The 434,135-nt window shown below is 39.9% G+C and overlaps 10 protein-coding genes, 4 long non-coding RNA genes and 1 pseudogene across 15 annotated transcripts; 7 read left to right on the plus strand and 8 right to left on the minus strand.

Moving 5' to 3' along the window:
* Positions 1 to 9,785: 9,785 nt before the first annotated feature.
* On the minus strand, positions 9,786 to 11,436 carry LOC130086938 (uncharacterized). Its single transcript, XR_008807271.1, has 4 exons — positions 11,409 to 11,436; positions 10,956 to 11,075; positions 10,600 to 10,633; positions 9,786 to 9,975 (listed from the first exon to the last, which is right to left on the minus strand). It is a non-coding gene; the product is annotated as an uncharacterized LOC130086938 (long non-coding RNA).
* A 50,234-nt stretch (positions 11,437 to 61,670) lies between these two features.
* On the minus strand, positions 61,671 to 68,424 carry LOC130086993 (uncharacterized). The gene is made up of 6 exons (XM_056253195.1): positions 68,349 to 68,424; positions 66,765 to 67,073; positions 64,797 to 65,126; positions 63,422 to 63,739; positions 62,571 to 62,678; positions 61,671 to 61,969 (listed from the first exon to the last, which is right to left on the minus strand). The coding sequence occupies exons 1-6, from the start codon at positions 68,392 to 68,394 to the stop codon at positions 61,671 to 61,673; spliced, it is 1,410 nt and encodes a 469-aa protein (XP_056109170.1). The 5' UTR covers positions 68,395 to 68,424.
* A 57,315-nt stretch (positions 68,425 to 125,739) lies between these two features.
* Positions 125,740 to 126,014, plus strand: LOC130086971 (uncharacterized). The gene is made up of 3 exons (XR_008807306.1): positions 125,740 to 125,761; positions 125,843 to 125,896; positions 125,981 to 126,014. It is a non-coding gene; the product is annotated as an uncharacterized LOC130086971 (long non-coding RNA).
* Positions 126,015 to 140,701: 14,687 nt separating this feature from the next.
* Positions 140,702 to 386,927, plus strand: LOC130086923 (galactose-specific lectin nattectin-like). Of its 2 annotated transcripts, none has more exons than XM_056253160.1 (6): positions 140,702 to 140,786; positions 140,912 to 140,979; positions 141,164 to 141,294; positions 147,561 to 147,686; positions 147,872 to 147,980; positions 148,152 to 148,385. In XM_056253160.1, exons 2-6 carry the CDS (start codon positions 140,919 to 140,921, stop codon positions 148,217 to 148,219), a joined length of 495 nt encoding a protein of 164 aa, XP_056109135.1. In that variant the 5' UTR covers positions 140,702 to 140,786; positions 140,912 to 140,918; the 3' UTR covers positions 148,220 to 148,385. The 2 variants fall into 2 exon arrangements, with proteins under 2 accessions (XP_056109135.1, XP_056109137.1); XM_056253162.1 differs by lacking the exons at positions 140,912 to 140,979; positions 141,164 to 141,294; positions 147,561 to 147,686; positions 147,872 to 147,980; positions 148,152 to 148,385 and adding exons at positions 384,696 to 384,763; positions 384,972 to 385,066; positions 386,119 to 386,241; positions 386,409 to 386,517; positions 386,704 to 386,927 and having other exon boundaries at positions 140,716 to 140,786.
* LOC130086979 (chitin synthase chs-2-like) lies at positions 166,283 to 179,453 on the minus strand. Its single transcript, XM_056253183.1, is given in 12 exon segments — positions 166,283 to 166,674; positions 166,776 to 166,955; positions 167,076 to 167,360; positions 167,453 to 167,653; positions 172,900 to 173,041; positions 173,133 to 173,231; positions 173,305 to 173,467; positions 173,553 to 173,720; positions 173,797 to 173,878; positions 175,274 to 176,303; positions 176,895 to 177,082; positions 179,321 to 179,453. Coding segments are annotated over 12 exon segments (3,063 nt in total).
* LOC130086980 (chitin synthase-like) lies at positions 196,517 to 220,333 on the plus strand. The gene is given in 19 exon segments (XM_056253184.1): positions 196,517 to 196,545; positions 198,192 to 198,325; positions 198,451 to 198,626; positions 202,358 to 203,021; positions 204,376 to 204,606; positions 205,987 to 206,068; positions 206,145 to 206,312; positions 206,398 to 206,560; positions 206,634 to 206,732; positions 206,824 to 206,965; positions 217,469 to 217,669; positions 217,762 to 218,046; positions 218,167 to 218,346; positions 218,448 to 218,741; positions 219,034 to 219,065; positions 219,517 to 219,627; positions 219,741 to 219,958; positions 220,150 to 220,222; positions 220,301 to 220,333. Coding segments are annotated over 19 exon segments (3,315 nt in total).
* Positions 223,340 to 227,368, minus strand: LOC130086948 (uncharacterized). The gene is made up of 4 exons (XR_008807285.1): positions 227,303 to 227,368; positions 227,144 to 227,201; positions 223,684 to 223,728; positions 223,340 to 223,586 (listed from the first exon to the last, which is right to left on the minus strand). It is a non-coding gene; the product is annotated as an uncharacterized LOC130086948 (long non-coding RNA).
* LOC130086947 (uncharacterized) lies at positions 271,425 to 272,647 on the minus strand. The gene is made up of 3 exons (XR_008807284.1): positions 272,546 to 272,647; positions 271,725 to 271,774; positions 271,425 to 271,453 (listed from the first exon to the last, which is right to left on the minus strand). It is a non-coding gene; the product is annotated as an uncharacterized LOC130086947 (long non-coding RNA).
* On the plus strand, positions 280,251 to 281,559 carry LOC130086916 (SLAM family member 9-like). Its single transcript, XM_056253145.1, has 3 exons — positions 280,251 to 280,352; positions 280,699 to 281,025; positions 281,216 to 281,559. Exons 1-3 carry the CDS (start codon positions 280,304 to 280,306, stop codon positions 281,542 to 281,544), a joined length of 705 nt encoding a protein of 234 aa, XP_056109120.1. The 5' UTR covers positions 280,251 to 280,303; the 3' UTR covers positions 281,545 to 281,559.
* Positions 295,790 to 299,494, plus strand: LOC130086924 (ladderlectin-like). The gene is made up of 5 exons (XM_056253163.1): positions 295,790 to 295,853; positions 297,391 to 297,494; positions 298,701 to 298,823; positions 298,995 to 299,106; positions 299,280 to 299,494. Exons 1-5 carry the CDS (start codon positions 295,793 to 295,795, stop codon positions 299,345 to 299,347), a joined length of 468 nt encoding a protein of 155 aa, XP_056109138.1. The 5' UTR covers positions 295,790 to 295,792; the 3' UTR covers positions 299,348 to 299,494.
* LOC130086981 (uncharacterized) lies at positions 302,087 to 305,175 on the minus strand. The gene is made up of 4 exons (XM_056253185.1): positions 305,082 to 305,175; positions 303,361 to 303,762; positions 302,924 to 302,989; positions 302,087 to 302,232 (listed from the first exon to the last, which is right to left on the minus strand). The coding sequence occupies exons 1-4, from the start codon at positions 305,167 to 305,169 to the stop codon at positions 302,087 to 302,089; spliced, it is 702 nt and encodes a 233-aa protein (XP_056109160.1). The 5' UTR covers positions 305,170 to 305,175.
* On the plus strand, positions 343,592 to 344,726 carry LOC130086982 (SLAM family member 5-like; annotated as a pseudogene).
* LOC130086913 (uncharacterized) lies at positions 358,804 to 364,651 on the minus strand. The gene is made up of 2 exons (XM_056253143.1): positions 364,604 to 364,651; positions 358,804 to 359,738 (listed from the first exon to the last, which is right to left on the minus strand). Exons 1-2 carry the CDS (start codon positions 364,647 to 364,649, stop codon positions 359,065 to 359,067), a joined length of 720 nt encoding a protein of 239 aa, XP_056109118.1. The 5' UTR covers positions 364,650 to 364,651; the 3' UTR covers positions 358,804 to 359,064.
* A 19,078-nt stretch (positions 386,928 to 406,005) lies between the features above and the next one.
* On the plus strand, positions 406,006 to 410,412 carry LOC130086994 (uncharacterized). The gene is made up of 12 exons (XM_056253196.1): positions 406,006 to 406,478; positions 407,127 to 407,207; positions 407,427 to 407,819; positions 408,082 to 408,183; positions 408,366 to 408,598; positions 408,722 to 408,900; positions 409,036 to 409,129; positions 409,208 to 409,552; positions 409,655 to 409,772; positions 409,855 to 409,946; positions 410,059 to 410,173; positions 410,267 to 410,412. The coding sequence occupies exons 1-12, from the start codon at positions 406,235 to 406,237 to the stop codon at positions 410,410 to 410,412; spliced, it is 2,142 nt and encodes a 713-aa protein (XP_056109171.1). The 5' UTR covers positions 406,006 to 406,234.
* A 7,141-nt stretch (positions 410,413 to 417,553) lies between these two features.
* Positions 417,554 to 422,455, minus strand: LOC130086995 (myristoylated alanine-rich C-kinase substrate-like). Its single transcript, XM_056253197.1, has 6 exons — positions 422,142 to 422,455; positions 421,547 to 421,718; positions 420,456 to 421,445; positions 419,053 to 419,120; positions 418,871 to 418,914; positions 417,554 to 417,644 (listed from the first exon to the last, which is right to left on the minus strand). The coding sequence occupies exons 1-6, from the start codon at positions 422,340 to 422,342 to the stop codon at positions 417,554 to 417,556; spliced, it is 1,566 nt and encodes a 521-aa protein (XP_056109172.1). The 5' UTR covers positions 422,343 to 422,455.
* Positions 422,456 to 434,135: the final 11,680 nt, after the last annotated feature.

Raw genomic sequence — 434,135 nt, forward strand, 5'->3', positions numbered from 1 at the left:
ATTTCTCCCATACCAATCTTCAAAAAACAGAGATCTGTTGCGGTGCAGAACATATCTGTTGTTCCATAGTACAGACGTGTGGGGTGAGAAGTTGTGTACGTACAACATTTTCCAATACAAGAGTATTTGTCTGTGAAACTCTGATAAGGATATAGGTAATTTGTCAACATTAAAGTCCGCTCTAAGCAGAAAATCTAAACCTCCTATTTTCTTGAATAAAGTATTTGGAATACAATACCAAAAGGAGTTGCCGTGTTTGATCCAAGATTTTAACCAATTTATTTTTAAGGTTCCATTAAGGCAGTCAAAATCAATAACTTTTAGTCCTCCATCCTTTGTGTCTTTAACCATATTGCTTTTTTTCATATAATGTGGTCTGTTTCTCCAAACGAAGTTTAGGTTGATTTGGTTGATAGATTTAATTAATTTGTTTGGAATGGCATTGGAATAGGCTGGGTAAATACATCTCGATAAACATTCCATCTTAGTTAGGTAAATTCGTCCTAGAATTGATAGGTCCCTCTGTAGCCATATATTTAGTCGTGACTTACATTCTTTAATTTTACTTTCTACATTCAGAAGTTGGCTTTGTTTTTGGTCCTTGGTTAGATAAATCCCCAGGTAATTTCGGATTTAATAGGAATATTACAGATGTCTTTCAGTAAAGTGTCATGTATTGCCATCAATTCACACTTTTTTAAATTTAAAGTTAGGCCTGAGGCTTTGGAAAATTTTTCAATTTTGGCAATAGTTGTTGAGATTTGGTATCTATCTTTTAAGAATATTGTTGTGTCGTCTGCTAGTTGGCTGATTATTATGTCTGTGCCAAGTACATTAAGTCTTTTAATATCATGACAGTTTTTAATATAAATTGCTAGCATTTCTGTGGCTAAAATAAACAGATATGGTGAGATGGGGCATCCTTGAGGAATACCCACATTAATCTTGAAGCTTGGGGTGGTACCACTAGGTAATAGGACACAGCTATTAATATCTCTATATAATCCACCAACCAACTCTCTGAATTTGACTCCAAATCCAAAGTGTTCTAGTACCGAAAGAATAAATGGGTGCTCCACAGAGTCAAATGCTTTATAGAAGTCTAGAAAGAGAAGGAAACCATCATCCTCTATTTGGCTTCTATACTCAATTATGTCCATTACCAGTCTTATATTGTTATGGATTGACCTCCCTTTTAAGAACCCTGACTGTGTGTCTGCAATAAGGTTTGATATTCCTGTTCGAAGACGATAAGTGAAGATGTAAGTTAGGAGTTTGTAATCTGAATTTCTAAGTGTAATGGGTCTTCTGTTATCTATAATTCTGGGATCTTTCCCAGGTTTTGGAATTGAGATGATAACACCATCCCAGCAAACATTGGTCCGACGGCAACGTCGTGTCCCTGGCCAAAAATAGTTGCGGCCAGACGTCATAAATCGGTAAAAAATGTAACACAGAACATTTCCTAAAAATGCATTCAGATACATTTGTACATGTCTACAGTTGCATGTATAATTGTTATTTTAACTTTTAGCTCGTGTAGTTATGTTTAGTGTATCGGGAGAGAGGACGTCACCTGGCGACGTCTTTTCCACGTGCATTTATAGTCCATCATGAACCTCTATGAAATCCTTGTTAAATATGCAAAAGCTGCGCTTAATCCTCGCATGGTTAATACTGCAATAATTAATGTAGTTGCCCATGAAGTTTTTAAGAGGTTGTGAAGAAGACGTCCACTGGCGTCTTTTGCACGTCTAGTCTAGCAAGACAGAAAAAAATTATCAGGATTTGTAATTCTTTATAAAATACACGATTTATATACAAATGAATATATATTTACTTTATCTTGTTTTTATAAATTATAATCACAAAATGCACAGTATAGTGAAGTGATTGCAAAGCCACTGCCTTTTAATCATTATTTTAACCTGTTGTACCTGATGTATTCGTTGTTATTTTTTTATGGAATGTATATACATGTAAAACAGAAATATACCCGGTCACCATTTATGTCTGAGTTGGATGTAATTACCCAAACCCTCTGCCCAAACCATAAACTGTGCTGCCAAGATGTAGTAACAAAAGATCTCGCGATATTACAAAATCATGCGATGGGATTATCTCGCGAGATGTTAACGCGTTCTCCCCATAGATTCTGGAACTTTGAACAAACACGAGGAGAGGACGGAGTTGTGTCGATATTATTATTAAAAATCTACTGTTTGGTAAGTACATTTTGTATTAGATTAACGTGCTTGAGTTTTACTTGTGTGACATGAATGAACTGAAAGAAATGATGCCCACATTGTCAACTGAAATTTACTGAGTTTGGCTAAAATTAGCCAGTAGGCTAAAAGTAACTTTGAACGTATACAACAACGGTAACGTTATACCAAGTATATTGTTTAATGATACAGTCATTACTGTAACTTATTAATGTAGCCTTTTGAGAGTTTCTTTCAGAAAGTAAATTATCTGAAATGGAATGAAATGTTTAGCTGGATTTTAACATGTATGTTTTCAGTAACTGCTTTAAAAATAAAAGCAGAACATATTTTATACAATAAAATAAAATGTAATGCATGTTGATTACCTTTTTCTAATGTGTCATTCATGATTCATTCATCTTGTTCCATGTTTTTTTTTTAATTTAGCGGTAGACCATAAAAATATTTTGAAAATAAGTGCATATCATTTACCTCAAATTTTTATTTAATAATAATTTTATTTATTTAAATATATATATATATTCTCTTCCCTTAGATGCTGTGAAGAGGTGGAGCCCAAATGCTACAGACACTGAAATTGATGCAGCAATGGCAGAACACCTGAAACACACTCCAGGAACAGCTGGTGGATACAAAAACTGAGCCAAACAATGTGTTTTTAAACGGATAGTTTCCCCAAAAATGAAAATTGTCATCATTTACTCAACCTCATGTTTCAAACCTGTATACCTTTCTTCATTGAATTTTCATTTTTGGGTGAACTATCCCTTTATATAATAATTCAGTATTTTGTAATTGGTATTTTAGTTTGGTTAACAAATGTTAAACATTGAAAAAATATTAAGAGACATTTTGGCTGTTCAATATCAATAAAATGTGCTAAATCAGAACATTATTCTTTTTTTCTTATGTCCACAAATAATGTGTTCTTGTTTGTGATGTACACGTGATTAAAACGTTTTATTGACGGTCAGGTCTGACCAGACCAATTTTGGACCTTTTTAGAACCTTTGTCAAGATGTGTAAACTTCAAGACTTGATTGCCTTTCACTATGTTACACAATATGTGTGTGATTATTTTAAATGCAGGCTTATATACACTTAAATTATGCAGCAACACATTTAAACACACAAATGACGACGCATTTAGACGTCCAGGGACGCGCTGAAGAGACGTGGAATTCACGGCCAGAAGAGACGTGGAATTCACGGCCAGATGACGTCAAAGACGTCGGTTCAACTTTCATTTTGGAACTATTTTTCAACCATGACGGGACGTGTCGGACGGACGTCTTTTCAACGGTCATTACACGTCCAAATGTTTGCTGGGATGTCTCATTGTTGGTGGCATGTTTCAAAAATTTCAGTAAAGACTTGTAGCAGCATGTCTCTTAAATCTACATAAAAATGTCTGTAAAAGTCACCTGTGATACCATCAGAACCGGGAGCTTTGTTAAGAGAGAGCCGACCAATTACTGCATCCAGTTCCGTAATTGTTATTTGGTTATCGCATGTTTGTTTGAAGCTATCCTCTACTATGGGAATATGTTGTGCTATTTCCTGAAAAAAGTTTTTACAGTCCACATTAGAAAATTTAGAGTTGTAAAGCTGGCTATAAAAATTCCAGATTTCTGAAGAGATCAATTTTTCATCTGTGACTTCATTATCATCAACTATCAAGGATCTGATGCAATTTTTCCCCTGTCTTCTTTTTTCCAGACCACAGAAATATGCTGAATTTTTTTCTCCCTCCTCAATCCACTTAGCCCTTGATCTAATGAAGGCTCCTAGGGCCTTACGATTGTAAATTTCATCCAATTTAGGTTGGAGATTTAATATCTTCTGTCTATCGTCATCCGTTTGGTTTGGCCTATTGCAATAAAAATTTAACTGATTAATAATGTCTACTTCTTGTTTTTCATTATCTTTTTTAATTATTTTACTGAATGAGATAGTAAATTGGCGTATTTTATATTTTAGAAATTCCCACTTTTTGGTAGCAGTTGTTAGCTCCTCAGAATTGGCAATTTCTTTAATTAACAGTTTGATTTTCTGGCAGTAGTCATTATTTTTGAGCAGGCTAGAATTGAACTTCCAATATGTGTGTGAGTAAACATTGTTATCATTGGGTTTGATCTGTAGTAAAATAACACAATGATCCGTTAGTGGTGCAGCAGAAATATTAGAGCTAATATTATAAAGCAGTAAATTATTCGTAATTAACCAGTGGTCAATTCTGGATTTAAAATTGTGACTTGAGCTAAACCAGGAGTATTGAGAAATTTCTGGGTTAAAGTGTCTCCAAGTATCAACCAAATTATGTTTATCGCAAAAGTTTGTAAATATGGTGTTTGGGTGACTAGCAGAGTGTCTGCGAGGATATTTATCAAAAAATTCATCATGAACTAGGTTCAGATCACCTCCAATTATGATGTTATCAGTTGAGTGAGTTAATTTAAGATTATCTAAATGTAAGCCAATTTGTTCCAGTAGGTTTCGGTTTTCTCTTCTAATGTTGTAACCATAAAGGTTGACTAAGATGCAATTCAGACCATCAACGTTTATAATAAGAATCAGCCAGTGACCAAACTCATCTGCCTTATGGGACACAAAATTATGACCTTTGAAATTATTTAGGAGGATGGCGACACCTGCTGACCGTGAAGAACCGTGGCTAAAGTAAGCTTCATCTCCCCATTGTTTACTCCAGAAACTAATATCATCGACATTAGAATGCGTTTCTTGCAAAAAAATTATATTAGACTTCTTTCCCTTGCAAAATAAAAAAATACTTTTCCTCTTTGTCATGTCTCTTAAACCCCTTGCATTAACAGACATTAAAGAAATGGTACTCTTTAAACTGAACATGGGTAGAAAAAAATAAAATAAAAAATAAACAATCAACAGCAATGGATTATAGAACTTAAACAACCGTAGAAATTCCTATTTAGGAATGTGTAATAGTAGCAAAACCTTGAGAACGCTTTATCATTCAAACTCACTTGTTATCAGGATTCCAAACCCTGGAACGTTGTGTCTATGGCAAGACTCTTTGTCCATTAATGAAAGCGTGGGGACCCCGAAACACTGTCTTTAGACCAGCCTTCCTCGCTTGTTCGACTTTCGGCCACACAGCCATCCGTGCCTCTCTATCTTCTTTGGTGAGGTCTTCTGCGAAGCGGATGTTGAGATCCTTGCAAACGGGGTGAAGTTTGGAGATCCGCCAGAGTTCGTCCCTAAACTGGCGTCCTGTGAACTGCATGATGATCTGGCGAGGGCGGTTGGTGTTACTCGGCCCCAGCCGGTGTACTGAATCCAGGATGAAATCCATCTTCTCCCTCCAGTGTGGCATAATCTTTCCGATGATATCAGAGATGATTAGTCGAGTGTTTTCGTCCTTTTCCTCCTTTAAACCATTTACTCGCAGGTTCCATCTTCTTTTATAACGCTCTAACTCTGCCGCTCTTTTTTCAACTTCTGATGCTCTTTTTTCAAGAACTGTGTTCATCTCTTTGAGTTGTTTCACCTCGACGTGCAGTTTCTGGGACTGCTCCTTACAAACTTTGATCTCTGCAGAGTTAACCTCTACCGCTTTCGCGATGTTGGTTATGGTCAGCGTGTTCTGCTTTAGATCCTCTTTGAAGTCCTGCATCATGTTTTGAAGAGTGCCGATAGCAGCCAGGATTGCAGCGTTAGATGCGTCATCTGCATGAGCGCCAGCAGCCACGACGTCGTCTGGTTTTGGCTTTTTTGGAGGTGCTGGTGGTTTGGAAGGCGATGTTAGGGTATTTTTGGTACCTTTAATATTCGTTTCCATACTTTCTGGCCCACAGTAGTCGTGTGCTTGGAGAGCTTTCAGTTTAGCATTAGCTTTAGAGCTAGCCATGTTGTGGTTCGCAATATCTTTCTCCCGTAGGTGCACACGGTTTCTTACACGTTTCTGAATTATTAGGATAAGTTCCCTACAGATCTACGTTTGAAAAATCAGGGTTTTAGTGAGTTATAAGGTCATTCCGTTGATTTTAAAGGTTTTGCTACTCTGAGCTACTCACAGAGCGTCTGCTCTCTCCGCCATCTTGTCACGCCCTATATCATTTACAATACAGCAGGTGATGGTCTGCTACAATGGCGGCTCCCGCGAGGCTTCAACTTCCGGCTAATGGATTACCCCCTTGGATTTGATCAAGGGGGTAATCCATCAGCCGGAAGTTGAAGCTGCCTCCGGGGGGCGATATTTTTTTTCACAGGATGGTAGGGGGAGACTCATGAATATTCATTAGGGAACTCATCCCTGATTGGTCTTAACCCCAGTGACTGGTAGGTTTAGGGGCGGGGTTAGGGGTAGGTCATCAGACCCACAGTGACGGGTAGGTTTAGGGGCGGGGGTAGGGGGTAGGTCATCAGACCAATCAGGGATGAGTTCCCTAATGAATATTCATGAGTCTTCCCCTATCCTGTGAAAAAAAATATCGCCTCCGGGGGCCGCCATTGTAGCTGGCTATCACCTGCTGTTAGCATCCCATTGACTCCCATTCATTTTGGCGTCACTTTGACAGCGAATAACTTTACATCTGAGGCGTCCAAAGACTCCATTTGTCCATTATTTATTTCTAAAGAAACACGACAATGTAAAAGGCTCCATTACTTTGTATCTTACTTTATGGCCCCGTAGAAGCCATTCTTGTAAAAATAGGCTAACGATTGCGTCATAACCACGGCACTATCTGTCGCACAGTAGAGAAAATACCGTATAGACAGAAGTAGAAGCTCGTCGGCAATCGTTTACTGTCTATGAGGCAATCGGAGGGACATGGAGGCATAAAGTCAAGGGAGAAGCCCATAGATAGAAAGTTCATAAAAGCAACGGTACAAAATATTTCAACAACAGATTTGTTTCAGATTTCAATTCAGATTTGTCCCGGCACAGCTACTAGAAGGTCAGAACGGTTGCTCACGTGACAACTACGTCATCAAGCTCAGTTTGAGCCTGCGCAGAACGCTTGGCTATCAGGAAATTAGTGCCGATGTTGGGCTTCAACTCTCTCCGTTGAAATCAACGGGGTCGCTGTGTCCATTTCTTTTACTGTCTATGGATTTGATGACCAGACCACATGATAAACATTCGCTTTTTTTTTTAAATAAATGAAATTTATCGAAAATGACACTGCATTATTATATTAAAATCTCTCAATAAACGTTTTCAGAATCTGGTGTGTGTAACACGTATGATCCTCTCTGAACGGTAGGCTACACAACACCAGGATTCGGTTGCTAGGATAATTTTGTGTTTGACAACGAACAACTGCAAAGCTTCTATTTTTAGGCTTTTTTGTGGTGTTGGTTTAAAGTTATCCTATGACTTTCTTTATTTATCAGCTAACAAGGAAGACACTAAAATGGCTCTGTTTTTAAAAAATATATATATTTTCAAAGTTACCTCATGATTTCCTGATGATGTCCATTTTTTTATTTTATTATTATTTAGTTTCATGTTATTTGTTTTTATTCACGTAGCTATTGTATGTGTAATTTCTATTGCTTTAAATGTTTTATGAATTATTATTATTATTTTTTATTAGACTATCTCCTACTGTGTACTTTTCTGCCTATTACCTTTTTTTTCTTATCCTATTTTTTGTGTGTGATACATGATGTATCCCCTGTGATTGTTCAATAAAAAAAGAAAACTGCAAATCTGTCATGTTGTCCTGTAGGCCCACGTCAACTGGAAATGGAACGCCTTATTGGTCGGTAAAGCGGAAGTATCAAAGCTGGAACCCAAACACGGCAGATGTAAACACCCGCAGAAATTAAACTATAACATAACTAGGGAATAATCATATTCTCACAGATTAAACGACGCATGTAATGTAAATGTATTTACACAGGGAAGATTAAAGTAGATAAAGATATTAAAGTAGGCTACACCACCTTTTAAAAGTAAATTAGCATAAAAAAACAATGTAGTACCATGGTATATTCATAGTTTTAATATGACCTCTTCTATGTTAGACGGTTCATACATTTTCTGTCTGATAAAACATTACAATACTTTTACAGAGGTAATGACTATAATAACAGTGTTTGCATTTACCATTGTAAATTGCACTATGGACAAACAGCCCTTGTTTGAAATGGCTTGACATGAAAATTGGAAAAGCTTTGAATATGTGAAGAAATGTACATTAAGTGCCTGACTTATACTGCACTAGTGTCATCTAGTGTTCTTAACCTGAAATTCACCTTTCCAAGATGATCCACCCACCACTCAATAGGCCTACACATGAAACAGAAAGCGTTTAAATGACAGTCGATTAGACACCATGTTCAGGATTGAGTTTAACAGCTGGTCAACGCGACTAAAGCTCGAATAACATGTTAAAGGTGAAAGTTCAGTGCATCAGTGTTGATAGTTGAATGTAGACACTGATTCACAAAAGGTAAAAAAGAAATGAACAGGATTGATGATACAGTTAGGCCTAAATACCATAAACGTATAGTATTACTACTATACTTAGTAATACTACTTAAGTTAATAATACTATAGACAAACTAACAATTGATTTTACTGATATTTACATCTTTCCACTCAGATCGTCAGTGGTATGATCGTATGATATTGATTTAACCGATAAATGACGCCACCTGGTGGACTTTTTTTTTTTTTTTTTTAAACAGCATTATAGCAGTGTGAGCTCCACACCTACTAACATGCTTCATTAACTGCATCTCAACTATTGGTCAAATGTGTTGGTCATTATGGAAAATGAGCAGTATTCTTTCATTTTGGCATTACTAGAGTTTTTCACTTCCTCAGTGCTTTAATGGGACTGAGTTCTCTGTTAATCTGTCCTGTTTAGTAAATGTGTCTCTAGAGAGCAAGAGTTGAATCTAGCGGGGCGTTGGACATTGTTCTGTTTGTCAGAAGTTCACATCCATTACATCATTACTGAAGCTCTCGGCCGATTCTGCTCGTCTCATTTTTACAGACTAAAACCAGACAATAGCAACAAACGAATATTTTTTTGGTTAATTTATTATTATTTTATTCAGTGAAGTGAAGTGAAGCAAAGGTTTTGCATTAAGCTTAAAACAGCAATACAAAAAATCCAAAGCTGAAACTTCTCTAATAAAATCATTAAAAAAAATTAACAATCAAATGTAAAAATAAAATCAATAAATTCACACCACAATGATAAATCACCACCCGTAACAGATCATTTAAATTTGCATTCACAATCAGAGAGTAAAATAGGCAGATTTATTTAAGATAACACAAAAACAGAGATGAAAGTGTTGTATAGCATAAAAATAAGGCACAGTTTATATTATAATGTAAGAAAATAGAAATAAATGTATTCCTGCAATAAAAGCATCACATCAAATTTCGTACACAGAGCAAAACTGTCAGTGTGACAAACACACGTTTCTAGAAACTTTTAGAAAGTGTTAAAACTAAAGCGTCACATGTCATTCCTATATAGTCTACGTGACATTTCTCGTCAGATATTGTGTCTAATATTAGCAGAAACAGTAAGTGCTTTTTAATATAGAGTGACAGGTATGAAATGTGAGATTTGGATCAGATGTATCTGCACACAGAGGATATCAGAGGCTCACATGAGGAAAAATATGACTAATTTTGATTAATGAAAATGTCACATTGGTTTCGTCCTGAAGCTGTCGGGAGAGTTTTTCTTTATCAAAGGCCGCTCCTCTGGCGTATTTCTTCTGCGTTTAGTGGAATCTGACAAAAACAAGATATGAAGAGACACACATAAGACACAATAAAAAGGCATATGACACAAAAGAGCAGTGTTTTTGAATGTACAGTCGGGAGTAAAGAGTTTTGACCAATTAAATGTGTCACACAAAAGTGTTTGTTCATAAAAGTGAAGAATGGGAAGATCAGTGGATATATTACTCATACATACCATATCAATACAATATCATTTATGTTAAAAATACTTTCTAAATATCTCAAGTTAGTGTCTTTTTTAGGAAACAGATTTTGGTCTTCATGATCAGATCATTTCCTTTAGATTATTTAAAACAATTTAAAATGAGCAGATGATTTAAAATTCATCAGATCTCTTGAAACGAAGGCTGTTTTTGAAAACTTCACCGATGTGTGATTTCACAGCATCATGAGGATGGAGACTGATATGATAAAAGAGCTTAAATCAGAGGATTTCTGACATCTTTCTGTCTCACAGGACACTTTCTCATGTTCATAAACAGCTCATTGCAGTGAAATATGTTTATATATAAAACACAATCCTTCATCAAAACGGTTCACACATTGCTAAAATAAGAATAAATGTTAATAATGACAAGTGTGTCTTTTAAATGAAATATTTGAGTTACTTACCACCGACATTCAACATCTGCCACTGAAGCTCACACTGTAGAAACAGAGAAATATGGAACATAAATAAGAATAATGATAAAAAATAGCTTTAATGAACAAACAAAAAAAACACCATCATTTGCTCCATATCTTCCTCCTGCTTTCTGTTCATTAAATCTTCATAATCGGTCATTATCACTTTCATCTTTAATATTTGAGTATTAATGATAGTTCTTTATAATGCTGCTGGATAAAGAACAACATGAATACAAACACAAAGGCACAAGATGGTTTATGCATGACTGAACATCACCTGTTACAGCTTTACAATCTCCAGCACAGTGTTTATCTCACGCTGCATCAGCTGTAATACTTACACATTTCTCCCTTTTTCCTGTAGCCATACTAAATGCCACCAACAGCTGCAGCCACCGCCGCAATAACAGCAATAGCTATCCCTGCTATCGCACCTGGAGACAGACCTGATTGTGGAGCAGCTGAAGAGAGACAGACATTAATGTAACAAGAATACGGACGGTGAAGGAGATCACAGAGCTGTCGGCTTCTAGCAGACGGTTTTACACTTGTAAAAGTTTTCAAAGATTACTGGAGTATGTTTAACAAGAAAATACAATTTCAAATCAAATTTCACACTTAATTCAATCAATGTGGTCCTTGCCGTTTCATTTGCGAAATTTCTAGATTCTATACACAGGGACTCCTTGTATATCTTGCATGTTTAACGGTTCGACTTCAGAGCATTTACGTACAGAGAAACTATGTAAATAAGCAAATAATAACATTGAAATAAATTAGACACTCACCAGCACTGACATTGACAGTGACAGTGAAGGTCTTCTTTAAGGAGTCGATGCTGTTGGAAACTTTATATTCTCCAGAGTCTGAGGTTTTGATGTTTGAGATGGTGAGATCTCCAGTCTGACTGTCCAGTGTTAGTCTGCCTTTGAACTTCCCATTAAGAGCATCATCAAATGGTGTGGGCCCACTGGCTTTTATAACTCTAGCTATGAGAGTGCCTCCAAACCTCCAGTCTATAAAATCATCTGGTTGTATTTTATTATCAGTGTTTAGAGTGACAGAACCTCCCTCAGTCGCTGACACTTCATCACTAAACACACCTGGAGAACAAAGAGGAACAGTTCAAATTATAAAACACTGTCAGCATACAGATTAGAGCCCGACCGATATATCGGCGGGCCGATATTATCGGCCGATTTTAGGTATTTTCCTAACTATCGGTATCGGCATTTATAATGGCCGATAAATGAATATTTTAAAAAATGCGGGTGCGGTGATTCATGTAAGGGTGGCGCTGCCAATAAAGCACCTAAAAGCTGTCACAAGAACTGGCAAAAGTAATGATTATGAATACAACAAATATAGCAAGGAGACATTTTAATTGTTTATTAATAAACTAGTGTTTTCAGTCAGTGTCAGCCAAAGATGAAGTTGACGATGCTGACTCGCGATCTTCAGTGAGCGCGCGCCAGAGAGAAATGCACATTTCATTCGATTACATGAGTCTGTCTGTCTTTCGTTTTGAATTGTTCTGTTTAAAAGCAGACATTTCAATATAGATATATTTCAATTCTCAGGTCTATACGCTGAGTTTCGGTTTATGAGACGAGCTCCAGTTCACCCGCAGGCGCCTCCGTGTCGAGATTATCTATCGTCTGATATATTTACTTCTTAAATCCAGGCAATTGGTTGATGAAACATTGATTAAAATTAAGATACAATTAATACAAAACGAAATTCACTTTGAAACGAAAGGTTTTGTGCTTTCTATTTGATGTCTATGTGAAAGTTTCAAAGCATATTTTAGTGCCGCTTTCAGAGCGCTCACGTCCGTAGTGCTGAACTGTCGCGTCTGTAACATTGTTTTTCCTTAATGCGAACACGAAAAATAAATAAAATGAATATTTTATGTAGCCTGTGGAGACTGAGAGCCAACCCTTCTTCATCCGGTGGGTAGTAGCCTAATTGTGATTTGCGCAGTGTAATTCACAGAATTGATTTCTCTGCTACAGCCTCTGTCACGTATTGTGTGAGCTTGTGACTATTGCAAAGCGCGCAGCTGAGAAGTCCTGATTATATTGTCTGCTATATTTAGGCCTACTTCTTATTTATTAAGGCAATTGGTTGATGAAACATTGATTAAAATGCGTGGCGCGAGCGATCTCCGACAGTAAACTGATTCTGCGTTGTCTAGGGTAAACAGCTGTTGCGACGCGAGCAGTAACGGCCGCGTCCGGTGTAGACACCGTGTTAAAGCTCATTCTGCCTGATAACGCTACGTTACAACATCAAGCAATATTCCAATAATTTATATAATTATAACACTTTATATAGGGCCATTTTGCATTAAGAGTAGCCTAGTTTCACGTTTAGTACATTTTGCTTACTAATTATTTAAAATAGTATAAAAGTACTGTACATATGTAATTAAAAACGTTTTCATTATGATATTATTAATTTTACTTTAGTAAAAAGATCTGAGTTCTTCCTCCACTGGTAGAAATTAGATGAATTAAGAGTAAAAATAGAAGATAATAAGGTTTTGTCAGTGACACTTTTTATATATTTATTGATACAAGTTATGATTAAATTAAAAGAAAGTCGTTAGTGAAGATTATGCAACAGTATTAGAATATAATATAATATAATATAATATAACATGCAATGCAAACTAGTTTGGTTTCAGCTCAGCTGTATAATTCTCATCCTATCATTCCCCCTGCCTCCATTACATATCTGTGTCACACAAGAGTTTGATCACCACATTTGAGTGATCATTGCACAACGTGTTTGTAAAATATATTTATTCTGTTTATACTGTGTAAAGTACCCATCAAAAGTTTGTACACACCAATAGGAAAGTGTCCAAACGTTTGACTGGTATACTGTACTATAATACACATAAATAATACTGCTACTGTATTATAATATACACATAAATAATATCGGCCGATATATCGGTATCGGGCTTTTTTTACTCCCTAATATCGGTATCGGCATCGGCCCCCAAAAATCCATATCGGTCGGGCTCTAATACAGATTCAATACACATCTGCATTTTATGTTTATCAAATCCTTCATCTGACCACATTTTGAAGTCAGCATCATTATATCCATTGTTATCTATAACATTTTAAAACCATGTAACAGCAATTGTTTGGCAGTGGAGTTACAAATGGCATCCAGATCATTAGACCATTTTGCTGCCTCAGAAATCAGTACTTTTGTACGCAAATGTTAACTGCAAAGTCACTCCCTGATAACCTGACTCCGCCAGATGGATTTGCTCCGCATATCCATCTGGAAACCTTCCGTTGAAGTAGTTTTGGTAAGGGGCGAAAATACTGGTTAGCTGATTGGCCTATGTTGGTGATAGACGGGCCAAATCAACCAATCAGATCAACGAAGCATATGACGTACTAACAGAGCGTATCTTTTCCTCTGAGAAAAGCCTCCAGAGCAGTGTTTTGCTCTTCTTTCAGTGAAGAAATACTCTGTAATTCCGATAAAACTTGCTCGATAGCCACGCTGATGCTAGTTTCATCCGCTGAAGCCGACATGTTCTTTAGACTGAACTGACGCGCTTCTCGTTGCGTCACACCTCAACCCGCCTCAAAGCCAACGCTGATTGGACGTTCGTTTGGTGAACTGCTCCCAAATTTTCTTTAACGGAAAGTATCCAGACTGATCTGCGAGTGAAACCTTGAAAGCTCGCGAGATCAGGATGGTCTCACGAGGCTAACTCCCTGATAGGACAGCGAGGCAACAAGTCAGCTACCTTCGATTTTGGTTTCAGTCATAGTCCTCTATTACATTTCAGTATACAGTAAATATTTAAATTAAATAATAGTGATCGCGACTGTGTAAATGTCTGGAAATTCATTTTGTGCTCATTAATTATATTACAAAAAACATAACTAACATATAATGTATACTAATACAATGTAAATAAGATTATGAGGAAACTACATAAAACACATATCTCATTTCAAATCGCTAGAAGTATATTTCATATGGGACTATAACAATAGATAGACATGCGTATTGTAAAACTATCAGCATCATCATTCCCAAACCCAAGAATAAACACTTGGATAATCACGTGTATAAAAATTAGCTGGAATAAGAAGATTGGCCTAGCAATTCCGTATTTTACAAAAGTGAAACCAAAAAGAGTTCAAGAGCAAAGCATAATCCTTACCTTCCATAAACGCTATGAACACAAACAATGAAATGTTTTTCATACTGATCTAGATTTCAGTATTACGGATTTCCAAAGAGGATCAGTGGATATTATTTGTAATAATCTGCTGTTTCTAGGCGTGTCACAGTCGCACACGATCGACATAAAGAATAACTCTCTCAAAAACAGACTGAAGATCAACGAAGAGACTTTACATTTACTGATGAATAAGTACTGATGAATATTATTGGTTATATATAAGCTGCTGAAAGAGTTTGCGGGTATTTATCTTCTATTATTGTGAAAGTAAAAAAAAGCGCAGAGAATATCTGACACGGTCGCTTCTTCTTCTTTTAATATGCTTGGCGGTTGGCAACCAGCATAATATATGTGCCTTATTACCGCCACCTACCGGACTGGCGTGTGGAACAGTAGATCGTAAACAGGAAAGAAGGTAAAACAATCTTAAATTCTCTCTATTAAACCATCATCAGATATTTAGTCAAATGTTTGTATATTCCCCACCTTTTAAGAGGCTTCCTTTCGGTTCCTTACCAGCCATTTGAGAGGCACCAGAGAATGTCTAATAGAGGCACTTATAATCGACGCGCTCCCCTTTAAAACCAACAGAAAGTAGCATAGAAGAAGTAGTTTGCCGGAATAACGTCATCATAACGTCACATTTAAAGTTTAATCTAGTTTTAGTTTTTGTCAAACATATACCTAATCAATATTTAATTACAAACAAAGTTAAGGAGGTATCATTCAAAATTATACTTATTTACCCAGTTAAACATTAGCCTACTTTATTTTGCTATTAATTGCACTTTTTGTGACAGTTGCCCTGAAACTGTGGTTCGTTTATTTTGCACTGCCCAGTTTTGCAAGAAATCGAGCTTTTTATTGACCCAATTCGATTGTATATGGAGCAAAAAGCAGTTAAAACTTTTGAAAAATTGTAAATGTTTCAATTTCTTTATGTAGGCTACTATTTGTAACATGCTCTTCTTTTGTTTTTTTGTTAATAATAATAATAATTAAAGTTTTTGTCAAAAAATTCTTGGAAAGAGATGGTTTGTTAAGGTTGTTAATGTGACCATATAGGCTACATAAACAAGTTTTTAAGTTTGGACTGAATTAAAAAAAAAAAAAATCAAAATGTTTGTTTTATTCAGCATCCAAAGTATTCGTTAAAGCGCTGCAAGTCATGAACCAGGCCAACCAGCCACGAGGTGAATCACAACATTACAAACTTTTATTTGAAGCAAAAAAGTATTTAAAAATCAGTATTGCTTTGGTGAGGTAAATAACTACAATCCCAGGTACATTTGAGAAACTTAAAACTTTTTAAGTTTATTATAGAAACACAATTTTAATTTTATTGCAAAATATATATATATATGTGTGTGTGTGTGTGTGTGTATATATATATATATACACTCACCGGCCACTTTATTAGGTACACCTGTCCAACTGCTCGTTAACACTTAATTTCTAAGCAGCCAATCACATGGCGGCAACTCAGTGCATTTAGGCATGTAGACATGGTCAAGACAATCTCCTGCAGTTCAAACCAAGCATCAGTATGGGGAAGAAAGTTGATTTGAGTGACTTTGAACGTGGCATGATTGTTGGTGCCAGAAGGGCTGGTCTGAGTATTTCAGAAACTGCTAATCTACTGGGATTTTCACGCACAACCATCTCTAGGGTTTACAGAGAATGGTCAGAAAAAGAAAAAACATCCAGTGAGCGGCAGTTCTGTGGGCGGAAATGCCTTGTTGATGCCAGAGGTCAGAGGAGAATGGCCAGACTGGTTCGAGCTGATAGAAGGGCAACAGTGACTGAAATAACCACTCGTTACAACCGAGGTATGCAGCAAAGCATTTGTGAAGCCACAACACGCACAACCTTGAGGCGGATGGGCTACAACAGCAGAAGACTCCACCGGGTACCACTCATCTCCACTACAAATAGGAAAAAGAAGCTACAATTTGCAAGAGCTCACCAAAATTGAACAGTTGAAGACTGGAAAAATGTTGCCTGGTCTGATGAGTCTCGATTTCTGTTGAGACATTCAGATGTTAGAGTCAGAATTTGGCGTAAACAGAATGAGAACATGGAACCATCATGCCTTGTTACCACTGTGCAGGCTGGTGGTGGTGGTGTAATGGTGTGGGGGATGTTTTCCTGGCACACTTTAGGCCCCTTAGTGCCAATTGGGCATCGTTTAAATGCCACGGCCTACCTGAGCATTGTTTCTGACCATGTCCATCCCTTTATGGCCACCATGTACCCATCCTCTGATGGCTACTTCCACCATGTCACAAAGCTCTAATCATTTCAAATTGGTTTCTTGAACATGACAATGAGTTCACTGTACTAAAATGGCCTCCACAGTCACCAGATCTCAACCCAATAGAGCATCTTTGGGATGTGGTGGAACGGGAGATTCGCATCATGGATGTGCAGCCGACAAATCTGCGGCAACTGTGTGATGCCATCATGTCAATATGGACCAAACTCCCTGAGGAATGCTTCCAGCACCTTGTTGAATCTATGCCACGAAGAATTGAGGCAGTTCTGAAGGCAAAAGGGGGTCCAACCCGTTACTAGCATGGGGTACCTAATAAAGTGGCCGGTGAGTGTATATATATATAATACAATTGTATTGTGTGAGTATTTGGACTACTGCACTCTAAATGTTTTCTTAAATACTATGGAATAGGAATGTATTCATATATTTGCGAATGATGTTACAAGGTAATTCCGCATTTTTACAAAATATGTTTTCTTGAATTCGTTCATTGTTGAATGTGGCACATTGCATTGTTTGCTGACTTTGCTAAAGTAAACAAAATTGCATGCTCATGTGCCGGCACGCAAAATGGAGTCTAACCAAGTCAATGCCCACATCCCATTTCAGAGGCTACATCACTCGAAGGCCGTATTCAAGACCAATTGCGTCACTCACCGCGGCGTGACAAAGGCAGTCAAAATTTCGAAGGCTTCTCCAAATGCGGCCTTCGTTTCCACAGTGAAATGAAGAATACAATAATTTTTAAAAAAAAATTACCGGATGGTTTTTAGACAGTTGAATATAACTTTCAAAAAAGTCCAGTAGTACAAACGTTACTGCTGCTTGTAAATGCTGTCACAATATCTAGGCGACGACAAGAACAGTCATTTGTAGGCTTAGACCGTCACACAACGCTCTGTACAACCTTCATGGCTTTCTAAGGCATGGCCTTTAAAGGATGTAGCCTCTGAATTGGGACAACACTAATGTGCTCATCAGCCCCGTTCACACTGCCAGCAACACAGTTGAGATATGCTTAACTTTCTGCCAATTAAGAGCAACTGGCATATATTAATGTTATACAAACAGCTTGAGGAAGCAACAAGTATACATTTTTAAAATGATAAAGAGGTATTGGACTAATCTAAGAAATAACAGTCAACGATCACGCACACAATAGACAAACATACAAAAAGAAAGATGTTCAGAGCAAATGTTTGTTCCTGCTCTGTCTGCAGTTACTTCCACCTAATGTTTCCTGTATTTGCAACACAGTGGTCAGGAGGAATATTGCACCATTACTCTATGAAAAATATCGTTTCAGTTCAGCAATATTCTCATAATATTCTCAGGCTATGGGAAATTTCAGAAGGTGTGTTCTTCAGTTAAATGTTAAAGTGAATTTACTCCTGTGCTTCATCTGTCCATGGAATATATTCTGCTGGTGTCCTTCCATGCTGTTCTTGTCTAGAAATAGTCCAATTTTCCTTCAGAGATTAAGTCTTTCACTGACTGTACAAACCAAGATTCTTCTTAACACTGAACAATCACCGCTATTTCATCATAAGAGCAGAAGCAGTGCTGAACTTCCTCCATTTATAGACTTTTAGAGCAACTTCTAGAGAACTTGTTTTTCAATACAATTATTTCCAGCTTTATTTTGAACAAACCTATTATGAATATGGAAATGAAGTCAACTCCTTCTCCAATTTTGTCACATTGTTTGGACTCACAGTTAGCAGATTTCTGACCCAGTTAGCTTTTACATCATTATACTTTTACCACCATGTGCTGTAAACATACAAAGTGTTTAGTTAAGTCATGAAAACAGATACACTGAAGCATTTAATTTGAGCATTTATTTGTTGTTGTGTGACTGCAGATCATGAATTATTTTACCAGTTTATGCTTTCTTTAGCCAGCAATTGTCTCGTTGTTCAATATTTTTAGTTTGCACATAGTAAGCCATAGTATTTGTTTCTAGACTACATTAATAATTTAAACTAGTCTCAAACGAGTGGTCATAAATCAATACAGTTTCATCAATGCGATGACACACAGCTCAACTAAAACATGACAGACTGTGGTTTAGGAGGAAAAAACTCAGCAGAATTGAAGCACAACCCCTAACAGACACATAGTGACACACACTGAAGCAGTTTTCACACCAGTACACTCTCTACAGGACTTTAAACATTTCCCCTTTTTTTTTGAACTGAGGAAGAAAATGTTTCACTTGTTTGTTTTCTGCTGTTTGTGCTTTTGGCATCTGGTTGGTAAGTTCAAAACATTGTTTATAGTTTCAATTGTACCAGAATCATGAATCAAACTAAGATGTCTCTGTGTTTGCTTAGTTTTCTACTGGCATCTTAAATGATGAAATCTAAAGTGTTACTGTTATAAACGTCCCTCGGCTGTTTCCATCGGAAGGTAAAAAAATATCGGCACTATAGATACATAAAACATACTTAAACATGTAAAACTAAAAATGTACTTTTCTACTTTCCAAAAAGCTGAATGCACATATTCAGATAATGCAGGAAACTTACTTTATTGATTTATATCAGTTTGATCAAGTAATGTACAGTATACTGTTCATTCAGCACCTCTGGAGAGTGTCTTTCTTTGATTGCTATTGAAATAAGTGATCATTATAAATGCCAATCTGAAAGTTTTGAATCTGTTTTGATGGACACTGAAAAAGGTTGTTAGCTCATGTTTTGATAAAATAAATGTGAGAAATAAAACATTTACCAGTGAAAGCACAACAGCAGAAGATCTACTGCAGTTTGTTGTCATTCTGGTGTTTTGAAAAGGTGAAATTCAGAGATCTGTGAGTTTGGGTTTAGTTCAAGGATTTTGGGCACAAAACAAACGGTGTTATTTTTGCCAGAACCTGAATGTGTGACTGTCTTTCTCCAGTGTTTGCTGATTCAGATGCAGTGAAGACAGAGTCAGTTTCAGTGATGGAGGGAGATCCAGTCACTCTAAACTCTAGTATTACTAAAATACAGACACGTGATATAATAATATGGACGTTTGGACCTCAAGAGACAAAAATAGCTTATATTGGGGATCCTTTAAGCTTCTCCACATATGATGATGTCCTTGATGGGAGATTCAGAGGCAGACTGAAGCTGGATCCTCAGACTGGATCTCTGACCATCACACACACCAGAACAACAGACTCTGGAGAATATAAAGTATTCATCAAAGGCTCAACAACAGACAACAAATACAGATTCAATGTTACTGTCTATGGTGAGTAGAGAATTAGGTGTGCTTGTTCTGTCAACTCTTTATTAGTCAAACTAATATCACAGGGTCATGAAACCCCCCTCTTTCAGCTCAAGTCTAGCTCACAATCTTTTTGAAAAATGCAACTTAAATGGGCGTGGATGGCTGTGAGAAGAAGCGAGGGAGTGGGTGTGTATGGCCATCACTGTCATCGCCAGTGGCCCATGTATATCGACTGTCACTAAAAATCAGTGGTAAAACATGAGGAAATGCTAGACTTTTTTTATAGCTGGCAAAGTTAAAGTCTAATGAAATACACTTATCTTTATTATTGTCCTTCCAAAAGTAACTGAATGCCCTTCTACATACGTATATTAGCCTACTACAGTAATCGTTATTCTATTTAAAACATATGAAATGTATACTACATGTATAATTATAATGTTATTATAAAATATATAGTTGTTTATATAGACACTAATGCATATATTTGAAAATAATTAATTTTCCGCTTAGAAAAAACATTCCGTGCATAGCCTAGATCTGAACCCCTGATGGCTCTGTGGAGAGGTGGAGGACTTCTCATTTTAGACACACACACACACATACCTCTGAAGGGATAGAAAAGTCCTCAGGACTTGGTACCGCATCACTCGCAAGACGCAACCTGCATTGGTCGTCAACAAGGCGAAGTCCACCATTCTCTAATTCTCGAAGCAAATTTTTTTTTGCGGCACACACTATAGAACAGATGTGTCCGTGGTTGATGCCAAACCAACCGCCCGGAGCCAGAGTCAAAGCCCGAGCAGCATCACGGGGAAACATATTCAACCCGCTTGGACTTTTGCACCACGAAAACAAACACTGCATCCCATGATTGCCTCTCATCTACGCGATATCACAGTTTGACATATGCTATCGAAAAGTTCGAAAAGACATTGAAAAGTTCAATGTCTTTGTTGTTTGTCCTTCTCTAAAGGAATTTCACAAAATACCTAAATCTTTTTACTTTTAATGTATTGTTGAATTCTGTTTAGGCTAAATTGGAGTTAATTATAGCATTTTACACAACAACCATTGTTTTGAAGCAGCTTTATAGAGATGTTTACTGTACGATTTTAGAATTGTAAAATAATAGAATAAAAAGTTTGAGAATACTTAATATATTATACAATGTATTGTATAAAGGTCATACCTTTTTAGGATTTAAAGAAGTATCATGATCATGGCTATAAAAAATAAAAGGCTGATGAGATGAGAGTTAATAACAGTAAGATCAGGCCTTTTCATCATTTATCTTAGTTTTTTAACAGGACCGATAAAAGATATAGTGGACATGAGATCAACCTGGCATTAGTTATCAGACTGCAGTTAAGCTCCAGAAACTTGAGCACCATAGAGGAAGAACTGATCCCATGGAGACAAATTACTGAACAAAATGTCGTCAATTATTCCCTACATATTATTTATTTTCTTTATTCCAGCACGTCTGCCTGTTCCTGTCATCAGCAGAGACTCTTCACAATGTTCTTCATCATCACCACCACCATCATCATCATCATCAAATTGTTCACTGGTGTGTTCATCAGTGTTGAGTGTGTGTGATGCGACTCTCTCCTGGTACAGAGGAATGAGTGTATTGTCCAGCATCAGTGTGTGTGATCTCAGCATCAGTCTCTCTCTACCTCTGGAGGTGGAATATCAGGATAAAAACACCTACAGCTGTGTGCTGAACAATCCCATCAGCAACCAGACCACACATCTGGACATCAACAAACTATGTCACACATGTGCAGGTATGTGAAAAGTAAAATGTGCCAACTTTTGACTGCAAAAGCATCTTTTGAAGCGGCATATACGTATACCCAAAATGCACATTATAGATTGTGAGATTAATGCACTATACTCACAGTAACAACATTTAAAGCTGCTCAGGTGCTTGTCATGGAAACACCAGGCTCCACCATCACTTCCACACTATGATCCAGAATTCTAATCGCCTGCACTTGACGTTTATTTGCACTCCAATCACTCCGCTACAAAAGCACACACCTCTCAGTCTTTGTCTGGTCTCCGATGTGGAACATAGACTACACTATTGCGAAGTTCTTACCTGAAAGACTTGCCTCCAGCTATCCCATCTCCAACGTTCCCCGTTCTCATCTACTAAGTCCCTCTCTTCAATCACTGTGCACTCATCTTGGATTTCACCTATCGTCGGCAACTGATGTGTGCTGTCTGTTTAAGACTGTCTTCTACTATCTCCATCATCCAGCTACAAGTTCAGAGTCTGTGTCATTCTGTTACAATTACTTCTCATCATTATTACTGCTTTCATCTGTTGTGCCCTATAAGACTGCTGTGGGAAAAAAAAAGTTAATCTTATAATTTGTCTCATTCCTCTGTCTGAGTCTGTATATTGAAACAGAAGACCAGACCAGACCATATGCCTAGTTCACACTACACAACTTTAAACATCGGCAGATCGCTGTGCTGTTTAGACTACATGGTTTGCTCTGGAGTATTGAAGTCGTTGTGGTGTTCACACTACGTAAATGGACACACTACACGAGCTGACAAAAACTCTGTCACCCAGCGACTCTATCCGGTCCCCAAACCATGTTTTGTCACGAAAACACACGTGAGAAGTGTAATGGGAAATGACAGGAGTTGTCTATTTGAAAATTGGCGGTGCAAGTTGTTTGCCCAATGATCTGTCCAGAACCCTGAGCAAAAAAAAGAAAATAAAGAATATGGGTGAAAGGATGGATAACCACACCCGGGCAGCAGGGATGTTTTTCTTTCGTGACCTTAACCTATGCCTTGTCCTCTCATTCGCTGTTGCTCGTCGCGACACGTGACACCACAGGCTATCGAGTCGGCTAACAGCTCCAGATATTTAGGATAATAGATATTTGTCTGCCGTCGACGAGGTGTCAGCGAGCGTTTTTGATGCGTCGTTTAGTATTTCACACAAAGATTGGCGAGCGCGGATCACCCGCAGATTTGCACACGATGACAACCCGACCAGTCCGCAAGCTCGTTAACTTGCAAATCGGGCTTAAATCAGACTTAAAATCCTGTATTTGGCAACTAGGCTTTACCGGCAGTATGAGCACCAACCCAATCCATTCCAGGACATTGTTGACTCTCCGCCACCTTCTCACGACACCAACCACCTCAGTTGCCGCACCGGTTGACATTATTTCACCGGCAGTCTTTGCCAGTCCGGTGGACTTTTGGTTCGGTGGAGGATTTCTCTTCCAATGCTCACTGGCTCTGCAGATGCAGCCGCATCGATTCCCTACTAAATGGGCAAAATGTTGCCTTCATCATCGCTCTGCTGACAGGGCGAGTGCAGCAATGGGCGGAAATGAGTTGGCAGCAAAATGGCCCAGCTATTCAAACCCTTGATGCCTTCGTAACACATTTCCGTGAAGTTTTTGGAAGATGAGCAATTATACCATTTGCAACAAGAAAATAGCTTCATTAAAGATTATGCTCTACTTATCCACACTTTAGCTGCTGCAAGTGGATGGATTAAGTGCTCACTCCTCACCACATAGCGACAGGAACTCAAGCCTAAACTGAGGCTGCATCTTATTGCATACGATGATGCCATCAGCCTAGAGAAGTTCATCCAGCTATCCATCAGAGTGGCTCATCGTGTGCTGGGATGTATGGAACACTAACAGGGCCAACAGTCCTCACATCATCCACGTCAACTAGGGGTGTGACGAGATCTCGTGCGACTAAATATGACGAGATTTCTCGTCGAGTGAAAAAGCTGTCTCGCGATATCGCCATGACTGAGCATGAGGGTGAGATTACCATAGAATATTCCACTGCTACACTCACATTCGCCTAAACTATCGTTTTGCTGTTTTTATAAAAAACATAAAAACCATTATAAACTAAAGTAAAAGTCTGCTCTGCTCATCCAGCACGAGTTTCCGTTGCAATCAGTGCAGCACGAATCACATAGACTAAACGTCTGATAAATGTCTTATCTTGTAGAATATGCGCGCTCAGCACCGCTGCTCCCTATACGCGCGGTCACGAATTTGAAAGTGAAGGTAAAACACAAGCTCCCTGATGTGCATTGCGCACAAATTAGGCTGCATACATACAATAGTCCGTCTCCCAATACCCATCTCTGGACTGTTTATTTGCGGCTATGGTCTCTGTTGGCACTGCGAATATTGAGAGAGTACTGTAACGTATAAAGGACAACAGACAAGGGAGGCTCCGTTTCTGAACTTATAATCTGAACGCAAGAACAACTGTAGAGACAAACACACCAGCCTCGTTTCTCTCTACCCGGTCTTTTCCGAACTCACCGCATTAACCCTATAACTGCCAGTGCAAAATAAAACCGCAATTTCATAACAATTATAAAGAGTCTGTGTGCTAACTTTGATTATGGTTGCAGTTGCACTTATTGTTTGCACTTAATAAGACTAAGAGAAAACTGTTATTTATTTTTGTTATTTATACTGTTTTTATTTCTCTGTTAAATGTATGTAAAGGAGTTCAGTTAGGAGGTCACACCTCAATCAGAAGTTCTGAAAGCTCTTAAATGTACAGTAAGGTCTGAAGAGACTAATGTGAAATCATACAGGAGAAAAGCCGGTCAATAAAAACCTTTTACAGTGCTTGTATATTGTTTTCTTTCAATGCATTTGATAATTCATACTCATAAAGTAGACCTGAAATGACATGCATTAGAAGATTATTAGTTAAAACATTGAAAAATGCACCTGCATACTATTTTTCCAGTCATGAATTTTGTCATTGAGGATTTCTGAAAAATTGTGCAAAAATCTCATCTCGTCTCGTTCTCGTGAACCCAATCTTGTGTCTCGTCTCGCCTCGTGAGATAAGCATCTCGTCACAACCCTAATATAGCGGCTGTAGACAACGCAAAACAAAAACCTGCAGCCGCGAGGGGCTAAACACTGAGAGACGGAAAACACTGTGACGCGCAGCAACTCAGTTCCACTCGACGATCTCATTTCAATCCTTTATTCGTCTTCGACACATAAAAGTACAACAGGCACTGCAGTTACCATGTCATAAGAATTCCGTGGAAGTGCGCGAGTGCGAGTGCGGATGCGGGTGCGGTCAACAGAAAGTGTTCGCTCCCAGGCTCACCCCCTCTCTGTCAAAGCCATAAAACCCAGGTGATCCAGTGAAGCAAACATATAGGCCACTATCACTTCCGCCCAAACTCCGGTGGACACGCCCACCACCTACAATACGAGTGATGTGAATATTATGAATGAGACATAGAACACATGTGAGACTTACGCTGGCTCCTACATTCCGGCCCCTAATTATTTTAACACAATAATTATACAACTGCACATTATGTAGGAGATCAACACACATATTTCTTTTTTTTCTTTTTTTTTTTTAGGATAAGACAGTCCATTTAAAAGTGTCCTTTCTTCTTTAGACCAAACGAAATAAAGAGACAGAGTCCTTTGTCTTTGTAAAGAATAATCTTCACAATCAGAGTCAGTCATGTAAAAGAAAAAAGGCCCGTATGACAGTCAAGTTTAAAGTCAAAGTCTATGAAGTTCAAAGGTCAGTTGGATATCCTCATGGCTCCTCTACTTCCTGTAAAAGACAAATCTTAGTAATAGGCCTGTCCAAATAGCTGGTCTTTGTCCTAATTCGCACTTGACGAACAAGTCCTCTTCTGTCAGAGATAGTTTGCACAATCCTTCCTGTAAGCCATGAGTTGCGAGGTGCTGAGTCGTCAACTATGAGTACAATATCTCCAGTAAGGAAGTTGCGCTTGACACCAGACCACTTCTGACGCTCCTGAAGAAGAGGCAAGTATTCCTTAATCCAACGTTTCCAAAACAAGTCAGAGATGTACTGAACTTGTTTCCATCTGCGACGAGCGTAGATGTCCTCCTTTTTGAACTGACCCGGTGGCAAAGATGGCATGATCTTGAGTAGCAACAGATGGTTAGGGGTTAGTGGTTCCAAGTCGTTGGGATCAGTGGATGCCTTAGTAATAGGACGGCTGTTAATAATAGCCTCAGCTTCACAGAGAACTGTGTGAAGACTTTCCTCATCAAGGGTCTGCAACTTCAGGGTAGAATTCAGGACCTTCCTCACAGACCTTATCAACCTTTCCCACACCCCTCCATGATGTGATCCTGTGGGAGGATTGAAAACCCACTTAATTCCTTTCTGAAGGAGAGTGTTGTTGATTAAAGCAAGATTCCAACCTTCCATTGCCTCTCTCAATTCTCTCTCTGCACCGACAAAGTTGGTTCCATTGTCTGAGCGCAGCTCTAATACTTGTCCACGTCTTGCTGTAAAGCGTCGAAGAGCATTAATAAAGGAATCTGTGTCCAAGGACGATGCAACTTCGATGTGGATTGCTCTTATGGAAAGGCATGTGAAGAGAACCCCATACCTCTTCAATGTACTCCTTCCTCGCTTAACTTCAAAAGGTCCGAAGTAGTCAACTCCAACCCGAGTAAATGGAGGTTCATCAGGAGAAACTCTGTCGCGGGGTAAATCTGCCATCTGCTGCTGCCCTGGAGCTGCATGCAGTCGTCGACAGACAATACATTTAGACAGGGTTTTCCTTATAGCCACACTAGCCCCAAGGATCCAATATCTTTGGCGCAGGCTAGCTAGCATGTGATTACGACCACTGTGTCCCACCTCTTGATGTATGTGCTGAAGAATTATGTCAGAAATGTGTAAATCTTTTGTCAATATAGCAGGATGCTTCGATTCTTCCGGCATAGCCGCTCTGCTAAGTCGTCCTCCAACTCTCAGAACACCATCTTCAAGTATTGGATTGAGCTTGTAAATGTGACTAGTTCCTTTCACACTTTCTCCCTTTTGCAAGCTGTTGAACTCTCCTGGAAACCTCCTTCTCTGACAAAACTTAATAATCTCCAACTCAGCTCTTCTGAGTTCATCAACTGAAAGAAGACCACTACCAGTTTGAGCCTTGATACTCTGCATCTCCTTTTCTATTTCTTTTCCTTGTTGGTCCTTATCCAAGCCGGAATGAGCAAGAGTCATGCTCATTTGCTTCCTCTTCTGACTGAAGTACAGTAATAGACTCTTCAGCTTAAGGAACCAACCAACCATCTTCTTCAGACGGATCCAAGAGGAGAAGTAATTAATCAAGCGAGTGACTGCATCGATCTTCTCTTCAGCCTGCACGGCATTCACAATCAAACTCATCTTGACCTCAGGGTCATCTGGCAGGATTCTTATAGAGCCATCTGGGTTTTCAGGCCACCCTTCTTCAGGCCCAACAAGGAACTTAGGTCCAGACACCCATGTGTTATCTTTCAGGAGTGATGTCACCTTTACTCCCCTGGAGGCTAAATCAGCAGGATTGCTTGTGGTGTTAACATATCTCCACTGCGATGGATTTGATACACTCAGTATCTTTGAAACCCGGTTAGCTACAAAGGTACGAAACCTTGTGGTCTCATTGCTGATGTACTTCAGTACGGAAGTACTATCAGTCCAAAAAATTGAGTCCTGAAGTTGCATCTGCAGCTCCTTCCTCCACAGCTCATCCATTCGACCTGCAACCATGGCAGCCGTCAACTCCATACGAGGGATGGTGATTGGTTTTAATGGAGCCACTCTAGCTTTACCCATTATGAAAGCACAGTGAACTTGTCTGTCTATGTTGTTTAATAACAGGTAAGTCACTGTTCCGTAGCCACTCTCACATGCATCAGCAAAGTGATGCAACTGAGCAGAAATCACTTCCCCAAAATCCATTGGTTTTAGGCATCTGTCAACTTCAAACTTTTCGAGCTGCCAGAGCTCTTTCAGCCAACTTCTCCACTCCTGTGCAGACAAGTCTGGTATGAGGTCATCCCAACCAAGGTCCTTTCTGCACAAGTCTTGAAGGATCTTTTTGGCAGATAAGACCACAGGTGCCAAGATTCCTAAGGGGTCATAGATTGAACTGACCGTGGAGAGGATCCCTCTTCTGGTTAAGGGTCGATCTTTGATGAGGACTTTGAATTTAAAAGTGTCGGACTGAACACACCACTGTACGCCCAATGCTCTTTCTACAGGAAGTGTGTCATTGTCCAAATCCAAATCCTTAACCTCTTTTGCTCTCTCTGTTGCTGGGATAGCTACCAGCACGGCACGTCTGTTGCTGATCCACTTCATGAGTTGAAAGCCCCCTTTCGAACAAAGGGCACGAAGGTCTTGGTAGAGTGCTATCGCCTCCTCCTCAGAAGCCACTGATGTAAGGCAATCATCCACATAGAAATTGTGCAGGACTGTTTCTATTACTTTGGAGCTGAATTGCTCCCGATTATCTTCCGCACACTTTCTGAGAGCAAAGCTTGCACAACTTGGCGAAGATGTTGCTCCGAACAGATGCGCAACCATTCTGTGCTCCACCAGGCTCTGCTTATGGTCTCCATCCGGCCACCAGAGAAACCTCAACAGATCCGAATCCTCAGCTGGTACTCTGACTTGGTGAAACATAGCCTCGATGTCTGCCATGAGTACAACAGGCTCCTTTCTGAATCTGGTCATGACTCCAATTAGCATGCTGGTTAGATCGGGTCCCTGTAGGAGCTGAGCATTCAAAGATGTTCCCTGGAATGTAGCACCGCAGTCAAAAACGACCCTGATCTTTCCTTTCTTCGGGTGATATACACCATGATGTGGTATATACCATACCCTGCGGTCACTCCGATCCAGATTCTCAGTTGGTACCTTCTCTGCATAGCCCTTGGAGATGATGTCATTCATAAATGCAGTGTAATCAGCATGAAATGGGGCATCCTTTTCAAACCTCCTTGTGAGACTCATAGCACGTTGTTCGGCAACTCTTCTATTGTTTGGCATATTTACATCCTTTTTTCTTAAAGGTAAGCCAACACTATAATGGCCATCCACCAACTTAGCAGATTTTGTAACATACTCCATGAACTGACAGTCTTCTCTTGATAACCCCATCTGCTCATCCTGACTACATTCAGGAAAATCTGCCTTTAGCTGCTGTTTCCACAGATCATTGAGGTTTGCAATAGAGATCCTATTGACAGTGACATCTGGCCGCCCACAAGAAGTTTCTCTACTTTCATAGCCCCTAAGAGGTCCATTTACAGTCCAGCCCAGCATTGTTTTGACTGCGTATGGGCCCCCCTCCATGCTTCGAACGACTTGCCATGGCTCCAGTGCTCTGGGAACGTTGGTTCCAATCAGCAGGTCTATATCTGAATCAATCTCCCTTATATGGACATGTTTCAGATGTGGCCATCGCTGGAGGTCTTTCTGGCGAGGAATGTTGCCTCGATGAACTGGCATGCTTTTCTGCGTGTAGATATCAGGCAGTTCACAAAAACAATCACTATCTAATTCAGCCACTTCTAAATCTGAAACAATATGGCTTCCAACGACCTTCTCCTGACCCATAGTCCTAAGGAGAATACCAGTTCTTCGTCCCCTGACATTCAGCTTGTTCATCAGCCGTTCTGTACAGAATGAAGCTGAGCTCCCAGGATCCAAAAAGGCATATGTAATCAACACCTTATGCCCTTTCCTAGGTTTAACTTGAACTGGAACTATGGAGAGTGTACAGTCTTGGTCACCGGCCCCAGTGAGACCACTGGATTGAACAGAGATCAGAGCACTTCCCACTGCTGTCTCAGATTCTCTTTTGGTTTGCACTAAATGAATTTCTTTCTCTTTTGGATAAATGTGGAGTACAGTAGGGTGCCTCAGACTGCGTACTTTGCATGAGAGACGCTTCCTACAGTCTCGGCTCATGTGCCCAATGCACAAACAGCCAAAACACACCCCCTCTGTCTTTAAGAAAGTAATCTTCTCATTATGCATCCTCTTTTCCAACTGGCGGCACAGATCCAATGTGTGCTCACCTCCACAAAACATACAAGCCTTCATACCAGCTGAACTTCCCTCTTTTAATTTTGTTACAGGTTCAACTTTCCTTCCCACTGTTGCAATGGTGGTAGCAAAGCTACTCCCCTTGGCTCTAGAGCGAGGCTCAAACCTAGATTTCCTTACGTCCCTGTTTACTGTTGTTGATGGTGTATCCTGTATATCCCCGAACAGTGGATCACTTGCGATCTTCACTTGTCTTTCAATGAAGCCAACAATATCTGTAAATGTGGCTCTCCGGCCACTCCTTTCCTGCAACTCACAAGCCACAGTTCTCCATCTGTCCCTATGTTTGTAGGGCAACTTTTTTACGATGGTCAGCATAGTGGTAGGCATGTTCAACTCTTCCATATATCTAACATCTTCCATGGCGTTACAACATCCTCGTAGAAAAAGACTATATGCCTGTAGAGATTTCACATCTTCAGGTCTTATTGGTGTCCATGAAAGAGCCTTTTCCATGTATGCTGAAGCAATTTTCTGTGCATTACCAAAATGCTCTTGTAGCAAAGCCTTAGCCTTGGCATATCCTCTATCTTGTGCCGCATGTTGACAGCTTCTGACAAGCTCCCTTGGCTGCCCCCTGGTGTACTGTTCTAAGAAGTACAAGCAGTCTTTAGGATTGTCAGCCTTCTCTTCGATGCTGTGTTCAAAAGCCCTCATGAAGGTATGATATTGCAAAGGATCGCCGTCAAAAACCTGAATGTCTCTTTTAGGCAAAAATGAGAGAGATTGCTGCTGAACCAATAAAGCAGTTATTTCATTTTGTTTTTCCAAAACCGTAATTATTTGATTTTGATCACTGCTGCTTGTCACCAGTGTTGCCGATTGATGACTCCTGTGCTGAAACAGTGGACGTGACTGTACTGTATCTTGAGGTCCTGTGGCTTCGGGACGTCCTGATGATGTGAGTTGAGATTGTGCTGGTTGTATAACATTTTTCACTTGAGGTTTTGTACCCAAGAAATGTGGATTGGGCTGTCCCAGTATTGGGATATTCCTATCAGGCACAAATGTTTTTGCATCAGCACTAAGTGTTTTGGTTTTCCTTTGTCCCCTTTCTAGATAAGAATTCATGCCATTGGACTTCACAGATAGATGACTTGAAACACGAGACCCTCCTGAGCCTCTCAGCACATTCACTTTAGCCACTGATGCAGCTATTTCCACTTCAAGTTCAAACTCTTCACGTTTTTTCCTTAGCTGTTCCTCTTGTTCTTCTAATGCATGTTTGTCTTTTAGTAGTCTTTGTCTTGCAATGAGAGCAGCCATATCTGCCTCGGCTTTAATGCGTGCTGATGATGTTGTTGACACACTAGACCTTGATCCAGCCGAGCTCTGCCTACCATTAGAACATTTGCTTCCTGTGTTTGACACACTATCACTAGGTTTGACTTCATCTTGTGTGACGGAGGCTTGAACATCTTGCTCAGCGTGATTTGAAACATTGGGCTCATTATCATCATGAGGTTCAACCAACTTGTGCATTGATTCCTTTTGTGATACGGGAGCATCACTTGTGACAACGTGAGCAATAGTACTGCTTGTTGGTCTCCCCAGTTCAGAAAGCCATCCTTTTGCATCCTCCATAAATCCATTGTGGCATTTTAGTACATTCACAAACCATTCATTTTGCTTTTCCTGCTCCTCTTCAGGAAGTATGGGAATCACAGACTCATGTAACACAGTAGTTTCATCCACCATTTGACTCATTTTCTCAAGATGGGATCGCACTTGTGGGGCATTGTCATCCTTTTGCATGAGATCCTTTATTGTCTGTATTAGACCTTTAATTTTATGAAAATTTTTTCTACGTTCCTTTTGCAGTGTTTCAATTTTATTCACCAAGGCCTTGGAAGTGAGTTTGATTTCTCTCCTTTGTTCATCCATCTCTGAACCATTGACATTTAAATTCAATTTCGATCCACTTGTTGCCATTTCCCTATGTACCACAAATCATCCAAGAATCCACGCCGTTCAATCAATCAATATTTTCTTCAATCAATCCACCGCTGCATCATAAACCACGTCCAAAGACCAACAATAAACAACACCGGCAAGCAACAATACGTCCCCTATGGACAAGCGGCAGTAACCTATTCACACTGTGTTCAAACAAACAACTTACACAGCACAAATTGTCAAGTTACTACATACCGCTTCAGTTGCTGCGTTGATTGTGGCCGGGTCTTTATCCTCCGAGTGGTAACGTTAATGAATGAACCGCCATCCAATACAGCGGTGCTCCAAACATTTACGTGTTTCCTCTGATATCCAAAGCGTTCCGTTGTGATCCGCGAAATCCGTGTGAACGGCTCGTTTCCGTAGAACAACACTCTGGTTTTAAACGATTTTCTGTTGACTAAATATAGCGGCTGTAGACAACGCAAAACAAAAACCTGCAGCCGCGAGGGGCTAAACACTGAGAGACGGAAAACACTGTGACGCGCAGCAACTCAGTTCCACTCGACGATCTCATTTCAATCCTTTATTCGTCTTCGACACATAAAAGTACAACAGGCACTGCAGTTACCATGTCATAAGAATTCCGTGGAAGTGCGCGAGTGCGAGTGCGAGTGCGGATGCGGGTGCGGTCAACAGAAAGTGTTCGCTCCCAGGCTCACCCCCTCTCTGTCAAAGCCATAAAACCCAGGTGATCCAGTGAAGCAAACATATAGGCCACTATCACTTCCGCCCAAACTCCGGTGGACACGCCCACCACCTACAATACGAGTGATGTGAATATTATGAATGAGACATAGAACACATGTGAGACTTACGCTGGCTCCTACACCTAACGTCAACCAGTGTATGTCAGCTCTCCAGAACCAGGCGTGGAAACCATGCAGATAGATTCTACCAGACTATCCCCTGAGCGTCAAGGTTGGCTGGCGCAGGGTCTCTTCCTGTACTGTGGTGCCAGACGCCTGGACCCTTGTCCAGTGGTGAGTTTTGTTTACAGTTTAAGTTCCAATTAATCTTCACTCACTTTTATAGTTATCATGACTGCATCTGATGTTTCCAATTCAGTCTGCCCCCTTTTCAACTCTGGGTTAGCCAGCAATTTCATTTCCAGGGAGCTCTGCCACCATCTCAAGCTCAAGAAAAGGCCTAATGAAACCTGCTACCAAGTCCACTCCATAACTAAGAAACCGCTCAGCCGGGATCATGTCCATTTCAGTGTTAGACCATTACAGTTGCGGGTTGGCCTCCTCCATGTGGATACCATCGCATTCCTGGTTCTGGAGAATTCCAACGCTGACATTATCCTAGGGCATCCCTTGCTCATCAAACACCATCAGGGACCAGGTGAGGCCCTGAAGGGGGGTGACAGATGTTTTCCTGAGTGTTTTCCTAAGTTCCCTCTCCCCTTGAGATTTCCAGTCCAGACCCTTCCTCTCCTGTCCATGTCAATTGAAAGTCCTCTGGAGAAACAAAATGTGACCATTCAAATTCCTTAGACAAGCCTTCCAATTACCACCACACAGACCTTAGGACTGAGCCATTTACCTCATACCAGGTGAGCCAGTGCCTCATGGTAAAATATACCTATCTCATCCCTGAACAGAGGCTCTACAACAAGGATACATCCACCTTTTGTGACCCCCACAGGACACTATGAATACTGTGTGGAGTATGACCTGGGCAGTCGTGACCTAATGGTTAACAAGTTTGACTTATAACCCAAAGGTTGCTGGTTCCATTCCAGTACTGGCAGGAAATGACTGAGGTGCCCTTGAGCATGACACCTAACCCCTAATCGCTCCTCGGGCACCACAGCAAAAATGCATGACGGCCCATTGCTCCGTTTGTGTCACAGTTTGCAGTGTGCATGTGTGTGTGTGTGTTCACTACTCTGCTCCTAATGTGTCTGCACTAACGTGTATGGGTTAGTGCAGTATTTTATTAATGAGGTGCTCCGGGAAGTACCTCCATTGGTTTGTACTAGTTTACATCGACAATTTCTTGGTGTACTCCCAGAGCTTGGCAGAACATTGCCAGCACGTCTTGGAGGTCCTCCAACACCTACATGAGTTCAATATGTTTCTAAAAGCTGAAAATGTCTCATCAATCCTCTGTGGTATAACATCAGTAAAGATGGTATCCAGATGGATGAGGGGAAGGTAGCTGCCACTTGAGACTGGCCCAAACCTACCACAGTTAAGGAATTACAACGCTTCCTCAGATTTGCTAACCTTTACCCCGGTTTCATCCACAACTACAGCTCCATTACCAGTCAACTCACCAACCTTCGGAAAGGCAGGCCCAAGTCTCTTTTCTGGACTCCAGCTGCCATCAAAGCCGTACAACTTCTGAAGAAGGCCTACATCAGCGCTCAGCTCCTTGCTCATCCTGACCCAGAAAGACCTTTCGTTGTAAAGTTGATGCCTCCACTGGGGTATGAGCAGTCCTATCTCAGCAGCAGGGGACACCACCAAAACTCCATCCATGTGCCTTCTTTTCTGAGAAAGGAACTATGATAATGTACGTATGTCTCCAAAACTCACAGAACTCCATTGATCATCTCCATCCACACCTCCATGAGCACTGGCCAGCCAGGGGCCAATCAATCTCTCTCTCTCACTGCTTATAGATTGCATCTGGTGGCCAGGGATGGCAAGTGATGTCAAAAGGTTAGTGGAAGGATGTTAGGAATGCACCATCTCCATGACCCCTCGCCACTTACCAGCAGGCAAACTCCTCCAGCTGCCTGTGTCCATGGTCCACCAGGAGTGGATTTCCTCACATAACTACCTCCCTCTGATGATAATATCTGCATTTAAGTTATTGTTGATTGCTTCTCTAAAGCCTGTTGCCTGGTACCCCTCAAGGGTCTTCCCACATCCATGGAAACTGCTGAACTTATGTTTAATCATGTTTTGTTCAATTTTGGTCTTCCAGCAGACATAGTATCTGACCATGGTCGACAGTTCATCTTCATGCCTAGAAGTAATTTGTCACCCTCCTAGGTGTGACCATGAGCCTCTCCTCTGGGTATCATCCTCAAACCAATGGGCAGACAGAGAGGATGATTCAAGACATTGGTCGTTCAAGAGACTCAAAATAACCTGTAATGGCAACAAGAACTCCTGGAACTGGTCCGAAAATTCCCTCAAGCAACCTATAATCGATTTGACACCATTCCAATGCGTACTCGGCTTTCAGCCCCCTCTGTTCCTTTGGTCCGAGGAACCCTCCAACGTTCCAAATGTCGACTGCTGGTTCCAGGAGAGTGAGAGAGTCTACTCATCATCATCTCCAGCGAGCAGTCCGACGCTGCCCGATGCCCGGCAAACCTAATCTTCCACTTACCAGTCCAGCCAAACCGTATGGCTCTCAAACAAGGATTTCAAGCTGCGTCTACCTTGTAGGAAGTTAAGTCCCAGGTACATTTGCCACTTCACCATCATTCGTGAGGTCAACCCGGTCTCATATAAACTCCAGTTACCTGCACTTTACAAAATATAACCCACCGTTGTCGGGGTCCTCGGCCCTCATGAGCAAGCCGTGGAGGGGGGTACTGTCACGGCATAACCAGTCACTCCTTCACCACGATCCCTTACACCAGAATTCCTCGTTCTCCTCTACTAAGTCCCTCTTTTTCATCACTGTGCACTCATCTTGGATTTCATCTTGGAGGTGTGTGCTATCCCTTTAAGACTGTCATCCACTATCTCCATAATCCATCTGCAAGTTAAAAGACTGTGTCATTCTGTTACAATTACGGCTCATCATTATTACTGCTTTAATCTTTTGTGCTCTAAAAGACTGCTGAGAATAAAATGCCTCTGTCCATGTCTGCATATCACAGTTACAGTGATACAGATGCATATTACAGTGCAGCATTTCATTTGCAAAAAAAACGAAACAAAGCAGTATCAAAACGAACTGGCTCCGATATACTTACAGCAAAGTTCTTTTTTGTTTTTCGCATAGGGGTAAAAAGAGGTTAGTGAGCAGTGCGGTATACTGTCAGCGAATATCCCCACACCATTCACACAGCTTGAGAGTGAAGTTTAGGTAAATATGAAAATATGTTCTGAGTGCTTTTCTTTCAATAACAAAATAAATGCATAACAAAAATGACAGCGGTGAGATATTTCCAAAGAGGAAAAGGTCAGAGCAATGTAATTGGAAAAGAAGGGTTACAATCAGGCAAGAGCTAGGATCCGCATTAAAGGGGTGGTATAATGCCCCTTTTTACAAGGTGTAAAATAAGTCTCTGATGTCCCCAGAGTTTGTATGTGAAGTTTTAGCTCAACATACCCCACAGATAATTTCTTTATAGCATGTTAAAATTGTCCCTTTTTGAGAGTGAGCAAAAACAAAAACCGGAGCCGGACAATAATGGAGAGACTCAAGTAGAAGTGTGTAACGAGGTTCAGTTGTTATGGGAAGAAGGAGGCGGGAACCGGCGAACATTCAACACTTTAATAAATAAATAAACAAATACAAAAAAGAAAGTATAACTCAGCGGCCCCTCACGGACGACTGCTGGCCACATTAAAAAGAAACAAAACACAACATAAAATCAGGCCGGTTCCTCTCTCGATCTCCACTGTCGTCCCTCCTCCTTTATGCTTCCACTCCTCCTTGAGAGATACGAGATCGGTGCGTCGCGCAGGTGTCGCTCATTATCAATCACTCCACCGGCCTTGCGCCGTTCTCTCACGCCCCTCAACCTCGTCTGCTCGCCACAAAGTGATAACATGTAGAGTGCAACAGGACTTTTCTGAATGGTTAGTTGATGAATTTATGTTGCTGATGTGGAGTGTTTGTTTGGTGGTCAATTTAAAAAATCAACAGTGTTTCTCTAAAATCGGCACCTTTAAAGGTGCATTGTGTAATATTTAGGAGGATATGTTGATAGAAATGCAATATCATATACATTACTATGTTTTCAGTTGTGTATAAAGACCTTACATAATGAACCGTTATGTTTGTATTACCTTATAATTAGCCATTTTTGTATACACCATGGGTCCCCTTACATTAAAATAGCGATTTTGTGCCACCATGTTTCTACAGGAGCCCTAAACGGACAAACGCGTTTCATCACTATCTTGTTCTTCGTGCAAAGAAGCTAGCTAAAGTCAGTGAATAAAACACTGACACAATGATGAACAAGTAACAATAATGTTCGCAATAACATATTGCTTACTGATTAATTAAGTAAACCTAATTTCTTAATTTATCTTTGTAAAGAAAGCTCAGGCTACTCTCTCCTGTCTCAGACGACGACATATTTTCCTGTCAGCCACAGTAATTTATTTTGGTTGCAATTCACAACCTCACCACTAGAATTACACACTGTAATTTTAATAAAGTAATTTGATCATAGAGATGTTGACATGTTTGCACGTACTCTGCAATTCGGCTCTACAGTCAAGTCATGTAACATTTATTTATATAGCATTTTATACAATAGATTGATTTTAACCAAACAGCTTTACAGTATAAAAAACAGTAAAAAAAAAAATTCTACTTTTTCTACTATAAAGCAGCTCTCCAGTGTGTTTATGTTTTTATTTGTGTCTGACTTTGACGGATTGAACAGAAGAAATGAACCCAAGAGATTTCCATTTCAAAGAAGACGAAGCCTACCAACCTCTACACCTACCATTACGTAATTGCCATGGATCAAGTGTAGTTCAAAGGTGTTTACCAGCGAGAGCTAACTTTTTTGGAAAGTTTGCTTTGGCGAGCTCCTAAAAAAACTCCAATTAAACTTTGTTTTAAGCCTGATTTTGTTCCAAATGACGCACACTAGTTCGTTTCAACAATTACGCTTGAAGTTTATTTGGGCTTTGGGTTGAGGTAGGTAAGATGAGTCTACACTCAGAAGTTTGGAGCTGGTGCAAGGCTGTTCAGGCTTAACTCAGCTATGCTTCTGTTTAATAGTGTTTGTTATAGACACATTCACTCACACTAATAACTGTCTTTGGGTGCTACAGCACCAGTCCCACAGTCCACTTTACAACCTAATTCAACCTCTCCAGACTCTACACAAAACCCTCTGATACCACTGATCTCTGCTGCTGCTGCTGGATTTCTGTTGCTTATTGCTGCAGTCGGGATCTTCTGCATCTACAGGAAACGCAGAAAAACAGACCAACAGGGCAAGTGTCACCTACTGCTGATACAACTATAAAAACATTACTGTATAAAGTAAAAGTATTACATATGGATTTACTTAGCCTATATTATATACCTAAAATAATAAAGTTTTGTTGTTTTAATGCTTCTATTATTATTGTTGTTGTAGAAACAGATCAGGCTCGTAATGAAGACATCACTTATGCTGATCCGACATTCCTCAAAAGAAAAGCACAGAAATCGGTAAGATCAATTATATTAATGCACATTTAATATGTTAGATGTTTTCTATAACCATTCACCCTTTCCTTTTCCTCTGTAATAATGGTCAAAATAATTAATAATAATAATGAATTATTATTATGAAAATGTATAGAAATGTTACATAATATTACAATGTTACATACAGATTTGTTTTAATTTTCTACAGAATATGTGTGATTCTAAGGAACTTTAGGTGAAGCAGACCACTAAAAATTTTTTTAGTATAACGTCAACTAGCAAAAAGATGAAGTTAGTTCTGAGAAAATATCCTGCAGCACAGATGGTTAACATAAAAACAGGAAGTCCACTGGACTTCTGAGTGATAAAAAAAAAACTGCAGAGCAAAATGAGATGACAGTAATTATAACAGTAAAGACAACACAAAGTAAATACACAAACCTGAGAGCCCAGTCAGTCCAGTCAGATAAGTCAGTCCAGTTCCACGTCTGATCATAACCTCTTAAACATAGGAAATTCAAATGCACAAATGGTAGATCATTTTTTTTCATTAAATTATAGACTTGGACAAATCTTTTTGAGTCTGTGTGAAGCTGTTTGGTAGCACCGAAGACCATTTCAGACCATCAACAAAAAAACTGAGAAACTTAAAATAAAAAAGTTGCAATTGCGAGATATAAAGTCACTATTACCAAAAATTAAGTAATTAATTACATGTAACCGGTATTTTTTTTTTGTTTAACCATGAGTAAGAATTAGGGCTAGGCGGTATGACAATATTGTGGCAAATACATAAAGTGTCAGTTATTTAAGATTTTGCTATATTGCTTATCATGCGAGGTACATAAATATCTGCATAGCACACTATGGCTTAAAGTTATTGACACGTTAGAGCAACAAAGAAACATGGATGTGAATAGGAAGTGCTTGACATTAAGAGTTGTTATTAAAAGCGTAATAAACCACCAAATAGAAGTAAATTCAGTACTTGCGCGCTGACAGGCGGCTTTACGTTCACACACACAGCCAAAGCACATGCACAGAAAGTAGGCAATTCTAGTTTATATTCTAGTTGATTGTAGTTTAAGTGTAAGTACCAAATTTACTTCTCTTTTGTGGTTTATTGCACTTGTGCAATGAGATAGATACAAAATATGTCAAAATGCCTGCCATTGTGAGTATTAACACAAACACAGTTGGTTATTTTTAAGTAAACAATGGGAGAAATTAGTGTGTATAAATATACTGGATCTGTCCATTAGAGTTTGGCAGCAGCCTCATACCTGATGACTAGGGCTGAATCCAAAATCACCCCTAAACCCTCAATCTCTATTCCCTACGTTAGTCCACTAATACACTTGATGGAGTGAATGGAAACGAGTGAGTGAATTCGGACAGCCGTTGAGTGTACATCGGCTGTACACTTGTTATTGTGGTGCAATGAGTGCACTCGATAACGTCCACTATGGTTCCCACACCACTACAAATGACTGTGCCCAAAATAATGCCTTATTTTAGGGTAAAGGGGGGATTCCGGATTCAGCCGAGGTTATTAAAGGGCACCCACTCTACTTTGACTACTGCAGTACATCACAACTGTGCCACCTAGTAGACTCTTCTGTCTCAACGTTCACCTTGTGCACGCCCTGTTGTACACGCACCATCCATGAACCCTCCCGATGACCAAAATTACATTGTGTGGACCGTTGCGGATGAAATGTACTGAAATATGCCAGAGCTGATACTCACCAGTTATGGTAAGAGGCGTTACATTTCCGACACACACTCTAATCACAACAGACTTGGTCCGACTGACCAATCAGAGCAGACTGAACTTTTCGGAAGGCGTGTTTAAAAGTAATCCAAAGTAAAGCAGAGCGTTCAGACAGAGGAGTAAAACAGGTGCTGCAACAATGTAAAATATAAGAAAATGTAAAAAAAAAAAAATATATATATATATATATATATATATATAAAATGATGGAAACATTCTAAACCCCATAAACTAAATAATGTAAATGCATAATACAGGTCCTTCTCAAAAAATGAGCATATTGTGATAAAGTTCATTATTTTCCATAATGTAATGATAAAAATTAAACTTTCATATATTTTAGATTCATTGCACACCAACTGAAATATTTCAGGTCTTTTATTGTTTTAATACTGATGATTTTGGCATACAGGTCATGAAAACCCAAAATTCCTGTCTCAAAAAATTAGCATATCGAAAAGGGTCTCTAAACAAGCTGTTAACCTAATCATCTGAATCAACAAATTAACTCTAAACACCTGCAAAAGATTCCTGAGGCTTTTAAAAACTCCCAGCCTGTTTCATTACTCAAAACTGCAATCATGGGTAAGACTGCCGACCTGACTGCTGTCCAGAAGTCCATCATTGACACCCTCAAGCAAGAGGGTAAGACACAGAAAGAAATTTCTGAACAAATAGGCTGTTCCCAGAGTGCTGTATCAAGGCACCTCAGTGGGAAGTCTGTGGGAAGGAAAAAGTGTGGCAAAAAACGCTGCACAACGAGAAGAGGTGACCGGACCCTGAGGAAGATTGTGGAGAAGGACCGATTCCAGACCTTGGGGGACCTGCGGAAGCAGTGGACTGAGTCTGGAGTAGAAACATCCAGAGCCACCGTGCACAGGCGTGTGCAGGAAATGGGCTACAGGTGCCGCATTCCCCAGGTCAAGCCACTTTTGAACCAGAAACAGCGGCAGAAGCGCCTGACCTGGGCTACAGAGAAGCAGCACTGGACTGTTGCTCAGTTTTGCATGTCATTCAGGAAATCAAGGTGCCAGAGTCTGGAGGAAGACTGGGGAGAAGGAAATGCCAAAATGCCTGAAGTCCAGTGTCAAGTACCCACAGTCAGTGATGGTCTGGGGTGCCATGTCAGCTGCTGGTGTTGGTGCACTGTGTTTTATCAAGGGCAGGGTCAATGCAGCTAGCTATCAGGTGATTTTGGAGCACTTCATGCTTCCATCTGCTGAAAAGCTTTATGGAGATGAAGATTTCATTTTTCAGCACGACCTGGCACCTGCTCACAGTGCCAAAACCACTGGTAAATGGTTTACTGACCATGGTATTACTGTGCTCAATTGGCCTGCCAACTCTCCTGACCTGAACCCCATAGAGAATCTGTGGGATATTGTTAAGAGAAAGTTGAGAGACGCAAGACCCAACACTCTGGATGAGCTTAAGGCCGCTGTCGAAGCATCCTGGGCCTCCATAACACCTCAGCAGTGCCACAGGCTGATTGCCTCCATGCCACGCCGCATTGAAGCAGTCATTTCTGCAAAAGGATTCCCGACCAAGTATTGACTATTGAGTGCATAACTGAACATAATTATTTGAAGGTTGACTTTTTTTTTGTATTAAAAACACTTCTTTTATTGGTCGGATGAAATATGCTAATTTTTTGAGACAGGAATTTGGGGTTTTCATGAGCTGTATGCCAAAATCATCAGTATTAAAACAATAAAAGACCTGAAATATTTCAGTTGGTGTGCAATGAATCTAAAATATATGAAAGTTTAATTTTTATCATTACATTATGGAAAATAATGAACTTTATCACAATATGCTAATTTTTTGAGAAGGACCTGTATAGGGGCCATATATGGAAGCCCATTTCTGCCACATTAGAAAAAAAAAATCATAATTATTAGATAAAAGCTGGAATGATGATATACCTGACATGTGTCAAAATTATGACTTAAAGCTGCAGTCCGTATCTTTTCCTCTTTGTCGCCATCTCTCTGTTCGAAATCTGTAACTGCAGTGATTCGCGGAACTATCATCTTTACGTGGGTTGTAAATCGGCATGAAACAGCGCGGATGAACACAGTGCTTTGAGGCGAGTGCTGCTGTCAGTCACCGCGCTGTGTGGATACTGGCATACAGAATCACAGATTCACTTTTTGAAAGTTTGAGCAACATAAGAATTTTCATAAAAAAATGTCTTCTGAACAAGTAAGTAACATCCATTTTGTTCTGACCAACTAAGGGGGAAAAAGCATTCGACATGATAAGCTTCGTTAGATTTAATCAACGCGATTTACAGCAACCGTGCAAATTATAGCCTACTTTGTTCTCAAATTGTTCATGTTAACAACATCAGCATTGCGTGACTAATGTTAAATTTAATGTGTTTTATGGTTACCTTTGTAGTTCAGAATTCATATTCTCCATAATAGCAAAACGAGAAAGGCACAACAAAGGAAACTCCATAACTGTGTGAATAAAGAAAACGTACTGTTACACGATTGAACTATTGAAATGTCTTACTTGCTCAGCAGAAAAAGGCCGTCTCTTCTTCCGTTTTGAACCCCTTCAAAACACGGAGTTCACGCACTTTTCAAAAGCCCCGCCGATGTTTAAATCCTTGTGTTCGCATGAGACTGTTTCTTTCTCTTTCTCTAGCCACCTTAAATCCGAAGTACGAAGTCTTTGGGGTTTTATAACTGCTTAATCTCCAGTTGACACTGATGATTGTTGTTTGGATCTTTCTGGATGCCATAAGTTTAATTATGTAAAGTGCTGCAAGAAAAGCCTATACATCTAAACATCTCGTCACGCGCAGTATAGCCGGCTAGCCGAAACTCCTTCTTTATGTGTACGGGTGTGACGTAATGACGCAAAGACATGCTCGAATTTCCCGCGGAAACCCACCAGTACCACTGGAATTAAAATCATTATTACAAGCTAACCGTTTTGAATCTAGCTATGGCAAGCAGATAGTTTTGACCACTGGCAGAATAAGTTTTTTTTTATATAATTATTTTGGATTATTTTTAACTTAAAAAAGTTACGGACTGGAGCTTTAAATTGACAAATTTGACATTTATTATGTCAAAATTTGATTTAAAAAGTTAACAATTAAGATGTAAAAAGTCACATTATGACAAGTCAAAATGACATGAAATTGTTTCATCTCAAAATTACGACTCATGTCATAATTTTGACTTAATAATGTCATCTTATGTCATTATTTTGACTTGTCATCTCATAATTATGACTTAGTATGTCACAATTATGATTTACCAAAGCATCATTTTTTTTCTCTTATGTGGCAGAGATGGGTTTCCATATCCCTTTAATGTTAATCAAACAACAAAAGAAAATCACTCACTGCTCTTGACTGAATAATTTTGGTCGCTTTAATAAGAATCATAATCTATTTAATTCCAGCAAGTATTTTTTTTTTTCAATAAAAAAAAAAACTGTATATAGATAATAAATAATTTAATTTAGATTTGAAGACTGTTATTTCATTAGACCAAAGGGTAGCCTAACACTAAACTTTGATTGATGTCCCTTTTGAACATTAACTTTGCAACTACATGTAAACTTATACTACTAACCTGAACCTAACAGTCTACTTATACTCTGAGAATTAGTTGACATAGATGCAATGTTATACTTATAGTCAACAGAATGTCTAAAGTGGAGCATCGAAATCAAGTGTAACAGACCAAAGGATAAAGATCACGGTCAGTTAAGTGTAAAAACCACTTTTAACGGTTCAGTGCATTTTTGCTAAACAGGCACTCTTAAACTGGAAACTGAGGTCCAACTAAGAAAACCAGAGTGAGAAAAAATTTGCAAATATTTCTGCTGATATATGTGGATGTGGGTGAGAAGGGAAATGTGACAGAAAAAGAAAAAGAGAGAGAGAGACACATATGATTACTATTTTAGGGAGACAGGTTACATTTTTCCTGGATAGAACTTGCGAAAAAACAAATCAGAATAATCTGAATGAAACACCCCATGTAAAGCACTAACGTGAAGGAACCCTGAAATGTACATATCCAATAGTTTGTTTCATAAAACAAGATTTTAAAGAAGATACTAAAAACAGCATATCTTATAATGTAATCAACTTTCAACGACACTTGCAACCCTTAAATCTGCCGTGGCTTCCACTCATGAAAGATTAATGGAGCAAAGAAATCTCTCGACTCACTTAAAGCGCTAAAGCTGATGGGATTTGCATGTAGAGTTGTGGCAAAAATTCTCATTAAACATCATCACTGCGTAAGAGACATTCAGAGTCAAATTTATAAAAAGAGAAGTATTTATTCTTGCAAGAAAAGGCCCAGTCGCCAACACAGCAGTTACCCTCTGGAGTGAGTGAGACCCAGACAGGAAGAGATGGATAGCCTTTACCCTGTTTCGAGGGCTGCGTTCCAGTCCACTTTTAGACACGCACTTGCGAACTTCCCTAACCCCTGCCGCCATTTTGAAGTGCGTTCCACTTCGTGAAGTGGACGAGGGAAGTTTATATGGACAGACACTTGTTCCCTCGAGGGAGCGAGTCTACTTCATATGTACACTTCAGGCACCTCCATATACCACAATGCAACACGATTGTGACGTCACCACAGATCTCGTCTAATCACCACCACCACAAACAACTCTGATATATTAATTATATATATTTTTAATTTAAAACAACCCAAACACACCTATATGGGCCATTCTACAGAATTGGTGCAAAGTCAGAGTTGGACTCTGAAATTTTGCATGTATACAAATTTTGCATGTATGCAAATTGTATAATATCCAAGGTAAGCTTTTCTAGTAATTGTGCAGTTAATTCTCATATTGTATTTTCAGAAAATACTGGAATATTTTCCTTCTCCCCAAATTTGTCACTACCGAAACACAATATTACATAATTTATTAAGAAGGCTTATAATGACCTATTAAGATTTTGTTCTTTTGATCTACCTTATAAATACATATTTTTTCTATTTTTTAAAAATATTTTTACAGGTTAAATCAATAAAGATTATAATTTTAATAATATTTTAAGTGTAATTTATGAGATTTGTTGTATTTTGAACCCAATCTTTCTTTGTAGAAGGCATCGTTTATCGTACTGATTTCAAAGTTAAGTATTCATTAGTTTGAATATGCATTGAACCAAACACTATCATAACATCTTAGTTGAAAATTGAATATACTTTATTTTTGACAAAACATCCCATGTTACGGTAGTGACTGCACATTTTTGGTAGTGACAGTAATGTTTTGGTAGTGACCCACAATACTTAGTTTGCCATGGCTGAATCAGACTGTCCACATTTTATGTTAATATAAATAAATAACTATGATGCACATATGCAGTCAGTACATATAGCAGACACACATCTGACAGTAAATATCTTATAAGAATACCTAGAGCTATTCTATACTTTGAGGTACAAGTGAGAAGAGGTATGCTCATAGATTTTTATTCCTAAAAAACAACAACAAATTACAATGTAGACTGTTTCAGAACCACTTTGTTTTATTTTCACATTTTCAAAATTTAGTTTATGAGTCATTCAGATAAATCTCCAGAACCACTGGTGTGTGTGTGTGTGTGTGTGTGTGTGTGTGTGTGTGTGTGTGTGTGTGTGTGTGTGTGTGTGTGTGTGTGTGTGTGTGTATAAAACATTAATTTCAGAATAATTCTCTCTGTCTCTGTCGTAGTTTTTCTTTTTTTTTTTGGCATGTTGGTGTTTTATTTCATTCTCCCTGTCAAAGTTAATCATAGAAATTAACATTACTGACAACAACCTTACACCTAAGCTAGTATCATGGACTACAACCTTAAGTAATTGTAACCTCATCACATTACAGAATTTTAACAGAATCTTGCATACTAAAACACTACTAAAAAAATTGTCACTACCAAAACAGTCACAACCGAAACATGTCTTGAAGTTTCAATTACTACAGCACATGGTTAGTAGTAATTATTTGCATAACTGTATGCATAATTAATTACTACTGTACAGTATTATTCCTACAAATAAAGGATTATGTTTTCCCTTTTGTCACTACCAAAACAATAATGTCATAACCGAAACTTCAAGACATGTTTCGGTTGTGACTGTTTTGGTAGTGACAATTTTAGATACTTTTGAGCCTAGCTCGAAGATGCTAAACAGGCCATGGTTAGCAATCACTGGTCAGAACAGTTGAACACATAACAACTAAATTTTATGGAATAACATCCAAAAAAGTTCTCTCAATAGCAGAAAAAATGAGTTTGGTAGTGACATTCCTTAAAGTTACACACAGATTTTTTAGACTTTAGAACACATTTACCTCAAAATGATGGGATCAATGTACTCACCATATAGCACATGAGAGAGAGGGACACAGGAATATTTCCTGATAAAAAATGTAGGGGTGTGGTTCAAATCAGTCTCAGCCAATGGACTACAACATTCACTGTTTTGGTAGTGACATGAAAATGCAGGACACGTTTTTTTAGATAAAGTTTCATGATTTAAAAATAAAAAATAAAATATATATTTTTTTTACTTCATTTAAAAAAATAAATAATATATATATATATTTTTTAAAACAAGAATGGAAAAATTTTCAATATCATTTTCACAAGTTAAAATTTAGGGGTTAGGGTTTGGGACACCCACCTCCTAATTTAAAGGCACACCGCGGAACTTTTGGCCACTAGTGGCGCTCGACCTGTAACTTTCACGTCTAGCGTCCCTAGAGGCCACAAGCTCCGCAGCACTGTCGCAAAAGTCAACAAACAGTCAACCGGTCAGCCCATAGACAGTGGCCTCCCGTGTCTTTAGTGTGTGCTTGCAGTGTTTGAGGCGGGCAGCCTTGCCGCGCTCGATTCCCTTATAGCAGTCTGCTGAGAGAGAGCGAGCGGGGCGAGCCCCGTGGGGGTTAGTGCTAACATGTCTGTGAGTGAATGTGGGCGCGGGACGGCGGGCACATTTACTGCACTAAAAACACCGTCGGCCTGAGCTGACTGTAACTTATGTGTGTTGGTTTCGTTTTACAGAAACCGTGGGACATGTTGTGTGTAGTGTTTGTGGGCACTGAGTCGTGGGCACGTTCACTACTTTTGACATGAGTCGACTTTATTTGTGCGAGCCCTGCACTGTGGCGGGCTGTGTTTGTGTGTAGAAATGAACAATGGGCTGTGGGCATTTTATTACACTCATAACACCATCGGCTGTGGCCGGAATACCAGAAAATACTACACTACTTATATGATTTATCTGTGTCACCTTGGAAGCGGCATTTGTGTGCAGGCAAGCGTTAGCATCGGTCGGGCACCCCTCCTCCTCCTGTAAGTTAGCTCGAGCGAGCGAACGCTGGACCAATGGTGATCCTCGTCCTGGCTTTTCATTTGTCACTATGCTTTTTCTTTTTTTTAGTGTCCTCTGACAAAACCTTTGCCTTCTTCCTTGTAGCTGTTGGTTCCGCCATGACGAAAACATACAGACGGCAATCAAACGCGAGTTGAGCACTCACGTCAGAATCTGAGGAAGTTGTGGGTGGTGGGGGAAGTGACGTATGCCGTAAAGCGGTTGAATTTTGTAGTTCTTTTTGTGCTCGCTGGTTCCTACCCGAACCCCGAAGTTACATAGTGCTAGGAAAAGCAATACAGACACCTTCAGGCTTCGGCAGACGTGTCATTCAACCTATTGTAAGTCGATGTACCATCTCAATGGGTTTTGGTAATATATTATAAAGGTTGAAAAGTTCCACAGTGTGCCTTTAAAGTAGCCCATAAATGATGATTGTATATATATAAAGCTTACTGATATCTTAAATATTATTGTGGGTTTCAATAGATAATTGAAGGATCTTAGTAAACATCTAAGATTTTAATAATTAAATGCTTTTCAAATGTGTTTTTTGGATGAGGGACAGCAGTTTGCACCAATTCTGTAGAATGGCCCATATACATTTGGATGCTGCATTAAACAAATTCTTAAAGGGAAAAAATGTAAATAATAAATCAACTCCATAGCTGATTCCAAGTGATCAAGGGCTTAGCACGTTCCAATTCAGCCCATTGCAGTTTCCGCCAGTAGTGGCACTCGTGCAACAAGAGCAATGTCGTACATCAGAGTGAACGAGACGGAGGGTAGTTAGCAAGTGAAGGGCATAACGATTTTGGACTGGAACGCATACATTATCCCTCCCCACCGGCTGTACCTTTGACCCATTTAGATAAGGTACCCACTGCCGTTCAGTTAAAGACACAAACTGTCCGATACTAAGGCAAAAGGTCCTGTCCCATATGTTCCTGAAGCATCACACCCAGCCACCAACCCAGATACCCACACATGCATAGGCCTACATCCTGTTCACAAACATGTATCAGTGAAAATTAAAGTTTTGCCATTACAGTAGTGCCCCGTATGTAGCCCCAAACACATCAGGTTACAAGTGTACAGCATACTCACACATGAACACATGAACTTCATCTCCAGAGCTGCTCTGAGATTCACTTCAGCAGCATTTCACCATTTCATTTCAGAAAACTATCGTCAGACACACACAGAAACGCCAAGCTCTTCACGACAACCCGCCAAAATAAAAGTTCTGTTGAACTTGAATAAATTATGACAAATATATTTCTATTGTACACTAGAAACAGTAGAAATACTTTTTAAAATCATAACAATACAATTTTTTAATTTTAAGTTTACCAATTTGAAAGAAAACATCAAACTTTTTGTCAAAAAAGAAAATGAATTTTTACAATTATATTTTTAAAATATTAAAATCTTTAAGTTTTATAAAATAATTTTACCTCCACATGTCTTTCATAATAAACTTGTATTTTTGCATCATTATTTTGACAATGTTTTCATTTTCTATGTAGGCTACTCCTGACATTAAATAAGCCACTATAAACCAATATAAAGGCCCATAATGTGATACTGCCAGAATCATAAATAATTGCGTGATAGAGATTTTTGGTCATACTGCCCAGCATAACTTAGAGTTAGTTCACCCAAAAAAATCATTTCTGTCATTAATTACTCTCCCTCATGTCGTTCCAAACCCGTAAGACTTTTGTTCATCTTCAGAACACAAATAAAGATATTTTTAATGAAATCTGAGAGATTTCTGTCCCTCCATTGACAGCTACTTTCAAGCCCCAGAAAGCTAGTAAAGACATCATTAAAATAGTCAACGTGACTCCAGTGGTTTAAAGGGATACTCCACTTTTTTTGGAAATAGGCTAATTTTACAACTCCCCCAGAGTTAAACTGTTGAGTTTTACCGTTTTTGAATCCATTCAGCCGATCTCCGGTTCTGGCGGTACCACTTTTAGTGGCTAGAACTATACTCTCATTCCTGCGTAATAATCAAGAAACTTTACTGCCGTACCATGAGAGCAGCAGGCGTAATGATATGAGGCAGCGCCTGAAAATAGTTCCGTTGTGTTGACGGAAGGTGGCCTATTTTCAGGCGCTGCGTCATATCATTACGCCTAGCTGCTGCTCTCATGGTACGGCAGTGACGTTTCTTGATTATTACGCAGGAATGAGAGTATAGTTCCTAGCCATATCAGCCTAGAAAATCGCAACTTTACATTTTCCGTCGGTCTTAGTGCACGATGTAACTACAGAAGAGTCAAGTATTAAATAGGAAAAATATCGAAACTCTTTGGTCATTTTTCTTTTAGAAATGCTAATGGTCTTGTCCACTTCAATGATGTATGCTATGCTAAAAGTGGTACCGCCAGAACCGGAGATCGGCTGAATGGATTCAAAAACGGTAAAACTCAACAGTTTAACTCTGGGGGAGTTGTAAAATGAGCCTATTTCCCAAAAAAGTGGAGTATCCCTTTAAACTCAATTTTATGAAGCGATGTGAGTGCTTTATTTGTGCAAAAAACAACAACAACATAATTTACCACTTTAAAAAACAATGTTTTATTGCAACTGTTCCTGAAAACCATGATATCTGGCAAATCTTTTACTGTGTCCTGTCTCTTTGTATGTTCTGTGTTTGTGTTTTCTTTCAGGAAGTCAAAGTGGAGGAAGAGGTGGTGTACGCAGGTGTTGTCACCAAACATTGATCAACAAACCCTCGTCTATGCTGATGTGTTCACAGTTCACTTGCATGCTGGGAAGACAAATAGCAACGGCTATAGCAACAGAGAAGCGCTTTTGCAGGCTTTCTGCACAAAAAAAAAAAAATAATAATAATAATAATTGCTATTATACAACAGCTATTATATGTACAGACTTTAAACAGCCAAGATGTGATATGTCCTAGCAACATATTCTCTTCACTGCAATCAGATCAAGCAGTATTATAAGATGATAGCCATTATTCTGTAGGTGCAAATTCAGAATATAACTACACATAAAACTTTAGCAATAAAATCTGAGGAGTTAGAGCAGACCTTTAATTTGGTATGTGATACAAAAATTAGGATATTTTGGTGTTTTTGACAGTATTTAATTCTATTGAATCAGTGTCATGAATGTGATTCACTGAATGCAACACTGTGTGAGTCAAACTGAAACCTGCAGTGGTCTGCTTTCTTTAGATCTGGAAAAGAAATGTGGTTTCATCTGTTGGATGGACAGACAACTTCTGCATGAGAATGTGTATTACTGGACGTTTGTGGTTAATGTGCATTAGTGTGAGTGTGTGTGAATAGCATATGGTTGAAACGACTTCCACAACTTAACTTCCTCTTTTCTTATGTAAAATAAGATGCATATTCATTATCGCTGATGCTAGAAAATAAAATTACCTCAAATGAAAGTGATATTACTGTCAAATAATGAAAATAACATATACTGTGTACTTGAATATTAAAATACATACTCATACAGTGATCCTGTAGATAAACTGTTATTTTCAACACTAGCAAGAGTTCAGAAGTTCATTCTTAGTAGTTTCAACTATTCTTGATATCACAGACACCCTTTTTTATTATGAACACATCCTGTTTTTATGTGTCAACCTGTGCCCAAGTCAAAATGTAATGTGACTGATTCCATTATTACATATTATAGAGTATACTATTACTATATTATAGTTATTTATTATGTAACTTTTTTCAGTAGGATTTTTTTTTTTTTAAGCCTCCAATTTTTTTTAGTTTTGACATAATACAGTTCATTCATGTTTGGATGACAGTGGTGTCTGATACCATATTACCACAGTTTTACCTCCTTAAAAACAAAAACCCACTATACCCTTTAAAAAATCCTGGGTTGTTTTAACCCAACTTTGGGTCAAATATGAATAAACCCAATGTTAATTAACAAAATTAAACCAACGGCTGGGTTTGTTCATATTTGACCAAAAATTGGGATGAAACAACCCAGCATTTTTTTTTTTTTTTTTATATATAATTATTTCTGCAGAAAAGTGCAGTTTCCCACAGTAATTTGTACTAGGCACAAAACAGCATAACACTTAACAAATAAAGTGAATTAATCAGCCCGATTTATTCCTAAAGTGAGTTCCAAACAGCTTTTACTGCACTAGAGCGCCATCTAGTGTTCATTACCAGGAATTGGACTTCCCAAGATTGACTTAACCATCCAATAATATACAGGTGAAACTCGAAAAATTAGAATATCGTCCAAAAGTTCATGTATTTCAGTAATTCAAATTAAAAGGTGAAACTAATATATTTAGTATATATAACTATGATTATACTTTTCAGAGGGCCGACACATTTATGTATGTAAAATCCTTTATTTTTATTGATTTCATGTAATATTCTAATTTTATGAGATTTGGGGTTTTCATAAACTGTAGCCTAACCATAATCAAAATTATAACTTCTGCACGATATTCTCATTTTTCGAGTTTCACCTGTACTGGATTACTGTATAAATCACTATAGCTTAGCTCAGTGTTTTACATTTATGCATTTTGATAATCAGTCGTTACGAGAGAATCAGATTTTTTTAATGGCATTTATTAGTGCACGCACATAAAAATATATTTTTGGCGCTTTGCAAACCACTGACATTTACCAATAATTTCCAGTGGTTACTTGGACATTTTCAATAGGGTGTACAATGTGGCCATCTGGTGGCCAAAATGATTAATATCTGAATTTTTCGTCCTCTTTATTCTGTACTGGTATGTATTTTGTATTTCTGTCAGTTACACTTTTTAAAAAATATTTTTATGGTAGGCCTGCAAATGCTTTGGTAATATAAATCTAAAAATATTTGTTATGCCAATAAAACATCTTAAAATGGAAACTGAATAGCATCTACTGAATTGATTTACATCTATGAACCATATATATATATATATATATATATGCATCACTGCTTTATGCCCATGGGCAGAGGATATACAGGGCATACACTTAGACAGGTCTAAATCTCAGATGAAAATTAAATAAAATACATTTTAAAATAATGAACAGACTCAAACCAACAGATCCCTATGTTTCTTTATTTAAAATGAACAAAATTACGACAAAGTCAAATCTAAAACAAATGACTGTGTAAAAATTCAGCAAAAACCTAACTTTATTACAAACAATATACAGTAACATATCAATTAACAAGATTTTCTAATAGTCAAAAGACTTACAATCCATGTTTGCTTTGGACAGGCAAATTCTGACAAATGACCATGTTGTCAGATAAGAGTACACTACAGCCTATCTATGGTACACTAGTGCTGCAAAAATACTTAATATACTTAAATGTGCTGACACGTTTAATCATTCAGCATGTTGGATCGGTGTCTGTCCGTCGGTGAAAGAGAGAACTCTGATTGGCTGTTACGAGATTAGTGAACGAGTCAGCGCACGAGATCAAAAGCGGAAGTGATGAAAGTGAGCAAAGAAGTCAAGACGCTAGCCTACAGACAGAACGCTGTTATAAATGTACCTCATCTTACCTGAGCATTCAAAAGCATGAATATTTTCATAATAACATGAGCCGAAATAATGAAGAAAGAATTGGAAAAGCTGCTTTGGTAACAGTTTGTATACCAATCCTAGTTTCGGTTTCCCTTTTTAAATGACGAAAATAAGACTGTTGACACCTGCTGATAGACATGTTTCCTTACACGCAGGCGCAGAACACACATGCTAGTTGACAGTCTCCTTTAGTCCTGTTGGTGTGTTCAAGAGCCGAGGCACAGCTGACGAGAGGCGATAACACAGTCAGCTTTAGTTACTGATAGTTCTTTGACGGCAATAAGGCACCAGCTGCAATAAAGGCCTTTCCTCTGGAATACTTCCGAGTGCAGTGGAACCTGAAAGAAAACACATGAGACAGATCAGAAAATCTTTGCTTTTGTATGGAGGATGACCAATGAAATAAATGTGTGGCACAAATATATAACTAATATAATATCTAAAATATCTAATATCTGAAGGCAATATGTTTAAAATATTCAGCTTTTTTACATGTTCATCTTTCTTCAGTGTGTAATGTTGCTGTTTGAGCATGAAAAAGCTCTGCAAAGTTACAAAGAAGAAAGTCCCTAGGGTAGAATAAAGGGGCGGGGTTGAGTTAGTTAGTAGTGTGTTGAAACTGGTGGTTATGGTAAGAGGCAGGACATTTCCCAAACATGCTCGAAGCTCTTGACCAATCAAAACACACGGATCCAGACGACCAATCAGAGCAGTAACTTAACACAGTGTTACTGACAGACTGGGAAGAGAGGAGCTGCAACAATGGAGAATATGTGGATAATCATGAACATTCAAGAATGTTAACCTGTTCAAGTAGAGCCCAAGAACAACATCAAGACTTTGAAAAAAAGCATAATAGCTAGGATGCAATTCATGAAAATTAGGCACTTCTAGAAAAGTTTTTGATTTTTGGCATGGTGTTAGGTATAGGCCTAAGGTTTTCAAAAACCCATGGATACAAGTTGGGGTGGTCCCCCTAGTGGCAGTTATCCATAAAATCCAAATTGGCCCCCGCCGAAAAGAGAAAAGGTTACATCTCAGCTTCCTTTAGTCTTAAATTGTTGTATAATGTTTTTTTTTTCTACTTTGTTTGATACAAGGAATCTAATTCTGATATATTCTTCTTATTTTAAGTCCATTTCCATGTTAAATCTATTATCATAGTCATATTTAGCTCAAATAAACTGTCAATATCTCTGAAAAAGTCACATTGAAATATTATTCCGGCCTCTAGACCCATATTTTTTCCTCCAAGGTATGCTTTTCTTTGTTGATTGGACAGGTCACTATCACCATAGTGTCAAAAATCACATGTTGTGACCAAAAGGACCATTGTTGAGGCTTTAAATGAACACAAATTCAGAACTATGCCACAGTGAAAAGTTATATTAGGCTTTTCACCATGTTAAGGATCAATATTACATTTTAGTCAAATAACACAAAAAAACAATACATATTTAAACATCATGTATTTATAAATAAAAAAAATCACTCTTCATCATTATTAGTACAGCCTCCCTCACACTTGGACAAGCACTGCCCCTCTTCCACGCGTTCAAAGGATGTGACGTTGTATCAGCAATGTATGGAATTGGCAAAAAAACTGCATGGAATGCGTGGGCACCTTACCCAGAAGCCCCCGACACCCTCATTGTGATCACCCAAGACCCAACCAGCCTCACACTGGAATTAGTGCACATGCGAGTTCTCGAACGCTGGACTGTACTCATACACACTCACCTAAAGGATTATTAGGAACACCTGTTCAATTTCTCATTAATGCAATTATCTAATCAACCAATCACATGGCAGTTGCTTCAATGCATTTAGGGGTGTGGTCCTGGTCAAGACAATCTCCTGAACTCCAAACTGAATGTCAGAATGGGAAAGAAAGGTGATTTAAGCAATTTTGAGCGTGGCATGGTTGTTGGTGCCAGACGGGCCGGTCTGAGTATTTCACAATCTGCTAAGTTACTGGGATTTTAACGCACAACCATTTCTAGGGTTTACAAAGAATGGCGTGAAAAGGGAAAAACATCCAGTATGTGGCAGTCCTGTGGGAGAAAATGCCTTGTTGATGCTAGAGGTCAGAGGAGAATGGGCCGACTGATTCAAGCTGAGAGAAGAGCAACTTTGACTGAAATAACCACTCGTTACAATCGAGGTATACAGCAAAGCATTTGTGAATCCACAACACGCACAACCTTGAGGCGGATGGGCTACAACAGCAGAAGACCCCACCGGGTACCACTCATCTCCACTACAAATAGGAAAAAGAGGCTACAATTTGCAAGAGCTCAACAAAATTGGACAGTTGAAGACTTGAAAAATGTTGCCTGGTCTGATGAGTCTCGATTTCTGTTGAGACATTCAGATGTTAGAGTCAGAATTTGGCGTAAACAGAATGAGAACATGGATCCATCATGCCTTGTTACCACTGTGCAGGCTGGTGGTGGTGGTGTAATGGTGTGGGGGATCTTTTCTTGGCACACTTTAGGCCCTTTAGTGCCAATTGGGCATCGTTTAAATGCCACGGCCTACCTGAGCATTGTTTCTGACCATGTCCATCCCTTTATGGCCACCATGTACCCATCCTCTGATGGCTACTTCCAGCAGGATAATGCACCATGTCACAAAGCTTGAATCATTTCAAATTGGTTTCTTGAACATGACAATGAGTTCACTGTACTAAAATGGCCCCCACAGTCACCAGATCTCAACCCAATAGAGCATCTTTGGGATGTGGTGGAACGGGAGCTTCGTGCCCTGGATGTGCATCCTACAAATCTCCATCAACTGCAAGATGCTATCCTATCAATATGGGCCAAAATTTCTAAAGAATGCTTTCAGTACCTTTGAATCAATGCCACGTAGAATTAAGGCAGTTCTGAAGGCGAAAGGGGGTCAAACACAGTATTAGTATGGTGTTCCTAATAATCTTTAGGTGAGTATATAGTAAGAACTGCGGTGTGAAGTCAGTCAATGAAGCCTGTAAGCTTCTTTTCACTAATGGCCTCAAGTCCCTGGATTCAATCCCCCCGACCCAGCATGCCTTATTCCAGCATGGGAAGCGTGCCCTGCACACTGCTGCTTTTGTCTGGAAGCAGTCCCTCTCCAAAACTCCAGAGATTCCAGACCCCAGTGAGTGGGGTTGGGAATGGAATGACAGAACCAAAGTCTGGGTGCCATATTGGACAGATCTGGAGGATGTCAGCAAGGGATGCTCACTCCTCCTCAACTGTGGCTGTGTGGTTGCCTGTAAGGGCAACTGTAAGTGCCACCGAGCTGGACTTCGCTGTACCACATTGTGCAAGTGTGAGGGAGGCTGTACTAATAATGATGAAGAGTGAAACAATTTTTTTTTTAATAAATACATGATGTTTAATTAAGTATGTATTTTTTTGTGTGTGTGTTATTTGACTAAAATGTAATATTGATCCTTAACATGGTGAAAAGCCTAATATAACTTTTCACTGTGGCATAGTTCTGAATTTGTGTTCATTTAAAGCCTCAACAATGGTCCTTTTGGTCACAACATGTGATTTTTGACACTATGGTGATAGTGACCTGTCCAATCAACAAAGAAAAGCATACCTTGGAGGTAAAAAAATGGGTCTAGAGGCCGGAATAATATTTCAATGTGACTTTTTCAGAGATATTGACAGTTTATTTGCGCTAAATATGACTATGATAATAGATTTAACATGGAAATGGACTTAAAATAAGAAGAATATATCAGAATTGGATTCCTTGTATCAAACAAAGTAGAGAAAATTACATTATACAACAATTTAAGACTAAAGGAAGCTGAGATGTAACCTTTTCTCTTTTCGGAGGGGGCCAATTTGGATTTTATGGATAACTGCCACTAGGGGGACCACCCCAACTTGTATCCATGGTTTTTTAAAAACCTTAGGCCTATACCTAACACCATGCCAAAAATCAAAAACTTTTCCAGAAGTGCCCAATCTTCATGAATTTTCACGTATTCCTTCCCAGCTATAATATGTTCTCTTCAATAGTGTTTTTTGTTGTTGTTAGGAAATTGATTGTGAATGTATTGTTTTGAATTTATCAGATAATTTAATTTAGATTTTTTTTAATTAACAATCACCTATTTACAATTGTACAGATACAGTGCAACAATCGGTTTAATAGAAATAACATGGTGAATCTGCTAGTCAAACAAACTCCCTCTAAATCTAGATGTGTAAATCCCATTTTTCTACCCAAGATCATGTTAGTCATCTAAATTTACCAGATTAATACCAGTACTCTGAATGAGACTGCATATCACAATGTTGAACTACTATAGGAAAGAACAACAGGTAGACAGTCAGCGTTCAGTCAGCGTTGGGTCACTTTTTTTTATTTGAAGAGACCGAAAACAGTGCAAAATATAAATGTGTTTATATACTACATGTTAGTAATATTTGACCAAGTTTTATTACATTTTGTACCTTCTGCTGGGTGGATTCAGGAAAAAGTGTCCAAATCATACAAAACAGTTTTGAACAACACATACTGAGGGATTAGATAACATGATCTAATGCCATTTCAGAAACATTTCAAAATTTTATCCAAACTGATAATGCCGTTAATACTAAACGATTTTCAAAGTCGTCTAATTGCTGAAATTTAATTTCCTACCGTTTCGGAGAGATATTTAGCAGCAGTCGTGGGTCTTTCATGGGGAGACTCTCCCTCATGTTTTTGTAATTTGCATAATGATGCGTTTAAAGGTTTATGACCAACGCATCATTACAAAAGTACAGAATGTTGTTGCAGATGAAATATAATGTGGATAATAAATATCTTTTCGTTAGGTTAGATACTAATTTAGATAAACCCCTTTATCTAAACCTCACTACTTAACCGCAGGCAGGACTCACTCATCCGCCATGTTTGTAGTTTTCTTACATTTTTTATCGGTGTTTGTAGTTCTAATCGAATAATTGTCCGGCAAACAATGGGTTGTGGGCAATATTAGCTGTTACAGTTCCAACCAGAAAAGTAGCCCTTTTGGGTATCTTAAGAATACTCATTTCAACATACTAGGATTTGGGACACAGTAATTCTAATTTCGAACACTAATAGTATGTGAATTGGGACGCAACACAGGAGTTCTTGTGCAAGACTGTTTTTCTTCCTGTTAAAGATTGTAGTCTGCAAAAAGCTACAGCTTTTGCGCTGATTTGCAGCAAAAAGGAAAATAAAGTTGCTGATATTTTTTTGCAGGTCTATGACTCCTCCCCCTGATCCTCTCTTACCCTGCATCTTGCCCTCTCATTGGCTGTAGGTCCTCGCTGATGTAATTTCCAGTCAAAACACATTTCACACTACAGGACTGAGTCGCAGACAGGTCCAGATATAAGATACATGATACATATTTCACAGGCATTGGCGAAGCATCAGCGCTTCTCTCAAGATGTGTCTTTGATAATTCACTATACGCCACTGTCACTCACGAGAACAAGCAACGTACAATTTCGGGCATTTGTTGTCAGCGATTTCCACAAAGCAGTCAGTGAGTTAAAAATCGGGGCTAAAATCGTGTAGTGTGTACCTGGCATAACTGAAATCAGATTACATTTCTTTTTAACAACTGAGCTCTAGAGATCTACCTTCCCGCTAGTGATGGGACGGTTGATACCGGGGCTCAGACGCAGTTTTCAAGCACTGTTGTATGACACACTGACTGTACCGATGCTTGTATCAAAATGACAATACCACATGATTGAAGGATTGAATGGTCGGGACAGCTGGTTTATAAAAAAATTGGCGCTTCGCAACACCAAATGATACATAAAAGGAAAATGATTATCCTGTCACTTCAAGGACTTCTGTGTTGAACGTCACACGCATCACACACATGACCAGCGTCGGCCAATAGTGAGCCTACGTATGTTTGACGTACAACACAGAAGCGCTGCTGTTACACTACGTGAACTATCTCGAGGCCTACAGAGAAGGAAATGAATACTTGAATAAAGTCGTCATTTTTGTTTGTTTTTGCGTTTAACAAACGCAAAACTTAATAAACTTAAGATTGAGCCACTGTAGTCACTTGGACTATTTTAACGATTTCTTTAATAACTTTTCTGAGCCGGCAAGTTTCATTCCTCTAGAAGCCTATGGAGGAGTGATCCAGCTCTCAGATTTCATCAAAAATATCTTAATTTGTGTTCCGAAGATGAACGACAGTCTTACGGGGTTGGAACAACATGAGGGAGAGTAATTACTGACAGCATTTTCATTTTGGGGTGAACTGTCCCTTTAATCATGTTTTATAGCTGGGGTCTCAGAGAACCCGAACAGAACATAAGGGTTTAAAAGCTCACTCAAAATATTTTTCAACTACTCGCATCAATTATTATGATCGCATAGCCCACTTGTATATCTTATATTATTGATCAATATGTGAATCTGTTGACCAGGCTACACATGACACGAGTTGTGGTCTCATTGGCACATATTCATTTAGATAAGATTAGATCGAATTGTATTGATCCCAGATTGATTCCACTCTTCTATGTCACACATTTTATTAGCATTGATTGGTCGCGTGCTTTTTCAAACCGCATATCATCTGCTCCATGATGATTTGTTAGATATGGTGCAGAAAACAAGGTTGACCACCAGATATCACTAATGTGCATTGTGTTAAAAGCTTTCAGTAATGAACCGTTTATCGGCACAATTTGATGAAAGCCTCAAACGCTTCAGAATGAAAGCCGGTTTCCCATCACTACTTCCCGCAAATGTCACCTCAATCAAACACCTGAAGCAGCTTATTAAGATCTTCAAGAAATCTTGATAGTTACAAACAGGTGTGTTTGATTAGGGTTGGAACTGAACTTCGCAGAAAGCTAGATCTTCAGGAAGAGGATTGTGCAGCGCTGATCTAAACGATTGATCACTGTGTTGAGCTAAAATAAGATCATTATTACATTGGAAATTTGAGTTACTCACCAGAGACAGAAACCTTGAATAACTTGAATGATTTTTTTCCACTTCTGATGATCTGTAGTTTATACACTCCAGAGTCTGTGGTTCTGGTGTCTGTGATGGTCAGAGATCCAGTGTGATGATCCAGCTCCAGTCTGCCTCTGAACTGCCCATCAGGACCATGACATGTAGTGGTCCCTCGGGTCCCTCCTTTGGTTTGAGCTATGACAATGTCTTTTTCTCCAAACATCCACAGGATCTCATCATTTGTCTGTAGTTCAGCATCAGTGTTCAGTGTGACGGGTTCTTTCTCCATCACTGACACTGACTCTGTCACAGCAGCACAGAAACAGAGCAAGTTTAGAACAAGAAAACAATAAGCAGCTAAAGCAATGCTCAGTATCTCATATTAACTCAGCCTCTTATTATATAAATGTAAATGTAGCTATAAATCTACTATTATACAAGTTAAATGGCTCAATTCCCATGTATGTTGTGATCCGTGTTTTGGACCATCATTGTCTTTGACTCATGTATAAGTTACTGTAATATATGTGGAATTGATTAACTTAACCGTTAGACTTCAGTGTATTTAATTGTGTCAGGAAACAGGTTTTATCAGAACTTATGAACTTATGATCAAACTATTGAATTTGTTCTACATTTTACTTTGTTTTCTCTCCTTGTTGTATGTTTGTACCATTCTACAGGTCTTATTTTGATTAACTGTAGACTTTATATTTTAGTATACATTGTTTTTCTTTATTTTTGACTGAGTTTTGTCACTATTGTCATAACTGTAGATGAAACATAAGATACTTTTTATATTCTATCAGTAGACTGAGGGGCAGAATTGTATTCTTTTAAATAAAACTAATTATACAAGATTTATTTCCTTATGTCCTAGTTTTTTTATTACAAGCAAACATAATGTTGTTTCCCTCTCAGTTGTCAAGGTCTTCAGAGGTCTGACATGAATCCTCACACACAGATCTGGTTTAGTCCAGACTGATACTTAAGATCACGAATTAATGCCCAGTGCAACTGATATTGACCATATTGATGGTCATTGATATCACATACAGCATCATTATATTTAAATGCTTCTGCTGAATGCTGCATATATAAGCTATAGTAGAATTAAATCAAAGAGAAAAGCCAAAAAACAAGATCAAACTTGAGATCTCTTCAGTTTTCTTTATAAAAACAATCACAGGGAACGGATGGGACAGTGTTAAATGTGACTGCGTAAAATTATTTCACTGATGATCAGATGTCAGTAAAACTGCAGTTTCACATCATCAAGACTGAGATTTTTGCAGTTCATGAATGAACAAAAAACAGTTATTGTCAAGGATAACTATTTGAATTCACATGATTAGTCTAAGTCTTAGTCACTCAGTGTTGATCTAAAATAAAATCATTATTACATTGAAAGAGTTTACTCACCAAAGACAGAAACATGGAATCTCTTGAATGTGTTTTTTCCACTGCTGATCTGTAGTGTATATTCTCCAGAGTCTGTGGTTCTGGTGTTTGTGATGATCAGAGACCCAGTCTGATGATCCAGCTCCAGTCTGTCTCTGAATCTCTCATCAAGAACAAAGATATCTTCTCTTTTGATTTCAGCTATATGAGAGTTTTCATCTCCAAATATCAACAGGATCTGATCATCTCTTTGTAGTTCAGCATCAGTCTTTAGAGTGACTGGATCTCCCTCCATCACTGACTTCTCTTCATCTGTACCAGCAGCACACGGAAACAGAGAGAGAAATACAGAAATTAGAACAAGAAAACCAAAGTTATAATGAAGGATAAACTGAACTTCACAGCATTTAAACAACTTCTGCTCATGTATTTCAAGGCTGATATTGGATTATTGAAGGTAAACACGCATTACTTTACGTAGAGCTTATGACCTCCTACTAGCTTCACTCTGCCTTAAGAACCAATGGTACAACCAAATAAAGTACAGTTAGTTACAAACTAGCTAGTCGTCTAGTCTAGTCCTCTCGTGTGGACTTTACTTTCCAATTTAAGTAAGAACTTATGAATGGCTGGTGTAACCCGACCCAGTTGCAAGACTGTTCTAAAATATAGTCTGACCAACTAGCAGCTAGTTCGTTTTTCAGATTCTAATTAGACCGAACAGCCTTTTTATGTTACTGACTTAGAAAAGTTACGACCAGTCTTGATGAAAAACATGATTTGACTAACTTTTAAGACTAATTTAACTAGTTTATGCAACCGTCCACCTGAATTTGAACAAACTCTAATGCAGTCTAGCAAAGCTCATTGTTTTTCCCCTTGCTTGTATTAGCCATAATATGATGTACTTTACGTTTTAGTTTAGAGTTCTTGCAGCGGTGGTAAATCACAACAGCAACTACAGCTGCACACACCAGCAGGACACCAACAACGATCTCCGCTTTTTCTCCTGAAGACAGAGCTGGTGGGGAAGATAAAGAGAGACAGTCATTAGTGTGAGTGAATGAGTCTGACTATAACACTTTGAAAAATTGCATTTGGCTAAAACAGTAAATATGAATCTGATTCTGTTTCATTTGAATCATAAATGAGCCTCTAATGTAATTTCAGATATTATGATTTTCTTATTCACTGTGTTCATCTTCTGTATTACGGTGTTTGATGTGAACACAGAGCTAATAACAAAAATATATATATATTTTTTTTTTTACCTTTTGAAACATGTCAGCGGTCTTAAAGCATTTATTGCAGATGTCATGGGCTCTGACATGTTCTAGATAACTAACAAAAATGATCACCGTATTAGTTTCTTCCAATAAAAAAGAAAAGCTTTGTTTTATTGTCTGAGAAAATTATAAATACTATATTAAAAAAAGCATACAAATAAACACTACATTAGAACATTTGTGAAATCAACTGTTAATTTTTAAATAAAATTAAAATATTAATTTTAATAAAAAGTGTTTGTCTTAAGAATCAAACGTTGATTTTAATATTACAATAATGATGCTATATTTTCTTTATAGCATCATATTCTTTACAAATATTTCAGTAATTTGCACAACAAATCTTTTGAGAGATTAACAAACAGTTAAATATACAAATTTCATGTTTAACAATTCAAATGTTTTTTTTAATTTGTTCATTTAACTTTAGGATTGTTTACAGAGCTCTGATTACACTTGACTGTCTTGACCAACTCACCACTGACAGTAAGAGTGAATCTCCGGTATATGGCATGTCTGTTGATCTTCAGTTCATAGAGTCCAGAGTTTGAGGTTCTGCATTGTGTTATAGTGAGAGATCCATTCTGGTTATTAAGCACCAGTCCATCTCTGAATCTTTCATCAGCACCATCATATTCATAGAATAGTTGGGCCAGTGAGGACTGGTTTTTATAGATTTCAGCTAGGATGATGTCTCCAAACATCCACGTTATGAAATCATCTCTCTGTATTTCAGTAAGACCAGTGAGTAGAGTGACCGACTCTCCCTTCATCACTGACACTGACTTCACTTCACCTGTAGTGACAAACACAAGAACAGAGAATGAAATGCTTACAGGAAGATTAAACAAATATTACTCTTAAAAAACGCTCACTAATAAAGAGAAGGAAAATAAATCTGATCATAAGATCAAGTGACTGCCTGGGTCTGATGTATAAATGTGTTCAGACAAAATTGGTGCTGAAGGGGCGTACTTGAGAATAAAATGTACAAACAAGCAGTCCCTGCCAAAACAATAAAATAAACTGTAACACGCACTTCCACACACACACACACACGAAATCTCTTGCATGAGAAGTCTTTCTCTGATGGGGAAAGGTGTGGCCTCAAAATTGAAGTCAAAATTAAATCAAAAAATTATTTTCTATTTTTTTTTAAATGACGTAAATATTGCAGTATTTATTCAAAATGATTTATCTGTCCACATCATAATTAGTTTTAAATTCACGTGCCTGTCACTCACATGAGATCCACCAATAGCAAACCAGAAACATCCAATCAATTCCCCACAGACAAAATCAAGCCCCGCCCTACATTTGTTCTTGTTCCGTCACAATAGAAAAGAAAAAACTAGACATGACAACACAACATGCCGACTTTAATATTACTGTCAGTTTCAGAAACAAATGGTGTTGTCCTGTTAGTAATAACACTATGCAATTTACAAATCAATATCTTTTTCCACAATATGAGGGCAATAGTTATTAAACTAATAGTTCCAGATAGGTATCTGTTTTAGCCTTTAAAAATTATCAAGTGCAAACAACTATTTTAATCTTACTTTTTTAGTGCTGATCCAATCAAATTCATTATTACATTAAACCCCGGTTCCACAGACCAGGCGTAAGTCTAGTCCCAGACTAAAATGCATGTTTGAGCTGTTATAACTGAAAGCAACTTGCACTGACCGACACAGTGCCATTGTTTTGTCTCAAGAAGCACATCAGTAATGTTTTTTTTCTAAGGCAGAATTATAAAAGATACTTTAATATCCTAATTGAACTAAGGCCTAATCCTGGTGTAATCTAAAACCTGTCTGTGAAACCAGACCTGAAAGGCACAAGCTACTCACCACTGACAGTCACATTGAATAACTTGTGTATGGTGTGATTGCTGCTGATGATGTCAACTTCATAATCTCCAGAGTGTTCAGTTCTGATGTTCCTGATGGTCAGAGATCCAGTCCAATAGTCCAGCTGCAGTCTGTGTCTGAATCTCCCATCAGGACCATCATGTTTAGAGATTTTTCTATCCTTTCTATTGATTTCAGCTATAGGAGAGTTTAGATGTTCAAACCTCCACTGTATCACATCACCTCTCTGTATTTCAGTAAGATCAGTGTTTAGAGTGACTGAATCTCCCAGCAGCACTGACACCGACTTCACTGCATCTACAGGCAGAACTGAAAAAAGAAAAAAAAGGAAATAGTCACTGCAAGATAACTTGAAGATCTCCTGGATAAAGCGATGGCAACCAGACGTTAGTGCACATGCAAAGTCTCCCGTGTGTTGTGCTCATAAAGAATCGGTTCTACGACTGAATAATCACATCTGCTTAGCTGATATTCATGACCATTTCTAGTAGGGCTGCAACAACTAATCGATAAAATCGATAATAATCGATTATGAAAATCGTTGTCAACGAATGTCATTATCGATTAGTTGGTCTGCTTACGTCACGGGGAGCGTTTACTGGTGATTGGTTGAAACAGGCCAATCAGGATGCTCTCTGTCTTACACGCGCTTCATGAGGCACACACGCAAGGTCTCTCTCCCTCCGTTGCTCTGCCGCGCGCTCGCGCTACACGGTTTGGAGCACAGTCTCTTCTGTCTCGCATGCGCGCTCTTGCTTGCGCGCTCAAATCCCGGGAGTTTGAACTAATTTGCGAGCCGCTATCAATATGCGGGTGACTTCCAGAACTTCCGGGAGACTTGGGATGTCTGTATTTTGTCTCGAGCATCAGGTTGCGCAATCAGTTCGCTCGCAACATAAGTGATGGATTAAAATAGTGCTACCGCAGAAATATTAAATTAAAACGGTCTTTACATATCAAAGCACTAAATATAAAGGCAGTTAATAACAGCAGCAGTAAATTATTGTTTTTTAGTCACTGTACTCAGTGGTTTTCAGCGAATGTTTGTGCACTAATGCATCATTTTTCCTGTCTTTTTAATCAAGCCTGTTAGCTTGCTGCGTACCTCCATTACGTTCTCTTTATATCGCATTTGTATATTTGTATATATTATATAGCATTATATATTTGCATTTGTTTTTCAAACGCGATCTACTGCGGCTCTATGTTCACACGCTTGTTTTCAGTCTTTCTATATTTATTTTTACAAATTATCCTTATAATTCAATTAATTTTAAATAAAAATTAAATTAATTATATATTTTAGATGTTTTTAGTTTATATCTTCACATCTGAACAACATGTCTGTAAATTTGTTTTAACAAAAACTGTGTTAAAACAATATGTTGGATATAAATGTTTTTTTTTTACATTAATCATGGTTGTCAACTTGCCATCAGCAATTATCATTAAAAACAATGCAAATATTGATATTTGTAAAACTCAATGTGTGGCTTTTGCACTTTTTAAAGTAAACTTTTACACATAAATATCCTAATTTAGGGTTTTAGGTAACACTTTATTTAACGGTGTCCTTGTTACATATGTTACATGTACTTACTGTAGTAATAACAGTAAATTATGCATAATTACATGCAACTAACCCTCAACCTAATCCTACCCTATTCCTATAGTAAGTACATGTAGTTACTTAATATTACTCTGTACTTAAATATATAATTACACTGTAACAAGGACACCTTAAAATAAAGTGTAACCGGGTTTTATTTAGTCATAATAAACAAAAAATCGAATTGAATTTATCCGATTAATCGATTAATCGAAAAAATAATCGTCCGATTAATCGATTATCAAAATAATCGTTAGTTGCAGCCCTAATTTCTAGGCATATATGAGAACTAGAGCAGATGCTAATTAGAAACATTTAGAAAAAAAATTAATACTCACCAGTGACATTGAATGTCTTGTTTCTGGTGCTGGTTACTTCAACTTCATAAACTCCAGCATGTTCAGTTCTGGTGTTTGTGATGGTGAGATATCCAGTTTGTTTGTCCAGTTTCAGTCTGTCTCTGAATCTCCCATCAAGAACATCATCATATATAGAGCTCGTATTGGCTCCTCTGTTGATTCGAGCTATGAGGAAGCCTTCAGCTCCAAACCTCCACTCCAACACATCATCTCTCTGTATTTCAAGAAGATCAGCGTGTAAAGTGACCGAATCTCCTTCCTTCACTGACACTGACTCACCAAACACACCTGCAGATAAAAAAGGAACAGTTAGACAAAAATAAAATAGATACAATTATAAACAGACTTATGTGCCCTCCAGGATCTTGTGTTCTGCAAATGAACAACACCTTGTGATGCCATCAACACTTGACCCATTAATACTAACACTTACTATTCTATTTCTTTCTAGATTCTATATCTATTTTTTTTTATTAAAAAAACACCTTGCTACATGTAACTGAGTCTAACTGAGACTAGTCACAGCACTTACATATTGTAGCTCTTTTGTTGGTTTGATTGTTTCTATTGTTCTCCTCATCTGTAAGTCACTTTGGATAAAAGCGTCTGCTAAATGATTAAATGTAAATTGTCATCATACAGATTTAGTCACGTAGTCTTTCTTAAAAAAAAAACTAATTTCATAGTTTACATTAAATTGAAATATAAATTACATATTTAATTAAATAATAGGCTACCAAAACGGGTAAGGTAAACCATAATCTAATTTTGTAAAGGTCTTTGATTCTCATTATGTGCTCATGAATTGTATACAACTCCTAAATACAAAACACATTAATAACACAACTGTGTCAGCATGACAAAGTAATGTGTATTTTTTTAGATAAAGCTCGTCAATCTGCACATGGATCAGGATCTTTGTAAACAAAACTTTCAAACAATTGTTAGGTTATTGCAGGTCTCTCCCCATTTACATTTACTCTTTGTCCGTGGCATTGATTTACACAGTTTGCACAGTAGTAGATCAAACTAAATTGTGTGTCAGACATATATGGAAACAATATATCATTATATCTGTAACACTTTACAATAAGGTCTCATTTGTTGACATTAGCTAATGTATTGTTTAACAAATAACAACGAGCAATACATTTGTTACAGTATTTATTAATCTTTGTTAATGTTAGTTAATAAAAATCCAGCTGTTCGTTGTTTGTTAATGTTAGTTCTCAGTGCTATAACTAATGTTAACAAATACAAGTTTTGATTTTAATAATGTGTTAGTAAATGTTGAAATTAACATTACTGAGCTTAATAAATGCTGTATAAGTAGGCTATTGTTCATGTTAACAAAAGTAGTTACTAATGTTAACCAATGAAACCTTATTGTGTTACCATTATATAAAAAACAGCAAAGGCGTTACAAACAACCATCCTCATCCTCGACCATCCATTTATTAAGAAACTGTGTGAAAAAGAATGTAAAATGAATGAAAGAAAACAATAGAATTAGGATTTTACAAAGTGAAACGAGAGTGTTTAAGAAATAAACATAAAGCTTACCGTTCATGACAACATAGAACACAAAGAAGAATAACACGGTCTTCATATTGACTTGTAGATGTCAGTAAAATCTGAGTTTATGAAGATGATAAGTGGTTGTTTGTTTGTAATAATCAGTTCCTCTGTAACGATGTCAGTCGCTCCCGATGATAGAGAAAATCACTGAAAACTCGACTGAAGCTCGACAGAACACTCCATGCCGACTGCTGATGGATTTATTTGATTAGCCAACATCTGTTACTGAAAGAATAGCCTAATACTACATATCTTTATCTTCTCTCCCGTAAAATTAATAAAAAGTAAGCAAAAAAAGGCCGAATTTTCTCCGTGACACTCGATTTATAGGTAGCTACAATTCAGGGGCGGTTCTAGGATCAGTGCCAGTGGATCTTCCCAATAAGTTGTATTGTGAAACTATCATAAAAACAACACGTGACGTTATATTGGGAGCTGTTCACGTCCTCAGGTGAGTGCTGTTGCCAGGCAGGGAAAGAACACCTGGCTGCAGCCTGCACGTGCAGCTCCGCCCCATACCTGTTATGAATGATAGAATCAAATTCAATCGTCTTTCACAGGCTTACATGATTGAACATTTGTTTGTAGTCGGTGTAGGACGGAGGACACACTTTAAAATGTATCTTAAAGGTAGGCCTATATGCACCTAAAAATGAAAATTCTTTCATCATGTCTTACCCTCACGTCGTTCCAAATATGACTTTCTCCTATTGTAGATTCCGTCAGTAGAACGCGCTCATGCAACGTTAAAACTAGGGATCGACCGATATGGATTTTTTAGTGCCGATACCGATACCGATTTTTTTCCCATCAGCCTTAGCCGATGACCGATAGGGGCTACCGATTTTCTTGAGCCGATATTTGGAGCCGATACATTTTGCTCCCTCAATTTACATCATAAAAATGACATGATGTTAACAAATGTTACAGGTCTCAATTTAATAAAAGTAACATTTATTTAACGTAAAAAAAATCAATATTTAACAAATAGTAAAAACATGTGAGGTAGAACAAGAACAAGTAGATAAACAATATTTAACAAATATTAAAAACATGAGGTAGAACAAAAAAAAGTTCACTGCTGAAAATAAATATTTAAGCATAAATAAAATAATTACACTATTGCACACAGTAGCAACCAGCATAATAAAGTGCACAGTGCACACTGTACTTCATTTTAAAAGTAACGAACTATTTACTGCCATGGTTTAAATTTTCTACATAAAATAAAATGAGCATGTCTATTCTCTAATATCACTGCGATGGCGAGGGAGACACACACCACACGCGTCCAAACCTCAGCCAGGTGGTCGCTGAATAAATCTCCCACAAAAAGCACGGAACAACGTTGGTATTACTTAATCCTATGACCAGTGTTCGTAACAGCTACCGTACGCATACTAGGGCTGTCAAAATTGCTCAAATGGCGTTTGTATATTCCCTCTAAAAAAACATATTTGAACATATCGTCGTGTATTTGGTCAATGACGCGCATTACGTCAATAACAGGACAAATTAATACAAAGAGACATAACTAGTAGTATTAAGTAGCTTATTTGAGTTTAAACATATTTGACAACGTATCACTACAAAAAAAACGAGTAAATCAACTAATGGCCAAGACCGCAGAGCTCACTCTGGCTCGCCCGGACTCGCAGGCGCACTCTCTCTCTCTCTCGCACTCACCCTCACGCTCTCCGCGCATACCGGTTTAAATGAACAACAACAAACAAATGTTGAGTGCTGATCAAGAGTTTTGTGCAAGCAATTTAAGGTATATAGCAGGCTTCATTCAGTGATTGAAACAAATACATTAATTGAAGTTTCACAGTACATAGAACCGACACTGAGCGCTCCGAGCGAGCTGTGCTGTGGTAACGTTAGTCTGCTACCGCGGGCGTGTTTTTCCACATTCGAATATTAATTTTCACCTTTAAAATTCAGTTTTTTTTAAACTATTCGAATATATATTCGTATTTAGAATATTCATTTGTAGTGTTCCTTTATCTTTGTAGTGTGGTGCCTATAATAAACTACCGACACATAAAGGTATATCTCCGAACTCGTTGTTTATTACCGAGCACTAGCAGCGTTTGCTGCTCGCCAGCATGTGAAAAGTAACACTCACTCGCTGCTTTACGGTGACCCCCTTATTACAACCAAGGTGGCCCTCTAGTGGAGTAAATATGGGATTACACCACAGATGTATTTAACACTGCACTACATCCCCTTTTTTCTCAGGGAAACAAAACTAGCTATAAATAGGATACAAAACACTAAATATAGCTCTTAAAGTCCACATAACAGGAACATTGACTTTCTCGTTTGTAGCAAACATTTTGTCAGATAAGCAATTCAATGCCTAACATTTATAAGCTTAATTACAAGGCAAACTTATAGTCAGTTCATACAGTAGTCCTGAAACCTCACGGGAACGTTCACAACTCGACCACTCCTGGTGATTGTGGTACTAGTTTTAGATAAGGAATGATCTGGTACATCCTGTGCAGACCGATCTCCCACTTCGTGTGCCACTGAAATGGCAGAGTGTGCACCGTCATTAGGCTCATCTGCAGGATCAAATGTTTCTGTGTGCTTGTGAATTGTTTTCCTTAGGTGGCGCCTGTTGCGACGAAACTGTCGTCCAGCTGCATTAACAACATTGTATGACCTTGGCTCATCTCGTTTAGAAACAATGAGACCCGGCTGCCACCCTTTGTCTGTTTCAATGTGTACGGTATTACCTGCATGCAGTTCTGGCAGGGCTTTTGCTCCCACATTGTAGTGACACGCTTGCTTCTTTTGCAGGGTTTGGAGCGCCTGATGAACACCTTTGGGAGTGGTTGGTCGCAGGACTTCACTGGATGCTGGTAAGGTGCTCCTCAGTACTCTTCCCATCAAAACTTGCGCTGGTGAATGAGGCGTGCCAGTGACAGGAGTATTCCTTATCGACAGCAAAGCAAGGTGATGATCCGTCCCTGATTGTTCTGCTTTTTTCAGGACGCTTTTGACAGTTTTGATAGTTCTCTCTGCCAACCCATTTGACTGAGGGTAGGCCGGACTTGAGTGTGTCAGTTTGATGCCCCACTCAGCTGTGAATTTTTTCATTTCATAGCTTGCAAATGGTACATGGTCACACACTAGCTCTTTAGGGATGCCGTGCCTGGCATACACTGCTTTCATCTTTGCAATGACTGTGGATGCGGTTTTGTCTTTGATATTCATCACCTCAGGAAACTTTGACATATAATCAACAATTAGAAGAAACGATTGACCTCTGATTTCGAAGATGTCTGCTGCAACTTTTAACCAGGGGAGCTCTGGTACTTCATGAGAGATGAGTGGCTCTTTCTGGTTCCTGGGCTGAAACTGTTGACACGTTGGACATGTTTCGACCATCTGTTCAATATGTCTGGTCATACCAGGCCAATACATGAACTTTCTGGCATGTGCTTTCGTGCGTTGGATACCTTGATGTGCGATATGTAGGTTCTTAAGCATCTCTGATCTCATTGTCTCAGGAATCAGAATCCGGTCAGATACCATTAATATACCATCTTGCACAGCCACAGTGTGTCTAACAGGCCAGTACTGTTGAATTGAGAGATCAAGTTGTTTTCTATGCGTTGGCCAGCCTGTCTTTTGCATCTTCATGAGAAGCTGGAGTACTGTCTTTTGCAGTAGCATCTGTAAGCTGCTTTAGCATGTCGTCACTGAGAGCCTGTGTTGCTTCAAGTGCATACACAACTCTTTCATCGCTGAGGTCGTCTGTACTTGAGTGCTGACCATCAGCAACGGCACGTGACAATGCGTCAGCAATTAACATGTCCTTCCCTGGCGTGTACTGTTTTATTCTGCTCTCCCATTGCTTGAATCTGTGTTTTTGCTGCCTCTGCTGCTCTGCAAATATCTACAGTTTTTTCAAGGGTCAGGTTTATTTCTCTTAAGAGCCTCTCTTTTAAACGCTGATCACCGATGCTAAACACGATCTTGTCTCTTAACATGTCAGATTCTGTTGGGCCAAACTCACAGTCTTTACTCTTTTGTTTCAGTTCTGTGACATACTTGTCGATGGTTATCGAATCAGGCATGGGGTAAGCCCAAAACTGGTGCCTTTCGAATACAACATTCTTTCTCGGCAAGCAATACTTCTCAAGTGCAGTTACAATATCTTGCATTGTTTCCTCATCCTCTTCAGGCTCAACGGATAGCGAATTGTACACTTCTAAGGCCTCCTCTCCTAATGCATGTAGTAGAATGGCTATTTTTACCTTCTCACTTTTTGAGTCTGATCCTGTAGCAGTCATGTAAATGTTGAACCGCTGTATCCATCTCCTCCAATTTTCGCCTGTATTTCCTGACAGGACTAATGGGGGTGGTAATCTGAACTGATCCATGATTAATTTTCACTCGGCAGACTCACTTTCAGTCACGATGCGCCGGCTTTCTCCGTTGCGTCTCAGTGCTGTCTAATGCAGGTTCATGAGTTCATGAAACGACTCTCTTCTGACACCATGTAGTGTTCCTTTATCTTTGTAGTGTGGTGCCTATAATAAACTACCGACACATAAAGGTATATCTCCGAACTCGTTGTTTATTACCGAGCACTAGCAGCGTTTGCTGCTCGCCAGCATGTGAAAAGTAACACTCACTCGCTGCTTTACGGTGACCCCCTTATTACAACCAAGGTGGCCCTCTAGTGGAGTAAATATGGGATTACACCACAGATGTATTTAACACTGCACTACACATTGACAGCCCTAATGCATACTGAACGGATAGCCTACAGCAATTTGCAGCTCCCTAAATACAATGGCAAGCAAGCAGTTTTATAGACGAGTCATTCGCGTTTTCCATTTGGACCCACAAACTTGCTTAGCTATATAGTTGCAACCACATAACAGTTATAGAGCAACGTGTTTCCATTTTCAAAGTGTTTGACAATATTTCAGCAGTCAAACAGTTAAAAGATGCTTTGAAAGTTTAAAAGTTACCGTTATCTTGAAGCGCAGGTTGCACTCTGCTAGTGGGGGAGGGGCAGTGCAGGGTCTGCACGTGAACTGCAGCGTCTCCAGCAGCACAGAGCTGCCTGTGGACGCCTGTCTATAAATAATGCCGGGAAAAAACTATCGGCGAACGCAGCAGCCGCGTATCGGCCGATTCCGATACACGTAAAAACCGCAAATATCGGCCCGATATATCGGCCTGCCGATATATCGGTTGATCACTAGTTAAAACCATGTGACGGAGGGAAGTTAGTGAGGGCAGATTTGACATCACACAATAGGCCTATCTACTTGCTGCGTTCCACTTCAAATTTGTCTGTGCTTCACTCGCTAACTTCCTGTGTGGTGTCTGTGTATAATTGCCTCCTCAGAGAGAACGTCCCAAATGAAAAAAATATATATTGCGTTTCCAAATAAACCCAAAAAAACTATAGATCAATTACAGCGGAGAGCAAGAAGACATTAAGAAGAGAAAAAGATGACATACTCACACTAACATTTGAACACCGTATAGTGTCATATATGTAGGCTACATTACATATTTGAAAATGAACATAAAAAAAATGCTAGATTTACGTCTTTGTTTCAGAAATGCGTCATCAGTCTTTTGAAAGGATGTTTGCCAATCCCGAATTGTGTTTTCCCTGCAGAGAGTAGAATGACATTATGCTCTAGGCTACTGTGTTTGTGAAACCTGCTGTGGTCTTAGTCACTGACATCTGTGCAGAGATGTGGTTTGACCTGTTATTTGATGGATGTGGCATGCATGCACATGTAGACTTACTAAACCATGATATGAAACTATTAAAAACACAATGAAAATAGACTATCCAGAGTAATAATTTACAACAATTCTAGAAGGCCTATAATTGTGTGTGTGTGTGTGTGTTTAGTAACCAGCTTTCACTATGTCTTGTATAACAGCTGTAGATGATATCGTTTCAGTGGTGTGTTTGGTGCAGTGTGGTCGGTGGTGATTAGATGAAAATAATGTTGAAAATAATTGTTAAATGTAAAGGGTAGAGAGATGACTTGAAGTCACATGACCCACAGTGTTACTGTTAAATATGTTTGAAATATGTTAAATGCACTCCTCAGATTTGAGCATATTTTGTTCTTATACTCAATATTATGCAATCCAATTTTATGTCTACAACACCACAATCAATAAGACCCCCCCCCCCCCCTTCCCTCTCTCTCTCTCTCTCTCACACACACATAGACACACACTCTCAGACTCGCACTCAGTCGAGTCTAAAATAGTATTACTCCTGTGTGTCTCTAAAATTGTCCTTCAAACCACAACATTTTCGGATAATCTTGGCAAACACCTTGAGTGAGGCTATTTCAGGAAATGTTTCACTCATTTGTTTTTTGCTGTCTTTGCTTTTGGTGTTTGGCTGGTAAGTTAAATTTTTTAATTTAGCTGTTTTAAATGTTTTTATGCTTATAATTCTGGCATATATATATATATATATATATATATATATCACTGTGAGATCTAGTCTGGATTCAGGTCTGTGATCTTACATTAAACACATACTGTTGTATGAATATGATGTTCTACTTACTCAAGCTGTATGGATATGCAGAATATGCAGCTGAATATAAACTGTTGCAGTCGTTACAAGTTCTTAAACTGATGTTACTGAAAGATGAAAAGCATGCAGGTATCTTACATTCCCTGTAATAAAGGATAATTTTTCAAGATTATATTTCACTGCAGTTTCAGTGTTCAAATGTTCAAAATGGGTGTAAGGCCAAAAGAGAATGTCTGAAGTTTCATTTAAAGCTTTATTAAACCAACATTAAGAATACTTTTTACCTTATTAACAACTTAATTCTGTGACTGAGAAACTGTCTGTGTTCTCCAGGAGTGTTTGCTTACACAGATGCAGTGAAGTCAGTGTCAGTGATGGAGGGAGATTCAGTCACTCTAGACTCTGATGCTGAACTACAGGAAGATGATGTGATACAATGGCGGTTTGGATCCGAAAAATCTCCTATAGCTACAATCAACAGAGGGACTGGAATCTTCTCAACATCTGATGGTCCTGATGGGAGATTCAGAGACAGACTGAAGCTGGATCATCAAACTGGATCTCTGACCATCACACACACCACAACGACTGACTCTGGAGAATATCAAATCAGGGCAAAGATCATATACAGATTCAGTGTGGCTGTCTATGGTTAGTATACAGTACATTTTAGTATTTTAGGCACATTATTTGTCATAGTTGTTTTATAATAAAACTGAAAAATGAATAAATTATTTTGTGCATCTTTGCATTCGTTTCAATATGTGCATCAGTGGGTTGTTTGACTCAGCCTAGGTCTTAGGCCTGTTTTTCTGCTACATAAGTGTCAGGGTAGTGTTGCACCAGCCATTAGTAAGTCCTTTCTTAAATTGGAACGTAAAGTCCACACTAAAGGCTTAGTAACTACTTGCTAGTTTGTAACTAACTCTGTACTTTATTCCGTTGCACCATTTGTTCGTAAGGCAGAACATAGCTAGGTCGTAAGCTCTCCGTAAAGTAATGACGTCGTTTAGCCTTGATGATCCAATAGCAGCCTTCAAAAACATGAGCAGAAGTTGTTTAAGTGCTATGTATTTCAGTTTATCCTTCATTCTAACTTATTTTGCTTCACTTAACTAACAGTAAAAATATGTTTCCATTAAATACGACACTTAATCATAATAACATAAGTGTTTTTATATGTAACTTACATCCATCCAGAAACTGCATTTCAAACAAATAAATTAGGATAAATAAGTAATGATACAAAAAAAGAAAAAAAAAGATATAACATTTAAGCGAGTTTAAATGTCAACATTATCATACAGTATGTCTAAAGAATTGAAGTCTGTCAGGTAAAAGAAGAGCTTATTGATTCAGTTCAGTCTGTCTGCTATTTTAGTCCAACAGTTACTCCTGATCGGGGGCTTCCATAAATATTTAGTTTATAGCTAGAGTTAAGCTTCAACTAAGTTTAATGGTGCAATGCAAAAATATTTAGTCGTGCGTAAGTTGTATCTTAGTGCCCATTTACGTCAAAACTAGGCTAAGTTTGCACAGCTGGTGCAACCGGCCCCAGGTGTATTTGGCACTCATATTAACAGGTTACAGTTGTAAGAAAACCTACAACTGCTGTAGGTTATTACTGCTGCTGCTGCTGTAGGTTATTACTGCTGCTACTGCTGTAGGTTATTACTGCTGCTGCTGCTGCTGTAGGTTATTACTGCTGCTGTAGGTTATTACTACTGCTGCTGCTGCTGTAGGTTATTACTGCTGCTGTAGGTTATTACTACTGCTGCTGCTGCTGTAGGTTATTACTACTGCTGCTGCTGATGTAGGTTATTACTACTGCTGCTGCTGTAGGTTATTACTGCTGCTGCTGTAGGTTATTACTACTGCTGCTGATGATGTAGGTTATTACTGCTGCTGCTGTAGGTTATTACTGCTGCTGCTGTAGGTTATTACTACTACTGCTGCTGCTGTAGGTTATTACTGCTGCTGCTGTAGGTTATTACTGCTGCTGCTGCTGATCTAGGTTATTACTGCTGCTGCTGCTGTAGGTTATTACTACTGCTGCTGTAGGTTATTACTACTGCTGCTGCTGCTGTAGGTTGTTACTACTGCTGCTGTAGGTTATTACTACTGCTGCTGCTGATGTAGGTTATTACTGCTGCTGCTGCTGTAGGTTATTACTACTGCTGCTGCTGTAGGTTATTACTACTGCTGCTGCTGCTGTAGGTTATTACTGCTGCTGCTGTAGGTTATTACTACTGCTGCTGCTGATGTAGGTTATTACTACTGCTGCTGCTATAGGTTATTACTACTGCTGCTGCTGCTGCTGTAGGTTATTACTGCTGCTGCTGTAGGTTATTGCTTCTGCTGCTGTAGGTTATTACTGCTGCTGCTGTAGGTTATTACTGCTGCTGCTGTAGGTTATTGCTTCTGCTGCTGTAGGTTATTACTGCTGCTGATGTAGGTTATTACTACTGCTGCTGCTGTAGGTTATTACTGCTGCTGCTGTAGGTTATTGCTTCTGCTGCTGTAGGTTATTACTGCTGCTGCTGTAGGTTATTACTACTGCTGCTGCTGATGTAGGTTATTACTACTGCTGCTGCTGTAGGTTATCACTACTGCTGCTGCTGCTGTAGGTTATTACTGCTGCTGCTGTAGGTTATTGCTTCTGCTGCTGTAGGTTATTACTGCTGCTGCTGTAGATCATTGCTGCTGCTTTATGTTATTGCTGCTGCTGCAGATTATCATTTCTGCTGCTGCTGTAGGTTATTACTGCTGCTTCTGTAGATCATTGCTGCTGTTGTAGGTTATTGCTGCTGCTGCTGTTGGTTATTGTTGCTGCTCTGCAGGTTATTGCTGCACTGTTAAAAATTACCAGCATTTCACAATAATTAACAGTATTATTTCACAGTAACTTGTTGTAATTAAGTTTCCCTGTAATTTCCCAATGAATACCTGTAAAAACTACAGTATACATTGATTTTACAGCATTTAACTCTTATTTTACAGTTAAATATTGTAATCTAAAACCTGCTGTTATATCACAACAAGGTCTGTAATATCACAGCAACGCAGTGAAAAAATAAAGGATTTCACAGCATTAACCAGTATATTACAGTGAAATATTGTGAAACATGCCCTGGGAAGTCACATGACATAACCGAACTGTTTTGAACGGAAGGCTCCGTCGTGTCCCTCTTCTATTGCGGGCTGAATGGAGAAGGTGAGCAGCATGCATGTTTGCAGCACTTACACCTATGTTATTTTAATATAATAATAATATTTACTTTCAAATAAACGTTTATCGCATGACACAGTTCACATTTTGTTAGCAAGTGCCCGGAATTGTTGAAAGTTCTCTCACAGCATTTGCTAGTAGTAATGTTAGTAATGACGAGAGTCTCGATACAAATTTTTATGTCACTATCACCGTTTAGACAAATCTGGTGTTTGTAAAGTTTATAAAACCAATGATGGGACAAACATTACCACTGTAAAAAATTATTTCCATGATTTGTTAACACAACATTTTTTATTTTGTCAAATCAACTTATATTCACTAATGTTGTTCAGATAACAAAACATTTTTAGTTAAAGGTTGATTAAACTAATGGCTTGGTGGCAATGCACTGATATAAAATAAAAACATTAGTTGATTGTACTAGTTCACCGAGTCTCTTAATTTTCCCTGCGCATGCGCCGGACGCCCGGGACAACAGACGACACTTGAAAGAGAAGGCGCGATTTTCTCTTCAGCTTCATCAGCAGCATGGAAAGGCTGTTTATGGTAAGTCATTTTACAATTCAATGTCTTTGAAGACTGGTTTTTGTCTAAGGGTAATTTAATTTATTTCCTAGGCAGCGAAAAATCAGAATATGGTTTACGTTATAAGTAAGTTAATAATTTTGCCTCAGAAATTCCAGAAGTTTCCGTTGAGGTTATTTTAAAGTTAGTGTGTTTCTTATGTCATCTTTACAGTTTAGTAAGGCTGTTAGTGACGCGATTCAACCTTAAAATAATCCCGATAATAATGTTTTGGTTATTTTTCATTTTCGTCGTGATTGAACGAATGCGTATTGGCCGTTTTAAAATATAGGCTAAGATTAACGTTAATGCATTCAGGTCAAGTTAACGTTTCCTTAAGAGAAGGAAACTGCAATAATTAATAGAGATTGAACTGTTATACTTATGTTTCTGAAGCAATAAGTGTTCAAATTAATCTTTTTATGTCATATTTCAGACTTGTTGAGCTTTGAACATGTTTGACAATCAACGTTAACTTAACGTTACACGACGTAACTTAGGCCTAGCTAAGTTAACTTGGACCAGAGACGGGAAGGCGCCATTTGCTTCTCTGCAAACTTAGGCTGTTTGGTAAGTATTTTTAAAATTCAATATGTCTATCACAACTGGTTTTGTCTAAGATTAATTTAATGTATTTCCTAGGCGGCGAAAAGGCCGAAAATAGTTTAAATGTATTATAATTTTGCCTCAGAAATTCCTAATGGCCTGTTTCGTTGACCCGTTTCAATTGAGGCCATTTTAATACAGCCTACTGTCGCGGTGTGGGTTTTGTGTTTTGTTCCTTGTTCTTGTCTGTCATGTGATTCCCTGTTTGTCATGTTATCCTGTCATGTGTCTTGTTTCATGTTCAGCTGTTCCCCGTTTTGTTGATTAGTCCATAGATATCTATATAAAGGCTAGATGTCTTACGGCGGAGTCACTTCCGGCATCACCGTTCGGCCATCTTGTCACAGGTAGGCTCTGATGTAAAGTGAGTGATCAGCATGAACACAAATCCTCTTATCTCGCTGAAATCTTGACGGATTTACAAACGGTTTGGTTTCTTATTAACGTTATTAATGTGGGTATAATACTAGCCTATATAATGGATGTTAACATAAATAATACATAATTATCCATAAGTGTTCAGTGTCATAACTACGTCTCTGACGTTTATAACGAACCAACCCGTTTGAAAATCGGTAGAAAATTGAGCAAGTTATGGTTATTTAAAAAGTACATGCACCATAAACACAATGTTAAGAGTGAGCGAGCAGCCTGTGACAAGATGGCCGCCAGGTGCTGATGTCCACCACCATTGGCCAACAGCGCGGACGAGACATCTAGCCTTTATATAGATATCTATGGATTAGTCTCCCCATGTGTTTCTGATTAACCACGCCCCCTTGTTATCTTGTTTAGCTTGTTTGTCTGTGTATTTAAACCCCTGTGTTTCAGTTGTTGGCTGTCGGTTGTTGTTTATTGTTGCGTGTAGTCTGAGTACCTTGTTCCTAGTTCTGAGTTTACCCTGGATTACCTGTTTGTTGGATTATTAAAGTGCTTGCATTTGGATTCACTCTCTGCTTCATTCCTGCCAGTTCGTAACACCTACGTTACATAACATTACATTTAACTTAGTGGTTTAATGTTAACGTAGTTGCTTGCACACAAGCTTTTGTTCACACAAGAGATTGTGTGAACAGAACCTAAACAGGTCTGGACATAAAGAGTGTTGGGTATCATTTGAATTTTAATGATTCCAATTCTTATCAAATCCTTAATTTGATTCCAACAAGGTAAAATATAATTTTAGATATCATTCACATGTATCCAGTAAGTTATGGGCGGCAAGTCACTGTATTTTTTCACTGAATCATTTATACAATCCACTCGTTTAAACTACTGATTCATTCAGGAAAATATTAAGTGACTATCTTTATGAATGGGTCATTGAATCATTGATTCACTAGATTTGTTTAAAAACGCAGGTTCATTCATAAACGGAACACCCATACTTGCTTGGAGATGCACAACGGTTCAATACCGCAGAACTCCCCAGCACCCCCTGCTTGATCATTCAAGGCAATGTTACTTTGATCTTTTATCGACATTTCTAACTCATTATTTTGTTATTCTAGAAATCTACATGACCACAATAAATAATAATAATTACAATTATAATAAGAATTACATTTGTATAGCCCTTCGTATAGCAGATCGCAAAGTGCTCATAACGCATAATGTTTATTTTGTTCATTTCAGGTGACATGAAGAAGCCCTCTGGATGGCTTATATCCATCGAGGGACATGTCGTGATGGGCCCACACCCTTTCTTTTTACATGGAGTAGCTGCTTTCTTCAGCAGCTATTACGTCTTTAACCTTGAGTATCCTGTCGCTGGATCGTTCGACACTGGAGTTCATTCAAAGGTATTTTATAAAGATCACATTTAATCTTGTAATTCACATTATAGTACAGGCTTCCAACTCAATGATTGTCTTGAGGTCTAAAATGCTGACAAACGAGGTACCTGAGGCTAGCCTGGTGAGACCATCCTGATCTCGCGAACTCATTCAATTTCGCTCTGCAGATCAGTCTGGATTCTACACGTTAAGCTGACAAATACCTGCCGGTCCAATCACAGCTATTTATTCTGTTTTGGGGCAGGCTATGTAATGATGATTTCGAAACGTCTATTTTGAAATGCAAATGTATTGAATGAAAGGGTTAGTTCACCCAAAAGTGAAAACTATTTCATTAATGACTCTCCCACATGTGGTTCCAAGCCCGTAAGACCTCCGTTCATCTCCGGAACACAGTTTAAGATATTTTAGATTTAGTCCGAGAGCTTTCTGTCCCTCCATTGTAAATCTATGTACGGTATACTGTCCTTGTCCAGAAAGGAAATAAAGACATCATCAAAGTAGTCCATGTGACATCAGTGGGTTAGTTACAATGTTTTGAAGCATCGAAAATACATTTTGGTCCAAAAATAACAAAAACTATGACTTTATCAAACATTGTACTGTCTTCCGGTTCTGTCCGCAGTGAATCTGCTGACGTAAGACGTTGCTGATGTGTTCTCTGCAATGGAGGGACAGAAAGCTCTCGGACTAAATCTAAAATATCTTAAACTGTGTCCCGAAGATGAACGGAAGTCTTACGGGCTTGGAACGACATGAGGGCGAGGCATTAATGACATCATTTTCCTTTTTGGGTGAACTAACCCTTGAAGTAGATGAAATTTTCTTTAAAAGCATAACAAAATGCTCCCAGGCCCTTAATTGAAAAGGATGTGTTTGTCTTACTTTCAACAGGGTTTGGTTTTAATTTACCAACTGGCCACGTGCGTGAAGATGCATTTCAGTGGTGGCGCATGTTGACATGACCTCTCATAGTGAAAAATCAACCACTTTGCCTCAGGCAAACCTAACCTGAGGCACCCTTGCCAAAAAAATGTATGGTGAGTAAGATCTATCAAGTTTGGATTATAAATCTATTAGGGTTTGAAGTGGGGGAAAAGCACAACAAAAAGCACACCTTGATAAATGCTGTCTGCAATACATACTTTAAGTCTATTTAAAACTGAAACTATCTCTGCTTATTAACAGGTGCTTCCTGGGCATCAATCCTGAAAGAGGCTCAAAGACCAAGGAGCGGACAACAATGAACCCTCATGTGAGCACCCTTTTGAGGAAACTTATTGACTTTGAGTGGGCATCATAGTTTTTTTTTGCAGCGGTAGTTGTCATGCTCAGTTGAGTAGCCTTGTTCTTTTTGTAATTTTTCAAGACAACTTTGCACTACAAGATTTTTACACAATGCTGTTGCGAGTGGACTCATCATAATGTTTGAGACTGAGAGGAGCGCCTGACCCCTTTACGGCATTCCTTCATCGCTCTCTCCCTTGCTCTCTTATCTTGCCATGAAGACCTCATTCCCATCCTGTCCATTACTGTTATTGTGACACAGCTAGTTGAATAGTTGAATTGTGAGACAGGTAGTTGAATTCCAAGTTTGCACAATTTCTCTGCATTTTTTAAGATGGCTTTTATGACTAGAAAGATGATTTTCTTGAACTCTTGACTCGACTTGGCATCTGCTGTACATTTAAAAATATTTATTTGTTAATAAATATGCCATTGTGCTTGCATTGACTTTACTTCAGAGTTGTTTCTTGGGGAGAGGGGGTTAATTGGACAATGATTGTAAATTCACAGTAAATTATTGTCAACTTGTACATTACTTTCACAGTAGACTCTGTAAAAGTACAGCAATGTACTGTAATATCACAGTAATTGCTTTGTCATTGAAGCTGTGAAGTTACAGTATACAGTTGTGCTTTTACAACAATACATTGTAATATCACAGATATAAAATTACAGTAAATTGCTGTGAGTATATTTCACAGTATATTACTGTAATCCTTACTGTGAAAGTCCTGCAAAATTTATCCAATTATTTACTGTAATTTCACAACGAAAATTTTTACAGTGTGCTGCTGCTGTAAGTTATTGCTTCTGCTGCTGCAGGTTATTGCTACTGCTGTAGGTTGTTGTTGCTGCTGCTGTAAGTTATTGCTTCTGCAGGTTATTGCTACTGCTGTAGGTTGTTGTTGCTGCTGCTGCAGGTTATTGCTGCTGCTGCTGCTGTAGGTTATTGCTTCTGCTGCTGTAGGTTATTGCTTCTGCTGCTGTAGGTTATTGCTTCTGCTGCTGCAGGTTATTGCAGCAGCAGAAGGACTTGCTACTGCCAATACATGCACAACACGCTGCTGTGGGGAAGTAAGACATGCTGCTGCTGTACAATTTAGCGTTAATTACCTGGAGCAGTTCTATACAGGTGGAGCTGGGGAAGGTGGAGGGTTTCTGAAAGTGTGTTGCAAAGCTAACTGAGTATTTGAAGGTTGAGCACACAAGCTCATAGGCTACTGATACAGCAGGAACCAATCAGCTGTGCCCTATAGATAATGATGTGATTAACAATAAACAAGCTACAGTTAGTCCAAAATGCAGCCGCTAGAGTTCTTACTAGGTCGAGAAAATATGATCATATAACACCGATTTTATCATCTCTGCACTGGTTACCTATTAAGTTCCGTATCAATTACAAAGTACTACTACTGACCTATAAAGCCCTAAATGGTTTAGCTCCTGTGTATTTAATGGATCTTCTATCGCCCTACAATCCATCGCGTTCTTTAAGATCCCGAAATTCGAGGCTTCTGGTCATTCCTAGGAGATCTAAGTCCACTAAAGGAGGGAGGGCGTTCTCACATTTAGCTCCTAAACTCTGGAATAGCCTTCCTGATATTGTTCGTGGCTCAGACTCGCTCTCCCAGTTCAAAACTAGATTAAAGACGCATCTCTTCAGCCAAGCATTCACATAATGCTTACCTTTTATACCACTGTTGAATCAGATCGACTGCATTAATATAACACCTGCGATGAGACGACTCGACGCCTGTGAAGAGACGACTCGACGCCTGTGAAGAGACGACTCGACGCCTGTGAAGAGACGACTCGACGCCTGTGAAGAGACGACTCGACGCCTGTGAAGAGACGACTCGACGCCTGTGAAGAGACGACTCGACGCCTGTGAAGAGACGACTCGACGCCTGTGAAGAGACGACTCGACGCCTGTGAAGAGACGACTCGACGCCTGTGAAGAGACGACTCGACGCCTGTGAAGAGACGACTCGACGCCTGTGAAGAGACGACTCGACGCCTGTGAAGAGACGACTCGACGCCTGTGAAGAGACGACTCGACGCCTGTGAAGAGACGACTCGACGCCTGTGAAGAGACGACTCGACGCCTGTGAAGAGACGACTCGACGCCTGTGAAGAGACGACTCGACGCCTGTGAAGAGACGACTCAACGCCGGCGATATGTTATGCCCTAAATTAATACATGATGATTAACTAACTATATTCTTCTATGTACATTTCTGAAATGCACTTTCTGTAAAGCTGCTTTGAAACAATATGTATTGTGAAAAGCGCTATACAAATAAATTTGAATTGAATTGATTGCAAATGTTTGAGTTAAGGATCTATTAGACTGCACCACCTAGAGTTTCATTACATAACTTTTTATTTATTCAAATCTAAAATACTATTTAACAACACTGATTCTTCATTGATCAACTAAATTTGATGGGTTAAATCAGGTCAGCCCTTTAAGATAACAATTGCAGGCTATCATTTTTACGATGTAGATATGACTTCACATGGAGCACTGTTATGATACTGGTGTCATTTTGTTTTTCTTTTAAAACTGTACAGCCACTAGTCACTGAGTGTTTTCAGTTTAATATTATTCTCTTGTATTTTTCAGCTCGTCTACCTGTTCCTATCATCACCAATAACTCATCATCATCATCATGTTCATTAATGTGTTCAGTATTGAATGTGAGGGATGTTACTCTCTCCTGGTACAAAGGAATGAGTGTATTGTCCAGCATCAGTGTGTGTGATCTCAGCATCAGTCTCTCTCTACATCTGGAGATTGAGTGTTTAAATGATTCGTACAGCTGTGTAGTGGCTTATTCATTCACCAACTGGACTACGCATCTTAACAACACTGATTTCTGTCAGCCATGCTCAGGTAGGTTACAGTAGAAGTGATATTTATGATTGACTGAGCTGAGCTTTGTTGATCATCTTCAGCTACATTAGGTACATTTTTCTTTCTTGTTTTCCTTTTTTTGTTGTTTAGATTATTTAAAAAATGTAATTTAAATGTAATAAATAATGTAATTCTCGGATACACAGTGAGAGTTGGTATTTAACAAAAACATTGCTAAAATTCCACTGTATGCCCGGCTTAAGGTATACCAAGACAGAGAGAATGAGCTTCTCTCCCCCTTCTCTCTCACAATGATAATGAACATTCAGTAAGAGACTCATGTCTGAATGTCGTGTGCAGTGTAAAGGTGGCTTGAGGCTGTGTACACCGGATGCAACTGTTGTAAAACTGTGAGTGATTTGAGTATGTCAAAAATAGAACAAGGCATCAGTTTACTTTGTTTGTCAGGTCACCTCGTCCTGCGCTCACACTGCCAGTGACTTTTGTCGCTACATCAGGGTTCCTGCACACTTTTGAAAGTCAAATTTAAGGCTTTTTAAGACCTTTTTAAGACCTTAAGAAATCAAAATTAATACCGTACATTAGGGCTGTGCAGTATTGACAAAAATATATCTTGATATTTTCAACGTTTTGTTGATAATAATTAGATGATATTTTCCTGATTGTGTTTTTGTGCTGGTGCCATGGCTGGTTTAGGTCTGTTGTTGACAGCTGACTCACGAAGATATTCATATTTTTCATATTCTATGCAGTGGTCAGTTCACAGCAGTGACAGAAATTAATATTTTAATTAAGGGGCAATATTTGCCACCTTAAATTGATTTTTTCAGGGGCATTTTCACCTATATATGGACATTTTTTCTAAACTTATTTAGAGTTATGCATCACCTTTAATGTCAAATACTATCATTCAAATTACATTATACAGTAATTATACAATAATACTTAATTATATAATAATCATACAGTACCACTGTTACCAGTCAAATTAAATCATTCAATCAAAATCCATCTTTGCAGTGCAGAGGTGACAGAAGCGGCATCAGAAATGGCATTAATATATTTACACTCCATTTACAACTGCATAAATAAAGCTATGAGATATATAGCCTATTTTTAAATCAATATTCAATATTTAAATATGAAATGATTTCTAATTTTAACATTTTATTTAAAGGGTACTTTAAATATGAAACCGCAGCGGCAAATCACTGTTGTGAGTAAGTGAGTTGAGGGAGTCATTCATTCAACCGATTCGTTCAAACGGCTGATTCATTCGGGAAAGAAGCAAGTGATTCGTTCAAAACGCGGATTTCAGTCAAGAAATCATCGCTGTCGGTTGCATTGAGACTCTGCTACTGTTTCATTTTGAAATTATAGTCGGCGAAATAAAGGGAAAACAAACAATATTGACAATATTGTGTCTAAAAAGTAACTCAATGTTAACTTATTGTTAATTTAACTTTTGTATAACATAAATATCACACTTGGAATTGTGCACGGGAAAACGGCACTCTTTCTGATGTGATATTCTAATATAAGAACATAATATGATATAAATATAAGACAAAAACTAATTTGGGGACATAACAGTTACACTGCACACATCACGCAGTGAAAGCACGAGACAAATGCGATGTCAGCTCGCAGTGCCTCGTACATTGTTAAAACAATGATTACAATATCATAATAGACAATACACATCGCACACCATACGCACATAAAGAATGAACTTACAACTGAACTGACATTTACGACCTTTCTTCTCCTTCTCTCCTCTCGCGTGCAGGAGACAGTTATGCTGCCGCGACTCGCGAGTGACGCGAAATGTCACGTGAATTAGCAAATCCACAAAGATAGAATAATAAATAAATAAAAATACGTACGCTAATTAGATAGTTTTAATTTGGAAAGCTTTTAGATATGTCTAAGTCAAAGTGTCATCTAAAATTTAAGACCTTTCATAAGTAAAAATAAGACTTTATAAGACTTTTTATGGTCTTAAATTTTAAAAATCTAATTTAAGACTTTTTAAGGATCCGCGGGAACCCTGTACATGTCGCCAGTGGCTGGCGGTGAGGTCGCTAGTGGTCCCACTACTGGTTGCTTAGTTTTCTTTCTGCTAAAAACCATAGACTGTAAAAAAGATGGGCGATGCACCTTCACTCTCTTCCATAAGTGAAGCCATCAATGTCCCAATATGGCGCTGACATCTTGAGTATCGAGCGTGAAATGGAACTGCGTCCCGAACTCACTCCTAGTAAACTGTAGTACACAGTTTACTGCAGAACAACTCATTGTGTCGGTGTGAAATAAACAGTAATGGAAATGTAGAAATTAAAGTTCCTCCTGAAAAAAGTTGGCGCCTCAGTTACTACTTCGCTCAGAGAAGCTGTCAATCTCAGCTGTCAATCATGACGTCACACCCCCGTTTTTATAGCGTCAAATAGCTAATTAAAACCAAACTTATTTCAAAAACGGACATCAGTGTGATAAAACCTACCTAAACCTAGGGAAATTACTAAATATAAATGTAATCAGTACATAAAATGCTAAATATTAAAGATGAACGAGAAACAGCGAGTGCTATTTATCTGAAGGTTCAATCGCAAGCACCAGTTCACTAATCCATTCAGGCTTGGAGTCAGCATGGGGAGTACCACCATTTGTACACAGAGACATATCATAAATTATTGGAAAGTAAAATAACTTTACTCCATCAAGCCTCGACACACCACAACAGGATGTAGTGACGGATCACGTGCGTTCCACTGACTTTACTCCTAATGAAATGAATAAGATTGTAGCTTTCTTGCTGCGTGTCGCTGGCAGTGGGAACGCAGCTGTAGATGGCATCACTGATTATAATGGGATCTGTTGTCTTTTGTCGAGTTGTGTTGTAGACAGAGTGTCTTGAGTGTTTATTTAAATTAGTGCTGGGCCGTTATCGGCGTTAACGTGCTGCGTTAACGTGAGACTCTTATCGGGCGATAAAAAAAATATCGCCGTTAATCAAAGTTGGGTTGGGATCATAAATAGCTTTTTCGAATATCGTTATATTTTCGCGCAATTCTAATGTGTAGTATGACGCCGCGCCTACTGTCACAGATCGCGCAGTAGGATATTTTCCTGTCAGGGACACAAGGTGTACTTTTACTTTGTTACGTTGGGCGACGTTCCTCTCGTTACTTTATTTTGATGCAATATGTTGTTAAATGAGTTTATTCCAAGCGCGCTGTGTCCTTTGTATGGGCATGAGCGATGCTCATTTACAAATGAATCACTCTTTTGAGTCGATTCTGTTCAAAGACTTCATCAAACAAGTTGTCAGATGATCTGTCTAAATCGGTTCGCGAATCAGTTGATCTGTTCAGTTCCTCACGCACTGAATCGTCTGAAGCGCTTTCAATTCACACTCGGAGTCGAAACAGGAAGATTTAAGAGCATCAAGAGCGTTGGATGAAGTGGCCGATCTACAGTCTAGTCTAGTGAATGCAAATCTGCAAATGCATCATATTTTTGCCAGCGATGAAGATCTTTATTAGTTGAACATCTTCGTAAACTGTCTGTGAATGAATGATTCCACAGGACGATACATTCGATTTCATTTCATTCAGGTAATACATTGTGTGTGTATTGCGCAGTGGCATAATCACACGAATAGTTTACATTGATTGAAACTAATTTGTTTAAAAATGAGGCTATTGCAGTAACAAGGCAGGTTCACATAAAATTCTTATGACATATGATGACATTATTTTTTGATCTAACGAGCATTGGCGATGCAAAACGGACTGTCGTGCGTATTGTTTTTCTTCTTCTTCCAATTAGCCTACTATGTTAAAAAAAAAGGACGAAAACATGTTACTTGTTCAATTAATAAACAGTTTGTTTGATGACAAATCGCTAAAGATGAAATTGGCCTCCTTTCTGTCATTGCGGGGTTTTTTTTTTTACGATATTCGACTTTTGCTCCTCGATTGTCGAATGGCATTTTTGGCAGAAATGCACATCCCTACGCGAGGCAAACTATTCTCAAAGACTTACTTTTAGTCATTATTTGGGTAGCACACATATTCTGAATGCCTTCGGGAGAATTCAAATGAGCCATTTTAATCTAGATTAATCTAGATTATATTCAATATTAATCTAGATTAATCTAGATTTAAAAAAATAATCTATGCCCACCTCTAATTTACACACACACACTTTTTTTTATTACCATAATATGAAGCTTACCTTTTATTGCTGAAAACAATTTCTTGTCTTCAATTCTAATTTCATCTTTTTTGCCCTTCCCCTTCATATTGAATAGGGTCATCAGCTTATTGGTGAAGAGCCTAATCCAATCCAAGACAAAAATAACATGCAATTATTACACACACACACACTTAACTTTTTTCTGCAGGAATTCAAAATAAATTACAAAAAACAAACAGTGATTTTGATAGAGAGCATTGGCATTATGCACAGCCATACTATTTTTACCTTCCACTGAAAAAGACAATATAACCATACAGATCTCTACATACATCAGACCTCTTGCTTGGCTGAGATGGACATCGGGCTGCATAAATTAGCCAGCGTCGCATGAGCCTGGCGTTTTTTGTTGTGTGGCTGTGGCGTTTTCTATGTCTTTGCACACCAGAAACGTGTCTGATGCTGCGCTGCTGCTGCTAGACTTGTCTTTCCAATTGATTTACTGCACTCAAGCAGTAGTACACTTCATGTTAAACAAATACTGATTTGATTTGAAGACAACTTTGGAAGTATTGACGGCAAAATAGGCTACAGAATATTTTGTTCTGTATTGACAGGTGCAATTACATTTATATCTCCATTTAGGTCAAAACCTAGAGACTTTCAAACATTAATATGTCATCGCGTGAAAAATAAGTGTCGGTTCTATTTCTAGCATGTACGCGTTTTCGGCGCGGCATTCTGGGATTGCAGAAAAACGTGGTTTATTGGCACTTCTCTTAAAGGAGAACTCCGGCGCGAAATGAACCTTTGGTCTAATTACACATTGTTACCTAGTCAACCGTTATCTGAGATTTGTTTTCATGATTATCGAATGTAAATAGTTTTATCTCTAAAAACAGTTTAGCCTATAAAGCTAGTATAACGCTAGTATATTGGGCATAGTGTAATGACAAATAAAAATCGCTTGTTAATACCACTAACAAGGCTGAAAATAGACCCACACTAACACGGTAGCATAATGAGGGTCCCTACCTTCAAACCGAAGCATTGAGAACTTTGTCAGTGTCCAGACAGTTTAATAAGAAGATATTTAATACATACAGTCAACTTCGCGTATACAGGCAGAAGCCATCTTTGAAATACAGCCTTTACCAGTCGATCTACGAACGCCGATCCAAGTGCGCTGGTGAGAATGTGAACGAGCTATAAGTTGTGATAAGGTGAGCGCGAACAGCAGGCTTGGATCGGCGTTCGTAGATCGACTGGTAAAGGCTGTATTTCAAAGATGGCTTCTGCCTGTATACGCGAAGTTGACTGTATGTATTAAATATCTTCTTATTAAACTGTCTGGACACTGACAAAGTTCTCAATGCTTCGGTTTGAAGGTAGGGACCCTCATTATGCTACCGTGTTAGTGTGGGTCTATTTTCAGCCTTGTTAGTGGTATTAACAAGCGATTTTTATTTGTCATTACACTATGCCCAATATACTAGCGTTATACTAGCTTTATAGGCTAAACTGTTTTTAGAGATAAAACTATTTACATTCGATAATCATGAAAACAAATCTCAGATAACGGTTGACTAGGTAACAATGTGTAATTAGACCAAAGGTTCATTTTGCGCCGGAGTTCTCCTTTAACTAATCACAATCGTCTTGGGCGTCGCTAATAGGGATGCGCGGTATACCGGTACTGCAAAAATACCGGTATATATTATATTTCAAACGGTACAATATCATAATTTTGTTCAATTCGGTATTTGATGCGCTGCTGTTTCGAAGTTCACCGCTAGGCGGCATTGCGCTACCTAAACTGACGCGGGTCACGCGAAACCGGCAAACGGTGACAAAGGAGGAAGACGATCAACCGAAGCTCATTCGAATTTCTACACGCCCGAAATTAATAAATAGAGAGAGCAGTATGAGTGAAATAAGGCATTACTTTGCCTTCAAAAGTATTAAGAAAAGAAAAGAAACAGATCTCAATGCACCACTCTGCAAACAGGGAGGCAACACATCAAATCTGCCTCACTGGACTCGTCAGTTGCACTCATCTTGACTTGTTCAAAGAGTTCAGAGATCGACAGGTTAGTCCATCATTCAACTGATTTAATTTAGACTTTTATTGAACACTAAACAGCGCACATACGAGCTTATCATATATGATACGGTAAACACGAAGGCTCAAATCTGCTTGCATGACACGCTAGAACCAATTAAGTTTAGGTCTCATCATTTTTGTACTTTCAAACAAACATACTAATTGAATTTGAATGAATAAAGAATAAAAAATTTAATAATATTAATTTTAGTATTAGTGATAGTAAAATGAATGGCATATTAGTGCCGCTCTGGCGAGAGAGAGAGAGAGAGAGAGAGAGAGAGAGAGAGAGAGAGAGAGAGAGAGAGAGAGAGAGAGAGAGAGAGAGAGAGAGAGAGAGAGGAATTGTATTAATATGAATATTACTAATATTACAATTAAGCTACATTTGTCAACATTCATTAGGTAACCTGACCTAACAGTATTATAGCATTTATTAATCTATATCAATCAGTAATTAAATGACCTAGAAAATTAAATATACTAATACATGTTTAGCATGTTAACATTACTTTATGCAATGCATTAATATGAACCTAAACAGTAACCAAACCAAGATGAATAAATGCAATAAATGTTGATAATTCTCTGTTGATGCATGACAGCTAATGGTTTACATGTCATTTCATTATTCTATTATTATATGTTAATCCATTATTATAGATATTAACCTATTTTAAATGTATAATTTCAAGTTTTTTTTTTTCAAAATCAAAATTTAACCTACTGTATGTTCCCTGACTGAATTATTATTATTATTATTTTTTTTTACATTTTGTTACATCTTCTTTGCACATTTGGTAGTGGAGAGTTTCAAGTAGTGTTTTTTAAGTGTCACTTCAATTTTGAGACCGTTTTTTTTTTTTAACCTGTGGTATCGATTTAGTATCGATACCGAGGTATTAGGTTCTGGTATCGTACCGAAGCCAAAATTGTGGTATCGAGCCATCCCTAGTCGCTAAGCATGAGGCAAAGCCATGGTGCAGCTGCAAAATAGCCTCGGGAAGGAATTTCTTTTGGTGGAACGTGCACGTTCAAAAGTTGTTTTAGTCGTGCGACAGATAGTCTAGCTAGCTGTCTGGATTTACCCTGCAGAGATCTGAGGAGCAGTTTACATAAATCGGCCGGAGCTTAAAGGGATAGTTCATCCCAAAATGTAAACTCTGTCAGTAATTACTCTCCCTCATGTTGTTCCAACCCTGTAAGACTTTCGTTCATCTTCGGAACACAAATTAAGATATTTTTGAATAAATCTGAGAGCTGTCTCACTCTATAAATATAATATAATATAAATATAAATATAATAGTCCGAGTGACTACTGTGGCTCAACCTTAAGTTTATCAAGCGACGAGAATACTTTTTGTGCGCAAAAAACAAACAAAAATAACGACTTTATTTAAGTGTTAAATAAACACACACACACACACAAAACCACGCAACGTGCAGCAACGCAGATTTGGAAAAATATTCATAAAATACATCAAATATACATAAAATTAGGGGAGAATAATACAAATGATGATCAAAATGAGCATCTATTTGCAAGACAAGATTAAAAGACTATGATTCAATAGGCCTGCCTACTGTTTGTAGAAAACAAAGTATACAACACGACTATCCATTCTAAAACACCTATTTGATGTATTCAGATGAACATTTACACAAGCGATTCTTCAGAGCCCCAAGCTGGAATTGTAAAAAATGTAATATTACACCCATGTGTCAGTTACGGTTAATATAATCATAAGGTCATGATTTCATCCTTAGATGAAGAAATCAACTAATTTTGGTGTTAAGCTGAGAGGGTAGTGGTCTGTTGCTCTTTGACTTATATCTTTCAATGCAGGTTTATATTGTTTCAACAATTTTTGCCTGACCCCTGGGGGCTCTGTAATGTCCGTATATTTCTGATAATATTTGTGGAGAAACATTACACTGTTTTAATTCAGAATCCTAACCATAAATTGTACTAATTAAAAGTAATTTATTAAATAAGTAAAATAAAATAAAAAACACAAAATGTCAATGAATATTTACCAGAAGTGATAGTGCAATGTAGCAGCTAAAGAATACTCCTCCACCTTTCCCTCAATGTTTTCCAGTGAATTAAATAAAGGACTGATGAAGGTGACATGATGAATCCCCTTTCAATGCACCACTTCAGCAGAAGAAAGACAAAAGGACAAAAAGTCACTCAGACTTTCTATCAGTAACGTTAAATGTCTTTTAAAGATGAAAATCATACTTAATACTATTAATCCCAGTGTAGGTTTTCGAACAGTGGGTAAAATTGACTTACTGTAAGTTGGTGAATGGGTCTTAATGTTGGGTGTTCTCCACCGATTAAAATTTTATTTCTTGATCTTAAAAAAAAAAAGTAAACAAATATCTTTTCAATATCGTTATCAGTGTTTGAAGAGGTTATGTAAACATACTTCTAACGAATAAATGACGGTTTTATCACTACTCATTCCCACGCTTTTTTTTACTTCTCATGCGTTTCGTTAAGTTAGCTGACAACATTAACACAACACAGACAGCAATGTCAGATGGTACTAATGTTACGTCGAAATACGTGCTAATATCGCGCTAATGGTGAAGCAGTACAAAAACACACACAGAGATAACTTATTTAACGTTATCTTATGACGTTTGGTTTCAGTAAGCCCGTATACATGTGGACTGAAAAATGTTTTCTTACCTGATATCGCCAGTATTTTTACAGACCACATACGACCCAGCTTCCTCTGTTTCACATTCCAGCGTTTGTTCTTCATTGACTTATCAACTCAAAATTTAAGAATTTAACAAGCAGATATAAAATAATCCATCGAGGTCTGACCGAGTAATCACAACGCAAACACCAGCTGCTCACACCGACCGACGGACCGAGTAACGGACGTATTTTCAAACCTAAAATAGGCGCGCAGGGCGCGTACATTCTCATTGGACAGTTTCCTGGAAGACAGACAGATTAACCAATCATGCTCAAAGTAAAACATAAGCGTAAACTCAAAGTGTAAACTTTTTGGCAAGCAGACGAAATTGTAAATTCACACAAAATCACATAAGGCTAAAGGTTTCTGCTGTACTGCTCTCTTGAGGGTGAAACTATTATTTTTAATGATAACAATTATATTTTAACATACATTGAAGAGTTATGATCAAAAAACCATTAAATGCTAATTATCATGATAATACTTTAAAATGCAGATATTTCTGTTGTATGATGTTGAAAACATTACGTTGTTTCAACGTACAGATCTTGTAAAAAATGTCAACGTTGATTTAGAAGTGTTTTTGTTAACCTTTTTCAACCATTTAATATTAAACATTATTTCAACCATTTCAACGTTAGAACACCTGTTGGGATTCAATAGGTCTGCCTACTGTAGCCTACTGTATGTACAAATACTATTATTTAACCTTAAAACTCACTTTAACACCCACATGCTTAATGATCTTCAAGGAAATGTTAAATGACTGCTGATTTCTGCAGTTATAGGCCTACCTTCTTTTCTTTGTTTTCTAATTTCACAGAAAGAATCTGTAAAAATATTACTTAATATTTTATGTAAAATTACACATAATAACCCTGTAAAAATACAGACAATTACCTGTAAATTTAATTGTGGACCATTAAATTACAGCAAATATCTGTAAAATATTCACTGTATAATGACAAAATGGCAAAATTCTTTAAATAAAAATAGAGACCGTTACCTGTAAATTCCTACTTTTTTTTTTCTTTCTTTTTTTTTTACAGTGGTTGAATGCAATACACAATAGTGATACAAAAAAAAACATTATAGCCAAGATGCATAGGCCTGCATGGACACACTTAGCTAGCGTCAACTCCACGCAGCTAAGGCGTCGCTCGTGACCCTTGCATAATGCGAAAGGTGATAATAAATGCAGATAACGCTAGGTGATAAGTGTGAGGTTATTTGCAAGGTGTCTGCCAGCCAGTTTATGTTAGCAAGCAAACTTTAAAAACTGCCCAAAAAAAACTGCTTGCTGGCGAAGTGCTAATTTCAAAATGTTACATATTACAAACGAATAACCGTTATTGTAACCAAAATATGTCTGAGTTTATTTGCAAAGTCAGTGACTGCTACACCCCACAGGCTGCTTAACACCGACTATCAACATACAGGACGAGTTGACAAAGTCCTTGGGGCCTGCCTCAACGCAAAGATAGGGTTACACATTTTTGGAGGTGCGCACGTCGAGCTACGGCGGGGCTCCGAGGGGGGTTCGCAGCTACGCAGACGGGTCTGCGGGAGTATGTCCTTGATTTGAAGCAGAAACATAAATGCAGCATTTAGCCATTTTGTCAGAAAATCTGTAACTCCATTGAGAAGGGGGGGGGGGTAAACTTTTACCACTTTAAACAACACCTTTAAAATAAATTGGATAAAAAACTTTATTAAGCCCGCCTCTATCTGGAATCTGATCCTAATGTTATGTTTTTCCAAACTAGGGGGTTTAAAATTCTTGTAATTATAATAATGAATAACCCCGTCAAATTATTCCTTTAGGCAAATGTCGTCCCTCATCTTATATACTCTAATATAATTTGGAATAAGGACCTACTGTATAAACATAAATCTATTTTCTTTGATGGTTAGTAACGGAATTATTTTTGTATCTCAACTTTTCAATCAAAATGGTTCAATTTGTAATTATTCTGAGTTCTTGGTAAAGCATGGAATTCCTGTTACTCCAAAGGAGTTTGCAATCTGGCTGATGCAGTGCCACAAGGAGTTATCATGCTTTATAAAGGATTTTCTTTTTCCATCTCTTTGTTGCTCAGTGGATCTGTGTAAGACATTTGTAGGTAAATCATGCCTTTCTTCATCTAAATAAAAAAACAACAATACAATTTTGTCTTGTTTCGGTAGGAGTCTGTTTCTATGCCATATGTAGCCTAATTTCTTATTGGAATGGTTCTGTAAGTGACATTCCGTGGAAAAAAAGTTTGAACTTTACCTCATAAATACTAACAAAATGAGAGAAATTATACCTTTAAGTTAATTGTAGGTTTGATAAGTGCTCTCTCAAAAGACTTAAGAATGACATTACCCTTCTTTCTGTAAGAACACTGTGTTTAAGGACTTGGCACTTAATCTGGATTGAAAGATATAGGAAATTAGTCTGGACTGAGGGACTCTGGAGTGCGGTTGTAATGTTATGACAATGACGATGGTTGTTAATGTTTTTGTGTTTTGTTGTAGTTTTCTTCAAGCATTTAATCATAATTTAAAAAATAATTTAAAAAATCAGCCTTTAGCCATGCTGTCTCTTCACCACTGCCATTTTTCTTTTCTTTTTTCTTTTTTACTGTCAATTCTGGTTATAGCCATCGTGAACGTCTTTTTTTATTATTTGTTGATGTTTCGATTAACATATTTTCTGTCATTTATCGACTAAATCTGGATGTCAACGGACGTATAGATTGTGGCCAGATTGGACATCTTTATTCAAGTGGTTTATTGACTTTCTCTGGATGTCAACTGACGTCCAGATTATAGCCAGTATGAACGTCTGTTCTCGACTAGTTCTGGATGTCAGTGGACGTGTATATTGTGGCCAGATTGGACATCTTTATTCACGTCATTCATCGACTAATTCTGGATGTCAACTGACGTCCAGATTATAGCCAGTATGAACGTCTGTTCTCGACTAATTCTGGATGTCAGTGGACGTTTAGATTGTGGCCAGATTGGACATCTTTATTCACGTCATTCATCAACTAATTTTGGATGTCAACGGACGTCCAGATTATAGCCAGTATGAACGTCTGTTCTCGACTAATTCTGGATGTCAGTGGACGTTTAGATTGTGGCCAGATTGGACATCTTTATTCAAGTCGTTTATTGACTTTTTCTGGATGTCAATTGACGTCCAGATTATAGCCAGTATGTACGTCTGTTCTCGACTAGTTCTGGATGTCAGAGGACGTGTATATTGTGGCCAGATTGGACATCTTTATTCACGTCATTCATCGACTAATTCTGGATGTCAACTGACGTCCAGATTATAGCCAGTATGAACGTCTGTTCTCGACTAATTCTAGATGTCAGTGGACGTTTAGATTGTGGCCAGATTGGACATCTTTATTCAAGTCGTTTATTGACTTTTTCTGGATGTCAACGGACGTCCAGATTATAGCCAGTATGAACGTCTGTTCTCGACTAATTCTGGATGTCAACGGACGTTTAGATTGTGGCCAGATTGGACATCTTTATTCAAGTCGTTTATTGACTTTTTCTGGATGTCAACGGACGTCCAGATTATTGCCAGTATGAACGTCTGTTCTCGACTAATTCTGGCTGTCAGTGGACGTTTAGATTATGGCCTGATGGGACATCATTTCTCAGTGTCATTAATCGACTAATTCTGGCTGTCAATGGACGTTCAGATCATGGCCTGGACGGACGGACGTGAAATCAACCTGTTTTGTATGTCCACAGACGTCGCTTGCTCAGTTCGTTTTTATTAGTGTTTTTTAATTTGAGGTAAAATCTCAAAAACAAATGATGAACTTTAGGATTGATTACCGTAAATGAAAATAATATTTAGGCCGCTTTTCGGTGGTTTGTGAACTGAATCTGCTGTAAATGCTTGAATGTGGGCATGTTCATCACCATCTCAACGGTGAAGAGTTTAAGAAAAAAACACACAACATAACATTAAAATAAAGCAAATTATTGCACTTGCATTATTCCCTGCCATTTCAAATCATATAAAACTATGTATGCATAGCATTAATTTTAAAATGTTATTGTTTGTTAACACCAGTGGTGGAGAAAGTACTGAATCTCGTACTTAAGTAAAAGTACAAATAACCAGAGACATATTTACTTTAGTAAAAGTAGAAGTACCACAATGACAATCCTACTTAAGTAAAAAGTTAAAAGTAGGCCTACCTGATTTTAAATGTAGGCCTACTTTAAGTATTAAAAGTAAAAGTACTTGCATAACAATGTATTCTCTTAATGTCTATATTCTAATGATTAAAAAAAACTGTTAATTCTAACTCATTCAACCTAATACTCCTATAATGATGTTCAATAATGATTTTGTCACCATTTCTGAACAAGCTTGCAATTAGGCAATATACACATCAAGCTTCCTATATATCCTTACTATATATATATATAACGTTATATAGTTTGACTGTAAACGCGATTCATTTATGGAGTAATTCTGAACCTCTTGGCTTGCCATACTAATCCTAACCAAACGTATAATAGGCCTTTATCACAGTCTGCGTGTCGTCACATCCTGCTCCGATTAGTAGCGTAAAGGAACTTCCGCCTGCATTATTGTCAATGGACGGACGGCAGTTTTGAGAAGAAAATTATTCTAATTTAGTTTAACTTAACAATAAACGTCAATATTTAAAACAGTTTATTTAGACTTACATGATATACTGTCATCTTTCATTCTAATCATTAACATTATCAAAGAGACGCGATTGTCAGCGCTGCCGATGATTAATAGCAGCTCAAGTTACTGCCAGAGGAATAATCAAACGGATTTATGTTTATATTGTATGTGTTGGCGCAGCCATTTTCGTGAATTATAACCGGTTATTTTAGTAAATTATACGGAGGAAAAACACACAGACATCACTCGGCATTCTGTTGGACCGGAACATTCTTTTTATTAGCATATACCCATTTATGGATAGCAGATCACATACACGTGACACACGTGAGCAGTATGAGGGCACACATCACAAACTTTAACACCCCCACTTGTTCTCATACTGTGTAGATTACCATTATAACAACATAACACATGAACAGTCTTGTATTTCTCTGGTGATGCATTTACATGCCAAACATAAGACTTTTGAACTTTTCAAGTTTAAACTTTGTTACTGGTTTAGTCATAACATCAGCCACCATTTCTTCAGTGGGGCAATACTCAATTGTCACTTTACCATCACTGAGTGCTGATCGAATGAAATGATACTTTATATCTACATGCTTGCATCTTTGTCGACACACTGGGTTCTTTGACAGAGCAATGGCACCTTGATTATCTTCAAAGATTTGTACTGGCTCAAACAGACAACCATTTTCCATGTCATTCAACAACTGTACCAGATACATGCTTTCCTGTGTGGCTGCTGCCAGTGCCATGTACTCAGCTTCACATGTAGACAAAGCAACTGTGGACTGTTTCTTTGACTTCCAGGAAATTAAAGGACCATTTTGAGTAAGACTAAAACAGTATCCTGTCGTACTCCGCCTGTCATTTAGATCTGATGCCCAATCAGCATCACTGTATGCCACAAGTTTGAGATTTTCCTCTCTTTTCTTGTAACATAGTTCATAATCAATTGTACCTTTCAAGTACCTCATCACATGTTTCACTGTAGACCAGTGTTGTTCATTTGGATCAGACAGATATTGCGACAATTTACTGACAATCCAACTTAGATCAGGTCTGGTACATGTCATCAGATAGATCAAACTACCCACTGCCTCACGATACCTTTTAGGATCAACAGGATCATCATCACTGTTGTAGTCAAGTTTTTGCTCACATGGTGTTGACCTGGGTTTACAGTCTGACATATTGAATCTCTCTAGTACCTTTAAAATGTACCTTTTCTGACTCATTTTCACGTACCCTTCATTCTGATGAAAATCAATTCCTAGAAAATATTTTAGTTTTCCCAGATCTTTCATTTTGAATCTCGCTGTCAGCATCTTTTTCACACAATTCAGTGAATCATTGTTACTAGCAGCAATGATCAGATCATCAACCCAGATTACAACAATCACTCTCTCTTTTCCAGTTTGTTTGCTGTACACACAGTGGTCAGCTGAATTCTGAACAAAATCGTTTTCACTGAGGTAGTCGTGCAATATTTTGTTCCAATTTCTACCTGACTGTTTTAACCCATACAGTGACTTGTTCAGTTTACAGACTAGTTTCTCACCTATATCTGACTTCACTTCAAATCCTTCTGGCTGTTCCATGTAAATCTCACAGTCAATTGGAGCATGCAAATAGGCCGTTTTTACATCCATCTGGTGAAGTTCAAGATCATATTGTGCTGCCATTTGCATTAAGGCACGTACTGAAGTGATATTTGCTGTTGGTGAGAAAGTCTCTTTATAATCCACCCCCATCACTTGACTATAGCCTTTTGCAACATATCTGGCCTTGTATGTCTCAGTCTCATCTGCATTGTTTTTGACGGCATAGACCCATCTACCCCCCACTGCATGTTTACCCTCAGGTAGCGTAGTTAGAGTAAATGTGTCATTTTCCTCAAGGGAATTAATTTCCTCTTTCATGGCCCTAGCCCACATCTGTGACTCACTTGAACTCATAGCATCCTTGAATGTTTGTGGTACACCACACACTCTGTAACAGAAGTCCACATTAGTCAGAATATGATCATCACATTCCACATCAGAAACATAATCAGACAAATATTGAGGAGGTCTCCTGTTTCTCTGAGGATAACGCATACTGTGATCAACTACCTCTGTCTGAGCGCATTGCTGATTTTCAGTCTCATTTTGAGATTTATGAGTCTCTTCTGGGATCCGATCAGTCACATTTTCTTTTGACTGGGAGGATACATATCTTTCCCCATGGAAATCATCATCTGACATTGAAATGTCAGTCTGTGTTTGGTGTTCAGTAACACACTTTGTTACAAATCTCACAAGCCTGTGCTTGAGAACTTTTCCTGTGTCTGGATAATAGACCAGGTATGCAGGGCTGTTTTTGTCATACCCTACAAAGATCCCTTTTTCACATCGTGCATCTAACTTCTTTTTGTCCTGCTTATATGCATAACATGCTGAACCAAAAACTCTCATTTTTGAAAGATCGGGTTTTCTCCCTGTCAGTGCATAGTATGGGGTTTGCCGTATTCTGCCATTGTAGCACCTGTTGCGAATTACTGCAGCAGTCATTACGGCATATGTCCACAACATCTTGGGTAGATTGCTCTCTAAGAGCATACATCTTGCCATTTCAAATAGCGTTCTCCAATTTCTCTCAGCAGTCCCATTTTGATGGGGTGAGTAAGGTGCTGAGGTCTCATGTCGAATACAGTTCTTACTTAATAGAGACTGAAACTCTTTTGCCATAAATTCTGTGCCGTTGTCTGATCTAACACACTTTATAGTCCCATAAGGGGCTGTATCTGCGATAAATTTTTCAGTAGCTTTCACAGTGTCACTCTTAGCTTTTAGAAAATACACAAACACTGAACCTGAGTAGTCATCAGTAAATGCAAGTGCATACTTGAAACCGTCTTTAGCTACTGGGTCAATAGGACCAGCTAGATCTGTGTGCACTAGTTCAAGTGCAGCCTTAGCTCGTGTGTCAGGTTCCCTGTTTCTACCCTGAACAAATTTACCTTGTGTGCAAACCTCACAGTTTAGGTTAGATTTATCAATCTTACTCTTTCCCTTGATCTTCATTCCCTCAACTACATCTTGCAATTTGGAAACATCATCATAATTGCAGTGGCCGAGAATCTGATGCCAGGTTTGAATGTCATAACATCCGTTACAACTATCATTGTCCTCGTTGACAGTGTTCAGATAGTACAGTCTGTTGTATTCTTGAATGTGAAATTTCGTACCACTCTTGTGAATGAGTTCATCACGTCCTTGTTGAAAGTTGATCGAGGCTCCATTCGTCGTTGCAGCTTTAACAGAGAAGATGTCCTGCGGGTACGATGGGATGTACAACGCGCTCCTCAGCGTCGTCTTCACCTGTTGTCCCTCTTTGTCAATCAGACACAGCTCCGCATCTCCTCTTTTCAGCGCCACTCCACTCGCTCTGGTCCCGTCAGCCAACTCAATGTAGTGTTTCTCCGGCTGGAATTTGTCATCGAACTTTTTGAATTTTTCAATGTCTGTAATAATGTGCGATGTCGCACCAGTGTCAACCATTAGTCCCTTTCGTTGCACACTGTAGAATTGGCAGTCACTCGCTCTAAAGACAAATGTGTGTTCGTCGTTGTCCTCTTTGTCAGCGGCTTGTTTAACATTGTCTCTCTTTTTGCGTCTGCAATTTTCATCTTTGTGCGTCGAGCTCTTACAGTAATTGCACCACAGTCTTTTGTGACTTTGGTTCGGGCAAGCACGGGCTTTGTGTCCCTTTTGACCGCAGTTATAGCACGTAAAGTCCGAGTCTGCTGACGTTAGCCGTTCTCTTCCCCTCTGTTGCGGAGCTGAGGCACTCGCTCTCATCACGTTATCATCACTCGCGCTGGTGTGAAATATTCAGTACTTTCAAAACTTCTCAGCTTGGTTTTGAACTCTCCAAACGTTATGTTTTCATCACTTTGTGTGATATGGATGGCGAACGGTTTAAACGAGTCTGGCAAACCTTTCAAAATCATCGCAATTAACAGTCCATCACTGAGACTCTCTTCGGCATTTCTCAGAGCTGTGATTGCGGTTTCTGCTCGAATAATATAATCCGTGACGCTCTCATTTGCCATTTTCTGCAGCGACGTTAACTCTGTGTACAGGCTGATTATTCGCGGTTTTCCTTTACCAGCATAATAACCTCTCAAAATCTGTAGAGCTTTCCTACCGTCGTCCGCTGCATCTCTCATTACAAGAGACAAACTTTTGTCATCCAAGTATTGAATAAGCTCAGCATATGCTTCCTCGTTTTTATCGTCTTCATCCTCTTCATCACTCGCGGGAGGCTCTGATAAAATGGTTTCCTTTAGGCCTTGCAAACGCAGGTGGCCTAGAAATTTTGTCTCCCAAAGTTCGTAACTCTTTTCATCTCCGTCGAAATACAATCTGCTCCATCGGTTACCTACTTCTCTCCTGGGCCCATAACCTGTTGGCGCAGCCATTTTCGTGAATTATAACCGGTTATTTTAGTAAATTATACGGAGGAAAAACACACAGACATCACTCGGCATTCTGTTGGACCGGAACATTCTTTTTATTAGCATATACCCATTTATGGATAGCAGATCACATACACGTGACACACGTGAGCAGTATGAGGGCACACATCACAAACTTTAACAGTATGTTATTTTCTTTATTTTTGCATTATATCATCACCTAAGATTCTCCACAGTATCACTGCACTCAAACACGGATGATACGTTACGATGATCAAACCAGTTATTTTTGAATAATTGTCTATGGGCTGGAAATATTCCTTTATTTAAATTTGATGACAGCATCGTAAAGTAAGTGCATGAAAAAATGCGAACATTATTGTTTAATACAATAAGTTTCCCCCAACCTTTAATTTAATCACCATAAATTGGATTATTCCTCTGGCAGTAACTGCGCGCTGCTTGTTAATCATCGGCAGCGCTGACAATCGCGTCTCTTTGATAATGTTAATGATTAGAATGAAAGATGACAGTATATCATGTAAGTCTAAATAAACTGTTTTAAATATTGACGTTTATTGTTAAGTTAAACTAAATTAGAATAATTTTCTTCTCAAAACTGCCGTCCGTCCATTGACAATAATGCAGGCGGAAGTTCCTTTACGCTACTAATCGGAGCCGGATGTGACGACACGCAGACTGTGATAAAGGCCTATACTCACGCACACACCCCACACCACTACTAAACCTACCCATGCGTATCCTACGCAGTAAAAACGAATTTTCGCGAATAAATTGCACGATAAACACACTGCGTGCTATTCATTCGGGTCACATGATGTCACTGTAGCTTTGCGCCGCCATCTTTACGACCGACGGTCGCAGTAATGCCTGCAATATGTTGTGCAGTTGGCTGCAACAACAGCCGAAAGAGAAACCCCGAATTGGTATTTTATTCTATACCAAAAGAAAAGGATAGAAGAAAGACGTGGTTAGCTGTCAGGGGGGTCTAGGCACTCTCCGTTGGCTTGCGAGCTGGAAAAAACAAACTAACGTTAGTCAGGCCAATCACATCGTGTATAACGTTAGAGGTGGGCGGGCTGTGGCTGTTGCTGGGAACAGCACTGAAATCATTCTTAAAAAAGGACGTTTTTTTTAAGTTTTCGGAGAAGTTTTTAAGGAAGTTCGGAGTTTTACCGACCGGATAACGGCAAAGGTTTAATGTGCAGAATGCTGTCAGAGAAGGTAAGGTATTTTAGCACAATTCACACCCAGCGGTAATTCAGGAAAATAATCTATCCGAATGCGCTCCTCATGATAATATGGTCTTCCGACCTTTTACCATCGTGTCGATTTATCTTGATTAATATGTGCCAGGGAGAGAGAGCAAGACAGCGTTTAGGAGACGGTGCAGCCGTGTTTAACGTACTTTCGCCTGGCGAGTGCGCGCGCGACCGGGAATCTCTCTCTCTCTGCTCTTCAGTTAAACATGCGCCCTGTCACACGCGCAGCAGTTCGTCTACATTATTCACCGATCAAATAAGACTATGGAGGGACAAAAATTCGCTTTGGTGCAGGAGGATGGTTCATAAAACTTAGAACCGGTTCTCAACTCACTAGCAGCACTGACAATCAACAATGATCAGAGTAACCCACCACAGACTGTTCACATAAAGTCACAATCGCCTCGTTTCCCTTCCCTTCATGTTCTTTCAATGAGGCAAGTCTGGGGCAGATAATAATGGACAAAAGAAAACGGGGGGTAACAAATAAGGATCGGAGCCTAAAATTGAAATTTTCTCCGGGTATCTCTGTCTCTCTCTCTCATTCAAATGGGCAGTCTGGGCGGCCATACCGAGATCGGTCGTAAAGATGGCGGCGTTCTATTTGTAGTGACGTAGGTGGCATCTATGAATAGACGAATCCGACGAGCGTTCTGTGTAGGCTGCCATCTTGTGGCGACGCCATTACTGAGCTGTTACCGGTATGTAAACAAACCTCCGTGATAACCATAGACTGTGGTGATAACACACCCTCGATGACAGCTCTATGTGACAGCTACAGCCAGGCAGAATGACTTCTTGGGTTGATGATGTTAGACAGTGGCCTCCAGTCACAGATGAAGGTACAAACGATCTTACAGATTATTTATGAAAATAGCTTGGCAAGCTAGCTAGGCTAACGTTAGCTAACGAGGAAATTATAAAAAGATCTGTCCATTTGGCAACAATAAATAAATGAATGACATCAAATAAACGAATTCATGTTTTTCATTTGTGTCCATTATTTATCTCATTTTCACATTGCAAAAGGCAAGGGTAAGGTACAGCTAGAAAGTATACATAATATCGACCAATTAGTGTTTTTAAACCATGGAAAGAGGTCAATATAACAGCAGGAGAACAATTATGTCCCATAACGTTACATTTAGCTCAGGAAAGCCATTGAATGGCCATAGCATGTTAATTGAATAGAAATATTTGTCAACAGAAAGTTGTTTTGTTGCGCGGATTTAAACGTATTGTTGGGACAACACTGGATGTTTGCGATCGTTTCCAATGTTGAAAGCGATCGACGAGCCAGCGCATTAGGACTCGCGTACGCCCATTCATTCACAAATTGGCTGTTACTATGCTTATTTTGTCATCACAGTTGTCTTTTATTACAAGGTCTAAACATTGAACATTGTGGATTGTCTGTTAGAAATCAATTGTATTCCCTGCTAGGCTCAGCGGTACTTTCGCATAAGGTGATTGGACTGTTTGTTTGTTTTGGGACTTTTTTGCAGTGTTTTTGTTCATGTGTCAAGCGGGTGAAGCATTGCGCTTGGGAGTGCCGCCGTAGTTCTGGTTCTAAGACGATCAGTCTGGTTCAAGACTATCGGTATTTAGGTACATAAATACCCACCGCTAGTATGCACAGAAGACTAGGGTTGAGTTAGTTTAGCTTCAGTGAATAATGGCGCTTTTCCATTACCAGTACCAGCTCGACTCGACTCGACTCGCCTTGGCTCGCCTCGACTCGGGTCGCTTTTCGCTCCATTTTCCATTGCAGAAAGTACCGCCACAAATAGTACCCGGTCGTCATAGCGACGCCTTTCGTTCCTCGTTGCCCCATCAAGCTCTCGCTGGATCCTCTCTTCGGCAACCAAACAAAGGAATGTCTGCACCTCCTCGTTTGACCACGACGTATTCTTCCGAGTTGCCATAATAATAGTAGTAAGTTTAGTAACTATCTCTGGCCAAACTATTTAAAAATGGCGGGGTTATTCTGGATACTCCATCTGGCGCGTGCAATGATGACGCAGTGAATAGTGACGATTCTCTCTGACCAATCAGCAGTCGGCATTGTTTTCACGTCACATTTTAGTATCGCCTTAGCTCGCCTCAGCTCGCTTAGAACCTCGCCGGAGGTGGTACGAAAAAAAGTACCCAAAAGCAGGTACAGGTACAACTTTTACACAGTGGAAAACCAAACAAAGGCGAGTCGAGTCGAGCCGAGCCGAGCCGAGGCGAGCTGGTACTGTATAGTGGAAAAGCGCCATAAGTTAGAGGGAATCAAAGACAACGCATTGTACCTTGTTCATATGGAAACGTAAGTTATAAAAAGGGTGCTGTTTTTAGCATTTTATTAGCAGATATTTCTTGTGATTATTGGATTATTTTGTAAATGAAAATGGAGTTGACTGGTACCAGGTCAACTGAGAAAAGACAAGTAAAACTTACACCCAAGGCTTTTGAATATAAATTGGAACGGCTCCAAGAAGAACGCCAAGCAAAGGTAAGAAAAATTAAAGATGCAATAAGAGAAATTAAAGACCTAATGCAAAGTGTTGGAAATGCTGAAAAAATACGGTCTTGTCTTGAAAGTTTGTCGAGTTTGTTCACAGAAGCAAGTCATCTTCATGGTGTTGTGGTTCCTATGCTCCCACCTGAGGAACAAGAAAAACAAAATGCTTGGTTTTACAGTGTTGAAGACCATAAAACTGCTTTTGTGGAGGAGACAAATAAATGGCTGCTGGAGGCGCCAGAGGCACCAGCAGAGGGCGTTGTTGCACCATGTTTAGGATCTGCTGTTTTCGACGATGAGGCATGTATAGGTAAACCTGTGGAAAATGTAGATGACGACGTTAGGCCAAGTGATAGTGTGTCTAATGTGTCGTTGAGGTCAAAGAGGTTCAGTACAGTAGTGAGTAAACCCATGTCTACGACATCATCAGCCAGAATAAGAGCTGAGGCTGAGACGGCTGCTCTTATGGATCGTCAAAAGCTGCTGAGCAAGAAGCATGCCCTGGAGGAACAGCAGGAAGTGTTGAGGAGAAAGAAGGAGGTGCTGGAGATGGATATGGAGCTGGCAGCGTCTATGGCTAAAATGAGTGTGTTCAAGGTTTCAGAAGGATCTTGTGCGTCTCATGTTTCTGTGGAATTAGATGGGATGAACTCTTATGTGGAAAGAGGGAAAAGCACACAGTTGAGCCATGAAGCTGCAATCTTTGTGCCTGAGTTTAACACTCAACCATTGGCGTCAGAGTCGGTAGATGAAGTTTCGCGTCCAAGTTATGCTTCTGTGAGGTCCAACACATATAACACAAGCCAGTTGCCTGCTGCTGCGACCTTGGCCGGTCGGTTAACTTTGCCTACTCTGCCTGCTGCTGTGACTAGAGTTGATCAGCACACTTTGCCAGAAGGTGTTTCCACCCATTACTCACCTTCAGTATGGAGCTGCACCTGTAACCGTGAGTGTTTCCGATCAGCGTTTTCTCACAGTTTTAGAAAGGCAAAATCAATTCACGTCTTTATTGGTTGGACAACAGTCACTTTTTCTCTTGCCTAAGCGAGATCTACAAGTTTTTGATGGAGATCCACTGCAGTATCAAACTTTCATAAGAGGATTTGAACACAACATTGAAGCGAGAACACAAAGTCAGACGGATTGTTTGTATTACCTCGAACATACGAGAGGTCAGCCCAGGGATTTGATCCGAAGTTGTCAACATCTGCCTCCGTCCCATGGTTATAGTATGGCAAAATCACTACTTCAGGAGCATTTTGGTGATCCATTTAAGGTAGCTTCTGCCTATATGGACAAGGTGCTTTCCTGGCCGATGCTTAAGGCCGAAGATGTCAAGGCTTTACAGGCCTACAGTTTATTGTTGCGGGAATGCTGCAACTCTATCGGAGTTTCTGCAAGTGACCTGAACGTACCTACGAATATGCAAATCATTGTGAAAAAACTGCCTTATAAGCTGAGGGATTATTGGAGAAGTGTGGCCTGCGATATTCACGAGAAGTGTCATCGTAGAGCTACGTTCTCAGATATTGTAAAGTTTGTTGAGAGGCAAGTCAAGATGGCGAGTGACCCTCTTTTTGGAAATATACAAGAGACATCTGCGAGTGGAAGAAATGAAATAAAAATGGTCCGGTCTCAACCTAGTTCAAAGGTTAGAGGCAGTAGTTTCGCTACTACTGTAGCACCTGCTGAGAATAGGTGGAGCTTGGGTTTAAAAGGGGGAAGAACTCGCTAGTGAAAGTTTGTTTGTTTTGTGGGGCTGGGCATTCGTTAGATGCTTGTTTTAGTTTGGATAAAAGAACACAAGATGAGAAAATTTCCTTTTTGAAGGAGAACCGTATGTGTTTTGGATGTCTGTGCGTCGGACACATGAGTAAAGACTGCCGAAAACGTATGACATGTAAAGTATGCAATAATAGGCATCCCACGTTGTTGCATATCCACCCCACAGCAAAACCAACGAGTCCGACTCAGGCCAATGGTGGCTTAAATATGGCCAGAGACGGTGCTGTGGTGTCTGTTCAGTCTAGTGGCTTGACTGGGGCCGGTAAGCAGGATTGTACGCTCTCTATCTTACCTGTTCAAGTGAAATCTAAGAGGGGGCAGGAGACCTTGGTCACATATGCGTTTTTGGACCCAGGGAGTACCGCCTCGTTTTGTACAGAGCGACTCATGACTCGGCTCAATCTTACTGGGAAGAAGTTGGGAATTCTCCTTAGGACTATGGGACAAGAGAAAGTGGTAGACAGTTACAAGTTGTCAGACTTGGAAGTCGCCGGGCTGGACTCGAACAACTTCTGTGACCTGTCTGAGATTTTTACTCAGCAGAACATGACGGTTCATCGAGGTAACATTCCAAGCTCAAAAGACCTTCAAAGATGGCCGCACCTAAGACACATAAAAATACCAGAGATCAATTCTTTTTTTTATTATTATTATTATTATTATTTTTTTTTTTTTTTTTTACAATCAGACATACATACAAACAAACCAACATAGTGCAGTAGTGAGCAATCTTGTAAATCCATACTTCCAGCAGTGACAAGAGTGATTTACGGTAAGTGTTTAAGTGTGTATGTGTGCGGGTGTGAGTGTGGTTATGTGTATGTGTGTGTATGCGTAAACAAAGTAACCGTTTATTATGTATTACCATTGTCATTACCATCACCATCCCACTTCCCACTACCACCATATTGCCAATATTGTGTTGGTAGATTTTTTACTTCCATCCTTCCTCCTATGTAATAATTGCCATTGTCAATCCTGCATAAAATACGATATAATAAGATAATATAATATAAGATAATATAAGATAACCTTCCCCCTCATCTCATCAGTCCATATCTTTTCTTATTTTTTTTATTTATTTTTTTTGTGTGTGTTATGTGCAATGTCTAAGGTGCATTAAAATAGGGAGTACAGTGCGAGAGTGTCTCAAATTGGGACAGAGATGCTGTCCCGTTGAAACCACTTCTCGCCTGTCTAGCCTGCCTTGGTGTTTGTGAGGTTTTTCCATATATCCTTAATCCTTCTTTTTTTTATTTTTTTTATTTTTTTATTTTTATTCTATGTTGTGGTGCATTAAAAACCCATGAAGAGATAAGGGGGAAGTTATTGCACTAGTGATGACAATGATATCTAATTCTAAAACAGCATTGACAATGGCAATATTGATGATGATAATAATAATAATAATAATATTAATAATAATAATAAATGACAATGATGATGGCAGTGGTGATCACAACCGAGCAAAAGACAGCAACAACAGTAATTACAACAATGAAACAACAAAAAAAAAAAAAAAAAAAAAGTGAAAATAGTAATCATAACAGTAACAGTAAAGATAGCAATAACAATGATGACAGAAACAAGTTTAAACAACTAATATGAATATTCGTGGGTTGAGTAAGAAGGTGAGAGAAGTCAGAGTTGAAAACAGAGAAAGGATTCATAGCTGTAAGAGGTCAGAAAGTGTTGGACGGCAGGGATCAGTTTCAGATGTGTTATTATGAAGGGGAGATGCGAGTTCCATTGCCATGAAGTCTGTTATAAGATTTTTCCAGATGTTAATGTGTAATTTATTTCTGGTTTTCCACTTCATGAGGATAGTTTTCTTGGCGATGGCTAGAGCTGTATTTTAGAGTTTATGGTTTTATCAGTTATTATTGTGAGGTCCCCCAGCAAGCAAAGGGAAGGCGACATTGGGATGTGGCAGCCAACTAGTTGATAGTGCCTGTGTGACCTCTTCCCAAAAGTGTTTGATTGGAGTGCAGTGCCAGGTTGCATGAATGTATGTATCTGTAGAATTTTGATTGCAATGTGTGCAAACTTCTGATGTGAATCCCATTTTAGCTAATCTATTGCCCGTGTAATGCGTTCTGTGAAGTATTTTGTATTGTATTAACTGAAGATTCGAATTTTTGGACATGTGATAGATGTTTTTACAGATTTGGGTCCAGAAGTTGGCATCAGGGGCTATTGATAGATCGTTTTCCCATTTTATTGTTGGTAAGTATATGGTCTGAAGTTGATTTGAGATCATTTTGTATATTTTAGAGAGAAGTTTCTTTGGAGAGGAAATGTTGACCAAGTCTGATATTGCCGGTGGAAGTTCTAAATTTGTGTCTCTGATGTTTATTTTTGTCAGAACAGAAGATTTGAGTTGTAGGTAGGCTATTTTAAAAATTCGTTGTTCCCGATGCCATACTCCTGGGCCAGTTCCGGAAATGGTCTAAATGTGTTAGATTTGAAAATATGCTTAATGTGGGTGATACCCTTTTCCGCTCATGTGTGAAAATTCAATGTTTTTTTATTGCTTATAAAGTCACGGTTGTTCCACAGTGGGGTGAGGTTAGATGGAGCTAATGTAGAATTAGTGATTTGGTGAAATTTCCACCAGGCTGTCAGAGTAGTGGCTATAGTTACTGCCTTAAAACATGTGTGTTGTTTAATTGATTTGGTGAGGAATGGTATGTCAGCTATATTTAATTCTTTGCATAATGATTGTTCTATATCTAGCCATACAATATCAGATTGGGTGGGGCGAATCCATTTGTATATGTATTGCAGTTGGTTAGCCATTGAGTAATATTGGAAATTTGGTGCTTCTAGTCCTCCTTGAACCTTACTTTTTTGAAGTGTAGTGAGTTTTATCCTTGGCGTTTTATTTTTCCAGTAGAAGCGAGTTATAATGGAGTCTAGTGACCCATATGGAAAAGGTTTGCTAAAAACACCTGTGGTTCTTATATGATCCAACAGAATATTGTAAGGGACATATATGCTGCAAAATCCACATATATAAATTGCATAATATTAATGTATTTTTAATCATATATGTCATATACTGTATGTCCTACGTACAAAAGCCATATAGATTTTCTTGATGTAAAAAAGTAGGAAAATAATGCTAATTTAATATTCATGTCCAGCATATAAGTATTAAAGTATTAGCTCACTTTCAAACTCACCCTGATGTCATCCAAGATATCCATGTCTCTCTTTCTTAATTTTTTTATACACAGAATGGACTTCAATGGCAACCAACTATTCAAATGTTCAAAGAAGTTTCAAAAGTTTCAAATGTATATATATATATATATTTATTTTTTAGAAAATTACAGATCGTTTCACTAGATAAGACCCTTATTTCTCGACTGGGATCGTGTCGAGAGACTTTGAAGCTACATTAAGACGGACATTTGAACCTTCTGTGAACATTTGAATATTTGGTTACCATTGAAGTCCATTCTGTGTAGAAAAATCCTGGAATGCTTTCCTCAAAAACCTTAATTTATTTTCGACTGAAGATAGAAAGACATGGATATCTTTGAGGACATCAGGGTGAGTAAATTATCAGAAGTAATTTTTATTTTTTTTTGTTTTGAAAGTGAACTAATAAAACACAGTGCAGTTTACCAATCAGTGTAAGGCTGCAGTTCACTCATGCTCTTGCTCTTATCTTGTGGAGCCCTAAGAGGAGCCCTATGCCTAGTCAATCATGGTCATACTGTATAATTCAACATTAGATGAAACACAATATTTAAAACTACACACACAAGCACACATTTTAATTACAAAAATTATTTATTAGAGTGTATTCTACAAGATACCGTTGAATATTTTACATATCAATAGTTTTTTATTGTAAATTCTGCATCACCAGATTTCATTTTCATTTGTGACAATTTCTCTAAACTTTATCACAGTATAAGATAGTATACTATTCTTAACCCAAACATAAAACTTTCCTTAATGTCGAAGTGATTCTTATGCATATCACCACCAGAGTTCATGTTACATATACAAAAATATATTCCAGCCAATTTTCAACATTTTATTCACTGTTCTAGAAGCATATTTGACTCAACTTTGTTAATTTGCCGCACCCTCTGATCTAAATAACACTGTGATGAGTCACATCCGGGACATTTACGCGCTGAGCGCGACGAAACGAGCTGAGACTTTTTTCACAGACGCCATTTTCTTTGATTCGCGATGCAAGGCATACGATGAGGGAAAACGCATGGATGAAGTGTTTTATCTCATTTATATATGCATGTTATAACGTCTTATTGTTTTATAACAATGTGTATGTGCTGTGCACGGCTAAACCGCTCTCAGGGGGCATTTCCGGTGACGCGCGATGCAGATCAGACCAGGATGAGTTTGCTTTTTAACAGGCAAACGGCGAAAGTAAGTGTTTTATCTAATTTACAATATGTATTTTATAATATATTGATTTATAGCGATATTTAAATGCTTTGCGCGCTTAAACGAGCCGAAACTTTTCTCAAAGGCGACGATCTTCTTTGACTCAATGCGGAGCTGATGACGAGGAGGTTTGCTTGTAACGTTAACAGGAAAAACACCGAAAGTAAGTGTTTTTAACCTAATTTACAACATGTATTTCATGGCATTATATTGTTTTGTAACGATGTGTATGTGATGTGCGCGCCTAAACCTTTCTCACAGACTAGGCCCACAGACGATTAACTTAGGCCTGCATCTTCTTTGAGTCGTGACGCAGTGCTGACACGGAGTTTGCTTTTAACAGTAAAAACATATAGTAAGTGTTTTAACTCATTACAATACGTGTTTTATGACAATATTTGTGAAGTGCAAATATTAAAAGTATGTATTTATCCTCAAACTATCTTTTACTCTCGTTTACCAGCACACCTAGTACAAGTTAACTGAAAAACAGAAGAACAACACTGACTGCAGACCAACAATGCACGTGAAATTGTCACTTTATTTCCTTTTTTGGAGGACCAATTTTCTTAGAATGGGTAACTAATTATTTCAGATTAAATATTTATGCAAAATGTACTTATCAGAATAACTTTTGATTGATGTTTGGTGGTTATGCTTTCATGTTTAAATGTATTGATTTAGCTATTTGTGTTTGCCAGGAGCATTTCTATGATGCACTGAGTTGCTAAGGCTAAACCAGGCTTGGTGTTTAAAGACTGTACAGACTAGAACCTGGTGATGTTAAGATTAAACAGATAACATGAGAGAATCATGGGCACAAACATAAAAAATAATCATAGCTTTGTTGCTATTTGGTATAACTAGATTTTCTGTGTTTCTTAACACTCATTTTGAATTTGTCCAGTCAAATTACTTTACAAAAGTCATTTTTATTTTTTACTTAAAATTAGTTTTCAAACCAATTGTTTTCATGATTTAACAGGTATATGTTTTCTTGCTGTTTAATTTTAGACTCCACTGATTGGGAAATATCTGCCCATCACCTGTCCAACATCACAGCCACAAAAAGGGAACACAGATTCTTCCGGCGGCTGACTATTAGTGAGATTTCTTGAGGTGGGTGTCTTAATTTATTCTTAAAGGGTAACTAAACCCCTGGTCAGAGCCTGACTCCACCCACTGGCAGTATTTGAAAAATGCTGGAAAAGTGGGCAGAGCCCAGCAGAGATAGAGGGGACGAGCTGAGCGGGGGGCTGAGCGGCGGGCGTGCACCTGAGACCCGCAGTGACGGATTGATTGACAGCTGCTGTCAGACTCTAAAATGGAGAGTGACGCAAGTAGCTTTGCAACAGAGCGGTCAATTGAAGCCGAGGACTTTTCTCCCCCAGCTTCACCTGAAGTGGAGGAGGGTGAATTGTCTGTGGACACAGGGCCATATCAATTCGAGCCGCTGGCTCAAACTGCGGTCTTAACTCCCGCATCGCGATCGGCATCTGATGAGTTTTGTCGAGTTGATGTCAATAGCACGCGCTCTCTGTGGGCATATTCATATTCTGTCGCTATGTGAAAAAATCCAGCAAAATGCGCCGTCGCGTTTGTCGACCCCAGAGGATTAACTTGAGCCTAACCATAAATTGTGATTAAAACATACATGCTCACTCACATCAAGACGCGACTGCGGTGGTGGAGTCCATGCAGGAGGAGCAGCGTTTGGCACTGCGTCGCTTTTCAGCGCCAGCTGTGTGGAGAAGCCCATTTCCACCTCAACTGCATTACCATCCTGACCACTGTACTAAATACAGATAAATCTAACGTTACGCTAACTTGAAGCTATCCTAACTGATGCAATACTATACTACTAACTAACTATGCTTCTAACAATACTACACTAACAACTATGCTAATTAACTACATAGGCTACACGAAATAATCTAAATAACTATATACATGCTATGCTAAAACACTCTATCCTGATCGTTTTAAATACTCGCAATTCCAACTCCTGACTCACAGTGGTTTTGACGAAACAAGATGGTTTTTATACTGCCAAGGGCGTGGTAGCTCGTAACAAGGGCGTGGTGAGCTGGAACCTGCGTACGTCACGAACCACCGCAAACATCAAATAGGAAAATTCAACCGAATCAAAAATTCAAATTCAAATCTGAGAGCTTCCTGCCCCTCCATTGACAGTCTATGCAACTACCACTTTCAAGCCCCAGAAAGGTATAAAGGTACATCATTATGCTGCGTTCACACCAGACGCGAATAGCTCGTCAAATTCGCGCCTACCGCGTCTAGTTATACGCTTGATGATTGATGTTAGATGTTTGAACTTTTTCCAACATAAACTTGCTGTATTTATAAAACACAAATTGTATTAATTGTAATCGGTCTGATTTTGTGTTGTGTTGTCTAGAGAACCAGCACTCCAGGATTTTTCGAGAAAGTTGGATCTGCGCAGCCATTCCTGCTCTATGAAACTCTACTGTTAGCAACTGGACACAACTGATCCACTCGTATCCTGCAACTGATCCACTCATATCCTGCAACTGTTCTTCATCTGCTGAATGTTGTTGACTCGAGCACTGCTGTACTGTTGCAGAGTCGAAGGTACTGAATCAACTTCACTGACACAGGACTTACATTCACTGACATGTTCAGGATTTGAAGTATTACAGACCATTTGATAAGCAGCTTTCATATAATTCTGATGACAGAAATGCCTATAGTGTGCATTCATTGTTTATTTTAAAGGTTAACCTATGATGTAAAGGGGCTTGTTCGTTAATAAAATAAATAGTTTGTTAAAACCACTGTTTGCATTTTGCCTTTATTTTTTACTTTACAATGAACAGAATTCTGCTATAATCCCAGACTAAGGTTACAATTTAACTTTCTGGATTGTTTTGAAATAAAGTTTTGAAAGAGTAATATAGAGTGATGTGTTTATTTCAAAGTGAATTTATTCTTTTCAGATTAAATGATTTGTCAGTTTATTTTACAGTTCTTTAAAGTAAGTAATGCAGAACCCTAATAAGAAAAACTGGTAACTCCTTTAGTGTTGTTTTTCTTTGTAAAAAGGTGTTCTATCAACACCAGGATGGTGTAATACTCGACTCCTAAGGCTGAGAAGAATTCCATGATGAATGATTTTCATCTTCTTTTAAAGTGTTAGGTCGACACCAGAACAGTGTAGAATTGTAACTCTGCCAGTGTTTGCTACAAAGCTGCACCCAGTTCTGCAACAGTGTTGTTGTTCTCTGCATTGGTGTTCATATTTTACTCTTAGTGTTCATATTGTAACACTGTGTCTGTGTTGCGAGAGGAAACACTTTTGAAAGTGTTGAGATTTCCAGATTTAAAATTTACTGTCCAAATCCTGAAGGAAAATTACCAGTCCTCATAAAGGTCAGAGATATTTTGACACTACATCCTCCAATAGCTTCACTGTACAATTTCCAAACTTCATATAAGTGATGTAGGTCATCTAAACATGTAATCTGTATGACACACTTTATATAACACGTATAAAAAAATGACACAAAATGTGTATAAATCCTATAGGACTTTAATTTGACTAGCATATGATTCAATATAAGAACTTTAATTGATTTGTATATGAATTTAAGTTATTTTCTACTAATACCATATACGATTGCATATGTTTGTCATGTAAAACTCATATGATTCAATATAAGAACTTTAAATGATTTTTTATATGAATATCGGGTGTTTTCTACTAATACCATACACCATTGCATACTTTTGTCATGTACAATTCATATAAGACTTTTAACAGTATTCATATATGACGCAAAAATCCCCTATAAGTTGTATGTGTGCTATTTAGTATGAAAGGGGCCATAATCGGTCTGATTTTGTATAAGACATGTATTGGTCTTACATGAAACACATAAGGTAATTCTGTCCAATTTAAGTAAGGAAGATATATGGTTGCTGTATATGAACCATGCAGGTTTTTTTCATATGGGTGACGTCAGATCTACAAGAGGATAACAGGAGAACAGAACTGAAGTCATAAATATTGTGGCATATAGGCATATTGCCGGTTTAAACTAATGCATGGTCTAATTGTTTAGTTATTGAAATGCTTTAGTTTATCCTATACTCTGAGCTTGATTGTAAAGGGTTTATTACCCGAATCTGGTGTATTGGGCCATTGAGCCAGTATTCTTGAATATTTCATTTTATTCTTTAATGTCATCCATTGTACATTTCTTTGTTAACTGCAGTGTTTTATTTGTTTCTTAACTTATGTTGCTGTTTTCATTTTGTTGTAGGCTATAACTGTATGCAGCAACTGCACAAGTGTAAAACTGTCACACCAATAAATGCCTGTATTGAACAGAAAACTGAATATTACTTATTTAACTGATAGACAGCTATGAATCATAAGCCTAAATAATCGTTTAAGGGTATAATAAAAGAGTCAAAGTTATTCATCATAAACATTATATTACATCTTTAAAGACCGGATCAAAGACTGGAAGATCATTTCAATTTCTGAGACTTGTGTCCTTGTTTTGATGACACAGAGTAACACATTTATTAATATGCATGTGATGGGTGATTTCGAAACACTAGTGCTTCATGAAGCTTCGAAAAATGTATGAATCTTTTGTTTCGAAGCAGTGGTTCGGAGCCACAGACAGTAAAAAAATGCCATGGGAAAAACAAGATATGACCTTGTTATGCTGTTGATCTTTACTCTTTGTAATGATGATTATGATTGAGTTTGCTTGGTGCAATGCCGAAAAGATGCTGCGTGATGTTCTGCACCTTCAATATCTTAAAAAAGAGAGATTGCAGAATTCAAGTGACAAATTATGTTTAATAAACAAAGTTCAGGAGGAGTACGTTCAAACGGTCTATAATCAGCTCGAGAGGACGCATATATACACAGCCGAGAGCCAACTCACCAAGTTACCTCGACAGTTTAAAAACCAAAACATTTTACATTTACTACGCAAGACTAGTTAAACCGTAACACATGTTCTACTATAGCAACAGTATATAGATTGTATATAGTCATAGTAAATAGGCCTGTTACGTCCCCAGAGCTCTGGGTACGTATTATAGTGATTCTTTTTTTGGCATTTGTTTGTGGGTTTTGTGTTTGTATTTCTTCTAACAGGCAAGATGGCTTATATTATACTGTAGTTTAAAGTCACTGGCCAGTAGAAAAGTAAAAATGGTAGCACTTTACTCATAGTGAAAATAAGACTTTCATATCATGAAGAGGTGTGTTATTAAATGTTTGGTATAAATAAATGTAGTTATTTAGAATAGTTATTAAGATATCTCTATCTAGGCCATTTATCTAGGCCATCTATCTAGGCCATCTATCTAGGCCATCTATCTAGGCCATCTATCGTTTCCTTGTTATGTTCAGTAACTTGTGCTTTTATGACATATAGAACTGATTTCCTCAAAGTGATGCAGAACTTTGATTTAGATTTCCCTTAAACATGATACGAAACAATAGGAACTGTGATTGGTTGCGTTGCGACAAACGTCCTCTTGGGTGGACAAATGACCCATTTACTCAAAAACTATGTACTGATAAATGAGTAATTTTCACTGTCACTGTTGTGTGTTGTGTATAATAGCGAAGTATTGGAGTCTATGTGTTCGGTTGGGTACCTCATTATATTGTGTAGATATGTAGTCTTACATAGTGTAACACGTTTTTTACTTGCATGTTTTAAAGTAAACCATGCATGCGCTTTAAACGCATGTGTTACGTCCAGGACGTAGGCATTTGTGTTTCACAATGTGTAAGTGTTATTTATTTGATGTATTGTTTGTGTGTGCTGCCATTGGACCTAACGGCCTTGTTAGAGTTGTAGTTTATGTTGTATGTTCTGTCCAATTTCCTGTGCTCCTCCCTGTCCTAATCTGATGGGACTTACCAGCTGCTCCTCATCAGTGGCAAGAGGATCCAGTATTTAAGCAGAGCGGGAGAGAGAGACGATGAGAGATCTCTTCTCCCAAGAGCCTGAGACTGATGTTGGTGTTGTTACCAGTCCCAGAGTGTTGCTCTTGTTGGTGTGTTTTAAGCTTATGTGTGTTGTTATGGCTGTAGTGGCAGCTTGATGTGTTAAGCTTAAAACAAGATCAGACTTAAATGTCTTGTGGCTGTAGTGTACAGCTTTGAGTTGTTTGCCCGCTGTTGAGTGTTGGAGCAGTAGGGAGTTGGGTGCCATTTTCTTTTATTCTCATTTTCTCCTGTTTTTGTTAGTTAGGAAGTAAGGTAAGAGTTCTGTTGTTTATTTGTATTTATATTTGTAGATTAATTCGATTTCCTTCTAACAGGGGGCCTATACCATGAAGCCGGTTTAGGTGGCTAGCCAGCTATGTTTCAGCTTAGTTTCCGCCAACCCTGGGTTTTAGGTACTATGAAAGTAGCTCGGCTTTAATCGGTGTTCGTTGCCATGGTATCTTACGCTGCACGGCTAACCTGCTCCGGGGCAGGTTAAGTTCTGGATTCGAGATCTCAGACTGAAGTTTGACCAATCAGCTGTGAGCAAAGAAACATATAGGTGACTGTCACGGAACACACACAGGAGGCTGAAAATCCAAGTGCAGTAATTTTAATTTAAAGGGCAATCCAAACTCATAGTCATCCAGGCAGGGGTCAGTAATCCAAACAATCCAAACACAAGCACAAGCACCAAACCAGCAACACGAAAGCAGACCAGGAAGTGGTGTGACATTATACAACGAATCCGTACACATACAAACACAGACAGGGCATATATACACAGATCTAACAAGACTAACAATGAACAGCTGGGAACAATGATGACGGGGAACAGCTGAGTGCAATGAACTGATGAGTGACAGTGACAGACAGAATGCTGGGAAATGAAGTCAATAGTGAAGGACACCGTGATAACGAGGACCTCTAGTGACAAACAAGGGAACACAACCAGACACTGTGACATAACCCCCCCTCTACGGAGCGGCTACCAGACGCTCCAAGACATAGTACAAGATAACACAAAACTTCAGGAGGGAGGTGGAACGGTGGAGGATCAGGGGGAGGGATGGTGGGCCAGGTCCATGAAGGGAAACAGGAACAGGGGGTGAGGGTTTAACCGGGGACCAGGGTAAAACAGAGAGTCCATCGGGCGACCAGGGCGAAACAGAGAGTCCATCGGGCGACCAGGGCGAAACAGAGAGTCCATCGGGCGACCAGGGCGAAACAGAGAGTCCACCAGATGGCCAGGGCGGTGAAGACCCTTCGGGCGGCCAGGGCGGTGAAGACCCTTCGGGCGGCCAGGGCGGTGAAGACCCCTCGGGCGGCCAGGGCGGTGAAGACCCCTCGGGCGGCCAGGGCGGTGAAGACCCCTCGGGCGGCCAGGGCGGCGAAGACCCTTCGGGCGGCCAGGGCGGCGAAGACCCTTCGGGCGGCCAGGGCGGTGAAGACCCCTCGGGCGGCCAGGGCGGTGAAGACCCCTCGGGCGGCCAGGGCGGAGACGGCCCATCGGGCGGCCAGGGCGGTGAAGACCCCTCGGGCGGCCAGGGCGGAGACGGCCCTTCGGGCGGCCAGGGCGGTGAGGACCCCTCGGGCGGCCAGGGCGGAGACGGCCCATCGGGCGGCCAGGGCGGTGAAGACCCCTCGAGCGGCCAGGGCGGTGGAACAGGAGCAACCACCGGCTCAGGAACTGCAGCAGGCACCGGCTCGGGAGCAGCAGCAGGCACCGGCTCGGGAGCAGCAGCAGGCACCGGCTCGGGAGCAGCAGCAGGCACCGGCTCGGGAGCAGCAGCAGGCACCGGCTCGGGAGCAGCAGCAGGCACCGGCTCGGGAGCAGCAGCAGGCACCGGCTCGGGAGCAGCAGCAGGCACCGGCTCGGGAGCAGCAGCAGGCACCGGCTCGGGAGCAGCAGCAGGCACCGGCTCGGGAGCAGCAGCAGGCACCGGCTCGGGAGCAGCAGCAGGCACCGGCTCGGGAGCAGCAGCAGGCACCGGCTCGGGAGCAGCAGCAGGCACCGGCTCGGGAACAGACACTAGAACAAAAACAGTCACAAAGACAGACACAAACACAGACACAAAAACTGGGTCAGGCTCAGGAACAGGCACTGGCTCTGCCTCCGGCTCTGGAACGAGCACCGGCTCCGCCTCCGGCTCAGGAACGGGCACTGACTGTTCCACTGGCTCAGCCTCCGGCTCGGAAACGGGCACTGGCTCTGCCTCCGGGTCAGAACCCGCAGACACTGGCTCTGCCTCCGGCTCAGGAACAGCAGTGACTGGCATATCCAATATCCGAGCCAGACGCTCCAGGTAGTCCCAGTTCAGGAAGGCAGAGGAAACAGGGACAGTCTCTCGCTGGGCAGACGGGACGAGGACAGTCTCTCGCTGGGCAGACGGGACGTGAACAGTCTCTCGCTGGGCAGACGGGACGGGAACAGTCACTCGCTGGGCAGACGGGACGTGAACAGTCTCTCGCTGGGCAGACGGGACGTGAACAGTCTCTCGCTGGGCAGACGGGACGGGAACAGTCACTCGCTGGGCAGACGGGACGTGAGCAGTCTCTTGCTGGGCAGACGAGATGTGAACAACCTCTGACTGGGCAGACGTGACGTGAACAATTTCTGACTGGGCAGACGGAATGTGAACAGTCTCTGGCTGGGCAGCCGGAAGTCTCCTCCTCCTCCGTCCTTTCTGACGGATGTGTGCCGACTCTGCACTGGACGAAACCATCGACGAAGTCCCAGCGCTCGATGAGACCCGTGGTGAGGCTTCAGCTGTCCTGATCTCCTCGTGCCTTTGTGCACATCTAGAAAAGTATTCTAGTAAAGAGATTCCATTCTCTCTCTCTGCAGGAGAAAGTTCGCTACGTGGAATCCACATAGTGACTGGGGACGAGATCTTACAAAAAATAATAAAAAAATGAAAATTACCGCTGGATTTAAGGGATGACGGATTCGTTCTGTCACGGAACACACACAGGAGGCTGAAAATCCAAGTGCAGTAATTTTAATTTAAAGGGCAATCCAAACTCATAGTCATCCAGGCAGGGGTCAGTAATCCAAACAATCCAAATCCAAGCACAAGCACCAAACCAGCAACACGAAAGCAGACCAGGAAGTGGTGTGACATTATACAACGAATCCGTACACATACAAACACAGACAGGGCATATATACACAGATCTAACAAGACTAACAATGAACAGCTGGGAACAATGATGACGGGGAACAGCTGAGTGCAATGAACTGATGAGTGACAGTGACAGACAGAATGCTGGGAAATGAAGTCAATAGTGAAGGACACCGTGATAACGAGGACCTCTAGTGACAAACAAGGGAACACAACCAGACACTGTGACAGGTGACGTAACTAATTCCCAGTGTTTGTTGCAATGGCTTTACATTTTCTTTCAAATCCTGTGGACATCTCAGCGCAAATTGTTAGACGAGCACATCGTAGAGAAAGAGTTTTTAGCCGGACCAAATCCCCTTGCCTTTCCTGATAGTTACTTGTATGAAAGATGTATATTTCATGTATACAGATTTTCTGCGGAAGGAATATCTTATCTTTGCGAACTTCTTGAGCCGCACATAAATTATTTAACACGTCGAATTCATGCACTTACTGTACCACAAATAGTATTGCGTTGCGTTTTTTGCAAGTGCATACTTGCACGATCGGTGATGCACATAATCTAGGGGAAAACACGGTTTGTCCAACCGGGGGGGGGGGGGGGGGGGGAGAAAGAGAGCAATAGAAAGTTGCATTAATAAGTATTCATGCTAAAGTGTTACTTGGTTAAATAAGTTCACATACTGAGATCAGTTTAATCCAGCTGTTGCATTTATTTTTTAAATGTGGAGCCTCCTCAGCTCACAGTCAGGCTCCTTTAGTGTGCAGTCTAGCTCTATAGGCTCCTTTAGTGTGCAGTCTAGCTCTATAGGCTCCTTTAGTGTACAGTCTAGCTCCATAGGCTCCTTTTGTAAAGGGCCCTGACTGAGTCTGTTTCCACCTGAAACATAATTCCACCACAAACATGATCATTACAAGTTTTTGGGAGGCTAATCAACTCACAAAAAGTTCCTTGACAAACACCTGTAATATATGTCAAGGGTTTTAAATCCTTACCTTGTTCACATTTCTTTTGAAGCCTGTTGAGGTAGAGGCTTCAGTTTCTGGGACAGGTTGTGAAAAATCCTAAAAGAGATGTGTAACTTGGGCCAGTCCCTGTTTTATGCCACACATTCAAATGTTTGCCTTAATAAAAAGCCCAGTGCATTCACCTCAGTAACTGTCCCAGAACACAGACAGAGTGTCTTCATCATTTCCTCCTCCCTGATAAATACAAGTAGGCCAATATGTTTCTGGTGTTCTGTCTGCTGCATACTGACCTCTGTGTGGGAGACTGTGTGTGTGTGCTGGCTTCAACAGGGACACTGCATTTCCCTCTACTGCAGAACATACAGTCAGCCATATTTAAAACTTAAAATAGTAATGTATCGCACACGTACCCAGTGTTACTTGCTTCGAGGAGCCGGCACCAGGGGCAGATTGTACAGCACCTGTAATCCCATCCATAATCGGCCGTCCCTTATTCCTATCAGAGCCAACTCAGTGTATTCTGGAGGAGTGGCCCTCCACTGGTTTTCTGAATTTCACTCTTTTTTCGGTTTGCCTCAAACAAGTGTTAATAAAAAAATAATAAAAGGTTGTGTGTAAATACTTACTAGGCTATTTTGAATTATATTTTTATATTTTGTCTTTATCAGCTGCCAAGAACGTTTGGAGTTGCATCTACAAATCAATGAATATTAATCTTTATTAGTATATACATGCACATTTTTTAATATATTATAAAAATATAGGCTATATTTTACACACACACATACATTCAAAGCCTATATACATCATTTTACATGAATATAGAACGTATTTAGCTTACACATTAACGCAATCAGCAATCTTTCTCCAACAGTCTTCTCTTGCTTTGGCAGCAGAGACCGTATTGTTTCGAGCTTGTAATACATATTTAAATTCATCGTAATTCTGAATGATTATCTCTTGCTCCTCCGCGGAAAAAATATATCGCTCTCGCTCTATCCATATCGAACGCGATTGGTTGTTCGGTGCCAACGTCACTTTGGTATGTGCACGCGCTCGTGGAGTAATCATAGCTTAAGATCAAAGCCTGAGTTGACAGAGAAAGTTGATGAGCTGCGTCATGGTAACAATAAAGCCTGATTGCATCGGTTTGGTTTTGTCAACTCAAAACTAATCCTGTAACTCCGAGTTTGTTCAGCTACCTTCATGGTACAGGCCCAGGTAGTGGGGCCTGTACCATGATGGTAGTTGAACAAACTCGGGGTTACAGGATTGGTTTTGAGTTGACAAAACCAAACCGATGCAATCAGGCTTTATTGGTACCATGACGCAGCTCATCAACTTTCTGTCAACTCAGGCTTTGATCCTTAAGCTATGATTACTCCACGCGCGCGTGCACATAAAAGAGTGACGTCGACACTGAACAACCAATCGCGTTTGATATGGATGGAGCGAGAGCTATATATTTTTCCGCGCAGGAGCAAGAGATTATTCTTCAGAAATATGAAGAATATAGAAGTGTTTTTCAAGCACGCAGTAACACTGTATCTGCTGCCAAAGCAAGAGAACAATCTTGGAGGAAGATTGCTGATTGCGTTAATGCGTAGGCTAAGTTAAACAATTAATGTAAATTTATGTAGGCTATCATATAATTTTTTTTATTAAATGCTAAAATGAAAATGTGTTTATTCGTGCTGATATATACATGCGTGTGTGTAGATGTATGTAAAATGTGAATGTATCGGCTATTACTTCCACCCTAAGAAAGATTGATATTCATTGATTTTTAGATGCAACCCCAACTCCAAACGTTCTTGGCAGCAGATCAAGACAAAATATAAAAATATAATTCAAAGTGGTGAGTATTTACCAAAACCTTTTATTATTTTTGTGAACATTTAATCACAAACACTTGTTTGCAGCAAACAGAAAAAAAGTGTGAAATGAGGAAAACTGGGGGAGGGCCACCTCCTCCAGAATACACTGTGGCGGAGGAGTTGGCGCTGAATAACAATAAGGGGCGGCCGATTATGGATGGGATTGCAAGTGCTGTACAGTCTGACCCTGGTGCTGGCTCCTCTAAGCAAGTAACACTGGGTATGTGTGTGCAATGCATTACTAATGTTTTAAAAAGAGTTAAATATGGCTGACTCTGTTCTGCTGTAGAGGGAAATACAGTGTCCCTGTCGAAGCCAGCACACAGTCTCCTGCACAGAGGTCAGTATGCAGCAGACACAACACCATGAACATAACCTGCTTTATAACAGTTATGCTTTACATTGGCCTTTTATTTATTAGGGTGAACCAAATGATGAAGACACTCTGTCTGTGTGTTCTGAGACAGTTGCTGAGGTGAATGCACTGGGCTTTTTATTATGGCACACATTTGAATGTCATAATTAAGTGACTGTCCCTTACACATCTCTTTTATTGTAGGATTTTTCACAACCTGCCCCAGAAACTGAAGCCTCTACTACCTCAATGGGCTACAGAAGGAATGTGAACAAGGTAATGCTTTAAACCCTTAAACCCTTGACATAAATTACATTTGTCAAAAGTCATGCCACTTTTTGTGATTTGATCAACCTCCAGAAAACGTGTAATGATTATTTGTGGTGGAATTGTTTCAGGTGGAAACAGACTCAGTCAGGGCCCTTTACAAACCCCTTAACTGTCACCGTCCCGTATACGGGACGCCTAACTTTACTTCGCTATATTACTATTAAATCCTAATCTAATTATGACAAACTATATATGGTTGGAAAGGTCTAAGACTCCTAAATAGATATTTGACTGCTGTTTTTTGCTACAAATTATGTAGGAAGAGTAACCGATGAATTTTTGACAAGAGTGCACCTCAAAAAAATCTGCATCATAACAGGAGTTCTGACCTTTGTCACAAAAAGTTGACACACACTTATAATAATTGAAACTTTGGTTTTCATGCTAAAAGTTCATAATAAAACATATAATCTAGTATTTTTCAATAAAAAAATTATAATATAATATTATCCTCTGAAAAGTAAAATATATATATATTATCCTCTAAAATATAATATCTTTTTTATCGCCTTTTTTTATTACATCACATATTTTAGTAGTTATCATAAATTAGGTATCATTTGAAAGCTTACAAACTCAGAATTCATCCGGTGAAACCCGTTTTGAAATTGAACGTTGCGTTACCAAAGAAACGGTACTCTAAATTATTTTATCAGGCTCCTCCCCTTTTGGGCATCATTATATTTCATAATTTATGATCAAAACCTTTTCTAATCTTGACAAAACACATATTGTCAGAAAGGTCTAAGTCTCAAGGTTCCACATTTTGTGACAGAATTGATATTTGGACAGAAATGTATTAATTTGTTAAGGCAGAATGTATACAACTAAATTCAATGCAATGCAATGGCACCCGGTGGCTATATTTGGTACTACGCCTAAACAAAATCTCATGGGAACTTCAATTTTTGTGATATCAACTTCAAATTTGGAACACAACTTGGTTAGATATATGGCTTTGATTCTATAGTAATTTTAGAGTAAAAAATATTTTGTAATATATTTATTTTATATAAAATAAAAAATATATAGTACAGTATATTTGATTTACTGTAAATTTAAACTTCCATAACTTTTTCATACTTTCATTTTTTGAAGTGTTTTCACTTCAGCAATAATCTGCTGAGTGTTTCCTTTAAAACAAGACCAAATTTAGGTCTATAGTCCAAAGCATTCTTGAATTACAACCATTTAAGTTTGAATAGTCCATTTTAACCCCCATTTTCAAAAAGGGGGGTGACAGCGAAGGGGTTACAAAAGGAGTCTAGAACTAGACTGTTCACTGAAGGAGCTGGACTGTGAGCTGAGGAGGCTCCAAATTAAAATAAATAAATTGGAGATCAAACAGCTGGAAAAAAACGATCTCAGTATGTGAACTTTTTTTTTTTTAACCAAATAACCCTTTAGTATGAACACTATGAATGTTTATTAATGTAATCCCTAGCCACATTACCAATAAAACAGTTTGAGACCTATCTGCAGTGTCAGTGTGCTTTTATTAAGTAAAATATTGTGTTGTGATTGCATCTCTGACAGCTGCGCCAGCTGGGTGGTCAAGTGTGATGGGGTCAATTTCATCAGGGAGAAGCTGGTTTTGTGGTGGTACTCGCTCCTTTCTGATAGTGGCTATCAGGCCAGCTGACAGTCTTGCCTGGGCCCGGGACAAGATAATCTTAGATGGGCCCCCCCACGCCCAGATCTCTCCTTTCCCTTGCTCTTCCTCTCCTGTTCCTCTCCTCTTCCTCTCCTCTCCTGTTCCTCTCCTCTTCCTCTCCTCTACTCTTCCTCTCCTGTTCCTCTCCTCTGCTCTTACTCTCCTGTTCCTCTCCTCTGCTCTCCCTCTCCTGTTCCTCTCCTCTTCCTCTCCTCTGCTCTTCCTCTCCTGTTCCTCTCCTCTGCTCTTACTCTCCTGTTCCTCTCCTCTGCTCTTCCTCTGCTCTTCCTCTCCTGTTCCTCTCCTCTGCTCTTACTCTCCTGTTCCTCTCCTCTGCTCTTCCTCTCCTGTTCCTCTCCTCTTCCTCTCCTCTGCTCTTCCTCTCCTGTTCCTCTCCTCTGCTCTTCCTCTCCTCTTCCTCTCCTCTGCTCTTCCTCTCCTGTTCCTCTCCTCTACTCTTCCTCTCCTGTTCCTCTCCTCTGCTCTTACTCTCCTGTTCCTCTCCTCTGCTCTTCCTCTCCTGTTCCTCTCCTCTTCCTCTCCTCTACTCTTCCTCTCCTGTTCCTCTCCTCTGCTCTTACTCTCCTGTTCCTCTCCTCTCGTCTTCCTCTCCTCTACTCTTTCTCTCCTGTTCCTCTCCTCTGCTCTTACTCTCCTGTTCCTCTCCTCTCCTCTTCCTCTCCTCTACTCTTCCTCTCCTGTTCCTCTCCTCTCCTCTGCTCTTACTCTCCTGTTCCTCTCCTCTCCTCTTCCTCTCCTCTGCTCTTCCTCTCCTGTTCCTCTCCTCTGCTCTTCCTCTCCTGTTCCTCTCCTCTCCTCTGCTCTTACTCTCCTGTTCCTCTCCTCTCGTCTTCCTCTCCTCTACTCTTCCTCTCCTCTACTCTTCCTCTCCTGTTCCTCTCCTCTCCTCTGCTCTTACTCTCCTGTTCCTCTCCTCTCGTCTTCCTCTCCTCTACTCTTTCTCTCCTGTTCCTCTCCTCTGCTCTTACTCTCCTGTTCCTCTCCTCTCCTCTTCCTCTCCTCTACTCTTACTCTCCTGTTCCTCTCCTCTCCTCTGCTCTTACTCTCCTGTTCCTCTCCTCTCGTCTTCCTCTCCTCTACTCTTCCTCTCCTCTACTCTTCCTCTCCTGTTCCTCTCCTCTCCTCTGCTCTTACTCTCCTGTTCCTCTCCTCTCGTCTTCCTCTCCTCTACTCTTTCTCTCCTGTTCCTCTCCTCTGCTCTTACTCTCCTGTTCCTCTCCTCTCCTCTTCCTCTCCTCTACTCTTACTCTCCTGTTCCTCTCCTCTCCTCTGCTCTTACTCTCCTGTTCCTCTCCTCTCGTCTTCCTCTCCTCTACTCTTCCTCTCCTCTACTCTTCCTCTCCTGTTCCTCTCCTCTCCTCTGCTCTTACTCTCCTGTTCCTCTCCTCTCGTCTTCCTCTCCTCTACTCTTTCTCTCCTGTTCCTCTCCTCTGCTCTTACTCTCCTGTTCCTCTCCTCTCCTCTTCCTCTCCTCTACTCTTACTCTCCTGTTCCTCTCCTCTCCTCTGCTCTTACTCTCCTGTTCCTCTCCTCTTCCTCTCCTCTGCTCTTCCTCTCCTGTTCCTCTCCTCTGCTCTTCCTCTCCTGTTCCTCCACCAATTACAATTTTCTAGGCCAATTCTGATTTTAGCCGATTCCGGTTTTCTAACCACTTTACAGCAGACTTCCATTTTTATTTATTTTTATAAAACACCATATACTTTTACCCAAACTGAATAATAAAAACACGTTTAAATGGGTACATTTTCTATAAATGTCTTCATTTTCTTTTCTGACATAGCCTACTGCAGTTCTTGTTACAGTTTTTCTCGATTGCTAAGACACATTTCTTGAAAGCTGCTCTCCTTTTCTCTAAACTGTGAACACAAAACCCAATTTTCAAGCTACATTCACAAAACCTCAGACTCTTCTTGCAAAACCAAACTTTCACCTCAAAACAGTTCAATCTGTGCTCAAAACTGAACTATGTTGTCAAATCGTGCCCCGAGTCAATCAAAATTAAAAACAATACTGAACAGTCACTAAACACTACGTAGAAAAATAGAAAACACAATGCTCAGGACATGAAGCTGGAGAAATAAATGTTTATTGTTCACTGTAGGCTAAATGCATGTTGCAAAACAAAAAAAACTGTGCATTTAGCACTTGTACAAAAAGACAAAACAGAAACCTTGTGCATTTACACATAGCACTTGTAAAAACAAACAGAAATCGTATGCGCTTGCCACTTGTGTACAGTAAACCCATGTAAAAATAAAGTACAAAAATATACAAATAAGTGCATTACTCAGCCACAGCATCATGTCTCCGTACTGGGTCAGGCCACAGGACTTCATCCACATCACAGGCCACATTTTGTTTGGTCAGGCAACAGGGACAAAAACCCTGGCATGCCGTATCCAGGCTTGGCATGCCTCCACACCTGTGGCACCACAGGCAAGTCCCATGGCTTGCAGGAGATTTACCCTGGTGTAAGGTTGGCGTTCATATACCTTCCACCGCCATGAGGAGAAGAATTCCTCAATGGGGTTTAGGAAAGGGGAGTACGGTGGAAGGCAAAGATTACTGTACAGTAATACTGTAAAACCTTGGTTCATATTGAACCACTCTCTAAGGGCTCTGTGAAAACTCTCTCAGAATCCTCTCAGATTTCTATCCATTGTAGGACCTCACAAACCAGTGCTCTCTGAACTGGCTTACTGTATATGTTCCCTCACATAATTAGCCACAATTGTGATCAATTTTGAGTTGTTGTGTTCAAGTGGTGACAACTGTGCTTTAATTGTGTTTGACTTTTGTCACCTGTGCTCACCATTATGCAGCACGGGTGCATCACAATGAAAATGTGTTGGCAAGTTGTGTCTAAACAGGTGAAAAGTGCTTATGGTTTTGCCAAAAGAGTGATTGATTCAATCAGTGGGTTCAGGCAACTGAGCATTTGGTTCAGACAATAGGGTTTAGTGTTTTAGCAATTGAGAAAAACTGTAAAACACACTAGACATGCAAAATCTGTGCATTTTGGGCACTTTTTGTGTGAAATCATATTTATTTTTTGTCCATCAAAAGTGTGCTTTCACTTTTAATTAAGCATGAGCAGCGCAGCAAAAATAGACTCGGATCTGGCCCATTATCTGTTAACCGATGCCGACAGTGACGCATTTCAGCCGGCTTTTTATTTATCATCTCCATAGATATATCTAGTGCCACATATCGAAATATTTTGGATATTAGCTCATAATAGCGACGCGGCGCTTGCTCTCTCCCGTGGCGTCTGTCGTTGCTATGCAACAATGAACTTGGCGCGCCTGGTAAAACGAGCGCGCCGCGTCGCTATTATGAGCTAATATCCAAAATATTTCGATATGTGGCTCTTTCCTCATTTCTTATCAACAAGTGGATTTACAGCCACCACATCAGCAGCACCGCCGGTCACCATGTCTCAGCGCTTTTATGAAGAGGACGCAACTGCACGCGCTTCGGGCATGAACGCGCATCAAGTACCGCTGTTTCTTACCTTGCTCTACGTTGACTTTACTTACGTTAGTTCCAGCTTTACCGTCACCAACTTTTTAAAAATATTTGTTTATGACACCTCTAAGGCCTCTATTTTCTTCTTCTCTTCTTCTCTTTTCTTTTCTTTTCTTTTCTTTTCTTTTCTTTTCTTTTCTTTTCTTTTCTGAGCACCGGACTTGTGCTGACCGGACATTTTGAGCGTAGACTGAACTTCAAAACAAATGACAAATGATGGGGGGACTTGACCACTATTTCAAGGACAATTAGGAAGAAAACAAATAAAAAGCTTTTATGTAACTCAAATATTAGATATTTTTTCCACAAATATGCCTATTTTATTTATTTTTTTAACAATTATTCCATAATTTAATGAGGGCCCAGTTCTGCCCCCCCCCCCCCCCCCCCCCCCGTCTGATGGTCAGGATAGGGGGTTAGCAAAAACCTCTGGCATGCATAACCTCGATCTCCTACCAACAGGCCATCAAAAAAGCCCTGTCATAGAACAGAAAAGGGGAAAATTGTGTAAGTTTTGTTATCAAAATTAAAACTTTAAAATGTACTGTACCAAATTTAACTTGCCTTCCTCGAAGCGCTGACACAAAATAGACTCACAGAAAATGTGTGAGTCATGCACTGCATTCATGATCACAAGTCATTTGCAGATGAAATGTACAGTAAATAATTGTCCTATCTGTTAGTTACTATTTATTTAAAGATTGATCTCAATGCAAATAAAAATCATTTCACATAGGCTATATAATAGCCCTACCTGAACATTAAGGCTGTGAAAGGACTTTCTGTTCACATAATCTGCCTCATGTTCTCCTAGAGCTGTGGAGATTGCAACATGTGTGCAGTCTATTGCTCCTATGACTCTAGGGAATCCTATCATAGGAATTAAAAATATATATTTAAAATCATTATTAACAGGTAGCTACTACAGACTATTGTATAATAGATTTCTAAATGTGAAATATGCTTTTTTGAAGAAGAAAAAAAAATTAGTGTGAAAGGTAAAATTTGTTCACGTGATGTCACTCTATCAAGATATCTTACTGGCAATTTTATAAAAGCCCTCTTTTATGGACATGGTTGATAAATGTCCAGGGAACACAATGAAGCTATTTATGTACCCCTGCAGAGCGAGGACCACCTTGCGAATGGTTCGCCAGACCGTGTTTTTCCCTAGATTCTCTGCATCACCGACCGCATACAAGTATGTACCACTTGCAAAAAAACGCAACGCAATACATTACATACCATTTGCGGTACAGTAAGTGCATGGCTTCGACGAGTCATATTTGTTATGTGTGGCTAAGGTCACAAAGATAAGACATTCCTTCCGCGGAAAATCTGTATCTTTCATACAAGTATCAGGAAAGTCAAATGGATTTTGTCTGTCCCTAAAAACTCTTTCTCTACGAAGTGCTCGTCTAACAATTTGCGCGGAGATGTCCACAGGATTTGAGAGAAAAGGTGAAGCCAGTGCAACAGAGAACAGACGCTGGGAATCAGTTACGTCACCTATATATGTTTCTTTGCTCACAGCTGATTGGTCAAACTTCAGTCTGAGATCTTGAATCCAGAACATAACCTGCCCCGGAGCAGGTTAGCCGTGCAGCGTAAGATACCATGGCGACGAACACCGAGCTGCTTTCATAGTACCTAAAACCCAGGGTTGGCGGAAACTAAACTGGAACATAGCTGGCTAGCCACCTAAACCGGCTTCATGGTATAGGCCCGTGGTCTTTTGTTTGTTGTTTTGGCTTTACCCGCTCCTGAAGAGCATGCTTCATTTCCTTTTTCTTTTTCTGGAGTTGTTTGTTTAGTTTTCTTTTTCCACTGTATTAATGTTATCACTTATTTATTGTAAATAAATTTATAATACATCTTGCTCTTGCTTTGTGTATTGTGTACTGGGACTCAGATAAGTTAACTTCTCTTTGTTGCTGTTAACTTTTGCTTTAAAACGTACTCGGTTACTAACGTAACCTCGGTTCTCTCTAGAGAGGGAACGAGTACTGCGTAATAGCTTTACGCTAGGGGAAAAACTCTTTTCCGCGAGATATTGAAGCCAAAAATTATCCTTTAATTTTTTATTAATGCAAAACGCTTTGCAGCAGCAAGCAAACATAGGCGAAACAGCTCGCGCGCCTATTGGTTGCTCTGCAGCAAATGCAGCAGCCTATCGAGAGAGACTCTGCGTGATGTAATGACCAATGGGGGCAATTCGCGCCCATATCGTCACGTCCCGCCAGAAGGGGCGTGGTCTCGCCCTATAAATATGCTCGTTAGGCTGATACAAGCTGGTTTTTATCGCTGAAGCGAACCAGAGCGTATTCCACGCACGGCAAGATACGCAGTACTCGTTCCCTCTCTAGAGAGAACCGAGGTTACGTTAGTAACCGAGTACGTTCTCTTACGAGAGTATCTCTCGTACTGCGTAATAGCTTTACGCTAGGGGAACACAATGCAACACGCCGTGCGTAAAGGGATCCAACACCAAAGTCCCAGGGGCCGAAGCCCAGGGCTCATGTAGTGCATAATCACCATAAACTCACATAGAGTAAAGGAAGAGAGGCTGGAAGCGTCATTCCCTATACAAAAGCACCCAGCGGGGCTATTATATGACCATCAAACGCGCAGCCAGGGTGAAAGCATTCAGCCTGATCTGGGCGGCCATACGTGAGTCAACACTCATGGGGCTGCAGTAAACTCAGCATCTGGGCCGCAGAGCGGGGCAGATAGCACTGAATTTAGACCGCCAAAAGCTTAGCTTGTAAGGCGGGTACCTCCAGGTTATAGTATTTTATAAATGTAGACGGCGAGGCCCAGCCCGCGGCCGTACAGATATCTTGCAGGGAAACCCCGCTAGACCATGCCCACGAAGAGGCCACGCCTCTCGTGGAATGCGCCCTGACACCCAAGGGGCACTGTAAGCCCTTCGCAGAGTAAGCGAGCGCGATGGCATCCACTATCCATCTGGATAGGCTCTGTTTTGAGGCGGCGAGTCCCTTGGAACGCCCGCCGAACAAAACAAAAAGCTGCTCCGTCTGTCTGAAAACAGACGAGCGTGCCACATAAGCTCTCAATGCCCTGACGGGGCAGAGAAGACTTGCATCCTCCTCCTCACTGAGAACCGGAAGGGCAGACAGGGAAATGACCTGGGCCCTGAACGGCGTGTTGAGGGATTTCGGGACATACCCGTGTTTCGGTTTGAGAATGACCTTTGAGTCATTAGGCCCAAACTCCATACACGACGCGCTTACTGAAAGCGCCTGTAGGTCCCCTATGCGCTTCACTGAAGCGAGAGCCATGAGAAACACTGTCTTGAACGACAGGTGCTTCATGTCCACCAGCTGGATTGGCTCGAACGGGGCGCCTTTCATGGCCTCCAAGACCGTGGAAAGGTCCCACGTCGGGACTGAAGGGACCCTTGGAGGGTTCAGCCTCCGAGCTCCCCTAAGGAAACGCACGACTAAGTTGTTTTTCCCAAGCGACTGGCCAGACACCGGTTTTGCAAACGTTGCTATGGCCGCCACATATACTTTGAGCGTGGATGGGGTCCTGCCCTTATCCAGTAGCTCTTGAAGGAAGGAAAGCACTTCCGCAACCCCGCACTCCACAGGTGAAAGGCTCTGGGCCTGACACCATGTAGAGAAAACAGACCATTTCGAGGAGTAGAGCCGCCTGGTAGACGGAGCTCTAGCCTGCGCGATCGTGTTTAACACTCCCTCTGGGAGGCTAGCGGGTACCCGTTGATGGCCCATGCGTGCAGGGACCATAACTCCGGGCGAGGGTGCCAGATTGAGCCCTCCGCCTGAGAGAGGAGGTCTCTCCTCAATGGTACAGGCCATGGGGCAGTGCTGGTCAGCTGCATCAGGGCAGGGAACCACGTCTGGTTCGTCCAGAGCGGGGCTACAAGCAGCACTGGGCATCCGTTTTCCCTGATTCGTTCCAACACCTGAGGCAGGAGCGAGACAGGAGGAAAAGCATACAGGGGGCAGCGGGGCCAAACATGAGCCAGCGCGTCCTTGCTTTTCGAGAAAAACTCCGGGCAATGAGCGTTTTCTTGGGACGCGAATAGGTCCACCTGAGCTCTGCCGAACGTTTTCCACAGCAGCTGGACCGTCTGCGGGTGCAGCGACCATTCCCCTGCTGGAACGTTGTTCCTGGACAGTCTGTCTGGTCCCACGTTCAGGTGACCAGGCACGTGCGCCGCTCTCAGTGAGAGCAGGTTGTGCTGAGCCCAAACCAGGAGGCGTTCCGTCAACCTGTGAAGGTTTCGTGACCTGACGCCGCCCTGGCGATTTATGTATGCCACCACCGACATGTTGTCCGACCGGACCAAGACGTGGTGGCCTGTTATCTGGGGACAAAAACGCCGTAGCGCTTTGTCGACTGCTATCATCTCCAAGCAGTTTATGTGAAGGAGCTTTTCCCGTTCTGACCACAGGCCAGCTAGCGGTCTGCCCTCGAGCAGCGCTCCCCACCCCGAGGTGGAGGCGTCCGTAGACACCACCTTCACGCTCGAAGCGGTCCCCAGACTTACACCTGACTGATACCAGTCGGTTTCTCTCCAAGGTTTCAGAGCTGAAACGCACTGAAGGTCGACCCTGAGGCGAAACAGACCCGCTGTCCATGCCCTGGGTGGAACCCGCGTCTTCAGCCACATCTGCAGTGGGCGCATGCGGAGCAGGCCCAACTGGAGTACAGAGGCTGCTGAGGCCATCAGCCCCAGCATTTTCTGAAACCTTTTGAGCGGGACTATCGCGCCGTGGCGGAAGGATTTCACGCCGCGCTGAATATTTAGCACGCGCTCTGGTGACAGGCGTGCTGTCATGGACAGCGAGTCCAACACGGTTCCCAGAAAGGAAATTTTCTGACTGGGAGACAGTGAGCTCTTCGCCCAATTGACTGTGAGGCCCAACTTCTCGAGGTGCTCGAGCAATGCGGCCCTGTGTTCTATGAGCTCCGATCGTGATCGAGCTAGAATCAGCCAATCGTCCAAGTAGTTCAGAACTCGCATGCCCTGAAGTCTCAGGGGCGCGAGCGCCGCGTCCATGCACTTCGTAAATGTACGAGGCGCTAGGGACAGGCCGAACGGCAGGACTGTGTATTGATATGCCTGGCCCTCGAAGGCGAATCTCAAAAATCGCCTGTGATGGGACGCTATTTGTATTTGGAAATAGGCGTCTTTCAGATCTATCGACATAAACCAGTCCCCGAAGCGCACCTGCGCGAGGATTTTCCTGGTCGTAAGCATTCTGAACTGGCGCTTCACAAGCACTCTGTTCAGCTGCCGCAGATCTAAAATGGGTCTGAGACCCCCATCCTTTTTCGGTACCAGAAAATATCTGCTGTATAGGCCCCCTTCGCTCTGAGCCTGAGATAAAGGTTCTATAGCCCCTTTGCTCAGTAGTTTCGCTATTTCGGCACGAAGTAGATGAGATACTTCGTTTTTCACCGTGGTTTCGACGCGCGCCGTATAACGGCGCGGGCGTCGAGCGAATTGTAGCGAATAGCCTCTCTTTATAGTGTTCAGCACCCATTCTGAAACCCCGGGAAGCTTTGACCACGCATCTGCGTGAATAGCTAGAGGCAGAATGAAATCCGGGCTCTGGCCGCGACAAAACGGCAGCTCGAGAGCCTGGGCATACTGGGAACACAACACCGTGTTTACAGCGTTCGAGGCGGGGGGCGCGCTGATCACAGCGGGCGACCTGGCCGCGCTCAGCTTTTTTATGGCAGATTGTGCAGAAAAAGCGAGCGGGGGAGATCCCGTGGGAATCGGCGTGTCTGTGAGAAAATGTGGGCGCGGGGCTGCGGGCACATTTAATACACTGAAAACACTGTCGTTCATGGCCGACTGAATGTGTGTTGGTTTCGTTTTTACAGAAACCATGGGACACGCAGCATGTAGTGTGAGCGGGCATGATGACATGGGCACTTGCACTACATTGTTTGCACAATCGACCGGAGTCGATTTTATTTGTGCTAGCCCTGCACCGTGGCGGGCTGTGTTTGTGTGTGGGAATGGGCACTGGGTGGGCATTCTTACAACACTCATAACACCTTCGGCCGTGGCCGGAACACCAGAAAATGCACTCTTTATTGGATTTATCTGGGTAGCCGTAAAAACGGCTTTTGTGCGCAGGCAAACGGGCTGTGACACCGGCTGACTCTCTGCGAAATACACTGGGACAGTCGCGATGTTTGGAACTGACCGAGCGAGAAGTTTTGGTGAAAAACCGGCCGCAGCGGGATCTGAACACCGTCGTTTTCCTAGAATGGCTAGGAAGATTTTGAGGCCTCGGGCTTGATCTCAATCCTCGGCCGGGGCCCGCGCTGAGGGGGGCGGCGTCCAGCAGAGCGAGAGCGCGGTCTTTGGTCTCGGGCGTGGCGGCGCTGTGAAGCGGCTGCGGCGGGCGGTGCAGGCTGCGGCTGAGAGCTGCGAGCAGGCGGCGGTTTAGAGCGACCTGCAGCGGAGCTCGAGCGCTTCGGGAGGAAGTGCTTCATGGCCTGCGAAGTCTTTTGCACCTCCATGAATCTATCCGCAAAGTCTGTGACGGCAGATCCGAAAAGGCCCGCTTGAGAAATGGGCGCGTCGAGGAACACAGAGCGCTCGGCTTCCGTCATCTCGGACAGCGTCAACCACAAATGTCTCTCAGCCACGGTGAGAGAGGCCATGTTTCGTCCTATGGCCTGTGCAGCGGCTTTAGTAGCGCGAAGAGCGAGGTCTGTAGCGCTTCTCAGGTCCGCGACGCAGATCGCTCCGGGTCCTTCCTCGTCCAGTTTAAGGAGAAGGTCGGCCTGGAAAATCTGCAGGATGGCCATAGTGTGCAGCGCTGAAACTGCTTGCCCGGCGGCGGTGTAAGCGCGACCGTGCATGGATGACGTCACCCGGCAGGCTTTAGATGGAAGCGTCGTGTGCACGCGCCGTCCAGCGGAGGGCGGGCAGAGATGAGACGCTACAGCTGGTTCCACAGGAGGAACAGAAAGGTATCCTCTTTCCTTCGCGCCATCCACAGAGGAGAAAGCAGCAGAAGCAGAGGTACGAAGCCTGGCGGAGAAGGGGGCGTTCCACGATTTCGTAACTTCGTCGTGAAGTTCCGGGAGGAAGGGCGCGGGCCGCGATTTCGACGGAGCCTCGTCACTTCCGAGAAAGCGTCCGTCCATTCTGTTGCGCGGCGGCTGCGCGGGCGCCTCCCAATCGAGGCCGATGCTTTCAACGGCCTGAGAGAGCAGACGCATCAGCTCAGTCTCAATGCCGGCTCTCTTACCAGTGGTCTGGCGGGAAACGCTAGCGGAGGGGAGATCCACGGAGCTCGCCCAATCCTCACTATCGGACGCCAGAAGAGAACATGCCTCGGAGGGTTCGTCAGGCTCGTGGATGGACGCGGCGGCAGGCGGCGGCCGTTGTCCGTCAGTGAGCGACTCGAGCGAAGCCGGCGAAGCAGGCGGGCGAACCGGCGAGCTTTGGCGGGCTGGAGATAGCTCGGGAGCGCGCTGGGCGCGGCGCTTTTTACGGCGCGGCGTCACGGCGGGCTGTGGTGAAGGCTCGGAGAATGATGCCAGGCGCGTCCTCAGAGTCACCATGGGCAAAAGCTCGCAATGAGGGCATCCGCCGTCAGCGAGCGCGAGAGCCGCGTGATCCTCACCCAGACAGGAAACACAGATGACGTGTCGATCTCCATCGCTGAGCGGGGCGCGGCACGAGCCACAGGAAGGCATCTTTAAAAAGACGCTGCTCTTTTTGTGAGAGAAGTGTAAGTCGCGTCAAGTAAGCGAACAAACACTTCTCAACAGAGAAATACACACAGGGTATTGAAAGGATATATAACGCCGGAAAGCGCAGCAGGTACGGCAGATGAAGGCGGCGAGGCCAGCGACTCCAGAGCTCGTCCCGCTGAAAGGCTTGCTTCGACGGCGCGGCTTCTCACTCCGGATCCAGCGATGCGTGTGCTTCGCTGAAGAGGTAAAAATCAGCTTGTATCAGCCTAACGAGCATATTTATAGGGCGAGACCACGCCCCTTCTGGCGGGACGTGACGATATGGGCGCGAATTGCCCCCATTGGTCATTACGTCACGCAGAGTCTCTCTCGATAGGCTGCTGCATTTGCTGCAGAGCAACCAATAGGCGCGCGAGCTGTTTCGCCTATGTTTGCTTGCTGCTGCAAAGCGTTTTGCATTAATAAAAAATTAAAGGATAATTTTTGGCTTCAATATCTCGCGGCAAAGAGTTTTTCCCCTAGCGTAAAGCTATTACGCAGTACGAGAGATACTCTCGTAAGAGAACGTTACTTCCCTTTTGCCCCTAGAAAACTAATTGGGAACGTAACACATGGCTTATTTCAGTGCTAGTAAAATTTACAAACAATGTAGTTTGACACAGAGTATTGCAAACTAAACTTCAAATGAGTAAGTAGAAATTACTCCTCTAACTGGCCACGGTAAATTTACTTATGCTCTTTGTTAATTTGACCTAACTTAGTTAATTTCAAACTTGTTCTATTACTGTCTGGTATGGCAACTCCACTGTCCAGCAGAGGTCGCAGCTAGACAGGATAGTCAATACATCGTTGGCTGCAAACTCTCCCCCATCTGTGAGATCTAGAGGCCCGCATTCACTGTAAAGATCCTTCAAGATGATACTCACCCTGCCAACTCTCTTTTCTCCATACTCCCATCAGGAAGAAGGATAAGAGCTATTAAGACTAAAACCTCACACACTGCAGAGCCATTACATCTCTAACCAGATCTCGACCCCTGAACCAGTCCCTTATGGAAAACAGAGTCTGCATAATTTACACATTTCTTTATAGTGTTTTTTTTAATACCTTTTTACATATTTTATGCCAACCATATTAGTGTTATTTTTTCTATTTATTGTAAAGTTGTGGATTTGTACTCTGTATCCCTATATTGTCACTTCTACCTAACATCAGCCACTATAGCCTCCTGGACTGTCATCCAGGTACGTGGTGAGTGGTGCGTTCCTTTTACTTTTATTTGTTTGTGTCAAGTGTCATCACATGTTGGGCGTTTGTGTTTATATTTGCCCTATGTCTTTGGTTGTATCTTGTTGATGTCCTGTTATGGGCACACTGAAGCAAATCCCTGACAACTTGCACAGAGTTCTATGGCAATAAAAGTAATCTTGAATTCCATACATGTGACATTTACTTAAAAAATATGAGTTTTTTTTTTTTTCAGTGCAGAACTAGGCCTTGAACTCTGGTACACTCACACTTAAACAGGAACTCAAGACACAAAAATACATTTGAACATCTGACCTCTTAATTGTTGCAATAAATCTATAACTAATGTGCCAGAAATGCAGGACACCCGGATGTTATTGCCTAATATTATGTGTATAAATATGACCCATCATCATTCAATAGATATGAGAATGTTATGGTGTTACACAGGCTCTGGCTCTTCACCGAATCTTCCTCTGATATTCTGAAGGCAACCATTTAAAAACCAAAGTGAGTTCTGAATAAATGTTCTACCTGAAGTATTTTTTAGCTTTGTGTTTAAATGCATTGAGGATCGCAGTGTGCAGCATATGAGTGCATGCAGACATTTCACTTTTCCTGCTTATTAATTTCAGGTTCATCATGGCAATGCTGAAAAGCTGTCTGCTTCTTTTCTTCATCTTCTCCATGGGGGATACAGAAGGTAACCATTTATTTGTAAACATTTAAATGCTATTAAAAATATTCTGGAAATGTACAATATTATATTGACTAGTATTTGCATGATTAATAAGGGGTTTACAGTGTATAAAGTACATATTTTCAGCACAATCACAAAAACATAAATTAAGCTACATAAATAAAAAATAAAACCAAATTATTTGCAGTGAATGTTACAAGAAATGTTAATGGACTGGATGCAGTTGGTTTATCCAGAAGATGCCCCACTACATGGATAAAACTTGGACTCCGATGCTACAAGTTCATTTCTCATCCGACTAACTGGATCACAGCAGAGGTAATGTGTTACAACAAGATGATTTGATCACACTTTATATTAGGTGTCTTTAACTACATCTAAAAGACAGATGTAAAGACATGTATCTACACAATAAGTGCATTGTCAAATGATTCATTTAAACTGATAAAAATTATTCTGTGGTGAAGTAAATGCTACAGGAAAAAACTAATGTAATTACTACAAGGAAAAGTTAGTTCAGGCAAGAATTTAAGAAACAAAGTAAATTATATATTAGTACTCAATTCAAGCATGTAAATATCAAGAATATAAAACTAAGTAAAACCTACTCAACTTTTATAATACTTGTTCCCATCATGCACTGGGGCATGAATAATAAATAAGGTTGATTTTTCACTGTTTTATCATTGCTTTTGTTAGATTTAGTAACTTGCCATTTTGTGACATCTGGATTCGTTTTCAAAATGACACAATCACTCAAAAACCATCTATCGAATGTTAAAGTCATTGTGTATTGTGTAGTATTGAGGTGTTCAGGTGCCATATTACTTTTATTATATAGATACAGTATGTAATCTATTTAATATCTATTGTATTATTTATTTAGATGTTTCTAAGTAAAGCATATACTTAAAACGTGTGGTTTAATTCAGTGTTATATTGTCTTAACTAACTTAACTTTAACAAAATGAACTTTTTAAGCAGATGTTACTTAATTCTCTATGTGAAATGAAATAAGTTAAATATTATGAAGTAATATTTACTTAATTACTTCAATGTCAATTAAGTGTCAAACTAATTTTAAGTCCAATAGTGATTAGATTTTACTTGATAATAACAGGTAAGTTGTACAGAGCAGTATCAGTAAAATATACTTAAAATGTGTTAGTGCAAATTGTTACGAGGATTGTATCAAGTAAATCCTACAAGTCATTGTTTTTTTCAGTGATATTATTTGAAGACATCTATAAAGTGGGAATGTTTTTTTATAGTAAAACTTTCTTTTCTGCAATTAAATAGTACAGAAAACGTCTCGGGTTATGACTATAACCCTTGTTCCCTGAGAAGGGAACGAGACACTGCGTCGTAAATCGACACTTTGGGGACGCTCCCTTAGCGTGCGCCTCTGAAGTATGAATGAAACTATTCCAATCCTGATTGGTGTTGCGTCATGACGTAACATGTGACGGCATAACCGGATGCATAAAAGCTACGCCGGAACAAACACAAAGTAGCATAGCGATGAAGCAAGCCGCTCTCAGGCCTTGAGGGGCGTGTCAGGACGACGCAGTGTCTCGTTCCCTTCTCAGGGAACAAGGGTTATAGTCATAACCCGAGACGTTCCCTTTCGAGGGAACTCGAACTGCGTCGTAAATCGACACTTTGGGGAACGAATGCCCACTAGGCCACGCACCGAAGACAGGCCTGCCCCGGAGTGAAACTGATTCAGGCACTCAGCTAGGACGAGAGCACATGTGCGCCAGGCGTACTAGGGAGGTGCAAACTATAGAACCTAACAAAAGTGTGTGGGGTAGCCCAACCGGCTGCCTCACAGATCTCCTGGATAGGAACTCCCGAAAGGAGGGCTCTAGAGGACGCCATGCCTCTAGTCGAATGAGCCCTAACAGCTAAAGGTGAAGGCAAGTCGCGCACCTTGTAAGCTGAGGTGATAGCCTGAACAATCCAATTACTAATAGTTTGCTTGGATGCCGGGAGTCCCTTCTTAGGTGACCCAAAACACACAAATAATTGGTCCGACCTCCTCCAAGAAGAGGACCTCTCGAGGTACACGCTTAAAGCTCTGACGGGGCAGAGCAAATGAAGCTTCTCTTCTTCTGCCGACACATGAGGTGGAGGATGGAATGCCTGAAGGACCGTGGACCGAGCTGTATTCGTAGGAACCTTTGGTACGTAGCCCGGACTCGGGTGCAAAAACGCTTTAACTCTGCCAGGGGCAAACTCCAAGCAAGCGGGTGTCACTGCCAGGGCTTGGAGATCTCCCACCCTCTTAAGAGAGGTAATAGCTAAGAGAAATACCATTTTCAGCGTTAAGTCCTTAGGCGAAGCCGACTGCAGAGGTTCGAAGGGGGCCAGGGATAACCCTTCGAGAACCACCGCCAGGTCCCAGGCAGGAACCCTGGACCTGGTCGTCGGTCTCATCCTCCATGTACCACGGAGAAAACGAATGACCAGCTGGTGCCTCCCCAGAGGCCCCTCATTAAACGGTGCATGGAAAGCCGCAATGGCAGCCACGTACACCTTAAGAGTGGAAGGGGAGAGACCCGCAGAGAAACGATCTTGAAGAAACTCCAGAACTGAAGCCACCGGGCAGTTAACTGGATCTAACTCCTGTTCTCTACACCAAGTGGAAAAAACATTCCACTTGAGGCCATATAATCTCCTAGTAGACGGAGCCCTAGAGCTAAGTATGGTTTCAACCACTCCGGCTGATAGACCAGCATTTAGGTACTGAACCCCCTCAGGGGCCAGACCCACAGTTTCCACAGCTCTGGCCGAGGGTGGAATACTGTGCCCTCCGCCTGAGACAACAGATCCCTCCTCAGAGGAATCTGCCACGGCGGAGCTATCAGGAGTGAAATTATGTCTGAAAACCATACTCGGGCCGGCCACAACGGGGCTATCAGAAGAAGACTGATGCCCTCCTGACGGACCCTTTCCAGGACTCCCGGGAGCAGAGCGATCGGGGGAAATGCGTACAGGCGAAGCCTCGGCCAGGCCTGTACCATGGCATCCAACCCCAGTGGGGCTGGATGTGAGAGGTAGAACCAAAGTGGACAGTGGGACGTCTCTCGAGACGCAAATAGATCCACTTCCATTGGTCCAAAACCTCTCCCATATCAACTTCACCACATCTGGATGAAGTCTCCATTCCCCGGGCCTCAGCCCCTGCCTCGACAGGATGTCTGCTCCCTGATTTCTGAACCCCCGGAATATACATTGCTCTGATAGACAGTATTTTCCCCTGGGACCAAAGAATAATCTGATGCGCCAGTCTGCACAGAGGGCGCGATCTGAGTCCCCCTTGTCGGTTCAGATAGGCTACCACTGACGTATTGTCAGATCGTACTAAGACATGGTAACCTTTGATGTCTGGGAGGAAGCTCCTCAAAGCCCTGAACACAGCCATCATCTCTAGACAGTTTATGTGCCAAGAATGATGATGGTCCTGCCACAGATCCCTGGCAAAGCGGCCGTCCATGACCGCGCCCCAACCAGTGAGGGAGGCGACTGTCGAAACGGTTTTCCGGCGACATGACGCTCCCAGCACTGGCCCTTGGGATAGGAACCAAGGTTTCTTCCAAATTACCAGAGAACGAAGGCATCTGCGCGTAACTCTGATTATACGGAACAGATTCCCCTTGAGGGAAAAAACCCTTGGCTTTCAGCCACCACTGAAGGGGGCCTCATGTGTAGAAGGCCCAAATGTATAATGTTGGATGCCGCTATCATGAGGCCCAGCAGTCTTTGAAACTGCTTTACAGTGATGGCCTGGCCTAGCTTTTTTATCCCGGACACCATGGCCAGGATGGATTCGATACGAGCGGGAGACATACGTGCCCGCATTGTAACCGAATTCCATTTCATGCCCAGAAGAGCAGTCTTCTGAGCTGGGTCCAACACATTTTTCTTAGTGTTGAGTCTCAACCCCCGATTCTAATTCTGGCCAAGGACGACATCTCAATGCCGAACTGCCATTCCTCGAGACTGGGCCAATAAGAGCCAGTCATCGAAGTAATTCAGTCTACGGATGCCCTGAAGCCTCAGTGGAGCCAGAGTCGCATCCATATACCTACACATGAACATGCGGGGAGAGAGTGCTAGGCCGAACGGAAGAACCCGATCTAAGAGAACCAGCCTCTCGAGACTGGCCTCTGGTGGTTTTCGAGCACCCTTCTCGACTGCCTGAAGCGGAAGACCGGCAGGCTGTAGTCGATACGGTTTTCTTGACCATAACTGATGCTCGTTTTTGATTTTTCGAGGAAAAACAACGCAGAGTGCGTTCGCTGGAAAATGATGCGGCCCGAAGCGTCATAGACGGCGGGCAATACACATCGTTTCCGGGCCCCGCTGCAAGAACAACATCGGTTGCACTGCAACTGAGTGGACAGCCCCAACTTTTAGATCTACCATGCCAAACCAGTCCTCGGATCTGATTTGGTTTCCGATAATGGAAATTGTAAGCATTTTGAACCTGGATCTCCTCAAAGAACAAGTCAATAGCCTTAGATCTAAAATCAGCCTCAGTCCACTATCCTCCTTTGGAACTAAAAAGTACCGGCTGTAAAACCTGGACTTCCTGTCTGGTAGGGGAACACTCTCTATGGCCCCTTAACTCCAGTAACCTCTTGTTCCATAACCCGAGCCTGTTCTGGAACCACTGCGGTCGGTACGACCCCAACAAACTTGGGAGGTCGGTAACCGAACTGCAGTCTGTACCCATATTTAAAAATATTCAGGACCCATATAGATAATTGGAAGGCGTTGCCATTCTACAAAATCTACTAAGGGAACCAGCCCCTTGAGACCGGCCTCGGGTGTTTCTCGAGCACTATTCTCGACTTCCTGAATCAGATGACTGGCAGGAAAAAGTCTAGAAAAATTTGACCATAGTCGGTGCCCGGTTGCAAGCTCTTGGGGTGAACGCCACGGTGTGCGTTCGCTGGAAATCGATGTAGCCCGAAACGTTCAAAACGGCGGGACAACATATATATTTATATATATATATTTTTTTTTTATTTTTATTTTTTTATTTTTTTTATAAACCTGTCGACGATTGAAGTTACAGCGTCGGAGAACAGGCCAGAAGGTGATAGCGGAGCGTTCAGCAGAAAATATTTGTCTTTCCCCTTTTTTTATACCAGACAAATTTAGCCACTGATGTCTCTTCAAAGCCATCATAACTGCTACAATAAGCTATGGTACGTTTAGTGCCATAGTACGCCTGCAAAATCGTCTTAGAGTACAGGAACGTACCAGTCTGACCAACAGCCATATAAGCCCAGCCAACCAGTGCAGAGGTGTCCCTGCACGATTTTTGGGCAGCGCCGGGACTTTAAGCGAAGATGCCACATCAGGAGAAAGATAGCTCACTAAAGCTTCCTCCATTTACAGCTTCTTGCCATAACCCGCCTCTCTCACACCCACCACATTCAAATAATCATTTAATGAATATGATGAGATGTGAAAAAGAGTGTTTCTAATTCTATCTCTTTATGAAGATTTGGGGAAAAACACAGTTAGCCCGGCGCTGAGGGTGTGAATAGTGCTACAGGAATCTCTCGTCTAGCTCTTTTTGCTTTGACAAGGATCATCCTGCTTATCTTGTGGCCAACTAACATATATATATATATACATATATTTATGACTGGAATCCACAGTATGCATCACAACCTCCACAAGCTCTACATAAGCAGAACATGAGCCGGCGAGTGTGACTCATGTTGCTCGTTCCCGATGCTGAACATAATCTACTTCCTCAGAAACAGACAGCTCGAGCAACATGCACTCGTCACGGGCAGAAGAAACCGCATCGCGGGCTTCTGCGTCATGAACGAGTGTTATAGAATCAGCAGATGATAAACGAAAAAGTGCCTCAGCAGTCTCGTTTCTCATCCGCGAGATCCTTCTGCGATCCCCGCGATCCAAGCCGCCGCTACGCCTCAACGGACGCGGGAGCCGAATCGCGGCGATCGCGAGCCTGGCCATCATCAGAAAATACTATAGCCGAGCGGGAGCGCAGCACTCTATTAGGAAGTGCTTCACAGTGTTCACAGGCAGCCCTCTCGAGAGCTGCCTGTGTGTGCTGCGCTCCTATAACTATACACACACAACTGATGCGTGTCCCCGCCCGTGAGATATACAGGGCAGGGGTACACACACTAGTGTAATGTTCACTCGCCATATGTAGAGCTTTGTTACAGACAAACAACACCAAATAAGACAGACAGTTTCACAGAGAGCGCTTGCTGAAGAGCGAAAGCTACTTTGTGTTTGTTCCGGCGTAGCTTTTATGCATCCGGTTATGCCGTCACATGTTACGTCATGACGCAACACCAATCAGGATTGGAATAGTTTCATTCATACTTCAGAGGCGCACGCTAAGGGAGCGTCCCCAAAGTGTCGATTTACGACGCAGTTCGAGTTCCCTCGAAAGGGAACTGGTACTGAGCAAATAATCAATCAGAGCAGACTTTGTTTGCAAATGTCTAAAATGTTGTCACTTTTGCTTTATGGTAAAAAAAAAAAAGATTTTGTATTGACAATGAAAAAATCTGTCTCTTTAGAGAAACTGTCAAAGTCTTGGTGCGAATCTCGCATCTGTGCGTAATAAACTGGAAAATAAATTCCTGCTGACTCTGTTGCCTTCTCCTTCCACACATTCTTGGATTGGTGGTCATGATGCTGTACAAGTGAGTTCAAAGTTGTGGTGTCCCAAAGAGACCTATTCGTTTGTCTAAACTGCAATTTCTGCTTTAAACAGTAAAGGCAAAGTTTCTAATGAAGATGTTTTGACTTCAAATCTGAACTTAATTTGCTTCTTCCTGAAGTCTGACAACAGTAGTGCACTCTTTTATTCACTCTCTTCACTATTTAGGAAGGACATTGGATGTGGAGTGATGGAACTGTGTTTTTGTATACCCACTGGTGCACTAGACAACCTGACAATTACCGTGCCGAGAACTGTTTGGAGATCAACCTCTTCTGTAAGAATACAGCCTGATTTTTTTAATACTTTCAGTTATAATTTACAATCCTACAATTTTACATCATACAGTAACATGAAATGACTCAATTTGGATTTCACAAAGTGCTTTAAGTTAAATTTTCCATTTTATTTTGATCCGACTAACTTATTTCATTATTCCACCTTACAGCTAAGCGTTGCTGGAACGATACGCAATGTTCAAACTCATTCTCCTATATTTGTGTCAAGGACCTGTGAGACCGTCATGCTGATCCACAGTTACTTTGATTGAACATTGCATACATCTTTCCGATATTATCTTTTAAAAAATGTTATTCTGAAATCATATCTCTTCTAAACTTTAATCTCTTTTCAATATCTTCTCTGAAACACTCCTCAAATTAATAAAAGCATTGTAACAACATTGACTTGCTGTGGGGAAATTATTAACTCGGATGGGGAATATTATTCATAAGCTAATGAATATGTATTATTACGTACACAAATTAGATTATCCCAAAATAGGGAATGGCTAAACCTCACGTATATGAATAATCAACACGATTGCTCGTAGTGATTATTAATATAGGTCAGTAAACCAGATCAATTCTCAGGGTAAATTTACATGTGTTTCAAATTTAGCTTGTCCCGCAGCGGACTGGAGCCGAAAACTAAATTCTCTCACAACATTACCTGCCTGTAAACAGCGACAATACTCTGCCTGTGGCCACAAGGGAGTGTATTATCGTGTACGGCACTTTCAGATCTTTTAGATAGTTAAACAAGGTAGAGCTGGTAGGCTTATTACATCGACATTTTCAGAGGCCCCAAATTGTGAAACAATAAGACAGATTCAGTTCAAAAGATTAATGGAATTTAATAACACAACTAACGATTACATACACTACTTAAATCATGCAGGAGTAAATATGCATATCAACACAAACAATTAACAAAATGATTGCAATACGAAGTATTTGGAGAGAGAAAGTGAGAGAGAGAGAGAGAGAGAGAGAGAGAGAGAGAGAGAGAGAGAGAGAGAGAGAGAGAGAGAGAGAGAGAGAGAGAGAGAAACAGTTCTTGAACGCAGGGGCGTCATGCAAGCCAAAATTCTGGGGGGCACAATCTGAGACGTTGCAATTGTTTTCTGACGGGTGATATGGATCATGTTAGGAGGGGTCAGGGGGTTTCTCCCCCTGAAAATTTTTTAATTCTGGCTGCGAAACATCCTATTTCAATGCAGTTTGGGAGGGACAGAAATACCTTAACGGAGCTAGCAGCAACCCTCCTCTATCTGAGGACTAAGTTAAAGTATATGTGTATCTTATATGTGCATTATAAGATGTTTTGAAGGCCAAAAAAACTGGATACAAACAGCTTTAAAACCATGTCACGCAGCTGATTATTTTTCTCTCCTCATCTCCATCACACTTTTTCTCTTTGTTTTTCTCTTACCCTGTCTCTTCCCCTCCTAAAGTTGAGCTTTGACTGATAGGCTTTTCATTTTTGTCTGTCAGTGAAGAAAGTAAACATAGGGTCAACTGATAGGTTGATTTATGAATCATTTTCTCAGACGAGTTAATTTACTGAAAGCTACTAGGAAAGCTAGGTAGCCTAACTAAGTTTATTAAATTCATTCACAGTACACATTCATTATTGATCTTATGCCTAATACAGGGCCGTAGACAGGGCTTTATAATCACAGAGGTCCTAAATTTGAGGTGGGTAGGGGGTTCAAATTTTTTATTTCTCTGATATGTGCATTTCAAGACGTTTGAAGGCCAAAAAAAGGATAAGAAATAGCCTTAAAACCATGTCAGCGGACAGTAGATTATTTGTCAATACCTGCTCTCACTTCTTATCCATCACTCTTTCTTTTTCTCTCAGTCTCCTGATCTTGCCTTCCCCTCCTAAAGCTGAGCTTTTTTAATTTACTTAAGGCTACAAATTGTACTATATTAATTCTCAATATGTACACATTCATTATTAATCTTGTGCCTAACAATGAAAACGGCTTTTCCCCTCACAATGACAGTAAACTAACTATTAGCCTACATTACGAGTCACGTTACATAGGCCTATTTTCAGTTCAAAATGGCGAAATTAGACAAAAGTATATTCGTGTGCCGAATTATTTTTGTCATTCGTTTAACATTTATGAACTAAAAAAAACTGTCAAATATGAAATGTTTAGTTTAGCTACTTACATCTCGCACTTGACTGTACACTGAAGCGTTAAGTCCTATTTTTTTGGTCGAGTCTCACTTCTACAATTCGCGCTCAGCTTCTGTGACCATAAAGCCCGCCTACTTTCATTTCATTGGTCATCTCAAATATTCTGACATTGACGAGCAGTGACAGACCAATGAGGCTCAGATGAACACACACGCACACACACACACACACACACACACACCCTGTCCTCTGTTTCTGACGTGCGCTCTGCTCGGCGCCGCTGCGGATTGAAGATGAACAACGTGCTGAATCTGATTATAACAAGACTGAAGAAATAAAAAATGATCAGGGAGAAAAAATCTGAGGGGGCACGTGCCCCCTCACTTTGAATGGGCATGACGCCACTGGGCACAAGTTCCATTTTTTTAACACCATATGTTTCCTGTTTTCTCATATTTGATATCATGAAGAATTAAAAACTCACAGGTAAATGCAAATAACTACATGAGCTACATACTGAGGGAAACGTTTTCTTAACTTGTAGTCATTAAAATAAACATTGAAATATTTGCAGTGCACCTTTGGAGCTTTGTTTCGATGACAGTCTTCTAGGACATAGGTCACCAGCTTAAAAAAAATATTTTTAAACTGATATTTAATTATACATATGTCATAATAACAAATGTCATAATACGGCTTTGTTTTGCTTTTGCAATGTTTCCACATTATATTCATCTTATCACGTTCTTATCACACACATCTGTCTGTTTCAGATTGTATGTAAGAGCTGAAGTCACTGGTCAATTTCCATTAAAGTAAAACCGATTGATGAAACGCTGTCAAGGCAGGTCGGGCAAAAACGAGAAGGGTCTAGATGCAGTACTTTTATTTAAACAACAAAGAAGATAATTCACAATGAAGATCACTGGAGAATGACATGGCAGTACAAACATCACAAGACAAAGAACCAAAACTAAAGACTATATATAATCAGTAAATATGGAAACTGGCACAAACTAACCGAGTCTAACTAGTCAACTAACAGGCAAACTAGAACAGAACAGAACATAATGAAACTAAACTTTTCTGTGATACTGTTAAGTTAACAGGAAGTTTTAAGGTCATAATCACATCTAATGAGGAAACTGATGCCCCCTAGTTTCATAAAAACCTGGCTATGATATGAAACCAAAAATTATTTTCATTTTTCAAAAAGGATCTTAGCCAATTCGTTTTAATTATACCATCAGTTTTCATCAGCCGATTTGACTAGCTGGTTGCCCAACACTGACATTTTTTCAATATATATATATATATATATATATTTTTAATAAGAATGGAGAGCATTTCCGCTTCTGCAATAAAGAGCAGGGGAGAGCGCCGGTCTAGTCCCAAGTGCAGTAACTAGTGTCTTTTACCTGAGACAGTAGTTATCTCCACACTCACATAGGAGGTCGAATCGAAGGTCAAGACAGCTTTAGAAGGAGTAACGCCTCTGCCCGGGTGTCCACCGAGTCGATTGTTTGTACCGGAGGAGTGACAGTCCAACGTTATTCGATGGGGTCATTGCTCCTACGTGTCATCCGGGAGTAAACCGCACCAGTCTTTTGGTAAGGCCATTAATGGCTCGTGACATTCGCAGTTTTGTCTTGGCTTGCTGGGTTTGTGCCACTGCTGGTAAGACGTCTAATCGACCCCCATATGGGTTACTCCAACCGGTGGCTGTCCTTTCGAGACCCTGGTCCCACATAGCGCTAGATTTTGTCACCGATACATGATACATAATAAAACACTTGGTTAATCTGTTAATCTCCTCAACTGACATAGACGCCTGTCAAACTTTGTTGTTGTGATTAACGTACACGCAGCACAGAGAGCTTTTCACTCACCACTAAACGTGCTGTTGTAGCAAGATTCCGTGAAAAGTTTCAGCTTTTATTTTACTTTTACGTCCCGGAGAAGATATCACGGGTTCATCAAGTTCGCTGAAATCCATCCTCGATCACTTTTAGTCAGCTTTGACGAAACTGCTCTCAGCTAGCGCGTCTTTTCAAAGTGACAAGCAGCCTTGTCACCTGACCTGAATACCGCGCACTGATTTGCTAAAACAGACTTTTCGGGGCTTGTCGTTTCTGCTGTAAAACATGAACTCGCATTTGTCATATGCCTTGACAGTGGAAAATACCGTCTTTTGTGACAAAGGGTTCAGGCGTCATCTTGTCAGGCGTCCATTTCAGCGGAGAAAAGTGATGTGAGGATGTGGAGTGTGTCAAAATAAAGGTACCGTACATCGATATTTTATGTGTGGCATCGTATCGTTAGACGCTTGATCGATGCATCGATCCATATCGATGTATTGTTACACCCCTACCTCCCAATGGATGTGGTTTCCAACAGGGGACCCCAATTTGTGTCCAAATTCTGGCTGGAGTTTTGTAGATTACTGGGAGCGACGGTCAGTCTGTCTTCGGGTTATCATCCCCAAAGCAATGGCCAAACCGAGAGAGCCAACCAAGATTTGGGGAGAGTGCTGCATTCTTTGGTGTCTAAGAACCTTCCTCCTGGAGCCAGCAACTTTCAATGGTTGAGTACACGCATAACTCGTTACTAGTGTCCACAGGTCTCTTTCCGTTTGAGTGTAGCTTAGGTTACCAGCCACCAATTTTTCCTAGTCTGGAGTCCAAAGTTGCGGTCCCCTCCGTTCACGCCTTCGTCCAGAGGTGTTACCACACATGCCCGTGAGACTCTTCTTCAGGTGGGGGCGCGCACTAAGTCAAGGGCTCCCGTATACATAGTTGGTCAAAAAGTGACCAACAGCTCCGCTCCGTTTCTAACAAGCTAGCTCCCATTGGTCCCGTTCACTGTCAGGTGGCAGTCCAACTCAAACTTCCTCCGGCGTAGGCCTACAGGAGAATTCATCCCGTTTTTCATGTCTCTAAATGAAAACCTGTGTTTCATTCTCACCTTAAGCCGCTGGTCCTGGTTCCCCCACCAGTCAATCATATTCTGGACATGAGACGGAGGAGACGCGGATTTCAGTACCTGGTGGACTGGGAGGGTACGGTCCGGAGGAGAGAAGCTGGGTTCCTGCTAGGGACATTCTGGATCACTTCCTTATTGATGATTACAATCAACGGGTACATTTTTCTGGGAACGCCAGGAGGCACTCCTAGGGGGCGGGGTACTGTCATGTTCATGAATTCACTGACTCTTTATCGCTTTGTGTTGTTGTGTGTGCGTGTGGCCACTGATCACTACCGCTGATCAGCGGCGCCAGCTGCATCTGATCTGCGGCTCCTATTTATGCTCAAAGTTTTCGTCTTGTCTTTGTCAGATTGTTGTGGACGTTTCCCGGTGTGTTCTTGTCTCCTGCCTGTCTTTGAGTTTCCTGTGTTGCACCTGTATCCGGTTTTCCAGTTCTCTTCACTCTGCCTTCTTCTACGGAGGTTCTGATCTTCTGGTCCCCGAGTCTATGAACCGAGAGCGATTGGTCCTGGACACTTGCACAATCTGACTACTCACATTTCACCTGACTTTGTCTTCAATAAACTGCTTTTACTTGCTATTGAATCCACTGTTTTACTGACCATAACACTGTTTTGTGAAAGATGAGATATCTCAGCAGATGGGGTGAAGATTGGGAACTAAACATTTGTTTCATACAATTTGTTTTGGGTGGACTTCCCATTTAACTGTTACCATGTGCTGCACAATCTTTTCTCAGAACTAACCTTTTCTCATATTTTTTGCTCAGTGACTTAAACTGCTGAGGCAGTCATTTTTAAATGACGGGCATCTATTAGCTCAAATCAATAGAGAGCATGATGAGATCTACATATCTAACGGCGCTGATGGGAGATTCAGAGACAGACTGAAGGCAGACGATCAAACTGGATCTCTGACCATCACAAACACCAGAATCACAGACTCTGGACTTTATGAAGTGACCATCAGAGGAAGCAAGACCACAGTTACTGTCTATGGTGAATAGAGAAATACAGTTTACTATTATATATTACAGAAGTGGCATTTTATTATCATAATTTTTCTCAAAACTAAAAAATAGTATTAAAACGCTGCACGCGACCATAGACTGCACGCGACCGGCGTAGGGCCACGCAAATTACTTAAGGCCACGCCTCCATCTCGTGTCATAGTCATAGCGCGCCGTCAAATGTGTAGCTACAACATCCACGACAAAATGAAGCGAAACTATCCTTCTGGTCACGAAAAGAGGAGGAAGAAAAAAACCATGAGAGTGAATTGCGGGAACAACAATCAGGTAAACTTGTGTTCTCTCCTCTCTAAGTTTGATGTCAGCAAAGTTTGATGTTTTTCGGTCTTGCTAACCTAGCTGGGCAGGCAGTGCATCTCTTGCATCACTTTGTGGCTGACAAAAGTGAGAGTAAAATACAATTATTTATTACGTTTGATTTTGATAAACGACAAAGTGCAACGGTGTTTGTTTACTGCAGCTCGGAAAACATAACCGCGTCGCGTGTGTTATCGTGCGTTCATGCGCGTGCACGAAATGAAACTCGCATTTTTCAAGCAGAAATATGTGGAGACCAGACATACTGTACAATACATGCACGTGAATGATGGCACTCCCAATCAAAGTACACATTATACTTTTAAAACAAGACACTGGTTATCTAGTCTCAGTGTAGTTAAAAACTCTAAACAACTGCACTAATTATGCAAGATAGAAAGCAATGTATTGACAATTTGACATTGATTGACTATTGATTTATAGGCTATATTGAATTAAAAATGTTGATTAGCTGGACATACTGGTCAAAATGGATGCACATCTCTCAGTAAATAATAACCATAAATCAAGAATTGTTTCAACATGCATAATACAAAATTTAAAAAAAATCATACTGATGCCGAAAATGCCCAGGCTGTAGAAAGAACCAAAGTTAATCCCAAAAGCCAAAGCTCAGGGTTATAATTTATTATTTTCTTCTTATTTATGTTTACGTTAATATTCACTTACTTAATAATATTCACTTATTATCTTAACATTCTATAGAAAATACTCTATTCAATAAATACTGTGTGTTTGAACCTCATTCTGTTCTATATTGTTGTACTTATTCTTTGACTGTTTTGTTTAAAGAAGGGAGGATTGTATGGGAGCGCTGAAGTGTCAGGTGTGACTGTGGCAATGGCAAATGGTTTACATAGCTCACGACATCACAGGTCAGGTAGAGGCCCCTTAGCAGAATTTTGCTTAGAGCCCCAGGGAGGTCAGGATCGGCACTGGGTGTAGCAGTCGATTCTGTTCCTTACCGGAATTCCTGTTCCCTTTACACAATCATACTACAAATCATGCGTAGTTGCCCAGATGAGCAAAAAGCACAATTGAATGTACGGGAAGCCAAAAGGTTAAAAAAGGATTGTGTTTTTTCCGAAATCTAAGCGTTTTTTTTTTTATTAGAAGCGAGTTTTTCCCCATCTGTCAAGAATTCAATCCAGATTATTTATTAAAAAATAAAAATAAAAATAATTAAAAAACAATAAACAATAAAATGAGGAACTCTTTTTCTCATGTGTATTTTGGTGACATTTAACATATTGTTAATACATTTTGTATACTGTTTACAAAGTTGCATATCATAAACCTGTCATCTTTGACGTTTGCAATCTTTATAAATAATAATAAGACCATAATATGAGGCATTGCGTTTGGACATAAACACGGTCAGATAAGGCAATTTGTATGGGCAAAATTCAACTGAATATATTCCTTCATATAGCCCGTGAGTTTTGGGGGTAGTGCCCTTTTGAGGGAAATAGGCCTAGCCTACACTACGGACGTGACAAAAAAATCTTTAACTTTTAGGTGGCAAAATATATTTTTAATAATTCTCTGAATTACAGTGCACAAATCAAAAGTAATACTGCACCGGATAAAGAAGGGTTCGCTCTCCACAGAACACAACATTTTCTGTGTTCGCATTTATGAGGAAAAACAGTGTTACAGACATGACAGTTCTCCGTTATGGACGTGACGCAATGGGGAAAGCGGCACTAAAAGACTGCTTTAAAACTTTCACAGAGTCCTCAAACAGAAAGCACAAAGCTTTTCTTTAAAGTGAATTTCGTTTTGTATTAATTGTATCTTAATTTTAATCAATGTTTTAATCAATCAATTGCCTGGATTTAATTACTAAATATAGCAGAGAATAATCATGACACAGAGTCGCCGGCGCGTGAACTGGAGCTCGTCTCATAAATAAACCGAAACCAAGGTAGTCTACTTGCCTCACAGACCTGAAAAAATAAAATATCTATAGAAAGTTTTTAAACAGAACAATTAAACACGACAGAAAACAGACTGCTCTCTGCTTATGTAATCCGTATGAAATGTGCATTTCTCTCTGGCGCGTTCACTAGGCTACTACAAAGATCGCAGTCAGTATCGTCAACTTCATCTTTGCAGCCGACACACAAAAAATCATTTGTTTATTAATAAACAATTAAAACATATCCTTGCTATATTTGACATATTCATAATCATTACTTTTGTCGGTTCTTTGTAACAGCTTTTAGGCCGCTTTAGGTGCTTTATTGGCAGCGCCAATATGTTACATGAACGCGTCACCACCGTGTCACAGGCCGGGGGTGGGGAGAAACCACGAGCCGTACCAACTACCACTCTGAGGAGCTACACCAGGAACACCACGAGGCTGGACACAAGGTACAGTAAGTAATTTGTCTTTATTAAATATTAAAACAGGGTTAACAGGGCGTCCGCCTGGACGGCTAAACTCATTCCACTCTTCCAGACGGCAGTGGATCTCAGGAGCTCAGGCAAGGGGACCTTCAGGTGAGTGACTCAAAGTGGATAAGTAACAGACCTCTCTTGTTTCCATAGGATCACGGTGGAGCTCAAGACGGGCTACAAGTGTCTCCAGAAGAGCAACTCCATACAACGTGAGGACTGGCGTTTCCTACTCCTTTCAGACGGCAGTGGAACTCGGGAGCTCAGGCAAGGGGACCTTCAGGTGAGTGACTGGCTTTCTCGGTTCCTGTAACGCAGCAATAGAGCTGAAGTACCTGCAGTAGGGGAGCTTTGGACTCGTGAGGAACTCAGGAAGTGGCGGTCTTCGAGGTCGGGGAGTCCTGGGCAGCGTGAGGGACTGGCTTTCTCGGTTCCTGTAACGCAGCAATAGAGCTGAAGTACCTGCAGTAGGGGAGCTTTGGACTCGTGAGGAACTCAGGAAGTGGCGGTCTTCGAGGTCGGTGAGTCCTGGGCAGCGTGAGGGACTGGCTTTCTCGGTTCCTGTAACACAGCAATAGAGCTGAAGTACCTGCAGTAGAGGAGCTTTGGACTCGTGAGGAACTCAGGAAGCGGCGGTCTTCGAGGTCGGTGAGTCCTGGGCAGCGTGAGTGACTGGCTTTCTCGTTTCCTCAAGATGAGAGTCAATCAGCACCTGCACACATCTATACAGCTGGACTATAAACTTCCCCACCCCACACGGGCTGGACGATCCCAGGAAAAATTGGAGCGAACGGAATGGTTAAATCTTCTTCACACTTGTGTATACAGCAATCCCTCCACAATTCACACGTGCACACTTCAACTTGTAAGCACTGCAATTCCACAAATACCTCACAGTGGGTTTAAGCCTTCACTCCATTCAGCCTGGATCATCCAAACTGCTGCTCGGGTTCCAACCGAAGGGGGGGAGAAAGTGCAATGATGAGGTGGCTGCACAGGGGGGTATTCAGGAACACAAACGTGCCTTCCCATCACCAGCTTCAACCTCATGAGAATAGAACAGCGAACATGGACTGATCTTCTAATCGGTCACACGGCCTCCATGAACTCAATCACAATGTTAGTCCAGAAAGCTGGAATTGGGTACTTAACTCTTTGTAAAGGGCGATCTTCACAATGCCTTCATCAACTCAATCACAATGTTTGCACAGCAAGCTGAAATTGGGTACTTAACTCTTCATAAAAGACGATCTTCACAAATGTCGGTCCTCACACTCACGGGGACAATCTTCTCCCTCGCCCGTCCGCCCACCCCTGGCCAGTCCCTCCACTCCCCGTACCTCGCCGCTTTTCTTTCTCACTTTTTCCTCTGTCTCCTCTTCCTTCAACCGCTCCATTTATATCCTCTGCAAACACACACTCTCGCTCGCCACCGTAATCAACTCTCATTTCATTCAGCTGTAAACAATTTCTCCGCGTTTTCCTGTTAGATCGGCCATGACGGCAAACCGGAACCGGCCTGATGTTACACCGGAAGTGCTCCCCCCCGGGGGACTATGCACCGAATTTTAGTTCCGGCTTAGTCACCCGGTGACAACCGCATCACCACACTCCCAAAAGAGGTTTGAATTGTGCGTCAAAAATCGTGATACGAACAGAATTTTGGGTTTGGCGTCGCTTCTCAGCCCTATCAAATATAGTAACGCGCCGCATTTTTTGGCGGTAACAGCGTTATTAAGTTGGGAAGAGTAATCAGTTAGATCACTGCAAGTGACATATGCGCTGAATAAGAGACAGTAAAGGTGAGTGGGTCCAATATCATTGGTCTCAAAAAGTGGGTGGGTCTTGTCCCACCCATATACAATGGTTCCGACGCCCATGTATATGAGGAATGGAAGTTGTGTTAATGGAGAAAGAAATACTGCGTAAAATCCAATCTTGAGGAATAACTGGATTATGATCTTTTGCTCTCTCTCCTCTCAGTATTTCTGTGTGTGCATCATCCTCTATCCCAGATCGCTGTCCCAGTGTGCTTGGGCAAAGTGCTGAAAATTAAATCGTGAATCGTGTGCCTCCCGGGTCTCCCGTTCACCCCTCTGATACCCCGACCCCGTTCAGGATTGTGGCAGAGGAGTCAGGTTAGAGTGCGAGCGGTGGCCTTATTTCATCCAGTGTGCGGAGTGCAGTGATGAAGTTGATGTGTATCACGGCAGTTTTGTTGAAGTGGAGAAAGTTTTGAGTGTGGAACATAACCTTGTCCGTGTCGCTCACAATTCTGACCCTCACGGTGCTGTCCAGTCACAGGGGAATGGAGAAGACCAGCCTAGCCTGAGGGTGTGTCCGCTGAGGATCAATGTAATATCTACACTTCATTGACTGGTTCTTTTAATTGTAAAGTCTCTGTCCCGTGTTATCTTGAAGTTCGTCTAAAGAGGAACCATACCGGCCTACTCACCTCGTCTTGGCTGGAGCGAGTCCATCCAGCGTATGCCCCTGTCTCGTCACTTGAAGTTCGTCTGAGGAGGAACCATACCGGCCTACTCACCTCGGCTTGACCTGAGCGTGTCCATCCAGCGTATGCCCCTATCTGTTACTTGAAGTTCATCTAAAGAGGAACCATACCAGCCTACTCACCTTGTCTTGGCTGGAGCGAGTCCATCCAGCGTATGCCCCTGTCTCGTCACTTGAAGTTCGTCTGAAGAGGAACCATACCGGCCTACTCACCTCGCTTGGCCTGAGTGTGTCCATCCAGCGTATGCCCCTGTCTGTCACTTGAAGTTCATCTAAAGAGGAACGATATCGGCCTACTCACCTCGCTTGGCTTGATCGTGTCCATCCAGCGTATGCCCCTGCCTGTCATTTGAAGTTCGTCTAAAGACAACCCAAGAGAATTTTAGTCAGGACCTTTTCCTTTTTAATAAATAAAAGATTACTTTGCATTTCACTCGGCCTGTTGCCTCGTCTGTCTGGTCCCTGTTAGCTCCTTGAGGTGGTACTGGGTTCTAGGGGTGGGCGGGGTCTCAGTCGACCACCCCGACCTGTGACAGATTCACTGACCTGATCTCTGTGTTCACTTACAGTAATGACTGTCTCTCTTTTCCTTTTCCTTCAGTTCCTCCAGTCTGAGTGTCTCTGATAGTGTTGATCTCTCCTGCTACTGGTTTTCTGTTTATTGTAACTGCTGTCAGAATCGTCTGCACCTGCACGAAATGTAGAAAAGCAGGTTGAGGACATCAACAAAATTATACAAACATCAACATTATTATTTATTTTTACCCAAACCCCTTATGAACCAAACCCACTCTGATTAAGACAGGACTCATTGACTGTAGCTCAGGTTTCTCTGCTAATGTGCCTAACCTGTTAACGTGTCGTATCATTCTCATTAATCCTTGCATGCTGATCTGCACTCGTCCCAGTTTAAGTAAGCTAAGTCACGTGTCAGTCATTTTTGACATGTTTTTTCACATAAATGTCTGTAACTCCGAAGTGAATTGAGATATTTTCACCAAAATTGACACTCGTATGTATGGGCTCACTCTGAGGACACATGAAAAATTGTGGGATTTTGCCTCTTGGTGGCGCTATAATAGAACTAAACATGAAATTCCCTTTGACTTCAATACAGTTTTGTGATGCAAAATGCTATACCTAATGAATGTATTGCTGTAACATTACGAAACTCAGAATGTGCCTCGGCACCATGCCCTGAAGGTGCTCGAAAGATTTCCAGACAGTGCCACCTTTTGGTCAAAAGTTAGAATTAAATTTACAAAAATGCTAATAACTTTTGAATAAATTTGCCTATAGTAATGTCAATGGCCTTAATAGATTCCTTGGGTCACTCCGATAATATAGATACCAATTTGGCCGTATTTGGCTCAACTTCCTGTCCCGCCATCTTGATTTTCATTTTGATGCCTACTTTTTCAAACTTCTCCTAGACCAATTGCCCGATTTTCATCAAAATCGAATCGTATCATCTCCAGACCGTGCCGACCAAAAGTTATGGATTTCGTGTCGATAGACGAAACCGTTTTCGTAAAGTGCAGCAGCAAATTTGAGGCATGATGCCAAAATGACTATTCAGGCTTTATATCGGCAATGCCTTGACATATTGACACCAAACTTTGTATGTGTCATTGTGCCCTCACTCTGACCACATCACATTGAGTTCGTAACTGCGCCACCTATTGGGTGAAATTGATAATGCATTATATAATATTTTTAGTTAATGTATGTGATTTTTCAACCATTTTGCCAAAATTCATCTTTAAATGTCTTTACTGCTCCTTGCTGCCGTTAGTCTGACACTCCCAGCCATGTTGGCATGTCTTGTCATCTTCTTTTGCGTTTGGCCCCGGTAATGGCTGCTTGCAGCTATTTATTACTTATTATTGAAAGTTGTTATAAAGGTTTCCCATTTTTGTATAATTGTTTAGAGATGCTTCTTGTGACTCTCTCATATTGTTATAGGCAACATTTTATACATATACATATTTGGTGCTGATTTTTATTGTACCATTGTATTTACTGTTGTTACAAGTGTTAGAAAGTGTTTGAGATCTTTCTCATGGGTAATTTGGATATAAACTAATCAAAATAAACTTTAACTTAAAGGAGCCGTATGTAAGATTGTGGCCAAAACTGGTACTGCAATCACTTTCAATTGACTGTAGAGCGGTGTATCGCCTCCCCCTCCCCCCTGACTCGAGGTTGCCAGATAGGCTGCAGGGTCCAACATTTTTTAATCCAACACGTTTGTATCTGCAGCTGTGGTAACTAGAGCAGAGCTGGCAACCCGGATGCCGCAACACTACTGACTTCGTGATTGGTAGATAGGTGGAGGGTGGCGCATCAGACCAAAACACAACATGACAACATCAACATCAGTTGAGGGCTGCAACTTCACTTTTTAAATGACAATATCCTAGCCGGACTACTGTTGTCAGTGATATAAGTATTTGAAATGAACATGATTTCTTAATGTCTATATCAGGACCATTTTATGATTATTTGAAATAAGGTTCTTACATACAGCTCCTTTAACCATGTCTGTGGGAGTGGGTGTGTTTGGCCAACATTGTGAGGATCAATATTGTAAGTATAGGAAACCTAATAACATTCATTCAAATTCACCATTCATGTCACATCAATGATGGCATAAAACTGATCTGAAGTGTTTTGTTTTTAAAGGATTCATAGTATAATGTATAGTATATTTTTTGTAATTTATTGCAACCCACATAAAACAATAAAATAATTATTCTTACTAGCGGTTTAAAAAAAATAAATAATAGAAAGAAACACATGGTACCCTAGCACTTATTATATCCAACAGGTGCCACAAAACTTCTCAAAATCTTCTAAAAAAGTAAAGTCAATAAGAATACACATAAACTGACCTTCTATTCAATAACATTAAAATGTCCAGAGTCACAATGAGAGATGATTACAAAAGAGAATAGATCATTTTTATTTAAATACTTTAAATGATGTACAGAGGTACACATTTACTGTTGAGTGTAAATAATAATAATAAAAAAAAAATTAGGATTGCCTTAAAAGGTCACTTCTAGTAATGTTCATATATATCCAAAGCTTTAGTAGGCAGAAATAATGTAATATTTAGCAAAAACTACCCGGTATCAGTAATTGATAGTGATTAATCTGATTATTAGTTGGCATATCGAGAAATTAACTCAATAAAAATCATTAATTGATAGACATATTCTCCTTAAATAAATCATTCAGGAAATGTTACTAGCACTACATTAGTATCTAGGACAATAAACCTTTAGAATTTAATCCCACCGGTCACAATAGTGACCGTAAATTTTTTTTTCATTTCTAAGGGTATAACATTTTTACTGAATTATCTATCAATGCATTTCGAGCAGATATTGAAATAATAAAGGGTCTCAATGAAATTATGTGCAGTGTTGCATGTTTACTGTAAATTGTCACATGACCAGAGCTGTTTATTTCCTGTTTGCACCAAGAGAAGAGGATGGCAGTAAGAAAGCTCCCAAAGAAAAGATTAGTAAAGTATGTTAACATAAAGATAAGACATAGATTTTTGGTACACATCATGTTTAAGGTGTCTAGTATTGATATATGCATTTGCAATGACTCAACTTTGTTTAATGTGGTCATAGAACTCACAAACACCGTGACCGGTGGGATAACCCATTGTATCTACATGCTAATACACATAGGCTAACTGTTCTACCTTACTTTCTGCTGCTACCTAACTTTCTACCTAATTTTACACACAGACACATACACACACACCCCACACACATGCACACGACACACACCACACACATGCACACCACACACCCCACGCACACACCCCACACACTCGCACACCACACACCCCACGCACACCACACGCCCAACATGCACACCCAACACCACATACACACACACCCCACACACACGCACACCACACGCACACCCAACACCACACACCCCACACCCCACACGCACGCACACCACACACCCCCCACACACACACACCCCCCACACACACACCCCACGCCCAACACCACACACACAACACACCCCACACACACAACACACCACACACCCAACACCACACACACACACACACCACACACCCCACACACGCACACCACACGCCCCACACACACGCACACCACACACCCCACACACACGCACACCACAGACCCCACGCACACCACACACCCCACCACACGCTCGCACACCACACACACCCCACACGCACGCACACCACACACCCCACACAGACCACACACCCCACATACACCCCACACACACGCACACCACAGACCCCAGGCACACCACACACCCCACACCTCTCACCCCACACGCACACCCCACACACATGCACACCACACACCACACACATGCACACCACACACCCCACACACACGCACACCACACACCCCACACACACGCTCGCACACCACACACACACCCCACACGCACGCACACCACACACCCTACACACACCACACACCCCACACGCACGCACACCACACACCCCACACACACCACACACCCCACGCACACCACAGACCCCACGCACACCACACGCACTCCACACACCCCACACGCACGCACACAACACACCCCACACACATGCACACGACACACACCACACACATGCACACCACACACATGCACACCACACACCCCACACACGCACAGCCCACACGCGCACACACACACACACACGCACACCCCACACACACACCACACACCCCACACACACGCACACCCCACACACATGCACACGACACACATGCACACCACACACATGCACACCACACACCCCACACACGCACAGCCCACACACGCACACCACACACCCCACACACACGCACAGCCCACACACACACCACACACCCCACACATACACACACCACACACGCACACCCCACACGCACAACACACACACCCACGCACACCACACACACACATGCACACACGCACACCCCACACGCACGCACACACACACATACACACGCAAACACACACATGCACACACTCGCACACACACACGCACACATACACACACGCGCACACACACACACACACACACACACTGCACAGGTCAAATAGACCTATGTTCATTCTGTCCAATGGTTGATACAACACATTATCCCACCGGTCACAATTGTGACCGATCATAAAACTCACTTTTTCACACACTTTTCCATGAAAATTTAAAAAAATTATGATTGATTGTTTCAAAGGGATACTAATGACACATGATTTGGATATTTTTGTGTCTGGGAAAAATTTGGGATTAAATGGGTTAAAAATACAAATCCTTATACTGAAGTCACAGCTCATGGGGTCACAACAAAGTGCTTCTGAATACATAAGGCTGTATCTGGCTCCGTCTCTTACTGGGGGTTTGAGTCCTGGATATGTGCAACCTATTGAAACGTGGACATCGTTAATAAAAAAAAATAAAAAAAAATAATGGCAATTTAGTGTGTGATCCATTGGCTCACCTGATGTGACTGCTTTCTTTGAGCTTTAACTTCTGTACCAGCATACGCCACAAAATGGATTAATGTGTAGATTCTGAAACAAAAGAACATAATAAATACACCATTGCTAAAAATAAGAATACAACCGAATGTTTTATCTTCAGACTTTAGACTGCTTTTATATATATGCATTGAAACACTAAAACAAAAAGGTCTGGCAATTTCAACCATATAAAAGAATCAGTGATAGTGTTTTTTTTCTTTTGTGCATGTTTAGTTACCTGTGGTATAGCATTGCAATAAATTGCACTATCAGCAATAATGCAAAGCTCAGTAGAAACATCAGTCCAATTGGATCAATGTAAAACACTTCTGTTTTGGATAGAGTCCCATTAGGAAACAGTTTTGGGATCGTTATGGAGACTGAGTCACCAATTGTCTCAAGGAAGAAAGTTGCCACTAGCCAAAGTGCATTGCAGAAGAAAAAGGCAAATGTAACCTATATGAAAGAGAACAGCAAAACAGCATGGAGACAAAACTTTACTGTTCCAGAGCATAGACAAAACCACATACGAAGTAATTTTTGCATATTAACAAGCTTACGAGGCTTACCTTATTTCGAAGTTCTCTCAGATCATTAGCCATTTTTTCCTGTTGGTCTTTATTCTCTTTAAGAGGTTCTAGATATTTTTTTTGCAATCCTCTCCAGAACTTGATTTCATCCTGCATGTGGTGAAACGGTAAATTTATATTATGTGTATGCACTATGCACCAGCACCTGAAATATCTGCAGCAACCAGTGGCACAAAGTTGGGCCAGTTAGCACAGCCAAAAACAAAACAAAACAAAAAAGTAAAGCTGCAAAAAGCGAGTTTCTCCATTCAAATGTAGTCATGTATATGATATGGCAGAATAATAATGAACATAATCATTTTGCAAAAATAAATAAATTATAAAAAATTATATAAACACATATAATATCATATCATATAATTTATTTATTACAATTTGTCTCACCATTGGAAGTGCATGTTCCTCCAAGGTAAAGTCATAAGATTTATTCTGCAGATGTTCAATCCAAGCTTTTGGAATTAAATATATAACCGTTTTAATCATAATCTAATTCAATAAGTCAACAGCTAGAATATTAGGATATTAAGTATGGAAGTCATACTTACTTTGAGGAGCATTGGGTGGGACCTCCTCTGCCCTGTAAGAATACAGTATTATTATTATTATTATTATTATTATTATTATTATTATTAGTGATAGTAGTATTAAAAACATCCACTGTAATCTGAAAGTAATTAATTTGTTATTATTTTTTTTAATATGTAAAAATATTAAAATTCTACAGGTGAATAGAAATGGAATGAAACAATGTGAATTTGTGCTATAGTGTAGTAGTTTTTTTTTTTTTTTTTTTTACGTTTGTGTTTCCAAAGGAATATGTGGCTTTTCAGTTTCTGCTATGGTTGCTAGAGGTAGTATCTCCTTGCTCGAATCCTCTTCAGAATTCAAACATGGACATTTGCAACATGTGGCATTCATGAACTTCTTCTTGATGGTATCGACTGCTGTAGTCTTAGCCTGGCCGCCGGTTTCACGAGTGCCCCACGTGACATTGTTCATGTTGACTATACAGTAAATGGCCAAGAGTAAATACCCGCTGGGAATGCAGAGAAAGTATAACAACCCATAGATGATCAGTAAGAACTCCTGAGGGTGTAAAGCTGCCGTGATGATGTACAACGCCACCATGCCGATGAGGAACAGACCACTGGGGGTCAGAAAAGTTTTTTGCCTCACTAAATCCCCTATGAGAGTAGAGATGAGGAAAGAAAGTTTTTGCAGTGCAGTCTAAAAATATTGATGTTAGAAATTGTTTTTTACGCATGAAAAAAGACACAGCCGTTACCTATGATGCAGAGAACAGTTCCCCCCATGAGAAATGCGTAGAACACACTCATAATTGCTGCAATTTTAATCTGCATGTCAGATGTCAGTTTGAAGCATAAGATGAGATAGACAGTAGGGGGCACTATGGCCAAAGCAAGAGCAATATTTCCACTCATTTCCATAATGAACATAAAGCTTCCTGCAAGATAAAGAACACACTTTAACAGCCCTTTAAAAGCTCTTTTTTTGCCATAAAACAGCACAATGATTCTAATGCAAATAAATTACTGTCAATTTTTCTATGCAAGCAAAACCTTACCTGATATCATGAGACAGATAGTGGCAGGGCCCAAGATGGAAGCTGCCATGCTGATAATCTGGTACAAGATGTAAAGTTTTGAGATAGAGCTGTTCCTCTGAGAGGTCAGTCGTCCTGAGCCCAAGAGGTCGATGGTGTTGGCCATGGTAGAAGGTCCCCAGCGTCTGCGCTGGTTGTAGAACTCTTTAAAATTCTGAGGCGCATTGGTGTAGGCATCAGATGCTGCATTATACTCAACCCTCCACCCCTGCTGCAGAAGCAGAGTGCATAACCAGCGGTCCTCACCTGACGTTACACCGAAAAAAAGAGGGTGAATTTGTTTAGTCTAGGCTGAATTGATATTATTTGAGATTTGGTTTGCTTCATGTAGACATTACCTTGATCATACTGGACGCAGTGGCTGGCTTCACTGGCTTTAGTTGTATACCTCTTCATGACGTTGTCGTCCATGAGTGCGGCTCCTCTGAAAAGACTGAAACATCCAGGGCTGCACAGTACACAGCCGAACACGTGCTCTGCAGTCTTCTGCAGCCAGTGGCCTACTGCATACTCAAACTTCTGATACCACACCATGGGCCCTTTAAGCATAATATCTATTAGTCAGTTTATCGCCTTTATAATCTATACTATACATAAGTAGTCACAAGTGCAGTTTTCTTTAGAATAGATGAGTGGATCTCAGATTTTACAATGGTTATCAAGCGGCAAAATAGTTAAACATCGTATCATTATTTAATGTAGATGTTTCCATAGTTTTAAAAGATGAATGCATGTCTATATTTGCGACAAGTTTCTACCAAATGACAGAAGAATTTGGTGAAAAATACCACCTGATTATAGGTATCATAACTGTCTTTATCCCTACATACAATACATAGACATATTTGGTCGTTATCTTGATTGTATTTATTTATTTATTTAATTGTAATTTATTTATTTTGATTCTCTTTGAATGTTTTTTTTTTCTTTTCTAATCTCATTTTTTGTTAGTAGTTCCCTTTCGAGGAAACTCGAACTGCGTCGAATGACACTTCGGGGGAACGCCCCTCAGCGTAGCGGCTCTGAAGGATGAATGAAACTAAGCCAATCTCTGATTGGTGTTGCGTCATGACGTAATGTGTGACGGCATACAAGCGGAAGCTATAAAGGACGCCGACACACATGAGATGTCAGCTTTTTGCTCTTCAGCAAGCGCTCTGTGTACAAACTGTCTGTCCTATTTGGTGTTGTTTGTCCCGTAAGAATTGTCACAAATGAAGGTCTGCTTTGCAATATAGAATCTAGTGGCTCGGATCTCGCGTTTGCTGTGGCAGCGTGTAGATTACTAGTCTACTGCAATAAAGATAATGTGTGGGTGCGAGGCATGCACGGTCAGCACCTGAGGCTGTGTTCACTGAGAAATATCTCCACGCACACAGTTAACGTGCGTTTTCGGGTGTCTCAGCCTCGCGCCCATTGACTTTCTTCTCGAGAGATGAAAGCCAAACATATTGTGAATGTGAACGACTCGAATCTCGCGTTTGCCGAGGCAGCGCGTAGATTACGAGTCTACTGCAATAAAGACACTGTATCAACACACACGATCTGTGAAATAATAATACTGTTTGGGTGCGAGGCATTCACAATCAGCTCCCGAGGGTGCTGGCTGTGTTCATTGAGAAATATCTCGACGCGTACATGCGTGTATTGTGGATGTTTCAGCCTCGCACCTTTTAACTTTCTTCTCGAGGGATGAAAGTCAAATATATTGTAACGGCTCGAATCTCGCGTTTGCCGACGCAGCGTGTTGATTACGAGACAGTATAACACATTAAAACAGTATTGTCTGATAATTATGCTGCACTGAATTTTAAGAAATTAAAATGAAGGAATACTATCTGACTTTATAAAGTTAGATATTTTAATCCAGCCTACCATTCAGACCATGTTTCACTTATCCTGTGTTTTTGGCTGCATTTAATTCTGAGGAATTAAAATGCTGGCGTCTACAAATAGGCGCAAAAGGAGAGCGTCGCTTCTAGAACCCCTCCTCAGGGAGCTTGGGGCATAGACAACGCTCTCAGGCGAAGCCCCAACAGCAGCAGGGCGACCTGGCTAAAAAGGCTTAGTCTAAGAGATCCTAGCCAGTCTATGTTCTCTGTGGGTGGCCCCACCCGTGGCGGAGCTCCGCGGAGCCCGCAGGAAATCGATGTCGACTTCCCGCCGCCAAGTGCGCTTCGGGACACATCGGTTTCCAGCGAACGTGCACTGCATTGGTACCCGGAGCCAGGCTCGAGAGCCTGGTTCCCTTGGTAAAATATTTTGATGCGTGGAAAAATCGTACGAATATTTCGCCCTGGGCCCTGCGCACTCTTCAGAAGGGGTACAGGCTGCAGTTCGGTTTCCGCCCACCAAGGTTCAATGGGGTGGTCTGGACTGCAGTCGACCCAGTGCAGGGTCGGGTATTGGAACAGAAAGTAAACTCCCTGCTGGTAAAGGAGGCTATAAAATGTATTCCTCCACCGGACAGGGAGTCCGGGTTTTACAGCCGCTACTTTATAGTTCCCAAAAAGGATGGGGGATTGCGTCCAATTATAGATCTCAGGCATTTGAATCGGTCCCTGAGGAGATTCAGGTTCAAGATGCTCACTATTCCCATCATCCAATCCAAGGATTAGTTTGTCACGATAGATCTAAAGGACGCATACTTCCACATATCCATCCTTCCATCTCATAGGAAGTTCCTGAGGTTCGCTTTCGGGGGTGAAGCGTACCAATATCGGGTTATTCCGTTCGGCCTAACTCTCTCCCCTCACACATTTACCAAATGTATGGATGCAGCTCTGGCACCGCTGAGGCTCCAGGGCATCAGGGTGCTCAATTATATCGACGACTGGCTGATTCTGGCCCAGTCACAAGAGCTGGCGGTTCGGCATCGAGATGTCGTCCTCTCCCACATTCAAAGCCTGGGGTTGAGACTCAACACGAAAAAGAGCGTGTTGACACCAGCCCAGAGAACCACGTTCCTGTTTGGTGGTGTTCAGGATAAAGCTAGGCCAAGCCATTACTGTGAAACATTTTCAGAGAGTGTTAGGGCTCATGGCAGCAGCGTCCAAAATTATTCCATTCGGCCTGCTGCACATGAGGGCCCTTCAGTGGTGGTTGAAAACAAAGGGGTTCTCCCCGAGGGGGAACCCATTCCGCATGATCAGGGTTACGCGCAGATGCCTTCGTTCCCTATCTATGTGGAAAAAAGCTTGGTTTCTGTCCCAAGGTCCAGTGTTGGGAGCGTCTTGTCGCCGGAAAACCGTTTCGACAGACGCCTCCCTCACGGGCTGGGGCGCGGTCATGGACGGCCGCTTTATGACAGGCCTATGGCAGGACCATCATTCCACCTGGCACATAAACTGCCTGGAGATATTGGCTGTTTTCTGAGCTCTGAGGAGCTTCCTGCCGGACCTCAAAGGACATCATGTCCTTGTGAGGTCAGACAATATGTCGGTAGTGGCCTATTTAAACCATCAGGGGGGTCTGAGGTCTCGCCCTCTATGCAGACTGGCGCATCAGATCCTCCTGTGGTCCCAGGGGAAACTGTTGTCTCTAAGAGCAACATATATATCCCAGGAAGTCAAAATCAGGGAGCAGACATCCTGTCGAGACAGGGGCTGAGGCCCGGGGAATGGAGACTCCACCCCGAGTGGAATAATATCTCAGAGGTTCGGCCTAGTGGAAGTGGACCTGTTCGCGTCTCAAGATACGACCCATTGTCCACTGTGGTTTTCCCTCACTCATCCAGCCCCGCTGGGGTTGGATGCCATGGTGCAAACGTGGCCGAGGCTGTGTCTGTATGCATTTCCCCCGATCGCTCTGCTCCCGGGAGTTCTAGAGAGGGTCCATCGCGACGGGATCAGTCTACTGCTGGTAGCCCCGTTGTGGCCGGCCCGAGTATGGTTCTCAGACATTATATCGCTCCTAGACGGCCCTCAGTGGGAGATTCCCCTCAGGAGGGACCTGCTGACACAGGCAGAGGGCTCAATATTTCACCCTCGGCCCGAGTTATGGAAACTGTGGGTCTGGCCCCTGAGGGGGCACAGTACCTAGAGACCGGCCTATCAGCTGGAGTAGTGGAGACCATACTCAGCTCTACAGCTCCTTCCACGAGGAGATTGTACGGCTTAAAGTGGAAGGTCTTTACCAATTGGTGTAGAGAGCGTGAGGTGGATCCAGTTAACTGCCCAGTGGCTTCAGTTCCGGAGTTCCTCCAAGATCGCTTTTCAGCTGGCCTTACCCCGTCCACACTCAAGGTGTACGTGGCTGCCATTGTGGCTTTCCACGCTCCTCTGGGTGATGGACCTCTTGGGAGGCAGCAGTTGGTCGTATGTTTCCTCCGTGGGGCTTGGAGGATGAGACCTGCGGCTCGTACCAGGGTTCCCACTTGGGACCTGGCAGTGGTTATCGAAGGGCTGGCCGAGGCCCCCTTCGAACCACTGGAGTCTGCTGAGGCCAAGAACCTTTCCCTGAAGGTGTTTTTTCTGTTGGCCATAACTTCTCTGAGGAGGGTAGGAGATCTTCAAGCACTCTCCATATCTATCGGGTGCCTGGAGTTTGCTCCAGAAGACATTAAAGCCATCCTACATCCCAGGCCGGGCTATTTGCCTAAGGTGCCATCCAATGCGGCATGGCCAACGGTTCTACAGGCTTTTCATCCTCCACCTCACGTGACGGCGGATGAGGAGTGACTTCATCTGCTCTGTGATCAGGTGTTCAAAATTTATATTCAGAGGTCCTCTTCATGGCGGAAGTCAGACCAGTTGCTGGTGTGTTTTGGGTCGCCCAAGAAGGGACTTCCCGCCTCCAAACAAACCATTAGCAACTGGATTGTCCAGGCTATTTCTTTGGCCTACCAGGTGCGCAATTTGCCTTCACCTTTGGCCGTGAGGGCTCATTCAACCAGAGGCATGACGTCCTCTAGAGCCCTCCTCTCGGGGGCCCCGATCCAGGAGGTCTGCGATGCAGCTGGATGTGCCACCCCCCATACCTTTATTAGGTTTTACAGTCTGGACATTCTGTCTACACCTGGCACTCTTGTGCTCTCTTCCTAAGTGTGCCTGTGAGCAGCTTCACACTGGGACAGGCAGGGTGCGTTGTGGCATAGTGGGTACTCGTTCCCCCAAAGTGTCATTCGACGCAGTTCTCGTTCCCTTTCTCAGGGAACAAGGGTTACAGTCGTAACCCAATGACGTTTTATCTGGTTAATTATTCTTCACACTTCCTCTGCCTCATACTTTGAAAACCATTCTAGAATGTGTTTAAAAGTTTGGGTTCCAGAAAGATTTTCAAAATGTTTTTGAAAGAAGTCTCTTATGCTCACGAAGGTTGCATTTATTTGATCAAAAATACAGTAAAAACAATCATATTAGAGTTGTATGGCTTTTAGTCAATGCCTATTAGCTTCATATAGTCCATAGTAATGTACTCCTGAAAGTTAACAGCTGATAATAATAAAATCTGACTGAACTAAAACTTTTGAATGGTAGAGTATTCTAGATATTAAGAACATTTTAAAGTAATGAATGAAAGTTGAGTCGCCTGTGAAGAGACGACTCAATGCCGGCGATATGTTATGCCCTAAATTAATACATGATTAACTAACTATATTTTCTATGTACATTTGCGAAATGCACTTTCTGTAAAGCTGCTTTGAAGCAATGCGTATTGTGAAAAGCGCTATACAAATAAATTTGAATTGAATTGAATTGAATCAAAAACAATATAATGACCTGATAACAATATACTTAATATATATATATATATATATATATATATATATATATACATATCCAACCTGTGCCTGTTGGATGAATCCTGCCACAGGCTGCCCCAACTTCTGGGTAGAGTTTTAGTCTGTCAATTAACAGCATGACTGCGGACGGCTGGAAATCAGTATCCCCATCCAGGGCCAAGATATACGTGTTCTCCTTGTCTCTCTAATTAGCATTAAAACATTCAGAGTCCATAGCTGATATTGTATTATTCTGTAGAAATACTAGAGGTGAATTTTAAAGTTAAACATCTAACCTTCAGTCTCTCCTTAAGGTCATCCAGTCCTTCTCTTGCATCAAACTTTTTGAAGTGTCTGTTAAGTCTCCAACCAAAAATGTAATACAAGTACATTATCTGCAAACACAGATGATTAGTGAAGATCTGGGTCCAAAACATCTGCACCTGTGTTTAGCTGCATGACCCTTACCTGAGACCATCTTTTTTTGTGACGAATAAGTTGCTTGTCTTTGAAGTGAACCATCATCACATTGCCTTTAGGAAGGGTGTATTCCAGACGACCTCCATAGGGTGTGTTTATGATCTTCTGTGGCGTCTGCTTGAATATACATGGATCCTCCTCACTAAAAATGCTAATGCATGTGAAGTATTATTCGATTAGTTATTCCCATAAATTCTCAGTAACCATAAACAGATCAAAATAAAGAGGATTCTTACGTGTAAACTTCTTTAATTACATCCACAATAATTTCAGCGTATTCATTTGCATGCCGCTGCCCTCCATTATGAACATCCATGAAAGCGTCATCAAAATAAATATGGAATTCAAACTGGACATCGCTATGATTGTCGCTTGTATTTACGCAGGGCCTGTATTTATCGAGCCTGGTAGTAAAATAAATAATTTTCAATTACAAGTACAATTCAATTGAGACTGAATAAGTAAGTGTATGTTGTTTACCTGAACATAGAGATGATTATCTTCATCATTTCATCGTAGGTCTCATGCCACATTGTTGCACACAGAAACACTCTGATAGTATCTTTTGTGCTGAGGAACACATATTTGATTTGATTTGATTTGATTAACTTTATTGTCTGTTCAGATTTACTGGACAGAAATTCATCTTTGACACTGGCTCTACAACCACATTACATACCACATAAAAAACACATAAGACATAGTTAATACATACACGATAAGTTAAATTAATACAATGTGTGCATATTCACACACACCTATAAAAGCTATCTCAATTGAGAATAGAATTTAAAACAATAACCGCCAATCGAACAAATGATCTTTTATAAATATTCCTCTTGGCATACGGTATACGTAGCCTGCGCCCCGAAGGAAGGATCTCGAAGCAGGAGTGAAGGGGATGAGTCTGGTCTGAATATACTGCTGACGCCCTTTTCTCCAGAAAATGTGAGAATAGCTCTTGCAATGTACTCTGTTTTTGGCCGATAATCTTGTTTGCTTCATTAATTACTCGTGTTAATTTATTCTTCTGTTTTTTAATGTTAAATTACCATACCATGAAACAGTATTATAAGTTAAAACACTTTCAATCATCGATCTATAAACAATAGTTAAGATCCTCCTTTCGATGTCAAAATTTCTTAACTTCCTAAGTAGACTTAAACGCTGTCTAGTTTTCTTATGTATAAAATCCACATTGTCCTGGAACGAAAGTTTATCATCAATGATTGTACCTAGGTATTTAAAATTTGAGACTTGCTCTATCTTTACGCCTTTTATGGTAACTTGTTCGTAAGGAAGGCCAGCTATGCCGTTCCTATTTTGATTCCCGCAACATAATTCCTTATTAAGAAATCCAAAGGAAAACTGTAATTGCTCAGAGGTTGCTCTCAGATACATATCATTTAATTACTAACATTTGTAAAATTAGAAGCAAGTGAATCAATTGTCAGTTGACATACAGTAAAAGTATAAAGCCACAAAATTACAGTGCATGGGATAGCCATGATAATTTGGATTTGGAAGAATGTGATATGACGTGTTTGAGTTCATATTAAAATTATTTTTATTCGAGTTTACTCAATCAATTCGAGTTTTATTGCAACACTCCATTTGCTCTCCTTTTAATCTCACTGATGTCTTCACATTAAAAAAAAATCTCATTTGTAAATTGTAACAAATTAACTGTGTAAAATGCTTTAATTAAGATAAGTTTGTCTAATTTGTCTAAATATATTAAAAATAAAGCACTAAAGTAAAATATATTTTTTAATGACTTAATGGGTATTTAATTAAATTATTAGTTATTAAATAATTAGTTTTTTTATAGATGGACATGAAGTAAGAGTCAGATCATATAAATGTAAAAAACAATGAGAATGCACCATTACATATTCAACATCGATACAGATTATTTAAAAATCTCTAATATTGGCTGATATTAACAATATGCAACCATACTCAGAAAGTTGAAACACTTACCTCTGGTCCTTGGTACTCTTTATAATTTCAAAACGGGTGTTCAGCAACATGGACTGTTCCAGAAATGCTCCTTCATACATGCGTCGCACGAACAGATCTTGGGTTCTTTCTATTCGATCGATCTTCCGGAACCAGATGTAACCAAATGTACTGAGCATGAATCCCAACCACCAGCTCAGAGCAGAGCAGATCAAGCACACCAGTTCTGTACTCATTTTTTCCACAATGTACCTGGCACGTAGAGTTTTTGTAGCATCAGTCAACATCAACAGCAACAATGTATCAATGGATTTCGACTGAACGTTCTCAATACAAGTAGAAGTGTGATTAGACTCTGGGAGTTTAAATGCAAGTGGAATCAAAAACACAGCCAAAACTGCAACCGAGGCCATGTATATGGGCAAGGCGAAGCTGCTGCGCAGGGAGTGCATCTTGCAAGCCACAACTACAAACCAATGGCACAGCGCAGAGGATAAAATCTGGAGCACCACCAATGAAATAACGACCGTTTCGAATTTGACCAATTCCCAGTTCTGACCAGACAGAGGAACATATGCTCCAACCACAGATGAAGTAATCAGGATTCTCATCAAACTGGAGATGATGCACACCACATTACGGGACTGAGCGATGTCTTTAGAAATGTCACCTAGAAATGAAATGGAGAAGAGCGTGCTGTAGTTTTCCCACCAGTTCACAGAAACACAGATGGTGCCCACGATCGCAAGGCCAATTGATATTCTCATCTGAGGGGAATGTTCAATTCCCAGATAACTGACTGCAAAAAGCACATAACCCAGGACGATTAAGAAAATGGAGCATACGGGGAGCATTATAAGCCGCTTCTTCTCTTTGGCGAGGCACTGAGCGACTACCTGGAACACTGCTGACAGGATGCTCACACTGTTTAGGATCATCATATTAGTGACAATGTCAAAGTTTGGCATGGTTACTATTGTTAGAATCGCAGCTCCCAATGCTACCAGGAACTCAACACACAGGACCTAGAGAAAAGATCAAATCAGAGTCAGAAAGGTTTCTGCCGTAACAATCAGTTCCCCATCGTTGTCACTCCGAGTTCCGTCGGATGACGAAGATTGGGGTTTCGCTTAGAAGCCTATCACCTTCGAGTATTACAAAACGAGCCAATGGCAAGAAAATGCCATGAGTCTGCGGAATTTGCATAGCGTAACTCCGCCCCGCGCTGTGCGTATATAAGGAAGTACGCTGCATCACGCAGTTATATTTTTGCTTCGGAGCCAAGAGATCCTCTTCACTCCTACAGCCTGAATTCTCTCTGACTGTCACCAAGTATTCTTCGAGACGAGCAGCTCTCCAGTCTGTGTTGGTGCAAAGGCGTTTCCAGCGAGTTTCACATTACTGCCTGCTGATCTGTGCAGTGGTCTGCATCCAGCGTTTGTGTTTCTCCCTGGCCACTTCAGCGCAGGCTGCTGAGCGTCCTCTCACTAAAAGAGCTTGCACGTGGCACATCTTTTTAAAGATGTCTCGCCCGTGTATTTCTGGGTGCAGTCGTTCCGTCTCATCTTCTGATGGGCACGGGAGCTGCTTGGCGTGTTTTGGCTTACAGTTCTCACTGCGGGAACATGACCATCGCTGAGTTGAGGTCTAGACTCAGTGACCTCAATAGAGGTAGAGTCCTCTCTGCCACACCCCAATCTGTCCCCTCCTCGAGAGGCGACACTTTGGCTGGTGGCCAGGGTGACCTGAGGGTGACGGTGTGGAATTTCTTCCCCGACGATGCTTCCTCGGGCCACACCCCCCTCTGCTCCTCAGCAACCCGCGAGTTCCTTGAGATAATTTTAAGCGATTAGTTTAGCATTTTGGTACACGATGCAGCTCTTGTGCCACTCCGGTTACACGGGGTTCGCATCCTGAACAATCTCGACGACTGGCTTATCTTAGCTCACTCTTGAGACCAGGTTTGCGAACACAGAGACCCAGTGCTTCGGCATCTAGCCCATCTGGGCCTTCGGTTCAACTGGGAGAAGAGCAAACTCTGCCCCGTGCTCTCTTTTCTCGGTATGGAAATCGACTCGGTCGCCATGTCCGCGCAGCTTACAAGCGAGCGTGCGCAGTCACTGCTGACTTGCCTGCGCCAAGTCCAGAGCAAGAATGCGGTTCCACTGAAACTATTTCAGAGCCATGCTCAAAGACCAACATGTACTGGTCCGTACGGACAATACCGCGACCATAGCGTACATCAACCATCAAGGAGGTCTACGCTCTCGCAGTATGTCACATTTCGCTGGCCACCTTCTCCTATGGAGTCAGAAGCATCTGAGGTTGCTTCGTGCTATCCACATTCCCGGTGACCTGCACAGCTGGCCGCGGGGCCTCCGCAAGTATGCGTTTCCCCCAGTGAGCCTTCTCGCACAGACCCTGTGCAAGATCAGGGAGGACGACGAGCAGGTCCTTCTGGTTGCGCCCCATTGGCCCACCCGGACTTGGTTATCAGACCTTATGCTCTGACCTAACGCCACAGCCCCTCCCTGGCCTATACCTCTGAGGAAGGACCTCCTTTCTCAGAGAGAGGGCACCCTTTGGCACCCTCATCCCGATCTATGCAACCTGACGTGTGGCTTCTCAACGGGACGATGCAGGTTTGAGTACCCTACCACCAGCGGTGGTGGCTACCATCACTCCCTTTAGAGCGTTGTCCACGAGACACCTCTATGAGTTGAAGTGGAACCTCTTCGTCTCCTGGTGCTCTTCTCGCCAAGAAGACCCCAGTACTTGCCCTATCAGTGTCGTGCTTTCTTTTCTTCAAGATGGGTTGGAGAGAAGGCTGTCTCCCTCCACTCTAAAAGTCTATGTCGCCGCCATTGCCGCACATCATGTTTTAATTGACGGTAGGTCCGTTGGGAAGCACGACCTGGTCATCAGGTTTCTGAGAGGAGCTAGGAGACTGAATCCTCCTCGCCTTCCTCTCGTACCCTCTTGGGACCTCTCAGTGGTCTTAACTGCCCTGAAGAGTGCTCCCTTTGAGCCTCTGCAGTCAGTGGAGCTAAAATTCCTGTCAATGAAGACAGGACTCCTGATTGCACTGGCCTCCGTTAAGAGGGTAGGGGACCTGCAGGCATTTTCAGTAGACGAAGCATGCCTGGAATTCGGGCCAGCTAACTCTCACGTGATCCTGAGACCCCGGCCTGGATATGTGCCCAAGGTTCCTACCACTTCCTTTTGAGATCAGGTAGTGAACCTGCCCCTGGAGGAGGCAGACCCATCCTTGGCGCTGCTCTGTCAAGTACGCGCTCTCCGTGCCTACGTAGACAGGACGCAGTGTTTCAGGACCTCAGACCAGCTCTTTGTCTGTTATGGTGGGAAGCTGAAGGGAAAGGCTCTCTCGAAGCAAAGGCTGTCCCACTGGAGTGGACGCCATTGCTTTGGCTTACCAGCAGCAAGGCCGACCGTGCCCCCTTGGTGTGACGGCCCACTCCACCCAGAGTGTGGCCTCCTCTTGGGCTCTAGCGCATGGCGCCTCGATAACAGACATCTGCAGAGCTGCAGGCTGGGCGACACCCAACACATTCGCTAGATTCTACAATCTCCGAGTGGAGCCAGTATCCTCCAATGTACTCGCTTCAACTAGCCGGTGCTCAGGTGTCTTTGCTTGCTCGCCATTCCACTCCACGGACTGGATCAGTGCGATATTCTCCTCAGGTGAGTTTCCCCGAGAAGCCCTGAGTTCCTCCAGCGCTGTTGACGTCAACGCCAGAGTTATGCCGCTGGCAGCTTTCGCGTTGGCCAGGTACCCCATGTGCATGGTTCCCCTCTGGCGACCCCCACGTGTGTATTTCCACTGAAAGACTCCTTGAGCATGTGTCTTTTCCTCGGCAAGCCACCTTACAACCCCTGGGGTTGAAAGATTCCACCCTTCGGGCTGGACACTCCAGTGTTCTTCCATATGCATCCCTTCGGGGTCATATGTGCATTCTGTAAGACCTCCCTTCGGGCAGGCAGTGTGTTGCATATTTCTACTGAGATATGCTTTCCAGTGTACCTTGGTATTCCTGTGCTAAATAGGAGTCCTTCCTCCGTGCTAACTTCACGACAGGGATTTCAGATTTACGCAGGGCACTGGAAGACAGCTGTGAAGGTGGAGGGATTTGACTGGTAACCCCAATCGTCGTCATCCGACGGAACTCGGAGTGACAACTATGGGGAACGTCTCGGCCCCCCCAAGTAGGGAACGGAGACGTTCCATCTTTTGGCCACTTCCGCTGTACCGCTGGACACGCCTGAGTTCAGTCTCGGCTCCTCAGCAGGAAAACATAACTGCGTGATGCAGCGTACTTCCTTATATTACGCTATGCAAATTCCGCAGACCCATGGCATTTTCTTGCCATTGGCTCGTTTTGTAATACTCGAAGGTGATAGGCTTCTAAGCGAAACCCCAATCGTCGTCATCCGACGGAACGTCTCCGTTCCCTACTCGGGGAACGAGGGTTACATACGTAACCGAGACGTTTCTCTGCTACTATACATCTGTTTAACAAAAACTCTGTTTGCTTACCCAAAAAACAGTTTTTTTAGAGGGCATGGCTGCACTCTTGAAAATGAACTTCCATGTGCTTTTTAGCAAAATGAGAACACTCGGCCCAACCAGAACAAAGCCGATGCCAAGTAGGGCGGCCGGCTTCTTTTCTGAACATATAATCTCAGTGTTATTGTTCCCAAATGTTATCAAAAGCAAAAATGATGTCTGTAAAGAAAAAAATAATAGTTTCAGTCAAACCGAGCCTTTTGTGTAATATTCAATAGACAAGTTAATTGTTATCCTATCATCCAAAAATGATTAGCCAATGATTAATAAAGTAGCTCACTTTACTGAGCAGCGCAAGGGCAAAGACAAGTACGCCAACTATGGCACACGAGAACCATTTCAAACACTGCACTCGTTTCTTTGGTATCTGCTCATCTTGAATAATCGGCACTTCTCTGCACACATCCCAAGATTCTTCCCTGTTTGGGAAGAAAAAAAGGGAATAGCTTAATCGAATATTTTTTTTTAAATTGGTATTTATCATGCTAGAGAGATTGAATGAATATGCCAGGTATAGGTAAATAATTGTTCCTGGTCCTTTTTTAAAGATGTTTTAAAAAGTGGTGGGGAGAATATCGACCCTGGCAAAAGAGTGGTGACGTGCGTTAATGTGAACTGTATTTCAGACGCCCCCTCATCAGCGCTCGGCTGGCGCCGGCTCTGAGTCAAATGAAATACAATAAACGTACAAATAAATATTACAAATTAAAAAACGATTGTAAATGTTGTCCAATTTTCTAATACTATTATTTGATGACAACAATAAATTTGGAAAACAAAATACAGCCATTTCTGCTTTTTTTTTCTTTTAAACAAAAAACCAAGCTGCACCCTTTTTTAAATTTCATCTTTCATTCCGAAATAGAATAATGATTGAACGAAAAAGTACACGGACCCAAAGGCAACTATCCATTGATATTGTAACTAAATGTCTGGTTTAAATTTTTCATTTTTCCATTTGCATTGTATGGTCTGAAAATTTAATTGTGAAGCGTTACACGCGCGACACTGATAAAAATGATTTTGTGGTGAAGTAAATTCTACAGAAAAAAAACAATGTAATTTACATGAAAAAGTTAGTTCAGGCAAAAAAAAAAAAAAAAAAAGTAAATTCTATAGTACACTGAAAACATTTTGGAGTAGGATTTACTTGGAAAAAAGCTAGGCAACTTTTTTCACTCAGAAAATGCTTGTAAATTTACAAAGATTTGCCAAGTAAAAACCTAAATATTTATCAGTAGCTTTAATTTAGAAATCTTTAAGTTCAAATTTACTTGGAATATGGAATTAAGTAAACTTCAAAGAAAATAAGTAATTTTAATTTGGCTAGTAAAAGGTTGATTAATATCAATTTAGCTGTAATTTCCTTTGCATTACATTTCACTCAAACAATTTTATTGAATTATACCAGTCATTTATAGTATGTGTTTTACTTAGAGTATCAAAGTAATTTATATTTCATGTCAGATGTTAAGCATGATGTGAATGCAAAGACCTCAATACTTGGTAGACAATACACAATGACGGTAACATTTGATGGATCGTTTTTGTGTTTGAATGTGTCATTTTGAGCAGAAAATTTACTCGAAATGTCACAAAATGGCAAGTTACTAATCCTGACAACAAAAGCAATGATAAAACAGTGTAAATACAGCTGGAAACCAGTAAAAAAAATTAACCTTATTAATTATTCAAGGTCCAGTGCATGATAAGGAAAACTTCAACCAAATAGATATTACTCAGCTTTTTATTAGTTAAGTAAAACTTACTTAATTTATTTTACTTTCACATAACTTAGTTAAGTATAGTTTACTTAATTCTGTGTGAAATTTACTCAAAAAATATTAGTGCAAAAAAAAAAAATATTTGAAACTAAATTTTACTTATTGTTTTTTTTTTGTGACCGTTCTTTATAAAGAAATCAATTTGGGAGAAAGTGGAATAATAAAACATTTTAATTAGAAAATAAGCATTTAGCTGCATAACTAAATGTTTGTGAAGATCTAAATTTGAATTATTTAATATAAAGTTGATAAATGAAAAACAAATAATGATTACCTGAATTCAAGGCTCTGCTGCTGTTCCATAGTGATGTTTGCAAGGCAGCAAAAACCTTTGATTAACAATATGTACAACAGACCAGAGCCTTATAACCTAAATCCCTTCTAATTAACGGATTATACTAAGACACACAATTACAGGGAATAAATATTGTAATGCCATACTATACAATGACATTCTAGAGAATTCTCTGCTTCCAACTAATGACATTAGTTTAGGGGGTAATGCTCACACACAATATGCACAAGGAAACGGTGTCCTTGCTAATGAAGAACTACATTAGTTGACCTACAGCACACAAAGACGAAATCACTCAGATCTTTTCACTTGCCCATTTTTCCTGCTTCCAACACATGAAATTCAAAAACTGACAGTTCACTTGTTGCCGAATATATCCCACACCTTGACAGATGCCTTTGTAACAGTTTAATCAATGTTATTCACTTTACCTTTCAGTGGTTTTAATGTGGCTGATCAGTGTATGTCTTGCATATCGACAGTATTTGCATATTTCGTCTTTGTGTGCTGTAGGTCAACTGCTGTAGTTCTTCATTAGCAAGGACACCGTTTCCTTGTGCATATTGTGTGTGAGCATTACCCCCTAAACTAATGCCATTATAGTTGGAAGCAGAGAATTCTCTAGAATGTCATTGTATAGTGTGGCATTACAATATTTCTTCCCTGTAATTGTGTGTCTTAGTATAATCCGTTAATTAGAAGGGATTTACCACATTTGTTTAACCATGAACCAGCCTTATCTGCCTTTGTTAACATATTTCTGGCTAACGTTACTTTGGTTAAAGACCATATTGCAGTTGTTTTGAAGTATTTTTGTGTTCTTAAACTATGTGTAAACTTGTAACTTGTAAAGTTGTAAGTGTCCAAGCAACATAATTTTATAAATTCATGACATACATCACTTTAATCTATAAAACCTATTTAGTTTAAAATTCATTTTAGTACATTTAAAATACATATTTTATGTTTTGTTATTTTAAATCCCCAAAAATGTCAGGTTGTGCTGTGCAACTGTCCGCACAAATGAACAGTCTAAAAAACTATTTAAAATGGTGTCTTAAGAATAAAAAATGTAAAAATTTTGAAAAGATAAAGAAAAAAACAAACAGTTTTTGAAGGTTAATTTGTCAATGACATTATATATATATATATATATATATATATATATATTTCAGCACAATGGGATTTATTATGTCTAATAAACATCAAGCATGTTGTCTGTCCTTCTATGTTGTATGTGTACTGTCCGAGGAGAAAATATGCTACATTTTGTGCTAATCATACTTAGGTGTATCGTCTCAGGTTACGACTGTAACCTATGTTCCCTGAGAACAGGGAACGAGACAATACGTCATCGACGTTATGGGGAACGCCTCAGGCGTGACAGGTGTCTGAAATCAAATATCATCTCACAGCAATCATGGTGACCGGCGACAGCCCGTGCATCATCAGCTTGAATGATGAGCGCGCAACCTGGATGTATAAAAAGGGTGCCTTGAAACCGTGACAACATCCTATCGTCTGAAGGGACTGTTGCAGGCAGGCCCCGAGGTATGGCAGGGAGACGTATTGTCTCGTTCCCTGTTCTCAGGGAACATAGGTAACAGTCGTAACCTGAGACGTTCCCTTTCGAAGGGAACTCAACAATACGTCATCGACGTTATGGGGAACGAAATACCCACGCCGCCATACTGAGGGGAGTGCATGCCCAATGGCAGTGACAACTGTCAGAACCAGTAATACAAAGGACACTAAAACCACTCACCCTAGGTCACGTTGTGCCAGGGGTGGACTGGGACAAAAAATCGGCCCGGGCATTTTGGCCCAGACTGGCCCACTACATATGATCATAAACATAACCGAACTTTGCACACCCTTGAATATGTATATCAACTCCTATTAAAACCACTAATGCCATGTAATAAGTGAATAGGAGTGAGTAAGAGTTAACAGATGAAATAACTACTAAGTTGAACTATACTCCACAGTAATCCTAAAAATGTTGTGCTTTTTAATGTTAAATTCATCAATCTGGTGCACTTTGAGAGTTCAAAATTAAGAGCTCCAACCCATTTTCAGTGTGCAAATTGAACAAAGAAAAACCCAAAACTCTTTTAGTTGTGATATAGTGTCTGTCTACATTACACTACTACATAATATACTAGTTATAATATTAATCCCATGGCAGTAATAGCCATATGTTGTAAAACAAATGCATTGAAAAATAAATGCAACTTTCATAATTAGTTTCGTACTAATTTCTATACTTGAAAGAGATAAGCACATGATCTTTTATTTTGACGGAAAACATGGTTTACAAACTCATCTCATTACAGTTCTAATAAAATGCGTAATCGTCAAATATGCAGATGTGGAAATAATGCGTAACTGGGTAGTGGGTTTCTACATAGCCTAAGTGTTGTGACAGTAGCCTAGTTCTGCTTACCACAGTTCTCTACACTCACTCATCTCTCACCTTATCCTCCTCACTATCCTCATCAGACACTTGAAGGGCCTTTGAAGTTGTTGTTTTTTTCACGCTATTTCTCTGCACATTCCTCGCGTTTCTTCTCCATCGCTCTGAGTATTTTGACAGATACACACTGACACTGCTCGCTCACTCAGAGCTCAAAGGGGGAGGAGTTTAAAGATGTGATTGGACCAGCCCAGTGTCAATCAAGAAAATAACCAATGGGCCGCTGATCTACGCGTTTCATGTGCCGGTCTGTAAAAAAAAAAAAAAAAAAAAAAAAAAACTACGCTGTCCAATGCATTACACCGGCACAAAGATCCCAGCGCCGCCAAAGCAAAACTAAACGCAATGGGCTGCCGATGTGCGAGTTTTATAGGCCGTTCAAAAAACAAACAAACAAAAAAAAATAATTAAGTATGAGATCGGCCCACAAAGCACGTCGGCCCATCGGGAAAATGCCCGGTATGCCCGATGGCCAGTCCAGCCCTGCGTTGGGCTGTTAGTGACAGCACTCCCTACCGGTCATAGCCCAAGCTAATGAACCGAGAAACTGCCAGAACATAGTTCATGGGAGGTATATCTGGACCAGCTCAAAGGCTTAGGACCACAACTTCCTAATAGAAGGGGTCCCTTCTAGGGAGTGTGGTGAGGGGACTCAAGGGATTCCCAGCCAGTCACTATTCAGGAGAGCATGCCTCCTGACATGCCACCAGGCTGGCCTGGTGATCTATACTAAGACGCACAGTCTGGCCATTGCCTGTCTGTCCGAGACAGAGCCTCTGGAAACTGCCTTGGAAAAGGCATCCAAAACTTAAGGCCTGCAAAGCTGGCAGAAATCATTCAGTTCCGGATCACAGAGACGGGATTACCCGGAGAGTGTAACTCAACCTCAAGAAAAGACGGAAGTCGTCCACTCAATCCATGGGTCTACCCAATGCTCCTCCTGAACACTGAGGAAGTAAGAGAGGGATCAAAAACCAGGAAGGTCTGCTGAGGCCAAAAGACCTGATTACCCTCTATGTGGGGAGCTCTAGTACCTGAGAGCTCACATCAGGAAAGGCCGGTGAGGCCTGTAACCTGGCGACCACAGTATGTGGGAGCTCATAACCAGGAAGGCCGGGTGAGGCCTGTAACCTGGCGACCACAGTGTGTGGGAGCTCATATCAGGAAGGCTGGTAAGGCCTGTAACCTGATACCCAGTATTTGGGAGCTCATAACCAGGAATGCCGGTGAGGCCTGTAACCTGGCTGCCACAGTATGTGGGAGCTCTTATCAGTGTAGAGACTTTAAGGATGAACCAAACACGAATTAATCTTTCTAATCTCTCATGGGATTCATTCAAATGTGATTCAGCATTTCGGATCTGAATACCACATTCCAAAGTCACAAGACTGGCTCCAAATTGTCTAGAAAACCCCCCAGAGAAGTCTTTTATGGCCCCGCGGGCATCAGAGATAAGCCTAAACAGGAAGAACGTTGTCACTGTTTCATCCTTAAGCAAGACAAAGCTGCTCAGAAATGGTGAGACGAGGCCTGACCATTAAGGGGCCTGACCACCTTTGACCTCCCTCAGCATCACCACTGCTGAGCAGGACAGCGATGTAAGACAGACCCCGCTTCCATGGAACGTGAGAGACTTACACAGACTTTACATATCAAACCCATTAAAACTCACGCAGAACAATGCTCCGTGGACTTAATCAAACATCATAATTCTTGTTCTTCCTACAATTCATGTTTGTATTATGCGTAGATCACATATAAATCATGTAATTGTGATATAACTGTGTGTATGGATGAAAGGGTATCGTGCTTCCAATCAAAAGAATCGTATGCCCTTAATTCAAAAGGTGGCTTGTTTGAAATCTGTGTAAAATGTTTTGTATGATTATAATAATCTATAATGTTTAAACTGGGGTCTCTTGTTTCTCTGCTAAGTGCTGGAACCCAAGCAGATCCCAGATAACGATAAGTAGGAACGATCCACCTCCTAAAATGATGCCATTGTCTCATTGGTCAGAATTCTCTAAAAGAGGTTGGACTAACGTTAAAAGTTAAAGACCCGAACAAAGGAGTTAGGGTAAGTTGAAAAAGAAATTCGGTTCAGAGAGCAGTTCGGGGTTGCCGTTCGGTTTTTGAGTTCGGTTCGGTGTTGAATTAAGTTTGCGCCTCTCTCTAGCAACAGCAAGAGAGTGTTCCTGTTCGTGCTTCTCTCTAAAAACACCAAAGAGCGTGTTCGCACGCTCCTACATCGACCAGACCAAATTAGACCAGCAGACAAATAACCCATCGAGATCGGGGTTAAAACAGCTCATTCAAGCCATCTAACTCGTCTTACTTTCATTTCTTCCTTTATTTTATTTTTTCATAAAAGTCTCGGTTCAACGTTAAGTTGCTGCGAAGTTCGTTTAAACGTCTCTCCTGCAACGCGCTTCGAACTGTAAAGACTCTTATTCGCCTGCCAATCACACGTGACCGGCTGTTCAGAAACTTCCATCCAGGCACTTCAAAGACAACCAGGCACACGGACCCGGTCGGGAAACCCCTTTGACGAAGCACCGCAAAAAGGGAACTCCCTAAGCAACGCAAAGACAAGCAAGTAGCAGCTACTCCAGACTCTTAACTGAACTGGTGCAAATGTAAATTGAATAACCTGTCTAAGAAACGAAGGTTTAAATTAATGCTTGGTGGTTCGTTCAGGTCATGTCTTACAAAGTGCATCTCTGAAAACTCTCTCTCACTCTCTCTCTCTTCCTCTGCGCCTTGTATGAATGCGTGTGTGTGATTGTGTTTAGACCTTAGTTTTATTATGTGTTTAGAATAGTTAATAAAGTCGTCAATATATTTGAAAAGATATTTGCCTTGTGTTGTGCTTGCACATTTAATGTCTTGTACTGTCGATCTAAAGTTACCTTGCTAATACATAGTGTTTCACTATAGATTGGATATTCATATCTGTTGCCAAGGTTATAATTACGGCCCGTTCAAATGAACTCTAAACGAGTCATTTGCTCGGTTCCATAGTGATTCGGTCAAGATTCATTGCAAATCGATGAATCATTCCTTTTGAGCTAAATTGGCCTTCCGGCCCCCCTTAAATACATTTTATGTATATTATTATTGTGTGATTCGTTACATCAGGAAGGCCGGTGAGGCCTGTAACCTGGCGAGCACAGTAAGTGGGAGCTCATATCAGGAAGGCCGGTGAGGCCTGAAACCTGACAACCACAGCATGTGGAAGCTCATACTCAGGCAGGCCGGGTGAGGCCTGTAACCTGGCGACCACAGTATGTGGGAGCTCATATCAGGAAGGCCGATGAGGCCTGTAACCTGGCGACCACAGCATGTGGGAGCTCATAACCAGGAAGGCCGGGTGAGGCCTGTAACCTGGCGAGCACAGAAGGTGAGAGCTCATATCAGGAAGGCCGGGTGAGGCCTGTAACCTGGCGACCACAGTATGTGGGAGCTCATATCAGGAAGGCCGGGTAACCACAGTATGTGGGAGCTCATATTCAGGAAGGCTGGATAAGGCCTGTGACCTGACATATGGAAGCTCATAGCCTGGAAGGCCTGATGAGGCCTGTAACCTGGCGACCACAACATGTGGGAGCTCAGCTCACCTTACAATACATTACCTTTGCTTACCACATGTCCCCGGCTCTGTAAAGGAGACAAGTTCTGAAAAAGAAGAGAAAAATATTATTTGCGCAGAAAAAACATTTTCACTCAACATAAAACCTGCAACGTGCAAAATGAAGCACACCAGGACACAGGAACTCAGAAACCTGAATTCTACTGTTTCACAAGCCAAGGGAAGGCGCTCCTAACAACCAAGCTGAAGCGGGCCATCAGATAATTCTTGAACTTATCATGGGCCCCGCCCCAGGCCTGATGTAGGAGGAGCCTGGGAGCGATGGTGGTTAGGAGACAAGATCCAGGAAGGTGATGTCTAACGTTCAGTCTGAGAACGCTTACTCTGGATCACCTCCCTGAGATCCTGCATCCCGCGGGAGTTATGCCTCCTGCGCGCCCTGCTCCCCCTGCTAGGAGGAGGGGGTGCACGGGAAGCGACACTGGCCTTCTGGGTCCATCTGTGATCCTCAGACCACGACGGACCAGGCCCTCCCGCCTGCCTGGGCTGGGCCGAGGACCTCCGCGGTATGCAGCTCTTAAACGCCGCAGAGCGCGCCCTCGCCTCCCTGAACTTATCGACCACTGTCTCGACAGAAGGTCTGAAAAGCTCGGAAGGCGAAACCGGCGAATCGAGGAGAAAAGTTTTTTCTTTCTCCCCGATGTCAGCCTGGTTGAGCCACAGATGCCTCTCCGTGGCCACCATAGCAGCCATCGCACGACCGATGTAAACCGCAGACTGCTTGGTGGCCCGGAGAGTCAAATCCGTGGTGCGGCGCAGCTCCGCGACCGCGTCAGGGGACAGGCCGGCCCCCTGATCGAGGTCCCGCAGCAGGTCGGCTTGGTAGGCCTGAAGGACCGCGAGGGTGTGCAGAACCGCACCCGCCTGACCTGCTGCCGTGTACGCTCTGCCATTCAAGCGCGAAGTTGTCCTGAGCGGCTTGGATGGCAGCGTCGGAGCTTCTAGTGAAGACGACCGACCAGAGGCGAGATAGTTAGCCAACGTCTCGTCCACTGGCGGCATCGACACATACCCGTGCTCCGCGGCTCCCTCCACAGCAGCGAAATTAGCTCGCTGATGTAGATTGAGACGCGCGGAGAACGGGTTCTTCCATGCCTTCTCGATCTCAGAGTGGAGATCGGGAAGGAATGGAAGGCTCGTCCGAGCCGGTGGCTTACGGGTGGGGAGGAACCGATCGTCCAAAATACCACGAACAGGTTCCTCCCGGACGCGCCTCCACTGCAGCTGCAATCTGTCGGTGGCGCGCCCCATAACATCCACCAGCTCAGCGTACACTGGGCAGGAGGGCTGAGATGGTTCGGTCTCAACCAAACTAACATCATCAACACCCACCTCCTGCCCGGCCCGAAGAGAACCAGTTACAGACCCATCAGAAAGAGGAAAAACCTCTTCTACATCGACCTGTAACTCATCCTCGTCAGCTGGCAGATCATCCGCGAGGTTAACGCCCCTCTCCAGCTGATCTGCCAGCTCCATCTGAGAGCCCCACGAGCTCAAGCGCCGCCGAGCCTCAGCCCGAGCGGGACCAAAACCGCGGGGTTCAGATGCCGCGCCCACTTCCCTCGAGAAGTGGGACAGACGAGAACGGAGCGTTTTCAGAGAAAACCGCTCACAGTTTGCGCAGGAAGCTCCCTCGAGAACTCCCCACACGTGCTCTTCTCCCAGGCAGAAAACGCACAGATCGTGTCAATCCTCCGGTGTCAAATATCTAGGACACGGGTCGGCACACTTGCGGAAAGTATTTTTCCCCTTCTCTGCACGCTTCATTTTCTTTTGTTGACTACTCAAAAAAACAGACAAACAGTCCCTGAAGACGAAAAGATGTTGTCACGGTTTCAAGGCACCCTTTTTATACATCCAGGTTGCGCGCTCATCATTCAAGCTGATGATGCACGGGCTGTCGCCGGTCAACATGATTGCTGTGAGTTGATATTTGATTTCAGACACCTGTCACGCCTGAGGCGTTCCCCATAACGTCGATGACGTATTGTTGATTTCCCTTCGAAAGGGAACTGCACTTTTTCACATAGACCAACACTGGGAAGTTTAATGTTTTTTCAAAATAAGGAGCAAGGAAAGTCTTGCAAAATCCAAGGAGCTGAGACTGAAGGTGAGGATGTTAACGAGCACGCTTTTTGATGCACCTAAAATATTTACTGCATTGTCAAATTGCTTCTTGTCAAAAAACACTTTTGTCAGTCTATACACTGTTCATAAGTTTAAAGGCCACACTAACTTCAGAATAGATTTAATGTACTTTACTGAAATATTAATAATAATTCTTCTCATCATGATTTCTTGACTCTCTGTCAATGCCGGTATTGGCCAGTCACAAAAGTCGATATTGCACAGCCAATATCACTGAATATCCCACTATGTTTTATTATTATAATTACGCTACATTTATATGGCTATTATATTGTAGACTAGATCATTGTTAAGACGTGACAGGTCAAAATTGTGACATAGAAAGTGTTACGTCCTTATGGATGTTTAGAGTGTTTTTGGGTGTGATTCGTGTGTTTTTCTCTTTTCGGTTCCTTGTGTCTCTCTCTATAATTTCATTTTAACAGGCAATGTGCTGATTGGCTGTTGTGCCTATCAATCATCCGTGATGAGTGGATTGGCTGTGCCCTGTGAGGGCGTGAGCATCCCGATGCTCATGGGAACGCTACTTAAAGGAACACTCCACCTTTTTTTGGAAATAGCCTCAAGTTCCAACTCCCCTATTAAACAGTTGAGTTTTACCATTTTTTAATCCATATAGTCGATCTCCGGGTCTGGCGGTAGCACTTTTAGCCTAGCTTAGCATAGATCATTGAATCTGATTAGACCGTTTTCGACCCCCCGCCAAATTATTACCCCCCTAGCATTGGTAGGTTTAGGATGAGTTGTGGGGGAGGGGTTAGGATTAGGCAATCAGGTACTGACTTCAACGAGGGGGGTAATAAGTTGACAGGGGTTCGAAATTCGGCACAACACCTGTCACGTTGGAAGTTTAATAGCTGGGGACTATTTTCAGGCGCTGCGTAATATCATTGCGCCTGCTGCACCCATGGTATGGTAGCAAAGTTCCTTGATTATTACGCAGGAATGAGAGTATAGTTCCTAGCCATATCGGTATTTGATTTGTGATGTGTTTTGTTTTTCTTGGTTTGATTTAGTTTTGTTAAGTGCTTTGACCGTCATGTTAATCTTGCCTATTTTTACTGCCCTAAAAACTTCTAATTTGTCAATTCTGAAAGTCTTAAACAGCTATAAAAAAAAAAAAGCTGGGTCAAGCTGACTTTTTTTTAATAAAAGGATTTCTATATTTTTTCTTATGTGGTGGAAATGGGCTTCTGTCACCGATGTTAAGGCCAAGGGTTATTTACCACACTCCGGAGGAGCAGACACCAGAGGCAGACAACCAAGGTAAGTTAAAAAGGTAAGTATTTATTAAATTTATAAAAAAATAAAAGCAGGAACAGGCATGGGCTTTTCTCGTCGTCAGACTCGTTGAATCGGCTCGTGGGACAGACAGTGGCTTTTCTCGTCGTCAGACTCGTTGAATCAGCTCGTGGGACAGACAGTGGCTTTTCTCGTCGTCAGACTCGTTGAATCAGCTCGTGGGACAGACAGTGGCTTTTCTCGTCGTCAGACTCGTTGAATCGGCTCGTGGGACAGACAGTGGCTTTTCTCGTCGTCAGACTCGTTGAATCAGCTCGTGGGACAGACAGTGGCTTTTCTCGTCGTCAGACTCGTTGAATCAGCTCGTGGGACAGACAGTGGCTTTTCTCGTCGTCAGACTCGTTGAATCAGCTCGTGGGACAGAAAGTGGCTTTAAAGGTGTGTTGAGCTTTTCTCCCCTGCACCCTGCACACGATCTCAGGGACCTGGACACAGCTGAGGGGACAGATCAATTCGAAAGAATCTTCAAAGTTATGGGTCAATTTCATCCGTCAGAAACTCAGAGAAGACAGTTGTTTGATCTCACCACACTAGTGCATAAATCACTCTTGTAAATCTCCACACGTGTTTAATTCACTCTTTTAGACACTGCAAACTCACTCTATCTTCACAGCCATTAATCAACTCGTTTCTCTTTCCTTCATAGGATGTATGAACCACAGAATATTGGAATAACACACTCTGCCCACAAACACAGGTTAGTCGTACACTGGTGATGGCAATCTTCACATGTGTCTTTCTCCAAAAGGTGAATCATAAAGGGGTGCACTTAACTTTTCCTCGGTGGATCACGTGAATCCTGCAGCGGGTTTCCACTCTCTTTTCTGCCAGTCACTCTCCTTCTTCCTCTGTATGACTTTCTCACTTACTTCGTTGCGTTGCTGTTCGTGGTTTCTAAAAGGACTCACTTAATGAGCATGCCTCGGGGGACCCAACATGGAACACCGATCAGGCATTAAACCTCAGCTTTCCGCACTTGCCGCCGCTCACGGTCACTGCCGCCATCCCCTCGAGCACTCCTGTGGAGCTTTCCAATTGCCAGAGCATTTTCCCCCTTCCTGTGCGTCGAGCCCCTCTCTTTATACTCCTTCCTTCCCGGCACATGCTTCAATGAAGCGCTACTCACAGGCTTCAGCTGGCGCTTGTTATGATCGGCGGCCATGACAGGTAAAAACAGAGCCGGCCCGGTGTTACACCGGCATTTCGTCCCCCTGGAAACGAGTCAACCATTTTTTTGGTTCCCGGTTTGTTCAACCGGTGACACTTCCATATTATAATGTAGTGTTGTCAAAAATATCGATATTTCGATAAATATCGATACTGAAATATCTGAACGGTACCAATACTAATTTCCCGAAGTATCGATACTAGCCCTTTCACTTCTCTCAAAAGGCGCGTTGACAAACACCACACGTGACGCACTTGTCTCATTCGCTCTGGTTAAATAGCAAATGTGAAGTGAATGGAAAGATGGCGAGGGCGGCGCCCCCGCGACCGGCTTTGGTTGATTGATAAAGAACACCGCGAGCGGGCATGTCGGAGAATAGCGCGGACACGCGTAAAAAACACACCGCGAGCGGGCATGTCGGAGTCGGAGAATAGCGTGGACACGCGCTACACACCGCGAGCGGGCATGTCGGAGAATAGCGCGGACACAAGCTACACACCGCGAGCGGGCATGTCGGAGAATCATAGACAGTATAAGCGGAGAATAGAGCGGACACGAGCTACACACCGCGAGCGGGCATGTCGGAATAGCGCGGACACGAGCTACACACCGCGAGCGGGCACCCAACAGATTGTTTGACTATCAATAATCCCTCACATCACTCATTTTTTAAAATTATTATATAGGTGAAAACAGACTTAAGGAACAGGCTCCAGGGGTAGGCTACTATTTAGCAGCATATGCTCAGCATCAGGGGTGTTTGTTGTTTGGACAGACCTGCCCCCACTGCTAAAAAAAATCCTCAAGGAAACACTAACTCTTCTCATTTGAACTTTTCTGAAACATTAACCAAGATGGCCTAGTATTGTTGTTGATAGGAGTCTGTGTTGTCTCGTTTTAATTCTTAAAGTTAACATAATCTGACTGAGGAATCTTAGACAAGTAAATATTGTAACTGTGGTCAAATGTAAATTAACTGGTGCCTATTTAACTTTATTCAAAAATTATTATTTAATTCTGCAATTTTCCTTCATTAGCGATTATCATCAATTTGATTACACAGATATTAATTAAACTAAACAGCTAGACATTAATTAAACTAAACAGCTAGACAATGGCATCTCTAAATTCAATAATGACATGCCTTTAACTGAAAATTGAATGTTTAATCTTATTATACATTACTGACTCTCTATCCTCCAATTTGATACTGTTAAGTGCTTTTTTGTTACAGTATATTTTAATCTTTGATAACAGTAGGTAATAAAAATACATCATGTTAGCTCTGGTCCAATTAAAAAATATAAACAAATAGAACTCAGGACATTTTTGTTCATGTAAAATATACCTCATTGTCAAGACTTGTTATATTTAGCTTTAAATTAAAAAAATACCCCCTTAATATTGTGGCAGTTTTTTCTCCGTGGTATCGAAAATGGTATCGAATATCGATATTTTTCAAGGTATCGTATCGAAGTTAGAAATTCTAGTATCGTGACAACACTACTATAATGATCTATCTTTCATATAAATCACGAAACACAACAGCACCATTAGATGTTTAAAAGTCTTGTTACTTCGATTAAACTATATATCACATTATTTATTATTATTATTTCATGTTCCACAGAAAGTTGAAGAGGACGTCTGTGTAGATTATGCACCAATCGCAATGAGAAGATGATCAAACTACAAGACCCAGATTGTGATAATTTCACCTCCAACCACCTCAGACTCTGAGTCAATGGTTGAGTTTTGGGATTATGAGAATCACCACGTTTTATCAGGAAATCACAGCAGTGTAACGACTGAGACAAATCAGACAATTATTTGTATAGTAACATAATTGCATTTAACAAATAATCTTTAAAACTCACTCTGGTGTCTATGGACCCATCCCCAAAGGACCAGCTGGGGCAAGAAGGGCCTCAGTTACCATGGTAACATGGTATACATCTGATAAGACGGTTTATAGGCCTATGTCACGAAAAAAATTGAAGACCGGAACTACGTCTTTTAGTAGGGATACGGCTCTTCCGGTTAGCTTTTTACATTGGCGGAGTCCGATAGATACCGCTGGACCAAATTTCTCCGTAACCTGCCTGAAGTAACATGACGATGTGGTTCGGATGGTAAATGAAAACTCTCAAGTGGAAACGTCAAAACTGAGGAAAGTGTACACTACAACAACAGCTGCGGGTGTAGCCTGCCATTGTTGTTATAGCTCTAGCCGTTCGCCAGTAAGGTAAACATTTCTATGGTAACAGCGAGTTGGAGCAATCAGCAGACGTTGCTGCTATGCTTAGGATTGTGGGTAGTGTAGTTTTTTACTACTACAAATACTGTTGACCGGAAGTTCTGAATCCCTACTCCGCGTTCCGGAAGCAGGAGGTCTATCTCTGCTTGCAACTAGGTTTCAGTTTAAAGTCCCCATGAATTCAAAATTGACCATACTTACTTTGTTTGCCTAAATTGATCGTTTTGTGGTGAACAATTCATCCATGCAAGTCAATCCACACAAAAATTTTTTTTGGCTTTGTAATCTTTAATCAAAGTCTGAAATTTCCCCTCCCCTCTGCGTTGGAGGACCTTGCCTGATGACGTAGGTTTCACGGTTTGGGCGTCTTCTTAACATCCGTAATCACGCCCCTCCAACTGACAGTAAACAGGCTGAATGAAAACACCTACTTTTCTAGATCCAATCAGGTGCTAGTTGGTAAAAAAGCCACGCCCACCATTTTGCCTCATTTAGTATTCCGTTTCTCTCGGAAATACGTCACAACACTGGAGAAAAGTCGTTTGCAACTTCCGGTTCACGGGGACTTTAATGATTCCAGATTCTGACTATATGCTCTGAGTAGTACTTTACAGTAAGAAAATGAATTCCCAAACCCAGAAACTAACTTTCCTTAACCCTTCCGAAAAATAAGTTTATTCAAGTGTGCTATTAGTATACTTTTTATAAAAAAAATAAGAATAAGAAAGTACACTTTCAGTCTACTTTTTATGTACTTCTCAGAAATATACTTTATGTACTTCAAAAAAATATATTTCAAATTGCACTTAAGTATACTTGACTTATACCGACAGAAAAGTCTAAGTATTTGGCCTATACTTGTTGATCGAGATATACTTAAAAGTATAATTAAGTATTCAAAGTATTCTTGGCTTGTACTTGTGTTTACTATTTTGATTGAGTAGCTTATTAAATACTTTTTTAAAACATAATATTACACACTTATAAACTAACATATTCAAGTTTATATAGTAACAAGCTTTCGGGTGGAATAGCTTATAGAGTAAATTAAAAATGAACCTTATTAATTATACAGCACACAAAGACGAAATATGCAAATACTGTCGATATGCAAGACATACACTGATCAGCCACATTAAAACCACTGAAAGGTAAAGTGAATAACATTGATTAAACTGTTACAAAGGCATCTGTCAAGGTGTGGGATATATTCGGCAACAAGTGAACTGTCAGTTTTTGAATTTCATGTGTTGGAAGCAGGAAAAATGGGCAAGTGAAAAGATCTGAGTGATTTCGTCTTTGTGTGCTGTAGGTCAACTGCTGTAGTTCTTCATTAGCAAGAACACCGTTTCCTTGTGCATATTGTGTGTGAGCATTACCCCCTAAACTAATGTCATTAGTTGGAAGCAGAGAATTCTCTAGAATGTCATTGTATAGTGTGGCATTACAATATTTATTCCCTGTAATTGTGTGTCTTAGTATAATCCGTTAATTAGAAGGGATTTAGGTTATTAGGCTCTGGTCTGTTGTATATATGGTTAATCAAAGGTTTTTGCTGCCTTGCAAACATCACTATGGAACAGCAGCAGAGCCTTGAATTCAGGTAATCATTATTTGTTTTTCATTTATCAACTTTATATTAAATAATTCAAATTTAGATCTCCACAAACATTTAGTTATGCAGCTAAATGCTTATTTTCTAATTAAAATGTTTTATTATTCCACTTTCTCCCAAATTGATTTCTTTATAAAGAACGGTCACACAAAAAAAAACAATAAGTAAAATTTAGTTTCAAGTTTTTTTTTTTTTGCACTAATATTTTTTGAGTAAATTTCACACAGAATTAAGTAAACTATACTTAACTAAGTTATGTGAAAGTAAAATAAATTAAGTAAGTTTTACTTAACTAATAAAAAGCTGAGTAATATCTATTTGGTTGAAGTTTTCCTTATCATGCACTGGACCTTGAATAATTAATAAGGTTAATTTTTCACTGGTTTCCAGCTGTATTTACACTGTTTTATCATTGCTTTTGTTGTCAGGATTAGTAACTTGCCATTTTGTGACATTTCGAGTAAATTTTCTGCTCAAAATGACACATTCAAACACAAAAACGATCCATCAAATGTTACCGTCATTGTGTATTGTCTACCAAGTATTGAGTTCTTTGCATTCACATCATGCTTAACATCTGACATGAAATATAAATTACTTTGATACTCTAAGTAAAACACATACTATAAATGACTGGTATAATTCAATAAAATTGTTTGAGTGAAATGTAATGCAAAGGAAATTACAGCTAAATCGATATTAATCAACCTTTTACTAGCCAAATTAAAATTACTTATTTTCTTTGAAGTTTACTTAATTCCATATTCCAAGTAAATTTGAACTGATAAATGAACTGATGAATTTAAAGCTACTGATAAATATGTTTAGGTTTTTACTTGGCAAATCTTTGTAAATTTACAAGCATTTTCTGAGTGAAAAAAGTTGCCTAGCTTTTTTCCAAGTAAATCCTACTCCAAAATGTTTTCAGTGTACTATAGAATTTACTTTTTTTTTTTTTTTTATTCTTGCCTGAACTAACTTTTTCATGTAAATTACATTGTTTTTTTCTGTAGAATTTACTTCACCACAAAATCATTTTTATCAGTGTCGCGCGTGTAACGCTTCACAATTAAATTTTCAGACCATACAATGCAAATGGAAAAATGAAAAATTGAAACCAGACATTTAGTTACAATATCAATGGATAGTTGCCTTTGGGTCCGTGTACTTTTTCGTTCAATCATTATTCTATTTCGGAATGAAAGATGAAATTTAAAAAAGGGTGCAGCTTGGTTTTTTGTTTAAAAGAAAAAAAAAGCAGAAATGGCTGTATTTTGTTTTCCAAATTTATTGTTGTCATCAAATAATAGTATTAGAAAATTGGACAACATTTACAATCGTTTTTTAATTTGTAATATTTATTTGTACGTTTATTGTATTTCATTTGACTCAGAGCCGGCGCCAGCCGAGCGCTGATGAGGGGGCGTCTGAAATACAGTTTACATTAACGCACGTCACCACTTTTTTGCCAGGGTCGATATTCTCCCCACCACTTTTTAAAACATCTTTAAAAAAGGACCAGGAACAATTATTTACCTATACCTGGCATATTCATTCAATCTCTCTAGCATGATAAATACCAATTTAAAAAAAAATATTCGATTAAGCTATTCCCTTTTTTTCTTCCCAAACAGGGAAGAATCTTGGGATGTGTGCAGAGAAGTGCCGATTATTCAAGATGAGCAGATACCAAAGAAACGAGTGCAGTGTTTGAAATGGTTCTCGTGTGCCATAGTTGGCGTACTTGTCTTTGCCCTTGCGCTGCTCAGTAAAGTGAGCTACTTTATTAATCATTGGCTAATCATTTTTGGATGATAGGATAACAATTAACTTGTCTATTGAATATTACATAAAAGGCTCGGTTTGACTGAAACTATTTTTTTTTCTTTACAGACATGATAACATTTGGGAACAATAACACTGAGATTATATGTTCAGAAAAGAAGCCGGCCGCCCTACTTGGCATCGGCTTTGTTCTGGTTGGGCCGAGTGTTCTCCTTTTGCTAAAAAGCACATGGAAGTTCATTTTCAAGAGTGCAGCCATGCCCTCTAAAAAAACTGTTTTTTGGGTAAGCAAACAGAGTTTTTGTTAAACAGATGTATAGTAGCAGAGAAACGTCTCGGTTACGTATGTAACCCTCGTTCCCCGAATAGGGAATGGAGACGTTCCGTCGGATGATGACGATTGGGGTTTCGCTTAGAAGCCTATCACCTTCGAGTATTACAAAACGAGCCAATGGCAAGAAAATGCCATGGGTCTGCGGAATTTGCATAGCGTAATATAAGGAAGTACGCTGCATCACGCAGTTATGTTTTCCTGCTGAGGAGCCGAGACTGAACTCAGGCGTGTCCAGCGGTACAGCGGAAGTGGCCAAAAGACGGAACGTCTCCGTTCCCTACTTGGGGGGGGCCGAGACGTTCCCCATAGTTGTCACTCCGAGTTCCGTCGGATGACGACGATTGGGGTTACCAGTCGAATCCCTCCATCTTCACAGCTGTCTTCCAGTGCCCTGCGCAAATCTGATATCCCTGTCGTGAAGTTAGCACGGAGGAAGGACTCCTATTTAGCACAGGAATACCAAGGTACACTGAAAAGCATATCTCAGTAGAAATATGCAACAGACTGCCTGCCCGAAGGGAGGTCTTACAGAATACACATATGACCCCGAAGGGATGCATATGGAAGAACACTGGAGTGTCCAGCCCGAAGGGTGGAATCTTTCAACCCCAGGGCTTGTAAGGTGGCTTGCCGAGGAAAAGACACATGCTCAAGGAGTCTTACAGTGGAAATACACACGTGGGGGTCGCCAGAGGGGAACCATGCACATGGGGTACCTGGCCAACGTGAAAGCTGCCAGCGGCATAACTCTGGCGTTGACGTCAACAGCGCTGGAGGAACTCAGGGCTTCTCGGGGAAACTCACCTGAGGAGAATATCGCACTGATCCAGTCCGTGGAGTGGAATGGCGAGCAAGCAAAGACACCTGAGCACCGGCTAGTTGAAGCGAGTACATTGGAGGATACTGGCTCCACTCGGAGATTGTAGAATCTAGCGAATGTGTTGGGTGTCGCCCAGCCTGCAGCTCTGCAGATGTCTGTTATCGAGGCGCCATGCGCAAGAGCCCAAGAGGAGGCCACACTCTGGGTGGAGTGGGCCGTCACACCAAGGGGGCACGGTCGGCCTTGCTGCTGGTAAGCCAAAGCAATGGCGTCCACTATCCAGTGGGACAGCCTTTGCTTCGAGAGAGCCTTTCCCTTCAGCTTCCCACCATAACAGACAAAGAGCTGGTCTGAGGTCCTGAAACACTGCGTCCTGTCTACGTAGGCACGGAGAGCGCGTACTTGACTGAGCAGCGCCAAGGATGGGTCTGCCTCCTCCAGGGGCAGGTTCACTACCTGATCTCGCTGTCCCACTATCCAGTGGGACAGCCTTTGCTTCGAGAGAGCCTTTCCCTTCAGCTTCCCACCATAACAGACAAAGAGCTGGTCTGAGGTCCTGAAACACTGCGTCCTGTCTACGTAGGCACGGAGAGCGCGTACTTGACTGAGCAGCGCCAAGGATGGGTCTGCCTCCTCCAGGGGCAGGTTCACTACCTGAGCTCGAAAGGAAGTGGTAGGAACCTTGGGCACATATCCAGGCCGGGGTCTCAGGATCACGTGAGAGTTAGCCGGCCCGAATTCCAGGCACGCTTCGTCTACTGAAAATGCCTGCAGGTCCCCTACCCTCTTAACGGAGGCCAGTGCAATCAGGAGTGCTGTCTTCATTGACAGGAACTTTAGCTCCACTGACTGCAGAGGCTGAAAGGGAGCACTCTTCAGGGCAGCTAAGACCACTGAGAGGTCCCAAGAGGGTACGAGAGGAAGGCTAGGAGGATTCAGTCTCCTCGCTCCTCTCAGAAACCTGATGACCAGGTCGTGCTTCCCAACGGACCTACCGTCAATTAAAACATGATGTGCGGCAATGGCGGCGACATAGACTTTTAGAGTGGAGGGAGACAGCCTTCTCTCCAACCAATCTTGAAGAAAAGAAAGCACGACACTGATAGGGCAAGTACTGGGGTCTTCTTGGCGAGAAGAGCACCAGGAGACGAAGAGGTTCCACTTCAACTCATAGAGGTGTCTCGTGGACAATGCTCTAGAGGAAGTGATGGTAGCCACCACCGCTGGTGGTAGGGTACTCAAACCTGCATCGTCCCGTTGAGAAGCCACACGTCAGGTTCCATAGATCGGGATGAGGGTGCCAAAGGGTGCCCTGTCTCTGAGAAAGGAGGTCCTTCCTCAGAGGTATAGGCCAGGGAGGGGCTGTGGCGTTAGGTCAGAGCATAAGGTCTGAGAACCAAGTCCGGGTGGGCCAATGGGGCGCAACCAGAAGGACCTGCTCGTCGTCCTCCCTGATCTTGCACAGGGTCTGTGCGAGAAGGCTCACTGGGGGAAACGCATACTTGCGGAGGCCCCGCGGCCAGCTTTGCAGGTCACCGGGAATGTGGATAGCACGAAGCAACCTCAGATGCTTCTGACTCCATAGGAGAAGGTGGCCAGCGAGTTGTGACATATGGCGAGAGCGTAGACCTCCTTGATGGTTGATGTACGCTATGGTTGCGGTATTGTCCGTACGGACCAGTACATGTTGGTCTTTGAGCATGGCTCTGAAATAGTTTCAGTGGAACCGCATTCTTGCTCTGGACTTGGCGCAGGCAAGTCAGCAGTGACTGCGCGCGCTCGCTTGTAAGCTGCGCGGACATGGCGACCGAGTCGATTTCCATACCGAGAAAAGAGAGCACGGGGCAGAGTTTGCTCTTCTCCCAGTTGAACCGAAGGCCCAGATGGGCTAGGTGCCGAAGCACTAGGTCTCTGTGTTCGCAAACCTGGTCTCGGGAGTGAGCTAAGATAAGCCAGTCGTCGAGATAGTTCAGGATGCGAACCCCGTGTAACCGGAGTGGCACAAGGGCTGCATCGTGTACCAAAATGCAAAACTAATCGCTTAAAATTATCTCGAGGAACTCGCGGGTTGCTGAGGAGCAGAGGGGGGTGTGGCCCGAGGAAGCATCGTCGGGGAAGAAATTCCACACCGTCACCCTCAGGTCACCCTGGCCACCAGCCAAAGTGTCGCCTCTCGAGGAGGGGACAGATTGGGGTGTGGCAGAGAGGACTCTACCTCTATTGAGGTCACTGAGTCTAGACCTCAACTCAGCGATGGTCATGTTCCCGCAGTGAGAACTGTAAGCCCAAACACGCCAAGCAGCTCCCGTGCCCATCAGAAGATGAGACGGAACGACCGCACCCAGAAATACACGGGCGAGACATCTTTAAAAAGATGTGCCACGTGCAAGCTCTTTTAGTGAGAGGACGCTCAGCAGCCTGCGCTGAAGTGGCCAGGGAGAAACACACATGCTGGATGCAGACCACTGCACAGATCAGCAGGCAGTAATGTGAAACTCGCTGGAATCGCCTTTGCACCAACACAGACTGGAAAGCTGCTCGTCTCGAAGAATACTTGGTGACAGTCAGAGAGAATTCAGGCTGCAGGAGTGAAGAGGATCTCTTGGCTCCGAAGCAAAAATATAACTGCGTGATGCAGCGTACTTCCTTATATACGCACAGCGCGGGGCGGAGTTACGCTATGCAAATTCTTCAGACCCATGGCATTTTCTTGCCATTGGCTCGTTTTGTAATACTCGAAGGTGATAGGCTTCTAAGCGAAACCCCAATCTTCGTCATCCGACGGAACTCGGAGTGACAACGATGGGGAACTGATTGTTACGGCAGAAACCTTTCTGACTTTGATTTGATCTTTTCTCTAGGTCCTGTGTGTTGAGTTCCTGGTAGCATTGGGAGCTGCGATTCTAACAATAGTAACCATGCCAAACTTTGACATTGTCACTAATGTGATGATCCTAAACAGTGTGAGCATCCTGTCAGCAGTGTTCCAGGTAGTCGCTCAGTGGCTCGCCAAAGAGAAGAAGTGGCTTATAATGCTCCCCGTATGCTCCATTTTCTTAATCGTCCTGGGTTATGTGCTTTTTGCAGTCAGTTATCTGGCAATTGAACATTCCCCTCAGATGAGAATATCAATTGGCCTTGCGATCGTGGGCACCATCTGTGTTTCTGTGAACTGGTGGGAAAACTACAGCACGCTCTTCTCCATTTCATTTCTAGGTGACATTTCTAAAGACATCGCTCAGTCCCGTAATGTGGTGTGCATCATCTCCAGTTTGATGAGAATCCTGATTACTTCATCTGTGGTTGGAGCATATGTTCCTCTGTCTGGTCAGAACTGGGAATTGGTCAAATTCGAAACGGTCGTTATTTCATTGGTGGTGCTCCAGATTTTATCCTCTGCGCTGTGCCGCTGGTTTGTAGTTGTGGCTTGCAAGATGCACTCCCTGCGCAGCAGCTTCGCCTTGCCCATATACATGGCCTCGGTTGCAGTTTTGGCAGTGTTTTTGATTCCACTTGCATTTAAAGGTGACCTATAATTCAAAATTGAATTTACCTTGGTATAGTCAAATAACAAGAGTTCAGTGCATGGACATGACATAGAGTGAATCTCAAACTGGACTGTTTTCGCGTTCTCATTTAATTCACGTTTATGAAAAACACCCCTGAAAAACGGTCGGTTCTCCACACAATACCGACTGTGACGCAATAGTCGGGATCATTAATATGTACGCCTCCAAATATTTGCATAATGCCAGCCCTCAATGCCAGGCGGAACTGCACAGCCGAAGCATGGCAGTTGCTCAGTGTGGATGTACACATGAACACAAAAGTATTTTTTAGTTCCTTCATCTGAGCCTCTGAAGAAACAATGGGTTAATTTTATTTTCTCTGGAAATTTCCAAACATTTCACGACTGTTTCCTCAACTTGGGCCAATACAGAGCTGGCCTCGGATCGAGCTACCAAGCAACACTTTCTGATGTGTAATTGTTCATGTTCAGACAGGTAATCTTTCTCTCAAAATCGTTCAATACTGTTTATGCATCAGTAAGTCAAGCCAGTGACTAAAATATCAGCTTCACATCGTTTCTTTTAGTAGGATGAAAATAATCGTATTTAAATTGTGAACAAATTATATACAGAAAGCGATCAAAGAACAATCTTTCCACACAGCGCGAGTTTCTGGACACTTGCCAAACTCGTTATGAAATCAATGACGCATGTTACTGCACAACGAAGCTCTTACTGTATTTATATCATCGTGTTTGCATTGGTGAAAGCAGAGAGAGGGCAGAAACTGCTTTGCAATGATAAGATCTTCATTCTCGCGATCAACACACTGTCATCTGCTCAATGCTCATCACGGCAACATTTTATGTGATGGGAATAGATCTAAATACTTTAAAAACATCTCACGATTCGTTAATCTCGATAGCTGTTATAGTAAAAACGTATAATAGCAGTAGTAAAAGTATTCGGGAGAGAGTTTCACATGTAATGCGTTGCTATTTCATATGCAAGCATGTCAGCCAATCACAGCAGTGGCCGCGGTTGCACTGAATCCCACAGCAGACACGCCCCTTCAAACAGAGTGTTCAAATCAGAGGCTAAAAGCAGGCTAGGAAAAATGCCATTTATTTCTAAATTATGATTATTTTTTATCTAAAAAACATACTAACATTATAAGGGTAACCCAGGAAACATTATAAAATAATAAAAAAACACATTCTAGGGCACCTTTAAACTCCCAGAGTCTAATCACACTTCTACTTGTATTGAGAACGTTCAGTCGAAATCCATTGACACATTGTTGCTGTTGATGTTGACTGATGCTACAAAAACTCTACGTGCCAGGTACATTGTGGAAAAAATGAGTACAGGACTGGTGTGCTTGATCTGCTCTGCTCTGAGCTGGTGGTCGGGATTCATGCTCAGTACATTTGGTTACATCTGGTTTCGGAAGATCGATCGAATAGAAAGAACCCAAGATCTGTTCGTGCGACGCATGTATGAAGGAGCGTTTCTGGAACAGTCCATGTTGCTGAACACCCGTTTTGAAATTATAAAGAGTACCAAGGACCAGGGGTAAGTGTTTCAACTTTCTGAGTATGGTTGCATATTGTTAATATCAGCCAATATGAGAAATTTTTAAATAATCTGTATCGATGTTGAATATGTAATGGTGCATTCTCATTGTTTTTTACATTTATATGATCTGACTCTTACTTCATGTCCATCTATAAAAAAACTAATTATTTAATAACTAATAATTTAATTAAATACCCATTATGTCATTAAAAAAATATTTTACTTTAGTGCTTTATTTTTAATATATTTAGACAAATTAGACAAACTTATCTTAATTAAAGCCTTTTACACAGTTAATTTGTTACAATTTACAAATGAGATTTTTTTTTTAATGTGAAGATATCAGTGAGATTAAAAGGAGAGCAAATGGAGTGTTGCAATGAAACTCGAATTGATTGAGTAAACTCGAATAAAAATAATTTTAATATGAACTCAAACACGTCATATCACATTCTTCCAAATCCAAATTATCATGGCTATCCCATGCACTGTAATTTTGTGGCTTTATACTTTTACTGTATGTCAACTGACAATTGATTCACTTGCTTCTAATTTTACAAATGTTAGTAATTAAATGATATGTATCTGAGAGCAACCTCTGAGCAATTACAGTTTTCCTTTGGATTTCTTAATAAGGAATTATGTTGCGGGAATCAAAATAGGAACGGCATAGCTGGCCTTCCTTACGAACAAGTTACCATAAAAGGCGTAAAGATAGAGCAAGTCTCAAATTTTAAATACCTAGGTACAATCATTGATGATAAACTTTCGTTCCAGGACAATGTGGATTTTATACATAAGAAAACTAGACAGCGTTTAAGTCTACTTAGGAAGTTAAGAAATTTTGACATCGAAATCTTAACTATTGTTTATAGATCGATGATTGAAAGTGTTTTAACTTATAATATTGTTTCATGGTATGGTAATTTAACATTGAAACAGAAGAATAAATTAACACGAGTAATTAATGAAGCAAACAAGATTATCGGCCAAAAACAGAGTACATTGCAAGAGCTATTCTCACATTTTCTGGAGAAAAGGGCGTCAGCAGTATATTCAGACCAGACTCATCCCCTTCACTCCTGCTTCGAGATCCTTCCTTCGGGGCGCAGGCTACGTATACCGTATGCCAAGAGGAATATTTATAAAAGATCATTTGTTCCATTGGCGATTATTGTTTTAAATTCAATTCTCAATTGAGATAGCTTTTATAGGTGTGTGTGAATATGCACATTGTATTAATTTAACTTATCATGTATGTATTAATTATGTCTTATGTGTTTTTTATGTGGTATGTAATGTGATTGTAGAGCCAGTGTCAAAGATGAATTTCTGTCCAGTAAATCTGAACAGACAATAAAGTTAATCAAATCAAATCAAATATGTGTTCCTCAGCACAAAAGATACTATCAGAGTGTTTCTGTGTGCAACAATGTGGCATGAGACCTACGATGAAATGATGAAGATAATCATCTCTATGTTCAGGTAAACAACATACACTTACTTATTCAGTCTCAATTGAATTGTACTTGTAATTGAAAATTATTTATTTTACTACCAGGCTCGATAAATACAGGCCCTGCGTAAATACAAGCGACAATCATAGCAATGTCCAGTTTGAATTCCATATTTATTTTGATGACGCTTTCATGGATGTTCATAATGGAGGGCAGCGGCATGCAAATGAATACGCTGAAATTATTGTGGATGTAATTAAAGAACTTTACACGTAAGAATCCTCTTTATTTTGATCTGTTTATGGTTACTGCGAATTTATGGGAATAACTAATCGAATAATACTTCACATGCATTAGCATTTTTAGTGAGGAGGATCCATGTATATTCAAGCAGACGCCACAGAAGATCATAAACACACCCTATGGAGGTCGTCTGGAATACACCCTTCCTAAAGGCAATGTGATGATGGTTCACTTCAAAGACAAGCAACTTATTCGTCACAAAAAAAGATGGTATCAGGTAAGGGTCATGCAGCTAAACACAGGTGCAGATGTTTTGCACCCAGATCTTCACTAATCATCTGTGTTTGCAGATAATGTACTTGTATTACATTTTTGGTTGGAGACTTAACAGACACTTCAAAAAGTTTGATGCAAGAGAAGGACTGGATGACCTTAAGGAGAGACTGAAGGTTAGATGTTTAACTTTAAAATTCACCTCTAGTATTTCTACAGAATAATACAATATCAGCTATAGACTCTGAATGTTTTAATGCTAATTAGAGAGACAAGGAGAACACGTATATCTTGGCCCTGGATGGGGATACTGATTTCCAGCCGTCCGCAGTCATGCTGTTAATTGACAGACTAAAACTCTACCCAGAAGTTGGGGCAGCCTGTGGCAGGATTCATCCAACAGGCACAGGTTGGATATGTATATATATATATATATATATATATATATATATATATTAAGTATATTGTTATCAGGTCATTATATTGTTTTTGATTCAATTCAATTCAATTCAAATTTATTTGTATGGCGCTTTTCACAATACGCATTGCTTCAAAGCAGCTTTACAGAAAGTGCATTTCGCAAATGTACATAGAAAAATATAGTTAGTTAATCATGTATTAATTTAGGGCATAACATATCGCCGGCATTGAGTCGTCTCTTCACAGGCGACTCAACTTTCATTCATTACTTTAAAATGTTCTTAATATCTAGAATACTCTACCATTCAAAAGTTTTAGTTCAGTCAGATTTTATTATTATCAGCTGTTAACTTTCAGGAGTACATTACTATGGACTATATGAAGCTAATAGGCATTAACTAAAAGCCATACAACTCTAATATGATTGTTTTTACTGTATTTTTGATCAAATAAATGCAACCTTCGTGAGCATAAGAGACTTCTTTCAAAAACATTTTGAAAATCTTTCTGGAACCCAAACTTTTAAACACATTCTAGAATGGTTTTCAAAGTATGAGGCAGAGGAAGTGTGAAGAATAATTAACCAGATAAAACGTCCTTGGGTTACGACTGTAACCCTTGTTCCCTGAGAAAGGGAACGAGAACTGCGTCGAATGACACTTTGGGGGAACGAGTACCCACTATGCCACAACGCACCCTGCCTGTCCCAGTGTGAAGCTGCTCACAGGCACACTTAGGAAGAGAGCACAAGAGTGCCAGGTGTAGACGGAATGTCCAGACTGTAAAACCTAATAAAGGTATGGGGGGTGGCACATCCAGCTGCATCGCAGACCTCCTGGATCGGGGGCCCCCGAGAGGAGGGCTCTAGAGCAGTGGTTCCTGAACCTGTCCTCAAGGCACCCCAACACTGCACGTTTTCTTTATCTCCCTAATCAAACACATCTGATTCAACTCATCAGCTCATTAACCCATGTGATAATGAGCTGATGAGTTGAATCAGGTGTGTTTGATTAGGGAGATAAAGAAAACGTGCAGTGTTGGGGTGCCTTGAGGACAGGTTTGGGAACCACTGCTCTAGAGGACGCCATGCCTCTGGTTGAATGAGCCCTCACGGCCAAAGGTGAAGGCAAATTGCGCACCTGGTAGGCCAAAGAAATAGCCTGGACAATCCAGTTGCTAATGGTTTGTTTGGAGGCGGGAAGTCCCTTCTTGGGCGACCCAAAACACACCAGCAACTGGTCTGACTTCCGCCATGAAGAGGACCTCTGAATATAATTTTTTAGAGCTCTGACAGGACAGAGCAGATGAAGTCTCTCCTCATCCGCCGTCACGTGAGGTGGAGGATGAAAAGCCTGTAGAACCGTTGGCCATGCCGCATTGGATGGCACCTTAGGCAAATAGCCCGGCCTGGGATGTAGGATGGCTTTAATGTCTTCTGGAGCAAACTCCAGGCACCCGATAGATATGGAGAGTGCTTGGAGATCTCCTACCCTCCTCAGAGAAGTTATGGCCAACAGAAAAAACACCTTCAGGGAAAGGTTCTTGGCCTCAGCAGACTCCAGTGGTTCGAAGGGGGCCTCGGCCAGCCCTTCGATAACCACTGCCAGGTCCCAAGTGGGAACCCTGGTACGAGCCGCAGGTCTCATCCTCCAAGCCCCACAGAGGAAACATACGACCAACTGCTGCCTCCCAAGAGGTCCATCACCCAGAGGAGCGTGGAAAGCCACAATGGCAGCCACGTACACGTTGAGTGTGGACGGGGTAAGGCCAGCTGAAAAGCGATCTTGGAGGAACTCCGGAACTAAAGCCACTGGGCAGTGAACTGGATCCACCTCACGCTCTCTACACCAATTGGTAAAGACATTCCACTTTAAGCCGTACAATCTCCTCATGGAGGGAGCTGTAGAGCTGAGTATGGTCTCCACTACTCCAGCTGATAGGCCGGTCTCTAGGTACTGTGCCCCCTCAGGGGCCAGACCCACAGTTTCCATAACTCGGGCCGAGGGTGAAATATTGAGCCCTCTGCCTGTGTCAGCAGGTCCCTCCTGAGAGGAATCTCCCACTGAGGGCCGTCTAGGAGCGATATAATGTCTGAGAACCATACTCGGGCCGGCCACAACGGGTCTACCAGCAGTAGACTGATCCCGTCGCGATGGACCCTCTCTAGAACTCCCGGGAGCAGAGCGATCGGGGGAAATGCATACAGACGCAGCCTCGGCCACGTTTGCACCATGGCATCCAACCCCAGCGGGGCTGGATAAGTGAGGGAAAACCACAGTGGACAATGGGTCGTATCTTGAGACGCGAACAGGTCCACTTCCACTGGGCCGAACCTCTGAGATATTATTCCACTCGGGGTGGAGTCTCCATTCCCCGGGCCTCAGCCCCTGTCTCGACAGGATGTCTGCTCCCTGATTTTGACTTCCTGGGATATATATGTTGCTCTTAGAGACAACAGTTTCCCCTGGGACCACAGGAGGATCTGATGCGCCAGTCTGCATAGAGGGCGAGACCTCAGACCCCCCTGATGGTTTAAATAGGCCACTACCGACATATTGTCTGACCTCACAAGGACATGATGTCCTTTGAGGTCCGGCAGGAAGCTCCTCAGAGCTCTTTCTTTCTGCACTGGGTCGACTGCAGTCCAGACCACCCCGTTGAACCTTGGTGGGCGGAAATCGAACTGCAGCCTGTACCCCTTCTGAATAGTGCGCAGGGCCCAGGGCGAAATATTCGTACGATTTTTCAACGCATCAAAATATTTTACCAAGGGAACCAGGCTCTCGAGCCTGGCTTCGGGTACCAATCGGGATTCGTTCTCGACCCCCTGAAGTGGATTCCCGGCAGGGATCGACCGAAAACGATTCTCGATGGGCGGACGTGATTGCTGCCTGGCCGAAAGCCTGTGGGGCGGACAGTGCAGTGCACGTTCGCTGGAAACCGATGCGTCCCGAAGCGCACTTGGCGGCGGGAAGTCGACATCGATTTCCTGCGGGCTCCGCGGAGGAAGCGACCTCGATCGCTCCGCCACGGGTGGGGCCACCCACAGAGAACCTAGACTGGCTAGGATCTCTTAGACTAAGCCTTTTTAGCCAGGTCGCCCTGCTGCTGTTGGGGCTTCGCCTGAGAGCGTCGTCTATGCCCCAAGCTCCCTGAGGAGGGGTTCTAGAAGCGACGCTCTCCTTTTGCGCCTATTTGTAGACGCCAGCATTTTAATTCCTCAGAATTAAATGCAGCCAAAAACACAGGATAAGTGAAACATGGTCTGAATGGTAGGCTGGATTAAAATATCTAACTTTATAAAGTCAGATAGTATTCCTTCATTTTAATTTCTTAAAATTCAGTGCAGCATAATTATCAGACAATACTGTTTTAATGTGTTATACTGTCTCGTAATCAACACGCTGCCTCGGCAAACGCGAGATTCGAGCCGTTACAATATATTTGACTTTCATCCCTCGAGAAGAAAGTTAAAAGGTGCGAGGCTGAAACATCCACAATACACGCATGTACGCGTCGAGATATTTCTCAATGAACACACCCAGCACCCTCGGGAGCTGACTGTGAATGCCTCGCACCCAAACAGTATTATTATTTCACAGATCGTGTGTGTTGATACAGTGTCTTTATTGCAGTAGACTCGTAATCTACGCGCTGCCTCGGCAAACGCGAGATTCGAGTCGTTCACATTCACAATATGTTTGGCTTTCATCTCTCGAGAAGAAAGTCAATGGGCGCGAGGCTGAGACACCCGAAAACGCACGTTAACTGTGTGCGTGGAGATATTTATCAGTGAACACAGCCTCAGGTGCTGACCGTGCATGCCTCGCACCCACACATTATCTTTATTGCAGTAGACTAGTAATCTACACGCTGCCTCGGCAAACGCGAGATCCGAGCCACTAGATTCTATATTGCAAAGCAGACCTTCATTTGTGACAATTCTTAAGGGACAAACAACACCAAATAGGACAGACAGTTTGTACACAGAGCACTTGCTGAAGAGCAAAAAGCTGACATCTCATGTGTGTCGGCGTCCTTTATAGCTTCCGCTTGTATGCCGTCACACATTACGTCATGACGCAACACCAATCAGAGATTGGCTTAGTTTCATTCATCCTTCAGAGCCGCTACGCTGAGGGGCGTTCCCCCAAAGTGTCATTCGACGCAGTTCGAGTTTCCTCGAAAGGGAACTACTAATAATAAATGAGATTAGAAAAAAAAAAACATTCAAAGAGAATCAAATTAAATAAATTACAATTAAATAAATAAATAAATACAATCAAGATAACAACCAAATATGTCTATGTATTGTATGTAGGGATAAAGACAGTTATGATACCTATAATCAGGTGGTATTTTTCACCAAATTCTTCTGTAATTTGGTAGAAACTAGTCGCAAATATAGACATGCACTCATCTTTTAAAACTATGGAAACATCTACATTAAATAATGATACGATGTTTAACTATTTTGCCGCTTGATAACCATTGTAAAATCTGAGATCCACTCATCTATTCTAAAGAAAACGTCTCGGGTTATGACTATAACCCTTGTTCCCTGAGAAGGGAACGAGACACTGCGTCGAGAATCGACTCTTTGGGGACGCTCCCTCAGCGTGCGCCTCTGAAGTAAAAATGAAACTAATCCAATCCTGATTGGCGTTGCGTCCTGACGTAACATGTGACGGCATAACCGGAAGTATAAAAGTGACACTGACGCACACACATACCAGCCTCGCGATGAAGCAAGACGCTCTAAGACCTCAAGGGGCGTGGCAGAACGACGCAGTGTCTCGTTCCCTTCTCAGGGAACAAGGGTTATAGTCATAACCCGAGACGTTCCCTTTCGAGGGAACTCTACACTGCGTCGAGAATCGACTCTTTGGGGAACGAGTGCCCACTAGGCCACGCACCGAATAGGCCTGTCCCGGAGTGAAACTGTTTCAGGCACTCAGCAAGGACTAAGTACATGTGCGCCAGGCGTACTGGGAAGGTGCAGACTGTAGAACCGAATAAAAGTGTGTGGAGTAGCCCAGCCGGCTGCCTCACAGATCGCCTGCAGGGGCACTCCCGAAAGGAGGGCCCTAGAGGAAGCCATACCTCTAGTTGAATGAGCCCTAACAGCTAAAGGTGAAGGCATATCGCGCACCCTGTAAGCTGAAGTAATCGCCTGAACGATCCAATTACTAATCGTTTGCTTTGATGCCGGGAGCCCCTTCTTAGGTGACCCAAAACACACCAATAATTGGTCCGACCTTCTCCAAGAAGAGGACCTCTCGAGGTACACGCTCAAGGCTCTGACAGGGCAGAGCAAATGGAGCTTCTCTTCTTCTGCCGACACATGAGGTGGAGGATGAAATGCCTGAAGGACTGTAGATCGAGCCGTATGAGTTGGTACTTTAGGCACGTAGCCCGGACTCGGGTGCAAAAAGGCCTTCACTCTACCAGGGGCAAACTCCAAGCAAGCTGGTGTCATTGCCAGGGCTTGGAGATCTCCCACCCTCTTAAGCAGGGGTCTCAAACTCAACTTAACTGGGGGCCGCTGGAGGTAGAGTCGGGGTCAGGCTGGGCCGCATCAAGTATTCCACAAAAAATAGTATTCAAGTATTCCAAAAAAGGAGCACAACTGATCCAATCTTCTCAATCTTTATTATTAACGTTTCTTCTGAACTGTTCCTCTGAATTTGAACATTCCTTTCTGTACATGATTGGTTCTTCATGAGCTGTCCTTCTGACAGTTGAAGTTCATTTTACAAACTTTCTTTGTCTATAACACATATTTGTAATATTTATATTTGCTTATGTCCTTTTTATTTTCTTTATACAACACATTAATGATATTGAATGTTTTTTTTGGAAGGCACATTTCCTTTTATTATATACTTAGAAAAACAATTATTGCTTTTGAAATACAAATATTTGCAGTCATTTCTGCCCGTCTTATTGAATTCTTTCTACACATGCATAGTGTCTCAGGCAAATTACTGACTGCACAAATCAAAGCAAACCTTCTTATCAACCTGTTGGACACAAATTACAAGCTCAAAATGATTATTCTCACATTGTTTTAGAGCAGGGTCTCTCTCCAACACGTCGCTCGCGAGCTACTGCCTGATTGGTGGTAGCTCGACAAGGGGCCGTTCACATATCGCGCTCACATATTTTGCGCGCTCAAGTTCGTTATTTCAAATGTAGGTGCGCGTGCGCGGCAAGCGCGCTCATAATTGAAGCGACGCACTCATTTTTTCCAGGTGCGCAGTATGTTTGTACTTCGCGGTTGTCTATGGCAACTATTGACAACAAACCCACCATAAGGTAGCCCATTTAAAACGCGGCACACGCAACGACGGGCCGCACTAACATTACACTTTAATGTCAAGTAGGGGGCCACAAAATATCACCCCGCGGGCCGCGAGTTTGAGACCCCTGCTCTTAAGTGAGGTAATAGCTAAGAGAAATACCATTTTTAGCGTTAAATCCTTAGGCGAAGCCGACTCTAAAGGTTCGAAGGGGGCCAGGGATAACCCTTCAAGAACTATAGCCAGGTCCCAGGCAGGAACCCTGGACCTGGTTGCCGGTCTCATCCTCCAAGTACCACGGAGAAAACGAATGACCAATTGGTGCCTCCCCAAAGGCCCATCACTTACATGTGCGTGGAAAGCCGCAATGGCAGCCACGTACACCTTAAGCGTGGAAGGGGAGAGACCCGCAGAGAAACGATCTTGAAGAAATTCCAGAACTGAAGCCACCGGGCAGTTGACTGGATCTAACTCATGTTCCCTACACCAAGTGACGAACACATTCCACTTGAGGCCATATAATCTCCTAGTAGATGGAGCCCTAGAGCTAAGTATGGTTTCAACCACCCCGGCTGATAGACCAGCATTTAGGTACTGAACTCCCTCAGAGGCCAGACCCACAGCTTCCACAGCTCCGGGCGAGGGTGGAAGATTGTGCCCTCCGCCTGAGACAACAGATCCCTCCTCAGAGGAATCTGCCATGGCGGAGCTATCAGGAGTGATATTATGTCTGAAAACCATACTCGGGTCGGCCACATTGGGGCAACCAGAAGTAGACTGATGCCCTCTTGACGAACCCTCTCCAGGACTCCCGGGAGCAGAGCGATCGGGGGAAATGCGTACAGGCGAAGCCTCGGCCAGGCCTGTACCATGGCATCCAACCCCAGTGGGGCTGGATGTGAGAGGGAGAACCAAAGTGGGCAGTGGGACGTCTCTCGAGACGCGAATAGATCCACTTCCATTGGTCCGAACCTCTCCCATATCAACTTCACCACATCTGGATGAAGTCTCCATTCCCCGGGCCTCAGCCCCTGCCTCGACAGGATGTCTGCTCCCTGATTCTGAACCCCCGGAATATACATTGCTCTGATGGACAGTATTTTCCCTTGGGACCAAAGAATAATCTGATGCGCCAGTCTGCACAGAGGGCGCGATCTGAGTCCCCCTTGTCGGTTCAGATAGGCTACCACTGACGTATTGTCTGATCGTACTAGGACATGGTAACCTTTGATGTCTGGGAAGAAGCTCCTCAAAGCCCTGAACACAGCCATCATTTCTAGACAGTTTATGTGCCAAGATAGATGATGGTCCAGCCACAGACCCCTGGCAAAGCGGCCGTCCATGACCGCGCCCCAGCCAGTAAGGGACGCGTCTGTCGAAACGATTTTTCGGCGACATGATGCTCCCAACACTGGCCCTTGGGACAGGAACCAAGGTTTCTTCCATATTTGAAGAGAACGAAGGCATCTGCGCGTTACTCTGATCATACGAAATGGATTCCCCTTGGGAGAAAACCCCTTGGCCTTTAGCCACCACTGAAGAGGCCTCATATGTAGAAGGCCCAAAGAAATGATGTTGGATGCCGCTGCCATGAGGCCCAGCATTCTTTGAAATTGCTTTACAGTGATGGCCTGACCTAGCTTTACGCTTGAAACCATAGATAGGATGGACTGGACACGTGCGGGAGACATGTGTGCCCGCATCGTAACCGAATTCCATACCACACCCAGTAACGTTATTTCCTGAGCTGGTTCCAACACGCTCTTTTTCGTGTTGAGTCTCAACCCCAAATTCTGAATGTGGCCAAGGACGACATCTCGATGCCGAACCGCCATTTCTCGAGACTGAGCCAGTAAAAGCCAGTCGTCGATGTAATTCAGTATACGAATGCCCTGGAGTCTGAGAGGAGCCAGAGCTGCATCCATACACTTCGTGAACGTGCGGGGAGAGAGTGCTAGGCCGAACGGAAGAACCCGATATTGATATGCTTCGCCCCCGAAAGCAAACCTTAGGTACCTCCTGTGACATGGAAGGATGGAGACATGAAAATAGGCGTCTTTTAGGTCTATTGTGACAAACCAGTCCTCGGACCTGATTTGATTCACGATGATGGGAATCGTCAACATCTTGAACCTGAATCTCCTCAGAGACCGATTCAAGTGTCTCAGATCCAAAATCGGCCTGAGCCCGCCATTCCTTCTTTGGAACTATAAAGTATCGGCTGTAAAACCCTGACTCTCTGTCTGGTAGGGGAACACTTTCTATGGCCCCTTTGACCAGCAGAGCCTGTACTTCCTGTTCCATAACCCGAGCCTGTTCTGGAACCACTGTAGTCGGCACCACCCCTGCAAACCTGGCAGCCCTCGGAGGTCCTATTATCTCGGCTAGGACCTCTTCCCTGAAGCCCTCTTAGCCTGAATGACGGCCCTCAGGTCGCCCTTCTGGCCAGAGGATTTAGAATGGGAACGTTTCCTCTGTTGCCAAGCTCCCGCGGGAGGGGCTCGAGAGGAAACGCTCTCCTTCTGCTCCAGGCGATATGCGGAGCTGGTGGACGGCTGAGACTGGCCACTTGGACCAGCCTTCCCAGATCTAGAACGTCGGGGGAGATATTGTTGAAAAGCTGCTGATTGTTTTTTCGTCTCCTGAAACCTGTCGACGACAGTAGATACTGCGTCGCCGAACAGGCCAGAAGACGAAACTGGGGCATCTAATAAAAAGGAACGGTCTTTATCCTTCATACCCGTCAAATTCAACCATAAATGCCTCTCCGTGGCCACCAAAGCTGACATGGAGCGGCCAATTGCACAGGCCGCCTCCTTAGTGGCACGGAGAGACAAATCTGCTGCTTTTCTCAATTCAGCAACATCCTCAGGTGTTGGCCCCTCCCCCTCATCTAAATCTTTTAGGATGTCGGCCTGGTACGCCTGCAAAATAGCCATTGAATGCAGGGACGCACCAGCCCGACCAGCCGCCATATAAGCCCTGCCCACCAATGCAGAAGTGTCCCTACATGGTTTGCTGGGCAGCGCCGGGGTTTTAAGCGAGGATGCCGCTTCGGGAGAAAGATAGCTCGCTAAAGCTTCCTCCACCCGCGGCATCCTGCCATAGCCCGCCTCACTCGCACCCACAACGTTACTATAATCACACGAAGTGCTGTGCGATATACGAGACGAGTGAGGCTTTTCCCAGGATCTCGTGATTTCTCTATGGAGATCTGGGAAAAAAGGCAAACCCCGGCGCTGAGGTTGTGAGCGGTGCTGCAGAAATCTCTCGTCTAATTTACTCTGACGAGTCTCATCCTGCTTATTTTGTGGCCAACTGATGTTGAGTTTGGCCACCGCACGCGTCACAACCTCCACCAACTCCTCATAAGCGGAAACATGAGCTGGCGAGTGTGACTCATGATCCGCGCTCCCGATGCTGAGCACATCCACTTCCTCGGAAGCGGATAGCTCAAGCACCGGGCACTCGTCACAGGCAGAAGAAGCCGCAGCGCGGGCTTCTGCACCGTCAGCGAGTGTCAGAGAATCTGCAGATGATGAACGAGAAAGTGCCTCGGCAGTCTCGTTCTCATCTGCGAGATCCTTTTGCGATCCCCACGATCTAAGCCTCCGCGCCGCCTCAACGGACGCGGGACCTGAACCGCAAGGATCGCGAGCTTGACCATCTTTAGAGAAAATAGCCAAGCGGGAGCGCAGCACTCTTAATGGGAGTGCTTCACAATGTTCACAGGCAACTCCCTCAAGAGCTGCCTGTGCGTGCTGTGCTCCCAAACAATTCACACACAATGAATGTGTGTCCCCACCCGTAATATATCTGGGGCAGGGGTGCACACATCTTGTAAATTGTTCACTCGCCATAATAACACTTTCACTCAGGACAAACAACAGTAAATAGGACAGACAGTTTCAACATAGAGCGCTTGCTGAAGAGCGATAGCTGGTATGTGTGTGCGTCAGTGTCACTTTTATACTTCCGGTTATGCCGTCACATGTTACGTCAGGACGCAACGCCAATCAGGATTGGATTAGTTTCATTTTTACTTCAGAGGCGCACGCTGAGGGAGCGTCCCCAAAGAGGCGATTCTCGACGCAGTGTAGAGTTCCCTCGAAAGAACTGCACTTGTGACTACTTATGTATAGTATAGATTATAAAGGCGATAAACGGACTAATAGATATTATGCTTAAAGGGCCCATGGTGTGGTATCAGAAGTTTGAGTATGCAGTAGGCCACTGGCTGCAGAAGACTGCATAGCACGTGTTCGGCTGTGTACTGTGCAGCCCTGGATGTTTCAGTCTTTTCAGAGGAGCCGCACTCATGGACGACAACGTCATGAAGAGGTATACAACTAAAGCCAGTGAAGCCAGCCACTGCGTCCAGTATGATCAAGGTAATGTCTACATGAAGCAAACCAAATCTCAAATAATATCAATTCAGCCTAGACTAAACAAATTCACCCTCTTTTTTTCGGTGTAACGTCAGGTGAGGACCGCTGGTTATGCACTCTGCTTCTGCAGCAGGGGTGGAGGGTTGAGTATAATGCAGCATCTGATGCCTACACCAATGCGCCTCAGAATTTTAAAGAGTTCTACAACCAGCGCAGACGCTGGGGACCTTCTACCATGGCCAACACCATCGACCTCTTGGGCTCAGGACGACTGACCTCTCAGAGGAACAGCTCTATCTCAAAACTTTACATCTTGTACCAGATTATCAGCATGGCAGCTTCCATCTTGGGCCCTGCCACTATCTGTCTCATGATATCAGGTAAGGTTTTGCTTGCATAGAAAAATTGACAGTAATTTATTTGCATTAGAATCATTGTGCTGTTTTATTGCAAAAAAAGAGCTTTTAAAGGGCTGTTAAAGTGTGTTCTTTATCTTGCAGGAAGCTTTATGTTCATTATGGAAATGAGTGGAAATATTGCTCTTGCTTTGGCCATAGTGCCCCCTACTGTCTATCTCATCTTATGCTTCAAACTGACATCTGACATGCAGATTAAAATTGCAGCAATTATGAGTGTGTTCTACGCATTTCTCATGGGGGGAACTGTTCTCTGCATCATAGGTAACGGCTGTGTCTTTTTTCATGCGTAAAAAACAATTTCTAACATCAATATTTTTAGACTGCACTGGAAAAACTTTCTTTCCTCATCTCTACTCTCATAGGGGATTTAGTGAGGCAAAAAACTTTTCTGACCCCCAGTGGTCTGTTCCTCATCGGCATGGTGGCGTTGTACATCATCACGGCAGCTTTACACCCTCAGGAGTTCTTACTGATCATCTATGGGTTGTTATACTTTCTCTGCATTCCCAGCGGGTATTTACTCTTGGCCATTTACTGTATAGTCAACATGAACAATGTCACGTGGGGCACTCGTGAAACCGGCGGCCAGGCTAAGACTACAGCAGTCGATACCATCAAGAAGAAGTTCATGAATGCCACATGTTGCAAATGTCCATGTTTGAATTCTGAAGAGGATTCGAGCAAGGAGATACTACCTCTAGCAACCATAGCAGAAACTGAAAAGCCACATATTCCTTTGGAAACACAAACGTAAAAAAAAAAAAAAAAACTACTACACTATAGCACAAATTCACATTGTTTCATTCCATTTCTATTCACCTGTAGAATTTTAATATTTTTACATATTAAAAAAAATAATAACAAATTAATTACTTTCAGATTACAGTGGATGTTTTTAATACTACTATCACTAATAATAATAATAATAATAATACTGTATTCTTACAGGGCAGAGGAGGTCCCACCCAATGCTCCTCAAAGTAAGTATGACTTCCATACTTAATATCCTAATATTCTAGCTGTTGACTTATTGAATTAGATTATGATTAAAACGGTTATATATTTAATTCCAAAAGCTTGGATTGAACATCTGCAGAATAAATCTTATGACTTTACCTTGGAGGAACATGCACTTCCAATGGTGAGACAAATTGTAATAAATAAATTATATGATATGATATTATATGTGTTTATATAATTTTTTATAATTTATTTATTTTTGCAAAATGATTATGTTATTATTCTTCCATATCATATACATGACTACATTTGAATGGAGAAACTCGCTTTTTGCAGCTTTACTTTTTTGTTTTGTTTTGTTTTTGGCTGTGCTAACTGGCCCAACTTTGTGCCACTGGTTGCTGCAGATATTTCAGGTGCTGGTGCATAGTGCATACACATAATATAAATTTACCGTTTCACCACATGCAGGATGAAATCAAGTTCTGGAGAGGATTGCAAAAAAAATATCTAGAACCTCTTAAAGAGAATAAAGACCAACAGGAAAAAATGGCTAATGATCTGAGAGAACTTCGAAATAAGGTAAGCCTCGTAAGCTTGTTAATATGCAAAAATTACTTCGTATGTGGTTTTGTCTATGCTCTGGAACAGTAAAGTTTTGTCTCCATGCTGTTTTGCTGTTCTCTTTCATATAGGTTACATTTGCCTTTTTCTTCTGCAATGCACTTTGGCTAGTGGCAACTTTCTTCCTTGAGACAATTGGTGACTCAGTCTCCATAACGATCCCAAAACTGTTTCCTAATGGGACTCTATCCAAAACAGAAGTGTTTTACATTGATCCAATTGGACTGATGTTTCTACTGAGCTTTGCATTATTGCTGATAGTGCAATTTATTGCAATGCTATACCACAGGTAACTAAACATGCACAAAAGAAAAAAAAAACACTATCACTGATTCTTTTATATGGTTAAAATTGCCAGACCTTTTTGTTTTAGTGTTTCAATACATATATATATAAAAGCAGTCTAAAGTCTGAAGATAAAACATTCCGTTGTATTCTTATTTTTAGCAATGGTGTATTTATTATGTTCTTTTGTTTCAGAATCTACACATTAATCCATTTTGTGGCGTATGCTGGTACAGAAGTTAAAGCTCAAAGAAAGCAGTCACATCAGGTGAGCCAATGGATCACACACTAAATTGCCATTATTTTTTTTATTTTATTTTTATTAACGATGTCCACGTTTCAATAGGTTGCACATATCCAGGACTCAAACCCCCAGTAAGAGACGGAGCCAGATACAGCCTTATGTATTCAGAAGCACTTTGTTGTGACCCCATGAGCTGTGACTTCAGTATAAGGATTTGTATTTTTAACCCATTTAATCCCAAATTTTTCCCAGACACAAAAATATCCAAATCATGTGTCATTAGTATCCCTTTGAAACAATCAATCATAATTTTTTTTTAAATTTTCATGGAAAAGTGTGTGAAAAAGTGAGTTTTATGATCGGTCACAATTGTGACCGGTGGGATAATGGGCCCTATTTTAACGATCTGAAACGCAAGTGTCAAAGCGCAAAGCGCAAGTAACTTTGTGGGCGGATCCCGGCGCTGTTGCTATTTTCCCGGCGGGATAAATGCCTCTTGCGCCTGGCGCAAATCTAAAAGGGGTTGGTCTGAAGTAGCTTCATTATTCATAGGTGTGGTTTGGGCGTAACGTGAAATAAACCAATCAGAGCGTCATCTCACATTCCCTTTAAGAGCAGGCGCGCTTGTTCTAAAGCGGATTCCTATTATAACGGCGGATTTGCCAGGCGCGCGCCAGGAGCGGTTCACAGCCGAGGAGAGCAACGTTCTCGTCAGGGCCGTAAAACACAGAGAAGTGACATTGGGGATGGAGAAACCCACCCAAATTAACTTCTGTTTAACAGGCGTATGATAATTTGGGTAAATGTGTAAGCTACATGCTTTTATAATAAATTATCTATCTATCTATCTATCTATCTATCTATCTATCTATCTATCTATCTATCTATCTATCTATCTATCTATCTATCTATCGTTCGTAATAATGTATGATTTGCAAAAATGAAAACTGCTGCTTAGATGAGAGAATCAAAGTGTATGCGCGTTGTGCACACGCTACATTGATTATGGCCAAGCATGCGCCCTTAAAATAGCATAATGAACAACGCGCAACGCGCCACTGACTTTAGACTAGTTTTTTTCTGGTCAGTGGCGCAATTGTTTTATAGAACAGCAAAATAGCATGAGGGAAAGTTTGCGCCGGAACACGCCTCCTCTTTGCGCTGAACCGCCCTGGGGAGCGCAAGTGTATTTCTTAGTTAACCGACGTGCGTCTGTGGAGGGAAAAGTCCGCTTTGCGCGGGTGCAAAATAGGAATGATACATGCGTCAGTGTACAAAGTCATTTGCGCCGAGTGCAAGATAGGGCCCCTTGTCTGTAATTGCCATAATGTGTGATATCTTCTGTCCAGAAGCACCACCTTTGCTGCTGAAAATCTTGTGTAGATTAACAGTGTATCTGTCCAGCTGGCCCAAGAACTTTGACAGAAGTGGTACAGTTGTTATCCGCATGAATTCTGCATTTATCTAAAAAAAAAGAAAAAAAATTGAAATAAAGATAGGCATTAAATATAGGCCTACTGTGGAGGAATTTATAGTAATTTACAATTTATTCTTGTGTAAATATCAATAAAACTTACTTCATTTACTGTGAACAGTGCAGGCCACCTGCTTTGTAAATCAGACACGATTGCCAAGTCTTCAACCAACTCTTGTCGTCTATAGGAGAAGGTCAATTGCATTTTTTTCCTTAATGACTGCCTCATTATTTTTCTTTTTCACTTCAGTTAAGAAAGCAATTCTTTCCTTCTCCATGCTCTCTGCTGTTTCTCCTTTTGGGAGACAAGGAAGGAAATTTACCTCAGCCTTTCTTGGCTTTTTGATGTTTGATGCTGCTTTACCCTGACCTTTACGCTTGTTCCTAAGAGAATTCACAGAAATTTCAGGGTGTCCAATCTTGCTGAGTTTTGAGCGAAAATTAGACATCTTAATATTTATCAGAGCTTCAGCAGCCTGATCAAGTTGACTATCAGTGGGGTATGCTGCATACCTAAAGATCTCCTCAGCCATGCCTTCAAGAATGTCCGATCTTAGTTTTGGAGGTGGAATAAGTAGCATTCCACTGTTGCTGAACTCTGTGTCAGCTCTTTGAAGCTGAATTTCAGCAGAACATGAAAATCGAGGAACTACAAAAACCTGAGGTCAAAAACCGGTTCTTGACTCGGGAGACGCAACTATGACAGTCTCTGCGCTGCTGCAAAACGAGTCATCAGATAAATTGACTTCCTGGACTGAGTCAATAGCACATGTGTTAACATCTCTCATGTCAGGAGTCTCAGAGCTACATGTTGAACCGGGTGAAGTAACAGTAATGGTGGAGCAGGCAGGTGCATCAGGTGCAGTCTTTTGCATGCTGGAGTCATCAGTTGATAGAAAATTTTAGACGTATTGATTTTAGACGTCACCAGCCGACTCCTGAAAAGACCTTTATAGATGGAAAAGAGGTTGAAATTGTTGAGTCGTACAAGTATCTGGGAATTATCATTGACAACAAGTTGACCTTTGAACAAAACACAGAAATGTTGAGTAAGAAAAGTCAGCAACGTCTTTTTTGTCTGAGAAAGCTGGCTAAGTTTCAAGTTGACAGATCGCTGATGACATTGCTTTATAAATCTTTTATTGAATCAATTTTTACTTTTTCATGTATTTGCTGGTATGCTTCTCTTAGTTTAAAGCGGAAAAACACATTAGAAATGGTACATAAAGTTAGCAGTAAAATCATCGGGATTCAGCAGATAAAACTAACTGAACTATACAATAGACATGCACTTAAAAAGGCAGAATCTATCATGTCTGATAGTTCTCATCCCTTGCATGTAGAATTTAAGATGCTGCCATCTGGTTCTCGCTTCAGTCAGCCACTAGCCAAAACAAACAGATTTAAATTCTCCTTTGTACCCTCTGCGATCTCTCTGCTTAACTCCGTAAAGAATAGGTAATGTCTGCACATAAGACATACTTGAACTTAAATGTTAAATGTTGTGGTGTTATTTTTATTTTTTATCTGTCTGATCCTGTATTTGAATTGATGTTTGATGTTGTCATGTACTGCATGTTAATTTATTTGGCTACTGCAGCAAAACTAATCGCCCCTCGGGGACAAATAAAGGTCTTGAACTTGAACTTGAACTTGAACTTGAAAAATCAGTTTCAGGGTATCCCTGTCTTCAATTTGACTGGTTGACATGAGATTCATGTATTCATTTCCAAAGTCCTTATCTTTGTACTGGAGCCTGAACTTTTGCTTCACCCCAAAAAACAGTCATTATTTCAAGGACAAGGTCATCCACAGACTTTGGGATTCCTGTCTTAAGTGCAAGTTTTCTTGCATCGTCATCCCCACCAAAAACAATCCTCAGGATGGCCGGACTTGACATTTTTCTCTACTTTTCTAAAAGAGGAAACAAAGCAGAAAAAAACATTCATCAGTAATACAATTTTTAGCATTGTTACTTGTATTAAATAAAAACACTTATTAAACAGTTTACCTTAGATGAGGATGTGCCTCTTCAGGGTTACCATTCGTCTTCCTCCTACCATATAATCATATAGTGGATAAGCATCAGTTAGCTGTTCAAGATCAACCAGGGCAACCTCTCTATCAGGAGAGACAGTCAACTGAAAAGCTCTAAAATGTTCTTGATACCATGCACACAGTATCTTCACAACAAAATTCAAACTGCTTTTGACGATACACATTTGAAGAATTTCGGCAAACTCTGGCAGGCCACCAGCTGACCCAAAGGAAATGAGCATACCAGTTCTATAATTGATCCCATTGTTAGTGACATTTTTTGCAAGATGGACCTCATTAATTCCTGGATATTTCTGTCTCAAATCTGCTACTACTTCCTTGTTTAACCCTCTGGGGTCCTTCGGCCCAAATGGACCCGAAGCATTTAAATATTTTTTATTTAAAAATCATAGCTTTATCGGAATGGTCCGAAATTTGGTGACTTTGTTGGTACTTGGTATATGAACACCCAAAAAAATTGGGGACAGGATTTGAATAGTCTAAGTAGTTGTAAAAAAAATAGTCACACTCAGGACCTTCGGGTCCAAATGGACCCGCATAGGAAATGAATGGGAAATTGGCAAAAGTGTGAAAATACAGAGTTTTTTTGTGTGTACAATCTACAAATCAGCCACGATCCAGAAAAAAAGCACACAGCAGTGAAGGGGTGAATCTATAAAACATCAAGAGTGCAAAACAGACACATCCACACACACACACACACACACACACACACACACACACACACACACACACACAAACACACTTTTATACACATACACACTAATAAATTCAGATTACATATGGGTTTTGAATTTTTTAAATGCTCAGTTTGTCCACCAGATGGCATCCATCTCATTTCAAAAATTGCTTTCATGAGGCCTAGGCTTGACTCTAAAATGAAATACAGCTTTAAAAAAAAAATAAAAAAAAATAAAACATTTTCTATTATATTCAATGGGGAAAAAAATGGGTCATAATTATTGCATTAATATTAATTATAAATCAGTTTTATATTTGAAATTATCTCAAAACACCAAAAAAGAAAAGAAAAAAAGAAAAGTAAAAAAAAAAAAATGATGATTTTTTTTTTTATAAATATTAATCCCACCCTTCCGGCCCATTTGGACCCGAATGTCCTGAGTGTGACTCTGAAATGAAGGACCCCAGAGGGTTAAGACATCCACAGGAAGTGTGGAGACACGTGTAACTTCTAGTGTGAACTTCTTAAGCCTACAGGAATGGATTTGATAAGCAATCATTTGCTGGTGTTTGGCAGCCAGTGTGAGCATTATGTTTCTGAAACAATTTGTGTGGCGAGCAACTTTCTTAAAGAAACTATGTTTCGCCTCAAATCTCATAGTCCACTGCCCAACAAGAGGTCCAAAAGATTTAATCATTTGCGGATAGTGTTCCACATAATGATGTTTTGGTAACAGTCGTGCTGGAAAAAGTTCAACAAATCTGTGTCTGTGCTCTGTAATTTTGCTGTTTAAGTAGGCTATCGTTTCTTCGTTATGAATGGGGGCGACAGCAAGCTCAACTATTTCTTTTAAATCAAGAAGTACAAGCCAGCCTGGCTCAGACTCTGGTATCAAGTCTCCAATAATGAATGGAAGCAATCTCTGTAAATTCCAATTTTCATGTGCATTACCTCCAATGTTCCTCTTTGAGGCATATGTACACGGAATAATGTGAGGTCTATTGGTTCTATCACCCCACTTATAGGGAAAGTTCAAGATCAATGTGTTCAGAGTCTCAAGAGATAGATACTTCTTAGAAACAAATTCTCTTAAACAGAGTGCAAGTTCCACTGGCACAATGCCCTCAAATAGGTCATGCACAATATCAGGAGGGTAGCCTTGAGTTACATGAAAGTGAGATAATTTCTCTGTTAACACACACCCCCTTTTTACTCCACAAATTATGGCAGAGTTTTCCTTTGCAGATGTAACATGTGCATCATGAATTTCCTTTGTTCTAAGGGCAAAATCCCCAGTCTGAACAGATTCAGCCTGGATCTCCAATCTCTTCCCTACACAAAACCTGCAAAAGTACTCACCAGAGAAGCTTTCTATGAAGCCTGCTAAACCGTGGGCCCCTAGATTATCTGCAATGACAGACTGGACTGTACCTTTCACAAACCGTCCAAGTTCTGGAACATAAACACAATGACTCTCTAAAGTAATCAATTCCTGTAAAAGGGGCTCTAAAATTGTGTCATATCCATATAACTTTACATGTTCACTCTTGCATAAAACTGCCAAATAGATAGATAAAAACTGTTAAATTGGATCCAGGTGGCAAGTTATTCAAAATCCAATAGACCCCACAAAGTTTGTGATTCTTACGTGAGGTTCCAAGAGGGTTACAGAGCTCAAAATCATCAATGTACAATGATAAAGATATTTTCAATTCCTCTCCACTAAAAAAAGAGTTTTCCTTGCAATAAAGACCATCTCTTATGGACCTAAACTGCTGTTCTTTCTCTACCCCTGAATCAGTTGTCTGTCTCTCGTGGTCATCAGTAACAGACTTTAAAATATTACTGCAACTAAACAGCAGCTGTAGAGAAGGCAAAATAGGTATATACTGATAGGTCTTTCTAGTCTTATGATCAAGAATAAACTCAACTGGCTCTACAACACTTACACGCTCCTTGTAGAACTGCTTCCGCTTAAAAGCTGTGGCAAGAGGACCACCTTTTTCTATGGCTTTAACCAAGGGATTTGACCTGCCCACTGCTTCAGTAAGCTCTTGAATGACAGACTCGTCAATTTCTATGTTGTGATTTCTAAGAATGTCAGAAATTATGTCACAAGTGCCTGGAATTGATGCTGATGTTAATGAATAATGTAGTTCTTGAAGTAATTCATCAACTGCTGTGGCTGGGACATGCAAAATGTTTTCCAACTTTAATAAAACAAGGGCAATATTCAGCACACTTGCCTTGGAAATATCTTCATCATTATTATCATCATTGCATGATTCTAACAAAGTTTCTGTTGAACATGAGGGAAAATCAATTGGAGGACTTGCTGACTCCTGACAGTCTGTTGTGATTGTGACAACATTTAATTTAAAGTCAGTTAGACCATGAGGATTGTGCTTCCTATTTCTGTGTGTATGAAAGGTACTATAAATGTTACTTTTAAATGTACATCCTTTAAACACACAAGTCACAGTTTCGCAAATGTTCATTTACATGACTGAAATAATCTCTTTCATTTGACTTAATGCACGCACACAGCTGACATGAAAAGGTGGCTAACTGTTGATTTGGAGATGACTGATCACGGTGGGCACGGTATATATGACTTAGGAGATTATTCCATGATTTAAAAGTGCAAGGACAATTACTGTATACACAAGGATGCCTGAACCTCGCCACAAAATGTCCATGTTTAAGCTTAGAATGTTTCAATAACTCGTACCTACTGGATAATTCTGTTCCACACACTTTACATTGCCACATTCCCAAAACTCACATATCTGGAATTCAAAAAGAGAGAGAAAACAACAGACATCACACTTTTGCAAAGAAATTAAACAAGTCAAGTTTAATTTTATTACAAAGAAAAAAATATACATACCGTAATTGAGTGATTGTGGCAAACCGGAGCCAGAAATGTTTGAATAGTGTCACATGGATGTGGACTCTGAAATAGCAAAGACATATAAAGTTATTTTTTTTTTATTTTTTTTTTTTATATAATTTCAACTCAGCATGAAAAAAAAAGCATATTCCACTTAATGGAATCCTATAAACTTTTGCATGTAGATAACTTCATATACGGTCGATTAAGTATGTTTGTGCAACGTTTTGGCATATTCAAAGGATTTTTCAAGCAAAGTAAAATAATAATAATAATAATAATTCATCACATTTATATAGCGCTTTTCTGGACACTCAAAGCGCTTCACATAGAAGGGGGGAATCTCCTCAACCACCACCAATGTGCAGCATCCACCTGGATGATGCGACGGCAGCCATATTGCGCCAGAACGCCCACCACACACCAGCTTACTGGTGGAGAGGAGACAGAGTGATGAAGCCAATTGGTATATATATATATGGGGATGATTAGGAGGCCATGAAGGACAGAGGCCACTGAGCAAATTTGGCCAGGATGCCGGGGTTACACCCCTACTCTTTCGAAAGACATCCTAGGATTTTTTGTGACCACAGAGAGTCAGGACCTCGGTTTAACGTCTCATCCGAAGGACGGTGCTCAATTTACAGTATAGTGTCCCCGTCACTACACTGGGGCGTTATGACCCACACAGACCACAGGGTGAGCGCCCCCTGCTGGCCTCACTAACACCTCTTCCAGCAGCAACCTGGTTTTCTCAGAAGGTCTCCCATCCAGGTACTAACCAGGCTCAGCCCTGCTTAGCTTCAGTGGGCAACCAGTCTTGGGCTACAGGGTGATATGGCTGCTGGCAAAATGTAGGCCTAACACCACAAATAGGGCCATAGTGACACATAAACAGAGAAGGGGCATATAAGCTGGATCGCTACCAATCAATGAAAATGTATAATTATGTGTGCTGCAACAATGCAAAGACAAAGTATTGAGACACTTGTTAAAAAGAGATACCAAACCTGGACCCCATATCATTTGGACAAAATGAAGGTTTGAGCTTGGTGCTCACATCCTTTAGTGTCTGGAGGTTGATAGGATCAAAAACATCCCAAAAACAAGTAGTAGGTGACACGAATGGCGGGAGAGTTAAGTTAGGACAAACACTTAGTCTTAATTTAGTGATTTTGTTCACAAAAAAATCTCTGGAAATCTTCACATAGAGCATCAGAGGCAACAGATAGTTTAGAAGAAGTATTTATAACAGACTGAATGACTGAAAACAAGACCTTAGGGTTAGAGTGGTTGGATTCAATTAAGTTAGAGAAATATGCAGCTTTAGCTGACTTAGCAGCCTTCTGGTATGCTGTCAGAGCGTCTTTGAACAAATGGAAGGAGACAACTTGCCTGTCTCGTTTCCATTTGCGTTCGGCCGTTCTACAAATTTGTCTTTGATGACGAGTGTCAGAGTTTTGCCACAGATTAGAGTTTGGTTTGGATATGTGAGGCTTGAGAGGAGCAGTCGCGTTTGCTACCTTAAGCCAAGCAGAATTTAAAAGGCTGAAATGTTGATCCGCATCCAGGTCAGATAATTGTTGGTCCAAGTCCAAGTGTGAGCATGGTTCAGCAAAGCACAGGTCGAAGTTAGTGCTGAACTGTGGAGAGTAGACCCGCGACATAACAGGTTGTCACGAGACACACACACACACAAGAGACGTGAGATTAGTGATGTTAGGTCTGACACCGACGCTCCGAAGCTTGCTTCAAACTCGATCGGTCCTTGCAATGAACCACTGCTTCGGAGCTTGTATCATTACGTCACTAGTCACGTGAAAATGACGTCTGAAGCAAACACACTGCTTCACTCCTGTAGTGAACCACCTGACTGCTTTGACAGCCCGATCCAGTGTTGACAGATTTGAAACCTGGCGGCTGTATTTCTTATAAAAGTGAAGCCAAACCATGGCAACACCGTGGGTTGTAGTAGTCAGTGTTTGGATTGGCGTTATTGTTGAGGAGATTGGATTTAATTTTTTATTATTAATTAGAGAACATATGAACATTGTTACATAAAAACATGCATCAAAGACAGAAACTTCAAAAACCCTCTGCTACATTATACAAGTACAACCAGTTACACAAGCACCTCCTTTTCAACATACAAAAATATCAGTCCCACCAGTTAAGTTATAGAGTTCTCCTTCCTACAGCTAAACAAGATAAAGCTTTCACACATGATACTGCCCTGCTAAAAAAAACTATAGAAAACATTACAGAAATTCTATTGGATTTAATGGTTTACATTATGGAATTTTATTGGTTTTCATAGGAATTGTATTGGTTGTAATGGGAATTATAGTGGTCTCTGTGTGTCTCTACTGATATGTGTTGGGTTATATTGGTAGGGGCATTAAATCCTTGTCACGATTGGCCATGCACTCCCTGGGTTATCACGGACTACATTTCCCATCATGCATCTCCCTGGACTGATTACACCATACACCTGCACTGTGCTGATTACACACACCTGCATCTCATTCACACACACATATAAACCACTTCCACTCACTACACCATTGTGAAGTCTTGTATTTGCCACGGCCTACATCTCTGAGCGTTTATATTCCTTAGTTTTCCTGGTTTCCTGATCCCTGCCTGTTCTCCTGGTCTCCGTGTTTCTGTCTGCTGCCTGCCTCGACCCCTGCCTGATATTGTTGCTGAGCCTGGATCTTCCCTGTTTACCAGTTTGTGTTTACTGCATTCTCTCTGTCTACTTATTGTGAATAAAGTTACTGCACATGGATCCGAACGTCTTCGACCCTTCGTTACAGAAGACTTCACCACCACAGGATCCAGCAGCCTTGTATGCTCTCCAGTCAGCCAATGCAGGTCCACTCGCTGTACACCAGGACCCGCTGAGCAAACTGTGTTCAATTTATCAGTTTAATCGCATCATTGAGGAGTATGTGGAGGAGTTTCTTTTTTATAGTCATCTTGTTCCTGGCGATGATTCAATGATTAAAGACTGTTTCTGGAGTGGACTAGACCCGGACATTAGAATAAATTTACCAGAGGAAGACCCCAGCTGGACCCTGGCACGGTATATTGACTCTGTCCTGGAGTTTTGTGGATCCCCCTTCACCGTAGGGAAGGTGGAGGAGGATGTTATCATGACCGCACTGCCTGAGAATCTTCTCGTCACTTCAGCCGTCAAGCCAGCCATGGCATCGGTCTATGGGTGTCCAGGACTGATGTCCACCGTGGCACAGCTGCCGCTGATGTCAGTGCGGAGGGCCCAGAAGGCCGTCATTCTAGGGTCCCGTCTCCCAGAGCCTGTCCAGCCAGAGCCTGTCCAGCCAGAGCCTGTCCAGCCAGAGCCTGTCCAGCCAGAGCCTGTCCAGCCAGAGCCTGTCCAGCCAGAGCTTCACGTCAGCCACGTCCAGCCAGAGCTTCACGTCAGCCACGTCCAGCCAGAGCTTCACGTCAGCCACGTCCAGCCAGAGCTTCACGTCAGCCACGTCCAGCCAGAGCTTCACGTCAGCCACGTCCAGCCAGAGCTTCACGTCAGCCACGTCCAGCCAGAGCTTCACGTCAGCCACGTCCAGCCAGAGCTTCACGTCAGCCACGTCCAGCCAGGGACCGTCCAGCCAGAGACCGCCCATGCTTCTCTGGAGGACACTGTGCTCATTGTGGGGTCCATGGCTGTTTTGTGTTTATGGGCAGCACACGCATCCGATACAGCCCATGAACCCAGCACCAAGCCCTCTTCGCCGCTGGTTCCGTCCAGCACCAAGTCCTCTTCGCCGCTGGTTCCGTCCAGCACCAAGCCCTCTTCGCCGCTGGTTCCGTCCAGTACCAAGGCCTCTTCGCCGCTGGTTCCGTCCAGCACCAAGCCCTCTTCGCCGCTGGTTCCGTCCAGCACCAAGCCCTCTTCGCCGCTGGTTCCGTCCAGCACCAAGCCCTCTTCGCCGCTGGTTCCGTCCAGCACCAAGCCCTCTTCGCCGCTGGTTCCGTCCAGCACCAAGCCCTCTTCGCCGCTGGTTCCGTCCAGCACCAAGCCCTCTTCACCGCTGGTTCCGTCCAGCACCAAGGCCTCTTCGCCGCTGGTCCAGTCCAGTACAGAACCGCCTCCATCACTGGTTCTGTCCAGTCCAGAGCCCTCGCTTCACGTCACGCCTGCCGAGCCAGACCTTCACATCACGCCTGCCGAGCAAGAGACTGTTCACGTCACGTCTGCACAGCCAGAGACTGTCCACGTCACGTCTGCACAGCCACCGCCCTGGCCGCCCGAAGGGTCGTCACCGCCCTGGCCGCCCGAAGGGTCGTCACCGCCCTGGCCGCCCGAAGGGTCTTCTCCGCCGTGGCCGCCCGAAGGGTTTTCACTGCCTGGTCCGCCCTGGCCATCTGAACTGCCTGCTCCGCCCTGGCCGCCGGCACAGCCTGGTCCGCCCACGCTCCACGACCCAGGTCCGCTATTGCGGTGCCCTGGTCCCGTTCCCCTGCACGGACCTGGCCCTCCATCCCTCCCCCAGGACCACCTCCGCTTCACCACCCTCCTGAACTGTTGTGTTTTTTTTTTATTTTTGTTTCGTTTTTGTTTTTGAGCGTCTGGAAGCCGCTCTTAAAGGGGGGGCTCTGTCACGATTGGCCATGCACTCCCTGGGTTATCACGGACTACATTTCCCATCATGCATCTCCCTGGACTGATTACACCTGCACTGTGCTGATTACACACACCTGCATCTCATTCACACACACATATAAACCACTTCCACTCACTACACCATTGTGAAGTCTTGTATTTGCCACGGCCTACATCTCTGACCGTTTATATTCCTTAGTTTTCCTGGTTTCCTGATCCCTGCCTGTTCTCCTGGTCTCCGTGTTTCTGTCTGCTGCCTGCCTCGACCCCTGCCTGATATTGTTGCTGAGCCTGGATCTTCCCTGTTTACCAGTTTGTGTTTACTGCATTCTCTCTGTCTACTTATTGTGAATAAAGTTACTGCACATGGATCCGAACGTCTTCGACCCTTCGTTACAATCCTAATGGAATATGTCCCAAACACACTACAAAAAAGAAATTCTTTTATTTTATACTTTTATTTATTCTTTTATATTTTATTCTATTATCATTTTAATAGAAACCATTAGAATTTCTGTGATGGTTTCCAACTTTTTTTTAAGCTGGTCTGATCTTCTGTCTTTGTCTAAAGAAATAATTACACACACACATTATGCTTAATGTTTTATTATCAAGGTGAACACATGAAATTCATCAGTATCTGTAAAATTCACCTACATAAATGAGTTTCACAGCACTAACACTGTTTCAGCTTTGATCGCCTCGGTAAACACGTAATAAACGGGGCGTTAACATAAGCCTACTGGCATTTTATGGTTGTCAGCTTTGTTACATTACATTTACTTCACCAGGAGATGGTGCTGCAATTTCTCTCTGAATGAAGCTTCGAGTAATGAACCATTTTCGACACAATTGTATCAGAAAGCAATAATGCTTCGAAACGCTTCATTTGGCCATCACTACGTGAGATCCAAAAGCAGTATTTAATAAAGGGTAATCCGTACTCACAACGGTCCAGGCAAGGGTCAAAATCCATATGAGCAATCCATACACGAGAAAGAAGACAAGAACTCAGTGGTGTAACGAATAACAAGGACTCCGTGACAAACACTGAACAGACAGGGTATATATACACACAGAACTAACAAGGTGACGGGAAACAGCTGTGTGCAATGATCAGATGAGTGGCAGAACAGAATGCTGGGAAATGTAGTCTAATGTGAATGACACCGTGAGAACGAGGACCGTTCTGCCGGGAGCAGAGGCCAACACTGCGGAGATCAGCCCGAGTGACAGGACTCAGATGTAGGGGGAAAACAGGACGAAGACATCGATAAACCGCATCCCGCGGGTGCCAGGCAGCAGTGCTGCGCCGAAGCAAACTGCCAGCTTGTAAAAGAGTCTTCAGTTTCGTGATGTAACCTCTGTGTGTTCCTCCTTTCCTCCTTCGCTTTCCCCGCGCGGTGGTTAGTGGCCACCAGCAGATATCGTGCAGGCGGATCGGTCGGGGAGGCTCGTCCGAATTGTGTAGGGGGCAGCCCACGTCCACGGTGTATAAGTTCGTAAGTGAATCGCCAACAGAGATACGGATGTCTAGGAGAGCTTGACGGGCATATACTAGCCGCAAACAGCAGATAAACGACAGATCAGACAGGCAGAGAAGAAAACACAAGAGCAACAGACGGCAAGCCAAACACACAGGCGCCATCTTGTCGGTCGACAAGTTAATCAACTCTAATCAACAAGCCTTAACTCATCAGTAATGATAAAACACTCTTTTCCAGAGGTTAATGACACACATTCGGACAGAGCAACTCCTCTAAACTCGCACTTACCAAGATATAAAGTGCAATCACCATCAAATACATACATCTATGAACTGTTCATATTTCTTATTCATATCTTTTCTCTAAAAAGATTTACAATTTAAATTATATTTTAAACCTTACTTTTCCTTTAGCTTTTATCTAATTCTTTTCATGGCCTCTTAACTAGTTTCAAAACATGTTTGTTCATTATTCATTTGATTTTAGAAAAGTCAGCTGTGTTGGTTTTGATTCATTATCATTAGATTGTTTCAGCTTGCTTTGGCTGAATGAAAGCCTCCAACAGCCTCCTATGACTGTATGGCTTTTCAACAGCCTCCTATGACTGTAATTTAGACAGAATGTAAATTCCTTACATTAATCTTTAAACATTGTTACTCAGACTTTTCTTAAATCTACAAAAAACTGTCTTCATCTTTAGCCATCACCATGTCTTAACGACCTACAGTAGCCAAAACCATGTTATATACATATTTGTTCTAAATCAACTTCTATACATTTTTCCTTGCCCATAAGGCAACCAATACATAAAAGTTTTGGTCTGTATGTTAATGAAGTTGAAACATCCCATTGTCTGATAAGATTCTCTATGTCCCACACTCAGTCCCATTCTACAAATTGACTAGCATTTGTTCAGGATGTGTTCAACCCAAATGGTGAAGAAACAAAATAACTTCACTTCCTTCATCTCTTATGATAGTTAAGCCATTTTGGGGATGAGCTCATTCTAAAGTATATTTGGGAGTGGACTCTGGGTCGAGGCAGACTACAATTTGTTATAGTCCCCTCTCTCTGATGCTCTTGGCCCAAAGTAGCATCGCGTCCACTTTCTTCGCACAGATAACACCTCCACAACCTGGTGTGACAGGTGCCCCAGTGGTGATGAAACCCTGGCTTGGGTTGTTCCCCTATGGCCCTCTGAGAATCGTACCCGTCGTTGAGAAATTCATCCAGCGTGCGCACTGGTTACAGCTCCATCCAATTTGGCAGAATTATCAAAGAGACTCTTCTAAAATTTGGCAATATGATATACAAACTTTTTTCTTGGGTGTGGGTGAGACGACATTCAAGAAGCATCACAGCCAGTAGGAGTGTCCTAAAACAACAACAACAACAGTATTTAATCAAATCAATCTATTAAACATCCTCAGCAAAATCGCAATGCTTAGATTATACTCAGAGAATTTTTCTCTGAGTTAGTTATCACAACCGTCTATTCGGTGTAATCTACATCTGTAGCCTAGAGCCATCGGTCCTGAAAGGTGGAGACTAAAAATGAGACAAAGAAGTTACTGGTCCTAAAATAAACTAATCAAAAATGTCACTTCTATCGTATAAGGTCTGCATTATTTTAAAGACTTCTTTAAAGTCATTCAGTTTCATATTTACAACATTCAAATACAAATTGCCCTCTGAATGGCAATGATTTATTTTAACATCTTAATGAGAGAGACTCTGTGTTATTCAGGACTTGGTACTTTTGCACTTTCATAAACTTCTAACATCAGACTTTTTATCTTTTTAACTCTAGCCCAGCATAATGCATGTTTTTCATAAATTACATGTATTTTCAATACAAGCATACTTTTTTTTTTTTTTTTTTTCTTGCCTATGCAGGGAATTTAGATATTACAATTTTCAACTCAGATAGAGTGTCTGTCGTGCTGGCAGTTTCAGCCTCACACACACACACCAGATTCAGATTTGCAAATTGTTTCAGCCAAACCACAAGCTTATCTTCTAAAATCAACATCAGCTTCTAGTCCTTTCTCGGTCAACACTAACAAGCTTTTGTTTAATCAAATGCATTTTTAACACATTTCACATCTAGCAACTGTTAATCCCCTAATACTGCTTATTTTATCTTTATAAAAATGATAATGTTTCAAATTTCATCAAAATTTTAGTTGTCAGTTTCTCAATTATCATAGTTTAATACCTGACTTCCATGTTTTCTTTTCTAAGAGTTTACCAGTCTTCAATTAGCAATACTTTTAAAAGTATTTTGCAACTCATTTCTTTATCTGTCTTTTCCCCTAATCCCCAGTGAGACCAGATCTATCGTTTTTTAGAAATGCAATTTAATTGTGGGACGCTCAACCTCCCTTCTTGGGCGTTTTACTGTTCTCACCCCTGTGAAGTTAACCCCAATTTGCACCTTCAATGATAAAAAAATATGGCAATCTATTCTTCAATACCTTTGTTTTCACAATATTAATACAATAAAGCACATTCATATCATTATTTTAATCATTATTTTATCATTAAAATATAGAATTTTTCCTGTTTTACTTGATAAAACTTTTCATACCATTTCAGCTTAGTTTGATTTAACAGGCGTTCATAAATAGTTCCATGAATTATATATTTCCCTACATTCCAGTTCCTTACCAATACTTTCTACATTCTTCATTTCTACATTCTGATTCTTTTCATTTTGCTTCGATCCAACAACTCACTGTGTGGAAAAATTTGTATTTTGCTTACATCTATCCGGCATGGAAATTCTTTCTTTTCTTACATTGAGTTTTCTACTATATTTCTTCTCAATCTTTCTCTACATGCCAGTTCCTTCTGTATCCTCTCCTTTCTTTCTCTACATGCCAGTTCCTTCATTATCTAACTGCTCAAAATTTCAGCATTCACAACATAGCTCAAAACACACAACGATTTACAAGCAGATTCTTCATTTCAGATAGCATAGTTTAAATCAGTATAGGCCTACATGTCTGTGCTTGCGTGTTAGTAAAAAAAAAAATGGCACTTCCCTTTCGTGTGGAAAAACTCGCATTTTCCGCTCCGAACCAGACCCTCTCCTGCTCTCTGTTGCTCCTGTTTTTAATCCGACTTCAAATTCGGACACCTATTGCTCCAATGCCCGTCTCTCTTGCACCGCTGCTCGCGCTTGTGCGTCTCGTGCTGCTTTTTGTACTGGTCTTCGGATCGGAGAGCAGTCGAGATCGTAGTTCAGTTTCAGGGCTCTCAGTACAAAGACACTCTTGGTTTCATTTTGGAAAACTGATGTGTAAAAATGATCTAGGTTTTTTGTTAGATGACCCCATTTTGGCTGAATCTCCTCTCTTGGATTTTTCCTTTCGACGCGCGTCTAATAATCTGTCAAAATGTCTTCAAGAGACCGGTTCTGTCACCTTGGACCGACAAGGGTAGCAAATTTGCTCTGTAATTACGATCTACTATTTTTCCAGAAAATATCTGCTGTACAGGCCCCCTTCGCTCTGAGCTTGAGATAAAGGCTCTATTGCCCTTTTGCTCAATAAGGTCGCTATTTCGGCTCGAAGTAGGTGTGTACTTCTGTTTTCACCGTAGATTCGACGCACGCCGTGCTGCGGCGAGGGCGTTGAGCAAACTGCAGCGAATAGCCTCTTTTTATAATGTTCAGCACCCAATTCGAAACCCCGGGAAGCTGTGTCCACACGTTTGCGTGGATGGCTAGGGGTAGAATGGGTTTTGGGCTCTGATCGTAACATAGTGACAACACGGGAGCTTTTGTGCGCTGTAACACGGGCACTGTGTACAGGTAGAGGGCGCGCCTGAAATGGCGTGCAGCCTGGCCGCGCTCGCTTTCATTATAGCAGTTCGCTGTGTGAGAGTGAGAGGGGCGAGCCCCGTGGGGCTTAACATGTCTCTGAGTGAATGTGGACGCGGCGAGGCGGGCACATTCACAGCACTGAAAATACCGTCTGCTTGAGCTGACTGTAAATGTGTTAGTTTCGTTTTTACAGAAACCTTGTGACATGTAGTGTGTAGTGTTGGTGGGCACTGAGGCGTGGGCACGTTCACTACACTTAATGCACAATCGACATGAGCCGATTTTATTTCTGCGAGTCCTGTATTGTGGTGGGCTGTGTCTGGGTCTAGAAATGGGCACTGTTTTGTGGGCATTTTTATTACACTCAGAACACCTTCGGCCGAAGCCAGGACACCAGAAAAAACATTCTTTTTGTGAATTATCTGGGTCGCCATAAAAACAGCGTTTGTGTGCAGGCAAGCGGGCCGTGATACCGACTTGTTTACTGCTGAATACACTGGGACAGTCACAATTCGGCCAGTAGAGCGAGAGCGCGGTCTCTGATCCCGGGCCTGTCGGCACTGTGCAGCGGCGGCGGGTGGTGGTGTCTGTGGCTGTGAGCTGCCAGCAGACGGCTGTTTAGTGCGACCTGCTACGGAGCAAGATCACTTCGGGAGGAAGTGCTTCAGGGCCTGTGACGTCTTTTGGACCTCTACGAATCGTTCCGTGAAATCCTTGACGGAGGATCCGAAGAGGCCTGTCGAGGAGATGGGCGCGTCGAGGAACACAGAGCGCTCCGCTTCCGGCATCTCTGACAGCGTCAGCCAAAGGTGTCTCTCGGCGACAACGAGAGAAGCCATAGTCCACCCGATGGCCTGTGCGGCAGATTTTGCAGCGCAAAGGGCCAGGATCCGGGTTGCTGATCACTTCCGGGCCACTTCCTGCCGGGCACTGCAGCGGGCGGGGTTGCAGACTCTGAGAAGAAAGCCAGGCGAGTCCTCAGAGTCACCATCGGCAAAAGCTCTCGCAGTGAGGGCAGCCGCCGTCAGCGAGCGCGAGTGCTGCACGGTCCTCTCCCTGGCAGGAAACGCAGATAACATGGCGGTCCACATTGCTGAGTGGGGCTCGGTACAAGCCGCATGAGGAGGGCATCTTTAGAAAGACGCAGCTCTTTTAGAAAAGTGAGTCGCGGGGGCGAACACACAGTGAGCAGAGTGTAAAGGATATTGACGCCGGATAGCGTAGCAGGAAGCCGCGACTGAAGGCAGCGAGATGAGGCCAACGGCTTCAGAAGATGGCTCGTCCTGCAGAAGGCTTTCTCAACGGCGCGGCTTCTTCACTCAGGATCCAGCGATGCGTGCGCTTCGCTGAAGAGATTAAAAAATCAGTGATATCAGCCCATCGAGCTATATTTATAAGGCTAGGCCACGCCTGCTTTGGCAAGGGCGTGACGCATTGGGCGCAAAGCGCCCCCATTGGACCGTCACCAAAGGGCCGCTCTCGATAGACTGCTGCAGTTGCCGCAGTACAGCCAATAGGCACGCTAAGCCACCTGCATATGCCATGCAGACATAGGCATATGTCTGCATGCTGCCGCAACGCGTTTTGCAATAATTCAAAATTAAGGATAATTTTGTTGGTTTAAATATCTCGGATATTACGCAGTACGAGAGAACCTCTCGTAAGAGAACGTCCCTTAAAAGGCCTGTACCTGAAAAAATATCCTAAACATCTTTAAAAAATATATATCACTGAGTTTGTCATTGGTCTTACAGGCACATGCATTGTGGCATAGACTCCCTATCACAACACAACATCAAGCTTCTGTTAATGCTGTTGGAAAACACTTGTGCGCATGCGAACTTAAATTTGAAAAATAACACCATCTCTCTGCTGCCAAATGCTGTGTGAAGTAGGGAGGAGCAGTGGTTTGCTGTTCTCCAAAGGGAAAAAAAGAAGACATCTGTGGAGCAGACTCTGGAAATTTCTTAAATTTAAGTGAATTCAAACTATTTGCAGGTAAGCAATTATTTCAGTTTTATTGTGGGATTCAGGAAAAGTAAAACATTCAGCAAGTTGTTTCTTTTTTCCTTTAGTCATGTAGCACATCTATTTGCTCAACTTTAAAAATTGTTGTTGTTTTTATATGCTCTCTGAGTCCATACACATGAGGATGGTGTTAAACCATTAAACAAATTCCATTATAAGTTATGAATCACATCAAATACTTAATGCTAAAATAATTAATAACAGTAAAAAGAATTGTAAAAGGTAGTCATAAATGATAGTAAACACAATTAAATGTAATTTAATGATAAAGTAGGTATAAAAAAATATTGCATGCAATTTAATGGTTAAATGATTACAGAAATTTTATTAATTTTAAGATTTTAAATATCTTTGAGATCATTGAATGAAATATTGTAATTTCAAATGAAATCATCTGCCTTAAATTGGACTGCCTTAAATTGCACTTAATTATTGTTATTCAGTTATGTATTTCAATTATTCTCATTAAGTTGGCTAAATGTCTCTTCCTTAATAAATAAATAAACAAACAAACAAATAAATAAATACAAAAATAAATATTTTAAATAAATACATTTAAAATATTGTCACAAGCCTGATTATGAACACATGACCTGATCTGGGCCACACATCTCTCACCAAGAATCAGCCCTTATGTTGTTTGAAAAGGATATCCTGCACATCCTGTGTCCAGTTTTCCAAGGAAAGACTTATTATAAGCATGGTGATGCATGACTTTCATCTGCATACATCAAAGTGACTTCAAATAGCCACAGTAGGCCTATACACCCTCAGGTAATTTCCTATTATCACTGTAAAGCTGCTTTGAAACAATCTATATTGTTCAAAGCGCTAAATGACTTGGCTATCCCTCTGGGCTTCTTTGTAAATGGGTTACACTTAGCTTCCTCCCGTTCAAAAACGGACGAAGCCTTAAAATGTAACTTTCCTTTTTCCCAGAATAACCAATCAAATATTGTTTTGTTCTATAATATTTTCTGATTAATATTTAGAATTTTTTGAATTTTTTATGATACTTTGCATTAATTATATAATTTTTATGAGCTATTTTTTCCATTAGAATTAATATATATATTTTTATTTTATATTTATTTAAAAAAAAATCAATAAATGCAACATTTCACATCAAAATAGAGTGCCAGCCTAAAAAAAAAAAAAAATGTTCAAGTAGAAGAGCGCCATCTAGTGGCTTTAAAAAATAGTTAAATGTGTGCAATGTCCTGTACCAGCCTGTAGGCTGCCTATAGCTTCCTATAAATACATAGAAAGGCTTTTTGATTCCTTTTGTTGTTTTAGACATGATTTCTCTATCTTATTCGTTTTTTTTATTTAGATATAGATTTTAGATATTCTAAAAGACTACTTTATTTTTTTAACAAATTTTTTTAGATAAGTATCAGGTTTTGCATTATGATTAAAATCAAACTATAGCATTTGGTTAGAAAGGGAACACAATGCAAACATTTTTGTTACTCAGTATTTGATCATTCAAATAATTAAACAAAATAAGGGATGGTTAGTGATAATTCAAAACACTTTATACAGACATTTAGCAATAAATTGGTATTTTTAATTTATTTATTTTTGCATATTCTCAAAATTTGCTGTTGCAGTCTTACCAGTTAATCTCTCTCTCTCTATCTCTCTCTCTCTCTGTGTGTGTATGTGTGTGTGTGTGTGTGCATTTGAGCGAGATTTTTTTTTTCATTTATTGATTTTATTTTGCATATTCTACAAATTTGCTGTTGCAGTCTTGCCAGTATCTGTGTATGTGTGTGTGTGTTTGTGTGCGTGGGTGTGTGTGTGTGGGGGGGGGGGGGGGGGGGGGGGTCTTATTTGCACTCTTGATGTTTTAGAATGTCACCCCTTCATTGCTGTACACTTTTTTTCTGCACAGTGGCTGATCTGGAGCTTGTACCACCAAAAGTTTCTCTGAGTTTTCCTATTTTTCATATTTCCCATTCATTTCCTATGTTGCCCGTTTTTGACCGGGAGGAAGCTAAGTGTGACTATTTTTTTTACGACCCTTTAACATATCAGAATCATCTCCTTGATTTTTTTGTGTGTGTTCATATAGGTAATACAACAAAAGTCACCAACTTTCCCCCCCATCCGATGAAGCAAAAAAATTAAACAATTCAAAATGTAAACGTTTTCGGTCATTTTCGGACGAAGAAGCCCAGAGGGCTATACAATGATGTATAACTGATGTGTGTTATTCATGATTTCATAATGTCTTTCAGCGAAAGTCAAAAGCTCAGTTTTTCCTCATTAATGCACAACAGCTATTTTAGGTTCACACTTACACATAAATTTGGCGTGCTGTCCGGGGTCTCCGGGCTCGGTATTCGGCTCAAACCCAGATTACTCCCCCCGTATTCCTGACTGTGGCAGGAACCAGCCAAGAGTGAGGAGTTCAGGTGGTGGGGGATACTGAAAAATTGTTGAGGAATGTAGGTTGACTGTAGGGGAGCGCGGGGCACAACCTAACACGGGGTTAAATGTAACACGGACCTTTTAGTTAGTCAGGATCAAGCAAGTTGTGTTTCCGCTCTTTTTCACTTGATGCCAGAATACGGTCTCCCGCGAATATGTGGAACGTTTTGATAATATTTCGTGAAGATACTGGGCAAAGAGTGTTTTGACACCATGCAAGTACATTTTTTCAACATAGGTTTTTTTCGGTTTCTGAGTTGTGTGTGTATGTTTCCAAAACTAACTTTATATTTCCTTAATCACTGTTTTGTTGGCTAAAACATAGCACCGTTTTGAAACATGTCAGCAACTCCTAGCAACTGTTATCTATGCTTAAAATATGTTTTACACAGCGGGGTAAGTTATAGCACAGTGTTACAACTAAGCCGCCAAGTGTACAATGATAATCAAATGAAAACAAGGAGCAACACAACTTTTCAGGTTTGAGTATTTATTGATTTAACTTTGTTGGACTTTCACAAACAATGTTGGAATTTAAAATGTTTAAAATTCAGTTTACTATGCATTGATCACTTTTTTATTTATTAAAAATAGTGCCTGTTTTTAATGCAATAAACCCTTTAAATTTTGATTTTAAAGGCACACCGCGGAACTTTTGGCCACTAGTGGCGCTCGACCTGTAACTTTCACGTCTAGCGTCCCTAGAGGCCACAAGCTCCGCAGCACTGTCGCAAAAGTCAACAAACAGTCAACCGGTCAGCCCATAGATGGGTCAGCCTCACGTGTCTTTAGATTGTGTGTGCTTGCAGTGTTTGAGGCGGGCAGCCTTGCCGCGCTCGATTCCCTTATAGCAGTCTGCTGAGAGAGAGCGAGCGGGGCGAGCCCCGTGGGGCTTAGTGCTAACATGTCTGTGAGTGAATGTGGGCGCGGGACGGCGGGCACATTTACTGCACTAAAAACACCGTCGGCCTGAGCTGACTGTAACTTATGTGTGTTGGTTTCGTTTTACAGAAACCGTGGGACATGTTGTGTGTAGTGTTTGTGGGCACTGAGTCGTGGGCACGTTCACTACATTTAATGTACATTTGACATGAGTCGACTTTATTTGTGTGAGCCCTGCACTGTGGCGGGCTGTGTTTGTGTGTAGAAATGAACAATGGGCTGTGGGCATTTTATTACACTCATAACACCATCGGCTGTGGCCGGAATACCAGAAAATACTACACTGCTTATTTGATTTATCTGGGTCACCTTGGAAACGGCATTTGCGTGCAGGCAAGCGTTAGCATCGGTCGGGCACCCCTCCTCCTCCTGTAGCTCACGCCAGCGAGCGAACGCTGGAATGGTGATCCTCGTCCTGGCTTTTCATTTGTCACTATGCCTTTTTCTTTTTTTTAGTGTCCTCTGACAAAACTTTTGCCTTCTTCCTTGTAGCTGTTGGTTCGGCCATGACGAAAACATACAGACGGCAATCAAACGCGAGTTGAGCACTCACGTCAGAATCTGAGGAAGTTGTGGGTGGTGGGGGAAGTGACGTATGCCGTAAAGCGGTTGAATTTTGTAGTTCTTTTTGTGCTCGGGTTCCTACCCGAAACCCGAAGTTACATAGTGCTAGGAAAAGCGATACAGACACCTTCAGGCTACGGCAGACGTGTCATTCAACCTATTGTAAGTCGATGTACCATCTCAATGGGTTTTGGTAAAATATTATAAAGGTTGAAAAGTTCCACAGTGTGCCTTTAAGCTCATTTGTATTATTATTACTGTTATTATAAATAATAATAATTTTACATGCAGATACCACACACATATCTAATTAAATTGCAATGACAATATTTGATCATTTTATTTATTTATTGCAAAACTGTGCAGCCCTTTTCTATGTCTCTATCCATGATATTGATCCATAATAGAAGGATGATTGGATGAGGGATGGATGGATGGATATCCATACAGACGCACAAACAATAGCAAGCTATACAAATAAAAAAGTACTGAATTATGTGTGTTACACACAAGTGTTACACACAACTAACCCCTCTGTCTGTTACAGTTATCCCCTCATATTGTCACGGATTTCCCTGGTCCTGTCCCGCACTACATTTCCCAGCATTCCTCCTAGATCTCGTACCTGCACTCACGGCCGGGTATTATATGTTACTTCATGTTTCTGTTTCCACATGCTATATCTGTGTTCTGAAACACCGGCTCCAGAGGTTATCGGCGAGTGGCTCTGTGTTCCCTCACTCGGGGTGACTCCGGTGTCTTTGTGAGAGATCATCATTACAAACGGGGATATTCCCGCGTTGGCGATCCGAGTGTTAGTATGCCTCGGAGTGTTACTACGTCTCAACGCTCGAGGTGATTCCTATATCTAACGTGATTGTTTATTCAAGAGTTCAAGTTTGATGTGTCTACAAGTATCTTCTGAGTTTTCTACGTTTATTCCTCTGCCCTGGACTTGCTCTGTGTATAAATAAAGTCTGTTGATTAGTATTCTGGTACCCGTGGTTATTGTGACACATATGGGGTAAGTTGTAACATTTGCACTTCTGTACTTTCAGTGCAACTGTATGGAAATGGTTGGTCCTAGAACAAAAACTTTAAGTGCTCATTTGTAGCAGAGATGTTTATGTGTAAAAAAAAAAAAAAGTTTTTAATAATTGGGCCTAAACCAAAATTTTTTAAGTTGTGCCCCACTCTCCCCTATATATACACTTCACTAAAGGATTATTAGGAACACCATACTAATACTGTGTTTGACCCCCTTTCGCCTTCAGAACTGCCTTAATTCTACATGGCATTGATTCAACAAGGTGCTGAAAGCATTCTTTAGAAATGTTGGCCCATATTGATAGGATAGCATCTTGCAGTTGATGGAGATTTGTGGGATGCACATCCAGGGCACGAAGCTCCCGTTCCACCACATCCCAAAGATGCTCTATTGGGTTGAGATCTGGTGACTGTGGGGGCCATTTTAGAACAGTGAACTCATTGTCATGTTCAAGAAACCAATTTAAAAATGATTCGAGCTTTGTGACATGGTGCATTATCCTGCTGGAAGTAGCCGTCAGAGGATGGGTACATGGTGGCCATAAAGGGATGGACATGGTCAGAAACAATGCTCAGGTAGGCCGTGGCATTTAAACGATGCCCAATTGGCACTAAGGGGCCTAAAGTGTGCCAAGAAAACATCCCCCACACCATTACACCACCACCACCAGCCTGCACAGTGGTAACAAGGCATGATGGATCCATGTTCTCATTCTGTTTACGCCAAATTCTGACTCTACCATCTGAATGTCTCAACAGAAATCGAGACTCATCAGACCAGGCAACATTTTTCCAGTCTTCAACTGTCCAATTTTGGTTAGCGCTTGCAAATTGTAGCCTCTTTTTCTTTTTTGTAGTGGAGATGAGTGGTACCCGGTGGGGTCTTCTACTGTTGTAGCCCATCCGCCTCAAGGTTGTGCGTGTTGTGGCTTCAGAAATGCTTTGCTGCATACCTCGGTTGTAACGAGTGGTTATTTCAGTCAAAGTTGCTCTTCTATCAGCTTGAATCAGTCGGCCCATTCTCCTCTGACCTCTAGCATCAACAAGGCATTTTCGCCCACAGGACTGCCGCATACTGGATGTTTTTCCCTTTTCACACCATTCTTTGTAAACCCTAGAAATGGTTGTGCGTGAAAATCCCAGTAACTGAGCAGATTGTGAAATACTCAGACCGGCCCGTCTGGCACCAACAACCATGCCACGCTCAAAATTGCTTAAATCACCTTTCTTTCCCATTCTGACATTCAGTTTTGAGTTCAGGAGATTGTCTTGACCAGGACCACACCCCTAAATGCATTGAAGCAACTGCCATGTGATTGGTTGATTAGATAATTGTATTAATGAGAAATTGTGTTTCTAATAATCCTTTGGGTGAGTGTATAGGCCTCCTCTCATGCTGATGGGATAGATGTATTGATTGTTGATGACGTGTTGATTGGATAGATCATTTGAACGTTCTCCTCCATAACTTTAATGAAACATCATATCTTGTCTTGGAATTTTAATTTTAATTTTAATGTTTTTCGTGTGCTCTCTGATGTAGCCCACTAACAAGTTAGCATGACATGTTTGTCAAGTTAGCATGTTTACTTTTTGTAAAATATATTCTATTTACTATATGCATGCATACAACTTTACACCCATTCAGATTAGCATGTCTGCAAAATGTTGGTATGTTCATAAATATAAAATCTGATGATTATTCATTTTGCCGATATCTTCTTTATTAAAGGGGATCTGTTCACCATATTTAAAAAAAAATTGTGAACCAGACTACAGACTACAAGAGACAGGAGCATCATGCCGGGGGTTAATGGTCTTTTCATCAAACTACTGGACATCCTGAAGAATTCATCTCTTTCCCAGTCTCTTCCATTGAGCATTTTGTTAATCGGATTGGAGGCCTTGATGGATCAACACTTCTCATGCCCATGCAACAAATATTTGAATATACCGTTAACTTTGGGCATTTTCATTGGACCTGCTTTGTTTAATTTTTGTTTAATGTTCCTCTTTTTAAGGCCTTTTAAACATAAATGGTTTCATTGCCCGGATGGAGAGAATGATGATACTCAGAAGAACTGGCCTACAGCTCTCATATCTTGTCTGATTCCACCTGTAATGTGGATCTTCACCTTGTTACTTGATGGAGATTATTTAGCTTGTGGAATTGCAACCTGTGATGGATATTATGTTTTTGATAAGGAGCTAAACATATCGTGGTGTAAACCCATTTCAGAAGATAATAACACGTGGTCGTGCAACTCTCATAGAAATATACAAGACACAGTTATTAATTTGCATACGTCCAAGGTAAATATAATACAATCTTTATCTTAAGTACATTATAATAATACAACTTAAATTAGTTTAGTCTATACCTAATGCTAACAAATAAAATGAAAATAACATGTCATCTGAAATACAAAAGCCTCAACATACATATCATGATTACATGGATTGTTCTTCTATTATATTGTTTTTTTTTCTTTTCTTTTAGGTTATCGGTTATATCATGATTTCTGTCTTCAGTGTCTTGGTAATTGTCTTTGTTGGTATTCATGACTGTTGCACATCTGGAAAATGTGACCGTTTCCCAAGTTGGTGTTTATGCTTTTGCAATCCTAGACTTCATGCTCTCAACCGCAAGCAACCGTCTAGCCCAACAGGGACCCACAGTGGAAGGAATAGCGGAGGGCAGGACAAAGAGCTTCACATTCTCACCAGCAGTGCTACTGGCCCACCTGAATAATTTAGTTTGTTGTTGCATTTCAGAGTAAGGATAAACAGATACATTTATTATGTGTAACCCACTAACAGTTTTGGGGGTAATGCATTACATTTACAACAAAATAAGTGTTATTTCTTAAATAAGTAATGCAAGTTTTCCCCTCTGTTGACTAATGGGGATTTTTATACATTTATACGTAGATGCATTTACTCGCCTCACTTTCACAAAAACAGATTTAGTATTCCTCAAAATGAATAAAAACAGAGAAATGCAAACTCTGAATACTAAACCGCAACAAGTATAACACAAATATGCTGTATTTAATTATAAATGTAATTTAATTTTCAAATTCACCCATACAACTATGCAAAAAAATACTTTAGTTAAACAGCTGAACTCTCCCCTCTACTATGCAAATGTGAATTTGCATTTCCTTCACCCTTATTCATGACATTTCTACCTATTTGGTGTGAAAGTGCCTTTACATTTGCCAAAAATATAACTCTTTTTAGAACAAGCTCAGCCCATGCAGGTGAGAAAAAGAAACACAATGCATTACTTTCCCTAGCGTAGTTACTTTTTTAGAGAGTAACAACATTTTAATGCATTACTTTCACGTAATAGGTACAGGTGATGAGGTTTTTTGAACTACTGCACACTCCATTAGGTTATTTGAACTTATGTATTCTCTTTTACTCCAATAGTTGTGATTTGGATCTCACGTTTATAAGTTTTAAAAAGTTAAACGTAAAGTTTAATTTAATAATTTAATGGTGGCACAAACAGGTGGTGGTCCTACACCCCCACCTTAAACCCTGGCAGAAGAGCTGGCCCTGGTTGAATGTGAATTGACCCATTGTGAAGGGCATCCCTGGGTTCAGCTCTTCCTCAGACACACATCAAGGGACCAGTAGCAGCAACAGCTTCACTGCTGATAAATTAATTTTAAATGATCTTACACTAGAAAAAATTTGTTGCTGCATTAAATGAAGTAGGCCTATAATCCCAGGCTGTCCACACTGTAAAAAATAAAATGCCATTTTTACGGTAAAATACCGGCAGCTGTGGTTGCCAGAACTTTACCGTCAAAAATATGGTACAGACGTTATTGGTTTTACAGACTTAAATTAAAATTTACAGTAATAAACCGTATTTCATTATCTGATATAATGTTAATTTACCAACCTATTTATGTATTCTGTTTTGTACCATTGTAATACACTGACAAACATCAATCATCACAGCAGTGATGAAAGTCACATGATAAATCAAAGCTCATCACAAGCAGCTCTTCCACAAGAATGTTAATACTAATATAAAGAAGCTGCACACTGTAATTCGCACAAACACTAAACAGCATCATGGTAACACATGAAATTTTAAAAATGCAATAAACATTAATTTAACAACATTAAATGTAACATAAAACTCTAATGTACATAACTGATAAGAAAAGAACTAAGAAAACTAAGAAGAAACATAGTTATTTCAACAAAAATACATCAAATGTGAAGTGTCACGCAGGGAATTGTGGGAATGTCAATTTACGTTTTTTCACTGTAAATTATAAAATGAGTTGTTCATTTTCACTTTCAAAAACTGTAAATTTAACGGTATTTTACATTTAAATTACATTAAATGTACCATTAGATCTATCACAGTTATTTACCGTATATAGTAAGGAAACTTTCTGTTAACCAATTAACAGTTTTTCACTGTAGCATTTTTACAGTCTTTTACCGTTAAAATCACGATAATTTTTTACAGTGCAGTCATAGCAACTATTAAACCTTGAATGAATTGCTTTGACTTGTGAAAGTGTACATGTGTGAAACTAAATGTAATTAATGCCAAAAATATGTTGTTGATCACATTTCCCCCCAGTGTATCATTGTAATGAAATTGTGTTTTCCTCTATTGTGTAGTTTTAAACAATACACCAACACTTTTATGTGTTCCCAAGCAAGTGTTGGCTGAAGCATGTGCAGGAAGGGGACTATTTCTAACTTTACATCAATAGGGAAGACACTGTAAATTCGAACAAGTTCAGTTTACTTAAAAAAAAGTTTGGAAACCGATTGCCTTTTTTTTGCAAATCAAACTTAAAGGGAAACCTGAAGTTAATAATCGGTAAAGTAAAGAAAGCTAACTTTTCCCAAGTAAATTAAGTAATAAATATCAAGTTAGTTTAATGTCAATTTTAACATACTCTATAATATTTGCTAATCTTACTTAAGATTTAATAGTAAGATTACTTGAGTAATTCCATTTAACTAACAGTGTTATGTGTTCTGCAAACATCTTAAATACTATTATTCTCAATATGGTTTTAATCTGCCATTGTAAGCTATGGAGACTTAAAAAAATATGTGCAATCGGTTTCCACATTTTCTTCAAGTAAAGTGAAATAGGAATAATATGTTGTTCTGGCAAATGCTTAGTTAGTATAGTTCACTTACACAAGAGTTCTAGACACTAAAAAAGAACTGTAGAGAGTACTTGATAATTTACTTTCAATACAATTAAAATTTTACCATTGTTGTGTTTTGCATGCTGAATGTTTAAGTCTGTGTAACTCAAGCATGATCAATTACAAGATTGTCACTTTTATATTTAACTTTTATATGGGATTATATAAACCCAATTTAAGTTTCACAAGGTGTTTATGACATGTGTACATTTATTTATTAAAGAGCATTAATAGACAAAATATAGTTATACATACACACACATATATACCTATGTATGTATATATGTGTGTGTGTGTGTGTGTTTGTGTGTATATATATAAATATATATATATATATATATTGTTACATAAAGTATGCAATTTGTTCAGTTATTTCCAATTAAGCTGTTTATGAAGACTTTTATAAGACAGTCTTTTATGTTATGTTACAGCTTTTATATGAAGACTTTATAAGAATAGTCTTTTATTTTATGATACAGTTTTTATGTGTAAACTGTTTATGAAGACTTTATAAGAATAGTCTTTTATTTTATGTTACCGTTTTTATTTATAAACTGCTTATGAAGACTTTATAAAACAGTCTTGTATTGTATGTTACAGCCTTGATCTGTACAGCTGTTTATAGAAATCACAAATAGACATGATTTGACAAAAGATGTTTTATTGAAAGATAATAAAAAAGAACCAAGTAAGCCAAACTTGAGAGAAGTACTTTATTGAAGCAAGAAGTAAATAAATAAAATGTAACCAGTATTGAAAAACAAATATTAAGCATGCATGTAGTATTACCTTGATGACTGTCTTATATAGACCCAAAGGAGAAGGACGCTGGAAGATGAGCCAGCCTCTCCAGTGTTTGATGACCCAAGCCTGACACCTGCTGGTGGAACTTGTGAACTGCCTTTGTTAAACTTTAACTTGTTACTTTGTATTGGAACTTTGAGAAACTAAATAATAATAAAAATACTTAAAAATAATTATAAAAAAGATTGCCTACCAGAAGTCTCTGCTTTCTATAAAGAACTGAAACACGGAGGGGTCTTTCTACTAAGACTGTAAGTACGAATTTGGATACTTATTATCTAAGATAGAATTTGACCAACTTTACCTTACCTGAGATTATAAACAAAATAAGGTAGAAGGTGCTAATGATCTATATATAAAATAAGAGAGTAGGTCCCGCATCATAAAACAATATATATATATATATATATATATATATATATATATATATATATATATATATATATACACATAAAGGATTATCAGGAACACCTGTTCAATTTCTCATTAATGCAATTATCTTATCAACCAATGCATTTAGGGTGTGGTCCTGGTCAAGACAATCTCCTGAACTCCAAACTGAATGTCAGAATGGGAAAGAAAGATGATTTAAGCAATTTTGAGCGTGGCATGGTTGTTGGTGCTCATTGAACATGACAATGAGTTCACTGTACTAAAATGGCCCCCACAGTCACCAGATCTCAACCCAATAGAGCATCTTTGGGATGTGGTGGAACGGGAGCTTCGTGCCCTGGATGTGCATCCCACAAATCTCCATCAACTGCAAGATGCTATCCTATCAATATGGGCCAACATTTCTAAAGAATGCTTTCAGCACCTTGTTGAATCAATGCCATGTAGAATTAAGGCAGTTCTGAAGGCGAAAGGGGGTCAAACACAGTATTAGTATGGTGTTCCAAATAATCCTTTAGGTGCGTGTATATTTGTGTGTGTGTGTGTATATATATATATATATATATATATATATATATATATATATATATATATATATATATATATATATATATATATATATTACCTCTCTGCCTTTGACAAAAAAGACAAAAGAGACGCTGAAGTCATGCTTTCTCTTTGACAGGTAAGTCAATGTTACAGTCTTAATTACAAGCTTTTTTCATTGCTTGTATAACCCGTGTCGTGGCAAGAGTACAACCCCCACTCTCATCAGTAAGAGATACAGAGGAGCGTGAAGGAAGGCACTGCTTCGATGGACCAGCGATCAGAAGACTAAAATTCGCTCAAGAGACTGTGGTAGCAACAAGAAGAAGACACTGTGACAACACTGGCTGACTTGGTAACCGGTAAGATACATTTAAAGGAATAACAAGTAAATAAAATAAAAAAAATATGTAGAAAACAATGAAATCAAATTATCAGCACATCACATATACAAAATAAAAAACAGAAAAATAATAAGGTCTTGTTCCAAAATCTAAGTATAACCCCCTTTTAATCCTTTTATTATACACTTATATTCCCAATTGTCAAGTCAACCGGACTTACGGTTGCGTAGTTATAGCAGTTTTTTTTCATGCCATAGTTCCACCAAGTGTCCAATTGCCGTGGTAAGATTACTGTAACCTCAGATTGAGCTCATACATATGTGCACCAAGTTTGGTGAGAATGTCTTAATTCGTTCTCGAGTTATAGCAATTTTAGTAAAAGTGGCTCCGCCCACATCAAAAGTGTTGGCGCCCCTTAGTGACTGTGAATAAAACTTAACCTCAACTTTTTTTAAATATTTTTTGATATTCAGTCTTCAGAGAATTTTTCTGCACTGGTTTGATTTTAATCGAGCAAAAAAAAAATAAAAAAATAGAAGAAGTTAGCAAAAGTATGCCTCATGCTTACACATGGTACAATCCACTTTCCATATCACTTCCCACATTAATAAACTATCCCCCATTTGTGGTACTGTAAGGGGTTATATTGTCAAAGACCCAGAATCAGATATTTATAAGCAGACCTTGATTCAGAATTATGGAGCGTTCGGTATTTATGGAAAGGGCCACCGGAGGAAAATAGGGGAGGGTCATGTATTTTTATTCTTTGTTGAGGGGAGGGTCATCCAACTTTTTTTAGTCTAGGGGGAGGGTCACCCAACTTTTGTATTCATGAAAACAGCTAAATTTCAAAGTGGCTTGTTTGGTGCATATTTTTTTCTATGTAGCTCCATGTAGCTCTCTCGGTCTCGGCCCCCCATCGCTATCAGATGGGTCTGACCGAACAAAAATAGAGGCCGTTTCTCAATATGCGTTCTTGTCTGTACTTGTGTTCTTGTGGACTTGTGAAACGTCATCAGTCGCTGCCCAAGTACTGTCCCAATTCAAAGTTCACATCTAGCCAAGTCCAGTTCAAATCCCCGGATGTGTTCTTGATCTGCCCCTTTTACCAAGGATGCATCGAGAGGTGACTTGTGCGGACTTGAGACAGCCGGGTATCCCAGAATGCATCTTGCATCAACCAGCAAGCGTCAATAGCAGAGGAGAAAACCCGCGTAATATAAAAATACTTCTGTTATTATGTCATGAAATGTAATTTTAAGAGTGTTTCAGGCGAGAATGTAGTTGTTTAAAGCTCAAATCTGTGATTTATTTATAAAGTTAGCGCCTATTTGAAAAATGTATCTGATGTTTTCAGAGTTGTGAGATCCAGGCTTTCACCGCGGGTGTTCAACGCTCATGTTCCCCGCCTGGAACAGCTTTTCCTCGGCTAGTGCTTCTGATGTTTGCCGCTGGCTCTGATATCTCTAGTCTAGTGGATAAACATGACGTATAATTCGTCTTGTGTATAAATCGATCTTTGGTCTCATTAATCTATAGTTTTTTCCATGGCAAATCGTTTTGGCTGAGGGCAAAGTGAAGTTTCATAACTTTATATATTTAGGCTATTTAACTTTAACTTTGTAGCCTATTAGAGAGCTTACTTATGTTTGACTGAATTGTTTGCTTTATTTCTCATTGTAGCTTCTTAAACCTTTTAGGCTACTTTTATACTGGATATTATTGATAATTAAAACTGACATTTAACAAAAAGAGACAGGGTTGTGTAATTTTATTTTATATACTTTAAAATATATATATTTTGTTATATTTATTTTAACATTCTCTTCACTATATGTACAATAAAATAAAATGACACAACCCTGTCTCTGTTTGTTAAATGTCAATAAAAATCAATGTTTCATATTTTAAAAATGAAATCAAAAAGAAGCAGGGTTGTGTTTTATATTTCATGTTGTTATAAATATATGCAGTGAAGATAATCAATGTATGCGTTGCCTGAACTTGTGTGGCCATGGCTAATATGTTAAATATTTTTTTTTAATGAAAAGTGGCAGAGTGGTGTTTTATAACATATTTCGCTTTATTGTTGACGAAAAGAGGCAGAGTTGTAGCATATTTCGTTTTATTGTTGCCTAAAATATACATAAAGAGATAACCGGAGTAGCCAGAGCGTGCTGAGTGACGCGATCAAGAACGCGCTGTTCCATTTGCAGAATAACTGGACTCGCGTCCTCTCGTCCTCTGGAGTTCGTTCTCCTGAGTCGAACTTGAAAAGTCCGAACTACCAAGGACGCAAGTCCGAAGTTTGCTTACTTGGTATTGAGAAACGGCGTTTGGCGCTGTTTGACAGTGCGCGCGCACTTCAGTAGCCTACGCGCTCAGAAAAAGTGCATTACAGAACGCCAATGAAATGTTTACCCGGCAAAAAGTGCATTACAGAACGCCAATGAAATGTTTACCCGGCAAAGCTTTTAAAGCACGAGCAAATAATGAACTTTTGTGATTGCGAATAAGTGCAGTGTCCTGTGAGTGTAACTCTACCGCTGCATTAACATGTGATGTGAATGTACGTCGAGTTATAATACAATATTGGGACTGAGGCGCCAGAACTGCAGCTGATGGAATGTGCGCTGTAGCACGATACTACCATATTTTAGTTTCCATTCTTATTGTGTTTCCACAACAATGTTAGTGAGTAAATCTACTGAAATTGCCACCATAACAGTGGAGTGTGACGTGTTAGACGTAGGGCTACCACATTTTAAAATTACTATTAGTATTATTTGAAGTTAACATAGGGCCTAATAAAATACGTAGGCTATAGACCTGCACGAGAGAAACGAGGGCGCCGCCATCTTTAGAAAATTGTCTTTGAACTGGCATCGCTGTCCAGGAGTAATTAGCTGGTGAAGTGGATTTATACTGTACAGTTAACGGAAGTTATCATGAGCATTGTAATGTTTACCATAAGCATTGTAAAGCAGATGTCTTAACAAATGTCGATCGGGAACTTTTTTAAACGAGCCGTTCATTCATCTATGCAAGATCGCTGTGAAAATACAGACCGGAAGTCAAAAGACAACGAGCTCAGCGCTGAAAAGGGGCGTGGCTACATAAGGTCTATAGACCTACACCAAAAAAAATAGTTGAGGATAAATTCTTTAAAATTGGGCAATTCCAGGGCCAGCGATTGCTAGGCAAACTAGGCGGTTGCCTAGGGCGACAAATGTGTTGGGGGCGCGGGCGCCCTCTAGTGTCGCCCCTGGTCTACTTCCCATTAATCATAGAATTAGAATGACAAGCGAAACAAAAACATGTTTATTAAACATGATCATCCTAAGGCGCCACTCAGCCATACGTTTAATTACTTGTCAACCTGATTATTAGATTGAATGGATTATTGTCGATCATTTCCTAAAGGGGGGGCGGGGGTTAGTTGCGCAAAACTCAATATCGCCTAGGGCAACCAAAGGGTTAGAGCATTTAATCATTTAGCCATTTAGGATTGGGCATTTGAGGATTGAGGATTGAGGAGTGTATGCAAATAGGGAGGCGTGGCCCAAATACTGGAGGCTGGGTTTGAAATGGCTGGTGCAGATGCACCTTATGGACAGCAGAGGGAGCTCCAGTGCTAAGGAGCACACTGTAATGAAACCAAACAGAGCGAGTGAGCAGGTCTGGAGCGAGGACTGTACTTTATAATGTGATAACTTCAACTTAATGACAGCGTTGTATAGGGGTACTGGAACGGTACATGTATTCCTATTGAACCGAAACGTAGCCTACGGGCGTCACGGTTCAGTGCACGAATTTACACGGAGAATACACGGTATAAAAATAAATAAAACTTTAAATAGCGATACATTTCGCTCTATTCGCGTTTGGTGTGAACGCAGCATAATAAACAGGCTGCGTTATCAAGATTGCAATGCTGGAGTGTGTGTGCGCGCGCGAAAGAGAGAGAGAGAGAGAGGGGGGGGGGGGGGGGGGGCCCGGGCGCGATCGAACTAGGTGTGTGTGTGTGTGTGTGAGAGAGAGAGAGAGAGAGAGAGAGAGAGAGTGTGTGTGTGTGTGTGTGTGTGTGTGTGATTTTGGTTGGGTGACAGTTGTAGGTTACAGTTTTGACAAGATTTTAGAGTGTGACAAAGGCATTTTATTTTATTGCGAGTGTACACAAATATACACACTTTGCAGTTTGAACTTTGCGCACACGTACACTCCAACATTGCAATCTTGACGTCGCAGCCTGTTTATTATGCTGCGTTCACACCAAACGCGAATAGAGCGTAATGTATCGCTATTTAGAGTTTTATTTATTTTTATATCGTGTATTCTCCGTGTAAATTCGTGCACCGAACCGTGACGCCCGTAGGCTACCGTTTCGGTTCAATAGGAATACATGTACCGTTCCAGTACCCCTATACAACGCTGTCATTAAGTTGAAGTTATCACATTATAAAGTACAGTCCTCGCTCCAGACCTGCTCACTCGCTCTGTTTGGTTTCATTACAGTGTGCTCCTTAGCACTGGAGCTCCCTCTGCTGTCCATAAGGTGCATCTGCACCAGCCATTTCAAACCCAGCCTCCAGTATTTGGGCCACGCCTCCTTATTTGCATACACTCCTCAATCCTCAAATGCCCAATCCTAAATGGCTAAATGATTAAATGCCCAATCCTAAATCCCTAAATGCCCAATCCTAAATCCTAAATGGCTAAATGACCAAATGCCCAATCCTAAATACCAAATGCCCAATCCTAAATACCAAATTCATTTTCGACTTAGACTTTTAGTTTTCGACTTAGACTTTTAGTTTCAAACTTAGACTTTTGGTTTTCGTTTAAGACTTTTAGTTATAGACTTTTAGTTTTCAATCTGACCCAATAATCCCTCCATATGAACTGGACCAGAAAAGGTTTATTAGATTAATCTGGTGTATTGGGCCATCTAGTGGCCACAACGATAATACTTCATTTTATTCTTTAATACCATCCATTTTACATTGCTTTGTTAATTACACTGTTTTCATTTTTAAGTTATGTGATGTTGCTATTCTATTTTTGTTTCATAATTGTATGCAGCAACTAAATGCTGCAAATAAAAATATGTGTCATGGAATATATTTATGAAGGTATGAACTACAATCCCATGATGCAACATTTGCCAAGATTGTTAGATTATTTTGTTTTTCTTCAAGAAAATCAATAATTGCATAGTATAATAGTAAATGTATCTCTCTCACATGTGTACCACATTGTCTGGAGGATATAGTGCTAATATTTGTCCTGCACAATGTTAGGTAGCTGGTCTTCAAATAGCTGGTTTATCCAAATATATAAAAATATGAAAAGTCACTTTCCAGAACCTTAACCTGCTCGTTTGAGCTGTGTTGGAGCAAGGGTCTTCATATGACACTGTTATTCTCATTATAATAACTCCTGTGATAAAGTGCTTGTGATGCTCATCTGTTGATGTGGATAAACACTTCTGCTAAATGACTAAATGTGGAGTGAGTTACACATGGTTTAGTGAAGATTCAGAAAGAGCTTTATTGCCAGGTGTTTGAACACATATAAATATAACAAGTATAACAATCGCTGTCCAGGAGTAATTAGCTGGTGAAGTGGATTTATACTGTACAGTTAACGGAAGTTATCATGAGCATTGTAATGTTTACCATAAGCATTGTAAAGCAGATGTCTTAACAAATGTCGATCGGGAACTTTTTTAAACGAGCCGTTCATTCATCTATGCAAGATCGCTGTGAAAATACAGACCGGAAGTCAAAAGACAACGAGCTCAGCGCTGAAAAGGGGCGTGGCTACATAAGGTCTATAGACCTACACCAAAAAAAATAGTTGAGGATAAATTCTTTAAAATTGGGCAATTCCAGGGCCAGCGATTGCTAGGCAAACTAGGCGGTTGCCTAGGGCGACAAATGTGTTGGGGGCGCGGGCGCCCTCTAGTGTCGCCCCTGGTCTACTTCCCATTAATCATAGAATTAGAATGACAAGCGAAACAAAAACATGTTTATTAAACATGATCATCCTAAGGCGCCACTCAGCCATACGTTTAATTACTTGTCAACCTGATTATTAGATTGAATGGATTATTGTCGATCATTTCCTAAAGGGGGGGCGGGGGTTAGTTGCGCAAAACTCAATATCGCCTAGGGCAACCAAAGGGTTAGAGCATTTAATCATTTAGCCATTTAGGATTGGGCATTTGAGGATTGAGGATTGAGGAGTGTATGCAAATAGGGAGGCGTGGCCCAAATACTGGAGGCTGGGTTTGAAATGGCTGGTGCAGATGCACCTTATGGACAGCAGAGGGAGCTCCAGTGCTAAGGAGCACACTGTAATGAAACCAAACAGAGCGAGTGAGCAGGTCTGGAGCGAGGACTGTACTTTATAATGTGATAACTTCAACTTAATGACAGCGTTGTATAGCTCCTGTGATAAAGTGCTTGTGATGCTCATCTGTTGATGTGGATAAACACTTCTGCTAAATGACTAAATGTGGAGTGAGTTACACATGGTTTAGTGAAGATTCAGAAAGAGCTTTATTGCCAGGTGTTTGAACACATATAAATATAACAAGACATAATAACATTTAAGAATAACAAATATTAAAAAGCATAAAGACACAGATAGGTTTAGTTAGAATAAATAAACATATATACAGTATTTGGAATAATAATAATAATATGAATAAATAGGACACAATTTGATCTTAGTTGCAGATGTTTCAATGCTCAGACTTCACCTGAACTTCATCTGACCAACACAAATCTAACAATCTAACGTTTTTATTAGTGTTTTCTATAAAGCATTTAATTTGAGTTGAAATCTCGAAAAGAAATTATGAATTTAGGATTGATTATTGTAAGTGAAAATTATTTAGGTCATGATTTTCAGTGGTTGGTGAAGTAAATCTGCTGTAAAAGCTGTAAACACTTGAATGTGGGCATGTTCACATCACCATCTCAACATGTAGAGTTTAAGACAAAAGAAAACACACAACATAACATTAAAATAACGCAAATTATTCCACTATTTGTTTGTTAACACATTGCATATCATGTGTCTGCATCCATTCACTAATCTTCCTACTGACTTTCATAATGATGTTAGATTCAGTACTTGATTTGTGTATTCATTATTTACATACAGCTCTTTTAAGGTTGGATTGAATACACGGCCATTCTTCACATTCTGCGAGTGCTTGGAAACAGTGAATCATTTTCCAAAACAATTTGTTCAATGGATTTAAAGTTTCAAAAAGCTTTGTTTCTCCCATCACTATAAGACTGCCCAAATTTATAACGGACTTCTTAAAAATAGCCTACAAGCTCAAAGTCACCTAAGTAGACTATGTATATATGTGTGAACAAATGTATTTGCATTGTAAAATGTCTCCTCAAGAAGATCAGGACTGTCAGCTTTGCATGACTGTGACTGATATTGCAATAATGCATATTGAATAATGCTTTACAGTCGTGTCATTTGCTGGTGTCACTGCGCTAAAACCCGTTGAACAACTCTACAAAAAAGCAGTAATGGTATTTGATAGGAAACCACAGTCGTTTCTTCTTTGTTCAATTTTAGAGAAGTATCAACTCCTAAGTTTTGAAAATCTCAAAGTATTTAAAAGTAGCTGTCTTATTTAAATGAATGGAATGGTCCCACTCCGGGGGATTTCATCAAAAAGAGAAACAGTTAGGGATGGCTGACACGAAACAGTCGTTCCGAAGCTTTGCGAGATCCCGAAGCGCAGATGTTTCGAAACACTGATCCGAAGCGTGATTCAAAACACCCATGTCACGTGACTATGGCCAAACGAAGCCTCGATCCGCCGAATTAGCGTTTGATTGACACGGTCGGGAACAACAGACCATACAATCGCACATCTGTATAAAAGTGAAATCAACGCATATTGGTTTTTGTGAGAGGAGTTTGATTTGTGAGAAATAGCGGATTTTGGTGATATAGTGACATAGTGCGATTTGATTAGTTATAGGCTATTTAGGCTTACATTTAAATTTACACAACACATTGACTGATAGGCTAGAGACTGACAGCGTAGTGACACATTAATAGATAAATAGATACAAATACCGTAATTCCTCAAATAAAGGCCGGGGCCTTTATTTACCTGAACTGCAGATGGTAGCCGGCTTTTATTTGAAGCAGGCTTTTATTAGAGGCAGGCCTTTATTTCTAATTCGCGATCCCCGCCCGCCCGCCAGCCAAGTTTCCATGGTGACGCGTCATGCTTGGCACGTGTTCACCACAGCCAAAATAGCGCTGTATGACAGATGCTTTTATTTCTAAATATTAACAAACTTGCTTACCATGTCATCAACTATCTTCTATTCTGACTCTCAAATCCGTGTAAGTGAGTTTGTTTTGTCGTTTAAAACCCTTTATAAATTATCTTGATCTGTAACGTGAGATGGGCACCGCAGTTTAGAGATTCCTGTCTGTTGGATTTGTTACGTTACAGCGCGTGAATTCTTCAGTTTCTCCCGAAATACATGAAAGTAAGTGGCCGGTGAACTGGGAGAAGAATAGAGTAAACTTTATAGTTACTTACACTGTGTATCTGATATGAATAAAACACGTCGCCAAATATATTTGAATGGATTGTTATTGCTGCTTCCATAGACACCATTGTGTATTTTACAAACTATAAATTTATTGTTTTGCTATAAATCATATCTGTTTAAATGTCTGAAACCTAAAATAAACATGTGGTTAAAAACACTGAATAGTTGTGATATGACAACCGCTGAGCGAGTCCGTCTTTGAGTGTACACTAATTTTTCCCCGGCCTTAATTTGAGACCGGCCTTTATTTGTCCGCGTTGACCACGCCCCCGGCCACTATCAGAGGCCCGGTGTTTATTTGAATACCGGTCTTTATTTGAGGAATTACGGTATATAGACAGCTAGATTAATAGATATATTTGCCCAGAACTCATGACCCACTAACTTACTGGAAAGAGAGAGCAATCTTTCCTCATTTGTAGGCTATGTCCTAGCTAAAAAATATATTTGCATGCCAGCAGCAACAAATGTCCCTTGTGAGAGGATTTTTTCAAAGGCTGGAGAAATTACAAGCTTCACATTAGAAAAATACAATAATAAAAAAATAACACATTTTATTAATGGCTCGTCAAGGTTGTTTCAGATCAACTTTGGTGGCCATTGGGTCTGTGAAAGCGCTATATAAATGCAGTCCATTTACCATTTACTAGGTGTCACCGTGGAGACGGGTGTCGGATTGATTCGAAGCCTCGACACAATATGGCCCATTTGGTTCAACTGTTTAATTGCTTCACGAAGCCTCGATCCCATCACTACAGGAAACCCACCCTCGTCACTGAAGCAGGACTAGTGTAAAAACGAAGTTAGAAAAACTGAGTGATAGTATTTACAGATAAAAGGGGAATGTCGGTGTACTTCTCTAATTCTCAAATTTTGCTGATTGTTCTAGGGGACCAGCAATTATTTTAGAAAATCAGAAAAGAATGTCTTTCACTGCATAAGTATTTATTTTTTTAAACCTGTTAATATGAGGGAAGCACTGATGACCCATCTCATATTTTTTAACAGGGATTTAAAATAAGTCTTTATTTGATTTTTCGACAAATCATTAGAAAGGTATTTTTTTTACCTTTTATTATAAAATAATAATAATAATAATAATAATAATTATAGTGACAGTAATTTCTAAAATTTTGTTATGCAAAAATTAAAAGTAGAGTCAGCTATTTCTGACTATAACTGTTTTCTGTCATCAGCTCTGTAATCTTTCTACACATACACACCAGTTCCTCTTGCTTCCATTTTCCCCCTTCTTAAACTAAATCAGAATACTATTGTATGATGTATTACCATTCTTTTCAAATAAAATCACTTACAAATGTGATACATGAGTAATCCTAAATATGAAAAAAAAGTTCTTCCAGAAAGACTAAAAACTGATAAATGTACGATGCATGGAAACAAACCTGTTTTTTGCTGCTTTACCACAAAAATAATTAAAGAAAGGACACTTATGATCCTTTTAACAACATGTTTTCAGCACTAAGAACATTGAGTCTTAAAAGCTGGAAGATAATATTGTGACATTAGTATATGTGGTCGCAGCTAGTGTGCATCAACTGAAGGGTGTTTGAGTCAGATGGGGAGGATCTAAACACACACTATATTAATGTCACACTTCAGTCAATTAAAGACAGTATGTTGTCAGTGTAATTTAAGAACGGCCATTAAAATGGCAAAGAAAATGGTTCACGCTGTCATTTTGTTCTGCTTGTGTTTGTGGCACCTGTCAGTAAGTTATAAAATGTTTTTTATTGCTTCTTCATAGAAAATGTTATTGCATTGCTATTATTATACAGATAAAACATATTCTGACATTTAATTGGCATGCATACATTGTTAAAGGGGTCATATAATGGTACATGCACTTTTACAAGTTGATTGTACTGAAATGTGTGTTGGCAGTGCCTGTACACAACCATCATATAATGATAAAAATCCATCCAGTGGTTTTGTTTTAATCTCCTTATATGTTTTCCCCTGCCTCAAATCGAGCCGTTCGACCGTGTGATGTCACACGCTCGGAAGCCCCTCCCACGATTGTTGATTGACAGGAGCGTCTCAACACAGACCCGCCCTCGCGGGTGAGATCAGCTCCATGAGAGAGCTGTCAATCATAGTCTGCGCGGCGCGGACCGGACCGGCGCGGTCATTGTTGACATGCTGGAGCACTGTCTATGAGCAGAATGGCGTCTAAGCGATTGTGGTGTTCTGTTCTTGGGTGTAATAACGTAATAACACAACAGTCATTTTAATGTTCCTAAATCCGAACCGCTGAAGACGCAGTGGCTGTGTTTGTTTTCGAAGGGAATATTCCCCACGAAGCAACGTCAATGCGTTCATGTTTGCGCAAATCATTTCTCACCAGACTGCTTTATAGACGAGGATCAGTATAAAGCTGGTTTTGCTAACCTGCTGCTCATGAAAAATGGATCGGTAGCTGCTACCAGATATTCGTGTTCCTGCTGAATCTCCAGAAGAACGGAAGTGAGTGTAACGTTTTATTAAACTTTATATTAATATATTAATCTTTGCAAATCGCTAGCTGCACGCTTCACGATGAATGCGTCTAAGGTTTACACTCAGGGTACATTACGGCATGTTTTCTATGTATGACGTTCTCAATATAATTCATAATCCCACGTTTATACTGAACAACGCGTTATGGTTATTGAGTTACAAACGGTGTACGCCAGAGCTCTGGTGTACGCATAGAACAGAGAGGCGGAGTCAGCAAAGCTCATGATCATTTAAAGTCATATGCACTGAAACGGCGTGCTGAAAACAGAGCTGTTTTTGACCAGGTAAAATAAGTGTTTTCTTACAATACTAATGAGAATTTTGAATTAAAGTACATTACAAACTTTTAATTTAGACCCTAAAGAATCATATTAGCTTGTACAAAAATGGCATTATATGACCCCTTTAAAAAACCCATTAAATAGTTGTTGTTTTTTTCCTCTAGCGCTCATTTCCATTTACTTGTAATTTCATTAATAACAGAGATCCAATTAGTTCATTACTGGCTCACATTACCTCATCCGATCCGAACGAAGTCTAACTTTTAAATAACCTCTAACCCTAACTAAGAAAAATTAAAAAAGAAAAGAAAGGAGTCTTCAGTGTCAGTGACGCCCTAATTAATCTTCACTGACTATTCCAAAACCAAAAGTACATGGGGTGGCACTCGCCCCTAACCTAATGTGGGCTACTAACACGAATCAAAACCCCTACGTGTTACAGTGTGTGTCACGTGACATTATTACCCATCCTCCTCTTCCAGGCCTAGTAACATGTGTTACAGTGGATATCATGCAGAATAAAATACTCACAAGTTAATGCAAATAAATACTGAGGGAAACGTTTTCTTAATCTTGTAGTCATAATAAACATTGAAATAGGCTATTCACAGTGCACATTTGAAGCTTTGTTTCGATGACAGTCTTCTAGGACATAGACCAGACAGACAGTGTGAGTTTTTTGTGACAATTGTGAGAGAAATACACAATTTATTCCCATAAACTGTAGTCAGCCGTTCTCCCTCCCATCTGCACTGTGTGAATTGTGAACGCAGGCAGGTCAGTGAGTTACAGGGCGCTCCTTGTCTCCATCCAGTTTAGGCTGGTAACTAATAGGCCTGTGCCCTGTTATATAGAATTAAGTTAGCAAAAGCAGAGTTGTTTGTTTTGCAGCACTGAGCAGTTATTTTACATAACTTTATCATAAAAACAGTACAAAAGCATTTTCAGATGACAAATATCTGGACATGCCTAGTAGTTAATGTTAATTATTGTTTTCTAAGAACAGAATGTCAATTAAAATGTTAAATGTAAAATTAAATGTAATGTAAATCTCCCAAGAAATTCTGTACAGATACCAAATACTTTGACAATCAATATATACTTATTACACTTCTGCTAATGCAAGGATATTGTGTTTGTATTTTTCCCCACACCAAGCCACGCCCCTGAATAAGCCCCTCCCCCATAACCCAAGCCCCGCCCCCCAAAATCTCACTCTAAGCTGAACTCAAAAGTTGGCAGCCCTGTTAATGAATCAATTCGACGGAGCTCTAAACACAAACAAACACCGCACGCGCATGCGCAGAGATGATCAGATACATGAAAGACTAAAGTACGCTTGTTGAAAATCTCAATTTAATTTATCATTTGTTTCATTCGTTTCTCCAGAAGGCCACGCCCCCTGTTGTGAGTCAGTTGAAGCTGTGCTGCGATTAGTCGTCACTGCGCTGATGGGCGTGGTCCCTGCCGCCGCTGCTGTTCTTCTGGTCAATGACGTCAGATCTACAAGAGCTAAAACGGAGAAAATAGAAGAGATATAAAAATTGTGGCATATATTGGATTTTCAATGGTAAAGATGAAAATATGTGTGGTCTAATTGTTTAGTGATGGCAAAAATAAGTTTGCTTACCTATTCTCTCACTTTGAGGCTAATAGGCCTACTATGAATATTCTTTAATATTTCATTTTTATTTTTTAATGCATTAATATTCTTTAATCTTTTTTGTTAATTACACTGTTTTAAATGTTTCTTAATGTATGTTGCTATTTTAATTTCCTTCCATAAATGTATGCAGCAACTATCAATTCAAATTCAGATTGAATGACCATTGAATAAAAACACATTTTTATTGGTTACAGCTTGAAGTGTAAAGCTTGTTCTCATACACAGATATACGCAAGTCAATGGGATTTTTGGGGAAAGTAAGTCTGACCAGTTAGAAAAGATACAAGCGAGTCAGACCAGTCTGCAGATCTGAGCCGAGTTTGTTGAAACATAACTTCTAGGCGGAGTCAATTACTCTCATAATAATAAATAATAATGATGTTTAAATATATTCTGGCTTTCTTAAGCCAACATAATAAAGAAGCCTCAGAGAAACATCCACCAATTTAGTGTGTAATACAATTGTATTAGTTTTATAATAAAACTAATAACACTTTAAAGCATGCCGTGCTCTTCAAGGGGATTTTAATTAATCCCAAACCCTGCTAATATTTGTCAGTATTAATGTACGTTCACTGATTCTATCTTCTCTCTTTTCATATGAACTATAGGCTACACATGCTTGCATTCATAAATAGAAACTTTATTTATATTCAATTTTCAAAATGATTTATGCATGTTACACACGCCTACCTGCCTTTTGATGTAAATAAAAGACGAGAGTGGTAAATGTTAAAGACATAATATCATGGTTCAACCTTTTGTTTTTTTCCTCCACTTTTTATCCAGAGTGATTGTTATCTTTTGGCATTGAATAATGATAATAAAAAAACAGATCAGATATCATAAATATTGTGAGTTGTAATCTATAATAGTGATTTACACGCATTTACAACTATATGGTGTATATTGTGTCCATCTGGTGGGCAAAACTAGAATATTCATCAATATTCATAATTGAATTGCCTTCCAATTTATATTTCTTTGCCAGATACACAGTTTCTTAATTTGTTTCGTTGCTTTGCACTTTTCCACTTTGCTTTGCTTTAATTGTACGGAAAAAGGTGCAACTACTTTATAAACACAAATGTAGAAATATCTGTCATGCCAATAAAACACCATCAAATTTAAACTGACTAACACCTGATATACATCTATGAATCATATATTAGCCTTTCTTTTAGTTGAAGTCCTTGTACAATCATAAAATATTAATTCAGATGGAATTGATTCTGCTAGGTTTGTCTGTACCAACTAATGCAATCCATGATGAATGTTTAAAATATACAACTATTACTGCACAATAGCTCCATGAATTTTAATTATTTAATTATATAGAAATACACTAAACACAATTACATTTCAACAACATGCCACATGAAATCGGGACATCCATTATATTTATTATAATTAGTAATATTAATTATTATATTCATATTGTAGTTTCCCCCATGCATAATAAATATAATTATACAGTGTAAACAGTGACAGAGTCATTTTTGTTCTGGAAGTATTCGTCCCATTAATTTTCATCATATTTCATAATCTCTAGCAGCAGCCGTCTCTAATTAATCACATCATTAAAAACTATGAATTGAAGCAAAAGAAAACAGAAACATAAGACAGAGGTAAAAGGCCATATGAAGGAATGAACACATGGTTCTCTGACTATTTATTTCTTCAGGATTATGGATATTGTAGATTTTCATGTGGAAAATCTAAATTAAATACATTTAGTTACTAATAGATAGAATCATTACAAATAACAAGTTTCTCTATGGAGAAAATGAATGGGATTTTAACTTCCAGAACTGCATCCAAATGTTCAGTAACATTATAAACATTACAATTTTGTATAATTTTGAAAGATCATTTCACCTTTCACCCTCTGAGACCTGAAGAAAGTAATATTTCTGAGCAGTGACTGATGGTATAACCAGTGACTGCATTCAATAATCTTCACCTGACACTTGTTATAATAACTCCTGTGATAAATTGCTTAATGTGTAAATGTGGAGTGAGTGTCACACAGTTAACATGTGTTTTTTTTTAATAATCTTAGTTAGTGTTATAATACCAAAGCAAAAGCAATGGAAAATGACTGTTTCACCACATCAACATGTGACAAACATTTAAATGAAACCACAATATAATACACACCGAAACCACACAATCATAAGATTAAACAACAGCAAGCATCGCAAAGAGTAAGAATAATAAGGTAAACATTTGTAATATAATAAAATTGAATAAATAATTAAATTGTCAAAGAAAAGAAAAAAGAACACAGACTCTCTTGAAGAAACACACACAGGTTATTTGCTTCAGTATAGTAATGTTTCTGTCACGGAATGCACACAAAAGATAGATCCAAGTGCAGTTTTATTATATGGTAATCCGTATCCATAGTCAGCCAGGCAAGGGTCAACATCCATACAAACAGTCCAAGAAACAAGAAACGAAACAAAGTGAAACAGGGAAGTGCAACACGACAGAAAACAAGGAATCCACAATGAACAGAAACAGACAGGGTATTTATACACACAGAACTAACAGGATGATGGGAAACAGCTGTGTGCAATGATCAGATGATGAGTGCAGACAAAGGATTATGGGAATTGCAGTTCATGATGAGTGTGTGACGATATGGGGAAGAGACCTCTAGACCTCTAGTGGACACCCAGGGAAACACAAACCAGACACTGTGGGTGCTTTTTTTTTCTTTTTTTTTACGCTTTTATTGTCAACAACAGGTAGCATGTACAGTGTCATATCTCATTTAACAAACAAATAATTCACATGCCTCAACAAGAAGAAAAAAAATAATAATAAAAATAAAATAAAAAGATGAGAGGGTACATAAGCATCAGTTTACAAATAGATATACATTATACATTTAACAATTCCACAGGGTATTCCAATGCAATTTAAATACAGATAATATACTTTACAGATCAGCACCATTCATTATATTTTAAATTTTTATATTATGTGAAAATGTTAAAGGAGGCGCATATATTAATCACTTTAATTGCTTTACTATTTTTTGATTTTGACATCATGTCAACATACATTTTAATCTCTTTCCCAAGCACCATAAAAAGAGGTTTGCCTTTTGTAAACTTGCATTTATGAATGTGAAATTTACATAGAAATAAAATAAAATTTATAATAAAACCAACATCCTTTAAAGAGCGATCCTTAATATAATAGCCCAAAATCACATGTTTGTACGATAATTTAAATGTTTTTAAAATATTATCAGCAATGAAAATCTCCACATTATTCCAAAAATACTGGGTATATTGGCAAGACCAAAACAAATGAGAGATTGTTTCAGAGGAGCATTCACAGAAAGAACATTTTAAATCAATATTAATTTTAAATCTTTGTAGGAATACCTTTGTAGGATACACTCTATGAATTAATTTATATGAGATTTCCTTAACCTTATTTGTAAGGAGGAATTTTTGAGGTAATGACCAAACTTGAGTCCAATTTACATTACTAAAGAAACTGTTCCAGTAGAAAATAACATAAGGCGTAGAAATAATCTCTCTTAAAAACAAGGATCTAATTTTGTAATTGTTAGGCTTTAACCCAGAGAAACAAATATTGCCGACATAAGTATGTTCAGGTCTAGGAGGACAGACAGAGAGTGTGGATGTATATACACTGCTTTTGAACAGCATCTGTACACCTGCAGGTATTGCCTTAGTAAGCACCTTGAATTCTTTTAATGTAATAGGTATGTTGTACATTGAGATAAAATCTGCAAACGTAAATAAATTCCCTTCATTATTAAATAACTGATTCACTAATAACAACCCATTACTAAACCAATTATGAAAAAATAAAGACTTATTTCTATTCAAAATGTTGGCATTATTCCAAATAAGAAAACTATGAGGGGAGAAGTTGTGTTTATAAATAAGACTCCAATTAGCGAGTACTTGTTGGTGAAACTTAGAAAGTTTGATTGGTAGTTTTCCAATTTTGTAATTACACATCAAAAGAAATTCTAGGCCACCCACATGAGAAAAGATAAACCGAGGAATTATATTCCAAATAGATGAAGAGTTTTGAAGGTATTGTCTTATCCAATTTATTTTAAAGTTACTGTTTAGAGAACTAAAATCAATAAAATTCAACCCGCCTTTGTCATATGAATTCAGTATTACTGATTTTTTTATATAATGAATTTTGTTTTTTCACAGGAATTTTGTCAATATACCGTCAATTAGTTTACATGTGTGTTTGTCAACAGAGATCGATTGAGCGGCATATGATAATCGAGAAATGCCCTCTGCTTTAGTAAGCAGAACTCTGCCTTTAAGAGATAAATCTCTTAACAACCAATGGTTCAATACCTTACGTGTCTTTTCAATAATCGGACGAAAATTGGAAGGGCATCTAATTTTATCATCTTTGATTATTTTAACTCCCAAATAAGTAACACTCTCTCTCACAGGAATATTACAAATTAAGGACTCTAGACAATTACCAACTGGGAGTAACTCACATTTGTTTATGTTAAGGCGAAGACCTGAGGCTTTAGAGAAGGGCTCAAGAGTCTCTAATGCTACCGCAACCTGCGAGGTATCCTTTAAAAACAAAACGGTGTCATCAGCTAACTGACTCATTACCACTTCAGTGTCATCAACAGTTATTCCTTTTAAAGGGCTTTCTCTGATATGCAAATTTAGAAGTTCGGTAGCTATCAGAAACAGATATGGGGAGATTGGGCATCCCTGTCTGACTCCCCGATTCAGAGTAAATCTAGGAGAGGTACCACTGCTGAGTTTTATAGAGCTATTGCAATTAGTAGAGCATTTTAATAGATCTACAAAAGAAGTCACCAAATCCCACCTTGCGAAGAGTCTGCAACAAAAATTCATGCTCCAGGGAATCAAAGGCTTTATAATAGTCTAAGAAGAGAATAAGACTATCATTAGAGAACAATTCAGAATAATCTAGAATGTCTAAAACCAGACGTATATTATTAAAGATGTGCCTATTTTGTAAAAAGCCAGATTGACATTCATCAATTAAATTATTCAAAACACATTTTAATCTTTTTGATAAAACCAAAGCAATAATTTTATAATCGTTATTCAACAATGTAATTGGCCGCCAATTATCATTTAACAAGGGATCTTTATTAGGTTTTGAAATTAAAGTTATAAGTCCTTGACACAAAGTCGGAGGAAGCAGGGCTCTTTCTATACTCTCTTTAAAAACTTCAAGCAAAAAAGGGGATAAAAGTTTGTTAAAAGCTTTATAAAACTCAGCCGTTAATCCGTCTGTTCCTGGAGACTTATTATTTTTCAAAGAGTTAATTGCATCAGTAATTTCTTGTAAACTAAGAGAGGCTTCACATATGTTGAACTCTTCATTATTAATCTGCTTCATATTATGTAAGGACTCTAAAAACTCAGTAGTAGATTGTTGACAGAAATTAGAAGCATACAAATTACTATAAAATTCAGAACAAAAATTTGCAATAATTTTAGGGTCCTCCACAATATTATCCTTAATCCTTAATTTTTCAATGTGATTATTTTTAGCTTGTTGCCTCTCAAGTCTAAAAAAATAAGCAGAGCTCTTTTCGCCCTCTTCAAGCCACTTCCTTCGAGACCTAACAAACGCTCCTTCGGCCTTTTGTTTGTAGATCTCCTCTAGTTTAAGCTTCTGTGCAGTAAGTTCTGCTTTATCGACTTCTGATAATTCTTCTATTCTTTTGGATACTAAAGTAGAAATTTTAAGTAAAATGTCATCCTCGTCAGCTTTTCTCTTTTTAGCAAGCTCGCTACAGTGCCTCCTAAAAAAAATTCCCACTTCGAATTTGAGAAGTTCCCAATTACTACAATATTTTTTTTCAATTTTTGCTTTATTCCAATAAATTTAAATAAGTTTTTCTATTCCAGTGATTACTTCTTTATGTTGAAGTACTGAATTATTTAATTTCCAATATCCAGACTTTTGAGTTAAATTTACAGAAGAACTAAAGGGAATACTGATTGAAATAGCCTTGTGATCCGAGAATGGAGATGGTATTATATCAGTAACAATATTAACCAAATCCTTAGACGTAATCCAATAATCAATCCTGGACTGACTAGATAAGGAGTTATTACTCCAAGTAAAGCATTGTTGTGTTGGGTGCACTCTGGGTGCTTCTCATTTCTTATTTGTGCATCCTCATTTCCTTTCCTCACGTCTCAGCTCCACCCCCTGTAGGACGCGAGGGAAGGCTGCAAGGAAAATAAATTAGGACGGAGGAATTGAATGAAAGCTTTTTTAATACATTGGAATACTTGATCACTCGAGCGTCACTTCACTGCGTCATCAGCAGCGCTCAAAGGATCTGCCCTTATGTTGTTAAAGTTAGTTTATTTAAGAAATTAATAATAAATAATAATAAAGCAAGATACCTTGTTGAAATATGTGAGTTGTGTGGTTTATGTAAACTACAAAAGTAAAGTATAAATTCAAATGATTGTGACAGATGTGAAGGGGGAGGAGAATTGATACGTGCGTCACGTTTAGTCGATAAAACTCTTCCGAAAAGGGTACACCTGTGTATCCTCGCTCATAGCTCCTCTGGAAACCTCCTCGCTCCTCGATCCTCGCGGTGCAATTAGAGAATTGAGATGTCCTTCAAGATGGCTGAGCTCGATTGGTTTCCGGGTCATAGGATGGAGGACGGAGGAGCGAGGAGACGAGGAGGGATATTGAGAAGCACCCTGTGACAGTTGCAGTGGCTGCTTTACACTGATCCTGTTGGAATCCTCTCAAATGTCACAATCTGTATTTTTATTCTGTAAGGAGTGAGTGAGAGAGAGAGAGAGAGAGAGAGAGAGAGAGAGAGAGAGAGAGAGAGAGAGAGAGAGAGAGAGAGAGAGAGAGAGAGAGAGAGAGAGAGAGAGAGAGAGAGAGAGAGAGATCTGTTTAGACACAATCTGCACACCTGTCATCTATCAGTGAATTAGATTCTGGTAAATGAGTGATTTGTCATTAGGATGAGTTTGCCGGTACAGATTTAATCAAACACAGATCTATGATCTATAGTAGTTCAGTACACTATCTTACCTCATCTTTTTCCAGTTCTTTGTAAGGTCTTTTGATTTTCTCCCTGCCTGCTTTAAAAAATAATAATATAGTGATTCATTTGATTTCGTTATTGTGTCCAGTTGTTTGTGTATCACGCACGCTGTTACTTCGTCTTGGATTACCCTGTTTATTCTATTATTACGTCACGTTTTGGTTGTTTCATGTTCTTGTTTCATGTCTGTAATGTGATCCCCTGTTCCTGCAATAATTAAATATGTTAAATAATACAAATATACGTTATGTATTTAAGATCACTTTATTAACCAATGTCTTTGACCTTCGATGATTCAATTCAATCATACTAACAAGTAACAATGGCTTTAGATAAACAACACATTTGTGTTTCATTTTTGTTTTTATAATGAAACTTTTTTTCTACTGCGTCCTGTTCTTCTGCAATCCGGATCAGAGCTGAGAGGTTTGTTTGAGCGGCGCCCTCTACTGTACACGTGTGGATTCGCATTTACATTTACAGTCTGAGGATTATTCATTTCACTTTTGTTGCGACTGACCAATCAGAATCAAGTATTCCAGAGAGCAGCATTATAATTATGTGTAAAACACATAGGGCCAGTTTCACTAACAGCTTGAGTCAGTGCAAACCTTCTTTTGGTGTTAAACAACTACTGTCAGGATTTACTAAAGACAAGGGTTATTTTTGCAGCTGACCTTATTGCATTTGCATTTGGAGGAGAAATGATCCGGCTGCGTCTGAATTGCGCTCTCGCGGTAATATGCCCTGTTTAGTGAATCTGGCCCCATAATGTTTTCCTCTCACTAAAGTATCCTATAACACTGACCCTTTCTAGAGCGGTGATAGTGAATCACACCAGCAGCCGCAGACACCATCAGCAGAACAGCAGCACTTACTCCTGCGATCACAGCTGGAAACACGCCTGGATCTATAGAGACAAACAGACATTAGTGTGAGAGAATATGACTGTTTATATAATATTCATTGGATATTCTCTATGGACATTATATCTCTATGGACACTTTTACATTGTAATGTGAAAGGCTAACTCCTCTATTCCAATGTGAAATAATCCCACAATAGTTTATGAAATCTGGGTATGTTACTAAATCATTTTTTTGCAAAGGAGAATTAGAGATTAACTTCCCCTGTTCACAACTAAACTATCTGTGCTTTAAATCTACGCATGCGGATCTAGTAACCCTCCGGTAACGTCGAGAGATGCCTGACATCTGTCATCGTGAACTTTACATCTGTTTGTAAAGCCGTCATGTTTATGTTTGCCTTTCCAGTATATCCATCAGCGTTATTCATTATTTATCACATCTTTTTTTATAAGGAGGTTTTTATGAGGTTTGACAAACAATATTTATATATATTTTGTGTTTAAATCAAATTCATATGTTTTAAACAACAGGAATCGTGTCGTATGTGAACTATAAAGTCAAGCTCCCCTAAGAACAGTGCATACATAAAGTGTAGTACATATTATGCAATCTATTAATATATTTAAAAAAACATACTCAAGTCAACCGCATGCTTCTCCATGTAAAATTCTTCATTGGTTTCGTCCTGATCAGACAGAGAAGCTGGAAAACACAAACCAATAAAAAATAAAGCAATACGAAAGAACACAAGAATTTTGTTCGTTTTTGATGTAGGATTGTAAGTAGGGTCACAGGATTTTAATGTCATATATTCACAAAATATTTCTCCTCAAAATGATTGAGCAGAGTCATCAAATATTCCGTTTTTATGTTGATGAACTATGTAAATTAACAGGTGTCACAGTTCTCTTTATTTAGTTTCATTTTCATGGACTTTTAGTGTTTTAGTACAAGAAACTGTCTAATACATCATGGAAGATGGACAGTTTGAAAATATGTGTAATTTAAATATTAAATATTCAGAATATAATTCAACATCTCTTATGACAAATAAACAATAGACACATGTTTGCAATGCATGTCATTCCTCTGATATATGAAAGAGACTCTATCACATCCTCTATGTGTCACATTATGGCAGGAAGAAGGTGCAGAGATTTCCAAAATGAAGGTTTTTATTCCAAGAATAAACACAGAGTCCAAGCGGAGCGACAGTGTGATCGACACACAAACACACACATGCTCTTGTACGAACACTAACACACACAACAACCGACCACAGATAATGAATGGGGAGGAACTTAAACACACAGAGGAATCAAACTAAACCAGCTGTAGGAATAATCAGTGTTTACAGAAACTCATGAGTCACGGGATATAAAGACAAAGAAACACATGACTAGTGAAAGCGAAACTAAAAGTCCATGAAAATGAAACCAACTAAACAGAACTGTCACAACAGCATGCCTTTGACGTTTAATGTGTTTTTATATTATCTTTCATATTCTAATATTTTATTCCTTTAAAAAAAACTTTATGGTAAATAACATTGTGTGACTCACCCCTGACGGTCACGCTGTATGTTTTTATGGTGTCATCATGAGAGCTGCTGATCTTTCTGGTGATTTTTGTGCTGTCACACTTCCGGTTTCTGTTCAAGCTTTGCCTTTTGCCTGAACTTTCGCTTCTGATAATCTCTGCTTCATAACGTCCAACGTGTTCAGATCTGATGTTTGTGATGGTCAGAGATCCGGTCTCATAGTCCACCTCCAGTCTGCCTCTGAATCTCCCGTCTTCTCCATCATATAAACAGCTCGTACTGGGATGTCCGTTGATCAGAGCTATGCGAGTGTCTTCAAAATACCACAGTATCTTGTCGCGTTGTTGTTTGGTAACACCAGTGTTTAGAGTAACAGAATCTCCCTCCATCACTGACACTGTCGTCATTTCATCACAAAACACACCTGAGGACACAAATAAACAATGAGGCTTCTTGTGTCTTGTGTCTGTGTGTGTGTACAGATTTCAACACATAAGAATATATAACCTGAAATCAACTACATTGTGTAGATCAGCTAACCATCCCCATGAGGAAAACAGATCAATAAACATAATAAAACAAACAAAGCATGAGCACCCTCAGTTAATATTGTAAAAACACCATATTGACGAAACAGATTTGCCAAATGATTTAAAACATATAAGGCTTTGCACTCTAGACTAGAATGTCAAATGTTTCTATTTACCGTGTGTTTTTGCAGCGGTGAGCAATGTAGCCAATCACAGACATGTTTGTTGTTCTCTTGAACGCAGTGGCCAATCAGAGGTGTTTCATTTAGTCAAAATGTCAGTACCACTCAAAAACGCAAGAGTTTTTGTTCATTACTATACACAGCGAATCCTCTCATTATAATAAACGAAGTGTAGACACAATGTAAATAAGAGATTCATTGTGTAGACAGCTTCATTAGTTATAACGGAACTTGTGAGATCGAGATGAGTGACAGCTTCGTGGGGATTCACCGAAATTTTGGCCGCCGAATTATCGGCCGAAAAGGGCATTTTCGTTTTTTGGCCAAAAGAAAAATAAGCCAGAAAATATAAGCCAAAAATATGCCGCGCCGCCCCTCTGTTCAGCGATCAGGTTTCACTCTGGTTCAGCATGTTTTGCGGCTCCGCTTCCGAAGATACACAACTTCAAAGCGACTTCAGTGTTTCGTTGTGTGTGCGCTGCGCTCTCCGGTCCGTGTGCACAGTGCAAGTTCTCTGGACTTGTTTCTGATTGCAATAGCCTAGTCTCAGCCTCAGACGTCTCGCCCATGGACCGTTGGCTGAACGTCTGATGCATATGGCACACTTTTCTGGAAACACTTCAGGAGTTTCGAAGTCGCGATCTGATTGGTTGAATTCTACAGGATGTCCGGGAGACGTGTGTGTAGCGTTCTTTAACGGTCCGCCTGGAAACAAATGCCGTGACGCCAAAACCCCTCGTGGAAGAAGAAAGCCAACGTGTTTACAACTGTGACAATGAGCTTTTACCAGGATCAACTAAACGCTGGATTTTCAAAATTATGTGAATATTTGCATGCTTTCTATATCATATTCAGAATTTAAATCACCTATATTTTTTGTTCATGCTGCTAAGAGGACTAACGGAAACCTACACAACACAAAGTTTCCTATCCACCTGTTTCCGGGGGGGCGCTACTGTAAAAAAGAAAATGTGTACAACTTCCGGTGAGGCGGCGAAAGAGTTTAGTTGTGTACAGTTTAGTACATTTATTAGTTAATTAATAATATAACAATACAATAATACATTTTCGTGCCCTTAATTGTCCTTACTTTACTGACCTTCCACAAAAGTGCTGCTGCATCACTACAAGAGCGTCCTGGCCCTGCAATGCATGAACAACCCACTCTCTGTTCTTCACCTGTCACTGATGCTAGCACCCAAGCCTTATGATGTCAGCTTTTAGATACACAAGGTCGTTTCCGACGTCCTTAATTAACACCGACCGACTTTATCACTGTGTAAATACTGATATGGCTCTGAGCTTATCAAATTGCTCATCTACTTACCATCACAGGCTACTGAATCTACAAAATAGCTAAAAATACCATACGTGATACGAGGCCACTTCTTCATGTCATCCTCCCAACCATCTACTGCGGAGGGTAAAGGTACTGTTATTTCACCCTATTTAATTTCGTTGAGGTTGTGTTCCCACATCGTTAGCAAGTTTGGATCGCTATATCTTGAATGCCTGTCAACTGTTGAATGAATGAGTATCACGTCCAACTTGTTTACTTCGAACCGGAAAACGCGCCCATTTTTGACGCAAGGTCTCATGGGACGTAGGAAACTTGTGGATACATGTGGGATTCACCATAGATATCCATAATAAAGGCTAGATGTCTTACGGCGGAGTCTCTATCGTCATCACCGGCGGCCATCTTGTCACAGGCAAGCTTTCTCTTGACACAGTGAAGTTAGGAAAGATGTCAGAAAAACATGTGGATTGAGCAATGTAAATGCAAACTATTAGACTAGGTAAGTAGAAACATATTCATGCTGTTCATCTCACTGTAGCTCAGTGGTGGAAAGAGTACTAACAAATTGTACTTAAGTAAAAGTATTGCTACTTAAGTAATAATTTACTTGAGTACAAGTAGAAGTACTGAAAAATAATATGACTCAAGTAAGAGTAAATAAGTATTTGCTTTAAAACTACTCAAGTACTACAAAGTACTTTAGTATTATTTTTCTACCGGTATTTTTACCCAAAATGGGGAGATGATAGCGATATTGAGCGCGAAACACAAACCTCATCTGTTTCTTTCACACTGGAAGCCCAGTACTGATTCATGATCCCTCACGCAGAAAGTCCACAAGTGAGATTCATAGAAGTATTAAACTACATAAAGGAAATGCCTTTTATAATAACATGCAAACAGGGACGTTTTGACTGAAACATGAAGACAAACACATGATAGCAATAATATATGTGTTCATCAAGCTATCTCAGGTATTTTCATAAGAATGATGTATGTATTTAAAGGGATAGTTCACCCAAAAAGGGAAATTAGCCCATGATTTACTAACCCTCAAGCCATCTTAGATATTACATTCTTCTTTCAGACGAATGCAATCAAGAGTTATATTAAAAAATGTCCTGACTCTTCCAAGCTTTACAATGGCAGTGAATGGCTGGAGAAAATTTGAAGCCCAAAAAAGTGCATCCATTCGTGATAAAAGCGCTTCACTTTTACTCCTGTGGTGCAAGTCGAATTGCGTAGTATGTGTACGGTCGTCTGGCGGAAGCAAGTTATTTTAGATTATAAAATAATAAATATGGGTATTTTTCTTACAAAAACCCAGGGCTTCGCTTCCGAAGGCCTTTAGTAACCCACTGGAGCCGTGCAATTTGTAATTAGAATTTTTTTCCAGCCATTCACTCCCATTATAAAGCTTGGAAGAGCCAGGACATTTTTGAATATAACTGTGATTGTATTCGTCTGAAATAAGAATGTTATGTACACCTAGGAGGACTTGAGGCGAGTAAATCATGGGGTAAACACATTTTTTGGGTGAACTAACCCTATAGCAATGCTAATCAACAGCTTGTATCATAGAATGTAATAAAATAATATATACTCACTCTGTGTTAAGAAGCAACATGAAACAAATTTCATTGTATTTCATGTATTGTGATTTTGAAAAGTAAGTCCAGGTAAGATTTATTTCATTTCATTTATTTATATATTCTCTTTTCATGGTAATGCAACACGAAATGCCACAACAGCAATTTAACAAACCCAACAAATACAACAAAAATACATTCCATGACAAGAAGAACAGGAGTAGGATGAAGAAAAAAATCTTATAAACTCCTACCCCATTCTTATAATAAAAATAGATAATTTGAATGTTTCAGTTAAATTTCATAATTGAAAGCAAAGAAGAATAAGTGAGAGGTCCCATAAAAAAAAGAGAGATTTACAACAGTATGACTAAAAAAGTGACAGTAAAAAAAACAAATTAAGTGGGGTAACGTTACGGGTTACCATGTTAAATTAAATTCTATTTTTTTTTCGTTCTACCGAAAATGTGCTGGGAGCCCACTGTTATAGTAACACTTTTACGTTCATCTGATTGACAGATAAATATTGCGATCTTATTTCACTGTTTCACTAGTTTAACTATGTTGTTAAAGAGGGTGAGATACCATTTAATTGAACTGTGTGCATGTATTTTAGACACTTACATTGTTCTTGCTCCGTCAGTGCAATAACTGCGTCCATGTCATGAGCCGAGTTTTTCATTTACTTCAACTGCTCAGTGCTCTGGTATTATCAATGGGATTACCCATTTCAGGAGTTGCCATAATTAAAATTTAAAACCAGAATATGAGCATATTCACTGAATTGAAACGTAAGCGATACTGATTCAAAACACGAGTGCCCGCCCCCCAGCCGAACTGGAGGTTTTGATTGGTTTTGCACCTGAGTCAGACCTCTCTGTTATTGGCTGAAGCGCTCCAGATCTGACTGTTATTGGCTGAAGCGCAGGGCTCCACCGCAGTACTTTGAAAAGTGTCTGTCAAATGTCAGCTTTCCCTGGTGCTCCGTCGGCACATTTGTCAAAGTACTTTGTACTTTTGGTGAAAAATAAATGTAGCGAAGTTGAATACTTTCTTTTTATTCTACTCAAGTAAGAGTAAAAGTACCACAATTTAATTATACTCAAGAAAGTAGAAAAAATCGAAAAATATACTCAAGTACTGTAACGAAAGTATTTGTAATTAGTTACTTTCCACCACTACATTACAGTTCTTGTTGCAGCATTTGCGTAATTCAGAATTACAGTAGGCTACGTACCTGCACTTTACCAGACTTCCCTCACTAATTTCGGAAGGGTAGAGAAACAGCCTCATATTTCAACTTTAGATGCATTGATAGCTACATTATACAATGTGCATTTAATAAAGCCAATGACAGTCATTATACCACATTCTAGACGTTTCGTTGTACGCAATGATGAGTGGAAATCAAATGAGAGATTTGATGTAATAAGAATAAAAACGTTTTTTTTTTTTTTTTTTTTTTTTTGTGACAGCGACACTTTCGCCGTTTTCTAGTCCGGAAGGAACTGGAAAATAAATAACCTACCGCGCACAAAACAAGGAAATATACTAAAAGGGAATGCGGGAATGCATTAAACTAAAAAAAAAACAAATAGACTGTCTTACCATGAACGAGCAAAATGAAGAGAGTGAGCACAACACAGCGTCCCATCATTTCATCCGCGGTGTTTCTCATAGAGTCGGTGTCTTACTTCCTGCCTCACAAAATACGCCCTCAAGAATTTGATATTCAGTGTAGCCTAAATTTAAATTTAGTAAAATAAATACACGACCTAAATTTATCCACATAAAATCACAATGCTCACTATTTCTGAGACCACATGAAATAGCCTGCTGCATATTTGCTGTTGTAAATTCTCGAGAAAGCGAAAGCAAAAAGAAATCCCCGTGAATCCCCTAGGGGATATCGTCAACTAAACCCGCAGTGCAAAATACATAGGCTAACATTATTTTCGATTCAATATCTTGTGAGACGTATACGAAGTCTCTTTCAATAAAAGCTACACACCCTATCTAAACAGACCCACAAAAAGCCACAGTGTTTTTCCTTTGCAGGAAATTAACGTGAATCACTGATGCCTGTGACGAGGTAGCCTATAGATTATTCATAGTGAAACTGCTAGTCTTACGTATAGAACTGTACTACATGAATACACTATAACCTCGCTATTTGAATCACTCCATGCAAAGCACCATTTAAATTGTAATAAGATGAATCCATCACTAATTTTAGGGAAATATTCAAATAAGTCGCAGGATTCATGCATTCCCCTATTCATGAACTTATAAGTTTATAGACATTTCTTTTTAACCGGGCACACAACACAATGCAATGTGTAATTCAAAATACAGGTAAAATGTGTCGTGAATAGTGTGAAATACATGGTAAAATACTTTCAGTGATGATGGGTGGTCAGGTTGTGTTGGGGAAGGATATGAGGATCCACAGACACACACACAAACACACACATAGATTATATCTCACTTCTGCTGTTTCGAGGCAGTCTGTTTTCAGACACTTCAAGCGTTCACATCTTATAGTGCTCAAAGACAATGTTTCATGTTGTCTTTTTGTTCTGCTTGTGGTTGTGTGAACTGGCTGGTAAGTAATAAATGTGTTTTATATGTTTGTATATACTGATTTAGTTCATGCTTTCGTTTTTATACAGAGTAATAACATGGAGATGCATTTGCTATTATTTTCAGATATTTTGAAAATGAACAAGTATTAATTATAAATTCTGGTTTGGATTCAGGACTATCATCAGAATAACTTTAAGGACAGATTCAGATTGCTTTAACTTTTCTTATTTTTAGCTTTTATGTTAATTTATTAGTTTTTTCGTTTGGCTTCTTCTGTTCTTCATTTAACTTTTACATACTGTTCCTAAGTAAACCAACAAAAAGTTATGTGGGACCCTTAATCTGTGATAATCTCTGTTCTTCAGGTGTGTTTGCTGGTGCAGATGCAGTGAAGTCAGTGTCAGTGATGGAGGGAGATTCAGTCTCTCTAAACTCTGATCTCACTGAAATGATGGATGATGATCTGATTCTGTGGAGGTTTGGAGATAACAACACTGTAATAGCTGAAATCAATGTAATGGACGACAGCATGACTGTATATGATGATGATCCTGATGGGAGATTCAGAGACAGACTGAAGCTGGACAATCAAACTGGATCTCTGACCATCATGAACACCACAACTGAACATGCTGGAGTTTATCAACTACAGACCAACAGTGTGAGAAAGAGTTTAAATCTCACGGTCTATGGTGAGCTAAATCATTTTAACACAATTATTTTTGACTTTCCTTTTCAGCCTATTGAATACTTTCGTTTTGAGCAGTGTATTGTTTGTGAATGACATCACAAACTCTCTCTCAACTCATTAAAACACTGTAAAAAAGCTGTCCTTTTATTTACTGATATATGATTTATTCTGAATTTTCGAATCTCTCTCAGCTCGTCTGCCTGTTCCTGTCATCAGTAACGCTTCACACTGTTCTTCATCATCATCATCATCATGTTCACTGGTGTGTTCATCAGTGTTGAATGTGAGTGATGCGACTCTCTCCTGGTACACAGGAATGAGTGTATTGTCCAGCATCAGTGTGTGTGATCTCAGCATCAGTCTCTCTCTACCTCTGGAGGTGGAATATCAGGATAAAAACACCTACAGCTGTGTGCTGAACAATCCCATCAGCAACCAGACCACACATCTGGACATCAACACACTCTGTCACACATGTGCAGGTACAGCAGCACTGATCATATATGTGTGTGTTTACTGACCTGATCTCTGTCTTCTGTTGTAGATCACACTAATGCATTCACTTCTTTCTTTATCATTACAGTGGACACACACTCTTCTTCACTCTCCCCAGTGTCTCTGATAGTGTTGATCTCTACTGGATCTCTGATGATTGTGTCTGCAGTCGTGATATTTTGTATTCAAAGAAAATGTAGAAAAACTGATCATGAAGGCAAGTGTTTGGCATTTATCTATAAAAGGACACTGGCCAGTCTCCCTCAGAAAAAAACACTTTCTGCATTTCTCAAACTGCATCAAAACACAGTTAAATTACAAAGACAAGAATTTCACTTACCACAGCACATGTTAGTAGCCTGGTCCTACCAGACTTTCGTACATTTCACAGAGTCTGGCCTCGCTCCATTGACAAGCGTTAACTTCCTTGAAGGCGGGTAGTCTGTTGAAGTTTGAAGAACTATTGGATCTGCCCAGAGTCACTCTGGATCTGCCATTACCAATCACTGATGTTTGGTCGTGACGTAACCCTACAACTCAAACTAGTCTAGCGCACAACCTCAACGTCATCGTTCTCAGCCACTCCCTCTGTTCGCTGATTGGACAGGTAAAAATTTGTCCGGAGAAAACCCACGAATATACCGCAAACCCAGACGGAGTACTGAAGGAAAATGTAAATTGAGCGAAAGTACGCAGGAGGCCGGAGCCAGGCTAACATGTTAGTGGTGTGACAATAAAAGTGATTAAGACAGAAATGCAAATCTGATATATGTAATGATACAATAACACAATCCTACATATGTAAAGATGCAACACTCAGCTGGTGTTTAAATTATTTTCTAGAATAGCAGTGATATAGATCTATGTATGTAACGAGGAGGCAGTGGCGTGAGGATCCATATGCAGCTTTATTAAAACAGAATGCAAGTCAAACAGGCAGAGTTCAATCACAGGCTTCAAGCACAATGTAGATAAGGCAGAATCAAAGTCAGAGTTCAGGCTGAAGATCAGGGCAGGTGACAAACACACAGGGTAACCAAATGACAAGGCAGATGCAATCAGAATAGACAGGCGGCAAAGAATCAGAGTCCAGTAAACAGTCCAGGTCATACACGGGAAATCACACACGGAATAAACGCTTAGAAATGTTTGCATGGCAAGACAAGACTTCGCAATGAGGAAGCTGAGAGAACAGTTTAAATAGAGAAAGTCAATGGGAAACACCTGTGAGTCAAATCAGCCACAGGTACGGGGTATATGGGAAATGCAGTCCAAAGAGTTAGTACTCAGGAGATGGTGACCTCTGGTGGTGAGCGGAGGGAGCCACAGAGGCTGCATTCGTGACAATGTGAGACCTTTCAGCATTATCCTGAACATTGTATAAGCATTCATTTGATGTGTCATTGAACGGACAAGAGGCTCTCGGGAGCGCATGTAACCATCACGTCCTTTTCATTTTCGCCAAAAACTTTCAAAGTTCTTCATATAAAAAATCAGTCTACAGGCTTTCATAGACAAACAGTAAGTCAGAGAATGTCTTGTTTTTAAGTTCCGTTACAAGCTGTTTACACATTGGCAATAAACATGACATTGCCCTACATGAAAATTCTTACATATAGCCCCTTTAATATTTTAACTTTGACAGCCCTAATAATAGCACACAGTATGTTGTGAAAAACATAGTTAAGATTAAATTGTTGTTGTTGTTAAATGCATCTTTTATTATTGTTGAAACAGATCAGACTCTTGAAAAAGAGATCACTTACGCTGAGACAATGTTCATCAAAAGAAAGGCACATAAAACGGTAAGATAATTTATTTCTTAGTTATGTTGTACATCTCTGTATACATTTAGCAGGCAGTCAAATGTATGTATGCTTGTACAGTAACATGATACAAAAGAAAACACAATAACACCATATATATAAAAGCCATAAGATCATCATTCAATGCAAGAAGACATATCCCAAAATCTATCACAGTTAAAAAAAAAAAAAAATATATATATATATATATATATATATAGTAGTATTATTATTATTATTTATTTTAATTTTTTTATTTACAGAATTTTAAAGAGGAAGATCACGTAGAGTATGCACCAATCGCCATGAGAAGATAATTTTTTTTTTTTTACCAAACTGGACCTGGAACCTCCAGCAATAACCTTTACAACTCCTGCTGACAAGTTCCTTAAAACTTGTAGATGAGTTTTGGGATTGTTGACAATCATGTTGACATGTAGCACCTAAAATTTTATTCTTTAAACACTATTTCTGTAAAATGGATGACTATGAATAATAATGTAAAAAATGGTAAAATAATTATTTAGAACCTTTTCATGTTTAACTCTTAAAGTCGCAAGTTCTAGAGATGTGTTTTTTTTAAAGTTGAACTTATTTTATCTTGAGCGCCACGTTTTTTAGATCCCGGTCTCATGCGTGAGTCCCTGCAGAGACAGGAGCGCAACGATCAAACACATCCGTCTACAGTGCATTTACATAAACAAAACATGGAAAAGTAGCTCAGTGGAATGGAAAAACGGCCCCATGTGAACGGCCCCATTAAGAGTCAATAGATGTGTTGGACCTCATGGGGAGCAGACCGATCGCAGTCTGACTTAAAGCAGCGCATGCTGTTCGAATTTTGAGACTTGAGATGTAAGAGCGATTGGCGATTATGGTCTTGTGCAGACTGCAAGTACACATGAAGTGTGCCGTTTGGGAGAAGGCCAAAGTTGTTTCATGATTGGTCGAATTCACGAAGACAATGATCACATGTGTTTGGTGTTTATTCTGACACATAGGCTGAGTCCTGAATCGCATACTCTCTTGAGTAGGTACTTATAGACCAATTTCCAGCCGACGTCACAGTTACGTCACGGCGCTAGCTGGTGGCAGAACAAAGGGAAAACTGGAGGCGGCAAATACAAACCAGCACAGATTCGGCTACAAAATAAGGATCTTAAATTATTCTTCTTATTATTAAATGTCATCTTGTTGTGTTGTTGGGTGCAAGAATCAATGAAAAATGAATATGCTTTATCTGCAATTTTTTATTTCTAGAAAATATTCACCTCATTAAAATTGCACCGTAATGTCACTCTTCTTTACATTGTCGTCTTCATCGCGCTGGCTCGGCAGAACTGCGGATCGTACCACACAAGTCTTGTACTTGACCATTCAGCACATAGTTATAGGCATCTAAAGATTTATATGCCCTCCGTTTCTCTATCAGGTAGGTGTAGAAGTCAGGCCACTCAACCGGAGGTAGCGTTAACGTTAATCCTGTCAGATCCTCAATGAGTGTAAGGGTCGGCCAATCTGGTTCCGTCCGTTAAAATTAACTTTTGCAAAAAACAATCGTGGTCCTGGACAGTGAGTGGCCTTGCACATTAAGATAAAATCGGATTTTCTCCAGTCATTGTTAAAAACAAGCTAACAAAACTTGCAGACTTTACGTTAGTGAAGCGGCCAGAGGGATCGTTCTGCCACCACCTAAGCTCCGCCCACAGAAAAACGTCACCATGTTTACCAACTGAAAATTGGTCTATTCTGAAGGACTTTGTAACCACTGAAATAGTACATTATATAGCCTATAGTATGAATGTAATCCGGTCGTACTATATCTGCCATGTTGTCATTATCATGTGATCTACAGTTGCATCGCTTCACTGCCATTCACAAATCCCCTCCCGTGGTCTCATGGGATATTAAACTGTCTATCTGCACACTTCAGAATCTCACTGGAAGAAGCAAGTCATCCGGGTCCTTTGTGGCCACTCTTATATGAGTACTGTGAATTCAGACATACTTCTTTTGTCACATACTGGTTTTTTGCTTTCTATAGAATTGGGAAATATGCGATTTCGGACGCAGCCATTATTTATAACAGTAAAAACTCTTTTCATGTAGCCAAATCTTAATGTAATATTGAGTCATGTATATCAAAATAAAACTGATAAAAGATATATACCAACTTTATTGGTATTCAAATAGTATATAGTCTTATGTTGAACTGTATTCTTGCACATACAAGCGCTGTATTAACCAATACACAAAGTACTGAATGAAAAGTGTCATAAAAAACATCTGAGATGTCTGTGTATTTGGCAAACAGGCTTTTGCATCTTATCAACTCCATCTGTGATAATATAGCTTACGCAAAACATCTCTACAGGAAGCAGAAGGTGTTTGACTTCAAGTCTCTGTTTTCAATTCCTCCACAACTGAAAGCAGCAAATCTCACCGGTTCAATCCAGCTGAAGTCGAACACCTAATGTAGATTTGGCTCAAACAATGAGGGAACTCATGGTTTAGAAGCAGTCAGAAACATAACACATGAAGTTGACCTTTCTTTGGAAAGCCCTGTGAGTTTGAGGCTCTGGCCCACTAACAGCTCAGTTTCAGTCACATTGAAACCTGTGGTGGGGTTTATTTACTGCTGAGCTGTACACAAATTGTGGTTCGACTTGTTGGGTGGATAAACAGCATGTTCATGAGAATATGTCTACTGCTGGACTTTTTGTGTGTGTGTGTGTGTGTGTGTGTGTGTGTGTGTGTGTGTGTGTGTGTGTCGGAGGTGTGAACAGCATGTAGTTGATGGGCTTTTCCATTCCTGCTTATATGAAGCGCACAGTCGACATAAAACAGCTTCACTACAAAATGCTGAACCCATCAGTAAAGTCCGACGGATAAAAGATTCTCTTTGACAGATATGTGTGAATATGAAAATGCGAAAATATCATGTGTAATTGACACTTAATACTTATAAATACTTATGCATATGCTTCCCTCCATGACCTCACACATAGTCATGGCAGACATGTAGTGCTAGTTTCAGTGGTTATTTCTAACTCCAGTTTACAAGAAACCAAAGTTGTTTCTAGGCAGATCTATTCTAGACATAACACCTTTTTTTCATGTCAATGTCTGGGAACTTTTTTTCTTGGCCACCCAGAAATCATCAGCCAGTTTGCAGATGACACTACCATTTTCATGAAGCAGCTAACAGAGGTCCCCAAAATATTACAAATAATTCACACCTTCTCTAAAGCCTCCGGTTTAAAAATTAATTTGAACAAATGTGAATTAATGCCAATTCATCAACGTCACTAAGGCTTATAACATCCCTAAAAAATGTAAAGTTAAGTACTTAGGAATGCTTATTTCAGAAGATTCTGTTGAAAATGAATATATGAATGTGTGGAAAGTATTATGCCCCGTTTACACGAAGGGAAGACGCAGATGATATTTCCCTGCGGTTTGGGCTCTCATTTACACAAAAACTCAGTTTTTATCACAGAAAACGATTATTTCTAAAAACTCCAGCCAAAGTGGAGATTTCTGATAACACTGGTTATGTGTTGCCGTGTCAACTGGGATAAACGGGGTTTTCTCAAATGTCGCATTATGCGCCAGAAAATGTTTAACGTCATGTGAGTATTGTATAGTAAGCAGGAGAGAGAGATCTGATGCAACCAGGAGGAGGCGTCGCTGAGCGCTCTGTGACAGTGTGTGTGTGTGTGTGTGTGTGTGTGTGTGTGTGATAGAGAGATACAAATAAAACGCTTCAAGTAGACTCTAATATAATATAATCATTGTTTCTTCGACTTATTAAATTATTTGACTTTATTGCCAAATCTCTTTGTGATTTACAACATCATAGCCTATACATCACATATCATAGGGTGACCAGACGTCCCTGGTTTCAGGGGACAGCACCGTTTTTGGTTGCCTGTCCCTGGCTAAATACAGAAAGAAAAAAATAACCTCTGTCCCCGTTTTGTTTTTAAGACACAACATTGCAGTCAAAATGTCCCAATCCCCCCAGGGAATTATGTTCCCAGTTCGGACATGGCCACTTTATATATAGCTAACAGAATTCTATTACTGTTAAGCACACTATGAATAGTAAAATACGCCGAACCGTGTGTCCTGTATCATATGACCTTTGCAGAACTTGAGGGAAAATTTGCGCACCTGCACGCAAAATCTGACCCATGTACGAGCATTGTGGAGATGGAGCAGTTTGGCGACACCGATGGTGAGCTGGAGTTAAATGTCTTTTTGGTCACTTTTAGACCGAAAATCTAAAGAAAATTATAGTCTATACAGAAAGATAATAGCCTACAAATATAATTTCACTCACCAAGCGAGCGCGTTGGGCCGTTTAGTGAAACTCACGCACATAACGGCAGATAAAAAACGTAAATCTTCATGAGTCCTAATAAATACAGTGCATGTTCTCAATAACAGTTTAAATAAATGAAAGAATGATTTAAACTATGTTTTACTTCTGATATAAACATTTAGATTAAATATGCCATTCTCATTAATGGAGTTAAACACTTAACCCTCATGTGGTGTTCAAAACCCTATAACACCTGTGGTGTTCCCGGTCAAAAATGACCGGGCCATAAAAAAAACCTTATAAATCACTCATTATACCATATTTTCACCCAATCTTGGATTCAATCTTTTTGTCAACATGTTCTCTTTCAATTAGGACTGGTTTTATATTTTGATTTGCATCTGAATAATCATAGGCCTCATTTATTTGAGAGTAGGCATTTCATTTTTTGAGTAATTTTTTTAAAATTTTTGAATAATTTTGGAAATATTAAATAAAATCTGAAGAAAATTGGTATTGTTGATCACACTAGTCAACTTAACATTTTCACCAGGAATTTTGTTTTGAAACTTTTGTTTTGTAAAAAATATGGCACATAGTCACACTTGTGGTGTTCCCGGTCAAAAATGACCGGCCTATAAAAAATAGCTTATAAGTCACTCATTATACCATATTTTCACCCAATCTTTGATTCAATCTTTTTGTCAACTTGTTCTCTTTCAATTAGGACTGGTTTTATATTTCTGTTTGCATCTGATTAATCGTGGGCCTCATTTGTCTGAGAGTAGGCATCTCATTTTTTGAGTAAAAAACAAATCATTTATGAGTAAATTCGGAAATATGAAAAAAAAAAAAAAAAAAAAATGGCTACTGTTGATCACACTTGTCTACTCTAATGTTTCACCAGGAATTTTGTTTTGAAACTTTTGTTTTGTAAAAAATATGGCACATAGTCACACTTGTGGTGTTCCCGGTCAAAAATGACCGGCCTATAAAAAATAGCTTATAAGTCACTCATTATACCATATTTTCACCCAATCTTGGATTCAATCTTTTTGGCAACTTGTTCTCTTTCAATTAGGACTGGTTTTATATTTCTGTTTGCATCTGATTAATCGTGGGCCTCATTCATCTGAGAGTAGGCATGGTCAAAAATGGTCACAATGGCCGACCATTGAAAGTGAATGGGAGAGACTGAAAATAACAGAACAATTTAGTTTTCAGGAGCATGTTCATTATTTTCATGTACACATATGAGCATGTGTGCTTGCAAACATCGAGCCCTTGGACCTGTGCATGTATCGATACATTTATACACACGCTACCCAGACACACACATGTTAAAACACACAAACTTTTTAAAATATTACACACATTCTTTTCCACAGAGAGAAATTTGATCCTACCCTAACCTGCATCTAATATACATTTATCCATCTGACATTACCACACACACACACACACACACACACACACACACACACACACACACACACACACAGGCCGTGATCAGATTTTTGACTCAGAAACTAGTGAGGAGGAGGAAATTCAGGATGCATCTTGCAGTGAAGATGTTTCTGAAGAGGAAGGCACCACTGAATCGGCTACGGAGCTTGAAACAACTGATGAGGAGCAGTCTTCCAGTGATGAGGGCCCAGCTGAGGTTACCGTTTCATTCTGGTCAAAAGATGGAACTTTGTCCTGGCCTTCATCCCCACTTATGAGGCAAGGCAGGTTTTCTTCTGAAGGCCTTCCTCTTCAGAAACATCTTCACTGCAAGATGCATCCTGCATGTCCTCCTCCTCCTCACTAGTTTCTGAGTCAAAAATCTGATGAATAACATCATGTGCAGAGCTGTTTTGCCATTGTGCTGCCACAAATGAATGACAAGCAAGGTGCTGTGAGGCATTTTATATATGCCTGTGCTATCACATGATGTATATTTGTAAATATTGTCTAGTTCTGTGTGAGAACCTCACAGTTCCAAAACAAAATGTCATAATATTTTGTCTGGAAGCTGTGATGAAACAAGACCATGAAAGAAAGATTCTTTTGAAGCCGGGTCACTGCAGTCACGGCCAGTTTGTGTGTGTGTGTGTGTGTGTGTGTGTGTGTGTGTGTGTGTGTGGTAATGTCAGATGGATAAATGTATATTAGATGCAGGTTAGGGTAGGATCAAATTTCTCTCTGTGGAAAAGAATGTGTGTAATACTCAAAAAAGTTTGTGTGTTTTAACGTGTGTGTGTCTGGGTAGCGTGTGTATAAATGTATCTATACATGCACAGGTCCAAGGGCTCAATGTTTGCAAGCACACATGCTCATATGTGTACATGAAAATAATGAACATGCTCCTGAAAACTAAATTGTTCTGTTATTTTCAGTCTCTCCCATTCACTTTCAATGGTCGGCCATTGTGACCATTTTTGACCATGCCTACTCTCAGATAAATGAGGCCCACGATTAATCAGATGCAAACAGAAATATAAAACCAGTCCTAATTGAAAGAGAACAAGTTGACAAAAAGATTGAATCCAAGATTGGGTGAAAATATGGTATTATGAGTGATTTATAAGCTATTTTTTATAGGCCGGTCATTTTTGACCGGGAACACCACAAGTGTGACTATGTGCCATATTTTTTACAAAACAAAAGTTTTAAAACAAAATTCCTGGTGAAACATTAGAGTAGACTAGTGTGATTAACAGTAGCCATTTTTTTCATATTTTTTTTTCATATTTCCAAATTTACTCATAAATTATTTGTTTTTTACTCAAAAAATTAGATGCCCACTCTCAGATAAATGAGGCCCACGATTAATCAGATGCAAACAGAAATATAAAACCAGTCCTAATTGAAAGAGAACAAGTTGACAAAAAGATTGAATCCAAGATTGGGTGAAAATATGGTATAATGAATGATTTATAAGCTATTTTTTATAGGCCGGTCATTTTTGACCGGGAACACCACAAGTGTGACTATGTGCCATATTTTTTTACAAAACAAAAGTTTCAAAACAAAATTCCTGGTGAAACATTAGAGTAGACTAGTGTGATCAACCGTAGCCATTTTTTTCATTTTTTTTTTTCATATTTCCAAATTTACTCATAAATTATTTGTTTTTTACTCAAAAAATGAGATGCCTACTCTCAGACAAATGAGGCCCACGATTAATCAGATTCAAACAGAAATATAAAACCAGTCCTAATTGAAAGAGAACAAGTTGACAAAAAGATTGAATCCAAGATTGGGTGAAAATATGGTATAATGAGTGACTTATAAGCTATTTTTTATAGGCCGGTCATTTTTGACCGGGAACACCACAAGTGTAACAAGGTAACAATACTCCCACAAAAAAAATAAGAAAATTTTCAAAAAAACACTGAGATTTAGTTATACTGTTTGGGAACAAAGTCACTAAGTTTCAGTCCAAAGCGACAACATTAACTAGTATTTTCGGGAAAAAGAAAATCTTCTCCGGGTCAAATTGACCCGAACACCACATGAGGGTTAAACTAGGCCTACATGAAACCATTATTGAGAAGTTACAAAAAAAAATTTATATTTAATAAATAGAAATATATATATATATATATATATATATTTGTTGTGGATGCAATGCTTTTGAACACTTTCCCTTTGGCATGCTGTGTTTTAATGTTTTAACTACAGAGATAATTGCTAATCACGATAATAGCAGATTGTCTGAGAAAATAGTTTCGTGCAAATAATGCACAACCATGTCTATCTGTTTCCATTAAAAATATAAATATAAACACGGTACATCTGTATTTCATATTTTCCTAACGTCTTGTACCTTAACCCCTTAAGTGTCACGGGCCCACCGGTGGGCCCAAATCCTTTACATTTTTAAAACAGTAATATCCTATACTAAACCTAAACTAATCTTGACAAACTATATATCATTTGAAAGCTTACAATCTCTAGTTTCCATATTTGGTGATTGATTTTCAAAATAAATTACAGAGGAGCCGTAATTTATCAATTTGCAACAATAATATTTTCATACTCTTAGACCTTTATTTTGAAATAGTGATGAACATGAAAAATCATGAAAGAAGGGTAGAAACCTCAGTTTGTTTTCATTCCAAGAGTTCAAAAGATAGCATCCATTCAATTATTTAAAAAAAAAGGTCTGAATATTTTTTTTTATATAAAGAAAAAAATTATATGATGTGGCAGGAAGCTAAAACGCACATGCGTGTTCTTTTTATGTTTCTTAGAGGTTGAAATCATATCAAAATTTGCCAAACTTCTCATATTACTTCTGAATAGGATGTCTACTTCATAAATTGTATGAAAATTGTGGAAATAATGGTTCATATCATTCAAAACACATATGGAAATGGAGGCGCCCTTATATGGGCAGTAATGGAGTCTGGTTGTCATCTAGTGAAAAAGTTTGGTACTGCGCCCAAACAAAATCTTACTGAAAGCTCATTTTTTGAGATATCAACCTAAAATTTGAAACACAACTTGTTCAGATTTTTGGCTTTGATTTTTTTTGCAGTTTTAGAGTCGCCCAGGTTTTGAAAATATATATTTTATATAAAATATGAATAATTAAATTTTTTACATTGTACATTTTCATAAACTCAAACTTCTATAACTTTTTTTCTATTTCACTTTCTTAATTTATTTCACTTCTACAAGAATCTGCCAAATGTCTTCTTTAAAACAAGACCAATCTTACGTCTATATTCCAAAGCATTCTTGAATTACAACCATTTAAGTTCGAAATGTGCATTTTCATGTATATTAAAAAAAAGGGGGGTGACACTTAAAGGGTTAACATGGTATCACGTGGATGAATAATCATATGTAAATGATATGCAGATGAGGATATGTATATTTAAACTAGGCGTTGTAAGCTCCATATATGGTTATTTTGGGGTGGAGACGCATGTGCGCACAATCTTCGGCTGACTGAGTTTTTAAGGGAATTCTGCGCAGGTTCTAGCGTACGAACGCTTTTATAAGTATGAATATTTTTTGGCGTACGCCATTTTTGGCTTTCGGGCGCACCTACACTTTTATAAGGATCCTACGCACAGTTTTATAAATGAGACCCCTGGGGCCTCATTTATAAAACTTTGCGTAGGATTTGCGTCAGAAGTGGCGTACGGATGAAACATAGGACGTGCGTACGCACAGAAATATTTGGATTTATAAAACCGTGCGCACGCACATCCTACGCATTTTTCCCTTAATAAATCACAATCAATTCTAAATGTAGCGCAGCTTTTGCGGCTTCATGCATGTCACGCCCATAGTTGCCCATAAATAGTCCGTGAAACGCCCATAAGTTAATATTCATCGATTGCGAAATCATGGCAAACATAGAGAGGAAATAAAAAAAAACCTAACTTCACTCAATGCGAAGTAGAAGTTATCGTTGGCGAGGTGGAAAAGAGGAGAAAAATGTTGTTTGGAGGGCACAGTGTGGGCATTACTAATGCCAAAAAGGCACTTGAGTGGCAAAAGGTTGCAGACGCCGTAAATGCTGTAGCCTCACAACCTCTGTGGCCGAAATAAAAAAGAAATGACAAGCTACAGATGTCGGTTATAATCTACTTGGAAATGGGAAATAGTTCAGCGCAAATGTAATTTCTTGCAGCTTTCTGAATGATCGAGACATAGGTCTACGTCACACGTTATTTTATCAAAAATAAAACAAACTAAAGGCATATGCATGAATACCATGATTCCGTAGCTGATGAAGACATTTTTACTATGAAAACAACTTTCCCCAGTGGACAAATAATACATCTATCTATCTATCTATCTATCTATCTATCTATCTATCTATCTATCTATCTATCTATCTATCTATCTATCTATCTATCTGACTATCTATCTAATTGAATCTATATCTGCTCCGCCTGATGGACACATTGGCGAGAATATCAGTTTTGTACATTATTTTGTTCTGTTTACCATCTTATTTATGAGGATGAATTATATAACAGCATGCCAATATTATTGCAGAACATATTTCACTTTTCTTTTGCAAATATGTGTTAATTTGCATTTCTGTTGCAGATCGATCAAACGGGTGTTCGTGTAGGCTCTTAATTGTAAGTCTTGCTTTGTGAAGTCTTCGTGTTATTTATGAGGCAGTATTGCCATTTATTTTACACAACGGTCTACAGTTTCACACACTTTCACTTGTTTCTTCCATCTGCCGACGGTGTCGCCATTTCTCATTTCACTCGTTTTAGTGCGTACGCCTGGGTCAGAGCTTGCGTGAAGGACCACACATTTTAGAATAGAATAGAATAGAATATACTTTATTGTCCCCTAGGGGAAATTTGTCATGGACTCAAGAGTGCATAGTGCATAGTAGTAGCTGCCCTTACAGACAATAAATACACGTTAAAAAACAAATAACAACTAAAGACGTACATATAAGCTACACACAAAAAAAAAAAAAAAAAAAAAAAAAAATTAAAACAAATTACAACAAGCAGACCACCAAGTTATTGCACACTTCCCAGGCCTCCGCATACAAGTCTATTTAAAATTTTGATTTAAAATTTTAATAGAGGTGGGTACGAAAGAGTATTTAAACCGGTTTAATTTTGTTTTGGGAATTCTATACCTTCTGCCAGAGGGCAAGAGCTCATATTCCGTTTGAAGGATGTGGGACGGGTCCAACAGTACTCTCCGCGCCTGCCTGAGTACAGACTGCTCATAGATGGACTGAAGGGAGTGCTTTTCAGTCCTCCCCATCACCTTCATAGCAGTCTGTACCAGGCGCTGTAACTTTGATTTGGACTGTGTGGAGAGATTGCCGAACCACGCCGTCATCCCATACCTGATGACACTCTCCATCACTGCCTGATAAAATAAATACATAATATTCTGGCTGACACCAAACACCCTCAGTCTGCGTAAAAAATACAGTCTTTGCTGTAGACGGGAACATACATACTCAACATGATCACTCCAGCTTAAGAGGTTATCCAGGTGGATACCCAGATACCTATAAGAAGTGACCTGTTTGATCTCCTCCCTGTGAATGGACAATGGGGTATGATCCCCCACCGACCGAGGGTCAAATACCATCTCCTCAGTTTTTTTAATGTTAATGGTGAGATAGTTCTTGTCGCACCACTGAACAAATGTATTAACCTCCGTGAAGTACAATGACAGGTCTGAGTTCTGGTGAAGCAGACTGAGAATGGCAGTGTCATCAGAAAATTTAAAAAACAGGTTGCCCGGGAGACTATTGGTGCAGTCGTTAGTGTAAAGGGTGAACAGGACCGGTGAGCTTACACATCCCTGCGGTGCACCCGTACTGATGCATTTTGATTCCGAAAGTGAATCATTAATCCTAACATTTTGGGTTCTATCTATTAAAAAAGAATAAAACCATTATCGTAACCAAGACATTTTTACTGTCAAGTTTGCTTTTTATAAATACCAATTATTGCGTAGAGAGCGGCGTACGCCTTCTTTTGTGCGTACGCAACGATTATAAATGAGGCCCCAGGTCATTGGTTCAGAATTAATTAATTTGTCTGTTACTTCTTTGTACAGTAGCTAGGTGTCACTAGTGAGCAATAATGAATGAAGCTTCGAGTAATATGAACCTTTTGGGTGAAGCAATGGATTGCGAAGCCTCTGTCAGGAAGTCTCATTTTCCCATCACTACTTCAAATGCGACCTTCGAAAGGTGCAGTCTTCACATTGGGACACAGCTAATGAGTGAAGGGATGTGTGGGTTTCCATGTGGTGCTGCTGCTGATGAGCGGGTGCAGGTGTGGTGAGTCAGTGCTCTGGTGATAACGAGTGGATGGGCGGAGTCGGGTGATCGGGCGCTGATGGTGTGGCAGGTGTTACTGATGACTCCGTGACAGTAATTGCCTGATATTATGTGTATAAATATGACCCATCTTCATTCAATAATAATGTTATTGTGTTACAGGCTCTGGCTCTTCACAAAATCTTCCCCTGAGACTCTGAAGGCAATCATTAAAAAACCCAAAGTGAGTTCTGAATAAATGTTCTACCTGAAGTATTTTTGAGCGTTGTCTTTAAATGCATTGAGAATCGCAGTGTGCAGCATATGAGTGCATGCAGACATTTAACTTTTCCTGCTTATTAAATTCAAGTTCATCATGGCAATGCTGAAAATCTGTCTGCTGCTTTTCATCGTCTTCTCCATTGGGAATACAGAAGGTAACCAAGACATTTTTTTGTAAAAAAAACAAACAAACAAAAAACTTAGCCTAAACATTTTGGAAATGTACAATATTCCATTGATTAGTATTTGCATGATTAATAAGGGGTTTACTATTTTTAGAACATGATCACACACTCTAAACTTTTACTATGATTTACTCAATTTTTTTGGTGAAACATTTTTACACTTAAAATATTGATTTAATTTGAAAGCAGTGAAATAAATTAGCTACATTCACTATGAACTGAGTAAATGTAAGTTAAAAAAAAGTAGATCTGAGTAACTGCATTTGGTACATTAACAAATAAAATTTGAGTAGTAATAATTAGGGAACATTTAAAAACAATGTATATAAGTAACTTTTTCATTTCATTTTAAACCTTTGTAAAAAAAAATATGCCATACATACAACCACCATTGACCTTTATTGTCGATGAACACAGCAGATTTTATACGGTTTTAAAATAAACAATATTGCCCACATATAAACTCCATGTAGCAAACATTTTAGAAATGTAAAAATTTAACATTTAAACATTCAAGTAATTCTCTCGCTTACCTCTCTGCCGTCCTCCGCGCGATTTGAACATAACATCTGTCTCGCATGCACGCTCGCTCTAGATTTGCGGTAACTAGTCGATCACGAGTGGCTCAACAGGTAGATCTATAGATAAACTCATCTTTCAGGCATTTGGGTTGACACTTCAGTGTGAGAAATCGGGGGTGTGGCGTGAGAATTGGGTCAATTGCGTGAGTCTCACAATGCGTGCAGAGTTGGCAGCCCTGCTTTAGACCGCCATCACGTTTTACTCAGAGCCGAAAGATGTTGCGACGAGACTCCAAAACCTGCTAATAAACAAACAGTGCACAGTTCTGAGAACATTTTTATCATTCAAATTAGTTGTATTCATTATCTTTAGGAATGTCTTGTTAGGCGTTAAAATAACGCGAAAAGACAGTCGCGACACACTTAGGTGAGTCACATCATGTGTTATTTTGCTTTAAATATAATTATTTAAACCACAGTAGAGATAAAACGTGCACAAACCTGAATTTCACAGAGGAAATACACCAATTCTGCGACTCGGAGAAAAGAGAACTTGAGAGTTCAAACAGCCCACGCTCACTCAACCGTTGAGTCGTCGTCACATCAGATGATGGGGGAGGGGCGCATTGTTTTAATTGAGGAAACTTACTCTATTTCTTATGCGTGTTAAATATGAATACTATGGTTTTGAATAAAGTAATATTTGTGGTTCTTGAAACAGATCAGTTTAATTATCCATTCTCGAAATATTTTGATGGAAATTTCACAAATAAAGTATATTTTAAGTAATTGGTTAATCAAATACTAAATTATTTTAGTGAAACAAAACTTAAATATAACTGAATTTGACAATTAACTGTTGGATTTTTAGTCTATTTTTGTATGTTCAACTCAATCTATCAAGTAAATGATGTTCAGAGACTTTATTAAGTTAACTAAGTTAATTAATACTGTTATTTACTAAGCCTTTTTTTTTTTTTTTTTAGAGTGCAGAAACACAAATGCCAGAAGATGCCCTGCTAGATGGAGGAAATTTGGTCTCCAATGCTACAAGTACTTTTCTGGTCCGGCTAACTGGATCACTGCAGAGGTAATGTTACAACAAGATGATTTGGTCACACTTTATATTAGGTGTTTTTTACTACATCTAAAAGACAGATGCAAATATATGTATGTACACAATAAGTGCATTGTCAAATGATTCATTTGAATTGATAAAATGATTAAGTAAATACTACAGAAAGAAACTAATGTAATTTCTACAAAGAAAAGTTAGTTCAGGCAAGAATTTAAGAATCAAAGTAATTTATATATTATAATTAAATTCAAGCGTGTAGAAATTAAACAGTAAACGATATAAAATTAAGTAAAACCTACTTCACTTTTACTATACTGGTGTTCCCATCATGCACTGGGGCATGAATAAGTACCTTTTTTTTTAAATTGTTTTCCAGCTGTATTTACACCATTTTTTTCATTGCTTTTATTGTTCGGTTTAGTAACTTGCCATTTTCTACTCCAATCAAAAAAATCAAAAAGGTCTATGGAATGTTAGTCATTGTGTGTTGTGTACGAAGTATTGAGGTGTTCAGGTGCCACGTAACTTCCATATGAAGTGTGTGCTATATTCAATATCTATTTATTTATTTGGATCTTTAGAAGTAAAGCATACACTTAAAACGTGGTGTTTAATTCAGTGATAGTCTTAGGAAAAAGTTAATCAAGTAGATTACTAATTACTTCATTCTATATGTGAAGTTAAATATTAAAGTAACATATACTTTTAGTTCAATTAAATGTCAAACTAATGTAATGTGTAAAACACAACGTACATCACTTCGATGTAGAACGGTCAAATGTTAAGATGATAACATTTATTTGAAGTCCCTGTAATCCAGATGGTTCTTGATTGCCTGCTGTCGCTCCCGTGCTATAGGTGATAACTGTGACTCTGTGCATATTACTGGGATTGGAATGAATTGTTTCTATGATAAGCTCTTTTAGTGAAGGAACATGTATATATTAGGAGTGGAAGTTGGATCGGAGCAGACAATAATTTAATACACTAAGTCCAATAGTAATTCAATTTTAATTGATGATAATCGGTAAATCATACAAGTCGTTTTTTTTTGTTTTTTTTTGATAAAGACACTTAATATAAAGTGGGAATGTTATTTTGTATAGTACAACTTTCTTTTCTGCAAATAAATAGTGCAGAAAACTGATACTGAGCTTTGTTTGCAAATGTCTAATGTTGTCACTTTTGCTTTTTTTTTAAAAAAATCTTTCTCTTTAGGAAAACTGTCTAAGTCTTGGTGCGAATCTCGCATCTGTGCGTAATAACCAGGAAAATAAATTCCTGCTGAGTCTGTTGCCTTGTTCCACACGTTCTTGGATTGGTGCTCATGATGCTGTACAAGTAAGTTCAATTGTGTGTCCTAAAGACACCCATTTGTCTAAACTAACATTTCTGCTTTAAACAGTAAAGGCAAAGTTTCTAATGAAGATGTTTTGACTTCAAATCTGAACTTAATTCGCTTCTTCCTAAAGTCTGACAACAGTAGTGCACTCTTTTATTCCCACTCTTCAGGAAGGACACTGGTTGTGGAGTGATGGATCTGTGTTTTCGTATACCAACTGGTGCTCTGGACAACCTAGCAATTACCAGGGTGCTGAGAACTGTTTGGAGATCAACTATTCCTGTAAGGATACAGCCTTTTTGTATTAATACTTTCAGTTATAATCCAATTTAACATACAGTAAAATGAAATGAGTCATTTGGATTTCACAAAGTGCCTTAAGTTGAACAATCTCTTATTTTGATTCTAATAAAACCAATGATCAGAATAACTGATTTGATTATTCCACCTTACAGCCAACCGTTGCTGGAACGATGCGTCCTGTTCAGACTCGATGCCCTATATCTGTGTTAAGAGCCTGTGAGACCGTCATCCTGCTCCAGTTACTTTGATTCAACTACATTTTTCCAATATTACACATGTTATTCTGAAATCAAATCTCTTCTAAACTTTAATCTCTTTTCAATACTTTTACTGAAATGCTCATTAATAAAAGCACTGGAAAACTAAATTGTGTAGTGTCAAATTCATGTATGTTAAAAGGAGGATATGGTTATTAGAATTGCATTAAATTATGTTATCAGGGCGGGGTCACCAATATCACTTGTTATCATCAAGTGAAATCTACTTTTGGACTTAAATTAGTTTGACATTTAATTGAAGTAAATATTACTTAATATGGTTTCACAGAAAAAGTAGATTACTAATTACTTCTATATAAGACAACACTGAATTAAACATCACATTTTAAGTGTATGCTTTACTTCTAAACATCCAAATAAGTAGAATAGATATTGAATGTAGCACACACTTTATCTATATAATAGAAGTAACATGGCACCTGAACACCTCAATACTTGGTACACAATACACAGTGACTTTAACATTCGATAGATCGTTTGAGTGATTGTCTCATTTTGAGTAGAAAATTAATCCAGGTGTCACAAAATGGCAAGTAACTAAACCTAACAGCAGAAGTGGTGATAAACCAGTGTAAATACAGCTGGAAAACAGTATTAAAAAAAGATATGTAATTATTCATGGCCAGGGGGCATGATGGGAATACCAGTATAATACAATTTGAGTAGGTTTTACTTAATTTTATATTGTTGACATTTATGGTGTAATTTCTACATGGTCTTGCCACTGCTATGCTGTAATCAAGATTATTTAAATGATTGTGAAATAATGATTGTTTCAACACCATCAGATCACCTTTATTTGTTCATATGGCTGTTATAACTCAGATACAGCAGCCAAACAAAATCTAAAGTTAATGATGTGAGGGTCAAGAGCCCAACTATAACAAACACTGAGCACCATAATGGTGACCTACAATTCCCGGTTTTCTCCTTCAGTGATTCTGCTTGGTAACATCTGGTGTCTTCAATAATGCTCAATCATCACTCACTTATTCACTTAATTATCTCATTAACTTTAACACTGCTTCAGTGTTCGTTTAACACTCAGTTCAGAGTTTAATTGGGTCGCTTAAAATTACTAAATTCCATTGTTGAAGTTACATTAACAAATTATGTTTGTTTAACGTAACCCAGTTATGTGGAACCTGTTTACATAAAAAAAGTTAGTCAACATATAATTTTTTTGAGTGTACATATTGTTGTTACAAAATATAGTTACATAATTCCTGTTACACATGTGTACTTACTGAAGTGAAAAGGTGTTGTTACCAATGTCCACACATTTGTACTTACACATACCATTCCGGGGGTTGTTACATATGTGTAGTTACACAAATACTACAGCTGTAGATACTATGTACCAATGTATACTTACACAAGTTAAATGCTATGTATGTAGTTACCATGTTTACATTTATACGGGCTACTTAATATAAAGTGGGACCCAATAGGATATTAATTCAGACTGAATGATTCTGCTAAGTTTGTCTGTACCAACTACTGCAATGATGCATGCAGATTATTACATAATAGCTTGATTATTTTAATTATTGAATTAAATAGAAATACACTGAACACAATTCAATAATAAAAACACAAGCAACAAAATGCCACAGGAAATCTTTTTATTATAGACATACATTTTAGTTTTTCCTCATGAATAAATATGATAATTTTTCATTTATACATCAAAAAAGCTCAAAATCAAGTATTTTATAAACTTAAATATTTTATACAGTATATTTGCTTCAGTAATGTTGTAGCTGCACACTGATCCTGCTGGGATCCTCTCAGATCACACAATCTGTGTGTAATCTTTCTGTAAGAAGAGAGAGAGAAATGAACAGTGCTGTTTAGAGTTACAGAAACATAAAGACACAATGATACAAAATATCAGACACAATCAGCACATCTGTCATCTACAGTTTAGGTCAGTACAGTATCACAGTCTGAGTGAGTGTGTGCGTGTGTGTGTGTGTATAGTGTATTTACTAGTTGCCAGATCAAAAAAAAAATAGTATCACAATTCAGATAACACTTCAAAGCTGTTGTATGGTTGTTTTTACATTTCAATTACAATTTTTCAAGAAAAAACATCAAGAAAAGAAAACACACTGTATTGTTTAAACAAGACCGCATATTTGTTCTAGATTTGTGAAATTACTGAGGGGAAAAATACTCTGAACCCCAAGTGAATTTACACAAACTGAGAAAGTCAGTGTAAGGTTGTTGCCCGCTCTCCCCTAGTTGCAAAACACATCTACTTTTAAACATTTCTAACCAACAAAACATATGTAAACGTCATATGAATTCTATGACAAAAATCTGTCATCTACACAACAAAAAAAATCATTTTGTTTATACTTTAACTGATATCTCCCGCCATCTAGATTTAAATTGAATCGCCAGCACTCGCCACCCTGGTCACATGACCATAAACGCTAAAATGACTTCCATGGCCATCACATGTTCCCTTCACTAACAGACTTGTGGAAGGCCCCTTCGTGAAGAGATTCAGTTGTTCACTTTCATTTGGAAAACCCCAACAAGTGGCGCCCCTTCAACAGAATTCTAGTTATGACGTCATTTTCAGCAAATATCTGACTGTGGAATGTCCCGACTGACCAATCAGAATGAAGTATTCCGGAGAGCCAGATAATACTTTTGCATAAAATGTTTCCCTATAGTATCTGTAGGTGATGCTTACCCTTTCTAGTGCTCCTGTGGCGAAGGTACATCATCACACCAACAGCTGAAGCTACACACACCAGCAGAACAGCAACAGCTATTCCTGCTACAACAGCAGAAGACGGACCTGAACCTGGAACTGATACAGAGAAACAGATATAAGTGTGAATGAATATTCATTAGATATATTATCTCTATTGACAATGTACTGTATGTCCAAATTGGAGGTGCGGAAGGCTAATTCCTCTAAGGTGAAATAATCCTCAACAGTTTATGACATTTGGGTATATTACCACATCATTTTTCCAAAGAAGAATTAGAGCTTAACTTCCCCTGTTTACAACTGAACTATCTGTGCTTCAAATCTACGCATATTAGAGATCTATAACCTATGAGGTTGGCCTCCAGAAATGCAGAGAGACGTCGAGAGACACTTCTGTGACCTCAGCATTTTCCCTCGAACATCTCTCATCATGAATTTTAAATCTGTTTCTGTTTACTTTTCCAGTAGTATGTAATCATAGTTTGTTGAATGAAACTTTTGGAGGGAGCATGTTATTGGCTGCCCAAGGCTACAGCGTTATTTTATCGGACATCTTTATTATTCAATTATAAATAGCAAGTGTTTAGGATAAAGTTTGACAAACATTATTTATATATATATATATATATATTTTTTTTAATTAATATTTTGTGTTTAAAGGAACAACATCAGAATCATTTAGGTGAATAATAAAGTGAAGTTCCCCATAAGAACAGTGCATTTATTAAATAAACTGTAATACATGTTATGCTAATATATTTTTTCAAAAGTAGAGTAGAAGACATACTCAAGTCAGCCGCATGCTTCTCCATATACGGTTCTTCATTGGTTTCATCTTGATCAGACAGAGAAGCTGGAAAAAACAAACCAATAAAAATAAAGAAATTCCAAAGAACACAATAATTGATGTTTTGATATAATCTTTTGATTCAATATTACAAAGATACATGGATGCAGGATTGTACATAGGATCACAGGATTTCAGTATTGCATATTTAATTATTCAAAAAGTATTTCTCCTGAAAATGACTAAGCAGAGTGATCAGGAATGCAGTTTATTCAATTTACAGCATACCAATGAAGTTCAATGTGGTTTGAACTTTCTATTATAGAACGTTTCTATTATATTAGAAAAACAATTTCATTAAATAATATTTAATTCCTTTAACAACAACAACAACAGCAACAACAATTATTCAGGGTAAATAACATTGAGTGACTCACCGCTGATGATCACGCTGTATGTTTTTATGGTGTCATCATGAGAGCTGCTGATCTTTCTGGTGATTTTTGTGCTGTCACACTTGCGGTTTCTGTTCAAGCTTTGCCTTTTTCCTGAACTTTCGCTTCTTATCAGCTCTGCTTCATAACGTCCAACATGTTCAGATCTGATGTTAGTGATGTTCAGAGATCCGGTCTCATAGTCCACCTCCAGTCTGTCTCTGAATCTCCCGTCTTCTCCATCATATAAACAGCTCGTATTGGGATGTCCGTTGATCAGAGCTATGCGAGTGTCGTCAAAATACCACAGTATCTTGTCATGTTGTTTTTTAGTAATATTAGTGTTTAGAGTTACAGAATCTCCCTCCATCACTGACAATGTCATCACTGCATCGCCAAACACACCTGAGGACACAAATAAACAATTACGTGTGTGTGTGTACAGATTTCACATACATAGACTAGGCCTAACGATAGCCTGCCCTGAAATCAGATATTGTAGCGACCAGCTAACCGTTCCCATGAGGAAAACAGATAAATAAACATAACAAATAATTCATATATAAATGCAAAAGGTTAAGATTGAAGGTAGGGTTAGGGCTATGGGACAAAAAATATCATTAGCTTTGATTAAAAACAACAGAATGAAAGTCTCCACTACAGCCCTATTCAGACAGGACTAGTTTAACATGGAGAGGTGGATTTAACATTACCATATTGGTTGTATTTTGTGAATAGAATATTACCAGAGAGTTTAGAAGAAGCAAGGATCTACTGTACTGAAATCATAGCCAGCTAACGTTAGCTAGGCTGTTTACTGCACCGGCCGGTGTTCACCCGGCTATGAACTGAGACTTGATAAGTCATATTCCATAACAACGACTTAGATTACAACTGCTATTGTAGAAATAAAACAAATTTTACTGGTATAACATTGGCATGTGAATTTTACACAAGTGCCACAGACTGTATTATCAGTTTTGGGCAGTCACTACTTGTAGCTTAGCTATACTAACTTAGTATTTTGGTGGTAGCTTGGTGGTAGCTTCACTATTTTGTGTGTGTTTGTGTGTGTGTGTGTGTGTGTGATAGAGAGATACAAATATAAAAAGCTTCAAGTAGACTAATCTATAATATAATCATTGTTTCTTCAACTTATTCAATTATCTGACTTTACTGCCACTATCTCTTTCTGCTTCTCTATCATATAGTGTGTGATTTGCAAAATACCTATCATAGCCTACATCACATATCATAGGGTTTCAGGGGACATCCCTGGTTTTTGGTTGCCTATCCCTGGCTAATAAAAAAAAAAAAAAAAAAAAAAACTGTCCCCGTTTTGCACAACATTAGGTTTTTCAGTCAGATTGATAGTCAAAATGTCCCAATCCCCCCAGGGAATTATTATATCATATCATATAACAGAATTATATTACTGTTCTTGACAGAGAATATATATATATATATATATATGCTTCCACTTGTGCTGATAGGGTAGACATGTAATTGTTTGGTGACGAGTTGATTGGAATGCTTTTAAACCTTGTTTAGAAAACATCATATAAACGCCGTTTAAAAATGTACAACAAGGAACATTGTGTGGTGGCACCTTATATTCCGAAACTATACACAATTATTTAAACAGCAACCAATACAACAATATGTGATGTTAGAATATGATGTTAAATTAAACTAAAATAACCATACAATCAAAAACGTCTTACCATCAAACAGCAAAAACAGAGTAAGCAGAAAACAGCGTCCTATTCTTTCATCAGCTGTGTTTGATTTAAATAGCCAGTGTTGCTCCATCGATGTCTTGAATTTATTCCTATGGTTATCCAGATGAAATATAAATAATGTCTAATGCCTTAGCCGGGCAAATAAAAAAAGCGTATGCCTTCACGTTTTGGTTGCGATGCGAATGAGTGTTACTAAAATGAAACCGAAAGTATGTTAACATCTTGGTAAACCCCCAAATTCCTAACTGTGCGTTCACACCGCCGGCGGCGAGAGCGTCAAAGTGGCCGGAAGTCATTCATTTTCAATGAGAGCCGGCGAGGGCGGCGCGGCGCGTCTTGGACCAGGGGCGATTCTAGGATTTTTTCAACTGGGGGGCACAAGAGGGGCCACAATTATTACAGAGGGGCCATTCTTATGTTGTGTATTTATGTAGAACTGTAGATATCCAAATCATTTCAAGTTCAGTAAGCTTTAAAATCAGCAATAAACAGTGATACCCTATTATCTTTTAATAGCAGTTATTCACTGCTCAAAATCAAAACAATAAAATACAATTTATATTAACTTTTCACTTTACAAAAGTGAAAGAAAAACTGTAATAAATAAAATAATCCAATGTATTAGTGTACAACTCACAAATAATAATAGAACAGCCTTATTTATATAAATGCATAATTATATTAATCATTCATATAATAAATACACAATTAATGAATTCATATAACTGTAATAAAATTGAATATAATAAATCTTTTTTAAATCCTTGATTATGCAGCGATGGAATATGCAGGATATTTATGCAATTGTATGTGATGAAATTGCGGGAACTTGCAAAACCTGTGGTTTGATGAAAAAGAGAGAAAACGTGATTCCCTAACACCCTGCTCTCACTAGGCTACTATCTTAATGTAAAGAGTAATTTCTTATTACTTCCTATGATAAGCAAGCATACTACATCACAGAAAGTGCTGGAATATTTAATCTTGTTTTATTTCAGACCTTAATAAACACATGGCTCAAACTTACAAAACATTGATGAGTCAAACAAGTTCTGTAGCTTTACAAAAGGAATATGCTACAACTTCTGTAAAAATGAATAAATAAAATATGAAAAAATGTTTCCTGTTTTACAGCTTTTCAATGATGTTCACGTCGCGTAATTACGTCACTTCATAACGTTCCCATGGCAACAGGGGGAAATGGCTGCTCTTGTGTGAAGTAAACGCAGCATTTTTCAACTTTCTGCTAAGATATATGTGACTTTCTTTTTTGCAACAAAAATGCGGGGATTATGAAATCATACAAGCCCCGCATATTTTGCGTGGAAATCGGCAATTTATACGGCAAAAGTGCGGCGTATTTGAAAAAATGCCCCCGCATAAATATGCAGACTTTGGCTGATTATGCATTGAATCATGCGATCGCATAATCACGTTTTTCTGGAGGGACTGAAAGGTGATAATAATAAATTCTAGATGGAATAGCAATTGGCATTTTACAGCACCCTAGTGCCAATTTTGGGAACATGCCATGATAGCTTACAGCAACCTATTTTTGTGAAATCACACTCGAAATAAAAAAATATTGCAGGACTTGGAACTTTCAGACAACAACTGTGGACATCTATACTTTATTTTTATGAAATAAAGATATTTTATGATATTTACAATATTTCAGTTAAACTACACTTGAACAATAACTTTTATCTTAACGTTACTTCTTAACAGTTGGACAAAAAAAAGTGTTCAATGAGTAGCCTATACATATTACATCTAGCCTACAGTAATTTTATACAACAGACATTTTATAAAAAATATATCAATAAAACCTAAATCAATGTATTCGGTATTGGACATCAATTTAACATTGACATTAGATGTTGAATTTACATTGAATTTTGGTCACCCGACGTCGCAACTAAAATTTAACCAAATATCAACGTCTTATGACGTTGTGTGCCTGCTGGGAATAATCTGTTATGTCTCATTTAACAGACGCTTTTATCCAAAGCAACAAGTAGGAGAGCCTTTAACACACACTCGGCACAATCCGGCGCGACGAGGTCCATACGGGTTCTGTTGTCTTACACGTCTTACTGCGTTACACAGTAGGTTAAATCATAACAAGGAAACTTTACGTGTGATTCATGTCATCGCGACATACTGTAACACATTATACTTACAGTGTGTGTCAAAAAAATGATGTAATCGTCCTCTGCTTTTTTTCTGGGGATGTGCATGCATGGAATCATTAGACGGCCAAACTGCAACTAAAACGGACACGAAAATTCGCAAGAGCAACAAGAGATTTGAAGCTCATGGCAGACGCGCCCAATAGATGCTTCGCGCTGTGATTGGCTGAATGTTAGTTCACTCAAGTCTAAGTAACAAATCAGAGAACACGGGCGGAAATATTGGCGCTGGGTCAAAAAAAAATGAAAAAGAAATAGAAAAAACTCTAGCTCGCTATTCTTGGTCCTCGTTGAGAAGCATCGCGACGCGGAATCATTAATTATTCTACTACAAACTGAAAGATTATGATTTGAATTTTTGAGTGACAGACAAGTAGAAGGGTGGGGGCACACTGGGCGGCCATTTAGTTTTCAGGAGGGGCCAGTGCCCCCATGGCCCCTCCCCTGTCTACGCCACTGTCTTGGACGGTGAGAGCGGCGAGGAGCGGCGAGAAGAAGTTGAAATCAGCTCAACTTTGGGGAAATGAGCTATGACGCGGTTCGGCGGCAACCGGCGGCAACCAATCGGAATGTAGATGTGCTCCGTTTGAGAGGATTCCAGAGAACGCAGCCAAGTAACAAAGGTTCCGACCACATTAGTTCCCAAGCAAAATAGAGGAGAGGTTGATCATTTGAATTTCATAAGAAGGCGCGCAACACTATTTATAGGCAAGATATTCGTGCTAGAACGCTTGTTTTTCAGCGGGAATGCAAATTAGAATAGCATTTAACCATGAACACAAAAGCCACACCAAACAAATGGCTTTTAATTTGTTTATTTCGTTAGCAAACATGTCACTATAATTGTTAAGTTCTTTCCATCGATCAATTTTCTGCAAACATAACGATCGACATGCTTGTTTGCTTCGCGGCCCCTTTAAATAAAGTTTTAAAAAATATCAAGCATTCGATCTACGTCAGAGCATCAGAGCGTCCACGAATCTTTCCACGGCGTCGCTGACAGGGCGGCGAGAGCGAATTTTGCCGCTCTCGCCGGCGGCGGTGTGAACGTACGGTAAGGATGGCTGGCGCGAAACAGACGTTCCGAAGCTTTGCGAGATCCCGAAGCAAAGAGGATTCGAAACACTTCTTATTCTTCTTCTTCTCTGTCGTTTTACGGCGGTTGGCATCCAACATTAATGGTGCATTACCGCCACCTACTATACTGGAGTGTGGACCGGAGATAAAATAAATACATAAACCATCAAACTAAAAATAACTTTTAATTATTTTCCTCTTTTCTTTTTCCTTCCTAAAAAAAAAAAAAATAATAATAAAAAAAAAAATAATAATAATTAATCATCCTAAATCCTTTCTGCCAGTCTTGTTTCTTTTAAGAATTGAAATACCAATGCACTCACACCATTTACCGATTTCCCCAGCAATTCCCTTAGTGAATTCCCTTGCCCCCCTAACCTTCTTATACCCTCTTTCATCTTTCCCTCTCATATTTCTGACACAAATCACATGCTCCACAGTTTCAATATTTTCACAAAATTCACACCTACCCGATACGTGCTTACCTACAATATGTAAATACTTATTTAACCCACAATGTCCTATTCTTAATCTCGTGAAGATAATTTCTTCCCTTCGCTTCCTTCCAGTGACCCTCTCTGTCCCAACCTTTTGTTGAATGTTATATAAATGTCTTCCTTTCTCCTCCGCATCCCAGTGTGCCTGCCACTTTTTAATAATTTTTGACCAGATTTGTGCTTTCGCTTCTGCTTTACTTATTGTAATTACTATTTCAACCTCTTCTTGTTAGATTCGAAACACTGATCCGAAGCGTGATTCAAAACACCAACGTCACGTGACAACGGCTAAATGAAGCGTCTAATGGCGCTTTTACAAAGTCAGAATTGAATTGTGAGATATAAACTATTCTGGGGTAAAATAAAAAATAAAAAAAGCAATTGCGACTTTATTTCACGCAATTCTGACTTTATAACACGCAATCGCGGCTTTATTTCACGCAATCCTGAGTAATAAAGTCAGAATTGTGAGATGTAAACTCGCAATTATCTTTTAAAATGTTTTATTCTATGGCGGAAACAAGCTTCCATAGTATACTATAGCCTATCCTGTCCTATTTAAGTAGCCTAATTAAATTAATATAAAGGGGCGATTTGCCCACTAATGGCTTAAATGAACAACTAGGGGAAAAAAATAGTCGGAGGCCTTATTCCACATATCTTGGAAGTTCGAGCCAGCAGGCCATTCTGGGTTGAGCGCGCGACCCTGCGGAAAGAGTGAGCAGAGCGGAATATTCAGAAATGCGCTCTCTGCTCACATGCTCTGATCGGAACAAACCCGAACACTGTCTGCTGAACTTGCGCAGAAACATCAAAATAGACATAACCAGCTTTTTAAAATTGTTTTTAAAACTAAACATTTAGACTATTTTAGCACAAACGATGTGCTTAATGGCGATTTTTTTTTATAATTATTGACAAAACATTTTTGAAGAAAAGTAACACCAGGCACCCATAACGCCGTGCCTGGTGCAGACATTCCTTTGTTTGGTTGCCGAAGAGAGGATCCAGCGAGAGCTTGATGGGGCAACGAGGAACGAAATGCGTCGCTATGACGACCGGGTACTATTTGTGGCGGTACTTTCTGCAATGGAAAACGGAGTGAAAATCTCGCCTTGGAGTGAAAATCTCGAGGCGAGCCAAGGCGAGTAGAGTCGAGTCGAGCTGGTACTGGTAATGAAAAAGTGTTTCATCAGGTGGAGTGCTCCTCCGAATCAGGGTTTCATTTTATGTAACACCCTACTCAGACAGAAGGTTATTCTTTTCAGAGATATTTAGAGTGATCGGGTTCTTTTATTTTGTGTCTCTCGACTAATTTTGGGAACTCTTTTTAAACTCAACTAACTATAGTCTGACCTCTTATTGATATGGAGCACAGAAATAAAACCCTCAAAAAGAGTATTTAACAACACCACTACCACGGTTTAACATACAAACCAAAAGTAAGGAAATTAATCTGTTCTTTCACAATAAACAATTACAAATTTTATTAAAAGTCCTTTGAATATAGAATGAAAATAAAAATATTCAAATAAGAAGAATTACAACTTCCCTAGGGTATCAAAACACTCCCCGAAATGTCACAAATGTCACTTGAATATTCCAAATGGCAAAATTGCCTATATAGTTAGGTTTTTAATAACATAAATTAACCCTTCAAATCAACAAATTACAAATGGATCCTCTTACTCAGATGAACCAAAGTTATAATAAAATAATCGTGGGCCCGCCCACACACACACACACACACTTTCACACAGTCTCACGTGCGCGCTTTCCCCCCGCGTTGCAGGCCTGTAGCGTTGCTTGTGTGCGTTGTGGCCGTTAAAGCAAACTCAAAATTGGCCCCTTTACTCTAAAGAGCAAAAATAAAATAAAATCAATAATACCTGTAAGTCCCAAAGCTGTCCGTTGGGCTCAGCAAACGAGTGTTTCGCTCTCTTGGCTGCTCTCGTGAAATAGTCCGTGGCTCCGCGTGTCCCACGTAGCCAGAGGAACTCTGAACCTCACGGTGATTCAGAGCGCTATCTGGTTAGTCATCATGCTTTAAAATGACTGTCTTTATATCGAATTGCCTCAGACACGCAGCGCTAAACTGCCGTCTCGTCCCAAGAGATCGTATCTCACTCTCTCTCACCTATCGCGGCAAAACTGAAAGATGCTGTCTTCGTTTTGAAGTAACGTTGTATCAAACTCAACAAAACATTGGTCTTTCACACCACACTCCTAAACAGTAAAGTAAATTAGTCACAAATCACTTACTAACGGTTAGTTAGTAAAACAAAACAAACGACAATCTAGGAAAAATCAATCCGATTTGGATTTTTTTCTTTCACCTCCTCTCCGCCTGTCATTTCTCTCGTTCCTTTTTTTTCTCGCAACCACCAATCACCGTCACGAATAGCTCTCTAGGAGGTGGGCTTTGCAAATCCCTTATCCAATAACACAAAAGAAATGATCAAACTTGCTTGTAAAAACCACATTGTCCAGCAAGTACATTTCAACCAAACAAAATAGCAAAACTACATTTTAAAGAAACAGTCACATATGCTGAGATTCGTGAATTACATCAAACATAACAAAAAATAAGTACTCTACTTAAACTACATTCAAATGCTCAACTTCACCCAGGTTACACTTGATTGGTCGGTTCGGGAACAAATCACACAGTATAAAAGTTTTGTCAACGCATTTTCATATCGTGGGTTTTTGTGAGAGGAGTTTGGTTTTGAGATAGCGGATTTTTGGTGATATAGTGACATTTATAGTGCGATTTGTTTAGTTATATTTAGGATTTAATTTACATTTACACATTGACTTAGAGACACACAGAGTACATATAGTGACACATTAATAGATGCATTGATATATATATATATATATATATATATATATATATATATATATATATATATATATATATATATATAGATTAATAGATAGATACATATATTACAGATACATATAGATTATTAGATAGATAGGCTACATATAAAATAAGCCCCTTTCACACAGAGATTCCGGAAAATACACGGATAAAGCGACCCGGGATTTGACCCGGGTTCGTTTGATTTTGCTTCATTCACACTGCCAGTGATTTGCCGGAATCAGAGAGCGCGTTCACACACAACCCGTGTATGTTCCGGAAAGACGCGTGACATCGATGTGACATGTAATGTCTCAGCAACGTGTATAGTTTGCTTATGAGCTGCGATTTCTCTCTGGAGAAACCACGCTTGTGCATTTTTTTCTATGATTCGATCATAAACTAGCGCATTACGTACCGTTTCACTAGCCTGCTTTCACTTTACTTCAGCGTCATCATTACGACACGGCATTGGTTACGGCTTTTGTTCACACAGCGCGTGTTCCGGGTCTGAACACGGCAATGTTACTAGGTCTCCAACCCGGCATCGATCCCGGCATTAGTCCCGGGTCGTGTTTGCGTTCACACAGAAGGCACTCTGGCAATTTGCCGGCAATTTGCCGGGTTCAAAGCGCTGTGTGAAAGGGGCTATAGATAGATAGATAGATAGATAGATAGATAGATAGATAGATAGATAGATAGATAGATAGATAGATAGATAGATAGATAGATAGATAGATAGATAGATAGATAGATAGATAGATAGATAGAAATGGAGGCTCCACAGAAGAGATGCCGTACATCTGTGGTGTGGGAGCATTTCCATTTGGAAACCCCAAATAAAGTGAGATGTGTGTATTGTGATCGGCAGCTAGCTGCAACAATACATCATCCATGATTTATTGGCTGATGTCATCCATGACATCAGCCATTTGAGGAGCATTCATCCTGCCATTCTGCAGGGTGCAGAGGATGGTAGTGTTCCCCCTGTACCAAGGCCTGCTACTGACATCCTGCCAAAGCCCTGGATGCTGAAAAGCACATCACACTGGAGTGTGCTTCACTGATGCGTTCAAACACAACTCCTGGTGAGTTTCAGTCTATGTTATCTTATGTAATGTGATTCATGAAATGTATACTTCATATGTGTTGTCAGTTTATGATTTGTTACTACCGTAAAACTTCAAATAATAGCCGAGTCCCAAATAGACGCCTGTCTCTTTTACACGCCTGGTGTGGCTGCAGGTTTGGGTAAATAAAGGCCGGTCTCAAATAGAGGCCGGGTCTATTTTTTAGTTTCGGGTTGTATTTAATCCTTTAAAACCGCCAGATCGCCCGCTTTTTGGCGGCCGCCAAAGCACATTTTTGTCCCTCCAAAGCCTCTTTTGATCGATGAGTGATGTAGAATAGAATGACTGCTGCGCTTGACAGGGCGCGTAAAGCCTTGTTTATACTCGACGCGTCCGCAAGAGCGCGAAGGTGCGCGCGGCAAAAATGACGTCATTGCGGTGTGGGCGGTCGTGCGCGTTGGCTGCGCAAGACCCCATTTCGCCTGGCGGTGTGCACGGCACTTTTTGTAACATCGCGCGCGGCGCCGCATCCGAAGATGAACGACTTCGAGCCGAATCTGGCCGAACTGGTACGTCTGTATCAGCATGTTTATGGTCATTCTATATACAGAGACATTTGCATTGATGGGCGACCATAAAAGCCTCTCATTTTGTGAATAGGAACACATTTGCATTAAGCACCCAGTTTGCTTACATTAAAGTAACTGCTTACATTTAGAAAATAAGCCTACAATAGCAGAAGTAAGCCCTGCTGATGAAATTAAGGTTTAAACACTCTTCAATAAGGCTTCAGTTGTTTAGTTTACATGCAGTGAAAGTACAATAAACCTACTGCATTTAATACTATTTTTATATGAATCAGCAATTAATAAACTACGAATAAACGGCAAACTACTTCTTCACTGCTGATTCCTGGTGGTTTAGAAGAGAATTACTCCGAGTCGCCCCCTGTCGTTTCACAGAATAGCACAACGGCGAGCGCGTCAAGTATAAACGCCTCGTCCGTTTCGAGAGGTGCGCGCGCAGTCAGCGGAGACTCGTATGGAAAGCCTTTAGGGCCAAAAACACACGAATTTTAACGCGTATTTCACGCGTATTTCACGTGTATTTTACACGTAAAATACGCGTGAAATACTCGTTAAAAATCAGTATGAACGGGTCCGTGTCATTGGCTGCTGAAGACTTGGGTCTAACCATTTGTGTGAGCTTAGAGGGGTGTACCTTTCATAGACTAGGCTACCACCAGTTTACATTCTATAGATCAGCTTATTCAGGTTTTTTGTATAACCTATATGAATAATATATTTAAATAGCAGTTTTATGACAATAAATTTTTTTTATGACAATTAATTTTATGACAATTTAGATAAAAATAAAATTAACTTGTTTTTCTCCACTCATGCCTTTTTGTAAATAAACACATTAGTGGACATTCTAGCTTTAACATCAAAGCATTAACGTGTGTGGGGAAATCAGTTACAGTGGAGGTAACCAATGCAGGTTTATGATCACTGCAGGTTTAAGATACAGACCACTGTAATCAATATTCTTCTTTGGTAAACAACGTGAGCTTTTGTTGTGCTTACATTTACAGCTATAGCAAGCAGGGGGCGCTTTTTCAAACCTTTTTGTTCTGAAATTGGGCACTCAGACAAACTGTAATTAGGTATACAGGTGATATTATCAATTTAAAGGAATTTAATGACTTAAAGTATTTAAATATGTTATTTAAGGCTTTCAGGATTAGAATGGGAGCTTGTGCTCAGGTCAGGACAGGTATAAGAACTTTATTTGGCTTTCCTGACAGCAGAAGTATTTTACTGCTACCAAAATTAAATATCCTCCTATTTCTTTTTTTCTTTTTCTTCGTTTTCTTGTGTAGCCCAAAGAAAATAGATAGATTGCATTTTTATGAACACATATTTTTACCAAGATTGCCCCCTTTTGCATATTAGTACATTTACATATTATTATTATTATTATAACAGGGACAATGGACAGTAAAGAACTGTCCCAGAATTAGCTACAGAGCTAAATTTCATCTGCAGTCCCTGGCATTTGGCAGATGCTTTTATCCTAAGTGCCTTACATTGCATTTCAATGTACACATTTACGTTCTTATCAGTTCTTGCTTTCCCTGGGAATCGAACCCTTGCATGAATTTTGCAAGCGCTAACATTCTACTGTTTGAGCTACAGGAAAAGTAGGAATTTATCTGTAAAACAAATCAACCCAACTCAAGATTTCTAATATTAAAAGTTAACATTTGATTGTGGAAAAGTTTACAGCTGTGGTTCTTGATCAATGCAATTGTAATGAATATCTGTTAAAACAACATAACCTTGCTTGCAGGGACCAAATTACAGAAACGTCCTATCTTAAAGGTATTGTTCACTCAATTTAAAATTCTGTCTTCATTAACTCACCCTCATGTTGTTTCAAACATGCATGAGCCTCTTTGAATGTTTGGTTACTAATATTTGAAGATTATTGGTAACCAAACATTGCTGGTCCCCATTGACTTCCATAATATTTTTTTCCATAGTATGGAAGTTCCACACAAGAAAGAAACTTTGGAACAACATAAGGGTGTAAATGGGTGAACTATACCTTTAAGCCCCAAGTTATAATCTGACAAGTTCAGTGTTTTAAATTGGTTCCAAAATGAAATCACAGTGGTTACTTAAGACAAGATATTACTCTGACTGAAGTTGTTTCTGCAATACAGCCTCAGGAAACCATTCCAGGTCATAATTTCAAGTCCTCCCTCAGTGTCATATATTATTAACTAATATTCAGGGCAATTTGTACTTACCTCAGACTTGTCAGCAGCTTAATATCCTTTTATCTTAGCTCCATATCCTTTATATCTTTAATGCTTTAATAGTACAATAATACAAATGCAATAAATTAAACTGTGCAATACTCAAATCTATATTTTCTACTGTTTAGTTTCATAAGTAGAGTATATGTACAAGTAATCTTAATTTTTAAGATTTCACATACGCTTTTATTTCTTTTCTTAAATGTGAGCAATGGTGACATGACCAAATTTAAACCTGGGATCAATAAATTATATCTATTATGCAATTTATTTTCCACATTCACAGTGTCATTACATGGACATTTATCAACTTTATCATAGAAGGCTTTAATAAAATAAAGCTAACAGACATAGGCGTCGATTTCAGGGATGCGGTGATTTCGTACCACCAGATTTCGTCATGAGTCTTTTTGCACCCACCACTTTTAACTCCCGTCCATATTAATTTGACTTTTGGTTCGATTTTTTGGACCGTTTTCAGTGGTTATGAGGAGCAATATGAGAGAAAAATTTGGCAATCATTGTCTGACCCAGCAAAAAAAAAAAACACTATAATACATTTTTTATTGATTTTTCTGTTCGCATTTATGAGGGAAAAAACAACGTGTCAGTTCTCGTTTACGGACGTGAGCGTTCTGAAAGCGGCACTAAAAGACTTCTTTAAAACTTTCACAGAGACCTCAAACAGAACAGCTGCCTTTCTTTACATTTATTTTCGTTTTATATTAATTATATCTTAATTTTAATCAATGTTTCATGAACCAATTGTCTGGATTTATTTAATAAATAAGAAGTAAATATAGCAGAATCACGACATGGAGGCGCCGGCGAGTGAATTGGAGTTCGTCTCATAAATTAACCGAAACTCGGCGTATAATGCACATTCACAGCGTATTTAGACGCATTTATAATCATTACTTTTACCGGTTCTTTGTGGCAAGCTTTATGCGTGCGGTCGTGCGCTTGAGCACAAATTATGAGCTTTTGGCAATTTTTTTTTTATAATTATTGACAAAATTAGAATATAGTAAAAGGTTTTTTTTGTGTGTGTGAAAGTTTTGGGTGGGCCTGTTGAAAAGTGGGGCCGTGCCTGAGCTACAGGACATCGTCTTTGAAAACATAACCTGCGCGAAAGAGAGAAAAAAAATTAATACGTCATTGTACCCAGCACTTCTGAAAATGCACTGAAAATGCACTTCCGAATGCGTCTCTGTCCCCAGCACATTTCAAACCAAACTGACGCCCATGATAACAAAGATAGATTTACAGGTGACACTGCAATGACTACCCTTTTAAATTGCTAATTTAACCCTTTACACTTTTTTTTTTTTTTTTTTTTTTTTTTTTTTTTTACATCAGCAGGGTTCACTTGGAATGCTCCGAATGCAATAGGCAAACACGGTCCTCAAGGGTCAATGCCCTCTGCCCTGCAGAGTTCAGCTTCATTTAATTTTTTCTAAATGTAATAAATTTTCAGTGAAATCAATTCTGATTTAAAATAGTAATGCATATGTTAACAAACTAACCAGTGGCGTAACGAGCCAACACCGGGCCCTTATGCAGGATTATCAAGGCGGGCCCTCTACAACACGTGATGACGCAATGTCCACGAGTAGGCTTTTGCATGCAATACGCAAGGAACTGTTTACACCTGGCCACTTCATGCTTTTTCTGTGATCGTATAGGTATAGCTATCCAATCGTGAAACGACCAGGTGTAAATTCCCTTCGAAACGCATTCGAGACGGATTTGAATCCGGTCGCTCAAACCACTTCAGGAGGTGGTCTGGGCCGCATTCCAGACGACACTGGACAAGTGTAAATACATCTGGTTGTTGAAACCACATATGTCAATTTTACTCCTCTAAAAATTCTAAAAAAAATAAACGTGTGAGAGCGTGTTATAGGCTATATGTCATAGTCAGATATGACGACGCTTCTGCAACAACACGCATCACCGCAGATGAGCATCTATTCATCAAGCCAACGCACAAACTATCGCAAATCAAAGTGAAAGTAAGTCGCAGACGCTCGCTTAACACACAATCATCTTCATTAAAAGTAAAGAAACGAAATGATCTTACCAGTACCGTTGCCGCTCTCTCTAATTGCGGTCTTCGATTTAGAAATTTTAGCTGATGATCAATAAAATGCAGCTTATCTGTTGCTTTCGGTGACGTGAACTCAGTGGCGTAACGAGCCAACACCGGGCCCTTATGCAGGATTATCAAGGCGGGCCCCCTACTACAACACGTGATGACGCAATGTCCACGAGTAGGCTTTTGCATGCAATACGCAAGGAACTGTTTACACCTGGCCACTTCATGCTTTTTCTGTGATCGTATAGCTATCCGATCGTGAAAAGACCAGGTGTAAATTCCCTTCGAAACGCATTCGAGACGGATTTGAATCCGGTCGCTCAAACCACATCAGGAGGTGGTCTGGGCCGCATTCCAGACGACACTGGACAGGTGTAAATGCATCTGGTTGTTGAAACCACATATGTCAATTTTACTCCTCTAAAAATGCTAAAAAAATAAACGTGTGAGAGCGTGTTATAGGCTATATGTCATAGTCAGATATGACGACGCTTCTGCAACAACACGCATCACCGCAGATGAGCATCTATCAAGCCAACGCACAAACTATCGCAAATCAAAGTGAAAGTAAGTCGCAGACGCTCGCTTAACACACAATCATCTTCATTAAAAGTAAAGAAACGAAATGATCTTACCACTAGGCTACTGTTGCCGCTCTCTCTAATTGCGGTCTTCGATTTAGACATTTTAGCTGATGATCAATAAAATGCAGCTTATCTGTTGCTTTCGGTGACGTGAACTCTATTAGCCCTCTGATGGTCTTCGGGGTCTATTGGACCCCAAATGACTTTTGCTCAAATTAAAAAAAATGTTCTCTTTGTCCAAATGGTTTGAAACTTTCTACGGCTCTCAACACTTTCTAGATCTACAAAAAAAAAAAAAAATTTAATGATATCTGTTTTTATGTTGGCGTGACAAAAATAGTCACACTCGTGGTCTTCGGGGTCTATTGGACCCCGCAATCAAAATAGACAAAATAACATCATCAAAATCAGAAACAACGTAGAACACATAGACAGAAATGACAGAAATAAAGTGGCACACTTCCAACAATGCAAAAAACATCCACAATCCAAAATTATCATGCTCACCACAGGCGCACACACACACACACACACAAACACACACATAAAGAGGAATACATTTATACAGGAATACATACAGACTATAAAAACTGTTCTCTTATCATTTGTAAAATAAAAGAATCTAAAATGCAGAACCACCAAAAAAATAAATTGGTAACACTTAGACGCATTGAAAATGTGCACACACACACACACACACACACACACACACACACACACACACACACACACACACACACACACACACACACACACACACACACACACACACACACACACACACACACACACACACACACGCACACACACACACACACACACAAACACACACACACAGGAATACATTTGTAAGGCTATAAAAAGTCTTATAATTTGTCAAATAAAATCATACAAAATGAAGAACCACCACAAAAATAAATTGGTGACACTGTACACATAAAAATTAAAATAAAATGTACACACACACAACAACAACAACAACAACAACAGTGAAGTGCCAAACCTGCTCCAGGATATGAGGGATGCAATATTACTCTCTAGGTACTCAAGATTAACATGAGATTGACTGAAACTGAGTGTTTCACCCCCCCTTTAATTTATTTTGTGTTGCTTGTGCTTATTTACTTTAGCACTGTTTTGCAGTAAAACTGCATTTTCTTTGGCAACAACAACAAAAACATTTGTCATGTTAATAAAACACCTTATAATTCAGACTGCAAATTAAATAGCAACTGCTAATCTATGAATCATACGCCCATAATATACATAGGCCTATATTTATAATTGAAGGATTGTCACAATAACAGCAAGCTACAAATTCAAATGGAATGATTCATTTGATCTGATGTTACCAGATATTTAAAATTGTTATTATTATTTAACTCAATGAATTATAATTATTAGTGAAAGATTTCTGTACAACTGTACATCTTACCCCAATGGTCTACTTTAAACTTTCATTACAGACAAAAAAAATAATAATAATAATAATTGTGTGAATTAAATCACATTTATAGCATTTACCCACACAAACAATGTAAATAATGTACACATCATAACACAAAAATTAGTTCTAAATATTCTTAGTTTATTTGTTCTTTATAACCTAAAAAGTGCAACTGTCAAAGAACAATTTTCCAGTGGCTTTTGTAAATATTTTTCCCATTTATTTTGACAATAGAGATTTCACAGAAATAGTTAATCAAGGTTAATCAAATCACCAACCTCAAATATGAATTACACAGCATACATGTATCTATGGCAAAAATGAATGGGATTGTATCTTCCAGAAAACTGCTTTGTCTTTAAGTGCTGCAATACCAGTTTCAAAGTTATATATCAAGTACAGTACAGACATGATAACCCACAACCATTAACAAAAACACTTACTATTGTTTTTTGTCTAATACCATAAACATAGAGTAGAAATAACTGCCCTGCAAATCTGAGGTACCTCAGATCAATCTGACATACAAGCAGGGCTTGACATTAACACCCGCCAACCCGCCAAATGCGGGTGGATTTTGCTCGTGGCGGGTAACACAGTCACTTCAACTAGCCACTTTGGCGGGTTGAATAATTGTAGTCTTTTCAAAAGGCATCTGAAGCGCACTGGCTGCGTGGCGTGCGCGTCTCCGCTGCGTGGTGTGTCCGTTTTTATTTCGGCTCCCATGTTAACAGGTTAGAACTTGCACACTGCCTGCGTGACGCGCGTCTCGAGCCGCGCCGAAAACGCGTGCATGCTAGAAAAAAAACCGACGCCTATTTCCCACGCGACACGCAAGCCTGTTGGAAGCGTTTCCAGGCTAAATAGAATAGGAAAATATGTCATGTTGACACGAACACATATTAATAAATGGCATTTTTATGTTTGAAAGTCCATAGGTTTTGGCAAATGCAGATATAATTTAAAAAAAAATCAAATATTGCACCTGTCAATACAGAACGAAATATTCTTATAGCCTATTTTGCCGTCTATGCTGCAACGCCCGAATCCCGAGATAGCCCTCCATGTACGTTACCAGCAGACACCAGTCAGACACGTTTCTGCTGTGCAAAGACACAGAAAACGCAACTTGTAACAAAGAATTTCCCATCGGGGCTCAATAAAGTAATTCTGATTCTGATATTTAAACAGACAGTGTTTCTAATGCTAAAGGTTTTTTCAGTTTATTTTTTTATATTTTTTATTAATCTTCTACATCCATGCACCACTTTTATTATGCAAGAAGCTATGTCTTCATCTTAATAGATGGTTTTATAGGAGCTTTAAAGGAGCTTTACACACAACCTTATCAGAGCTAATGATAATGACCTGTATTGTTATACCTAGTCTTGATTTGCGTGTGTACAGTGGTTTTACATTTAAAAGGGTTGTAAATCTAGTTCAAGTAAATTTTAGCACGCCATAGTCAACTTTAATCAGGTAATTTCACAACAACAAAAATGTGGCTAGTAAAAATGCTGTGTGGCTAGTAACTTTGGAAAACCACTAGCCACATTGGCTAGTGAGCAAAAAAGTTAATGTCAAGCCCTGCATACAAGGCATATGAAAAAGTTATACAAATCCTGTGCTAATTGAAATAAATCAAGTTGATAAAAAGATTGAATGTTTGGTAATAATATAGCATATCATTAAATTTATAAGAAATTTTTTGGTTATAAAAAATAACTGGTTAAAAAAAGGCTGGTCATTTTTGGCATTGAACACCACAAGTGTAAAAAGGTAAGGCAAAAATCCCCAAAGAATTATCAGAATTTTGGGGTGCAGTCATTATACCCTGTGTAAACAAAGACATTCAGTTTTAGTCTAATGCAATAACATTAACATTTTCAGGAAAAAGAAAATCTCCAGGGCCAAGATGTCCAGAACACCACATGAGGGTTGATGGCACATTTCGGCAAATTGGACACGTGTCTATTAATAAAAGAAAGACAGAAAATATTGTCACGTCAAACAGATAAAATTGTCTACAGTGACTGTTACAATTGCAGATGATATCAAATCTTCATCCACCTTTAATGCAATATTAAGATTTAATGAATCAAATGGAAATAATCTTCTAAAGAGAAAAAAAAAAACACCTAAAATGACCTGGTTGCATAAGTGTGCACACCCTTTTATAATGGGGGATGTTGAGAAATTAAACAACCACATTCAAACTCTTACTGAAAAGTAATTGAAATTCTCCGGTTATCATTTAAGTGATGCTAATTATCCATGATTTAAAATCAGCCGTTTCTATGGGATTTTCTTAGCCATGCCCTGCAATGAGCTTATAAAGGATGTGTTGGGATCTCGTTGTGAAGAGGTAACATTCAGGAGAAGGGTGCAAAATATTTACAAACCATTAGATGTGTCGTGGAATACCATGAAGGAAGTCATCACCAGTGGAGACAATACCCAGACAGCAACATAGTGTCAGCGCTGATCCGGCCCACATCTGGTTTACGTCGAATCCACATGTACCAGATGTGGGAAGACACTATGTTGCTGTCTGGGTAGGGTAACAATGACATTCCAAAGAAAATTGATGTAAAAACAAGATGCACACATGTACCAAGGAGGCTGCCAAGATACTTACAGTAACATTAAAATAGCTGCACGAATGTCTGGAAAGTACTGGTCACTTGCTGCATGTGAAAACAACATTCTGTATTTCTCATTCTGTATGTCTGGGATAAGAGTGGCTAGACCGAAGCTTAAAAAAAATCTAAAAAAGCCCACCTAAATTTTGACAAAACGTTTTATGGTCTGACAAAAACCAAATTACCACGGATAGTTACTAATACCAGAACAGTTGGAACAAAACCTGTAGGCCTCCATTAAAAACCTGAGGACGAAGAAGTCAATAAAAGGACGGTTTCAGAAAGGGAAGAAGGATTCTGAAGCTAGACCTGAAAACAATAAAAAAAACTTGATGAATGTTTTGTGAGGGCTACAGGAGATCCCCCGCAATATGATCGATCTGGAGCTCTTTCAACATTGAGAAATCAAGGCCCCGTTTATACGTGCATGGTTATTTTGAAAAACGGAGACATTTCCCTTCGTTTACAAGTGAACGGAGAATTTGCCTCTGGAAACGATTTCTAAAAACTCCGGCCAGAGTGGAGATTTTGGAAAACTTTGTTTGCACGTTTGCATGTAAACTGAGAAAAACAGTTTTAGTCTAAAAGAGTTTTAGGCAGCCGACGTCACAGTATGGGGATTCTGATTGGCTACCGTGGGCTTGAGCTACTGGTTACACTGACACCTACAGGTTTGGAGCTCTAAAATTGTTTGTAAAATTTCTGTAAATTGTTTGTTAATGCAAAAATAACGTGTAATTAAATCCGTTGGTTTGTTCGTTCAAGTTTTTAAAAAATCTATATTATATATAATAATTGTTAGCTACAAACTTAAGGATTTTAATTTCTATAATGAACAAAGTTCATTATTATTAACTTTATGTGATGTATGCAATTTAGTTTAAATATTAAATAAGTTAAATATATTTAAAACAATTTTTTGTTGCTTCAGACTCTAAATTAATTCGTAAAATTGATTTTGTGTAAATTGCTTGTAAAGTGCATAAATTGATATTACACATTTGGTCTTGGGGAAAATGGTTCTATGAACAGTTATCGGTTTTCAAAAAAAAAATGTAATTGCTTTTGAAATGATTTATTGCGCATTTAATAAGCAAATAACGTTACAAAATAATTGATTGTAAACTGTTTGCTGCCATTTTCCTTCTGTTGGTTTTCTCACAAAGTTCCTCTTAAATTTAAATTATTTATGAACTTAAGTATTTTAATTGTGTAATAAAGCACATTATAGTAAGCATAATATAGTAATATAAACAATTATATAGATTAGTTACACTAAGATCTTAAATCATTTGTAAATCACTGAATTTGCGTAAATCTCTCGTAAACTGTTCAAATTCATTCTCGCACAAGAACGCATTTGTTAAATGTTTGTAAAGTCACTTTTTACGCAAAGTGTTGCGTTAATTTAGCAGAACAAATTTGCGTTAATTGCTCATTCTAGGCTCTTGACGCCATATACACGGGTTCTGGGGTTCGTGTTAACCAGGGTTCCTCAAACTCGGTCCTGGAGGGCCACTGTCCTGCAGAGTTTAGCTCCAACCCTGATCAAACACACCTACCTGTGAGTTTCTAGTGATCCTGAAGACCTTGATTAGCTTGCTCAGGTGTGTTTTATCAGGGTTGGAGCTAAACTCTGCAGGACAGTGGCCCTCCAGGACAGAGTTTGAGTAACCCTGGTGTAAGCAAACATTTTTCTGAAAACTGACAGGCGTGCACAATGTTATTTTTGAAAACGGAGAGGGTGAAATGTCCATTTATGAAAATAGCCGGCCACGTGTAAACGTAGCCCAAGATGTGGCAAGTTGATAGACATTTTCAAAAAAGACTGGCAGCTGAATTAAAAGCAAAAGGTGTTTCGACCAAGTTAATTTAAAGGGTGCGCACACTTCTGCAACCAGGTTACCGTGTCTTTTATTTAAAAAATATTTTCTTAAAAGTTTATATTTGTTTGTTACATACATTGTGTTGGTTTAATACTACATTAGAGGTGGAAAAAGTTCTGACATGATTTTACGTTTTTTTTTTTTTTTTTACATCTCAATAGACCGCAATTGTAACAGGGGTGCATGTGCACATTGTATATATCCAGTAACAGGTCATTTAAATCTGCTTTTAAAAGTGCTTTGTCATGGTATTTTTGGTAACCGTGGATCAACTGGAATCATTCTTCAGGGGGTTCCTGGTGGGTCGTCCGTCACTTGGCTGAAATCTAATCATACATATAATTAAATACTAATTTTATTAGCACAATAAAGACGATGTTTTCCTCTCACTACAGTGTCTGTAAGTGATACTTGCCTTTCCTCATGCGCTGACGGTACATCACACCAGCAGCTGCAGCGAACATCAGCAGAACAGCAACACATATTCCTGCTAAAACAACTGAAGACAGACCTGAATCTGGAGCAAAAGAGAGACGGTCATTAGTGTGAATGAATCTGTCAGACTAACAACACTATGAGATATCAGAAGGTCTGAGAGAGTTCATGTCAATCTCATTCAGTTTAAAGTGGAAAACCATTTCGTACCGTGATGTCAGAAGTACCATCGCAGCTAACACATTTTTGTTCTACGAATGTTTTCCAAACGTTAAGTTGTGGTCATGGAAACGTTTATCAACAGAGGAGGACCAAACAACACAATCCAAGGATGTTCTTTTAAAACAGCCACGCAACCTTATTCATTTGAAGTTATTGTTATTCTGATGTTTAAAGGATGTTCTAAGAATGTTTTCTCCCAACATGAGGACATATTAAAAACCTTCTACAAACAATGTTTACATAAAATTTTTGCGCAAACCTTTTGAGAACATCAATGAGGATCAGACAACGTTGAACATACATTCTATTCCTGGAAGAAAGTGTGTTCATAACTTTGAGAGAATCTTGCCAGAACATTATCCAAAGTTATGAGAATGTTCTTTGTTACCTTGGGTTGCTTCAGTTCCAAGTCATCAAGTTGGTAATTTATTCTTAAATGTAACAGTATCATGTTTCTTTATATTCCACAATGAGGGTGTTTTCACTGTCAGATGCAAAATTGCCTGAATTACTATATTACACTTACCAATAACAATAACGTCGAAGCTCTCTACACTGCTGATGCTGCGGCGGCGATGAAGACGGCTGCCGCTGGTGATCTGTAGTTTATATTCGCCAGTCTTCAGTGTGTGTGATGGTCAGAGATCCAGTCTGATGATCCAGCTTCAGTCTGTCTCTGAATCTCTCAGGACAATGAAAATCTGTGCAGGTCTTATCGGGATCTCCAGTGATTTCAGCGATGAAAGTGTCCTTAAAATACCACGTCATCACATCACTTGGGTTGTTTATTACACCAGGATCTAAAGTGACAGATTCTCCCTGCTTCACAGATTTTGTCTTCATTTTATCTTGTTCAGCAGCAGGAAGACCGGAAACACAAACCAACAGCTGATTGAAAGATTTTTTTGGGGAAAGAAACACCACAGCAAGAAAGAAAAAAAAACGTGAAAATAATTGTGCAAATTGCACGTTCTTTCTTAATCTTCAGTCTGTAAAGCAACATTTATCCATGGGGTCCAAGCACCGAAGATGCCGCTGTAAAAAACAAATGCACTTTTTTTGCTCTAGAACGGTACAGGCTATAAAAAAATGCATTTATATGCATTTGAATCATTCAGATCCTACACATGACCAGAGAAATTTCAGCAAAAGACTTTTCTACCAAATTTGATGAGATATTTTTTCGAACCTGTCCAGGCAATTTGTCCAATATCCACAACATTTGGGATTAATCACCTAGGTGTCATGGGCCATATGTTCTTGTGTTTGATTTGGGCTGCATGGGTTTTGAACGTGTTTTGAACCAGTTTCATGTGGTTGTGTTTGTTTGTTTCTCTAATTGTCACTGTTTCAAAAAATGTGAAAAATGTTATTTAAACGCAGATAATCTGCATTTAAACATTTGTTACATGACTTACCAGTAACAGAAACACTGAAGATTGTAAGACTGGAAAGCTGGTTATAGGGAACGACCACTTCTTGAGAAGACAAATAACCCACTGCATAGTAGCATTTGGGCTCACTCTTGTGAAGGCCCCATCCGAGACTAGAGGTCTCACCTCTGAATCATCCTAATCTACATCTCTTCCCCTCATCCCCCACTCCTTCCCCTTCATGCAGATCACCTGAGACTCACATAAGAATATATGTATGGTTTAATGTGAATGATTATTGTGTTTAGTATCATTTTAAAGGTCTCAGGGTGGCTGGTTCAGATGTCTCATTCCAAATAAGTAAAACAAAAGGTAATAAGGTTTTTTAGAAGTTTAGAGAAACTGGCACACAAAGAAAGGTGGACAAATGGCCTTTCTCCCCTACCCCCAAAATAAGGTGTAACCTGAATGCAAATTACCATTGAAAAGAAGTTCTGGCTATTTAATGGAATGCAGCAAGGAGTCGTGGCTTTTTCTGTATTTCAGATAGCCCATGAGGACTAGCTCATGTAGTTCTTAAATGTTGGGTTTGCATCTATTTCTCTAACATTTGATGATTTGCATTGATTATCTTTCAATTGATTATGGAATTGTTATAATACATTTACCTGACATAATAAATTGTTATATTTGATTATTCTAACAGACTTTGACTTTATTTTCATTGGAGTTAAAAGGAATAGTCAAACATTAACGTAGCCTATATTTAAAGATGCACAGATATCATTGAAAATCTTTTTCATTTTATGGAGTCAGATGAAACGAGTTAATACATAAGATAAATGTATTACATTTAATAAAAAATCCCTTTGCCATTGGAAGAGACGGAACGCGCATGTGACCTTTACCTCTAATCAAATTATCAAATTATCAAATTAGACGGACTTACAAATTGGTGACCCCCGCGACGTGATGTCGCAACAGGATTTCGCGAGCAACGTCCTTTCCAGCTAAATATGGGGATTTTAAAATCAGCATGAGGTTTGAAAATCTTCTCTTTCTTCTGCCACTTCGGTAAGTCAATTTTTTTTCTTCCCTTTTGAGAAGTGTTGAGAAAATGTTGTTTGCATTGTTATGGGTATAGGAAAGCCCTTTGTTTAGTCCGGAACTGAAATACGTGAGGACGTGATAAGCGACAGCGCAGATGAAGAATGAAAACCCTTGTTAATAGATTAAAGATATCCTTGTTTGACTAAGCAACAAAAAACGAAACCTAAAATCGGAATAACATCTTCCAAATGTTTTTCGTGTAACGTTACTTGACGAGGAGCTGTAAAACAGCCTTAAAGTTTTCAAATCAGCCGCATGTTTGTCGCCATTGTGGTATTGGCTTTGTTGAAACGAACTAGCAACACGTGAAGAGAATCGGCAAACAACAGAAAGATAAATCTAAGTTTTCTAAACGGAGAAATCGGAGAACACGTGATTTTATAAATAAAAAGGCAGATTGATGCATTGTTTATAAAAAGCTAAATTTGGAAAAACAGGATGATATGATTTACAGGCTAAAATCGGATCTCAAGGCTAAGCTAAATGTTATTGTCCATGCTGCTTCCAAAAGGAGACTAAGCTAAATGCTAGTACGGTATTGCCCATGCTACTTAAAAAACAAAGCTAATGCTAAATGCTAAAGCCATGCTGCATTCAGAAATGCTTAAACCTTTGTGTGACCAGCCCAACGGTGGGCCCAAAGCCACATTAAAAACATCAATATCCTATACTAAACTTAAACCAATCTTGAAAAACTCTAAATTGCATTTAAACTTTAAAACCGATGGAACTAAATTATTTAAGTTCCTCTGAAAAGTAAATCTCTAAAGTATTTGATATGCTACCTAGTTGCGGGAAAATGAGAAGATTTTGCTTGGTTATCACACTGTTAGGTGGTTGGGGATATGGCGAGACTGCAAAAACGATGGCAGGGTAATCTCTAAAATATCCAACACACAGATACAGGATCTGTTACATGTGGCGAGTCTGTAAAAAACAATAGCAGAATAAACTCTAAAACATTGTAACACGCTGGAGTAATACGTGTATGAAAAGGCGCCATTGTGACATACCGTAATTCCTCAAATAAAGGCCGGGGCCTTTATTTACCTGAACTGCAGATGGTAGCCGGCTTTTATTTGAAGCAGGCTTTTATTAGAGGCAGGCCTTTATTTCTAATTCGCGATCCCCGCCCGCGCGCCAGCCAAGTTTCCATGGTGACGCGTCATGCTTGGCACGTGTTCACCACAGCCAAAATAGCGCTATATGACAGATGTAGCGCTTTTATTTCTAAATATTAACAAACTTGCTTACCATGTCATCAACTATCTTCTATTCTGACTCTCAAATCCGTGTAAGTGAGTTTGTTTTGTCGTTTAAAACCCTTTATAAATGATCTTGATCTGTAACGTGAGATGGGCACCGCAGTTCGGAGATTCCTGTTGTATTTGTTAAGTTACAGCGCGTAAATTCTTCAGTTTCTCCCGAAATACATGAAAGTAAGTGGCCGGTGAACTGGGAGAAGAATAGAGTAAACTTTATAGTTACTTACACTGTGTATCTGATATGAATAAAACACGTCGCCAAATATATTTGAATGGATTGTTATTGCTGCTTCCATAGACACCATTGTGTATTTTACAAACTATAAATTTATTGTTTTGCTATAAATCATATCTATTTAAATGTCTGAAACCTAAAATAAACATGTGGTTAAAAACACTTAATAGTTGTGATATATGACAAGCGCTGAGCGCGTCCGTCTTTGAGTGTACATTCATTTAAAGTGTACCTATTCACACTATTTTTTCCCCGGCCTTAATTTGAGACCGGCCTTTATTTGTCCGCGTTGACCACGCCCCCGGCCACTATCAGAGGCCCGGCGTTTATTTGAATACCGGTCTTTATTTGAGGAATAACGGTATTCAAAGCTTTAGAGAATATAGACTTTACATCTCCACTCTATGGGAGCTGTTTCGCATACCAAATTTGTAAATGGTTACGTTTGAATTAATTCTGAATGACTCTGAAAGACTGTTTTTTCCATAGATTATTGGATTCGTATATTTCCACATCTTTCGTGTCAGATTAGCGACGGCTAATATCCGATACCATTTTAAGTGTACTTGAATGAGGGGACAAGTTATTTCCGACTAGAAACAGCAAACGCTGTTTAATCAACCTAGGGTTGGGTGTGTCCATATCCACTGTTTTAGGTCAGTGATCGCTTTGGATAAACGTGCGTGGTTTAAAGACCACGGGCTTGGCCTGAAGCCATTTTAAGGGAAGTTGAGTTGATAAACTGTCCTCTTTCTTGGTGGTCAATCGTCCCTACTGAAGTGACACATTGATTTAATTTCTAGAGGAGGCATTCAAGGGGACTTGTAAAGATATCTCTGATTGCACGTGTGAATACGGCAGATCCCAGATATTTAGTCAAATTACCTCTGAATTGGTTATTGGAACTGACGGGAGTGTGCCGTGCGGCCTTGGGAGAAGGAACGCTGAGCGATATAGATTCCCTGATCTAAACGGATAAAACTAAAATTAAGAGTTCAAAAGAATAATCAAACGTTAAAATGGCCATTTAAAAAGACTATATGAGAAGAAAAGGTATTCGAAACCTAGCAAACAGAAAAGAGAAACAGCGAATCTACACCTTATCAGCCCTGAGTCAGAAAGCCTTTTCATATTCAAATGTATTGACAAGAACGAGCAGAGACTATTCTTAATAGTCTTTATATTCTTAAATTCTAATATACATTATATTGTAATCGCCAAGCAGGCATTAATTGGAGAAGTGTGACATTAATCCTTACAGTTCGATTTCGTTGACCTGCTACCCAGTGCCAAAAGGGCGGAGGTTTGTTTTAATTTTTTGCCTTTAAAAAACACTCCCAGAAGTGTGGCACAGGTAATAGCCAACTGATCAGGGAAGCAAATTTAGAAGGAGGGTGTGAACTAAACATCAGACAGACCACAGCCTTTTGCAGGTAAGTAGAGACCTGCACTAACCAAACGTGTGAACGACACCATGAACTAATTCATGCCCACAGATCTGGCTGTAATGAAAGCAACTTGACGTAAAACCCGAAAACTGGGATCTCTAATGCTGTGACACAGCAGACTGTGAAGGCTCGACTGCAAGAGCAGCTTTTAGGTGTCACACACTGCACTGAAACAACAGCAATAATTCAGACCTGGTCAATGAAACTTGGTTTCATGTGACAGCTGGAATTAAAATTGCAATGGACATGATAATGGAGCAAGCAAAAGAATTCCACATGTCTGAATTTGAAACTGTTGAAAACATCAGAATTAACTGTGTTTCTCTCTGCATTTGTTTTCTGTCAGGTTTACTTCTGCAATTCCTCAGGGGACAGATGCCAGGACGGGCCGGACCTCACCTGGATAAAAGCCAGGACAGCGGGATTGTTAGAATATAACCTGAGATTCGGGAGATGGGTGAAAAGACACTTCAAAGGCCATTTACATCTCACAAACCACTACATTAGCATGGCCTCCCAGTTTAGAACTGGAACTAAAATTTGCAACACAATTGTTATAGAGTAGATTCCACCCATCTCCTATGAACACTGAACACACACCTCCATCACTACACCCTCACAGCATCATCACCTGGAATAGATCAAGTCTATCCAGACTGAACACTACACATCATGAGAAGATAAAGATGACAGAGTCCAAAAGTGTCACTTCACTAAAGATCTATTGTCCATCTTCACACTAACAGATCCAGATAGTTTCACACACATAGGATGGTAAAGCTGATCCCATGATGACCGAGGCACACATAGCATACGCTATTCACAACACTCTGCCAACTCATGGGAAAACACTGTAATATACATATGAATGGCTACAGTCACAAATCAATGATGCAAAAAACAAAATAAAAGCAGAGGCAGACCTGCTATTAAATTTAAATATGTTTAAACTTTCTGATTGTTATTAGGGTGGTTGGAAGGTCAGAGGGCCCCTGATTTCTCCACATACCACTAATAACAGAAACATCATAACAAATAGATCTGAAGTGTGAGCACTTCAAACAATTACAGAATTTACAATTCAACCCTGTCATTGACTGTGACTTAGCCAACAACAACACACACACACACACACACACACTCTCTCTCTCTCTTTCTCTCACACAAACTCTCACACTCACACACAGACGCACACACACACACACACACACACACACACCCTCACACAAACACACAATCTCACACCTGTTAGAAGGAATGAACAATCTCCATTCATGTTCCAAGTCACTTCTTAGATCGCATAAGTGGCTTACATTGGAAGATTCCTGAACAAACAGTGATTCTTCATATTTTTTTTATTTTTGAATATTATTGTTATTACAAGACGTATTGATGCATACTATTTATTTGATTGCTTTGATTACACTGACCTCTTGCTGCATTTCCTTTGTATAATTCAGACCAAAAAAATATATATATATATATTTAAGAATTGGATATTTAATATGAGACATCCTTACCATTCAGGACCTTAATAAACATATGAGACAGATGTACCATTCACACCTGCTGACAAGAAAATGGTATTTTACATTGAATATGACATGATTTTGTTTTGTTGCATTATGCGTTTCTAAGGATTTCTTCGCGAGTTCAAGTTCATATGTGTTCAATCGAGAAGCGGACATTTAAGATGCTTTTCAGGTGTCTCACACAAAGCAGTGTGAAGCCAAGGAGAGCCCCTTCACCCACTGAGGTCTGTCCAGACAGCCGCACCGTTGGGAGGTGACAGGATTGGTCAAGAAGGGACAGATTATCATCATGGGGAAGGTGCCAGGGAAGTGGAAGTTTCTCCATGAAGGAATGACACGTCAACTGAACAAGTCAAAAGGTCCAGATTGACTCTATGAACTTTGCCTACATCACAGGAAGAAAGCCTGAACGCACTCATCCACCTGCTGGACTCAAGCTACATACACCTGGTGGGACCAGGTGTTCTGCAGGGGAACACAGCCCTCTGAGCTTCTACAGATGCTGACATTGCAAAGACAATTGTTGAGTTACATCTCAATCACGACAAACGTCTTACTGTGACCCCTTAAGTGTCTGAATGTGACCCACGGGGTCAAGGAGGGAAATCTGTAAGACTGGAAAACTGGTTATAGGGAACGACCACTTCTTGAGAAGACAAAGAACCCACTGCATAGTAGCATTTGGGCTCACTCTTGTGAAGGCCCCATCCGAGAATCATCCTAATCTACATCTCTTCCCCTCATCCCCCACTCCTTCCCCTTCATGCAGATCACCTGAGACTCACATAAGAATATATGTATGGTTTAATGTGAATGATTATTGTGTTTAGTATCATTTTAAAGGTCTCAGGGTGGCTGGTTCAGATGTCTCATTCCAAATAAGTAAAACAAAAGGTAGGGGAGAACCGGGGCGAAAGTAACAAAGCGATTTTCTCTGAGCCCTGACTACATTTGCATTTCAAGCTATGACAGCACTTTCGGCATGCAGCCAGTGACCGAGCTGCTAAATATCACGTGATTTCATCATCGTTTCACGCAGTTAGGTCTGGAAAGCAGTTTTCCAGTATGATAAGTAAATTTCTGAAGCGGTACTTTTTTTTAATTACAAGTTGTGTTTTTCGTTTCATGCGTCACACAGTAATGATCAATCTATAGGTTATTTAGCGCTGTAACACATCCTGAAGTTTGCCTGGTCAGAGTTTTTCAGTATAAAAGTAAATCGGTTTTAAATGTCAGGAGTTCCTGTCGGGACGAAAGTAACACTCGTTACTTTTGTCCCGCTATAGGGAAAACAAATGTTTCTTTTGTTCCTCCTCTAATGTGGTGACTTTCTGTGTGTTGCAGCATTTATTAAAACATATTTATGTCATATTATACCAACAGAATATGGCAGATGTTTATGAGGGGGCTTTTAAAGCTTAAGTCACATTTAAATCAGCTGATTTCTGTGTCACCATTTTTTTCACTCAATCTGTTTCCATTTACCCTAGTCACATTTAGGTTTTAGCCATACCTTATAGCTTTAACACCTCCACCTATGCATTTGCAGGATTTCTATCCAGATGTTTTTTATGCACATTTTAAATGTAGGCTATGCATAAAAACAGCTGGATGGAAACATGACTATTGTTACATTATGTTGAGAATTCATATTATGCTAATTTAATTTAATTTTCATATTTTTCATGTTGAAAAAAACATTTTATAAAATGGATTGACAATAAAAATAAAAAATCTAAACAATTCAAGTATGTACTGTTGGGTTACTTTTGAAACATTTGATGAAACTGAAATTTAAAATGAAAAAATGTAAATTAACAATTGTTTGCAAAGATAAAGGCTAAAATATGTTTGCAGTTACATGTTAACAAGGTCATACTCGGGTTTATTTAGGCAAAAAAAACAAACAAACAAAAAAACAAGAATAACACAAAAAATCTAGCTTGTATATTGTTGTGTTACTTTTGACCCACCTGTGTATTACTTTCGTCCCAACTGACGGGGTCGAAAGTAACATGAGCAGTCTTAAGTTCAAAGTGAAATTATACTGAAGTTGTTCTACATTTTTACAAAATACCACCTGGTATTGATAGACCACACTTGTGAGTGACTCTAAACCATCATCTTTTAAAAAGATGTTTTTCTGAAAAATGGTACTTTCGCCCCCGATCTCCCCTAATAAGGTTTTTTAGAAGTTTAGAGAAACTGGCACACAAAGAAAGGTGGACAAATGGCCTTTCTCCCCTACCCCCAAAATAAGGTGTAACCTGAATGCAAATTACCATTGAAAATAAGTTCTGGCTATTTAATGGAATGCAGCAAGGAGTCGTGGCTTTTTCTGTATTTCAGATAGCCCATGAGGACTAGCTCATGTAGTTCTTAAATGTTGGGTTTGCATCTATTTCTCTAATCCTAACACATTTGATGATTTGCATTGATTATCTTTCAATTGATTATGGAATTATACATTTACCTGACATAATAAATTGTTATATTTGATTATTCTAACAGACTTTGACTTTATTTTCATTGGAGTTAAAAGAAATAGTCAAACATTAACGTAGCCTATATTTAAAGATGCACACATATCATTGAAAAACTTTTTCATTTTATGGAGTCAGATGAAACGAGTTAATACATAAGATAAATGTATTACATTTAATAAAAAATCCCTTTGCCATTGGAAGAGACGGAACGCGCATGTGACCTTCACTTCTAATCGATACCGCCATTGGATCAAATTAGACGGACTTACAAGATCTTTTCACTGATGCTGCTGATGCTGAAGATCAGTAGTTGATACACTCCAGAGTCTGTGTTTCTGATGTTCGTGATGGTCAGAGATCCAGTCTGATGATCCAGCTTCAGTCTGTCTCTGAATCTCTCATTACCTTCATTACACTGAACATCTGTACAGATCTTACTGAGATCTCCATTGATTTGAGCGATGCAATTGTCATTAAAGGGATAGTTCGGCCAAAAATGATATTTAACCCATGCATTACTCACCCTCAAGCCGTTCGAGATGCATATGTCAATCTTGTTTCAGACGAACACATTTTCAGTTATTTCAGAAAATGTCTTAGACCCTTCAGTGGATATAATGTGAAGCAATGGGGTCCACCTCCTTCAAGTCCCAAAATGTGCATACATCCTTCACAAAAGTAATCCATCTGGCTCCAGGGGGATAAACGAAGGCCTTCTGAGGGTAATCCGTGCGGTTTTGTCGTAAAAATATACATATTTAAAACTTTATAAATGAAAATATCTGACTTCCGGCAACGATCGACGCGCGTTCACGGATGATGGAAGTCGGCGTACGAGGTAGGACGTAGCGTAGGAACCGCCGTATCTAATAAACTGTTAACTTGCATTTGTTTCCTGTCATTCGTCCTAAGTCCGTGACAGAATCTCCCTCCATCACTGACACTGGCACTCCGTCTGTATCACCACCAGATGCACCTGAAGAAGAAATGAATTTGTGATCATGCGTAAAAAAATACAATAGCAAACAAAGTCTTAAACATCTGCATTTCACTTTGTACATCGTGTCGTGGCCAGTAATGCAACATTGATGCTGTGCTCATTTAATCTACCATTTAATGTTTTTTAAATGTTATAGGTTTATGTAGCAAATGAGAATCAATAAAACTACTAAGCAAATCTACAAAATTATAATGACATGGGGTGGCAACATAAAAGCAAATGGCCTTGTGGATTTATGGCCTGACTTACACATTTGTCTCTATGAATTTGAGAAACAGTTGCAGTAATCATCTATACTGTTTAAAAATAATTAAAATGAATTACAAAATATTACTATCCAAGGCAGCAAGGCCTATTTAAACACATCAACAGATTCAAAATGTCTTTGAGCTTGTAAGAGTAGGTCTATCACCAGAAACAGAAGACTGCTGTATGTGGACATTTTGGAAGGTCACCCATAACACCCTAGCAACCATTTATCAACAGCCTAGCAACTACCCAGACTTACCCTAGCAATTGCATAGCAACACCTAAACGCCTCCTGTCTCTGTATATCCTGACCTTCACATTTCAAACCATTGTATATTGTATATTGTATATTTAATATAAAATACTCGACAAAAGTAAAGATAATCAAGGAGAATAGTTGTGGAAAATACTACAATAGACATCTATATGGGATTTGCCCCACACATTTATACGATTTTATAAACAAAACAAACACCTTTCATGATAGATTTTCTCACAAAATATGTTGCTCCATCAATGTTCAATAATAATAAAAAATCTGAAAACATTAAGGTGTGCTTTTACCCCTTTTATCCACATTAAGACTCAAATAGACAAATGTGTATGCATTTGACAGACGCATATAATATCAATATCAACAAAAATATCAGCAAGATGGATGAGATGTTTTTATACCAAGTCACTTGACCTAACCATAGGTCCCACCCTTTGTCAATGTTTTTCCCAAGTAGGCTACAGGCATCATTCACGATCTGAAATTGCTTTTTTATGTGCCACCAACCTCACAAATGTTGTGAAAAATAAATATGGTTGTCCACATATATCACAAAAACATTTCACTAAAATGTATCCTTGAATTAAAACAACAATAATTCATAATTAATCTCTTGCGAATATAAAGTGATTAGAGAGTCAGCTGACACAAAATGAAACTACGTCGAATTCGAAAGAGTGATTGTTGTGACTAATACATGTTTTACTATATAAAAGCACAACACACAAACACACACACACACACACCAGAGAATAAAAATAGCCTAATAAAATACATTTCCATCGAATGTAAAGCCATTAGAGCTGGCACACAATGAAAGTCACGTTCTTTGTTCGTTGTATCGACCGTAAGTCAAGTCAAGTCATCTTCATTTATATAGCGCTTTTAACAATGAATTGTTTCAAAGCAGCTTTACAGAGATAAACATATAATTTAAGGTAACAGATTGTTTTGGCGTTATAGCGGTTCTTGAATAATGTTACTTCCAGCTAAAGTTAACTTTGATTGATTCACCTCCGTCGAAATGATCAGACTTTAAACGCGAACCTGTGATCAACGCTGACGGCGTTCACATGCTCATTCAGAATTCTATAGTTATGTGCTTTTTAAAATATGTGCGCAGGTTTGTAATTCATACAACCCAGCCTAAACAAACTACTTTTCTTGCCTATAAATTTTGATACAGAATTTTGTTTTATTTTATCACTTCGGGGTACGCGAGCCGGAATTCACAGCGCTTTATCTGTAGAGTGGGAAAGGGATCCTCCATAGGGAGAGGATAGTGGATACTTCAGCACTGCATTGTCATCGGGTCCAGGCGAATCTCCTTCGTCAGATCTGGACACGGCCTGGATCCGGCAGGCTGCGGGAAAACCTCGGGATAAACAAAGACACTAATATTAGCGTAGATGCCATTCTTCTTATGATGTAGCGAGTACATCAAGATTTAAGGGAAGTGTTCCCAGTTCCGGCTGACCTAATCTATGCAGCCTAACATTAAATTTATAGAAGTCTATAATGTATTATGTGTATGCTAGGTCAAAGAGATGTGTTTTTAGTCTAGCTTTGAACTGACAGAGTGTGTCTGCTTCCCGGACAATGGTAGGAAGACTGTTCCAAAGTGTTGGTGCTAAATAGGAAAAGGATCTACCGCCAGCAGTCGATTTAGATATTCTAGGTATTATCAACTGGCCGGAATTTCAGCAAAAATTCAGTAAACGAGATTGTAACAACCTAAATGTCTTACCTTGGTCAAGAAAAAACAAAAGTACTGACAGCAAAATAAATAGAAGCTTCATTTTCACCACAAATGTTTCACGCGTTTGTTGTGTTCTGTTTGTGCTGTTGGCATCTGAATGGTAAGTTATAAAAAAACAAACATTTTACGGCTTCATTTTTTCATTTTTTAAGAGCAATAAGCTGTTCAAATGACACTGTTTTCATGAGACATTAATTCTGAGATCTACGTTGGATTCAGGTCTCGGTTTGTGATCTCTGTTTGGGTAGACATCAGGGAATTTTTAAAAGTCATGTACATGTGTAGAAATTGTAATAGTTTTCCATGGCTATTAACATTTGACATTAAAAAGCACAGAAAAGTAATGGGGATTTAAGCTAAAACTATTGGAGGCTTTGTAATCCTCGGATGCTTTTAAAGGTGCTCTAAGTGATGTCACAGGTTTTTTAGGCTAACACATTTTTTGTCACATACAGCAAACTTCTCCTCACTATCCGCTAGCTGCCTGTCCCCTGAACACACTCTAAAAAACGGTGAGATAAAGAGCTACAGAGCTAAAGTTATAACCTCAGGTGGCGAAATGTTTTATCAAGTTTTTCTGGTAATGTTTCTCATTTTCTGCATTCTGTTCTGCATTATATGAAAGCATCTAATTGGTGACATTACAGCTTGAATCCCTCAGGTAAAGGACTAGATGTTACAATCCCGGAATCCACATATCCCAAGATGGATATACTATAAGCTGGAAATAGGAGAGATATTGAGACAATTGCCAAGGATCACTGGCTTCATTGGGGTCATCAGGTGGGCACCCTCCTTCACGAGTGTTTCGATGATTAACCCACAACACCTCCAGAGGGCTCATCGGCAATACCTAGCGTCCCAGGTTTGCCCCCCTCGGCTTGTGATCCCCCCTTGCTCAACTACTGTTACTGTCTACAGGCCCAGATACTATCCTTTCTCTTCAACCACAGCCAACGGCTGGCCTCCTCTGCTGCGTTGGAAAGGGATTTCACAATCTGCTGCAGAGCCTGACCTCGCATTCCTAGGTCCTTCAAAAACCGGACTGAGGAGCGGCCGACAAACCCTCTACAGCCGACCTCCACTGGGTAGATCCTGACTTTCCACCCACGCTGCTCAGCATCAGCTGCCAGTTCTGAGTACTTTAGCCTCTTACGTTCATATGCCTCCTCCACTGAGTCCTCCCATGGCACTGTCAGTTCCACTAGTCCCCCACCCTTCCGCCATGCGAAGGGTGGGGGACCAAAAGACGATGTCAGGTCTAAGGTTTGTTACTGCAATCTCAATGGGGAAGTGCAACCGCTGGTTTAGATCCACTAACAACTTCCAGTCTCGTGCTTTGTGCAGCAGGCCCGGATATGAGCTGGATCCCTGCAATCTACTTGGTGTTATACCTGCACGAACAAAGGCCATTGATGGATACTGCTTGGCTGGCAGAGGCGGGAGGGTATTTGTGGCTGTTCGCTTGGCCTCAAGGCTGGCCGCCAAGCACCTTAGCACCTGGTTATGCCGCCATGTATAACGGCCTTGTGCCAAGCTTGTTTTACAGCCAACCAAGATGTGCTTTAGGTTTGCTGAAGAGGGACACAGGGAGCAGGTGACATCTTCCCCATACCACTGCTGGAGATTAGTTGGTGATGGTAAGACATCATAAACTGCTCGAATGAGGAAGCTGACTCGGTATGCCTCCATCCCCCACAGCTCCCTCCAGGAGAGTTTCCTCTTTTCTACGTCCTTCCAATGTGTCCATTGGCCTTGTTTCACAGGTGAGACTGCCTTTGTAAGCCTCATCACCTGCTCCTGTTTGCGTATTTCTACCACGACTAAACCTCGCCGTTGTAAAGGAGATGCTTTGTGCCAGAATGGTACATTTTCCCCAACTCCTAGACCTTGTCTCCCCAACTGCACGTGCCCGACAATTTCTTGGTGCCTGAGAGCAAATTTTGCTTGCTCTGACGCCACAGCTGAGGACCACTTTCTTCCAGTCGATCGGGTAAGGACAGTTCCAGCAACTACAGTGTCTCGAGACTCTGACAGAGTCATCTCAAGCCTCACCTTGGCACACTTAAACTCCTCGGTAAGGCAGGACACAGGTAGCTCTAAAACAACTTTTCCATACAGTGCTGTGTTGGTAATGCACCTGGGAAGACCAAGCCACTTCTTGGCATAAGAGCTAACCATCCGCTCCAGCTTTTCGACCTTGGAATGGTAAATGGTAAATGGTAAATGGACTGCATTTATATAGCGCTTTCACAGACCCAATGGCCACCAAAGCGCTTTACATTTGCCTCACATTCACCCATTCACACACTCATTCATACACCGACGGGCGACGGCAGCCATGCAAGGCGCCATCCAGCTCGTCGGGAGCAGCCGGGGTTAGGTGTCTTGCTCATGGACACCTCGACACTTGGTCAGGTGGAACCGAGGATTGAACCACCAACCTTCCGGTTTGTAGACAACCCACATGAACCACTGAGCCACTGCCGCCCCGATAAGGCAGGACACAGGTAGCTCTAAAACAACTTTTCCATACAGTGCTGTGTTGGTAATGCACATGGGAAGACCAAGCCACTTCTTGGCATAAGAGCTAACCAGCCGCTCCAGCTTTTCGACCTTGGAAAGAGGAATATCGTAGACAGTCAGTGGCCACATTAGGCGTGGAAGGAGGCCAAACTGCAGGCACCAGAGTTTTAGACTGCCAGGCAATAAGGTGCTGTCGATGCTCTTCAAGCCATTTTTGGTGACCTCTTTGAGTTGGACAACCTGCTCGGTGTCCTTCAATGAAGCGTCATACCATCGTCCAAGGCTCTTAACAGGTTTCTCTGCCACTGTGTGTATTGGTTCTCCATCAATGAAGAAGCGATGCTCTGTCAACTTTCCTTTCACAATAGATACACTCCTGGACTTACAAGGCTTTATTTTCATTCGAGCCCACTTGATGGTGTCCTGAAGCTTGCCTAAGAGTCGCCGGGTACAAGCTTTGGTGGTCGTAAGAGTGGTTAGGTCATCCATGTATGCCCTGATTGGAGGGAGCCTGAGTCCGGCTGCTGAGCGCTCCCCTCCAACCACCCAACGTGACGCACGAATGATAACCTCCATAGCCATTGTGAAAGTCAGAGGAGAGATGGTGCATCCAGCCATTATCCTTACTTCCAAGTGCTGCAATGCAGTAGTATACAGTATACTCATATACTGTTATGAGGCATAGCTGTATATCCTGAAAGTAGGACTGGACTAGATTGAGGATCGGTTTTGGCAAACCAAAGTAACAAAATGCCATCCATAGAAGATTGTGTGGGACAGATCCAAAAGCATTTTCAAAATCCAGAAAAACAACATGCAGGTCTCTGGACTCCCTCTTGGCAGATTGGATTTGGTGCCAGATCATGGATGTATGCTCCAAACACCCTGAGAAGCCCGGAATACCTGCTTTTTGCACCGTTGTATCAATGTTCAAATTTTTCTCAAGGTAAAGGGCTAATCTACGTGCCAGAATGCTGAAACAAATCTTGCCCTCTACATTCAAGAGGCAGATGTGACGGAATTGGTTGACAGCAGTAGAGTTCTTTTCTTTGGGGATAAGGACCCCTCCTGCCCTTCTCCATACTGTTGGTATCTCCTGCTTCTGCCACACCACTTTCATCAGCTTCCACAAGAACTTCAGCACACCTGGTGCATTCTTGTAAATCTTATAGGGAACACCATTTGGCCCCGGGGAAGATGCTGTTCTTGCACCCCGGACTGTTGTAACTACCTCATTCCACTTTGGTGGGCAGGTTTCAAATGAAAAGTGTGGGGGATGTATAGGTGGCATGTCAGAGGGGAGAACAATTGGGTCATTACGATGGGGGTCTGAATGGACCTCCCTCAAATATCCCTCAAGGTCTTCTTTTGATGTTACCAGATTGCCGCTCTTTTCCTTTACGAAGAGACCTTTTGTAAACCGGAAGGGGTCACTAAAGAACTTGGCTCTTGATTGTTCTTTTTTCCGACGCCTCTTTCTCAGGTATTCTGCTCTACGCAAATTTGCAAGTCTGCTTTTGATCTCAGCTTGGAGCACATTTATTCCATCCTTCTCCTCTTCAGAAGCTTTCCTCCACTGTTTCTTCAGTAACCGTCTTTCTTTAACCAGCTGATCTATCTCCTGTTGTCTCCTGGATTTGGTTTTGGTGGTGCATAGGTTTCTGGTGCCGCTCACAGTTCCAAATCTTTCAGCTCCGTAGTTGTAAATTAACTCTCCCATTTTTTCCATTTTCTTCACAGCTGATCCCTTGAGTTGTTCCAACAGACAACAAAGATCCTCATCGACATTTTGCCAATCTTTTTGCTCATGGGATTTAGGCCATTTCACAAGTGGTCTTCGTCCCTGGATCTTCTTTTCAGTAGCGGGCTGTGGAATGAAGGCCTCAGCACTCCCTTCAGTATGATGTACCATCTCCCCACTAGCAGGGTTATTGATGTTCTGCAGACTGTGGGGTTCTTCCTGCTTCCGACTGACTCGGCTTGCTCCGTAAGAAGTATTGGTCGATGCGAGTCCCCTGCACTTGTGGCTTCATACACTTCTTCCTGCCTTGATGGATCCGCAGGCCATTGAGGGATGTAACTTTGGCCCACCCACAGCTGCACCTCTGGAGCAAAGGACCTTGTTCTATTGTAACCTCATGTACAGTGGCATTCCTTCTCATTGTCTGGTTCGGTCCTGGGTCATTAGCCGTGTAGTCCTCCGATGAGTCATCTTGCGCCCCCGCTCTCGCTGACTCAAGGGGTATCTTCCTTATTGAGTTTTCTGTAGCCATAAATGGGTGGTACCTGTGCACTAACAAATGCCAGGTGCCCCCTGCTACAGGTAGCTAGCCTGTAACAGGCCCGTTGGGGTCTTTCCCTCCTGTCAGCAGTCTTTCCAAGCGGTCACCGGGTCTTCCCCCTGGTTGCCAGTTGCTCTCTTCACAACAGTCACTGGTAAATGGAGAATGAAGTATGAGTAAAATGAAGTATGAGTAAAATGAAAACAGAATGAAGTATGAGTAAAACTACAGGGGGAGGGGACGGGATGAGGAGGAGGAGGGAGGGTCTAGCTAGCCTCCATTTTGTTTGACAATACTTTGAACGTCAACAAGAAGTGACGTCACCTGACATCGCTTAGAGCACCTTTAAATGTCAGGTTTTACACCATAAAGATTAAGTTATTTAAGTTATATATCTGTTTGTTCATGTATGTCATCTTTAATTTGCTTATGTGTGTCAGCGGCTGTTCTGAAATTTACATTTAAAGGGTACAAATTCAGCTAATTTCAGGTTTTATAAAAATAGGAACCCTAATCTGTGAAACATCTGATTTTATGTTTGTTCTCCAGGTATTCTGCCTTCACTAGTGTGCATGAACTAGCTTTACAGATAGCTAACAGTTTCCAATAAAGAACCAGAAGCTTCTTGCTGTTTTGTGGTGTTTTACTGAAAGGACTGTAAAACTGTAACATACAAAAACAAAGAAGAGCATATTACAATCTCAATATGATGAATATACAATACAAAACTAAATAAGTAGTCTAGAAATAACTAAAACCTATAAATCACGATCGCATAGCAAGCAAATAACACAATGCTGATTTACATAGAAAATGCCATAGAGAAACTAACGCTACTAGCGTCACATATTTCCTTACAAATTACGAATAGAAAACATGCTAAAATGACTAAATAGGATATCAAAAGGAAGCTAAGATCTCTATGAAACAAATACTTACAGACAGATATTCGTCAGAGACCAAAATGATAGTTTATAAACTTTAGCACTCCGGAGATTGACTTTGCAGTGAGAATGTTATGAGAACGACTGAGCTACGGAAACTCTGCGTGGACAAAACACAAGAGACTCAAAACTTAAATACCTCTTCTCACAAGGGGGCAGTACACCAGGTATGTTTGTTGAGTCCGTGTCAGTGATGGAGGGAGACTCTGTCACTCTGAACTCTGATGTTACTGAAATACATGAAGACGATGAGATACTGTGGTATTTTGGAGCTAAAAACTCTCTCATAGCTCGAATCAGCAGAGAGACTGGAATCTTCTCCACATATGATGCTGTTCCTGATGGGAGATTCAGAGACAGACTGAAGCTGGATCATCAAACTGGATCTCTGACCATCTCACACACACCACAAATGAACATGCTGGGCTCTATGAAGTAAAGATGAGTGTAGCAAAACTGTCCTCAAAAACATTCAATGTTTCGGTTTATGGTGAGTAGAGATCATTTGTCCTTTACATATTCTTATTTTATTTTGTACAAACTGTAAAGTTTACAAATGTTGTAGTTTGAGATGACAGACGTTATAAACACTCACTCAACATATTGAACTGAAAATAAGATTGTTGATTATAGATTTACCTGTTTTTCAGCTCGTCTGCCTGTTCCTGTCATCAGCAGAGACTGTTCTTCATCATCATCATCATCATCATGTTCATTGGTGTGTTCATCAGTGGTGAATGTGAGTGATGTGACTCTCTCCTGGTACGCAGGAATGAGTGTATTGTCCAGCATCAGTGTGTGTGATCTCAGCATCAGTCTCTCTCTACCTCTGGAGGTGGAATATCAGGATAAAAACACCTACAGCTGTGTGCTGAACAATCCCATCAGCAACCAGACCACACATCTGGACATCAACACACTCTGTCACACATGTGCAGGTACAGCAGCACTGATGATACATGTGATTGTTTATTACATACAATGAAAGTTGCTGGTGATTCACACTGTGTAATCCACAAAAAAAATCCCCCATATTTCTCCTTTTTTTTTCTTTTTTTTAACATTGGGACTGTTTTATCACATTAACAGTATCTGTTTATTTATGCAATTTGGAGTTCCTTACAGAAATGAATGTCACCTTGTTGAAAATCGCCTTTTTTTCAGAAGTCCACATCCACTGTTGTGGTTTTACTGAAACTGTCATCCGATTGGTCGTCTCTGCACTGGTGGGCGTGGCTATTGTGACGATTCTGGTTTATGACATCAGATCCACAAGAGGAGGAGATGAAAAACTGACATCATAAATATTGTGACATAACTTGAAATTTTAATCTGTAAATCAAGGATTTAAATTCAAAACAGTTATCAAAGAAAAACAAAAAGAGCTTTAATGTGTGAATGCGAATAGAATTGTAAAGTTAAAAAAAAAATGTATATTTTTTATTTTATATGAAAAAATAAACCACACAACTTGAGGAAAGAAACTAAATGACATTCAAAGGATAATGTGGTCAAGGTATAGGCGGTGGAAATGAAGGTCCAGCAGTTTTAAATGGTAACAGGATGAACGTAAATAAAGCGGCCCTCTTGCCTTTTCTTCTGCTACACACTCAAAAAGTATAATTTTTTTCTTCACTTTGATTTCTATTTAATTTAATTGATTCATTTGAACTTTAGCAACATTAAAATACAGCAATAAAGTAGGTCATGTTAAACTGTTAAAACAATATAAATTCTAATTACTTAAAATAACATTTAAATATTATAATATTTGAGTTTTGAAGGGCTGTCAAGATGTATACTTAAAAGCATTTTACTATTCTTCTATTCTACATTTTACTATTATATCTAATGAGTGTTACTAGATTAAATTCATGGTGAATGTTGCTGATTTTGTGAGTAAATCATGGGCTAATTTTCAATTTTGGGAGAAACTACTGTATCAATAAATGTGAGCTGCTTCCAGCTGGCAACTGTTTGGAATCCTCAAATTGTAACATTTCTGTAAGAGAAAGCTTCACATATTTGGAGGTTAAAATAATTATATATATAGTTATAAATATATATATAATTATAAGATAGGTGACCCTCAATTTTTTTTTCCCCAATTATTGAAAATAATATTTTATTCTGCTCAGTCAATTGACAAACACACAATGTAAATTAATTTCCATGGAAAAACAAAGTTCACTACATTAAGAAATCAGTAATACTAAATTCATATGATAAAGGGGGTCTAAATGTTATCGACTTTAGCTCTCTGAACAATACTTTAAAAACTAACTGGCTTAGATGATATTTTCTAAACCCATAGTCTATTTAAGAATATGATCCCTCGATATATTTTCTGTCATCTAGGTGGTGTGGAATTTCTTGTAATGTACATTATAAAATTGAAAAACTTCTGATTAAACAAGCACTTGCTCATTTACAAACACAACTTTTCTCCCCAAACATTCGTTATCTGGAATAAGGGCAATATTTTGTACAGGAATATACTTTATTAAAAAAAAAAAAAAAATTGGTTTAGGAATGGGTTGTCATTAGTAAGTCAGTTATAAATAATGTAGGAAATTTATTTGAAATGTTCTTTCGGCGAAGGTGAAACCATTTCTCAAATGTTTTGGTCCTACCAAGAAAGTGTTTCTCGAAAAATATTGAGATATTCATTGCTGATAATATTTTATAATATTTTTGATAACTTGCTGATAACTTATCCTATAAATATGTGATATATAAGGTTATTGTATTACGGACCATTGCTCAAAGGATGCTGGTTTCATTACAATTTTTATTTTATTTGTTATTTAAATTTCATATTCACAAATGTAAATTCACAAGTGGGAAACACAGTGATTAATTAAGAAAGAGATTAAAATATACATGTATGTAATGCCGAAATCTAAAAATAGCAAAGCAATCAAAACAACAGTAATATGATATAATTTTAAATTTTCATATAAAAATATATGTATGCTTAACAGTAGATTTAGACCCTAACTGTTGTTTTCTTTCTTTTATTTTTTCTCTTTTCCTTTTATCTTTGTTTTGTCATTTCTATTGTATTGTGAAGCATGTGATGTTTTTCTGATGTATGGAAGTTTTTCTTGTACATGCTATTTGTTGAAAATAGAGCATTAAAAAAAAGTTTATTCATCAAACATATCAAGTCAGAATATTCCACATCTAACTTTGTGTTTCAAATGTATGTTTCTATATCTTAAACATAAGTGATTTCTACAGTTTCCACTACATTTCAACTGTTAAATGTGCTAGTTGTAAACGCCCTCAGAAATTAAACTATGACATAATTTGACCTCTAGGGTGCCTGTAGGCAAGATTCACAATTATCATTCTTCATATTAAAGATATTACAACCAATTTTAAAACCAAATGATGCTTTGATAAACGACAAATGATAGTTTGAAAAATGGTTCAGAATCTTTCTGTCATTCATTCATACAGTGGTAAAGAAATTTACAAATAAAGTAAAAAGAAAAATGTAGTTGCCTGCTTTATTTGATGATTTATTCATCTAAGTGTGTACCTACTACAAGCAGGATACATAGTGTACTAGAGTGCCATCTAGTGTTCTTGACCAGGAACTCAACTTCCCAAGATATATAGGCTCTATCCAATATGCTCAGTCAACATCTATGAGTAGTCTACTCATGTTACTTCAGCTGATCTTTAACTGTTTTTTCATTAATTAATTTTGATTAATGGTAAACGTTTGGCACGCTGTGCTGCCATGGATTTTTTTTTCCTTCAGTGTGTGTCAATATGTAAGAAATGTAATTGTTTACCACTGTTTTTGTTTTGAAGTCTCCACAGTGGTGATCAGTGTCCCATCAGCTTGGGCTTTTGGACCTTGTATATTCTTATTCAAATTTCTGATCTAGACAAGTCAGAAGTGTGACAAATGGAAACACTTGTTAAAATTATGAAAAGCTACAATATGAAATAAGTCAATAATTTGATTTTAAACTATTCTTAGCATGAATATGAATATTTTATTTTAGTATTAATGTTACTTATGAAATTTTAATCTACAAGCATTTATGACTGTGAAATATTGAAACAACTGCTGAGATTCATCTTTAAAAGATCTGAAAAAAACAAACATCAACTGATGCACAAGCATACACAACACAACATTTGGGGCGGGGTTTCAGAGAGAGGGCGTGTGTTTGGAGACAGGGGGCGTGGCATAATTGTCTGGAGGAAGTTAGCAAATAGTTAAGATTGTTGACACTTGTTCCCTTTCAAAAGCTACAATCGATGCTGCGCTGCTTAGCGCATTGGGAACGGCTTTAATCGTGACCCCCTGTGAATATAGTGTGTAAACACGCCGATGGAATCGACCGGAAGTAATATAGCCTCGGTCGGTGACGTCATCCGCACGCGTACCCACGACGCGAGGCTATAAATAGATGAGCTGCAGGTGCATCATCAGGTCTTTTGTCTTCAGAGACCTCTCTGTGTTTGGTGTGCAAGCATTTCTCTCTCTCTCTGTCTACTACAGACCTTGCTAGGAGTTTATTTATTTATAACTGGCAGTGTGCAGATCTTTCTCTTTCTCATCTCTGAACATTTTAAAAATAGTTTAAAAAGTCAAAGGAGAAATGAGTCAGCATGGAAGTAAGCGTTGTGTTCCTCCAAGTTCTCGCCCTATGACAGAACTGGATACACACGCTTACTGCTTTGTGTGTTTGGGGGAGGAGCATGCGATCTCTGCATTGGAGTCAGGAGAGTGCGAGCATTGCGAACTGTTCACAGTCAAAATGCTTCGTGCTCGTCTTGGCTACTTTCAGTCCGCACCCGCATTGTCATCGTGGGGCCCCCGTATGGATTTGGCTGACGAGCAAGAGACGGGTCCGTCCCTTTCGCTTGCTGGTTCTGAAGCGCAAGTTCCTGAAGCGCACTTCAGTGCCTCTTCAGCTCACGCAGGGGACGATAATGAATCTCTTGGGTCTACGGACTTCGAGCACCCAACCTCTGAGCGTTCCCCGCCGACAATAAATCTGTCGAGGAATTAATCGAGGTGGTCACTCGTGCGGTGGCCAGGTTACAGCTTGACTGGCCTCGCGAACAAGAGATCCCCAAACAATCTAAGCTAGGGGATAGGTTTCTGTCTGGTGGCAGGGACCAAAACATCAGTCTCTCCCCTTCTTCGAGGACCTCTATGACGAGCTGTCTCATGGAGTAAACCATATACTTCCCATGTCTTTGTGCCTTCGACGCCGACTTTTTCGACTATCGTGGGTGCGAAGTCATGGGGGTATGCGGAGATGCCACAGGTAGAAGAGACGCTCGTGAGCTATCTCTCGCCTGCTTCGGCATCTTCTGTCAAGAGACCTACCCTACCCACGAAGCCATGTAAAATAACATCAGCGCTTGTGGGGAAAGCTTATCAAGCTGCAGGTACAAGCAGGATACATAGTGTACTAGAGTGCCATCTAGTGTTCTTGACCAGGAACTCAACTTCCCAAGATATATAGGCTCTATCCAATATGCTCAGTCAACATCTATGAGTAGTCTACTCATGTTACTTCAGCTGATCTTTAACTGTTTTTTCATTAATTAATTTTGATTAATGGTAAACGTTTGGCACGCTGTGCTGCCATGGATTTTTTTTTTCCTTCAGTGTGTGTCAATATGTAAGAAATGTAATTGTTTACCACTGTTTTTGTTTTGAAGTCTCCACAGTGGTGATCAGTGTCCCATCAGCTTGGGCTTTTGGACCTTGTATATTCATATTCAAATTTTCCTCGAAATTCCTCGAAAGCTTATCAAGCTGCAGGTCAGGCTGGTGCAGCGCTGCACACTATGGCTGCGTTCCAAACCGCATACTTCCCTACTATTTAGTATGGGAAAAAGAGTAGGCGAGCGAAAAAGTATGTATGAATCCAAAAGAGTAGGCGAGAATTACCTGGGTGACGTACTAATTATCGTGAGATTCTGACTTAAGTGCGTTCGAATATGCCTACTTTCCTACTATATAGTAGGCGAAAACAGTACGTGAAGGAAGCAGTACGTTCGAAACATCAGTATTCATAAAAGAGTAGGCGAGAAGTTCCCGGATGGCTTACTGCTTCCGGCCGATTGAAGGTCCTCCAAATAACGTCCCCAAACCCTTTAAAGAACTCCACATCATGACTGTCTGGGAACGTTGTGGGAACATTACCAAGCGGCGTTTCATGACACCAGCGGGACGTTCTCAGAATGTTTTGGAAACATTGGATTTCTGAATTAAATATTGTCCTCTAAACGTTCCCAGAACATCCTGAATGTTCCCTGAAGGTCCTCCAAATAACGTCCCCAAACCATTTAAAGAACTCCACATCGTGATGGTCTGGGAACGTGGGAGAGTTACCAGGCAACGTCCTTGACACCAGCGGGGACGTTCTCAGAACGTTCTGGGAACGTAAAATTTCTAGCTGGGAAAGTTTTGTTTTTTAAGTTTTGTTAGAAGCTATTGGCATTATACACATTGGCAATAAAAAATGATAAATAGGCCTATATTAAAATTCTTACATATAGTCCCTTTAATGCTGTAACTTTGACAGCTATGATAATAACACATACAGTATGTTGTGAAAAAACTAGTAGTTTATGCATCTTTTATTATTGTTGAAACAGATCATATACTCTGAGCCAATGTTCATCAAAAGAAATGCACATAAAATGGTTAGATCATTTATTCCTTAGTTATGTTCTCTGTATAAATTTAGCCGGCAGTCAAATTTACTACTGTACAGTATCATGATACAAAAGAAAACACAATAGCACCATATCAGAGTCTATTTGTTAGTCTATTTTAAGAGCCTCTGAAAAAAGACACTTTGGTATTTTATTAATCAGACAGTATGTACCTTTCACAATGTCTGTTCCCTTTCAGTAAGTCACTCCGAAGTTAAGTCAGTACCCACGTTTCCACTGCCGGGCCAGGGCCAGGCCAGGGCTAACAGCGAGCCGAGCCGAGCCGAGCCGAGCCAGTGGCCTCTGGCCTCAAGCTTGTGTTTCCACTGCCGGGCCAGTAGCCCCGCAGCGCTGCCCTAAACCCCGCCCCTAACATGCCTTTCTGGATCAAACGTCATACAACCCAACCCATTTCAGCGGGTATTATGAAATTATTTATTTAAGTTAGGAAGATAGCATGTATATTAACTCACCGGCCGTGGCTGCAGCCTGCAATAGTGTACAGATTGTCTCGCGAGTCGCCACTAACAGAGGGTTAGTGACCCAGCAGACCGTCCATCAAGTCGAACCATGGAATTTGGAAAGTTCCTTCTCTGAGCTCCGCTTTGTCCATTGTGCGTTTGAATCGCCTTGTACAATACTGCGCCCGCAAGTTTTTTTTTTCCTGAACTTGAAGTGTTGCTCGCTGAATGCTTAGCTTAGAAAGTTCAGCATCGATGTATTTTATAACGTCTTTGTTTCTTCACACGCCGTCAAATTGACGTTGTACCCTTCCTTCTGCCCAAATGCTCAGAAGAGCTTTGGTATCTTCGACAGACCAGTACAGGCGATTCACCATTTCGGGCAGCGATTATTTTGCGCGATATAAAAAAGTGAAATGTGCATCTTGCTTCAGATCATAACGTTCCATAACACCGATAAACTCCGCCTTTTACCTTGCCCACGCCTCTAGCCCGAGCTTGCCCGCTTTGGCCCAAGGTATTCGACGGGCCAGAAATCCTGGCCGTTGGCCCCGAGTTAGCCCCGATCAAGCCCCGGAAGTGACAGTGGAAACGCGACTGGCTCTGGCACGCACTAGCACGGCTCGGCCCTGGCCCGGCAGTGGAAACGCGGCTAATGACTTAGAAAATGGGGGTTTCGCTAAGAAGCCTACCTCCTTCGAGTTCTACAAAACGAGCCAATGGCAAAACAATGTCATGGGTCTGTGGAATTTGCATAGCACTACTCCGCCCCACCCCGTGGGTATAAGAGGAGCTGCGTGTGCCATCTCGCATTATATTTCTGCTTCGGAGCCGAGTGTACTTCACTTCTCTCTACTCCACATGGTCTACGAGTTCTGTAAGAGACGACACGAGCGACTCTTCAGTGGTATTGGTGTAATGGCGTGTTCCAGCGAGATCATGTTCCTGCTGCTGGTCTGTGCAGTGATCTGCCAACAGTGTGTGTGTTTCTCCCTGGGCGCTTCAACACTGCTGTTGAATTTATCCTCTCTAAAATAGCTGCATATGGCGCGTCTTTTTAAAGATGTCTCACCCGTGAATTTCTGGGTGTGGTAGACGGATTTATTCCACTGATGGGCACGAACGCTGCCTGGTGTGTTTGGGCTTGAATCATGCTCAGGCAGCATTCGTGGATGAGTCATGTTGTCATTGTGGGAACATGACCACCGCAATGTTGCGATCGAGACTCGAGTCTCCTCCGCCACACCCCAATCTATCCCCTCCGCAAGAGGGGATACTTTGGCTGGTGGCCAGGGTGATTTGAGGGTGATGGTGTGGAACAACCCAACGAATCCTCCTCGGGCCACACCCCTCTCTGGCGCATTGCAACCCGTGAGGTTGCCGGATGAGGTCGCTGGCCAGTCTTGTGGCCCAGAGGACGACAACGCTATGTCTATCGTCGCATCACAAGGTGGGCTAGAGTCATCCGAAGATGAAGACTCAGCTGTGTTGCTACTTCAGGAGTGCCAGCATTGCCCGAGTCTGATCCGGAACTTACTGCCATGCTTTCCTAGCAGCTGCGAGCATCGGGCTTGAATGGAACCCTCCACAATGTGCTCCACCGAGCGCTCAAGCCTTGATGATTGGTTTTTGGGGGCAGCACAACTTTTTACTCATGTTTGTAGTTCCTCCTCCAAAGTGCAATGGGTTGTGGGCAATATCCCTATAGCCTTTATAGTGAGCATGGATCCACACTGCGAAAATCCACCGGAAATAGTAGACCATCCTGGGACTTCTGGCATACTCTTTTCAACATACTATGCCTTGGGACACCCTTATTCTAATCTCACATACTGTTGTAAGCCCGACACAATCGGCCCAAAGGAGGCGTCCGATCAGCGGGTGAAGGTCTCTTTCATTTTAAATGAAATACACTTTCTTATATGTATTAACTCGTTATTTCATCTGACTCCATAAATGAAAAAAGGTTTTAATGATATCTGTGAATCATTAAGTCTGAGTGAATGTTTGACTATTCTTTTTAACTCTTTACTGAAAATAATGTCAGAGTCGATTAGAATAAAATCAAATGTTTACAATTTATTATGTCAGGTAAATGTATAATGCCAATTGCATAATCAGTTCAAAGATAATTGATACAAACATCAAATGCTCTGGAATAAAAGAGAGAAGATGCAATACCTTGACATTATAAAATACATGATGTGAAGTGTGTTGCTTACACTTCGCATCACGGGCTAGTCTGGGTTACAGAATCGCCCCAGATTCTCGTTGCATTTCATTATATAGACAGACTCTATATTGACAGACATTATACATTTTTTTTTAAATGTAAACATGAGTTCACAGTGAGAATTTACATTAATCACCGTCCCAGACTTACTGGAGGCAGAAGTTGATTTACATGGAACCATTTGCTAACAATGGTTTCAAATGATATCAAACATGCATGTGTAATACTGTATGATAATTATTCACATTGAACCATATAGATTTTTGGGTGAATTTCAGGTGATCTTAGCATGATAGCACAAGAGAGAAATTCAAATGATAATTTCTTTTGTTTTCTCAGAGAGTTGCCCTCTCTTCCAATTTTACACTGTTTAGGATGGATAGTATGAACATTGAGACGCAGGGTAACTCTCACCAAGACACCTGCCCTGTTCTCGACTGGTTCTCCTCACACACAACTCAAAATGTCTCCTCTAACTGTTGTTCTGTCTAATCCTGGCCTGTACCTCCTCTCTTGGCTGCATAAAATGCTGATAATTATATGTCTGAGGTCTGTCATACGAGTAAACAGTTACAATTTCCTCAGCGTCCAAACTGTCATTGCTTTTAAATTGGCCGCACTCCCTCCCATTATACGTCACATTCTGGCTTGGCGTTTTTTAGATGCAGAATTAATATTTTCTCACAAAAACAACTCCAGAAGTCTTAATAGCGTATTTATAAGTATATATTTAAATAAAATCTAGTTCCTAGATTATTTTTCTATACATTGACTCACTGGGGGCTCTAACCTGCAATATGCTCTTTAACCCTCTGATGGTCTTCAAAAAAAAGTCACACTCGTGGTCTTCGGGGTCTATTGGACCCCAGACAACAACATTTAATTTTGTAACCGAACAATATTTTTTTTTTTAACAAATATAATTTTACTCTGTTTATTAATGTTTTTACTCAACATTTGCGCAGTTTTTGGAGAATTTATGATTTTTTAAAAATTTCTATAAATAAATAAATAAATATTTAATTAAATAGGATTTTTACAAAAAAACAGCATTTTATGTTAAATAAACTTTATAAAGACCCAGATTTCTAACTTTCATTCCTGGGGATACCATGGATAATTTTACAAGGTTTAATGTAAGATTTTTGCCCATTTTTTGAAAAATACAGGTTAAAATTTGTAATAAATCACTTTAACCACTAGATGGCTATAGAGCTCCATTATATGCTATTTGCTATTTGAATTACTGAAAGATATAGTTTCTAAAGTTGGATTCAGTTGGATTCATATCTAAATATTATAAAATCACAATTATAACAAAAACAATATAATTTTTGTCAAAATTTAGCATTTTTTGTACTGAAAAAACACTATGCATGGTAAACCGCATGATCTCTGCAGACAGGGTTGGAGCAGGTTTGGCACTTCACTGTTGTTGTTGTTGTTGTGTGTGTGTGTGTACATTTTATTTGTATTTTTATGTGTACAGTGTCACCAATTTACTTTTGTGGTGGTTCTTCATTTTGTATGATTTTATTTGACAAATTATAAGACTTTTTATAGCCTTACAAATATATTCCTGTGTGTGTGTGTTTGTGTCTCTCTCTGTGTGTGTGTGTGTGTGTGTGTGTGTGTGTGTGTGTGTGTGTGTGTGTGTGTGTGTGTGTGTGTGTGTGTGTGTGTGTGTGTGTGTGTGTGTGTGTGTGTGTGTGTGTGTGTGCGCACATTTTCAATGCGTCTAAGTGTTACCAATTTATTTTTCTGGTGGTTCTGCATTTTAGATTATTTTATTTTACAAATGATAAGAAAACAGTTTTTATAGTCTGTATGTATTCCTGTATACATGTATTCCTCTTTATGTGTGTGTTTGTGTGTGTGTGTGCGCCTATGGTGAGCATGATAATTTTGGATTGTGGATGTTTGTTGGATTGTTGGAAGTGTGCCACTTTATTTCTGTCATTTCTGTCTATGTGTTCTACGTTGTTTCTGATTTTGATGATGTTATTTGTCTATTTTGATTGCGGGGTCCAATAGACCCCGAAGACCACGAGTGTGACTATTTTTGTCACGCCAACATAAAAACAGATATCATTAAATTTTTTTTTTTTTTTTTTAGATCTAGAAAGTGTTGAGAGCCGTAGAAAGTTTCAAACCATTTGGACAAAGAGAACATTTTTTTTTAATTTGAGCAAAAGTCATTTGGGGTCCAATAGACCCCGAAGACCATCAGAGGGTTAAGTGAGAACGAGAAGATTAAAGGGGTGGTTGATTATGATTTCACTTTTCTAACTTTAGTAATGTTGCTGTTTGAGCATAAACAACATCTGCAAAGTTACAACGCTCAAAGTTCAAAGCAAAGGGAGATGTTTGCTTTTAAAGAAATTGCTTTTTAAGGACTACAACAAACGGCTGGTAGGGACTACAAGACATTCCTCCCGGGTTAGTGACATCACTAACCCTAAAATTTACATAAACCCCGCCCCCGGGAACGCGATTTATAGATTATCTTGATAGAATATGCTAATCAATGATTAAAAGATTGTTAACTCCACATCAGCTACATTAATTTAAACATAAACAAAAAAGTTTTTGCAATTTTCAGGACACAAGCTCTCGAAGCTCCGCCCCCGTGCTTAGAGCAGCAGCTATTTGCATTTAAAGGGACAGACACAAAAACAGTGCATTTTTGCTCACCGTTAAAAAGTGACAATTTTAACATGCTATATATAAAAATATCTGCGGGGTATTTTGAGCTAAAACTTCACATACACACTCTGGGGACATTGGAGACTTATTTGACATCTTATGAAAAGATATACCATTATACCACCCCTTTAAAGCTTATACGTTGACCACCTGCAGCCTCTTCTGGGAGGTTCACCATTCTACATTCGATGCATCCTCGATATCAAGAACAAATCCTGGCACATTCATGCTTCCTCTGTATTTGCGTTTTTGAGAATTGATATTGAACTTCGATGGTTGTTGATGACAAGAACGCATATTGACAAATCAATGAATGCAATGAATCGAGACAACACGTTTTTCACAGGCATTTTTTTTTTACCGTGTCTTTTAGGCACGTCTTTCAAAATAAAAATAAAAGTCTTGCATCAAAAAAAAAAAAAAAACATTTAGAATTACATTTTTGTTGTTGATGCTGTTTCTTTGACTGCTCATGCAGCACGCACGCCGTCCGACTGTCGGTGCTGCAGTAAGTTTTCTGTTTGGCAAAATAATGAGACAGACACAGTTGTGCTGTTATCAGTAACAAGTCGCTCTTGTAAATCTTTTATTACAATAATTCATGGATTATTTATATATTTTGTATTTTTAAATCACAATATCTTGTTTCACCTTAAATGTGACTCACTCAAACAAAACACCAATAAACGTGTTACTTCACTCTTGTAAGTCTTCTTTTACTCAAACTGTAGTATTTTTCTCAAATAACTCAATACTTTTCCCCATAAAACATACATCACAATGTAATCAGTAATCACAGTAATCGGTAATCAGTGTGCTGGAAACCTCTAACAATTCAGATTTTATTACATTAATACCAAGCCTGACGCGGGATGTCCGCAAATTAAACGTCATTTTCATAAATGCAACACTGTCTCTAAACATCTTAACTCTACTCAGGAAATGTACCCTCCTTAAAACAAAGTACACACGCCACCAATATACAATATTGTTTCATGTTTTTATTGTCCATGGTGATTGATTTCACCCTGTTTGGCAAAGCAATGAGACAGACTTGTGCTGTGACGAGTCGCTCTCGTAGCAACTAGTTGGGGGCGTGGTTGGCGTGGGGGAAAACACAGCGAACTTCGTGTGTATAGAGGGGTTTCACGACGCGTCATCAATCCGGAAGTCGGCCATTTTGGAGGCACAGAACGTGAATAATGCCACTGAACTGAATGGACTCGCAAATTTGGCTGATTATTGCTGCTGAAAAATGGTCGAGTTTTTGTCTGTACCAATCGGTCACATCGGGAAAAAACATGTCGAGTGCTATAGACTGTCAAAAGTTAAAGAGAAGAGTGCAAAAAACTGATGAAAGAAGGCGTTTGTGGTTGAGAGAGGTACAGCATCAGACACATGTAAATGAAGCGTTGACTATGGCTAAAATGTCGACGCAGTTAATGTTAACTATGGCTACATTCACACTGTCAGTCCAAATCCGATTATCTTTGTATCAAATTGGAATCTGATCTAAAATGATGTCCACACTGTGTATCGCAACTGTTCAGATCCGACGTGTGTGTCCATGCATGTTATTTGGTAATATGGCAATGACTTTGCGTTGATGGAGGGGTTGCATTTGCAATATAATGTTAGATGTTGTCTTTTTTAAATGTTACAACATGGAAATGTGTAGCCGCCGCGCTGGACTACTACGGCAGAACTGTAGGAGGCTGGTATATAACGTTAGCTACTGCTTTTTTCCCACGCTCGTCTGCGCCGGTTTCAGAAATAATATTTTTCTGCTCGTCCGGCACTTTGCAACAACACAGCATTGTTTCGGCAGTGACTTTCAGCATGTTTCCTATAAATTACGTTTGCATTTTAAGACATACCACGCGAAATCCGAGCGTTCAGACTGAGGCTGATGTCCTGATATGTGATTTGAATAGGATTTCAAACCACATATGGATGTAACTTGAAACGAATTTCATGTGCTTTTTTGGACTGACAATCTGAACGTATCTTATTTCGGGATAATAAATAGATGGAAGAATTGCAGTAATGTTACGTGCTAGAGAAGCTAACTCGTTCGGATCTTTAGCAGCTACCACATAATGTGACCACATAAAACATATTAACTTTAGTTTGTCAAAATGTTTCGCTCTGTCCTGCTTCCCAAGTCCTTCTCTATATGATTTCGCACCTACCACGTGTTTTTTCCGTGGTTTATTAGTGTAACAATGTGTTCAGTAGTACATGAACAGTGCAATCCATGCTGTTGTTTACATCCGAGTGCCTCCATAATGGCCGCGCATCCGGGTTACCGCCCAGAACGTGACGTTGGTGAAACCCCTCTATTTGAATGACAAAAATGTCGTATTGAGAGTCATTGACGCCTGCCGACCGGCAACGGTACATTGCAAAATGAACTGCAATAGGTTATGATTGCCCTTATTTAATTAAAAACTGGGTCAATGTAACAACCAAATGGCCAGAGGTGCCTCGAACTATTCCATAGGTTCACCTTTCCGGTTCTGTGTGTTTATTAGAACTTCAATTAATAATTTGTTTGTTTATTGGCGGTACAGAAAACGACACAGCACCTCTTCGGCATGATTGTCGCGTGTATTTCAATGAACGCCAAGGCAATAGGTGTGTTCGACGTCGGCTGCGGCTGGATGTAAGCGATCGGCGAGAGTTGCCGCGTGCAGGCGGGGAGGAGCTGCAAACGGAGACGTGAAGTCGGACACTTTCTGGTTCCCGTAGTGACCGCTCACGTGGTGTTTGCATACTTTACCACACAAGTTCAAAATAAGCCTATATCAATGAAGTGGAGTCAACGTTTTTTAATAAACATGACACAATATAACATCGTGACTACATGAAAAGACTGTTTACTGTTATAAAAAACTGATTTGTGAGCTTTAATGGAACTAAAGGTTTGAGAATAAACACGAAACACACGTGATCGTTGTCATGCGGTGAACCCGGCGAATCGTGGAACAGCTGTGACGTCATCAGAGCTGCTCTTGAGAAGCTGCGCTGGCTGAGTTCTCCGGCTACTCTCAAATCGCTCTCGCGGTACTTTGATGGCATACGTCACAGTCATGTGGCGTCGGCGCTGCATCAAGTCGGACAAAATTTCTAACCGGCATGCTCTGCTTCAAGTCAGCCGCCGATCAGTCTGCGCAGAGCTGCATGAAGTCGAACACACCTAATGTTTCCCCCCACGGGCTAAATTCACATCACGTGACGGGGCGTTCCCAGACCAACCGTCTGTATGGCGGCTTCTCTGCGACTCAGTTACCACAGTCTCTGATCAGCACATTGTCTCACCCTACAGTCCACTGAGGGTATTACGCACCACAAGTCCATAATAACAGTAATTGAAACAATATCATAAACACAATAAAATAAATCAAATACATGATGAAAAAAAAAATTCCTGTGACTATACATACAGGGTGTCACACTCACTTTGCGACCCACTCAGAACGGCCTTGCGACCCACCAGTTGAGAAACACCGAATTAGTTCTACTTATTTTTTTTTTTTTTTACTTGGGTGACTTATTACATTGGTAAATATCATTGAGTGACCCATAACATTGGTAAATAACATTGAGTGACTCATAACATTCATAAATATTATAGAGTGACTTGTGTGCCCTATAACATTTATAAATACCATTGAGTGACTTGTGTGACTCATAACATTGGTAAATTTCCGTGAACAACTCATAACATCGGTACATACTTGTGAATGAATCATAACATTTGTCAATAACATTGAGTGTATCATAACATTGGTAAATATCATTGACTGACCCTCCACTGACGATCAAACTGAATGTTTTTATGGTGTCATCACGAGTGGTCCTGATTTTTCTGGTGATTTTTGTGCTGTCACACTTGGGGTTTCTGTTAAAGCTTTGGCTGGTTCCTGGGCTCTCTCTTCTGATAATCTCTGCTTCATAACGTCCAGTGTGTTCAGATGTGATGTTTGTGATGGTCAGAGATCCAGTTTCATAGTCCACCTTCACTCTGCCTCTGAATCTCCCGTCTTCTCCATCATACAGACAGCTCGTATCGGGATCATTGATCAGAGCTATGAGAGTGTCTTCAAAATACCACAGCATCTTGTCATGTTGTTGTTTGGTAACACCAGTGTTTAGAGTAACAGAGTCTCCCTCCATCAATGACACTGCCATCACTTCAACGCCAAACACACCTGAGGACACAAATAAACAATGAGGCTTCTTGTGTCTGTGTGTGTGTACAGGTTTCACCACATACAAATATATAACCTGAAATCAGCTACAATGTGTAAATCAGCTAACCATCCCCATGAGGAAAACAGATTAATAAACATAATAAATAATGTTTAATTAATAGACCTATCTGAAAATGCAAAAGGTTCCAATTAGAGGTAGGCTTCGGGTTATGGGAAAGAAAATATCGAAATGGCTTGTAAAGAATTTATCATTAGAAAAAAAAAATTTAAATAAACATTAAACTGAAATAATTTTAGACAATCCTCATTCTAGCATAAAGGGATCTTTAGAATTGAGTCATAAACCCTAGGGTTTTATGTAGAAACCTCTTGAACCCCCATTGAGAAATCTGGTAGAAAAATGACACAACCCATAAAGATATGATCTCTTTTCCCCAGGGGTGCTAAAGGAAGCTAAGCACCCTCAAACAAAAGCATGAACACCCTGAGTTAACATTGTGAAAACCTCATATTGGTGATTGGTGAAACAGATTTGGCAAATAGTTTAAAACATATTAGTGTTTGCGCTGTAGAGAACATCAAATGTTTCTATTTACAGTGTGTTTTTGCAGCGGTGAGCAATGTAGCCAATCAGACATGTTTGTTTGTTGATCTCTTGAACGCAGTGGCCAATCAGAGGTGTTTCATTTTAGTCAAAATGTCAGTTCATTCAAAAACGCCAGAGTTTTTGTTCATTACTATACACAGTGAATCCTCTCATTATAATAAACGAAGTGTAGACACAAATACACTTGTAAATAAGAGGTTCATTGTGCAGTATAGACAGCTTCATTGGTTATAATAGAACTTGTGAGATCGAGATGAGTGACTGTCACGATTCATGAATTCACTGTCTCCCTTTTGTATTGTTGGGTGCACGTGTGGGCGTGTCTTGTGATCACTACCGCTGATCAGGTAGCAGCTGCATCTGAAGGTTCAGTTAGTTCAGTTTACTTAAAGGAGAACTCCGGCGCAAAATGAACCTTTGGTCTAATTACACATTGTTACCTAGTCAACCGTTATCTGAGATTTGTTTTCATGATTATCGAATGTAAATAGTTTTATCTCTAAAAACAGTTTAGCCTATAAAGCTAGTATAACGCTAGTATATTGGGCATAGTGTAATGACAAATGAAAATCGCTAGTTAATACCACTAACAAGGCTGAAAATAGACCCACACTAACACGGTAGCATAATGAGGGTCCCTACCTTCAAACCGAAGCATTGAGAACTTTGTAAGTGTACAGACAGTTTAATAAGAAGATATTTTAAACATACAGTCAACTTCGTGTATACAGGCAGAAGCCATCTTTGAAATACAGCCTTTACCAGTCGATCTACGAACGCCGATCCAAGTGCGCTGGTGAGAATGATAAGGTGAGCGCGAACAGCAGGCTTGGATCGGCGTTCGTAGATCGACTGGTAAAGGCTGTATTTCAAAGATGGCTTCTGCCTGTATACACGAAGTTGACTGTATGTTTAAAATATCTTCTTATTAAACTGTCTGGACACTGACAAAGTTCTCAATGCTTCGGTTTGAAGGTAGGGAGCCTCATTATGCTACCGTGCTAGTGTGGGGCTATTTTGAGCCTTGTTAGTGGTATTAACAAGCGAATTTTATTTGTCATTGATCTATGCCCAATATACTACCGTTATACTAGCTTTATAGGCTAAACTGTTTTTAGAGATAAAACTATTTACATTCGATAATCATGAAAACAAATCTCAGATAACGGTTGACTAGGTAACAATGTGTAATTAGACCAAAGGTTCATTTTGCGCCGGAGTTCTCCTTTAATTTAATTATGCAAACTCGTTGCCTTAATATCATCAAGCAAGCATAACTTAATTGCTTCAAGTTATTCTCACTTAATCCATTTAAGTTTTGTCAACTTAATTCTATCTGTGATCTGAGGAAGTGTACTCCCAGAGTGCATTGCGGCATGAATAAATTAATTGCTTTGTTTTACTATTTTTGGCTTTGTTTTACCATTACAATTTTATTTGCTATCGTTATTGGGGTTATACTGACAAGAGACAGCAAATAAAATTGTAATGGTCTAATTCAGGGGTCTCCAACGCGTCGCTCGCGAGCTACCAGTAGCTCCTGGCCTGATTGGAGGTAGCTCGCCAAGGTTGCCGTTCACATATCGCGTCTTTTGCGCGCTCAAGTTTTCAGAATGCCGCGAGCGCACCGCAGCTCATGTGACAAGAACCAACCAATCAGCTTCACCCTTTCCGTAACAACATTGAAAGCTCAGTCAACATGAAGGAAACATGCGGGTGTTTTTCTCTTCTCCGTAAATAAATCTTGTAGCAGAGCTACAGCAAGCGTTTTTCGGTAGTGGAAATCCATTAGCTACTAAAACTTCTTTGTCGTTGAGGAGAGCATATGGTTGCATAGCAACGACAGACGCCACGGGAAAATCGGACCGAATTTTACTATTAATAATAAAAGATAAGCTAATGTGCATTGCAAATGTCCGTAATTTATCTTTTTTTGACTCATTCTTTTTATAAAAATGATTTAAAGGCTGAAATATGTGAGGTTTATGTTTTTATAAAACCTTTTTTGTCAAAACTTTATTTGAACTTGTACATGTTAGTAGATAACAACATGTTGCAAGACACTCCTTTAAAATCTGACTATCATTTTTAATGTTATTATTTTAATGTTTATTTAAACAAAAAGTGCATATTGATGCTATTTTTTTGTTATTTGCTGATTTTCGACATATAACTTGGTGAATTGATTTTATTTAGTAGTATTTTTTTTAACAGGATTAGACTCTAATTAATTAAATTATTTAAAAAAAAATTGTTACCATTGTTGTGGTTTGCATGCTGAATGTTGAAGTCTGTGTGTGACTCAAGCAAAATTGCAAGATATCATCACAAATATAGAGGGATTATATAAACCCAATGAAATATGTATGTCATAAGTGTCAGCAACAAAATGTTAAAAGATCATTGTTATACATGAAATATAGCTATGTTATAATTAATATATTCATTCATAACATGGAAATAATTTAAGTATAAATGTATATAATATTTATTACTTCACTTCCTTTGAAATCAAATATTTGTGATTTCATGTTGCATCACTGCATCAATTGGAAGATAATTACAAATATAAATTAAGTTCCAAGTGCCCAACCAAAGGGAACATTAATCACAATAATGGTGAGAAAGGGGAAATCAACATGAATTTATGAAGTCAACTAAATAATTTTTATGTTCTCTTAAAATGTGTAGGTGTATTGACAATAATATTCAAGATGACTGGACAATGAGTGAATGCAAATAAGAAATATAGCTGCAAGCAGCCCTTACGGGGCCAAGCGCAAACGCAGACGACAAGACATGCCAACATGGCTGGAAGTTTCAGACCGACAGCAGCAAGGAGCAATTTAAGACATTTAAAGATAAATTTAGACAAAATGGCTTTAATTATATATACAGTAACTTATAAAATGATTTAATGGTTTATCACTTCCGACCAATAGGTGGCGCAGTGCAAATGTAAACATTTCAAATTGAGATTTTTATTTTACTGGTTTTCACATTGGAGCTGTGAGTGTAAATTAGCGTAGGCTACAAGTGCGAATATTTCTTGTTCAAGTTCTCAAATTCACATCTACGTGGTCTCGAGTTTTGCTACTTTTTTTCCTGAATACTGATCAGCGATCACTATTTAGTCTCACTGTTTTTGTTGCGTCCTTGTCAGATCGTTGTGGATGTTCCCTGCATTGGTCTCCTGTCTACCCTCGAGTATCCTGTTTGCTGTCGAGTTTGTTCCGTCATCTCTCCTCCCCATTCCTGATCATCCGGTCCTCGAGTTCTCCCTGCTTCAGTGGATTAGGCTACACCTCTTCACCAACGTCAGACATGGTTGTCCCTCAGTGTCCATGTGCTACCAAGTGCTCTATAGGCTACTGGACATTGACTTACCATCACCTCTCACGATTTCTGCCTGGACTTCTAATAAATACTGTTCCACTTGCATTTGAATCTTCTGATTATTTCTCGTAACAGTGACAGCTTTTAAGCTTTTAAGCTTTTAATATTTGCATGCTTTCTATGCCATGTTCACAATTTAAATTGCTTGTATTTTGTTTTTCATGCTAAGAGGACTAACGGCAACGTACACAATGACATTTTTCATATAAATGTGGGATTTACTCTCGAAATTGCAATAATTGACAGTATGTTAGTTAGCATATCACAGCAGGACATAATAGACTGTCAAAAATACATGTGGATTGAGCAATATTAATGCAAAATAATAGCCTAGGTAAGTAGAAAAATATTTACATTTTCATATAAAAATGCTGCTGTTTGTAAAAATAAATAAATAATAATGACATAAATGTTTTTGTAAATCTCTCACTGTTCAGTACTTATTGCGCTGCTTAGGAGCCTTTGTCAATATAAAACCTCTCTCACTCATTTCAGAAGGGTAGAGAAACAGCTTCAGATATTTCAACTTAAGATGCATTGATGCATTATTTCAGGGAATGTCAAACGCGGTGCATTTGATCAAGCCAATGACAGTCATGCCTGCATTATCTCTAGACGTTTCCTTTTACCCAATGATTAATAATGAAATGACAGATTTGATGTAATAAGTATAAAACAATCATGGCCTATACATTTTTGTTGTTGTTGAAAATCAGTAACGAACAAGGAAATATACTAAATGATTTAAAACAGTAACAAAGTAGCCTACAATACAGGATACAATTTTTATACTATAATAACATTCATCGATGAAAAGGGAAAGCCTTGAACTACAAAATCAAATAGTCTAATGTCTTACCATCAACGAGCAAAACGCAGAGAGTGAGTACAAACCAGCGGCCCATCACTTGTAGCCTATGTATGTGTTTCTTCCTGCAAAAAAAAAAAAAAAAGAATTTGATATTCAATTTAAATATAAATTTCGGATAATAAATACACGACCTATTTATCCACATAAAATCACAATAATCTTTATTTCTTAGACCAAATGAAATAGCCTACTGAATATTGGTTTCGGTTAATTCTCGTAAAAGAAAGTGAAAGCAGATTATCCGCGTGAATCCCCAACTGGGCGGGATCGTCAACTACACCCACAGTGCAAAATAGCCTAGGCTACATAACATTATTTTCGTCATCTTGTGAGACCTATAATTGCGAAGTCTCTTTAAAAAAATAAATGTGAGTCACTGAATGCCTGTGAAGCAGCTATAGATTAGTGAAACTTAGATGTATAGAATTGACTAACCGCGCTATTTGACTCACTCCACGCAAGCACCATATTCATGAACTCTTCTTTTATTTTTTTTTAAATGTTGAATCCCTGGCAGAGACTAAGTCAGCTTGTTGAAAATTTTGTCATTGCTCATTTGTTATTTCAGGAGTCCACGCCCACTGAAATTGTAATACTAAAGAAGCCGTGATCCGATTGGTTGTCTCTGCTCTGGTGGGCGGGCTACCATGGCTTTTCTGGTTTATGACGTCAGATCTACACGAGGTTGAGAGGAGAACCATACAAATGTTGTGTGTATGCTTTCCTCAATATTGAATACGCTGGGGCCATCAGGTGGCCAAAGTATTCTTTAATATTTATTTAATATTAATACATTTAATATTGTCTTATATGCCATGCATTTTATCTTTCTTTGTCAATGATATGTGTAAGAGCCAATTAGCGCTCTTAGTATAAATAGGAATCAATTTGGTTCCTTAGATGTTACCCGGAAGCACAGACAGTTTTTGACCACATACACATATGCACACGCAGACGCCGATGCCAGTACAAAGTCACACATGTGCAATGAAGTTTGTCTGGATATGGCGATATGATGGAAATAAACCGAACCCATGGTTTTAACTGCAAATACGACTTGGACTTTCATTAATCAAACAAGGTAAAAGTGCGTCAATTACTCAACCCCGGGAAAACACCTCAGAGGCTTAAAGTTTGGACTTGGCCTCTACATAAGTTTTTTTTTATTGATTTATTATTGCTTTGCACTTATTTCCTTTAGCACAGTTTTAACTATGCAGCAAAACTGCATTTGCTTTGGCAACAACAAAAACATTTGTCATGGTAATAAAACACCTTATAATTCAAACTGAAAATTAAATAGCAATTACTGAACTGAGTTGGCCTGACGTTACCAGATGTTTAAAATTGTTATTATTATTTAACTCAATGAATTATAATTATTAATAAAAGTTTTCTGTACTAATTGTGTGTACATCTACGTCTTACCCCAAGGGTCTAACTTTAAACTTTCATTACAGACGAAAAAAAAAAAAATGTGTGTAAAATTGTGTAACAAATTTACAGCATTTACCCACACAGACAGTATGGAATGCCAAAGCTGACTTAATTAAAAATAAATAAATACATAAATAAATATACGAATAAATGTAAAAAAGCAAAAATACATAAATAAATACATAAATAAATATACAAGGAAATGTAAAAAAGTACAAAGAAATGAGTATTTATACTTTTATTTCCTTATTTATGTATAATTGTATTTTTTCACACATTTATTTTTTTATTTATACATTTATTCATTTATTTATTTCCACTTTTATTTATTTCCGCATTCATTTATGTATATATGTTTTTATGTCAACATTTATTTATTTTCACATTTATTTATTTATACATTTATTTATTTCCACATTTATTTATTTCCACATTTATTTATTTCCACATTTCTTTGTCCGTATGCTAACGAGGGGGGCGTGTTTTACCTCAGACATCAGCAATCGAGCTCAGAGTGGCAGTGCTGAAGCTTTGAGGCCACAGTTACACCTTGTGGTGTGTGACCAAACGAAACGCAAGAGGTGTGCGGACAATATCACATTTTAAGTCATGTATATCACCCTAACTGTATGTAGGGTAGGCTATAGGGTTAACACACATAGCACACATGAAGAGAAACTGCACTTCAACGGCTCTGATAGCAGACACTTGGACATGGAAGCGCATGAAAGTAGCCTATCCACTATTAATAACAATGTAAACGCGGTGGATAGGGCTGATAAGAGCTTCTCGATGATGAGACTCGCACACCAGCGCAGAACGCGGAGAGAAACCAGCGCACATTTCACTGACTCCTACGCAAGCATATTGATCAATGAGTTTGAAACGCGACTCAATACACGGTTTACATTCGCGTTTCCTAATTTCGTATGCATAACCGGTGACAATTCAAATGCTTAAAACACAACCCATATTTCATAGATGCTGCTCTTAGATACTGATTAATCACAAGTCATCAATTTGGAATTGTTCTTAAATCAAACAAAAGGGGCTCATGTAAACGCAGCGAATGAGCCACGCATCTCACCCCATGCAGTGGAGGACAGAAGCATCATCATGCCCATTCAAACAGCACCTGTCGTGCCCATGGGCGTGGTGATATTTCCCCCTATAAATTGATGTTATATCTACCCAAACCTTATTAAATAGGTAGGCTATACATCATCATATATGTCAAGTTCTTAATATTAATCGATAAACTACTCAGTTATAATTATAATAAGGCACTATGGCTGTTATCAGTAAAATAAAATTAACAAAAGTCATTAAGTCATTAAAAGTCAAAATCTTAATACAGAGGAGAATGCTTTTACACTGCAAATACAATTGCATAAAAGTCGTTATGAGATTAATGTTAAAAATAAATGAATATAGAAATATGAAATGATGGAATCAATTAAATTGTATGTTTCTGTCAGTAATTACTCACCCTCATGTTGTCCCAACCCCGTAAGACTTTCGTTCATCTTCGGAACACGAATTAGATATTTTTCATTAAATCTGAGAGCTGGATCACTCCTCCATAGGCTTCTTAAGAGATCGAAACTGGCCGGCCCAAAAGTTATGAAAGACATCGTTAAAATAGTCCGAGTGACTACAGTGGCTCAATCTTAAGTTTATCAAGCGACGAGAATACTTTTTGTGCGCAAAAAAACAAACAAAAATAATGACTTTATTCAACTATTCATTTCCTTCTCTGTTGGTCTCGAGATTCCACGTAGTGAAACTACGCAAAGCTTCTAGGTTGTACTTAGTTTAATTAATGTCTTAGTATTCGGATTTTTAAAAAAGAAACCAGAAATTAAACACAAAAAACAGTAAAATAAACTTCAGAGTAGCGGTAGATTAAACAGAGATTGTAGATTGAAGCTAAATGTTCGTAATTATTTCAAAGAGAAGTGAAGAACAAACAGACGAGTAACACAGACGCAAAAAAAAAAGAAAAGAAAAAATTAACAGACAGAAGAAGAAATGGGAATAACTGGTGATTACCGTTTAGGAAAACAATATTTATATTCAGTACTGTAAGCTCACGCTCGATCGGCCCAAAGTCCGGCATCCAACCAGCACCGAAGGTCTTTACGTGTTACTGTCTTTTCCCGTGGCAAAGTATTTTTGATTAAGTGCAATGCATTTTCTCATAATGCATTTTCTCGTTATTTCATCTGACTCCATAAATGAAAAGGTTTTTAATGATATCCGTGAATCATTAAATGTGAGCGAATGTTTGACTATTCCTTTTAACTAAATAATGTCAAAGTCTCTTAGAATAATCAAATGTAACATATTTTTTTATTTCAGGTAAATATCAAGTCAAGTCATCTTCATTTATATAGCGCTTTTAACAATGGATTGTTTCAAAGCAGCTTTACAGAGATAAACATATAATTTAAGGTAACAGAGATTGTTTTGGTTTTATGTATCATTACAATTTCATAATCAGTTCAAAGATAATCAATACAAAACAGCAAATGCTCTGAAATAAAGAGGTGAAATGTTAACCCGACATTAGGAAGTACGTGAAGGAAATAGGAAATACGTCTCGGCGACTCTCAGCATTCACAGGCTGATGTACAGAAAAGCCCTGAGCTCTCGTTGCGTTTCATTATATAGACAGATCTCTTCAAATGTAGACATGAGTTCACAGTGGAAATTCACCTTAATCACCGTCACGGACTTACTGGGTTTGCTAACAGTGGAAATTTGTATTGAGTTAAAACCTTCTGACCATTTGTCTGTAAGACACACCCTTCTGTGTGCAAGATATTTCTAAACTCTTATTACCTATAATAACTTTATTACCTTTTGATTTACTTCTTTGGGAATGATACATTTGTACCAGTCGCACTGAGACATTTCAAATGATACCAAACATGTATAAAACTGTATGATAATTGTTCATATTAAAATCCTATATATTTTGGATGAATTTCAGAAGATGTGAGGGAAAAGAAGTGGGGGGAGAATGGGGGTTAGAGGGAAAGAGATATAGATTAGAATGATTCTGGGGTGAGACTTGCGTCTCGAATGCACAAGAGTGAGTTCAAATGGTAATTTCCTTTGTTCTCTCAGAGAGTATACAGCCCTCTCTTCCAGTTTCTCCAGTCTTACAGTACAAAACTCCTGGCCTTTGTATTTAGAGATTCTGAATAATTTGTTTACCAATGTTGCTACACACAAAAATTTTAGAAGAATCTCTGCCTCAAAACTTTAAAACTAGTTGTATATTTGCTTCAAATAATTTGCAGGGATATTCAGATATGAAGAGTGTGTGTTTCTGATTGATTCTGTGTATAATGTGATGATCTGTGAGGAAAAACCTGAATCCAAACGAGATCTTACAGTAATTTACCTGCTTGATTTCAGAGTATCTTTTATCTGGAAATAGCAAATGCAAACCCATCATATTACCCTGTATGAAAAGCAAAGCTTAAAAAAAAAAAAAAAAAAAAAAAAAAAAAAACTATGATAAAAACACTTACCAAACCGTTGCCACAAACACAAGCTGAACAAAACACCAACATGAACCATTTTCATGGAGCACTGTAACATTATAATGTAAATCTATGACAGAAGTGTGATATTAATATAGTGTGTGTGTGTGTGGATCCTCCCCCATCAGGACCACCTATGAAAGACCACACACACTAGATATTATTGTCTCAATATAGCATTTAATAAGACTTGCTAGTGGCAGAAAACATATTATAACAGGCAGTTATTAAAATGATCACAAGTTTGCAGCATCTTTTCTTATTTCTAATGCAGTCTTTCTTTTTGAAGTGTCTCATATGTTAAACACACACACCAGAACAGGAAGTATAAGTGTCATGAATAAATATATATCTTCATTTATAATGCCAGTGTGAAATATGAGTCCATGAGTGATGCGTGATGGTAAGAGTCCTGTATGACTATTGGACTGTTTCTGAAACTTCAGTGTTTATAAAGCTAGTTTCGTGAAAATGAAGTCTGATCATGAGGTTCATATTAACAGGAGATTAACAGTTCATATTAACATCATGTGCCTAACAATAATACACACAGGTTTTCCACTCTTCAGGTCAGACTACATTCTTTGTAAATAAACGAGACAGCAGAAATTTCACTCTGACACACACACTGAGCTGCTGCTGTCACATTCACTGAATTCTTTGAGCCAGAAAAACACATTCACTGTGGTTTGTCTGTTTAAATAGAATGTGTAAAATGTTTGAGTGATTTGTTTACCTTGAAATTAGTTCTAGTCCGACACATTCACGTGCGGAGCTTATAGTGTTGCACTACCTTTACATGTCATTTTCACATGGATTTTGATCGGATTGATATGTAACATTTCTAATAACAATATTTTAAGTCACTTTTCAGTTCATAAGATATCATGATGTACAATAAGCAATTTTTTTTTTGAATGTATCATGTTCAGATAATACAAACACAATATTTAGTTTTTAGCTCATACAAGCATGACGGAGAACTTGGTCAGTCTTGTCTGTAACACAATGCTCATGATAACTTTCGTTATCTCTACAATAAATAAATCCACTTCACAAGCTAAATACTCTTCGACAGCGAGTCCAGATAAATCAGAGCTACCGCTAAAACAGACGTTCAAAGACAAAATTATAAAGAATTTTGCACGTTTCATTCTCTGGCGATAGTGATGTGGTGCAGGTATGACATCACTTTGAAGGCAAAAACGCAGAACCGAGGCGCATTTTAGCACTTCCGGTTTCATCCTCCTGAACTCAATGGGTTTTTTGAAGGTGGTTTTGGTTAAAAAGCTGAAATAAGGTCTGTGGTGAACACAAGCTCAAGACACTTTCACGTTTTATTCTACGTCATAAAATACACCAGTATTACCATATTCCTGATTTTTTAAGCTGTTATGTGTCTTGAAAAAGGTGTTTGCTAACAAATTGGACTACAGAGTCTGTCGAGGAGATTAAACATCATCACGCTGAACATGTAAACTCAGATCGCTTTTACAGCATCGTTATGCTTATAATTGTGCTCTTACAAACTATTCTAACTTAAACGTTCTGGGAAAAACCGAAAGTTGTTGGAAGCTTAGTGATGGTGACGTAGAATTCGTGGGACCAATGGTGAAGTTCGTTTGTAGTCTACCTTTAGCTTTTTACTTCTTGCAACACCACTTAGGCTTTAATATTCAAAAAAGTTATGTTCATCTGTGATAATTATCTTGATGGACAAAACATGTAAGAATCAGAAAATCAAGCGTAGTGTTAGTTCTGGCAGGTCACGTTAGTCAAGCTCGCATCAGCTGATCCACGTCTACCTATAGGAATGCGACACCTATCACCGTATACATATATAAGCTCCTCAGTATTATCAGTAGCTATCACGTTTCTCAGGAGCTCATAACCCTCCTCCCTCCCCAGCTCCTCCTCGCCAGTCAGGATTCGGCATTCTGATTCCCCTAGAATCAGAATAAATTCTCAAATTATGTTGTACTTTAAAATCTTGAATTAAATATATTTGCATACATTCATGTTGGTTCTGTTCTGTTTACCCTATAAGGAGGGTTATTGCTGCTCTCCCTGCTCTTACCCATGCTAGGCTGCAGGGAGTTTTCGCCCAGGGGTGTGTTTCCCGAAAGGATCGTTATCCAACTATGATCGCAATTCCCATTGAACTCTATTGGTAACGACAGAACTTGCGACCATATTTGGCTAACGATGCTTTCGGGAAACGCACCCCAGCACGGAACCATACCACTAATCCAAACTATGCTAATTGTCAATCGTATTTGACAATAGTGTTCCTGACAGAACTCTTGTTGATCACAGAGCTTGTTGTTTGCGATAATCCAAAAGTTTATGGGAAAATCCTATTGGGTTTTTGTCAAGGGAACCAGTGTGATGCGAACTGCCGATTGGCCTACAAAGTGACATCATACCTGCACCACTGTATATGGCGGACGGCTTACGTACAGCGGCCATCGAAACAGGCCCGAGGCGTCTATGTGTATATATCAGGGGTCTATAGGGTGCAACAGTTCCCGTCCCCTTTTTCAGCTGCGCTGGTTCCGGAAGTTTTTCCATAATTTCTCCCAAAGGGATTTTTTTTTTTTTTTTAAAAGTCTTAAGGCGTTATATTCTGCCCTCACTGTTAGACTCAGACACAGCTATGCAGATAGATAAACTCCTCGACAATTGACAGTTGTGATGTCCTTTTATTGACGTATCCTTCAATTATCGACAGAGTGAAACTACAAAAAGAAACAAATAAACAGCATGTATTCTAATGTATGTTCACATGTATTTATGCAAAGTCTGGCTAACATTCATTCAAACTAAAAACTATCAAATATAATCTTGTTTAACAAAAAATTTCACAAATATTGCTCATATTAAACATAAAATACTCACAAGCAATGCTTTCTGTAAGACAACAAAGAAGGAAGAATGTAGATCACGTCAGAAGTGGATTCTGATGTCAGTCATATTTCAACGTGTGCTGTATTTCTAACTCTCAAAGGTTAAACATAACACTTGTAACAACTACAACGCCTCCTGCTGGACGGAGAGAAACCTACTCCAGCACACGTTATAAGCCTTGAACCAAACTAACCAGAGGTGAATCACAACACTAACTTTGATTTGAAGCAATAAAAAATAAAAGTTTTTGAATATTGAAAAAAAAATAACACACGAAAGATACAAGACTGTGAACTTAACAGACTTAGGGATTGAAATAACTACAATCCCATGAAGCATTGCAAACAGAATGGTAAAACTCAATTATAAAAATGTTGATTATATCTATAACAACAATATATTTGTTTGCATTTTTCTCATGTTTTCTCGCTGCAACATTAAGTGATGCTTGAACAATCAAGGATACTCTGATTTATTGATTCCTTTGATTCCTCCATCCTTTTCTTATTGAACTGACACATTTTTACATTTTGTAAGTATAAATTGAAACACAATAATTTAAATAAAAACAAAATACTTAAAATTAAAGGACACGTTAAATTCATTTAGCAGAGATACAGTTCTTTGGGCTTTTTGATTATTATTTTTTATATAGATTCTAAATAAACTGTAAAGGCTGTTCGAAAAAGAGCAAAAATGGATTTTGAGTTACTCCATTTAGTTTGATGAATATGAAATTCTCCTAATAACAAAAACAAATCGATAACATATATTTGTCTTTAGGAAAAGTCATATTCATTTGAATGAAGTACAACAGATGAAACATTTAAGACTAGATTGAAGTTAATTTTAATACTTAGATATTGAAACATCTCATAACAAACGAAAGATACTTAGGTAAAGTTGGACTTATATTTGCACATTTGCCGGACTTCCACGTTCAATAACTTGTGAACTAAACGTTGTTACTACACAAATAACCCCTAACATATACGTATAACACCAGCAGCTACAAACTAATTTTCCTCAAAACGAGCTTTCCTTCGCAGTGGACAAAATACATTGATCTCTATGCACAGGCTGCTGAGTGTTACGATATAGGTCAGCCAATAGAGGGCACCAGTGAGCTATCTTAGGATGGACGTGAGATAAAGAGTGAGAGATAAAAAACATTGAGATGCATGAGGATAGCTATGTGATCATACCAAGTCTCCTTTATAAACATGAAACATGGTGTCAGAAGTCAGAACCAACAAAGACCGCTCAAGCCGAACAAGCAAGTATAGTAGACACATACTGTTAATTAAGTTACTCGTTTAGTCAATTCAGATCCACAGCTAGCAGCCATGGCATACGGTTCCAGAACCCATGGACATAAAAGGTGATTCATACAGCAACTGGGCATTTTTCCGTGCACAATGGGACAATTATGAGATTGCCACGGGCCTGGATAAAAAAGACAAAAAAATTTGAGTTGCTACGCTATTGACAGTGATGGGAAAAGAGTGCCATCAACTTCAATGCCATCTACACATGCCGTCGGCTGACAGGGAGGATCCGACTAAAATACTATATGCATTACAGTCACATTTTGAGCCATGCAAGAACGTGATCTACGAAAGGTTTGTGTTTAATGACTGTAAACAAACTCAGTGTGAGACAGCAGAACAGTTCATTGCAAAGCTAAGGAAGTTAGCAGATACATGTGAATTTGGTGAATTAAGAGAAGAGCTCATCCGTGACCGGCTGGTCATAGGCACAAAGGATTCAAGTGCACAAGCACGGATGTTACGCGAACCAAAGCTCACACTAAACACGGCTGTAGACATGTGTAGCGCGAGTGAACAGGCGCAATTGCAAATACAGAAAATAAGCGGAGCGGGATGACGTCATCAACTTCACTTCCCGAGAAAACTACTCTGAATGCGGCAGGCAGGGGTACAAACAGACAAACGTATCTGAGGATCACAAAAAAAGCAACATAACAACTCATGCCATTACTGGGGATCACTGCATGCAAAAGCCAAATGCCCCGCTTATGGTGTAACCTGTAAAACATGTGGAAAACGAAATAATTTTCAACAAAGACAACACAAACCACAGCTGAACTTAGTAGAGGAAGACATCCAGTCTGAAGAACAAGCAGATGCAATGTGGCACATCTCACATGTAAACTGTATGCAAGCCAACCAAACTAAATGGTTTATAAATCCGAAGCTGACCCCACACAATGACCCCACACAGAAACTGCGCTAGTTAAAATTACAAATGATTTACTTTTAGCTTCTGACCAAGGCTGTATCTCAATACTAGTTCTACTCGATCTTAGTGCTGCGTTTGACACTATCGATCATAAAATACTCTTGGATCGACTACAAAACTACACTGGTGTTCAGGGACAGGCATTAAGCTGGTTCAGATCGTATTTATCAGACCGTTACCATTTTGTTTGTTTAAATGGGGAAAAATCGAAGATAACGTCAGTAGACTATGGAGTGCCGCAAGGATCGGTGTTAGGCCCTCTGCTATTCTCAATATATATGCTGCCACTTGGTAATATTATAAGAAAACATGGAATTAATTTCCACTGTTATGCTGATGACACTCAATTATATATTTCATCACGGCCAGATGAAAACACTAACTCATCAAAATTGACAGAGTGTCTTAAAGATATAAAATGCTGGATGACGCATAATTTCCTGCTACTAAATCCAGATAAAACGGAGGTATTACTTGTTGGTCCAAAAAACTATCCGCAAAACCACTTACAATACAACTTTAATATAGAAGGATGTCCTGTTACTTTATCCTCTACGGTAAAAGACCTGGGAGTTATACTAGACCACAACTTGTCTTTCGAAAATCATATTTCATATGTTACAAGAACGGCCTTTTTCCATCTTAGAAACATTGCTAAATTACGTAACATGCTATCTGTTTCCGATGCAGAAAAGTTAGTTCATGCATTCATGACCTCGAGACTAGATTACTGTAATGCTTTATTAGCTGGTTGTCCTGCATCTTCAATAAACAAGCTACAGTTAGTGCAAAATGCAGCCGCTAGAGTTCTTACTAGGTCAAGAAAATATGATCATATAACACCAATTTTATCATCTCTACACTGGTTACCTATCAAGTTCCGTATCAATTACAAAGTATTATTACTGACCTATAAAGCCCTAAATGGTTTAGCTCCTGTGTATCTAATGGACCTTCTATCGCCCTACAATCCATCGCGTTCTTTAAGATCACTAAATTCGAGGCTTCTAGTCATTCCTAGGATATCTAAGTCCACTAAAGGAGGGAGGGCGTTCTCACATTTAGCTCCTAAACTCTGGAATAGCCTTCCTGATATTGTTCGAGGCTCTGACTCGCTGTCCCAGTTTAAAACTAGATTAAAGACGCATCTTTTTAGCCAAGCATTTACATAATGCTTACCTTTTATAATACTGCTGAATCAGATCAAATGCATTTAATACTATAAAACTTGAAGAGACTGTAGGTTATCTGTATAGGTTGCATAGTATTTGCAGTCATTACGTTCCTGTGTATATTGCGTGAATGACGGGTGGTTGGGCAGATATTGTGTTGCGGTAGGTAGTATGCCATACGGAACCGTTGTCCACTGAAACTGCCTATTCACGCACCAGTGGGGCTCGACAGCCTTAGTCAACGGGTTGGCGCGTATGGTTGGGTTGCGGAGAGATTGTGAGATTGTGGTTAGGTCTCAGCAGCAGGAGGGACGTAGAGGTCAGTAAGCTGGGCTGAGTTGAGTGGGGGACGGAGGGGGGTGATTTTGGGACGCAAGAGTCACTGTCTTCATGTTTTGTCTTTTACGCCTGTGTTATGGAAATCATCATTATGAACAGCAGCTACGCTAATTATTTTCCCTTTGCTTTTCTGCTGTTATCTCGGGACGCGAGTCCCGAGAAAATGGCGTTCGTCAGCTCCAGTTTGTATCCAGCCTCTCACGGAGACTTTAGATACTCCAATCACAAAGCCTATGAAGTGACGACTCAACACGGGCGATATGGACTCTCTATGGTGGACGGCACTGATCCTCAACAACTCGTCTTAAGACCGGCGTGCATACTTGGACTTCCAAAAAATACTCTAAATGTTCCGATCCAATCTGACTTGTAATGCTGCCCGAATCATGCACTGTTCCTTCGTTGGCCAGAGGAGAACTGGCCCCCCGACTGAGTCTGGTTTCTCCCAAGGTTTTTTTCTCCATTCTGTCACCTGATGGAGTTTTGGTTCCTTGCCACTGTTGCCTTGGCTTTGGCTTGCTTAGTTGGGGACATTTAACATTTAATATTCAATAATATTATTGATCTGCCTTACTTAAGGTGGACGTTGACGCAATTTCTTTTAGAAACAAACTTTGTTATATTGTTATATTGTTTTTGTTATATTGTTTTCATGTTATCACTGTGAAGCGCTTTGATACAATCTGTATTGTAAAAAGCGCTATATAAATAAAGGTGACTTGACTTGACTTGACAATGTAATGTCATTTAATGACGATTCCCATTATATCCTAGCCTGGGTTTCCCCATACTGCCTTACCGCAGCGCGATTCAATTCACGCTGAAAGGCAGTCTGGATACCATGGCCAGATTTTTCGCCTCATTTAGGGAACCAATCACAGAACGGGGAGGGAGCAGCAAGACGATGACGCGTCTATGCGACACACCGAAGCAGTTTGTTTATACCTATGGATCAAACATGGCAGTAGACGCGAAGTTACCTTTCGATGCAGCCTTACGGCCGTTTCACATATAGGTTTCACACCGCAAGCGTGAGCGGCATTTGAGCAGCGCGTCAGCGTAACTACATCGTCACTGCAGCTGCAGACGCGCGAGAGTATTCACACTGGAAGCGTTTGTAGACAGTGTCACAGCAGCGGCTCCAAAGCTACATATCGTTAGCCTCATAGCATAATTGCTTAAGTCATTTTGTGTTTTTTCTTGTTTTCCAAAGACATTGAAATATGACTTCGGCATTATATATAAGCGAGCAATTCTTTACAAAAACAACTATACATTTGTTTTTAGAAGTTGGTCATTTTATAACATTGATAGTCTTGAAAGTTTGTAATGGGGAGGTGTACAACATTCGCATATGTAATACAACAAAACAACCCAGAAAATGGCTCCAATCTATTAGTTTCAGTCATACTTTCGATGTTTACAAGACCGCAACTCCGCGGATAAAAAACAAAACACACAAATAAACCACACACTCGGGTTTGATTTGGGTTGTGCTAGCCTGTAGCTGTCTGTGTGTTAACGTTACATGAACTAAAAGAACGTTTATATATAATATTTTCTGGCTAGTTTACTTTAGTTTTTTTTATTTATATAATACACAACTTTCACCCAAACTGAATAATTAAAAACAAGTTTTTACCCGGTAAATCTTCTATAAATATTTTAGAGTCTTTATTTTCTTTTATTTGCCTACTCAAGTTCTTTTTAAAACTCACTAGACATGCTAATTCTGTGCATTTTGGGCAATTTTTGTGTGAAATCACATTTATGTTTGTCCATCAAAAGTGTGCTTTCACTTTAATTTAGCGTGAGCAATGCAGCAAAAAACAGATTCGAAACCCCCGCTTCACTGCTGCTCACGCGCCGCTCCTGCTCGACGCTCACACGCTGCTCCCGGTGTGAATGCAATGCACTCATTGCTTAACATGCATGCCGAAAAAATACGCGCCGCTCACGCATGCGGTGTGAAACGGCCGTTAGATACACGCCATCGTGTAGGCTACACATAAATCTCTGACCCATCGGCCATCGTCGTCTCCCTCGTCTAATTTCTGTCGCTCTACATACGTCATCTGGTATAATCGAAACGATTGGCTATGAGCTACGTACAGGCGCATTTGATAGACATTCTTAGCACCCAATAAACGGCTCTGGGCATTCGTAAACCACGCCTCAAATACGAGAAAATGAACATGTGGTTCCCAGACCCAATTCTCAACGAGATTGGGTCTGGCGTTAGCCAGGCTAATTATATCCTGAAGTGCCAGCTAGACACAGGCTAGACATAGGCTCCACAGTCAATGTAATCGGTTTTCGTGACCTCCAACGCTTACTGCAAGACGGCAATCCAGCTTTAATGCCCAGCAAAGCCACACTCAAGCTGTATAATGGCACGCTAATCAAGCCTAAGGGTGAATGTGACCTCAAAGCAGACTATGAAGGGCACAAATACATCCTCATATTTCAAGTAATGGAGACATCACATATACCACTGCTTTCAGCTGAAACCTGCCAGAAACTCAACCTACTTCAAATAAACACCAACCATGTAATACACAATATTGACACGAAAGAGGTGTCAGGCACACCCAACACAACGGATGAAATCATCTCCATGTATGACGATGTGTTTGATGGATTAGGATGCCTCCCAGGGGAGCAACACCTTGAGATTGACCCCACAGTCCAGCCTGTACAGCAGTTACCAAGACGGATTCCTATTCCCATCAAATCAAAAATGATCAAAGCCATTCAGGAAATGGAACAAAAGGGGGTCATCGCTAAAGTTACGGAACCGGCTCCGTGGATAAGCAACATGGTGGTTATAGAAAAGAAGGACAAGCTGCGCATATGCATCAATCCTACACCATTGAACAAAGCTTTGCTCAGATCACACTTCCAGATTCCCACAATTGAAGAAATCCTTCCAGAAATAACCAATGCAAAAATATCCACAGTTCTTGATGCTAAGAATGGCTGTTGGCAAATAAAGCTGGATGAGGTCAGCAGCTACCTCAACACATTTTGGACGCCTGAAGGAAGATACAGGTGGCTTCGGATGCCGTTCGGAATAAAACCGGCAGCTGAAGAGTACCAAAGGAGACAGCATGAAGCATTGCAGGGTCTTAGAGGAGTCAGTCTGACTGCAGATGACATTCTTGTCTATGGTTGTGGCAACACTACAAAAGATGCAATGGCAGATCATGACAAGAACATCTCAGCTCTACTACAGAGAGCTTGGGAAGTCAATTTGAAACTGAACAGAAATAAACTTCGGCTGAAGGTCCCTAGTGTGACGTACATGGGTTACCTCCTCACAAATGAAGGCTTACGGCCGGACCCGCAGAAATTAACCGCAATTCAGAACATGCAAACACCGACCGATGTAAAATCCCTCCAAAGGCTTTTGGGGTTTGTAAACTACTTGTCAAACTAAGTTCCTGCCCCGTCTGTCAGACATATGTGAACCTCTCAGACGGCTGACAGACAAGGACGTTGACTGGACGTGGCTACAAAAGCATGATGCTGCTCTGGAGAAGATCAAAGATTTAGTCACTCACTACCCTGTACTGAAATACTATGACATCAAAGAGGAGGTCACACTGCAATGTGATGCCAGTGAGAAAGGCTTAGGGGCAGCCCTCCTACAGAATGGACAACCTGTAGCAGGACACTGACCCCAACAGAACAACAGTATGGTCAGATTGAGAAAGAATGCCTTGCCATTGTCTTTGAGTGTGATAAATTTGACCAGTATCTACATGGAAGAGAGCACATCACTGTACATAGTGATCACAGACCACTTGAAGCAATCTTCAATAAAATCCTTGCTGACAGCACCCAAGCGGTTACAGTGGATGCTATTGAGGCTACAGAGATATCAGATACACCTGCAGTACAAACCAGGCAAGGATTTGCACGTCGCCGACTTCCTCTCTAGAGCGCCTCAGACGAGCGTGACACACTCACAAATGCAGACACCAGCCTCAGTATACGCAATGGGTCTTACCTCACATGACTTTGAACAAGTTAGCCATTCCAGCGGTATCAATATCTCCACAAAGACACTGGAAACTATCAGAACACACTCTGCCAAAGACACGCTATTCCAAAAACTACATGCCTGCGTTAAAACCGGTTGGCCCAAGCACAAATGTGCTGTCAATGGCTTAGGCCGTGTGTCCACCAAAGCGTTTTTCCACGCGCCTGGCGTATGTTTTCAAATGTTTTCAATGGGAGCGCCGCGTTTTTTGAATGCCATGAGCGTAACGAGGCGCTGAGCGGTTATTTCACGCTGAAGCGCTGAGAGCTTGGCGTTTTTACAGGTCGCCGAGAGTTGAAAAATGTTCAACTTTGGGTAAAACGCAGCGCTCATCACTGTCACTTTTTACCCAGCCGTCCAATCACAGTGGAGGAGGGGCGGGGCTAATACCACACCGACCAACTGTCACAACATTCTTTCTGTACAACGACATCAACCAGCAGAGCTAACCGAACAAAATGGATGAAAAAATAATTTTTAGTATGAAAAAAATTATCTGCGAAATCAGTTACAAGTAAACTGTGCTGTGGATATTCTGTATCATAGCAACGAAATGCCTCAACGGACAAAACGCTGCACTGCCAAAACGCTCTCAAGCGCCCACAGCTAGGCGTCTTCAGCAGAGCGTCTAGCGTTTTCAGCTGGCTAAAAACGCTTTGGTGGACACACGGCCTTATTGCGACCATTCTGGACTTTCAAGGAGGAACTAGCCAGTGACAGTGGCCTAATATTCAAAGGACAGAGGATTATCATTCCTGAAGCTCCGCGGCCTGCTTTTTTAGAAAAAATCCACACTGGACACTCTGGAATTGAGGCTAGCCTGAGAAAGGCTCGTGTGGCAGTTTTCCGGCCTGGCATCACAGATGAAGTCAAAAACTTTGTCAGCAGTTGTGCCACATGCAACACTATCCATGCGAAACAGCAAAAAGAAACATTGATTTCACACAAAATACCTCACCTTCCATGGTCTAAAATAGGAATGGATCTATTTACTCCAAACACCTCCATGTTCCTAATTATGGTGGATTACTGACTACTGTTCTAGAATTCGCAGAGGAATGGGACTTTAACCATGTCACATCATCACCATATCACAGCCAAAGCAATGGTAAAGCAGAGTCAGCTGTAAAAATAGCAAAAACACTGATAAAAAAGTCCACAGCTCAGTGCCTGAACAGCTCAAAGTCACCTTACCAGCAGACCAACCCACTGTAAATGATGACTACTGGGGGACAGAAGAGTTTTCAGAGAGCACCGCACAGCAAATAACAAACAAAGAAGCTATCGTAACACCCACAGTCCCAGTTCTAAGACACACAAGAACCAGGTCCAACATAAAAATGCCTGCTAGATACTCTACGGACTATGTTATGTAAAATAAAATAAAAATGTCATGCTTAATGAACTATTCATTAAGCTTTTCACAGAATAACAGATAGTTTTGTTCAACCTGTTAATCTGTATAATGGGTTTTCTGATTAAGTTGAGTTATGTTGTGTTGTTCAATTTCAAGAACTTTCCTTTGTTATGTGAAGGGAGATGTTACAATATGTCAGCCAATAGAGGGCACCAGTGAGCTATCTCAGGATGGGGATGAGACAAAGAGTGAGAGATAAAAAAACATTGAGATGCACAAGGATAGCTATGTGAAGTGAGCTGAATAAAAGCTAGTGTTTGACCCATCACGAGTCTCCTTTATAAACATGAAACACTGAGAAGGGACCGTCTGCAAAGTGCAAAACTGAAGGAAAGCTCGTTTTGAGGAAAAATTTAAATATTAAAACAATGTTATTTGTGTAGTAACAATATTCAGCTCATGAGATATTGAACGCGGAAGTCTGCAAATGTGCGAGTATAAAACCAACTTTACCCAAGTTGCAGGAAGGATCATGTAGGACCTTCATACGTGGAGAGCGCCACGAACAAAGTCAAGTTTTCCTAAAAAGTTAAGTTGCCAAGCGGGGTAAAGTTACGTAGTTTTAGGTTTGATGTTTGCTGCGTATTCACCAACACTGTAAAAATAAAAGGTGCCTGGAGGAACCTTTTGGGGTTCTTCACTTTGCCACACCGGCGGAACCGTCTGTAGATCCTCTAGGAACCCTTTAAAAAGGGGCGGTTCTCTGAGGAACCACACAGGTTTCCTGAGGAACTCTTATATAAGGCACTGCGTGGAACCGCTTTGGGTGCCTCAAGGAACCACTTTTTATTTATTTATTATTATTTCATGTTGTTACTATGGTTACCATTAACTTATATTATAATAAACAAACTGAACTAAATACAAAATAAGAATTGTTTATTACATATTTTACATCCATTACACTTCCATGCACTTGGGAAAAGAAGCTAGTAATAGATTAATATCTATGAATATAATACACAAACAAATAGTATAATACATAAGCAACATAAATAATCAACCATGTATATACAATAGGCTATACAAGAAAAGACATCTCAACAAAATGCATGGAAACACATATGTTCCATGTAATAAATCAATGTAAAAAGAAAAAGTTAAGTTGTTGTGTTAAGCTTGTTAAGTCTGATGTCACTGTTTCCAAATCAGATGCCAAAAACAAACAACAAACGGTGCTAATATGCACTCATTGTGCTGTAAAATTCCTGAAAATTATCCTAACTTTTATCTCTATACTGAAATCTCAGATGGTCAGTTATTCAGCTATTTTGAATAAAACCTTGAAGCCTGTGATGCCGTGAGACTGGAGACTGTAATGCACACTATGGCTTTTGAAAAGCTTAAATGTGTGACTTGAATCAACAGGACTCATAAATGGTTGTTGAGTATTCTCGCTAGAAACAAGATAGATAGTTAAGGAGCAGTATAATTATCTGCTGTTCATTGAATTTTCACTGGTGAATTCCAGTCATTTCAATAAGAATCCACACAATCAGCAATTTCGTGTGTTGTCAAAAATGTCACTATGGGACCAAGTTGGTCACTGGAATTGGCTGGATTTGACCAACAGAAAGCTGCTGGAAAGTAACTCCTGTGTGAGCTGTGCTTCATACATTACGTCGCTACACTGCTGAAAATGGTCAATGTACTTTTTTGCCTGTGTAATTTCACGAATTTCACAAATGTGACCGCACCTTTACTCGCTACAACATAAAATGCAATCAATAATACAATGTTCAGAATTCTGTTTAGTGTACTTTTGTGTACTGAGTGTACACAAATATGTTTTTTATGTAAAACTTAGTTATTCCAAAGGTTACAAAGGTTGTAGTATGTCCCTAGTGACCAGACAGACTTATTACAGGTGAAATTTTGACAATACTGCACCCTTACTGTATAGTACACAAATATGTTCATATTCAAATTACAGTAATTCACCAAAATGGGGTTTCCATCTTCCAAATGTTGTAGTATGTTCATAGTGACCACACTGACTTTACATTACTGTACATACAGTACACACATCATTTTATGAAAAAATACTGTAATTCACCAGCAACAGCTCCCAGAAAAAGGCATTTTTGCACACTACTTGGTTAAACTAGTGGCTTTGACTTTACATCGTTTTTTCGTTTGCTGAAACGTTTTTTTTTTTTTTAAGAACAGCAAAACATACTATCTCATAACAATAAAACTCAACTTAAAAGTCATTATTTGTAATATTTTTTCAGGCACAATTATAACACTTCAGAAATAATCTGTAAAATGTATTTTTTCAAAATAGTCCAACCTTAGGTCTGTGTTTCAAATCATTCATGAATTACACTCATTTTAGTGCATTGTTATGTCTATGCAGAAAAAGGGGGATGACAGTTTTTAATATCAGCACAAAATATAATTCAGAATATGAAACTAAAAACTACATGCATACATGAACTCAATAATTTTGATCACACATAGTATTTACATTCAACAGTACAACAGTATTTAGAGTATTTACCCTGAGACATTTCGAATGATACTAAATATGTATAATACTCGATGGTAATTATTCACATTAAACCATATATATTTTGGATGAATTTTAGGTGATCTCACCACAGGGAAAGAGATGCAGATTAGAATGATTATGGGGGGAGACTTGCATCTCGAATGGTGTACGAGAGTGAGTTAATATGGTAATTTCTCTTACAGTTCTTCCAGTTTTTCCAGTCTTACAATAGATATGAGAATCTTATGGTATTACACAGGCTCTGGCGCTTCATAAAATCTTCCTCTGAGACTCTGAAGGCAACGATTTGAAAAGTGAAACAACCAAAGTGAGTTCTGAATAAATGTTCTACCTGAAGTATTTTTGAGCTTTGTGTTTAAATGCATTGAGGATCGCAGTGTGCGGCATATGAGTGCATGCAGACATTTAACTTTTCCTGATTATTAATTTCAGGTTCATCATGGCAATGCTAAAAATCTGTCTGCTGCTTTTCATTATCTTCTCCATGGGGAATGCAGAAGGTAACCAAGGCATTTATTTGCAAAAAACCCTTGCTATTTAAAAATATTTTGGAAATGTAAAATTTTTCATTGACTAGTATTTGCATAATTAATAAGGTGTTTACCGTGTTTTCAGCACATAATCACAAAAAAAACATAAAATAAGCTACATAAATAAATATTAAAACATTCTTTGCAGTGAATGAATCAAGAAATGAACTGGATGCAGTTGGTTTATCCAGAAGATGCCCCGCTACATGGATAAAATATGGACTCCGATGCTTCAAGTTCATTTCTCATCCGACTAACTGGATCACAGCAGAGGTAATGTGTTACAACATGAAGATTTGATCACACTTTATATTAGGTGTCTTTAACTACATCTAAAATACAGATGTAAAGACATGTAATGATTCATTTAAAAATGATTCTCTGGTGAAGTAAATACAGAAAAAAACCTAATGTAATTTCTACAAGGAAAAGTTAGTTCAGGCAAGAATTTAAAAAACAAAGTAAATTATACATTAGTACTCAATTCAAGTGTGTAGAAATTAAACCGTAAATATCAAAGATATAAAATTAAGTAAAACCTACATGGATAATTAATAAGGTTGATTTTTCACTGTTTTCCAGCTGTATTTACACCGTTTTATCATCGCTTTTGTTGTTAGGTTTAGTAACTTGCAATTTCGTGACATCTGGATTCATTTTACTCAAAATGACACAATCACTCAAAAACGATCTATCGAATGTTAAAGTCATTGTGTATTGTGTAGTATTGAGGTGTTCAGATGCCATATTACTTTTATTATACAGTATGTAATCTATTCAATATATTGCATTATTTATTTAGATGTTTAGATGTGTGGTTTAATTCAGTGTTATATTGTCTTGGGGAAAAAAAATAATTTTGTTAAAGTTAAGTTAGTTAAGTAGATGTTACTTGTGAAATTAAATACATGAAATATCATTTAGCAATATTTACTTAATTACTTCAATTAAGTGTCAATTAAATGTCAAACTAATTTTAAGTCCAATAGTGAGTAGATTTTACTTGATAATAACAGGTAAGTTGTACAGAGCAGTATCAGTCAAATTTACTCAAAATGTGTTAGTGCAAATTGTTACGAGGATTGTAAATCCTACAAGTCATTGTTTTCAGTGATATTATTTAAAGACACTTACTATAAAGTGGGAATGCTATTTTTTAAAGTAAAACTTTATTTTCTGCAAATAAATTAGTACAGAAAACTGATACTGAGCAAATAATCAATCTGAGCAGACTTTGTTTGCAAATGTCTAAAATCTTGTCACTTTTGCTTTATGGTAATTTTCTTTTATTTTTTATTGACAATAAAAAAAATCTGTCTCTTTAGAGAAACTGTCAAGGTCATGGTGCGAATCTCGCATCTGTGCGTAATAACCTGGAAAATAATTTCCTGCTGAGTCTGTTGCCTTCTTCCACACGTACTTGGGTTGGTGGTCATGATGCTGTAGAAGTAAGTTCAATTGTGTGTCCTAAAGACACCTATTCGTTTGTCTAAACTACAATTTCTGCTTTAAACAGGCAAAGTTTCTAATTAAGCTGTTTTGACTTCAAATCTGCACTAAATTTGCTGTCTGACAACAGTAGTGCACTCTTTTATTCACTCTCTTCACTCTTTAGGAAGGACACTGGTTGTGGAGTGATGGAACTGTGTTTTTGCATACCCACTGGTGCACAAGACAACCTGACAATTTGCGTGGCGAGAACTGTTTGGAGATCAACTTTTCCTGTAAGAATACAGTCTGATTTTTTAATACTTTAAGTTATAATTTACAATCCAATTTTACATCATACAGTAACATGAAATTACTCATTTGGATTTCACAAATTGCCTTAAATTGAACAATCTATTTTATTTTGATTCTAATAACACTATAATGATCAGAATAACTTATTTCATTATTCCACCTTACAGCTGACCGTTGCTGGAACGATGCGCCCTGTTCAACCTCATTATCCTATATTTGTGTTAAGAACCTGTGAGACCGTCATGCTGCTCCACAGTTACTTTGATTGAACTACATTTTTCCAATATTACAAACATGTTATTCTGAAATCAAATCTCTTCTAAACTTTAATCTCTTTTCAATATCTTCTCTGAAACACTCCTCAAATTAATAAAAGCATTGAAAAAGCAAATTGTGCATTGTCAATCAAAATCATGTATGTAAAAATATAAGTATATTGTGTAGCAAGGGTTCGAGGATATACAGTAGTTGTTAGAATGGCATTAAATGATGTCATCATCAGGGGCGGGATTTAAGCTGCACACATGCTTCTTCATTGGCAAATATATACAGTATAGCTAATAACATTATTATGAAAATATTATTTCTTACATATAATGCATTCATCCATCTTTGGTGATGGTAATAATCAAACTTTTTGTTTTAGACCAAGCCATGTATTTTGATGAATGATAAGATATTATGATAAGATATTGTGATGGATTTTCTTTGCTCAAACCTAACTATTTTAGATTTGTCTCCCTAAGACTAACTATTCTAGTATAACACTTACTCTAGTACTCTAATCTGATCAGCCAAGTCATACCCTATACCCTCAGCGCATCTACTCATCGACGTCCGCCGGGGTTCTAAAACTATACCCTAGCGCGTCTACTCATCGACGTCTGAAAGGGTTCTAAACCTATACCCTAGCGCGTCTACTCATCGACGACTGAAAGGGTTCTAAACCTATACCCTAGCGCGTCTACTAATCGACGTCTGAAAGGGTTCTAAACCTATACCCTAGCGCGTCTACTAATCGACGTCTGAAAGGGTTCTAAACCTATACCCTAGCGCGTCTACTAATCGACGACTGAAAGGGTTCTAAACCTATACCCTAGCGCGTCTACTAATCGACATCTGAAAGGGTTCTAAACCTATACCCTAGCGCGTCTACTAATCGACGTCTGAAAGGGTTCTAAACCTATACCCTAGCGCGTCTACTAATCGACGACTGAAAGGGTTCTAAACCTATACCCTAGCGCGTCTACTAATCGACGTCTGAAAGGGTTCTAAACCTATACCCTAGCGCGTCTACTAATCGACGACTGAAAGGGTTCTAAACCTATACCCTAGCGCGTCTACTAATCGACGTCTGAAAGGGTTCTAAACCTATACCCTAGCGCGTCTACTAATCGACGTCTGAAAGGGTTCTAAACCTATACCCTAGCGCATCTACTAATCGACGTCTGAAAGGGTTCTAAACCTATACCCTAGCGCGTCTACTAATCGACGACTGAAAGGGTTCTAAACCTATACCCTAGCGCGTCTACTAATCGACGTCTGAAAGGGTTCTAAACCTATACCCTAGCGCGTCTACTAATCGACGTCTGAAAGGGTTCTAAACCTATACCCTAGCGCGTCTACTAATCGACGTCTGAAAGGGTTCTAAACTAGGGATGCACGATGATATCGGGACAACATCGGTATCGGCCGATAAAAGCTTAAAATGACCATCATCGGCATCGGCCGATATGAATATTTCTGCCGATGAGCCTTGCCGATAGGGTGGCGTGTTTCCTATGCGCACGTGACGCGAACGAAGCATGAGCGCCAGCAACTTAAACTTCCAACTAGGGGTGTGCGTCTCACGGTTTTTGATCGTGGATGATTAAAATGTCTCCACGATCTGCTTTTGAAGAAAAATCATAGTATCAATCATAGTAGTGCATTCTATCAGTTCAATTCTGGCGCCTTCATCTCAACATACTGTACAACGCGACGTACATTCACATCACATCACATGTAAACGCAGAGGTAGAGTTACACTCACGGTCACGGGACACCGCAATTCACAAAAGTTCATTGTTTGCATGTGCGTCAAAGTCTTGCTAGGTAAACATGTCATTCACGTGCTGATGCGCTGTTCTAACATCCGCTTTTCTGAACGCGTTACACCCGACGCTCACAGGAACTAAAAGCCTGTCACAGAGTCTGCATACTGGACTAATCTTTCGAGTCTTATTGCGCTGATACTGTCAAATACACACACGGTTTACATAAACAAAGTTGGTTATGTCTAAAGTGAAAGCAAACAGAGAAAATCTGCTTGTCAAATGCGTGTATATTAGACGCGTCGCGTGCAGTTCTTAAAGAGACAGTATAATATGCTGCCGCTTGTCCTTAAAGAGATACTGCACCCAGAAATAAAAATTCTGTCATTATTTACTCACTCTAATGTTGTTCCAAACCTGTATTCATTTCTTTCTTGTGCTTAAATATACTATGGAAGTCACTGAAGTACAGCAACTGTTTGGTTAGCCACATTCTTCCAAATAACTTTTATAATTTCAACAGAAGAAAGAAACTTGAGAGAGTAAATGATGACAATTTAAATTTTGGGGAGAACTATCTCGTTAATGTTAATAAAACAACAAAACACAAAGAGGAAATCACTCACTGCTCTTGACTGAGAACTTTAATAGAAGCTTTAATAAGCTTTTTTTGCACTTAAAAAAACACACAAATATATCGGTATCGGTATCGGGCAAAATTAGTCTGAAAATATCGGCATATCGAATATCGGCCAAAATCCTATATCGTGCATCCCTATTCTAAACCTATACCCTAGCGCGTCTACTAATCGGCGTCTGAAAGGGTTCTAAACCTATACCCTAGCGCGTCTACTAATCGACGTCTGAAAGGGTTCTAAACCTATACCCTAGCGCGTCTACTAATCGACAACTGAAAGGGTTCTAAACCTATACCCTAGCGCGTCTACTAATCGACGTCTGAAAGGGTTCTAAACCTATACCCTAGCGCGTCTACTAATCGACGTCTGACAGGGTTCTAAACCTATACCCTAGCGCGTCTACTAATCGACGTCTGAAAGGTTTCTAAACCTATACCCTAGCGCGTCTACTAATCGACGTCTGAAAGGGTTCTAAACCTATACCCTAGCGCGTCTACTCATCGACGACTGAAAGGGTTCTAAACCTATACCCTAGCGCGTCTACTCATCGACGACTGAAAGGGTTCTAAACCTATACCCTAGCGCGTCTACTCATCGACGTCTGAAAGGGTTCTAACCCTATACCCTAGCGCGTCTACTAATCGACGACTGAAAGGGTTCTAAACCTATACCCTAGCGCGTCTACTAATCGACGACTGAAAGGGTTCTAAACCTATACCCTAGCGCGTCTACTAATCGACGACTGAAAGGGTTCTAAACCTATACCCTAGCGCGTCGACTCATCGACGTCTGAAAGGGTTCTAATAATTCTAACTTACTTGTTCTTGCTGCGCAGCTTTAATGACAGACAGACTTGAGTAATTGTCCTTTAAATGTTATTTATTACGGCCAGGAGTTCTCGAGCATTTCTCAGAGAATCTCCCAAGAATAAACAAGGCCGGAGGATCTCAGACAATTTCCATTGAGAATCCCACCGAAAACATGGAAACAACAGTTTTTATACAATAGGGAGGTATGGCATAATGACATTAATTTGATTGGTTATTCATTTACAGTCTCTTCTATTACTGGGTAGAGAAGAATTTGTTTTAACGATTACTTCATTGATAACAAGTTCTAACTTAGTCATCTGTCTAGTCTCATTTCCCATATTTGTTATTTATACACACAGTCAGGGGTTTGACACACACACACACAGTTCATCTAAAGTACAGAATGTCTTAGAACATTGTTTCAGAGATTTAGCATGTTAAATAAGGTCAAATGTTAAAACATGTTTAGCTTAATATTCAGTTTAAATTTTCCACCACAATATAATGACGAGCAACCAATGTCAATTTGTTTTGTAACAGTAAAAAATAATGTTTTTCTTTTCCTGGTTTGTGTATGTAACTCCACTACAAGCATCTGCTACCGCTATCACATTATTTTAAGAATGTCGGGGAGTTCCATACCCGCCTAAAGACTGCAACCATCATTCCTGTTCAAAAACAGACAACGGTTGCATGCCTGAATGACTACAGACCAATAGCATTAACACCAGTCATAATGAAATGTATTGAGAGATTGGTACTACTGAACAGCATCAAGGCCTTCATTCCAGCTAATCTGGACCAACATCAATTTGCCTACAGAGCCAACAGATGCACCGATGACGCCATCTCACTTGCACTTCACACTGCCCTCACTCACCTGGAGAACCCCAACACTACGTTGTCGCACTACGGGGTCAGGGGTGTGGCTCTCCAGTGGTTCAGGGACTATGTTTATGGAAGACGGCAATATGTAAGCTTAAATGATATTGACTCTGGATTGGAAAATGTAGTACTTGGGGTTCCACAGGGATCTATTCTGGGGCCTTTATTGTTCATTGTTTACATGAATGATTTTGTACATTGTTCCAGTGATGTTCATAAAATACTATTCACTGATGATACAAATCTGTTTGTAGCCCACAAACACTTGAATCATCTTGAAAAATTCTTAAATGACAGACTAGCAGAAATAGATATCTGGTTTAAATGTAATAAGCTATCGCTAAACATTAATAAAACCTTTCATATTGTTTTTCGATCTAGTATCCAGAAGTACAGTGATTGTGACATTAATTTAATCATAGATGGTAGAGCTATTCAAAGAGTGGACGCAATAACATTTCTTGGAATACATATAGATCAATTTATAAACTTTAAGGAACATATTAATGAGTTGATTAAAAACAACTATCTAAAATTGTGGGTTTGTTCTTTAAAGTGAGACATATGCGCCCATTGGATGTACTCTTGTCCCTGTATAGGACTTTGTTTGAGCCTCACTTGATTTTCTGTAATATTATTTGGAATAATACTTACCCTGAGAAACTCTTGATATTACAACATAAAGCCATGAGAGCTATTACATGGTCCACACGTAACTATCATACAAATGCTCTCTTCCATAAATATGGCCTGCTTCCTGAATGCAACTTTTATCACAATGCATGTACAATGTACAATGTTGTCAACAGGTTAAATTTTAGATATTGTGAGCTCATTCCATTATATACACCTTTTCACACACACTACACTAGACATAAGCTTCTCCTAAAAGGTTAATGTAGGAACCTAACACGTGCTATGTTTAGTGTATGCTACAGTGGCCCACAATTATGGAATGAGCTGGATACTAATTTAAAACAATCAGCCTCATTATCTATATTTAAGAAGAATCTAAAGCAACAACTACTGGAGAGATATAAACCCGAGGGATTTGCGGCTGAGGGTTAAACCGCTTTCACTTGGTACAAGGATTAATTCAATTTGAGGTACAAAGGTACAATGACTGTCAATTTTTGTCTGATGAAGGTAACTGTATTCTAAATGCCCACAATTTAAAAAATGGTTATTCCTGGCATCTAAAGTTGGACCGGCCATACAGTCTTTGTTAGGTGGGTGGGGAGGTGTTGGTGGTGGGATGGACCCCTACTTATAAGCTGCTGCTTCTTGGGAGTCCATTTTTCACAATAGAATACAATTGTTTTTCCTGAACAGTTTTTGGGCAGTATACTTTGAACTATGGTGTACTATAGTAGTAGCTGTAGCTTGGAATTGTAATGTGTTTTGTACTGCATAATTTATACTGTTTCGTGAATGTAGCTGAGTAACTGAGTAACTTCTTTCAATTGCTTCACACCCTTTGCAAGATATGGACTGAAATGGTAGTGATGACATCGAGCCGGGGTGCAGCCAAAGATTTCTTTTTTCCCATTAGCTCGTGTCTCGTGTTGACGCAGGCTATAAGCTCCTGCGGATTTTTTACACCAGTATCCAGCTCCTGCTGACATGCTGCATATGTTTTGTTTGTAACTTTAGTTACTTAAATTGTGATGTCAGCTATATTACCATATTTAGTGTGGGTAATGTGTTATAGTTCTTGGCTGCTGAATAAATAATATTGTAGCAATGTTCAGGGAAGAAGGAGGCGGGAACCGGAGAACAATCAAATAAAACTTTATTTAAATGAAATAAACAAACAAAATACCTGCCAGCAGTCCCTCACGGAACTGCTGGCTACCCAAAATAAAATATAAATACCTGCCAGCAGCCCCTCACGGCCGACTGCTGGCTACCAAAATAAAATATAAAACACAACTAAAATACAGGCCTGTTCCTCTCTCCCCATCAACGTCGTCGCTCCTCCTTTATGCTTCCGCTCCTCCGTGAGAGATGCGAGACCGGTGTGCTACCCAGATGTTGCTCATTAGCAATCGCACCACCGGCCTCGCGCCGTTCTCACGTCCCTCGGCCGTCCTTCGCCACAGATATATTGTAACTTGTTACTTCTGTAATATGCTACCCCCAACAACTGTTTATGATGCAGTAACACATGCAATGAGTGGTATTGTGAAAATAAATAAATGAAACACATATGTCAGGATGCTTTTTGTTGACTTTAGTTCAGCTTTTATAACCATCCAACTTCTGCAAGCTAGTCAACAAACTGCTGTTACTTGGCCTGGACTCTCACCTCTGTAAGTGGATTAAGAACTTTCTCACTGACAGACTCCAGCATGTCAGACTTGGAAATATTTCCTCCTCCACCACCATCCTCAACACTGGCACTCCCCAGGGTTGTGTTCTTAGTCCGCTCCTTTACTCACTCTTCACCTATGACTGTTTTCCCATTCATGACTCAAACTCCATTTTCAAATTTGCAGATGATACAGCTGTGGTGGGGCTGGTAACCAACAATGAGGAGACCGCCTACAGGGAGGAGGTCCAATTACTGTTATCATGGTGTAGCAGAAACAACTTAATCATCAACACAAAGAAAACAAAAGAAATCATAAGTGATTTTAGGAAATGTAAAAACAACAGTCATGACAGATTATAATTTCTTTTGTTTTCTTTGTGTACATGGAGAGGAGGTGGAACAGGTCCAAAGCTTCAGATATCTAGGGCTGCATCTGGTGGAGGATCTAACCTGGGGAGTGAACACCAAAGAGATAGGGAAAACAGCTCAGCAGAGACTCTTTTTCCTGCGAACCCTAATGCCGAGTTCAGACTGCACGATTTTCAAAATAATCGTGTCACTGTTGTTTTCACACTGCACGACTATCTGGGGTAACATTCAGTTGCTGCTGTGTTCACACTGCACGATGGATCGGCGACAGGAGGTTTCACACTGCATGACTTTACAAGAGAAAGAATCGCCGACAACTTCTGCCTGGTCCGCAAACTACGTTTCACAACCAAACAAACGCGAGAAGTGATACGGAAATAACCAACGCATTCTCATCCTTTGGCGTCATATAGGTGACGCCTGACAAAACGTCGAAATACTACGCACATGGCACCCTTTAGCGTGAATATAACACGCGAAGTGATGGGTAGGTTTAGGTGTGGGGTAGGGTCTGCGTCTCATATTCACGCTAAAGGATGCCAGTCAACTTTATGACGCCTTGGGTTCGCGTGTTATATTCACGCTAAAGGGTGCCATGTGCGTAGTATTTCGACGTTTTGTCATATAGCGTCACCTATATGACGCCAAAGGATGAGAACGGGCTGAAATAACGCAAGATCACGTGTGCGTGAGACCGGAGTTCTCGTGCGACACTGAATTTGTTATTAAAAATGATAGCCTACAAGAAGATTGCGATCCAAATTGTCTGTGATATTCTGATTTGTAGTGAAAATGAGAAAAATAAACAGTTTATGCAGGAGGAAATGGTTGGGAAGACGAGGGGAGCAAGGACTGTGTTTTGCAAAGAGAGTTGGGGATAAATAAATAATTTTGCAAATGTCCTGCTGTTGCTGCTGGTCATGCAAATGTTTGTGCTTTGTTTCTGTTTGATATAATTGTAATTATAGGCCTATCTATTAAAATACTGATATTCTGGTCTATAACTCCTCCCCGAACATCCTGCTGTCCTGTATCTTGCTCTCTCATTGGCTGTCGGTCATCGCCGATGTAGTTCTCTTACGAGAGGTTCTCTCGTATTGCGTAAGCTAGCTTACGCTACGGGAAAGATTCATCTTTGCTGAGAATTGAAGCCAAAAAATTATTTCATAATTTTGTATCCATTGACAACGCAGTCTCTCTGCGGCAGACCTTGAGCAGGCTAGCTAGCGGCTCATTGGTTCGCTCAGAGAGAACTGCTTAAGCCTATGGGAGAGCGGGGCTGAACCCGCGGCCAATGAGAAGCGCTCGCGCGCTCATTGCGTCATAGCCCGCCAGAATGGGCGTGGCTATGGTGTATATAACTGTCTCTCCCAGGCTTATATGTTGATTCATTTCATCTTCAGCGAGCTACACGCTTCTGCTGACCTGAGAAAAGCCGTCGCCGTCGAGAAGGCATCACTCTAGCGAGCTCCGGGACCCTGAAGAAGCCGGCCGTCTTCGCCACCTTCAGCCGCCCTGCAAGCTAGCGCCATCCGACGACTGTATCCTTTTTTCTCCTTTCTAAAAGAGCACGAGCGTCTTTTTAAAGATGCCTCGTTTCGCCTGCGGCCCTTGCCGCGCTCCTCTCGAGGACGGAGACCGCCATGTCATCTGCGCTCTCTGCCTGGGACTCGAGCACGCAGAGCTCGCCCTCGCTGATGGAGGATGCGACTTCTGCGAGAACCTGCCGTTGTCGTCCCTGCGGGCACGACTTCTGGCTGTTAAAACCGCTCCCGCGCCGCCTCTCTCTTCGCCGCGGAAGAAGAAACGCCGCGCCCAGAGGCCGCCGGAGCCCCCTGCGGAAACATGCGGGCCGCCGCCGCCGCCTCCCGCTTCCCGCTCTCCCTCCCCGCCCCAGCCGGACATACAGTTGCCGCCGAGTGGCCGCTTCCGATGAAGCCGATGGTGCACCGACAAAAACCTGGACCCACGGTCGTGCGAGGTGCCGTCTTTGCTCGTTTTCCTTCAGGAGATGCTGGACAAGGGCAGGTCCCCTTCCACCCTCAAGGTTTACGTGGCAGCCTTCGCGGCGTTCACTGAACCCCGACGCGCTCAGTCTCTGGGCAAAGACGAGTTAGTCATCCGCTTCCTCAGGGGAGCTAAGAGGATGAACCCTCCGCGCCCCCCTTCGGTTCCTATCTGGGATCTTTCTATAGTTCTAGAAGCTATGAAAGCACCCCCGTTCGAACCGCTCGAGTCTGTGGACCTAAAATACCTCTCGCTCAAAACCGTTTTTCTGACGGCTCTGTCCTCAGTAAAACGCGTGGGGGATCTTCACGCGCTCTCATCCAGCGCCGCGTGTCTTGAGTTTGGACCGAATGATTCTGTCGTCATTCTCAAAACTAGGCATGGCTATATCCCGAAAGCGATTGGTACCCCGTTCAGGGCTCAGATTATTTCCCTATCGGCTCTACCTACATCCGATAGTGAGCGCGACGCCAATCTCCTCTGCCCAGTGCGGGCTCTGAGATTGTACACTACGCGCGCTGCCGCGTTCAGACGCGCTGAGCAGCTTTTCGTGTCGTTTGGGGGGCGCACCAGGGGTCTGGCCGCCTCAAAACAGACACTGTCTAGATGGATAGTGGATGCAATTGCCTCTGCTTACGCATCTAAAAGCCTGCCCTGCCCTCTGGGCATCAGGGCTCACTCCACTAGAGGCATGGCCTCATCGTGGGCATGGTCCTGTGGAATTTCCATTCACGACATTTGTATGGCCGCGGGATGGGCCTCCCCGTCCACCTTTGTCAGGTTTTACAACTTGGAAGTTCCCGCCTTGCAGGCAAAATTACTAGCTGTCTAACGGTCAGCTCCCTAAGAAGCTGCATTATTGGGAGTCCTTCACACAACCGGTTCGCCCCTTGTGCTCCCCTTATATGCTTATGTATACACTTCTGTGCCCGCTCTGCCGGCCTCATATTACATTCACTCCACGTTAAGAATCCCCCGGTTTTCACCCCGGGATTCATGAGTGGATTCATAGCGCGCACGGCGTTGACCAGGTGTTCCCGTAGCGTAAGCTAGCTTACGCAATACGAGAGAACCTCTCGTAAGAGAACGAATCGGTTACCTAACGTAACCTCGGTTCTCTCTAGATGAGGGAACGAGTATTGCGTTCCCGGCCGTGCTTGCGCTACTAGCGTTTCGCTTCACGCTGAAATAAATCAACATATAAGCCTGGGAGAGACAGTTATATACACCATAGCCACGCCCATTCTGGCGGGCTATGACGCAATGAGCGCGTGAGCGCTTCTCATTGGCCGCGGGTTCAGCCCCGCTCTCCCATAGGCTTAAGCAGTTCTCTCTGAGCGAACCAATGAGCCGCTAGCTAGCCTGCTCAAGGTCTGCCGCAGAGAGACTGCGTTGTCAATGGATACAAAATTATGAAATAATTTTTTGGCTTCAATTCTCAGCAAAGATGAATCTTTCCCGTAGCGTAAGCTAGCTTACGCAATACTCGTTCCCTCATCTAGAGAGAACCGAGGTTACGTTAGGTAACCGATTCGTTTTCAGTCAGAACACTTTCACACAGCAGGATTGTGAATCGCCGACAGGTCCCGATATTTAGCATGCCAAATATCTCACAGGCGTCGGCGACTCGTCTGCGATTCTCTCAGATCGCGTCTTTGCTCATTCACACTGCGTGATTGTCACTCGCGTGAACGAGCACCGATTCGCCTGTGATTTCGGGCATTTGTCGGCGATTTCTCAAAACCTGTCGGCGAGCCAAAATCGGAGCTAAAATCGTGCAGTCTGAACTCGGCATAAGAAGCACTGGGCTCCCGCAGACACTCCTCACAAACTTCTACAGGTGCACAATAGAGAGTGTGCTGGCATACAGCTGCACAGTGTGGTTCTCCAGCTGCACCACTGAGGAGAAAAAAGACCTGAAGAGGGTAATTAAAACTGCCCAGAGAATCATCGGTGCACCTCTTCCAAGCCTTGAGGACATCTCAGTAGGCTGCAGAGAAGAGCAGAAAGCATCAGGACGGATCCTACACACCCTGGCCATACCCTTTTCACCACCCTACCCTCAGGCAGGCTCAGGGTCATGAGGGCGCGGACAAACCGCAGGAGAAACAGTTTTTTTCCAAGGGCCATAAATGAGCTGCTGACAGGCTGAAAGAAGTTGGAAGACTAATCAAATTTGGACATGAATCAAACTGTGTTTTTAAATATACTGGTTTTCTTATTCTTGTTTTACATATTTTTAATTCTATTTCTATATTATATCTATTAACTGTTGTTGACAGTGTCACTTTTTATCATAGGCTGCTAAGTGAGTGATTATTGTTATCTTAATTTTGTTGTGTAGAGATATGCAATGACAATTAACTACTAACTACTACTAAACCTCCATGTATTCAGATCCAGTAGTCTATATGCCATCAGCGAGGATATTTGTTTTTCTTGTCAAATTGCTTGAGAAATTCTGTATTCAAAGGAATAAAGCCTTCTGCAATACTTTATAAGTTAAATAGAAAGGTAAGAGGAGAGGTAGAATTTACAGACAAAGATTCTTGTTTAAAATTTGTAGGGCTGAGCAAATATGAGCAGAACTCTTTACTGCCCTAATAATTCAAAAAGCCTTTTAAAGGTATACATGTGAAATAAACGTGGCACAATGGCCTTCATCATCACAGTATGCCAATGCCTATCTAGTGCAAGGGATTCATCAATTTACTGATAGGACTGACGGGACGCTCCAGGCTCAGGATGCTTCTGTTTGGGGAGACAGTCGTTTTCACCTCAATGGCACATCTGTACCATTTCCTTCACAGGACATGTGCTTTCAACTACATACTGTTTATTTACTAGTTTGTTCTAATATAACTATGCCATGTTTGGTCTCATCTGACAGCTTATAAACTGAAATAAATGGTGGTGAACTTCATAGATATCCTAATGTACAATCTATGTACAATTGGTTAAACATGCATTGAGGAGAATATGTTAATGTTCTTCTCCCCCCCTTGATCTCCACACATTTGCCTGACGGTCGGTTTCGGTGTTGGTATTCCACTCATGTTTAACAATGCTTTTCTCAGGGTATAAGAAGGAAAGGTAAAGGCTTTAACCCCGCCACTCCCGCACACCGGTGCGTAACCTCTTCCTATATGAGAAAGGTTTTTACGGCCTTGTCTGCACAACAGTGCATTATTTGTTACAACTAAGTTTTCTATACAGTATGTTGTTTAATTCTACAATCTATATTTAAACATGTAACTTGATAAATAACTTTGCCTGCTTTAAAGGCTTTGAGAATCTTTCCTTTTATCACTAAGATTAAACAACTTTAGGAGTCAGAATTATATTGGAGACAGATAAATGTTTGAATTATACACGTCATCCTTCAACTGCCTTTTGTTTCTGAATATTGGTTCAAAATAGCAGCGTAAGCTTTCAGCCTTACAAGTTTTTTTTTTTTTTTACCTGATGATGACAGGTCAGGTTTATGTAACATAAAACAAGGGGATTAGGACTAGGAGAGTAAATTTAGGGATTAAGTGTTATTAGCACTTTACAATAACAGTACATGTATACTCATGTACTAATTCCTGAATTAATAATTACAACAATAACTCATGATTAGTGAAGATATGAACTAATCATGAACCAGTGAAGAGCCTACTTAACTACGAAAGGAGTCATAAGGATTCATGCATTGATAACAGCAGCCTTAACTACATGTTATGTTTGATAGTTAATGCATTCATTAACATTTATGGGTAAACTAAACCAATGAGGCTAAGTAAGAATAAATAAGAAGTGAGTCTGAATATGAATTAAACGTGATTTAATACTATCATAATTTAAACTGTAATATCATAAATAATCTGCTATCTGCAGATTTGTGTCAAATAATTGGAATGGCAAAAGATTATTTTATTTAGCCATTAATTACACAGATTGGTCTAATCAAACGTGACCAATAACAACCACTATTAAATTTAATTTGTTGTGTTCCTATGGTAATGCTGGCATTTTAATCTCATAAATGTTGACTGCTTTAATTAAACTGATTTGGTAATTAAAGACTTGTTTGCATGCATGGTGTATTGGGAAGGTTATGTACAGTAATTAACTATATTTTTTGTCGGTTGAATGTATATGTCAGGTGTGTGAAGAGAGAACCCAAACGCAAAGGTGCACTGAAAATCTTTAATAGCAGTTCAGTAGAGACAACTCAGGTGGCCGCTTGGCAAAACTTCAACAGAAGACAGTCTTTGGCAAATGTAACAGAAAGTCTCTCAGTTAATGAAACAGAAATTCGTGGCAAAAGCCGAAACAGGAATCCCAGAGGGTAGAGACTGGCTGGGTCCGTAGAGAGATATGTAGGAACGCCACACCGAAGACCACTCACGTTTGCTGAGGTTGGATAAAGCAGAGGCGAGGAAACAATGTCATCAGAATAATTCTGGCACGAGACAAGACAGGATAGGACAGGATGCAACACTACTGGATCAACGAGCAGGTAGATACACAGCATTTGGCAATAATCTGACAAAGAACAAAGGAAAAAGTAAGCCTAGAAATAGGGAGTAGAATCAGAGAAAGTGGGAAACAGGTGCGGAGAAGAGGGAGGAGAGATGGGATAATGAGAAACGGCTGGAGGTGAATGCTATAATGAGTGTGAATTGAGAGTGTGTAAGAGGATGTAATAACGAGTATGACCAGAAGAGGGAGGCAGAGTAAAAGAGAAGGATACCAGGATCATGACAGTATATGTTTCGATTAGCATTAGCTTATGGACTTTTACATGTAACAAAAATGCCTTATGTGTGTCTTTACATGTATGTTTGGGCTTTCTTTTAACTCCATATATGTTTAATTATGTAAATAAAAGAACTACAAATAATTTGTATTTTTGTTTTTGCACCAGGCGTGTAAAGGAACAAGGTTGGGATTCTTATTGTATACGTTTATTCGTATTTTAGTTAAAGGTGGGGTAACCCTCCATCAGGGAACCGAGGTTGCAATTATAACCAAGATGTTCTCTATCTGTCAGTCAGTTTGACTTGGTCATTGTGATAGTTGACAGTTACTTTACTTTAACACAGATGTGCACGTTCCAGTCCCTTTGTTTTTTTGTATTGTGGTAAGAGGAGAGGTAGAATTTACAGACAAAGATTCTTGTTTAAAATTTGTAGGGCTGAGCAAATATGAGCAGAACTCTTTACTGCCCTAATAATTCAAAAAGCCTTTTAAAGGTATACATGTGAAATAAACGTGGCACAATGGCCTTCATCATCACAGTATGCCAATGCCTATCTAGTGCAAGGGATTCATCAATTTACTGATAGGACTGACGGGGGCTCCAGGCTCAGGATGCTTCTGTTTGGGGAGACAGTCGTTTTCACCTCAATGGCACATCTGTACCATTTCCTTCACAGGACATGTGCTTTCAACTACATACTGTTTATTTACTAGTTTGTTCTAATATAACTATGCCATGTTTGGTCTCATCTGACAGCTTATAAACTGAAATAAATGGTGGTGAACTTCATAGATATCCTAATGTACAATCTATGTACAATTGGTTAAACATGCATTGAGGAGAATATGTTAATGTTCTTCTCCCCCCCTTGATCTCCACACATTTGCCTGACGGTCGGTTTCGGTGTTGGTATTCCACTCATGTTTAACAATGCTTTTCTCAGGGTATAAGAAGGAAAGGTAAAGGCTTTAACCCCGCCACTCCCGCACACCGGTGCGTAACCTCTTCCTATATGAGAAAGGTTTTTACGGCCTTGTCTGCACAACAGTGCATTATTTGTTACAACTAAGTTTTCTATACAGTATGTTGTTTAATTCTACAATCTATATTTAAACATGTAACTTGATAAATAACTTTGCCTGCTTTAAAGGCTTTGAGAATCTTTCCTTTTATCACTAAGACAAATGTCTTGTATAACTTACATTATACAAAGTTCTTGTTGTTCTTATAACTACTTGTATACTTGTTGAGTAAAATTCTGAAGATCTTACCTTGTTGTTGTAGGTAAATACATTTTTTGTTCTAACAAATTTATTTTGCCTGAAGGCTTTACAGTAATGGTACCCAGTCAACAATTTGATCTCACAGTGATCTCACAATGAGCTCCCAGGATACTCGTGATGTGATTACAATCTGAGGTCACAGTGTAACTAAAAGTGTAAAAAAAAAAAGCTAAAAGTGTAACCTCACAGCGCCCTCACTGTGTGCTCGTACCATGATAGCAATGTGAGGTCAAAGTCCACACAAAGATTAGATACCCAGTATGCATTGCAGCATGAAGCTTTTGATTGTCACCATTGTTGAGATTCGTACGCTGATTCTTGATGTCTCTTTGTGTCTAAATGACAGTTCAAATGTTTGTGTCGTATTATGCATTCAAAATCCTTCGTAAATGATTATGACATTTCTGGATCACATACTGTACAATAACAGAGCTATTATAATTTGAAATGTAAAATGAATACCTCACAAACACTGCATACTGAATGTAGGTGATGATTATACTGTTATCATCAATTAATAACCAACATCACCTGGATGCATTCTTATTTGGCTTTTCCTGATATAACAAATGTGTCTTACAAACACAGTTACTTCAGCCAGAGAAAATATAATGTCTAAAAGGTCACGAGCCCACTGAATCCCCTGATTAATGCTCAAATATAATTATGTATACATCTATTGTGTTCATGTTCACAGTGATAGATTTCTCAAACTGTGTTTGTCATGTTTACAGCACAATGACTGGTTAAAAACCACTGCACATTTTTTTTTTTTCACTTGAAAAAACAAAGAAAGAAAGAAAATGAGAAGTGAACAAATAGGAAATTATTGTAAAGCTCTGAGAAGCTCTTTTCAGGTTGTTTTCTATGCATTAATAATTAATTGTGCCTTCTTCATAATGTACAGGCCAGCCTTATGCACACCCCAACACAATGTAACGACTGGATTTCTTCCCTCTCTATTCACATCTTGGTGGTCTCAACCCACTTTGTAATTTGCAGGTGATCACAGGAAAAGGCTGGTTGCTCTTAAACAGGTTACCGCCATGTGGAGTTCCTCCTCTCTGCCACAAACTGCTTTAATATTATTTGAATTTGCTTTTATGAAGGTGTTGACATCTTTGCAGACACCGTTAGCTCCGGTAATGCCACTATTCATTTCACTGTAACACTTCTGCTTACTCATATCAGGACCGAAATGCTGATTGAGGAATTTTTGATACCGGGGCTTTATATCTTCTGGTTGAGCATGAGTGGAGAACGACACACACAAGAGCAGGAGCAGAATCACAGCAGAATGATGAATCTCCATGACCTGCTGAACAACACACACACCAAAACACCTTTACTGACATTTGACTTACTAAAGCAGTTTGGTTGTGATTAAGAAAAACTGTTGAGACCCTTCCTTGTTTTTACTTGTACATATCTTAGTTACTTTAACCCAGCTGGGCACTTTTTTGTACACACACAGTTTCATGCAGTCCCTTCATTTGTCTGTATTATTGTACTTGCTGAGTAAAGTTCTTAAGCTCTTACCTTGTTGTTGTACAGTAAGTGAATATTTTGTTGTCTTCTTTTGCCTGAAGGCTTTACGGTAATCAACAGCACGGTAATGAACAAACCCCAGAAAATATTGATGAAACTTGCTCCAAACACCAGTTTAGACTTCACTGTTGTCCGTCAGTACCGCTGGAGTTTTTATTGAAAACATTAACGGTGTTTCAAAGTCCAGTTTCTAAACCAGAGCTAAAGTAAATTTCTTTTTCTTTTAAGACATTCTGACGCTCAGTTAAAACGTGACCTCACGCTTGATTTGACCAACTGTTTAAAAGCAAGTGTGAATGAAAGCCAATAGTGCAGTGGGATTTTGTTCTGGTGACACAGTGCACACATTATTTAGTATCATCTGAGACAAACTGAACAAAGCACAAGATGAGATTCAGTCTCTCCTCTTTCTTCACAGTGACGGGACGAAACGCTCAAGAACCTGCTGATGCTTATTTAAAATTTAAAGTTAAACGCTAAAGTTAAACACGGCTTACAGTTAATAAGATTAAATTGTGTATTGTATTCTCTTTTTTAAGGCTCCTTTAACAGATGGAAAAAAATATTTTTCAGTTTTATTAAACCAGTGCAATTTGTCACTCTCATGTTCTGTGTACTGCCCTATTACGCATTAAACAACATAATTTTAAGTTTTTATTTAATATTTATGATTTGAGTTTCCCACAATAATATGAAATATTGTTTTTACATGCATTTATCGGACCCACTCTTCTCCGTTTCACAGTTTTGGCCACATCTGACCTGAAGAAAGTCATTCAACCCATTGGAAACCTACAAAAATTTAGAAGAGATTTTATCACTGTTTTTTTTTATGTTATTTCTGAGCCTCTGAACGGGACATGTTGAAAAAAATATGGGATGGGGGGGGGGGGGGGGGGGGGGGGCTGAATAGGCTATATGAGAAGGATGCAGCCGAACGACAGGGTTTTTTATAGCAAGGGCGCCCTCTCGTGACCAGTGTGCGCCTCTCCACTTAGCCTACTGGGCAAAATTATGGATGCCAATTAACATTCTTTTACCACTTTAGATTAAAATAGCCCTATGTTTACAAAAAACAAAGTTTATCAATGAAAAATAAATGTAATAGTTGAACATGTTATGTCGGACTGAACATTGCATCATGATAGATCATGACACGTAATCAATTTATTCTAAGCTTGTACACTGCGGTTTCAAAGTAGTGTACAACACATCATGTTGTTGCAACACATTCTCACACCCCAACTCGTCACATATGGACGCTTGGGCACGACCCCCTGGCGTCACTTATTGACGCACTGGGTATACCTTTGTCGTCATTTTTCAACGTGCAGGGTAGTCCGATAGACTTCTATAGATCTCTGAACCGGAGCCTGTAGCGTTGAAATTTGACGTCTTGGGTAAGCTCACCGCAATGGTCTGCTGCGAATGGGTCGAGAGTCGAGACTGCAATAAATAAAAATAGAAAGGAATAGGCTACAATAAATGATCTATGCCAGGGCTAGTATAATGGTGGCCCCCAGATCATCTTTATCTGGCCCTCCATCTGTTTTTTTATGTTTAAAACCCCCCACAATCTGATATCAATTGCCCTCTCCGCAAAGGTTTAGCGCGTTCATAGGCAACTGCTTTCATCGGTGAGTTTAACAACGCTCATTGTGGTGTACAAACCCATTCAGCGGTGAGTTTAACAACGCTCAACTGCAGGTAAAGCGGCATTCAGAGGTGAGTTTAACCAAAACAACGCTAAACTGCATGTAGAACGGCATTCAACGGTGAGTTTAACAACGCTCCACGGCGTGTGCAAGTAAGCAAAGCAGTTTAAGCGTTTTCTTGTCGAAGGTAACTTAACGTTACTGGCATACATGATGTACACGTGCTAGAGCATGCTGGATAACGTATTTTTATCGTAGTTTTGTTTATGTTAATAAATATATATACTGTTTATATAAAATGTATAATGTTTTTTATTTAAATTTGTAAATTTTTTAAATCTTCTAAATTAATAACGCTGACGTCACTGTATGGGGCGATCCCAAGGTCCATTGCGATTTTCCACTCGGTAAGTAGAAGAGTTAATTAATAGAGATGGATACTATTCTTAAATGTACACATCAAAAACTCTTGAATCAGGACAAGAAGTTGTGTTTAGAACCTTTAGATGTGTAAGGTGGCAATTTATTTTGACAGTAAATGATAGAAGGAGACAATATAAAAATATAGCTTGCTGCACCAAATGTGCAGGCTAGCAAAGTTAGTTAGCTGCTAATTGAATTCAAGTTTTTGTCAAATTTTGTCGCATATAATTATGTAAGGTAATACTAGGGGAGATTTTAAGGTTTTCAGTATTACATTAGCACACAACTATTATTCAACATTATAAATGTTCATATGAAGAACGGTGTTGCCAGATTGGTTTGTTTTACAGCCTATTTGTTTAAAATACACGCAAAATTATATAATAAACACCCAAATAAATCTATAATTAACAATACAAATGAATTCATAACTACTACATTTTGGCTCATCACAATTTTTCAATATGAAATAAAACAATTAATATGTATAATTAATGTAATAAATAATGATATAATAACTTATTGACTGATTCATATATGAATCATATATAATGTTAGACCACATTTCTTGTCTAATTATTTTCTAAAATGTCATTAACAATATTAACTTATAACTGTATAAATTAATAGCACATAAAATATAGCCCATTCTGGCAACACAGATGAAGAGAATACTGGTGTAAAATGTTCAATTCTGTTTTTTCTTTAGGACCCTCAAATTTGGCAGCTTCAAACATATTTTTATTCTTACCCCCCCACCACATACACACACACATACACACACAAACAAAGGCACTTTTAAGAGCCACGTCTGTCTTGTTAATCTGTACTCATCAGTCTCTCTGTAGCTCTCTCTCTCTCTCTCTCTCTCTCTCTCTCTCTCTCTCTCTCTCTCTCTCTCTCTCTCTGTTTACATTTATATTTGTTTTTCTGTCATCTCTTCGTTGTGAGTCTTTCTGTCTGTTTGTGTTTCTGCCCATCACAATGTCCAAGAGTGATTCAGAAATCCAAGAACATCTCATGATCTTAGATAACTTGGTTGATGACCAAGAACTGAAGGATGAGCTCCAAAGTCTTGATGACCTTCTTGATGAGCTGCAAGAAGAGGAGGCAGCAGCAGCAGCACCAGTGAAGACACCTGAGCCGAGGGTGGTATGGAGAAAAAGAGACAATACTGGAAATATTGTTTATGCGAGGCCAAGATCAAGCAGGAATCATTCAAATGAGGGTCAGTATTGTTTTTCATTCGAGATATATTGTAGATCTACATTGTTTAACCACTTATGAGTGTATATGTTACAATACATGTATAGCTTAATAGGGCAGGGACACAATCAAACCAGAATCAATCATTTGATTTTTGACATAAAAAGTAGATTTATGAAAGATATCACTAGTCTTGGATTAAGTGAAAGACACATTCAGGCTAATTTTACATAGGCTATTTCTGTAAAGCATAAAAAATAGTTAATTGTGGGCTGTATTGACATTGTCAGGAAATCTTGTCAAAATGGTTATAATGTCAAATGAGCTAGCCTGGTTACCATCATACTAAATCTCTTTCAAGTTATTGGTCTTGGCAAGGCTGTGTTTGAAACAGTTTGTTCTTCAGAGTGTGTTGTCAATGGCCAACCAACTTGTTTCTTTTTAATCTGCTTCTATATAAGCATTCCTATTTGCTGTCATCATCTATACGACACCTTATATGCAGATAACCAATAGTAATTGGACTTCCCCCATTAGGGTTTGGGAAATAAGTGTACTAATAATTCTCTCTAGCTTTATGTTAAACGGTGAGCTTGCACCATTTTAAGCTGGCAACCAGGCCTTTGGACAAGTTATAAATGTTGATTTGTGTTGTTTTTTTCCTCTACAGCTGATCACATTCGGAAGACTGATCCTCCCTCCTTTGCTCCTGACACTAACAGTGAGGTGGCCTTCCCTCCAGAGACTGTTGGTGTGTACTTCATTGTGTCACCATTAGCCCTTGTATATATATATATATATATATATATATATATATATATATATATGACAGTGGGTTAGAATGTAAATAAATGTTTCTACTTTAAACTTTGGTAGAATACTGATGGAGTACACTTTAATATTGTAAAAAAAGAACTATATATATATATAGAAGGAAATTTTTGTTTTTAATATTCCATACCATTTACAGAGTGTTTTCTACAAGATCTCCAACACTCACTAAGCGAATTCTCAGGTGATGAAGCATCACCTCTTGAAACCCCAAGAGATCCTCTTCTGGCTTCCTCAAACTGGAGCAAACGACAAAGTCTCTTTTCAGAGAGGTGGAGGGCAGAGAGACCCCGCCTGGTAAACACGGCTGCGGCGCAAGAACATGTGGCAACACACATCTGCCAACAGTGTGGGAGTAATCCAGCTGCTGTCCGGTGTTGTGACTGTAGACCACGTCCATTCTTCTGTGCTGAATGCGACGTCAGCATGCACACCAGACATGTTCTTCACAACAGAGATGCCATGACTGCTGGATTCTTCCAACCATTGCCTCCAACAACTTTCGTGGTGGATAAGGCTCTTTCCCATTGTGGTAAGTTCTGGTTTGTGTGTACAACATATATATAATTTTCAGAATAGTTAAGCTCATAAGCTTTATTATTTAAATTATGCTTTTTTATCCCTTATTGTTTTATCTTGAATGTATGTGGATACTCTGTGTCAGTCAGCTTTTTGAGCATATCTTGAGTACTTTTTCAGCAATGTGCTTCATTGCCATTGATCTATTACAATCTTATATTTCTCAGTCAATACAAATTGATCATAATTCAAGTGTACTATATGTTCTTTTTCAGTCCGGCTTGTACCTGTGGAGATGCCTGACAAAATCTGTGGTTGTTCACCAGAGTCATTGAGGGTTAGTCCAGGCAAGACTGTTGCTGTGGTCACAATGAATGGTAAGAATGTGAATAACTTTATTTTGTCCTGTTTGAGAAGCATCTTAAAAATAAATATAATATCCATACGCGACTCCCTACAAGTTTGACATAGATATACAACTTTTAAAGTAATGTATAAATTGTACAAAGAACACAAATCCTGGTTTACATTACAGTGGATGTGTTTTTGATATTTCCAGGACGACATGATCTAAGCATGCCCGAGTTAATTTGTGAGGCATGCCAAGCCACTTGGACTTCTGGAGTCGCTGACCTAAACAGAAGTGACTACTGGCCTGCAACCCTTCAATTTGCCACAGTTTATGCCACAGATGTCTTTTTTTCATTTGAAGAAATGAAGATGGCGGCACCAGGACTGTCCTGCCAAGCATTTTTAAGAATGCTGAATCAGCGAACTGTCCGCTTTGGTCGTGTGAGTATTTAATTTATCTATCCTGCAGTGTTGTTGATATTTTTGAGTTGTGGTTTGATAAGCTGTTTGATGCTAATGTATTTGTTGTACATTATTAGCTGTTGGTTTCCTTAATTTTAATAGACTGGCAAGATCTCAGCAGACAGTTTTCTGAAAAGTTTTTTTGAGTGGGAGGCTGTGCGATTTGAGTTGGACAATATATGCAAGGAAGAGCCCTTCAACTGTCCTGCGTGCACCCCTGAAATGCTTGCAGTTTCAGTTGATGGAAACCGCAAGCATTATCGTTTCAAGAATGCTGCTAGGTACTCCAAACTGTGTATCACACTGTTTGTATTAATAGGAAAACATAACTCTTCAATGTGTGAACCAAGAAATCTCAGATTATAAGTTATCATAAATTGTTGTTCTTCACCAATTGTTGTTTTTTATTTTTTTAGATCTGAGGAACAGGCCATCTTTGAAGGCGTCTTCATTGCCAAGGACGAAGACGTGAAAAGATTTGTGGACCACATTCACAACACAACCAAACATGTAAAATTTTGTAAAACCTCTTTCCGAAGAGTTTGTTTAGGAGAGTCTTATTTTCATCCACCATTTTCCATATTGTAGGTCAGTGGAAGAGGTGTTTGTGGAGGGGAGTGGTCAGCAGCCAGAGAGACCTCACAAAGATCTGCCAGCAAGGTAGACGAGGAGGGATTGGAGCTTGCGGTGTGTCGGCACGGAGTCCTGCTCTGTGCCTTAAATATGTATAGGGGGGAAATTTTTGCCTATCCCCTGTACCTGCAAGAAAAGCTGGCCAGTAGGCAAATCACTTTTTTTTGCATGGATGTGACCTGCAAATATTGGCCCTACCTCCAAAGAGTTGCAAAAAGCTGTCCAGAGCTCCAGCACCTTCTCAACATGAAGCCATTCCTTTCGGTATTTCATGCCAAAGCCCATGATTTTAAATGCGAGGTAAGGAAATGTTGCTATGTGATAGAATCACATTATCTAAACTGAACATCTGCAAACATCTGGGTTTTTTTTGTTTATTGTTTTTTTTTTATTCTTAACCAGGTGAAATGGAGTGGGGCATGTCAGGATGGGGCTGGTTTAACACTGGGGGAGGAGGTGGAACAGTGCAATGCCTTCCTCTCTAGGATTGCAGTGACCACAAAACATATGTCAAAAGCAGGTAAGGTGACATACTGCACTAGGTACATCCTTACATAATAATTTGGAGGAATATGGTAACATCATATTGTCTGTGTTTGCAGGACGCACAGACATGCTGACTCTCATGGCCATGCGCTGGAATCAGCAAAAGTTTAACAATTTGGCAATCTCACTGACCCGCCGATATCAAAAGGTAATGACATCAGTAGAATTAATTTTAGATGTTCAGTATTGCATGTTAGCAGTGTATGAAGCTGTGCATTGAACATTTGGTTCTTGTTTCTTACTACTGTTTTTTATTGTAGACCACAAAAGCTCTGCAAAGCCAGTTACTAAACCTAGAGACCATGAAAGCCCAATTGACAGTGACAGCGAGCCAATTGGAAGACTGGGTGAATGATGTAAAGGATTGGGCTGACGGTAAGGAAATGATTACTTGTAATACATTTAGTCACAAATAATTGTAATTGTTACTGGTATTGTAAAGTGCAAACCACACCTATTTCTTCTCAGCAGCAACAACAACTACGAATGATGCTGATGCCTTGGCCAGCAGAATTGAGGTGCTGGTAGCCAGTATCAAGAGACGTTCCCAGTGCTTCAAATGTTATTCTGCAACCCCATACTATTTTAGAGGTTCTTTGAAGTTTGATGTTTAATACTAATGATTTATTTATTTATCATAAATGCATTCCAGACTCTGTCGATCTAAGGACAAAGAGAAGAGCTTTTGACATCATCATGTCAGTAAGGAGGCTTGAGGAGGAGCAGAAGATTCTTGTTGCAGAGATGGACCACCATTGGAAATCTCTCTCAACTCGTTCCGATACCCTCAGAGAGCTGTCCTGCTTGTTTTCAAGTGAGACAATGAGAATTATATATTTGTAATAAATTACATAACCATATGGTTGCACCGACAAAAGATTGCTATTAGGGGGCAGCCCTAATAAATATACACACAACAATGATGACTGTTTATAAAGTTTCTAAGGCTGGTCTTATATTCTTGTGTTCCTCTTTTAAGATTCACAATGTGGCCTAAGTGAAGAGGGTTTGAAAGGTCTGCACAGCATCATCCTCAGAAAGCGGCATCAAATCAGAGAAATGAAGGTGCAAGCAAGAGACTGTTACCTCCATGTTTTGTCTGGAGCAGAGAACATCAGCTTCTTGTACAATGCATCATCTGATGAGTACGACAGTGACTATGACATTTCTGATGATGGACTGTAATCTACAAGACTGTAACACCTTTCATACTTCTGGACAATTACCTTAACTATGAATATAAAGCATGTAATAAAATCTGATTTTTATCACCATATAAATAAAACCAAAGTGTAACCTCTTCTTTCACATAGATAGAAATGTGTACATGCATGCCTCTAAAACCAGTCAGTGGTGTAAAGTAATTGCATTAATTAAAGTACTGTGCTGTGTGGTACAGTAACTTTCATTAATTGAACTGTAGGGTGCTGTATAACAATTGAAACCTGTTTAGAGACATGGAAGAAGCAGATTATGAGGAAGAAAACCATAATGATGAGGAGGAATAACAAAGTCCTTTTATAGTCTCTGGGAATAATCATTATCATGATCACTACAGATCATTTGTTAGACACTACATTAAAAAATTAAGAACAGAATCCAAAACACGCAGTTACCAAAAAGAAATGTATCGCAACTAAGTAATAAAAAAAAAAAGTATAGTAATGACAAGGTAAATAAATTGTATACTGTAAGCACTGCAAGTAGGCTATAGAATTGTACTGAATATAGGTTAACGCTTCCTTTTACAGTACTGTACTTACCTAGAAAGTACTGGCTAATATAAGGTAGGTACATAGGCTAGGGGTAGGTTCAGGGTTAGTACCTAGTTATTACCCAGTGATTGTATTTACTATAATTAGTATATAGTATGTACATGGGTAAAATGCATATTGTTACCGAATATTGTATAGTATTGAATGTCTTCAGCACTGTCTTGCATACTGTGAAAATACAGTAAAACAACTGCAAAAGACAAAAAGGTTACAGTAAAAAAAGCCTGAATCAAAAGCATGTTAATGTACACTCAGAAGAATTATTGCAAAATCAAGGTCAGTGAGAGAGTGTTTCTGCTTCAGCATCATGTATTCATGTTGGTCCGGCCGGAGGACCTTGTCCACATCACAGACACTGTCATCTCAGGCAAAAGGAAAATAGCTAAAGCAGATCCAGCCTTTACAACATTCTCCATATCTTGCTCTTTCTCATCCTCCTCCTCTTCCTCTTTGTTCACCACCCATTTCATATACTCTCCCTCTTATATTGTTACCATCCATTGTTTGTATCAACATTCAGTGCAACATTTTAAATCAATTTTGGAACTGAACTGACTTGTATTATGTACAGTTGGTTTGATCTCATCAATTAGAAATAGGTGAACAATTTTGAGTTGCTGTGTGTAAACGATGACAATTGTGTTGTAGTTGTGTTTAACTTCTGCCTGCCTGTATAGTGTTTTGAAACATAAATACATCACAGTGCAAAGTGTGTTTTAGTGAGTGAGAATGTGTTAAGAGTTTTGCAAAAAGATAACATGAGATTTGCAACACAGTGTTTTAACTACCTGAACTTGTTTAATGTTTTACAGAAAGAGTGATTTATTCTACAAATTAGATTAGGGTATTAAGAATTTGGGGGGTTTAGTTTTAGCAATTCTGAAAAGTCTATTTTAAAACATTTGTAAAATATTACTGTATTTTTGTATTCCGAGTTCAGAGTCTTGCAATATGATCAAAACCAAACACAAGCATGATGTAAATATAGAAAAGGTGGGAAAGAAAAATTATGTGCAGATATAAATGTGACTCAATACAGTTTGTTGTCCATGATGAAGAGAGTACATCTGTGTAGGTTTTACTGCCCTTCCTCCCTCAGGGGTCCCGTAGCACCCCTGGAAGAGTAAAAAAACAAAAAAACAAAGCACATTCTGCAAAGTCTGCAAATGCAAAGTCTGATAAGCGTATAGAAGTGAAAATTGGTAGGACAATTATTTTTGTTATGTTTAATACATAATGTTGAACAGAGATATCTGGCATGCATGGAAAGGTGTTTTAAAAGCATTTTAAAAAGTGCTCACAGTAAAATACCACATTTCAGTCTGATTCTCAAATATGTCAAAGAGATTTGTATAATGAACATATTTAGATGTCCCTTTGTGCATTAAAGATTGTATTTATTTAATTCCATTACAAAACGTTTTTAAACTACATTACCCATAAGCCTCTATCATTGTGTCGATGGGACGGGCGCTGTAAATTGTAGTTCATTGAAGTGTGTAGTTACACTACAGGGTTAGGGTTAGGATCTCGCTAAACGTGTAATATCTTTCAATATTGCAATACCTCATTGTTAACTGATAGTATTACTGACGTCATAACGACAGCAAAACATAGTTTGCGATATGGAGCGCTTTTTATTCTGACATAAACGTTAATCCAACCACAGCTTGTCCTGCTGGCGCCATGGAAACGTCAAAGCTACGTCACACTTGTCCATTTGGTATTTACAGGCTCTTCCGACTTTTGACGCAAATCCAGGATATTTATTAGGGCCCAAGCCCAAAGGGCGAAGGCCCTATTGTTTTCCTTAGGATTATTTATTATTATTATTATTCTTATTATTTTTTTACTACCTTTTGGACACTTTTGGAGGCCTTAACATGCTCAAAAACTCCTGAAACTTTGCACACATGTCAGAACCCGCGGCCATCAGGGCCGGGCTGAAGATGGTACCCGGGCGTGGCAGGGGGGCTTGACAGCGCCCCCTGGAACGGGGTCCGAAAACATGGTCCATAAATCAAACACGCTTGCATGTAATAATATGAAACTCGGTACACATGTAGATCTCCTCGTTTCATATATACTTCACACTCTTACTTTTTACCCCAGCCCAACAGGAAGTCGGCTATTTAGGGTTGTTGGTAAAACACACGCAATGGAATGTGAAATACTCCTCCTAGAGAATTCAAACAAACGGCACGAAACTCGGTCAGCATGAAGTCAAGACATTGAGGATGAAAGTTTGCGAGGGGATTTTTGATATCTCGAACGGTTTGGCCGTGGCGAGGAAACAAAATTATGGCGAGAAACGTGAAACAGGAAGTGTGTCATAACTACTGCATACATTAACTGATCTTGGTGAAACTTCAACAGTGTGTTCGTTGTAAGAGCCCGATCACATGGATGTGACTATTGTGAGTCAAAGTTATAGCGCCACCAACTGGCAGCAGGAAGTGTGTCACTTCCTAAATGCTTTGAAATCACCCTCTTATTTTTACCCGATTTGCTTCAAACTTTATGTGTATAATGTAAACACACGGCAGATGTAGACCTGGGAAAGGATTATTGATATCTTAGATACTGTTGCCGTGGCAACACATCAAATTTAATATTCTTGTTTGATGCTTTTGAGACTCTTAGCATGCTTGAAATTGCATGAAACTCGACAGACACAGGTATGCATATGGTTCAGATCAAGCCGGACAACTTTCTAATTAACTGTCATTAGCTCAGACCAAGAGGAAGTTAGATATTTTGGTTTGAATGTGGATGTTTCTGAGAATTTTCTCTCCCTCTCCCTCTGACAGAGAGAATGCACCCTGCCATTCGTGTGTGTCTGTGTCTGTGTCTGTGTGGGGAGGGGGGGAGGGGCTCTTTTAGTTTAAACACAAAATTATACATAGGGCCATACTGCCCTCTTGTGTCCAAAATTATATTTATATATACATTATACATATATTTGGTATGTGACTGACGACCGAGAGCTTTTAAATACGGGACATTGATAATGGCCACGTGCAGAGCGCTCGAGGGAATTCCTATGGAAGTAGGAATGAACTAAAAGACGTTCGCTCTGTTCTGCTCGCTCGTCGCCATGGACGCGCACCGTTATGAATGCCAGTGCAGCCGCATACTTTTTAGTGTCACTTTAAAATTAGTGCAATAACGGGGCCGATTGCTTGAATTGTGAGTTCAATAGTCTATTATTTTTCACGGAAAACACAACAACAAAAGAGTAAAATGATAGATTCGCTTAAATAGGGGCTTTTACATAAAATAGCCTATTCCGTCATCATCTTTTCAGTCAGCTCTTCACTCTCGTGATTAATGAAATTTGACTCCTGTTGCTGATATTTGCTGCAACTTTCGTTCCGCTCACAATTTAGTAAGCAAACACGCTTCAAATGTGTTTTATTTTTGTGTATATATATGTGTGTATATATATATATATATATAGCTTATGTTTCAAATATGAGTTAATTAACAATCGTTGGAAAGAATGATACTTTTAATATCACTAAACCGTCATTAGGTGCCGCCAGCCGACCGTCTTAATGAGCGAGTCATTGATTCATTCGTTCAAACGATTCGTTCGAATGGCTGAGTCATTCATGAATGAGACAGATTATGGATTGGTCGTTGAATCTTTGAGTCAACCGATTCGTTCAAAATGCTGAATCATTCAGTAATGAGAACGCGTTGCTGTGAGATGCTCGATGGTTCTGCTGTGATCTTTGTTTAACTATTTTCGCTGCTGAAACAGAAAAAAAGTCAATATTGCATCTAAAATGTAAGTGATTTGACGTGTGTGTGTGTGTGTGTGTGTGATTGTGTCTGTTACAGTGATTGTTTAACCCTTGTTAAAGTTTAGGCCTTGTCTTTTTGGATATATATCTTTTTATATTAAAAACATAGCATACAACCCATATATTTTAAATGTATTGTTTGCTTTAAATTACATTGAGATTTGTATGTTTGGTAATTGAACCTGAATGAATTATAAATGAATGTGCTATATTTCAGATCATATATTTGTTTTCCTTAAAATTTGAACTAACACTAACTTTATTCTCATCTGAATGATAGATTATTTATTTATGTATAAAATAAAAACACATTTGATTTTTCTTTTTTAATCAATGTAGAATGTGTAACTGAAAAAAATAAACAGATTAGGGCTCTGAGGACAATAAATGAAAACCAATGCAATATGATGAATGTCCAAAAGATTTGTTTTGCTTTTAAACTATGGTGTGTGTGTGTGTGTGTGTGTGTGTGTGTGTGTGTGTGTGTGTGTGTGTGTGTGTGTGTGTGTGTGTGTGTGTGTGTGTGTGTGTGTGTGTGTGTGTGTGTGTGTGTGTGTGTGTGTGTGTGTGTGTGTGTAAGATATTTTGGTTGGGTGACAGTTGTAGTTTACAGTTTGACAAAAGCACAATGTTGTGTTTTATTGCGATTGTACACAAATATAAGTAAACACTTTGCAGTTTGAATAATGTCCTGTATGAACAAAAGGACGGAGTATGTTTTTATGTCTACATTGTTCAATCACGCCTCACACACAGACACACACACACACCAACTATTTTTCTAATCAGATCAGGCAAATATTCTGTCTTGGCACACTTCATATAACTTTCAAACTTGTGTACTTATTTCATGTGTCCATTAAGTCCATGAGACCATAGGGTGTCTCATTTTTCATTTTAGGTTTCAGAAGGTTGCTCACGCATACTTTGTGGTTGATATGTGCCCTCAATGCACACTTTTGCAGAGCCCACACCAATGCAAGCTCTACAGTACACATCTTCTCAAAGGTCAAAGCGGAGTTACGATATTGCCCGTCATGCACAGTAACCCTAAAGGCACCGGGGTGGCGGTGCCACCGGCTTGTTTATATATATATATATATAGAAAGGCACCGGGGTGGCGGTGCCACCGGCTTGTTTATATATATATATATATATATATATAAATATAGCTGCGAGCAGCGATGAAGGGCCAAAGCCGGCGGCACCGCCACTCCGGTGCCTTTAGGTAACTAAAGGCACCGGGGTTGCGGTGCCACCGGCTTGGGCCCGTAATCGCTGCTCGCAGCTATATTTTATTTTGTTGTTATTTTTCATTGAAAGAAATACAACGCTTAATTTCCATAACTATTTATGTATAATGTATTATTGTATAATGTAATAATAATATATATGATCTTACAAAAATACAAACTCTTGATAGTTATTATAGCATTGCAGTATTTGTTTTGAACAGATGTAAATAAATCTCTTAATCAAATTCAAAAGGGACTAACAAAAACCCTTTCAATGGAAACTATATATAATCTAATCAGTAAATTGATGCCATCATGTTCAACTTGAATGCCCACTACCTTATAGTTCACCTTAGTTTTTCATGTGATGTGCCAAAATATATGAAGACTTTTCTTTAACCCCTTCCCTTTGAAGAACACATTGCCCCCAAAATAAAAACAATATATATATATATATATATGTTTAATTTTACATTATTTTGCTGTGAATAAATGCAAGGCAAATATAAATAGGTAATTACAATTATAACAATTATGATTATAAATGTTAAAGAAATTAATATATTTAATTTTTGTAATTGAACATTTCAAACAGGACTACAACATTTAAGTGACATTTTAATATATTAAGGAGTATTTTTTTTATTATTCATGGCATGGCATACCAAACAAATAGTTCAAGTAGACTTACCTATACTAAAACAAAAAAATGTAAAAAATAATGCCTTTGGAAATTCCATTATGTCAAAAAGCACTAATTTTCTCCCTTATGATCTGTGCAGTTCATGAAAAAGGTTGTTTTTTTAAACACCATTAAGAAAATAAACACAAAAGGAGACTGGGTATTGTGCAAAAATCTTTAATGAACAAAAGCAAGAAAATAAATAAAAAAACGAAAAGAAGAAAAAAACTGCTTGAGTCCAGGTGACTAGGCTATCATGCTGAAAGCTGGTTGGGATGTGGGGAATTAGGCATCAAATGTGCGAATTCACTGGCAGGCTCCCACGTATCATCCCAAGTTTTGCCACTGTAAAATATCAAAAGTGCGAAAAAATTCATTAGAACACAGAGAAAACAAATCTAAATCACTGTTGGGTTCAATTTAGATAGTTCATCAAAATGTATTTATGTTTGTTAAAGTAGCATTAACCCTGGCTAAGCCCAGTGGTGGAATGTAACTGAATACATTTACTCAATTTACTTAATAACACATTTGAGGTACTTGGACTTAATTGTTACACAATGTTCCATACAGTTTCTGTATATTGAAAGCCATGTATCTCAAAATGTACTGATTTCAATATGTTTCCGATAAACTGAGGGATTAAGTTGTCATTAGTGGGATGAGGAAAATCACATTTCCAGCACATGTACATCAGGATTATCCATCTTAGAAGAAATACTAAATTATGACACATAAGTGTTTCAGATGCTGAAAGATTAATTTATGTGTGCATGATGCTACTTTTGTAATGCATCACTGAGTGGATGTCCTGCAGGCTCAATAAATAAGCTAGTTCAGAGCTAGAGCTAGCCACTAGAGTACTTACTAGAAACAGAAACCATGATAATTATAATAATAATTTGTTACATGTATATAGCACTTACATGATCACATCAGGACCATTTTATTGTCCATGCATTGGCTGTCTGTCAGCTAATTTTAGAACTATATTAATTACTCAAAAAGTACTGAATGGTTCAGATCCTCGTTACCTACAATCCATTGTGTTAATCACACAATTCCAGGATCTAAAAAATAGAGTATTCTAAATAAAAACAAGGAGGTAGATCATTCTCCCATTTGTCTTTAAAATTATGGAATAGTCTTCCGAGCATTCCAAATTCAGATATTTGTCTTTAGTTTGGACTGAGAGTGTGTCTGAATTTGGAATGCTCGGAAGACTATTCCATAATTTTTCATCATCGGAATGCATGTCCTAAAGGTTACTACCTGCCTAGGACCTACCTGCGGGATCTAGCACTTCTAAATGCCTCCACCTCATCGCTATTTGCTTCTGAGTACTGATAATCGACCTCACTCCAGTTTTTCTAAAGGCTACCTCAGAGGATGATTTACTGACGGGAACAACTACAGGACCAGGGAGTTTTCTCTTGTCACAGAAAACACTGACATGAACTTCCACCCTGCTTGCAAGACACCAGTTGAACTTTCCCTACATCATATTAATCATGGAATAGACTAATTTGCATTGCAACATGGAATTGAATAATTAATGAAACGTGACTTACCACACAGTGCATGGCAACCAGTGGACTTTCAATTCAGCTTTCCCCTACACACAAACACGAATAATAATTATTTGAACTGTTTAAGCAATCACTGAATAGGGCATAACATATTGTTTTATTATCTTTGAATGGTCCGAATCAGTCATTTAGAAAAGTAAACAGCCTAACAGAACACATTTTACCTCATTTATCCGTTCCCCAGTTATTCGATCAAACTGGAAAACCTTCTGCCTACTACATTTTCGGCAACCTGAAATGATGAAAAGACAAGGAAAGTTTATTAAGCCATGATTTGTAGCTGAATCAGTCCAAATTTATAATTTCACATTCGAGGTGATATGCAGTCCTTTCCATTCAGGTCAAAGTAAATTCATCCCTGTTTTTGTCAATCAAGCAAAAAGTACAGGATTGGTTTTCCCAAAGTCCTCTTAAAGGTTCTTGAACACCAATTCCAAAATTCACGTCCGAAATTTTCACACAGTACAAAATAAATACGACAAATAAATGTTTAGTCAATCAAGTTTACACACTGCCTACGAAACTTTCATCTGTTATAAAAAAATTAGTTTTTGGATCAGTAGCAAGAATTTTGAGAGGTGTTTTGACAATTCAGAGCCACCGAATGATGAATACGTAAAAACGCATATGATGTTTTATAAACAAAGTTCGGGAGGAGCACGTTCAAATAATTGATCCAATTATCACATCATTCCAACCAGCTGTCGACAATCAGTAATCAACATGTCTATCCAATGAGCTTGAGTTGGAGACCTATATATATATATACTAGGGCTGTCAAATGATTAATCACGATTAATCACATCCAAAATAAAAGGTTTTTTTTACATAATATATGTGGGTGCACTGTGTATAATTATTTTGTATATATATAAATACACACACATGCATGTATATTTAAGAAAAAAATATAATTTATATATAAAATATTTATATATAATATAAATTATATATAAATCTATATACAGTATATACATGAAAATATTTCTTAAATATATACAAGCATGTGTGTGTATTTATATATATACAAAATAATTCTACACAGTGCACCCACATATATTATGTAAAAAAAAAACTATTATTACTATATTAAACTATAAATTTAAACTATATTATGTAAAAAAATTATTTTGGATGTGATTAATCACGATTAATCATTTGACAGCTCTAATATATACTCATTTGACTCACCAATGTTCCTCGACTAGTTTTTCAGCATCCCTCCACCACCCCGTCTCCTCACACTCGCCCGGTTACTTCTTAACCAGCAATACGGGGGGAATATATGGGTTTGGGCCGCATACCGAGCCCGGAGCCCTCTCCTCGGACAGCACGCCAAATACGCATTTATTCTATCTGACTTATTTGTAAGTGTGAACTCGTGAAACCAAAATTTCGGAATCAGTGTGCAAGGGACCTTAAGTCAGGCCACAGCTAAATAACTAAATACTGCAAACTGGCTACCAATAACTCGGTTAGCCGAATTAATCCAATTTACATGAAGCCAACTCTGACTGGAGCAAAATTATTTACAGTGTGGAGTAAGATGTACCATGCAAAAAGTTACCTTTTCTTCTGTTCTTCACACGTGGCCCTTCCTGACTCAAAGACGTGGAGATGGAAGAGGCAGACAGAGATGGAGGAGAGACAGAGGGAGAATAGCGTGAAGAGGTAGAGGTGTTTGTCCGTTTAATTTGTCGCAAAGACTTAGAGCATGGCAGTGAAAGTGGGGAAGAAAGTGAAGGAAGAATAGTTGTACAAGTAGAAGAGGAAGTAGGAGAGAGAGAGGTTGGAGAGAGTGGGGAAGACAGAGGAACAAGGTTAAGAACAAATACAGTCTCCTTGGTTTGAATCTCCGCTACTTGACTCTCCGCCGCCGCTTGACTCTCCGCCGCCGTTTGACCCTCCGCTGCCGCTTGACCCTCCGCCGCCGCTTGACTCTCCGCCGCCGTTTGACCCTCCGCTGCCGCTTGACCCTCCGCCGCCGCTTGACTCTCCGCCGCCGCTTGACTCTCCGCCGCCGTTTGACCCTCCGCTGCCGCTTGACCCTCCGCGGCCGCTTGACCCTCCGCGGCTTGACTCTCCACCGCCATTTGACCCTTCGTCGCCGCTTGACTCTCTGCCGCCGCTTGACTCTCCGCCGCCGCTTGACTCTCCGCCGCCGCTTGACTCTCCGCCGCCGTTTGACCCTCCGCTGCCGCTTGACCCTCCGCGGCCGCTTGACCCTCCGCGGCTTGACTCTCCGCCGCCATTTGACCCTTCGTCGCCGCTTGACTCTCCGCCACCATTTGACCCTCCGTTGCCGCTTGACCCTCTGCCGCCGCTTTACTCTCCCCTGCCGCTTGACTCTCCGCCGCCGCTTGACCCTCCGCCCCTTGACTCTCCGCCGCCGCTTGACCCTCCGCCCCTTGACTCTCCGCCGCCGCTTGACCCTCCGCCCCTTGACTCTCCGCCGCCGCTTGACCCTCCGCCGCTTGACTCTCCGCCGCCGCTTGACCCTCCGCCCCTTGACTCTCCGCCGCCGCTTGACTCTCCGGTTGCTGTGCTGAGGAGGTTGCTATAATACAAGTTTACTTTAATTTAAAATCTGTACATATTAACAAAGAAATATACATGTATCTTAAATATTCATAATTTCTAAACCAAAACATTACTTACATTTTGTCAAGATAAATTCATAGGCCCTCCGCATCTTATCCAAAAGAGTTTTAGTGACAGGAGTGGGGTGCAGATGTGTAATTATATCTGCAACCCATTTATTTGAAGCCCTTTTGTCTGGCTTGCCAATAAATAAAATTGGCTTGTACCCCACAGCTTCCAGTTTACTCACCTGAAATGAACAAAAGCAGTTATCACACATTAGTTAAACCCAATGAATTATTAGAAACTTCAGTACTATATAAAGCAATTTTATTTTAAGGACATTTAATGAAGTTGGAGTACAATGCAAGAAACATTACTCTTGAACTGTATACAATCAATAGCCAGTTTCAGATAAGGCCAGAGGTACTCTGCAGTTTCTGCCTTTGCAATCATGACTTACTTACTTAATACTTCACAGAGAACACAACTTATAGTTACTATTTAGCACAATTTATAGGTAAAGATGGATTATTCCATGTATGAAATAAGACTATGTTAGTAAAGGCTAGGGCACATTAGTATATGTCTGATATTCAGTATGTGAAAAACACAGGCTTTCAGCTTCACTTCAGGTTACACTAATTTATGAAATATTAACACTTTTACTTACTGCAATACGGGCAGAATCAATTATACGCCCACCATTTCTGCTTTTAAGGACAGATTCCCCCCACTGGCTATCCAGTGACACCACTTTTTCCTTAATTTTCTTTTTGGTGGACAGGCTTGCAAAACAAACATTACAAGTTTTCCTGTTTGCCTGATTGGGGGTCTGGCAAGAAGGGCAGGGCCTGAATTTGGGCCTTGTCATTACTAGACAACAAATATACACAAAAACAAACAACACAGAGAGACACAGAGACACACAGAGAGAGAGAGAGAGAGAGAGAGAGAGAGAGAGAGAGAGAGAGAGAGAGAGAGAGAGAGAGAGAGAGAGAGAGAGAGAGAGACTGACAATTACACTACAGCACAGACAGGTATAAACAAGACAGACGTGGCTCTTAAAAGTGCCTTTATTGTGTGTGTTTCTGTGTGTGTATGTGTCGTGGGGGATTATAATAAAGAGCAGGCAAAATTGAAGGACCTGATGAGAGAGAAAAAAGCAAATCAGAATTGAACACCTTATATTTTACACCAGTATTCTTCATGTTGCCAGATTGGATAGGCCTAGTTTTCCAGCCATTTGGTTGGTTTTGGGTCGCACTATGTGTGATAAAAAAGGGCACAAAAATTAATTTGTATTATTTATTATACATTTGTTTGGGTGTTAATTATATAATTTTGCGTGGATTTTAAACAAATAGGCTGTAAAACAAACCAATCTGGCAACACCGTTCTTCATGAACATTTATAATGTTGAATAATAGTTGTGTGCTAATGTAATACTGAAAACCTTACTATCTCCCCTAGTATTACCTTACATGATTATATGCGACAAAATTTGACAAAAACTTGAATTCAATTAGCAGCTAACTAACTTTGCTAGCCTGCACAAAGCTATATTTTTATATTGTCTCCTTCTATCATTTACTGTCAAAATAAATTGCCACCTTACACATCTAAAGGTTCTAAACACAACTTCTTGTCCTGATTCAAGAGTTTTTGATGTGTACATTTAAGAATAGTATCCATCTCTATTAATTAACTCTTCTACTTACCGAGTGGAAAATTGCAATGGACCTTGGGATCGCCCCATACAGTGACGTCAGCGTTATTAATTTAGACAATTAAATTTTTTTACAAATTTAAATAAAAAACATTATACATTTTATAAACAGTATATATATTTATTAACATAAACAAACCTCCGATAAAAATACGTTATCCAGCATGCTCTAGCACGTGTACATCATGTAGCTGCTATGCCAGTAACGTTAAGTTACCTTCGACAAGAAAACGCTTAAACTGCTTTGCTTACTTGCACACGCCGTGGAGCGTTGTTAAACTCACCGTTGAATGCCGTTCTACATGCAGTTTAGCGTTGTTTTGGTTAAACTCACCTCTGAATGCCGCTTTACCTGCAGTTGAGCGTTGTTAAACTCACCGCTGAATGGGTTTGTACACCACAATGAGCGTTGTTAAACTCACCGATGAAAGCGGTTGCCTATGAACGCGCTAAACCTTTGCGGAGAGGGCAATTGATATCAGATTGTGGGGGTTTTTAAACATAAAAAAACAGATGGAGGGCCAGATAAAGATGATCTGGGGGCCACCATTATACTAGCCCTGGCATAGATCATTTATTGTAGCCTATTCCTTTCTATTTTTATTTATTGCAGTCTCGACTCTCGACCCATTCGCAGCAGACCATTGCGGTGAGCTTACCCAAGACGTCAAATTTCAACGCTACAGGCTCCGGTTCAGAGATCTATAGAAGTCTATCGGACTACCCTGCACGTTGAAAAATGACGACAAAGGTATACCCAGTGCGTCAATAAGTGACGCCAGGGGGTCCTGACCAAGCGTCCATATGTGACGAGTTGGGGTGTGAGAATGTGTTGGCTTTCCTCAATATTGAATACGCTGGGGCCATCAGGTGGCCAAAGTATTCTTTAATATTTATTTAATATTAATACATTTAATATTGTCTTATATGCCATGCATTTTATCTTTCTTTGTCAATGATATGTGTAAGAGCCAATTAGCGCTCTTAGTATAAATAGGAATCAATTTGGTTCCTTAGATGTTACCCGGAAGCACAGACAGTTTTTGACCACATACACATATGCACACGCAGACGCCGATGCCAGTACAAAGTCACACATGTGCAATGAAGTTTGTCTGGATATGGCGATATGATGGAAATAAACCGAACCCATGGTTTTAACTGCAAATACGACTTGGACTTTCATTAATCAAACAAGGTAAAAGTGCGTCAATTACTCAACCCCGGGAAAGCACCTCAGAGGCTTAAAGTTTGGACTTGGCCTCTACATAAGTTTTTTTTATTGATTTATTATTGCTTTGCACTTATTTCCTTTAGCACAGTTTAACTATGCAGCAAAACTGCATTTGCTTTGGCAACAACAAAAACATTTGTCATGGTAATAAAACACCTTATAATTCAAACTGAAAATTAAATAGCAATTACTGAACTGAGTTGGCCTGACGTTACCAGATGTTTAAAATTGTTATTATTATTTAACTCAATGAATTATAATTATTAATAAAAGTTTTCTGTACTAATTGTGTGTACATCTACGTCTTACCCCAAGGGTCTAACTTTAAACTTTCATTACAGACGAAAAAAAAAAAAAAAATTGTGTAAAATTGTGTAACAAATTTACAGCATTTACCCACACAGACAGTATGGAATGCCAAAGCTGACTTAATTAAAAATAAATAAATACATAAATAAATATATGAATAAATGTAAAAAAGCAAAAATACATAAATAAATATACAAAGAAATGTAAAAAAAGTACAAATAAATGAGTATTTATACTTTTATTTCCTTATTTATGTATAATTGTATTTTTTCACACATTTATTTATTTTTTTATTTATACATTTATTCATTTATTTATTTCCACTTTTATTTATTTCCGCATTTATTTATTTCCACATTTCTTTGTCCGTATGCTAACGAGGGGGCGTGTTTTACCTCAGACATCAGCAATCGAGCTCAGAGTGGCAGAGCTGAAGCTTTGAGGCCACAGTTACACCTTGTGGTGTGTGACCAAACGAAACGCAAGAGGTGTGCGGACAATATCACATTTTAAGTCATGTATATCACCCTAACTGTATGTAGGGTAGGCTATAGGGTTAACACACATAGCACACATGAAGAGAAACTGCACTTCAACGGCTCTGATAGCAGGCACTTGGACATGGAAGCGCATGAAAGTAGCCTATCCACTATTAATAACAATGTAAACGCGGTGGATAGGGCTGATAAGAGCTTGCGTTTACTCTCGATGATGAGACTCGCACACCAGTGCAGAACGCGGAGAGAAACCAGCGCACATTTCACTGACTCCTACGCAAGCATATTGATCAATGAGTTTGAAACGCGACTCAATACACGGTTTACATTCGCGTTTCCTAATTTCGTATGCATAACCGGTGACAATTCAAATGCTTAAAACACAACCCATATTTCATAGATGCTGCTCTTAGATACTGATTAATCACAAGTCATCAATTTGGAATTATTCTTAAATCAAACAAAAGGGGCTCATGTAAACGCAGCGAGTGAGCCACGCATCTCACCCCATGCAGTGGAGGACAGAAGCATCATCATGCCCATTCAAACAGCACCTGTCGTGCCCATGGTCGTGGTGATATTTCCCACTATAAATTGATGTTATATCTACCCAAACCTTATTAAATAGGTAGGCTATAGATCATCATATATGTCAAGTTCTTAATATTAATCGATAAACTACTCAGTTATAATTATAATAAGGCACTATGGCTGTTATCAGTAAAATAAAATTAACAAAAGTCATTAAGTCATTAAAAGTCAAAATCTTAATACAAAGGAGAATGCTTTTACACTGCAAATACAATTGCATAAAAGTCGTTATGAGATTAATGTTAAAAATAAATGAATATAGAAATATGAAATGATGGAATCAATTAAATTGGATGTTTCTGTCAGTAATTACTCACCCTCATGTTGTCCCAACCCCGTAAGACTTTCGTTCATCTTCGGAACACGAAATAAGATAATTTTTCATTAAATCTGAGAGCTGGATCACTCCTCCATAGGCTTCTTAATGGATTGAAACTGGCCGGGCCAAAAGTTATGAAAGACATCGTTAAAATAGTACACTACAGTGGCTCAATCTTAAGTTTATCAAGCGACGAGAATACTTTTTGTGCGCAAAAAAACAAACAAAAATAACGACTTTATTCAACTATTCATTTCCTTCTCTGTTGGCCTCGAAATTCCACGTAGTGAAACTACGCAAAGCTTCTAGGTTGTACTTAGTTTAATTAATGTCTTAGTATTCGGATTTTTAAAAAAGAAACCAGAAATTAAACACAAAAAACAGTAAAATAAACCTCAGAGTAGCGGTAGATTAAACAGAGATTGTAGATTGAAGCTAAATGTTCGTAATTATTTCAAAGAGAAGTGAAGAACAAACAGACGAGTAACACAGACGCAAAAAAAAGAAAAGAAAAAATTAACAGACAGAAGAAGAAATGGGAATAACTGGTGATTACCGTTTAGGAAAACAATATTTATATTCAGTACTGTAAGCTCACGCTCGATCGGCCCAAAGTCCGGCATCCAACCAGCACCGAAGGTCTTTACGTGTTACTGTCTTTTCTCGTGGCAAAGTATTTTTGATTAAGTCCAATGCATTTTCTCATAATGTATTTTCTCGTTATTTCATCTGACTCCATAAATGAAAAGGTTTTTAATGATATCCGTGAATCATTAAATGTGAGCGAATGTTTGACTATTCCTTTTAACTAAATAATGTCAAAGTCTCTTAGAATAATCAAATGTAACATATTTTTTTATTTCAGGTAAATGTCAAGTCAAGTCATCTTCATTTATATAGCGCTTTTAACAATGGATTGTTTCAAGGCAGCTTTACAGAGATAAACATAATTTAAGGTAACAGAGATTGTTTTGGTTTTATGTATCATTATTACAATTTCATAATCAGTTCAAAGATAATCAATACAAAACAGCAAATGCTCTGAAATAAAGAGGTGAAATGTTAACCCGACATTAGGAAGTACGTGAAGGAAATAGGAAATACGTCTCGGCGACACAGCATTCACAGGCTGATGTACAGAAAAGCCCTGAGCTCTCGTTGCGTTTCATTATATAGACAGATCTCTTCAAATGTAGACATGAGTTCACAGTGGAAATTCACCTTAATCACCGTCACAGACTTACTGGGTTTGCTAACAGTGGAAATTTGTATTGAGTTAAAATCTTCTGACCATTTGTCTGTAAGACACACCCTTCTGTGTGCAAGATATTTCTAAACTCTTATTACCTATAATAACTTTATTACCTTTTGATTTACTTCTTTGGGAATGATACATTTGTACCAGTCGCACTGAGACATTTCGAATGATACCAAACATGTATAAAACTGTATGATAATTGTTCATATTAAAATCCTATATATTTTGGATGAATTTCAGATGATGTGAGGGAAAAGAAGTGGGGGGAGAATGGGGGTTAGAGGGAAAGAGATATAGATTAGAATGATTCTGGGGTGAGACTTGCGTCTCGAATGCACAAGAGTAAGTTCAAATGGTAATTTCCTTTGTTCTCTCAGAGAGTATACAGCCCTCTCTTCCAGTTTCTCCAGTCTTACAGTACAAAACTCCTGGCCTTTGTATTTAGAGATTCTGAATAATTTGTTTACCAATGTTGCTACACACAATAATTTTAGAAGAATCTCTGCCTCAAAACTTTAAAACTAGTTGTATATTTGCTTCAAATAATTTGCAGGGATATTCAGATATGAAGAGTGTGTGTTTCTGATTGATTCTGTGTATAATGTGATGATCTGTGAGGAAAAATCTGAATCCAAACGAGATCTTACAGTAATTTACCTGCTTGATTTCAGAGTATCTTTTATCTGGAAATAGCAAATGCAAACCCATCATATTACCCTGTATGAAAAGCAAAGCTTTCAAAAAAAATAAAAAAAAATAAAACTATGATAAAAACACTTACCAAACCGTTGCCACAAACACAAGCTGAACAAAACACCAACATGAACCATTTTCATGGAGCACTGTAACATTATAATGTAAATCTATGACAGAAGTGTGATATTAATATAGTGTGTGTGTGTGTGGATCCTCCCCCATCAGGACCACCTATGAAAGACCACACACACTAGATATTATTGTCTCAATATAGCATTTAATAAGACTTGCTAGTGGCAGAAAACATATTATAACAGGCAGTTATTAAAATGATCACAAGTTTGCAGCATCTTTTCTTATTTCTAATGCAGTCTTTCTTTTTGAAGTGTCTCATATGTTAAACACACACACCAGAACAGGAAGTATAAGTGTCATGAATAAATATATATCTTCATTTATAATGCCAGTGTGAAATATGAGTCCATGAGTGATGCGTGATGGTAAGAGTCCTGTATATCTGTGACTATTGGACTGTTTCTGAAACTTCAGTGTTTATAAAGCTATTTTCGTGAAAATGAAGTCTGATCATGAGGTTCATATTAACAGGAGATTAACAGTTCATATTAACATCATGTGCCTAACAATAATACACACAGGTTTTCCACTCTTCAGGTCAGACTACATTCTTTGTAAATAAACGAGACAGCAGAAATTTCACTCTGACACACACACTGAGCTGCTGCTGTCACATTCACTGAATTCTTTGAGCCAGAAAAACACATTCACTGTGGTTTGTCTGTTTAAATAGAATGTGTAAAATGTTTGAGTGATTTGTTTACCTTGAAATTAGTTCTAGTCCGACACATTCACGTGCGGAGCTTATAGTGTTGCACTACTTTTACATGTCATTTTCACATGGATTTTGATCGGATTGATATGTAACATTTCTAATAACAATATTTTAAAATGAGTTCACTTTTCAGTTCATAAGATATCATGATGTACAATAAGCAAATTTTTTTTTAAATGTATCATGTTCAGATAATACAAACACAATATTTAGTTTTTAGCTCATACAAGCATGACGGAGAATATGGTCAGTCTTGTCTGTAACACAATGCTCATGATAACTTTCGTTATCTCTACAATAAAAAAATCCACTTCACAAGATAAATACTCTTCGACAGCGAGTCCAGATAAATATACAGAGCTACCGCAAAAACAGACATTCAAAGACAAAATTATAAAGAATTTTGCACGTTTCATTCTCTGGCGATAGTGATGTGGTGCAGGTATGACATCACTTTGTAGGCAAAAACGCAGAACCGAGGCGCATTTTAGCACTTCCGGTTCCATCATCCTGAACTCAATGGGTTTTTTGAATGGGATTTTGGTTAAATGGCTGAAATAAGGTCTGTGGTGAACACAAGCTCAAGACACTTTCACGTTTTATTCTACGTCATAAAATACACCAGTATTACCATATTCGTGATTTTTTAAGCTGTTATGTGTCTTGAAAAAGGTGTTTGCTAACAAGTGGTTAAATGGGACTACAGAGTCTGTCGAGGAGATTAAACATCATCACGCTGAACATGTAAACTCAGATCGCTTTTACAGCATCGTTATGCTTATAATTGTGCTCTTACAAACTATTCTAAATCAAACGTTCTGGGAAAAACTGAAAGAGTTGTTGGAAGCTTAGTGATGGTGACGTAGAATTTGTGGGACGTGGTGAAGTTCGTTTGTAGTCTACCTTTAGCTTTTTACTTCTGGCAACACCACTTACAGTAGGCTTTAATATTCAAAAAAGTTGTGTTCATCTGTGATAATTATCTTGATGGACAAAATCAGAAAATCAAGCGTAGTGTTAGTTCTGGCAGGTCACGTTAGTCAAGCTCGCATCAGCTGACTCTCAGCTGATCCACGTCTACCTATAGGAATGCGACACCTATCACCGTATACATATATAAGCTCCTCAGTATTATCAGTAGCTATCGTTTCTCAGGAGCTCATAACCCTCCCTCCATCCCCAGCTCCTCTCACCAGTCAGGATTCGACATTCAGAATAAATAAATTCTCAAATTATGTTGCATGTACTTTAAAATCTTGAATTAAATATATTTGCATACATTCATGTTGGTTCTGTTCTGTTTACCCTATAAGGAGGGTTATTGCTGCTCTCCCTGCTCTTACCCATGCTAGGCTGCAGGGAGTTTTCATCGGTGTATGAATGAGTGTGTGAATGGGTGAATGTGAGGCAAATTGTAAAGCGCTTTGGTGGCCATTGGGTCTGTGAAAGCGCTATATAAATGCAGTCCATTTACCATTTAACCCGAGGGACTGTGAATCTGGCAGTGAACCGCTCTGCCCGGATCTCAGAGACGGGATATCCCGGAGAGTATGACTCAGCATAGTGCTTTCCAACCCTTTCTAGCGAGGGGAGTTTCTCTACTCGATCCACGGATCAACCCAGTGTCTGTGTTTCAAAACACTGAGGAGGCCTGTGAAGGCCTAAGGACTAATCTAACTGGGAGGCCTCACGAGAGGCCTACGACCGTCTGACCAGACTCAAGAGTCCGCGTGCTCACAGTGACCCTCAATGAGGGGAGCATATGGTCCCCCTGGCAGGCAAAATCAGGCTGTAGGCAGGAAAGAGGTTCCGGGAGGGAACCAGTAGCAGAGAATGAACACTTTAGTCGAGCCAGGGCCATGTGGTCACCAACAGGGAGGCCTAGAGAGGCCTACTACCTGATAACGATAGTACGTGGGGAACTCACCCTCAGGGAAGCCTGGTGAGGCCTACTACCTGATAATCACAGCATGTAGGAACTCGTCTTCAGGGAGGCCTGGTGAGGCCTACTACCTGACAGCCATAATATCTGGGAGCTTTTTCAGCTACCCGATAGACAGTCAGGCTAGCTGTCCAGTTGTCTGTCCTTGGGCTTGTCTTCAGGGAGGCCTGGTGAGGCCTACTACCCGATAGCCAATGTAGGTGGGGATTCGCCTTCAGGGAGGCCGGGTGAGGCCTACTACCTGATAACCATCTTAAGTGGGAATTCACCTTCAGGGAGGCCTGAGTGGCCTACTACCTGATAGCAACTGGTAGCTGAGTCCGGGTGACAGTTCCAAGGCGGCCTGCTAAGGCCAGCCAGCTGGGGACTCACCTATCAGGGAGGCCTGGTTGGGCCTACTAGCTGATAGCAAGTCAATTCTGCTACAAAGAAACACTGTTGGGAACCATACTACACCAACGTAACTATTGGGCCCACCCACAGGAGGCCTAGTACAGCTAGCTACCTGCAGCAGCTATAAAGTATGTCCCACAATGTTGGGACTCACCTCCAAGGAGGCCTGTTTAAGGCCTACTACCCACCGGTGAGTCAACTGCCCGAACCACCAAGGCCAACCAATTCTTTCGAGAAGTAGCCTATAGCGCCCTCTTCGGGGCTGCTCATACAAGGAGGCCTGCTGAGGCCTACTACCTGATGGCGCAGCCTTCGTTGGCAGATAAGCTGTTTACACAGCGCCTACAGCATCCTGGTGCCTAATCACATTGCCCACGGCAGTGTACTCAGCAAGAGAGCTTAGCACCCTTAAAAACAAGGGGAGTACAACATACACCACTCTGCCTCAACGGAGGCCCCAGATAGTCAGGGGCAGGGCTCGAGACTAACGGCGTCCTATCGTCCTGGGGACGATAGAAAATGTGTTTAGGACGAACAGAAATATTTTCCAGGACGCCTACAGGACGAAAAACATTTTTGTATGTGTGTTCATTTATTACTAGCCTATTAGGCTAACTTACTTATGCCAAATGCCAAAATTAACCGACCAAGCGCTGACTACAACGGAGCGCGTCTTCTCATGCTGTTACTATAGTTACTGGCCGGCTACTCACCCGGAGACTTGTTCCGCGGTACATCTATCAAATGGCTTAATGACATCGCAAATATGTTGCGCTGGTTAAACAACGGATATTCAATGAATAAAAAATAGACAAAAATGTTAGATAGTGACGATTTAGGAAAAGATCCAGTCAGAGATGTCCTGCGTTTGTGGTAGATGCGCACATTTGTACTGTACTGCTGATCTACCCAGCGGCACACGAGTTGGCATGCACTGCATGTCTCATAAAACGTTAAAAAATGTAAACGTCTGGGAGAATGAGTAGAGCGTACATGAGCGCACATCTGAATAAGAGTGACGACGCAAAAAAAAAGCTCTATTCGGTGCGGTTTTCTGTGCGCGCACACGCGACCGAAGCGTCCAGCCACAGACACAGCGCGCGAGGACTGAATTGAGCTCTCTTTCGTGTCTGAATGGACAAAAAACACACAACATTATGTCTAAATGTCCGTTTTGGAGAGTAGCCTTAACTTAAACTATGTCGGTTATGTCTTTAACAGTTGAGAGTGTATCGGATGTGCATCAGTGGATTTGGATCAGCAGCATTTCATTGGACATGATCCGATGTCTTAAAGTGACAGTGGGCAATAAACCTAATGCGGTCTGTGTCCTTAATATTGATCAAGCAACAAAAGAAAAAGAGAAAAGCATTCACTGCTCGTAAATAGCTTTAATAAGGATTCATTATATTTAATTCATACAAATAAATATGTCTGCTGCTTGAAAAAATAAAGAATGATGTATGCAAGTTAAAAAGAATGCATATATCATTAATTGGAAAGAAGACTGTTCTATTCTAGGAAAAGTGGTTTTATTAAATTAAGATATTTTTTAAGTCACAGTAGTTAAATCTGCATCTGTATTGCATGTTCAAACTTTAAAATCATTCATATTAAAAGGTTAATGTTTTCTCCGGCACAAAGACCTCAGTCAGTACAAAGACTGAGACGGAGACACAGATTTTTCCCCAAATTCTGTGTTCTAGAGAAGTCATATTACACTTTTTTTAAAGCCCTTTCTCTTAATAACACATTTCCAGATGATCAGCTATGACACATTACCACTTTGAGATGTAGTCACCAGTATGTATTTGTTGTTTAATCCAACCATGTAAAAAAAAAAAAAAAAAAAAAAAGATTTGTTCTGCATTTTTTACCTATTTACAGATAACTACTTTGAATGGAGCTAACTAAATATAATATATATCATAAACACTTTAATGGTGTTTTTATGTGACTAACAACTAACAACTATAGGTGATATTAATAAAGTACAGAAACAACATTTTCATTTTGGGACGGTTGACATTCACTTTAGGACGGTTCAAATTGTTTATCAGGACGGTTTCAGGACGGAGGTGAAAAAAAGTTAGTCTGGAGCCCTGGTCAGGGGCCTACCATCTATGCATGGGCGTCAGCTCAGGGCAATGCTCTGGCTACAGGGGAGCGTACTTCGACCAAAGAAGAAGAGAAGGTTTACTTCATACTCGACCCGAGCCATAGTGGTGCGAGGTAGGATAAACAGAACTGGGAGTGAAGTACTCAGACCTACCCTCAATCACAGGGGAATACTCACACCTCACCCTGAGGTTACCAGGGGGCGGGCCTGCCAGCGGCTCTAGGGGTGACAGAAATGTATATGTACCCAACCTAGGGGAGTGGGGCTTGAATGAAAGCCAACCACCTACAACCCGGCGCTCGAGCAGTAGCTCAGCGAAGTAAGTGAAGCCTATACTGGCGGCCTAAATCCGTAGGCCAGTTCTGCACGGCAGGGTCGGGCAGGAGACCCAGTCTTCCTCGTGAAGCGAAAGACGGCCTAACCCTGCTCAGAAGGACTTATATACCACGGAGGCCTAACTGAGGCCTACCATGTCCTTATAAACCATCCTCTGCACCACGCTGCATTACTCTAGTCACCCCAGAATGCAGAGAAGGGGGCGGGCCTTGGCCTAACGACTCCCATGGGAGGAGGCTGTTTATACAGGGATGCCAGAAACCTACATTCACAAAGTGAAGGGTCAGAGGAAGAAATGCTAATTTTAGCAGAACGCCTCTAATATCCCTGGCACAGCCTTGGCCGTTGAGGGCCAGCCTGTAAGCATAGATCTATCTGAGGGCTCGGAGGAGCC

The sequence above is a fragment of the Rhinichthys klamathensis genome, unplaced genomic scaffold, assembly GCF_029890125.1.
Source record: "Rhinichthys klamathensis goyatoka isolate OS25496 unplaced genomic scaffold, OSU_Roscu_1.1 h1tg000103l_1, whole genome shotgun sequence".
NCBI lineage: Eukaryota > Metazoa > Chordata > Actinopteri > Cypriniformes > Leuciscidae > Rhinichthys > Rhinichthys klamathensis.

Excerpts from the sequence above, each read along its gene's own strand:
- LOC130086993 (XM_056253195.1), bottom strand. The coding sequence starts at position 68,394 with ATGAAGACCGTGTTATTCTTCTTTGTGTTCTATGTTGTCATGAACG. Across the intron at positions 65,127-66,764 it reads CAAGACATTCAATGTCACTG|TTCTGCCTGTAGATGCAGTG; the intron begins GTGAGTATTAAT and ends TTCTTTTTTCAG. Across the intron at positions 61,970-62,570 it reads CAAGAACTCTAAACTAAAAC|ATGAAGAGAAGTCAGTGATG; the intron begins GTAAAGTACATC and ends CTGCTGGTACAG.
- LOC130086923 (XM_056253160.1), top strand. The coding sequence starts at position 140,919 with ATGGCAATGCTGAAAAGCTGTCTGCTTCTTTTCTTCATCTTCTCCATG. Across the intron at positions 141,295-147,560 it reads CTAACTGGATCACAGCAGAG|AGAAACTGTCAAAGTCTTGG; the intron begins GTAATGTGTTAC and ends CTGTCTCTTTAG. Across the intron at positions 147,687-147,871 it reads GTGGTCATGATGCTGTACAA|GAAGGACATTGGATGTGGAG; the intron begins GTGAGTTCAAAG and ends TTCACTATTTAG.
- LOC130086916 (XM_056253145.1), top strand. The coding sequence starts at position 280,304 with ATGTTTCATGTTGTCTTTTTGTTCTGCTTGTGGTTGTGTGAACTGGCT. Across the intron at positions 280,353-280,698 it reads GTGGTTGTGTGAACTGGCTG|GTGTGTTTGCTGGTGCAGAT; the intron begins GTAAGTAATAAA and ends TCTGTTCTTCAG. Across the intron at positions 281,026-281,215 it reads TTTAAATCTCACGGTCTATG|CTCGTCTGCCTGTTCCTGTC; the intron begins GTGAGCTAAATC and ends AATCTCTCTCAG.
- LOC130086924 (XM_056253163.1), top strand. The coding sequence starts at position 295,793 with ATGGCAATGCTGAAAATCTGTCTGCTGCTTTTCATCGTCTTCTCCATT. Across the intron at positions 297,495-298,700 it reads CTAACTGGATCACTGCAGAG|GAAAACTGTCTAAGTCTTGG; the intron begins GTAATGTTACAA and ends CTTTCTCTTTAG. Across the intron at positions 298,824-298,994 it reads GTGCTCATGATGCTGTACAA|GAAGGACACTGGTTGTGGAG; the intron begins GTAAGTTCAATT and ends CCCACTCTTCAG.
- LOC130086981 (XM_056253185.1), bottom strand. The coding sequence starts at position 305,169 with ATGGAGCAACACTGGCTATTTAAATCAAACACAGCTGATGAAAGAATA. Across the intron at positions 303,763-305,081 it reads TCTGTTTTTGCTGTTTGATG|GTGTGTTTGGCGATGCAGTG; the intron begins GTAAGACGTTTT and ends TTGTGTCCTCAG. Across the intron at positions 302,990-303,360 it reads ATACAGCGTGATCATCAGCG|CTTCTCTGTCTGATCAAGAT; the intron begins GTGAGTCACTCA and ends TGTTTTTTCCAG.
- LOC130086913 (XM_056253143.1), bottom strand. The coding sequence starts at position 364,649 with ATGGGCCGCTGGTTTGTACTCACTCTCTGCGTTTTGCTCGTTGATG. Across the intron at positions 359,739-364,603 it reads CTGCGTTTTGCTCGTTGATG|GTGTGTTTGGCGTTGAAGTG; the intron begins GTAAGACATTAG and ends TTGTGTCCTCAG.
- LOC130086994 (XM_056253196.1), top strand. The coding sequence starts at position 406,235 with ATGTCCAAGAGTGATTCAGAAATCCAAGAACATCTCATGATCTTAGAT. Across the intron at positions 409,130-409,207 it reads TTCACAACACAACCAAACAT|GTCAGTGGAAGAGGTGTTTG; the intron begins GTAAAATTTTGT and ends TCCATATTGTAG. Across the intron at positions 409,947-410,058 it reads TGACCCGCCGATATCAAAAG|ACCACAAAAGCTCTGCAAAG; the intron begins GTAATGACATCA and ends TTTTTATTGTAG.
- LOC130086995 (XM_056253197.1), bottom strand. The coding sequence starts at position 422,342 with ATGACAAGGCCCAAATTCAGGCCCTGCCCTTCTTGCCAGACCCCCAAT. Across the intron at positions 421,446-421,546 it reads TGAATTTATCTTGACAAAAT|CAACCTCCTCAGCACAGCAA; the intron begins GTAAGTAATGTT and ends CTTGTATTATAG. Across the intron at positions 417,645-418,870 it reads TGGTTGCCATGCACTGTGTG|TGGCAAAACTTGGGATGATA; the intron begins GTAAGTCACGTT and ends GATATTTTACAG.